General features: G+C 39.2%; 4 protein-coding genes and 1 long non-coding RNA gene across 22 annotated transcripts; 3 read left to right on the top strand and 2 right to left on the bottom strand.

Annotated features, from left to right (window-relative positions):
* The first annotated feature begins 14,499 nt into the window (after nucleotides 1-14,499).
* LOC120749027 (uncharacterized) lies at nucleotides 14,500-22,595 on the top strand. The gene is made up of 3 exons (XR_005699500.1): nucleotides 14,500-14,591; nucleotides 17,558-17,657; nucleotides 19,768-22,595. It is a non-coding gene; the product is annotated as an uncharacterized LOC120749027 (long non-coding RNA).
* Nucleotides 22,596-224,740: 202,145 nt separating this feature from the next.
* Nucleotides 224,741-355,824, bottom strand: LMO7 (LIM domain 7). Of its 10 annotated transcripts, XM_058419503.1 has the most exons (35): nucleotides 355,714-355,824; nucleotides 320,889-320,959; nucleotides 317,655-317,724; nucleotides 299,022-299,128; nucleotides 269,463-269,493; nucleotides 268,956-269,069; nucleotides 268,306-268,504; nucleotides 266,939-267,191; nucleotides 266,202-266,501; nucleotides 265,552-265,839; nucleotides 265,106-265,306; nucleotides 263,928-264,644; nucleotides 262,381-262,410; nucleotides 259,966-260,083; nucleotides 258,676-258,818; nucleotides 257,236-257,683; nucleotides 256,174-256,491; nucleotides 253,174-253,288; nucleotides 247,555-247,716; nucleotides 246,005-246,189; nucleotides 245,215-245,275; nucleotides 244,148-244,204; nucleotides 243,954-243,995; nucleotides 242,005-242,030; nucleotides 241,589-241,693; nucleotides 239,710-239,802; nucleotides 238,014-238,381; nucleotides 236,252-236,317; nucleotides 235,810-235,875; nucleotides 234,044-234,096; nucleotides 232,266-232,485; nucleotides 231,077-231,349; nucleotides 229,618-229,726; nucleotides 227,791-227,893; nucleotides 224,741-225,476 (listed from the first exon to the last, which is right to left on the bottom strand). In XM_058419503.1, the coding sequence occupies exons 1-35, from the start codon at nucleotides 355,780-355,782 to the stop codon at nucleotides 225,454-225,456; spliced, it is 5,604 nt and encodes a 1,867-aa protein (XP_058275486.1). In that variant the 5' UTR covers nucleotides 355,783-355,824; the 3' UTR covers nucleotides 224,741-225,453. The 10 variants fall into 10 exon arrangements, with proteins under 10 accessions (XP_058275486.1, XP_058275487.1, XP_058275488.1 ...); XM_058419504.1 differs by lacking the exon at nucleotides 266,202-266,501; XM_058419505.1 differs by lacking the exons at nucleotides 265,106-265,306; nucleotides 266,202-266,501.
* Nucleotides 355,825-361,684: 5,860 nt separating this feature from the next.
* On the bottom strand, nucleotides 361,685-402,970 carry UCHL3 (ubiquitin C-terminal hydrolase L3). 3 transcript variants are annotated; one of them, XM_040056888.2, is made up of 9 exons: nucleotides 402,825-402,970; nucleotides 402,580-402,591; nucleotides 392,892-393,020; nucleotides 389,665-389,821; nucleotides 389,226-389,311; nucleotides 388,086-388,133; nucleotides 365,772-365,847; nucleotides 363,147-363,205; nucleotides 361,685-361,914 (listed from the first exon to the last, which is right to left on the bottom strand). In XM_040056888.2, the coding sequence occupies exons 1-9, from the start codon at nucleotides 402,864-402,866 to the stop codon at nucleotides 361,831-361,833; spliced, it is 693 nt and encodes a 230-aa protein (XP_039912822.1). In that variant the 5' UTR covers nucleotides 402,867-402,970; the 3' UTR covers nucleotides 361,685-361,830. The 3 variants fall into 3 exon arrangements, with proteins under 3 accessions (XP_039912822.1, XP_058275483.1, XP_058275484.1); XM_058419500.1 differs by lacking the exons at nucleotides 402,580-402,591; nucleotides 402,825-402,970 and adding an exon at nucleotides 402,320-402,517; XM_058419501.1 differs by lacking the exons at nucleotides 402,580-402,591; nucleotides 402,825-402,970 and adding an exon at nucleotides 397,295-397,357.
* A 5,111-nt stretch (nucleotides 402,971-408,081) lies between these two features.
* On the top strand, nucleotides 408,082-415,590 carry COMMD6 (COMM domain containing 6). 2 transcript variants are annotated; one of them, XM_040056592.2, is made up of 7 exons: nucleotides 408,082-408,152; nucleotides 408,357-408,415; nucleotides 408,908-408,973; nucleotides 409,140-409,216; nucleotides 410,458-410,626; nucleotides 411,731-411,883; nucleotides 412,910-415,590. In XM_040056592.2, exons 1-7 carry the CDS (start codon nucleotides 408,104-408,106, stop codon nucleotides 412,958-412,960), a joined length of 624 nt encoding a protein of 207 aa, XP_039912526.1. In that variant the 5' UTR covers nucleotides 408,082-408,103; the 3' UTR covers nucleotides 412,961-415,590. The 2 variants fall into 2 exon arrangements, with proteins under 2 accessions (XP_039912526.1, XP_039912525.1); XM_040056591.2 differs by having other exon boundaries at nucleotides 408,130-408,253.
* Nucleotides 415,591-424,860: 9,270 nt separating this feature from the next.
* Nucleotides 424,861-522,372, top strand: TBC1D4 (TBC1 domain family member 4). Of its 6 annotated transcripts, none has more exons than XM_040054629.2 (20): nucleotides 424,861-425,421; nucleotides 480,344-480,946; nucleotides 482,245-482,334; nucleotides 485,511-485,615; nucleotides 488,160-488,292; nucleotides 490,097-490,188; nucleotides 490,964-491,074; nucleotides 491,743-491,862; nucleotides 495,398-495,472; nucleotides 496,449-496,675; nucleotides 498,555-498,704; nucleotides 504,397-504,557; nucleotides 505,480-505,689; nucleotides 509,244-509,402; nucleotides 510,768-510,926; nucleotides 511,365-511,609; nucleotides 514,382-514,541; nucleotides 516,806-516,975; nucleotides 518,677-518,853; nucleotides 520,453-522,372. In XM_040054629.2, the coding sequence occupies exons 1-20, from the start codon at nucleotides 424,942-424,944 to the stop codon at nucleotides 520,678-520,680; spliced, it is 3,855 nt and encodes a 1,284-aa protein (XP_039910563.1). In that variant the 5' UTR covers nucleotides 424,861-424,941; the 3' UTR covers nucleotides 520,681-522,372. The 6 variants fall into 6 exon arrangements, with proteins under 6 accessions (XP_039910563.1, XP_039910566.1, XP_058275182.1 ...); XM_058419199.1 differs by having other exon boundaries at nucleotides 424,907-425,039; XM_058419197.1 differs by lacking the exon at nucleotides 424,861-425,421 and adding an exon at nucleotides 450,293-450,476.
* Nucleotides 522,373-576,716: the final 54,344 nt, after the last annotated feature.

Here is a 576,716-nt window from a genome sequence, read left to right as displayed (position 1 = left end):
CTGACCAGAGAACAGGCAGAAAGCCAGGTGATGCTGTGCCCCTGCTCACAGGCACCAGTCTCACATGTGAGAGATCTCTGCTTGTCCCCCAGCACTTGTCACCAGGCAGTGATCTGACCTCCAGGGCCGTCTGTATCTGCCAGGATCTTTTCTCCAGTCGTGATCTTCACCACCTTCTTTTGCAGCCCCCAGATTTCCCCATCTAAATAGTCAATGTGCAGAAGGAAATGCACGATCAGCTCCTAATTGGTGGTTCTGTCTTACATCTTGTTATTAATTGGAGGAATCAGGCATGCCACAATTATTTAGTTCCAGTGTTATCAAAATTTAGTCAGCCCATACCATTTGCAGCTTGCAGGCTGCATACTCATGGCTCGTGCTTGCTTATGAGTTCAAAAGTTCACTTTCAGATGATCACCCACAGACATACTATTATCTTCTGCCTGTCAGTGTTCTGCCTAAATTATCTTCACCTACAATAGTTATTTAAAAAAAAAAAAAAAAAAAAAAAAAAAAAAAAAAAAAAAAAGGCAGCTAAATCTTGATGGAAAAATAATTGTGGGGTTTTTTTCTCAAAATAAAACATCTCAGTGACTCTGGTGCATCTGTGGCACTGACAGCTATTAAGACTGCTGCCTTAGTGGGATACCGGGTACAAAGGCATGCACTGAAGTTATCTTGTTCTGGCTGCAGCGCAATGACTCTAAACTAGAAAACAGGCTTTTTTTGTTCTCCTACCACACTATACACTGTCCTGAAACAAAATTTAAATTTAAAATTTTTGTGTTTAGATTTAGATAAAATCAATAGTAATTTCAGGTAACATTTAGGAGTCATTCTTTCTTCTGAAATTTGTCATATTAGAGCACAGGTCAGACTTTTCTAACAGATTTCCAGGGACCATGGCTACCTTATAGGACTTTTGGAAGAGGACCTGTGAGTACATTGGCTCTCTGAAAAGGCCAGAAGGACTGACCTCATACACAGGCGGAGAAGCTCATGCCCAAAGGGCTATCTGTGCTTTTTATACTAATTTTTTTTCTGATACCTTTCCTGGGGAGACCCAGAGGAAAAAGAAAGAAAGAAGGAGGCAATACTACTTCTGAAAACGCACAGATTATGCATAGTGGCAGGGTAAATATCAATAGGGAGACCACTGCCTAATGTACACATCAAATGCATGAAGAAAGTGTACATATATCTCATACACAGCCAGCAAAGAGTTCAAAAGTGGCCAGTATATCTATTCTATTGTATTTTAGCTTTGGATGTTAAAAATATTGTGAAAATAAAAATTGTTTTACAACAGATTTTTTTTTTAAAACCTTCTGCATATATTCACTATTTCAGTACTGGCTATATAAAATGATAAAATGAGATTAAAAGAACTAGATTATGCTCTTAGCTCTGCAAACATAAATCTGGAAAAGCTCAGAGGTTTGTAGAATTATTTCTGATTTACTGTAGTATAGCTGCGAGACAAATTGGCCTAAGGAGTATAGCTGTCTAATATTTTCTTCTGTATACTGCTTTATTGCTTTGCGCACAGAGACGTAGACAACCTTCTGTTATAGGGTGATTCAGTAGTTCCCCAAGACACTGTGATACCATTATAACCACACAGCCAGCCAGATGCATCAAGCTGACAGCTAAACAGACTCTTCTTTCAATTCTTTGGTGTCAGTTACCACCCAGCGATTTACATCTGGAAATGAATGTAAAGAAAAATACTTTTTGAGAGCCCACCATTTGGATGATGTCTTCATTGATCTAAAGCCACCATGAGTTGAAGCAGAAATTTAAAATTTGTCAAGAGAGTAGTCTCTCTGTCCAAAATGTCTGTTATTCCAACAGAACTGATTTTAATTGTTATTACCTTGAAAAAGGAGGAAAATAAAAACATGTGGAGATTAACAGCACATCACAGATATCAGGGAGCCATGCAGATAAACATTTCAAAAACAAAAGGTCCCACCACAGTGGAGGTCTACAAGAATGGGTGTTTCCTGCAGAGTCTTGAAGGAAAAACCTCAAGAATTGAAACAATGATTCTGAGAGGAGACAACATCCACTCTCTTAGTACTGCTGAGATTTGTGTTTTCTACAGACTGGCTCGAGGAGAGAAAGGATCAGGAAGGAAAGCAAGGCATTGAGATTCCTTTGCCCTATTGTTGTAAGGATTTACAGGGCCTGAATCCTCTAAGAAAATAATTTGGCTTAGAAAAGTTGGTAATGAAGAATTAGAGGTGGTAAGAGTTTCAGCTTCTTCAGAAGGGATGAAAAGTTGCCCCAGGAAGCTGGGATAGGAGAGAGTGGTATCATTGTTAAGGGAAGAGTCCAGGTGAAGCAAGGGTGTGTAGAAGGGTAAGAAAACAAAGCTGAGACAAGCTGGAGAGACCTTGTACTGATTTACAATGATAATAAGTCTCTTTCAGCAAAGTATTTGTTTTCAAGTTCTGGCCTCTGCTTGTGTAACTTAAATTTGATTCCCCTCTGACTTCTTTTGAGGTGTAACTGCAACTAAACTTGTTTCCATAGTATCCTACATCTGTATGCACTGTGTAGTTTATTACTGAGGTTTACAACATTTCATTTGTAAAATTACAGGTTGATTAGCACTGATATCTGCATTGCTAATACAGTAGAGAATAATCAAAACAGCCTCACTGGTATATGGGACTTGACTTGTTTGGCCTATTGGGTCTCACTCAGGCAAACTCAATGAAGCTAAAAAAAATTTCTAATCAATGAGCAAGCACTTTGGACAAGATCTGTGCATCCTCTTTCACAATATCTTGTTGGACACCCTGAATTTACCAGCACTTCAGAACACATAGTTGGGAAATGCTGCTTGCTCTGTCCTCCCAAAAGCCTGATGTAAAAGTCTTATCACTACACACAATTTAGCATATATGGCAATTTTCACTGAAATGGAATAAAAGGGTTGATCTTGGAAGGCATGCAGCCATATACAGAAGCAAGATTTACTGCCTATAAATCTTATATTTTAAAAAATGGAAGCACTCAAGCACTGTGTAATTGTTAAGTATGTCTTGGATTACATAACCTAAAAATGTGTATTCTACTTCATCTGTTGAAAGTTTTTTGGAAGATGTTTTATCCTTCTAACTCCAGAGGGGAGTGGGGTGAATGCCTTCTGATAATGGCCCAGCCATTAAATCCAGGTGGGGCAGTGTTTCTTATCTCTTTTACCACCCCTCCATCCTCTAGGGGGACATCTTCGGATAATGGGCCATTAGGGCCCACCAATGACATGACACATTCCATCATCCCATTGTGAGATGGTCCACCCACTGGGGGAGGAGCCAGCTGTTCCCAGCTAGATAAAACTGGGACTGAAGGACACAAGGTATCTGATTTTTCCACTGATTCCCAGAGGAAGGCCAGACCCATCTCGTCACCACTGGACTTTCTACAGGACCATCTCTACTCCACAGAACCTCATATGTTACTCCAGGAGGACTTATTTGGACCGTTTCCAACACCCTGACCACCAGGCTGCCAGGTCGTATCCCTGACTCTGTCAGGGTTTTTCCAGAATTTTTATTTGCTTCCTTGCTTCTTTTTTTGTACTACTACATTTGTGGTGGGATTTTTTTTTTTTTTTTTTTTTTTTTTTTTTTTTTTTTTGTTGTTGTTGTTGCTTTGGTTTGGTTTGGTTTGGTTTGGTTTGGTTTGGTTTTTTTTAAATATTCCTAGTAAAGAACTGTTACTCCTATTCCCATATCTTTGACTGAAAGCCACTAATTGCAAAATTATAATAATTTGGAGGGAAGGGGGTTTGCATTCTCCATTCCAAGGGATGCTCTAGCTTTCCCTGGCAGACAACTGTCTTTCAAAACCAAGACAAAGTTCATGTGAAAAAACCCAAATGTTCTGCGTCATTGAAAACTGATATAGTCACAGACAAACACCCTCTAACTAATTAAAGTTAGAAAGTGGTATGTTTATTCACCAGTGGGTGGCACGGGAGCCGTCTCTGAAAGGCGTGGCCACCCCGAACAAGGCTCTTTGCTCTCTATTTATTTTCCAAGATCTTACATACAATACATATGCATAACCCCAGCACCTCCCATCCCCGCTCTGTATTAAAATGAGGCTATCAGTCCTTCACGCGTGCGCAGTTCTTCTCTTGAATTGGGTCGGTGGTCTCGAATTGGGTCAATGGTCTCAAAGGATGAAGTCAGGAGAGTCTTCATCAGTCTCTGTGACCCTCTGGCATGATCCAAGGTCCCCTGCTTCCTGATTGATTGGTATGAAGTCCAGGTGCTGGCCATTGTTCTTACTGGTTTCAATCTGTTCTTATGACGGTTCACTTACTCCACTTTTTCTATAAACAAGCTCATAACATAAGTTAGCTCTAGCTTGGGCATCTAATAATCATTAACCTACCATTTACTAACCTAACTTACATTTTGATCAATATAAATTGCTTCTAACCCTTAGCTAAAATCTTAACTCTTTAAAATCATGTTTCAATTCAAAGGAGAAGGAAAAGTTGCTTGCCCCAAAACCATGGAATGTTGCTGCTTTGGCAACATCCCTGGATGAATAAGTCAGTTTGTAGGAAGAGAAAATGATTGTAAAAGTGGGAAACCAGACAGGCTTTCAGACAGGTAAGCCCTTGTTTATATATGATACAAAAATGGAAAACTTTAAACACAGGCTGAGAACAACTACTCTGAACAAAACCATAAACTTTTATAGAACAATGTGATAAAGTAGTTGCAGCCAATGTGAAGAAGAAAAGATGTTAATTTATCACTTGTCAAAAATGGCGGTATGTGAGAAATGGAATGTGAGAAAAATAGCTTGGGTTCCTACAAAAGCCATGATTTCTAATATTTAGTAATTTTAGTTCCCAAGACCATCTTTTGAAGGCACTTTGTAAACAGGAGAGATGTCTCCCTTGGTGTTGAGAGCAGGAGGATGGTACTCAAGGACCTATATGGTGAGAAACGTTTTCCTCCTGGTTAACTGGGTATTTTGATCCTTTGATCCGTTATCTGTGTGTTCTTTTTGGTGTGCAGTGGCACCTTAACTTCAGCTTCATGGTTCACATGTGGGAATCTGGTCCACTGGATCTTCCTGGAAATAGAGGAGCTAGAAATTTTTATGGTAGTATTACAGGAGCATTAAATCTAAGATTGGTATGTATAAGATGCGGCAGTATAGTGGCAGGTTCTATGTTGGGTTATTTATGGCGGTCATAAGGAGAAGTGTGTCCTAATGATGATTTTAGGTAGGTGGGAGAGACGTCTGAAGATTTTTTCCTATAAAAAATCGTAAACAACAGTATCCATTTCTAGCAGGCCTACCTTTCTCACACCCTTCGATTGCAAGAGCTGGACTGATATTTCCCACATCACTTTTCATTCTTTCTTTTCCTTTAAAGAGTCAGAGAGGAACAAAATTTATGTAGAGCTATGTCGTTCTCTTCTACATAAGTCACTCCAAAAGACACTCTGCCTTGAGGCTCTGCTTCCCTAAGTTGCTTGTACCACAATTGTTCTGCCCCATGCAGATGAGCTGTTGAGATAGATAGCAAAAGCCCTTCCTTTTTATAGGCAAAAAATTTTCAGACATCTCTGCCACCTACCTAAAATCATGCTCATGTTTTCAAAATGGCACAGAATTACAATTCTGCTGAAAAACCTAACACTGCATTATTCTAACAAATAAAATACATCCCCCCCCCCCCCCCCCCAGGAATAAGCTAAGCAGAAATAAGATGATACAGCACAAAAAACCATTCAAGAGGTACTGCTTAAGATTCAGGGTCATGCTCTGCCCTCAGGTATACCAGACCGCAAAGCCTGTGGACGACATCATACAAATATATATACTTATCTCAGACCATCAATTTGCCTTCAATTTGGACTTACTTATTTTTCCTGCAGCCTGACTGTCTTCCCTTTGAAGTCCTATGTAAATTCCAGATCTGCCCTGCTGCCGTTTGCCAGTACCGAAATGCATGAAATTGGGAAGACAATTTGTTTAGTTGAAGATTTTTCTTTTTGGGAAAATCATCCAGAGGTCTAAGGCAAGTCAACCACTAGGTCAGTTTTTGCATACGTGTTTGGAAGCATGAAACAGAAGGAAGAATGATTGGAGGGGTCCCTTGTCTAACAGTTAGGGGCTATAACTAACTTATAAGGATATTAGGTAAATTTTCAATGAATTTAGGCAAATTACAGGTCAACTCTCATTTTTATAAATGACTTCTGAGTCTGAATGTCAGTCGTATGAAATAATTTCAGTTTTTCTCCTTGTATCTGAGTGTATATTTGGAACCAACCTAAAGCTACAAAAGGTATTATCTGGATCAGCACCAGAGACCGCCTATGTTACTTTCTTCCAAACCCCCTACCCAATCTATGCTTGACAAAGAATGATGTTGTTGAATCAGCACAGTGAAAGAATTGCACAAAAGTAAGAAGAAAAATAGAGGATTCCTTTTCAGAAGTCATGGACATTCATAAACATCAGGAATAGACAGAGGATATGTGGGAATCAATTCAGCAGAAGTTTCATTTTCATCTGCTTGTAGGTGTTTTTGGACCGTAGGAGGAATATGTAATAATGGTTTTATAATCGGAAGAAATTTGGCTGTAGGATAACATACTGATAGAGCAATTTGTTTCTGGTTTTACCCAGATTATTCACTAGTGTAAGCAATATGTTTGCATGAACAGTGAAAATAGAAAGCTTATTTTTCCCATTTTTAGTCAAGGATAACTAAATGTATACAATGTATAATGTCAAAAATAGCTTCACAGTGTGCATCGTACTTAAAATAGTTACTGTTCCTGTCTCACTTGTCAGCCTGGACATTTGTGTGGAAACTCAGAAAGGGCAGGGCATGATGTGGATTCTTGGGGGTTGTGTGGAAGTGAGGAACAACTTGGTTAGCAGAGAGGTTGTATCCAGAGCATTGGTCTGCAGGAAAATGTAAGCAGATACAGTGTGTGTCAGTGTTTTCTAGAGAGACAGGTTTTGGAACCAAAAAGGGATGGTAAATCATATTAAATGCTCTCTACATGCCCTGAATCAATTACCTTTTCGGATATATTGTCATCTCTTTGAGCTCCAGCCCAGAAAGGGTTAGTCTGGAACATCATTCTTTCAGTGGGAATTTTATGCTCCTTCCAACATGAGTGAGTCACCATTGCCTGGCTAACAGGCAATGACATTTGTTGATAAGAATGTCATACAGTGCATGTAGAATGAGAGGCATTCTAAATGAAATTATGTCAAGCAGAGATCTCACCAGGACCACAGAGTCTTAGAAGGCAGGTGAGCCTACAAGGGTCCTCTGTAGCTAAAACAAAGGCACAAGCAAACATAGAAATTGTTTTACTCGGCCAACATACTATCTGGGTCACCCTCTGAAGATGCCTCTACTGACTCCATAAAGATGCCAGGGAGACTCCTAAATTAGGTCCCTGAACTCCCTAAATGTCTGTGTGATCAATCAAACCATCTCTATGACTTCAGGTTAACTTTGCATCTGTTTCTAGTACAGAGTTTTTGTTTAACCTCATACATATGATAATAAACTTCTAAGTAAAACTTCAGAAACATTTTTGAGGATTCATCTTCTCTTTGCATCCTCTGCTCAGTTCAGAAAATTTGGATATAGATCTCTTTAGGCTTTTTTATTTAACTTAGGAAAATTATATTGGCTTTTGATAAAATTGAAATATCTCTGTCAACCTCTATCAATCCCAGTAAGTTTATTAATTAAGAGGTTGGTTTTGTTTTATGGCAGCTGGGCACAGGCTGAGAATAATTAAGAGGCATTTCAGAGATTTCTGACTAACTGCTTGAAGTGACACTGTTTTTAAATGCCTTTTTATTTTCTCATGGTCTTCCCATCTTCTGGTGTTTGGAAATTATTTTCTATTTTTGTAACTCACTGGACATTAATCTCTGAATTCAGTCTAGGAATATTATGGTTCTGCAGAAAAATATAAATGACACAATCCACTCAAGCATTTCTTTATGGAAAGTGTGTCCTTCTTTACCTAGTGACTTGATGGCAAGTAAAAAATTGTAATATTTATTTATGACAAATTGAATAAGGCTCAACTACAAAAAGGTGAAAAGTCAATTCAAAGCACATTATGATGTATCATTTTTATAAGAAGTTCTTGAAAGTCTGATCACAGTTTACTCATCTTATTTTCTTGCTTTAATTCACAATGTTATCTTTATTTATATTTTTCCACAGTCGAAATGCTCAAATGTAGTGATTATTTTGGCTCTTTATATCTTGTACGTTCCTCAACATTATGAAAAGATTCAACCTCTACAACTTATGACAGCACACATTTTTTTCTAAAAAGTGTGGTATGATTATATAGTCATAGTATTTAATGTTCTTTTGTTCCTACCTCGGGTAGAGTAATTATTTTTAATATGAAGTGATCTGGTGACAATATTATTTAACATAGTAATTCAGCTTTCTTTAGAGCTGAAAGAATATGATTCTTTGTTTGTTATAAACAATTACATTTCAAATTCATAATATTCAGTTTCAAGTAAGAGTAATTTACAAAATGGTATAATGTAGAAGCATGAGCAATCACGCCTATCTTTCATGTGAACATTGAAGTGACACTGATTGCAGTGGCATTCTGTCTCCCATCTTCCCTAAATAAAATAAAACAAGCCACATTTCACTGTGATTCATAGGGGTTTGGGGACTTGGATGCCTATCTCAAACTCGCACACCTTGCCAAGGTTGTCATCATGGTGTTTAATAGGGGAATTCAATACTTTGGTGAACTAAATCTCTCTTACATGCTTGCCTCTTTCTATTGACTGTAAATAAAGCATTGAACAGCTACATTCCTACGTGAGAATCTCATCTGTCCGCCTGAGTTTGGATGAGATACATGCAGAGAATGTATCTTTTTCCTTTAAGGTATTTTGCAATTGTACAAAGTAAAACTTCTATGTTAAGTACTGCTCTGAGGATATAGAGTATTTCTAGCAAAAAAAGCTGAAGCCTTAACTGAGGAAATATTATCAGTATGGGAAGTATGCAAAATAGCTTAAAAATACCCTTAGACTAAAATGGAGACTACTCGCTGTCCACTTCTGAGTTTGTAGATCAAAGAATGAGCGGACACTTTTTAACTGCAAACTCTCTTTCGCAGCTTAATACAGGAATGATCTCTATTTAAAGCCATTAGAAGATTGGACTCTATTATAGAATAGTAGAATAGTAAAGGCCTTATAGGCCATTTTCTTCATGAAGCAGCAAGAAAGTTGGATCTTCATAAAGCCTAGATGGCAGTCTAGATTCATAAGATGTTTTTGACACAGGATTTTCAGTAGGATTGACAAAGATGGGAATTTCCCGGATTTTCTGTTTGATTAAGATTTTCCATATCACATTTACTGCTAGTGGTCCCAACTCTTTTCAACTGTCTTTCCTTGTTCTTTTCCATAAAATTATTTTCTAGATCCCTTTAGAAGAGGGGGGCATAATGCAGGCAGCACTGTACACAACACAATCTCACCAACAGCTTTCTTTAAATATACTTGTTTTGTGGTATCCTTTATGTGACAGAGCAGCTCCCAAGCAGGGATTTAGTGCTGAAGTTTCTCCTTGGCCCTTTAATTACATAGAGTGGATGCACTCCACGAGTTTTTCCCCAGAGTGTGAGCTCCTCTGTGGGTCTATCACTGTTTTCAGTGTAGTCAATAGGACACTTACATGCAGCAAGGTTTACAGCCATCATTCTTGTAAATCAGCATAAATCAGATTGAATTCTGGTTTCCTATTGCCTGGTGATCATCACCAGGGTAACAAGAAAAGGGAAAAAGAAAAAAAAAAATCCCTGAAAGAAGAATTATTAGAAATCTGCCCTCTGTAATGCTATTCAAAGGGTTCAGTTATTTGAGAAAAGTTGCCTGGATAAAAATAGATTCCTCATAGCTAGTCAGATCATTGAGACTCCATAAAAAGAGATGCTATTGAGACTGGCTTTGTTTGGCATCTGACTGAATTGTGGGAGCCCTGAAGCTACCAGCAGCTTCCTGCCTGCCACTCCTGGAAATCCTTTAGATAGTACAAGCAATAAACACTACCCAGTGGGAATCTGCAGAGTAATGTTTTACACTGATTACATGCTAACAGCGGGGAGAGGCTTGATGTGTACTTTCAGAAGCCAGATATATGAGCTGAATACCCTTTTCTTATAACAAATAGCTTATTGCATCTAGGACATTATGCTATCAGATAAAGAGGCTTGAAATTACATTCACACTCCCCTTAAGCCAGTGATAGTGACATGGCTTTGAAAAGCAAGAAATTATTCCTGATACTCCAGTAAGTCAAACTATATCCATTAAGGTTAACCGGGAAAAAAAAAAAAAAAAGGCAATGGGATTTGTATTTAAAATTTTATATGTTTGCCAGGCAGTACGGCTGACTGATTTTTTTTTCTTCTTCTTGAACAAAATAATTGTCATACCTATATTTTACATATATGTTTTATAAATTATAAAAAACCCCACAAACCCATGGAAACAAAATAAGCACAGGTAAGCCAAGGTGAATTTATAACACACTTGACAAAGGAAAAAGGTGAATTGAATTCTGATTGTGATTTGCTGACTGACTGAATCTCCCTATAGCTGTGGGTATTGTCAGAAGAGGAAGTGTTCTTGCTCCATAGAGAATAAAAAGTTTTAGAGTATTCATAATGTCATGTTATATTTATATGAATGAAAAGTTCAAGTTCTGGTAGCTATTAATGCTTAGTATTTTTAAGAATCAGCGTGCATAAACTTTATGTTGAGGCTAGTGACCTAATATTTACATGTGTGCTTCATTTTTGCTGATATTATTCATTACCTTATATTCATTTAGTAACAGTAATGGTATCTCAGCTGCACTTCTCTGTGGAAATCTCCTAGTGGACCTTTTTGTGAGCTTGGCAGGTTTGGGGATGTTTTTTTCCAAGTTTCTAGTGTGCTTTTCATTGATGCTCTTTTATAGTTTTCTCTCTGCTTTGGACACTGCGTGCCTTTCCATCTAATAGTTCTAGCTCCAATTCTTCTGCCAAGTCTCTTAGAAGGAAAGGGGCTGAGTTTAATTTTCACAGTGAAGGAATCACCTTGAACCCTGGCAAAACCGTCCAAAACTAAGCTGTGGGGGAGGCTGTAGTGTTCCCACTGCTACAGGAAGTACCTTTGATGGATGTTTCAGGACAGGCTGCCCTTAGAATCAATTCTTACACACAAGAATCAAGTGCAAGAGACGGAGAAAGTATTTGAAAAGAAAGAATAAGCTACTGAAAACCACTACAACAATGCTTCATAAGATCTGATGAGTACTCTCTTCAGTCCTCATTTAGTAGTGTGTTGCTAACAAAATTATGTGTGAAGTCGGCAGCTCTCCTCCTCCACTTCATATCACTGTGGGCTGCTGAAACACAGTAATTCAGGAGCTCCATCATCTGGTTGTATAAAACTTTGGTGAAGCTATTTAAAGCTCTTCTGATGCCAAGAGCAGAGGGTACGACCTTAACCAGCTTAGGCATTTTCAAACACTTCTGAGGATGGCTGTTCCACAGTGTTCACAGATTCCAGGTTTTAGAAGGACTTGGACAAACTTGAGGAGAGGGTCCATGGGGACCTCATGATGTTCAACAAGCCCAAGTGCAAGGTGCAGCACTTGAGCTGGGGCTTTCCCAGACAGCAGTACAGATGAGCAGAAGTCATTAAGACTAGCCCTGCTGAGAAGCAATCCCCATGGATGAAAAGCGGGAGAGAGGGGGCTCAGTGGGGCTGGGCAGGAGGGAGCTGGTGACAGAGGGAGTGGGAGCTGGAGTGTCAAGGACCTGGGAGCCAGTAGGAGAGGGGGTAAGGGAGCTGGGTGGCCCTGTGCCTTCCAGCCCTGTGTCTGGGCTGGAAACCCTTTGGCCAAGCAGCTGGCATTTCTGCCCCAGCCCTTGTCCAGCTGAGCCTCCACCACATACCCTGGCACTCACCTCTGCCCAGTCTGAACTACCACATCCCTGCCTGCTCTGCCATGCTTTGGTGATCGTCCATTGTGACCTGTCTCCTCTGATGTCACTGGGGATGGTATCCCTGCAAAGACCTCCTTACCCCTCTCCTTCCTTGTACATTTACTTCTTTTTACTATCGCCTTTTTTCCTCCACTTTTGTCTGCTCCACTCACCCATTTCCTTTCTTCCCCCTTTTTCAAGGCCTTGTTGCCAGAGTCTCTTGGGAGGCAGTCCTGAAGGGTAAAGTAGCCCAGGAAGGCTGGGCATTCTTCAGGAAGGAAATTGTTTTCTGGGAAAAAAATATCTGCATGGCCAGGCTCAGAGAGTGGTGTTGAATGGAGTTACATTCAGCTGGCACCATGTCACCAGTGGTGTTCCTCCCATGGTTCAATGTCAGGATCAGCCTTGTTTATTCCCCCTCCAGCAAGATCAGGGAGAGAACTGGAAAGGTAAAAGTGAGAAAACTCTTGGGCAGGGATAAAGATAGGGATAGGGAAAGCAAAAGCTGTGCATACAAGCAAAGCAAAACAAGGAATTCATTCACCCCTTCCCATGGGCAGGCAGGTAGGTGTTCAGCCATCTCCAGGAGAGCAGGTTCCCATCACATGTAATGATTACTTGGGAAGACAAACACCATCACTCCTAATTTTCTCCCCCTTCCTCCTTCCCTCCCACTTTATATTCTCACCATGGTGTCATATGGTCTGGAATATCCCTTGGATTTGATTGTGTCACCTGTCCTGGCTGTGCCTCCTCCCATGCACTCCCAACTCCCTCACCAGCGTGGCAGTACAAAAAGCAGGAAAGGTCTTGGCTCTGTGTAAGTCCTGCTTAGCAATAACAAAAGAATGTCTGTATCATCAACCCTGTGTTCTGCACAAATCCTAAACACAGACCCATATCAGCCACTGTGAAGACAATTGATTTCCTCTCAACCAAAACGAGCACAAGTAGCAAATAAAGTGTCTTAATTGGGATACCACAGATTTTTTTTTTTTTTTAGGTTAGAAATAGCAGTCCATGCAAATCCTGCAGTTTGTGACTCTCTGGCATGTTTTGTTCAGACTTTTTCTATGATACTCCACACTGCAGAAAATAATAATAAAAAAAATAAGATCAATGAGAAATTGAAAGAATGGCACAACAGTGAACCACTATCTCTAAATCAAGGTTTTCCCTATCTCCAACAAATATTTAAATAGGAATCAATCTATGAAAACTGTTACTAACCTTCCTCTCTATCAACACAAAGTGCTGAAGCAGACCTTGCATTGGGACCATTACTTGCTGTGAAGGTAAAGAAACTGGGGCATGAGTCTCATGTAAAGTGACTGGAAGTGAAGATGCTGCTTAGACGGTGAATGACCTCAGTAAGGAGTTCAAAATAAATGCAAAAAGAGGCTCAGTTCTAGTAGCAATGATAAAGGAGAAAAATGAAATGTCAAGAAATCTTTAGATAAACAAAAAAGAATAATTATTATTTTGGAATGAAAATGACTTTGCCACTTACCTTTCTGTACAACAAATGCCAAGGTTTCTCATTCTGTCTCTTTCGGAGTCAAGAGCAGCAAAATCAACACGTTTATTTCAGTACAATCCCCAGGGGATAAGTGAAATATAATTGCATTTTTTATGGTGTGTGGATTTAAACTTTATTTTTTTTTTAGATATTTTTACTTTCTATAAAAAAGGAAGAAGTAGTAAAGTAGCTAGTAAAATCAGTCAAGTTTATCCTTTTAAATTACTTTTACAGACTTCAGTGGAAAAAGTCTTTTCACTCTTTCTCCCTAATATACAGTTATTTAAAAAAAAAAAAAATCACTCTTCTTTTATTTTTTAATTCTCAGATTTTAGGAACTACTGAGACAGTGTCAGTTCTGATTGTGGATAATTATGGAGCTGGCACAGACATTCAAGGATAAATCAACAATGACCTGAGCAAAATATAAGCAGAGAAATTCCTTTTCTTTTGTGTTAGCTACATTTGCTCATCATTGGAGAAGATACAAAAATGGTAGAGGAAAAGTCATTCCAACTTTCCAAACTAGCTCCTGCACAAGGATGTTCCCTGTCTTAAATAGTTGGGTGCCTGTGTAGCTGTGGAGGCCTGTGGGCCTGCTAGGGGACCTCCTGGGGCTATGCCTGGGAAGAATGTCCCCTAGACCTTAACCTTTCCTACGGACTCGCATTTAACTTACAGGTTGTCAGTCAACCCCAGCACCACATCTGCCCTCGGGCTGTTATTTCCCCTTCATGCCCTTATATGGTCAGGTTGCTAGCAGTTTCTCTGTTCTTTGTAACCCCATTGGTTTGTACCGCTGTCCGTTTACCCTCGTGTGTCCCTACTGGTCATTGTACACTCTTCTCCCACCCACACCTCTCGGTGATTGGTTGTTACTGTTAGCTCCACCCCTTCCACCCATATATAAGCCTGGGCCCTCAACCTGTCGGTGCTTTTGGCCTCTGGTGTGTTCCTGGAGTGGCTGCAATAAAAACCCACTGGATTTCTAGAAGAAGGTGCTTGCCGTCCTCCATCATCAGCAGGTTAGCTGTGGTGTGTGTGGGTGTGTGATTGCTGTGCGTCTGCCTGAACACCATCCTCTGGGAGAAGCTTTCAGGAGGTTGCGCTGAGTCACCACTGACCCACACTGCAACCTGCAGTCAGGGAAGCACTTGAGCAAATCAATCAATAGACATGTGCACAAACACTTCAGACAGGATGGCTGACTTGTTCCCTGGAGATGCCAACTCTCCCTCAGTCCCTGGGCAGGGTGGGCCAAGGCACTCTGTCCAACCAAGGTGACAGAGATTATGTAGGGTGAAATGCCCCCTTAGTCGTTCAGTATGAGCAGGTTTTCACACTGCAGAAGGAGTCTCCTTATTTTATTTATTGCTTTGTATTGGATAAGTTAAATGAATGTCAAGGACTTGATTTTTAATTCAAATATTTCTTCATTTACTGACATCTGTTACTATGTCTAGTCAGTTATTAAAAAAAAATTAGCAAACAAGATCTTAAGCTTTCCTTATCTGACAGAGGGCATTTCTAATGAATCAATCTTCATCACCCACTTTATTCAGCAGCACACTGGCACAGGACATTGACATTCTCTGTTTCAAAGTCTGAAGTTCCTCATCATCTGTGTAAAAGGAAGAATAAGGTATCTTTCCTTTTCAGCTTTGACAGTTTAAATTAAACTGCGTCTCTGGCTTTCTCTCAGACAAGGTTTTTTAAGACAGCAGGTAAGGTCCAGTGTTTGAAGAACATTAATTATAGGTTCAGATGATAAAAACTGGCTGCAGTAGGCTAGTTTTTACAGAAGACCTTATCCTGTCATGTTCTTGAGAAAAGAATGAAAAGAAAAAAGAAAAAAACAAAAAGCCTCAGCACCTCAAACTGAAAGAATCACGTGAAATGCATACAGAAAACTGTCTTCTCACCTTTGCTCAAAGCTCATTTTATTGGCAAATTTGAAATGACAAAAATTACTTGACTCCTGCTTAGATGAACATCTAATTTTTTTTTTTTTTCTCTACATATAATAATCATCAAGTCCAACTTCTGACCACTTCAGGGCTGATCAAAAATCAAAGCTTGTTACTAAGGGCATTGTCCATATATCTCTTAAACACTGATAGGCATCGGACTTTCAGAGTAAGAGTTTGCTTCCTGTGCATATAATAGACTAGGATAAAAGTAAAAACTGCAAGAAAAGAAAACTTTTCTTGGGCTTTTATCTTTAATTTCCAATTTTTGGTCAAAGAGCTCATTCTGGATAATTTCTTTCCTGCTGCAATGCTGTATAACCTTGTCCATGGATTGGTGCCTACAGATGTTGCCTCTATATAATAGACTGTCAGATATGATAAATGTCAAGGTACTTCTTTCACTTGAGAAGAACATTGTAAGCCACTCAATTTCCCCTGTGTTTCTCTGATGAGCACCTCTTTAGTGTAATCCTGTTTAAAATATGCATGAAATATAGTACAGATAAACAGAGATTTGGGACTGAGCAACATCAATTATTAGAAGCACTGAAAATCTCTGCGCAAATCCAATCTAAAAAATATCATTTAAGTAAAGAAGAAATCCCTAACATTTCTCAGAAAAAGTAAGTTGTACAAGAAGTGTTGCAATTAGTCTCTCCTGATATATAAAGAACAGGTGAGTTCCAGAAAGGTTTGAAAAGGGGAAATTTGAAACTGCTTTTTTTTCCCAGAACATTCGATACAAGAAATTAATCTTCTGTGCCCCCCTTTTGATGTATATGGGTTAGTGCATTTTAGAAAAGGACAAAATATACACACAGATAATAAAAAATGAAATTTCAGAGTCAAAAGCCAGGATTGTGTGCCATTAGTGCACAGAGTCGGCACTGGATTATAAATTTAAAAATTAGCTGTGAGAAAGCTGCTGTATAACTGGCTGTTTAGGGTATTCAGGAGTAGAGTAGAAATTGTAATACTTTGCTGCCATTCTGGCCCAGGATAGCAATTTTAATGCAGAAGGTGAGAGTCAGAAGTATACACAAATTGAAGGCATCCCATTCAGAGAGGCAAGCCTTACTTTTGCAGAGAGTTTTCAAAGCCTAGATCTTCCACATCCTGATTTTTTCATAGAAACCCAGAGTCTCTTTTGAAAGGCTTGTCAGACTCAGCAGGGTTTCCTCTGATTCACACTGGTACAGGCAAAATACAAACAGACCAAGGACTGTCATCAGATATTTTTTACACAAGTGACTCTGGCAGATTTCAGGGGTAACTCAGGTTCCCACAGCTCCTCATTGCTCTTGTCTGCAGGAACCTACCTGACAGCTGAGCTTCCAAAGCAAAGTACCAGAGCACCCGGGCCTTGGGACCCAGTGAAATTTCCTGACTTATTTCACAAGGTCTAATAGTCTCACTCCAAATGTGACAAACTAAAAAAAGAGAAACAAACTGCAACCCCCCTCCCCCCACAAACAAAACTGAAACCCACCCCTAATTAATAATTATAATAAGACAGCCTATGCTGATATAGCTTATACCTAGAAAACACTAATTTACTGCATAAACCCAGTTTATTAAAATCCACACAGCAGTATTTGTGGGTATTCACATATTTATGGAATGGAAATGCTGACTTAGAGCGGCTCTGCAGTGTACGCTGGACAGGTATACTGTTTTGATTACACATCTTTTCTCTCTATTTTAAAGTTGATTTCAGGGATTTTAGGAGCAACCACACAATAAATTGTAGTAGTCATGTAAAGATTATTAGGATCCAGATATGTTTCGATTATAACTCGTGACCAATTAAAGTGGTTAGTAAATTCTCCTCAAAGAGAATTTGGAGAAACTTGAATGACTATGGTAGAAGCAGGTTTTGATGGTATTCTTGTTGTTGTCCTATGGGTTGTTTCCAGAGAAAGTACTTGGAGATAGAGGGGGGGATGTTGGATTTATACTGATGGGTGTTTTGGAAATTTATCAGATTTTTCTTTTCCTTTTTTTTTCCCCTTGACATTTAGAAGAAGCTAAGCCAGTACAAGCCTTGGTTTTGATGTGGTGAATTTCACAGCTTCTTAAGTGCCTTCCTCTTCTCCTTGAGACATCTGTGTGTTTTCCAAAGTAAGGGAAAGCTTGGCTTTTTTCTTCCTTCATTCATACACAGAGGTGTTTGTGAAAGGAGGCTTGGTTAACGAGAGCTGCAATGTGTAAAAGTTCTCTCCAATGTTGTACTTGGGCATATGTTTCTACTCAATGAGAAAAAAAAAAAAAAAGGACAAAAGGAAAAAAAAAAAGAGACTATAATAAAAAAAACAAGTATTAGCAAAACTGAGATGTTTCCAAAATTAAAAAATTGTTACTTGTTCAACGTGGACAATGATCACACTGAAAAAGACTAAGCTGTTCCTTGCTCAGATTAGTCTGAAATTACTATGAGCACATCTAAAGTAAGCTTTCATCCTCACCCAAGGATATTACGTGCAATTATGTTATTTGACTGAATTATGGACTTTAAATCTGTGGGGTTTATTCACAAAAAGTACTTTAATGGGTATGAAAAGAGATGGAACTTGCAGCGTTATTATGAAGGTATTTTAGAAAATATGAATTAGTGAATTTTGCTCATGCCAAGATTTTATTTTACTGACTCACTTCTATATTGCCACATAATATAGTGACATTTCAAAGAGCAGAACAAATTAAAAAGGTTTGGCTGAATTAGGCAGAAATCTTTGAAAATATGTAATTCATAGTTCAGAATAGTGAAATAAATAATGTTTCAAAAATTAACATGTATCCTCTCACATGCATATTTCATATAAAGGTTAAACTTCTTGTTAAAAAACTATATTCATCATCCCTTGAGCAGACTTTCATGCAAATAGAAAGTGTTGAAATTGGACTCATCTTTTGTTTTCACATTTTTAAATTTTTATTGGTATTAAATTTTGTCATTCCGAACATGTTCTTTTCAAACTGGAACATTTACGCTTAACTTTATTATAGTTCATGCCAAATCTTGGCTACAGATGCTGTAATTTTATATACTCTAAGCACAAACACTTGTGTTTCCATAGTGCTTTCAGCAATTCTCTATAATAAAAATATTCAGGCAAAAAAAGAGAACTACTGTCTAAAAATTGTTTTGAAAAATATATTGGTCATTGGACAGACATTCTATGCACATTTATTTAAAAATATTCTATGAGTCTGTAATCCGCATGAATCTTTAGAATAAATCACACTTTTTTCTGTCCCTTAAAATCCTTCTTGTAATGGTGACCAACTTTTATTGAATTTTGAATTTTGTTTCCAAAAATTCTGGCTAGTTTTTCTCCCATCTGGAAATGTGAACAGCACATCAGTATGAATTTAACATATATATGTAACTCATATGAATGCATTCTCCATGTTACAGGATTTTACAGTTGAGAAATACAGTTTTCAAAATGTTTGCCAAACTTTGACAGTTTGCATTACAACTTAGGTGCAGATGTGTCATTAGTGACACAAGTTGAATGGTGTGTCTGTGGTGGGCTGACCCCAGCTGTCAACTCAGACCCCATTCAGTCACTCTCTTGCTCCTTCCCAAGCAGGCTGAGGGAGAGATCTGTAAGGATAAAAGTGAGAAAAAAATCTTGTGTTGAGATAAACACTCCAGTAAGCAAAGGGGAGACGTGGGGAAGAAGAAAAGAAAATAAGTCATGCTAAAAACTATCCATAAAACATCAAAGCGATGGCCTGACAGTCTCCAGGCAGTGGTTAGTCCCTCTCCACGTTATTGTCGAGGGCATTACGGGGTATAGGGAGCATCACTTCGGTCATTTGGGGTCAACTCTCATGACTGACCAAATCTGACTCACTCTGACTGTCAATCTCTTGCTCACCTCAGCCTCCTCTCTGGGGCAGCACAGTGAGAAACAGGGATGGCCTTGACACTAAATAGCTAAAACATGGATGTGCTATCAGCACTTTCTTGGTCATCAGTCAAAAACCATATAGCTGTGAAGAAAATTGACTCCATCCCAGCCAGACTTGGTGCAGTGTGGATGTAGAGAACACATTTCAGGCATTTACATGATTGTGGACCCAATCCTTTACCAAAATTAATTAGCATTTATTTTATTAATAGTTTCTAATTCTCTTTGTTTGCAACAGTCTGAGCATGTACCTGACTTAGTTAATATGCTATCTTTTAAAATGTTTGCTGCTCTCTCGCTGATTCTAACAGGAGTCAGAACAGACCTGACCATCATCAGTGTCATTTACAAAAAAGAGGCCAAGAGAGCTGTCATTCAAAAAATGGGTGGAAGGAGAAGACAAGGACCGTCTCTTGAATAATTTGATCTCCTCCTCTACTTGAGGAGAGGAAGCAGCAATACCAAGTCCTGTCAAATAGTCTTAAGAGCTGAAGAAGATGGGTCAAATTCCTCTTTTCCCATTAAAACAATTATTTTGAAGCCTCAGATACAAAGCCCAGGAGCGAAAACAACAGGCACTATGTAAGCGTTGTGCTTAGGATGCTCACCTGAAGAAGAAAACTTGGCTCTACATAATTCTACATAATTCTGTGTTAACTGTCTGCTGATTGAAAAATCGAACTAGTATTATTTATTGACTTAATAATTCTGTGATATTTTCAATATTTTTTATTCAACTTGTATTTTCTACTGTATTTCTGACCCTTCAGTTTTCTTCTAGTCTTTAAAGGAATCTAAAATCACTCACTGTAACTCTGTTCTTTGGATTCAAGGACTTATATGAAATGTATAGCATAAAATTGAATTAGTAGATTAACTGATTGTAATAGAAGATTTGTAATTACACAGTCTGACCTTTGTAACACAGCCCATAAAATTTTGCATTAATTCCCACTGGAACTGGAGCACATCTTTTGGATAAACATTCAGGCAGTCTCAATTTTAAAAGCAGTCAGTGATGAAGATTTTACCATAACTTTTCTTCTCAGGTAAAAATTTACATTTTACTTCTAATAACTCTGTCAGTTTCAAGGTTAATAATGACATTGTGATACTCTATACCTGTCAATCTTTGCATTTTTTCTTATTATCGTCAGTAAATAATGTATTTGCAAGAAATCTATTTTGTGCAGATAGACAATATGCTCTACAGGAAGACACTGAATTCCAGCTTTTGCTCTGATTCTCTCCCTGTGTCTCTCAAAATGTCACTAGCTCGCAGCTTATCACATCAATTACTTCAGGACTGGAACTTTCCATGCTTAGGGCTCCATTACACACACAGTCCTTGCCAAGCCCGTCATGGAGAATCGCTGTAAGCAAACAGGAGGAGCTATTGCCTGCTGGCAGAATGACACCATCCTCCCCAAGGATGGAGGCTGAGCCATGGAGCTTTGACATAGAGTGCCACAGGACGGGCACCTGCAGGCATAAGTAAACTGGTTGCATCTCTTCCATGTCTGAGCTTATAAACTTACACCTGGAAAACTGTAATGTGAATTGGCTCTCAGTCTTTCACTGCAGAAGAGCAATGTTTGTTTCCAAAACAGATTCATATGTTATTTTGGTAGCATATGGCCTTATTTTATGATGTATGTTGGCATTTCTTGGGATGGAAAATGCAATTCAAACATGACTGATCAGGAAAATTGTTCGTCAAAGAGAGAAACTAGCAGAAGAAAAAAATTGGTGTATTTAACTCATTGTATGAACTTGCTCAGTACTTACTGAAGAGCACAGTCCTTTTCTTAGTTTAGGTGGCCAGTGTCAAGCTCTCAGGTTTTCAGTTTTTGATGTTCTTCCCTAAAACCTACCTTACAGGTTTTCTTCTTTACTTTTTTAGTGAGTTCTGGAAAGAAAAAATATATTACTTACTTATTTTCAGCTGTCTCTTTTTTTCTATTACATGTAGTGGAAGCAGAAGTGTCAAGTAATGATTACACCAAACTTTAGTAAGAATCTCTGTGAGGACTTTTGTTACCATTGGGAATCTTTTATGCTAAAAGAAAAAAAAAAAAATGTTCAGTAAGTTAAGAATCTACCTTTCTAATACTAGCCCAGACTTTTGGCTGGTTGGGTAATTGCTGGACTATGTCTGTCCCTGGTAGATAGACATCTATTTCATATGGAACAGTTAAAATTGTGCTCCCTGGGACACATCAATCACCAGTCATTTATATCTTATCGTACATCTTTCAGCAAGTCATATAACGGAAAATTCCATAGAACTGATGAAAGCTATGCCAAAAAATCTGCTTTAAGTAAGTGCTTCAGTTGCCAGGAGTTTATATTCCTAAACTATTCGTAAAAAGACAATTATATTCCTTAGCATTTAATCAAAGAAGTTATTAATATCTTTTAATTTTGAAACTCAGTTTTATCAAAAATATTTTTTTAGGTATATGCTATTCAATATCAAATGTGTCAAGCAAATTCTGGTCATGATCAATCGGTTCCAGATATTCTTGGATCTGACAACGGAATATTTTTTTGATGCAGAACTCTATGAATTGCTTATTCCTTTAACCTATAACAACATCACCAAAATGAAGAAAAATTGCTTAGCTCTTTTCCTTCTGTTTTTGTAGAGAAAGCAGTCAGATTAACATGTTAGGGTTGATGCCAGAAATGTGCAGTTCATAAAACCAAATTTTTCCTCTTACCACATACTCTTTGATTCTCAGTAGTGTTAAATTGTCTTTGTGTGCCTTTGGAAGTATTGGGTTTAATGTTTGCAAAGCCTCTGGAAACTCTGGACATTTGTGATCAAAATGTTACTTGTTGTATGTTTTCTAGAAATTCTCTGCAGGTATATTCAGACTGTTTAAGTTGGTCCTGAGGTATTATCTGCCATTCACTGTCTTGATCCTGTTCCCCTCTGAGAGCCATTATGTCAGACCTTCAAAAGCCTTCAAAGTCTGCCTTACTGACTTATCACCAGGAATTTAAGTAAAATTTAAGTACTGTGAATGCTCACCATGAAAAAAATTGGTATTCTAGTGTGGGCTTTGAATTTAAAGTACATCTGGTATATACACTTTTCTCTTTATGTGCCCTAAGCCCCTGTATTTTCTGTATATTGAGGACATTTGGCTACAAATTTGAAAAATGTGTTAGATACATATTACTTACAAATTAAATTACATTTTAGATTTTTAAAATGAATAGTTTTAAGTGTCTTTCAGTGACAAGTATTGTTGCAAAACTGTATTTTTGAAGGTGTTTTAATAGTCACACAACTATTCTGTGGAACAAAAAATTAATAATTATAACAAATTATAGAAAGTTTGCATTTTAAAGAAATGCAGTGCTCCTTACACAGCCGAGGAAGCATGTGTGCTACAGCATACATGTACTTTAGAGGCTGAATGCAGTTACGGCTTTTTGAATGATGTATTCTTTATGGTTTAGTAGCTGCTCTCCATTTCCATCTGAGCAAGTGGTGAACAATGCCGTGTGCTGCTTGTAGTTGGTCTGCTGCCTACGTTGTGCCATTCAGCCCTGTGCTGCCCCTCTGCACAGCACTGCTGGTGATATACAGAGGCACCAGCCCCAGTCACAGAAACAGAAGATGAAAACGAGCCCAGGGTTAACCATGGCCCCTAATTCAAATTCCAGAGTTACTCTTTCCAGAAATACTAGTTCAGGGTATTTCTGCATGGTGCAGTATTTTATAGGGTGGATATGTCTTGAACAAAAGTATTGGAAAGGTTAGCACATGCAGTAGAAGACAGCCCTAAGTCATCCATAGCATCAGCACAGCTCAGATGCTTGCATTTTTTTGCTTATGAGCTGTACTAGAGAATGTCATATTCAGTGTTTGCTTGAGACCACCGTCTATTTGTGCCTGAAGGGCAAAAATCTTCTTTTCTCACAGTGAGGATGATGGTGATAAGTAATGACCATAATTACTTTTTAAGTGTTAGAAAATACCCTAACTTGCTTGGAACGCATTAGGACCTATTTTTTGCATAGGTCTTGCACACAGCTACAAGACAGATGGCTTCTGTCCCCCAGAATTAAAAGGCAGGGGGGAGGGAATTAATTTTGATATTTTTTGTGCCTTACCCACAGAATGCTTTGTGAATGTATGGGAAAAGGCAAGGTCAAGGTGAGAATCAATAGTTAGAATAAATACTCTTGAGAGAAGCCAAAGGAGCATGTATATTCATATATGTATTCAAGCCACGAGGAAGACGTCATCTCTGGATACCTATCTCCTCCTCTTCATGCTGCTGTCCAAAGAGGCATAGGTCCTTGGGACCTATGCTTCTGTAGAGCAGTAGAACAGATTAAATTAATTCGCCACCTACTAAGACAAACAAGGGTTACTTGAATTATTTTGACCTAGTAAAATCTCATTCTTCAGGAGAATGAGGGTAGACCAGGGAACTCCCAGTGGAATGAAAAATTGCAAAGTAGCTTTGCTAGATTCAGAGGTCTTGACTGACATTATGCGTTAGGGGAGACAGGATGTGTTGTGAGGAAGGAGATAGCAGGAAGCAGGATGATTGCTGGCATTTAAAGAAAGCTACTTGACTTTTATCAGATAGGGGGAAAAGATTATTTGGCACTTATGTTAATTACTGAAGAGATGTAGGAGACTTTAATTTTGAAGCTAAGAATGATGGGACACCTCATCAAAGGTGTGGAATAAATTTTACTTGGTCTAAAAAATATGAGTAATAGCATTTTTTTTTCTTTTTGCACCTTAAATTGGAGCAGAACTTTGTTAGAAGCAATTTTGTGTAGCATGCTGCCTCTGGCTATTAAAGATCAGAGTTGCTTCCCAAACTGGCCAAATCTGGTAAATCATGGGACAAAGGGTGGACAATGTATCTGGGGATTTACTGCAATTTCCCAGTGAACATCCATGAATAGCACTGGAAGAAAAATGTTTTCTCATCACAGTAGATTCGAATTCTCAATGGAAAGTAAATATTCAAAATGCAGATGTTCATGAATCAGCAGTCTAAAAATGTTTATTAAATATAGATCAACACTTCTTTTTAAAAAAATATTTTCAGTGCTCTTTTGCATTTCTTTGCAAAATAATTAACTTGTGTTTTCTTTCAATATGATCCAGTATAGTTTTGAAAAAAGATGAATTTTTAAAATTAAAAAAATACTAATGAAAAAATAATAATTTGGGGGTGGGGGGAATTTAAATGTCAAAGCATTTTCCCAAAACATTTTATCAAAAAAACTGTCTTTACTGAAACAGATTCACTTTGAAAAACTGGCATTTTATAACAAAATACATCTACAGTGTAAAATTTGCTAGCAAGTTTAATCACAGTTCTATGAAATACCACTGTCTTGTATGATTAAAGTTATCCACTGAAGCATTGCAGGTAAATCTGTCTTTATGTCAGTAAAAGCTCCTGTAAATACATGCAGACCACTGAGTTATCACAATCAGTGGAAAGTGTGGAAAATTGATGGAAGAAGTAATGGTATTAAAATATAGGGAGACAATAGGCCTGCTTGAAATTTTGTCGTTGCCCCTCTACAAAGTTATCCATTAGTTCCATAACCCAAATCTTTGAACTGGAACAAGTCACTGTCTCCTCAATTATTTCTGAAGGCTCTGTGTAATGAGAAATCCTTTCTAAACCTACAGATTCTAATACTTTGTTATACAAAAATATGAACGTATTTTGTCTAGTGGTCAAGTGGCTTTTGCCTGACCACTTGCAGAGTCATACTGGAACTGGAGATACTGCATGTGGCAAAGTTCTGTCTTGTCAGACCTTGCCACCATGGGGCAGTTTAAGAGCCTTTTGCATTATATTGGGCTAAGGGGTGGTACTGGAACAATTTCAAACTTTAACTGAAAGCTGGTCTTGTTAAGAAAATGTATAAAAATAAACCAGGTGCTACCAAGTCTGAAGAAGAAGAGATCCCACTACCATGGGCATCATACCTTTCCCAATGAATGCTTCAGGGAAGTGTTGACATGAGGTAAAATGTACTCATCACTTCTGAAGGAAGAAGATTGGCACTCTCAACCCAACCCAAAGTGGCATTGGAAGGACAAACATAATTTAATGGGGAAAAACATAAATAATAGTATCTTTTATTGTTCAGCAGTTATAAGGTTATAATTTATGAGGGATTTTATATAATTTGTTATGAACGTGTAGCATCAAAATTTGACTAATGATTTGGATAAATACGTTGTTAAAATCCTAATGGGATAAACAAGGTGTTCTTAGTACCATATGGTCAGTATAGTCTTTTTTTCTCATAAAAAGATTTTGGGTGTGCGTCACTATTTTTTTATCCAGATGTTTTTGTTTCCTTTTGCTGAAATGAGAAACACTACTTCCTGGAGCCATTGTTTTCTCAATGTTTGAGTTTGGTCTAAAAAAATCAGGAACAGAAAATGAAACTTTCTTTTCTTGATTATTTTTTGTGTTCCAAACTTACGGGTATCTTTATACAATCTTGGCAATAGATCCCAAGCACAAATACAGGCTGGGCAGAGAATGGATTGAGACTAACTCTGGAGAAAAACACTTGGAGGTGTTTGTGGATGAAAAGCTCAGTATGGTTCAACGTGTGCTCATAACCCAGAAAGCCAAAAATATTCTGAGCTGCATGCAAAGCCCTGTGGACAGCAGGGCAGGGAGGGGATTCTGCCCCTCTGCTCTGCTCTCCTCTGGTGAGACCCCACCTGCAGTGCTGCATCCAGCTCTGGGGTAATCAACACAAGAAAGTTGGAGTAAGTCCAGAGGAGGCCGTGAAGATGATCAAAAGGGCTGGAATACCTCTCCTAGGAAGACAGGCTGGAAAACTTGGAGCTGTTCAGCCTGGAGAAGAGATGGCTCTGGTGAGGCCTTCGAGCAGCCTCCCAATACTCCCAGGCTTACAAGAGGGCTGGGGAGGGACTTTTCAGAAGGGTAGTTAGAAGGGAACAAGAGGGAATAGCCTTAAACTGAAACAGAATAGGTTTAGATTAGTTATTCAGAGGAAATTTTGTGAGGGTGGTGAGACACTGGAACATGTTTTCCAGAGGAGTGCATTACCTATCCCTGGAGATGTTTAAGACCAGGCTGGATGAGGTTCTGAGCAACCTGATCTAGGTGGACATTCCCTGCCCATAGCAGAGCAGTTGAAACTAGATGATCTTTAAGGTCCATTCCAACCCAAACCATTCTATGATTCTATGGCCAAGACCAATAAATTTAAAGAGGACAATATTTTACAGCTGCTCTGATTCTTAACTTTCTAATGACACAAAAGGGTAATAATTTCTCATGTATCTATGGAATATGTAGATCAACATTATACCCTGAATATACATTATACCCTGAATACAGTTAGATTCACAGATATACATGAAAAATTTTGAATGCCCTAGACTGCTTTCTTAAGATGTTGGATTTATATAAGAAAATATATCTCCCCGAACCTAATCAGCCTGTTAATTTCTCTGTAGTTACTTTAACTGAACAAGATTAAAAGCCAGCCAAAGGAAATAACAACAGGGACAGCCAAGTCAGCTTGTCAAGGCAGTCTTGTTTACAAACTATAGCCAATATCAATTTATTTCTGGCTTCAATTCCTGACCTCCACTTTGAAAGCAATTATTCACAAACGAAAAATCTTATGAAGTCTGAGGACTGGCATGTTATGGATCTTGTAAGTATAATAACCATATATTTACTCATTCTAAAATCTTCATTTGACACCTCCAAAATGCCAGGCAGATTTAGCAGCCAGATGCCTGTTTATTGAACTGATATATGCAAATAATATTTGTAAGCAGTAAATTGGCATTCTAAGATGTTGTCGGTAGAAAAAAAAGAGGCAAAAATATATTCTAGACTTGCATATACTTTTATTACTTCAGAAACACCATAATCAAGACTATTGTCTCTAGACAAAAGTATTTTTTTCCTTTTGCTTCCACAAACAGTACATTGAGGATCCATAAATGCCTTCTCTGCTGGAAGTCCAAAAGTCTCTTAGACTGCAATAGTAAAACAGGACTTGCTTGATTATCCTGTTATTCTTTTCAAATGCACGGATTTTTTTTTTTTTTCCAAAGCAATCAAATGTTTTCAACTTTCTGAACATTTGCAATTCTGATTATTTTATGTGGTTTATTCCACAGAAGTTTTAATTCTACCACTGTGGCAATAAAAATGTGGCAGCAATACGGGGAGAATTATATATATATTGATCTATGTAACAATAGCAGATGCTATCTCTTCACCAATGTAAATATGTGGTGTAGTTTTTCCAGTAAATGTGATACAATCATGATTATTTTTGAAGTAACCAAGATTAAACATTGCCATTCACTCCCTTTTACTGTAGAAAAACTCCTTTTCTGAGAGCTATTGTTTATCTCCTTATTAAAATTCTAGTTAGTGTTTGTCAGAGGCAAGCATCATAGAAACTTTTTTCTAATTCTGACAATGTTTGGTAGCCATCAGAAAAAGCCTCCATTTATTGTGCACATTTCAATTTACAGCTGAATTCTCACTTAGTTAACATCTTTATTTATCTTTTTGGTATCCCAAGGAAATCGATGAGAAGAGTTTGAATTGAAAATATAGTCAAACTAAAATATCCTCAGAACAAATAAATTGCCTATTACCATTGAAATACTTAATTTCATTCCTGGACATCTTTGAAATATTTAACATAGAATTAACAATAACTTTATATTACAAAAGACCTGTGTAACATTCATTAGTGTCATGCTAAGAGTCTTTTGAAAGAAATTAAATAACATAAGACACGGTTCACTATTTGCTTTAATGATCTATTGAAAAAGAGACAAAGTTATTTGACCTCTGTTTGTGACTGTATTTGTGGTTTCCTGTTCCTGTTGTGTTAGTTTAATCCAGTAAGCTTTTGGTTGACTTTTGCATGACATATTCCTTGGCTAGGGATATCCCCTTGGTGATGCTAAGTCATGACTGAGGTGCTGTGTGACTGTATTTTAATCCACTTCAACATGTCTGAAGTGATGTGATGTGATGATGATGTGATGTGATGACTGTGGTGCTGCTCATCACAGAAGTGTTGTCATGGAATGAAGCACAAGAGTGAATCTTTTGTGTTTGCAGGTGTGGCTAGAGAGTACATGGAGTCGTATGAGGCTTCAGAGCTGACTGTGGTAGTACAGACAGGCTGTGAAGGGTGGAGACAGAGAAATTTCATGAAGTCTTGTACATGTTCACTTTCTGTGGAATCCCTGGAGTGAACTATATTGAGAAAGCTGAGATGAGTAAACCAAAGTGAAAGCCGCCAAGCAGTTTACCCAACTGAGGGGGCCATCAGGAGCCCAGTGCTGAAGTGATTCCCCGGCCTTCTCTTGTGTATAGATACATCCTGAAGAACTTGAAAAATAAAAACAAGAGAAATATAGGGATACATTAAAACATTTAACTGTATTCAGTTGCCCAGCAGGTATCAGGAAGCACATGAAAGCCTCACCTAACTTAGAGGTTTTCACATAAAGTGTTCTCCCCACTAAAGTAACTTTTAAAATATATCTGTAGGTAAAACTGTGGATTTGGATCCCATAAAAGTCCACTTAAGTCATATGGGATGTGGTACTGAGAGTCACTGAGATCTGTGGATCCTGCCACATGAGAACAGGTTGAGTTTAGATTGATTAGGAAGATGGAACAGAGAGAAGATAGGACCCCATAAGCGTTGTTAGTTGGAACTGCCTCAGTTCCTGGCACTTTATTTTGTTCCTTTTTCCTCCTGCAATATAATAGCTTGATGAGTACATAGATTTAGCAAGTTGTATTTGTGTATATGTGTGAAAATGAATTGCTGAACTCTGCACAAATACCAAAAAGCACTGAAGGAAAATTAAGTTGAAGCAATTATTTGCATTCTGTTTGCAAGTTTCATGGTATTATGGTCCTCTTGTTTGCAGGAATTAGTCTACAGTGTAGATCAGGAATATAAACCTGGCCTTCCAGCAAGATATCTTTCACCTGGACATTCTCTTTTTCCCAGTCTTCAGTCTATTTCTTGTTCTTATTTTTCCCCAAATCCTTCAAGTGGGACTGGGAACCAAGAGGTTTGTTCATCCTCCATCTTACGACTGAAAGTGCATTCCCCAAAGGTATACTCCACCAAGGGAATAATGCATATCCATTTGAGTGAGGAGCATATATGTAGGCATTTGGTCATGTAGATGCCCTGATACATATACTTGTTCTTTCACAGCGCCAGACGTGTCTGTGAGAAGGTTCTTTGCATTTTGTCTGTGCAATGGATGCATGGGACACCACGTGACAAGGAAGAGGCTAAAGAGTCATTCTGTCTTAGGTGAACAGAAGTGGCTCCATCCCCAATTCATGTATTAGCTTCCAGGGAATCTTGCTGTGCTCTATTTCACTGAACAATGGCAGGACTCATCATGGAAGCTCTTCTGGTGGACAAGACATACTCCCACAGGTAGCAAACTTCAATCAGACTGAAACATAACTTTAAAGAGTTAAGATTTTAGCTAAGTGTTAGAAGCAATTTATATTGATCAAGATGTAAGTTAGATCAGTAAATGGTAGGTTAATGATTATTAGATGCCCAAGCTAGAGCTAACTGTTATATTATGAGCTTGTTTATAGAAAAAAGTGGAGTAAGTGAACCGTCATAAGAACAGATTGAAACCAGTAAGAACAATGGCCAGCACCTGGACTTGGTATCAATCAATCACGAAGCAGGGGACCTTGGATCATGCCAGAGGGTCATAGAGACCTGATGAAGACTCTCCTGACTTCATCCTTTGAGACCACTGACCCAGTTTGAGACCACTGATCCAATTCAAAAGAAGAATTGCGCACACGTGAAGGACTAATAGCCTCATTTTAATACAGAACGGGGATGGGAGGTGCTGGGGTTATGCATATGTATTGTATGTAAGAGCTTGGAAAATAAATAGAGAGCAAAGAGCCTTGTTCGGGGCGGCCACGCCTTTGGGAGATGACTCCCATGCCGCCCGCCAGTGAATAAACATACCACTTTCTAACTTTAGTTAGTTAGAGGGTCTTTGTCCATGACTATATTGGTTTTCAATGACTCAAGACATTAAGACATTCTGACATCAGGGAACATAGCTTCTTTGAACACGGCCCACACTGAACTCAGGTTGGGTATAAGCCTATGAATGGACATGAGCAATGGAGCAGCATGTTCAAGGAAATCTGTGTTGGTAAGCAGACAGGATGACGGATGTTAAACTGTCTGTAGCCTTCTCTGGGTATATTACCAGAAATATGTAATCACATTAGAATTGATTATGATCCCTTTTATCTCCAACAATGCAAAATAGATTTAGGAACCCATAAACAGCCAGAATCATTGTTCATGAGGACTCCACAGAAATGTGTTTGAACTGCAGTTGACTTGCTCAGAATATTCTTAGGAATGGGTTTTTCACTTTGCACATACATTTTACTATAAAAAGAAGACCTTTCAATAACCTTGGAGAATACATAGAATCCAGGAAAACTAGCTCCAAGCTTGAGAAGCTTGGACTTGGACACAGCACAGGACTTTTGATAGATTATGACACTGACCACATTTTGAAGAAAGGTTATCTGGAGGAAAGTAGAAATTGTGAGTATCACATTGGAAGAGAAGATAACATTGAGGTAAAGATAGTTGATTAAACCTCAGGAGAGATGGACTTTAGTCATATCTCTGATTTCTTGCCAACTTTATGACTGTTACTTCATACCTCTTTGTTTCATTCTGCACACTAGATAAGATATTGCATTCCTCCTAGCTCTTGTTCATGTTCTCTGTTTAAAGTATGGTTTCTGCCATTAATATCTCTGATGAAAGACTCAGGAACTGCGACATCTATACACAAACTTCTTTGGTGACTCCTGTTCATAGCTCTGCAATCCAAGAACAATCATGAAAACCAGAATCTGATACTCAGTGCAAAGCAAAAGAGAAGCAGTATGGAAATAGTGATAATCAGAATCCTTTCAAACAACATTTCATAGCAGATTAAAAAAAAAACCAAAAATGTCTCACTAGTTTTAATAGCAGCTGAACCATCTGTCAGTGGTAAATTCATCAACTAGTGCCATCAGATTTACTGGAACACCTAAGCCTGTGTATAAGCAGAGGTACTGATAAACACGATTGGAGTCAGTAGTCAGATCTTCCTAATTCCTATGCTTCATCATCCATCATAGTTAGATAGTTTCTAAGCATTCTGGACATGAACTGGTTCAGTTTTGATTAGCATTCAAATGTTATATTGCTCAAGTTATTATTCTCCCCCACAATTTCCATCTATTGATGGGCTCTGATCCTAGCTATGTATATTGCTGTAAGCCTGAAGTCTTTCAGCTGCTGTTGAGTTACTACTAGCAATAACACACAAATTTAAAGTTCATTTATTTTGTTCTTTCACAGTCACTCAAATCCAGCCTAGTTGCTACCTTTCTGATTATTATGTCCACTGCATATACTTGTAAAGCTATACAACCCATTTATTATTGATCATAGAAAGAATCTATACAGGAAATACTCCATTTTGCAGGGGGAAAAGAAAATAAGAAGAGGTTAGGGCCCAAGGGCTCAGACTGTGAAGATTTTATCACATAGCTTTTCTTTGTCTTCAGTGGTCAGTCCCCAAGAGACTTATACTTGTAAAATTAATACGCTTGTTGCTCAATTGTTCTGTCAAAGGGAAAAAAATAACTGATGAATTTAAGCTTATTTTTAGCTTGATGCAAAGCCATGTTAGGAATAATCCCATTTTTCAGAGTGAATGGAATCCCATGTTATCGGAAAAACTGGAGCTGTTGTGTCAGATTGATGGAACTTAACTTGTTTAGCCTGACAGATGCTGCTCAGGATCGAAAGACGTGGATGTAAACAATGGTGTGTCTTCAAGGTCAGGAAGACTCTAGGGAAGTTGTGTTGGTATGATGTAAGATAGAAGGAAGAGGCATGTTAAATGTGTAGATAAACATAGCTGTCTGAAACAGAATGATAGCTTTCATAAGGATGAGTCCCAGGACATAAGCCAAATCCAGTCAGGCAAGTGCAGCTGTACACTGCTCATTCATAAGATCACTGCATGATGACCTCTTATTTTTAGTAAATCCTTAGCTTGAATCTTATTCTTTTTTCTCACTGCTTCTCTAGAATGTCACAAGACAGATTCTTTCTATATTTTCAAGGTCTATGTGAGGGTTTTGGCTTATTTTCTGCCCCACCAAAGATGAATAATACTCAGGAAATGCCAAGATTGAGTTTGGACTTGGAATGTTTATTATCTCTTATCTATTTACAGTATTTACAGGCTCATGCACCGTGAACTCTTAGAAAATGAAGGTAAAATATAGTGCTTGTAACTCTTTCCAAGGTTATTTGAGTGATAATTACCCAATACCAAGGTGACACCTATATTATTTGGTTTTGACCCCATAATGACTACCCAAGGCCCACAATGCGGACCTTTTTCACCAAATTACAGAAAACCACCTAAACCCATGAAGAAGAAGGAAGAAGATGATGAAGAAGAAGGACAAAGACAACACCCCAAATCCTCCATCTTGACTCATACACATTACTATATACTAAAATCTTAAATCTAAGTTTCTAGCATTCCAACAGATCTCATTTTCCAATATAAAAATGGTTCAGTCTTTAAACAATTGTCTTCAGTATTTTGTTACAATCTGGAAGAAAAGGTAATAATTTCTGGACAGAGGCCTTAGAGTTAGGTAGCTAATGCAGAAATATAGAGTATCTTTCCATTCTGAGCACTGGTATTGTGGGATTTTGAGCCTGCAGTCTTTGAAAATTTTATTCCAAGGGAGCACAGAAACATTGGAGAAGACTTTAGAATAAGCCTATCTTTCTTTGCCCAGCTTTAAAATGTGTTTGACCCCAAAGCTAATAATTAGGTAAAAGTCTGAGTGATCTCAGGAAATGAGTGATGTTTACATTCAGATAACTATCTAGTCATTTTAGCTACACAGTCATGCGTTTTTGCTAGCATTTCTTTTGTAAATAGTATCTCTTGAAGACTTTTCCCTTGGTTATTTAACTAAATGTTAATTTCTTATTTCTCTCTTTCTATTTTTTTCCTAAGCAGAGTGTAACTATATGAAAGAGCAGAGTGTCAATTCTTCCATTTCTGTGTTTGATCTCCTCTTTTTGGAACAGTACCTAGCGGGTACAAAGGTACCAGTCAGTACTGGACTGGAGGATGGAAAGGCAAAGTCTATGGCAGATATGTGGCTTTCTAAGCAACTAATAAACTTTATTGAATACTATCATTGTAGAAGAAAGGAAGGAAAACTGCAGACCACCTTTATAATCTTCTACAGATCTTCACACTCAAACATTTTAATAAATAGGCATCCAACTCTCTGACCACTTAGAACAAACACAAAATTGTCATAAGCCCTCATATTTGACCAAATGAAAGTAGCATTATTATAACTATAAGCACTGAATGAAGTCAGTCCAACTGTGTTACATCTAACATCTTTCCTGGTTACGAAATATTTATATCCAAACAGAGATTTCTTTTCTGTTTTAAACAAGCTGATACCTCTGAAGTATTTTCAAAGATTATCATGCAAATGTCTAGTTGCTTCTAGTTGCTTTTTCTTCAAAAAAGAGAGAAGCAGGCCAACTTTTCCATCTCTAGAGTGTAGTTCAGTCTGCTACAAATGTTGAAGAAACAGGAAATTTTACATTTCCAGCTATTGGCTGCAATTTGTAATCTATTGCAGAATTGTGAAGTCACTGAGATGACATTTCTTTGAATGTCACAGTTGTGTTGGTGGAATTAATGACAGCATAAGAAAAAAAATAATGAATTAATAGTATGATTATTGACTGCTTATTGACCCAGACTCAGTGTTTTATGTATCATGGAGACTAAAGCGATATTGTACAACTTCAGAATCTAGAAAATCTCCTGGGACTGATGCTCAAAATTTGTCTTCTGCTGCTGAGCGTGTAGTGTTGTAAAGCTCAACACAGAAGCAGAAACTTGAAAAATTACCAAGACATCTAATCATTTTGCATACGTACATTTTCCTACCTACATCACCACCAACTACACATAAATCATGAACTACCTTCAGAATATTCCTGGATGTGGTAATACATTTCTTTTTATTTAGTTACAAAGAAAGCCTCTACTATTAGTGCTTTGTTATGGACTCCTCTGAAAGTCAGTTTTTTCTCCATCATTGTAAATACAAGTTAAGACACTGGCTTTTATGATAAATAACAAGAATCCTCTTCAGGTAAAAGAGAAGCTCAAATTTTATGTGACATTCATCAAACATCTCAATGATTAAACATGAACCAAACAATAATCACAGTCTGTAACATCCTCTCTGTATTACTCAATTAAGTATTCAATTAAATTTGCCATACTTGTCCTAACAATTTGTACTTTCATATGACTAAAGAATTTTTTTTTTCTCTGAATGTGTACGTGTGCTACAGAAGAGATCAAAGGAGGGCTGGACATTTTGTTCTTTATAGTTAGGTCTTCTGAAGAGGAAATAAAAGTTTCTTTGACATTAATATGGGAAAAATCTTTTGTTCTCTTTCCTCTAACACAATCTGCAAAGAAAAAAAATTCCCAGCTACTGGTTTGATCTTTCTGCTGGTTATATAAACACTTTAGTTGGTTGATAGTATTTGTATTTTCAAGCTTTTTTTCATGCTACTTTAAATATTGCTAACATTGTTAGCATGATTCCTAAAGAATCATGCTTATGTCACTATCTGGTTGTCCTTGACTTCTGAAAATGAACTCACTTCTCAGCTAGATTTGAGTCAAAAGCAGAGGACCCTAGCTGTCCTTAGGACTTAGGAGTGTGTTATGGGAAGAGAAAGGAAACCCTGTACCAGCCCTCACTAAGAGAAAGGCTGCTGAATGAGAATATGCATTACTAGACAGCTGTGAAGCCATGTGGGGAAACAATGTGAATGCTTTAAACAGGAACAAAAATATTTTATCAGAACTTCTATCAACCCTAAGATTCAAATGCACAGGAAAAAAAAATCTAGGTCAATTTTTGTGTTCTCCTTACTGGTTTTTTTTTTAAGATTTTCCTGTCCATTCTGTTAGAATGAAAGCTGAGACAGTGAGGCTTCATAACAAAACACACAGACATGGAATCCCAGATCCCACAAGACACTAGCAATTATCCCATATAATTACTCCTTAAGTATCAAATGTATTTAATCTCCTCTAGGGTCTCCCTTCATGCTCTACCTTCCATGGGTTATAGAAGAGGGAGGATAAGATTCCTAGGTGGTGCTAAGCTTTGATTGACCATGAAGTGATAAGTAAGTAGTAACACAAAGAAGAACAGAGTAGAACAGATCCTTTTCCCTTCTCTTGCGGCATGTAGAAAGGTTACATGAGGCTCCATGAAGCATATTTCAGATGTTGGAAAGCTCTACACATCAGGAAACTGAGGTTTTTTGCCTCTTCCTGTGAATTTTGAAAAGCATTCCATAGAAAATTTACATATAAGTTATTCTTCAAGGGGAGACTTCTTCAACATTTAAGTCTGTTTGACTTCTAATAGACAGCCAAAATAATGGAAAATTCCATTGCAATCACAAGATTTACTGGCAGAGGATTAAGACTGAAGTTAATGTAACTTGTTTCATGTTCTAACACTCATTGAGAAAATCTGAAAAATGAGTACATATAATTGCTTATCCTTACCTTGTAAACACCATTTAAAACCTTCAAAATGTTAATGTGAATGCAAATCATAATTCTTTCCCTCAGGAACAGAAAATGTGTCTGAAGTTCATGCCAGAAATCTTATGCTGCCAAGGTTTTATTACCTGAAATGCAGAACTCGGGACTATTAATTTCCTTAAAGATAGTGCAGTAAATGTCATTGGTAGATGGAACATAAAGTTTCAGGGATTAATACAACTGTCACCAGTCTGTCAAACAAGAACAGCAACAGTGCAAGGAATTAAGAAGTTATTGCAAATAAAACCAATAGGAAAAGTGCAGCTCTAATCATTCCTAATTACCAGGAAATAACAGTGTGCTGGTTCTTTCAAAGTAAAGAATCATCACTGTTATGGATTAACATGTTTCTATACCCATGTGACATAGCAAACTTTACGAATTCTCTGTGTTGGCTAAAGAGAAGCTGAAGATAGTGCTATAATACAAGTTAAGATAGTTACAAACTGATAATAAAGATATTTCAGCAGAAATTGAATGAAGAGGCCTCATAGAAGCACTGCATTGCCCCATGAATTCAACACTTCAGAGCATCAAAGCTCTGTAAACATTAGCTAAATGTTAGTCACAGTTCCTTCAATGGGTACTACACTTGCAAGTGCTGTAGAGCTGCAGTTTCCCTTGTCACATACAAAGCATTGAAGAGAGCAAATCATATTGTCATTCAGAATAAATCAGAAGACTCTGTATCCAGCTTACCAGGATGCATGAAATATCATTTGGGTAGGACAGAACATATCAGATTAAAATAAATTTTAAAATTTAAACAGCCTCCTTTGCACAAGCAGAGTGGTGTTGTGTGGGTTTTTTTTTTGTTTGTTTGTTTGGTTGGTTGGTTGGTTGGTTTTGGTTTTGGTTTTTTTGGTTTTTTTTTTTTGGTGGGTTTTTTTGGTGGTTTTTTGTTTTTTTCTTTCAATATTTATCTTTTACATATGTTGATTCTTTTTAAATCTTCCACCTGCTTCAGTTATGATGCTTTAAGATCTCTGGTGATATGAGAAGAGCCTGTACAAAGGAAGAGAGTTTGATGTTTAGCACTACTGAAAAAAGGTTTGAAAATACAGCTGCAATCCAGTCTGCCTATCCAGATAAGTGATATGAAGCAAACTGGAGCACTGTTTCACCTAAAAAGCCTCCTAAAGCAAGCACTTCGCCTTGTCAACAGAATGAGAAAGATATCTCTGATATGTGCAGGGGGAAAACACCACTCACCTATTTTAGGCATCTGTTTTTCTCATGCAGTCTATAAGGAACAGTGTTTGTTTAGTGATGATGAGTGTCTTGGGCATAAGACCCTAGCATCAGAGCCCTCCCTAATTCAGAAGGTGAAAAACACAGCTCTCCTTCCAGCTTCCAGACACTTCTTGTCTTCATCCACTGAGAGTGTAATGTCTCACATATGAAGCTTAGAGGGAGTTGCACCTTGAACTTAGTTTCCGTTGCCCAAGTCTGTGGCCTAAACTTTGCATGGAGTTTCCATTTCTGTCTCTCTCTGGCACCTTGGAGTTTTTCCTTCCTCACTGTGCAATATTACAGGCTCGCCAGGAGAGTGGGAATGTCCTTCCCAGGATATCCCATAACTTCATCACTCAGAGTCTCCTGGGATATTTTAGCTGTGGCAGTAGCTGCTCTCACACTGGGAAAAGAATGTGAATTTGGGTCTTATGAAAGTCATTGCATTTGGGCAGCATCTCCATAACACAGTGTGTAGAAGATGTATTATTTATATGTAGAAGAGCAGATTTCCCAGAGTGAGAAGTGGGGCCAGCATGTTATGGATAAATTGAATCTACTGCATTTCTGCTGTTCTTTGAGACTGTGGCCATTTGTTTTATGCACATCAGGCATGCTGTGTGGATCTGCAGATGCTTGTTCTCTGAGCTTATTGTTGCCTTGAAATCACAGGGAAATGTACCACACTTCGCAGTGTTGCAAAGAGAAGGTACTTAGGCAAGCTGTTAAATCTGGAACTGAGGATACTTTCGTAGTTCTTGTTCAAGTCTAGTTTTCACTTTTCTCCTCCAGATAATGAAGCCTGAACTACGCACCGAATATTTTTACTTTCACTAAGAGACCAATTGAGACTTATATTCATCCCTATTGGTTATCTGTAAAGCAATGGTATTGACCCCTAAGATCATCCTTGATTATTTTCCAGGCTGACCTGAAGTCACTGAGGCTAACATCCTGCTCACAGAGAGGTTCCAAATCTCTGCTGATCAGCTGAGGCAAAGTCAAGACCTTTTTCATGAGACTGGAAGTGAGGATTTCTACTATGCAAGCTGGAATCGTTGTCATATCTGAAGTGTTTCTTAATATGATAACAAACTTACCTTGTCAGTAGATACAAATATGCAAAACTTTTGTGGTCTTATTAAGAGTGTGGCTGGTTCAGCAGGAGTGTGCAGCATGCCCGTATTGCTGTCTGGTACATAGCCCAGAACAAGTTACATGACACAAGGTTTTCTTCAGGAAAGAAGAGGGCCAAGAACCCCTCATCTATCCTGGGAGAAGGGAGAAAGCAGCTGAGTGACATCAGAAGTTAAAAAGGCAGGTCAAAAATCAGAAGAAAAAGGAGCAAAGCCTTTAAAGTGCTAGCAATCTTCTGCTTGCACTACCGAGTTTACAGATACTGATCCAGCTCCAATTCATCTGTAGCTTATTCCTTTTATTTTAAGCAATGCAATAAAGCAGGTGAAGAGGGGTTTTTTTGAGTGGTAGTTGTAACAGCAGGATCTGGTTATGCAGTATAATATGAGACGCATTCAAACATGGTATAAAGAGGGATCTGAATATATGTCTGCTTTTGTCCATTGGTTTTGGGACAGTTACAGTTTTCTTATTGTAAAATTAGAAAAGGAAAGGAGACTGACCTTCAACAGCAAGTAGAAGTCTAACTAAATTCTTCTAATTCTAATTAAAAATGAAAATTTTTTGTGCTTTTCAATGACTGTGATAATACTGAGAGGTACGGATCACTGTGCCTTTCCATCTGGTTCCAGATCAGTGATTACATAAGCTAGACTCATTGCCAGCACATTTCAGTCCTTGTGAAAGGATCAAAAGCAGAATTCAACTGTTCTGGGAATCTTGGTAGGTGATTAAATGAACATTCATTTTGTTCCCACTTACTGGTGTGATATGTAGTGATTTGCTGTCAGTTGAGAGGAAGATCTGAGTAGACAGATTTCATACAAACCAAGGGATAGAAATGAAAGGCAGTAATTGAATGTTATGTATTAAAGGGAGAAGGAGTTTGCATGGTCACCCAAATTTCCAGGCATGAATTAAAAAAAAAAAAATAAAAAATTGCAGCTTCATCTACCCAGAGGATCCTGGCATCCTGGGATGGGGTGGATCAGGAAGAAACATAACATGATGGGAAGGTAGAAGAAGACAGGAAAGAGGAAAAATGGAGCTGAGCACTGACTAGAGGTAGGGACTGACAGTTACAGTTTCACAAAAAAACCAACATATCTGGAGATGATTGTAGTATTTGATGGAGAACTTCATAGAATTCTGTTATAAATGTAACATCTTGAAATTCTCTTATTGTTAATGATGCAGTTGAAGTAGAAAAGAAAACATCTCACCTGACATTTATATCGAGTGTGTTTTCTTTTTGTCTTCTAGAAAATGCAGGGAGCTTTGAGTTACAGCTGCATAATTGTGGGTGATAGTTAAAGAAACAAACAGGTCTGAAGTTTAAATGTACAGTGTTAGAAGATAATCTGCATTTAAAATATATTTGAGCATTTTTTGAAGCTTGTCTCAAATCAGATTTTCAGCTTCAATTAATTCCACGAGTCTGTAGGTTAAAGTTCTTGTTGTTAAAGTAGGATTATTTTCAGTTTGCTTTAAGTTTCTCCCTGCAAAGAGATGTGAAAGAGCAGGAGTACTGTTTCTACAGAGCATTGATCATTTACTTTATATTAACAGCAACATCTCTGAAAGAGCCATCCTTAGATCTGCTAAATTATACACTTGCTGGTCTGCAGTCTGCTGGGGTTTAGAGAAACTCAATCTCTTTCCATTTAAAGCTCCATTCTCTTTGATTTAAGTCTCACATCTGGCACTGGATTTGATCTTTTGACTTTCACAGTGGAGATGATGGGATATCACAAGGATTTTTAGAGGGTTCCCTGCTGTTCCTTTAGGTTGGCAGGGCAAAGCTGTCAGCAATCAACAACAAGGTGCCAGAAAAAAACCTCCCATCTTCACTTAACACTTGACCCTGAGGACCTGACTTCTCAAGTGTTCTGAATGCAGCTATGGACGCTGCACCTGCAGTTGCTGCCTTTTATCACAGTAGGTAGAGTAATTAAATGTAATGTAATGTAATGTAAAAAGGTAGTATTCTTTAAATATTTTAGGGGGATTTTCTGATCCACTGGTGGCTGGATGACATGTCTTGTCTCCCATTCCCCGTCATGCTTTTGGAAACCTCCTACCAGTAAGGTCATCTCATCACTATGATATCTCATTAAGAATGAGAAATGCATCAGTTCTCTGAAGCTATACATTTTTCCTTAGGTGTATTTTTCTTCAATATTTACTTACAAAGGTTTAAAGAGGAAAGAGTGGGATTTAATCCCTCTCACCATGACCTTTAACAGCTCTTTCACCTATTTATTTACTGTATAGTTTCTGGCTCAGGCTGTTCCCATTTATTATTTAACTCACTATATTGCCTGATTCGACAAGGTCAGTTAGGGTGCTGTTTGTTGAAAAGATGTATGTAATAAAATACTCAAACATCATGTCTTTGCTTTTAAATTAAATGCTTTAGAAATATACAGTTGAGTAGTTAGTGAGCTAGTTAAGTGGTCTAGCATGTTTACAAGGAAACACAGCATGCCTGCAAGGAACTTCTAATTTTAAAAATTAAAAACCTGGCTTTACTCAAGGGTATAGTATATTCGAGAGCACAAATCTACCATGAAATGCAATAACTCTCTTCTCTGAAACAATGCAGACAGCATTTTTAATTCAGGTTTTTAATTATTTATGTGAGAAACTTCAGCCCTGGGAATTGCAACATGATTTCTATAGTAGGCTAGAAACTGGGCCAGTCCTTATCTTACTGTTTAAATAGAGGCAGCTCATTATGAAGCCATCAGAGGTACTCAGGCAATGGTACAAATATTTTGTCTGAGCATCACAGAATCAAAACTTTCTTATCCCATACTTTGTTTCTCTGGTAGGTTGAGTATCCTGATGGGAAAAGTAGGAGTGCCTTAATCTCTTTCTAATTCTCAATGTTCTCCAAAGGCCTGCCCCTGCTGTCAAAATAAAAGGATGGTTGCTTTTGGACTTAGGTAGTTTTATGAGAGGTCCTATGGGCTCATAAGTAACACTGTCCCTTTACAGTACCTTACACTCTATTATACACATCTGTGTGCATATGCTTCCTGTCAGATTGATTTTGTAAGTTTGCTTTATGGTGCTTTTCTCATCAGCTAGGTCACTTTTATTTGTCCTTTGTCATTACTTTCAACCTTGATGGAGTTTATCTATGCATGCTAGTATTGACTTCATTGCTGTCACCTGAAAAAGGTGACATCTTTTCAAACCATTTGTTTGGTAAAACTGACCTTAACACCATCAGTTTTGATGACTTTTTGAAATCAGAAGTAAGCAACTATAAGAACTAAATTAATGAAGTTAATTACTCAGGGGAAAAAAAAAAAAGTTTGGATACAAAATTAAGAGCCTGGGAACTAGTACTGTAGGAGCAGTACAGAACTCAGCGTTCCCATTAGTGATCCAATACTGCCAGCAGCCAGGGATTTCAGCAATGAAATGTGGCAGTAGATGAAGGGAATAACGGGATATTGCCAGGGTAGTGAGCTGGCTACACAAGACATAAATGCAGCTACTGTGACTATTGAGAACTCAATGCAATATGGTTCTGTTCTCATCTCTTCCAAGAGTTAATTCAGCTCCTTCAGCACCAACTCTGTGTGTCTGCCTGGACAAAAGGAGATGCTGTCAGTAAAAGATGTACACAGTTGATTTAACCCACAATATTCCCTCCACTCAGTGCTGTAGTCACAGCACAGCCAAAACAGAGCCTGTCTTCTCTTTGAAAACCTGCTAAATAATTTCCTATTTAAAATGTCGTTTTTTAGCATGACATATTGAGCTACAAGGATTTCATTTGAGAGAGGGCTATAATGATCTGGATATGATTCAATAAAATAGTGAGATGAATCAATTTACTGAAATGATGGTTTCTGTATATACTATTGCCATCCACCTTAGAGATTGAATGAATTATTTCATGCCAGCTCTAGATATGTTCTTTCTTTACACTTGGTACAGGTTTTTTTCCCTGTTTTTGAAGTTCTCAATACAATGAAGTGACTTTTATCTTTAGCTCACAAAGGTGTTAGGATTGGGGGAAAGGTTAACTACTTCTCTAGATGATGCTACAGCTGATCCAAAGCTAAGTAAAAATGTTGAAACAAAAATGTTCTTCTACCCCCATTACTTTTTTGCTTCCCTTACTGTGAGGAGAAAGCTGAGATAGAAACCAGTTAATTTATCTGCAGGGACACCCTTCCTCACAGGAAATATTCAACTGGAAAGAATGTGTGGTACAAATAAAGTTCCAAGGGAAAATGTTGGAGTCCAGGGCATTCCTTTGGGCAGGGGGGTCTGGGACCCCAGCCCAGAGCCCAGAGCTCAGAGAGACACTGGATTTGATTTCAGTCCATGGGAGAGGCTTCTTGCACTGCAGGAAGCATTGCAGGCCACAAGAGTATGAAAAATAGTAGTTTAGTATATCACAGGGTGAAAAAACAGTGGGTTTGGGTTTCTAGCATTGAAGTGAATGGGGGCAAGATGGAGAATTTGGGGCATTGTCTCCTTCTTCTTCATTCTCCTTCCCTCACTCCATTTCAGCAGTGATGTTGGCACAAAGTAGTTAGTGAGGATTCGGTCAGAGTAAAATGACCTTTTTAGTAATAGTGATAGACATTGGTCAGAAATAGTAAATAAGAAATACGTAGCAATTAGTATAAAAGATAAGGACAGCCCCAGTTCGAGGGGAGTCGTCAGAAGTCCAAGCCGCGGCAAACATCTTGTTGGACTGAGAGAATTGTAAGATAAGAAACAATAAATGAAGTATGCAACCTTGAAAAATCTAAACCTGAAGACTCCGTCTCTTCCTTCAGTTTGGCTCAGAGCTATGCAGAGGGCCAGGACTCTAAAACCACCTGAATGCTGGGGAATTAAACCCGACAGGAAAAGGCAACATGAGCTAGACAGTCATGTTGTAGAATTAAGGAAAGACTCAGTAAAGCTACACATAAAGTGCTGGAAAAACCATAGATGTAGGGCAAAAATGGGCCCTTGGGTTGGTTTATATCACCTTCACTGTTCTGCATAATCTTGTCCAGCTGCATTGGCAGTAGGCTTACAAACCAGTAAAAGAGATACTTAGGGGATGCAAAAGTGCACATTGTAAAGATTAAGTCACGTACTGCACTGATAAACTCTATCAAGTGTGCAATGAATGGGAAAAAGAAAGTATTGGACTTATTTTTTCAGGGATGGGTGTTGATTGCCAGATTCTCAAATCCAGTGAAGAGTTCTGCTTTTCAGGATTAAAGGTTGTATTTTCTCCAGCTGGTTTCTCCATTCCACAGAAATATTTTAAAAATATGAATTGTTATCCTGTTCTAGATGACTGAAATGTAGAGCATTGATAGAGATGTATGATGTGGGGAAATAATCTTTGTTTTACCATTGAAGTGTTTTCATAGAACGTGTGAATAGGGAGGAGATTAAAAAAATTCATTGCTTTTATTGTTAAATGAAAGGAAGCAGAAAATAATCCATTGGTGGCCTGATCCTTAACACAAAAATCCCAGGAATTTTCTAGTCACTGTGCCTCAGTGGAGTCAATAATTCCTCTGAAAGCTGCCCTGCTCAAGGAAGCTACTCTAAATCTCAGCTTCTGAGGTTTGCAACTGCCAAGTAATTCCACTTCCAGATTTAGGTAGTTATTTTGGACCATGTTCAAGGTGAGAAGAACAGTGTGAAAGCCAGTGATTACAGAGAGAAAGTTGGGTATCACAGGGTGGTGTTATGAATTCCCACTTTGGTTTTCAGTGCCTGGTGAAGATGTTTTCTTTGAGTGCCTGCTCAAGGGACAGGGAAATGCACTTCAAAGGCCTCCTGTGGGGATTCAATCCACTTCAGCCATCAAGCTCATTAGCTGCAAAGTGGCATCCCAGCAGCGTGTCTGGGTGTGTGAGAAGAGTCATAGAAGAGAGTACAGGAAGAGATTTCAGTGTTTAGATGGGCAGGTGAGCTGCACGCAGTGCTCTCCCAGAACGGTGCCCAGGCAGCGCTGTGCCTGCTTCTCTCTCTCTCCCTCTCTCTCTCTCTCTCACCAGTGTACCTTATAATACACTTGTAGATAATCCCTGTGCTTAAAAATGCCATTCCTTCTGTATAAAGGAGCTACTCATGTCAACAGACGATTCACCACTGGCAAATATTTCAGCTGATTTTGGGTTCAAGAATCCCATTGTTCTTAGGGTTAGGAAACTACATACGTTTAATAAGTATCCATCATATCAGAGTGTAGCTAACATGTACTTATTACTGGCAATTGTATTTCCTTTTTTTGACAGAAAAACCTACTGACTTCATGGGTGAAATTACGATAATTTTTCTATTGTAATTTCATGACTAGGACCACACATTGTAATTTATGTCAGAAACAGAAGTTACTGGAAAAATGATATAAACCTATGTTTTACTGTTGTTATTTTTGCTGGACAGATCCCAAAGATGAAGTAATGATAAATACCATGAACCTGTGATCAGGAATGACATACATGGGATGTGTCCTCTTGACTCTATTGGATCATTCAATTTCAGTTCTTAAGGTTAGGATGCTTAAAGATGAGTTTCTCCCCATACAGGTAGAAGGGAGGGGAGAAGGGTTGCTTCTCATCTGTATGTTCTTTCACCAAGTTATTCTAAATGTCTACAAGATTAAGGATTTTGATTACTACTATGACATACAAGTCCAAGGAAGACCTACATAAACAAGGATGAAAACATGTGAAAAATATTGGTCTTACCTTGTATGACTAAGCAGAAGGTCACACTTGCTATTCCCAAGATACCAGAATATTCCAGATGAGAAAGATGAGAACAGAAAAGCTGTACTGAAATATAAATGCATTGTTGCTTAGTTTCTAGAGATAATTTACATATACACAGCCATTAGGACCAGTGCCTAAATGTGCTATTTGCTCTGAAAGCTCTCTCACCCTTTATCTTTTCATACATGTTTTTCAATACTGGAGGATAGTGATTCCAGAATTCTCAGTTGGGAGAGAGGAAATTAATGCTACACCTTGCCTCTCAGAGCAAGCTCATACTGCAAATTGAAGTTACTTGATCCCTTAACAAATTAAATTCATTACATTTGTTTCATGGCTATCATGACAGCCAAGTGCAGAAAAGATGTTTATGCAAGGCTTAGAACTTTCCTTTCCTTTCAGACAAACAGATATTAGAGTGAAATTTAGATTATCTCTCCTTCACAGGAAGGTCAAATGTAGGACGTCTTCATAAGACATGTAATTTTGTATGGAAAATGTTATGCTATTTGATATACTGACATCAGAGACATTATTTTAGTTAATTCCCATGAGCTGCAAATCCTGATTTCAGTACCTGTTACTGGCAGCAGAAACCAATTTAAAAAAAAAAAAATCTTATACAAGCATAACTGGTTTTCTACATTGGGAAATTTTACAGTAAATTAGTGGCTTTGCTTTCTCAGTGTGGAAATGTTAGAGAGAAGGGCCAGCACATGAATTTAACTCAGCCAGGACTAAAACTGTGCATTTACTTGGCATCACTATCAAAGGAGGATGGGAGCCACCATCATTAATTTAGGAACACAGGTGCATGTATTCCTTATTCAGCCACCTGCTACAGGTACTTCATCTAGGCAGCAAGAATTAGTTCAGACACTACAGTGAGTGCAGGAAAGGGATTATGTTCACACGAGGTGAATAGCTGTGGTGGGATCCCTTTGCTGTATTGCATTGTGGGAATTATGGCCTCTATGTGCTTCTCCAGAAAGCTGCAGGTCTCCTGTAAGCCTTGTGTCCCATCTGCCAGGGCTGCACAGGTGTTATGGATAAGCCTCACAAATGGTGTGAGGGGCCCACATTTAGGCAATGGCATTATTCCCCTGAGGTGGGATTGATTTCTGTGCTGCAGGCACTGAAGTGTCGTGTGATGTGGGTGAGTCCCAGCCTCTAGGTGTCCATACGTGAGGGAGATGTCCAAGCTCCTGCTGCTCTTGATGAAGGCACTTGATTAATTTTTCCAAGCGGAAGTTTTCATTTCCAAGTGCATATCATGGACACAGTTCTTACAGAATGCTTATGCCTGCTTGAAATGTCTGCCAGGGGCCAAGTGGGATGGTGCCTTGGCAGCTCTAATGGCCAAGGTACCTATTTATGTGCAGTCAAACTCTAAATTTTTACTGATTACAATGGGAATTCAGACATCTATTTCACAGGTAGATGCCCACATACAGTTACCTAAATTTGGTCACACTTTATGGGTGCATTTTTCTGTTCTGGCTTCTGTGGGGTAGTGGGTGGAGTGATGTTTCTCACTTACAAAATAGTGACTGATCTTCTACCTACCTGAAAATCAAGATGTCCTGCACCAGGTTTTATTTACTACTCAAAAGCTTCTCCATGGAGGAAAAGTTAAGGGAAATTATCTTTCAGTACTGACTTTGTTTTTGACTGAGGTGTTGTTTACTGATTTTACTCTCTTCTATCTATTTAGCTATTTCTATTTGATTTCTGTATGTTTTGATATACAAGCATTTACTTTTGACAGTGATTCAAAAAATGTGATGTTATCACCTGTCTGTAGAATTAGTCAGCTGAGTATCACTGATTTCCTTTTCTCTAGGCCAGTAAGTATTTCATTGTCTTTTACTCCAGCAACAATGGAAGGGCAAGTTTATTTTGGTGGCAAATAGAAGGTGTACAGACACATTCCTTTTGCATATCTAATGCAATTGTAGGTGCCTCAGTCCAGACTGTTTTTCCATGAGGATGCTGATGCAATGTCTTTAAGTTGAAGTACTGGTCTTAGAAAGGGACTTAGTCGCAGAGCTACCCTGTGAACCACATCCCTTCCTCCCAAAATGAAAACTCCAAAATCATGCTGCTTCCCTCAATGTTTTTGAACTGAGCTCATGCAGAAGTCTCAGCAAGCTTCATGGATTGGTAATTTCACTGCTACATGTACTACACGTAGTCTTCAAACAGAGGTGTGTCAGATGGGAACTCCCACAAAAAGTAGCCAAAAGGAGGACTTCTCAAGTTTCTGTCATTTTAGCTGGCAGAGAGTTTCTGTTCAGTATTTAAGGAGACTTTGAGTACATCCTGGTGGTCTTGTGAGTTAAAACAGGAAATTATCCTGTCCATACAATGTAGAGGGAATGTTAGTGATCCCTGCAGTCAAAAGGACTACTTAACTTCGTTTTCATTTCTAAAGTAAACCTCTGAGATTGTTAAACAGGATAAGACCAAATATATTTCCATATGCAAAATACCCCAGGCATTAGTCTGCATTTTTATAATGGAATAAAATTGTATGGACATACAATACATTCAAGATAGATTTCAAAGATGTTATATGAGAAAGTGGATTTTTGAAGGATCTATGAATTTAACAATAACAGCATTTTCTGTTTTCCATTAATAGCAGTATCACAGAATTTCAAATGTTTCTATCTTAATTAGTGATCTATCTCTAATTTTAAGACAACATCCCCTTGTAGCTGCCAACTGCAGCTATACAGGGAAGTATCTACTTATTGTAAGCACTTGATCTGCTTCTTTGGGTATCTAGCCATGCACTGACTGCATTTCTTTGTTGGAATTACCAGTATAAATTATTTTATACAGGGGATTTTAATGATTTTCAAAACAGGATTTTCAGTGAAAAGCCAGCCATTGCAGGTATCATGAGATATGCAGGTGCATTATTCAAAAGGTGTAAGAAGATCTTAGTGCCAGGAAGTATTGGCTTCCACAGAAGGCAAGTGAATTCCAATGGGTCACTCAGAGAGAGGACTGATTTTGGTAAAAGTTGCAGCCTGTGGATTCAAACTGCCTAACATGAAGATAGATAAAATTGTGTACATAACTCTGAACAAAAAAATGGAAAAAAAGTCTTGTGGTATCAAAGTTTGGAGTCAAATCCTGCCTGGATGTGTAGTATATGTATTTCCTGAAGAGGCATTAAGGCCACTTCTGATTTGGTGCAGTCTACAAGAGCACCAAACTAGATTGCAGTCCCAGCAACAAGCCAGCATTTGATCTGGGCTCTAGAAATTGTATAATATTGTAAGGAGGGTTTAATTTCTTCCTGTTATTGGCAAAACTGTTGGAGTCTTATACTCTTGAGGGCTCTGAAAGATCCACACCAAAATTAAAAGGATGTACTTGAAGCCTGTTCCTTCCTGCTGCCATGTTTGGATTTCTGTGCTTTCCACAATGTGACAATTTGAAATCAAATCTCAGCCTCACCCTTTGGGTTTTTATTTGTCCTTATCTTGTTTTTGTCCCGTCTTGCCATTTCTTATTTTTCAGCTTCGATCTTAGGTTGAAAACATCACCTACTTCCTCATGTACTTTCAAGAAAGATAGACTGGGTAAAAGCATTTGTGCTTATATGCCCAAATAAGAGAAGATACTCTTAGGTGCAATCATCTGGGATGTATTGACACTGCACAAGTGGTAACAGTTCCAGTTCTGTGGAGTTGGGTCAGCATATTTCATGTTGCACTTTTTAGCCATGGATTTCATATCTTCCTTGTGCTGCAAAAGTGCAGAGGAATGTGTCCCAAGAAAAACAGCAGAGACAAATTTGATTATCAGCTACTCACTATTAACAACTCTCATGTCTCCCTGCTTGAGATCTTCTCTAGTTTAATTAATTGCCTGATCTGAGACAAAGCTTTTGAATAAACACACACTTAAAAACATTGCAGATAATTCAGGCAGGGAATTCTAAATGGCATTCATAATTTCTTTCCTTTTGAAGTATCCTCCAGGCACTAATTTGCCTTTTCTTTTTTTTTTCTTTTTCTTTTTTTTAATAATCTTTTTCATTCTTTAATTGGAGAAAAATGGGCATGGTCAGAATAAACTTGTGGATTGCTGTTCAACTTTCTTTTTGTGTTGTCATAATGACTAGTTCATAGAAGACTTTGAATTACCCTAAAATATTTGGGAGCATTTATTCTATTTATGGGCATGCAGAGCAAGTGAACATTCCCTCCCCCATATGGAGGGAACAAAGGTAAAAAAGGAGCCAGATCTTTTACTCAGTCATGTAACTTTGATTTAGGAAACTTACGTTCGATTTCTTATTCAGGCACAGAAAGATCTGAAGATAAAGCTTTTGAGTGCACAAATACATTTTGGCACATAACATTTCTTGTTAGGTCCTAGGTGTGTTAAGAGAAAAGTTCATAATTATCAGTATGGATCAGTGCCTTCATTGTTTTGGGGGTTCATTTCCCCATTGTTCAATCAAAGTGAGCTTTCTTCAGGTACCAGAGGAGTTATGATTTCTTTGCACTTTTAAGAAGCATCCAGTTACAACAAGCTACTCTGATACTTATATAGGAGTGTAGAATGAAATATATACAGTACTTTGGTACTAAAAGAAGCACTTATGAATTTTTAATTTCTTTTTCGGTCTTATTTCAAATTGTTATGTAATAGAATAGTGTCCAATAATCTTGAATACCAACATCATTGCAATTGCAAATTTTTAGCATTTCATGAATCCTTGACTGCTGTTAATAATTCTTTTTAACCTTACACATTTGATGCTTTTTGTTGAGTCCTCCATTTCTGTGATTTCAAATATGCATTTTTATTCCCCATGTTCAGAATATTGAAGATGAATCTGCTGGTGGTGGAAAGATAAAGCAAACCACAGCTAAGAGTGTTGGAGTCAAGAACTGCCTGTAGACAGCGGATGTCACCAAAACTGAGATGAAGTTGGCTTTAGTGTTCTGCCTCAAAAAAAAAAAAAAAAAAAAAAAAAAGAGAGAGAGAGCGAGACAGAAGAAAGGAAAATGAAAAATGAAAGGGCAAACAATAAATAGAAAAAGGAGAGGAGTATGAGTTCTTCCTTATCCAATAATTTCTTTATAAAATTGTAATACTTAAGAATTTGTTGTTATCTTACAAACATACCTTAGTGTGAAGAAGCCATTCACCATTAAGTGTACTTTGAGCACTTAAACAGCTGCATCTCTAAATTATTTGCTTCATTATGGAACAAAATTTTCTTGTTTTCTATATTTTTTCTAGCAGTAGGAAGTACCATATAGCTGGGAAACCTCTTATGGCTGTCTGAATTTTTTGACATCTACTAACTACCTTGTTTCCAGTAACTTTCTTTTATGGGAGGTGATTTGCTGAAAAACAAGATATTGAAATGTTAAGGCCACTTTGGGAATGGAGGAACATGGTGGTGTTGTGAGAAACACCAGCATCTGTAAATACACAGTTGAATGTTTATATAATCACTTTTGCTGTCTATACTTGTCTCTCTCACTTCAATCAACAGGAATAATGAAAATGTGTACCTGCTCCTGTGGGTGTACTCTGCATTGCAGTAATAAATCTTGATACACTTGCTCAAAAAAAAAAAAAAAAAAAAAGTACAGTGGAGAGGTCTCTGATGTTTTCAGACAAAGCAGAACTCTCCAAATTACAATGTGGCTGCAAGAATAAATTTTATTTTGTACTTTGTAATCTAATAGCCACAGTCTAAAACAATGAAATGAGATGATGCTGTAATGAAATTCCACTAGTCTCCCTGACACCATGGAAGAATTGAGACTATTAAGTGAACTGCAAGGGAGAGAGAAAAATTATCTATGGACAGACATTTGTATATTAGGTGGTGATTTTTCTACAGATGCACTAATTACAATTTTAATTCATGCATGAAAAAGAGGAGGGAGCACACATTACTTCTGTCAAAATAGTTCTGAATGCTGTGAAGCTGGTAATGAGTAATGTTCCCTTGGATGAAATGTTAACATGTCTTTTTCTTCAGTGTTATTTTGCTCTACCCCCTTGTTACCTTGTAGAAGATGTTGATTGTTATTCAAGCCTTAAAATAAGAATACAATGAGTACATAGGACTTCAGAAAGAAAACACAAAATGCAAGACAAACAAAGCCCTTTATCCGAACATATTTTTTATTACTCTTCAGAAGTTCCTCAGCTATTTAGAAAAGTATCTATAAATCTCTTATCTTGATACATACTTAATCATAAGATAATGAACTGTGCTGAGTGGTGACATGCACCAGTAACCCCATTTTAACATTATAATGCAGTGCTATTAGCGCATTTTTTTCTGCAGTGCAGAACATTATTCCTAATGGAAATAATGCCCTGTAGGCAGATCTATAGTGCCATCTCTCCTGGGTTCTGCTGGAGTACTTTAGTACTTAATAGCCTGAGGGAATAGTTGGGTGTGTAACTAAATCAGGATTTCACAGTCAAACAAGGGTTTGTTTGAAAGTTTCCTAGAGACTTACGGGAAAGTTATTAGATATTAAATACCATCCAGTGTTCAAAGAGAAATAGTGAGGAATTACTGTCTTGTCTGATAAGATATTCATATGTTTTCCTCCCTTCTTGTACTAAATGTGTTCTACAGAATTATACATTGACAGCTTTTGAAAGAAAAAAAACTTGTCATAGTCAATATTATTCTGATGCTACAGAACAATCAAAATGAGAATATAGAATCATAAAATCATAGAACGGTCTGGGTAGGAAGGGAGATTAAAAATTATACAGTCCAAGTCCCCTACCATAGATAGGTCATTTCCATGTCACTGCTGCTTCCTGGTAATTGCAAACTGTGTGGGATACTCTGCAGTGGTTGTGACTAAACAGTACCATGCAGATATAGTGCATGACCTTCCCTGTTACTTTGATGTATCAGCTATTCATCATCCTGAGTTAGTAAAATATTATTTTCCATCTTACCTTATTGGACATGCAGCTTTAATGATATTCATGTTTATTTAATTTTTTGGGCCATTGGTAATGGAGCAGATGTAAGCTCTTCTATCATGTATTAATTTTTGCATTAAACTGCTAAAAGAGCAAAAGTTGATTATTCTACTCCTGTGTTTTCTCCATAACTCTCATAGTGAAGTTGGCTTGTTTATTTGTTTTAGTTGACCCATCATGACTACAAACGCAGTCAAGTACTTGGTCCTTGTTTCCAAGCAATATTCAGAGTTGGCACTGCATTATAAAGTGTAAATGAGAATAGTTTTAGATTTTCCATGAGCATGATATCAAGCTCTCAACTACTTCAGCCCATTTTTATTAGAATAAACCCAATATTTTTGTAGGCATCTTTAAGATTTTTGCCCCTCTGAAGGAAAATAACACATAAAATTAAAGTAAATATAACATTTTCCTATATTCCAGTTTCAAGTAGTAACAAAATTGCTGACGCTGTTTGAATCAGCAAACAACTCATGAAAATAAACTATCAGAAAATACAATCTTTAAAGAGCATCAGAATACAGATGGCTAAAAACTTGATGTAAATTGGAATTTCCTGGTCTGCGACTACTGAAATTATGTTAATTTTTAAAAGAAGAGCAGAATATGAATTGACCTAGAAAAGACTGAATATATTTTACATTTTGCTTTTGATCCTTTCTGCGAGGGTTCAGGGTTTTTTCCTTATTATTAAAATTTCCATGGTTTTGTCCACAGCTGTTACAGTAGCAAAACCCAGCTACTCAGATAAAGATGAAGAATCATTTAGAAATCCAAGCAAAATTTCTTGTTTCATTGTTGGTAAAGAAAGAAGGGGAAATGTACATTAAAGAATGCTGTAATTATACATTTTGCATGATTTTTTTGAAACAGTTTACACCATCTTTAAGGCAATGTTTATCAGAAAGCTGGTTCCTCAGTTCCTTCAGGTTCCAACTTTTTTCCGTAGTGCTTAAACTGCTTTTATTTGTTTTACATAAATGTATTGTTTATTAACGAACTTGTGACTCTGCAAGTTGAATTACTCTCCCTAACTATGAAGTTGGCTCAATGCACATGTCAGCACTGCTTAGCTGAAAGACTGCTCATCCAGCTTGAAGAAATCTCTGCTTGAATGTACTGGAGTTCTTGAAAACTCCCCTCAATCAAGCCTGAAATTTTTGTTGGTTAGATACCAAGATTCCATTTACTTGCTCAAACACTCACTTTTCTGCTTCTAAAATCCTTTATTTATTTAGTCACTCTTTAAATACTAACAATAATTATACAATCTGGAGAGGAGGAAACAACTCTTTGAGTTTCCAGAGAAAATGTATCTATACCCATAGCATACTGCCTGTACTCTTTTTCCCCTACTTTCTGCTGAGATATACTCTTCTGCTACCAGATTATAGCACATGGTATTTTAATATTATTAAGGTGTTAGAATGTTTTCCTATTACAAAAGTAAATACGCAGCACATGGCACAGTAAGAATAGCTTGCTTTTCCTCTCCAAAAAGGTGTCCAAAATATGATAGAATATCACTGTGAGGCAATCACATTGGGAACTAACAAAACTATAATTTTCAATATATCTGAATGTACCAAACTTTTGAAAAGATTCTTTCTGTGAAGCACAGTAAAATGAGCACTGTCACATCACTGTAAGCTGATAGAGACTCTGTCAGGCTTTTGAAAGCTAAATTAGAAGCAGATGTCTGCCCACACAAAGAAAATTATCTTATTAGTAAATGTTTTTTTCTAATAATGGTAAAAGTAAGACTTCAGCCAAAAGACAAGAGAAGTTGTGGATAGCAGAAGATGGACATGAGAATTAGCAGAAACTAAGGGAGCAGATCTAGTGACTTAATTAAGATCAGTTATGTTACGTATATTTTGAAAAATTTGATGGCAGTTTGAGAAGTTCACTCTGTTTAACACACAGCATAAATCTTCTGTGTTTCCTTCCTAATTTGGGAGTGGGTGGTCATGCACTGGGACAGGCTCCCAGAGAAGTGGTTACAGAACCAAGGCTGCCAAAGTTCAACAAATGTTTGGACAGTGCTGTCAGGCACATACTGTGACTCTTGGAGTGGTCCTGTGCTGTCAGGCACATACTGTGACTCTTGGAGTGGTCCTGTGCAGGGCCAGAAGTTGGACTTGGTGAACCCTGTGGGTCCCTTCCAAGTCAGGATATGCGATGGTATTTGGGTTCCTTTACAGAGCACTGCTGGGAACCTTTTTAAGATTACACAGTGGTTGGAAATACTTGAAGAAATGCAAATACTTTATTTTTTTACAAAAAGTGACAAGCAATATTCTTGAGCAAAAATAATGTGTGCTCCCACAGTTAACAGCCTCAGATGTCGATATCTTACTTAGATGTGGTTAGATTAACCACTTAGATGTGGTTAGAAATCCTTTGGAGAATAACAAAAAGCCACTTTGATTTAGCCATAATTTTGCTGCAAATACTGTGTCCCCCATCTAAATTGAATTCAATTTTAATAACGATAATTATCACAATGGAAAATTCTGGGGCACTTTTCACCAGTGGAACCCAAAGTCCTTGGTAAGGAAGAACAGATCACTTACTGGATTTTACACTCTTGCTGAGACTTATTATTATTACTTTGAATTGTGGTTTAACCCCAGCTGGCAACTAAGCTGGCAAAGCAGCTGCTCGCGCCCTTCCTTCCCAAGTGGAATGTGGAAGAGACTCAGAAAAACAGTAAAAGTTTTGGGTTGAGATGAGAACAGTTTAATACTTGGGGGGAAAAAAAAAGTAAATAAAATTATAATGATAATTATGACATAAAGGAAAGAGCAAGAGAGAAAACTGAAAATGCAAGAGAAACAATAGATGCACAGTACAATTGCTCACTACTTGCTAATCTGTGCCCACCCCATCCTGGAGCAGTCACTGGCACCTCCCAGACAACTCCCTGCATTTTATACACTGAGCATGACTTTCTGTGGTATGGAACATCCCTTTGGCCAGTTTGGTCAGATGTCGTGGTGGAGCTCCCTCACAGCTTCTTGTGCACCTGCCCAACGGGCAGAGCATGGGGGACTGAAAGGCTGTTGACTTAAGAGTAAACATCACTCAGCAACAAGTAAAACATCAGTATGTTTACATCATAATTCTCACAAAAAAATCCAAAACAGAGCACTCTACCAGCTCCCGAGAAGAAATTTGACGATCCATGCCAAACCTGGGACACTTTGAAAGAGAAAAGCCTGTTCTCAACTGAAGCATATCAAACATTTCTTTTTAAGTACAAGCACTAATCGTAAACAGTTTGAAATGTTTATTCCATAATGCAAAACCCTGAAAGCCTTTGCATATGTGTGAACCCTCAGATGAACTAAGATGAAAGCAGTCCTCGACTTGCCACTTAAAACACACGAGCCTTTCTTTTCGAAGTCTTACCAGAATGGTTTCGTTAAATCTAGATCTTCTCCATTACCTTGAAGAACTAGTTTTTGAAGTACCTGAGGCTCTAGCCCAAATGAGGTGTTTTTTTGGCCCTGCTGCTGACATCTCTGTTGAGGACTAAAAACAATCTGGTTCGGGGGAGCCATATCACCCCTTGCAAGGGTTGTAGCAGGGAATGCTGATGCTGCCTCTTGCTTCAGGCTCCTGGAAACTTGTTGCGTGGCCTTGAATTTCCACTGTGGCCTCCAAGTAACAATTAGTAAAACATTGGCTAAACTGTTTTAATATACAGCAGCAATATCTGAACAACAAAGTATCAACAGCAGAAAATGCTACGTATGAAAGACTCTTTATTATCTTGATTTCCAAGAGAAGGTTTGGATTTCAGTATACATGTAGGCAAACAAGAGTAGATTTAATATTTTAATATATTGAATTCCAACACAGTGAGGATAAGCATTTGAGCATCTTTAGGGAAGGAGTGGGCAGAAAAAATGAGGAAAAGAGAAACTAATAATAAAACCAAATTAAATCAGAAACATGTCTTTTTATTCTGGTAGTTTCCAATTTATGTAATTTCCCTCACTTTTGTAGTGTGTAGCTGATGTGCTTCTGAACAGAAGGGGAAAAGGACTGGAGATAGTCTTCACTTACAAATGCCATGTTTACTAGCACAGGTTAGCAATTTATTATATTTATTGCACTGAATTTAGTTATGAATACAAGAAACAACAGTGTTGGAAGAAAGGTTACAACCTTGTTCTAAAGCTTACACAAGGAACCACTAAACCACTAAGTACTTGTTATTCATCTGTCAAAAGGAAAAAGGAAGTTTTAACTGAAACATTGTTCAAAGTGTAGCTAAGTGTGCCTCAGGAGAACGTGCTTAGGAATGTAATCAGTCTCACTGGGTATTTTCACATCCAGTTTCTTCCTGGAATCGACCAACAGTATTGCACATTGTGTCAGGAAGAAAAGATTGTCAAACAGACAGTGAGGACTCAAAACTGCAAATGGAAACCCTGGAACATGGAGGTGAATTTTATTGATTGGCTTACTAGAGGATGGAAAAAGCTTTTTTAGTTCAGCAAATGTTTACCCACAACTCAACTACCCTTTTTGTCTGGTTTTTCAGCATCAGCAAAAATGTCAATATAGAACAGTATTGACAAAACAGCTTGGCATGGTTTTTTTTTTTGTTTGTTTTGTTTCGTTACATTATGAAATAAGTTGTTTAAGGTGAGCTAAAAATGATACTGACTCAAATTGCCTGGTTAGCTGCAAGTACTGCAAATGTTCAGGAGGATGAGCAGAAATAAGACTAACTTCTCTCGGTCAGGAGGAGATAAAAGGTGAGAACAAACCTCTTGCAACAACCTGCAAAGGAGACGCCGAGTGAGACTGGTGAGGGAACAGACTCTTGCAGGGATTGTCCAGTTAATTTATGCTGGGTGCAAGTCTCTGATCCTGCAATAGAGCATCACTCTCCTGGAAAACAGTTAATCCCATCTGAACTGCCTCAAGACACCATTCAGAGGAGGTCAAAGAAATTAAATTTAAATGGAAGGGTTGATACTTTATTAATTATGCAGGAATTTTCACCCAGATTATCTAGCAAGAGATTGCTTACTGAGTCATCTTTGTTGTGTCCTACCCTTGGCATGCTCTTCCCACATACCACAGTATCTACAGCAGTTTTAGAGGGGATCTGCAAGTTTTTTTGTTGGGCTTGAGAACCTGAAATGCCTTCAGAGTTCATTTCTAACCTCCCTGCTTTACTCATCTTGTACACCATTTGTCACATGAGAATCTGATGCAGAATGGCTTGTGGAGGAAGCGTCCAACACAGGTAAAATTGAGAAGAGGGCCCATGAGAACTTCATGATGTTCAACAAGCCCAAGTGAAAGATGTTGCACTTGAGTTGGTGCTTTCCCAGATATCAGTACAGATGGGGAGAAGTCATTGAGACTAGCTCTGCAGAGAAGGACTTGCAAAATCCTCATGGATGAAAAGCAGGACATGAGCCATGAGTGTGGGTCACAGACCAGAAAACCAACCACATGCTGGGCTGCACCAAAAGCAGAGTCTCCAGAAGGCCAAGGGAGGTGATTCTTCCCACACTGAGGCTCTCATGAAACCCCACTCGGGGTGCTGCATCCAGCTTTGGGGCCCTCAGCACAATAAAGATACAGTACTGTTGGAACAGGTCAAGGGAACGGCCACGATGCGATCACAGGGATGAAGCACCTGTCCTACAAAGACAGGCTGAGAGAGCGGGGATTGTTCAGCCTGAAGAAGATAAGGCCCTGGGGAGGCTTCATTGCAGCCTTCTAGTACCTAAAAAGGGCTTTTTAAAAGGAGGGAGAGGGACTTTTCATATGGGCAGAGGGTGACATGACAGGGGGCAATGGTTTTAAACTGAAAAAGAGTAGGGTTACGTTAGATTCTAAGAAAAATTCTTAAAACGTGGTGAGGCATCGGAACAGCGGTTACTCATGGAAGTTAGTTGTGGATGTCTCATCCCTGGAAGTGTTCAGAACAGGCTGGACAGGGCCCTGAGCAACCTGATCTAGTGGAAGGTGTCCATAGCCACAGCAGAGCATTTGAATGAGATGGTCTTTAAATTTCTTCCAACCCAAACCATTCTATGATTCTATGAAAATTATTTTAGATTGAGCAATAGCTTTAATTCATTCATTATGTCATATCTCTGCTAGCTCAAATGATCCTCTTGATACTACTTTCCACTCCTGGAGAAATTAATTTTTCCAGATTGAAAGACCATCCATTTTTACACATGAAATTTTTAAAGTGTGAACACAGAGCTGCAAGCAATCATTTAATTCATATATGTATTTGTGCAGCAGGAAGAGAAGGGGGATTTAGCTGTTACAAAGCCAACATCGTTTAAGCCAAAAGATGAAGTCAGCTAATACCACATTTATTATCACCAGTAAACTTCTTCTGATCCTCAGTTTAGAACAATAATAATATTTTTTTATTCCGGAATCCCTTTCTGCTTCCAGCAAATGTTGTACCAGAATGTCAGCATTGGGATATAATAACCAGAATGAAAAAACCCCCAGAACATACTTCTCTGCTGATAAGATTGACTACTTGTGGACATCACCATTTTTTTTCCATAGACAAATAACTTATCAGCATCCTTTTATCATGGGATGTACAGTATTTATCATCAGACTCTGTGCACAGCTCCTGTTGTCATGTCAAACTCTTCCTGTTTACGGGACAAGTCAGACATTAAGGCTCTGAATTTGTACCTGACCTTGATCTTCCAGTGTAAGAATCTAGATGTCAGCTGTGGGCTCAGGTTGGCTGCCTAAATACAAACACTTGAGGCTATCTCTACACATTGAGATGTCTTAGGGCATCGTAGACATGGGGTTGGTGTTGTGACATGGAGGCTGTAGGAGACTGTGTCCTCCTGGATCAATAGTTGGATGCTGGGCAGGATAATCAGAGGCATCTCAAAAAGCACTAATTTTGCATGTCTAGTCAAGGGCACTGGGCCCAATGGAGTCTTCAGAGCTGTTTAACTGACTGAATCAGTCTACCTCAAGATAATCTGAATGAATTTCTAGACTCCACTGACTGGATTAGCTAGATTTCCATAGACTATGGGGAGTGAAGACATTCTCCTCACTTGTGAAGACATACTTAACAGACAAATAAATCTATGTCACTGATCTTGGAGTTAAATCTAGACCTGAATTGCAACTTTTGCTGACCTGAATTGGTTCTTAAAATTATTCAGGCCACCTGGAAGAGATGGAGAAAGAAATGGAGCGAGAAAAAGAGAAAAAAGATAGGTGGATTAAGAGACAGGGCTTGTGAGGAAAGATTAGAAGAAATTGTTTGGTCTGGAAAAGATCAAAAGGCATAATAATGGTCTTTAAGTAGTTTTGGTAGAAAGAGTAGTTGTAAATTATTCCCTGTGTGCACTGAAAATAAAGGGAGTAATTGCAGTAAAGGGAAATGTAGTTCTGACCTTGAAAGAGGAGTTTCTTATCATAGGGATGATGAAGTGCTGATGTGCACAGCCTGGGGAGGTTGTAGAATTGCAGTCTCCAGTGTTTTTTACTAATAGGTTGAACAAACATTTCCAGGAATTACTTTGGTGTAATCAAATGTGCTGTGGGGGCCATGATCTGGGCCAGGGGAGCTTTCAGTCTCTTCAACCATTATTTCTCCAATCAAGTCTCTTTTAGTTTTCAATCTGGAACTACTCCACGCAGAACAAGACACATCAATAAAATACCGGTTATAATTTTAAATTATACTCCTTTTGTGGTGAGGAAACAGTACACGTTTAAGACTAGACAACAGTGATAGGGTACTGAAAGAAATAGCTTACATAATGCCTGTACCACAACCCTTACCTTAGTAGAAGAGGAAATAGAGCTGTAAAAAAATTAGCTGTAAGAAGCACATCTTAATTCTTTATCTATTTAAATCTATATTTTCTTTCTCTAGCAAGGAGAAACAGCTGTAGCAGTGTAGGAGGTAATACAAACAGAAAATGTTACTTTACATGCGCTGCTAATGCAGTCACTGCTCTCCTTCTGAAGGATCCACAAGACTTGCCTTTGCTACCCTGCTGCGGGGCGTTATTGCAGAGAGCCCTGACGGATAGCTGGGAGTTAATTAGCTGGAGTAGGGAACCAGCCTTCTCTCAAACGAACCCAGGGGCAAAACTGAAACAAGAGGTTAGTCTTTGGCAGGCCCCAAACCACATTAACGCTGCCTATAGTCATCTAAGGAGAAAGGGAGGGATGTGGTTGTCACAGATCCGTTTGTGGCACTTGGAAAACAAAGTCTGGTATAAAATTTTAAACACAAAGCTTCCTGCTGTGCCTTCTTTCACCCTATCTGTAAAGACATTTTGAATTTAGATTGGGTTCTGGGTTGTATTTTGCCCTTGGTGGAAATTAGTGCAAAGAACAAATAGTTGTAATACCAAGTGAAACAGTTTTGCTGGAAGATTGCGGTGGCCTCCCCATAACTCTCCTGAGCCTGGGGTTGGGAATATTGAACTGAAGAAACTTTCTATAACAGTTAATCTAATTCTTCTGGAAAAAGATGTCAATAAAAGGGTAGACAAGACAACACAGACTTTTGGGTGACCTCCCGCTTCAGGTCACCAAAGTCTCTTGAAACTTCCTATGGCTTTAGATAGTAAAAAACAAACAAACAAACCAACCAAACAAACAAACAAACAACCCCAAAAAACAAAAAACCAAAACCACCAACTTCTAACTGTGTGGTACTCTTTGGGAGAGGCAGTTTTGTGTTCTCATGGTGACAGAGTTCTTTGGTTCATTTAATCAAGGCTTCTTTTAAAGGCTGGGAAGAGAAAGCAGAAATTTGCTGCTTGGGATGTAAACTGTCACTGCTGTGGGAAGGAGGACCTGAAAGAAGAAACATTGATGTCAACTGAGGGGAAACAGGAGAGAACAGCAGAGGAGAAAGTTACTAAGATCCCAAATGGTGAGTGACTGGAAAGTAAGTGAGAGAAAAGTGCCAGGACCACATGGGCAGCTCCCAATCAATCTCCAAGCAAGGGCTTACACTTACAGTTCCTTAGGATGATCTTATGTGCAGCCAATAGGAGGTTATCAAACACCAGGAATCCAGGGAAGAGCTGTGTCACAAGGAGCCAGGGGCCTTTTTGGTTCATGGGTGGAAGGGAGGAATTGGGGCAGGTGGCTGCATCCTTGATACAGGCATGAATGTTCACACTGCCTTAGGCTGCTACAGCTGGAGAGTTAAAAACCAAAAGCAGTTTAACTATCAGTGCAGCGTAATTGTACAAGACTGTGAGAAAGTCACTGTTTAGTCACTGCCCTTTAGTACCTGCCCTTGGTTTTGTGCTCCTTGGGGATATCACTATGAGACTAAATCAAAACTCTTTCAGAAGTAAGCATTGTGGGGCTCCCTGGATGTTTCAGCTACCAGCCTCCTGCCTGGCAGCTGCACCACATGGAGAAGGCATCTGCAGTGAGGATACGACACTGAATCTGCAGATCACCTCAGCAGCCAGCCATCAGTTGCAAGGTAGAGAAAGGCTCCAGTTTCCAAGCCAAGCTATTTTGTTAGGCTGGCAGCTGGATCTTTCAATCAAAGTGAACTGCTACCACTGCTGACAGCAGAAAGAGCAGACTAACAACAGGACCGAACAGTTTTTGCTACTGAATGCAAAGTAAGAAGCCTACATTTTATTTCAAAGGTAGCACATATTTGCTTTGCTTATGTTGCATACTCTCATCTACTTGCTCATAAAATTTGATCATTAAAACATGTACATGATTCTAAATTCTTTAGTTGAAAATACAAAAAATATCATAGCTAAGCAAAAAAGGTAGAGTAATATAGAGGTAGAGAAACAACCATCTAGAAAAAAACCACACAATTTTTTCCAAGTCTTAAAGTCTTAGGGGATACCATTTCTTCACAAGAAACAGTTTCTTTTCCTCAAAGAAACATAAAATGATTGTTAACATCAGTGATATAACCTCAGTTGCCACTTCATATAAATACTCTGCAGGAAGGGGTGATATCTCCTGGGAATATGAGGTGGGAGGGAGGGAACCATCTGGTTCAGGATAGTTCCCAGGAGCCAGAAATCACAGCAATTTTACAGATGAGCAGGTTATGTGACACAGCTAGTGTCACTAACACCATTAGTACTTTCACAGAATAAAAAAATCAGTTAAGTTAGAAAAGACCTCAGAGATCAGTGAATCCAACTTCTGACCAAACACCCTCAGGTCAACTAGACCACGGCACCAAGTGCCATGTCCAATCTCTCCTTAAGCAGTTCCAGGGATTGTGCGAGATTAAGGACAGGTGATGGGAAGATTTCACGTTGTACGGGCAGACAGAACCCCTCCCTCAACACTTAGTTGTTTAGTGTCCCTGATAAGGTAAGCAACACGTAACTTGTAACGTAAGCAGATGGAAGCGATGTAGCAAACAGAGGTTTTATAACCCCATGTAATCAGTTAATAAAACGCCATTAGCCGTCCACCACACTGGTGTCTGTGAGCTGATGGACCGAGCAGCCTGGGTGTGGCTGCCGTGTCGTTCCTGGAACCAGGTCGCTACGCCTCAGCGGAGGCAGCAAGGGATGGGGACTCTACCACCTCCCTGGACAGTCTATTCCAATGTTTAATCTTTTTTTTTTCTGTGGAGAAATTCCTCCTAATATCCAACCCATTCTTAAATGACCCCTGGAGCAGCTGACTATTTCCTTTCATCCTGTCACTGGTTGCCTGGGAGTAGAGGCTGATCCCCAGCTGGCTACACTCTCCTTTCAGGTGGTTGAGAGAGCAATAAGGTTATCCCTGAGCTTCCTCTTCTCCAGGCTAAACAACTCCAATTCCCTCAGCTGCTCCTCATAGGACTTTCCCTCTAGGGCCTTTATCAGCTCCATCGTCCTTCTCTAGACTCAAAATTCACTTCTTCACTGAGGGCAGTCACTGGAACAGGCTCCTCTGGGAAGTGGTCAGGGCACCACACCTATCAGAGGTCAGGGAGGTTCTGCATGACACCCTTAGTCATATGATTTAGTTTTAGGTAGTCCTGCATCGGGCTTGATGATGCTTACAAATCCCTTCCAGCCAGAGATACTCTATGATTCTGTGGTTCAGTAGGGACATTACGAGAGGTCCACACATCCACATAACAGCTCAGACCACTTCAGAAGTTTGGGCTTTATTAAGCAACAAGTTCTTTATCGGCATTTAAATTTTCCAGTTCATTGATAGCCCTCCTCCAGGAAACATCTGCAGTTATGAATATTGAGCACTATGTGGGAATTTTTTGCTTTAGGAGACCTCCACAAGAATTGGCTGTGTTTTGCAGAGAAGCTCTTACAGCACAGTGCTTAGTAGTTAGTGCTGGCTATTATATAACAACATTACACTAAAGTCAGTGCTATGAAAGATGATTTGGTCAGAGCATGGATGCTGGCAGGGACAGCCTCTGGCTGGTTCCCTGCCTGTGCAAGCACTCCCCAAAAGGGAGCTCTGCAGTATAGAACCATAGAATCATACAAAGGCTTGGGCTGGAATGGACCTTAAAGATCTTCTATTTCCAACACATTTGAATCTGACTGCCCAGCACCATGCAGCACGAGTTCCTTGGTATGTGACTTGCTCTGACCAGCTCCTTCTGGAGTGCCTTCAACTCTTTCCATCCCAAATTGATCCATGTCCAGCTTTGGCAGTAGATGCAAGGGATCCTGTGCAGCACTGGTTTGGAGTGCAGGCCACTTCTGGTCAGCGTCTGCCTCCATGGCCACAGTACTACTACACTCTGGTCCTGTACTGCAGTGTTGGCCAATCTGGAGCCAGTCTCTGTGGAGTTTTAACCACGTCACTGACTGCCCTCAAGAATACATTAGCATCACCTCTAAAATATGCCTGTTTTACCCTCAGTCTCTCAATGGTTGTCTCCAGCCTACCCACAGTCTGCTCTCCATTCTTGGGCAGGATTTGAAAGTGATAATGGAGCTAGACTCTTCCCTCCCACCAAGCAAAGAACAAAGATGACCTTTTTTTTGGTTAGCAAAAGAAGAGGAAGTGTGAAATTTCCATCCAGTCACCTACCCAGCTGGGGCCTGGAGCTACCACACGAGATCTCCCCTCTAAGGAGAGCAGCTAACTCGGGACTGCCCACTTCATGCTGTGCCAAGACTATCAAAATGCAAGAGAAAGTTGAAATGCTTATTGCTGGTATAGACTCATCTGTCTCTGCAGCCACCCAGAATGATTGATCTCACCTGACTTCAGCCATCTACGATCTAGGCAGAGACTAGGTGTCTACGGTCCAGCTATAGTTAGTGGACAGTGATAATTCATCTCACCTGAAGTGTATGTTTAAAATACACAGAATCCGGCTCTGGAAATGCATGTTACTCCCCATTTACCACAGGAGGAGCCCAGGTAAGCAGCTGCAGAATGCCTGCTTAGTAGGAAAAAATAATCCACACCAGTAATAAAAGTTTTGTGATTTCAATTGTGCAAATATTATGTCAGGATTAGATACAACTGTAACCACCTTGTTTCATCCAAAACCTGCACTGGGCTGGTGTCCAAGGGAGGAAGGATGGAGATTGTTGCCCAGTTAGTCACCCTACCCTAGTATGAACATACATGACACACAGACCTATAAATTACATCTGTGTGTTTGATTCTTTTCATTAAACAAAAATGGTCTTGATAAATACAGATGTTTGTGTTTTGAAATTCCCAGTGCTACCTATACTTTGGAAGAAGCATTTCTACTTTCTCAGCATTGATAGAAGTGTAAGATGGTCACTTTAGGGTACCTAAATGAGAGAAAGACAAAACTCAAATTGAGATAATCCCAAAGACCAACAAAAAGGATCAGACCTAAGACATATCCAATGGGAAAACTGAAAGTCATGGAAGATATTGAGGCATGTCTCCATCTGCTTGTGTTACCAGGTAAGCATGCCAGACTAAAACCAAATTATTAAGACTTTTTAGAATTATTCCAGCCAAGTCAGCGTTTCAAAAACAGAAGGCTGAAAAATGTTCCTGTGAAATTTTATTCTACCCTTTTTTTTTTCCCCCTCAGATTTAGCAATTTAGAGAGATTAATAATTCCCTCTAGGTCTCATTGAGCTCTGCTGAGTGTGTATTCCCACATTTCTTTATGAGTCATAATAAACACGGCAATTAACCAAGTTCTTGTAGTTCCTGTGCAAGGATGTTATTTAAACACATTTATCATATACTAGGAAATTAGTACTTTTCCCCTGTTTTTATGATATTTCCCTCTCCTGTTCCTGATTCCAGCCTGAATCAAGAGTATTAGGCAAGCCCATTTTGAGACATGGTAATAGACAGGAAAGCTTAATCTAGCAAGTAATATGCATGTTGAAGTCTATGGTGTTCTGTGATTTATTTCATTGACTTGAATAATTTCAGAGTGAGAAAATGATTAGAGTAAAAGATCTGAGAATCACATAAGGAGAGGGTTATCAAGTGCCTTTTGATTTACTCACAGAATGAACCTGTGGATGAGTTTGCTGACCAGTACTTCATTTCCTCCAAGAATTTATTTCTGAAGAACTTAGAATTATTACATTTGCCTCACTGTAACTAATGCTACAGGTGTCATTTTCTGGGCTTTTTCTTGACAGCTTTTCACCAACTACAAGCAGAAACCAGCCTGTTTGAAGAAATTAGATCATGGGCTTTAAGAAATAACTTTGATCTTGGTTAGCAACAGTGACTAGCTCCATGAAACTGTGTGGCTGGCAGACATAATTTTCTCTGGTATTGTTGTCATGGGACTAAGGGAATCAGAAGACAAGGTTTCTAGGCAGAGATAATATCTGAGTTATTTTTTTCTGATTCTCTTTGAAATGTTTCCATTTATTGACACCAGTGTTACAAGCTCTTGCTATGATCACGGAATATATTCAGTGATCACAAGGAGTCAAATATTAAGTATTCAAAACTGGACTACCAAAACTTAGAGGATTTTCCAACATCGATCACTGAGCTAATGAAAAAAAGAAAGAGGAAGTGGAAGAGACAGACAAATTAACCGTTGTGTAAACTGGTGTTTACAGAAGTCAAAATGGATGTGTGAACCATCTTCCTAACATCCTGGATCTAATGAATACTTAATATTTCAGTTATTAATGCAAAAGGGAAGAGCTTCAGTAAAGGAAGACCCACTTTCCTGAAAATTATTTCCTGAATATTCCCTAGGGGAAAGGCCTCAGCTCCTACTTCATTTTTGCACCCTGACTATTCACACTACATAAACCTAATTTCACAAAACTCAAGTACAGTTACTGGGACACCTTGTTAGAGTCTGCTCCCAAAAAGCACAGACCAAATCATATCACTTTTGGCTCCCTCAATCCAACATAACCTTCCATCGCTATCCTGCTTGGCTATGCCACCTCCTGGTGGCATATTCCACCAACCTGGAATTTTCTCAGCAGCTGCTCTAAGACTCTCTGGTGGGTTTTGCCAGATCTCTGGCATGACTTCAGTTGCTTTGAACTGAAAAACCACACAAAAATAATCAAGATGACAGGGTTAGTGCTATGCAATGTATTTGTGCCCAGTTTGCCTTGGAATACTTTGGGAATGTAATTATTCATTACCACTGGGCCCTGGAACAGAAGCGTTCAGCAGTACAGATGTAGTTAGCATTATAGGGGAATGCCAAAAGGAATACACATAGTGATACTATAGCCTCTGGCTGATCTGGTCCCATTTTTGGCATATAAAAATGCCTCCAGGCCAAGCCTGATAGATCTAGTTTAAGAAACCTGCTCAGGCTTAGGAATGTTCAAACATTTGTCCAGAGACATCAAAAATCAGTCCAGATTAAGCCTCCAAAATGTAGTTTATTCATTGTCATTCTATGAAAAAAAACCCCAACCAAGCTCCAAAACAACAAACAAACAAACAAAAAAATCAAACAATATCAAATTGATTATTTGTTGATATAGTCACAGAATGTGTAATGTTAGTTCAGTCTCTGAGTCATCATTTCAGATCTTCACTTCCTTGCCTCCTCTCTCTCATCATCCAAACCAGTGGAGGGGAAGACTTGGAGATGAGCTGTGATTCAATTTCACATCCTCCTGGTCAGCAGCACCCCACCTGGCTCCAGTCTGGCAGAGCAGGTCTTCTCTGCAGTTTATGCAAGTGTGGCAGAAAAAGTGGTGCAGTATCCAATCTTGATTTAAAGGGATAAAGAATCCATTGTAGCCCTTGGCAAACAGTTTGATTAATCAGATTGCCACTCAATGAATCATGTTCACATGATTTTTAATGGTAATTTATCTGGCTTCAAATTCCAAATGTTGGATTTTATTGTATTTTAACCCTAATCCCTAGGAGTTGATTGACCAAAAATCTATCTTTGAAAATTTAATTCATGTTTGAATAATATTGATTCTTATATAGTTAAAGTTATAACTTGATCTTTAAAAAGTTTGAGTGCCCAAAATTTTTCACTAAAAAGAAAGTTGTTGATTTTTTTTTCTATCTCTTTTTTAAAGACAGACATGTTTAATTCCCCCCTTCCACTATGTTTTCCAGAACCAAATTCATTATACTCATCATGGCTTCACCAATAACAGACACAGGTAAGGTAACAAGTAATACAATGTGATCATCACTCAGACTTTTTTTCTTTTAAGCTTCCACAGATTTTGCTAGTCCTTTCTGTAAAAATCATGAGCTGATGGTTCCCAGCTCCCAGAAAAGCACTCTAACCATATTTTATGTGATACAAGCCCTTTCAAGAAGGGTAGTAGGAAAAGGAGGTAGCCTAGCTTGTAATTACCTTGCATTTGTATGACTTTCCTGCAGTTTAATGAGGAGCAGGGCTAGTCATAGAACTCCAGCCTTTTGATCTGAACCCGCAATGGATTTTGTGTTGTTAAGTGAAGTAGGGATGGGAGCCCAAATGTCTCCTCTTCCAGTTGTGGTGCCCTGAGTACTTCCCCTGTAGACTCATGATCACTTTTGTTTTGTCTCTCTGCTAATGGAGAAAGCCTTCTGTTACCAAGAGCTGAAGGCACTTTAATCTATGTTCCTAACATAAAAATAATTTTGGGGTTACTGTTCAAGAGAAAGATTGTTTATACTGGGTTTTTTTATGTGTATGAAAATGTAAAAGTTAAATGTAAGAAAAAAAAGGAAGATATGTGACTAGTATATTGCACTTAGGAGTGAAAACCAGAAGTAAGCCACTGTGATTAGTTTTGGTAGCTGCAGGCACTTGAAAATACCTATAACATGTAGAAACTGAATTTTGCTTATCATTTATTGAAGCACCGGGATACTGCTTCGAGGGTCAAGTAAAGAGAATTTGACTGAGTCTTCAGGAAATTGTAGAAGCTCTGAAACTTCAGCAGTTCTGTATGATTAGGTATTAGAGAAAAATTATCCCCTTTTCTTTGTGGAAGTTGTAATTGTGAGGTAATGTAAACCCTTTAAAGCTGTGCACAAATCCTCGTGCAGCTCTGGATCAACAAATACAGGAATTCTCCCAAACACAGGGAGAAGCAGCAGGCTCTCACAGGGTGCCAGTTTGCTGCCTGATTAGCCTGGTCCTTGCCTGCTGTTTTCAGCAAACACCTCAGGTGCAGTAGCAGGGATTTCAGCTGGATTTGACCTTTGCATCTTTCTTTGATGTGCGTGAGAGGCAAGTCTCCCAGCACAGCATGTACACAGTCCAAGGCAAAACACTGCAGAAATTACAGTGTTCATCATTTTCTCTATGCCAGACCACAGACATTATGCCTTTTTCCATTTCCCAGATTCTATGTGGTTTTAGATTTACCAAAAAATGGATTTTATTCTCAGTTTGAATAGTTCTTTTCTAAAGCAAAGATTTAGTTTCTTCTTGTCTCTGTCAGAGCTGTAGCCCCAGATTGACAAGCAAGAATTCAGAGTGACAAGCAAGAATTCAGAGTGATAAAACCGAAGCACAGACTTCTAAGGAATCTGTTTTAATAATAAGAGTGTCCTGAAAGCAGAAACTGTAAAGCCATAAAAAAGTCTACATAACAAACTTCCAAAACAGTGTATAAACACAGTGTATTTTATTACATCTTCACTTTGTGGTAAATATAGAAATGTTTTCAACTTTTTAAATTATGAAGCTCAATTACTATCTGACTTTATAATAGTGATAATGCAGACATTAAAAAAAAATCCCTAATAAAAAAGCTCTTGCACCATTCTATATCATTAAATTTATTCTGGAGTTATTAAGAACAAAATAAGGATTTTTTAAAAAAAACATTACAGGAGGTTTACAGCAATCTTTACACCGTGTCACAGTAACATGTATCACAGGTGTGTTCTGAGTCCAGAACAAAGTACAAATATCTCAACAAATGATATGAAAATGCTTTATAGGAAGTAATGTGCCACTTCAAAGGGCTTGCCTTGGGGCTAAAAGTGAGAGCTGTTTATCCCATCCTAAAAACCCAGATTCAAGGGTGAAAAGGTCTTTTTGTTAATATAAAAAGTCACAAAATATCAAACTGATATTGAATGCTGACTTACTCCATGAAAGATAATTTGATAAAAGCAAATAAAATTGTTAAGGAAGGGAGACTGACAGTTAATATTTGAAGGAAAAGAAACCCTATCATTACATACAAAGAGGAATATTTTAGGCTATCTCTTTGAATGGTCAAAACAGATATTGTTTGTGATGGATTACAGGATAGATATTAGTGCACAGATTGGTTTCTCATATGGCTGTGCAATTAATCACATAATTATCTCCTCTACATGACACACATGTACTCAGATACTGTTGTCCCTCTGCTAAGCATCATCTAATTTCTAGGGCATGTGAATCAGCTTCTCTTTAGAGGGGAAATAAGAAGCACTCTCCCTGCGTAACTCCTCACATCACACGTGTAAAAGTGTCATACATTTATCCAGATTATTTACCACCCTCGGAACAGAGGTGGGCGTGACCAAATCAGAGCCAAGCTGGTGTTCCATGACAGCAGCTCCTGGCTTCAGGCGGTGGCTGTGCCTCCATAAATAATCCTGCTGTATTAGCAAGTGTAAGAAAACCAGTTCCCTTGCCTTTTAAGCCTTTGCTCTGCCTCCCACCCACTACCACCACCAAACAGGCAGAGCGACTGCCTGTCACTCGCCCCCAACACGCTGTGAAAGCCCTTGAGATAGTGCCATCTAGTGCCACCTGCCTCAGAAATACAAATGCAAACACCCCTGGGCATCCCCAAAATCCCTGAACGTGCTCATTAGTGCATCAGGCAAACCATGATGACAATTTGTATCCATGGAGCACAGGGATAAATAAATGCATCAATGTGTTGTCCAAGTTTTCCCTCAGGTGACCTCTTCCCAGTCCTAGATGTCCTTCCCTTCTGTCTGGCAGCTCCTACCCTCATCTGGAGTAATTATTTCTGGGTCTAAGTACATTGGTATCATCCACTAAGGAAAAAAAGTGCCTTTTTTTATTCTACTTTTCCTACCTGTGAAGCTTGATATGTTCAAAATACGCATTTTCAGATGTATGTGCCCTACAGACTGTAATATATGCACACATTTATAGTGTATCTATTAGATTGGCTGTGAATATCAGATATTTGTACTGAATATTGAAATACTGCATTTTAAAATACAGAAAGTATTGAATATTGTGCCAAACACAGTGCCACTAAGGAAAAACATTGGTAGCTTCCAGCAGTGGATAATTATGGTCATTGGATGAGCACAGTCACTGGTCAAACTCTGCCAGCCACCTCAATAAGTGATCCAGCATAAGATGACAGGACAGATGCTCCTGGCACTAAAGATTAAGAAAGAATTTTAGATTTGAAATATTTTCAATTTCTTTAGGTCCATGAAAATACAAAGGTCCTATGAGGAGCAATTGCTCAAAATGATTAGCAGCTTGTTAAAAAAACCCAAATAAAAGAAGAAAGAACAAAAAGAGTAGATTTCAAGCATTAATGTTTAATGGTTTCTTACAGCCAGTTGCCCAGCTTTCATATTTTGGACCACGAGATGCTGATTTGCCTATGGAGAATGGCAGGACTACCAGGAAGTGAATCAGATGGATTAATTTTTTAGATTATTTAGATTATTTAGTCTTTGAGAGGCCAAACATGATTTTGGGATATTATCTTCTGTTCTGAGGGCTCTTTTCATACGGCACATCTAGAGAGTTTATGTTACCCTTCATATTAGATCTATCCTCAAAGTCAGATATGGAGCAGGCAGACAGTACCACTTTCTGAAAAAAAAATTTCTTAATTTGTAAGTCATGTATCATTTTCAACAATCTCAGTGAGCACAGAGTCCTTAAATAAGAGCATATATTAGGACTGCACATCTGAACCTTTCTATGTCACCAGAACTCTACTGTCTGCAGACACACTACAGGTACAAATGGGAATGGTTCAAGTTTTCCAACACTTTTTAACATCAAGAATTTCTTCTGGTTGCTGATACCTACCGCAATATTTTCACAAGGTTTTTGTCTAGTTGAATGTTTTACCCTCTAGTTTAAGAGACTTTTGCTCTCTCTTCCCACATTAGTTCCCTAACTGAAAATATGTAGTAATTCTATTTCTTTGTTGCTCAAACCCAGCATAAAAGCTGAGTAATTTATTTTGCTTATTGTGGACACAGTGAGTAAGAACCACAGATATGCCTATATACACAGTAGGCATGGCTATCCACTAAATATGACCCCTCAGTTAACATTGCTTTCAAATGTACAGCTTCCTAAGGAAAAAGGTCCTGATAATTGTGCATATAATAATTATATAATCAATATGAGAGATATTAAAGCTTTGTCCTACTATGAGTAAAAATTGGTTTTCTGTGGCCCAATATGGCTGTACTACACACAGGGGATGTATCTGCAGCATCTGACTGTTTCCCAGGTCACAGTTTCTGGGCTGAAAGCATTCCAGATTAGTTAAATATTTTCCTGGTGAGTGGTGGGACCCATTTAAATGAGCGAAAACGATTCATAAACATTCAAGGAGCAAACATTGTCTGGTGTGGTTTTTTGAAAATAATGGGGAAATCAAGAATAAAAGATTCCTTTATTGAAACAAAACTGGTTTGATGCCTTGGAATTGTGTGTTGGAAGTTTTTCAAAAGTATTAGAAGAAGGTTATTGGGTATCTGCACAACTACACATACTTCTAGCATCTTCCAGGAAAATTTGCAGAGCCACTAAGCAAAAGGAGATTGTCAGGATCTTCCACGACTTAAAAAGAACAAAATGCTCCTTAGTAAATTCTGAAACACTTAAATAAAACTGACTACACAAAAAGATAGCTTCAACAGTTACCCCTTGAATTCCTGAAATGTGGACTAGATCCATTTCTCAGGTCAACTTTTTATTATTCAATAACTTCCTTGCAGTAGGTCACAGTGAAACCATGGCAGTTAATAATTTAAATGTGGTTGCATTTGTTGGGTGCTCAGTTTGGATATGCGCTGTATTGGGTATTGGATCCTGCTTGAGAAGTATAGCCTTAATACAAGGACAAAGATTTTTGTGTCTTTCTCAGAATTCTCAAACAGAATTTAGTGAAGAAAGCTTTCAGAAATGGCAGCTCAAGAATGACAGAATTGTTGGGTTGCAAGTGACATCTGGAGCTCATCTGGTCTAATTCCCTTGCTTGGGTTGGGCCACATATCTCCAAAGGATGGAGACTCCAAAGTCTCTCTGGGCAGTCAGTGACTGATCACTTGCACAGTAAAAAAAGGGTTCTCTAGTGCACTCAGATGAAAATTCATGTGTATTAATTTGTGTTCACTGCCTCTTTTGCTGTCACAGGGCAGTACTGAGAAAATCTCTTTCATTATCTCCCTTCAGGTATCTATAAACAGTGAAAAGATCACCCCAAGCCTCCGGGCTAAACAGTCCCAGCTCTCTCAGCCTTTTCCCATGGAAGACATATTCCAGTCCTTCCATCTTTATGGACCCTCACTGAACTGTCTCCAGTACGTCTGTGCCTCTCTTGTCCTGGCGAGCTCAGAACTGGACACAGAACTGCCAATCAAGTCTCACCAGGGCTGAGTAGAAGGGAAGGTTTACCTCCCTGGACCTGCTGGCAACACTTTTCCCAGTGCACTCCAGGATACTGGAGGTCTTGTTTTGCTATAAGAGTGAATTGAAAGCTCCTGTTTAGCTCACTGTCCATCAGAACCCCAAGGTCCTCCTTGCCAAATCTGCTTTTAGTCCAGCCGACCCTCCAGCATATACTGATGAGGTTCCCATCAGCCAGTTTCTGAAGCCTGTCAGCATCCCTCTGAATGAGAGTAAAACCCTCTGGTGTATCAGCCCTTACCCCAAGTTGAGGTATTTGGATATTAGAAAATATTTAGTACTTTCCTGTGTATATAAACAGGAACCTGACTGTTTGAATGTGCCCAAATATTGACAGAAGATGACTCAAAACAGCAATTAATGGTTTTCCTGCCAAAGACACGATCTATTTTTCAGCTTCCTTATCTTTGCTTTGACCTATCTGTAGTACAAGACCTTTGTCTGGTCTCTGCTTCATTTTCACATCTTACCTCCTTCTGATTTTAGAAATCTAGAGAACAAGAGCTATAGTTCAGAAAAAAAGAAAAAAAAAAAATTATTCTTCACTGGAATAAAGCCAGGATATTTCCACATTCTTCATCAGGAAAATTAAGACAGAAAACAAAACCACCAAAAGATCACCCACCATGACATTGTGGATAAAATATTCACCTGATCCATAGGAGATCATGAGTCAGTTCCCACTTCTGACTGACTCAGGGCTGACACTTCTCTTCCCCATCGAGTGCCCTAGTGCACAGGTTGCAGCTTTAGTTTCTTTATTGGGAGCAATGAATAATGAAAAACAGCTTCAAAAGGAGAGACTGAGAAGGATTAACTACTCCTCATCGATCCAAAACAGTGGGGGATTTGCATATAATTCTTCAACACCTTCAGGACATTTCCTTAGAATTTTCCTGATGGTATGTTTGTGAAACTGTTTTTTATTTTTCCCCTCAAATTTTGCCCTTTAGCTACACAAAGCTTGCAATGAGGGTTTGCTTAAAATGACACATTTACATGAAAAGATTAGGGTTTGTCAAACTGCTGTATTCCATTAAAAACTGTTCTCACTGAAGAAAGCCCTTATCAGCACTCCTTTTGACCTTCCCTGTTACAATTTTGCTTCTGTTGTGATCTCTTTTTTTCTCTTTAGCAGAGACCAGGAAATGCACATATTCACCAAAAACTGTGGGCCTGACATTTCTAAATCTAAGAGACTTTAGCCTGCTAGCAGTGCTGTTTCCCAAGGGACAAGTCCTTGAGAAAGCCTCTTCTCAAAACAATCTTGGCAAACAACTACCCTTTCCCAAAACAATCTTTCTCCAGGTGTTGTTTTGCTGCTTCTCTAGTTTCACCAATGGGATTAGAGAGGTGTCGTTCCTATTCACCAGTCGTGTTAAGTCTGTATCAGAACGCCTTATAAAAGGTGGTAAGAATTAGACAATAAAGCCTTCTATACTCTTTGCCTTCTGAAATACTTGGGCGTCTTTCATCTTTCTTTCATGTCCTACAGCGACAAAACCCCCCCCCCCCCAAGACATTAACTTTATAGAATATGATATAAGTGAAAGCAAGTAAGGGGCTTTGTTTTCAGTTCTGAAGGAAAAGAGTACATAACCAATTACTTGGGGTTTGTTATTTTGTCTGATTAGCCTCAACAGCTCTTTGTCAGCACAGGTACAAGCACAAAAAAGCCTATGGAGTCCTGGGCAATGCCGCAACTGTTGTTATGTATCTTGTGGTGTTTGGGGTTTGTTTGTTTGTCTGTTTTTTGTTTGTTTGTGGTTTTTTGTGGGGTTGTTGTTGTTGTTTGCTTTTTTTTTAATCTGTAATTCTCTGCTAACTATATCTGCAAAGAAATAAGTTCCAAAGTACTATATAAAGTTATTTTAAGAAAGTCAGGATCACTGAAGCATATTTCCTACCATTAGTCTCTTCTGGCTTTTGTCTTGCTTCCATGGTTACCTGTTGCAAGTACTGTAAAGTGCTAACTATGGAGAATGGGAGAAAACTAAACACTGACTTTAGCAGATAATTTCCATTAATTATCTACAAAGCTATTTCTTCTTGCCAAACTTGTGAAGCATCTAAGCTTTTACACTACTTTGCCAGGGCACTGTACTGCATCTATCAGCTCCACCAGCTCTGGTTCCACTCTAGTTTTTTTTTCCATGAGTTTATTTACAGAAGCCAAAATTTAGAAATGACTGCCAAGTTTACTTTTATGGACTTTTAAAATTTACCTTTGGGATTGTACAGCAGTTTTAGGAAAAAGCAAAAGAGAGACAATGAAAGACATAAGACTATAGAGTATAAAACACATCTTTTCTTCAATATAAACCATTTTTTGGAACAAAAATTTCTTCTGAAGAGTTAGGTATTCACTAGAAGAGACAGGTACATTTGTATGTCTCATGGGTAAACTCCTAAATGGGACTCTTTTGCATTATAATTTCAGAATAAATTAAAATAAAAAGAAAGAGAGAAAAGGATAATGCAATTTTTCAGAGCAAACTTCCCAAGACAGAATGAAATTCATTAGAATATGAAAGATCTGTGGTATAATAACGGACATTCCATAACAGGCTGAAATATAGCTCACTATAATAAAACAATAATAAAGTAATAATAGAAAAGATTATTCCATTTAGATCAACAGCCTTTTGGGGAAGAAAGACAGGTATGACCCTTAACTGCTTTGTTTAATCTTTTTATAAATGAGGAGCATGTTTTCTTTATTTGCAATTTTCATTATGCTCCTGAGCGTTCCCCATAGCTGGTTTTATAAAATGTAAGTACAAGTTCTCACTGATAACACTGCATTACACACTTTCTAAAATTTGGTGGTGTGCAAAGATGTTGCTTATTAATAGACAGGACTCTTAAGCTGAAAAACTGTGCCCAGCATTGACTAGTCATAGGGAATTGAAATCTGCCAAATTTATGAGCAAAAATTACACACACTATGACCATGCAGACAGGCAAAGTAACGGTGAAATTGGAACAAGGTGACTCCTGGTGCCGAGACCCTCAGTAAGGATTTCTGGGGACACTTAAATGGAGCATGGAGTAAGAGGGTTAAATATATTTTTATTAATGTGCATGTCAATTTAGTTTTGTGATATTATCCTAAAGGCAGGGAAGTAAATCAGAGGAGACTGCTGGAGGAAACAAACAGAAGATAAATCAATGGGGACAATGCTACTTGGTTCTGACTAAAAGGATAAGATTTATGCTTCAGTGGTTTTTCAGCAGCATCTGAAATAAGCCTTCCAAAGAAAGGCACACACAAATTGCAGAAAGTCCCTATCTCTCTCAAGCTGGAGATTAGAAATTGAAAGTCCAGGAGTATTATAAATTACAAAGTAGATAAGACCTATGGCAATGGTAGCTTTATTTTCATATTAACCCTACCTGTTCTCTGGTTCTGGATAGCTAGTGTCTTGAAAATACTGGGCTTTTTTAATTCCCTTAACTGTTTTTGCAGTCTCAACAATCTCTCCAATTCCATTCCCTATACCTATTAACAGATCATAATGACAGATAGAGCAAGGGTTTATGAACTTTTACAAAAATCGATCCCCTTGAAGACAGAAGCCAATTTTTTCTGATGGTTTATTTCTGAGATGTATCAACATACCTAAATTATGAACTTCGCATGCAAAAAAGAACACATTAACCAGATGTAAACTCATGGTTGGGATTTTTTTATGTTTTGGTTAAAACCAAATAGAAATTTTGCCATGGCACTTGTGAACTCTTTTCTATAAGATACTTTTGTCTTACATGTGACTAGAGTCCTTAGGGATCACTGTCATATGATTTATACTATATGTATTTTACATTGTGTGTGGAATTATGGAACAGGGACAGGTTTAAGATTATTAAGTATGCCAGAATTCAGAGTTTATAATTTAGATGTCCTTGGATAAACTCAATTGTTATTTTATGCAATAAATTGAACCTGACTTTGAAGAAATGAAGTTGAGGAAAAGAATAATAGCCAGAAATATCTTCATCTATGAAATGGAAACACTCAGTTTAATCTTCATGATGAATGTAAGTGTACTTAGAACAAGTTTTAAAGTTTTCAACTGACTTTCAGTTACACACAAGTCAAATATCAATACTTGTGTTTCATCGATCATTGTATAACGTAAACCAAATGTTTTTCTTCTGCTTCATGAAAGCAAAATTGTTCTTTCTTGAAGGTGGCAAAGTTGAAAATGTTTTACTTAATTTTACAAAGCTTATTCACCAAAAATAAAAAATCAAAAGAATGGAAACGTGTTAGCATGGTAAAAAATATTTAATGAGAAAACATTCAATTACATGCTAGCAATTGCACAATTGGCAGCACTTTTGATATATCAGAATAAGCTGAGGAAAACTGTGCATGGTGCATTATTAGCCATTTGTGATTATCATATGTACAGATATTTTCTGTAGAGAGATGACATGGAAGTTCTAAAGCAACTTGTGATGAGCCAGTTTGAATCTAGGGTCAGCACCTGTAGCTTTGCTTCTAAGCTGAGAAAATTTATCTCTCAAATAGCCTGATGGCAGATATTGAATTTAGCCTGGCTTTTTAGAAATGGCTTCTGGTGGAAACAGCAACTCAGAGAATTTATCTAGAGGGGAAAATAGCTCTGAGATACTATGAAACCTGCAGCGGAACAGGTAGTTGGCATAATTTAAAGAAATGGAGGCGTTATTTTATTTCTTTTTTTTTTTTTTTTTTTAATTTTATGAGATAGAAATTAAGAAGATCTCATTTGACTATTTGACTCCTTTCTTCATAAAACAGTCCAGTTTTCATTAAAAGTTATAATTATCTCACAATTAGATTTGGCTTAAATTTGCTGGGACTTTTGCTTTTCCAAGCACTTAGAATCCAGAAGAGCACCATGAGAGGTGCAGTCATATCTCCCTCAAGTTCCCCTATTCCATCCATAACAATCCAACAGACCACAGCCTCTACTAGTCTCTTGCCTTAGGAATCTGCTTTGCACTTCCTGAAACATGGAGAAAGTGGTTATTATACAATGAATCTGCCACTGGGATCAATCTATAATTAGGTTATCTACTTACAGACATTTTCCAAATACCTCTAAACAGTTTGTAATTAAATCCAAATAAGCATCAGCAAACAAATCAAACTGCAATTTGTACAGTTTGCCTTGCTAATTATATTCCTCATAAAATAGCTGTCACAAGATGTCTGCTACCTGCTGACTGGGGAACACGGGGAATTTTTTATGCTAATTTTGAACATTATTAATAGATAGGATATTAAAATGGAAAATATAAATAGCTTCAGAGAGTGATCAAGAGTTGTTATTTTAACATATGGAACATTCTCAAACCTCTAGATTTGGAAAACCAGAATTGGTGGGTAAACCTTTGTAGTGTGTTAGCAGGAAATACAGATGCTTTTCTCCTTAGTTCAAAACCTCTGAAACCAGTTCCAAATAGCCTTTTCTTTTAAACTTCCAGCCTCCAAGACAAGCAAGTTTTGGTGTGACAGATTGAAGAAATATAAATAGACGCCATTGTTGGCAATTTCTTTATGCCTATTTAAAATAAGCAGATTCTTGCGGTTTCTATTGTTTTACTGTCTTCCCCTCCTTCGAATGTTTCACACTTTTTATTGATTCTGCAACCATACAAATAAATACTTTAAGAAGTTATTTCCAGTGAAGTTTTATTGCCATCATTTACAAAGGAACTCGTAAGAAAAAAACCCAATATTGACAGGCAATAATACCCGGATTCATGTCACACACATCAGAATAACCTTCATTTTGCAACTGACCCTTTCAATTGGGCTAATACTTGATTGAAGTAATGAGGTGTTCCTTCTCCCAGTTGCCAGCTGGTTCGGTCCCACACAAGATGACAGTAAAGGCTGGTGAGGGGGAGGCAGCAGAGAGGAAGCAGAGACTAAGGCTCCTGCTGCCTCTTCTTTGTCATTGCTTGCTTAGCCTTGCAGCTCAGCAGCAGCAGAAGTGCCTCACAGATGCCTCTTCAATCATCTATGGAAGTGTGGATGTGTCCTCTCCCCTCCTAGGGGTCAGGGAAATCAGCACACCTGTACCCCCTTGCTACCAAACCTACAGCTCAAATAAGACACTTTTTAGCAGCAGTAAGGAGTGTGAGGCCCATCATTATCTCTTTTGCCTTCTGTCCTTGGTTTCCTCTCAAAAGATTGGGGATTACAGCATGGACAGAGTAAGAGAAGAAGCAGAAGCAGCCACATGTCTATGGATGGCTGCAAAATTTTGCTGGTTCGGAGTAGAGAAAAGCAAAGCTGGCAGAATTCTGAGTGGAAGACAGTTCATTGTTAATTTTCAACACTGCAGTTATCCAGAAATGAATCTGGCCACTGCCTTTTTCCACTGTGAAGCTTTGATAATAGAGAGGGGGTAGAATAATAAAGAGGTTCAAAAAGAAGAGGCAATGCTCAAATGAAGCTATTTTGCCTACTAATGATGCATGAAGAAGCAAACAGAACTCAGGTTTCCATGGTCCATCTCAAGATGGCTCACAAACACTGACACCAGGGAGATGATTACTCTTGGTTACCTGTTTAGGATTATGAGCACATAGGAACACTTTGCACCCAGAGCTGTAATCACACATTGACATCCCTAGTAGAAGTGTGGAATTTTTCTTGGAGAGCTTGCTGTGCAATCAGACCATTTAGAACAAGAATCTAGCATCTGAGAAACCTTGTGTTAGATCTCCACAAGACCTGTCTAACAAACCAAGTCTCTCTCATTTTTACATTTCATATATCTCTTTTTTATCTCTTCAAATTGAAAACTGTCTTTAGCCTACTAACAGAATTTCAGAAACACCCACACTGCAATATCACACTTCAGAGAGTAAAATATCTCTAATCAAAGGTTCCCATTCTTGCTTATTTTCTGGTGCTGCTGTGTAAGCTGAGCTCTGCTCAGAGAAACCAATACAGAAAGCATCTTGAACAAAAAATAATGTTATCTCAAAAGCCTTTGTACTTTTTGGCATATCTTTTATGCTCATTTTTATAAACAGTTGTGCACCTTGATAAGGATATAAATATCTGTGCTATAGTGGCACTTCCCTCTGCTCTGCAATACTGCCTCTGATTTTCACATACTGCAGAGCTGTGCTTTGAAAGTAAGTTGCAAAGTGGGAGAAGAAAGAATCTGCTTGGAGGTTAGGCATGTCCTAAGAAAGAAAAAAATAGCAAGAGGAAATGAAACTCAAGCTCAGATAGAAGAGGCTGTGAAATACTCAGTTTTGGACAGGATCTTGGACGTCAGAATCAGGGGCAAAATTCTTGTCCTTTTGACAATTCTTGTCAAAATTCACTGCTTTTATATTCCTCACCAGAGGAAAAATGCTGTTCAGGAATAAAATCATGACTACATGAATATTCACCTTCATTCTGTCATGTAAACTGTGACCTCCTGGTGCTTAAAAGTTTTCACTGACCATTCTGAAGAAAATTAAGGAAGTTAAATGCTACAGACAAACTATTCTGCTACAGATGATTTGAAAGATGATGAAGGTGTGTAACCAAGGTGATATTTACAGAGTACCATCTGCCTTTTGTTACTGATGATAATGCGTGTGTGGCTGTCCATTATGATGTGATGCCTGATGTGTGTTGAGTATTGCATTACTGGGGCAACAGCATTCAAAATCACCACAAAAGAGTTTGCCATTTATATTTCTGGCTATCAAAAGTCAAGGAAGTTTCATATTCCTCTTCTGAAAATATCAGAAGAAAACAAAATAAAAAGGAAAAAAAAAGATAGAAATTATTGGTCTAAAAAAATTTCTTTTGAATGAAGCATGAGAGAGGCAATGACGGAGTTTCCAGGTGATAAACTGAGGACAGTAGAAAAGCTGTTGAAGAAAAGAGAAAAGCTGTTGAAGAAAAGGAAAAAAAAACCTGTTAAGAGGGAAAATTTTTGAGTGGTAAAGGCTGAGGTGAGGGGGTGTAAGGTGGGGGCAAAACTCATCATAGACAACAACAGAGAGGAAAAAGTATAGGAAACACCTGAAAAGAAATGCAAAGTATATTGAATGGAAAAGAGACTGTGGATGTCTCAGTGAAGAGAAGTGTACAAACTGAGAACAAAGAAATGAAACATTGGCATTTCTGGAAAGAGAAAATAAGAAGGTATTAAAAGCGGCAGATAGAATAAGAAATAAACAGGGGAAATCTAGTGTGAATGCAGGGCTGGAAGAATTCTTTCAGGATGAGTGGTTGGGGAGGAGGGGTATTTCTGAAGGGATTATTTTCAGGAAATAGCAATCCTGAAATAAGGAAGTAAAGTAGAAATATTGAAGAAATACATCATCGCCAACTGCTCCTTCCACTTCTAATCCTTTCTTCATGCCACTTAGCATCATTTTCAGTTAAAGATCCTTGAAAAAAACCCTCTTATATGCTTCCCCCTTCTTTGAAAACCATCAATAATCTCTCTTCCCATCAGCCCTCTGAGCCCTTGGCTCCTACCAGCTGAAGAGAATGGAATTTGTCCTGCCCTTTGAGAAAAAAAAAAATATTGCATCACTTCTTTGTGCTGCCTCATGGAAAGGGCAAATGTAACCTCATCAATTATAACGTAGAATCACAGAATGGTTTGGGTTGGAAAGGACGTAAAAATCATCTATTTCCAAGCCCCCTTCCCTGGGCCCCTGGATACTTATCATTAGACCAGGCTGCACAAAGCCCCATCCAGCCCAGCCTTGAACATTTCCAGGGACAGGACATTCACAACTTGTCTGGGCACCCCATTCCAGTGCCTCCCACCCCTCAGAGTAAAGAACTGTTTCCTAATGTCTAATCTAAGCGTAACCACCTAACCACTGTCAGTGTGAGGCCATTCCCCATTGTCCTGTCACTTCAGGCCATTGTGCAGAGTCCCTCTCCTGCTTTCTTGTCCCTTCAGGTACAAGACTGGTCTAAGTGCTTCCTGGTGCCTTCTCTTGTCCAGGCTGAACAACCCAAACTCTCAGCCTTTCCTCCAAGGAAAGGTGCTCCAGCCCTCTGACCATTTTCGTGGCCCTTCTCTGGACTCTCTCCAGCAGGTCCATGTCCTTCCTGTGCTGGGACCCCAGAGCTGGATGCAGCACTGCAGCTGGGCTCTCAGCAGGGCAGAGCAGAGGGGCAGAATCCCCTCCCTGGCCCTGCTGCCCACGCTGCTTTGGATGCAGCCCAGGACACGTTTGGCTCTCTGGGCTGGGAGTGCCCATGGCTGGGTCATGTCCAGCCTCTCACCCACCAGCACCCCCAAGCCCGTTTCCATTATCTCTTCACACTTCTCAAAGTAAATGGTGAAAAGAAGGAGCCAGAGCCCTCAGCATTGCCAGTTGCAGTACTACTGCCTTCAGGATCCTTGTCTGTCTCAGTCTTGAATCCAGGGAGACACAAGACAAAGAGGAAAGCAACAATCAGATCATAATAAGCATTATTCACAGTTGAAGTGCAGAAAACTCAAGTAAGAGTTTAGACAGTGGAAAAGCACTTTCTCTTGGAATATTGCTGAAGTCTTGATTGAGAAAAAACCCTGTAGCTTCCCCTCCTAGCTTCTATAGCACTTTGCCTCGGTCCTAGGGCCTTCACAACTTGTCAAATGTGAATTGAAATCAACAGATTTTCCTCATTTGCCATTTCATTTTATTGACATCTTTTGCTTACAGATGGTTACACCAAATCTTTTGCTTCACTTTTACATAACTACCATTAACATTTGGACCCAAAAGTAAAGATAGAAAGCATATGCTTGTAGTAAGGGAACAAAGATTTTTGCTGTATATACGCAAAGAGAGCATTTTACTCAGTGTTTATTAAATATAGTAGTTAAAAAGTCAGACTGGGAGACACAGTATCCTACATAACTGAACCAAATCGATTTTTACTTTTAACTATTTATTTTCAGTCAGTGAAAGTAAAATTTTAGTTGCTTCAGCTTAACATTGACATTTCATGCAATGTTTCTGAATGATGTGCAAAGAGAAGCCTGAAACTAGCTAGCCAAATGAACAGGGTTGAAACACTCTGCAGACAACTGAGAGTATTTTTAAATTCCTAACCACAGCCTGAATTCCATTAGCATGAGACTTGGAAGGACACATCTGTTATTCTTTAAGGAACTAAAGCAGTTGGCTTGCCTCCTAGCTCTTGAACAAAGTGTTCAAGGCTCACATGGAAACACTGTGCTGCATATAATGAATCTGTTTAATTTAAATTTTTTTTCTAACGGGAAAAAAAAGAAAAAAAAAGTAGTGATTGAGAAGCATCTGTGAAGGATCTGCTATACCTGTTCTTTTTTTCCAAAATCTGTCTTTATAACTAGATTCATCCATCCCACGGAGTTGTTGGAAGAAGCACAAACATGGAAGCACTGTAGATAAAAAGTAAAATGTCTGAAGATTAAGTCTAGCTTCCTGTTTTACAGTCCTGTATATGAATGGTGAGTGTACAGAACAGGTATGAAGAAAGCTCTGTTTGAGTTAATTTGATTCATAACAAATTGATTCATAATTCTGACCAGTCTTTTCTTCTTTTTTTTCCTTTTTTCTTTTTTTTCCTCCCCTTCCCTTCCCCTTCCCTTCCCCTTCCCCTTCCCTTTCCCCTTTCCCCCTTCCCCTTCCCCTTCCTCTTCCCCTTCCCCTTCTGAGTTTTTAATATGAAATGTAATTGTAATCCTTGAAACCACTTTCATGAACTGTGTACAAAGCATAGTATTCCCATGTCTTTGCATTGCTGGTTGATAGATGTGGTGGGAAAAGCCAATCTACAGAGTCAAAATTGTAAGTCTGAATTTCTAATTTGTGATCTTTTATCAACTGTTGTACAACTAAGCCTACTGTTGATGTGAGGATTCTGTTTCTAAAGACTCCTCCTCACATTTGTCTTTGATTTGTCTTTTTCTTTCTTATAGAGAAAAGAAAAGCAAAGGAAAAGAAATATTAGAAACTTGTAAGAATTTGAGAAGACAAGCTGTTTCCAGTACTAAAGAAAGGGAAGAACAGCAGCACTTTTATAAGACTTGGACATGCCTACAGTAATGTGACCATGGCACTCTTGATGGGAAATTGTCTTTATGTCTGGTCATCCCTTGCCTAGAGTGGATAGCTTTATTGATATTTTATGGGTTTTATTTCTCCATTCAAAGGACTTAAAAACCCAAAAGAGTGCTGTTCCCTGGCCAGCCAAGTTCCACATGCCTCATAATGCATGCTGGTCACTGAAGTATGTCAAACACTACTTCAAGCAAAACCCTCCAATTATAAAAAAGCACTATAATCGTATGTCTAGGAACATATGTTTAAACTGGCTTCGTCTATTTTAAGCAGAACAAAGGCCAACTGAAAAGTTTCAAGGGAGATGATACTGTTTTGTATGAAGACACTAACAAGGATTTTTGGGGTAAGAACCCTATGATTTAGAGGTGAAAATTAAAATAAATTCATTGTGGAAAAATGAAATTTCCGTGTGTAGGGACTTACAGATGAGTGTCAGGAGACCTCTCCCACTTATGCTGATGCCAGTTCTGTCAAGGATATGCAGTACCATCTGAAATTAAGACGGATAAAGCTTCTAGAAACAAATAATTTGCAGTAAGCTAAATGAAGTTGAAAATACAGAATACCTCTGCTCCACTTTTATCTGTCTGTAAGTTAATACACAAGCAGATCCAACATAATATACTGGCTGATCCATCTGAGTTCTGACTCTGGAAAAAACAAGCTTGTGTGCCCCTAGAAACCACTTTAGTACCCATTCATGAGGGGCACTGAACTACTGAACATCAGGCTTCGTGTTCATGTCTGATTCTGGCCCAAGGAATTCTGGTCCCGTACTCAGAGTACTGCCATGCATCAGAACATGCAAGCTATAATTTCAGAATGCAGCCTTAATGTGGCACAGATGCAAGCCTGCCTTCAATCCCACAGCTCTGCCCAGGCAGTTGCAGTCAGCACCATTCATTTTCCAGATGTTCCTCTGTACAACACACAAGATATCATCCAGTGTATGTCAGGGAAAAAGTCAGTAAATAGTATAGACTTAGTTTCACCACCCCCTTTAAGCAGTGAAAGAATAGGAAGCAGCATGTAGGGAAAGCTTGAGAGGCTTTGAATAATTGTTTAGAACGAGATGAGCAAGCACTTGCTCAAAATATGGAATGATTGACCTTCAAGGTCAGCAGAATCGGTGGCAGTACACAGCATGACTACTTGCCAAATGGTAGAAAGAGAATGAATCAAACGCTATCAATGCATTTTTCATCTTCAAAATCTTCCTGTGTCTCATGGAGGAATAGAAGTGATGCCACTGAGGACAAAATAGTACCAAACTAATAAAAATTCCTGTTTTACATTTGCTTACTCCATCTGCTCACATTTCCTGGGTGACAGGTTCATCTCAGCAAGCTGAAGATCCATTCAGAACAAACTCTTACAATTTACATTTTCAACAGTACACACAAAGTCTGAGTGGTTTGGAATGATTTCTGGTGTGAATGTTTACTTTAGTAGCAGCAAAAAATTCTGCTTTGTTAGCCATATCTGAAGTGTGCCTTGTCATATTTGGTCAACGGCAGAGAGGAGGCTGCATTGAAAGCACCACACACCTAGAAGAGAGCTTTTACCTCAAAGGTGTAGATCCTCACATAGTCTGAGCATGCTTTTTTGATGTCATTTTAGCATTCTTGCTTCATTGACTTCCCTTTTAGAGAAGGACTATTCTCCCATTCTTAAAAAAACCCAAAACTGTGACATCAACATTTTAAAGATTTGCCATTTTGCCTTTAAATCAAGATGTTTACAAATGGTATTTCATAAAGGCCATATTCTATCCTAACTTTTTTTTTTTTCTCATGGGTTTTGACAAGACAATTTTCCCTGAATCTGAGAAATATTTAGCAAAGGAGAAAAAAAAAAAATGCAGAGTCCAACACGCAGAGGTAATTGGGTAATCAGATAAGGATTTAGTGTTTTCTCATAAGCCTGTGGAGACTACTGAATCAAGATCTCATTCACTAATTATATTTACATGTTTAAATAAAATGTAAAACTAAACGAGAGATGGGGTTTGTAACTCAGCCCCTCACCTAACTTGTGGAAGAAAAGGGAAGAATTTGACAGTCTTTCACATGACAATTCTATCCTTCTATCACTGGATTACTGGGTCATTTAGACATAATCCCAGCTGCTTTAAAGCAAAGCACACTCTGAAACGTTTTTGTAATTTTTTCTCATACACATAGTTTTATTCATATTGGATTTGAGAAGTTTTCTCCACTGCAGAGAAGCTTCCAGATAACTAGAGCTACCATACTGTCTCTGTGACCTTTTATTTCTCCTTTGAATCCTTTGCTTCATTTGCTGCTTAGCAGATGCAATGTGACTCAGGAGTTGAGAAGTGCTTTGCTCTTCTACTCTTCTTTCTTTCCTCTCTGTCCTTACCTTTTCCAAGAGAAATACTGCAACTTCCCTCCTTTAAGAAGTCCCTCGAGATCTGCTGCTGACAATCATTCCATGAAGGTTGACTATTTTATTTAAACTTTATAACCTGCTTCTTCTCTCACCCTTGTTTTGATTCATACCACTGTTTGCACCAACACAAAATTTTCGTCTGCTGCCATTCATTCAAGGCCTCTTAATTCTTTCAAAGCCACTTAGCTCCTATGTTTTATTATTGAGGAGCTTTGTCTCACACTGTCAAAGAAATGTGATTAAACTCTTCAGATTACTTCCCAAAAATTAACCTCTGTGTTTAACAGCAAATCAAAACAGAATGTAATCAACTCAGTTTGCTTTTGACAGATGCTTAAAGAAATTTTATACTACACAGCTTTCTTCTATCTGGTTTCTGCAGTGCCAGGATACATCAGTTATAATTTAGGTTCACTGAATCTGGGGTGGATTGTTTGGCATTAGACAGTCGTTTGCTATACAATACTATTCCTTTACTTTTAGCATTTATGTTGCTAATTTAATGCTTGCAAAACATGGTGCTCTGGTAGAACTGAAAAGTTAAGTCCTCTGTTTATAAACCAGGAAAAGCACACTAATTTCCTCTCCTGCCTCACTGAAGTGCCTTAACAGTAACATGGCTACAGCTGCAAAACTAAAATATCCTTGAGGATATGCTTAGTTTTAAACAAGTGAGTAGCCCCATTAAATGTCTTGAAATCAATTATACTAATTCTGCTCTAAATTAAGTAGCTGAACTGCTCTATCAAACTGATACTCTACTGCCCACTCCTGGGCATAGGAAAGTAATTCATCCTCAAAATCAGCAGCTTGAATTTTCTCCTGAGCACATGAAGTTGACTCTGAAGCAAACACTTGTCTCACCAAGAGCCAGAGTCCACTGGATTAGCATGATCTGAATGCAGAAATATTCTGGATTGAATTTGAGCCAGTTACCTGAAAGACTCCAAATTTCCCCACTGACTTTTGAATTCCCCTTCCCTTCCTACTATTACCATAAAAAGAATTTCAATATTCCTGATCTTCATCAGACTACAAGTAACAGTAAAGGAAAGTATCCAACATGCATCCATCTAGCAAACACCCCAACAAAATTGTTTTTCTTCTCAAGCTTAAATGCTAAAGAATTAACTGTAAAATGAGACATCCCATAAAGAGGGAACCTCTAAAAAATGCATCTTTGGTTATTATATGAGAAACATTATTAAAATAAAACATAATATCTTGAAAAGGAATGTATGCATGATTAGGGTCCTTAACATGGTATTTAACTAATTCACTCCCCCAGGTGAGAAAAAAAGATGCTGTATTTAGAACAGATGCTGTAATGCATGAAATAAATCCTTTTATTCTCAGCACTGGCTTTGAAGACCTCCTGCCAGTTAAGAATGCCAGGGCTTTGGGCCTAAAGCAGTTCTTTGCATTATCCTTCTCTTCGCCCTTTGAAGCTCCAAATGGGTCCTGCCAATTATTGTTTTATCAGTAATCACCATGGGGTTATAAGCTAACTAAGTTACTAAAAATGAAGTATAGATAATAAAACCATGACTATATCAAAGTGAAAATTTGCAGGAAGACCCCAGTTCAGGTGTCACTGGTAGCAGCCTATCCCTGTAATGCAGGGGAAGGAGAAATATCATGAATTCAGGGAAGGTATAAACAGTCATCAACACCTTGGTACTACTATTCTGGCCCATACAGCTAGCTACACTTTGTAAATGCTGAGCTTTAGATCTTCCCTGAAGTCTCACTGACTTGGGGACAGGGTGTCTATCCCAAGGATACCCAAGGATACACCAGTTAATTTTTAGCTCAGTCTCTGTCTTTGTTTGGGACCTTAATACATTTTTCCAAGACAAATCCATGGTGGAGACAGCTCCCCCTGAGCAGTGTAGATGCAAACTAGTTGTTAATATGCTCTCATTTCTCATTGTACACATGTCCTTGGAGTTCCTTGGTGCCAACTGCTTTCTGTCTTTTCCCCACTTCAAAGGCATCCACAGAACTTTTTTCTTTAGTGCTCAAGGATTTAACAGAGATACTGGCAGTATCTGGGAATTTAATTGTTTCTGATCATATCAGCAGCTAGCATTCGCATTTGGGAGAAGCACTTATCTGATTTGTATGGCACCTGTTTCCCCAAAAAAGCTCTACAGTCCTGCACAGAACTGGCAAGCACCACAAGCATGAATATGCAACAGCAGTACTATTCAAGAATCACAGTTAATGGTAATAACCTTTTTCCCCCAAAATTAATCAGAAAATATGTAAGTCAGCATATTTAAATAATGCACTGAAATCAGAGCACAGCATGAATAATATTTAAATTAAATCTGACAACATGAGAAATGCAAAAAAAAGAGTATTCACAGTAATGGAAATAAGAAATTTTGAAAAATGCATTTTCTGAAGGAGCAAATAATTAAAAGACCTACTTCAGTACGATAATTTATGGAATGACCTTATCAGCAAATAAAAATTGTAGTTAGACTAAATGAGGCCTCCATAAAATGAAAAGGAGAATTAATGAAAGCAAGACTGATCTATACCCACTGCTTTGCAGGAAGGCACAGATACTAAAACAGGTAGGATTTTTTTTTTCAAGAAAGACATCTCATTTTTTGCAGCCAAAACCTCTGTGTCACTAAAAGTGCTTTAATGAAAGAAAGCCTTTTAAAAATGTGTTTATAAACTTAAGCACGTCTCAAACCAAGGACCTGGATAACAAGGATCTCTAGTTCACATTTCTGAATGCTAGAGCTCACAGTGGGAGAGTGCACAAAAGCAAATGCCTGAAAAACACTCTTTTTCCATGACAGTACCTTACTTTGGGCCAGAGCTAAGGTGTGTATTTTGGAGAAAGTATTTGTGGTTTTGTATTCCAGTGCTGATGTTGAAGTACACTCAGGATACCCAGATGTTGCACTCTGCAAGCCAAAGTCTAGACAGCAGGGGAAGTACAGTGAACAGTGAACTCGGTCAGTTCAGCTCTGATTTTAATATCGTTTAATACCTCTAAAAGTCCAGTTTCCACTGCCCTCCTGAGAGTTTCTCTCCTCATGAGACATAGCTCATTATACCTTGTACTTAACTGAACATCATGGCCTTTGGGCAACAGTGTTACACCTTACTGAACAAAAATAAATAAATGAGCATCTATTTCTAATTTAGTAGTTTGTAGGTGTTACTCTTCAACACTGTCAGAAATGCTTGTCAGCGATTTAGTGTGCTTCCTGGCTCCCATTCCTCTTCTGGATCTGCACACAGGGAGCTTTCAGAGAGCCCTTTCTTATGTTCTCACTGAAATTCCCCATGTTCAGCTGCAGTACAAATGCATCTTTTTGGCAGCCAGCAGTCATTGTGAATCCTGACTGATTCCTCCCATTCTGCTGTTCAGGCTTACATAGATACATGTGACAGCAGGGATGAGGAAGGTGTCACCACAGCTTCATTCTGGCACACGAGAGGGTGGTGGGGAAGTAACAGCATTTTCGTTCCAATATCGGCTGCTCAATTAAACCAATCGCTGATTGTAGACAAAGGCACTCTGAACTCACAGATGGGAACAACGCCATCCTCGCAGATGGGCCTGAGCATCCAGCACCAAGGAACATTGCACCACCATTGAATATCTGCCTTGATGCCTAGCCAGAAATGTCAAAAAAACAGGTGCTGATCCTCATCTTCTATGCCCACTATACAAGGGAATGCAGCACCTGTCATTAATCCAATGCCCCTCTGAGTTAATTTCCAGAAGTTCCTGGGAAAAATAAGGAGAATTTAATGAGTAGGTTTAAAACAAGCTGTGTGTTTTTGAAATACACTTCTATATTTAGAAATTTTAGAAGAAAAAATTGTTTGATATCTGATCTCAGTGACACCTTGATTTCATGAAAACATTAGAATAATCTTCCAGGAAAATAGGAATTCTCCTGAAGCCATTGATCTTATTGTCTACAGTACGATTAGGAATATTTTAAGGTGAACAGAGGCTATGTATCCCCAAATACAACCCCACTTTATTAGATTTACAGATTTAGTATTTCAATAGGGGTCCCTGAAGAAAGAAGGAACATGTTAGAATCATGAACAGAAAGGCAAGATTTAATGATGTTGCTCTTTAAGTGAATGGTCAAGATATGTACAAAATCATAGATTTGCTTGACAGCATTCATTGTAATCAAGGGGCAGCACAGCTCCCGAGTCTGAGGACCCCACATCTCTAGTAGAAATGTATTTCCAACTGCTTTAAAAGGCATAGGCAGCCCAGAGCTCAAGTCTCTCTTCATTTCTGCCTACTGCATGAACATCTGCCTAACGAAAGCAGAATGGGGTGTAGAGTAATACGAGCACTTTGGGAGAGGGATCATAGTTTTTGGCTTCCTTCAAGTGAGAAAAGAAGGAAGGTAGAAACTAAAAGGTATAACTGGTATGAGCAAGTAAACAAAAGTTGAAAAATGTAGAAGTGGTGCATAAGAAAACCTTGAGAGTCTTTGAATAATTTCATTACATTGTACTACACTGGGGATTTCATTGTTTAGAACGAGATGAGCAAGCACTTGCTCAAAATATGGAATGATTGACCTTCAAGGTCAGCAGAATTGGTGGCAGTGCACAGCATGACTACTTGCCAAATGGTAGAAAGAAAATGAATCAAACACTATCAATGCATTTTTCATCTTCAAACTCATCCTGTGTGCCTCATGGAGGAACAGAAATGATGTTACTGAGGACAAAATAGTATGAAACAAATAACGTTTCCTGTCTCGCATTTGCTTCCTCCGTCTGCTCACATTTCCTGGGTGACAGGTTCATCTCAGCATTGTTTAATTGAAAATCCATCCATACTGCGTTAATGTGTGAATGTTGACCTCAGCAGCAGCAAAAAAATCCTGCTTTTTTAGCCTTACTGAAACAATGCTTTTCCCTTTTTGCTACACAGCAGAGAGAGGAGACTGTTGAAAGCACCACATACTTAGGGGAGAGTTCTTTCCCTCATCCTCAAGGCTATAGACTCTTACAGAGAGTGAAAGTCTAGCCTGAGAGTGCTTTTCTATCATGTTAGTGTGCCATTGTGAAGCAGCATTTGTTTGGTTTCCCCTTTAGAGAGAGACTGTTCTCCCATTCTTCAAAAGATACTTTTCTTTGTGGAAGAAGGAAACAGTACTCAGGAAATATGAAAATCAGTGGTCGAAAAGGAACAAAGTAGAAATATAGTAAAGAGGGTTTTTTTTCGTGAAAAGTAAAAGAAGGGCAGTGGCTTTTACTCCACCTCATCTAGGCTTCTAAATTTCACATCATGTCAGTTGCTATCAGGTTTACCTTCCTCTGCCTAGACAAGAAAGTTAACAATACCAGATTCTGCAGAGTAGAATGAAAAAAATGACCAGCTGTGTTAGCTCGCTGTTTGTGGGCAATGAGTATATCTACCTTTTAATAATTCAGATGGATAAAATCTTAAATAGCTATATGAGCCTTCATGGGGATTGTATGAACACTGCCATAGTTAAACTTACCCTAAAAAGACATTTATATACTCTGCAGGTTTAAAGAAACACATTGCCTCTCTTACAGACATTTTTCTTTCTTCTACCTTGTTTATAATCATTGGCTCAACCCTTGTCTTTGCATTTTGGTGTTTTCTTTAGGAAAGTAGTTTTCCCTGTGGACAAATGAACATTATGAGATGCTATGAAAGCTCTACCCTATACAAAATTAGTTACTTGTGTTTGAGTGAACTCCTTACAAGTTTTTATGCTGGCCTGTATTAGGAATAAACATATGCTATATTAATTTTGAAAAGTCTTAGCCATTTAGAAGCTTAGTTGTCTACAGAACTCACAGACAGCAAGAGGAATTAGAATCCACACATTCTTCTAGGCATAAACAAGGTATGGGAAGGAGATGCAATTTTCTTGGAAGGAGATACAATTTTTCTGTACTTGTGGAGTTTTTCTTGGAAGGAGATAGAGTCTGAGGACAGTCTCTTTGAACAGAAATTCAACACTTCTTTTCTGTTTGCAAACACTTCCTGCTTGCCCTGTTCTCATATCAGTGAAAATTCCCCTAAGGCAAACAAATTTCTTGACAAATTACCTAAGGGTTTGCATCCAGTTGTTAATATAGCAAATTCATTTGATTTGGGCGCTGGATAAGATATTGACAGCTTTCACAGAAAGCTGAGATGCGGCAACATTTAATAATAATTTTCTGAAAAGGTTTTTTTGTTTGTTTGTTTGGGGTTTTTTGTTTGTTTGTTTTTGGGGGGGGGGTTTTTGTGGGTTTTTTTTTGTTTGTTTTAGACAAAATGGTCAATTTGTTTTTATCCAAATACTCTCAATTTTGAAAGCAAGCCTTTTTATTTTTTCTCCTGTGAATTATCCAAACCAAGAAGCACTCGATACAAGTAAATTTGTAAGAAATGTCATTTGGAACAAATCAGAACCAGTGAACAGGTGAATCACAAAAAGGCAAAAAGCTTGTGAAAGAAATTTAATCAACAGTGATACGCATGCTTTGGAAAATTGTCATTTGAAGGACAGCAGGATATACAGTTACCCAGTTTATGAGAGCTGCTCCCTTTGTGTCATAACCAGTCTTTTTGTTTGTGTTTTGAAACAAATAAATGTTCCTAAGTTAGCTAATCCATCTTTATCGCATGTTCAATTGTTTTCATTATTTTTTTAATTAAAGTTTACATCATTATTAAACAACAGGTGTTACTACTAGGAAACAGCAGTTTTCTGTGAAATATATAAGAATAGTTCTTTCATCTTATTTCAGAATTTTGACCCTCCCCATCCAACTTTCAACTCTGTCATCACAATTGCCAAGTGGTAAAAACTAGGAACCATATCATCTTCCTGCATTGAGGGAGTTGTTTACATCTCTGTGGGAGTTACTCTTGTTAACCTGCTCAAACGATGAGTTTAATTCTGGGATAAACCACCTGTCTTAACATTTCCAGTAGGCAGTAGAGAGCCATGAACATTCCTCAGGGAAACTCATCAAATCTGTCTTGCATGTTTATTTTGGGGCCTTTTTAAGAATTGAGGGTTTTTTCCTCCTATAATCTGTTAAACGAGGTTATACCAACTAACTTTGCATGGTATGTTTTCTAGATAATTGAAGGTAGCTGTAAGCCATTCAACTGTGTGTACATAACAGATCAGATATCAAAAGACTTTGAGTATGCACAGGGAAATGTTCCAAAAATAAGAAGTTCACACATAATAGGAATGATAGCTGCAACTTTAGCTAGTTTGGCTTCATATAGTGCCAATAAATAAATAAATAATGGTGATTTGAAGATCTGTTAGAAGAAGCTAACCACCCTGAACCAGAGAAGGAATGGAGAATTCTATTTCAATGGAATGGTTATTCAGTGATAATTCAGTCTGATAAAGCATACATTCAAATAAGAGTTTGATTTCTCTTATACCTTAGCTATGAATTTCTGTCATGGACTGTTCCATATGCAGGAATAGTAAGAAGAGCTAGGGAGGATATTTCAACTATGACTCTATTTTCTGATTTAGAACCTCCTGCAAATCATTTCCAAGACCCTGGAGTAGGGTATCATCCAGGTCATTTTGGTCAGGAAAGATCTGCCACATTTCTAATGTGCACACCCTCAGAGCGTATAATTCCCCCACTTAGAGCAATTTACATGGCGTGAAGAGGAAACCCCTCACTAAAACTGTAGGTGGTTGAAAGTCCAGTGAGCAATGTATGCTACAATGTTTCACAGGTAGATTTCTATACTTTACTTACTCAGATCTACTTAATTATGCACCATCCCAGGGAATCAATTTGGCCTAAGGTAGCGAATGACATTGACAGCTGAGTAATGAGGATACTTCTGACAAATATTTTTGTTTAGTAGATATTGTTCAGTAAGGTCTAGAAGCTTAGGTTGTGTTTAAGTTTATGACAAATGACCACGATATTCTACACATTCAATTCCCTAATACAGAGCTAGCCAAATAAAAAAGTAAAAGTAAGTAATTAAGGTGGGATAAAATAATTCGGTTTGTATGTGTTTGTACATTACCCTATCTTATTTTGAGTCATTCACAGCTTTAAATTGCATCCTGGCCTGTAAGAGACCATTGAAACATTATTTATTGCTGGATGCCAGCTATATCTGTCAGCACTCCAAAAATGTACAGTTGACAATGAGTCATAAACAAGAGATTAATTAGTGTGGTAGTTGGAAGTTATGTTGCTGATTCAGACATTTAGTATCCACTTCACTAAGATAATTTGCATATGTTCTGCTCTCTTATCATCTGTTAAAAGATTTGATAGGAAAAGGAGTCTAAGAACATTGGATGCTAAGAGAAGAGAGGGACACATGGGAAGGGCACATGATGGTGCTTTGCTAAAACAGAACAGAAGACAGCCCTTAGTGTTGGCATGGAAAAAGCTGAGAGAGTCAGAAAGGTTGACAGGATTCGTGCCTCTGGAAACAGAACAATAGGCATTAATTATATTTAGAAGTTCAAAGACCAAACATGAAAATACCTAATTGGTTTATGCTCTTGATTTAAACCCTGTTCCTTTATTCTTCATTTTATTGTTTTTTATTCAAGCCACTGGGAATTTTGCCAGGAATACATTTTCAGATATTAAAAGAACTTACAAAAGTATAAAATACTGCATTCATATTAGAGATTAATCAAGCATCACATATTAAATGTGACATATATGTGCCAAACTACAAAGCTGTAGGAAAAATTAATTCATGAAAAGCCTTATCTTCTTCACCTAGCTCTGTCCTCTTGCTCCCCCTTTGGCCTTAATAACCTAAACAAATATTCCATCCTTCTGTAAGATCCCATGTCTGGAGAACGTTGTGCAGTTTCTGAAGTTTAGCCACCTCTTTCTGGGTAATTTTGAAATTCCTGAAGACGCAGCCACCTATTTCTCAGTAAGTATGCATGGGAAATCAACAAAAGTCTGCCCTAGGCCGTTTTTTCTAAACGTGATTCTGTAGGTTCCTATTACTGACTTACAGGCAACTGCACTCTGAATTGTTTACCACTAGACTACATACAGTTAAATAAAAATAATAGGCACTTCTAGGCATCTTTCCTATTTCTTTTAGATCTGATTTCCTTTTAATTCTCAAACAACTGTAGACATCTCCTTTTGCATGACTGAAGGCCTGTTTCAAAACTGCCAGTTTCCCTTGCCCAGATGAGCTAGGGAGACAAGATCACATTTAACTATCTGTATTTGGTCAGATGAACCTCACCCTGTGACCCCAAATTTCTAGTGAAGCGACTGATATTAAGGCTGATGAAGGTGTAAATTGAATGAAATACTGGAGCAGTCCTTCCATTACATTCAGAACCACTGAAAGGTGGGTCTGCACGGTCAGGAATGTCATGGGCCAATTCTGGTGTATGGTCCTGGGAAGTCTCATGAGTAACTGGAAGTCTTGTAAATGGGGCCTTCAAGAAAATGTGAGAAAAGGAGTTTGGCTTAGTGTAGCAAAGAGAAGAACGAGAAAAAAGACGAAATCCTATTGTGTATATTTCTTGGATCTGCTAAGAGACAGACCGACTTGTGTTCATGTCCCCCAGGAATAGAGCAGGAAGTAAAACTTCAGTGAGGAAAATTTACATTAGATATTAGAGAAAATTTTAAGAGAAAGGATCCTTAAGTGAAGGAACAGTTTGCTGAAGGAGAACATGGAACCTTTTAAGTAAAGACATTTTAGCATTATCCGCTGGGCACATTTATAAATTAGGACATGAAGACCTTCAAGATTCCTTTTTCCCTTCACTCCTTAACTTTTCTGTGTGGGTTGTTTTTTTGTTTGTTTGGGTTTTTTGGGGGGTGGGTGGGTTTTTTTTTTTGTTTTGTTTTTCTTTTTTCTGGTTTTTGTTTTTTTTTTTTTTTTTAATTTTTCTTTCACTCATCTCTCTCTGTTCCTTTCTTACTAAATGGGTGTATTGGAGAGGACAGACTCAGAGACTCCAACAGTAGTCCCAGTTTTATTTTTATTCCTGGATTCCAAACAATTAAATTCTTTTTATATCACCCGAACTTTCTTAGGTCACTCTGAGCTTAGTGGCTTTGTAGCTGGCCTCAGAGAAACAAGTTACAAGTGAAGAAATAATTGCTATGTATTCTACCCTTTGAAAAGAAAATGAAACAGGCAGGAGCTACCTAGAGCAGAGAAACATCATCATTTACAGAATAATCCTTTCTGTCTGAAACTGTGCTGAACATAGGGGACTGCCTCAGAGGAGCATGTAGAAGAAAGGAATGCCTGCAGAAACCCCCACAGTACCTGTCCAGCTTCCTGCTGGCTTAGCCTTCAAAAATACCATGTCTGACAGCCTGCAAAAGAACAAGCTAGGGATTTATTTCTGCCTATAATTTTTTTTATCAGAAGAATAATTTCCACAGCTTGGGATTTCTTCATTACTTCTGCAGAGAATGGCTACTAGCCAATATTTAAATACTATATAGCTAAAATCAGCAATATTGAATTTTCAAAGAGATGATAAATAACATGGGGAAAAACCTTAGAATCCTTATTTTCCTATGCTACATGGAAATAAGAAAAGGATTAAAAATGTGACAGAACAAAAAGAAAAATAATTTAGCGCATAATCCCATCATCACTGAATTTATGTCATTTGAATAATTTTGTCTTCTGTGGTTACTAATAAAAAAAATCCCTTTAAAAAAACCCCTAAACTATTGTGTTTATAACTGAAATTGCATTAAGCTGATCTTTCTCCTACCCTGCACCTCCCTTCAGCAGTTTAAGACATATTTGGTTGCCCATTAAATAGATCATACATTTGGCTTCTTTACAAATAGTAGACAGAATTTTCCTATACATTAGACTTTGAATAGTGGGAAAAAAACCCCATTTTAATGTTCCCATGTTCTTTCTAAAGACCACTACCTCTTTTTTTTTTTTTTTTTTTTTTTCTTCTTCTTCTTCTTCTACTCTTTAAAAAAAGTCCAAGATTGATAGTCTGCAGTCCATTGTTTAAACCCCTATGTTTTCCAGAGAATTTTCAGAAAGGAAATCCCACTGTATTTTAAGGGCAGTAAAAATTGCTCTGTAATGGCCATACATGTACATTTTTGATTATAAAATCTTGTATCAAGAACGTGTCTTTGGCCTACTTATGAACCTAGTCTTTAATTCACTGTCCAGCTAAGACTTCCATAGCACACGGGGAATGCAATTTCAGTCTAAGAGGTGACATGCACACAGTGATATGAGTGTTTGCCCTTAAGTATCCCTTTGATCATACAGTGGTCTAAATTACACACAGCAAACTTCCACATTAAATATAATTTGAGCATCAACAATCCTACCAGTAAAACACAGGAACGGGTAAATTTTTGTGCTTAACCCCTTGAATGAAACTTCTTCTGAGAGTTGAAATCTGTTCCAGTTGCCTATCCCTCCCACAACAATGCCAGTGTTTAAATCTGCCTTTTCCAGAAATGTCTCCAGACTCTGTCCACCATGTTTCTTTTTGTATTAAAGCATCTCCTGCAAAATTTTTTGGTACTATGTGGGAAGACAGAGAGAGGTGGTGCTAAAGGTAATCTTGCCCTCCATACATTGCAGCTGTGTTAATTATCAGAGTGGGAGCAGCCTTGCCCTCACAGCTATGGCTGTGATAAAAGAGTGAATTAGCTGGAAGAGGAATCAGTTGGAGTCTGCTGGCAGTGCTGGGAGAAGGAAGGGACAGGAGATTGTGCAAGGGGCAGAAAGGATAAGGCATCATATGAGGGACAGCTAGGGTTAGGTGACCCTGCTAGGGACAGGAAGGAGCAAGCTGGAAATGCGGAAGGAGAAAGAGCCAGAGCTGTGTGGAGTGACTCATGGGATTGCAACATAGAATAGCTATGAAAGACTTTTAGATAACAAGGTACTGATACTTGGAGCTCCCTGGAGTGTTTAAAGAAGCACTCTTGAGTGCTGTGGCCATCTTGACGACAACAGTACTACTATCAACAACTAGAAACTTTGTCTGCATGTCAAATGAGATGAAATCACAAATGAAGAAGAGGTGCCAAGGCTCTACTCATTTTAATCAGAAGTGATGGTAATGGGCAATCATGACAGCTCAGGGGAGTTTTCAGCTATACTACTGCCATTTCCTTTAGCACCAGGACCACTGTTAGGATGGCTACATTTGTTTTTCTGGGTGGGACTTACTGATGCTATGGCCCACTGAAGTGTCCAGAATCTTGGAGGCAGCAGATGGTGGTAGTAACTCAATGAATGTTCTGTGGGTGGTGCCTAAAGGACTGAGAACAGAACAGAAATCAGAGTATAGGCCATTTCCATCCTGAGGTGAGCTCAGCCCCCCTGTCCTTATTGGGAAGAATTGTGATGCCTCTTCAGTTGCTTTCTTTTGGTCTTTGCATTGTGCATTTCTTTCCACAGTGCAATTCAGATGCAACAGGAAAAAATGAAGATCTATTTGTCTTGTTTCACACCTTGGTGTCACTCTCATGGGAGCTGGACAGTCTATACCCCACCAAAATGAGAAGAGCTGAGATGTGAAGCTACCCTCCATCTCCTACTTCACTCCTCTAATATCTATCTTCTGTGGACTTGTCCTCAGAAGCACATTTCCTTCACCTCAAAATGCAAGAGGCTCTGTGTACTCCCACAGATATGTTTGCAGATGCCTAGGCAAAGCAGAGAACCATATGGTTGTAGGCATACCCACAATTAGACAGGATTTTAAGAGGATTTAAGGACGATTTTGAGGACTAAATTTTTGAATGTACCTATGTGCAGATTTGCAGAAAGATAAAATCTATTGAGTTGAAATGTGGAAAACTTTTGGCAAAAAAATCTTTCTCAGGTCTGAGATAAAAGACTACAAAGCCAAACACAAAGGTTTGTGTTTGTAGGCTAACAGCCTACCAGAGTAGCATAAATGTTATTTAACAAGACAGCTGGTTTGGCTTATGACAACTGACTTATATTTTCATGGCTGTAGATGCAGCTGGATATCCAATTACCTTGAAGATTCTTGGCCTTTCTTCCCTCTGCAAAACTGCAGAAAAAGAAAAAAGAAAATCCCAGGAGCTTCAATTTATTTTAACAGCAAGTTAAATTAATTTTCTCTTTCTTCTATATATAGCTTGAAAATATAATTCTCTTTGTTGCCAGCTACTCCTGTAGCAGCATTGTTTGGCTCTTGTAAGAACATTTTAACTGTGTCTTCATAACACTTTGTGGAAAATGAAAAATATTTGGGCTATGGGGATACCGACATTCAAGATAAAAATATTGCTGCAGTAGCTTTTGAGAAATAAAACTAAACTTCTCCCAGTTGGTATAAATATAATAAATAAAGGTCCCTCAATACGTTAAATACTTTATTTTCCACAATGTTTTGGTTTGCTCTTTGACAAAACCACAGTGATATGAAATAACTGGCAAAACAGGGTTAACGCCACTGTGTTATTGTTGTAAAGAAATCAAAACCCAGATAAGAATGATAGGTGGGTTTCATGCCACATCCCACTTGAGTTCAATGGCTACTAGAGTTCATAGGAAAAATCACAACACATTTTGGAAAATAGAAATTGTGAGCGTGAGCATCATGCACAGAGACAAGAAACCCCTTTGACTATCACACTGACAACCTTTTACTGCAAGGCAGTGGGTTCCTTGTGCCCCAAACCTCAGGGCAATAAAACATGCCTTAATGAAATTAAAACAACCAAAAGAAATCCATGAAAAATGTGGGAGGAGTTTCAAAGATTTTCTAAGGGGTACAGTACTGCTCTGTGCCAAATATCACCTTCTTCAAGAATTTGGTATAGAAAATGAAGTTGACTGCCTCTGTCTACAGTTTTTTTAAGGATTACAATTAGCAGCAGTCAAAAGGCTATTGACTGACTTTTTCATCCTCTTTTATTTTTGGGATGGGAGCAATGGACACAGTCATCAAAAAATGGAGGTGTCATAGGTCTGCTGAGAGACAAGCTGAAGAAAGGAGGTATTAACCCAATATTATGCCCACAAAGGCTGTGATGTAAAACAAAATATATGGTTTTACCCAAATAGTTTTTTGTAAAGTATTCACTTTGTGATATGATCAATTATAAGAAATAAGGAAGGAGCTCCTGTTTGCTATGTATTCAGGGAAAAAAATCCCTAGCTCCATGCAAGGTTTCACTGTCTACCTGTTTCCTGTGAAGCACAGTCTACCATTTTTAAGAGCGGGTTCTTCTGTTCTTTTGAAAGATGAACAAAGTTCCATTTTAGCAAAAAGAAATAACTTTGGAATAAGTCCAAGTGCTCACAGTTTCAGGCTAAAAATAAATAATTTGAATAAATACTACATGGTTGTAGAAGCAAGTTACCAACTCAGCCATATTATGCATTAATGGAAATTATAACTAGTGAAAATTAGACTTGAGAAAAATTTTCAAGAAAAATCTATTTAAATCAGATGGAGCAAGGGAAGGAAAAAAATCAATAACTATTTTTAAAAAGGAAATGTAGTCTTGGGCTTGAATAGCCAGAGATGCCACCTTCAGTGGCCTCCAAATTATATTTTAAGAGGTGATGCCTGGTTGTATTTTCCCATCTCCAAAAAATAAATGAATTATCATTGTATTTCACAAATAAGGAAGTATCTGAAATGCTGCCAATAGTTCTTCAAGGAGCATCTCAGCAAAAACATAGGAAATATCACTGACATATAATCAAAGAAGAAAGTGAATGCTTAAGAATTACTTCTACAGACAAAAGTACAAGATAAATATCTTGACACATACTAGAGCCATATTTTAGAGATCATTGGACTGAAACATGACAAAGAGAAAAAAGGTCATCCTGGCAAGTGCAAAACAGCCAAGTAAAAACTAGCACACGGGGCAGAGCAGTTACCATTGCAAAACTCAAAAATTGGAATTGTGATCCTAGAATGGAGGCGCACTCCTGGAGTGTTGATATGTTTTGGTATCCCTGTTGGGTACTTCCTCCCGGGAAACAAGGGAAATTTCAACTGCTTTTTGTTTTTCATGCAAGCAATGCTTAACACTTTCTTTTTGTCTTTTTCCTTCTTTCCTTTTTCCGGTTTCATTTGTTTATTTGTTTGTTTTGTTTCAAATGGTTGTGACCTAATAACTGACAGGGAAGTGAAATGTCAATGTGCATGTTAAGATGAGAAAAGGTAAGGCTCGGAGAGATACATCCATTCATCTGTAGGCTACTAGAAGCTGACCATGATGACAATGATGATATCCCATGAAACGTGCTCTTTTGTTCAAAATGAGCACCATACTTTATTGATTCACAGTGAAATTGCTCTGAGATGAATCAAAATACCAGCTGCCCCATTTATTGAGCTGTGAAATATTTCTATTCGCTGTGCAGCTGTGTGAACCTGAACTAATCTAAAGGGCAGATCATCTAGAAGAGAGCTCAAAATAGTTTTATTGCAGGCAGTTTGCCTAAGTATTAAATATACCCTGCTCACACAGGATTCTGAGCAAGGACTTTTACCGAAGAAAAATCAATGCTATGTACCAGTTAATAGACAGATTGCTGCACGCTTATCATAGATGCATGGAGTTTACAGAGAACTATTAAACACATCCAGTTTTGACAAGGGCACAGAAATCCCATGGCTAAATACCCTGCCATGGCACTCTCCACCTTGCGTGTGGTTGTGCTGTGCAAAACCAGAAGACTGGGTGATGATTCAAGTGTTCCTGATAAAAGCATGTGTCTCCAGGGAGTGTTATCTCTGTGAGAGGTCGGAAGGGAACAGAGTAGCCTGCTGGGTTTTTCTTGACAGATGGCAAATGATAAAGCACCATTAAAATCAGCCAACCAACCTAAAGTTTTCAGTGCCAGTGCATATGTATGTTGCTTGGGGAATTATGCTCTAATTAACCTAAAGCATGTAGTGTTGCTCTTTCACACATAATGGGAGGATTAAGTGAGTGCAGCAGATTTTATGGTCATTATAAAAATACCCCTGGCAATACAAATGTAGAAAAATATAGAAATACTCTAAGGGAAAAACTGAAACCTTCTTCTCGGAAACAGTTTTTTCATGCCATATTTTGAAATTTTTGGCAAAAACAAGGACACCCAGGCTGTATGTGATTCAGCTAATTCTGAAACCCTTTTCTGTGATGAATAGCTGAACTCTGCTTAGTGCAAACTGAGTCATGGGATGGAAAAGAAAACCCAATGGGAAAGAAATTAATTTAGTTACATCTTTAAAGTGCATGGCTATAACACACAATTGTGAAAAAAGAGAATTTCAGAAATGCTGAAAATACTTTCAGGATAGCCCTACTTGTGCTATTTTGGGAGTTTCCAGTAATTTAAAGAAAAAAATCTCTTAGATTGTCTACTACTTTTCTTCCAAAGTAGTACTTTTGAAGATTGTATTCCATCACATCCAGTTTTTAGGGACTATTCCCTAAAAATTTATATTTTAAATATATTTTTTACATATTAATAATTTAAATTTTTTAGGGACTAATAATTTATGGGTAGAAAACTACAGAATTTGGCATGTACAAAGCCAAGTGGAAAAAGATGTGTGTGCATTCTTTGCCATCTCTTTAGCACAACCCCTGTTAAAGCACTTCTGAAATTGACTCTCCAACCATTAATGGTTTCACACTGGATAAGGCCATCAAAAATACAAAGTACTTCCTACCACTCGAGAGGACACAATAGATTCATAACACATTTTGCAAACAAATGATAATGTTATGGAATATGAAGAGGATATGAGCTGGTGAAAGTAAAACTGGAATTGCCTCTTGGATAGACAGAGGAGTGGATGAATGTGGGATAGGAGGAATGGGGAATGGGACAAAGCATTGGCACCTGTTCTGAGAAGAGAATAAGGAATGCTGTTACTGGGGACGAAAGATTTTGGACAAGATGGCCCAGCAAATAAAACATTTGGTATGAGTTCACAAACCAGCTGAGTTGACAAAATGGTCTGTTCTGGTGTCAATGGAACATGAAAAGTCACAGAGCCTATGACAGATGTCCCTACCACTCAGCAGGGGGGGTTGAGGGCCTGAGCAGGATTTCAGTCCAGAGAAAAAGAAAGATATAAGGGAAGACAGGATGAAATAGCACAAAGAGTTACTCATAAAAGAGTCCCTGACACAGAGAGAGAACAGTTTTTATGAAATAAGTGCTAGCCCTGCGAGGAGGAAAATGTAGAGGAAGATGGCAGATAGGACACAGTAACAAAATAAAAGGAGGCATGGTATTAGTTCACAATAAGCTTAACAGACAATAGCTGTTGAAACGTGCTTCCTTGCTGCTGCAGCTTCCCTGTGCTTTTTAAATACCTCTTTTCACTGCTGGCTAAATGGGGTAATGCTCTCAGTTGTGCAGACAACTGAAAGCATCTATATCAGATCTATTGTGAAAAACCTGACTATTTGCTGTCGGTGTAGATCTTGGTAAGGTTTTTCTGCAGCTTGGCTTTATGTAGTAATCTTTTTGTGGCTGATGTATAGTTAGAATCTGTTGATAATACTAAAAATCCTGCAAGGAATGGAAGGTTGTGGTGCACTTAGTTGAAGATATTATTTAAGCACTGCATCTCTGAAAGAAGGATCATTGTGATCCACAATTTTGCCAAGAATGGGCAAGCAGGAAAGATGTGAATACATATAAATATGCATACATACAGTGTTTCTTTGCTGACATATTTCTGTGGGAGGGAAAAAAGAAAACAACAAAAATTAAAAACACTTACACAAAAATGTCTGCAAATAGGACTCTGATTGAGAAATAGCAGTGTGAAACTTGAAGTATTCAGAGACTGATTATGTAATGTTAATTTATGGAAAAAAGATTTCTCATTATTGATAGAATTAAGTTCGCTAGAATTTATTTTCACCTCTGAAAATAATGATTAGATTCAAACACTTCTAAAGGCAAAGTTAAGTATGTTGTGAAAATAAGTGCAACAATATGGATAAATCCATATTAGTAAGATCAAATACATTTATATTCTGATCACTCACTTTTGGTATTATTTTAAAATAATGTAACAGTCCATATATTCCAAGCTAGCCCAGGAGCTGTTTGTGAGAATGTCGACTGTCCCAGGTCTAAACTACACTGATTTAGTACTGTATGTAAGGTAATCCAGTGACTGGGTAAACATCCAATTTACCTCTATGGATATAGCACCTCCATCTTTAGCAACAACCCAAAGAATCTTCTTTCACATGCTCAGAAAAAAAAGGCATAAATTAGACATATTCCATAGTGCAACTCTTCTCTGTGGCTTTTAACTGTGTAGTCCTCATTGCAGTCTTAATTTGGGAAACATTTGTGCTCATGTACAATATTTAGCTTTGAGAGAGTGTAACTGTATAACCATATGCTTTCCTGGGTCTAGGCATTCATCTGCTGATAACTTCATGGAATGGTATTAGTAAACAACATGCTACCACAGTAGCATTTGAACAGAGAAAAACCTCAAACTCTATTAAATATATTATTTTAAAATTTACCCATTAAAATATCATGGGGGAAAATTAGCATTTAAGATAGGGTATTTAAAATATTTTAAATTTTAATTTTTCTGTCTTTTAGGAATAATGAAAGAAAGGTAATCCAAATAATAAATTCCATTTGCAATACAGGCTCCCCTAAAAAATAACTTCTAAGGAAGGACGGGAAAAACAAATGTAACAGAAAACCATTATTTGCTTATCCCCAGAGTGCTAATTTCCTAGCCTGTTTTCTGAGTATACATAAAAGCAAGTATCAGGAATAAAGAGAAGCAGGGACAGAGCAGAAATAAATTAATTGCATGAGGGAATATGAGTAAAAAAAAGTACGGCTTTTTTCTGGAAGGTTTGGTAAATGGCATGAAACACTTGGGGTTTGGAGCTCTACAAAAGTCAAAAATGCTACCAAAAGCCACATGATGAGTGGCAAACCCTCAGCAAATGAATATGATTTAATAGCATTAGAATGTGCAAATTACGTCCAAGAACCGGGCCAATCCTGCCCATTGACCCATAGTCCGAATAACAGGATCCATATCTGTGGCACAGCGGTGGCTCATTGCAGGCAGAAATGTCTCTCTTGTGATAATTACCACGAAACTGCTCCTTCATCAGTACAGCATATTCCTGAGAATAAAATTATTTAAGGCAAAATCTCTTAGCCCCACCTGGGAGATATTTAACTGCGTATATAACTTAAATCCTGCAGGAATGCAGAAATCCAACCAGCATCTACATTTGAATTTCCAGGTTCAAGCCAACCATGGTAGGGCTGGTGGGATGTGAAATGGGAGTGTGGGAGAGAACATCTCCTTCTATGGGCTGTGCATGAAGTGTAGAGTTTGATACCTTGGTCTGTGCAGCTTGGGCAAATGGGAGAGGGATGCGGATTACCGATAACAGCGTTTGGAGGAGGTAAGCTGTGTGGTAACAGGAGGGACAAAAGGATGTTTTTGTTCTGATTCTGTGTTTGCAGCTGAGAGAAATGTAGCTGGGAAAAGCAGGATGATGTGTGGGTGTGAAAGGTGGTGGACCTTGACAGTAGAAAATTCTTAATGCTATTTTGTCCTGTCAGCAAGAGCATTTTCTGGTAAGGAGAAACAGCATTAGGGATGTGTTCATGCACATCAGAAAAGGCTTTTAAACACTTTGCTTCTCTTAAAAGCTTGTGAATTCTTCAGCCACTTTGCACCATAAGGGTTTTTTCAAGAGTTGGAATTGTTGTTTGAAATGTGCAGCAATTCCTTGTTCCTTACATACAGAGGCTTTCCATTTGCTACAGCGTGGGGCCTGGTATTTATTTAAGAATTATGCATGGCAAAAGCAAAGAAGGGAAAAGAAAGGTAACTTTGGCTTCAGATCTATCTGTTTTTTTGAAGCCTGAAGATTGCTTCAATATGAACAGCTATTTTATGTTTATAAATAGAAGCACAGAAAATATATTTTAAAAGGAAAATAATAATTGACCTACTATTTAGGGCTTTTGATATTTTAATTAATTGATCCCCTAATTATTGAAAACTGTAGCAGAACAAATGATAAACAAGTTGGTTTGAGTATTTTTTGATAAAGGTTTTGGTACACAGCACTATGTGTATGCAGGAAAGCATTCTACAGGATTATAGAATATATTGCTCTTTAAATACAAGACAGCTCTAAAGATTAATGTTTTCTGTATAACCAAGTATGTATTTTGGAGCTGTCATTCTGTTATGCTATTAATCTGTGGATTAAAGTCCTTACCAGTGTACACAATAAAGTACAATGACATCAAAAAGTATCTCATAAAAACTGGGTTACAGATGAAGGGAAAGCCTGAGTTATAAACTTGGGTTTATGATTCCAGCTCACATAACATATTAAACACAGTAGTTAAAAGCTATTATTTTCAAATACATTTAGAGACCCAGTATTGCATAGGCTTTATCTCTTCTTTCTTTAGGCAAAATATATCCTTCTATACATGAAATTAGTTTTACTTCAATAAGATAACATTAATCCTTCTTAACCTCCCATGAGATAGTACCTCAAAAGCTTTCTGTGGTAGGGAAAGAAATTCTTCTTTTCTCTTTAGCAAATACATAAATCAGGGCCATTTACAGGATGAGAGATCAACAGCACAAGGAGACATAATGGTGGCCATTGTAGGTGGTAGTAATTTCCAATGTTCACAGCTTTGCAACAGGGGAAAACACACTCAGGGAAGAACAAGGGAATTCTAAGGAAATCACCACAAGTTTTATCAATTCCTTAACAAACATTGTGAAGAACTCAGTTGCCAGAAGAGGCTTTTTCTTGCAAGAAATGGATTGTGTATCATGCTAAGTAAAAACCTACTCCAGAAGCCAAGTTATAAGGATTAATTTTTTTAAAACTGTCACTGTTTATTGAGTGGCATCTTACCCAAGGAGTTTTGCCTGTTGTGAAAAACCACTAAAGGCATCAAAACCTGGCACAAATTAAGATGAGCTCTTTTTTTTTTTTTTAATGGTTTACTTCCACAAACTCTTTTTTGTTGTTGTAAATAAGCTGGCATTTTCATGTTAACCAGAAAATCCATTTTATTTCTAGTCTAATCTTTGTTTCATAATGAACTAAATGCATACCTACATGAACACCTTTAAGTGAGGTACTACTATGACTCACTCTACCACTGTAGAAAGAAAATATTTCTCTGAACTGATTATGAAAAATGAAAATTACTAGAAAGATACTGTCTAAGAGAACTCATGGTTTCTGCAGTGAATGCTACAAGTTGAACTGCGTATTTGCAGCAGATCCAAAACTATTTCAATAAATGCCATTGGCAACTCTTCTGCTGTTGTTGGTCAAGACATCCTGAAGGCCAGTACCCTGTCAGCTAGAAGAAAACACAGTCTGAGACACTTTAAAACTCTTCTCCACCTACTCCATTACATCTGGAATTAATAAAGATGCTGAAAATTGCTTTTTCCCCCCACTTTCAATGAATTTACACAAGAAGGTACAAGCCTCAGGCCCTGCCAGCTGATTGCCTCAGCCCAGCTGTGCAGCCCTCACACCCTCTTGCTGGCTCTCCTGCTCACCTGTGCATGGAGGCATCACTGTGATGCACACAGGCATCACTGGCCTCCTGCCAGCCTCTGGCATGCTGACAGAACCCCCTTCACACACAGTAGATCTGGATTCAAAAACCCTTTCATGCTGAGTAGGGAGATCACAGTACATGTCTGCTTCATGAATAGATGCCTACTCACTAAATACCTGCAGAAAAATGGGGAAGTCTTCCTTCATTAAAAAAAAACCAAACCAAACCAAACCAAAAAAAACAAAACAACAAACAAACAAAAACAAAAAACCAAACAAAACCAGAAAGAAAGCTGCAGCTGTCACCGTATTTTTGCAGGAACCATTTCTGCCACCACACGTCACATGTTTCTGCTACTCCAGCCATGCCAGGCCCCAGCTGATGCTGGATTAGCTACAATGCTTGATGCTTATGCCACATGAGCTGACCCCATGGCCCTTGACCACTCACTGCCCAATGTTGCTCTCCTACCCTGCTGTGATCAACTCTCCCCAGAGGTCCCTTGCAGTATCCACACTGTAAGGAACTGCCTCATACTGTGCTGTTCTTTTCTGCTGGAAAGCATGTGAGGTACAACTTTGCATTAGGCCCAGAAAAACCTGCATGTCATTATGCCAATCTAGAGATGGCTTCTTGTGTTAGGAAAATATTGCTCTCCGATTTGGTCCTTTCGTTTTGAAAGCAGAACATTACACAGGAAGCTTTGGGAATTCATTGCTTTCCCATTGCACTTAGGAGTTACCGTTCCCTGTAACTCAGCAACCAGAGCAAATAAACGCCTTCAGTTTTTCATTTTCAGTCATTATTCTGACAAACCTGGAATAAGACTTCATCAAAAATGACCTTTCTATCACTTATCTTCAACTAGTAAATGATAAATATTTTTCAAGAAATTTTAGTTCATATTTCCCAATGGCCCTTCAGTTTCTGTGAATGGAAAACCAGTAAATCAATGACACATCTTCCCCAGATAGCAATAACTGTCACCATGATAAAGCATCACAAAATTACCCTGCTAGGGACAGGAAAAACATGGAAACGTCGTATTCAAATGGGAAATGGCAGTGGCCCATCACCAGCATTAAACAGACCTGTGCTATCTGTGTCTGGGAAATTCGTTTCAGTGATTCTTATTATGAGACTAATATTTTGCATACAAAATACTTGAAAGTCCTTTTTTTCCCCTATTAATATGCCAACAGGTTGCCTGTGGAGATCAAACTACCTAGTTGTTATGCAATCTCTGTTGCCTATCTTTAGAATTTATGCAAGATCAAAAAGCTTTCTGGTAAAGATTTATGCTGCAGTCTTTTCCACCGACCTCTTCCCATCTCATTTTTCATGAAGATAGCTTACAGTGGCCAAAGAGCCCTTTTGCCATCATAGCATAAAATGTTGCCCTGGAGAAGCACTGAAATGATGCACCATGAACAGTATTTTCTTTTGTCCATGTATAATGCAGCTGTATTCGAGCTTTCAGAATAAGAGTGTTGAAGAATTTCTCCTTTTTTTCCCCATGGATCCCAAGAGAAAAGTGCAGCCATATTTCTTTAAGATTACATATCTCATTTATTTCAAGATTATTGTTCTTTGGGCTTTCTTAAATTTTTTTGACCCAATGGCATTTCTAGTACCATGCTGATATTCTGGAAAGTGCTTTACCCTTATGTTTCTTTAATTTGAGTTATAGTTTCACGGTCATTGAAAGGCACCTACTGATTTCAGGGACACTTACAGTGTCCCTAGAAAACTGGAAGCATTTAGAGAGCAAAAGTTAAATGTGCTGAAAATTGCTCACAAAAGCAAGAAAGCAAAAAGGTCTGGTGTAGAACATAACAGTCAGTAATAATAGTTACAAATTAGGAGTTTGGTAGTGTGATGACAGCTTCAGAAGCCAGCAAATGAAGTTCAGAACAACCTACCTTAGAGCTGATACCAAGCCATAAGAACAGAATTTAGTTACTTTAATGACTTTAAACTAAACCCACAAAGAAGTTCTCATGTAAAGATTAATTTAAGTTCATGTATAAGTTGTCTTAACTTGCTATACATAAAAGGAGGAGAAGTGGGCTTATTTAGCATGCTACTCATGTGACCCTTTTTTGCTAGCTACTTTAGCACAAGATAAATTGGATCTTAATAAAGTCCTCCTCCTTCCTCAGCTGTTACTGTGGAGTTGCTTGAAACACCAGCTAAAGTGTCTCTTAAGACCTTCAGACTAGGTCTTTGAAATCAGGAATGAGAGCCAGTTTCTGATCTTACTAGTGTTTATGTGACTTCAATTTTTCTTTAAAATTTCGATGAATTTATTGAGAAGTATATAAACAAGGGTAGAATCTGGAATATCTGTCACTCCTTACCCCAAAATAGCTTAATGTATACCTCTCTTTCAGTAAATGAACAGGAAGAGTCCTTGAACACACTCATCTATATTGTTAAGTTTTCAGCAAATTCAGAATAGTTTGCCCTGTGTCAGCTGGAAAAAGTTCTGCAAATGATCTGATGTACGGAATAAGGCCAGAAATTATCCCAATAAAAGTGCAAAGAAAGCACCTTTCCCAGTGGAGAGAAAGTTTATATGGTGGTTGTGCTGAGAGTCAGAAATCTGCCCTCTTTCAGTAACAAATGGGTCAATATTGAAGGAAAGTCCAGGACTCAAATTCTTGACAGGCAAAATGTTGGTGCTGCTTTATAGAGCTCAAGGTAAATTGCAGCATCTGGCAACTAACAGTAGTGGTGGTGGTCTCATCTAAATTCCTTATTCAGTTCCCAGTTAATACTGCAAACATAGGTCACTGGAAGTACTTCTGTCTTCCCAGGTGTTTGTAGTAATTAATCCTAAACTCATTTAGCTCATTATGTTGTGGAATAATTTTAAGAGGTTTATTAAAATTACTGTTATTGAAATCTATTTCCTCAAGCATGTTTGAAGGGAAAAGATTTATCTACTGGCTGTATCTTTCCCTTTGGTTTTGTAGAGAATAGTTAGCTAGATATTTAGTCCATTCTCATGAGGAATTATTTAACCAATTTCTACACATTTGGTGCATTCTTAATCTGCTCCATAGTTTCTTTTCCTGCTTTGAGTGCAAGTTACAGAATGGTGTAGATACACATTAGGTTGCAATGAACTGCAGTTTTCACACTGACAGAATTTGATGCTCTGACAATCAAGTATTGAAATACTTTTTCCAAAGCCGTCTACAAATTTTTTAGAAATTCTTCCTGCAGAGATATTTAATACTTTTGGCAACATCATCCAAGGAAAAACTCTGGAGGATGCCTTTTAATTTAGACAGGTGGAAAACTAAATTGGTGTTAAGCATATGCTTCCAGATAAATCTGAAGATTTCCTTTAGAAAGATGTAATCAGTCACACACTTAATGTTACAACTGACTTTGACGGTACAAGTTTAACTGGGTTAGTGTTCCCTGTATGCTGCCCCCTCTTCTCTCAATGTCAACACAGTGTTCCTGCCCCATTGCTAAGAAGTAGCGTCTCAGGGACTTGTACAGGAATTTTCGAGTGGAGGAGAAAATAAGGCCTTAGTGAGAATAGACTTTGAACCTGGCTGGTTTTGTCAAAACACACACACACAGAGCTATAGAAATGTGAACCTAAACCAACAGGAAGTGAGTATCCCTCCCAGGAATAATATCATTACAAAACCTCTTGATATGCAAAGGATCTCTTTGAACATTTAATCAAATTTTAAAGAAGGGAGGGAGAAAACTGCCCTCCCTCTTGCAAAGCACCTTTCCAAAGGCTGCAGTCTCAGCCAGAGTGCAACTTAGCGTAAGACTCATGGGGCAACGTCTTCTCCCTGAAGCTCTGAGGTTTTATTTGTAGGCTATGTGTAATAATGCCACCTACTGCCACCTGATAAACAAAATTTGTTTAGCTGCAAAACAATGTGGTGATTATCTTTTTACAGAGTCCTCATGTTTGTAGATTCATGGCCTTAATTTTGAGAAGAAAGGGAATTTTCCAAGCCATATTGAAATAAACACTGTTTGTTAACTTGTGTTTCAAGACAAGTCCTGATTAAACTGTCACACACATACTCATAATGCATAAATTAATCCTTTTTTTTCTACTGAAGTTAAAACAGATTCCTCACCAAAAATAAATACAGTATCAAATCTTAACAATCTGACTAGAGTTTTGGAAATAGATTATGATTTAGATGTTAACTTTTCAGACTAAGAAAAGGGAAACATGATTTACCCACAGGTCAGTATGTCAGTATTTTCAGCAGTACTTAAATCACACATTGAATAAAGTGATCTAGCTAGAAAAAACATGTAAGAAGTTACCAACAAAGTAATAATATTGAGATTTATAAGATCATAAGCAGGTATATAAATCTTCCTTTATTATTTACTGATTAAAGGGAACTATAACTTCATCTTTAATAATTTGTAATATTTATTACTCTGTTTTACATTCTTTTCATTCTGAATCTATAAGTAAGAGGACTTCTTAAAATTAATTTTGGACATTTATGATCAAATTTTTAACCTTGATACATACAATTCTGTGTATGTCCATATTCAGAAAAGTAAAAGACTTAAATGTATGCTTGGATTGCTTGCAGTAACACTGTACATGTTTTCATAATTTACAATAATTTCAACAGTCATGGTTGGAGTACCACATTATGTTTCCACCATAATTCTAATTGTAGCTGCACATGTTCTGAAGCACAAATATTAAGTCTGCTAGATAATATGTGCCTGTCCTGAAAATATGTATTTTACAAATCAGACCTGACTGAAAGAAAATGCAAATTAATTTCTATTTAGAACTACGATTTTACTAAAACCAGATAATATACTAGTCTCCTTTTATTCAGGAGGTGAATATGAATAATGTGCATTCACAGGACTCAGAGGAATTGCGTTCACTTCCAAGTTTTACAACAGGGTAAGTTGTCAAAATATCTTTCTGAGACACACTGACCCACTATCCTGACTTGAGGTGGACTCTGTTTGATGCGGCTTATTTAGCATAAATTTTGGTTGAAACTCATAGCAGGACACAGATTTTCAGCATCCTAGCTGGCTGACAAAGTGCTGGTCACCAGGTTGTTTGTTTGTTTTAACCTATTCCATTGAGTTTAAAATAACCCAACAACTTTACAGGATGAGCAAAATACAATCCCCTCCCCAAAAGAACACCAACTCGAAAAGAAACGAAACAAAAAAGGAAGGGGCACGGTCAACGGAAAGGACACCGCAACATGACGGAAAAAGGACCTAAGGCCAGTCACTTCCCTGCACCCTTCCCTTCCCTTCCGTCCTTCCCTTCCCCTCACTTCCCTTCCCCTTCCCTTCCCTTCCCTTCCCTTCCCTTCCCTTCCCTCCTCCCTTCATTCCCTTCCCTTTAAAAATTCTCAAAAACAAACTTGTAAAATAAAACATCTGTGATGATCCTTGATGATCCTTGTAGGTTCATGTTTGCTTTTCTAAGCCACAAGGCTTTCAAGTCTCCCAGCACTCGTAAAAGCAACTTGCACTGATAGAGCAGCAAAAGCCAGGAACTACTTTGCCAAATCAGTTCTATTGTGAAGTTTGCTTTATAGTAATTTTATTTCATCGGTGTCCTGGTGGCAATTTCACACACATCAAGGAATTTTACTTTGGTTACAAAAGAGATTACAGACGGTTGTGTCTAAGAAAGCCATACCAAGTTATTTTTGTTCCGGGAGGGTAAGCGGGCATGGCTTTGACTAACATTACATGATCTGTCATATTTTTTTCTAAAATACATGTCATTTAGCTGCTGACGTGTTTTTTGTGCTTCCTTCTTCTGAATTGAAAAGTAACATATCCACTAAATAATTCATAGTAACAGACCCTTATCATGTAACTAGCTTATTCAGCACAAAGATCTTGGAGGGTATTTCACTAAAAGGCAACACACTCAAGAATGGAATTTCAACCTCTTTAATTAACTGTAGCACTGTTAGTTGCAAAAGAAATCACAGAAGGATCTGACTTGGCATACTCACAAGTTTTATCTTTATCAATCTTGAAGACACAGCAAGAGCTAGGGCCTCCAGGCTGCGCTCCACTGGAATTTCTGAACCCATCTCCCCGAGATGCTGATAAGAATGCTGCAGAAGTTTGCTTGCTAGTACTACATATGAGGCACCCTTTCAGTTATAGCCTTTTCTTATAAAGAAATTTTGGTATTTATTTTTGTCTTGATTTGGACTACCTGTGTATATATATATATATATATATATATATATATATATATATATATATATATATGACAAATAATTCTTCAACTGAATAGAATATTTTAAAAATAATGTCTACATACCAATAAAAACAGACACTTTTTCATCTGTTTTATAAAACATATAATCAACTTTGCTGATCATAATTTACTAAAGTTGATTAGTAGTTTTGGCAAAACCATATTTTATCATTATTATTTTTAAACTGATGGCCAAATATCAGAGACCACAAAGAATACACAGAGTGAAAAAAAAAGAAAAAAAAAAAAGAGCCTTATACCATTTCCTAAAAATATTCCGGATCTAAAAGAACTCTGGTTCTCCTTGGAGAATTGTAAATTTGCAGTTGAACTTGACAGCAATTTCTATTTTTTCCCAAACTGGCTTACCCATCTCTGGGATATAATATGAAATAATTGGAAAATGAGAAAGTAAAAAAAGTCAGTATGAAATAAATATTACTGAGTAATTAATCACTAAATTAACTACTGCCAAGTCACATGTTAGATTAATTCCTGCTTACTGGTTTTAAAACAAGATTAAAAATGTTTACGAGTGTTACAGACCAGTTCTTCCACACGTAATTGAACTCAGTAATTCAATTGGCAACAGAGAAAAACAGTTTCCTCTTCAGAGATTTTTAAATGACGCACTCTCTTTTCACTTCCCACTAAACAACTGGAGAGCATCACGCTCTTAACTCTTGCTTGTGAGCATTTATTTCTCTTTGGATTTCAGTGCTGTGTTTGCAAATTACTAAGGCAAAACTGCACAGCTATAAATGACCTGAGAGCTACTCAGACAGGTAACACGCTGTTTCTGGGAAAGGGAAGATGAGTGCTTCAAAGAGGCTGTCTAGAAAATGGATGTGTATATGCATACACATGAACTTTCCTGAGAACTACTCAGTCTCATAGCTCCGTCTCATTTTATTACAGTATTGTATAGGAACAACTACTGCTGATGATAAAGAGATATTTGCAGCCATGGACAGTGCTCAAATCCAGGTGACAAAAACCCCCCTACAGATTTCAAAACAACAAGAAGCTTTGACTTTTGACTGTCTTGTCCTTTCTGAAAAAGAAAAATATGTTTCAAAATATTTTACCACTTCTTTTTCCTCACTAAGTAACGTAAGGGCACGATGAACCATCTTGAGTTGAACTTGAAAATGAACATGAAAAGCATTGCATATATTTACATTTCTTCTTTTTATTCTTTAACCCTCTTTTGCGTCATTCTTGTTATTTGGACAATCCTTGGTGTAAATTTATCAGTGGAAGCATGTTTCTGCAAGAGATTGAAAAATCCTAATTCAGGGGAAAAAAGTAGTGAAAGCTCTGTTTAAGGATTTCTGTCTTCAAAGTTCAGGCTGGATAAATAGAAAACTGGAAATCTCCATATTTTAGGACAGACATAACGGAGTTTAAAGAGGGTAATGGTAAGGAGTTGACAGTTAAAACAAGTAGGATGACAGACTGAATGCCTTGTGAGGACAGGCTCAAAGGACTGAGACTTCAGAAGGGAGAAGCCTAAGGAAGTGTGACTGAAATGTTTGAAAAGACATGACAGGTTAATCTGAGCGCAGAACCTTATTTGCTAAATCTTGCAATACAGGAAGTAAGGGTCAATTACTGAAAGCAGATAAATTGGTTCAGCGTAGAGGTAAATGCAAAATGTTTACAGAGTAAAATGATGGTATGAAATTTGTTTTCATAGAAGATATCAAGGCAGATAATAACAGCAAATTCAAAAAGGGATAGGAAGATTCATGAGAATCACCCACATACCAGATACTGAAGGGATCGGCAGGGTTATACCCTTAATCCAACAGCTTGAGGTTCTGGCAGGGTATAAAGAGTGACACTACAGTCAACAGATGGGCCCTTGTCCTCCCATTGGACAGCATATGCCAGTGGCACTTTCAAAAGAGAGATGAGGGGGAGAGAACACACAACGAGTTTTCATGAGTCAATAATATATTTTCGAAGGGAAGAAGGCCACATGGGAAATTACTGGATGAAGTTGCTAAATTTTTCTGGTTTAATTTAGTGGGCCTTATTTTTTTTTTAAAAAACAAAAGAAGATGACAGTAGGCTGTGAGCTGAATTCAAAGTCTTCATGGTATAACTACAGAACTTCAGACAACTGAAAGTAATTTTAATGAAAACCTTAAATGTTCTGTTAAATAACCTGTCAGAATTCTTCCTCACAGTGTAACATTATTGAAAAACATTTTTAATAAGCTTGCTCAAGAAAGTCATAAATATGTAGCTCATTTTTCATATTTTTTCAAAGGCTTTAATGACTGCAGAAATTACAAGCTAGTGTTAATATTACTATTATCCAGTATCAAATAGGAACACCAGAAAACACTCCACACAGCTTAATCTCAGTCAGCAGTCTTCAGTCAAATTATCTTAAATGGAAGTTGTCTGTGCTCTCTTATTCCGAACACAAAGAAAAAACCACCAAAGAGTATTAGTTGATCAGTAGGTGGTATAAATTATTCCTGACTCCCCACTACAATCACAGGGCTTCATACAGAACACATTAAAACCAATAAGAGCTTTTATATCAGCCACAATGGAAGAAGGATTGGGGTGGTATTTTGTAATAGGGGGCCTTATGTGTAGAGTCACAGTAATTTATAAATCATTGCAGCTGAACAAAATGAACACAAAATGTCATCCCACAGCACTAAATGGTTTTCCAGCAGTTGGCCAATGATTTTCATCATGAAAAAAAGGGCTGAACAAAAAGGTTCCACACCTGCTGCAGCTTTAATATCAAGCCTTGTCCAATGATGCCATTTGAAGTATTTTAACAATTTTGGTTGCCACTCTCAGTTACCACCATACAATGAAGATGGGTGATTGCTAAGAACACACAAATGGCTGCATTCTGTCCTTCATATTATCTACCAGCAGTTAAAGGAGGCAAAATAATACAGGAGCATCCATCCATGGGGAGAAAGCTGCCATCCTTTGCCAATTAGACACATCCTTGTCTTGCCTGAGGAACTCTCTCACTTCCTTGCGTCACAATAGGTCAGATATTAATGAAGAGAACAAAGCTCAGTTTAGATACTGCATCACTAGTCCTGGCTGAATGGCTGCTCGACTTTAGCATGCCAACTTTCACATGAATACTTAGTTTTGTCTCAGAAATAAACAAGAACTTAGGAAAATTAATGACATCAGAGCCCTGGAGATATCTGATCCCTTTTACCTGCTGTAATGCCTGTTTTGTTCCTTATAATGCTCAGTTCTGTTCCTCTTCACTGTTTAGATAGCTGATGTCCCCCTGCACCGATACAATGGTGAGGGAAAATAGGAATAGAGCTAAAAGACTTATTCTTGTGTGCATACGCGATACTTGGGATACTGTGTGTCTCAGCAAGGAAAGATGACACTGTCCGATCAAGTTTAGGCTTGGCACTTAACAGCAATGGCAGCTCCCTTTTCCCTCAAACAGGGAAATTCTGTGCAAGAAGAACAGAAACAGAGAAAATAGAGGAGAGGAAACAGAGAAAATAGAGGAGAAGGCTTCTTAAATGTGTTCTCAAGCCCTCTGAACTAAGAGGCCACCTTTAACACTTCTCATTTATAAATCTTCTTAGGTTAATGTACCTCTGAGAACTCATTAGTGGAGGCAGCACAAACAGAAGGAACTGCAGAAATGTTTTTGTTCAGGAAATCAGACAGCAACACAAAATACCTGGAGATTTATAGGAAACAAAACTGTTGATAAAGTCATGTAATCAGGAAGGTATTGTGGGATGAAATTACATGTTCATCTCTGTCAAGCATTAGGGAAGAGAATGGGGAAAAATGCTCCTCTGTCTTTTTTTTCTTCGCTATCTCTTTCAAGTCTCAAAAACAGGGTTTACAAGATTGCAGAGGCTCAAAATTCACTCCTTACTGAGCTCTGCACTTCATAGAAATCAATGAAGAATGAAATGAGACCCCAGGGCTTCTCGCTTGCCTTGACTGCTCAGTATCTCTGGAGCATTCTGACTGAATTTTAAGACAGTCATGTGTTCATTTGCTGTAGCTAAATCACTTGATCTAAGAAAGACTATTAACTCTCCCTAATATTGTCTTTATTTGACTACCTGACTCATCAGTTAGGAGAGCAAAATAAGCGTAGACTTGAGTACTTTTTTTTCCTCCTTCAACAGAACATATATATTCCATCTGCTGGCATTAGGAGACTCTACTTTCTCACCTCCTCATAGTACTTCAATGCCTCAAACCTTGCTGTCCACCAGATCGCATTTACAGAGGCAAAGCTTTTTGTGGGCTTGTCTCATTTCAGCAGCCTGCAGTAAAAAAAGCGCAAAACAAAGGGAGGATGATAGTTTATACGCTTCCTTTCTTCCATCAGCAGTATGCTATTAACAGCAAGAAAACTGTACTTTATTAAGGCTGTATTTATATACAAACAAATCAATCAGGGGCTTCGTCTTGCACGTTTCCTCTTCAAGCAGTTGCAAACTGCATAGTGAGCTTCCTAAATTCATTTGAACCAGATAATTGCTTAAAATAGACAGGAAACACTCAAGAGATAATTAAATCCCCACCACCTGTGTGTCATTCTGACTCACAACCCCAGCAAAGCAAACACTGAAGTCAGTGAGAACCTTTCCACTGTCACATCTAAAATTTACCCTTTTGCTCCCATCTAAGCTAGAAGAAGAGCAGATCATCTTCGTGATCCTCCAGCCCCCATGTTTTCATGTTCACATGGGCAAAATCAGCAGGAAAATTTCACAGAGATCCAAAATGAAAGTTGCAGGGGGCATTGCATTTAAGGGAGAGATCAGCCTCCCAAGGGGTCCCTCTGTTCTCTCTCAGCACTACCATGCATTGCAGGCTAATCTGGTAGCATTCGTCTAATTAGATCCTGATGGTTCTTATGTTTGGTTTTGGTTTTGTTGTTTTTTGTTTTGTTTTGTTTTGTTTTTTCTCCCATAAAAGAGAACCAGTTTATTTCTCTTGTGTATTAACCAGAAAATATTATGGCTCCAATACAGTAGCTGGGCTTGACCTGCTGATAAGCGTAAGTTATTTGAAAGCTACAGGTAACCCACACCTGAGCTCAAAATCTGTTTTATCCTGTCATTTGTGCTCTCTTCAGTCTGCTGCTACCTTAGAGTGAAAATTTGGAGATGGTGAACTCGTAGTGCATTGCTCAGCTCCTGAATAAGTTGTCTCAGACCCACTGAATCCAGGGTAACAATGTTTATGTATTCTCTGAATAGCCACAAGCTATTTAATAGTTTCAGTATGGGACTGTAACAAGGACAAACAGTGGGACTGTGTCTGCATAGAGTGGACTAAAATCCTGGCATCATGCTGAATCAAACTGCTCAGGCTGAATTATTGCTGAGCCTATGAATATAATCAATCAAAAGAGAATACGGAATTGCTCTTTGCAATGTCATTTAGGGGACTGGCTCCTTGGCCCCAAAGTCCTTTTGAAAATATAGCTATATTCACACAAATAATGGTCTGCATATAATTAGCTAGGAAGCCTGTAAATGAAATGAAAAGTTTGACAGTTTATATCTTTTTGGAATTAATCTAGACATCATTTTATTGTTGAAGTGTAAGGAATATCATAGGATGTGTGCACAAAAATGAAGTGGTAAGATCACAGGTATTACGAGCATAGAAAACATCGCTGAGCTCAGTACCTTGTTCAGCCAAAATGAGGAGCCATACAAATTCTCACACTGGGATCTCTCAAACACTATCATGGTCTATTTGAAACAGTAATACACATGAAAGACATGCATGATGAATACCTAAGTTGGAAAGCTGAGAGAGGCAAAATTGTCTGGAAACTATAAAACTAGAATTTGCTTAGCCACATAACATTTGAGCTGCATCAAAGAGATTTGGTGCCTCAAATCTGCTAAAGCTTACAGATGTTACAGCTTACTTTCCCTCCCCTGGAGTAACAGTATCAAAGAATTTGAGCTGCTATATCCACTTTTCATAGTTGATGTGGTAGGTACTGTCATATTCAGCATGTTTTTTTATAAGTGACTGAGCCATCTGCAGAGAAACACCATGTAGGCATCTAGAAGGGCTGTGATCATGTATAAAGATACCACTGCCTTAACGTATTGACACTGAAATTATTTTAAATCTCTGAAACATAGCTCCTTACTGCTGTGGGAAATTCTACCAGAGAACCTAAAGTATCCAAGAGTGTGAGTGGAAGGTCTCCAAGGTACATTTCTCTCTAAATTTTCCACTTACAAAATTGGCATTCATTATGATCAACATGCAAAGGTTATTAATCATTCTTACAGGTAACCAGAATGGCCGTTCTGAAAAGAATGCATGAAGATTAGCCTTTGATAGGCTGGCTCTTATTTTGTAGATGATATTGATGTGTTTTATCTTTCTTAAAAGCTAGCAGAGAATACATGAAAGAGTTGTTTCTGCCATTGGAAGTAAAAGGACAGAATATGTTTTGAAGGGATATTGTGAATGACACAATCAGTTATTATCTACTCAGACAACAGATTGCAAACTAAATAGCTAATACAGCTATTATTAAGGCTATTATATAAGGAAGACCTTAAATTTGACTTGACTTTTACACTTCCCTCTTGGATACTACAGCAGCTTGAACTGAAGTTCAGGTGGTGCAGAATTTTGAGTGAGTGCTCAGATGCTTAGGGTAATTTTGTGTACAGTCTGCAACTGTGAAAGCCAAAAGCCAGTTAGAGGAGCAGGAGAGAACTCCTGCTCTCTCTACTTTTTTCTGTCCTGCCTGCTTCTTTCTTCACGTTCATGCAGGTGTACCTGCAAAACAGAGGACAGAGAGCCATGTAGCAGGCTTTGTGTCCCTTGAAGTCTCTGCTTAATAAGAAAATCCATATCCTGTTCTGATTAGGTTCAACCTACCTAAATCATTTCCTTTCCTCTTTCACTGTGCTTTTTCTCGTTTGCTTTTAAGGCACATCCTTTCTTCAAAGCACAGTCCCCTGCTGTGTTCACTGTTCTCCCTACTTTTCCCCCCTATTTTCCTCCCAATGTTTCTCCATTCATCTATTCACTTGCCTTTCATTTTCCCAGTACTGTACACTTATGGACCTCCTGCTGTCTCTGATATCCTATTATTTCTCCCCTGCATTGTCAATAGATATCAGGTTATATATAAGAGGTTTGGAAGAAAATATTAATGTAGGCAAGAGTACTAAAAGACATAACATTCCTGAAATTCTGAAAGCCCAATGTCCTACAGGAACACAAGACCTCCTTTCTAGTAGGGGCTTTGATGCTGTGGGCTAAAGTATTTTTTTTCCATTAAAATAATTTTTTCCACTGAAAAAAATTCAGAAATAGCACTTATATCCTTAAAACAATTTATGTTCCAAACCCACAATGTCATACAGAAATCTTTCAAATACCATTCATTATTTAGGAGACTTTGAAAGTTCAGAAAAGAATTAATTCACAAGTTTCTGTCACCTCCCTATTACCCATGTTCCAATTTACTTATGGCTCATCTCTTTGTACTCATTTGGTCTCTGCTGCAGGTCAGTGTTTTGCAACCTGACATGCTATCAGAGGGGTTTTACAGATTCTTCTCTATTTTTTCTCCATTTGATAATGTATTTGATTTATATTTAATAGTATTTATTAGATCTGAAGTGTTTTCTATGTTAACACTGGCAGGAATATTTCTCTCAGTCTATCATATCGCACTTATTTTTATTATTTTCCCTTTCATTCCAATCTTAGTGTTGGTTAAGTGTAAATAATTATCATTCAAAGTTATTCATTACAATGTTAATTTTTAACCATACCTAGCACCATCCTCTCAAAAACTACCAGAAAATAGTTATCAGTTTATTATATGACTTTGGAAGAGATCATGAAATCTTTCTTCACTGGGCTTGGCAGAAGCCTCATGGGGCTGCAGCTCATACGAAATGACAATGACTTGTCTTTTATTAAATCCCTTCATTTATGCTCTAAGTAATTGTTTTCTAGTGCTGTGATTGAAGGAGATGAGTGTGAAACTAGTCCTTTCCTGGGCTGATGGAAGACACAACTAAAATATAGTCAATCATTCTGATCCCCAGGCATATATAAAACATCAGAAATAACAGGTAAGCAAAGAAATAGTTTCAGTAAGGGACACACTGGGATCAGCCAGGTCTGAGAGTCTTCTCCATACTAGGAGACTGCCCCAGCAGTGTGTTACTCTGCCTTCCTGCTGCTTCACATCACTGTTGCAGTGGGAAATGTTCTGTGGTGTTTAAGTAAGAATCAAACCTATGGCATCTGATTTTTTGAATTCACTCTCACATATCTATGTTATCCGTTAAGGATGGACTGTTCTTAACCAGGTATTAATCAATATTCATTCCACAGGGTGCTTGGACAGACTGCCTACAGCTCAGTCCTCTGTGAGAGGCAACAGTCTGGAAGGGATGACAGCCTGCAGTTATAAGCTCATGCCAGGTGCCACATGGATATCTGTAACCCATCCTAATATACCCTCTTCCTCCTACGAAAAGGGCAGAATGTCACTGAAGTCAAAAAGCAAACATTAACTTTTCTGAATACTGTCTTAGAAAGTACCAAGTTACTACGTTTGTTGGCACTTCCATCGCAGAATATTATCAGCTGGAGATTGATGGCCTTCAGGCATCTGAAAATCTGTGAAGTAAACTGTATGCTGGCAGTTATTTACAAACATTATGTAAAGTGTTAATGATGAGAACAGCTTTAGCACTTGTCTCTGCTTTGACATTAGAGGAACTGCGGATCAGCAGAAGCAAGGAGTACAGACAGCAGGGAGAAAACACTGATGAGAAACAGACAAGCAAGTTGAGAGGAGAAAATAGCAAGGTAGAGGCTGGATGCAGCGAGAGAAAGGACAATGGGTTCTGAAAGGATGAGGGGAACTGGAGGATAAGGAAGGGAATCTCCTTGTTTAGCTCTGGGCTATGTAAAATGGGAGGCATAACACCATCAGGCAGACAGATCCTAGGCCTGTCATGTTTCCCAGTGTTAGAGTGCTTCCAGAGTAAGGTCTCTTCTTAGGCAACAGAAAGGTGTCTTTGAAAGCCTTCGTGGTGACCCTTTCTACCCAAGTTTAGACACACAGGGTCAATTTAAAAGTAGTAAACAGACTTAACCATGTGACTTCTCTCCATTGACAGACTGTACAGGGAAGATGGGAACTTACTTCTTTGAGCGCCTGAGGTTCCGCTGCAAGTTATGTGCCAAAGCTAAGCTGACAGTCACACAATGGCATTTTAAGTAGAATCTGGCTAGCAGGTTTGACTTCCCTTGTTCACAGTTGAGATCATCTCTCTCTCTCTCTCTCTCTCTCTCTAACACACACACTTTTTTTTTTTTTTTTTCCTTAAAGACACAGAGAGGAAGGCAAATATTCCTCAATTTCTCCAATAAAAGTGAGTTGTTAGGTCCCAGATGTCATCTTTCATCTCAGCTGCTGTCCGTTAGGAGCACACTTCACTCTGGGGTAAAATGTTAAAATTACAGTATCAAACCAGTAAAGGCTATGGGGAAAGGCATTATTTGGCTTTTCTCTCGTTAACTCAAAATTATTCTCAGCACCAAATAAGGATTCATGCGGCGATTAACAAGGGATGCACTTTCCTATCACAGAGGAACCTTGGCCCCAGATTGTCAAGTCCTAGACCTCGCTAACCTGGCTTCCTATTTTCCATGTGACTGCTTTTCAGTCAGATGTCAAATAACCATTCCTCCTGCCAAGGCTATGCAGGCTGAGGCTGTACATGTCATACAGGTTAGCCTGAGAGGAGAAGAGTAGAAAAGATGATGGTACCAAACACGAGGAACAGAAAGTGACAAAGCATAGGGATTTCTGTCATTCTTGTTCTCTTCACTGCTTCCTTACCACCAAAAGGGAAGATGTACCCATTTTGCTAGTCTCACTTTCCTAGTCTCACCAGTCTTCCTCTACTTGTTTTCCTTCATACATGTCCAAATGTTCAGGAATCCCATAATTCCTGTTAAAAATACAGTGAATAAAGGAAGTCAGAATCAGAGGCATTTCTCTTCTTCAGTCTTTTTTCCAGAGAAGTGATTCACTAGGAGGGGTGTTAGCTGTCCTATGCCTTCTTCTTTATCTGCTGCTAAGGCAATTTCTCTCCTGTCTTTTGGAAGTACTGGTTCACTTTTCACTAAGGAGGAATAAATTTCCTATGAGGGGTCTTCTTCTCTGTTCTCACATTTTTCCCTTCATGTTTCTGATGACTCATGTCAATACTAATTACTGGGATAAGTATCAAACAGCCACAGTAAGAACTTGCAAGAATTGAAGGGATGACAACAAAGTAAATCTGTTTAACTCTGAAGTTCACTGCAGGTTTGATTAGTTAATGGAGTCCAATCTTATTCGGAAAATTCAAGGTGTTTAGGGTATACTGTGCAAAGCTGCACCAAACTTTTGTTATACAATACTACACAGATAAATCAGAGCTAAATTAGGCAGGCCTTACAACTTCCTCCCTTCATTAAAATAGATGTTTTAATCATGACTTTTAAATTAGCTTTTTTTCTAGTGTATTTTAAAAATCGCTAACAACTCTTTTTTTTTTTTTTTTAAACTTTCTCTGTTTCCAGGTTCTTATCATCAACAAAGAAGTGCAGATAAAACAGGTAATAAAACAGAGGGAAAGTTTTTTTCAGTCCACTCTCATGAAAAATCATGAAAAAATGTGGCTTTTTGCTTATTGTTGGTAAGAAAGCTCTCATCATATTCCATCCACATCCTGGCTGTACCTTCTTTCTCTGTGAGAAATGATGTGTGAAAAACAAGTTTTTGAAATGAAATTGAAAGAATAGATGACATAGGCTGAGAGGGCACTAAGAAGTTTGGCTGATAGTAATGGGAATATCTTCATTTGTCCTTCTATATTCCCATGGAAACGACAATGCCTGCATGTACTCTGACAATGTACAATAGAGTCAGAAAGCATATAGTAATGGAAATTTCTGATAGCATCATTCAAATCTGGTCATGGCCCAAAGACAGATTTCTGTCTAGCACAGACTAACAAATTCTATATGTTTTCTAGATGCGCTTTTAGTAACTTATGTTTGATTGTATGTTTGATTATTTATCTCAGTAAACAAAAATGTCAGCAGTTATATCAACAATGAAAGCATCTGTTGTTCAGATGTATGTGCAGGGTGTACAGAAAAAGTTCACCTGTAATTGACAAAACAACAGGCAGGTAATCTCAGGGAGTAAATAATGAAATATGGAAGGGATCTATAAATATATTTAAAGTTATGTGAAAGAAAAATTGATTTTTTTTTAAAGAGAGGAATTTATATTTGAAAATTCTTGCAGATTTTAAAAAAATACATTAAATTAGTTTGAAATACAGTCTCTAGATCTTATCTTGATACACTTCAAAAATATGTTGGGAAAATGAAACTACATTTGCACAGAGTCAGTTTAGACTTCTGCTTGTGAATCATCTCAAACCAGCTCAAAGAGAAAAGAGGCAAGTAGTACGAAAAATAAAAGCAGCATCTAGAAAAAAATATTGTGCAACGATGCTAGGAGGTTTGGGCTGGGATTATTTTTGGGGGGAATACATGGTAAATAATTCCTTGAAGCTGTTAATATGGAGTCTATATAGGGAAGGTGACTTTGAGCAAAGTCAGACAGACCCTCTGGAATTTAAAGAGACATGATCATTAAGGATAAATTCATTTATTGACCCATAAGGGAAGGAGAGGCACATGCCATAGCATGCTGATACGTATCACTGTAGTTTGTGTCGGGAAAGAAAAAGTCAATTTCCTTCTTGTACCTGCCAATATTTTAAGTTGTTACCATGTTTCAGTGTTTTGCTCCTATGTGCCTGGCACCGGAGCAAGTGATGACAGACCTGTTTCATGTCTGACATCCAACATCTTTTAACAGTACTTTGAAGAATGATTCACATCAACTCTGTATGAGATTAGTCAGCTTGACAAATACAGCCCATCTACTCAATGAGTGTCAGAGGCTCAGCTCTCTAAAACTCTGGACTTAACAGCTGCAGTCAAGCTTACAGTGAAGGTCATAAATCTTCCAGGGCTGCAGTTTATTTGATAGCTGCAAGTCACCGAGGACTGCATTGAAACTCTCAGTGAAAGACTCATATTCTTCCAGGGTAGGGCTTGGACCAAATCCAAAATCGTACTGTGTAGTTTAATTGAATGAATGAAACACAATGTTGATTTGCCAGCTGTTACATTAGAACCCAGGCTCTTAATTCCTCGCTCATGAATTACTCTCTGCATGCAGGCAGGACTAAAGGACTGTTCCACTTAACACCCAGCAATTCAGAGCCTGTAGGGAGCTCCTTTGCACTCGATGCAAATACCCGGAATAAATAGCAAAACATTCCCTAGTATGTAAATTAAACACCTTCGGAGCTTTTAAGAAGTAACACAGTCTTAAAGACTACCAATCCCATTCTCCAATGAAATATGTACAAAAGCATATATATGCATACATACATACATATGTTACAGTGAGATACTTTAGTCTGGTCTTGGACTGCTAAGATCTGTCTTCTATTAGTCTATTCCAATTTTGAATCAGAAAAAGGATTATTTCAAAATTCTCTTGCCTTCATCCTGTCCAGTATCATGAAGTCCAACAGCCTGTGTCCAGGCTGGCATGTTTTAAAATGAACACCTTTAATTTCTGAAAATGTGACAGAATTTTGAACAAAGATTTGGGTAGGCAGAGGAACACAGCTTTGAAGTCAGACAGTGCTGTTGAAATGTAGCTTTCCATTTGCAAATGGAAAGATTTGAAAATAATTCTTCACTTACCTGTCAGGATAGTTTAGATGAAAGGAGAGAATAATTTTTGCTTCTTCCGTAAGTGAAGACCTGAGAAGGTCTGAGCTCTTGGCTTTTTAATCTACTCTAAGAATATAGTATTAGAAAGTAAAAATGAACTTTAGCAATTAGATATTTTAGCCACATGGTCATTTGCATAATGGATTGAATAATAGATTGCAAGGTCAGGTCCTGAAGACCACCATAGCTTTTGTATTCGATTCAGTCAGCAATGCCACATTTTATGGACCATATATTATAATCCAGTTCCATTTTACAACTGCATATAGCTAGATGCAGATGTGCAACATCCAAAGGAAGGCAGAGAAGGAAACTGTTTACCAAAGATACATACTTGATATCATAACAGTTCATAAGTTAATAAAATCAACACCTTTAAAACCAAGAAGGTATAATGGACTCAATAAAATATTATAATAGAGAGATATTTGAGTTAATTTGCATACATTAGGATAAATAAAACAAACTAATTTAATTTGCTCTTACATCTTACCTGGAAGCAATGTGTGCCTCTGGCCAACCACTCAAAGTTTTGGCCTGTTGTATTATTTACAAAGCATTAAGGGGCAGTTTTAAAGCCAACTTCTAAACATATAACCCACGAATTTAACTGAGGGAATAGTAATTTTGCAATAGAGACAAAATCCAGGATGCAGATTTTATATTCTTTAGTGAAACATCACTTCTGTTCTACCACTGCAACATATGCATTATGATTCAGTACTAAATTTCTATTTTACAGAAACACTCATCCCCACATTATGGATGATGTGGCCATTACATCCATTCAGTTATTTCTATTTTTGTTGATAACTTATGTCTCTGTCACTTCTTATGCATCACATACTGCTGAAAAGACAATTATTTTTATCCCTGGTATTCCATTTATTGGTCTTCTTCAAAGATATCAATAGATTGGTTTTCAGCTGTTATTTTCTGTTTTACAGAGAAATTCAGCAGACAAATAGGAATGTATGGATGCCCTTAGGACTATTCCACATGGTACTGGATACTTTTCTATGCAACTGAATACTGTTCTAAATCTCTAATATGACTACAGTGGGAATTTAGATATTTAACACAATTACGGACACATATTTCCATAAACTCTCATATAAATAATCTGAAACCTGTTGAAGATATGTACTTGTAGAAGACACAGACTAGGTCATAGGAAACTCAGAGAGATACTTTGCTTTCAGATTTGCTTAAAGCAAACTTGGGCAAGTCACATAGGGGGAAAAAAGCCCACCATATGCTTTTTAACAATCTTTTGCAAAGTAATTCTTCTTACAGTAACATGATCACCTTCCAGCATGGCACTGAACAAGGCAGGACCTAATAACATTTTTCTCCTTGTATGTAGGGGTTAGTACACCTCTGTTATGGTTCAGCATTCTTTACGTCACCTGCATGCTCTTCTTTCTCCTGGCAGCGCTAGCAACCTGTTAATATATAGATAGGCACAACAACTTTGAAAGCATCAAGAGCCATGTTGGATGCCAAGTATTATTAATTAGGAGATATCACAGATTATGCTGGCTGTATGGAAACTTGGAAATTAAAGCCAAAGTGAAACTACAACAGCAGTGGGCAATAACATTCTTGTGCCGATGGACTCAAACATCCCTGCATACCAATAGGAATAACAATGAGCAACACCATCTGCTGAAATAATCTCTTTATACATGCTTGGCAGACCTGCAAAAAGGGAGGGGGAAGGAAGGGGTGTGGAGAGTTTCTAGCCAAAATTTGCAGCTAGGTAAAGGTAGGCACAGCAGGTGTTGTCAGCACTTCACTCATGGGGTTTTGTTTGCCCAGCCACCATTTTGTAGTAGGAACTAGAAAACATCATTCAAAGGTCCCACTGAAAGAAGCCTGGTACTTTTCAGCAGTCAGGTGTTAAAACACATACATGCTGTTGTGAAATAAATTTAGATCCTAACAGAACCCAACTGTAATAATTGAGATGGAGCTAATGTCTTTTGTGATTTCTGCAGGATAGGCTAAACTAAATGCTTTGTGAAAAGAAGGGATATTTTCTCCTATAGAATCATGCAAGTTCAGACCTCCATCATTTTAAACTTTAGTCCTTGGAATACTGATAGTTGAGTGCACAAGTATATAGCAGAGATCTGTCAGATGAAAGCCAAAATAAAACTCCTATTGAACATCTTTTCAAGTGCCAGAGATATAAAGCAGATTTACAGAGCATCATACAGTTTTACTAAGGATTTAAAAGGAACACACAAAACTGAAAGTGTACCCCCATAAACATGACTTTTTTCCATTATCGGTAAAAATCTGCAACCTTTGGGCTGACCTGATGGCTCAAGGTCTTAATAATTTTTGGTTTTGCCTTTGCCAGAGCTGACCTTAGGTTGCTTTAATGACGGCGTTGTGGTCAATGGACTGGCTAATGCCTCTCCACTTATAAGTTCATTTGCAGGCAAAGGCCTGACAAACCTTGGTAGTCATTTTGGGGCAAGCAATAGCCCTGCGTGTCAGGTGGGGCAGATGGAGGCTTCTGTTCGGCTTTCACACTTGTTGCTGGAAAATATGTGAAATAACACCAAGGAGACACAAACAATTTGTTACTGATGAGAGGTCTCTGTATTAATTCAAACAATGAGCATATATTTTTGTAACAGAGTTAATTGTTAAGACGGTTAAGATATTAATTTGACAAAATGCCTCATTTCAGGTTTATGTATGTTCCCCTCTGCTCATAACAACACTTACAGTGTATCAAGACCATTTGCTACCAATTTTATGCCCTCCTGGAATGGCACTTTAAAGACAATTATGAACACGTGACTACATTTGTGCTGAATTAGCCAGAGCATGCAACATGAGTTTTATGTTAGATTTATGCTGGTATGCTGACTTTATGTCAATTGTGGAAAGACAGATGACACGTGATAAAGCCTGTTAATAGCACAAAGTTAACATACTAGAAGATTTACATTAATTTGAGCAAACACTGGAAGATTATATGGAATCAGCACTTTGCATCTTTGCACATCCTTGCAGCTGCAACAGTTTGATCTGGTACTGGGAACCTGAAGACAGGCTTTCCTGCATCCTAAATCTGCGGCCTTAGAAACTCTGATGTTGCACTTTTGACTGATATTCTCTCTTACTCCTTTTCAATTCATATAAGCTCTAGGATGTTCATAGGACAGAAAATCCTCTTTTAGATTCAATAAGTAGGGGATATTTTGATTAATATTCTGATTATTTATCTCCTCAGGCCTTTTGTTGGTCATGTTATCTTCCCTTCTTTCTCTTCTCTCCCTTCCATCTCTGTTTATCATTCTCCTTGATTTTCTCCTTTCTGGCTTTGTTTTTCACTACTTATCTCTCGGTTATGTCTCTCCCTTTCTCTTGCCTTCCCTGTTTTTTGATGAGTCTCTCTGCTCTGGCTTTCCTACAGCCCACTCCACCCCTCCTTCTTACTGCTCTCTCTCCGTTTGCGAGCTCTGCTCATCTGCACTCCTTTTCTGAGGAACACAGTGATGGACTGGCATGCTGCTTCCTGGTTTGAATGAGACATTGATGTTTATGGAAATAATTGTTGTGTGGATGGCTTTGCTTTGACTACAAAGCTGTAAGTGGTGCTAGTAGTTTAGCATTTGCAATTTCCACTAAGTGAGCAAATGGGAGGTAAATAATGGCGTTTACATAATGAATATAAATCCATTGGAATTTCATTATATTCAACAAGTACCCAAGGAAAAAATGTGTGATTATTTGAGAGAGGTCAGGATGTCAATATAAAAATGTATTCATTTGAAATTAAAACCCAAGGAGACTACAATAAAAAATTAAGAAAAAAAGAAGAAATTGTGGAGTAGGGAAGAAAATCTCAGTAAGTAAAAATCTGACAAATCTTCCTTACCTGTCTAGGGAAGGAAATTACATTGAAAAAAAGATGGTTAAAAAATTAAAAATCAAATCCACAGGAAATAAATTAAAACTGTATTAGATTAGAGTGGGACACTGACCTTGTAAAAGCTGTAGTTACCCTATTCACAGTACTACTGGATATACTGCTGTATCACAGGATGACTTTTGGTTATCCTCAGGAAGGAAGCTGATGACTTTGATCCAGCCAGTAAAACAAAGTCAAAACATACAAGAAAATAACATGAACTACAAGAAAAAATAGACATTGTGGTTGTTCCAGCCAAAGCTAAAAGGAATTCTTTCTACTTTGCAATTGTATGACAAGAGAAAAATGGCATTTTAGGATTTATCCAGAGGGCTAATATTGGGTGAGATTGACGCATTAGCAGCAGAGAACAATAAAATAATGCAATGCCCTCTGAAAATGTAAAATAGAAAATATCTTTATAGAGGGCAAACCTTCATTAATATGAAGAAAGATTAAAGGTCTCAAGGGGATAATTTCATACTTTTTCTGTGGCTGTCAAAGGACAGAAAAAACTCAGGAACTTTAATTTCATCCATCTCTTACCTCAGCAGCCAGTGAGCTTTCAAATCACCCTTCTGTTTCTTGGGCTGTTTAATTCAGGACATAATTAGAGAATTTTATTGCTGTCCTGATCTCTCAGGCTTCAGTATGAGATATCCATGGACTTGTTTCTGTTCTACCAGATTCCAGAGACCCAACGAAGGCAGCTAAATGAGGAGCCAGTGCTATAGCCTGGTAGAAATACCAACAGTAGTAAAGGTGACTCAGCTCTTAAACTGGCTAAATCTATTTTAGGATTTCTCTGTGAGAAAGTACAGGGGACATGTATTCCTAATTATTGTTCCAAATTGGTTGAAATTAGTACAAATTGATTGAAATTAAGAGGTCCTGAAATAAACGTAGTCCTGTGCAGCTCTGTTAAATCAGCAATGCCTCTCAGGGATTTTTCATCCCAGCCTGCTGGGACATGTAGGCTCACGCAACACATAAACCAGAGGGATGTGTTGTCTTAGGATCCGATTCAAAGCACGCTGGAGTAAAGGAGCTTTGACTGATTTCAGTGGCCTTTAGCTTCTGCTTCCCTGTGGGCTGAGTGCAGAGGTGGGTATCCTCTTTCACTTGTAGGCAGTGAGGTATGATGGCCACTGGCAGGCATCGTCTGCTGCAGCTGACATCCCTTGTCACGGGTAAAATGTGTTTCTTTATGAATTTTGTGCTTGCATGTTCTGTTTGCTTTCGTGTTGTACTTACACTCCTGCCCTAATCCTCAGCAACATCTACGTGCTGTGTGAGCTGTTTGCATATTCTACTGACCTTTCTCCAAGGCAGGAAGCGGCTTCACTGCTGCATCCACGCTGACACCTTCAGTCTGGCTTTTACATCTGCTGTCATCTTTCAAACTACTTTTCATTACTCTGCAAAAACAAAACAAAACAAAAAACCCTAATGACATGCCTTATTCAAAACCAAATTATGCTGGTTTGGTTCACAACTGGTTTACTGAGCTTGTATAAAACTTTATGCTTGCGGAATGCATAGTAGAAGAAAAGGGAGATAGAAAAGTAAATGCTTCATTAGTTTATTTCTCCCCAGTCTTTTAATTTAAGAATGAGAGCACTATTTAAATGCCAGATCTGATCAACCACTGAACCACAGAGGTGAAAAGAGATCATAATTAATGTGAAAAACATTTTTTCTAAGCAAAACTTGGTAACCTACATTATTGTTGCTTGTTCTGTGCTCAGGTTTCTAGTTAGGCTGAAGCTCTATCTTTCCATGAGTAGAATTTATATTGGCACACTACATCAAAAAATCTCTCAGCCACTTCAGCAAAGACAGGTAAGGTAAGATTGTTTGTGCTCTTCATCATGAGCAGGTTTTGCTCTGGTACTTAACAAAATTTTCCTGCACAATGATTTTTCAAGCTTGAAAAATGTCCTTTTTACGTATTTTTGTGCAGAGTGAGTTTTTCTGTACAAGTCTCTAGGTTTTTAAGACAGTAAACGGTAACCATCAGAGTTTTACCAGCTCTATAATTTGAAGTAACAAGCATTTAACAATAGCAGTGATTAATGTGGGTTTGACACAGAAAAAAAAAAATAACTGGAACTCAAGAAACATGGATACTATCAAGCACTGTGCAATGTTAGATAGAAATATTTGAGCTAGCAAAGGCATCAGGAAACTGAATCATAATTCTGTTAGAGTGGTACACATTTCCTAACCTAATACCTCCTGGTGACAAGCACAAATGAAACAGAGAGATCAGTGGCCTTACAAATTTATATTAGTTCACGTATGGAATATATACACGGTCATGGTTCGTGCTGTTTTGATTGAACTTTTTGTCAAATTCAGGCTATGGTAGGAGTTTCCTGCTTGCATAGAGACTGTTCTGTTGACTCCCTTCTAACTTAATTTTACCTTGCCATGTCCCCACCTGCAGTCTTTCCCTTCTCTGTCACTCAGTCTCATCATAGCCCCAGGCTCTCTGTCCCATTTCTCCAATTTTTAACAAAAGTGAAAACCTCCTTGTCGGAACAATTCTTTTCTCCCCATTCAAACAACCAGGACCACCTCCTGAGCCCACAGCCATGCAATAACATTTTGAGCACCTCCCTTTTAGCAACACCGAATCTCGAGTGCCCAGACTTTTTGCCAGATTTTGTTTTAATCTAGATGCTCATCCATGGTTCTACTAGACCCAGATCCCTTTTCCCTGCCCCTCAACCTTGCCTCAGTGTCAGGGCATGTCTACCTGCTTTGTTACATTTTTTCCTTTGGGACACTGATTCCTTACTTGACTCTTCTTGTCCAGATGCCTAATGAGCTTGCTAGGGTTTTTTTTCTGCCACCATCTTCAACCTTGCCTCTCATCCCATGCCCCATACCCTCTTTCCATGTGCCATTCCATGGTTGCCCCTACCTTCCAATGCTACTTTTAACCTCTTGATGTATGAATAAATCAGAGTCTTTTTCCAGATTTCTTGGACCCAGCAAGAAAGTTGCTACCAAACACACAGAAAAGGCCTCTAAGGTCTAAAATCTGGACTTGGCACAACAAGAATAGGTCACAACAATGATTTTAAGCAAAGTTTTGTTAATGCTAGACAGACCTACTACAGCTGGGATTTGGGGAGGCTTTATTCTGAAAAGCTGTATGAGGAGGATATCTCTGGAACATAAGCTAGATGTGGCATTTCAAAGGCCAAAGCTGAGCAGCTTTTTCCATAGAGAGAAAACGCACTTGCCTGCCAAAACACACAAATGCACACATGCATGATGGATCTTCTAAAAGAAAAAAAACACTGAGGCTGAATTTTTTAACATGAGCAAAAGAAATGGATTTTTTCATTCTCTTAATGTTACCAAATCATTTGCAAGTTGATTTATAAATAAATAAATCTATTGGACAGAAACAGGCTTTCAGCTTCGAAAATTTGAGTTAAAACATCTCTATCAAGGAAGACTTGTAAACATTTTAAAAAATCTTCTCAGAGGAAGCATAAGACATACTGATTGCTAACTGACAGTAACAACCCCAAATCTACTATTTTTCTGATTTTTTAAAATTATCATCTCTCTCTAAATGTATACAACAATCTGATAATGAGAAGGTGTGAGAGGCACACTTAAGTTCTAGGCCTTCAGAAATGACTGAGGGGCACACGTTGAAGCAGAATGAAAGATTTTCCTTGTAAGAGTATTGGTGAAATAGATAAACCACATACAGAGTCTAATCTGGAAATCTAGAGTTGTTCAAATTACTTTGAAAACAAAAATGAAAATAGAAGAGAAAATATGGTTCTAAAGCCTGCTCATTGATTTAAGTATTTTAGGTGCCAGTAGGAATAATAGCAATGAAAGCCATCTGCTGATCTCTGCAACTAATTCTTTATCTATGCTTGAAAAACTTGTGCAGAGATGGGAAGCTATGTATGAGTCTGTAGACAAAACAAGTTGTGTATGGCAGTTGCTTGGAGGGTTCCAATCACAGGAGTTGTTTCCATGTGGTTAAGACCTTTCCCAGGACTGGAGATCAGCTTCTTGTGGAACTACTGCCACCAAGCTAATAACATATTTCTTGTGGTTTCATTCACAAACCAGTAGTTAAAAATAAGTTTCTGAAAAGTATGTGTTAAAAAAGGGCATTGACATTATGATTTAATATATACTGACCAAAATATAAATTGATGAATAAACAGAGAATTGATAGATGATATACTGGATTATTTTTTCCTCCTATGGAAAATTCCATAAATCCCTGACATCAACTGGCAGGATTTTTATTGTATGCACTGCCTCAATCCAAGTCACGCTGCTGTGAGCTCACAGCAGTTGTGATTTCTAAATATTTTTCACAAAGTTGTAGCATATGGAATATTTAGGAATAGTCTATTTGCATTTACATGAAAAGAGGCTTGACCATAGAATGAGGAGAAGGGTGCTGTGCAAACCAAAGGGAAATAAAAACTGAAGATGATTTTATTAGGGTGGCAGAAGTAAGATCTACACCATTCCCACAGTTATTCACATGTTGAATAGTCACTGCTGAATAGGTTAACTGCTTCTGTTCACCACCACTAATCACACAGTGGTATTGTGCATTAATAAATGTAATTTAGTCACACAAGACCACAGGCTTGACACAGAACTGACAGTGGAGGCACTCAGGACTTCTCTGAGCTTGAGCCAGTTTTAGCAACAGTCAAGGGACTAGGTAGCCACTGTGTGATGCACAACAGCCCTTCATTTTCACAAGAGCTGCCGAAGGATTTGGGGTGATGCTCAGTGAGTAAAAGTAGGTCTTGTTAACAAAACATGTAAAAATAGCCACAGATGGACCCCAAGATCAAGGAGTAATGTACCCCTACCACCACTGTAGTTCTCCTCCTGAAGAGTGCAGGATGTCCAGGACTCACAGAATCATGGAATGGCTTTGGTTGGAAGGGATCCTAAACATCATCTAGTTCCACCCTTGCACTAAGGGCAGGGCTACCACCTACTACGTCATGGGCCTCACCTCCTTGCACACCCCTCTGCTTGAGGACAGCTGGATCTATTTGCTGTAAGGTCCATAGGAACACTGCAAGAGTGAGCATAGCCCTGGGAAAAAGGGTAGATATTACTAAGCTGTCTTTTAAAATAATTTTAAGAGTATTATTGAGGAGGTTTTCCATATTACCTCAGACTATAATGGTTAATATTACTGGAATTGACTGAGTGACTATTAGCTGTATTTTGGTTTGATTGCCTTGTCTCAAAAGAGACTGGAGCCACTTTTCAGTAACGGAGGAGTTAGAATACTTACTTCAAGTGCTCTGATGTCACTCTAGGCATTGACCAGCAGAATACATGAGAATAAAAGCTGTCAATGAAAAATTCACACAAGTAGAAACCCTGTGAACATGCCTCCTTGCTCATTTATCTTTCCTACTTTCCCAGGTGTTGTAACAAGAGGCATCCTGCAATGATGGCTGTAGACCTTTTGTTTGGACCTTGCAAGTCAGGTTTGGCTTGGAACCAAGCACTACAAATTGAAACAACTGGTCCAATACTTGTGCTGTTCACTGATGCATTTTCCTCTCTACATTGCAGCTCTCTGCTTGTTGACTCAGAGCAAGTCCTCTAGCTTGCTATGTTGGTTGTGTTGGTGGCCTTTCAGCTGTATTTTTCTCGTCAGTAAGTAATCTTGAAGATTATCTGGAGAGGAAGCCAACAGAGACACTTTTCTGCTTTTACTGCAAAACAGGGCCTGAGAAATGTCTCCTTTGCAGAACCAATGATACTCCTCAGAGATTAAAGAGCCAATCTGTCACATATCATTGCTGTCCTAGATGAGTCCTTTCACAGGTCTCTGATGGTAGAAGAGCTTTCCATAGTAGAAAGCAGCAGAAGTGGCAAGAGGAGCACTCATCGACAAGCAGAACTTTGGAATTCTTTTGGGCAGAGATGGGGGCAGGTCATGATGCCTACTAAATGAACACAAGCCTGTCACTTGTCCCAGCCCTGCCTGAGCAGATCTGTGTGTATTTCAGCATTCTTCCTCCACAGATTCCTTTCAAGTGTGCTCAATATTCAGTAAAGAGATTATGCACATCTGCTGTTCCAAGAAGCAAGTTTAATTGCTGATGGGATTTTTTCCCACTAGCATTTCAACCCATCTGCATGTTGCGATTACTGAAGCCTAATTTTGTTTTTGTCTACTTCAACCTTTTCAAGCAATATTCATTAATCCCATCTATGGCATCTCTAACATGTGGGAAATCTGCCTAGAGTAATTACAAAGTATTTCCTCTGCACTTAGTTCTCATATAAGAGCATGTGAAGATAATGAAGGTTGATTGTAGTGTCATCATTCCATTGAGGAAATGAATGATGCTGTTCAAACAACAGCTGGCTTGTTACATAAAAGAAATGACAGATCAGAATAATAAAGACAAACTCCCCTTTAACAGATCTTTCTGATTTGAAAGTCTCAAATAATTGTCTGGAATCCTAGAAGTACAGAGCACCGTGCAAAAAAAAGGCCCTTAAATTTGCTTTCTATGTGGTTGTGTATATACACACACACATACATGCACACACATACATATATATATATATACAGACATGTCTAAAAACATACAGGGTTTTTTGTTGGTGGTGGGCTTTTTTTGGTGGGTTTTATTTTTGCATTTTATATATGCATATGGTAGTGAGACAGCAAGGAAAACCAGCAAGAATAATATTTTTTAATCTGGAATATCCATGATGGAAAATAAAATAGAATTTAGGAAAATTACCTTTTTTATAGTTACTGACCTGAAGTGGGCATCTAGAAATATAGGAATATGAATGTTATGTATTATAATTGAGTTTAAGGTGCAATGAAATTCTCACAAAAAAATAATAATTCACACAACGGTGCCATTATAAAAATCTTGTGAGCCCCTAATCTCCAGCAGGCGGGTGTATGTGTGTGTATGCGTGTATATGTATATATGAAAACAACACAGGTTTTTCTGTTTTATATATATTTAAATATAATTTTTATATAAATTTCACATATATGGGCATCATATACACAGATATATATATATGTATATACAAATAGAATACCTCATTTGATAAATGGTCTATTTCGAAGTGCCCACTGCTCCATAGATCAAATTTGCAGTGCTCAGCTCCTACTCTGTGAAGTCAAAGGGCTCATTTCACTGTGCCTTCTGCCTGAGGGTGTTCCTGGATAGTCTTTCAGTCTAAACCAGAGAGTTTGACTCCTTTGAGAAGGAAGAGATAGCATCATACAACAATATCAGACTACACCACTTGATTTCTAGTTGGAGTTTGAAGTAAAGGCTAATAACAACCAACATGTAATATGTTTCAGGTCTAAGAATTTCCTTGAATGATCCAAGGAAAATGATGTCAAGGTGGGACCTCAAATGATACAGAAGACAAAACTAGTAACTACATTAGGGTAAAATGAGGCACTGTGATTAAACCCTTGTGAACAGACTTTCTCAGCAATACCAGCTACATTCCTAAATTAGATACAGGAGACTTTGGAAAAAATTCTTCACATAGTCCCATCTTATATTTTCAAGCTGACATAAACTGGGCTCTTGGGAACTGCAAATAAGATGGACCCAAAGAAAAGAATTACAGAATAATCTCAGTCCAGCCTCCTGCTTCAAGTAGCATTTGCTGGGCTGAACTTCAAGGGTGAAGTTTATCCCAACCTGTCTGGGCAACATGTTCCACTGCTTGACTGTCCTAATAAAACACCCAGAATTTAGTATTTATACATTAATATTTGCCAGCGGGGAAATAAGGTAAAATCGGTGCTTAGAGCTTTAAAAAAGAAACCCAAGTAGAACATAAAATCCTGTTAAAGAAGGCAATAAAGTTGTTTTAATTGAGTGTAAACAATGTCTTCATGAAAGTCTAGCTTCAGGAAATGTTGGAACAAAAACGTAACTAGATTTAATTATAATTTTATTATTATTCATAAATGAAGAAATAGGAATCTATATTGCCATAACAACAAAATGCCAAAGCGGTTTTTCTATATAAATTTGAAAATGTAGTGCTTTCACATGAAATTAAAACCAGAGCCCAGAAGCACAAAAATTATTAAAGTAGTGCATTTATAATAGGAAACTGTAATTTTTTTGACCAATTGGTTTTTCCTCCAAATTAAAAGATTGTTGAAAGGGATATTTAACACTGAAGTAAATTTTTGAAAAGTAGCTTTTCACTCCTGTTGGATGAGGTATTTCTTTATGAGACTAGACGGCTGCCAATGGCAAAAGGAAAGAGCCTGCCCTCTTTCACCAGGGGAATATTGGCTTTATTCCGGAGTGCTGCCCTGCCTGGCTGGAGCCCTTTCCCAGTGGCTCACCTGTGCCAGAGAGCCCTGGGCCCCCCACCCCGTGCCGGGGCTTTTCCCCAGGGGGCAAGGCCCAGAGGCAGGGACAAGCCACTGCCCAATCAGGGATAAAGTGGAACAGAGTTGGGTTACACTCCAATGTGGGGAATGGGCACTGCTGAGCGAGGACAGACCACGTGATACAGAGAAAAAACATTACAAATCCAATGAAACACAATATAAACCAAATTAATGCATTACAACACACTCCATAACTAAAAATTATCTCAGAGTCCAGTTTTTCTTTAAGACTCACACATGTAGCTTTGTAGAAATAATAGTTGCTTGTTAGCTCAGGGCATAGCTCCTTTTTAAAGAAATTATTGTGTAGACAGAGATGCAATCTAAGCTGCACATGAAAGCTGATTCTACCTCTTGAAAATGTAGCTTCTAAAGATGTTTTTAATCACAGAATTAGTGAATAAATTTAGGGAAAGTCTTTTATTAAAAGTCATTTTATCCAGCAAAGAGGTATCTGCATGCATTCAGCACTGGACTCAGCAATCCTGAGTTGTGGACCCCTGCGCATACTGCAAGCCCTCTGACCTGAATGGCTCTTATTACCAAACTAAGCACAATTGTAAATTTAAGGTAATAGAGTTTGAAGCCAAAATCAGAGTGAAAGTAGTTCACAGTCTTTTAGCTGGTGGACAGCACTTGCATTTAGCATTTCAGTATCCCCTTTGAATTCACACATCACATTAAACTGAGTTCTTGATGGTTACTCAAAATGTCTTTTCAGCAGCAGCAGACTTGCAGCTCTCATGAAAGTATCTAACATGGAGACTCTAATAAGAAGCTCTTCTACTGCTTATTCTTTTCAAGTCTGAATCTTAAACATTGCTGCTTTTATTAAAAATCACATCAGACTTCAAGAACTCAGGGGCTTTCAGGAACAGATAAAAGTAGGTAATTTTAATTCAAAATTTTTCACCTGACCTGCTCCTCTTGGTCACTGGAAGTTTATCAGACTGGTGTGGCCTAACTTGTGCAAAAAGCCCTGCATGGACTCTGTTTATTAGTGAATTTTCCCAGATGACCAGGGGTCTCATCTGATGCACATTTTTCGTTTTCAGTAACCAGGATAAACTACTTGTTCTTTTCTCCACCAATTTGACAAGGGTAGCAATTTTAGATTCTATCTTGAATGTCATATTAAAAATTCATAGTTGAGTTGTGAGAGTGAATAATTATATCAAGACCAGAAGAGTTAAGGAGATAGATGTGAGACATTTCATTTATCGATAATTTATTTCTTTTAAAAGTCTTTTTAAAGTCTTCCACAATAATAATAAAAAAAATTACTGCCATTTCAGCTCTAGCATTTAAAAGTTCTTTGAAATTTTATGCATTTGTCCTCATGACATTTTTCCCCTTCTCCGCATTTTATTTATATACTAATTGATTCCAAGTGGCCTTCTTGTCAATGTCACTGACAATTTTGACTGATGAAATCACCCACTGCTGTTGTCTCAGCAGCCCATTCCTGTCAGCCACGGAGCAGCCACTGATTGCAGGGTATTTCCAATTGGCCAAGGAGATAAGTGTACCAAAACATTCCCAGTTTCATCTAGAAATCCATCTGGGCATACCTAACTTCCAGGGGAAAAGAAATTAATGCTATGTGCATTGCTAAATTGGTAATTGCTACCATTTCTGCACTGGACTCCACAAGCATGGAAAAGATGGCATAGGGACAGAAGAAAAACTCTTCTTTAAATTGCTTTCATTTTCACAGATGTGTCTGAGGATTACTTCTTGATATAAATCTATAATTAGACATAGACTTCTGAAACTTCCAATAATATTTTCAAAAAATCTTAAAGGATTTGAAAATTCACAGCTAAATTGAATCAGAAATAAGATGTTTTATTCTTTTCACAGAGAAATGTATCAACTAAATCCCAAAATATATAAGTATGTCTGGTTTAGGTACCAAAACAAGGAAACCTTAGATCTGAAATCAAATGTTCAGTTTTCACCTTATACAAAAGATAAAGTGATTTTTTACTTTGAATATCCTTAGACACTTCTAGTCCTGCCCTTTATTATTTCCTTCTCTGTTCTTAAGAGTCTGAGCACATTTTGCCTAACTCACATCTACATTCTTAGTACATAGCATAGTCACAATCTTGCCACAGCAAGTAGAAGCCAGGATTGTCCCTGTCCACACTAAATACTGGAAGCAATATGGCCAAGATCCAGCTTGAGCAATCTGGCCTTTGGTGTCCTAGGTATTTTCAACAACACAACTTTTACAAGGGGATGGGCAAACTCAGGGTGCCCTGCAGCCTGTCACAGCACTCTGCCTGCAGTAACAGCAACAAGTCACTTTAAATTAGTGCAGATGGGAATTTCAGCTCCTAGGTCTGTGCATACCAAGCGTCAGTTCACTCTTGTACTTTTCTTCATGGAAGGAAGCCATATGTGCACTGTGAAGTGCACATCTCTATGACTCCTTCTGGGCACCTAACCTGAGTACTCCAGACACACAGAGGGCAAGGTTATACCCTTAAGATGGCAGCAAGATGCCCCTGTACTTACTTTTTCTATATTAGCTGGTTCAAGTGGCACCTCCTCAGAGCCTACTCACCCCACATTCACCCCATGTAGGAAGCCTAGGCACAAATCTATGAGAAGAATCCAGCCCCTGAACTACTGCAGCAGTATTGGCTTCTTCAGCTAAAGATTAACCAAGCAGTCATCAGAAGACAACTCAGGCCCCAACCTTCTTGAAACCTTTGATTATTTTACCAGCAGGCATTTTATCAAAAAGTTAAAGCATTTGATACACACACACACACACACACACACACACACACACACACACACACACAAAAAAAAAAAAAAAAAAAAAAAAAAAAAAAAAAAAAAGCAGAGCCTATCCAGGGAATTTTGACCTCCTGATTTGAATGTGGTAAGGCCAAAAAGGAAAATAAGTATGAACTTCAGGAATTAATACAGCAGAGCAAACCATCCCTGAAATCCAGATACATGTAAACTGAAATCCAGTCAGCCTGACTTACAAACACAGCAAGCCAATGAACAATTTCTAGCAAAACTGCCTTCCAAAATAAGAGTTGAAATTTCCTAGAGTGTTAGTGAAGGCAGGGAGATAACTTCAAATTACTCTAGAGGGTTACTCTCCTGTAACCCTAAATTTTATCCTCTAAGCTAAACAGTCAGGGCAGCAGTGGGGCTGCTCTTCCTATGCATTTATTTCTTTTCACATGATAAATGAACATATGCAAGCTGTGCAGCAACTCATTTCCCTCTTGAGCCTGGGCTTCGAAGTGCAGCTACTAGACGAACACTGGAAAACGTGAAGTTGTCTCTAAATTTAGCACATTCATATGGTGGCATAGTGGAGGATGGGAATAGGAATAATTCAGTCTGCTGATGCAGCTCTGAAAAACAGAGTGGAATAGAATAGAATAGAATAGAATAGAATAGAATAGAATAGAATAGAATAGAATAGAATAGAATACTCTTAATTGGAAGGGATCTACAACAATCATCTAACCCAACTGCCTGTTGTAGTTTTGCTGACCAAAAATTAAAGCAGGTTTTGAAGGGCATTGTCTAAATGCTTCTTGAACAATGAAAGGCTGCAGGTATGAAGCATTTCTCTAGACAGTCTGTTCTAGTGTTTGACCACTGTGTCTATAAGAAATAATTCCTTACCTCCTCCAGCACAGCTGTGAACGACTCCCATGGTGAATGTCATAGCTTATTTCCTTTGCAGTATCCAAAGACGAATATGTTCTGCTAAACTTCATCTAAGGTTTTTTCTGCATGAAATTTTTCAGCTTCCTACATGTCTGCATACCTACATTTATACACATGCATACAGAAACACCTACAGGGTACCAAGTATATACTTGGTATATACTTAGATCTTTGAGTGGATTATGCAATTCTAACATACGTAGGCTATATGAAAACAAAGGGTACTAGCTTAAAAAGAAAAGAATTAGGCAAAGGAAGTTCTAGAGAGTTAGCAGACTATTAGTATCAGGTCTTCTCTTTTTACTAATTTTGAAATCTAAAAAAAAAAAAGTTCGACTGAAATTTTGAAATAAGATGTCCTTCCAAACAAATAATAACAAGCGTTTTGGATGGAGCTTGACAATGATTCTCTTTTTTCTCCATTTGCTTTTTTTAGCATTTTAAATTTGCCAGTGAAAGTAGCACTTTAAGGAATTTCTCACAAAAAGCAACAGAAATTAAAAAATAAGAATGTAATTAAGGGGTGCATAAATATCAAGTAGAAAGAGGGAAAGAGCCACAATTATTATATTTTCGTTCACCCATTGATTATGTCATCAAAGATAATTTCTGTTTACTTTCTTTCCTTCTGTGAAACATCAGAGAATGGAGCTTCTTGCTTGTGTCTAATATATTTCACATATGAGCCATTAGTCTGGTGCTTCTGTTGTACTTCAGAATGATTTGGAACAAGCTGATTCCTTTTCCTGAGACATAAGAATTTCCCCAGAGAGGTGTGATTGGATTGCTGAGGGTCAGTCATTGCTTACTTTATCCATGTATTTGGAAGTTTGAATGACTAAAAGGACTGACAGACTTCAACTATGTTTGGGTTATAGCCAGTTAAGAAGGGAAGTTAAGAAGCCAGTTAATGCCCAACCCCCCAGATTTTTAACAGCTTTTCATCTCTGTATTTAACAGAGTCAATTGTGCTTTGTTTAAAAACAGAGTAACCAGATCTCTGCTGGAGAATAAATCAGTATATGACAAGTCTCGTTATCTTATACCCTAAGTTCAATTTTTTTTTTTCTTCAAATTGCCTGAAAATACAGTCTAAACATTTTCCTTAAAAAGTTACATGAGACACCCACTCAGAGTTTTAGCAATGAAAGTTCAAGAGAATGAGTGGTTTCTAAATAGTAGGAGATTCATTAATAATGAGACAGCAAAGTATCTTAGATATCTTAGTGCAAGTCAGATCTAAGATAAATTGTGGCAACCAAAAAACTTCATGCAAGCAGTGCTGGAGAAGTATTGGACATGGGTTAGTGGTTTTCATTGGGTGCACTTTTTTCTTTTTTCTAGCTAGTCTTTCACTTAAAAAAAATCTGTTTTGAAGTAATGTAGCACATTTTCTTGAAACTCTATATAAAATTGTTAAAGACTCTATAGCTCAGTATCTCTGTATCTACATAAGTATCTCAATCAACCAATTGTCATACTGAAACCCCATCAAAATCAGCAGCAAGTTTCAGCAGAAACTGGAAAAAATTACACTTTCACTGATTTTTATGATTTAATCCATGCTTATGGCAAACCTACACTTTATTCCTTACTAGTAGAAAAACCAAAGATGATTTCTTGATTAGATGATTTTCTTGATGCAAAGATGCAGATGGAACGTCAACATGCTGAAACAGTCAAAAATTAGTCAAAACAAGCCAGCTGAAAAAAAAGGTTTAACAGTATCTGGAAACATAATCAAACTGACACCAATCTGTAAATTCTGCACATTTCTAGGCATTAACACTAGGTTAATTTTCACTCCAATATAGTTAATAATATGAAGTTATGTTTCCTATTTTTTCTTATTCCTCAGTTTAAAGCCAAATAGCTCCTCTTCTTGGAAAGCTCCAAAACTGAAAAATAAATTATTCACATTATCTCAAAAAATTTCATACGGCTTCATATTAAAGTTACTGCCTTAAAGCAATCACACTGCTTATCCATCCCCCCAAAAATCTCATGTCCTCAGCTAAAAATCTTATTAAACATAACAAAGCAGAAATCAATGCATTAATGAAGTACAGAGAAATTTTTTAGGAAAAAAAAACACCAAACATCACAATGCTGTGCCAAATAATATTTTCAACTGTTACTTTACAAATTCCTTTTTTTTTTACAATCACAGAAGACTTCATGTCACAAGAATACCCTGAAGACCGTCTAGTCCAAAAGCAAATTGAACTCCAGATGTAATCTGACAAATTTCAAGCAAAGGGGTACAGTCACACTCTTAGATTTCCCGCTTATGCTCTTGCCAGGGTGGCCCAGATGGCCAGTCTTCATTGCCAACAGACATGGTGCTGACTCATGATCATTTTGCAGTCTATGAGGACCTCAGGCCCTTCTTAGCAAAGCTGTGACCTCACCAGACAGTTCCAGACAGCACTGCTCAACATGGTTGTGCTCTAGCTCCAGAACTTTGCATCCATCTTTAATGAACTTCTAGAGGTCCTTGTCAGCCCATTCCTCCAGCTGGTCAAGGACCCTAAAAATGGCAGGTGATCTCACCAGCCCTCTGTTCTGAGTGTGTGTCTACTGTTAATTTGTTGAGGGTACCTTCTTAACAGTCTGGATTGGTCATGAAGAGCATTGGGCCCCATAACAATCCCAGCAAATACCTTATTCCACTGGCTACCTGTTAAACTTTGAACCATTAACTTCTTGAGCCCAGCAGTTTTTTTCATCCAGCACCTATGTCACAAATTTGTAGACCCCTTGACAGGTTTCTAGCACTCATTCCTTCTCCCAAGAACAGAACTTAGAAGGGATACAATTGCAAAACTTCATTCACCTCTGTTCTTTCTATTTCAAACTTATCTGGATATGTTCAAACATATCTATCTTTAGCCATTCTTATGCAACAGGACCTAACTTGGAGCATCAGATTTCCTCAGTGAATTCTTTGGCTTGTATGTTTATGCACGTCAATTTTTTGAGGTATGGTTCCTCTCAATCAAAAATTACATTTGATGCAGTAATTCCTGGAAATGAAAGTCTGCTCTTACACAGTGTTAATGAGAAATCAAATGAGGTGAGAAGGCTCATACCTTGCGGCATCAGAAGTCAATTATAGGGAGGACACAGAGAAATTATTTAGTTAAACTAAGAATCCTTTTGGGCTCCTGTCATTATTCAAGCCCAAACTCAAGTGAAATTAAAAAAAATCTTCCTTTTCTTTAATATCAGCACTGCCTTATTCTTGATGATATCTAAAGAAAACTTATCATTTGGCTACAAAATAAATTGAGTTTGTCTCATATTTCTGGTGAAAACAGAGGCAATCAGAAATCTCAGAAAAACTTTTAAGTGTTCTCATGCAATCCTCTGCCTTATTGAGTGCTTGCCTATCTTGGTTTTGAAAAGACAGGTGTCTGCTATGGAGAGGCAGGCCTCTCTAGGAAATGAGGAATTTGAATCCTTCCCTCCGTGTTATTATAATTTGGAAGATTAAAAATAAAACTTTTCAGTCAGAGCTATGGGGAAAAGGAATAACAGTCCTTTACTAGTAAATATAACAGGACAGACAAAAAACAACAGCAATTATAACAATAGTAGAACAGAACCAAGAACCCCGAGGGCACACGGTGGAAGCTCCGGCGCTGATGGCTGGAAGCCGGGCGCGGTGGACTGTCCTCCGCAGGCAGGGGGTGTCCTCGGCAGGCAGAGTTGGCAGTGCCAGAGAAGCCGCGGCGGCGGGACCCGGTCTCACCCAAAATCCAGCAGGACAGCGAAGAAACTCCGAATTCCTGGATACTCCAACAGATGGTAGAATTCCCAGGACCAAACTCCTTCGTTAACCGTGGACTCCAGCAGCCAGCCGTGGCCCGATCCGTGCTCCCCCCCAGAAGAAGAAAGGAAAAAAAAAAAACCCCGCGAGATCCCCCCACCCTCCGCTCTCTCCGGGAGCTTTTTTCCCTCCCCCAAAACTAAGTTATCAGTTCTTTTGTCCACGTTAAGCACTCAGCACTTAGTCTCCTAGCAACTTGGGAGGGGGGAAAAAATTCTACAGGAGACTTAAACCCCAACATTGCCTTAACCCAGCTATAGTCCCTAGAAGTTGTGGATGCTCCATTTCTGGAAATGTTTGAGGCCAGGTTGGGTGGGACTTTGAGCAACTTGGTGTAGTGGAAGGTGTCCCTGCCCATGGCAGGGTGTCTGGAACTGGGTGATGTTCAAGGTCCCTTCCAACCCAAACCATTCTAGGATTCTATGATAAAGAGAGCAAAATCTAAAGGAATGTAGTTCTCCTACTAGCATTGCCCAAAAGGACACATTCCCAGTTAAGCTACGTTCCAAAAACACAGTGGTCATATAGAATCACAGAACCATTAAGGCTGTAAAAGACCTTTAAGATCATCTAGCCCAGCCATGAACCCATCACCACATCCATTTTCACCATTAAACCATGTTCTCAAGTGCCCTATCCACATAAGTTTTTTGAATACTTCCAGGAATGGTGCTACCACCACTTCCCTGTTCAGTCTGTTTCAATGTTTTACAATCTCTTCCTTGAAAAAAAAAAATCCTAAAATCTAGTATAAATGCCCCCTGGCACAGCTTGAGGCCTTTCCTCTCATCCTGACACTTGTTATCTGGGACAGGAGACCAGCACCCATCTCACTGCAAGCTTCTTTCAGGTAGTTGTAGAGAGCAACACAACAGGAAATCAGGTCACCTGTATTTACATCTACACATTATTGTTGCAACATTTGGCATTTGACTCATGCTATTAACTTCTCACACACAAATTATCAAATGCACCTTTGATCAAAATGTAAAGGCCATCCCATTTCCACTTCTTGGTTGTGTGCTTTCATGATAGTTCCTCTTGTCTCCTTTCAGAAAAATATAGTGCGCAGTAGATTATTTGCTAAATTTATGGACTTTGGTCTTAGCCTTTGTGAAACTGAAATTTCATCTCAGCTGCAGCATCCCTTGTCTAATCACAGATGTGCTGGTTTAATGTTCTGTTGATACTGGAAAAATGAGAACAATGACCTTTGTGTCAATTGGTTAGCTCACAGAAGCTACTAAGATGGAAAGTGTGGAACTGTACAGGGCAATGCAATAGTTTACATATTCTACCCATATCTTATGTTGATTATGGGCTAAAAAAAAAAAAGTTGCCTTATAATTAATTTAGCCTTATAGTTCTATTATTTAGGAAGTAAATAGCTTTAGAATTCCTTTATTTTAGTTAGGATAAGCATATATTACCTTTCAATTTTTTTTTTTAAATTCAGGTGAACTAGAGCAGTTGAAACTGATCAGTGGATTTTGGAAATGGTGCTGAGTGATTCACTCTGCTATTTTCTTCTTTTTCAAGGTACTCTCATGACACATTCCCTTTGTATTTTTTGATAACATAAAGAGTTAAGCCATTATCCATGTCATTTCAATAAAAAACCTCCTCATAAACTTGCAAATTGGATCTTTTCAACATGCAAATTGTGCCTTTTCAAACATCTCAGCAGAGTATCTACCTGAACGATAACAATAAAATTGCAATACACTTCTAAAATAAATACAATTGTCATATTCTCCACTCTCAGCCCTTACTCTTACAATGAAAATGCCCAGCTCTAAATGCTGTTCTTGGACAAGTCACCAGTTCCTTAAACCTTTATAAATGACCACTTTTCTGTGAGAATATATTATATTCAAGTTATTACTTGAAAGGTTATTTGGCAGTGAAGCTAACAGAGAGGTTGTCAGGTGAGACTGATGCTGTCAGCCTGAAAGCACAGTCATACAGCCAGTAAATACAGCCCAGATACAGAGCTGAAACTGCACGAGCTTCCACTGAAATGGGACGTGTCAATCTGTCATGTCATCTTCTCTGATTAAAAGATTCTGTGAGCAGGCAAAGGTTTTCTGGAAGGTAATGATGCAAAAATAAAAACGTGACTGATGTGTCTATCACAGAATGGTCAAGGGCAGCAAACAGTTTCAGAGCTTGTTTATCTGCATGTTTCCTTCTATCAGATGGCTTTTTGGTGGAGGTTGCCTAAGAGGCCTCCTTTGACTCACCAGTTCCTCAGAAAATGCTTACTATATATGCCGTCAATACATACTCTTCAAGTCCTCCATCTGTCACATTTGTTGAAGAAAAAAAAAATAGGCTGGAAAAAACAGATAACTCCTTCACTTTAATAAAATATGGGAAAGAAAATATATTTTTTGTTCTCTTTCTTGCTTTTCAGAAATTTGTCTGCATCAGGATTACATTTAGTCTCCTCTCCAAAAGTGGTCTTCTACTCATAACCTTGGGGAGTACCCCTCAGGGAAATTAAACCCTAGAAACTTTGGCTCTAAATCACAGAGCCCTGTGGGTGACTTGGAATAAACAGAGGGAAGATAAAAGGAGGATTAGAGGCTGGCTGTGAATAACATGAGCAGGAATGACAAAAGGAAAGGCTCTAGTGTTAGCTTAGTTATGTTCCCACCATGAAAATAATGAAGGCAAAAAACCCCCATCAGCCTATTCATATTTGTTGGATTCATTGGCTAACAGAAGAATTCTCTGTATACCTGAGTTACTAGTGTCCTGTTATCCTATATACCAGATAGGAAGAGACTCCTGCTGATCATTTTATGCTCATAAATGAATACATCATATGTCCTAAACTCAAAGAATAGGCAAGAGGAATTTCAAATGTTCTGTTAAATACTGTAACATCTTAAGATTTAGAAAAATACATTAAACAAAGAGAAAAAACAGACCTTGTCTCTCCTTGACTTTTCCTCTTTCTTCTTTGCACAGCTGTGTTTGTTCAAGCTTCCTGTAAGAAAGCACACAGAAAAGAAGAAGCCCAGCCAACACCTGGCCAAGCATTCCTCTAGGGAATTATATTGTGCTTCCTACATCAATTTTCATTTAAGGAACCAAAATTTGTTGCTGAGGCAAACTTTCTATCTCTTCTTCTTAACAAGATGGGAAGCTGGAATGTAATGAAGTTAAGAAATTCCTAATCATTGAAGCACTTATCTATGTTTGCAAGGTCAAAGATAGTAGAGTAGTGGGATTGCTGTGCCTGGAAAGTAATGATTAAATGATGACTTCATAGAAATCATTTTCTCTTTATCTTCTGCAACCAAGCAAACAGTCAGGAATTCAGCTAAAATCTTTATCTGACCAACTGCTGCTTTGCATCATGACTGAACTCCATTCCTCTGATGGGGGCTAGGAAATGTCCTCCAAAATGTCTTCTTTCATGATAAAGTCAAAGAACAGTGGAAATTTTTAGGAGTCCAGAAACAAACCAAAAAAAGTGCTCAGATCTCTGAAATATACTGATTTGTGTCAAGAAATTCAGCTGAAGCTCATCCAAGCCTTAAGCCATTTCACTCTACATAGGCCTTGCAACTCATCAATTACAATTGCCGGGAAGTAAATGCTGCCTGATGTCAGTAAGAACTCTTTGTTGGATAATATCTGTCAAATTCAGTTAAGCTTGATCCTGTAATGATAAAAACACAAAATCAGCTGAATTGAGCAATACCAAAGATCAATTCTGCTCAAGTCTGCTTCTGTCTTGAAAAGTGGCTTGTGACTGATGCTTGGGAAAATGGGTATTGTCCTAGGGTAATTTTATGATGCTTGTATCCCCAATCGTCTGCTCTGTTTGTGCTGTATATTGAGTTCTGTGCCTTTAAGACTGGTTCTAAGAGCAAGGAGAAGTGCGGAGTTTGTTTTGAGAAAACTGCCTGACTCCTCCACATTCTTCTGCGGACAGCGTGTTCGGCGGAGGCTTGGAGAGACTGCAGGACAGAGATCTTGTTTTGCTTTTAGTTAGTTTCAGCTAGCTAGGGCAGAGAATTTCCCTGGACTGTTTTTTTTTCCTTTTTCTTGGATTAAACCTGCTCTGGACTGAAAACCCAGGGGAGCACTGGGGGCTGCACCTGCGGCCCACCGGGGCCTGGACCTCGGCATTTTCCAGCAGCGCCGGAGGGACTGGGACTGAGGAGAGACTGAGAGAGAGACGAGCTACACCCACGGCAAGGACTTTCTCAATGTGCCATCTCACTTCAGAAGGAGAGGTTTTATTGTTTCATATTATTCATTCTTTATACTTGTATGCACTTCATTTGTTTAGTAAAATAGTTTTTTCCACTTTTCTCCAAAGAGTTTTTTTTACCGGACCGGTTGGAGGGAGGGGCCACTTGGGTTTGCTTCCTTAGAGGGATCCTATACAGGGGTTTTCTCCCAAATTTGTCCCCAAACGAGGACAGGTATGCATAGGAATCTGAAATATTTGAATGGACTACAAAGTTTAAGTCACAGAGTACGATGTTGTGTAACTTTGAGGGATCTGAATGGAACTTGACATACCACCCATTCAGCTCTAAGGGTGTACTTCCTACACCCGAGACTGCATCTAGATAACCATTTTAACAGATGCTGAGGGATGTGAACCCATTTTGGCCTCCACAATATCATGTGACAATTAATCATGCAGTTTAATTATTTATAATGTGAAAGTAATCTCTCTAGAGAGAAAGCAATAGTTTCAGTGAGTTGCAAGGCAGCTTGCTTAGTCACTCTGAATCATGTTGAGATGTCTGGGATGTGGCAAGTACCCCAGACAGTGGTACCATGAGAAAAGGATACATACTAGAAACTATCTAGTTCTACTTTCTTGCTATTAGTATCTCACTGAAGCGTGATCTGCGAAGTTTTTTATACCAACAAACCTTACCAAATAGCTTGAATTCTTATACCCTTACAAAGTAGCAGAGAGATCAGGACAATCCATTCTAAGTTCCTGGTGTGATCCTTTAACGTGTCTTGCAGCAGGCAGTGAGGAGGCATTTGCAAGGACTAAAACAAGCTTTCCCAACATGCTTGGAGGACAAATGAGTCCCTGTGAGTTGCTGGGAGAAGCAGCAGATCCCTGCACAGCTATATCCAGGACATGGTCTGCTGCAAGGAGCTATGCTGGGTGAGCGGTTAAAAATCCCACTTCTCCATCTGAAGAAGCCTATCCTGTGTTTAGATGGCCTTTACTTACCTCGGTCTAATGAAACTTTGGGACAAATGGCATTGGTTTATACCAGTTAAGAACTCAGCTTCTGTGATTGTTGCATTTAGGAAATAGGACATGGTAAATCTTGCAAGATTTCAAGCTGGGCTTGCAGTTATCACTCAAATTGAACACCAGAATTTAGAGTGGGTTTCTCATTCAGCATTGCAAAGCTTTCCCTCTGCCCAAAATCCTGCTTTTCTACTATTCTTTTATATAGCCAGGCTATTTTCTTTCATTTGTTCTGAAAGACAGGTATGCACCTCTGGATTATGGACACTTGACAATTCTCTGCACCATCATTTATGAGATGAAGGGTGTCCTTGCTGGTTATCTGACTGCAATAGTAATGCCAAAAAAGAAAGAACGTGATGGCAGACATCCTTCTTCCAACAGGCAGGAGGTTTGTGCTGCAAGGTAAAAGTCACCAGTCATTGAAAAATCCCATGATCACAGAATATGCTGAGATGGAAAGGACACTCAAGGATCATCGAGTCCAGCTCCTGGTCTGCACAGGATGTCCCTAAGAGTCACACAGTCTCAGTGCCTGAGAGCATTGGACAGATGTTTCTTGAATTCTGTCAGGCTGGTGCTGTGACCACTTCCCTGGGGAGCCTCTTCCAGTGCCCAGCCACCCTCCAGGAGAAGAAACTTTTCCTGATATCCAAACTAAACTGCCCCTGACACAACTTCAGGCTATTCCCCAGCCAACAGCAAAACATGAGTAGTTCCATCCTAGATAAAAAAGGGTTTTTATCAGAATCTACTGGGGAAAAAATGGGGAACTACAAAAGATTTTGATTAAAGGAACGAAAAACAGCAGGGGGCAACAGAAAAGCAGAACCTATCAGAGAAGTAGCTCTGCTATTAGCACCAGATCTGAGCTTATTAGACAAATGATGCTGGCCTCATTTCAAGGCATCAGGCTCTTGAGAGAACACAGTGTCCAGGAACATTGTTTTCAATATTTTACTAATGGGATACTGTTCTAAAAAACTAAAAACTGCTTTGGAGTAGGCCAAATTTGTTTGGACTAGCTGGTTCTAAAAATTACTTTACAAGTACTTTCACTTCCTACTTCATAAAAATGCCTGGATCTATTTGAAGGTTTTAGCAGCTAGGATTTTTTTTATCCAAACTTCAGCCCTAAAGAGTTATTTATATCATAAAGTTATTTAAATCATAAAGAAAAAAAGAGATAAAAAGTAAATCAGAGGTATTATAGCATAAAGGGAGCATCACTGTCCTTGTAGAACCTGAAGCCTAGGGGAAGTTGTTTCAGGGAGGTCAGAGCACTTGTATTTAAAAGAAGTATTCAGAGGGGAAATCAGATGAGTGAACATCTGCCTATGGAAAAGGATGCACCAGCATAGATAGGGCCATCACCATTTTACAAGAGGAAGAAGAAATGTATCAGTGAGGTGGCAAATAACAGTTCTTACAACAGCCTGGCAAACTACCTATTGGAAGTACCCATTTAAACAGCTGGGGGTTTTGGCACTGGCTGCAATGGTGTCCCTAAGGTAGGTTGCCAAAACTGGCAGCTCCTGACTTTTAGTGCATTTTAGTCTTATCTCAAGGTAAATATACCTTCTCACACAAACTGAGCTTCTATTTCCATCCTTTGATAGCTGTAATCCAGGGTAGGATATACATATACATAAGCATATGATATACATAAGTATAGTATTTGATTGCAATTGTCTCTAAGGCTTTCCAGAAGGGACCATAAAATGTGTATTTAAGGACAGCAGGCTAGCTGAGTTCAAACATTAGTCTGGGATAAAAGAGACATGGCTTAATTTATACCTTCTCTTTCCTGGGCGTCATGGAGCAAGTCTTTCAAAAATACATACACTGAAATGGTAATTAAAGGCATTCTGTCTTCCAGACAAACATGATGATATTTCTCTGGAAAATGGAAGTAAAGATTGTAATATCTTAGATACTATCACAAATACTTCGCATAAATTTCATGCTACACAGCCTGGGCATTTGGAACTGTTTCCTGTTTACTGAGCCAAGCAAGCATTTGACTTCATAGCATATCAACAGATATGCTATGGTGTTGGCAAAGGCAGAAGAGAGCTCAGGCTTCTTCAGGCAGCAGTAAGCCAGCACCCCATCCTAATCTTTTCACTTTAAAAAATTAAAAAACTAAGAAAAAAGATTATTTTCCAAATAGCTTATCTATAACTAGTTGAAGAACTAAAGAATTTGAAGATGTGCTGGTTCAGCTGCCTTATATAACACTCTATAAGATTGAAACTACCTTACATTAATACAAGGTATTTTTAGGCAGCATAATTCACTACATAACTATGACAACACACTTCAAACTGAAAATAAACCAATATTCCTATAAACTATTTAGAAAAAAGAGCATAATTCAGGCTTTCTATTGCAGACATTGCAACTCAGCAGGGCACAGGCCAGCTCACAGACAATCCTCCTTGCCTAAAGACACTCCATGTGTGTCTGTATTTATTCTCTGTTCCTGCCTGCAGGTCTCAAAACCAGTGCCAAAGTTCTTCAGCTTATTTGTGACCTGTACCTAAAAACCACACAGAAATAAAATTTGCAGCATTCATGGTTCATCTAAAGTATAATTGCACCTGCTTATTAGGAGGAAACATGCTTTTGTCTATTTGCCTGAAAACAAAATAAGATAACATCAGTTAGGGATGCTAACTCCAGCTGACAGTGCAAAGGAATAAACCAAGATCCTTGTCTCTATGAATATGTAAAACCACAGAGGCCAAAGATAAAGACAGTCTGATTTTTATCAGTGCAAGAGAGCACTTAGTCTGCCCGAATTTCACATCTCCCCCCTGTGTCTCAGGAAATGACTCCTTTTGTTTGTTACACTGTATGCCTGGCACAGCAGCACGTGCTCCCCAGGCTCTTGAAAACAGTTTGCATGATCATCAGAAGAGTGAGAGAAACACAAGAACAGGCACAGAGACAGGAAAAGGCATTTAGTCCTGCAAAGCCACTGTGCATCCCAGCAGAACTACGAAGCCAAATAAGCAGCTCTGGGCTGGGCTGCCTCACAAAGCCATAACCCTAGGGAGAAGCATAGCCAATTCCAACCCTTTGAAAAGAGGATGCCTTACTTCTTTCTGTTTCCTTCTGATACTGCTCAAGAAAAAATCCTTGAGATTAGGTTATTTGGCAGTGTGCTGCCATACCATAAAACTCCCATATTTTGGATCTGTATTATCACACTTTGTTACTTTTCCTTGGATAAATGACAAAAAATTAATTTCTATTGTGCTATATAAATAAAAATAGATTATTTGGTGTAAGTTTTTATAGAAACAAAATAATCACTAGTTACAGTCAACTAAGAATTAGTTTGTTAGTTTAATATTCTAGTTAATTTAAAATTACACACCTCAACCTAAGCCTGTACTTTTATATTCTCTTTGAAGTAATGGGGGATAGCTACACTTAAAAAGCAATTCAGACTATCATAAAATAAGAGTTTAATCTGAATATTCCTCTGAAGGTGTGTATATCTCTCAAAAGGCAGTATAGTTTAGGATGACTAACTTGGAATTGTATGCCTAATTTTTAGAGTGTTACATTTTGGTAGATGGAACCCACCATGAGTATGCTAATCTAATGTATCTATGAAAGGCACTATTAAGACAACGACCTGGATAAAAAAGGATTTTAAGAAGATAATGATACTGCAGTTCCCATTAGAGCAATGTTTATTCTCCTGCAATTATTATACCCGTAATAAATTTTTCTTAGTCATACCTCCTGAAATGAAGTGCACATGCACCTGGGACCACCAGCTGAGCTGTACAGCCCATATGCTTTTATGTGAAATGGCAGAAGCATCAGATACAACATCTTTGCAGTACCCTTTTAGCATGCTATTATGGCCTCAAGAGCCTATGATACAATGTGAAAAAGAATGTGGCAACATTGATGACAATGGCTTTTATCTTCCCTGCACTCAAGCATCTTGGTTTTAGACATTCAAAAATAAATCTCAAAGAATAAAATATATAAATAAAAAGAAAAGCATGTAATATATTAAATTGCCTGTAAAACATTACAGAACATTATCTCGAAACCTAGAAAAAGGAGCTGTAATCCAAATCCTATAGCTCTCAAATTATGTGTTTCTACTGCATCTAAATCTGAATGCAAAATTATTCCTAATTCTAATTCTAATTCTAATTCTAATTCTAATTCTAATTCTAAATCTAAATTAAAAAAAAAAATCATAGTCCAAGTAAAAAATAAAAGCTTATCATATACCTAGTATTAATCTTAAGAATCTCATTGCCATTGTTTTGAAAGGAATTGTGAGAGCAGAGTAAAATGTAACTTTTTACTATTTAATAAGACCCAAAGACCAAAGATTATGGCAGCATTTGGTAGAGAGACATGGAGTTGATTTCTATTGTATAGGCTAACATTGGTGGCCTCAGATACACACACAAGGAACCACCATTGTTCAATTCAAAAGAAAGATGATCATACTGTTATTCCTGAAGATTAGAGTCATGCACCTGGAAGGTTAAAATACCCAAAGCACATTATTTATATAGCATACCATGTGCAAGGGAAGTCCCAGCACTGGTCCTGACATCAGACACTGCTGACACCACTGCCAATGAAGATCTGGAGGCAGCAGCATTCAACAGATACATGAGGTCCTTGTCTTGGGAGAAAACGGAAAGAAGTTCTTAAATCTTCCAATCTTCATGGAATAGCTCCTAGCTCCTTGGCAAGTCTGAAAAATTTAAATTTTTGTTGGGGGTGAAGTTTTCCTGTGGAATTTTTCCCCCCATAAGTTGCTAGGAGACTAAATACTGATTCTTAAATGGTGCTTGCCCCGCACAAAAGAAGTGCATCACTTAGTTTAGGGGGGAGGGAAAGGCTCCTGGAAGCTGAGGGTGGTGGTTTCGTTGTTCTCAGTTTTTCTGGGGAGGACGGTCGGGCGACTGCTGGCTGCGTGGAGTCCACGGTTAAGGAAGGAGTCCGGTCCTGGGAATTCTGTCGTCTGCTGGAGTGCCCGGGAGTTCAGAGCTCCTCGCCTGCCCTGCTGGATCTGGTTCTGTTCGGGTCCTGCCACTGCATCTTCTTCAGCACTGCTCACTTTGCCTGCCAGGACACCCCCCTGCCTGCTGGGACAACCCACTGTTTCCAGCCATCAGCCCTGGAGTTTCCACCGTTTCGGCTTGGTGCTCTCGGGGTCCCAAGAGATCAGACTGCCCGGGACTTGTGAGACAAAGCCCCTCGGGGTTCTTGGTTCTATTTACTATTATTATAATTGCTGTTGTTGTTTGTCTGTCCTGTTATATTTACTAGTAAAGGACTGTTAATCCTTTCCTCATAGCTCTGACTGAAAAGTTTTTTTTTTTTTGTAATCTTCCAAATCATAATAACACGGAAGGAAAGGATTGGAATTCCCCATTCCTAGAGAGGCCCCGCCTCTCCTTAGCAGATACCTGTCTTTTCAAACCAAGACAACTTTGTAACTATTAAAAGCTAACTATTAAAGCTAAATGTTCTCAAACTGGGAAAAACCACGGGCATCTTGCACCTAAGGGTATCAAAGCCATTAGAGTCTCTCTCCCTGCACAGTCTCCCATCATGTGGCCCTAACAGCAATTAGAGAAAAAAGTAGGGCAAGCTGACATAAGATTGAAGAATTGGTAAATGTCTGTTTTCAGGCAACTAAACTGTGCCTTTGGGCCCAAGTCAATTTCAGACTAGGAAACTTAAAATCTCTCCACGTAGGTGTCTATGGATGTCTAAAATCCTATCACAGGCAATGGACCCAAGAAAGCACTTCAGCTCATGGTAAAACAGACACCTAGAGGATGAGTCAGCTGCCCACACATGGGTTTGCAGAGGCATTTGATAAGTCTCTAGACATGCTTGGTGTCACATGGACCTCTGGGATGCTACTGCCTTTCTAGAGCAGCACCAGATGAGATGGCTGAGGACACGGGAAGTGGCAGTAATGTCCTGTCTTGTGAATGAATCTTATCCCTCACAATGGTCAGATGAATTGAACCTCACACCTCCACCAATTCTGAATTCTTCTCCACAGACACCACAGGGCACTAAATTTACCAGCCTAGATTGATCTGTCTGAATCTCAAAATGAATCCCATCTGTCAGAACCATTCAAGGAGAAACTGATGCCACAGTTACATGAAGCCAGTTTTTTTCTTCAATGTAAAGACACATAAAAAACCATTATGCATCATGATAATGAATGAGTGCAATGTGATAGCTTGTAGGGTAAATGGTATCAAACTGGAGGAGGAAGGTGCTGCTGCCTCTCCGCATACCATCTGCAAAAGCTTTTGGAGCTCTGCTGTCAACATTTTTAAAGAATGTAGTGACAAGTGGGGAAGGATATTGTAGAGAGATATAAGATCTGATCACAGTCTAAAAATAATAAAAGACATGGGAGGTATTCTCATACATTGTTGTCAATGTTCATGCATTGCTGTCAATTTCCACACCTGTTCACATGGAAAGAAATTTCTACCAGCAAAATTCAGTAAACTATCAGGAAAATATTCAGAGATGCAATGTTTAAGGACCAATAATTTCTGGTTTTTCTTAATAAAGAGAAGCTAGCACATAGAGGCAGGGAATTTCAAGCCTAGGTTTGCCTGGCTCCTTCACAGAGATGCCCTAGGTTGATTCATTCTCCTGCTGAACAAGCAGTTTTCTGCAGGAGGTAAGAGCAGAAGAATAAATCACCCCCCTGTAGCAGTGATACTTATGACACTATTTAGTGATGCTAACACATCAAAGTGTAACCCCCAGAAATGTCCCCAAGCTCTGCACAAAACCTCAGAGACCTTGGGGAATGCACTGAGAGAGAAGAGGCAAAGTCTGCCTTTTAGCAGAGACTACACTGTGTCAATTAGCACAGAGATTAGCTGAGGTGCATCTTGGTGGCAGTGCTTTCCTTTCATCTTTTACTAAATAGCCAGTCTCCCCCAAAGCCATATAAGAAGTACAACTAGTAGCACATCCCATCATTTATCACCAGAAGTTGTAAGTAAGACTGAAATTTTCCTACAGGGGACCTGAGGAAACATTCCATTACTAAAAATTTAAAACAGACCTGTATCATTTAACTAAATTCTGTCAGTGTCAAAGCAAGATACTCTAGACTGAAACCCAGTAATAAACTCTCTGAGTAAATTGTACAATTTAGAGAAGGACGGTTTCTTCACAAGCTAAGGAGATATTTCCTTTTTGTGCAGTGAAAAAAAAGGTAACAAGGAGCTGATGTAATCTCGTCCATTTCCCACAACAGTGATTGCAAATTTGCTGCAAAATTTATGGGCATCTCTGAGGGAATCGGAGGGGATTTGGGAGGAAAAACATTGTACATAAAAAGTAATGTAATAATTATTAGTTTCAAATCAATATAATTACAAATGAGCCTCCACCAGCTACTAATTATCTTCTTGGTTACAGAGGCCATATTTTATTTAAATGAAGTGGAATTAAATGTTGGTGAAAGCTGCGTAAGTAGTACTAACGAGAGAACACATTGGAGGAGATATATTTCCCTTTTAGGCCCTTGGACTAAGCATTTTTAAAAGTATTGAAAGAAAAAGTACAAAGAAATAGAGCATCCTCCTGAGCATATGAGAGACCGAAGGTCTAGCTCAGACAGAAATTTACTTCCCTTGAATGTGTAACAAACAGTACATGTGAAGTTCATTTGTGATAGAGCTAGTTGCTCTTGAATTCTTTCTGAAAAATACCCAGAAAACCAGCCAAAATAAACTTTTCAGATGGGGACATTAGGTCATACCTCTCTCACCTGTCTTCAGACATTCATGGTAACTTTTAGCATTTTTTTCACTCATGAAGGTAAGCACATCTTCGTTGGGTCTTTAGATGCCTAAGTTACCTGGGAGGAAGAATTCACCCAACTTCACTTTAAGGAACGTACAAAGCAGTCCATGAACTGAAGTCAGACCTTTTCCCCCCGCAGGAATGTATAAACCCATCTCTGTCAAAACAATGTTACACTATATTTAACTCTGAAAATTAATTATCATTCATAATCCTGATTATTGGAATAAAGTCTAAGGATGAAACAGAGCAAGACAAGGTAGCCTGCAGTCCTTGCCAAAAACCAGCACCCTAAATAGACAAGGCAGAAGTTTGTGACAACACCTACCATTTGAGATGATCCACAACTTTCACTGCTGAGTTGGAAGAAAAAGCTCATGGAAATAGAGGGGAAGGAAAGGGACGTGGTGGAAAGTCAGGGTAGGAAGAAGGAAGTGACTAAATTGTATGCAAGGAAAGAAGTTGCAAGGATCACCCTTTTTCCAACACATTGCAAAGTGTATTTGGTTAATGTTGGACTTAGTGAATGAGATATAAATCCACAATGAAATTAAAGCATTGAAAGGCACAGACAGAAATACCAGAATGATCAAAGACAATTAAAGTCTTGTAAGAATAGCCTGTCTTTTGACATTTAAATGTCAAAATTATTTTATGACAGCAACAGTAGCTGTCAAGTGTAAATGCACTGAGCCTTTCAAGTAGCAATTTAATCGGTGGTTTTAATATTATTCCCTTCATAGAGAAGGGGCCTATATTTTGTTTATAGGGTTTTGTAATTCATATTCCAAGTGTCATTTGTACCATGAAACATTCATTAAATAAATTCTGTTAATTATTATTCTGAGCAAGATGAATTTTCATAGAATCAGGGCTATAGTGTCTAAACACTCATGGTCTTGTTGTGAGATATTCACTACTCCAAGCAGATTTTCAGCTGCAGTCACAAAGCCCTGCCATGAAGTCCACTAGCAGGCTGCACTCTGGAGTCCAGTGCAGCAATAGCAGTCTGACAGGCATGAAAACCTCGCTGTGTGTCTCACAGTGCACAGTTAAAAAAACCCAGGCACAAACACAGCATACAATCCTTTATATATGCACAGTCTTCTTATTACAGCATAATGAATGTACTTTATCTGTATTTGCAGCTGGTTCAGCTTACTCATAATTATCTGGCTCATTTCTTGTACATCACACTGAATATATAAATGTAATATCCAGAGAAGTAGCAGCGTGATAAAAACACCAACATAATTCCTATGGAAAAAAAAATAAAAAAATGGATGGTAATATTACTGTGCTGATGAAGATTCCAAGTTGAAGAGCACATTTTTTTTGGAACCTTTCTTTCTTTCTTTTTTCTGAAAGGGGAATAGACATTTGGCTTTAACTCTCCAATGTTACAACCTGTTTTATTACACACATTAAAAAAAATTTCAGTATTTAGATATCTGAACATTAGGCACCAGATGCCCAACTCTACATATTTTATAGGAAATATGTATTCTTTTAGTATCTCTGGTGAAATTCAGTAAAAATAAAAGCAGGATTGTTTTTGTGGTTTCTCTAGGTAGTAACCTATGCCTCTTGTGTATGGACTACATTTCCGTATGTGATTACAATGATAGGTGTCTTGTGGTTTATAAAATCCAATTCTATTTACTTAGCTGCATTTTAATTAAATGTGCTTTGCAACCAAACTCTCTGTGGCACTTGTATGAAGAACGTTATAAAACTAAAATGAATGACTGAATGTAATATTGGGTAGGGATTGTAGAAATGCATTTTAATGTTTTTAAAGCATGCTCATAAAACTTCTATTGGACAGGCTAAAAATTCAAATTTCCTGAGGAGAAGAAAGTTTTTCATTATTTAGCCAGACTGACATACGATTAGCCATTACAGTCTACCCAGAAAATTAAAAAACTCATTTATGCCACTATTTCCTCTCTGAGTTTCAGGAATTTCAACTTTACAGCTGTTTTCATCAACCATAGCAGAGCAGGTTATAAATGAGTCTTCTCTCCCTACTCACAGATTTGCAATTGTGGTGGCCCTGTCACAGGAACGAAGGACTTGGAGCGCCGGGTGTTTGAATTCTGCCTATTTTCAAACCATGTGTACATCTTACATCTGGAAACACAAACACCCTTAAATTACTAGATGACATCGGATAGGAGATGTATAATTATCTGGAAGTATATTCAGTACTTTGTTCTTTTATTGTTCTTATGCCCAAGACTGGAACATGCAGAGCCTCAATTTCGATCCCATTCAGATGATGCCTCTACCAACACAAAAACAAAAGATGGTCTCTGCCCATAGCAGTGTATGATCTCAACAAGAGATTATAGAGAGATACAGGGTGATGCTTAGGTTATGCCAGAAGGAATGATGGGCAGTAAAAAAAACCTCTAAAAATATACATCCACTTGAGAATGAAGTGGGCAATGCTCTTCAAAATGACCTTTCCTCTCTAGCAACTATAAAAGGAATCTGGGAATTTGACAACCAGATAACCACCTTACAGATGTCTGAAATAAAAGGAGAGGGATCCCAAGGACTCAGAATAACTATTTTCTCTGAGAAGGACAAAGACAAGGCTTAAGGAAGCTGTTTGCCAGAAAAGTTAGCAAAGGGGTGGTTTTGGGCATATTTGCATGGAGCTGATTCAGTAAGACTCACACCCCACTATGACACCTGGTCAGGCACTTCCCAGTAATACAATACTGCAATCAATGACTTTGTAATGCATTTTTTTTTTTTTTTTAAATACATAGTTCAATTCTGTCATCATCTTCTGCAGGAATAAAACAATGCTTTGCATATGGTAGAAACTTTAGCAAGTCGCAGGAGCAAAATGTACTGCTACTGCTGCAAGTACTTCACTTTGTGAGTCAACTTTCATGACTCACTGTAAACCCTGTATTACACTGCAGCTGGGAGCAGTGAACATAAGGTTCGTGCTCTTTCTGGTGGCCTCTTTCCTTTCTAAATCACAGTTTTATGTGTGATCCTGTGTATGTTTGGAGTATGTCAACTGCACAGTGGACAGTGGACTAAGCCTGCTGTTGACCAAGGTCATTTGTCCCCCTGAATATTTGTTGCAAGTGCAGTCAAAGACTGTATTATAGTCTGATAATAGTTTGTGCTCATACAATATAAAATGATTAGGCATGGTGGGACTGATCAAGATAACAGCAAAATCCACCATCATCTTAAGTTTGTCTCTTTCTAAGCTGTTTGGGTGCTTTGAGACTCAGCTGCAGCTGTGACAGTAGCTCACAGGACAAACAGAAATTGTGTGGATCAGCTCATTTATGTCTATTTTCACCTCTGCAATACAGTTAAGTACACAGTCTTTTGCTGCTTGTCTGGATATCTGCTTTTCTCACAGATCTTCACTTGTAGAATGGGGATCATACCAGCTTCTTTGTCACCTTGCTTTTCTATTCCTGATTACAGAAAGAGAAACAAATTCGCACACAAATACTTCAGTAAGTGTGGAGAAACACCTTCAGTGATTTCTTATGTGTTTTTTAGAAGTTTCAGCTTCTCCTGTTAGTTTTAGTATTAAAGCAGCAAAGTACTGAAGTTGAGGAGGGAAACTGTGTTCTGTATTCTGTGTTCTGTGCAAGCTCTTCACTCTTACACTTGTGATAAGCACAGTAATCTAACAATTGAAACTGTTTCCATTTGCTGTTCTTTAAATTTCTACAATACATCCAAATAGTGCATGAGAAAGGGTGAAGTCACGAGGGAAATGGTATGGGTGTTGCAAAGCTGCACTTTTAAAAATAGTAGACTATGTGCTAATCACAGGAGAGGTGGATATTTCTTAACCCACATTTTTAACATGTTCAGGTCATTGTGTAGGCACTGCTCGAGCTGCCTACATGTTCTTTGTCTGTGTACAAATCTTCAGGTTTTAAAACAGAAAGTATTTTTACTTGTTCCATCATGCTGTCTTGTAAAGAAAGCAGTGAACTTTGACAATATTAAATTTTGTGGCTTAAGGGCATAAACAGAAGATGAATGTCCAGCCTAAAGAGAGGTACAGTGTTTCCCATTGATGAACAAGGGTATGCTGGCCAAAAGAAGGCAGCTTTTGAAGGATAAGCTTCTGCTCTACTAACAGCATTCTTCTCTCAAGAAGTAGGCCAGTATTTAATTTTCAAGGATAGTGAAGAATACAAATTTAATCTTTCATTATCTTGTTCTGCACATCCTAGTTAATTTCGCACTTGGATGGCTTTCAAAGGATTGTGAATGGGTGAATCTTCTGCAGTTGTCTTTTGTAATGTTGTATTACCAGAGTTCTTTCCAGGAAAAACACGGCCTCCCACCGAATCACAAGAAATGCTCAAAGCAAGAATAACAATGTTCTGTTTTAGAAAAGTACTCTCATAACAGATTGAAAATGGTACAATATTGATGAGCTCTGTGACGGTCCTTGCTTATATGCCCAGCTGATAGAAACTGTGGCTGCTGTACTGAATAGAGCTGGACAGAACAAGGTTTACAGGACATCAGAGTCTATTCTGTGATGACTTTCTTTAATTACTAATCATGAATTTAAGTTAATTTGCATACATCCAATAATAAACAGCTAAGTGTTCCTGATTCCCAATACTTGCAGATACTACAGCAATAAAATTCTGCAATATGCTACAATGTCAAGATAACACAATTGTTTCCATCCCCTTGATTTCTTTCACCATCAAATTTTGAAGAGCTAGCTACAACATGTGACATACAACATCTCTATTGCTTAACGTTGGTATGTCATTACAGATTATTATATACGAAAAAGTTTGGTACCAGTCTCTGGCACATGTAAAAACAATAGTGGGATATAAAGCTCAATATTACAGTGTGAGGGTTTTTTTCCTGCTTGTTTTTGTTTGTTTGTTTGTGTTTTTCTTTGTTTGTTTGGGTTGTTGTATTGGTTGGGGGGTTTTATTGTTGTTGTTTTGTTTTGGTTTTTTTTAGCATTTCTCTGTAACTTAATACAATTGTAGGGTATTTAATGAATGAGGGGTATCTATTTGAGGCAAATATTTTTTTATCAGTTCTGTTCTTTATGGTGTGTTATTTAGGGACAGGAATCGGAATTGGCCTGCCTGGTGTCTGGACACTCTTGCTGCGATTTGATGCCTCCACAGCTGAGTTCTAACCAGTGCTGATGGTTGTCACCATTGATGGAGAGGAGCAGTTCTGCAGCCTCAAAGAGAAACAACTGAACAATGGTGCAGGTCATTGTGTCTTTTTAGCCAACCCAATCATCCCTAGGGGCAGGAAAGGGGCAGGAAGGTGACAGAAAGGGCAGTTTGGATAGAATAATGCAAAGGTCAGGAGCAATAGACTGTGTGTTTTTAGGCAGGAGATCTAGAACAGAAAACATACAAACTACTTACTGACTTCCTGCTGCAAGGAGTATGTGCAGAAAGCTTCCCCCTTTACATTTTTTTTCACTTCAGAAAAAATCTCAGCCACCATTGCCTCCATTTGTCTGTGCTCAACTACCAGGCCAGAGACTCCAGCTGGGCATTGTATATCCTACAGCATTAGTGAGACTGAGCAACTGCAGATGTGCTGAAGTTCCTTCTCAGTACAGCAGGATACTGTCTATCCATCAGCCACACTCCCCAAGTGTGACTTAGTCTGCCTTCATTGCACACTCACTTACAATCAATCTGCTGGGTATTGTATGCCCTTGTTGTAGTTACAGCACTGAGTATGTTTCATATATCCGCACAGTTCATTTCATCTTCTGTTCCTATTAAATCTCTCTCTCTCTCTCTCTCTCTCTCTCTCTCTCTACCTACCTATATCCTTAATTCAATGTAGGCAAAATCACTCAATTTCTCTTAGCTCTTCATCTTCAATTTTGTTGCTGGTATTTATCTTGTCATGTTCCAGTAGCAAGACACATTTACTAGCTGCAGTTGCAAGAATTATAAATGGGTTTCTTGCTTTGCTTAAATTTGTCAGATCAGGAGGCTTGGTGGTACCTTTGTAACAGGAATTTGCAGGGACACAACAGTGAAAAAACTCCTGAGTCAGTTTGTTCATAACAGAAGTTTTCAGTGTGAGAGAATCTCAGGGGAAATTAGGAGGAATGCAGAGTAGATAGACAGTGAAAAAATAGGCATATAACTTACTGATTCCAAGGCACTCTGCTGAAATACTAGCTACTTCTTTTTGCACCAGAGGGAATTGTGCTGAGAAACACCTTTAAAAGCCCATTGCTTCACTCACTGATTCAACAAAACAGAACGAAAAATTACATTTGGTACCTCATTCTTTGTTGCATTCCGTTATTTGTTTTCATATTGTATTTTATATTACTTATTTTTATATTGGATTTTGTGTTATAATGCTTTGTTCTGTACTCCCCCGTTCACTCGGAAAGTATTTTATTCCAAGATTTGTCCCTGCCCCTCTTCCCTGTCACTCCTCCCAGTCCCCTCCTGCCGGCCCTGTCTGTCATTCAGCTGTTCCCCCCAGTTTCTGGAGAGTTCAGGTAAGGACATCGAATGATAGGAAAAGAGCTGAGGAGGTTCCTCCCTTTATGTTCCCCATTGGTTTCTTTGAATGTCCCTCCAACCCTCTTCCACTCCCACCTTATCCCTCACTGGGTGTTGGTTTGTCCCCTCCTTTAGCCCCTCCCCTGTAGATAAGCCCGGACCACGAGGCCAGGCAGGACTTGGCAAGAGCTGTGGAGCAAGGCCGGCGTCTTACCAGGGCAGAGTAAAGACCGCAATAAAGGCCTTGGACTTTGCCCTCTGACCAAGTCTGACTCCTTTCCTCCGCCACCGACGGGCTCTCTCTCGTGATAAGGGGAAAAAGCCCCTTCCCTGGTCCCCAGGTGTTTAGGAGCCAGGGGAGTTTTCCTGTCTGGTCACAGTCTCGAGCTAGCCTGGCAAAACGGAGCCAGCGGCTCCAAAAGAGACAAGCGACAATTCTTCAAACTATAATGCAGATGCTTAATTACAGGTGATTGCAAGAACCCCGGTGACTCAAGCTTACGTCTGTTAAGTCCTTCAGTGTTAGGACCACAGATACAGAATGGTACATTCTTTAATTATACCAATAGAAGTGGATGTCAGTCTATCGATTAGATTATCACAATCAAGCTGTTCTAATCAGTATTACATTATTTAATCAATAAAAATAAAAAGTACTTTTTTAAACATGGGAGCCCATATGCTAGGAAAAGCTTGCATTGTTTCTTCTTACAGAGGAAACTTAAGATATATAAAACTCCATACAGGATAGAACAAGGACACAAGAATCAAAGCAGGACTTTGCTGATTTTTCAAAGTAAAAATCAATTCTTGCATACAGCTGTGAGGACCACAAGTTCACAAAATATATTTGAGTCAGATGCCAGACAGCTATAAAAGCTTTTTTGAATTCAAAGGCATCCCAGGGCTTCTTACAACAGTCTCTTTAGAGTTGATTTTTTCCTTTTCTCAGCTCCAAAATAACCTAATAAAACCAAAAGAGCTGTAATGTCATCCCTGCTAGTACTGCAGCATAATGATCTAAAATAGAATAGATTATCTTAAATTGAAACATTTTTGGCATCATAACAGAGCCATTATGGGATATTTGGTTACCATAGAAACATAGGTAATGAAAGAGGCGCTGTCACTAAATCATGAAACATGAAATAAATTAATACAGACATCAGAAACAAAGCCTCATGTATTACATTAAAGGGCTGATCTCACTAACACACCACTGTGTCTGGCATGTAAGCTCTCACTTTACTGTTTGTACAAATCTTAAAAAACAGGCTCTGCCTAGATGTCATTTGAATGAAAAATAATAATCTTTGTTCAATGTTCGGAAACAAAAATAAGTTTTAAGAAATTGATGCTATATATTTGTTACACACCCATGTTAAACAAATATTCTTAAACAAGAAAATAGTACTTCCTAAAAGGTAACATTTGCAAAGAGGGCAGCACCACAACATCTAGAGCAACACTTCAGCAGACTCTGTAATTGCTAGGAAGAGCTGTTTTTCTAGCACATCTATTCTCTGAATTTTAAGGTTAAATACCATTATGTTGTTACTGTTTTTTCCCCAAGGTAAAAATGAAATTCTTTGCCTTTATCAAACAACTTTGTCAACAACTATAAAAACAAGTTTCTACTCTGCTCGACCACATTGAAAAAGCTCAGCCTCTACAGCCAGTATCCAAAAGGTGAAGCCCTACGTGAAGTCCTGTGCAGTGAGACAGAGGTGTGTACTTGTGTTTTCTTTTTTCCTTACACAAAATTTAGCATCAGCACCCACATGAGAAAATTTGAAACTCTGAATCCTCAACAAAATTGCAAATGAGCAAAACTGTCCCTTTCAACTTTAGTAATCTGCCATTCTCAGCCTACCCTTCTCATTCCTCATTCTTCCTTCTCTTCCCTGGTTTTCCTCCTGGTATCCCTTGCACACTGACTTGCCTGCTTTGACAAAGAGGTTAGCCAGTACAAACTAAAAGCCTTCTTGTAAATATCTCTGCTTTAATTATGTCAACCATATTTTCTTGGAATTAAGTTCTTCATTACTGCGTATGTTGCCAATTAGGGAACAGTGTCCTGCTAGCTAAAGTTTATTACAGCAACATGAAATACAACAGTCATAACTTGAGAAAGAGTGAAGAATGAGGAAGGATGCAATCTAATAACTTTGGTGTTTACCCAAGCCTTAGCAATCTGACACCTAACACACGACACTTACATGAAGACTGGGGTCATACACGTTGAAGGACAGGGGAGATCCAAAGATAGGGTTGTGAGGCACAGGGCATTTATTGCACACATGACTGGACTCTAAAGGGGATTGACAGCTTTACCATGCCACTTGAGAAGAGGGTCTGGATTTGAGCTGTTGCATTTGCAGGACTAGAGAATTTAGAAAATATTTGTGTCTGTATTGTTGTTATACTGCAGCCACCTTCCACTAGCAGAACTTAACAGCAATATGTTAATATTCCTTGTTTCTGATTCTATTATTTCATAGTTAGAAGAACAATTAAGGGAAAAAATAATCTCCAGTAAAGCTCTTAATTATGCTCTCAACTTCCACCCTACTCCTGAAACATGACAATTAGTGTCATGTCTCCACGTTGCAGGCCAAAAGGAACTAAAAAACTCCAACCAATCACCACACAAAAAACCCCAAACACACCCCATCCCAGCCCAAAATCCCCAAACCCCTCTCAAATGCAGCCTAATTCCCTTTTTCCCAAAAAGAATCTTACAGAACAGGAGATATCATCAAACAATTGAAATAAGAAAGTTTACACTATATGCATCTGATTAGCCTACTTGTTTAGAGAGATCAGAAAGCCTGAATTTATTGGTCTTCTCTTGTCAATGTACTGCTGATCCACTGTCAAAAGAACTGGAGAAGACAAGATGTATTGAGTCCAGCTGGGCTGGTGTTAATTTTCTTTATAGCACCCCATTTTGGATTTGGATTGTGACTGAAACAGAGCCAATAAGACACCAATGTTTTGGTTATAGCTGAGCAGTGCTGGTACAGCATCAGGGATTTATTTTTCCTACTCTGCCCCAGCAAGGAGGTTGGGGATAGCACAGAACGTTGGGAATTGACACAGCTGGGACAGCTGACCACAGGGATATTTTGCTTTTTAATGCTATGCTCACACATAAAAGCTCAGGAGAAAGAGGATGATGCAGGGATGATTATGATTATGGTAGTTGTCTTTCCCAGTAGTCATTACGTGTGATGAGGCAGGACTTTCAGGGAAGTGGCTCAACATCTCTCTGCCAGTGGGAACTAGTAAAGGAAAGCCCTATTCTGCTGTGCTTGTATGGCTTTGCTTCACTTATCAAATGCCTTTATCTTGAGCACAGTCTTCTTGCTTTTGCTCTTGTGATTCTCTCTCACATCCTGCTGGGCCATGACTGAGTGACTGGATGGGGGCCAGAACTAACCCGCCACAAGAATACAGCAGAGAGGTACAAAACTGAGGCTCCAACAAGATGGTGGCGGGGGTTTTTTTGTGTTTTGGTGTTGGGGTTTTTTTTGTTATTTTGTTTTGGGTTTTTTTGTTTTGCTTTGTTTTGTTTTGTTTTTAATTTCCTGATAAAAGGAGGCAAATCCCAAGGCTGGAAAGGGCATGTGAGAGCTCACATTAAAAGCAGACTCTGTTCTGTGGGTAGTATCATAGTATCAAAGGTGACTTCCATCACATTTTTCTGTATGGATAGCAACTGAGATGAGACTAGACTTCTCCTATGAAACAGGATTTAGAAACTTTGTGATTTTCCATTTTAGAAGTCTTAGAATTATTTCTGTATTTTGTAAAGGATATCCTGAATTATTGATGAAGTATCCTTTTGGCAATGTTCTTGATGGCTTTTTTAATACTGTTAAAAACCTCTCTGTGGTTGGATTTTTCTTCAGCAAATTAAAGGAAAAAGTAGGCTCATAGTTCACCTAATAAATATACATAAAACTTCTCTTCATGTCTATAAAATCGATCTGTGGTGAAAGACCATATTTTAAAACATTCAGTTTTTCTCTTTATTGATCCAAAGAAAATTATTTACAAATAAACTATCATTCTACTCTGATATCCTTAGGTGGTGACTTATAATTAATTCTGGTCAGTTGAGTATTAGAAGAACAACTGTTGTATCTGCTGCTTTTGTAAAAAATTTTGCACAAAAGATATCTGTAATCTGCAGAACCCAATAACTACACCAGAGCAAGAATTGCAAGGGAAGGAATCACTGCAAAGTGCTACAGGGCACAAAGATGTGTGTGTCTCTGTGGGCAGAGGCAGCTGCATATGGGCATTTCACAGAATCATAGACCCAAAGAATGATTTGCATCAGAAGGGACCTTAAAGATCATCTAGTTCCAAATTCACCACTGTGGGCAGGTATGCCACCCACCAGATCATGTTGCTCAGGGTCTCATCCAACCAGGCTTTGAATAGCTTCAGGTATATGGAACCCTCAACTTCTTTGGACAGCCTATTCCAGTGGCTCAACACCTTCACTCTGAAGAACATCTTCCTAATACCTCATCCAAACCTGACATCTAATTTCTCTGAGGCTCCATGCTCCCTTGCTGGTGCTTGGGTCCTGGGGATGACAAAGGAGACCAGAACACGGGAGAAGAAAGTAGCAGGCACTTGAAATAGAAGCAATTTGAAACCTTGAAAAAGCAGATCCAGGATCTGGCATCATATTTTCTTGACTGAGCAACTGTGTTTACCTTACAGGCCACTTCCTCATGCGCATGGATAAACATGAGCCAGGGATACATGCAGCTTTCCACTCTCCTTGCACACAGTTCAAAGTCCTTTCAAAGCAGCTCTCAAAGTACTCTGTGACCAGTAAATAAATTTGTCAGATCCTCTGCCATTTGAAATGTAAGTCGAGCTTACACTAATGTAGGGTACCCTAATGTCCCTACCTAATATGCCCTTAGTTAGCCTAATGTAGCTGTGTTTAGGCTAAAAGGGCAGAATGGAGATCCTGCAGTACAGGAGTACACGCCCATTTTTAGCCTTTCAGAGCGCAGTGTTCTAGCACAGCAGCAGGGGAGGGGAGATGTTACTTCTGTAATTTCACATTTATTTCTTTTAAAGCAGACTGATAATAACTCAGTGGAAAAACTCAATGGAATCAGATGCTTCTGCTCAGTTTCTTTGAGGAGCTGACTACATTGCAGCAGTAAATTTCACCAGCTGGATGGGGGGAAAATGGAGAATTCCTTCCACGCAAAAATTACAATTGATTACAGTTGTGCCACACAGGCAAGGCAGGACGGAACAGTACAAATACCCATTTTCATATTTCCATGCACCTAAATATATCATAGCTTCCCTACAAAAACCTCTCATGAGGAGTTTCTGTTTATTACAGCAGCAAACAGCACAGTAAAAAATGCTGGCTGTAGGCTGCCATCTGCCGGGTTTTGTGATGAAAGGTCACTTGCCAGCAGATTTTGCCTTAACACTGCAAACTGCGTGACAAATCCTCACCCGTGGATGGCTGGGGGCATCCCATTCCCACCAGCAGCAGATGATTAAGTTTCTGTAAGCCAGTGAGTTTCCTGAATCTCACTTACTGCTCCCCAGAGCACTTTAAAAGAACACTGCTTTGCACAGATATTGTTTCTGTATTGACACTAATTTTTAAATTAATATCCTTCAGTGCTCTCAATCAGATTACGAATCTTTCAGTCACACAAATACACACACACTCATGCACACACATGTGAAATCCCCTTTGAAGCTGTGGTAATATTGCAAATTCTAGTTTTTGTGTAACTTCATCTCATGTGTATAACCTGTGCATTGCTTTCTTGCAGTAGGATTATAGTTCTATTTTCACCAGTTAACATGCCCTAAAGGTTCTATATCTGTTTTCCTGGGCTCTTAGCATCATTTAATGACATGTTACAGCTCACAACACAAACATTTTATTGGGTTCAGTGGCAGCGTGTAAGTTAAATGAACCTGCGCTGATGAAGAGATATCGGTTCTTTTATTTAGCTGACATTTATGCAAACATGTGCTAGACAACTACTCATAAAATGTTCTAGAAATAAAAGCCAGGCTTTGTGTGAATGAGTGGTATTTTTGCCTGACTTCAATGAGTTCAAGATGTCAAGCAATATATCTTGGTGTTGGTGCACAAATTCCTCAGCCTGCAATGTGCTCCACAGTGAGTTCAGACTGAAGATAATGCCATTAGTTTTGCAATGGAAAGTAAGGAACATGGAACTCTCTCCATATTGATCATAGTCTTGGAAAAATTCCCTAGTATCCTTCCAGCTGTAGTGTGTACCTGCATCTTGTGGCTGTTACTTTTCAGAGACAGTCATTAATACTTCAAGTTTTCAGCCGAATTCTTCACCAGCTTTTTAAAAAGTCTCATGAGCCCCAATTGAAAGCCATGTTAAACTTTATTCCAAAAGATACACAGCAGAGTATCTATCAAATGAGCCAATAACACGGTTGAATTTTGCAATAATTGAGCCTCACAATCATGATGCTATAATCAAGGGGATATTGTCAAGATTAACAGGTCTTATACTAACTTACTTTTGTGTTCTCTACAGCCCTTTGCAGAATGGATATAATTCTTTATAATGTGAAAGGGTCTTTGATTGCTTGCTGGCTTGAGTGTTCTAATAGATACCAGTGGAAAGTAGAGACCTCAGTGGTATTATTATGTACATGCATTTGTAAGTAGATGTTTGTGTTTGCATGAACATATTTTGCAATTTCTCAGAAAAAGAGGATAGTTTCAAGTGAAGTTTTTGGAAACTAAGAGCATTGTGAAATTTCCTGTTGGCTTTCAGCATACTCTGAATAAGAGTCTTCAAATACTCATGCAATCTCTGCTGGAGCCAATTTCTTAATTCTAGTGTCTCTTAAATACACCAAATCGATTAAAATTAACATGATGCTTCTCAATTGCTTGAGCCGACAGGAGCCTCCTGAAGTTCAGCCAAAAGGTAAATGCAGAGTCCTGCTTGTGAGATGAGATAACCTCATGTAGCAGGGCAGATAGAGATCAGCTTTGAAGGAAATGATCCTGTGATTCACCTGGAAGGTTAGAACGTGACCCACCAATGCACCTTTGCACCACACCAAGGTGTCCTGACTATATTAGAAGTTAATTCAGCAGGTTAAAGGAAGAGATTATGGTCAGCACTTGTGAGACAATATCTGAAATACTGTGTCCAGTTTTGGGCTCTACAGCAGAAGACAGTGACACGGAGGTAAAAGTGTGACAGAAGCCAGCAGGCAGCTTTGTGGCTGGATAACATGAAGTAAAAGGAGATGTCAAGTCTGAGCATGTCCAGCCTGCAGAAGGGAAGACTGTTGGTGGGGGTATCCTGCTGCTGTGAACAATACCAGATAAACAGGTGTAGATAAAGTGGAATCAAGTTTAGTAGTGCATGGTTATCTATGAAGAGGCAACAAGCAGAAATTGGAACACAGAAAAATGTGAATAGCTATAAAAAGGATTTTCACTAAGAGAGTGCTCAAACACGGAAGAAGTTGTCTCAGAAGGGTGGGGGATCTACATCCATAGAAATACTTAAAAGATAGCTGGATGTGGCTCTGAGCAATTCCTGATGCTGGCTTTGAGCAGGGGAGTTGGATGAAACACATCCAGAAGGTGCCTTATGGCCTGTGTAATAAATACGATAGACCAAATTCTATAAATGAAAATTTAGAATTTTATTGTGAGACAAAATAACAGTCTCTGATAGCCACAATTAAAAGGACAGCGTCGAACCCTGGGTTTCGGCACTGGGTGAACGCGGTAACACACTCTGTCAGTATGTCAGCCCCAAGTTCACATTTTTGGTCTGAGGCGGTCCATTTTTTACACTGGTTCGCTAAGGAAAAATCGGGACTCCAAGACTCCCCCTTCCAAGGCAGCCTCATTAGATATTCATGGTCAGGTTCTGGTGGGGTTGAAAGGATCTTCTCAGGAGAACAATGTCTTGATTGCTATGTCCGGATACAGTGTAGGGATGTTAATGTCGGGCGGGGACGGATAAGATATCGATCTGATGTAATCATTTGGTTCTCCGGGTTCTCCATCTCCCTCTTCCGTCGTCTTTGTTCTCCCGTAACGATTCCCGGCAGAAGTTTTCTCGTGTCCCTTTTCATGTAATTCTTGGCATACCTCTCTCATGTCCCTCCCTTGCTATCCGTAGCAAAGGAATTCCTCGTGTCCCCCTTCGTGCTGTCTCAGTCCCAGTTAACCCATGGTATACACGATTAGAAATGAACTTACATTTTACAGAGAATGAATTACATATCATAACATTTAACACGAATTAACTTTAGGACATATATCACAGCCTGTCAGATTCTCTTCTTTACCTTCTGAAGAATTTTCTCATTCACAAGGCAGTAAAAACATGATACAGGAACTCTCTGCTGGCTCTCAGGCACTTCAGCAGCTGAGGAAGAAACAGCCATGAAGCTGTAACAGAATATTCACTCGAAGCTGTCCAAGGCATCAGCTCCATGTGCATGCAATGAGACGATTGCTAGCTACCAAAGCTCCATTACAAAAGGTTTGTTTCACCTATGTGTGTTGGGGACAGCTTCCTTTCCATTATTTAAACGATTTTGACATCATCTGTAAATGAGTTTGCCAGCCTAACAGCACAACAACAATGAGCTGTCACATTAGCAGACAGAATGAACAGCTAGTTATTTTCCAGGTAGTGGAAAGCAATTAAGAAACTCTCATGTCACTCCCTGTTGGTATGGTCTATTGCTAATCAGATGCAAATCTTACCTTAAATAAATAAGCAGATGGGTTATTTCTAGGTAGAACATCCCCATTAACAACCCTAGAGGAGTGTTTTATAAAAAACAGTACACGTCACTGAGTCTGGTCCACGCTGCAATTAGGCTGGCCTAAAGTGCCATCTCCTTTTCCTGGCCTATAAACACGTAGGGAAGGGAATTTTTGGCAGCCTACTGAATTAATTCCTTCCGATCTGAAGGACAGGAGAATTTAGGGGGCATTGTGAGGACTTTTATCCCTAAAAAACAAGGTTGCAACTTACAGTTTCCAGTATTGCTAGAATGTTTGTAAGGTTAAACAAAAAGACATCCTCAGATACACAGCAGTATTGCATGCAAAAAATGTTCTGATGTGAGACTAATTTTTATTATAAAGTAATTCCTATATTCAAATATCTAGGTTTTTATTACTTTTTTTTCTACTCCAGTGAATGGAAATACTAAGTAAAACACCTCATATCTGTTGTCATGATAAATCAAATCTTAGTGCTATTCTGAGCATCCTAGGCATCTTCAGACTGTTAAACTGAGCATGTAACCTGACAGTCAATGGATTTATCTATTAAGTCATGTGGTATTCACCATTAATTGTATTTGTTGTGGAAACTCCATTGGTGCCAGTGGATAGAATAGATTTTTAGGATGACCTCTGTTGGCAAAAAGTCAGAGATTACAGATATTGGATGAGATTTGGTTTTTCATGTCACCTCCTAGAGAGCAAAATTAAGGATTATAATTTAAAATTAGTTGCCAGTTGAGAAGAACATATGAAATTGAGTATCAGTAATGATGACACCATAAATAATGTATAAGCGATGATGATTGCTAATCATATTTGGAGTTTCTTAAATGTAGGTCTGACTCCACTGGGTCTGAAATTGCAGGAAGGCAGTAAATTTTATGGAGTATGAAGTATGACAGTTTCTTGTTACATATACAGGCTTCAAAGGGTATTACAAATGCTTTCTGACAGCCTTTATCTATAAGAAATACTGACTCCTCTATGGAGAAATACAGAACCTAGGACTTACATTTGGAGTATTTCTTACTGAAGTAGTAGTATAGTGAAGACATACTTGTTTCAAGCAGATGTTCTGTCTATTTCATAGCATTCAAGTCTTGCCTTGACTGTTGGCTATGTTCTCAAGTAACTATTTCTAACAAATATTTGGGTTCTATATATACACAGAGAGGGAATATGTGACACCAGAGCCATTATTTTTAATTGATTGTAAGCCTTTCAAATTTTAGTAGTGTTCAGTCCTGTAATAATTTCTCTGATGTTCAACACACTACTGATCTCTCAGCTTTTTGAGTCATCAATTTTTTGTTCTGGAAGAAAAAAACCAACCAAACAAACAAACAAAAAAACCCAACCAAACAAAAACAAGATAAAAGATGAAAGAAAGCTTCTAGGCAGGACACAAGAAACTTTCCAAGTTCTCCCCTTGCGTCCTATGTGAGCAAGGTACCTGGTAGCACACACTACTCTGATCTCCTGAAGGAGAGGGTCTTTTCCATGAATCATGAATGGCAGGAGTGAAAGAAAAGCAGCACATTCCTTTAATGCTTGCCATACACTGATGCTGGTCTTGGTGTTTATAAAAGTAACCCTCTTTGAACATGTTGGGTTGCAGGTCCCCAGGTTTTGGCTTTGTAGCCCTGTTGAGTGTTGCTGTGTTCAGACACTGCTCTCATATCCATGTCATATGGTAACTTGCCTGCTTTAAAGGATGGGATGATGTTTTTTGGAATGTTTTGAATGGCTGCCTGCTTATCCACTGTCTTACTTTTCCGATGTCCTTTGTCACAGGTGTAGATCTTTTTTTCATCCTAAGTTTATTTTTCTAGTGCTGCTTCTCCACACCCTGCAGTTCCCTTAACTGGGAGAGAGCAAGCTGTTAGCACTGCTGCGGGAAGCCTGTCACCAGGGCATGGGCATGTCTGCTTCTCTTCATCATTAGGAGCCAAGACATTTCATGTTTGTTCACTGTGTTAAGAGCAAGGTGACAGTCACTTCAAACAGCAAAAGGCAAAAGAACAGTTCAGGAGATGCATGACGGGGCTTGGTGCATAAAGGCAAGACGTTGGATGCATCTGGTGAAAAAGAGGAGTGACCTGATTCTAGAACACAAAGAAAGACCTTGCTATTTAGCTGGGGGGGAAAAAAAGGAAAAAAAAAAAAAGAACTGGAGTTCAGCATTGCCATCATGATATTTTGTCATAAACAAAGTGGCAAATAAGGGAACTGGCAGATTCTCAAGGGTATCTAATACCAAGATTTCTCTGTGCTAAGCCTTTCTATGAGAAGCACAAATGCTCTAGGCACTTCAAAGGTAACATAACACAGAAGAACAAGACATGAATATTAATGTAAGGCAAACAGAAACACGATTTCAAAAAGGAAAGTCAGATCATTTAAAGGCAGTGAGATAAAGAAGGAAAAAAACCCCTAAAACAACCAACCCACCAAGCAGAGGTAATTTAGCTTACATATCTGACTTTCTCCCTCTGTAAATACTTGGTCAAATAATTTTTGCCACTTAGCGGACTGCACCTTGCTATTCCTTGGCCTCTTTCAGCATTCACAGTTCTCACAGGTCCATGCAAAACATATCAACTGTCCAACTATCTATACATCCACACAGATAGAGAATCAACATCCTTGCTCTTTAGTCTGATCTTTTTCTTACCTCTGAACTCTTGCTCCGATCTGACACAGTTCAAGTCACTCACCTCTCTTTTCATTCTCATGCATAATGCTAACTTCCTTCTCCTGTTCCTCTATACCTTCTCCATCAGGGAGGACCCGTCTCTCAGCTGGGTCCATCTCTGCAACTAGGATACTCTACATACTGATCTATGCTCTTGAGAGCAGCACCAAGTAAAGATACTATGGAAGACATTGGATATTTTGGGTTTAATTTTTTAATTGTAATTTTTTTTTTCCCAAGATAGAAAGTTTTTTTTTCCAGAGGGGCAGCAAAAATTCTTTGTTCATATGGCAACTGTCACTTTGATACTAACATTGCATGCAGATTGTAATGCATGGTTTGCCCCAGAAAACTGACGGAGTGAATAAAGGAAATTGAAGATGTGGATTTCCCCACAGCATTTAAAGCAATAAAAGTGATGGACTTAATTCTCACCAAGAGAGAAGAAGATCAGGCTGCTCTACAGAAACCTATTACAGCCATCAGGAGAGGCTCTGAGATCAATAGATATTTAGAGTGTAGCCACAGTATGAGATAAACGTTTTTTGGAAGAGAAAACAGCTTTAAGAAAGAATGTTGGGTCTAGCAACAATGGTTGTTTAAACAATAACGACAAGGAAAAACCCCAACCCCACCAAAAAAAAAAAAAAAAAAAAAAAAAAAAAAAAAAAAAAAAAAAAAAAAAAAAGAAGCTTGCAACCACTTGAAAATATTTGCCCAAAACAGTGGGAGTTTTGGCTGTGTGCACACATTTTTCTGCTTCTCTATTAAGTATACAGCTGAAAACGATTTCCTTGACCTATTTACAGAACTCCAATTGGGAAAGTAAGATTCTCTTTTCTAATACACTCTGTAAGAGTATCGTTAGTCAAATAATGACATAAAGACCACACAAAAATGCAAGTTGGACAGCCTATTTAACATCTTTATTGCTTACAAAACATCCTTATTTTGTATCCATGTGTACTAGTTCACTAAAACTGTCTCTTTCTTGTAAGAAATATCATTAATTGTACCAGTATGGAAACACTAGGTTCACCTTTCAGCCCTGGAGTAAACATGACCTTACTTGTTTCATTAAGGTAGAAAAACTCTCTCAGGGACTGTATCTGAAAATGCATCAGTGGGAGATTTTTTGTCTTTTATATCTGTCAGGAAACATACTGGGATACTTTATTTGCTGGATGAAAAATTGCTGGATGCTTCCATGAGAAAAGAAACGATGAAAGCTATCCCAGTAAAACAAGAAAGTGAGGCAGCATCTGGGATAAGCACAAAGCAAGAGTACCAGCCTGAGTGTGAACTGGAACCTACATAAAACTGATGAAGAAAAGAAATTCTAAACCTTTGAGACATCTCCAATAACAGTTCTTGAAATAAACTGGACTGCTATTCTAGTAATAATACTCCTACATAAATTGTTATGGTTCAAACAAGCAGAGCAATCAGACTTTCTTTTCTCAGCTGAAAACATATATCCTGATTCCCTTTTATCTGCCTATCACAATGCTCTCCTCTGAGCCACAGTAATTCATCCTTCAGGACTGAATTCTCCCAATAAAATTTCAATTCATAAACAGATCCTTTGGTGGCACAACACACTGCTTGAGAGTTGACCAAGGTCTGGAAGACCTTTTCTCCTAAGTAACAAAAGTCCTAGAAAATAGCATTTTAACTTGTTCATCTGTTCTTCCCTATAGGGAAAACTTTATAGTTAAATATAGAAAAGAAATTTGGGTTACAACTCTGTTACAATAATAAGCACTGTTTTTACAAATGAACTGCAAGGATCAATGAAAGATACATGCTGTCTCATGACGTGCTGCTAATATTTTAACAAAGAGCTCTAACAATAAAAAAGGTCCTTCCTTTCCTCATGCTAATCTTGACATAGGAAGCAAGTAGTAAAACTATTTCATTTTGACCCCAAAAATTCTTTATTAGACTTACAGAAAATATGGAAAGACAAAAAGGGGAGCAGTCATTTAAAATTAGATTTTGCTGGGGATTTCTGTTTTGTGTTCTGAAGAACAGATCAATAGAAAGGCAAAGAAATGCACCTGTGGACAAGAACAGGAATGATAGCGCAAGGCACAGACTGGATAAACTATGGGTAGGTACTTGTCTCAATCTTCTGATGCCGGGTACACAGAGGTTTAGCTGAAATTCAGACCAGGAAGTTTTAAGCCATCATTCTTCACATCTTAAAGATTTCTGTCTCATGAGAACTGTCCAGGAGAGTGGACTCTCACAGTAGGGACTTCCTGAGAGAGTCAATAGCCATCATTTGACAGGAACTAAATTTGAAAATAAAATAAGCTAGAACTTAGGCAGAATTTAGGCTCCCTAAAGCTCAAAATTGCAGTTTTCGAGTCTCTGTGTATCTGCTGCCTAGTCTTGGAGACATCACTGTTTTCAAAGTGAGCGTTCCTCAGCAACTGACTAATGTTCAGCATCACTCAGGGTCTAGAAATTAGTTGTTCCCCTGCCAGCATCTAATAATAATTTCCAGTCAGTAACTGTACACTGAAAACTGCCATAAAACCACAGGCATGTTACACAGGGACAATAATTTTCTTCTAAAACACTGCTGTTGCTGCATTCTCTTCTCAGACTCTACTCCAAATTTCTACAGAGAACTCACTAGTTAAGTCACATATCAAAGGAAAGGGAGACTGAGGTTTATTTCCCATGTATTCTTGAGGTTGTCTTGACTACAATCAGAGTCTCTGAGCTGACAGGGAATACACAAAGACCTTGCAAGAACGTGCAGTATTTGTTCCTATTCTTTAATGTTACTATTTGCTCTCATTTATTAATCAGCTCGATTAAAACAAATACTTTGAGTTTTGTGCACAAGTTAAAATTCATTGCTTCAGAAACAGCATAAAGACCATGAGAACTATCCTGTAATTCTTGATCATGGATTGTTTAATGAATAACTTTCATGTTGCTTTAAAAACCAAGGTTTGTATGCTTGAAGACACTTCAGGCGAAAATGCATTGGCTCCAGATTTATTTATTGCTTTAGTTTTACTCATTTGTTGCTTTCAGAGACACCTAAAGGATGGTCTCCACTTTGAAACCCTGAGAGCACAGGGTTTTGTTGAGAATGTTGAGAATTTGTCTGAAAACTCAGGCTTACTACAGTTCAGTCTGATTTATTTCATTGGCAAAACATTCACTCCTCAGTAATACTGTGTCTTGATAACGTGGTTAAGTAGTACCCTAGAGATGAGCTGTAGGACTTTTCCAGATTAGAAGCAAGGCCATTACTCTTTTGTCTTGCAGCTAGTAGAAGTCAGCAGATCACTAGCACTGAACATCACTAAATTGCCGTCATATGAAGGATTATACCCACTAAAACCAAAATCAAAATGCTTCAAGACCACAATACATGTAATTTCTCCATGCTTGCCAAACATATCAAAACTCATCAAGTATAAGCCTTTTAGACTCCTTTGCCATCACTGAAAAGCAATTCTGAATCTTTTGCTCCCAGATGAGATACTGTCTGGTATATCAAGAGTCTCCTGAGGAGTTTTGTTTAAATAATTGACAAAAACCGCATATTTGAGAAATACTGGTTTAAAACTGTGAACCACGCAATTCAAACTTAGCTACTCTTTCAAGATTCATGCAGGGACCCATCTTTCTAAAGAAATTCTGTATGATTTAAGGTTTGATTTCACTATAATACTTTTTGCTACACTTCTTCCAAGCTTGAGACGTTGGCTGTCAGGATCTCCACTATTGTAAATACCTAGTGAGTCATACACAGCTTTGGACAGGAATTTTCAGCATAGGAGAAAAAACAATGAAACATGGGGAAAAATTCATACTTATTAAAAAAGGAAAGGAAAGCAAAGCTTATGGCATGTTGGATGCTGTCCAGGAACAAAAGAACCTAGGACACATTAGGAGTAATGATCAGTGTGGCCTTCAAAATAGTTCAGTGTGATCATGTAAGGTCTTCAGGATGTAGAAAACAGCTAAAGTATTGGAGTGTTCTTTCAGAATATCTTCAGCTGGAAGACCAGCATATAGTACTTCCTACTATGCTTTTGTTCAAAGCAAAACTTTCATCCTTAAAATTTTTAATGTTCTCTTGACTCAGCTCTATTTACCCTTTTAGACATAAGCTCAGCAAGCTGGAAGACCTAGTTAGCCAGGAAGATCCATTAGCTTCAAAAAATTCCAACAATTCGTTAATATTTACATTGTGAGTTTGGGGTAGATTTCTTTGTGTGGTTTCCTAAGAATGGAGTGAAAAAAATCCAGGGAATTTCTAATGGGTTATCTGTGGAAACCAAGGACACTCTTTAAATTGCTTTGCAGCAGCAGTCCCCATTTCATTTCAGCCTTTGCTGAGTTTTTTTACAGTGCAGCAAAAGGTTTATAGCTTACTGACAAAGACAGAAAGAGAAAGAAAGGAAAACAGAAAGGTGCCACTTGTATCCTTGGGGCTCTGATAATCATAAAAGGACTTCCCATTTAACTGGTTCTACTTTGGACTATTGGATCAAATCCACCTTTTATATGTGGAATTATTACAGTAGGGTCTTAAGCTTTCATGTGGGAAACTCGTTACTGCTCCACACGTGTGATTTCAGTGCTGTTTCAGGGGAATAAAATGGGTTAAAGCTCAGCAGGCTTTGGGCACAGCTCACTGTCATGAGAGCAGGATGCTGCCATTGTGAGAGGCAAAGAGACACCTAAATCCATGAAACTCAAGCAATTACCCAGGACCCACAAGAAGTTCGCCACAGGAGGGTATTCATGATCCAGCTGACATGGGGTACTAGGAGCTGTAGGCATTGAGAACCAGCAGAGCTCTGTGACCCCTCTCACTGCCCAGGGGTCGTGGATGCACAACTCAGGGGTCACATGGCCTTCCTGAGGCAGCAGGTCACAGCATCTCACAGCTCCATCTGATCTCACAGCTCCGGCATATTGCAGGAGCAGCATTTTCCACATGGCGTCTGCATGGACTCAAAGTAAAATCCTCTTTCCCTAGAAGCAGTGAGCTCATCTTGGGAAAACAGAGCAAAACCTGAGGACACAGCACATCCCTGTTCACCCACTTCAAGGATTAATCTTACATCTATCTACAAACAGGCTAACTGTAAATGCAGGTAGGAGAGTAATTTGACTGTCTTAGCTCAGTCATTAGATTGCAAACAGAAGCCAGCTGCCCTGACCTCCTGTCTCTGCTTTAAAGCCACCACCATAACCATAAACTGCTCAGACAGACTTGAAAATACAAGTCACATGTGTGACATCTCACTGTGGAAACCAAAAGTATTGAAGAGCAAAGACAACTTACTCCACTGTAGTACTAAAAAGGGAATAGGTAATCAATCATAAATGGGATTTCCAGTCTGCAAAATAAAGGACCTGATTCAAGAAAAGCCAAATGGCAGGATTTGCAGTAGTCAGGACAGGCAGAGTAAATGTTCCTAACAATGGCAAGATGCACATTTATCTGTGCAAAGATCAGCTGCTGCACAGGTACAAAGGGCTGCATTCCCTGGCAAGAAGTTTTACAGGTCTACTACTTATGGCCCAAAGAATCTGCTCCTTACAATTGCTTTAAGTCTTGCTACCACTGGGTGCATTTCACGGCTCTTTGGTCTCACAATAGAAGAGGAAACAAACAGTCTTCTACTTTCTCTGCCACTCGTGGATTGCAGATCTCAGCCAAGCTGTACTGGCACTCTCCATCCTTTAATTATTCTCACTTCTCATACCCTTTTCCAGTTGTAACATATCCCTCAGAAGAGCTGGTGATCAGAACTCCACTTAGAGTATCAGCTGTGAAAAAACCACAGGTTTGTATGGCAGGAAGATGATGAGATTTTTAAAATTGATTTATTTTTCCTTCTTAATGACTCCTAGTGTTTTATCTGGGGTTTATTTGACTGCTACAAAGATCATGTTTTCGTTCATCTATCAGAACCGCAGTGGTTTTCTCTGCAGCCGTAATGACCACCTCAGAGCCTGCATTTTACACAAGTATAAGATCAGGCTTTCTCCATGTATATTTCTTTACACTTGCCTATGCAAAATTTCATTTGCCATTTTTTGTCCAACCATCCAGACATGTCCAACTTTTTGCTGTCAAAAATAGAAGTACTGCACTCCTTCCAACTACTTGGTTTGCTTTTCATTCTCTATCGATTGCTTCCTCAAGTAAACTTTTGTAGAATTCATACACCTCCAGCAGCTCTTTCTGTTTTGCTGAAGCAACAGCTTTCCATCAAAAATATTGCATCCAGCTTTCCTTGACAATATATGAGTCTTCATTTGCTTTGTAGTTCAGTGATTTCAACCTTTTCAATGTTTTGCATGTAAATTAAACTAAAAAGGACATAGACACAGCTGGTTTAACTCAATGTGGTTTCAAGTAAAGTTTCTGACTTTCTTCCTCTATTTTCAGTTACTTTGAATAATTATTTGTGCAGTTTAGTGGGTTGTATATAGAACTACTGAGTGGATGTGTGCAATAGCAATGCTAGAGATCATCAAAGTATTAAAATTTTTAATTATTTTAGCTTTTCCTTCATAATTTCTGCTTCCATTTTAACCACAGTGTCTTTGGCCATTTTAACCAGTGTCTTTGGCACACCTGCATTGACATGACAAATCCTCAACTGACAGACCATTAGCTGGAATATGTCACTAAATCCATGAATGCAGAGCAGGATCCTTTCTGAAATATTAAATTGGAACTTCTTTGAAGAACTGGAATTGCAAATATAAACCCTGAACACTGCACAATGCATTTTTTACCTTATGGTCCATATTGGAGTAACTACTGGATAAGACATAGGATAATTACACCATGTGTGTTAGAATACTTTTCAACAAAATAAACTGTTCCTGTTCCTATCTAATGATCCAGAACAAGAGAGCCCTAGTAAGCAATATTACATGAGCACTGAATCAACAGCTTCTTTTGAACACACTTCATCCACCAAACTGTCATATAGTGGAAAAATGTTGTTTTACTAAACATTTTAAGAGAAATTTCAGTAATTGGTGATCCAGTTGTTAATGCAACCTATTTGACAGTGGTTTTGTGAACGTGCAGAAAATGTAACTACTTGGGAAGCTCTTGCTGTCAATTTATTATACACCTCTAAAAAACAAGATCGTAAATGCCTTGAAATGCTGACTTCCACGCTAAATTCAGCTTTTTGCACTTTACCCGGGTAAAAAATTCCAAGCCATTAGGTGAGCTTGTTAGAAGGAAGTGAGGAAAAGTGTTGATTACTGGAATGAAGAGGCTGCTTGGAACCATGTATTTAGGTGAGCACTTCTAAAGACCAGGTTTATAGCGAGGGTCAAGGAGTTTTGGAGGAAATGAAAACAGGGAAAGTGGATATTGCAAAAAAGACAACGATGACCAAAATTAGAGAGAAATGATCCAAAGCATTCACTCACAGAAATTTAAAGAGAAATATTGATTGGTCTGAAGGAAGAAGTGATGGAAATATTTGAGAGTACCAAAGAACTCAATATAGAACAAAGGTCTAAATAAAAGCGTGTGTTAATAACCAAGGACATGTCTGACAGCAATGGACTGGTTAAAGCTCAGGAATAACTCTCATTAGTCTCATTACTGTCATCAAGATCTGCAGGTTCTACAATCTGATAAAACCACTGCGCATCTTTCAGGAGAAGATCTGCATGCTAACAACAGACAGGTGAGAATAAGGTGATACCACAGTGTGTGTGCTAGTCTACTCCTCTTATCCCAGCAGGAACACTGAATAATGCTGTGAGGAGACCCAAAATGAAGAAGTACTGACAAAACTTTGGAGTGTTTTAGGCAGGCTTAAGAAAAATTTTTCTGAGGCAAAATAATCATGCTAAGCCTTGTAAAAAGAGGTAAAAATACTTCATCAGTGCCAGAAGAGAACAATGTGAAATGATGAGGACTCAACTGCTGGTGTACTTTTTCCCTGTCATACACAAGTGACCCTGGGCAGACCACTTAGACACGTCCTTGTGCTTCGTGGTGGTGATTCACAGAATCACTGAATTGTTTGAGTAGGAAGGGACCTTCAAAGCGATCTGAGGGTGAGTGAAATCTATGTGGGAATGACCATGAATGTCTGTCTGTGTTTGGGAAAAAATACCTCTTTGCTCTTTTACAAGGTCTCACAATGAGTTAATTTCCTGTTTATCTCAGATAACTAGACCTCTATATTTTGATCACAATTACAGGCTTAAGAATTCCCTTTAAAAAAAAAATCTCTTTAATGATAGCATAAGCACTGTAAAGTTTTTTAAACATTTTCATATTACTTTTTTGTTGTTGTTTTAAATTTCCCACGGAAATAATAGGTACTGAATTGTAAATTTATACATGTAAATTTGTATAAAAATTGCCAAAGATTGTGCATCAATAGTGCACATTTACTGACGAATATTTCATAACTATTTTAACACAATATTTTAATGATCAGTTTGAGTTCTATCCACTGCTTCTCAAAAGGGGACAATTTCTTACAGAATGCTTTCATTTCTTCACATCAGAATTATACAATAGCAAAGGCTCTTTAAGGAACATGATTGTAATCTTCCTACCAAAACCAAGAATATGTTATTGGGAGGTGGGCTTTACAAATGGTGGTGAGAAGAAGCTTAACACTAAATAAGAAGGACAATAATAAGGCTTAACACTGATATTTATGTTTCAGAGTTTGGGGCCAGGGTAGGGTTATAACAGATTGTTATTAAAATTAAACTCAAAAGAACTTCCCTCAAAAAAAATGTAGCTATATTTTCTCTGTATGAATGAGCATACAGTCCACTACTAGTTTGGATGGCAATATTAAAAAAACAAAACAAACAAAAAAAATGTATTGAAAATACTGAGGTAAAAATGCTGCTTATGCTACACACATGTACAAATGGTCATTATTCGCAATAGTGCCTGGATTTTACAGACTGTGTGAAACTGTTCATTCATTTTGTTACCAGGAACTGTGGACCACTCCAAAGCCACATGAACTCCCAGACAGTTCTGGATTCCACAGAATTACTACCGAATTCAATATCTAAGACTGAGACAAACCAACACAGCCAGGAAAAGGACACTGGCCACTAATAAAACTGGTGTCTGCAGACTTTGAAGAAGCATGTGGATGACTGCTGCATCTGGGCTAACAGCATGTGATCCAAAGTGACAAAGTGACAAAGCAAAGAAAATATTTATAGATAGATCTAGACATAGATACAGGTATACAGATATGTAGACATAGGGAAAACAGTTTGTCCACACACTTGGACAACTAATTGGAAGAGAATTGCCCAGGTAAAAGGCAAACCTGAAAGAAAGACAAATTAGAGCACTTTTTCTCTTCTGAGGGCTGAGACCTGCTTCTCCCTGCTGACCTTGAAATTGCAAACCTAGTAACTCTCAGAACTGTTATGAAACCTGGAGCAGTTGACAGGTGAAGCCCCTGTGCCACATCCTGCAGACCTTGCCTGAGATCTGTGACTGCGCTGAATACACAGAACAATCAGTTCTGTAATACTGAAACTCTCTGAAGTCACCTGACTTCATGTGGGACCCTGAAGGATCCAGACCCTTCTGACAGAAATCTGCTGAAATTTCATCAGATTTGTTTCCTTTGATAAAATAGATTCCTTCAAGATTATCTCAGTGGTCTCTACCCATTTCAACTCTCCCTCAAGTCCTCATGTCATGTTCAATTTATTTATTTTTGTGCTAGAAAAAATGCCACTATATATGTAAAATATGCCACAACCATCAGAAATTTTAGATACTTTGAACTGGGAAAAAAAAAAAAACAAAACACCATGTAAAACAGTAAATATGACACAGAGCTGGGAAAAAGGCACATAAAAATAGAAAATACATTGTAGAGCCACTGGGCATCTTATGGGATATAGAAGACAAGGCCAACTAATACAGAGTTGGACCATACCCACATGGTAACTAGGCAGGTAAAACCACTATTCCAGAAGTTTTTTATTGTACTTTCATCCCTATCCCTCTCTCATCTCTCTGCTGCACAGCCTAGTGTGCTGCTCTGGAGAAGGCTGAAATAGGAGCAGTACTTCCCTTCTGACATGAGCTGGGCAGAGGCAGAAATGGCTCCTGTGTACTATCTATTCCATGAGATCTCCCAATATTCTCCCTGTTCTGCCTTTGACAGGAATATGTGCATTTCCAAAAGTTTTTGAACTTGGATCCTGACATTTCCCAGATCTTTAAGAATGGAGGTCACATGCTCTTGCTGATTCCCCATTTCACAAACAGGTGGCAAATGAGGTGTCTCCCATGCTGAGCACTGTTCTGCCACGTGCTGGGGGAAGAAGCTGATTATTCAGGGATTAATATGGTACACTTGGAAGCAGAGGAGTTTGTCTCTTTGTTAACTGGCATTCTGGAGAAGACTCTTGGCCTCCAACATGTCCTGAACAGTGACTCTGTCATAGCACAGGTGGTGGGAGCCAAATACACTATGCAGAGCTAGAGTAGGAGAAGACCAGGAGATTGTGTTGCCCCTGTTAAGTAACAGCTTCACTATCCCAGGACAGCTTAAATCCCTCCTGAACTCGTATTTCTGAGAGTAACTGGCCTGCTGAGTGCTCAGCTTGGAGTGAGACACTTCTACTTGAGGACATGCGCCATTGTGCCCTCTGCAGCATGCCAGAACAGCAGAACTGTCATTATCAGAAAAAATAGAGCATATGTTTTCAAACAACCACCCATCTGTTTATCTTTTTTATGCATTTACCCACTCTGACTCCACCTGGGGTTGGTCTCTGCTCAGAAATAACAGACCTCAGTAGGGAACACCTGAAGGCAACTACAGACACCACAGACACAAAATAACCATGACAAATACCATAGGATGATATTTTGTCTCCACCCACCAAAGGACTAGTGGGCAACTTTTTGAACTTCTATGCATGTACAATTGCAATACTTCTGCCATTTCCAAAGTCATCTCTGATGATTTTGTATTTTCTTTTATAGTTTTCTTTACGTATTTTCTTTAATAGTATTCTTTACATATTTTCTTCATGCATACAGATACAGAATTATATAAGACAAGCTCTGTTTCTCAGTGTAACTTCATCTGTGTCTTTTCTTATTCTGATACTTTGAAGATTCACAAGAGCTTTCACTAATGTTAGCTTGATATTTCTCAAAAAGTGTTCACTTTTTTTCCTGAACACGGCCTTTTGCCAGCCTGCATGCCAACAGAGAATATCTTACAGCAAAAATTAAACTGCTCTTTCTTCCATCCTAGAGTATCATACATTGCACCTTTAGAGCTTCTGTACATTTCACTGACCCCAAAGAACACAATAAACTTCTGTGGCATTGGCAAAAAAAATGAGGTTGTAAAGATGTGTCAGATAATACTGTGACAGTTCATAATAAAGCAGTTTTCTCTCTGCAGTACAGATGTACAGCAAACTTCCGTAAAACATCCATGACCTTATGTGCAGAAAAATCCCAACTTAAAATTTCTAGGATCCCCAACCCTAATTTGAAAATCATCTTCAAGAAATGCGTGCCACATTGTCTGTATCTTGGTCAGGCATCTGGAACTGCAGTGGAAAACTTCCTGGTTTCTCTCACCTGCGCATTTTGGTTTCATAAAGAGATGATCTCACAGAAAAAAAGCAGAGTTCAGAATAGTGAAAGATGGGAAATGTCTTCACGTTGCTCATATCTCATCAAAAAAGCAAATTGCATTGCTCACACTTCTTCTCTTTATTCAGTTCTTCACCCATGAATAAGTTCCATACTGCTGCATCTAACTGAAAGGAATATTTTAATATTATTTTGGGAAAAAAAATCTTCTTTTGTAATTTTCCAATTATTTTTTGTGCACACACTGCGAGGAACACTAGAGCGGGCAAAACTCATTTGGTAATCTCACTCTTATTTTAGAATTTATTTCAGTCTCATTTAAATTCCTCAGCATGGGCTTTTTTTTTTTTTTTTTTTTTTTTTTGGCATAGTATTCAAGCCTGGGAATCTAAATTTGATTGATGCATATTTGTATTCTTCCATAGATCCTACAGCTGTCAACAATCTTTTCCAGCTAATGAAGCACATTCTTATCATCACCCACCAATGAAAGAAAATGCACTGCAGCTAGTTGGCTAATGAGAACACATTAACAATATTTGAATGTGCAACACAATTTCAGTTATTACTTAAAGACAGAGCTATGTTATAATAGTTAATGCCTACAATTAACTATTGAAATTCCTGTTTGTGTATTTCTATTGTCATTCCCATGGCAAACTGATTCTGTCTGAAAAAAAAAAAAATCCAAAAAACCGCCTATTCTGCAAAAGTATTTTTATGAATCACAGATCATATCTGGCCTGGAATAAATGCTGAGTTCTACCAGATGTATGGAAATTGGTTTCTTCAATCTATTAAAAGAATTTTAATAAAGAAGTCCCAGGAGATTGTGTAAGTTCCAGCACAACAGTAGAGATACATATTGCAGCATTTGCACCCTCTCTGAATTTACTCTGTACTCATATCGGGGGGGGGGAAAATGGGTAGAAGAATGACCATCATCCAGTTGCTCTTGTTTCCTTACTGGTAAAAATGTTACCAGTGAAGGTAAAAAAATGATGTCTTGCTTAAGATGAAAGGTACTCCTGTATTTGGGTACAGGTTTGTTTTTGTGAGATTCATGGATGAAGATTCCTGCATGAAATAGCTACCATTCTGACCCTGAATACTTATTTTACACTGTACCTTACACTATGAGTTAAATTAAGCAGAACTTGCAAGTGTCCATGTCTGCTGACACAGATGTTTTCACTTTCAAATGTCTGAAGGAATAGCAAATAATAGTTTATAAATCAACTATCTGTGTAGTTTATGGAGAAAAGGAAGGCTTCTTCCAAATGCCCTCTGATGTCTTTATTAGGATGATATAGAATGTCTTCTGGGAATATATAATGCAGATCTTTCAAATGGCCCTCTTACAAAAACTGTTTCCCTCCATAGAAATTAAAAGGAGCTGGCAGGATGTAAAACTCAGAGTTGGGTGTTCAGTTTTGAGATTTCTGCACCCAGGGGCATGAAGCCCTGCCTGAAAAGGAAATGTTTATCAAAGATTCAATCCCAGCACGACCTGACTAGTGCCTACAGAATAAGAGCAGTCCTTTAAGTTCTGTGAAGTTATGTGGATTTTTAACACAAAAACCTGCATTAATTGGAAATTTATGGAGAAGACAAATTTTTGTCCCAAAACCATGGGATTGACAATACAGCCCAGAGATGGCTTATGAGTTAAATGCAGAAGGAAAAGAATACCATCACCTTAATTATATGTGATGACTACATGAAATATATGCCATAATCCTCTGTATCTTCAAGAATATCTATTTCACATGACTCTCTAAATAAATAAAGCAGGATTTAATCCCTATGTGCTCTGGATTATAAATATGATGGTAATCCTTCAAATGAATACAAACAGGATCAAGAGCGGGTGAAATCTTTGGATCTGTGTTGGAGTCTTAACTGTATGATTTCTGGCATCCTAGCAAAAACTATTTTTTTACATACTTGCACAGGATAATGTTGGAGGAAAGCTTAGGGGAAGAATACACTTGTCTTGTTCATAACACAAAGTTCCTAAGCTTGGGGATTTTTTTACACTGACAAAGTGCAGAATTATAAGAGTTGAAGGAAGTTATTTTAAAGACACAGATACACACATGTGTTTATTTCTTAGCTACCCTCAAGCTGCTGAGGGCCACTTAAACCCAAAATGCTAAATGCTGCTAAATGGCTTGGGTCAGGATCTGTCAAAAAGTCAATTCGTCTCAGGGACCTGTGTCTGGTTCTGTTGTCTCACATTGTGAGATGACTGCATTAACAGGGATCCTTTTGGTCTTCACTGGCTACTAATCCTGCCCATTGGGAACTCAAGAGCAGGCAAGAAGGGCAGCAGGAGACTGTTGGACCTGTCCAGAGACCTGTTCCCTGGATGCTTTCTCACCTCTGACTGAACTGAAGTGAGCTGGGGGTACATCTGTTTGTTAATTTAGCCGTGCTTTATCATTGCCCCTGGCTGGTAAATCACGTAGTTCTCAGTGTCACAAAACCAAAGCTTCAACACCTTCCCACTCCAGGTTTTTTAGCAGCTTGCCTCTAAATGTGTGTATGAACTATGTTTTCACACTTATTTGGATAGCACCTGGCACAGTCAGTCATATTCCAATCTTAATATTTACTTGGAATGGAAAAATATTGAGTATCATCTGAGAGGCAGAAAGATCCTCTCAGAGAACTGAATCCCTGTTGTTCTCCCCCTTTAATTCTGCATAATTCTTTTCTAGGCATTGTATATTGTTTTTCTGAAAGCCAGATAAAAACTTTTTTGCAGTGAGTGATGTAATTTTGACAGATATCTTGTTGTGAAGAAATAATGCTATGATTTCAGGTCCTATTAAATTGAGAATATATGTCTGGTATATGTAAGAATTACCTTTTTGGAACTATAACCACAGAAATCTTTCATTTGCCTCAATCAAGATACAGTCAGTCACGGGACAACCACAACACTGGTGTAAACACGGTCTTGGTGCTAAAGCTATAAACATGACCTTGGTTGTTAAGCTTGAGAAACCTAGATAAATTCTTCTGGAAAGAGGTACTTCTGCATGAATCTCCTCTCCATATGTTTTCCCCAGCTGGCATATCAACAAGGTTGCACTGGGTCTGGCTGAGATGGAGCTCATTTCCCCAGAGCAGCCCTCACATTGCTGAGCTTTGCATTGGCAGCTGGAGAGGTGTTGATAACACCCCAGTGCTTTGGCCACTGCTGAGCAGCGCTGGCACTGCATCGGTGACCTCTCCCCAGGGTCTCACCCTCACCAGTAGGAGAGGGGTGGGCAAATTCCTGTGAGGGGACACAGGCAGGACAGGTGGCCCAAACTGACCAAAGGGGTATTCCATACCACATGATGTCAGCTTGCATATAAAAGCAAAGAGAAAGGAAAAGGAAAGGCTAACATTTGATACCGATTACATTGGTCTTTAGGAGCAACTGCAATGCAATGCTGAAGTTGAAGGGAAGTAGGGAATAAAACCTTTGGGCTTTTTCCTTTGTTTCTGAGAGCATGTCCTTCAATTTTGTGTTAGTAAACTGCCTTTATCTCGACTCAGGAGGTTTTTTTCATCTTATAATCTCCCCACCCTGTTCTGCTGAGGGAGTGATAGAGTGGCTTAGTGGGCACCTGGAGTCTAGCCAAGGTCAACCACCACCAAGGACCATCAGCTAAATTTCATTCTGACCAAAACATAGCAATGGGACGAGTTTGCGGAGCCTGAATATACAAATAGATTGAAGCATATTTTTAATAGCAGTCAGAATACCACACACAGTGAATAACATAAAATAAAAAATAGGTTTTGATTACTGTCTATGGTGGTAATTTCTGAATTATGTGCTCCTGTCTTATGGTATTGAAATGTGATTTTAAGACTCTCCCTGAACTAATAATTTTTGAGTGCACTGTATGTAGATTGTATATTTATAAGAAAAGTCCACTATAAAGAGACCCTGATTGAGTTCAGTCACTAAGGACTTGCATTTATTGAAACAATCTCCTATTGTTGGTTAAAGAAATTCACGGAGTCCTTTCATCTCTTCAGCAAAACAACAAAAAAAATTCTGAGCATTATCTAGAGTTATCTTTAGTGGATTTGGTTTTGCTTTAGCATGGTAAATTAGACCTGGGGCTTGGATTGATTAGTAAAACCAGGGACTCGAGGTCTGAGTCAGTTGTTCACACAGGTGGTCCATCCATTTCAGAGACAAACACCTGCTTTAACTTACTGATGGGGAAACTTGAGTTACCGCAGTGTAACTGAGAGGATAATCCAATCAATTAACCAAAAGGAAATTCTTACTTCCTGGGCTAAACTTTCACTCTAATTTACATAGATTTGCATTAATTATACTTTTCAAAAGGTGTTTACATAATTTAAAAGTTCAGTTTTGGGTCAGTGATCCCACTGGGTTACTCCAGAAATAAGTCACACTGTAATATTTACAACCCCTATGACTATTAGGCTGCAACCACAAATTAAGAAACTCTCATTCCAATGAGTTGAAAACATTTCCTCTTTGTTTAGGTTTAGTCTCTTAACATACAAAGAGTGGCTAAGTCAAACCCAACCTCCACCCACTTTTTAGTAGGATCCAGTTACCTAACCCTAAAACAAATAGTTTGGGAGTAACATCCATACAGCTAGAGTCAGCCTTAACACATGGAAACATTAAAATGCTCTTGGGGAAATATAAAACCCTCGAAAGCTAAAAGCGCATACATTGTGCTCTGTTCAATCGACGAGCTCCATTTCTATCACTTGGACCATGTAGTCTCCTGAAGGCATTTCTGCGATTCTTATTAAGCTGAGGACACAGCTAAGATCTGGATATCTCTTACCATTGCCATGCAATGTTCCACCTCTGATTAGAACCCTGCCATAATCCTTTTCTATCCCCTCAGTATCAAAAAAAGTATCAGGGCCTCCCTTATCAAAGTTAACTTGGCTGAGCACACCAAAGAAGATGAGAAAGGCAATGGTCAGAAATTTCAGAAGCTAAATGATGGCTGAAGTTAAGTTTTAGGTGAACTTGGATTTCACAATACCTTCCCCTGTGTATGCAGAGGAGGTTTATTTGGTGGTACAACTTCCAGAGGTGAACTAAGAAATGCAGCTTTCCCCATTCAAAATGCAATTGCTGCTCTTGTAAATTCATCCCTGAGCCTGCACAGCTCTTAAAAGTAGCACGAGGTCAGTGACTGCAGAGAAGGGGGGGGCAATTTTTAGTTAATACTGCTCCTCTTTTCTGCAGCAGTCTTCTAAAATGGCCTACTGACAACTAGCATGCACTTGGCTTTTGACTGGCCTGTTTTCTACTCCCCTTTATATTATAGGTCTCCTTTCAAGTTAACAGAGGTCTCTATTGGAAAAAAAAAAATCCATTAACTTGTCCAACATGTACAGAAACCCATCAACTAAATCTCGAAATAACAAAATTACAATGCCAGCTAACAAAAGGTTTCTATTTATGGTGTCATAAATCTCCAGGGGAAAAGGATGCATGGAGGAGCTGAAGGAAGGCAGGTGGGAGGCAGAGATATTCTTGCTGAACAATAAAAAATTATTGCTCCTCACTTTTGTGTTTGCAGTTCATTTTGAAAAGTAGTATCCTGTTATGTTGATTCTGAGCTCAAACAGAAAAGAGCAAATTTCAGAATGGTATTAGGTTTTAGTCAGAATAATGGTTCAGGGAGTTTAATAACCACAGGGGAGAGGCCACAGGGAAGAGCTGAGGTTGTCTGCTGTGCAAACAAAAATAGGTCTAGCCTTCCACTACATCTCTACTTCTTCGAGATAAAAAAAACCACCAAAACACCCCAAACGTGCATCTCCTGAGTACTTTTACATGTAGCTTGTTCCAAACAACTAAATATTGCTGTTTTCACGGTGTGTGAGACTTAAAAATCACAGGTTGAGAACTCCGTCAGCAGAATCCCTCTTGAAATCCAGCAACCTCTGCCAAGTCTCATCAGGTAAGGATCTGACCCCGTGTCTTCTCTTGGCTCACAACATTTGCAGGCAATGTAGCTGCAGTGGGTTGATCTTGGCCAGCTACCAGGCACTCATACAACTGCTCTCCCATTCCTCCTCCCCAACAGGATGGAGAAGAAAATGAGATAGAAAAGTCCATGTATTGAGATAAAGACAGGAAGATCACTTATCGAATACCATCATGACTCGAGGAAGATTAATTTAATTTATTGACAATTAATATAAAGTTGGAGGGTGAGAAACAGGGACAAAATTAAAACAGCACCTTTCCCTTGCTCCCCTCTTCTCCCAGGCTAAACTTTATTTATTCATTCCAATAACTCTACCTCTTTCAGCTCTCCAAACAGTGCAGGAGGAAGATGGATGAGGTTTGTGATCAGTCCATAACATCTCCTCTCTGCTGCCCCTTCCTCCTCCCACTTTTCCCCTACTCCAGCATGGAGTCCCTTCCATATGATCCAGTCCTTTAAAAACTGCACAGACATGGGTCCTCTCCATGAGCAGCAGTCCTTCAGTATCAGCCTTCTCCAGTGTGGGCTCTGCACAGGCTGTGCCCAGATGTGTGTTGAGAAAATTGCCTAAGCGAGTGTGTCAATAAGTAGCCCACCATCTCCACCTTCTGTCAACAACTTCCAAAAAGTGTTAATTCAGTTTCTAGCTGGTGTGTGCTGTCAGGCCTAGGCAGAAAGGAAGGAAGGAGCAGTGCTGAATGATAGGGCTCTCCCTCAAATCTGTCACCTGTCCTTGGTTTGCATCCTTTTTTAGCAATTCTTACACTTGTGTCAGTGGAACTTGTTGCCTTCCCAAGTGTATTACCAAAAGTATATATATAATCTTACATCTGGATTTATGAAACACTCAGACTGCTCAGTGAAAACAGGAAGGTGGCTTTATGAATTCTACTCACTACAACACTGAAGATAATAAGAAATCTGCTCCGAGTGCCCTCAATGTCTCTGCCGCTGAACTACACCTAATCCTGGCTCCTCAAATGACACCGACTATAATTCCATTTTAATGAATAAACATTTAACCCTTTGAACCCTAATTTTTATTGCAAATACTTTACTTTCCTTCTTTCTTACTTTTCTTATTTGTTTGTCAGACAGAAGCCTATTTTCTCTCTTTTCTTGTCTCTTTCTCCAACAAATATTAAAATGTTAATTTTTTTCCAGCTGGAAAAAATACTATAGCAGATCCCCTTTTGTAGAAATTGCTTTTCTGCTGTGGACTCCAGGACGGTGTGGATGGATGTAGACGAGAGATCTCTGAAGTTGTGTTTTAGAAGATGAGGTTTATTGTAAGGGATGTGAGGCCTTGCTCTGAGCTGCCAGGCTGCAGCTCGTGGCAAGGCCTAGGAAAGTGGGGGAAGGGAGAGGTAGGGAGAGGAAATTCCAAGAGAGGAAAGTCCTCGGGAAAGGGTGCAGGCAAAGAGAGTGTCCAGCCCTCTTGGGACCCCTTATCAGGGGTCTTCAAGGTGGGCTGGAACAGGGCTTGTGCCAATGGGGTTACAGATACCTGATACTTCAGGGGAGGGGTACAGGTGTGGGATGAACCATACATTGGGGGTGAGACAGAACATTCCATTTGACCTTTGGCTGGTCACATAACTGTTTTCCCAGACATACAGTAGCTAGGACATCTCAAACATCAAAACTTGCTTTCGATTCTATCTCACTTACAGGTTTCACATTCTCAGAATCTAAACAATCATATTTATAGGGCTTTCTGGCTTCATCCTCCCCAACATCCTTTCACTCTCACCTTGTCTGAATTGATTTCTACTCCAAAATTCCTTTATTCTGCACCATCTCGTGCCCTAGATTCTATGGGTTCTTGGCAGTTGCCTTCAGTCATATCTTTTAATCTTCCCTTGTCACTCATTTAAACTGCTATTTCTGACTTATCTCACTCACCTGTCATTCACTTCAATCCCCTGACTTCAATTCACTTTCTTTTTTGTTCCTTAGTGAGGCAACTTAGACAGTCATCATGTCAGCTCTCGATTTAACAGAAAACCCAAAAAGAAATAGATGCACAAAGGACTAAGCTCTGTTCTTCTATGTCTATACATATTAAATTACTTAAATGGAGAAAAGTTGTTTTAAATGCGAGAAGAACTGAGATCCCAGTCTCAAGTGTGCCTCTTGGAGCACTTTGAAAATGGTAAAGGCAGACGAGATCAAAAGGCTGAGTGGAGAAGAATACGTAACTGGGTACTTGTACACTTTTTTTTTCCTCTCAAGAGACAGTGATGTTTTGCAATGCAAACACTGAAAGGAAATGAAATAAAGCTCTTTTTCAGCAACAGTTTTGAAATTGCATAAAACTTCATAATCTTTCCCTACCCAAAGATTGGGTTTAGACGAAGACAGATTTCAAATGGATTAACTTAAACATAAAATCGAATACAGAAAACTTTTGAAGCTTCCCAAATCTCTCCTCAACACTTCCCTGCTCACAATTTAATGTAGACTAGTACATCATACATTATAGAAAATGCAGTTTTCCTGCATTTACTCCTCAATGAACTCACAGGCCTTAGCACCTAATTCATTAAATCTACTGGTTTAAATGCCATACTAACAAACCATAAGCAAATTTAAAAATGCAAGGGCTATATACTAAACAAAATAACTCAAAAGCAGTACATACTTTATCAATCTAGGTTTTGCAGTACAAAGTCAGGAAATTTTTCTGCTGATAGCTTTATTTTTATTTGGAGGAGTGCTGCTCTGGGTGTTGTGGTGTGGTTCATCCTCAAAAAAAAAAAAAAAAAAAACCCAAACAAACAAACAAACAAAAAAACCCATGACATGGGCCCAGTTTAGTGAGTATAAATCATTTCATAAAATACCATTCAATCTTTGCTCCCTTTTCCCCTCATAGTACTGATAATTGCAGTAGTTACGATGGCAGCTGAGACATACAGATATTTAACAAATGGTCCTTCTCTGCTCTGACAGCAGCTTTTCTAAAAGCCTTGGAGCTCTGCAAAACAAAAAGGTGCACAATGACAATTTTGCTTTTCCAGTCTCTCTTGCCTTTCAATCCCATGCAGAGCAAAAGGAAAACACCTCCAGTATGCTTATATTAAGCAAAATAATAGACAAGCCAACACAGCAGGATACCGCATTTCTGACACTAGGCTGTTGTCTGGCAGCCTGTGAAGACACTTGCCCAGACACCTTCAGCTCCCAGCTCTGATCCTCCACATTATTTTGTGTTTTCATTTAATGCAGAATGGTCAATGGCATGAATTACAACCCAGATATTACAATGCATCCATTACAAAAGCAGTTTAAATCATCCTGTGTTCAGTTCTCAGTAAGAGACTGAGAAAGATTTCTGACACATCAGAAATCCAAACCATCCAAATCATTTACAAAACAAAACCATACAAAACCTAACACCAGCATGAGTTCTTTTACATACTGAAGAGGCTTTTAAATGGTTCTTAGGGTTAATGCAACTATGGTCAATTTATTATGTAGAAAGCAATCCAATGGAGATGCAGAATGCTGAATATGGATGACATTAGTTTTGCAGCTGATACTCAAAGAAGTGCCAGTATACGCTTCATATCCTAAATTCTACTGTAATAAGAAGCCAATATATGCTCTGCAGGATCTGGTGGATCAGGATAGCTGTGTTCATGTTTATGTGCCATTTCCCCCACATCTGTATCCAGCAGAAATGAATCCCTGGCAGTTACTGGGTACCAGTGCTTGGCAGATACAAACTGTTGCAGGCCCATCTAGGACAATAGGATCGGAGTCCAGCTCTGTGCAGAAAAATTCAGAGCATAGGTAGTTGATTGTTAGGCTTTTTATGTCATCCCTACCCATGCAAAAAGCATGGATGTAACATGAGTATTACATTGAGCAGTGGTTTGAAATTTACTTCATATGTTATTTGTGAAAATATTCCAAAGAAGTAACAGACAATCACAGTCTAGATTTAAACCCACTGCTTTTCTTAGTTTCTCTTTGCAGACCTTGCATGGAGGTCCTTCTAAACACAGTTTAAACACCACCACTTCAAATAAAGCAAAAAGATTGAGGAAAATAAACACATTGTTACTAAGGCTGGACAAAAAACATGCAGAGACAGACTGATTTAAAGTCAGCCTGAAAAAGCAGGAAGACAAAAAAGACTCTGTTTCTGCTGCAAAGCTGTTTTCAAGAAGACTCACAGTAAAGCAGAGAGATTTATCATTAATCCACATCAGTGATCAGAAAATTGACCCATAGACAGCCAGCTCCTAAACAAGTAGTCATTAAAAATCAAATTTGTTGAAAATGGGATAAGGTGGGTTATGGCAAGAATTTAAACATTTTAACTCAGATTTACTCTCTCAGAATTCTGTCTCTCAGAATTTAGACTTTGCAAAAAAAGGGAAGTGTATGGTCAGCTTTGCTTTAAGACATCTACAGAAATAGCTGGGTTTTAAGCCAATAACCTATTTGTTTAAATGTGTTATTTAATAACATATTTAAATTATTAAATAGTAACTTAGCACTGTGGCAGCCTAAGCTTCCTGAGACACAGGGCCTGAAAATAAAACATATTAAACAAAGAGACAAGTAACCTTAATATCTGAAATGAGCAAAATAGAGGCAAGAAAAGCAAGTTGTCCATAACCTGGAGAGTAAAGAGCTGTTTAATATCTTCAGTCTTGCAGAGGTAAGGTGTTGATTTCAGCCTTACTCAAATCAATTAAAAGTTTTGCATTCATTTGAGGGAGCTGTGCATTCTGTTTCCCTCAGCATATAATCTCATGTGTGTTTAGCAATGATTAGTGCCTTTTTCATTAATTATAAAATTTTCTAGGATAAATCCATGTAAAGAGAAACATACAAAAAGTTAATTTCTAACATCCTTCTAAAAACTTCATGGTAATTCCTGGGTTTGCCAGAGAAGGTTTCTTTTGCTGATAAACCAATACAGAATTTAAATATAAACTATACATACCATATTGAATTGCTTGCTCCAAACATGAAGATTTAAAAGGGTAGGTTATTCCCAAATTACATTAAAAGATTATTAGTGAGTCTGGATAGTTTGATTAATAATGACAAAATGATAGTAAATAACAATTAAAAAACAAAAATTTCTTCAGTCCTACCCCAAAGAGATTAGCTATTACCTGAAAAAAAAAAACCAAAACCAACCCACAAAACTAAACCTAACGTCCAAACCTGTTTCAAAATGTGCAAAGTGATGTGCACGGATTCCTCTGGTCTGCAATCTCAGTACATTTGCTGTATCTCAAACCTTAGCACCTAAAGTCACAACAGGATCTCAAGACAGATGGGGAAGGAGACGAGAGAGATATCCAGGATCTTACAGCCATAGCAGCAACTGAAATCATTGTGTTTAACACCAGTGGTGAGTACTTTGAAGTGGAAAATTAAAGCAGAAACAAGTGCTCTAACCCACCGCTGTAAGCAGTGCCCTCTGCATGTTCACAAACAGAGCAAGTCCTTTTGTGCTTTTCATCCATTTTCAAGTGCCCTAACACTAAAGCAGTAACTTGCAGTGATGCCACTCATTCAGCTGCTGGGCTTTGCTATAGCTGAGATTACTTGAGACCTTCTTCAGTGCTCTGTACCAAACTGGGAAATGAACCAGCAACAGAAAAGTTGCTTCTTATCTCCTTCACGTATGTATTGAGAGAAATCTCTCCACAAAGAAAAGGTATTTTTCCCATATTCATTGGAAGTTTTAGCCTGGATAGTTTATGAGAAGTATTACATGTTGTGGATTACCTCAAAAGTGCTAGTACTCTTTTTTCCTCCAGTCTAATATTTTTGCAGAAGTAGTTCCATGTGTGCATAATTATATACCAATATATTCTTTTAAAAGCTTTTAAAATACAAATTATAGTATTTGTACTTTTGTTTTCAGGGGGAGAAGGAGCAGTAGCAGCCTGCCCTTGTGAATCATGAGTACAGTGATACCAAAAGTGTCCACTGTCCCTCAGAAATGTCTCCTGACATGATATCATCTAACTTTAAAGGCTGAGCTGGAGAGTCCTGACTCCTCAATCAGTGAAGGAAGAAAAGCATCTGGAAACCATCTAAAGAGGCAAATGTATATGTCATCTCAGTGGTTCAAATTACTCTCTGGAGTTAATTCTTCCCATGGCTCTACAGGGAATTTCTGCTTTTAACCTAAATTGAGCAACTAAAATGTTCTTACTGTAAATGTTGGGAATACCTTCACAAGGTCCCAAACATCAGTTCTCACCTTCCCTTTGCACTTAAGATCAGAAAAGCCAGTTAAATTGCTCCCTTTTTTCCCCCTTTTATATATATATATATATATATATATATATATATTCCTGAATAGCCACCACTGAGTTAAAATGTATAATTATTCAGTTCGTCATAATCAGAAACTGATAAGACATGTAATCCTTTTTTCTAAAAGTAACTTAATAGACAAATATTTGGGGTCAATTGTGTGTACTGGTTTGGGGTATTCTTTTTTTTTTTTTTTTAACTAATTCCTATAGTCAAGGTCCAAAAACATGATTGTGTTTATTTAGTTTACTTTCATGAGCAATAGGAGAATATAGGACAGAGCAGAATCTAGCAGAACAGCTACTACTCAGCAAATTATATGGAAAAATTCCTGCTATCTGACAAGATCAGATGACTGGAAGCAAACCTGTAGACAAAACCCATTTCTATTTTGGTTTGTATGGAAGGTTGTAAGTGTAGTACTTAAATAGCAAATTAGGCAAACAAGTTTTTTGGGATTTTTTTAAACCTGATTCATTTATATGTTTGAACTTTTAGTATGTACTCTAGGGATACATTCATGAAGTTCATAAAATGTTTATTAACAAAACTAAGGACACGCAGAGCTTTTGCTCCACGCTGTAAAATTAAAATTCCATATTAAATATCATTTTAGTATCAAATGGACCATAAAACACCCATGAATTATTTTTACACGGACAATATAAAAAAGCACAGACTTCCGCCCAGACAATCTCTACAAAAAAGAGAGGCGTGCTTATGTCCAACAACTGACTTAAAATTGCCGGGCTGGGCCAGCTCGGAATTATTTTTTAGCAGATCGGGGTGGAAAGCGTGAGACCTCGAATCACGGGTGGAAGCGTGAGACCTCGAATCAGAGCTGAACAGCTAGACGCGATGCCCGATGTCAGTAAAACACCGATCACCCTGACTTAACAGCCGAGGTTGTCAACCCCTAAAATGCCTTAAGAAAACCTTTCTCAGTCCAGATAAAATACCACTCGGCAGACTTCAGGGGCCTTTGTGCTTGGGCTAAGCAGAAAGGAGCCGAGCGGCCCCAATTAACCCCTATGAGGGTGCTGTTTAAATACAGCCGTCCCTGCTTGCCGCCCCTCCAGCCAGAGTGGCCGTTCAGAGGCTCCAGGCCTCACCTGCAGTACATCCTGAGGCTGCACGGACAGCCCGCACGTAAAACACCTCTCGGTCGTGTCACCGTCGCTCGCCGCACCGCTACGTCCCGCCACGATCGCTCGCGGTTCGGGCTCGCTGCCCCGCTGCTCGCCCAGCCCCGAGGACTGGATGCCTCCAGCCTTTTTCCTGCAGAGGGAGACGTTGTCCTGGGATTACCCTGGGCTCCCCGGCGTCTCTGTCTCTCCGACGGCCGTGGAGAGAGGAGAGGCTTCGTGCAGCAGTTGTTAAAGGGAAAAAATTGCACCGCGTCCCTTCTGGCGTTTGCTTCCTAACTGGTCACCCCGGGTGCAGTGGGGATGGGAGTCCCAGGCTCCTCACATGTCAGGACCAATGGTCTCCGTGCCTACAAGTTGTTTTCAGCCATTTTTTCTAAAGGGTAGAGGTCTGCGTTTTCAAAAGCAACACTGGATATTAGGCGCCTTTACCTTTGTCTAACTTACTTTAAAGGGTTTTTCTCTGAAAGTAACGTATTCCAACGCCTGGACTGTAAAGCCAATTGTTTAAGTATCTCACCCACCAAACAGCAATGTAAAACAAACAAAAAAAGAAAGGAGGTATCCAGACTTTATTCCTTTTCCAACAAGTCTGACCTTTTTAGTTCAATCTACTTCCCCCTACTACCCATACAGAGAAATGCTAGTTACTCTTTCCCTCTACCCCATGCAAGAGAGAAAAGTGCCAGAGATAAAAGGAAAAGGGCAAAAATACTGAAAAAAATCAATTTTTACATGTGTCCCTGAAATGTCTCACCTGCTAAACCTTCTGAAGATTGCCACTGGCTTTTGCTGATCATATTTGGTTCCAGCTGCTGGGACACCCCCTGTACTTTGATGTCTTTGTAATGCAGCTCTTTGCCTTGCTGGTGGCCCTCTTACAAGCAGTTCATGCCAGAAGTACCTTATGAAGAATCAGAAAACACAAAGCCCCCTAGGAAGTACATGATACATAAAAGTAGGCAGTAGGGTGCTGCCATGTTTTCTTTAAAGATAAGTGGTAAGATGCCCATTGACTTTTGTGACAGGATTTCCCAGCATGTACACAAAGACCAGGTTTAAGTGCTGCCCAGGTCTCAATTTCATTCTTCATGGGTAAGAAAGACGGTAGAAATTTTTTAAATCCCAAAGCCAGCATTGATAATTTAGTACTATCTCACGTCCCCACAAGTAAGCCTTGTATATTCTTGTGGGAGTTCTTAATGCTTGTCATTAAAAGCTCACTCTCTTCAGTCTCACTCTGACAGTTAGCTATAGCAAACTTTTTAATCTTAGCTGAAATGGCTTAAGGCAGATATGTTGTGTAGAGCATCTCCAGGGTAACAAAGCAGGAAGGAAATTCTGTGGTTGTGAGAAAAAATGAGAGAGAAATGAGTGAGCTAATAGCGGAGAATGAGTATACACAGCAACAGCAGAAGCATATGGCAGAGAAATGGTAATTAACCAGATTCAAATCCAGAGAAACCATAAAAATAGTGCTTAAGTGCAAACTATTTTATGTGCAGAACTTCTCCATCTAACATCTCTTACATTTGGCTCCTACCAGCAGAGCCTCTGAGTGCTCACATTTGAAGCTCGCTGGCTTTCAGCGGATCTTCGTATTACTTCATTTCTACAACATCTGAGTGCTACACAGGTATTGTTTGAAGTGTTGGCTTTGCAGTATGAAGCTCCAGACAATTTGAGACCTGCTAATTTGAGAACTTCTTCTGTAGTCATAAAAAGCTTACATGACTATGGAGTAAATTCATTAAGCCCTTGGCTTAGAATGCTGGGATTTGAATGCAGGAATCAGCTCCAGATTCAGACATTCCAATGTAGATACCTGCAAAAGTGGCCACCCTTGGTATTAGTGGAAATCTAATCAGTATAGCCAAGCAGAGCAGAAGAGCAGTTCAGCAAGCAGATGTAGGGATGCAATCCAGTTGTCTCAAGTGAGTCATCTCACTTCTATAGGGTCCATGTAGGTGCCTCAGATTCCCAGGACTGGTTCAAGCAGTGTAAGATACACATGTTGCAACAACAGAATTGGGGCCCAACTATTTGGTATAGAAAGAAATGCATAACCATCCCTCTTGATCGGTCCCAATGGCTGTATTGATTAGCTCTCCTTGGACCATAGTGGGAGCACAGACAAGTAGCACACAGGTGGGCATGTGTCACACACGTGTTAATGCATTGGTGTCAATCTGGAGCTCAGTAGGGCATTCGCATGCACCAAACATCTGTTTGAAGAAGAGATGGTCCCAAATTCCAAATTGCTTTTATTCAGTCCAAAGTGAACTAAACCTCTGTGTGTCCAAGATCCTTTCCAAAATGTGTTTGCATTGATTGCTAGTATTTATGACAGTCACCTACGTGTTACTTTTGCAAGGAAGATAGAATGAAGTATTTACAGTCATGTAAATACTTCTTTTAAATACTTATTTAAAATGCCCCATATATTTTTTCCTTTTTTTTTTTTTTTTTCCCCTGCTTTTGGACCCTGTCGATATAGTGTAGGTTGTGTGTCCACTTTGTTAGCACATATTTTATATATACATTCATACATATATATAGGTACTTTTAACACAGGTTAGTGTCACCTCAAAATTTAGAACACCTGTCTAAATAAGTATTCACATCCATGATTAATACAGTTGCTATACTCTCTGCTTGACATCAGCTGTGCTGTGATACTAGCCAGCTATAGTCACTGATCCTTTCCAGACACACCTTCACAGATTATTTGAAAGGATTTTGCTTTCCACATTATCTCATCTGGCTCCAAGACTGTTTAAGGTGAAGAAGGGAGAAACAATGTTTGCAGGTTTAAAAAAGAACTGAGGTGAAAGGCAGGGGAAACCAATGGAAAAAAACCTGAAGAAATGGGCAGCAAAGCATTAACAATGTGACAAGACTTTACAATACACTGCAAAGCTATTTCCATGTCGGTTCAAAAATTACTGTTTCCATAAGCAACAGAAGGGTCCCTGGCTGTCCTTCTGCCCCCAAAACCTCTCCAGTGTCACACCTCTACAGAGCCACAAGCCCTGCAATATCTCCGTAAAAAGACTGAGGTGCTCGAGAGCCACGTTGTTAATGCATGTCAATCAAGGAATGTGGCAGCTGAGCCTGCATCCATCTCAATTTATCAAAAGCTTTCCATTCTGGCACTGATTTAGGCACTTTCCATCCACTCAGTATTTTCATAGAATCCCCAGGAATGTGTCTGTTTTGAGATTTCCACATCTCTGCTACCTTAAGCAGATGTCGGCCAACAAAAGCCTGACAGACAGAAACAATGCAATCACAGAAACCTGTTACTTACAGGAAAGCATTAAAAAACAGATTTCAGAGGTATTTCCCAAGCCAATGAGGAACAACTCCTATTTCACTGATCCTAGAGGATGTGTGAATTGAAAGTAGAACACTTCCCCCAGTAAAAATATTTATTTTGTACACATTCTGAAGCAAAAATTATGTTTGCTGGTGCACTGATGTCACAGAGAAAGAGTAAGAGCCATGTCAACATAAATGCTGTTTGCTGGGTTTTGTCTGCTAAGCACTGCCCAGAAAAGGTAAATACTCATAGTTCATCCAGGATTTTCTGGATTTTTCCATAGGATCATACATCTACCATACCCATCCATGGGTTCACGAAGAGAAATACATGCAAATCAGAAAGCAAAGAGTAAAAGACACAAAGAAGGAGAAACAGAGAAAAATAATCCTCTTATAGGCTGGCAGGTAAAATTTAAAGTGGAGTCAAAGCAACTAAGGAGAAATTAGTGTCAACATCCAGTGTCACTATACTGCCTTGCTATGTATTAGCAAAGAAGAGAAAAGGTACTTTCCCTGGATACAACAGGAGTCAGACAGCAATAAGCAGCAGCCTGGCTCATCAGACAACAATTCTCAATTATGGGAAAGTTTGTTTTCTCAGCAGTTCTTCCTTTATAAGGGAGAATAGTGCCATGACCCCTAAAAAAATTGCAAGACCCGACTACTACCATGAATATTCAGCGGCTCTGTGATCGCAGTGCTTGTGTTGGATAAAGAAAATTCAGGGGTTGGTAGCACTCTATGGGTTCCCTCCTACCACACCTCTGAGGTACCCTTCCAGCATTTGTCTCTCCACATTTTTTGACCGCTAATGTAGACTCAAAATGCTCCTGTCTGAAGTTTCACTGAAAGCCCTTTGGAAATTTGCCTAAAAAAAAAAAAAAATTAGTACTTTTCTGTTGGTTTTGTTTGGTTTTTTTTTTCCCAGACTTAAAACAACAACAACAACAACAACAACAAAACCCACCACCAAAAACATATGGCATTTCTCTACTTACAGATCCAGCCCTCTTTTCTCACCCAGAGGAATTCTGTGTAGGTTTTTCTCAAGACTACATCACAGGGCCTGGGTCTGACTTTAAGCAGTCTCTCCTGTTTTCACACACACAAGCACACCTTTCCTCAGTAATGCCAAAAAGGACCTTTGCATGTCACAGTCCTTAGCACCTAGACAGAAGTGGTGGCAGCAAGGAGACAGTGACCAAATGGCATAGAAATGGGGGAAGATGCAGTATAAGGTAAAAGTTTTTCACCGTGTCTGTTAGAGATCTCTAAACAAATGCCATGAGCAGCCCAATTTTTTTTAGACAAATTGCTCTCATTTTCAGCACAAGCAGCAATTATGACCTTTATAAAAACTCTTTTGATTTGGTTTTTCTTTCCCTTTCTCTTTGCCTTAGGCAGGAAAAGAGGGAAATTATTTTCAGAGATTTTGAACACCATAAACGAAAGTTTCACCATCTCTTTAATTGCACTCCTTTTACGAACATGTCATGAAGTTATTTGCTTGTGTCAAGTTTGAGGTAAAGCTAAAACAAGATTTTTCCGAAACAAAGTAAGCAACAAAGAATTTTTGCAATTAGAAACATGTTTTCCCTCCACTTTCCCTCAATGTTTTCATTGTGGCTGACCTGTAATGTGCTTTCACACTCTAATTTTTTTGTTGTTGTTGTTGTGATGATCATTGCTTTGTTATTTGCAAGATCTACAAAGAAATATATGGCAATGAGCTTTAAATAAAACCTTTAAATAGAAAAGAAGAAACAAATTAATTATCAAACTCTGGGATCACTCTGCACAACAAACCACAAAACCGTATCAAGAGAGTGATCAGACAAGAATTGGTTTACTTATTAATAATATAGTGGCTTTGTGAGCAGAGAATTCGCTTCAAGTGTTTAGTGGATAGATCAATCAAAAAAAGGCATATGGCAGCAAACAAAGTAGTATTTTTTTTTTCTTCTTCTTTTTTTTTAGTAATGGAGAAATTAGTTTTCTCCATTCTGGTCCCTCTGAGAGGTCTCCTCCTACACCAATGAAAACTCTATGACTCCCATTTTCTAAGTCTCCATTCAGTATAACACACCTGAATCTGTGCACAACAGCGGCAAACCCACTGAAATCTAATTGCTGGAGTGTGTTCAGCAATAGGTTTTCCAAACAGCTGTCAGATTTCTGCCAGCAGAGAGGTTGACCTGGAAATTTAGGCTAGAGACACTTTATAGCATTCTTTACTCACTAAATATTTCACTGGAGTCATGCATTTCTCCTCCAGAAAGACTGTCATGTGGGTTTAACCTCCAACTATTATTATTACAGAGAATAATATTGAGCCATTTAAGCACTGAGTATTTTGAGGAGGGCACTTCAGATATCTCACAGAATGGTTAAGATTGGAAAGGACCAGTGAAGATCCAACCAGCCTAGCCCAACCTCCCTGCTCAAAGAGAGACCAACACAACTACCTAACACAGGATTGTGTCCAGATTGCCTCTGAATATTTCCACAGAAGGAGAGTCCACAACCTCTCTGGGCCATCTGTCCCATTTCTCTGTCATCCTCACAGCAAAGAAGTTTTTGACATGGGCGAACTACTCCCATTTACAGGAGGAGACCATACCTAAGCATTACTGTTATCATTTCCTAAGTACAGCTGCAGGATAAAAGAAAGCCTGGTAACATCTGAGGGCACAAATCCATATGTTATCTGCACGGTGGTTACACATCGTAAAGAAATCATCTGCTCTTTCCTTGGGTGCAACTCCTCCACAAGACTTAGTGAGATGCTCTGTGATAAACGTGGGTGGCACAGATGTTTACTTTGCCTGAAAGTCAACCAGCAACATTTTAAAAAATCATCCTATTGCTCAGTAGAGTTGTTTTTGCAACAGCTGTCAGGATGAAGAGGGTCAGGATGAAGAGGATGTAGGTCAGCTGCTTCAAAAGAAATACAAGGAATCTCAGTGAACATCAGATGCATCATCAAATAATAGGCAAGTGGAAAACTGAAATGCAGGTATTCATACATAAAATTGACAAAAAAAAGCTCATGGATGGCTTAATATGCTACTCATAAAGTAGCAAAAAATATCAGCATTTGGGCTGATTTCATGTTTCACATCAAACAGTTAAAAAAGATGGTTTTGGAAAATCATCAAGAGTGTCCTTCCAAAATCTCTCTCTGTTGAAATTAATGAAAGACCAGATCCTTTCTGACAAATCTGCATCCATCAGTTTTTGCGCATGAAGAAAACAATAAGTAGGTTCATTTTAAGCTGAAGCTGCTGCCCTTTGATGTGGGACAACAGGGAACAGGAAACTTTCTTTGTTTGTAATACTGAACTCCCACATCTCATCTTTGTGATGTGCATGCAACATCACAATTTGGCAAGTGTAAAATTTTTAGGAAACAGCATTTAAATTGTTTCCATGACAAAATACTTGAAGACTTGATCTCACAGACTGATTTTAAAAAGTCTTCATTATTTTAACTGCCAATTTCATGAGCAAATTATAAAATGTAGAGAACAGATATTTTATTTTTAATATGTGTTCATTGTCAATTATCTCTAATAGAGCAAATAATTAAACTTGAATTATTAGGATAGTTCCCTAAAGTTGAGAAACAGTCCCTCCACATCACTTTTAAATATGTCAGGAAGGGATTTGACCCAGGCATTTCATTAATATGGCACAGGAAAAATATAAAAGAGTATATTTATGCATGTACATAGATTCCACTGGCTTAGAGCTCAATGTAATTTGCCACTTGAGTACATTTTGAAAAGAAAACAATAAATTTGATGTTCACAGAGATAGAAGTGACCATTAGAAAGCAAGTTGAGGGAATACAGGCTTCATACAATACCGTGCTTTAGTAAAACTCAAAGTACTGCATCTTACCATCATATCTGAAAAAATAATTCATATTGGCTTTCTGTTCTATGAACTGAAAGACTTGAAGAACTGTAATAATAGGCTATTCATGGATGTAACAGAATTTCCTTTTCAGGCTATGTGGGTGCAAGGTATTTAATGACCTGGAAAACAAAGTAGGTTATATCTGAGCACAATTTTACATATTTTGGAGGGGTATTTGGGTAGCCTCAGGTAATTGGGGCAATTATGACTGACTGGTCATAGAAAACTCAAGTTCAACTGCATTACAGAGAGGGCAGCAAACTGCCACAGGGAGGGACAGCTGTGACAGAACTGGCTACGTGAAGTAGGTCTCAACTAGACAGAAAAAGTAAAACAAAGTGAAAAAGAGCTACTGTGTAGGTATCTAACACCCAAATTCAGCCAGAAGCCGAATGTATGTAACATGCCATAGAAATATTTCAGAGAAGATGAAGAGAATTGCCGCAGTCCTTAACCCAGGTAGTGACAGGGGATTTGCCTTGTAAAGTTCCTTTTCCTTCTATTGGATCCCACACGTGGGCAAAACCCCAGGCATCCTGCCTGGGAAGGGCACTGTCCCAGTGGCAATCCAGTCAATCCTGTGAGTGATCAAAGCAGATAAACCTTTGCAGAATGACCTTGAAAGGACCAGCAGACCCTACCGATGCCAGTAGCTGTAGCCAAACTAATGTGCCCCAGAAACCATCAAGAAATGGAAGAAGTTCATTCTGGTCCTGCTAAAGAGCAACTCCCCACTTCCTCACCCCTCAGAAAAAGCAGTCACATTAAGACATGCACAGAGCATTTTGAATTATTAACAAAGAACTATATGACACTTGGACAGCCACACGTGACATCTATGTGTATTATAACAACCACATAAGAGCTACAACTTGCATTTTGAATATAATTTAGAGGACTTTTTGCTTCCCTTCTCTTTATTAGTATTCTAAATTTTTTGCACAGAAAATACAATTGATGATTATGTGAATTCCATCTAAAAGGAAAAAAACCCCTCCAATTAGACTGATAGCAAATAAAAGAGAAAGTGGTATGTCTGCTTAACTGAATATTACACTGAGTTGATCATTAGCTCCACTACCATTTCTCAGCATAAAATTATGATTAAGCATTGCAGTTTTAAAGAACAACCTTTAAGCTCATTCACTAAACATATTTAAATGGGATTTATGGAAAAGAACACAAAGGGTTTTAATGAATTTAAATCTTTCATTGAATTGTTTTAATGAATTTAACCTGAACAGGGGAGACTCATGCTGGCTGACAAGATTTTTGAGGGTGAAGAAGAGGCAGAGGTGATGCTACGTAGAAAAAAAAATTGTATCAGTTTTTGTAAATCGATGCAAATTGTTAAATTATTTTAATATTAACAATTTCCATAAGTGGCCAGTACACTCTGTGAGCCACTTGGAGCTGGGACATCCTAGCCACGAGTTCTGAGTTTTGGATCAGACCAGAACACAGAGGGGCAAGACTCCTCTAAGTTTGAAGCACTCATGCAAGAAAAAAGCTGAGTATCAAAGCCCCATCTTAACAGAACTAGAAAGGCTGAATCAATTGGAATTCTAAAACATAACAACAGCTGAAGCTAAGAGGAGAAGGAGGATTTCACCTTTTTAGTACTCCTCTCTGTGTTTATTCTCCTCTTCCTCCTTTAAATTAAAAAATATTAAAAATTAATTAAAAGGCATTTCTAACTCTTTAATCATTCTATTTGTCTGCAAAGCCTGAGGCATTGCCTCAAATCCCTCAAGGAATGCAAAGCCAAACAGAGAGCTTAAATATGAAACTTTGGAGAAAATCTACACTTATTGAATCCAGGCCAGCCATGGTGATGGGGATCTGAGCAGCAGCCACAAGCTTCCTTTAGGGTTCAGAGACCTGCAAAGCCTATAGCTCCTGGGACACTGGCACTCTAAAAGGCAGCAAGGGCATCAGGGCAGGGTGCCAGCTTTTCCAGCGCCACACTTTTTAAGCTGTGTCACCTATGGCAAGGAGGATCTCTGCCACAGTGCCAAGCTGCCATTAGAGTCAGGGCAGAGCTAGGGTTAGGGTCGAGTGGATGAAAGAGCCTACAGCTCCAGGAACACTGGGGCTGGAACAAGCAGGCTAAGGCCATTCTGGCAGGGGCACAACATGGCTGCTCCTACAACTTTCAAATTTGGACCACCCATGGGCAACACGCTCATCAGCCCCAGCGACAAGATGCCATTAATCTTCCAGTTAGTCTGGAGACAGCAAGGGAGCCTAGAGCTTCAGGCCCACTGCAGTTGTAATACGCATGCCAAAAGGACTCTAGCAAGGCCACAGCATCTTTCACATTAGGGGCATGCATGGGGAAGGGAACCTCAGCCACTGTGCCAAGCTTGGTCAAAGCTTAGCGAGAAAATCCATGTAATTGAGAAATGAAGTGAACCCAACGAAATGGAATGGAAGGGAAAGGAGGTGCATTGAAATGAGCCAAATACCTTCATTGGTTTCACTTAATTTTAGAATTTTTTTGTTTTTCAAATTTCATTCAATGTCTTTATGTTTCATTTCCTGTCTTTCCATTTCCAGTATTTTTTTTTCTCAAGTTATATGAAAAAAAAAAAAAAAAAAACACCCAACTATTTACACAGAAAGTCCCTAACAATAAACTACACTGAGTGGCTCTCTCTGTCATTTTTTTCCCTGTTTGAAGGAATGCCCCCTTCTCCCTTGAAGAGTGTGCCCTTCCCCTGCCGGAAGCAAGTAGGCAGGGTTGTATCAAATAACATCCAGGTTAGAGCCATGCCCTCTCATACCTATTGCAAAAGTTAACTCTGTCCTGGCAAGAACCAAGACAATTTATCTGTCAGAAAGCAGGAAAAAAAATTACTTTGCATTGTATCATTACCTCTTAAGCTATTTTCCTTATTGACCAAGGTCATTAAGCACAGCTTAAGGTATGATAAGGAAACCAGTGACATTGCCTTTCACTGCTAGGGGCCCAGCTCTTTCTGCTGTGATCTGTGCTATGCAGATTCCTGCAGTCAGCATACACGATCACACGACACTCTCACATAAACCAACACACTAACTGCAGTACCACCTAAAACCAGGAACTAACCCTTCATACAGTTGATCAGACTGCTTAGGGACTCATCCAATCTGGCCTTGGACACTTCCAAGGATGAGGCATTCACAGCTTCTCCAGGCAACCTGTGCCAGTGCATCACTGCCCTCACAATAAAGAATGTCTCCTATCTAAATCTATCCACTTCCAGCTTAAACAGCTGTATGTATGTACTTCCTTTACTTTAAATGACTCTAAATGCTCCCTGGAAGTCTCTAACAGCAGAAGTGGATTTTGTTGAAAATAAACAACTTCCTTTTCATGGTGGAAGACCACACAGCCAGTGGAAATCAGGAAAATCCAAAAACTCTTTGCATTTAAAGCCAGTGATTTACAAAACCTACAACTTGACTTAATTTTAAGGTCAATGGGGAAGAGTTCCCCTCAGCACAGTGAACACAGAAAAGGGACCTGACCCCAGTCTGAATCTGTAAAGTGTTGCTGACGCAGTGCAGAAGGAAAGAAGCAATAAGTATCAAGTCACTTGTGGGCTAGCTGGCAAAGAGATATTGCTTCTGCTGCCAGCAACATGACTGGCAGTAAATAATCACTGAGCCAGCCTGACAGTGAGTAGGAAATTGAGGAGATTGCCATGTTTCACTTTCCAGCATGGCTGCAAGAAGCCCGAGGCTTGCTGCTTGGCCAGTGAAACACTGCCATTAATTACTGATATTAGAGGGAAAGGTTGCTAGAGGCTGAACATCAGTTTTCTTCCCATTTCACTTGTCAGGAATACAAAAATCTGACTTCAGTTCTGGAATGTGAGCATGGAGAAGATAAAACCAACAGCCACGGTATAGGGTGTGTCCAACCTCTTGGCCAGAGGTGAAGAAAATGCACAGGAGAGTGCTGTTTTGGTCAGGAGATCACTAGGTAAACACATCAAATTCTGTCCAATGCAACCCACAGGGCAAATCCCATACTGGCACAATGAGGAAAGTTCATACTCCAGAGCCAGAAGACAGCAGAACTTGTCCAGCATTTATTTGCGCTGGCTGTTATTTGCCCCATCTTATTTTGAAAAGCTGGCAGATGAAGACCACTTTCTACTCATTCTAAGTGTTGAAACATGTCTCAGAGGTTCAGGACATGGTACATGGGCAGAGAAAAAACACTAGTCCTTTTAATCTGACTTAATTCAGTAGAGAGGGATTTGTCTGGAAAGAAGTTTGGCTCCCTAAACCTTTTAGGGCTGATGGAGATGATGTACTGCAGTGCAACCTCCCCATCCTTATCTGTGTGGAAGTGAGTATCTTCCACACAGACAAACTGAGTGCTGAAGACTGAAAAAAGTTCAGGTTTTGGTCAAATTTAGATCTAAAATGAAACCAAAACATGTATCATCCTTTTAAGAATTCTGCTCACAGGCTGGAAGGCTGAACACTGAAGCGCATGGGTGCTAGAAATACATGTGGAAATTTCAAACTTAAGTCCTCATGTGGAAAATAATTAATCAGTAGAGCTGCACAGATCCATTTTACAAACATCCAACTAGAAAAATTAGAAAATACTACTCGCATCCTCTTTTAAAAGTAGTGTGGGATCACAAAACCATCACTCAAATGTCCAGGACCAATAGATTGCTTGAAATTATTTTATAATTTAAGAAAGAATTCAACCTCAGCATATCTTTTGGTGAAGTAATCATCTGTCACAGAATATATTCTGTGGTGGAAGGGATCCACAAGGGTCTTCAAGTCCAGCTCTTAAGTGAATGGCCCATACAGGGATTGAACTCAAACCTTGACATTATTAGCATTGGGCTCTAACCAACTGAGCTAATCTAAGGGTCAATCAAACACACTTCACACTCTATAAGCCTAAGAGAGAGAAGTCAATTTTTTAAAAACTATTTCTTTTGGTCTCATTTTTTCTTATTTTTAAGAAGAAAAAAAGTTACCAGGTTTGTAAAAAATACCATTTACTTAGTTTGAAATCAGAGGCTTCAGGAACATCACAAAGAAAATTTCTAGTCCAACAAAATACAAGAGCACTGAACATCTTCCCAGCATCACAGCACATTGTTTTCATCACACTCCTGAATCTCCAACTCCTCTCTCAAACCTTCCTGAAAAACCCCTGGTGATACCTGTACAAGACCTCTTCAGCATCCATACAAAAACTTATAGACCAGAATGCCAAGGTAGTTGTAATTTAACCTGCACCATGCACACCATTCCCAGCTGAGGCAAACCAGTGTAGTTCTGCTAATCTTTCTAATGCTCTGTAGCTGCAGAGTCTTTATTGTATCCAGCTCAGCCAAGGTTGTCTCTTTGCAGCCTCACTAATGGGCCTTGCTGATCTCAGCCTTATTCCTGCTCTGTCTGGGCAGCAGTGAAGTAAATCTCCAGCAGTGCAGGCTCTCCTTTCACACAAGCCACTGGAGTTTATTGAACAGCAGAACACACCCGTGGGCTACACAGGGAAACCTTTTTCCCACGCTAGAGAACAGCAGTGGTGTTGCAAAGAGCCTGTTCCATCATGGGAGGTGAGAGGCAGGCAGCCGACTCCCAGGATCACGTTCACTGAGGGCTCTGCATGAAACCTACGAGGCTCTGTGGGAGAGTTGCAATCGATCTACATACAAGAGAACAGGATTGCAAACACACCTGTTTTGCTGCCTCAGCATCGAGCCTGATCAGAAGATAAATGCACTTGCTGAATAGTGTAACCATTGTTGTTATCATGGAAAAACAAAAAACAAAACAGTGAAGCAGGACTGATGAGAGAAAAAAAATTAATAGTTTGATTGTGAAAACCAGTGAGTGTAAATATCTGTTTCTTGAAAAAATGATCAAGGAACACTTTTGCCCTTGTCTATTGTGATGTCCCAGCCTTATGGGGAAAGGAGCATTCAAGATTCCTAGATGCCCATGGTTGAAAAGAATGGCTAAAGTCCGAGAGTCTGCAAAGACTCAGAGTCTTGTAAGTAAATTACACACTGAGCATGGAAATTAGTATCTTAGTCCCTGACCTACTGTATAAGCACAGGGCAGTTTTAATTAAAGGGCTAAGATGAGGAAGAGAGAGGAGAGAAAGAAGGAGAGGAGAAAGAGAGGAGAAGGAGAGAACCAGTCTTGGTTTCAGTGTCAGTCCTGCTGATGGGATGTCCAGGGTCCTGGGCATGCTGCCTGGGTTTGGTGGGGGTATCTTTTTATAGCCAGATTTCCCAGACCTGAAGATAGCTTTCTCCCTTTCTATGCAAATTACTTATTATGCATAGCCCTTTCCTCTGGAAATGGGCTGAAAGGCTTCAGGGTTCTTTGGTGATCTTGATCCCTCCCTACAGTCCATGCCCACTTCTCGTTCCTGCACTTGCACTGTAGTGTATTGTGCTTACCATCAGGAACTAGGACAAGGATTTTATCCTGGAAAGTGCTGCACTACCTCTGCGTGGCCCCCTTCTCCAGCCACATTTTGTTCTTTCTCACAGCAGGTCATTACTTACAATCCTTGTTTGAGTCCACAGCCATCAGCTACTGCTCTTTGAGACATACACATTAGCCTTGTATCATCTGGGATTCTACATCTCTTGATACTTTTATGGACATATTTCAGAGATCACAGCCTTGATAAACTGAAGTGATTAATTCAAATGGTCTCTAATGCTAGGTGAAGGGATACTTTGGTTTTACAAGTTTAACAAAGTCAGCACCTTCAGTTGGCATTTTCTAGGCAATCCCGATTTAGGAACAACTCATGATCTGGCAAAAACATGAGGATTAAAAGATTATATAAACAGTTTTTCTAACAGGCAGCTTTCTTGGCTTCAAGTCAAAGATGTTACAGATAAATAGGATTTAAGATGACATTCAGTGTATATGATAACAGAAATATGCTATGTGGTAACACTTGGTAGCTACAAAGTGCTATAGTGAGTAACCAAAAAAGGTATTACTGTAAAATTGCAAAATGGATAGTGCAGCCCATATATACCTCCCTGTTTACCATCTACCCATATTTTCAGTACCAAACTGGCATTTATCAGCCCACTTTTTGTTTTCTATTTAGCACATTATCACTAGAAAAAGCAGGTGAACTGGAAATGGTTAGGTAATGGTGAAACCAAGGTGATTGGTGTAATACAAAAGGTCTGAACAACCTAAATATGTTTGTAAATTGACAGGGGGAACCTTCAGTTCAGAATTACCTCTCCTTTATGGCTGCGTTGACACAGTACTGGGGGAGAGGGAACACAAAACACTGTGTTTAGCAGGTGCTAGACATGCCATGAACTATCACAGGCAACAGAACACTCCAAAGAACAACCAGTCCACCAGTAAAAAGCCAAAACCCTCCAATTATTTCAATAGCAAAGAGCAAAGAAGTGATTTGTCACTTTTTTGTTTACTTGTTGAGATACAAAAGTACTTGTATGCATTGAAATTGTTGATAGAAATACAGGCACCTTTGCAATATGCATTTTGCACAGAGTATTGGGAATAGCGCAACTCACGGCTGCCATTCTTCTGCACACTGTGCTTGATGGCTGTAATCTATTCACAGACAGGAGCTGTACCTGGCTGAAGGCTGCTTGTTTACCAACTTCCTCCATTGCATTGGAGCTCCTCCTAAACTATCTTGGGATTTTCTTTTGATGTATGCAGACAGGAGAATGCTGGTATAACCCCTGGCTCTAGTAGCAAGGTGCAACACATGTATATCTCATAGACGGCTACCTCAGCAGGAATTAATTTTATTTAAAGCATCACATGGAAGTAAAATTACAGTTTCTCTGCAGCAATCTTGTTTACATGAACATCAAAACAGAGCAGTTGTAATCTTTGCAGAGTCAGAGTTTGACAAAAGGCCACGAGCCGGACCCCTTGCATCAATATCTGCCAAACAGCAGGAACTAATTGTATTTTTTGTAGCTGACACTTCATGCTGAGGAATAAAAATGGAATGTCATCTTGTCCCATCGTCTGTTGACACACATCAGCATGGAAATCTCTTACAGGTGCTTCCCCATGACAGGAAAATTTAGCAGAACCACACAGGACTTCGGGCATGGTCATTCCAACAAAGACAACCCAAAACATTAGTAATTATGCCAGCAAAGTTATGCAGCAAAGTTCCCCTATGGACATTAGCTCTTATCTGAATATTTGCCTTATGCAAATAAATCCTTATGCAGCCTCAGATTTTTTTATTGCTCTTCAGGATTATTTCTCATGTGCTCTAAATCTTCTCCTGAGGAAGTTTTGTGTTGCAGTTCACTTAGAGAAGGTTTTTCAATCCACAGTGTCCACCCATGGAGGTAATCTTGCATTTTGTGTTTAATGTGAGCAATAAGGCTTTATGTACAGGTATGAGAAATAAATCAAAAAACACAACAAAACAAAACAAACCCCCGACATATGTACAACCTAAGAAAGAACAAAGGGAATTAATATAGCTCTAGAACTCTAAATCAACTTAAATGAACAAAAATAAAATCATAAGCTAGAAAGCTCATTAAAATAAGTAAAAAAATAATTAAAATTTTTAAGAGTGCTAATTAACCACCGGAACAATTTATGTTGATATGTGGTAGATTTTTCATCATTTGCATATTTCAGGTCTACACAGAGCTACTTTCCAGCAAAGAAAACCACTCTTCACACAGTTGTGTGTTCAATATGGGAATTGTTGGATGAGAGACTCATCTTTCTAGCGATATAGACAGACTAAATATTGCTGTAGCCTTGTCTGACCCTGAAATCTATGAATTTCCGGCACAGAAGGGCCATGTGCAATTGAAGCAGTAATAAATGGCACATCTGGTTGAGTGCCTGAGGACAAGAGCAAATTCCAGTTCAGGGAATGGGAAACATTTGCTCTGGCCCAGGTACTTGCAGAAGGCCATTTATGAGAGCGCACTGTGCCAAACACAGGCCAGCTCTCTCAGGGTTGTGTTCATGAACTGCCCATTTGATGGCCTGAGCTTTTTCTTTCTTCTTATTGTTGCAAACAATAAACAGAAACTGTAAGCACGTACACCCTCGTACATGTTATTTTAAAATGTATTTTGGTTCTTTATACAATGTCAACTGTTAAGGAGAATCCAGTTAATTCCCATTGCACAATGAGGCAGGTCTTTGGAGCATTTGTTGCCTACAGCAGGTACTTAACTGGCAAGTATGTTTCAAGTGGGTTGAACCAATTAAAAAATTCTCCAGTTTTAATAAACTGATACCCTACTGCTCACCCTAGAACATCCCTTTTGAGAGAAGCACTTTACATCATCCTCATATGTTGTTTTATGTTGGTCCCCCTAGCTACCAAGGAGCATGGAGCTAAAATGAAAATGCTAAAATGCTTCTAGCATGAAGCTGCTCTTTTGTGTAATTACGCCTGCTGCTAATAAGCCTTCCATTACAGCCATGGCACAGGTTTTGCTAATCCATTAAAAATGATTGGTTGGAATTTAAAACACTGCTGCAAACATACCACTTTTCACACTGAGCTTACGTTGCCAGATTTCAAACACTTTCCCCCTCCATAAGTGACAAGGTTAGGCCATGCAACAACAGCTATTACCTAAGGGAAGTGTTGAAATTCTCACTTGAACTCTCCTTTGGGATTCACCGGAAAAGTATTTCACTAAAATAACGAGACTGGTTCTGACCATTTCTGGTGTCAGTGTGAACTCCAAACTCAGACATCAGGCTTTGAAAATGGGCTTTGCTGCATAAATCCTGCCACTAATCAACATTGCCTATGGTGTGACAGCTTGCCTGAACAGGTGAACTCATAGGTAATTCATCTTGAAATTTCTGACAAATGTCCTGTTATAAAAACTCCAGACGAGACTCTCATAAAAACTAAGAATATATGCAGTACCTTGAATTGTACTCCAAGACACTTGATTTGTTCATACGTATTAGGCAAAACCCACAGTGAAAACGTTTTCTATTTTTGAAGTGCCACTCTATTTAAACCTCAACCTGTGACAGAGCCATTAGATCCACAGACCACTCAGTTCCAAGGCTATTTTCAAATGTACACTGCAGTTCATTAGCTGACAGCCTGCAAGCCTAAAGAGAGGAGAGATACAGCTAAATAAAGAATTTCTCAGATAAATCTGGATTTTTATTTTTTTTAAGCCAAATAAGCATTAAGTAAACAGGTGTGCAATAATGCAGGTATCTACATATGAGACATGCTCTGCATGTCTGTTGATGTCAGTGAAACTTAGCCAAGCACCTCACCTAAACAGGGGACATGTTCTCAACAGCCCATGGAATCACACCTTTGCACCACTGGCTGTAAGGAGCTGATGTTCATTCAGTTGTTTACTCATAAATCTCTGCTGCCCTCTCAACAGTACTACAGCATCCTGCAAAACCTGCCCTGGCAGCTGCATGAGTATCCCCCAGGCTTGCACCATATCCAGACCAGCCCTGGGGTAGATGTCCCAGACAAGAGCACCCCAAGCAGCACCCTGCACCTGGGAGTACTGAACAGAGTACACAGCCCTAATGTACTCAGAGTTTAGCAGCAGTGCAGAGTCCCATCTCTCCTGTATACCCATGAATTTGAAGGCTGTAACCTTTCATTCTGCAGCTGAACTGAGGGAGAGCAACTGGTTATTCTTCCTTGAACAGTACCTTAAAAAAGAATCCAAAAAAATACAGCAAAAACCACCACTAGAAATCATCTAGTTCATTTTTCTCCACAGGTGTTCTCTTTACCACTATCCCTACTTTGTATTGCTTTAAGCATCAGCTAATTAATGAAACACAAACAAACAAACAAACAAACAAACCGCACTAACAAACAAAAAGAATGCAAGAAGATGTCTCAGATTCAGTTGTACATCATACTTCCATGATGCCAGGTGCAGAGAAGGGCCAAGATTAAGACAAAGTTCTCTTACATCACAACTTTAGCATAATTTAGCAAACACAACCCCTTTTATAGGAGATTACAATCATGGAAAGGGATTTTTAATGTGCAAGGTGCACTTCCACACTGCCATCTTGTGTCAATTACTAGGTTTGCTGAACTTGAGAGCCCAACATGCTCCAAATACTTCAGAAAGGATCAAAACAGACAAATACAACATTCATTAGGTGGGTTCCTCTGTCTGTTCCCCTCCAAGGGAAGGAGGGTGTCCTAGGTTGCAGTGTAAGATGTGCCCAAAGTACGTATTCTATCACCATCTACATGAGCTGTTGAAACTAGGTTGGGCAGTGTTTCTCTTGCCCCCTCCCTCCAGACTATCTTCTGTTAATGGCCCATCAATGCCCTGCTGCAGGACTCATAGATAACTCCCTCCAGGAGCTATCTCTGTTTAATGGGCAATCAAGGACCCATTGCAAGACTGATAAAATGCTATCAGCCCATTGTGAAATGCTCTGATCAGGGGGAGGAGCCAAGCATTCCCACCTGGATATAATCTGGGATTTGGGACAGCACAGGCAGCCTTACCCACTGGATTCCCAGAGGACAAGACTGGACCTTTTTATGGGATCACTGCTTCAACAAGACCACTTCATCTGGACTGCTACCACCACGGTGCCAGGTTGTATTCTGTCTGTCAGTGATCTTTTACTATTACATGTGTTTTATTTTATTTTACCTTTTTTTCTCTCCTATTAAATTATTTTTTCTGACTTGGAGTCTCTCTCTGGTTTTTCCTTCAAGCCAGCACAGAGGGGACAAAGGAATTTTTATTAGTCACATTTGTGAATATGAATCAGCAAATGCAGATTTGAAGGAGCCTTGTTCAAACCAAGACTTTAACACAGGTGGAAACTCAGCTCCAGTTCTTCAGGAGTTTCAATTTCAGCTCTTTGAGGCTCACAAAATTAAAATCCCACCCATCTCTGCACAAGCAAGCTAATGAAATAACCCAGTCTTTTTGCAGACATGTGGGAAAATGAAATCAGAATCTGCATGGAAGTACTTGACACCGTCTAGGAGAAGCCAGCCTGGCTCAGAGCATACCGCTCCAGCCTCATGTGGGACATGAGTCAGGCAGCATTGCAGACCACAGGTTGCTGAATTTTCTTTCCTTCCATTTTCACCACCATCCGATTTCCATGCCCAAAAGATTCCCATGAACAGGGAAACATGACTGGGTTCAAGATGCAAAAAACAGCAATGCCATCCCTAAATTTTCTCAGTTTTCTGCACGACACAGTGCTAGGAGAAGGGAGTCATGGGCAGGCTAAGATAAATTCATTGCCTAGAAGTTGAGAAACTCTGACTTGTGACAAAAAAAGAAAAAAGCATGGCTCAGTGTATTTCAGGGCTGGTAGGGGAGGCTGTAGGTATCTGGAATTTGGGGGGCAGGGGGACAGTGGTTCATTATTGTAGATGATGTCTACATTAAATGAAGCCTGAAAACTACCATGTAGAGGGCCATCCACATCATATCCATCCAAGGTATGTGCTTTAACAGAAAGCCAGATCTGCACAGTATTCTGAATATCTAATCAGGGAAGCAAGCTTCTTCCACAAGCAGCAGAGAGGACTCCAGAGAGCTGTGTGAGCAGGCAGTGTGACTATCCCTCCACAGTTTGTACTTGACGACTAGGGTCTTCATATCCCAGTGCTCTCATATGTGGTCTACTGTGTCGTTACTTACCACAACAGTAAAAACCAAATTAAATATCTTTACCAGTCTTTAACTGATAACCAAAAACCAAGGCCAAGTTTGGTTGATGAGATATTTCAGATTGTTATGATAGTTTTTAAAGCAAAAAGTAAAAATAATGTTGTACTTTGTAATTCAGCAAGCAGCATTCAGTTACAAGCAGGAGAAATTACAGGAGCACAGATGAAGTTCTCCCACTACGCCAAAATAGTACGATCTTCCCTTGTTGCCCCCAGCTATCACAGCCACAATCTCTCTTCCCAATCTGTGAGCTCTCCTACACACCCCACCTACTCCAAAATCCCCTGAGAGCAAAGAGCACCCTAAGCTGCTTTGCAGCCTCACTGCAGCTCTTCACGGTGCCATTTACAAGCTCACACTAAAGAGCCCTCCTGCACCTCCCAGATTCCTCTTCCTAGGTTTTACTCACAAAATGCTCCCCCAAATTCCTCTGATCCACAGCCTATGTTTTTCACTTCTTCCAAGGATATGGACACAGAAGGGCTCATAACAAAGCATGAAAGGAATTGGGGAAGCCACTGACCAAAACAATCTGGAAGCCACCACTGAGACTATGGTGTACATTCCATGTACATGTTTTTTAAGAGGAGCAGACCCTAACCCAGAAATATTTTCAGCACTTCATTTCTAGCAACAGCAGAGAAATTTTGAGGAACATCCACCTCTTTCAATTGTTTTTCAGGGATGGGCATATAGTCTCACCACTGGTACTGAATGCTCAAGGGAAAGAGCGTGAGGAGCTTGATGAAAAAGTTGTACACAGACTTTGACACTGACTACAAAGGAAAAGAGAAAAGGAGGAACTATTGTTCTTCCATATATTTAGGCGAACAACTTAATCCTGTCAGAACAAATATTTTTCCCAAGATGAAAATCAAACTATTTTACATTTCCACACATTACCTTAGACATGTTTAGCTGAACAGAAAGGACAAAAACTTCTAATAAATGCAACATCAGATTTTTTATTTACAAATATATGGTAATTCAACAACCACTCTCCACTCAGTTTGCAGAGGAAAGAGTGAGTTACATTTCCAAATGGGAAAACTCTCTCACTTAAATGGATTCCACAGAATATTATGCCAACACCACTTAGCAAACAGATTATTCTTTGTATTTAGGTTTCAAAAAAGCACGTGATTTTAGAAACCAGCATATGGAAAGCAAAAACATTTGTGTGCATTCAAATGCAGCTTCATATTAACGTAGAGAATTCACTTTCAGTATATGTCAAAAATAAAGACAGCAATTGCAAATATATATTTATATTAGCTATTTCTCTAACGCTCATTTTAAGAGCTTGGAAACAAAATACCCTCTTCATATACCATTGGAAAGTCAACTAGTTGATTATAAGCCTCAAAAATATTTTGAAGTTATTACTGAAAATATACTTATTCTCTCTTGTGCTTTCAGTACTTGAAGCTGAAAATGTGAAAGCATTTTTCCCCAGCTATTTCCTCACTGCAATTACTTTCTTATAAATAAAAATACTTATATGAAGAATACAAGGTATTGCTATGAAGACTAGACAAGCAAGAGTTACTCTTAGGAAAAAAACCACACATACACACAATATATATATTTATAGATCTACATCAGCAGCAATCACCTCTTCTTGTATCTGCAACAGTGGTTTCATATCTTCATTTGCTTCACATGGAGGTTGGTTGTCCAGCTATTAGGGAGAGACAAAAGAAACTGTAATTAAAGTCTAGTTACTGAAGAATTTTTGTGGCAACAATTAACATTTTAAAGTTTAAAATAGTCATTTAATAGTCAAAAAACATTTTAAAATTTCAAATGCATATTAAAAATGGTAACATACTAAGTTATACATTCTGAATCAAGCAATCCAAATTTAATGAACAATATGAATTTGAGTTAAATCAAATTAGAGCACTGCAAGTATTTCAGGCCAAGTAATTTTCCACAGAACATGCACCTTACCAAATTCTTAAGAGTTATTTTTAGTATTAACACAGAGGCACAGTGATAGTCTTCTAAATTTGCCCTTCAATAATGAAAGTAAAATTTGTTAAATAACTGTAACAATATAAAGACTATTTTTTCTCCTCTCTGAATATCTTGGTGGGTATCTGCCAATACAGTGGTGTTTCACTAGAACGTTCCAAGTTTAAACCACAGAATTAACACAACAATGTGCAAAAAGTATCAAATAAAATAACATAAAATTGCAAAGAGAAAATAAATAACCCTATGGTTTGTCAAACCTTTTAGCCAATATGTTCACATTTCAAACTAACAAATAATTAGCCAGGTTGATGTAAAATGCCAACTGCAAAAAATAATAATCAGCATCACAGTCCAGTGCTGTGTTGCCAATACGTTTTCACTGCAGTAATTGCATAGCTGGTTTTATTATTTTTCAAATAGCTGATTTCAATTACTAATCACTAGCTTGAATACTTTGTTCTATACCTACAAGTTCTTACAACTTTTGATTTTACTTGTATCTCATACAATTATGTTTTGAGATGCCCATTGGCCCAAGTAGATGCAGTCTGAAGGGAAGGGAATAGAAACGTTTCCTCACAGATCAGCTCTGCCTCTGAAAGGCCCTGCTGAGACTTTATGGGCTGTAATGTCAAAGAAAGACTACATACCAATTCATCCATAATAAAATTACTTATCCAACTCATCCAGCAATATTTCTCCCCAAAAGAAAAGACAGAGAGAAAAATAACATAAGCAAGCTCCAGAGTGAATCTCTCACACATTTGGGTGCTTCAAATAGGAATAGAGTCACTTCAGTGTAGTCTTCTCATCAACAAGGAGATATATTCTCCAAACATTAGACATGATATGACCCAGTGCCCTGGATCACCTCCAGATGGGAGTGATTCTCTTCCTCCTTCCACTGATCACAGCAGCCTCCTTGTAGGTAACATTAGCCTCTGTGAATGCGCTATAACCCTCATGAGGTGTTGCGCTTTCTGGTTTTAGCTTGGGTACCATGTAATCATTTCTGTGACTTCTCTTCATGGAAGTCAAAACGAGCCTGCAAACAGCAACAGCATCAGATGCAGAGCTGCTCTTTTCCTGAGCTAGGTTTCAGAGCCAGCAGCTGCCCAGTTCCTGTTCAAGCACTGCAGCATGAATATCCTGTTCCCTTCACTGCCTTCTGATCCCCTGTGAGAAAAATGTGCTGGGCTTATAAAAAATACAGATATTTTTCCCAGGAAGTAATTCAGAAGTTATTTCCTTTCCCTAGTTTTTATCATCCTATAGAATTCCACATTTGCTGCACAAAAAAAGAGCGGAATAAAACTCCTGACACCAAAATTAGGAGGTTGTATACCATCATCTATGACAGCAGAAAAAAAGACCTAAATACCACTATACAAAGCCTTAACAACATGCTCCAGTAAATCAGAATTCTGCAAACCATAAGAAGGAAAAAAATTATACTGCACCTTTTAATTAAGATCTGTAAGTAAATCAATTCCTCCTGAACTTGTACCTAAATGAATAACCAATTACAGACCTATAATTCCAATAATAATAGCATCACAAAAAAGAAACCAGCATTTGTGCCATCTGCACAAGATAAAATAAATGCTTCCCAGGTATGTATTAGGACTTGAATTAAATACATATTTCAGCTTACTTTTTAAGAAAATGTAGACACATTTTCAAAAAGGCTTCTCTGTTACCAAGACAAGCCTGTTTAGCACCTGACAGCTCCTTGACACAACTTTCTTAGATCTATGAAGGAAGAAAGATGACTATACCGTGTTGTCTGCTTGAAACTGTGTAATAACAAGTTGGTAAAATCAGCTACTAGCGAGTTAGAAGTTAGGAATTACTACCCCACAAAAGACAGAAACTGGCAATGAAACCTTGCTCAACCTATTCACTAACTTAAAGCTTAACATGAAAGCTATCAAGCGGCTCAGTGTGCCAACAGTAGAGGTTGTACAGCACAGAGAAGATCTACAGTCATGCACACAGCAGTTGGATTGCCTTACTTTTAAATCTGATATAGCAGTCGTTGCAGAAGAGTTTGTTGTTTCGGATCCTGACTTCAGCTCCAGAGCGGGATCCACCAAGGTCGCATCCACAGGCAACACACTGTATCACACATGAATAATTAACAACTCCTTCCAAAATACTAAGAAACAAAAACTCTGTTCAAAAGCAGCTCAGATTAAGCTCAGCAAAGCCTAAACCATAACCTCACAATCACTAGAAGCAAATGTACAACGATTAGTAGATCAAAATGCAACCAACCCTGAGGAAGTATTTAAAGGCAATGACTAGACAATGAATAGCAGAGGTACACCAGGTAAGCAAACATAAAGCAGACGATTTTTAGAGATTAGTTCATTAAATTTGAACTTTGGATTCTCTGAAAACTAAAACTGGTTTGGCACCAAAAAAATTTGTTCTCTAGATGACAACAGGAATTTTGGCACAGAACACCTGGGTGTGCTACTTGCAGATTTCCATGTGGCACTACATGCTGCTGGTGTCCTCAGTCCCTTGGCACTCAAAAGAGCAAATACTCAGGCACTCCCAATATCCTGGGTTTGCATCATTGAAACAAGTTCTGATTTGGAGAGACGGGGCTGATTTAATTTTTATTGCATTAACACATAAGAGACTTGACAGCTACCATGCTAACACTAAACTATTTAGCTATGGTAGCTAAACAGGTACTTGCTGTGAATAAGGACCACATCTGGAAGGAATGTAATCCAAAACATAATACTCCCCTTCCTGAATTTACAGGACAGATCGTTTCCCTGCTTAACCAAGTAATGAATCTTTTGGATGGCAGTCTGTTCAACAGCTCATTAATTTCCAGAAATCTGAAAAACAGAAACTTGGCATTTTCTTGTGTAGGTTATGAGCTACAGGTGGATTGTCTCACGCAAGGATACATGTTGTGCAGAAAAGGGAATGGCAACTGATCACTATGGATTAGTCCTGTCCCGCCTGCTCAGGTAGGCAGGACCACGAAGAGCCTGGAGTCAATCCCTTGTAATACTGTAGGTGATGCACTTGAGCTGGGCACAGAAAGCAAGTGCTCTGAACTAGACACAGAAATCTCTTTCTTGAAGTCAGGGAAGAAGTAGGGTCCAACAGCACCTCCAAGTCATAGTCTAATTCCACATGTAGTCTAAGGGCAGGGGAACAGGACTGCTTTGCTGTCTTTTGCAGGCAAATATTTATTCTTTCAGCTCTGCAAATGCCCCAAGCTGATTGGAAATCACGTAAGTACGTCTAGGTCACAGTGCTGGGCATGAGCTAGTACACTTAGTTTGTGACTAGGGCTGAGTAGCAATAAGGAGACCTTTTGGTTTTATTCTGGGTTTTATTCTGCCATGTTGAACTCTGCCAACATGCCTTCACTTGGAAAACACATGAACACTCTCTGCTAAGGTTAGCTTAGAAAGAATGGGTTATCTTAAATGATTCAGTGGCCAGGATCCACGCTGAGATTTTTTTTTTTTTTTTTTTAAGAGGAGCTGCTATCTCTGGGAGAAGTGGTTCAATATTTTCTGATAATTTGTCACCTATTTGAAGAAGGAAATCTTTGATCTCACAGTCAATGTGCTCATCTTACTTATCAAAGTCCTACTTGTTAGCTCCAGCATTTAAGAAACACTTCTAGCATTGAGTGCTAGATGCCTGCAAATGGGACTGCCTCATGGAAATATGCATGCACCACGCTGTCAAGAGGAGAACACAAAGCAGGTGATTAGTAAGAACCCCTGTGAGCATAACACTGAGTAGCCATGCGTGCTCCTGATTAGTTCCTGCTCCTTCACGATGTGACTCCCAGCTCTCACCTTAAAGCAATGTAAATGATAACAAAGACCAAGAGACTCAATGATCATGGCTGCTCCTTTGCCCAGAGTGTTATTACAGTATGAACAGATTTTCTTCCCACTGACTGACCTAAATATAGAATGAAAAACCTTAAAACCAGCTTGAAAATGTTTAAAAGACAAAAAAGAGTTATCAATACTTTGTGTGATTAAAAAAAAAAGAACACATGGGTAAAAACTGGACTATTAGGCTGCTTGGGGAAAGTAAACAAAATTAGTATTATTTAGAGTAGATCTGAAAGCCATGGAAAGCTGAAGTGTTACAATATAGATCAAATTTACATAGGAACAAGTTAAGAAATTCTGTCACATTCTTGGCACATATTTCATTATATAAAATACCTTCTACAAATAAAAAGTGTACTCCTAAGTTTGGAGTGTAAGTACACAGGTTTTGTGCTCCTGCCTTCTTAATTGTGGGGAACTACCCAGAAGGCTAAGTTTTAGCAAGCACCCTTTCCAACCATCTGCACCTTGTTAGATAAAAGAAGGCTGGTCCTGAACATAAAATATTATGTTAACTCTTTGAACATGAGCCATACAGAGGTCAGATTCCATAGATCTACCAAGGTGTTAGCAAATGGAAGTGAGAACAAGATAAGCAAAGATAGTTAAGAAGGGAATTTCCTTACATCATCAAGAATGTAAAAGATTAGCTTTAAAAAAAAAAAAAAGAAAAGAAGAAGAAGAAGTCAATTTATCACTAAGTGCCCGAAAGTGTAAGAACTAGTGAAGTAGTGTTCACTGTTATATATAACACATGTAATTCTGTGTGGGATGATTCTCTGGAGTACTATTCCAAGGTATTTTTAAAATGTTTCAAGTACATAAAACAGCAGAGTTATCTACCCTACCACAGCTGAATTCCATTTTTGTTTCAAAATATGTTGCAATTCTTGCTCTCTCTTCTGAGATTAAAATCAACATCCTACTCTGTAATTCTCCAGGGTCATGGGTTATGAGCATTCCTGAGTACTCCTCAAGATGATATTGACCACATGCCAGGAAGTGAGGAGGAAAGACCAAGATCAGGGTCATAAAGTGTGGGTTTCAGGAATCTTTCGTTAAAACAAACCAAGAAAAATAAATGTCAGAAATGCCATCTGGAACTGATGCATTTTGCTAATCATTTTGGTAACCAACACACAGCTCAGGGACAGCAGATTGATTATTCAAGTTCCTTTGTTTTTTTTAACCAGTGTCAAGCAGTGATGAAAAACCTAGAGAACTTTCTGAGTGACTGGGGTAGAGAGATAATGGCAGCCCATACTTCCACTGTCCCCTCCAGCTAGAAAACTCCAGGTACTTGTTAATCAATGCTATGGGCAAGAATACTGCTGTAAACCCAGCATATACACAAAGTCTGTTCTTTAGTGCTGCCCAACATTTTTCCCTTCCCAGAAAAAGGGCACCCGCTCACCTGCCGCGTGTCTGGGACGCTGACTGGGAAGCAGAGAGGGGAGACTGAGCCTGGGGAGCTGTCTGGGATGTGGAGGGGGCTCTTGCAGAGGTGGCCACAGGAGGTGCTTTGCTGGAGGAAGGAGTGCACATGTAGGCTCGGTTGGAAGTGGACACCGGCCGACTAAAATCTTGACTAGAAGATAGAGATGAAGAGGATGCAGACTGGTTCAGCCATGAGTGGTGCCTCCACGACCTCAATCCTGAAGAATCAAGGTTGTCCAAAGACTCCCCTCTGTAACGGAGATACAAGCATCTCAAATGTAAATGGCAGTACGGATGGAACAACAGAGCTATTTGCTGATTTTTTAAGAGCAAGTCATTATCCTTGCATTTTTAATACTTTCTAGAATGAATACATTTGTTTGATCACTCTGAGCAGTATTCGTGATGTACTGACTTAAAATGTATGAGTATCAAATTACTCTTTATGTCTAGCCGTAGTTCTCAAGGGAAAAAACAGGTGAGGCAAAAGAGGTGGCACTTAACAGCTACTTAATAAAAGCAAAACACTTCACTGCAGCCTTATCAGGGTGAACTGTATCAAAACCCACAGTACAGCAACAGACCGCAGATACCAGCTTTGTTTATGTTTTCTCCAAGGGATACAAGATGGAAAATAACAATCCACCCAGACTGGAGAGCATCACCCAGGTACAAGGTGTTGGCCCAATACCCAAACACTCTCCTGACTGATAACTCAGCTGTTTCCCAAGTGACAAATCCGACATTCATACATTAAATAAAGCAAAAATAAAGTATCCAAACTTTATGACGTATTTCTGTGCTGAAAAAGGTATACTTCTTTTCCTTAGCCACAATAATTCATTTCCAAAACAGGCTGCCATGCTGAAATTCTTAAGCACGTATGTCAATGACAAGCCACACTATTGATTTCCATTGCTGCTATACCAACCAAGAAATAAGCAGCTGAGTTATTTACAGGTCACATCCACATTCTTTACTTGCAAAACACCCCATTCAATCCCAGCTGAATTACAGCTTATTTCTTCTATCTGTGCTGCTATGCAGTCTACCTTACTGCATTTCACAGACTCTGTTTCTATGCTCTGCAATACGAGCTGAAGTTCAGAATAGCCAAAGAAAAATGTCTGATGAGAGACAGAGTTAATTTTTAATGTGATTCCTACCTCCTCATACTACTGCTGTACAGACTAACAGGCTCCTTATGTATGCTGGCACTGCGCTGCCTAATCCAGCTGCTGTCCGTGTGTAGAGATGTTCTCTTTCTCATTTCCTGAAGGATTTGCTGTCTCTCCAACTCTGCTGCAGACAGGTTTTGCTCCTTCTGAGACTTCTTCTGCGACTCACCCAAGTTCCACGACCTCTCTGAATATTTGCTCTGGGTACCTGTGCAGACAATATGTGCCAACATCAGCTAGATACCTCAAGGCAAAAAAGCAGTTATCATCCTGTCAGCACTCTGGCTATAATTCCAAGAACTATTGTTCATCACTCCATTCACAAGTTACCCCTGTTCCCTTTTACAGCCAGGTAAAACTTGTCAATACATTATTAATTTGTTTGTTTGTATTTCCATTTATGTAGCCTTTTATATAATGCTTAACTTAAATACATTTTCCTCCACTTTCTAAGTGTATATACACAGACATTTCTATGTACACACCACTCTTTCTAAAAGGGTATCACTTCTTTTAGTGTCATAATTTGGACTCTTCCTCCAATACAAACGGAACCATGTGTAAAATACATAGTTAAATAATGGAATAAATTCTTTCTCTTTAAGAGTTCATACTCTTTTCTTCTGCAAATTGTCTCTGTTTACAAGAATTTCTTTCTTTCTTCAAGACACTAAACATACTGCTTCACACTGCTTTATACAGATATAAAGGGGAGAGGGAAATCTTTCAGATATTTGGATTATGTGTTAACTAATGAGTTGAAATTAAATTTATGGTATAGGTGGTCTTTGAAAATTTGGAAGGGGAAACAAATAAGCAATCTTTCTCCAATAGGTGTTGACATATCAGAAGGCAGCAATTTTTTATTTCCTAGATCCAGTACCTATCCTTTGTAGTAAGAATAATTAAGAAAATTACTCAGCAATAAGCCATTCAATTGGAATTTCATTCTTTTTAAATGCTGCTCTGACTATAGATTTGCTCTTGGATTTATTGGTATAGATTACCATTATAAAATACTGTGGAAGTTTCACTTTCATTTCAATGATAGTCCTTTAATGTATGAAAACAATGTTTTAAATCTGCAATATACCCCCAAATACATCTACTTTTCTTTGATTACTTGTTATTACACTTTTTAACCATATTTTAGACACAGAAGTATCTTGCAGGCATTTTTGACTGTAACATATTTATAAAATTGGTTTGTTTGCTTAGCACATTATTCCTCTAATAAAACCAAAGTCATATAACTGAACTGGAGTCCAGGAACCAAACTATTGGACATATTGAGAGCTGACTTCTTCCTGTTATTACTACACTAACTGAAATTAAGGAGACAAAAAGTTGTATTAAATACATTCATCATCTTGGTATGTGCAGCTTTTTTTGTTGTTGTTGATAGAGTCCATGTATCAAAACTACACATATCTTCAATGATATAACTGCATGATTGATTTTATCTCCTGTAAAAATCAGTCATTAAAATTTAGGCATCTAAGAGCCATTCGTAATCACTGTCTTCAAAAGAGTTGTTAATCATATTTGTCCTTGGCTTTTACATTGACTGTATGATTTTTTTTCTTGCCGTTGAAAGTTCATTAAATTGGGACATAGTATTAATTTACAATGCAGCTATCATAAAGCACTCTAAAAATTAATTTTCTTAGGATGACTGTATGTACACTTTTTTTTTTTCTTCCTACTCTCCTCCCTCCCTACCTTCCAAAAAAAATTAAATATAATGGAAATTTTACATTACTTACCATTTCTGACTCTGTTGAATTCATTCAGTTCTGTAGTTGACTTTGACTTATTCCTAAGGATATAAAAACATTCATTTCTCTGTCTTAATAACAAGACCTCATTACAGTCAAAGCTCTTATCATTGCAGATGATAGAATCAGTCCTCTTTTTTTTGTTTTTTTCACCATTCCTCCCATCAACAACTTATGCTCTATTTAAAACAAGAGGCAAAAAATAACTAAAGACCAAGAGGGTACTAGGAAAAAAATATGTCAATATTTCAATATCAATAGATAATCACCAATTAAAAGTTAAAATTTTGTACTGAAAGTCAGTGCTTCAGGTATTAGGAACTGATCATTGTACTTGTTTCAACAAAAGCATGTAAAAACCCAAGTCCTTTCCTGTAGAAGCTTTATGAAGACTACAGTTTGACAAAGAAGCAAGAACTTTCAGAGCAGATTTACAATTGATTTGACTATATGAGAAACTTAAATCACACTTCAGCACTGTGTGATTTTACACAGTTCACACTACTACTGTTAGTAGACTGTAAACAAAATACCTCCTCAAAACCTGCATGTATTTTTTTTTTTAATAAAAAAAATATTGTTCACTGATTACCGAGCAGAATAAATTTTAATGAATTTCAGCCAAGAAATGGCATTCAACAAATGTCATGAACAAGAAGACAAATGGCAAAAGTTGGTTTTCTGACAGTACAGAGCAGGAGCTTCTGCAATACCTCTGTGCTGTATCATTAGTCTCAAATAGTACAGCCAATTTTTAGTTTGAAATAACTCACAAAGAAAGGATTTAAAAAGAAATCCTTTGCTTTGTCCTAGCTTGAAACTGCTACAGTAATTTGTATACATGTCCAGCATTGGCTGCAGAGATGTGTTTTGAAGGAGTCTTGTCCTTTATCTGGAGAAAAATGAAGCATAAACTCCATCACATCTTGCCTCCTTAAGTTCTTACAGTCTGTCCTCTAGTGTGGACCTATTTTATTATCTATTTAAGAAGATGCAACAGTTTCACAGCTGCCTGTAGTGAAGAAAAAAAGCAGCGTCCTCCTCACACATATATCCAAGATGTAACTATATAGCACATGCTCCTTCTGAAGTTTGATCTAGATCTTCCATTAGTAACAGATCCATTAATTTTATCTTGTAATTTTTGCAGTTCTTCTTTATACAAGAGAGGTAAGCTCACTTAAACTATGGAAAGTGATCAAATACATAGCAGAACTCATCTTGCAGAGCTACTGCAAGATGCGATGCAAAACAAAGGCTTGATTTGTAAAGCAAGAGATTGTAACTTAAAAATAACTTGTGTAAATTACAAGAGCAACATTCACTATCTCCCTGATAAATATGCTGCTCTGCTTCTTACTTCCCTTCTTGTTTACTCTCTCAAGTTGCACAACCCCGATCGGGATGACTGCACCTTAGTTTGTAGAGCACACTATGACACAACCACAAGATATCTGAAATTGTTTTCCAGCCACGTAAGTTTAGTACCACCCACATATTTACCTCCTCACAGTTTTGTTTCTCCCCACAGAATCCCATTGAGTAACTGTTGCTTACAACACAGTGTGTAATTGGACAAAAGTTTGACCGCTTGTTTTTTCAATATGAAAACATGCCACAAAAACGGCAAAACACGGCAGCAATCCAACATACGCATTCAGCTGCTATGACTGAAGTCTATCAGAATTTTAAAAGTTTTCTTACAAAAAAATGGTGATGTTACAGTCAGTATTGAGATTCAATATCAGACATACCTGTCAGCAAATGACTGGCCAGGTTGCTCCTCAATTGTTTTAGAAACTTCATAACGCTCATAATGTCTATTGGGGAAAAAAAAAAAAAAAAAAGTATTATTTTCATACACAGAGAAAGATATACATAAAGTTCCTTTGTTCCTAAGGGAACTAAGACATACATAGACATAAAATTCCTTAGTTCCTAAGGGAATTATTCAAAATAGATCCTTAAGGGGAAAAAAATAGTTTAAATTAAACCCCCCAAACAGTTAAAGTTCTAAAGAGTCTTAATTTGACAGTCAGAAATACAACTGACAAAGGAAGGCAGAAAAAGACAAGTTGTCAGAAAAATGGCCTGAAATTACATTTTTGTGAAGTCACATGGAATCCAAACATGAGCATGCCAGAATGGCTATTGCTAAAGATGTTTCAACTACATATTGACTCAATTTCTTATTACCTGTCAATGAGAGGATGGCCAGCTCGATCCTCTATTGTTTTAGATACTTCATAGCGCTCGTAATGTCTAGAAGCAAAATAAAGATAAAATACATATTAAACAAAAATTCTAGAAATTGAGCAAACAGTAAGTATCCCCAGTGAAAACTGAGAAATTTCAGATGTGTTAAAATAATCCCAAAGACTAAGGTGCTGCAAAAATTACCACTATACAACAGTGATTATCTCATTCATTTCAAAGCCAGGAGGAAAATTTTGTCCCAGCACAGCAGTTCTCTAAAACTTATATTTTTATTCTAGAAGAGTGTACAGGTACAGTTTATAAACTCACAAAGTTCCACAGAAAACACTCCTAAGCTGCCTGTCCTCTCTCTCAGTACACTTTACAGCAAGTATCATACCTTTGCAGGTGTTTATATAACATTTCAGATTTCATATCCTGTCTTTGGATATCATCTTATAGCAAATATTTAACACCAGATATTTTAAAGCCCGGTTTCACTGAACTTGCTCCTTTACTCTTAAGCAAAACCACCCATGTTCAGCAAAACATATCCTTTGGCAGCAACCTCAGAAGCAGTGAAATCCCCATGGACTAAAGAATGTGCCAGGGATTTAGATATGCAGATATTACAGCAGCTTAATAAGTTACTGCACAAAGTCCTATTATCTTGCAACTGGGACAAGCTAAAATTGTAACATTACCCTGGCTCTGCTGCCAGGAAGAACCTGTTCAGCCATTGTAGCATTGTGTCTCTGCTTTGCTCAGCAGGCATACCAAGCAGCAGTCATTTGGATTAAACTAAAGTAAATCTGGTTCTTACAACTTCTTCTGCAAATATATGCAGGTTTTTTAACCATATTACTTTCTCCTAAGACTTAGCTTGATGTCATGTGTTCTCTTCAATCATCCCTTACTACTTACATAAGAAAAGAAGAAAAACCTCAAGAGAAACCACAAGTCACACACGAGGCAGAAAGGTAAATGCAGACAAAACCAGGAGAAGTTACTGGTTTAATCAGTTTCAAACAGATTAATCTCCTGTAACAGTAGTCTGAAAATTTCTGGGCGAGAACACAAACTTGGGAACTGATAGGTGGGGATTTGCATGTTTTTTAAATCAAGGTGCTGAAGAATGTAATGGGAGGAAAAAATATATATCTACAGTGTGGATATTTCTAACAGTTATATGTAAGCCATAAAGTTCACTCATATACCATGATATCCCTCATTGACAAATTAACCTAGTAGTTAAATTGCAATTAAGCTTTATTGTTACACTGTTGAATTAAAATGAGAGAGAAATCTGGAAAAATCAGTCACACATTTGTTGGAAAATGTTAACTTGGTATTTCTTCTGGAAGCCTTGTATGTTGAGTCACTGGCTCTCAATTTACAGGCTTATGCACAATTCTTAAAAAAAATTCTCATTAAGTCCTTCAGATCATCTTTCATTTGGCTGTAATTACTGTATTTACACATCCCATTAAAAAACCCAGCTGAAGTAATATAGCACTAATATAGCACTTTATTCTTGGGGAAGGACTTCGTGTTACACCTGATCCTTCTGTCTTTGGAGAGAAAGACTATTGTGTGGTATTCTGCACCTACTGATTGCAGCATGAATCTTACATGAACATCCTTATATGTTCAGGACAGACACAGCCCCATTAGAAACTGATCAGAATTTGCAGAAAGAAGAGAAAATACATCCTAGAAGGATGAGAAGGAAGAGAAAGTGCATCCTAGCATAAGCACACACCTTTGGTACTGAGGCACCTCTGCTGACACCTCCCTTTGCCTTTCTGCCTGCCGCCTCTGCTCCTCCATCTCTGCCTGCCTCCTCTGCTCCTCGGCGTATTGCTGCTCCCTCTCTTTACGCTGTCTCTCGAGCTCCAGCTCTTGGAGTTCCCGTTCTTGCTCAAAATGCCTGGCTGCTTCTTCCTGGATCCTCCGTTCCTCCTGAAGCCTCCTCCTTCCTTCTTCCTCGTGCAGCAAGTTTGCTGCCAGCTCGTTTTCTCCATCTCGTTCTGGCTCCACAGGAGCATTTGGTTCAGGGCTTGCTCTCCAGCTGGACACAGGTGGAGCCTGAGAAGTGACAGATGTATTTAGGGTCAGAACAGTCTGCTCCTGTAGCAAAGAGAAGAAAAAAAAAATCCTGTTTTTAGGAAAGGAACCTGGTTTTTAAATAGATTGCTCACTCAGAAAAGGTAATTTATTCTGTAAGGTAAGAATGTATAAAAATCATCCCCAGGATTTCTAGTGCAAGATGCAGGACACAGTTTGGTTTCACGTTCTCCTAACTCAAGAGCTTTAATCCACACACCAGCCTTAGCAAGCACCACAGGCAGCGTGGCCACAGAATGTGAAACATTCTGCTCTCGAAAGTATCACTTATATGTCCAGCCATCCCTTCCCCACTTAAATGCCCGTGGAAAACAAACCCTTCCATGATACTCAGCATTTCTCCCTACTGTTTTGACTTAGAAACCCAAGACCTACTTAAGAGTGTATACAGAAAGATATACTGCAATCTATATCAGAACCATGAATTTCACATGAATCCTCATTTGGAGGCATCTCCCACTCTCTTCCATTCTCCTACCATTTCAAAGTCAAGCCTCAGACCTATCACTCTATGACTCTTCTCTCAAAAATGAGAAAAGGCCTTTCAGTGGTCAAAAGATATTCCAGTTACAGGAAAAAAAATCATGTTTATGGGCCCATCAAAACCTCTAATGACAGAAAAAATACGAAATGGTTTACATTCTTGTACAACAAAGTCCTCTAACATCTCAAAAAGCTTTCTTATTAAAGTTCTAAGCCTTAAATTATGGTCTACTTATTCATGACTGTAAACACAACTGATCTAGCTTGGATGCCTGAAGCAGCACTCACTTAGCAGTAAAGAAGAGATACCTCAGACAGTTCTCATACTCAGGAATAAACTTGCTCATCTTCCTGTAAACAACAGCCACAGAAGTCAGCATCTACAGAAACTACATAAACTCAGTGTTTTAAAATATATAACTGGAAATCTACAGTTGATTTGGTATGCAAATTTATCAGATGAACCATCTACCAGTAACAAGCCAGAAACTCACGAACATGCTTCCTGATAAAGTATTGAAGTAGCAGCATGGTAAATAAACAACAAAAGTGACCATTTATGATCACAATAATTAAGATATGATGTGACTTTTTGCCAACATTTTTCATGTTACCTAACCAGCATATTAGGAAGAGACACAAATTCAACATGTCTCAATTCATCCCACCTGCTCTTTCTATCCCATTTTTGCCATCTCTTTCTTCTACCAAGTCATGAACAGTCTGTTTTCCAAAATAAGAAGACAAATGACATAAAAAACCTAATTATTTGCCTGCTTGTATGCATCTAATATAAGGGAAAAAAAGCCCTCATGAAACTAGTCAGCAAAGCTTTTTTCACAGCCTACCTCATTAAAATACTTGGAGCTCTCTTTTTCTGCTTCTTGCTTAGCTCGTAGCCATTCTTCTCTCAGTTTCTCTTGTTCTCGTTGGTATTTCTCCTGTTAGGTTAGATTGAAGTTAAACACGCAAGTAAGAAACATGGTATATTTTAATTTTCACTAAAATGTACAGTGGAATTTAATGTGTTTTTTAACAGGCCAAACAGACCAGACAAAAAAAATCCCTGAGCTCCACGAGAACATTAAGTCTGCCACAAATTAAGTCCTGGCTAAAATACAATCCAAATGAGTTCTGTAATTGATTTTTGCATCTCCAGGCTTATTACCCACTAAGTCTCACAAAAGCCAACCTCATAGTTCCTGTACTCCAGTTTAGTTACCATTTGAACAAAGAAACCCCAGCTATCTATGGTATTTATAGAAAAATAGAGTGGTTGTATTTAACTTGGAGTTTGGCACATTAATATGGTAAATATAAAGAGATCGCTAAGTGAAATAGTGAGCAAGACCTCTCATTCTTTTGAAACATTATCTTAAACAAAACCCAGTTTCTGGACTTTGAAATTTGTCTTTTGACTAGATTTGGTATGAAATCAATATACTGTCTTTAAGCATTTCTCAAAGCACATGGTAAGGGTTTTGGTGGTTTTGTCAGTCACCACTTTTATCTTGGGAAAAGCAATATATTTAAGCATGTTAAAAGTATTCCTTCTAAGATGCTGGAAAAAAGCAAAGAAAGACTTTGCTTCTTTTTTTTGTTATTTGAAAATTCATTACTAGGATCATGAGGAAGAGACAGATCATTATTACTTTGGTTAAATTTACCACTTCAGGACTAAAGAAGGAGAAACAAAGAGAAGTGATGGCAGATGGCTAAGTCAGCTTCCAAGAAAGGGAAGCCAAGGTTTACACTCTTTAAAGCCATCTCTTCAGGCACCAAATGGAACATCCCAACCATAACAGAGACCACAGGTAAGTGTAGGAAGGTACAGCTGCTGCCCTGCAGAGTTTGCAAGCTACAAGGAACAACAACAGATGAAACATTCAAAAAGCAAGAGAGGTTCCTTGCTTGTGCTTTGACATCACAGTTTTCTGCTGAATACAGCCGAAGAGGGCTTATGCAGAATAAATGATATTTACTGATGTCTCTCCTAGTCATCAGACTTCAGACAACAAACTTCAATTTAATTTGCAGAGATGTATCTTGCTGAACACAGTTGAATGTGCTTACACTTTAACCATAAGAGCTGAGTTTTTTTCAGAAATGTATGCTCGGGTTTTTTGTGCTTTCCTAAGACAACAAAAATGCCACTTCCCTCTGCAACACCCCCCTCCAGCTCTGGCTACTGGTTATCAAGGTGGTCGTGCATTAGCAGGTCCAGCTTTCTGACTCAGAGGTTCTGGGAACCAGCTTGATTCCGACTGATTCGCTGATTGTTAAATGACAGGATTCTGGCAAGCACCTAAGGTAGTGTCTGCCTCCTCTTCATATATGAATACAAGGCAGTATTTTGCTAATTGAAGGTAAAACTCAGGCTAGAGGCAATTTCCTTAAGGGGAAAAAAATGCATTTCATATTCAAAAGTGAAGACCCCTTAGTTCCTCACTTAGCCTCTAAATTCTGTTGTCATTAAGAATGTACCAGCCCTGGAAGATCAGGCACTTCTGGCTGTAGTGAATACACATTGTGTGTTTGATTTTATGAAGCTCACTAAAGCACTGTCCTCTCTTTTCTGAATGTCTGCAACTGTGCAGGCCAGAAAAGGCACCTGAGAGTCTCCCCAGGCCATCAGTAAGACGAATTGCAGAAGCCACGTGCTACTTTTCTTTTCTTGTTGCTACACATAGAGGATTGACAGCCCATGGTTATGAAAGTTAATTATACCTGCAACAAGCGGTCCTGCTCTTTTTGCCATTTTTCCTGTCGCTTTCGCTCTTCCTCTTGATCCCAAACCCGACGACTAGGAGCACTGATGGATGGGACTGGGAGCTAACACAGCACAGGAATTGAATCATATTATCCTCTTTCCATGTAAACAACACTCTACATTTTAGAACATATTTTTTTAGAGTGAGAAATAGAAGCCATTACCAACACTAGAGCTTTATAGTGACAAGGACATAAATTAGCCTTTTCTTCAAACAGACAGAAAGCAACCAAGCCTTGACAAAGGAAATCTTAGCCAGTACTCTCAGATTTGATCAAAATTGTAAAGCAGTATGAAAAACAACAGAAAGCAGAGAGCTTCTTGAAAAGACTGGGATTATACAACCAACTAGTAGTTCGCAAATAGTACTTACATCAGGCATTGCAGGCTCTGGGCCTCCTGGGAGATTTGGAAGGCAAAAAAGAGAAATCATTAAACCCATACATAACTGCTGCAAGACTTGTGTAACTGTGGCAAGTCTGAGCTTCAGACTAAGTTTTTCTTCCTTAGTAAAACATGCTTGCATTTGCCCTGCTGAACTTTCTCGAGGGCAGAATTTATCAGGTGCTTTTAACTAATGTGCACAATTGTTTCAAAGCTTTGCATGCTTACAAGTGCCATCAGCTATTGCTTGAATTAGCAGTACATCTCCCACTGTAACAACACAGAAGTTCTTTACTATACCTCTCCTATTATTATTGTGAAACCCAGCTGTTTAGCATGACCAATACCCGGAATACTGCACAAGGGTAGAGAAGCTATTCATCTACTGCCCTTGGCATGGATTAAGAGCAACTGGCATCCACTGGCTACTTCTCTACCACAAAACCATGTATTTCTGCTCTCCAACTTTCCTTCTTTCCTACTTCCAAAAGCATACTTGAATTCAGTGAACTTCTCACCATTCATCACACACCTTTTGCTATTTGAGGCTATCACACTTGGCCTTAACCATCCAGTGTCAAGATGATTATTAGAGAGATGTGTACTATGCTAATTTATTAAAAGTTGAGAAAATGGGGAGAAACACAAATTTAAGTGTAATCATTTCTTAAGCACCCTCACTATTTTTGTTTGTTGACAGCGTACTTGTTACCTAGCTGTCCAAACTGCAGTTAAAAAAAAAAAAAAAAAAGCTTAAAAGAAAAAAATTCAACAGTATTCTGAGGTATAATCATATGAAGCAGAATAAAGATGAAATTTAGGATACAAAAGTCTCTAATGAGTCACAGGTTAGCATCCGTTCCATATATATACAATTTTGTCTTCACTGTCAGATCACAACAGCCACAGTGAAAACTAGGCAATCAGCTTAATCTATTGCAATTGTACCAGGAGATGTTAAAGGGAAGCATAGACAGCACCTAGTTTTACTTCCCTCTTCTCTCACCCCTGTAAGCTTATGCTGAACTCCACAGGAATCTTCATGTAATTGCAAAGCTAAAGTGTCAAAAGTTTAAAATTAACAAGCTGTACTGAACACGCACTCAAGAAATACAACCTTGTCCTCCACCTCAAGCACAAGTGAAATACCTCAAATATTTTTATAAAAATAATTAAAAGAAAAAACAAATTTCTGCCAGCCATAAAATAAAAATCAAACAAAAAAAAACCCCAACACCAACAAACAACCAACCACAAAATACCACTATATTGCAGATATAGCAGAAGCATTTAAAAGCAAACAGAACCACAAACACAGATATATGCTGTGGCACTTCTCATATTGCTTCTGGCAAAACCCAGAAATCATGTCCACTAAGAGCAAAATCCTGGCCCCACTTAAATCATTGGCATAACAAGCGAGTTTCCAGCAGGCCAGAATTTCACTCTTTCAGGCTACAGCAAAACAGCAAGGCATATATAGCCTGAAGACAGCATAAGACATACAACATTAGTGGAAGTATGTGAGCTGTGACATGCAAAATGCTGAAAAGCAACCTACAAAACCAAAATGGAGTGCCTTGTTTGTTGCCTTTTTAAAAAATGCTCGCATATTAGATTCAAAATTTATATTGGTCTCGGGATCTTGTGACATCACCACATAGTGGAAAGCCAGCAGATGCCTTTTTACACCAATTTACACAAAAGCACAGAGCTGCAACTCAAATCCAGAGTTAAATACTTCATCAACAGCTCTGAGATCTTCTCTAAACCCCTGCTGGAATATTCACCATTATTCTTGTTTTGTAGGTAGTAGCAAACCTGAACAGACAGTGCCACCCTTCTTACTTCTACCAAGTGGGAAAAAAAACAGGTATGAACGACACAGAAGAGATTTAAACAGCTATAGATATAAGAGAACACGCAAAGACCCATTACCACAAAGGTAGACCCATGAATTGTAAGAATAACCTGATGACCCTGGGGAAAGAAGGGAAATTAATGATGTTGCTTCATTGTAACTACAGAAACAACACTGAAGAGGTAGAGCACCCAGCACCAGACTTGTTAGGGAGAGTGCGCAGCAGGAACAATTTCATGGAAATACATGAATTGTTAGCTCTTTGATTTACCTTGTTCAAAAAATTGTGACCGTCTTTTTAAGTTTTTCAAAGAAATAGGTTCAGATGCTATTTGAAAAATACAAAGAATACAAACAAATCAATGAGGTGCCTTTTTTTTTTTTTTTTTTAAATAACTGTAACCACTGGATAAGAAATTTCTGTTAAACTTCCCACATACTGCAACATCACTTCCAAAAAACAAAAAATCCCTAAAACACAAAGGAAAACCTTAGGAGGTTACATCATATACTAATTAGGATTTCATTTTATCAGTAACAATGTCCAACTATAAAAACAGCACAAGTGCCAAACTTGGACTCAGATTCTCCCTGTCCAATTTAAGTATCCTTGACTGGGATGCCAAATTGGAATGAGGAGCCTAATGACCATTCAAGACCACTGGAAAACATCTCTAGAGGGCAAGTGATATCTTTCTATTACTTTCTATGTGTATTCAAGCTAAAATGAAATACAAAATTCCTGCTTAAGGATTACTGTTCCATTAGGAAGCATACGTACCTGGTTTCCCTCACTGCTGTCAAGTAAGGCTAAAATTGCTCACAGCGTCATATGAAAATATTATTCGTATCAGAATCATCAGTATTGTTCTCCAGGAATAAAAGCAAAGTAATAATAGTGAAAACAGCCACTAACCCCAGAACCTCCCAACTGAAAGAGGCAGGCAAAAATAACAAAAGGCCAAGTATTCCACACTCTTCCTGGGCAGTGAAATAAGGCAATACTCATACTAACTCAATCTCCTTACAATACAGTAGCAATTACAATAAATCATGCCCCTTCTTCTGTTTACCCCTACCACACTTGAAAATTACAAGCAGTAATGCAGAGACTGGGCTTTGTTAGAGCTGTGTTGTCAGTTCTCAAAATGCCTAGCAAACTGTGGAAGCAAACCACACCCATTTTGGACCCAACAAGATCTCTGTGATATCTGTCTGGCATTTGGTTCGTTAAGGCCTCACTTCACCCACTGTGTAATGCTGCCAGTCATTACAGGTTTAGTGTCCGTGCTTGTCGCAAACCACACAATTAGCAGATAAAAAGCAACAGTAGTTTACCTCTTTGCTCATTAGAGCCAAGATCTCCTTGCATTCCATTTATCAATTTTGTTTCTGTATCCTGAAATAAATAAATAAATAAATAAATAAATAAATAAATAAATAAATAAATAAATGTTGTAGGCTCGTTTGATTTGTGGAAGTTTATCCAACTATGCTTTTTTCCTGACAGGAACTATACATCACAAAACACTTGATAACATTTTATAGAAAGATACAAAACAATCTAAAACTTTATCAGTGTAATTTATATAAATAAATGAAGGTACTGCATGTATTTGAGGGAATCAATAACCAGCTGTGAACTGCAGAAATAAAAAACATTAGCTTGCAAGAAAATGCCAGAAGCCAAGATCTTCCTATTTCAGCTCCTTGGCAGGCTGGTTTTTATTTACAAGTAATTTGAAAGCACATGTACACCTGTTCTTTGGGGCTGCAACTCCCATTTAGGCTAATGATTCAGGTCAAAGTCTTCACTGAAGAATAAACACTATGCATAGTTTTTGTCAAAAGATAGTTTAATATGTTTCAATATTTAATATGCACGTTTCAATATTTATCATTCACCAGTGTGCTCTCTATAGACAGTAGCAAGTCTTGAAAACATCTTATTTACCTTAATACATACATAACTATAGCAACATATCTCAGATGCAGGATCCTTTACTCGTATTTGTATTGCTTAAGGAATATAAGATTTACAAGTTCTTGTCTCCATCCTTCTCCAATCAAGACATTTCATTTTTCCTTCCTTCCCATAACTCCTATGAGTCTTCAAAAACATACTCACAGAACTCTGAAGGCTGGTGGAGAAATCTCTTTTTGGGGATACGGTGGAAGCATTTGAAACTTTTTCTCCTGAAGTTGCATCAATCCATTTATTTTCAGATGTACCTATAATGTTGGTAGCCATACTGGTGAGATTGAGGATTTTATGCCTTCCATGTGGCAGGGAAGGCAGGTCTTTGCCCCAGTCTTTTTGGTATGTGCAGGATCAAGAAATTAATATAGATAGTAACGTCAAAGAACAGAACAAGAGCTAGTGAAAACATTAAAATAACACAAAAACACACAGAAGAGGGAGACACACAAATCAGGTGGAATTTGTGAAGACAGGATAAAGGGCATTTATAGTAGACCGCCTTCCCCAAAAATGCAAGTGTTAGTCACAAGCCAGGTAAAAGTTCGCTAGATGTTTTGCTGGTATTTGCTACAACAGCTGAACATTAGAGAGGAGTTAGCATTCATTGGAAGCTATTTCATTAGTGTTAGTAAGGATTGAGAAAATTCTTTCAACTTTACTCACTCAAGGTACAATGAAACTCATACACTATCCAGGGAAGGGTCATTTTCATGTCCATGCTCATCAGGAAGCACAGAGAGGGGGCAGAAAAGGCATTCTAAACTAAACTAGCAAATTGATGAGGCAAAGACAAGTGATGCTCTTCTCACATACTCCATCGTTTCTCCCCTCCCTACCCGTCCTACTGAAAATTTTATTCAATTAGTTTTTTTGCCACTAATCTCTTCAGTTGTATTAGGTCCTCTAAAGTAATTTGTTTCTTGTCTCTTCCTAATCTCACTGTTTTTACCCAGTTTGATGGTAACTTATTTACCTAGCTTCCCACTAAAAGAATGCTTTGCATTTATACTGTGAAAGAAGTTACTGGTCACACTTCCAACTCTGCAAAAATTCTACTAGAACTTTGAAAGGGTTTCCGGATTAAAACCAAGGCAAGTCAAGACATGCTAAAAGGCTGTCAAGCCAGGATGGAAACCCTCCCTACCCAGAATGGGTAGTACCATTCTGGAGAGTTTACAGCACCACAATATTTGGGTCAATGGCAGAATCATAACACTCAGGTGCTACATGACCCACAAGCTTATACCTCACTTCAAATGATCCCTGAAAAAAGGAACCCAAAATCCTCCTTCCCTGAAGAAAGGGAGCTGGCAACTGAGAGAGAAGGCCTTTAAAAATTATTATCCTGTAGAGATCAGACCCTCTTCATTCTTGTGGTACGGCATGAAAGAAAAAGTTAGATTCCTTTTTGTGCTGGTTGCACACTTTTTTACCTGTCCACCCTCTAAGAAACAGGTCAGAACACAAGAATGAGATCAGTAGTTCAATGTTTTGCAGATTTACTTGTCAAGACATTTCTAATGCACAAGCAGTTAAAAAAGCCAAGTTGTGTTAAAACGCAACAGACATGCTGGCAAACTACTTAGATACGTATTACTACTGTAAGGATAATAAGGACTCTCAGCTGTCAGGTACAGCAGAGAAAAAGCTTATTTGCCTTACAGAGCATACAGTATCTGCCCAATGAAACAACTCACCATTCTTTCCATATCGTCTGACATCCATGACCAGGTTTCCAGTTTCTAGTGCTCTGCTGATGGCCTCTTCCCACTGACTGTAGTCCATATGTGAAACCTTTGTGCCGTTGACAGAAATTATCTCATCATCTACATGCAGCTGACAAAGTGCTGCAGGGCTGCCTACAGAAAACAGAAAAAAAAATGTTATTATGTCTCTATATTAATATTTTTTCTTTTTATCACAGTTGTGATTGGAAGAGAGTGGATTGGGGAATTATTCAAAGAAATGCTTAATGGCGGATATTTAGAAAGTCTTAGAAAAATTCACTACACTGCAGAATAAACTTGGCAAACTCAGTATCAAAGTAGCTTTTCAATTTAGAACTTATGGGAACAATAAAGAAATCAGTCTTCCAGACTTGTAAATCTTCCGATTCTGGCTAGCCCATTTAATAAACCACCTCTGTTTTCAGTCTTCCTTTCACTAACTCACCTTTATAATCTGAGACAGTGAAAGAGGCAGCACCACAATGTCTATACCAAACAATTAGCTGAAATTCAGCCAGTGTTTGGGTAATCCTCTTATTTGTTGAAGAAAACCGGCTTGCACTTTGTTAATTCCAGTTGAATCTGGCTTTCTCATATTCTCACTTGCATTTTCCGAGCTCTGCTGACAAGAGCGTGCTGCTTTATTGCTTTGCTAGAATAGTTTGTTATCTTTGAATTGATTAGTAATTGGACTCAAGATATTGCCGGGTACTGTCCCACTAGACTTCTCTGGATTCTACTTATTTTATCTATTAAGAGCAAACTTCACGGCAAGCTGGACTTTGAATCTACTGAGATTTTGCAAGACAGGCTGTACTTTATACTTTTTTTCATCTGCCACACATTGGCAGGCAATCTCACTAGACTAAGGACAGAGAACATAGAGGACCAGTTCATAAACTTTTTCTCTATTTAATTCAGAAAATGGATGAGCTGAGAAACTCAGACTCTCCAAGCAAGATTTTACAGATGACATATGAATGGTTCTTCCATTAAGAATTATTCCCTTAGCAGAATAGAAAATAGAAAAGCCAAGTAAAAATACAGTTAAGGATTGCACAATAAACCCTCATGTTAATAAAACAAGTTCGAATTACACAGTGGAAGTACTTTCCAAAGTAAGTAGTGAAATCCGCACATCTGACTTAAAATATACCAAGAACAATGCCCTACTACATTATTAGAAACAAATGTGGACAAGTATGACCAAAAAATTTATACATCATATACGTCATCCTGAGTGAATTTTGACTCATTAGTAAAATGCTGCTCTAAGTCTAGCTCATCCACGATAGATTCAGATGGCTTCAGACATGAGAAAGCTAAGAAATTAAGAAATGCTATGCTTCCTAGTACTGCACCAAATAATAATTCATCATAATTCACTTAAAAGCTACACTAGTTATTCTGCTAGAAGAACATGGCTCCATATTATATCTTTCTGCATCATTCTTAAAATATGCACTAAAAACTTCATTTGCAATTATAGTACCAATTGCTTTTAAGCAGTGTTGTAGAAGAAAAGTTTTTCATCTGTAGGAAGAAACATGGACAATAGTTTAACTGGAAAAAAGCATGCATCTCTAGGAGTCAGGAAGGTGTTAAAGAACCATGGATTTTCAAGTCTGTTAATGGAAGGTACTATTAAGAATACTATCAAAGATACTAATGCTGAAGTTACTAATTTCAACAACCTCATGTAACATTTGCAATCGTGTCTGATATTTAGTATCATACAGCTTAACCACATCTGGACTAAGCATTATGATCATGGTACAGGAAAAGCTTCAGGTTCCAGCAGAGTCATCACCAGAACTCACAATTTCTATCTTGTGACAGAATAAGCCCCCAGTAACCAAAAAAACGTTGTGTCCATTTTATTCAAATAATTTTTCAGTGATGAGACTGGGCCCAGAGGTGTGAACAGTATACCTCAGCTTAGTTTTAGGAAAGGAAAGGAGTTGAAAGTTGCACAGATCTTCCTACACTATCACTAGAAAGGCATATCCAGACCATACTCCAATCATACAGATCAAATGAGTAGCAGCAGTCTCTAGATCTGGACCTAAAATAGTCAGAACCACTTACACTGCTCAATTTTTGGCCTGTAACTTTGCCAGCAGATCTTCCTCCACAGTCTCTGGACAAAAGGGCTTCTCAAGTGTGCAAACCAGGCTGCCTACAGTGGGCTTCTGCTCCAATTTACCTCCAGAGAAGCCCATAGAGAATGGCCAGAAATTCAGGTGTCAAAAGTTGTATGCTACCAGTTGTCTTTCTCTGTCCAGCTCCTCCAAGACTATAGGAATTAACAATAATTTCTTTATACTCCTATAGAGGATTTAGTTTTCATTATATAAAATATGTACTGCATTTAAGTTTTCCATAGGTTTCCCTAAAGGTAAAAGGCTTTTCTTTTTTACTAGTCCCCAGTAAAAACAAAAACAACGATATACTCATTTTCCATATGTTCTAAGTAATCTCTAACCTATCCCATCTGTTGTTATTACAATAGATAAACACTATCTCAATGATAGGAAAAAACCTCCAAAACTTGAAGGATGTGGGTCAAATTTACTTTGTCCTACATGACTGCAAGTGTTTGATCAGACATGCAATCCTTTATCAATACAATCTCAAAAAATTATTGTAAAGGGAAAGTGAAAGAGGAAGGACTGGAACAATAAAGATTATATGGCACTAGGGAAGTTGGCATAACAATGTCTAGATTAATGACTTTAAGGCTTTCTATTTACCTATTTTTTACTGTAAATGTTAAAAACCCCTGTAAAAATGAGAACTATTCTTTTTTATATGTAGTAGATGGGTCTCATTGAAATAAGTATTACAAGCTTAACTTTTACTTAGCTTTTTGAGACCACATAAGAAGCTAATTTTTCCTACCAAATAGTTTTCTTAGCCTTTTTTTTTACGAATAATATACATAGAATACAGAGTCATCTATAAGTAGTAAAAAATATACGTGCTGAGTATCATCTCAGGAAAATCACACAGCCAGTTAGGAAGACAACACAATCAGAGAAAGTATTCCTGGAAGTTTTTTCTGGGCTCAAGAAAGAGAAAAACATAACTAGAATGGCTGGTTTGGATTTGCCAAGCCTAAATCACACTTGACCAACCTAGTTATCTTCAATAATGAATTGACTAGATGTCTGTGGATGGGGGAAGAGAGGTGGTTACAATCCACCTTGTCCCTAACAAGATCATTGACATGATATTCCGCAGAATTCTGGTACCAAAATTGGCATGGTATTATCAACAGGGCAGAATGACTAGATGGGTAAAAAACTGGTCACGTTGTCAGGCTCTATGGGAAGTGGTTAATGGCTCTTACTCAGCCTGCAGGCTGCTTACACGTGGATCTCATCAGGATGTATCCAGGGACCTACCCTCTTTAACACGCTCACCAACAAGCAGGAGAGGGAGGTAAAACACACCCTCATCAACTTTTCAAACCCTGTCAAAAGCGAGAGGGTGGCCAATACACTGGACGGCAGGGCTACTCTTGAGAGCAGGAAGTTGACATTCAGGAAGGCCAAATGCAGGGTCCTGAAAAGGTGTAATCCCAGAGATGGCAGAGGCTGGGCATTGATGGGCTGGAGAGCAAGGCTGGGGGGCCCTGGCAGTGGTAGGGCTGTATGAACCCCACAGACGACCAACAGATCAAGACAAAGTACCATTCCATTCACTCAGCACTTCTTACGCCACATTGACAATACTGCGTCCAGTTTTGGTGTTCCTCTGTAAGAGAGACATCAATAAACTGGGGCAAGTTATATGGGAAGATATTGGGATGGTCAGGGCTGCAGCAATTTGACCCGTGAGGAAAGGCTGAGGAGTATGGCCTTGTTCAGCCTGGAGAAGAAAGGCTGCGGAAGAACTTAACAGGAGGCCCCACCCAGTATGCATCAGGACGTCCCTGAGAAGGGAAAGCCTGCTCTTTACTGAAATTTATGGTAGGAAAACACAGAATAGTGGTTATAAACTGGGACAAAGATCATTCTGACTGGACATGTAGGGAAAATTTTCTCCGTGAGGATAATGCCCAGAGAGGCTCTGCAGTTTCCATCCTCAGAGGGTCTCAAACCCCCATGGGTACAAGCCCTAGGCCACTCAGCATGAATCTTGACTTTTTTTTGAGTAGTGGGTGATCGTCCAAGATTTCTTCCAACCTGAATTATCCTATGACTTATCCTTAAACATAGGAAATGCAACATTCTCAAGTGACTAGCTGAAAGTATTTATTGCTCTTTCAATGGTTCACCCACTTCTTTCATCCTTCATTTCTTTAAAGGGAGCTACAGCTTTTGAATAATAATACAAGATGAGACAGTGGTTGGAAGAAAATAAAAGCTTAACCAAGATAACAACCACAAGGCCTTCTCCTTGGGACAGAGACCATGTGGACCTTTGTGATGATCAGCAGGAACATTCACTACCCTCAGATTTCTCCTTTTCAGATGGCAGTGCAAATGGACAGATCCCTGCCTCCAAGGAAGGAAATTAAACCCAAAGCCCAACAGCAGGGAAAGCAAAGGCAAAGTCATTCTTTAGGCAAAGTGAATATTACTATTTCCAGAATCATGGAATGAAACAGGTTGGAAGGAACCACAATGGTTCGTCAGCTCCAGCCTCCCTGCTCAAGGAGGGTTATCGTAGAGCAAATTTACTAATGAAAAATACCAGATATAGTGAAAAGCCTCTTCACTTCTTGAATTTAAAAAGAAAAAAACAAATCCAAGAGTGCTCATTTACTGCTGTCAAATGGTATTGTTTCCTCTCTGGAAAGCATAATAAAGGGCTAAATAAATTAAAACTTTCCAGTTATTTCTCCTTTCTCAGGATGATCTTGTGTTAGGTGGAAAGAAAGGTGCAATTCAATATTCCTCGAGTATTACTGGCAATAGGAAAGACCATTGTTAGGAAAACAAGCATTATATGCAATTTGCTTGGGGTTTGGCTGTTTTATTGCCTTTTGGGATTTTTTTTAAGAAAATTGAGCTTGTTCTCTGCAGAAGATTATTAAAGGCTAGAAATAAACTTTATATGTGTGTCATCTCAAGACAAAAATGTTTCTTTCCCTCAGTATTAAAACAACTGAAAAAATGCAGTGGAAATCAATTTAGAAGTTGCAATTACTTAAAAATATGAGCTGTCTCCAAAATTCAGCATGACTAAGAAAAGAGAAATCGAACAAAGAGTATTAACTCCTAAGTTTCCTCTGCATGTGTTTACAAACCATATGAAGTTAAATCTTCTAAACTTAGCTGAAAGAAACAGTCTGTATATTAGAAGTCTGTATTTGCCCATCGATACAGTAAGAGGCTCAGTGAACAAATAATCATGTTTATATCCTCCTTGATTAGGAAAATGCATTTTGGTATTTCTGAATTCAACCTGTTTCAAGAGATGATGATTCGCAGAAATGCATTAGCAAACTAAATACTGATTGTTCAGTTCTACACCTGATGTTTTAAAATGTTTGTAGCATTCTTAGCAGCAAATGCCTTAATTTAGAAGCCTCTGTAAACTAAACATAAGAACAAATTTTGTGTATATATACACATTTACCTTCTTCAACTGTCTGTACAATGGCTCCTGAAGAACTCCAGTTTGTTGTAAACCCAAAGTTGCGACTGTGGCCAGGTCTCTGGTTTATACTGATTCTCAATTCACTGTACTGTTCCTGAAAAATAAAACATGACACTACAGTATCTGGTATCACAGGAATCTAAATGAGGGAAAGCTTATCCTCTAAATAAGTGAGACTGCTCACAATGTGCACTTTAATCATCTATTATTAGCATCACAGACAAAAGAAACAGTATTGAAGTCAGTTAACTAACTCATCTGCTTTTTATTCCAACAGGTGTGTTTTCAGTTTACATTTATATTATCTCTACACATGTATTACACTCTGCATTTCGATTATTTTAAATGTTTTGCAACACAATGCTAAAAAATTTAAGGACTTGGAGGAAATTAAACGCCAAATGATTCTTCATGGACTGTCTTGTGAATTCGTGACATATACGGCCTCCTCAGAGAGCATCAGCGATGTGAAAAAGCTAGATAAGCATAATCAATCTTATTTTTTTCTTGCACATCCTACCGTGAGACTCATCAGTTTCCTTTAGGCTCAGTGCTGCAACTAGGTTTACTTGAGTGCACAATAACCTTCTTGATTTTGTGTGAAATACTACCAGATTGCTATGAATTTTGCAAGAGAGACCTTAGATAATAAAAATAATCACAAAATCAGCTAAATTAAGATCTCTGACTTTAACTGACTTTCAAGTTGCTTTCAGAATCTGAATCAAAATCTAACATCACCATTTTAAACAACAAGAATATCTGAATAGGAAAACATTTTGTAACACTTGCTTTTAATCCCATGCTACATTAAGAGCATGTGTTGCATACATTAACATTCTAATGTGAGCTTAATAAAAACTATTAAAATACCCAAATGGATGCTATGCACTTCATCAGTATGACACTGACATTGATTTAAAAGGAAAAAAAATTAGATTTTTCTGTCAAACAATGTAAAATAGATATATTCCAGCAAAACGTGCGTGGAAGGGACCCTGCACATTTTTACACATGCATTAAATGTATGCCTATATTTTAGTTCCCTAGTGAACCAGCCTTCCTGAAGAGTCAGGTTCGTTTTCCCTAACTTAAAATATTTAAAAGTCTAGAAACCTATGCCAATTCCTCCAAGCTCCAATGTTGGTAAGGTGTAACAGGCAGCTACAGTGAGCACTGCACAAGCAGATGAAACCAGCCAGAGTCTCAGGGAGGTGCAGCCAGAGGTGCTTTCAGCAGCACCTGAGTATTGAATAGAGAAGAAAACAACACTGCACATCATCATCCCAAGTATAGCCTCACGTTACAGGAATGTTCCTGGGAAAACACTCCCGGTTACAGCCCAGGGTAGAAATTAAATCTTTTCTTCACAACGCAGCTACTGGCTTGCAAATGCTCCCATCCAACCCAAGTCCTTAGGGGTGTATATCAGAAGTGACTCTACTAAACAGGTTAGCACTCTGGGTTAGAGAACATACAAACCTTTAGAGTTTGAGTGTGTTCCTGGAAATTACTACTGGTCTTAATTATTTTTTTCTACCATCACAATATGACTCTTCAGATATATCTCTTGTCAAAGAAGTAATGTGACTTTGTACACTGAACTTTATCATTTTTATAGGCCCACAGACCTGGTGTTATGGCCCTGATGATTAGTGAACTATATCAATCTCTCTGGCAATGATTTACAAACACATCAAATGGAATTTGCATTCCTTAACTTAGGGCTTATTAAGTTACATAACACAACTGAGACTTATTTTTAACTTTTGAAAAAAAAATTAAAATGCCCCCCCATATTACACATTTGTAGGAGAAAAAAAAATTATAATCTCATAACTAATGACGGGAGAAAAACACATGGACCTAGTACATGCTATTCTCATTTGCCTTGCTTAAAAAGGTACTAAGAACTCATATTGAATCTGCCAGTTTTCACTTATTAAAGGAGAAATTCATCTGCCGGTTTTTGTTACAACACAGGAAAAAAAAAAGGCCACAATCTCTTTCCTTATATCGCAATCACAGTTTCAAAAAATTATAACAAATTCATGCCAATGGCCTAGAAGCATCAGGGGTATTAAACTGCAATGTATTTCTTTTCCACAGGTGATTAGGAAGAAGATTGTCAGCGAATGAATTTCTAAAAAGGTGGTATGGGAAGTGATTTCATAAATCAGCATCCAAGGTCTTATGACCTTCACCCAAGCAACTGGCACAATTAAGTTTTACAGCGGGATCAGGAATGCAAATCTGTCAAGGGTTATGGACTGAATCATCAGATTGTACAGAAAGGTATCAAAAATTAAGGCTATTGTTGGTGAAACATGCAATCAGTTGGAGGAAACAGCACTTAAGATGCATATTTCAAAGAGAACACTAAGAGACCTAACCCCATCCAATAAGCACATGCACAAAGAGATGGTGATTTATTTCAAAACAAACATGAACATTAATTAGATTCAAGTAAATAGCTAAAAAAATAAAATTTAAAAAAAAAGGCCCAAGCCACAAAAGATGGAAAAAAGGATAGTATGATAGTGATGTTTATAGCCAGCCTTTGAAAAGTTGATCTCTATTTTCCATCATTTTCCATCACCAGTTTAAAAGTGCAAATGAATGCTACAGCGTCTAAGATAATTCATCTGTCACACCTGATTACATGCACAATGTGCTAGCTTGGAGAATAGCGAAAAACTTTACAAGCATTAAAAGATATGTAGAATAACTATTCTCAATTAGAATGATAAATAAAACTAAGCACATGACAAAAATGACAGGGAAAAATTCAGCAAAAAAATACTTTTTTCTTCCCCAAATACTCTTTTCCCTAAATTAAATCAAAGGAAATAGCAGGTCTCTGAGATGTCCTCTTATTACCAGAAAAATACTTGCATTAGATGCACTTTTAGATATTTTCTCTTTTATTCTGCTGTGGCATTCAGTTACACCAAGTAATCACATTATTTCCACACTTACCATGGATTTTGAATCCTCAGGCTCTGTCGGACTCTCAATTTCTGCAGAAGATGCAAGTGAAAGAGAATCAGGAGGAATGCCATATTCTGGCTTAGAAATACTGCTTCCAGCATCTTGGGACTTTAAAGGTAATGCCAAACTAGGAGGAGGTGTTGACTGAACACCTTTTTCCTCCTCTTCCTCCTCACCTCTACTTTTGAATGCACCAGTGGAGAGAGGGTGTGCAGAGTCTGGTTGTGAAAAGGAAATGCTAGTGAACAAAGTTTGAGTTCTTTTAGCTTTTTCTAGTTCTCCATTGTATTTCTGAGCATCATCCATCTAGGAAAGAAATGACAGCTGGGTAAATAAGTGCTTTTTAAAAAGAAATCCTTAAATCTTTCAGTGATCTTTATATTTAAGAAAACCATCTCTCCTTTTGAAGCAAATTCTGGTTCCTGTACCCATTGCTAACTACCTACTTAGATTTTTTTTTTTTCCCTCTTGAAATGCTTGCAGAACAAATATTCCAGACTATCTTAAGATAAACTTGTTGAAGTCACCTGCTTAGAATTATTTTTACCACTTTTTAAATTGCAACAAATAAGGATTTAGGAGAAAACTGAAAATCATCATAGTAATGGGACAGGGGGGAATCAATTTCATTGTTTCATTGCTTTATAGAGTAGACAAAATTTAGCATAGCATAAAATTTCAATTTCAACCAAGTCAGCAGAGCAGAGGAAACTTATCACCTGAAAAAATTTATCTTTAACACTTAATCATGTTAACCTGGCTCCAGATAATTACCTCCAACAACAGTTTTTTTGATAAAGCACACAAAGCACTACAAGTCATGAAAAGAATATTTTACCAAATGTAGTTACCAGCTTTAATTCTAGGATTACTTTTAAGCACAGAAACACAAGTAAACATCTAAAGCCATGACAGAACTGCCTGCTCTATTAACATCACCTTCATCACACAGAAGGCACTTTTTAAATAAAACCAAAATATAAATCTACTGTTCCCCCAGCTACTGAAGACCCCACATTTACAAACTTCAGGAATGAAGTGGAATTTTACCGTGAATGACCGTGGAAGTGATGAGATTCCTCTTGAGTGGACACCAAAAGGTCTTGGTGTAACCACAGACGTTAACCTGGAGGTATCAGTTTTCTGGTAAGTTCTCGGGAGAGAAGCTGAAACCTGAGCTGACCCAGTTTGAGCATTCACTGAGTAGCGAGTGGACAAAAGAGCTGGGCTCCGCTCCCGCTCCTGCGCCAGGCTCTCCTGTGGCGCAGGAGCTTCTCGAGCAGCCGAGCTCTCCTTGGGTGGTTGTGTGGCATACAAACTTCTGCTGTCCTTCGTGCTGTAGGAAGTAACTTCTTCCAAACGGTAATCTTTGGCTGCTGACCAATCTTTTGCTGCTGTGGAAGGTGCTTTTTCTTCACCGAACACATCATCATTCAGTGAATACGCCCAGTTGGGTTCCTGTTTCCGCTGCTCATAGGAGTCCTGATCTCTCTCCTCCCTACGGGAATAGAGCCTGTTAAAATACCAAAGCAACCAACAAACAGGCAGGCCTACAGTCTTTCAACTAGTAAATGTTTAAAGCAGAGCATAAGCCAAATAACACATCTCAGTAAATGAAAGTGAATAGAATAATTTAAATATATTAGCATTTTCCTATATTTTTAAATCTATCTCCTTCCCCCTCCCCGCCAGTTCAGCACTCTCATAATACCCAGACATACTATCACATTATCAGCCTGCCACCATGATAGAAATCTTTGCCAAGAAAATTATATAGCTACACTTAGCTATAAATTATATAGATACACATTCAAGTTATACATCCTCAGAAATTCAGACTTTTTGAGGAAAGAACAGGATAGTCCTATAACACTGCCTTAACTGTATAACTGTGCTCAGTGTTTCTGCTCTTTGAAAATGCCATGTCATAAGTGCATTTGAAATAAATAAATAAATAGATAAATAAATAAGAACTGTCACCACTAGAAATGGTACCGTGCAGTTTACACTTTTTACTCTTCAGAACGCAAACACCAAAAGGAAAAATTAGGGATGAAGGGGAAATCAAGAGTTTACAGCTCTGGCTGCAGTTCTCCACAGTGGCGAAAAAAATAGCAAATTCAGTGGCAGAAGACAGAGAAATAGTTAACTTTATCCATGAGTAGAAAAGCCAACTATCCAGCACAGTGCTATTGTTTTAACTAATGTAAACAGAATGCAAATGTTCACTTCTCAATACTTTTATTAATGGGTAACAGTAAATCATCATATATAGAGAAAAATGTTTAACATTCTGTGCAAACAGAGCATTAGAAAACCATATTGAGCCCATCAATTGCCTAGATTTCTACATTTTATTTTGCAACTAAAATTGTCAAGAACTCTGCAGAATCAATTGCAACTTGCTGGTAAAAGTGTCTCAAAAATTCAAAGGAATAAAAATGCTCAGATTTATGTTCTTAAACATAATGCTCCAATTAGGACCATTACCTCTCCTGCTGCATTTCTTTCAGTGACTTGGTACTCCTTCCAGACACCTCAGATGCTCTCCTTTCAATTTCTTCTCTCTCTTCCTTTTTCTTTTGCAATTCTGAAGTGTAACTTTTTCTACGATTCTTCCATTTTGCTAGATCCTATTTAGAATAACATGAATGTACAACATCAGATTTTCTCAAGGCCTCATAGAATTACAGAGGCATGCCATTCATTACACGCTATTTATTGCCCTCATTTTACTTACATGTCTGCATCACAGCCACATTTTCATATACCTTTCCCCTAAATGATAGAGCGATTGTCATGTTCTAGTTAGGGTTGCAGGCTCACTGCCTCCTTAAGTTAACAATTGTAATTATTGGACTGCATGTCATTTGGCCAATTTTCCCCCCGTCCCTTAACATTTTCAGTTTTATTCTAAAATACTTCACCCAATCACACATAATTGAAAACTAATGCAAATGCCATCTGTATTTCTTTGTTGAGGGCTTTAGAGTTTGGGATATCATTATTTTTCCAAATCACTGCTATGGTAGACTGATACACTAGCTTGAGAATAAATATGCCCTAAATTCTAAATTGAAAACAGATATTTCTGTTAAACCGCAATGTGCGCTGGCAATATTGTCCATGAAATACCAGAGCTGAGTTAAGGGAAGTACTGAATATTAGAACTGAGATGCATTAAACAAACAACTATGAACTCCTTGTTTGGTGCTTTGTTCTTAATTTGAGCTTCTTGTTGATACTCATTGTCAAACAGAGATTTTAATAAATTGAAAAGTCTTCAGATATGCCTATGATGCTGTGCAAAGCTACCATACAGTTTACAAGCTGGTTTTAAGACAGAATTATTAGGGGATAGAAGCCTCAATGATTTGCACAAGGAAGTATTATTTTTCCCCTTTCTCCCAGAGGATAAAATACTCAGACATTCCAATCATTTCTCCAAAAAAGTATTCAAAAATTGCAGATAACACAAGAAACTATGCTCTAACTTTTCTTTATGTCCACAGAAATCAAGCCTAAAGGCTTTATTACAATACATACAAGTCTTATCTTGAAGCATTAATCAGAAACCAGACAATATTTAAAATAATTTCAGTTCTGCATTAAACAGTCATCCCCACAAACTCTAGTAGCTTCATGAGATGAATTGTTTTAGAAGACAGTCCCATGAATTGCTGCACACATGCCAAAATTTGTTTACTAGGGGCATTGAAAGCAGGTGACACGCAGCACTACAAGCAGGACGCGCAAGGAAAGGTGAAAAGGAGTCCTTACTTCTTGCCACTTTAGATCTTGTTCTTGTAACTGCTCTTTTATCTTCTGAAGCTCTTCATAACGGATTTTGCGCAGTGTCTGCAGCTCCTCTGCACTGACATCATTCAAAGATTTACTCCTAGAAAGGGAAAAGGGAACTCAGCTTTGTAACATCCTAGCCCTCATTTACACAAGTGAAACCTTCAGAGAAACAGAGAGATTTGTATTAGTACAACTGAATGCTCATGAGTGTTATTTTGAATGGAGCAGGAAACACACAGGCAGCTGAATGAGAAAAACTGGGATGTGCTGTAGTGCCAACACACAAGTCATTAGTTAGGCATTTGAGCAAATAAAATCAGGTTAAGGGAATATAGCATCTCTGTACATCTCCACACTGATCATTCACATTGAGCTCCTCATAGAACACTGCTGCTTCTGTTTTGTTATTCTCTTTATTAATCTTGTTTCTTTCTTTCCCCCTACCCCAAAGTCCAAATTCCCATCCTTTGACTTCTCTTCTGTAACAGCCACAGTATCACCTCCTGTTCTTCCCTTCCTTAGGTTAATCATAAAATCAAAGCAGTTATTGATGCACACTTCCAAAAGATTAAGAGCCACTCACTGCTAAATGCTCAGCTCATGGATATTGCAGGCCCCAATAGCCTATACTGATCCTCCCCAAGCCTCTGAGATGCTTCCCATTCAAGTTGGGATTACACAGCCATCTTCCTCCTAACTTCTTCAACATGTCTACAGTTTCCCCCAGGAACTCCTACTTTCTAGTTCCCTTTAACCTAAATTCCTCAAAAGTCACCTTTCATGCTCTCCTCCACCACATGCTATTTTTTCCTTTATTTTTTCACATTACAGTGATAAACATAACAGGACATTTAGTTCAGATATAGGACAAACCTCCTGATATGATCTGACCACAAGCATCTGAGACAGTAAGCAAAATAGCAAAATGCAGGTGTTTCATCATAAGGTTCAATGGTGTAGTACAAATGGAAAGCTAGGTTTCAAGGGCTTAGGGGTTTTTTTTGTTTCTTAGTATTCAAAAATGCCTTTGTTTTCATTTATCTGAAGTGTGAGTTATAGAGGGATGTAACTAAGTTCTAACAGGACTTGAACATGTGGCACTTCTCTGATATGATGGAAAATCAGATAAAAATCAAAACAGATTCAGCAGAGAGCCTTGCTCTAATCTGTTGCATTCCAGGAGCTCTCTGAACTAACAAACCAGACTCTCACTTCCTCCCAAGAGGCTGAACTCACTTTCATTGGTAACATAAGACTGGCCTCTAGAAATAAAGACTTGGGCATTGCTTTGTCGTATCTGCTCACTTACCTATTCTCTGAATGAGAAGAGTGCCCAATTCAGCAAAAATCACCTGATCGCTATTGCAGAAACTCTTGTACAGTTCTTTTCCACATTTTTAATGCTTAAGCTTACTGTATACTACAGTAGAACTGTTTTGGGGTAACCAAATACTGCATAAGGGTGTATCAAATTTGTTCCACATGAGTTCAAGAAAACATACATGACTATAGTTTCCACTTCTTTCTCTTGAGTTACTATATCTGCCTGCAACAAAACAAGAAAATCTTGACCTGAAGAAAATATAAAACCTAAGTAAAGTTATATTCATACCATGGAACTGGATCTTAGTTTTAATTTCAGTCTAAACTAAAAAAACCTAACTGATTACTTGAGTCTTCTGCATGTCCTTCTCCTAAAACCTAACTTTTTTTGAAATATTTCACATTTCTGGAAGTGTTTAGTCATTTGCCAGGTTTGCCTCAGAGTAAAAATAGAAAAGCAAATAAATAATTAAATTTAATTTAAAAAAAAAAATCATTAGAACACCATGCATTCCCAAATACTTAACATGCCATCACACTATAAGTGGAAAAATTATTTCTCTTTGAGTCGTAGTTCATTACGAACATCTAAGTTCCCATGACACAAATCTATAAGTTTACCACTGAGCATTCAATAACCTGGAAGATATAAAATAACCCCAGATCCTTCACCAATCCCATAGTAAATGCCACTGCTGTTAATTATTTGCAGATTCTAGCTGTACAGCCTTCAAAATAAAATATTTGTTAATATTGTTTTGCACATTTTGAATTTTTAAAGCCTAATTTAAATACAAAATAAGAAATATTTCACTTCAGCAGGAATAAAACATTAAAGCTGATTTTCAAAGTGCCTGGTAACCATAACTTGAATACACAAGACAGCAGAGAGAACTTTTGCCATATACATAGCTTTTATCTCTTACATTCATTACGTAAACTGCAAAGAACAGAACAACAAAGCATCATGCACAAGTTTTCAGCATGAGTCTTTAGCTACTGTGCATGCATAAAGATGAAAAGAGGCCAAAAAAATAGCATTATAATCTTTCAAGCTTTTATAAAACTTACCCTTGCTCATCAGAAAGCTTTTGAAACAGTCTGAGAAATCAGAAACCAAAAAAGAAAAGATTCAGTGTCTTGATATTGATAACAACATCAACACCATTAGTAGACCAGCACTCTCACTCAGTGATGGGGAAACTGAAAACTTGGGAAGCAGCCAGCATGGAATAGCACAACAGGAATTGGACACCAGTCAAAAAACACACACGGACTTGCATGATGGGCAAAGTTGGGCAGAACTCTCAGAACAAGGCTGCCTGCAAGTTTCCAACACTTTTCATTTAGCAATTCTGTATAAATAGAGCCTTGTGTTATTTCTGCACCACTTCAGTGCTGCTGAAAAGCATGATGCTCAAAAGAGACTCATTTCAATAAATTAAAATTAATGCCAGCTTGAGTCCCAACAAAAAGTGAGGCTTACAGAAGTTGTTTTCCTGTTATTTCAACCATTTCTGACACTAACTGAAAGTAATACTTGATGTGTACCAGAATAAAAGACCCTATATGGAAGTTTAGCATATTAATCCTTGAACACAACTAATCCAGGGCAATTCAAGGATTTTTGGTATTCTTGAATATGAGTATTTTATAATATAGCTATTTAACTGAATGAATTTTTAAAACATGCAATATTTCCAAGCACTTCAGAAATATTTCTCAGTGAAGCTCAAACTTTGTTAACAGTATTAAGCTTAAAAATTAAATGCAGCAACATCAAAATATGAACTGGAACACAGAAGTGTCTTAGTCACAAAGTAATGATGCACAGCTGGGAGATCTGCAACTTGCAATGCCGTATTTTCACACCTAAGTAAGTATTTGGAACCCCACTCTCCCCCAGTAAATACAAAATTCAAATGAGAGATAGGAAGTACTTAAGAAACAGTATTCAGTCAGACAAGAGAAATTTTGAGGATACCTGGAAAGAATTAGGGGAAAGAATGAATTGAGACTGTATGAAAGTTGGGGGATAGTATTGGCAGAATAAAATGTCACCATGGACTTTAATATTGCATAGACACACAACTTGCATGCACCATGACTTTGGGCAGGCAAAACACTTTTTTTTTTTTTTTTTCCACTTCATCTAAGAACTGTAGCAGGATCGTTTACAAGGATATTTAAACACAGGTGCCAGCAAGAATATCAGAATGCCCATTTCCAGATTTTGTCTTTAAACTTTCATGTGTTTCAGAAATGTTTTCACCTATTATCTTGTAGAATAAAAGAAAATATTTCTAGCCTCCACAGTCTTTTGAATAACCACTATTCCAGTTCAACCATGGAAAGAAACTTACACAGAACTTTGACCCTGAGGGAATGATAACATAATTTCCCCAAAGTGGCAGCCTAAAACTAGAAAAAATTATAATTTTTTGTTGAAAATATGGTATTGCAGTCATGAGCTTCTATTCAAAGCAAATAAAAAGCTTGTTCAAGGACAACACGAACAAACAGCAGATTGGCACTCTATGAATGGTTCAGCACAAGATGATGCTTTTCTCAATGGGAAGGGTTCAAGGGCACTCAATCTGTGCAGGACACAGCCTGACCTCTCCACCATCTGCCGTTTCTTGTGTCTAACTTTGCTGGCCTCCCTGATCGCTTCCCACTTCTTCCAGTCTTCTTCACTGCATGGACCTGGGATAAAATTTACTGGCTGGACGTTGCTTCCCACTTTCCAAGATTCAATCTTGCGGGTCAGCATATCATCCTTCTTATGGTGTAAAGATGGTGACAGCACCCTGCCATTGCTCTTCCTTTCCTCTGGTATCGCATTTTTTTCAAGTAAACATAGAAATTTGGACCGGATCTCTTCTGGAAGACTCCATGGATCAGGAAACAGTGCTGGGTGATACTTGTCGGGAGCACCTGATAAAGGCACCTCTTTTTTCTGAGAGAGGACTTTACGAAAAATCATGTCATCCTTTTCCAAATCTGGAATCACAGTTTGGCCCTCTCTGGGTTGCAGAATTATCTCACCCTCTAGAGGAGGCTCCTGCTCAGAGAATTTCTTTAAATACCGGGGGTCTTGAAGAACAACTTGATTCACATGGAAAGCCCCAGTTTTCCGAACAAACAAATCATCGTTTTCCAAATCTGGATATAGACATCCATTTTCCTCATCTCCTTGCTTGCCTCCTGGTATAAAGGAAACATTCTTTCTACATTTTATGAGCCTAGGGCCAGATGTAGGATCAATTCTGGTCTCCATTTCAGAAGACATGTAGTCAGTGTATTTTTGCAGGGCCTGAAGTAACGAAAACTGACTGAAGCATATAAAACAAAAGGAGGGAAGTAAAAATATCATTAACTAGCAAGAGACAAGCAGATCACAATGTATTGCAGTATATATTTGGTTTTGACTCGCAGTATCCCAAGCAGAATGACGACACCACTTGGCATTCACCACCACTGACCACAGCACAGCACACACCAACAAGTGCAAAGGTATCCTGGCATCCTAACCTGGCTCAGAAACATCACACTTACATGCTCACACACAAAGCCAGTAACCCTATGCAGCTTGTTACACTTTCACATTTACACATTTCAGAAGGCCAGCAACTTATGGCTACATTAAAAGAGAAAAAAACCCCAAACCCAGGAAAATACCTAAAAACCAAAAAAGCACAACATCACGGGACATGTTTTAATTTCATTTAGCTGTTGCATATCCAGCCATTTCTTTTTGATGCATCAAGAGAACAGCTCATGCAGCAGTATCAACCTGGGCTGATCAGAAGACTCCAAGATTTTTCCTTCTGTAATCTGTGACAATGAGCTTCCCACATATTCAGCAGCTGGCTTATAATTCTGATCCCTTCTGCAGCTACTGTTCCAGTCAAAACTTGATCTTGATTGATTAGCAACAACGGTACAGCCTTGTTTGTAAGCAAATTCCCCTTCCTCTGAATCTGATCTCTTTCTACTGTGCAGCAGCACGAAGAATGAGCAAAGGAAAAAAAAACCAAAAACATGAAGTGTACTCACTGAGTAAAATGCACAGTGGCAACAGTATAACAAAAATAATATTTCAATTATTTAAAAGGAAAATATAATAAAACATATCCTGCTGCTACACTGGCAATGAAAATTTAAAAATTCAAAGTCATAGAACTACACTTTATTTAGGCTTTGCACACAGGAGAGAAACAGGCATGCATGAAAACGCACCTGAACCCTTGAATCTCTTTATACCAGGGTTTGAAAGAGGATTTCTTGATTTTTTTCCATAGCAATTCTTCCTCTGGAGTCCAAAACTTAGGAAGAAATTTGTCAAAAGCAACAACTGTATTTGGCGCTGAAGAACTTAGCTTGCGAAAATAGAGATCATCTTTTTCAATATTTGGGATGCCTACTGCTTCCTCGTCATCATCAAAGTACCCAGATAATTGTGAAGGATTGTTAATTCTTGGTTTGTTTTCCTCTTTAGTATCCAATTGCCTCTGCCTCCTCTGGTTACTGTTCAAAATATCCAATCAGTTAAGATATTCTAGGAGCAACTTGACATAAAGAATGCAAAAAGACATGCTTTTTGGCTCAGGAGCTCAGCGTTGTGAATGAAGCATATTAGTTCTCAATTTCATCACCGCAGCACCAGAAATAATAAGATATATTAAATAAAAGAAAAAAATTAAAAAGAAGTTAAATGGTTATATGAGCATCCTATCTCCTCCGGCAAAAATACAAAATTTGACAGAAAAAGCATATCAAATTATCAGCTGTGTTAAAATGCTGATTAGAAGACTAACTTTATGGAGTTATTCAAGGGCTGTGATTTAGGGACCGCAATAGTTACTGGATCTTGGATTAGTATCTCTGACCTCAGTGGTTCAAGCATTGCAGCTAGTGGACCAGCTGGATAACTTTCTCGCGAGCAAGATTTAGGAGAGTCATTGTGCAACATGAAATGATGTCCAGGTGCAGCAGAGCTTACAGGGCTCTTTTTGACTAGAAATCTACGATTTGCTAAGTCATCCAAAACAATGTCGGGGAGCCTTCTTTCATCTTCTGAATCAGAGCCACTGTCATACTCATAGATGATCTGGAGGGAAGCTGGATTTGTGAGCCCACACTCTGCTCTGCTATTTTGACAGGAAGCTACAGGATTCGTTTCACGTCCACTGAGGTTGACCGAAACAGGAATAGAATGAAGACAGTGAAGTCATGAAGGTAATGGTGAAACTCAAGAACTGCCCACTAATCTCATCTGTATGCATCAAGAAGCCGGACAACTGAAATCCATCACTATATTGTTGAAGCTTTAACAATCAACTAAAACCATAGATCTATCTCTCGTTAGCTTGCATTTAAGACCATTTAAATATATCTGGAGTCTGGCCAGCTCCTAAACATTACACAAACATGAAAAAACAATCTAAAAAACCAAAACCGAAAACCAAACCACACAACCACACCAAAACACCCCCCTTCAATAAAACATGGAAAATTAAATACTTGACTTTTTATTGCAGCAAGAGCAGCTTTTCTTTAACAAAGAAGCAACTTATTTTAAAAATTCTAAATCAAAGCCCATTTTACTAAGACCACACACCAGTACCTTGAAAATGTTCCATCTGACTCTGTGAAAACAGGACTTGCCCAGCTCCTCCTGTTGTCCTCATTTTTCTCTGTCCTCTTCTTCCTTAAAGGTGCTGGCACATATGCTGTCTGCTTGTTTTTGTTGGGTAAGAAACGATTGAAGTCAGTGGTGGGTTTTGGTTCAATCACAGAAATCCTACGGTAAGACCTGTCATCTTTATGGGAGTCATGCATTTTGGAAGGCAGTTCCGAGTCTGTGTCACTGTCACAACCTTAGAAGAAAGTGGAAAAAAAGGAAGATACAAATATCATTCTCTAGACATGTGCTTGTAGCTAAAACTTGAATCAAAGTCTTCTAAAATCAATGTATCTCTGTATTTGAGATGTTTCAGCTGCAAATTTGCTGAGCTACTGACAGGACACTAGGAGAGATATTTTTAGAAGTCTGTGGCAAAGCTGTGATAACATCCATTAAACTCAGTTTGGTTTGCATGCTCCTACTTGCATTTGTTCCATTCTTTCATTATCACTGCTCCCTGCAGGAAATGAAGTGCTGGCCTCAAGACTGAAGCCAAAAAAACAGCACAGAAATTTTTTTATCTGCAAGATAAATTTACTAATAATGATGAGTTAACAGCAAAAATATATCAATGTGCTCATCTCACCAGATTAGCATCCAGTAGAAGCCCAGGGTACATCACATTTGTAACATGGGTAAATGTTGCCTTGCACAGATCAGCAATGCTCCATGGAGCCTCTGCTCAAGGATTTTCACAAAATCCAAAAACCTCACATTTTTTGTGACTTAGGACTACAAGTTGGCATTGACCTTTAAAACCAGCAGAGGAACACAGGCTAGAGTGCTGCTTTAGAGATCCAGCGTCACTCTCTTCTTGTTACTTTTATTTTCATGACAAACTACTAAAAGTAACAAATACTGATCAGTATTTAACAGAGGTGGGAAAAACCTGAATATTCACAAATGAAATTAAGATATAGTGGTTTGACAGAGTCACCCTAAGAACAAGGCAAGAGACTTTTGCAACTGGTGAATTTTAGGTGACCCCATCCAGATCTAATTTCAAGTTATTTCCCTTACAGAAGTCTGGGAATATACCCTGGACATACACACACCCTAATGTGTCAGTGAGAGCAAGAATTTAAGCAACCCTTCCTAGGAAGATCAGTGTGAGCAGCGCTTTTTTTTCTACCAACTGTTAGAGGTCAATATTTGCTTAAGCAAAATGCAACTGCAGCAGTTGCAAAACTAGAGTTGACTTTCAAGCTGGTTTAAGTACTGGATATCCAAGTACCAGGTCCATACATTGTCTTCTTCCACACCCATAAGACACATGTCAACAAAAGATTTCAGAGAGGAAAACATACCTTCACTGCCACCTTTCAAGGTTATATCTGATGAAAAGCTTGTGCAGGATCTTGAACCAAGAGAGTCCAAGCTATCAAAGGAATCGTCTCTTTTGTGAGTAGCTGAAGATGAAAAGGGCTCTCCCCGGTCAACGTACCAAATATCGCCGTACCCACTATCTCTGCCACTTCTGCTTGGCTGGCTGGACTCCTCAAGTGCCTACAAAAGTAAATTTTGAAAGGTCTCTTAATAATTTAGTTTGCAAATGCTACTCATGAGCATTTGGAATTCACAAACAAACTTCAGCGAAGACTACTGCAAAACTCTAAAACACATACACAACAACACATACAACTTGAACCAGGAGACTTGATAAAACATCTTAAATTTTGTACATCTCAGCCAAAGAGGATTGAGATAGGGCTCTTCACAACCTCCCACATCAATTAGAGCAGATGGATTCTGAAATTCATATGGGCAGCAGAAGAACCAATGTGAGCTAAAAATCATTCCTTTCATGCAGAACTCGATAGCAAGCAAACCAAATAAAACTACTATGTTCTCCAAACTAAAAAGAAAATTAAACCCCCGAGACTGTTTAGAATTGCTGCAGTATAACAAACTATAAACTTAAGGCTATTAGTTTAGTTTCCCTTTTTGGATTCCTTACCTTAGTGAATGCTTGCCCTAATAACCTCTCAAATGCTTTAAGATTGAGGCATGGACCATTATAATCAGGGTCACCTTGAGCTTTTCTCCCAAGCCAATATAATGTAATCAAAACCTAAAAACAAACAGAAAAAAAAAAAAAAAACCTGAATACAAACTTAATTATTTTCCTCTCATGCCATGCACCAGTGTAAAAGAATCTCAGCATGCTATTAGATATGTTTCCACAATGAACTGAAAAATCTTGCATACAGTATTAGCTATGATTGCCACCAAAATCAATTAAAGAATGACATGATGAATCTCACGTATCTCAAGTAAGTAGATATAAGTACTGGTTTTGATTATTACAAGGATTTGGGAAAGTAAGCTGCACATAGAGATCATTGTAAAATGGCATTAATTTGCATCAGATAAATCAACAGTTGAAGAATAAGTTAAATATGATAGTACCATAAACAGAAGGATTTAAAAATGATTAATCACAACTAATGCGTAACTGTCTTACATTTTTCACTCTTCTGCTGGTTTCCTCTGGTCTGAAGCAGGGCAGAGAATGAGATAAAGAAAAGAAAACAGAAAGTTTTAAAATTGCTGACTTAAAAGTCAATTATTATTCAAGATGTAAAAAGTTTCTAAACCAATTATCAATCAACATAAAATATACAACTATGACTGCTCTAAAAGAAATAAGAAGCATTTCATTTTAAATACAGTCATAACTCTGTACTATTTCAATTGTTACATTTAAAGTGAGAAGCTAGCCAATCTATTACAGTTTCTGTTTTGAGATGAACACAGAAAGGGTCTAGGCATTTTTAATTAGCTCTTATTATTTACCAACAAAATAGAAGTAGAAAACAAGCTGTTGACTTTGGGAAATATAGCCTCCATTAGCCAGGGAGATCACAGAATCATAGAATGGTTTGGGTTGGAAGGGGCCTTAAAGACCATCTACTTCCAACCCCTCTGCCATGGGCAGGGACACCTTCCACTAGACCACGTTGCTGAAAGCCCCACCCAGCCTGGCTTTGGAACCCTTACAGGTATGAGGCATCCACCACTTGCTGGACAATCTATGCCAGTGCCTTCCTACCCTCAGAGTAGAGAATTTCTTCCCAATAGCCAATCTAAACTGACCCTCTCAGTTCAGTCATTCCCCCTTGGTCTTATCACCCCATGTCCCTGTAATAAATCCCTCTCAAGATTTCTTGTAGGCTCACTTTAGCTGCTGGAAGGTTGCTACAAGGTCTCCCTTGAGCCTTCTCTTTTCCAGCCTGAATAACCTCAGATTTTGAACTCCATATGAAAGGAAATTAAATTGTAACTTTTCCTATTGTATTCTTTTCTAAATTATTTGCCTTAGACAACAGAGAACACTTTAGCCAAGAGTTAACCTTTCAGACTGAAAAACGGGAAACTGAAACTGGGACATCTGGAGAGAGATGATGTAGGGCTGAAAGGCTGGGTTTGAGTTCTTTTATACAAACACATTTTTCAAAAAATATTAAATATATATGCAATCACTAACCTTAGGGAACTTTTATATATATACACCCGGTCTGCAGCACACCTTAGACGTGTACCAACAGATACTCATATTGGTCCTGTTCTCCTGCTCACTTTAAGAGCAAGAAGAAGAAACTTCTTGAATGGGAGGCTCTGAAAGCCTCCTGGTCCCCAGGTGTAAATATTCAGGGCTGGACTGCAGTGGTTGAACAACATTGCTGCCTGCAGCACCAGCAGTTACGGAAGAGCAAAAGGCTTAAATGCACCAAAACAGCTCTTCACCTGCCCCAGACATTGGTTTGGAGCTGGTTTGGCTGCAAACTTCACACACAGCACAGTGAAGGGGTTCAAACAGAAAAGCAGACACTTTACACACAGCAGTAGAAAAACCTATTCAAACCAACAATGTGTCAAGGTACTTATCCTGTTTCTGTCTGTCTAGGAATACACTAGCCAAAGGTTACAGGAAAAAAGGGAGAATAAACCATTCAGGAAGAAGTAACAAGTGAGTGTAATGAGGACAGGGCCTGGTCAGCCTAAGCATAAATCTTCAGGGAAATGGAATAGTCAATGAGACGTGACAACCATCAGGGACACAGACCATCCCGTCCCTTCCCTCCTCATCTTTCTTCCTATTTTGAGAGCACCCGCTCCCACTCAGTGGCTCTAATTGCCTTGCCCATCCCCATATCATAAAGAAATCAGGCTATCAGGAACACAAAGTCCTGAGATAGGTCTGACCTGCGCAGTCCTTGCCTGCAGCTTCCTTAGTATCTCATGCCAGAGATGCCTCTGGCATTGCAGCTAGTGACCTCTTTCCCACAGATAAGGAAAAATCCTCCTCCTTTAATGTGAAATACTTACACTTCTTTGTTTGTTTTTTAATCCCTTCCAAAAGTCATTGCTATTCGTTATTCACTTGAGACTATTTCTGAAGGAAAAAAAAAATCCCCATTTTTTCCAGTTGGCTAATTTTTTTGCCAGTGTCCATGTTTGCAGGGCCCACCATAGCTGTGACCTAAGGTGCTACTAGAGACAGGTTGATTTCCAAAGCAGAGAATCGAAAACTATTCTTATATCAACATTACACTTCTCATACCCAGTGGAGAACATTTTAAAGGTTACCATTCTTTACCATAAATTCTTTTTCTTAGCAGAATTTCCACTTTCTTGCAATTATAAAAGCAGAGGCCCTTGCTAAGGATGCCTTAATGTTTGCTCCCAAACTTCAGCAACCCAGTAAGGAATGGAAAACTCTACTCTTAGCTAGCAGGAGCATGTTCCCAAAAGGCTGCCGGCCTTCATGACCAAAGCTACAAGACTGAACACAAGGATGTTCACTTCTGCTTTCCTTGAGTTCTCTGGGATAATTTCAGTGAACTGTTTCTCAACAGGAGCAGTATTTAGTTGTCTTTATATTTCAATAAAATTTCCTTACTGGAATAACCACAAATACACTAGGCCTGTGTACTTGGACTAAAATCAACACAAAACTAAGGACATTCAGGTAAACAAGTCAGCTTGAGACCAAAAATGCAAGCAGGGAGATATTTCACAAACCGGAATGACAGACCCTGCTTCTTTCCTCTTTACTCTGCTAAAAAACAGACAAGCTGTTTACTCTTCATTCATGAAGTTTCTTCACTTGCATTACTATTCTCCTTCTCTGAACTGCATCTATTGATTTCTAAACCTTTTCAAGAACTTGTCACAGTACACACAGTCTGAACAGAAGAAAAAAAAACAACAAAAACAAACAAACAAACAAAAAACAACAAAAAAACCAAAACCACCAAAAAACCCCCCAAAAACCCACCAACAAGAGAAAACCCTGCTGATCTAGAACACTGTTCCTCACTTTTATATTCATGCATTGATTATTTGATGGTGCTTAACCAAGGAAAAGGATAATCCTGAATAATGTCCTAGAATCTGCGTAAAATTATAGGTATATAATGTTTTTGGTCAAAAAAATCCTGATTAAAAAATAAATGTTTTTACCTTACCAGAAGGTCTTAAAACTAATTTTTGACCTACAAATTTCACAGCTACATCTCCTCTGAGGCATGCAACTTGCAAAATATGTAGTTTGGATCCACTTGTTAACATTCTCTGTGTGAAATAAGAGCCTTTAAAGCCTTTTGTATGTACAACCTGTCTAAGATCATCTGTGTTTAGTTGCACATGCCATTGCCCAATTCCCTTCCAGGACACACCATTTAAAATACCAATTGTGTATTTTAAATCTATTAGTTTAAAGAGCTTTCAGGAGGAATGAATTTTTTCCTCCTGAATTTTTATTTGGATGAGTATCAAAATAGAAAAAAAAAAAACAAGGCTTTTAACTCAATTGCAGTAAATGAAAACAATAGAATAATTGTACTACGCAGAAGTTCTTCATGAAGTGTTATAAAAACGCAACTACTGTGCAATCTATGCAAATAATTCATCTAGGGTCTTGTGTATAACTCTGAACAACTATGGTTCATAGGAGGGGACAAGACAAGACACACCAACCTCAAGCAAAGCAAATTCCTTGCTGATGGAAGAGGAGGCATAACCCTACAACTTTTCTGACAAACTATTACCTAACAGCAAGCTCCTGCTCTCACCTCCAACTCCCCTCTGCTGAAACTGAAACACTCAGTTTCTCACATCGTATTTGAATAAACTATTTAGAAGATGGAGTACAAGAACTTCAGCAATATAGCTTTTAAGCTTTTTAAACACTCTTGCTTACACACTTACAACCTTACTTTAAACATAAGTCTGTAGCACTGAAGTGCGCACACAACTGCTTGTAGAGTCGTTTCTTATATAACAGCTAATTCAGGAACTGATAGGGTAGCTCACTTGCTAAAGTATCTTCATCAATGCAAAAAAAAGCCAATACTACATATGGTTACTGTGAAAGAAGCCTGCTTTTTCCTGTTTTCATCCAAAGTTGCCATAGCTGATGCTAATCATACTCTTTATGAATATTAGTGTAACCCAATTTCTGGTTTGAATAGGTGAATACCTTTATACTGAAAGATTTAGGTGGGCTGCTGCTTTGCTCAGAAGGGCACAGCCAAGGCTGCATCTTAAAACTAATCTGCTGAAATAACCCAGTTCCTCCTCACAATGCAATGCAACACTACTTAGTAAATCACTTTGTGTATTTTTTAACATTAACTTCTCTATCTTCCCACAGGTTTTCTGTATTTCCTTTTGTTAACAATATGCCTTTGCTAAAGATGTCTGAGCTATGCAAAGAAAGCTGCTAAGTAGAGCAGTTAAAATCTTGTTGGAAAAATTTTATTATAAATACTTCATCTGCTCCTGCCACAGTCTCTGCATTTAAGCATTCATTCTGAAGCTTAAAAGAAAACCAACACCAATCTACCTATCCTAACCTCAATACCAAATTCCAGCTAACAAAGAGGTCTCAAAACTATTAAAGTAGAATCCTAATTCACAAAGCATGAACTATAAATGTTGGCAGTGGTATTAACAAAAGTTTACAAACAACTTCAAGATTAGCTACCCTGGAAAAGATCTCCTAATCACCACATGAAAGTCTAAAGGCCACGAGATAACACGTGGGGGATATTATAATAGTAATTGTGAAGCACAACCGCATAAATCCGAGTTGAATGCTGATGAAAAAAGATGTGAAATAACCACCTGTGGAGAAATAATACCTTCTGTGTAAATCATCTCATCTACGTCAATCCTTGAGCAAACAGAAGAAAGACAAATGGGACAGGAATAGCTCTCACTTGTTGGTGCGTAGTAATGCGTAGAGACTAAATACCTCTGTTACATTTGAACACAACACATATTGACAAACATCACTTCCAGCTAGCACGGACCAACAGATACCTCTCTAACAGAGACCACTCTACAAGAATAAAGCAAAGTGACGTGGCAGGTCAGCATGCTGAGCCGTGGAATTTATTCTCGGCTCCACTGTTTGCTCAAGGTTAAACAGCAGAATTAGTCACCAAGGCCCTAGCCTGACAATACAAAGGCTTTGGCAGTAGCTCTGGCTGAAGGATTTCCTGATCCCGCTCTCTCCTCCAGCCACTCCTGTTTGCTGCCCCTGTGATTATGCCAACACAACCCTGAATCACACTGTGGTTCCACACTGCCAGAGGGCTACACCTGCTTTGGTGGGTTCTTCCTAATATATATTTTCAACCCCCAAATGGCTTCCTGCTCTGTTTTAGATCATGCTCATACAAACAATCGGACCAGCACTGTGGCAGAGACATGTTGCTGCAGAGGAGTGGGCAGGGGTCTTGGTGAGGGAGGACTTTGCTCCATATACCAGTACCGGAGAATCCCCATGTGATCACCTTGAGACAGAGGTGCTTCCCATTTTTAAGGAGTGATGAAAGCTTGCTGGGCATTTAAAATGAAAATAAAATAAATAAATAAACTGTAGACAGTCATGCACCTTAGAGGAGCTAGCAGGCCACAGTACTTTTAAGAAATTGTGACCTAGACTTTAACTGATTATAAAATACATCCACTGACACCTACAGACACCTCTCCAGTGCCTTCATACAAAAGAGCAGTGCATTTTAAGAAGCTATATATATTTGTTTTTACTTATTTGAAAACTTTTAAACAATAAACTCAATAGTTTGGATTTTATTTTTCTGACACATGATAAGGTTTTCTTTCCCCACATCCTAATATGTATTAAATTCCAGCAACTGGCAACTCATGATGTCAAATCTACTTTAACACTTCACTTCATTATTTTCCAGAAAGAACAATGTGAGCTCAAGACCATATCCAAAATACCAGAAGTCTGAGCAAAATTCTGGAAGATGATTTTAAAGCATCCCATTCAGAGAAGGGTCTGTTTCTCATGTAGAAACATCTTTAAATATAGTTATGAATTGACAATTTAAAATTTTAAAAAACCAACCAAACAAACAAACAAAAAACCAAAACCACAACCAAAGAAGCAAGTTTGAGCAGAGATTCTTCCTCCCTGAAATGAGGGTTAGCTGCCAAGAATACATGCGGTCCTGTCCAAAGTGATAAGACAAATCTGAACCCATTTACGGGGAGAAAGAGGGAACAGAGACACTCCCACTGATAGAAAGGAATGTGCCAGTGACAAATGCACCCTGCCCAGTGCCAAACCCATCCCTTGGTGACGAATACTTCAGAAACCCCAACAGCTGCCAACCCTGTTTTCTGTCCCTTCCTCCGAACTACAGATCTAACAAACACAAGACTTGAACAGATTGCTGTTTAAAAAGAAGTACTGGTACTCTCCCTTTGTGCTTCCGTCCATCAAGGCAGCAGTCACACCCCCAAGATGCCCTTTGAAGGGCCTGGAAGAGCCATACTCTGGCCTGGGAGCTGGAGCAGATCAACTGACTGCAGCAAAGCCCACTCCCCAGCTCCTTGCTGAGCTCCAGGCACTGTAGTCCTACACCGACCAGCTTCACTTACGATTCTGAGGAAGATGTCAGAGGACTTGAAGGACTCCTGCACTCCCGCCGGGTATTGCTGTGCAGGAGATGAACACTGCCCGTCCAACTAGCAGCAGGCTCATGCTAAATTTCAACCTCTTTGGCCACCTACTCAGCTGCTATTAATATTGCTGTTATCGGGTTTCACTGAATTCCCACGTGCTGCTGAGAATAGAAAGGCTCCAATGGAAGATGTGGTTGCTGCATGGGTACAGAAACATGAGGACATTCCTCCAGCACTTGGATTCTTAGCAAATTGATATTCAACCCCAAGAGTCATAGTTCACTGCTGAGAATGCTGGAAATAAACCAGCCAGGCTATGGCTGCAGAGTTAGAGAACAGCTTTTGGAAACAAACCTTTCTATTTGACTATAAAAAGCACATACATTTTCCATAGCAACACATCCACCAGAGCCAGTGCCACTCACATCATAACAGCACAGAGAGTCAGGTATAAAATGACAGCAGAAAGCATTTCTCCATGCCCCAATGGAACCCCTGGCTGACAGCAAGGAGCTCCATGGGCCCTGATGAATGAGCAGCCTGTCTCCACCCCATGCCCCCACCTACTAATGCTGAGGGGTGGAGGAGAAATGCTCAAGAAGAGAAAGGCAGAGAGGGAACAGAGCCAGCCAACACCCTCCGTGGGAACGCATCACCAACCATGGCTTCAGAGCCTGTCTTCTCACACTGCCTCTTGAGCATGGTGCTTCCTTGCTGATCTCACCCATTATGCTTCCACACCATTCTGAAATCCCTTATCAAAACAAAAACAGGCATTTCTAGAAAAGTGCATCACCCCAGCAAGTCACCAGACGATAACATTATCCATTTCCTCATGCTCTTTTCCGACCCCTCCCTGGGTGGTCCATCTCTGCCAGCTTCCTCATATTCCAGTCTAATCTAGAGGCTCTCCCACAGAGAAAACGAGCATCCTGAAGGGAAGAAGGCACGCCTGTCAAATAAAAAATAAAAATAAATCCCCCAGAAGAACAAGCAGAAGGGCTTCAATAACCTGAGCGCTCTTTGGCTCTTGTCTGAGGGGTGAGCAGGGCAAGAGGTATGAAGCCCTCGCTGCAAGTTGCTGCTGCAGCAAAAAATAGGCTGATAGGATCATGCAACTTCCTGATCAAATATTAAGCTCTATTAAAGAAAATTAAAGCTGGACTGGATGATCTCTGAGGTCTTTCCCAAAACATATTGTTCTAAAAATTATAATAATTAATGTAGAATTGTTGATTCGTCTCTTTCTCTGACTTTTTCCTACTCTATTCCTCAGCCTCTCTAAAAACTCCTCAGCTTCACTAATAACAGACAATTAAACTGTATATTTCTTGTACTGTTTAGTTTTCTTGGTTTTTCCAGGACAAAACTAGAATGCTTTGCCAATATGTATTGGGTACTTTCAATTCCAGATCTAGACTGGCACCTACAAAATAAAAAACCAGCAGGTATTTTATTTCTGAAATCTAGTGGTCATGTGTCATACATTTTGGCCAGGAAACATAAGAACATCCACTGACTTTTGTGAGAAAAGACGGACTCTCTGCACAAGGTATTAGTTGTGCAGTTGACTCTCAGCTCACACAGAGTGTTAGGAGTTCTCAGATCACTTTGTTCCCACTCAAGAGGGCTTTTTAATTTCAGAGGTGAAATTAATTCCTTCTCAAGAAAAGGCACTTTAATGCACACAGTATTTTAGATAAATCAATAGGTAGCTATGATATCAGCACTTACATAAGCTATAGGTTTTTATATCTTCCCAAGTTTTGATATTTAGAATTTGGAGCATATGATTTTGCTGCATCTCTCCATTTATCTCCCTGCTGACTTTTTTTTTTTTAAACCTGTACATATTTCAGTTGACCTTTGCATAAGGATTACATTAAATGTCCCTCTCTTCTACCTTCTTCCTTCCTTGTACCTCAAGAATCAACAGACTTGAGAGCTCATCCTGTTGATCATCAGGATCATTTGCCTACATTAACTTCTCCTGCATTTAGTTTTAAAGATCCTACAACCTTCATATCCTTGCACAAATCTAGATCATATTGTATAAATTTTGTAGATTGATTTGAAGAGAAGTCAAGATGGGGAACATACAATTTTGCTAACAATCTTTCCAAAACAAATAGTTGGTGTATCTGGGAAGTCACTGAAAAATAAGTATCAAAATAGACAATTAAGAGCAATCGTATAAGTTTTTAGAAATCTATCCAAAACCACAAAAATGTGCAGCTGCTAACTTTCTCAAAAATAGTCCAAGGGCCTTATTAAAAAAAAAAAAAAAAAAAAAAAGTATAAAGTCTATTATTTGCTTCAGCTAAGCTGCAACAACCATTCCAACTCACAGCATTTTTTTTGAAGACATGACCAAAACTCATTTTCTCTACTGCCTGATGCCTCTTTGCCATTATTAGGTATTTCCAAAACTATTGTCCTTTTTACTCCCAACTCTCACACCTAACTGGAATATTTCAACATCCCACTTTCCACACACAGATACTAGAGGTCATTTTTTAGAATAGCCCTGAATACTGACCACATTAATTCCCACCAAGCCTTGATGAGACACGTCTGTACCAAATCCAGGTATGGATAAACAAGTCACTGCAAGGTAAATTAGGGTAAAAAAATTTCCATCTACCAGCTACTCCTAGCAACGGCCTATGTGCACTCTCTTACACTCAACCCCCAGGATTAACACAATTGTTCAATTTAGATAAAGCATTCAGAGGTGGTCCCTTGGGAAGAGCTAGGATTTGGCAGGTTATACAACATTGCTCAGAGAGAGATATTTTTATAACCTCTGTATACAGGGAAGAGGAAAAAAACACCCCAACAATCTTCTTCATTCAGTGTCCTCCCCCTTGGTCCATGCCCAGGGAAAGATTCAGTGAATATAATCCTTTGTTATCCTTGTGTCAAGCAAGCAGGCAATAATTCAGAAGTGCCTTGTGTATAAGCAAAACAGTTTACCACAATTTATAACACTCAAAAGCAAGGTTTACTCAGTTCCTCAGGGTATGCAAAAAAAACAAAACAAAAAAAAGCCGCAGGACTCAAGTCTATGCTGCATAATTTATATCAGATATTTGGCAATGAACATATTGTCTGATAAAGAAAAAGATGACTGACAGTAACTTGTATGGGGTATTTCTGTGTTCACACTTGTGCTTACATCCAGTTTCACCAGTCCAAATAGGTATCTTCTTGGCTGTTGTTTTTATAACACATACTCAGAACACAATTCAGAAAGAGGTGACTCAGAGTTACCAGCAGGAGCTACAGATGCCCTATTCTTGGCCCATAAAACTAATCCAGGATTCAACCCATTCCAGTCATGATCTCTTCAGGAAAGCCAAGACCCATAAATGCCGTGTATATGTATGAGGGATATCTTCTGGAGAAGAGGCAGACCCCCTGCATTTTGGGGATACTTGGAATTTATAGCACCTGAGAGTCACTTCACAGATTACCAATGGCTCATTTTTTTCCTTTAGAGCAATTCCAATATAGTGCTGGCCAAACTGCTGCACAGGAGGACAGAGAATAGGGGCAGTGTTTATGCCAGACCCTCTTTTCATTCTAAACTTTTGTTGTCTCATTGAAAAATAAATGCTTTTTTCTTCTGCAGTTCAAAGGGGGACTACTAAAAGCACAGTTTTTGGGAAAGAGTCATATAGCTAGTACTTTGAAAAAAAATTATATTTATTTATAGAGATATAGAGCAAAGATGAAGAAATGGAGGTGCAAGGTAAGAGCAGCTTAGTCCATGATAAAGATTTTGGAAACAAGATAAAGTGATGCTGCATTTGTCCTCAAGTAGAAGTAGAAGTAAATCACCTACTGCATGATTGAAACATATAGTTTCGTCTCTACATTTAAACTAAAAGCTTAAAAAAACTACTGGGTTTTCTCAGTAATATTCTGGCAAAATATTTCACAAGCAAATAAGAAGCACTGAAAAAAAAATTTATAATGCTTCCTTTTTGGAATTTTGCCGTATTTTCTCTATGTTTCTTTGTGTTACCCCAGCAACACAGAGCACAACATTGTCACTCATCACACAGAGCACAAGAGTATGGAATAGAGACTGAACCTCACTTCTCTCTATTAAAGTCCATTCCCTATTAACTTAAGGTGATCAAATACATCCAAAAGGAATGAGATATGCAGATAACGACTGAGCTTTATTATTTCCCATGTTTTCTTGACCTGCTTGCATTTCTAAAAATATATTTAGAGCCAGGAAAGAGCTCCTCAATTAATGCAAAGTCAAATATTAAGCTATGCAAGGTTAACAGAAAAAAAATACTGAAAGAGGATGTATTGAACCAGCTCTACCAGAAGACACGGTGAAGTATCAGCAAAATTTAAACCAAAAACAAGAAACAAAAATCAAATGGAAGTCATCAAGTGTAGTACACTTAAGGAAAAACGTGCCCTTTTCTTTTAGGGAACAGACAAGATCTAAGACAAGTATATGTCACTTTCCATATTTCCTGCAATTCTCAGCTCTTGAAACATCTACAATTAATGGAGCTCCTTAAGTATTCAGCTATTCTGGTTCAAGTTTCTTATGGCTTCAGATTTATTTCTCTAACATTTGAAATATCTAAATTCAATTTGTTGTTATCAATAATACTGGATAAATATTACCTTTTTTTATTAGCTTTTTTGGGTGAAAAACAATTTTTCCACCCCAAAAGAAAACAGTGCTTTAAGGCTACTTGGAACAGCCAAGTCAGAGGGTATTTTTAAACGTTTGCTCAAAACATTAAAGTTTTTGGGCCAGGTTTTCTGGCCAAGTTTTTAATGTTGGAAAAATGAATGCTTCTTCACTGTAAAGTGAGAGAATGGGTAAAAGTCCAAATACTTGATTTGCCAGAATATAAGAAGACTTGTGTGGGAGGCAAAAAAAAAAAAAGGGTGGGAGGAGGAGAAAAGTTAAGCTAGTCTGACCATATACCTCTGAAGTTGGACAGTTTACATTTGTTCTGACCATCCCAACCAACAGAAACCAAATGTGCTATTAGTCACTTAGGAGTTTCTGTTGTAAAGTTAGAGGAGTCTGAGAATAAAAACGTTAGAGGAGTCTGAGAATAAAAACTTGAAGAAAATTAATGATATGGGAAAACAATCCTAGCCAGGGAACTATAGATGATCTCACACTGCTCTTTCACCAGTACTCATGAAGTATGTAATTTGTATCACAAAACTGATGACTGAGGGGAAAAAAAGGCTTAATACACCAATTAAGACATCACCAAAATGCTTCAACAAGCTATTACAACTAAGTCTGCTGGTAGGGAAGGAGTGGAACAAAATTCTGCTCCAAGTGAGGCCATGGCAATATTCCCAATGTCTTTAATGAGTGCATGAGTAAATGCTAAATTAGGAATCTTCCTTCTCACGAGAAAGAAGATACTACATGCATCAAGTCTTGGAAATTACCGTTAGCCATCTGCAGAATTTCACCAACTGCCCAGCCAGATGAAACACTGGAGAAGTGGGCTCCTTAAAACACACATGGTGGTTGTAAGCTATCCTTCCCAGAAGTCAATCAAACCACAGAGACAAAATAACACAAAAGCAACCCTCAGGCTCTTGATGGGGTTATTCTACAAATTCCTTCTCCATCAATCCTCATAATCTCTACATGGAAAACAGACACTGTTTTTCACCAAGGGAAGATTAACAAAAACCTTGAGACTCTCATCTAGGAATCCACAGCTCTTGAAAACTAAGGGTGTCTCAAAACCTCTGTGAAGCATAATCATTACTGCATTTAATCATTGGAAAGATTATCAAACTCATGGTTAAACTGAAATGTATGGCAATAGCTCCAGTTTACTCCAAACTGCAGCTTCCCATGGGGCAGTATGCATGCTACATTATCAACTGCTACATCCAGGCCTATTACCTTGGAACTGTCTATGGAAGTACCCCTTTTGATCTCAAGTGTTTGGCCCTGTTTTATTCAGAAATCCCAACAGCAACAGTGTTGTCACTAAATTCATAGTTTTACAATCCAGTGAAAAGCCAAGGACTTACCATTATTCTGCAATTAGGGCTAGACAGGATGAAAAATTAAAAGGCAGTTCAATAAGATTAATGGGATGTTTCTCCTCTTGATTATACTTAATTCTACCTGAAACAAATAACAACTGCCGAAGAATAACACAAAAAAAAAATCACCTAAGCAGTCTCATCGTCAACATGCACCTTACAAGAGTGAGACTCAGAATAATTACCAAGATCTCCCCTCCTTCTTTTTACTTCCAGCTAATAGAGCTACAAGAAGAAATTAACTCAGTGTGGTGGAGGAATACCCATAGTATCCTCCAATGAGGAGAGGATACATCAATATCTGCTGATAGCTTAGGAAGAGGTTGCCAAATCACAGCAAGAACCCAGCTATTCCTTGACAGGAAGGCAACCACTAGAAAGTACAGGAGAAAACAGCAGGATGAACATACCTTCACCCTTTGACCCACAGCTAGTACACATGGATGATAAGCTTGAGCATTATCATCAGATTTGGTTGCCAGACTGCAAACTGTTGACCACATTACCCACACAATGCTGAAAGCATTACGCAATAGGCTACCACTTTCTTACTGCATAAAGTCAGACAGGCGGAAAAGGCCATGAAAAAATACCTGGAATGCTCTTAATGTATTATCTTCTCTCCATTTCAATGTAGATGCAGTTAGTGGTCCACTTAACCTGCTACAGTAACATATTTTTAAAATAAATTTAATAGAAGTCCCTTTTGTAGATTTTTTTTTTTAGCAAGTGAAGGTACAAAGACATACAAGAGTCTTCATGATCAAGGAAATGCATTTATGGCAGAGCAGGACCGTACACAAGTTTCCTAGGATACTAAAGAATAGCTCATACTGCCGCATAAGTTATGCAAGCATCCTCTTTAGTAACGGCAATCAGTGCTATCAAAAGCAGTTCACGATATAACAAATCATCCATCTGTTGGACGCTGATTTATTGAGAGACGCCGATTCAGAACCGCTCCAACAGTCAGTAAATATCTACTGCTCAAGGAGAAAGAAGATAAATATGAAGCCTTCTGCCATACTGCATTTAAAGCTCTTCCCTCAGAAAACAGCACACTGAACACATGCAAAAATATGTGCCCCAAGTTTTTTTCAGGTAGGAAGGAATCTGTGGAAGCTTCTGCTAGGGAAAGAAATACAGAACTGTTGCATGAACTCCAGACAGAATGTCAAACATGTAATTGCTTCAAATATTATTAAAAGTAACATAGTTATTACTTAAGGCCCTGAGGGGAAAACCCTGACACAGGATAGGTACACAGGTGAGTATACTTGAACTTTTTTTTGCAATAGAGTTTGCAATAGAGTTACCAACAAAAACTGTGCAGTCCTTCAATAAGGAATGCCACGAGGAAAATAATAATAAATTAAAAGCACAGAGATATAGTTCTTTGCAAAGTGAAAAAATGAACTCTCATCTCAAATGCACTCCCAAATTTCTTCTCCTTTTAAGCAGCGACACTAAACTGATGAATGCTGATAGCACAGAAATCAAGAGATTGGTTGTGAAGTAAACAGGCCACTTGAAATACATAAATGCACATTTAAATTAAGTCTGTGCTGATTTTCAATTTGTAAAATCTCATATACACTCATTTTGAGTGTTATACCAATTCTGCTCAAAAATAAGTTCACTAACACATTCATGATTACAGAGCAGCTTGCAAAAAAAAAAAAAAAATTGTTTTTAAATTCTACTTCCTTCACAAAGGGTGTTATTTTTGCTAATTTTAGCTTGCTTAGAGGATCCTGTGTTTCATGGGTACAACCAAGGCTTGCCAAAGTTCTTTCACAAGTTGAAGACTGGCCAGTGAGCACCACCAGTGGCAGTAGAGCTTTAGTTAAAGCAAAAAGCTATTCCCTTTGAAAAATTAGGCATGTCATTATCCAATGAAGACAATATCACAGTATTTACTCTCTTAGATAATTATTAATTTTATTGCAGGCACAAAGATTAGAATGGATTGAAACTTGCTATATTTAACAAGACAACTTTTTCTGCACTTTCTCTTCTAAAAGTCTTAAGTTAACCATCTATACCCAGTTTGTCTTGTACTCTTCTCTTTGTTCCTGTATCTTGCTGTGTTGACCATCACTTTAAAAAGTCACACACTTTCAAATTCAGGCCATAAGCAAATCTCTGTTGTATCCTCTACCACTAGGAAAGTACAAGGTAATGTTTTCTAAGAACTACCCACTATTTTTTTTTTTTTGTACATAAGGATTGGGGCATTATACACTTTAATAAGCAAATGCATGGAAACCTGTACAGTTACCTATTTGTAATACCATTAAAGACTAACCTTTCATAACTGTCATCTGCCCTGTACTTCAAAGTGTGCACTCTTTGAAGCTGACCTGGTGTTGCTGTTTGTTTTGTGAGTTGCCTGGCAGAGACATCTGAGCAATAGCAAATGAAAACAGCAGGAAAGGATCTTTACCAGGTATCCAAAATTAGGTGAAGAGTTACAGAAGGCTATTCCAAATAACAGCAGCAGTGGCACACAGACTACCTACAAATTAGAAGGAACCAGAAACCAAGAAGATGCTACCTCCTCTTCATTTACAGTAAAAGCAGATTATGGGTTTTTTGCAGGTAAAAAAAGAAAAAAAAAATTAAAAATCTCAATGCACTTTTTTTTAAATTGAAGGGAGCTTTCATAATTTAAAATTGCATTAACAAAGAAGTCACATTACCAAGAGCTGAAGTAACCTGAACTATAATTAGCTGGAGTACCCTCTCATGTGTGAAGTTAGGAAAAAGCCTCCAAAGTTTAGAATTTTTCTTCCACTGTGTTCACAACAGCTTACTTTAGCTTTTAAGGAGGACAGTCTCTCCTGTGACTGCAGATGCACAAATAACAGTAACATGTTCCATTAAATGTTGAATGCCAAAACCTACATGCAATTAAGCTTGACCAAACAGTTTCTAGGAGCTTGAACATATTTGCTTTCCTGACAAAAATTCTACAAACAAAAGCTCCTTCTATAAGTAGTGTATGCATGCCTTTGGTACACGTCCATCAAAAAGATTCCTGCCCTGGGAGATGAAAGCAGGCTTCTTCTCTCTCCCCGCTGTCTGACTGATCAGACATTAGCAAGTCATTTTTAAATGATGGGAACCACACAAACATTCTTGGGCAACAGGTGACAAGAAGAAATTTTAAGTGTTCATTGCTTCTCCATCTCTCTTGAACCCTAATTAAGATCAAATCATGGAATTGTTTAGGTTAGAAAAGACCTTTAAGATCATTGAGTCTAACCATTAACCCAGTGCTTGTAAGTTCACCACTAAACCATGTCCCCAGGTGCCACATCTACAAGTCCTGTCAGTATGCTAAGGATGGTGACTCTACCACTGCCTTGGATAGCCTGTTCCAATGATTCACATGTGTTTAATTGAAGAAAATTTTCCTAAAACCCAATTCTAAACCACACAATTGGATGGCCATTTGGCATAATTTGAGGTCATTTCTTCTTGGCCTGTCACTTGTTACTTTGGAGAAGAAGCTAACCCCCACCTGGCTGCACCCCCCTTTCAGGCAGTTGTGGAGAACAATAAGGTCTCTCCTGAGCCTCCTTTTCTCCAGGCTAAACATCCCCAGCTCTCTCAACTGCTCCTCATCAGACTTGTGCTCTGGACCCTTCCCCAGCTCCACTGCCCTTCTCTAGGCACATTCCAGCACCTCAGTGTCTCTCTTGCAGTGAGTGGCCCAGAACTGGACACACAATTTGAGGTGCAGCCTCACCAGTGCTGAGTACAGAGGGACAGTCATTGCCTGGTCCTGCTGGCCACACTCTTGCTGATACAGGCCAGGATGCCACTGGCCTTCTTGGCCACCTGAGCACAGCTGGCTCATGTTCAGCTGGCTGTCAACCAGTACCCCCAGGTCCTTTTCCGCTGGGCAGCTTTCCAGCCACTCTTCCCCAAGTATGGAGTATTGAGACCCAAGAGCAGGACCTGGCACTTCACCTTGTTGAACCTTTTCCAGCTGGCCTCAGCCCATCCATCCAGCCTGTCCAGATCCTTCTGTAGAGCCTTCCTACCCTCCACAGATCAAAGTTCCTGCCCAGATTGGTGCCATCTGCAAACTGACAGAGGGTGCGCCTTCCCTTCCTCCCCCTTGTCTGCCCCTTCACTGCAGTGCCCCATTGTGTAAACACGCTTTCTGAGAAAATCAAGTACCAGTCCTTCATTCCATCTTTTCTCCTGACAAAACTCACACTGTCCATTAAAAGAAGGAATTTTAACAAGCAACTTCTGCCTACACCTGACACAGCACAAGCACAGAGCACCTGACTTAGTCCTCTTGTACTGGTAGCCTCATGCATGCTGAGAGCAGTTGCTGGGCCACCCATTGCTCACATGGCATCCAAGAAAGCAAAACTCGAGCACCCAGACTCATGCTGTTCGGTGCCACCATTCCCTGGATTCATGGATTTAAATCTTATCCAAGCAATGAAAAAAACAATACTGAACAAAAAATATAGGTAATTTACAAATGCAGTCACATCATTTAGGTCACGCTCATGATCCCAGACTGAGCACGTAACTTGAATAAATCTGGATTTCTGTACAGGTTATTTATCAAACTAGCTTGTTGAATACATTCACAAATTATTCAAGTGGTATTAGAGAAAACGGAATTAAACTAAGGACTTTGCTTACAGCTCTAAGAGGAACATGCTTCAGAAAGACAAAGTGTTGTTTATAAAGAGAAAAATCATCCTTCTTCAAGAGATTCTGTTCCTCTTGAGGGAATAAAAATATCACAATGAAATGTGACAAATATTACTAAACTACCAGCACTAAGTGACTTCTGTATGATTTCTCAACAGCAGCCAACATTCAATACCAGAGGCGAGCTCAGATTTCAAAGAATAAAATGTTCTGCACACAGAGAGAGAGGGTTTTGCAGGACAAGTGGAGTATCATTACCAATGCATCGTATTCTGCGCTTATTCAATCTGTGTGGGTGTGCCTTCTACATAACCATCTGATGTGTGATTTTACAGTTACACTTCCCATGCCAAAATCGGTAACAAAACCTCTTAAATTAACTGATCTTTTGAGAGCAAAAGTAGCTTTTAAGTAACGATGCTGAATATAGCATATGCAAATACACGTACCGGCTTATTTCAACAGACTTTCAGCCATTCTTATTCATTATTCTTCTGAAGCTCTCCATGAAACTTCCAATGGCTGAATGAAAAACTATCATATATTAAATTGCTAATAATTAATGATAACATTTTTTCCCTGTGATTACACAACCTGCTAACATAGAGAAATAGTCAGATAATGGTCTGGAATAAGAGACCTACCATGATTTTATTCATTTTTTTCAGATAGCTGTACATACAATGTTCCACATTTGCTAAAGCTTAACAATGGCATATTGCTTGATTGATTTATCAAATCACATTAATTGCTTCCATGTGATTCATGTCTGATTTTTTCCTTAGTTTTGCGTCTTGGAGTTTTCCATAGAGCTACAGAAGTTAAAAGCAGCTTTTACTGTATGCAACCTTTCCAAAACCACACACAGGAACATCCACATGGGGCCAGATCAAAAAAATATATCTAGCCCAGGATCTCATCCTCCCATGTAATCCCAAGTTGTTGCCTAAGGAGGAGCAAAAATAGAGGAGGAAAGATGCTTTTCCCTCATGGACTTTCTGAGCTAGATGTAGTTGCCACATACTAGGTTACTCTTAAAAGATTTTCCTTCTTTAAACTTCTCCACTATCTCTTGAGTGCAAGTTTCATCATCCACATCATCTATTAGCAAGGAAGCCTACTGCCCCTTCATTGATTATTCATATAACGTGGCATTCAGTGACCAGTTGAATCACTTGTCTACACCATCTGCTAGAGTGGGTTTTTTTTGTTTATTTGTTTGTTTTAAACTTGCAACTTTGTCCAGCTCTCCCCTTCATCCATCATCTCTCATTCAGGACTCTCAGTGTGCTTAACTAAGCCCGCAGGGGAAGCTATACCTACTCTTTTAGTCAGAGAGATGCCATGAGGGTGAAGATATTCCAGTTCCATAGATCTACTTTTGGGGGAATTTGAGCAAGTGAGAAAATCAGAAAAGGGAAAATAATCCAAGTCCAAAGCTTCACATGGTATTACAATACCAGCAAATGCCAGATTCACCACAGCAGCACAGTACAGTGCAATTGTTTTTCCTATTCCTAATACTTGTTTCTGGAGTAAGGTTGGGTGTGGTGTTTTTTTTTTTTTGTTTTTTTTTTTTTTGTTTTGTTTTGTTTTGTTTTGTTTTGTTTTTTGCTTGGTTTGGTTGTACTTCTGTTTGTTTGGGGGTTTTTTTGACTGGCACTGAACACTGCCTTCACATAACTTCTGACCCCTTTATCTCAGGCCTGAGCAGTATTAGCTATTCCAGAACTAATTATTTCATACACAAAAGTGAAATTGTTCTGATTTTCTTGTTCTCAATAAAGTAACCCAAATTTCCTTCTGTTTTATACATCAAAAGAGCACAGCTTCTGAAAATAATAACATGAAAACTACTTCTAAAAGCTGTTTACAAGGGTAGTTAGCACTGGTAAATTTGGACAAATTAGGATTAGTTTGTAGAATTGTACAGTAATTCTCTAACTGCAAAGATCCGTGTTGAAAATACATCACTGTTTCAAGTCAACCCACATATAAATAAACTGTGCCTTCTGTTAGCTCAGGAGTTTTTAGCTAGTGCTTTACCAAGTACATCCCTCACCCCTGAAAATTGTCACAGTTGAGGGCATCTTACAACAGCAGATCACAGAGTTAAAAAGAATATATTACTGCATCATAAATCTGACAAGCGTATTTAAGCTGTTATTCACAGGGAACAAGTGGCTGTCTGTAATTTAATAGCCTTTGCAAGAGCAGAGGTATTTTGAACTTGGACTCCCTTTCCCCGCCCCAGTTAAATATTTTATCATATAACGCATTGGAATCCACGTCAGTTGATGCATATCTGTACATACTGGGTTCAAAGGTATGCGCGTGTTTACATTTGCAGGACTTTTTTTCTGGAGGGGAAAGGAAAGAGGAAATATCAGCATTAGTCAACCTTCTTACTCTAGTCCCAGAAACCAACTGCAGCAGCTTTCAAAATTTTGCTTTCTGAGTCAGGTTCTGATACCACACTCCCTCCCTGGGCAGATGGAATCGTAGGGAGGGCATACATACATACACTGGAGGGCAGGGCTGTCGGGAGGACTGGCTCTGCAGGAACCTCGTGTGACGTTCAATAAGCACGAAGTCCAAGTCCTGCCCCCTGGATGGACCTAATTCCTGTAACTGCAGACTGGGGTGGGGAGCTGGGCCTGGCGGTCCTGCCGGGCCGAACCCCAGCCAGCAGACAATTCTGGCAACACTGGCCAACAGCACCCAGGGCTGAATGAAATGGCACCTGGGCGTGCAAAATGGAGCATGGCCAGAAGGCTGACAGACCTCATCATGCCCCCTCTCCTCAGCACTTATTATGGAACCTCTATAATGCTGCTGTTGCCCCCAGTGCTGTGTCTCACAGTACAGGAAAGACAATGATAAACTGGAGCAAACTGAGTGGAGATCGCCAGGACGTTCACGGCTGGAGATCCTGAGCTTGATCATCCAGCTTGTTCAGTCTGGAGAACAGTTCTCCAGTTGGGTTTTCTTTTGTTTTTGTTGTTGGGTTTTTTTCCTTTTGTTTCTTAAAGACAAGAGATCTCTATCATTTAAAAGAAACATGCCTTTGTGTGGTTAAGCTTGGTTGCTATCTAGGGCTCTTTTTTTTCCAACCCTCCGCCCCTTCTTATCATCTAACTATGTGGTGAGACGTTATTTTGTTTAACTGGTTTCAGTGACGACATGAAAACAACCCTGCAACCCTCTGGAAATGCAGTTTATAAGAATATTTGGAATAGTCATTTCACTGCCAATTGCATTCTGTAACACTCACAGAAAAAAAAAAAAAAAACAAAAAAAAAACCCACATTAAAATCTGTTTAAAGGCTATGATATGTGCTCCAATTAAGCAGTAATAATAATTACTATTCAGTCCAATAACTGAAATCTCATTAATAAAAGTGGTCTAAGTAGGGTTTCGCATGAAGCATGATCAGAAACTGACAATATACTGCCCAGTTTTACTTTCTCTATTTACAGAGTATGGTTAACTGGCAAACTTCTGTATCTACGGAAAATTTCAAGAAGTCAGCTTCCCCCACTATTTAAATATAGAAGCTCTTCCTGTTGAGTTGTCCGCAGAAAAACTAAATGAACTTCAGCAATTTAGCAGTAAAATACAATTTAGAATAATACAATAGTGATCTTGCACACATGTTTCTGTGTAATTAACATTAACTAACACAGGCTTATTCTTTTTCTAAGTCATTCAATTTCCAACATCAGACACAAACGCTTTTTGTATGGAGGAAGAAAGAACCACCACCAAAAATGCAGACTTTCCCTTTACCTTCTTTTGTAAGATACTCACTGCTACTCCTCACAAATGCTGTCTTCCCTCTCATGCATGGTTTTATAAACTACATTTAATCCTGGGAAGTTAGGGGATTAAAATGAATACAGGTATTTAAGATTTAGATGGATTCCCATGGGGATCCTAAAATGCTAGGATTCAGTAATAATGGTTTTGTAGCCCCTCCCCCACACCCCCCTAAAAGGTTATCCCAGAGATACTTTTGAAATGTAATAGGATCAAAAATGAGGACTTTGAACAAACCAACGCAATTCAGCAGAAAGCTATTGCAATCTCCTTCAGCGAATCATGTACTTCTGTAGCAGTACTACCTGAATTCCAATATAAGCCTGTGGACCTGTGCCACTAGAGATACCTGAACTGCTTTCCATACAACTAACATGCTAAATGTATTTTTATTCCAAATTGTTCAAACTCTTCCTGTACACGTCTAGGCACGGGTACAGAACTCCAGAGTTCTTCATTCTTACAGCAGAATCATCTTCACAAAATAGGCAAATGATAAAAGCAAATGCGATCAAAAGTATAATCTCGTAAAGGATGTGTAAATTATTAACTGTTAAATTACTCAACAGCAAAAATGATCTATCTCAAATATTATTCATACTGACCAGAAAATAAAGCAGACAGATTAAACAGCACTACACCCAACACTATATATAGACTTTACACTGAAGAATTGGAGGCAAATTTCTAGCAAGTATGGTCCAAAGTCTGGAGCATATTTTATTGCCTACAACGTTTTTACTGGAATGATTTACAGTTTGTGCAGATTAGTGACATGTGCACAAATATTTTACACTTAAGCACAACAGTTTCACAAGACTGAAGAAAAACTATTTTTTCTTTATTTCTGCATAATTGTCCTATGTACTAAAAAAGCAAAACATGTGAAACGACTGATCTTGAAATTAGTTATACCATTAAAAAAAAAAATCATCAATTTCAATATTTAGAATATATCTCTACCCAGGAAGCAAATACCTTTCTTTGACAATGCTCATAGCAAAAGAGAATTTACACACTTACAAAGCTGTAGAAACATTTCTAGAGCCAATCTGAAGTGAAGGTGCTGCCCTTTTCCGTTTCAAGGGAACTGTCACTAGGAAACTTAGTTACCACAATAAATGCCTATTACAACCATATGTGTAAAAAATGTTATTTCTCTGAATATAAATGGGAGAAAAGCTGCATCCATTGTCCTAATTAAATTTTGGTTAAATGGTTTGCATTTCAGTTTCCAAGACCCACAGAAAGCTGTATCTTATTTGTTTTAACTCAGCTTGAATTCAAAGATAGTTTCTAAAATGCTGAAGCTTTTGGGATGATGGATGATTTTGATGACGATTTTGGGATGATTCTTCAGTCACATAGGTATAAGCAAGAGAATTTAAGTAGGTACAAGTTTTGGTCCAATCATTTCTGTACTTTATGCACTGAAGCACTTGGCTGTCATCCATCTCACAACTTTCTATTCTACACAGAATAAAAAGGCAGGAAAGGGTGGTTCCATGTTTTGTGAGTGTTTTGAGTTAGTTGGGTTTTTTTTATTTTGAGGTCAAATTAGAAAATAAGTTGTTCAATTCATTAAAATGCATGTTTCTTAGAAAAACCGGCACAGCAAGTTCAGGTTCAGCTCTATCCTAGTCTCTTATAATAAGCATTAAATTCTTGAGGAAAAAAAAAAAAAAATCAAGGTGATATAGTATCTAAGCAAATATATCAGATACGGAAGAAGAACACAAATTCAGTTTTATCGACAGAAAACACCGGCACTGAACTAACTCTGTCCACAAATTGATCTGCATTCTCTCTCCTTTCATTGTCGTTTATTGGGTTTGTTTGGGGTCTTGCTTGTTTGGTTTGGTTTTTCAAGTATCCATTTTCAGGGTATTTGACTCCGTCTCCTTTGAGCAAAATACGACAGCTCTTCCTGAAGGACGAAATAGGATACAAGTCCCAAAAGAGTGTCTCATCACGACGCCTCAAGCTTTCAGGTAGCCAATTTGCCTAACAGTTTAAAGAGTTGAGTGATACTGGTAAAGCAAACCTAAAAAATAGCTCCAAAGACTGAGGTGTGGTATTGCTTTTCCAATTAAAGCTCTCCAAAAAACAAATTTCCAAGAGCCTTTACAGCAGTTTTCCACCAAAAAGGATCATCTTTTCAGGAATTTCTATGTAGATTGCTTTCTTCAGTGGTCTGAAGAAAGGGTTAACATTCATGCAACAGAACAGAAATTTCACTCTGCCTTTGTTTACCCTGCAAAAAAATACCCTGAGCAGGAAACACAAGTGGAATCAGGAAATGCAGCATATGCCCCAGGACTAGACAGGAAGAACATTCAAGAAACATCAACTACTATTAGAAAATAATATTTTTTAATTCACTATCTACTATACAAGGAAATATTGTGCAGCTACTTCCTACCACAAAAACAGTAATTTGGGAAGGGACTAAACTTAGCATTGAAAGAAGTTACACCTGCTTTCAGCTATCTGCTACTGTTTCACTCTTATTTTTAGGAATCCTATTAGACCTGCTCAGTGGCTGCATCCAAAAGGTCAAGTGAGGCAATTTCATCACTGTAAGGAAGCACTGGCAGTATTGTAATTTGAATTACAAGATAAAGAAGATAGGTACTAGAGGGCTTTGGGTTTAGCTTAACTCACTGCTGGAAGGATTCCCTTCTGATAACCCCTAAGAGGAGAGGGTTTCTTACTAAGAGACAAGAGTCGTAACGTGCAAGGTAGTGATTCTGTACATGTGTATAAAATGCTTAAGTTTGGTATAATAGTTCACTCTTATATCATCAGAAGAACACCCCATGAAATATATCCTGCTCCAAATGGAACAACGGGTACAGAATATGTGCTCACAGCCATACCACACAGCAACTACTTAATTTTCTCAGGTTTTATTTTGAAAGCATCTATTCTCTGAATGACTTTTTTTTTGTGGTATTTTAAATTCAGAAAGTAGTATCTCTGAACTGAAATAGAGAGCCTGTCTCAAAAGCTCAGCTGAAATGCAGGAACACAAGGATGAACATGGCATGTAACAGTTGTTAGTTCTCTCCAGCTGGCTTTAGGTATATAGAACTTTATGTTACAGAAAGCATGGTATTTTAATTTTTCCAAGATTGCTTTTTGTTTAGGAGTTAATGAAAAAAGATTATGCTAAAGAAATATTAAGTGGATTAAGTTAAAATCTGCCCAAAACTTTGAAATGCCAAGTCCAAAGTCAGACTTTGGCTATTTCATCTCATGTATGCACTTAGTCCCACTTCAGCAAAATCTCTCCAACAAGATTTTCTGTTTGCTTTATAGAATTAACATGTTACAATATTGATAGTGAATATGTGGAAAAATTGTAGGCCAGCAAAAAGATGAAGGCTAATCCAAATACCAGGTTCTGCAGTGTGAGGAGGTACTTCCAGCTATCTTGGGAAAAAAAAAAAAAAAAAAATCACAGAATGGTTTGGGTTGCAAGAGACATTAAAGATCATCTAGTTCCAACTCTTCTGCTATGGGCAGGGAACACCTCCCACACCAGATCAGATTCCTCAAAGCCCCATCCAACGTGGCCTCAAACACTTCCAGAGATGGATCATTCACAACTCCATCTATTTCAGTGCCACACCACCCTCACAGTAAAGAATTCCTTCCCAATATCTAAAACTAAACCCATCCTCTTCCAGTTTAAAACTATTACCCCTTGTCTTATGTGTCTTTGTGACAAGTTCCTTCTCCATTTTTATTTTAGGCCCCTTTTAGGTGCTGGAAAGTCTCCTTGGAGCCTTCTCTTCTCCAGGCTGAACAAACCCAGCTCTCTCAGCTTGTCTTCAAATGAGAGGTGCTCCCTATTCCTCTCCACAGCCCTCCTCTAGAGTCCCTCCAGCAGGTCCACATACTTCTGTGCTGGGTGCCTGAGAGCTGGACACAGTGCTGCAGTGGGGCCTCAGTTCATGATTTTCATTCAAGACAAACTCTAAATATAACAATGTAATAGTAATATTAATGGGAGCCAGGTATTTTAACCCTATTATTGAAAAATGAAATTAGTATGGTAGAACTCAGGGCTGTAGTAGCTTTAAAACAAGTTTGCTATTTAGGATTTTGCAGTGAATTTTCTTTCTTTTTCCTTAGCTTAATATTTTAATCTATTAATCCACCATTTTTGGATTTAATATTAGAATTTAATGATATTCTTCAACTGGAGAGCTCATTTTACAGAATTAGAATTTTTTCATGTAGAAGAATTAATTTGTTTCAAAGACAAATTTGAATTTACACTCTCAGTCTGAGTGTTAAGGCTGTCTCCTTTAAAACTGATAATTGAGATAACAAACTCCATCAGAATTGAGGTCTGGTGTCTGCCTGTGTGAAGTCTCCCTTTTAACTCCATGGTATGATTTTATTAAGAACCCTTCCCCAGATGGGAACAACTGGGTGTGTCATCCTTAAAGAGCTGGGTGAGGAAGTACTTAACATTTTTAAATAGTAACCATGCTGACAACTGAGAGCCACTAAGCTTGTATTACATTCTTACTTCAACAGAACCAAAACAGAATCAAATGAAGTATAAAGACAATCTTGCATTAGTGTAAATAAATTTTAAAAGCCTTCACTAGCTGCTGGGTTTTAAAACAACAGCTCCAATAAGAAATAATAAAACCCTGCATCAAAAAACGAGAATCAAATATGCCAAAAGAACTGAAGAGGGACACATATGCATTTACAAAAATAACTAGCCATTGAACAAGATGATATGCATATGACTGCCAGACAGGGTATGTGAAGAATAAGTCCATCTGGATGATCCTTCTTGGAACACATGACATACTGGTGTACTATACCACTGAGCAATAACTTCTGCAGATTTCCAGAAAGACTGAACTATAAATCTCAGACGTTAATCCACACTCCCATTTTCACTGGCAGAAAAGAAACCATCCATGCCAGGACCGTTTTTCCACACCACCCAACTGCTAATCTTGCTGATCTGGCAAAGCATAAAGTTTGCAAGGCTTGGAGCAGCAACCAGTAATTTTAGCCAGCCTTTTTCACACAAACTTCTAAACAATAAAATTTTAAGGAGCTTTTTCTTTGCAAAAAGGATAATCACATAATCACTTGGAACTGAAAGTCTGGGTATGTAAGAGGATTCTTGCCTCTCTTGTCCCAGATTACTTCTAGTAATTATAGAGGAGGGTTTCACATCATGCCTGTGCATCATCTCAGTTGCAAGAAAAAACAAAATACAAGTGAAAGTTGTAGCCTCCTCACCAGATAGAAAAATTATTTTCCCAGAACCGATTCTGGTCATGAGGAACTGAGGGTCTTGACCTTAACTCAGTTGACACAAGAACGCTGCACCACATAACAGAGTTGGTAATCCTGAATGACTTTGTGGTGGTGTTGATTAGACAGAGTGCTGTCAGCAAAGGTACAGTGAAACACAGCAAGCAGACTCAGAAGTAAAGTACAGATAGAAAATAACTTTTCCTGTTGGGAAGGGAGACTGCCCGGGTGGGACAGGGTGGCAGTCTGAGATGCCAACAGCCTGAGGGCATACGACTTCCCACAAGGCACAAAGGAGAAACCACACTCTGCTGCCAGGCAGCAGAGACAGGAGAAGCACATGGAACACCATTTCACAGAGCTCATCCACTTCAAAAGGTAGGCGTTCCTCCTGAGGACCTGCCCAGCACCAGAGGTGCCAGATCAATTGAACAAGCACGATGGGGACAGAGATGCAACCTCCCAGACAGTGTGAAAGACTGGTTTTGCTCTTACATAAGATGACAACTCTTGTGTCCTCCTTAGCAGCAGAAGCAGACCCACCCTTTTAATGGTCCCTTCCTCTGACCAATTTTCGACATCCAAGGCAGATCAAGCACCGTGTCATACCTGACAGTACATGCATGTGTCCTACCAGCACCCTGCTCTCTGCCACCCCAGCCTGCTAAGCTGACTTTTCTAAACAACAGTTTATTTAATCTATTTTGGGTAGATAAAAAAACCCCTGTGCTAACAGTGGTGCAACAGCAGAACACGGCAGTCCTCTTGCGGTGTCAAAATACACACTGCTTCAGGCACATAATAATGTTATCCCATACAACGTATCACAGCTGCTTTAAGATGTGGGCAATCAGCCTCAGGTGATAGCAGCAAAATGAATTTGCTTAGGAACATTAGAAATCCAAAAGTTAAATGCAATCTTTTAAATCAGTCAGCAGATGAAAAGTTTTCCTTCTTTGTGACAAGAAATTATTTACTTCTAGTTATGAAACTACAGTTAAGAGAGGTTAACAAAAAAGCAAGACATGAAATAGTACTCCTTTTCTGAGGCCTGGCGTCCTACAAGTTTTGAAGACATTTCTAATTCATCTTGAATGTATGAAATTACTTATTTGTATTAAATAATAAAAAGACATATCAGATAAAATTCCTGATCAGACAGCATTTCTCTCCTGACGCTAATATAAATCTCTCTGAAAATCCTCTGAAGAATAGCTTGCCCTCTGGGTAATAAAATTATTTCCATAATTAACTTTTCAATGGAGAGAGTTATCTTCATGTAACTTATTTCCTTCATTTCTTGAAATAAATCTTCCCTCCCATCCCTCTCCAACGTCCTAAATACATCAAAAGTACTAGTATAGTTAGGACACCCCTTTACAGCATGCTCAGATACAGAAGTTTTGAATTACTGTGTAAGCATTTAATACACACTGTGGGACTGTCATATGATATATAACGTGTGGAGAAGCAAATTCATCCTGAAATAAATTACAAGAACATGGTTGTACGGCTGGCAGCTCTTCTGACTCTAACCCAGACCCCCCGCATTGCTGTCCATAAGAAGTACTCAATAGTTAAATCTGCTTTTTAAAAAAACACTAATTAAACCATTGCTGAGAAGGTACGGTGTAAAACCCCCGTTGCCTCGTGACAACTTCAAATTCCAGCCTTACTCTCTGCTCACAGAGCCGGGAAGGGAACTGGCGGTGTTGAAAAGACCAAAAAAGCCTCGGTTGCAGACCCACTGGATGAATTTCACGGCTGACCTCACCTGGTGCCGTGGTTTAACGTCGGGATGAGTTGGACAACACACCTTGCACAACACGTGCTATCTCGACCTCCCCGGGGTTCCAGCTTGTCACTACTGACGCTGCTGAACACCAGCTCCTGACCGCCTCCAACCCTTCCCAGCCATAGTCTTGGAGCAAACCTCCACCAAAAGAACTTTTGGTAGGGCTTTGTGGGTAATTTGAGCACGACAGATGTTACCAACCCTCTGGCTTTTGGCATGATGTAGGAACCAGCAGAGAGAATACCAATGTCCTGGAAGGGTGCCAAGTCCCTAAGCACCAGATTAGTGAGAAATTACATTTCGAGTATGAGTCAAAGACTGGAAAACACATTTGCCATCTCACATATCAGACCTCAAAACAGTATGAACTTTCATTCTGAAACCAGGTAGAGAGCACGTCAACAGGCTACCATCTGATCAACCTACAAGAGATTTCTTTCTAATTAGAAAAGCAGCTACATGTAATTTCAGAGTATTTTTATTCCTTGTATATACAGAAGGATTACTGCCTGTTCCTCTTTGATAAAACTGGTAATTTAAGACAGGAATCAATCCTTCACATTTAACTTGACAGGTTTCTACCAAAACCCACTAAAGATTCTATTTTTTGGAGACAGTAAATTCACCCTTTTGTCCCAATATAATAAAAACATTTCATACTGTAACCAATCAAAATACACAAGGATGATTTTTGCCTCTACTCATTTATCTTAAAGCACCTGTCTATACAGTAAAGTTTCACCTTAATCTCTCAGAAACTGGTAATAAAATTCTTATTAGGGGGCACAGCAGCCTTGAAATATGAAAATCCACTAAATATTTATCAGAACCAAGCTACTGCTATTTCACAGGAAAACTCCCACCTCCACAAACATGCCAATTACCCTTCATGCAATTCAGTACTTAATTTCTACTCACACACACACACACACGTAGCCCTTGACAGGGGATGTGACACTCAGAGACAAACATCTCATTAATACTTGGAGTGGCAAGACCAGCGGTGCTTTAGGAACACCATACCTAAGCCTCAAACCCATTTGGATAAGTATCAGAAGTACCACCTCAGGCTTTCAGATTTACATTGGTAATCACAAATCATAAAGAAAAGTGATGCTTTTGATATATTTAACAATTTTGCTCCAAGTCTAAAATAAGCTGAACAGTTTCCATCTCACTTTAAATGCTGTAAATATTCATTAACAATTAGTTTGCTTGTAAGGTAAGTTTTTAAATTACATTTCTGTGAGTCTTATCCACTAGCTTTAACAAGGCTCAAACCCTCACCACAGTGTTCAGAATTGCTCATAGATTAAAAGAAGAATTTTCCATAGGAAAACATTAAAAAAAAATAGACTGTGAAAGGGCTTAGAAGGAGAAGGGAAAAGAGAAAACAAAACCACAAAACTCACTTGACTGTAACTCGATTGGACAAATCCTGAAGATCTCCCGGGTGAAAAAGCTGAGCTTCTTTCAGTCCAATGTTTTCGCACGCTTTCAGAAAAACATTTATATTATCCTGCAAAGAGAAGTAAAAAGCAGTTGCTCAGTTAAGAGCACTAAGCAGGTTTTGCAAGATGATTAGTGCGAGCCTTTAAATGTCAAAGTCCAGCTCACGTAAATAATACTGGAAAAGCAATCTTCTGGATCATAAACACTGCTCGTTTCTCATGCACGCAGGCAGGCTGGGCTGCGATCTCAGGGACTGAGGGGTATGTTAAAGATTACCTGGCATAAGGCAGCCAGTAGGCAGCAATCTCCACTTTGATGTCAGCTCTGCTCAGCAAACAAACGCCCTCTTCCTAGCTTTGCACGACAAGCCTCACCTCTTGCCTTTAAAAATAACTCCAGCTACTGACATTCACCACCCAGAAACTCTTGGCAGGGGAGGAAGAAGAGGAGGGACGCTTCGTTTCTATGCTCACAGACTGATGAGGGAATACTGCACCTGGAGTCTGGATTTGGTTGCTGAGCAAAGCTCCAGAGAGACAGAAACCAAACTGTATTCAGAGCTGCTGCTGCCTCACTTGGGGGGCATTTCTCTCCTTTGAGTTCCTCCCCTTCCCACCCCCTACCCCCCGCAACTTCACACCGATCTGTAACAAAATATAGGTGCAGCACCCACTCTCTGCACCTGCTGCAGGATGGACCGACCCATGAGAGAAATGTTAAAAAAAGAATAAATCTAATGATATATATAGAGATTATACAACTTGTGTTCTCTTTCCACTTCATAAACAGTGGGCAATAGGCAAGAAATTCCTTCTCGTTAAGGCGGAATGCTATCAACAACAAAAGAATGTGCCCTCTTGCGCACTTGCTTCCTTCAGCTGCAAGCCAAAGGAAAAGGTACACAAAGTTACTTAATTCATAAAGTGCACACAGCCCTGTCCTTAAGGGTTTCTAAGTCAAGGTGCTGGTACCAGAATTTCATAGTATAGAGAAACTCTGCTCTAGCAATTTAATATGCTTTAAACTTTTTTTTTTTTTACACAAAATCACTGAATGTAACATATCCTTTCATTTAAAATTAATTTCTAAAACACAATCTACAAAGAAAATAACAGCTGCTTCTAATACAGAAAGTAAAACAAACCCAAGATTCCCCATAACCTTCTGTTTTGAAGGGATACTGGGATTCCAGTATTTCTTATCAGTCTGTAAACATGACTTAATTCAAGGAAAATATTTGAGCAAGGTATTCCCCATGCAGGCTGTGGGCTCTGTGTTACCACATCTGAAAGATCCCAGGTGTCGCATACCGTGAAGGTTGCGCCTTGTGCCCCAAGGCCTGATGTGATGTGCCACGGTGGGAGCACAACATGATGGCAAACATGGGGGACACGATGTGGTGGTAGATGAGAGGAGAAAGCTGGGAAGGATGGAGGACAGGCAGCCTCACCTATGCCCAGTCACCAGCCCCTGCAGTGCTCAGCATATTTGCCTGCATATTTGCCCAGGGAAGAGCTTCATGCTGGGAGATGCAACCTCGGAAGGAGCATTTATTTTTCCTTTCCATGCAACATGCCTTTTTTCTTTCCATGCAATATGGGGAAAGCTGGCTAGATGTCTCAACTTCATTCAATTAATATTTGAGTGTCACGTTAGTACCAAAACATCAAGGACTTGAACAGCATTGTTTCCTCTGCATGGAAGAAGCCACAGGCTACATACCCATTTCAAGAAGAGGAACTACTTGCTAAACAACCATCAGCTCAGCGTTCAGGAGGCTAGAGAGTCTAAGAAACTGGCAAGTAAAGCACAAGAAGAAAGCAGCAGAGCAGAAAGAATGAGTAACTCCAAGGTAATGAACTGACACCACCACCAGTGAAGACAACACGGTCTGATTGGTCTGACCAGTCACCACAACTCAGAGCAAACTCCCAGACCAATGGGTTATGTCAACCACAAGGCTGCAAATGAGCACACTGTGCAGGTAAACAAGGAAGAAGAGTCAGATTTAGAAAAATAGATGTCATCTACACCCTAAGAACAACAGAAACAAAGCAGAGGAGTTACTCAACAGTGGATGCTTGGCTGCACAACCACCAAACTGCTGGCACATGAGAGAATTAATTTTGAAGGTGTTTCAGCAATTAAACCTATCAAGCATCAAGCCCCTGATAAATAGCACTTATAGCCCCTGAGAACATCCCTGTTGACAGGAATCAAGACCATCAGGAATGGGGTCAGAAGCAGGGAGAGAGAAAATGGAAAGCAGAACACCGTTAGTTACAGGGCACACACGCAGAATAAAATGATGGTTCAAAACCTTCCTTCCCTCAGCTCCCAAGCCGGAAGTTTGATCACACCTGCCATCTCAGGTTACTGCCCCAATACCACTTGTTTTGCAGTCAGGGCCTGGAAATAATCCTCTCAGCATCAAGAGGTGACATACCCAACAGGCTGTTTATCAGGTTTGGATATTGACAAAAAAAGGTATCATTTAAACAAATCAGCACTTCTAAATACTGTCCTTGCCAACTTATTTTTGACCATCCCTAATCACCAAAATTAATCAGCAAAGCCACAGGTCTCAAAATAGCTAGCACCCATTTTAAACTCAACCAGAAAAATGAATAGGAAGAAAAATTTTAAATAGCACCACAGAAATAAGTAGGGAAAAAAAGACAAGTTATCAACCTTGCAATTAAATTTATCATTAGAAATCTGAAAGGGGACATTTTTCAGTGATTAATGTACTCAAATATAGAAACCATTACACTATTCCTTCTACCAGTGTAACTGTACTTTAACAAGACTAATGGTCATTGCCCTTGCAGCTTCAAAAGACATGATGCAATTTGAGTCTCATCACACTTCACAGAAATAGTTCTATTTAAACAACCAGACCTCAAAATCCTAGACAAGCACAACACACCAGACCTATCTCCAGGTGACAAGAGTTACTGACAAGATGTGCTTAAGAAAAAATGTTCATACTTGCATCCACCACCCCCCTTTACCACCAGTATTCTCAATCTCTGTAAACATGAGCAGGCCATGTAAATTTAAGAAAGAAACAAATTAGTGGAGAAAAAGGATTATGAGGGTAAGGGAAGATGAGAGACTAAAGACAAACTGGAGAATTTGATTCTATTATACCAATATAGTGGATCATGAGAGGCAATACTGGTGCCATCTATCAACACAAGAGAAGCAAAACCAGAAAGGGGAGAGAAGAGATGCCCATTTCAAAAGCAAGGATTCATCATTCAGAAGATCAAATACATTTTTGCAGAAAACGTAAGATTCTGACCGTCATTAGAGAAAGCTCTTGAACTAACAGGGATAAAATCATCAAGGTAATTTTTGTTCATGTTATTAAGACAACTCAATCACTGCATGTCCCTGAGCATCTGAAGTTGGAATAAGCATCATAGAACTACAGGTTTTAAATCACAACAAAAATAAAGCCTGAAGTCTAAACCACAAAATTTGAGTGTAATTCATTTCTGGTACGCTATTTCTACTTTTAAGTGTCTTAGTGAGAGGGAGGCGGGGAGGTTTGAATAAGACTGTGGGGAAGGGCTGGTTTTATCCCCCAAATGGTGTGTATGATGGGACAACAGAGCATTTCAAATGTTCCTAGCATGGGTTGAGCTTTCTACATGCTGTACGGACATATTAAATGCACAATGTGGAACACTGACTAGATAGAGCTATTACCCTTCAGTATTCCATTTTTGCCTCAAACTTCAAAGTGAACCACACCTGAAAGCTCTGCAAAGTCATAATATGAGAGAGACGGACCTGCCAGCTGGAAGCAGGTTATCCACAGGCTTTTAAATACTGCTGTTTGGGGAAAAGGCAAACAATTATTATACACTTCCAGCTCTGTGCCTGAATTTCTGGCCCCCATAGGGCACCACTAGACACAAACCCTTCCCTCTGCCTGTTGTTAAAACATTCCTGCTAATGAATGCTTTAAAGGAGCCAAGATGTCATCTCTACACTGAAAAGGAGACTATGGTCCACCTGCCATCATCCAAGCAGAGCAGGACTGCTTCTCACTCCTGCAACTTCATGGACTTGAGGAGAGGAAAGCTGAGCTGAGTCTTTCCTATCCTTCACTTGCTGGTCCTCAGTGCTGCTCCTAAGCTCCTAGGCCAGGGACAGGGAGGCTGCACCAGACCAGGTGAATGTGAGGAGAAGAGCAGGGCCACTGCTGCAGGGCTCCTCATCCCTATCCCTATTCTCCAGACAACAAAGAAGAAAGAAGCTGGTGACTCTACAGAGAAACACAAGAATATGGACACCTTCCTTTAAAAATAACAATTTTCAAAGAGCAACTTAAAAAAAAAAAAAAATTGAGGCAGTGGTTCCGTGTTGCATCTGTGATCAGCTCCTAATGTATGTCACCTTGGCAAGAAGTTGAAAAGAAAGACAGGGAGTGCTGGTGAGGTGAGGGGAAGTACAGAGGTTCCTCAACACCTAAAACAACCAAGGAAAAGAGCACTTCTAAACCAGAAAAAATAAATCAGCATGAGCAACAGGAAAGTAAGAGAAAAGATAAAAGATGCAAAAAGGATCAAGAAGAAGTTGACCTTAATTAGGAAGAAAACCCCAAAGCCACCCTCTCTAAAAAGGGACAGAGTGTGGAGTCTGTAAAACAGAAAAAAAAAATTAAAAATTACTAAAGTAAAAGTTTATTAATAGAGGTCTCCCCATAAGAGTGTGTAAACACTATCTTATTTTGACTACTTACATGCAACATGACATCACACTAAATTCAGCTTGTGTAATAGAGCTGCGATTTTATTTAAAAAATCCCTCATTATCATGATTATCTGGGTGGACCAGGAATATTAATTTGAACAATATGTAAATACATTTGCTTTCTTTAGGGTACAGTCATGCTGTGTGGTAAGCCTGGTCTTCTCCCTAGTTAACTGTTTCTCTGAATCCCTGCATATGCACCAAAACACATTGAAAACTTGCAGGCATACAAGTTACGGCACATCTTTGAAATTACTTGGCAACAGGGAGAAAAACAGTTTAATTAACAAGGTGTTTTTCTGCTTTTCCTGGGTGTATCAGCCAATAAAATACAGTACTCAAGCTTGTCTCCTATTCTGATACAAATACCCACTGTTTCAATCAAACCCCTTATTTCTACAGCTATTCAAGCTCTAGTTTGGAGGGCAGAGTTGGAGAAGAGAGTGCTTGGGTGGGATTTTTGTGGGTTTAGGGGAGGATTTTAACCAGTTGTTTTCAGTGTATGAAGGGGATGGTACCCTATGCTTGCAAGGCCATGAAGCACAGTTGCACTAAGTGTTACATCATCACCCGTACCATGATTTGGAGCCAGAAATTGTTTTCAGCTTCCAGGCTTTCAAAAAAACCCCCAAAGCCACCAAGTACCTATAGTCCCTAGCAACAAAAGCTCTTGACATTTTAAGAGATACTGATGCATTTTTTTGGCTACATAATTCTGAAAATCATTTGAGTAGATCACACTTAACAGGCATTTTTCCTTAGGACTGCATCTATCAAGACATTTAGTCATCTTGAAAGCTGTATCTCCTTCAACTCAACATTCATGACAAACCCCCTCTTTATTGGCAGCTTCATTCCCTTAAGTAAGGGCAATTTCCATTAAAAAAAAACTGGTATTTTTTCAAAGTAGAAAATATTTTGCATAGACACAGCATTATACCATCCACTGAAGTTGGCTCAAATCAGTTTAATGCAGAATTTAGAGCTGCATCTGGCAGCAGCATCACCACACAGCTACAGATTGTTTATATTCAGAGGTGGGGTAAAAGGAAAGAACCTAGAGCAGGAGCTTGTTGAACAAGTTGGGTGACTTGCTCTTCCTCGGAGGTACGTTTCGGTTATTAGCTCTGGCTGTAGGTGCAGCTGGGGGCAGAAGGGGTGAGAGGATAGGAGGGAACAGGGCTGAACACAAACCCTGTGGTCTGACCACAGGCCTGGGAGCCAGGAACTCCCCATTACCACCTTGGCCCTGAATGTCAGGATGTTTAGTGCCCATTACCCACCCATCCTATCTGCCGTGTGCGATCCTAACTCCTACAACTCCCTGTATTTCTCTGAAGACCAACAGTTTCAACCTTGACTCAAATGCAAGAGGAGTAGATAGGATACCTAAACTGCCCTTTTCCTCCTTTTTTGGGCCCAAAACTAAAAATAGTAATTAAAACAATCATCCTGCAGACATAATTTGACTTAGAGTGAGCTCAGGGCTTCTGTTCAGTAAATTATCCCACCTATAACAGAGTGCACAGAACATTGTGTTGGCCAAAGATCAGAAACTGCGTTAATTGCTTTGCCACTCCCCTCCGTGCGCCCTTCATTGCTTTTCCACACTGGGTAAAACAATAAATTACTGTGATCCTTGACACAGGGATTCCCTGCCCCAGCTCTATGCATGATTACAGATACTAAACCTTTAATGATTCACTGCCAGATTTCCTCTCAGAAAGCAGGTGCTCCCACTGTGAGAATGCAGGAATGAAACTTTGTGCACAAACTTTGTGGTTACCTTGGTGCTGCCAGTATCAGTAACTGTGGAACAGCCAGGAACAGGAGGAGCATTTCCCTTCACCATTGCAGCCATTATGGAAACCACAGCCTTAGGGAAAGAATCATTCCAGTTTCGGACAAAAGGTCCATCTGTCTCCCAAACCCCAATTCCATCTGCAGCTGGTTACAGACCTCTGTAAGACCAAGGTGTGTATTGAAGGATCGTCCCCAAAACTTATTATTCAGGTGCCCACCACCATGTGTAATGGCCAGCAGAATACACCTCTGCTCAGCCCACCTCATTGCCTGCAGCACTGAGCTCCGCAGTTTCTTCACAATGGGAGTAACTGGATTAAGGAAAACACACAAGAGAAATTCATGTGGGTTGTTGGGGTTTTTTAAACAGGACTTCTGAGTTAACAGCGTTTAAAGTATTTAACATAAGAAAGGAACCAGCTGTCTTCAATGACTCGAAATGCCTCCCAAGCTCCTATCTCTAACTGTGCTGCAGCATAACCTTCACTATGACATTACAGACATATATCACAACAACGACGTGTACCAAATGAGCCTTTTATTGATAAGAGAGTGAATTATCAGATTGTAAACTGCAGGTGTGTTTCTGGGATGTCACTGCTACCAAATAAGGCCATCTGGAATGGACAAGGGCAAAAGTACAGCACGTTGGGAGAGAAGCCTTGTTAATAGAGCACATCCACTCACAGGCATTCATACTGTAAGGAAAGTATAGGTTTGGAAAACCAGTATGGAAGAACTAGCCTGGGCTATCTCCTTGTTTAGACAAGCCTTAACATTCCCACCAGTTAGTTGCATTCCAATCAAAGTCAAGGGGAAAAAAAAAAATTAAAATTCAAGTGATATGCTTTACACCCTGAACAGTTTATACAAAACAGACTCTGCAAGCAAAGTGTGCTAAATGCTCCGATGCCAAGTCACCCCACTACACAGAACTGGAATGACAGTAATCCACTTAAAGGTGAAACTCCCCTGAAGCCTAATGAGTAATAAAAGAAGTAAAGACCTCTTGTTCTTGAAACACAATGTTTTGGCAGAGCTTTCTTTCCTCCTCCACACCACCCCCCTCCCCCCCTTTTTTTTTTTTTATTTGTATACATAAGGTTTTTTTTGTGTTTTGCTCACACAGGTTAACAACTTGATATAGGTGAAATTCAGCTTTGTCACACACAGGACTTGAAAAAGGGCCTCAGATCCTCAATTCATGTAGCCCCCGATTTTTGTACTTCATTCTTCCTCAGAGAGCACTTGGAAGTTTCCTCTAACTTTTCTTCCTTCAAGAGCCAGGCATCTTCTGTTTCTTAACAGGAGCAGCATCCTAGTACTGCATCTGATCCTTTCTTGCCCTACGTGGGCTTATCCCATGCTGTCGAGAAGCTTTCCCAGCACCCTGGATCGATGAGTTGGTTTGGAGATGACTTGCCTTGGAGCCCACCTGAACCCCTGCATCAGTGCCAGGCTTCCTCATGCCCCTCCTCATCCCCGTCATGCAGACAGCAAGCTTGGTGAGCCCAGCTGAAGCAGCTCAGCACCCTGCCTTTGGCAGCACTTGTTGCTGGTGGTGTTGTTAATAGCTCTTTCACATACCTCACTGGAGGAGGGTGATTCAGCACAGACACATGGGCGCGGAGGTGTTCAGACAGGCGTTAGGAGATGTGGTATGAGGGTTGTGCAGCAAACAGGCGGGTAAATAGCATAGCGGCAGAGCTCCACCACCGATACCGCAGAGAAAGTTATCACCGCTGTGATTAGCATCTACTTTCTTTGAAAACTGCCATGGATTTTAAACACCTCACATTGATAAATATCTGACAAGCCAGAGGTGGGGGAATACTCCAGGGTCCAGCTTATGTAGATTTAACATGAATAAACACTGAGTGCTGCAAGGAATCTCAAATCTGCACTTCCTTGGCAAAGGAAGGAAGAATCAGATTATGAATGTCACAAGTATGAGTTAAGGTGTGTACTTCTTCTACATGGTTGACTTTTTTTTTCCAGTTAGGAAGGAATGTTTCTTGACAAACACAGACACAGTCATCAGTTACTTCAGAAATAAAAATAGTGTACAGATGACAGAGTACACCACAGACTACAGCTGATTGAATTGATAAATGGAAATTTCTTGCAGTTCATTTGGCAACCATATTTAAGTATTTTGTTAAGTGACAGCAAGCTGAGGCAAAAAAGGATTATACTTTTTCAGAGCTTTAGTTCAGAGCAGGAAGAAGGATGAAAGTTCTCCATATTAGAAAGTTCTTGCTGCTGATCATATTACTTTACAGTCAATTGACAAGATTTTTAAAAACTAATTAATTTGTAACATTCTGACATCTCATTTTAGTAGCACACTAAAAGCACTGGTTTGGAAGACCTGATCTCATTTAAAGCATCCCAAAATACTGCTTCTGATTCAGCAATCAAGCAGCAGGCACAGCACTTACTGTCCCCCTGACAAGAGACCAGGGCAAGTAGCTGAACCACTATTTCTTGGGGTCTGCATCCATACACTTCCTCCCCACTTACATCTCCTAGACACATTTCACTTCACCATCACTCACCTACAAACCTGTCAAGTTCAACCCTGTGTCTGCATTTCACTCTGCCTGATTGATGTCTTGAGCAGCTACTAGAAAATTCACAGAATTTGCAACAATCTCCTCTTTCTCCACACCCTACATTTCAAAGTCTTTAGGCAGCAACAGAAAACAATTAAAGGAAGTTCAGAACTAAGACTGAAATGTACCATGTGTTTTCAAGCAGAGGGGCACAAAACATCAGTAAACCACTGCTGAGATTACATACTCCCACTATCAGGCATTGAAAGACTACAGAACAATGTCATCTCTAACTATTAATAACCATACTTCCTTTCTAGCACACAATCCTTTTTTCTTAATTGTCTGCTAGAGGTATTTCCATACAGGCCACATTCCTCTTTCCCATAACACAGCAGAAAAACTACCAAAAGTGATTTATAGTTCCATGTACATTCCTATCAGGTCTTGCATTACTCCTGACATCTACTAATTTACCCTTTTTTTGGTTCACAGTGTGGTCAATGAGACAACTGGACTGAAAGTCAAGATTTCATCCCCACCTTACTATGACTCGCTTATTAACCTCAGCACTAAAGCCACTAAAACTCTCACTAATCACACTCTACTATCTTTAGGTGTGGAACAGAAGCAATGGTAAAGAACTCTTTGCGAGGTACTCCAAAATCTGACAGATTAAAAACTCCTTATACAAGAAGCAAGACTTTTCTTAAAATTAACTGTTTAAAAATCAGATTTCTACAGTGCTTCATAAATTTACAAAAACATTTTAAAAAACCCAACTTTTTTTTTGTTTTCTATTTAAACAGAATTTTCATCCCAGTTATTGTGGCTATAATGTTCCCAAACTTGAAGAAACATGTGCTTAGGAGTTTGAAGTGATGTAAAATTCAGAAGTTTCAGCTTCCAATGAAACACAGTTACTAATTTCCAATTAGAATTTTCTGAGCACTGGCAAAATCCCACTAAAATACATTAAGTAAGAAATTTAGCATGTTATTCGATGACCACATTTGAAATACAGTGCTGTATTCCCAGGTGAAAAGATTTTTTTCTTATATTAATAACATGGGATTATGGAATGGTTTGGGTTGAAAGGGACCTTAAAGACAATCTTAGTCCAACCTCTCTGCAGTGAACAGAGACATTGTCAACTAGATCAGGTTGCTCAAAACCCCATCCAAGCTGACCTTGAATGTTCCCAGGGATGAAGCATCTCTGGAAAAGCTGTTCCAATGCTTCACCACCCTCACATTAAAGAATTTCTTCCTTACATTCAATCTAAATCTATCCTCTTTTTATTTGAAACCATTACCTCTTGTCCTATCACAACAGTTCCTTCTAAAAAGTTTGGCCTTATCTTTCTTATAACCTTCCTTTAAATATTGAAACATAGAGCCTTCTCGTCTCAGGCTGGACAACCCCAGCTCTCCAAGCCTGCCTTCACAGGAGAGGTGTTCCAGTCACTCACCATTTTTGTTGCCCTTCTCTGAACCTGCTCTGACAGGTCCATGTCCTTATAGCCAGACACAGCACTGCAGCTGGGCTCTCAGCAGGGCAGAGCAGAGCGGAATCCCCTCCCTGGCCCTGCTGCCCACGCTGCTTTGGATGCAGCCCAGGAGACGTTTGGCTCTCTGGGCCATGAGTGCCCATGGCTGGGTCATGTCCAGCCTCTCACCCACCAGCACACCCAAGTCCTTCTCAGCACAACTGCTCTCATTTCTCATCTTATATTAATACTGGGGGGTTGTCCCAGCCCAGGCTCAGCACCTTTCACTTGGCCTTGTTAGATCTCCTGAGATTCCTATGGGCCCACCTGTTGAGCTTGTCCAGGTCCCACTGGATGGCATCCCATGCTTGAGGCGTGTCAACTGCACCATTCAGCTTGGTCTCATCTGCACATTTGCTGAGGGTGACCTCAATCATTTAGTGTCAGTGATGAAGACATTAAACAGAACAAGTCCAAGCAAGAATCTCCAGGGGATGTCACTTGTCCCTAATGTACCTCTGAACAGTAACTATGACCGCTACACTCTCCATGTCCAACCAGTTCCCTATCCACCAAACAACCCACCCATCAAACCTCTCTCTCTTTCCAGTTTAGACAGAAAGATGTTGTGGGGGACTGCATCAAAGGCTTTACAGAAGGCCAGATACGTGATATCTGCATTCCTTCCCCTGTCCACTGATGCGATCACTCCATAACAGAAGGCCATTAGGTTGGTCAGGTAGGACTGACTCTTGGCTGTCCCAAATCATGTCCCTGGTTCACTATGTTCCTTAGCAGAACTTTTATGAGGAGCTGTTCCATGATCTAAACAGGCACAGGGGCGAGGCTGATGGGTCAATGGTTCCCAGGGTTCACCTTCCTAACTTTTTCAAAGATAGGTACAGTGCTTCCCTTTCCCCACAAATCTCTTGCTTCCCACAAGAAAAAGGAAAATAACAGTTTTGGGAATTTTTCTTACCTGCAGCATAAGAAAAATATTGAACAAGGAAACTACTACTATAAAGAGGAACATGGCCTCATTCCTACTATCTGAAGCGCTCCTGAGCCTGTATTGAACATATTAGCTACCTTACGAAAGGGAGCATGTTGGGTGCAGGGCACGAGTTCATAACAAATACCAATTGCTGTTGCAAAATAGAAGTTTTCCCTCATGTAAGGATTGTGCCAAGTAATAAATCTCTTAAAATACTTATCTTTCTGAATTTCCCAATGACTTGCTGAGCACAGTCATCCAGAAAACAGGTAATGATGCATCTTTGGTGTTTAACACATTTAAATTAACAACTTTCCAGAAAAATACAGGTACCACCTTGAGCCTTGCCTTATGAAAAACAATACCAGAATAATCAGTTTCCTGATGAATTATATCAAATAGGACTTACTCAGCTTCACTCTTAGCAGGGCTGCATATGCACTCACCCTGTACTTCTGAATCATGCCACTGACAAATCAAAATCCCGCGACTCAGATCAGCCCCAAGAAAGGGCCGTGGAAGCAGAACTGAAAGCAGAGTCCTCAGTCACCACGTTAGCTGTGATATGCTCTGTTACTCTTCAAAATGGTGATCCACAACACTTAGTATTACTCCCTCTCACTCAGTATTACTCTCTCATCACTGGAAAAAAAACCCCAAACATAACATTCAGAAAAACAAACAGAGCACATCAAATGCTTATCAGCTCATTAGTCAGATCTTGACCAAAATTTATGAGGCTATTTCTTACAAGTATTTTTAGACTTAATTGCTGCACAACCAGGAAATTTAAGTCTTTATTTTCTGGTGTTTGGTTGCGAAGCAAAGCAAACAGCAGCAGCTTTTATATAACTTATTCCATGTATTTGTCTACTTGCCCTTCCTCATTGTAAGGAATGAGGAATGGAAAAGAGAAGTTTATTTATAATCAATTTCCCATAGCAGACAAGATACCATTATCATTATTATTATTGTCGCCCATACTAGTGAAATTCACAGAGCAGGAATTTAAGATGAAAAAATAACTATTAAAATATATATATATATAATGTAAGAAGACAGGAAGTATGCACCAATATAAAGTATAAAGGCTATAATAAAGACTAGAAGGTGAACAGCAAGAGAAAATAATCAGCATTAAGGAATGAACTTTGGAAGCAGAGGTGCTTTGAAAAAACAAAGAATTAATTTAAATCAAATAAACCCTCTCATAGATCATCAGATTTCTTAAATTTAAGTGGAAATACAACTAATTTGATTCTAAGTAATCTAGAGAAGGTAGTTTGTAGCTAAGTCCTAAATAAAGCATACAACTGAATTAATATGTAGAAGTGTGAACTTTGCCTGAAAAATTGTTTTGAAAGCACCCTATAACAAAGTAGAAATGTCATCTGCATACCATTCCCTGCAACACAAGGAAAAATAAAACCACATCACCAAAAAAACCATCAGCCAGTCGAGAAAATTTTCCCACAGAAAAGGAAATTTTGGCCAGCTCTCTTTGATGACAAAAGATAAGGAAATACCAGGGCGGTTCCATGGTTTGCAAAGTGTTAGGCACAAAGGCACAGAAAGATATTTTTATTTTTTATGTTCTCCACCCGGTTCTTTATCTCCCCTTTCATTTTAGTTTAGCTTTCTATCATATTTCTCTCTTTTTGCCTTTATTATTCCCTACTTGCCTGCTATTACCTAAGTAACGCTCTTTCAGGTTGTTGCTGTGGTGTGAGTGGTATTTATACCTCTTGATACATTCAACCAGCACATTTTAGAATGGTGTCACATTACATTGCGTTAAAGAGGAGCAATGATGTTGGAGTAGCAGCTGTCAGAAGGATATGTTTCCTGTTGAATCAGGAAAACAAATGTTTGAAAAAATCTGCATCGAACATCAAGATGCTCTCCACTGTAAAGGGGCCCTAATTTCTCATTAGAAAAGAAAAAAATCCTACTCTACAGTATTTCAGATAAGCATTTTCAAACCCGTGACTGCCTAGAGATGCACAGCTTTTCGTGTATGTGAACAGGAAACAAAAAATTCATAAAAAATCCCTTTCCCAAAGCTGAAGAACTTTATGAAGATGATATTTTGTGCTCATCCAGCACTCACAGTGAAGACTGTCTGACTTAGCAACATCTCACCTTTTTTGAAATCACAGACTAACTTGAAACAAAAGTGCTATTGCCATTTAATTTACAGCTCTGAAAAACCCAACAGCTTTCTATTCTGCCCTGTTGTACAATCACAGCCCTCGTGTCTCTGATGTGGGAAAAAGCTTCCCAACCACAGCTCAAAGCACTGTACTTCCACCTTATTCACAGGAGCTGAAAGCAAAAAAATGATGGTCTTAGGAGACCAAGCTGGGATATTGCAAGGCAAAAATTGGTATAAGCAAGATTTCCATGAGCTACCCCTCTGCAAAGGAGACACTGGCTCTTACCTCAGAATTTGCTTCACCACCTGGTCTCAGCTGGAAACATACCTTAACTAAAATTCTGCCTTGCTGAAGGGTGTACCCTTACCCTCCCTGAGCAACAAGCAACGTATGAACTGACATGTTCGGCTTGCATAAACTCTACATAACTCATCCATCTTCCCACTGTCTCATGGCATTTTGTGACTTTCATTCCAATTTATGATTCTCTGCGTTCAGCCAACTGAGTTGAAAACAGGAGATTTTTGGGGAACAATGGTACTGCAGCCAGAGATGCGCCTCTGAAACTGCTCAGCAAAGCCTTGTTGGAAAATATGTTGTCAAACCGCAAAATCCTCCCCCTCATGTGGTTATAGTCAAACCATCTTCACATACTGGGATTCAAGCTGAAAGCTCTGCATTTTTTGAGAAAAAAAGTTTTCCTCTGGGTTTGCTTTTGTCAAACATTCGTTTTATTTTTACCACCCCTGCTACCCAAGAACTCTAATCAAAATAATTTTGCAGGATTTGAACCCAGCAAGATTTATCAATTTGAGTAATTTTCTTTAGATACCATCTCTGTTTCACACAAATAAGGACCAGAAAAAGTGGATCTTTAAAGAAAGAAATGCTGTCTGCCCTTTTTCTACTCTTCATAATGAAATCTCAGCTTCCACAATTCTCTGACCTTTCTGTCACCCTTCCCATACCCCCCAGAAATGCCTGAGGGCTTGAGAACCTGCTGCTCTCTACCAGTTTGCTTGCCCCTCTGTTATACTGGAAAAATATGTGCACTGCTCTTTATACAAACTCTGTATTTTAGACAGTCTGAAATATAATCAGAAATTAAATTTTAATTTTCCAGAAACTATTTTAGTGCAAAGGTCCTAAATGGCATTTAAAAATAATAGTCAAAATTAAAGCAAAAAACACCCTCACCAGCCATCTCTCAGCTAATTCCCTCCAGGACATCTATGGGAACATCAATGGCTCCAAAATCTGCCATGTGCTGTTAAAAAACAACCTGCTGCAACTGGCAACTTTCTGCAACTACAGCTGAAGTTAGAACTAAGCACCCTGCAGCTGGCACACCTCACTGTCCAGGAAACCACCATAAGAGCTGCATGGACATTTCTTCAGTCACCTGTGCTGACCACAGCTTCCCTACAACGTCTCTGGTACTTGCCTTACTCCCAGCAGCTCCATTTTCCAAACTGGAACAGAAGTGAACAGGCAAATGTAGCTAAGACAATGGCTACGTCTCACCCACATGCCTCAGGTGAGAACTGGAGCAGTGAGGCTGGAGCAAAAAGTTGTTTTATGGATACCAAGCTACAGCCAGATCCAACTCTTCTTCCCAGAAATTTGTACAACCCACCCCACATAAGCTGCAGCCCAAATTTCCCATGCCATGCCAAACTGGGGAGTTTAATCAATTTTTTGAACTTTCCTGGTACTAGTTAAGTATTTTTCATTAACTGAATGCAAAGTTTCATTTCCGTATTTAATCCTCAAAACCACATGTATTTATTTTTGCATTCCATCATGATTAGACCTGAACCATTGCAATCCACACCTAAAAATCACTAGGCAGCAGTATAATCAAACTAAAGGCAAAAGCTAAGGCTTAATCTGAGTTGTGTAAAATATTCTTACTAATACAAAGTCCGTATTAGATCTTATGATAAGTAAGGTGTCATAAAAGAAAACATGACATAATAAATCAGTAATGCATTGACTTCATTAAAAGCAGCATCTCACACTAACTCAATTAAAAAAAAAAAAAAAAAAACAAAAACAAAAAAAACAAACCACTCCAGCACACAATATTCCATATAGAATGGAATGTTTCATTATTGCTATGGGCCTTCACTTACTATTTTACCAAAAATGTTTGTTTTCAAAATAACCACGAACTCAAAGCAGCAAGATAACAAAACCCTCCTGGAAATTCAACCGAAGACATCCATTCAACACTGTATTTCTGTGCTGCTGAAAAAGTCTGTCAAATAGTTGACGTGAACACAATGCTTAAACAACATACTTGTGTGGAAATAAAATATATTAATTCCCTAGGGAACAAAACCAAAATTCAAGGAATTCCTGGAGGGGAAGAAAAACAAAGGGGAGGGAAGGGTGGCGGGGAGAGAAACAAGATGTCTTTCAAAGTGTTTGTTTCCTTCTGATAATCAGACTGCCACAAAATTCTCAAAACCATGGGGGGGTTTGCTTCCTTTCAATCAGAAAAGTCAGGAGAGAAATGGATGCTAATTAGGCAATAAAGGCATAAAATGTTTTGGAAATGGATTTCAGGATGTGAGTCTAGAGGAGCATGAAGAAGCTGTAGAAAGAACATGATCAGATCTCTGTTTTAGAAAAAAACCTTGCCATCTCTTGATATTAAAATTTCCATCTAGATTAAAAAAAAAAAAAAAAAAGAAAAGAAAAGAAAATAAAAGAAAAAAGATAAAAGAAAAAAGAGAAAAATGAGAAACAAATTCACCCCTTCTAACAGTAATTTCTAGATCTCAAAAAACTTGCTGGGGAGCAATTTGTGTGAGACTCAAAGGCACTGAAGACACCACAAGTGAAATGCACAAAAGTGTATGTAACATTTATGAAGCCACAGAAAATACTACAAGAAAATTTGTGGGAGAAGCAACCGACAAGCAATGAAGATATTTCCAGTACGTGTCAAGCAAGCCTACCACTGAATTTCCTAGTAAGCTTCTTCAATCTCTAAATCCTATCTTTCATCCACAGTATCCTGAGCCTGTCAGGTATCAATGTCTGCTTTATTATAAATGCAAATCCCCATAATTTTCAGTTTGAGTTTTACATGCTGGGATGAAACCTGGGTTCTTCAAAGCTGGTATAACTGAGAAAGTTCCTCTCAAGCCCATGAAACAAGTCTTCCACTATTGTCATAATAAGCACCACCTTCTGAAACCATCCCAATACGGTCTTCATAATTGTTGTCTTCTGAAACTGAAGTGTTTATGTAAAACCTTTTCCACAGATCAACGCAAAACACCAGCTCTCTCAATAACTATCTTTAAGTTGTATTTTAACAATAACACTGGGTGAGCCCGATTTACAAGAATCATTCACCTTTCCACTTCTTCCCTTTGTTTTTGAAGACTGTAGGAACTAGATACAACTTCAAGAAACAATAACACACTACAAGATACAAATTACATAGCACATGAATACTCTGCATTTTTACATCTGGAAATAAAAAATGCTTATAAAAACAAGAGTGCTTGCAGTTAGGATTCAAGACAACACTTAAATCACCACAAAAATGAAATCTAGCTTATGGTTTTCTGGTTTGGATCTAACAGATGCTTCAGAGGCCACATAGGCAATCAAACTGCTGATCAAATAACTGAGCTGTCCTCCCCAGAATTATTTTGGTTTCATTTGAATTCTTTTTTGTATGCCTCACAGGAAAAGAATGTGCAGCAGTCTTATTCACAAGCCTAAATACCTGAGTTTGTCTGGGACAAAGGCTAGTAATACTTTCTACATTCATTTGATGTGGAAGTGCACATTCTCAGCTTGTGCAATAATTTATGTCAATTTAACCTAATCCTATGACCTCCAGTCAAGTTAACTACACTTATTCTCTAATGAGCTACATGGTTGACCAGCAAAAGCCAATGTTTTGGTGGCTCATCCCATTAAAACATAAATAAAAGTATCTAGAGAATTTTGCATTCTACTCCTACTAAGAAACCAGGTAATTTTCCCTAACGTTGGGCTTTATCATAAGGTGGAATCTTCCATTTGTCACAGGAATCATGCATATGTCCAGTTGGCTTTGGATCTTTTAATATGAGACCAATAGTTTTTGTGACAGGACTGAGTAGCCTTGACACCCTAAGTGACATGGATAGCCAACAAGGTTGTCATAAGGAAAAAAGTGATGAAGAAGGAATTCTTTGAATTCATTTGCCCACAGAAGGCTTTCTGATGCTAAATGGCTACAAAACTTATCCTAGTCTCTGGGCAGTAAATTTTCCAAACAGCATACAGAAAATCTTTTACATTTCCTGTGAAAATTATGACATACATCTCCCACCTCTACCCCCAGAAATGTGATTTACAGCCAAAACATTGGCAAATCCCTCAGTTGAAGCCTGAAATCTTTGCATCAGAGTTATTTGAGTGCAACTGAAGCTTTGCTGTGGGTAGAGTGAAACAGGTTCTAAAAATACTTTAACTACACAGAATATTTCCTACTCAGCCCATTCCCTAAGAAGGGGATATGGGAAGTGGCTTCTGAATGTAAGATAGGATGGCCTTTAAACAGAGACAAGTAATGCCACTGAGGTTTGTGCACAGGAGCCAGTGCTTGATACATATGGGGACGATGAAGCTTCATGCAGTGACAGGTTGACTGAAGTTACAGATCCAAATGACAGATTAGGTATCCTTTGTGATCTAAGATAACCTAGAAATGGTACAAATTTGAACAAATGAAAATGGAGCTAAAATTTGGAAAACTCCCTAAAAACGAAGATCACTTGGTTCATATGCCAGATATTAGATTCAACACCATTACTTACCAAACCAGCTATTGGAGTTGGCAGACAATTGATCTTCTTAATGATACCAGGTTTGATCTTGTTAATCAAACTAAAAAAAAAAAAAAAGTCATATGATTTTCTATTAAATAATTTACTGTACTGAAGCATGAGCATCAATGCTTAGTAAGAAATACTTTGCATGTAGTCCTGACTTAACACAATTTGAATGAGTTTGAGCTGAACCTATTAACACTCCCAAGAAGTGACAAGCAAGAACAGATTGTAGAAGCAAAAATGAAACAAGTCACACACAAAGAGGTTTCTGGGAACAGCAAAGTGAGAAAGAAAAGAAAACGCCTGAGGAGATGTGGGCAGAAAAGGATCTGTATTTCTGCTACATGGGTGTTGATGTTAATTGGACTCAAATTTCCTATTTATAGATTTTCTTCTCATAAAGGTTCTAAGCAGATGTCAAAAATGTACCAGAAGCTTGATTTTCAGAATTCAGTGAGATAGCACTAATATTCCTGTAAGGGTGAGAAATAAACCCAGTTTTCATAATGCTATCAAGTCCAGTATGCTCTGTGCAGCAATCATTTTTGGCATACATAATTTACATGCACAAGTCATTTTCCATCGCAGTCAGAAGAGACTGTGCCTGATATCACTCTTCTCATAAAATTCATAATTAAGCTGAGAAGATAGGGCAGACTGACACATCACTACTGAATACATAAGCCCAAATGCATACCTTATCCTGCAGCGAGGATGAGGCATAGGATTCCTCGCAAGTTTATACCCAGGTTTTCAGTCAAGGAGGTGGGAAAATATTATGGTTCACCAAATCACACACTGGACCACAGGGTCAGTAGGGAGCAGGAACCTCAGGACACCCTGCAGACTTCATCTGCCTCTATACTTTTGAGGAGTTTTTTACTTGCTCTCACTTCTTGTTGCTGCTTGTCTGGCCAGTCCCTTTACCCCACACAAAGCATCAGCAAGGCCTTGTGATCTACCCACACCAGTGCAAAGTCAAGACCTGGAGTTTAAAACTTTGTGTGGGGAAAAAGCGTCTTTTGCTCAAGCAGAAAATGTGTTTGGGAAATAAACACAAAGAACAGTTTACCCGTTTACACTGGAATAAAGGATACATTTCTAGATACCTGCAGAACAAAAAAAAAACAAACCAACAAACAAACAACAAAAAAAAAAAACCCACAACCAAACAAAAAAAAGCTGGAGGTTCTGAGATCTTTCAATAACACCGAGATATTTAACAAGCAAGAAAAAAAGTGATCCATTGAAGTGGAATAAAAAAAAGTTAGTTTGCATTCCTCCTCTTTTTCTTATTTTTAAATATTTCAAATGCATAATTTTTGATTTATTTTACTGAAGAGCATGAAATAGCATGTGACCAGAAAAACCTTAGTGAATGTCTTTTTCTAGTGCATGCAATCTAGAACTGGCAAAATGTAAAAGGTTTTATTTTGTCAACTACTGATGGCTCAGCCAGTGAGTGCACTTGGTCATTGAGCAGGACAAACAAACTGACTGGATGCTATAGGAATATGTGGTGCAAGTAGAGGTCTTATCTGCTATGGTTTAAGTCAGATATACAATAGACAGAGATATTATAGCCACCTAAATTAGCCACGCCACAGGTGAACCAAGGAATGTAATTTCTAGCTTGTCTGAATTGTTTGAGATCTTGTACTATATTGTCATCGGTGAAAATTGGACATGGGAATATTTTTGCCATCTGCTCCTCCCTGTTTCCACTGAATTTATATGAAAATCACTCCTCCTTGGACTTCAAGTATGTCAGATTTAAAATTATGACACAGGAACAGCTATTTTAGTATAATAAGGCATCCTTTGCTTTAAAGAAAGTTGCATGTCTCCTAAGGGAAGAAATTACAGGATGTTTTTCTTGCATTATTATTAACTACAGATAAACCTAACTGATTTGCCTTTGGAAGATGAAGCCTCATTGTTTTGCCAAGTATCAACAATGAAGATATCAGATTAGTATGCATAAGTTAATGACCAATTCTTAAACATCTGAACACAATATACACATCCCACTAAACACATACCTGAAGAAATACCTTCTTATTAAACATATAAGCTATTTTTATTACCACATTCACACTCATTAACATTTAATTACATAAGTAATAAAAATAAAGCAACCAGCTCTACAATATTACTGAAATTAATAAGGCCCTATTGCACAGATATCTTATTAGTTGCTTCAGAAGTTAAGACTGGAAGGGCAAAGGGTCCAAAGCCGAATAAAGGCAAGGAGAGAAAACAACATAATATTCATAGAAAGAAAAAATATGTACAGGAAAAGAAGCTCAGAAAATTGAACTTCTATAAATATTTTCTGAAAGTTAGCTTTCCTGAACTGATTTTAGAGTGTTTCTGAGATTTGGGGGGGGGGGTGTTGTTTGTTTCTTTTAGTTTTGTTTCTTCTTTTTTTTTTTTTTCTTTTTTAGCATCTCAGGCAGTTCTCTAACAAGATTTCCCTTGCATTGAGTTCTAATGACATTTACAACCACTGTTCCTTAAAATACTAAGGGATTAGCACCACTTCCAGTCCTGGAAACCTGTTCCAGTAAGTACCAAAAGCCAATTACAGATATATACTCTCAGGATGAGACCTGATGAGTGGACATTTTACACCTCTGACTCAGCCTAGCAACGAAACCAGGCATGTCCTATCACTGCCAAGCCTACACTATATAAGCACAAGGAAGCTTCTTACAGAAAGCTCTCCAAAACAAGCTGAGTGTAAAGTTCTGTGATAGGAATAGGTAGTTTCAGGATTTATAGACTCAACACTAAAGGGCGGGGAACAGAGGACAGAAATCCAAACCCAAACAACAACAGGGGGTATGGGGGTAACAGAGTGCTTTGATCCCAGCCACAGCCACACCACCCTGCAGAAGCTGAAGAGAAAGCACAGAGATATCCTGGGCATTACAACCAAAACCAATATAACGAATCAACAACAGCATGATCCTCTCAGTATCACACAAAGAAGTGTGTGGGACAACACGCAGGACACGTGGATCTGGAAAGAGTATGTCTAAAAGCTGCTTTTACTTTCCATGACAAACAATAGCTATTAAAAAAAAAAAAAATAGAATTTATTTACTGCAAAAAACTTCTGGTACTAAAAAAGAAAAATAAAAAATCAGAGGCCAGGAAGGAAAGAGGCCAGCTGCTGTTAACCTGAAGGGTTTATGTAGGGAAGTCAATACTCACTCGCACAACAGCACTCCATTTTCTAGAGCTGCTCGAAAGTCTTCAGTTCCAAAGCTTTGCCTGGTAACTGCCTATAAGAATAAGAGCTGAGAGTCAATTGGACACACAGACAAAATCAGGACTAGCAAGAGAATCTAAGTACTAGTTAAAAAAGAAAAAAGAAAAAAGAAAAAACCAACAAAAACAAGTCTACAAACCCTGATTTAACACTTCATACTATTATTTTCTTACATTCATTTCAAAGAAGCAAGTATTTAAAAGCCAGTTCTTTATGCCCCAAAAGAAGTCAGATCCAACATCTTAAAATAATTTCCTCTAGTGTAAGTCAGTCTTCAGCTAAGTTCTGCGGGAATACTTTTTATTTTCTAAAGCAATACCAGTCACATTGAAAAGCATAAAAGAAATTTCAAACAGAAATGCAAAAGAGAGAGAAAGTCTTTTACCTCCTACTTCACGTTACAGCGTGTATGCCCATGATATCTAGCACAAAGTATTTTAATACTGGGTTGTTTTGTGCCACTTGCACCTAAGGCAGTGTGACTAAAGAAGCACTTCAAGTCTGCATTACCACGTGCACATCAATTCCCATTCCTTGGCAAGCGGCAGGACTATACTAATGGGACTCCTTTCTGTATTCAGAGTGAAAAACAGTGAACAAGAACAATGTCTTGTAAGGGACTTAAGATACCCAAAACCAAAAGAACTGACTACAAGTTTTCAGCAAATTAGTTTTCAAAAAAGACCCCAAAACCAAAGCATTTGCTCAAGCCTGTACTCACTTGGAGTCGCTACTAGATCCCCGCCTGTGCCTGCATTCCCTGCAGGGACCAAACTTGGCAGATTTGCTCTAAACACCCAGATTAATAACCCACACTAAAGTCAAAAAAGCACTTATTATTCTGCCATCAGTCCAAAAGAGAGGTTTTATGCCAGCTGGGAACAGAAACCAAATACTAGGAATTGTATTTGTTTGAGCTTAGAGGTCACCATGTTCAGCCACCAGCTAATTATGAACTGCCCTTTGGGGATCCTGACCGTCCTCGATCCTGTGCAGAACTTCAGGCACACAATTAAAAGTGCTGTGGGACCTGCCTGCATCCAGAGCAAACCTACTGGTCACCACAGTAATTAAGGAAATTAGTACTGAAAAAAATGAGTTGTGCTCAGTAAAAAGAGCAAAGGAGAGGATGAAGCTCTTTTAGGATCTGTTAAATTATTACATTTATTAATGCAATATTTATTATTTATTACATTACACCATATCATTTCTTTTAACTTCAAAGAGGGGTGTACATTAACACCAGAAATCCAAAAAATTAAGTAATTAGTTTTAACATAGGTTTTCTTTTCATTCAAATGTTATCATTTCAATCTTCCTATTGAGAAGAAAATTAGATATTTAAAAAAATCTTCTTTTGTGCTTAAGGTTTTTTCTAAAATGTAACAAATTGCAACAGAAAATGAATGATGGACCACCAACTCAAGATAAGAAAAAATTCAAAATTCAGGGAAAGAAAGGATGATAGTGATTCACCTAGGAGAACTACACTTTATACCATACTCATATAAAAGTCAGCATCTACAGAAAACTAGAAGTTGTATCATAGAAATATATTTGTCAATAATCACTTAAAAACACGATCTGAAAACTACCCTTATCGCATATACGGTACAGTATTTTGTTTCCAAATATTAATATTTAGTGATAATGATTTTGAGGAAGCTAGCCAATGCAACATAACAGCACTGAAACTTTTAAAATAAATACTTATGTTCCCTAGATGATAGGGAATATGAGTAATAGGAATACCTAATTTAAAATTATGCCCTTCATTCTGCAAGTTAGAAATTTGACATTTGCATGTCGTAGATTAGAACTGTACTCTAAGAAGGGCTGTACAACTGGAGTCTAGCTTTACAGCTATGTTTCAAACTCCTATCAATTCTTAAGAATCTTTAAATTGTTCTTATTTTGGAGTTGTCACTAACATCTACAGAATTACACAGTCAAAATGTTTGGGTTTATACAGAGTTTACTGGCAAGTCATGCATGATGATGAGGTGTCTCCTTCAACAAGAACTGGGCCCATCCCAAACCTGCAATGTCTTCTATATCCACAATTAACCTTCAGAGTGAAAGTCTTCCTTTTTTTTTTTTTTTTAAGGAACATGTTCTACTGAAGAACTGGAGACAAATTAAACTTCAGAGTAGCCCCTCCAGAACACAAGAATGCCATACCACAGTGCATAATCCTGTTTCCCTAAACAGAAGGAGTCCAGTTTGAGTACAAGGCTATAAATGCCTCTATTAGTCTTGCAGATCTCTCAAAATTACATTAGAAGACATTACACTGGAAGCATTTTGACTAAGTTATTTGTGCAGCCGCTGCAGCAATAACACTGATTTTCCATACAGGATGGAGGTGTCAGACTGATCTCGTGACCCACTGATTTTGACAACTATGTGGTTTGCTGGTATTAAAATAAAAGCATTGGTTCTGCCAAGTTAGGTTTCATTAATATTGACTTTCAAAGGATAACTAATAATTAAGTAATTAGAAGGTGTTCTCAAAGAACAGTTTAACACTGGTGCTTGAAACCAAAACATTTTCCAAGTTGTTGTGCAACTTGAATTTGTTGATGCCAGAAAAGTAAGTGCTCCATTTTAATACCTGCTTTGTACAGAGGCTGAGGACTTTTCTCATTATGGACTTTCATCTGGCTTATACCCAGTGCAGAGCTTCAAGCTCAGCTGTAACTATGATAGTCTACCCAGGAACCAGGTATCATTAAAAAAACTGCAGAGACACAGACCAGCCCAGAGTTCCCTGGCTTGTAAGAACCTAAGTAAGACAAAGTGAATCCCACCCTAAGATAATATGTCTTTAAACTACGTCTACAATTTCTGAGTCATTGTTCATTCATGAAAACTGCTTATACTGGGTGTGATACTCTTATGTAATAGGCATAATTGATTTTGGACAATTTTTCAACCACTTAGCCATGTGAGCCACCAAATAATATAGAAAATACCTTACAAGAGTGATTTCTATCCATCTTTGAAAAAATCCCTTTCCAAGTTATGTCTCTTTTCTCTCCTCCATACAGCTGAATATATTCTGCTTCTATCACTGCTTTTTTGATAGAACGAGTGCAATGACATAATTAAAGACTACATAATAAAATCAAATTTAATTGCTGCTATAAAACAGTTTAATTTTGTTCTTGAAAGACAGCATCCCCCAATACTTTAGTTATTTGCAATTGCCAGGTCCAACCAATTTTCTTCCAACAGTATGGAAATCAAGTCTTTATTCAAATTTAGACATTTTAAAAATGCTTACAGACAGAGGGCTAGTTTATTTTCAAGTTTGCTGTGATTCCTGTAGGAGAAGACAAATCACAAATAACCAAACACCAACCATTCTGAGCATGACATGACATCAAAATCATCATGAACTGAACAAAAAGTGCATAGCACAGAATATGCTGACTATATGCCTAAGTACCAAAATAATCATTGAGTACATTTCCTTGGCTTGCTATACTGGAGGCCAAATGCAGCTGATCATAAGGCAGGGCTTCTTTGCCTTACAATCTATCCAAATCTGAAAGATTTTTTTCAGTGTTAATTAAAAAAAAAAAAAAAAGCCACAACCAACCAACCAAGGGAGTCCATATCAAGTTGTTTACAGGGTTTACAAGGGTTTGAATTGTTTTAGCAAGAAGGCAGTTCTACCACCGGCCCACTGATGTTTACCACCACACAAAACTCAAAGCCAAGGGACTAGCAGGTTTCTCAATTTAACTTTGCTGTGATGGAAACAGCCAAGTTAGACTCTCCCCATCCAATACAAGTATTATACCACAAACCCAGGCATGCTGGCTGACCAGTTCTCCATCACAACAGTGTTAGCTGCCCAGAGACAAGGAGGCAGTGCTGTACCACACCCAGCCTGTAATCTCAGCAATGCCTTGGCACAGGCACTTGCCATCCAGCCTGCTCCCTCCACCCCATTCAGAGCTCCTCTGCCACTCTGACTTTAGACTACACCACCTCAAACCATACGAGGTCCCTGTGCATCAACTTGAGAGACATGCTGCTTGCATCAGCGTGAAGCATACCTCCCTGATAGAAGGATGTACGTTAGGGATGGGAGGAAGATTCAAGATACTGAACCACACATGGTAGCGACTGCCTGAAGGCAGACTTATGCCAGGATCTTGTGGGGCAAACAATTACTCAGAGGGCAATTAATTAGATCAACACTGATTTATCAATTTCAGGTACCCAGCACGGCCTGCAGCAAGAAAAGACAAATTTTGCATGCTGAAGAGATGTCTTCTGCAGGGAACTGGGACAGTGATGCAACAGTGATGCAATGGTGCCATCTCCAGAACAGAATTTTGGCTACACCTGCCAGTTCCTGTCACAATGCCTGCCTGAGCAGATCACCCCATATACATATAAATTCCTACCTTTCCAATGGCCTTTCTTCTCCCTCCCTATTAACAAAAATCTGAATCAGACTACATGGCAAATGGCTCAGTCTTTAAATAATCAGTGTTGTATTCCTCCATTTACAGTACTCCTTTGATTATAACTATCTGCATGAAAAGAAGAATGGTACTGCTCCTGCAAGATGCATAAGGAGATACATAGACTACACCCCAGCCAACAAGCAAGGAAGCAAGCAACTCCCAGTGTGCTGGCATCTGTACAGCGTGGCCAGGTCTGGAAGTAGATTCACAACACATTTTCAAGTAATATTTCGAGTCCACCGCATTTTATATCCAACCATCAAAACATGTTATACCTCAGCTTGACAGATTTTTCATGTCTATCACAAAACAAGAGCAACATCAAAAAAAGAAGTAAAAAAAGGCAGTAAGGATTTTTTTCCCTCTCCTGCATTCAGATGTACTACCCAAAGTCCTACCTCCCCTTTTCACGGCTATTTGCCATTAAAATGCCATGCAGTACATGAGCTTGTCTTTGAATGGTGTGTGTGGTAGCTACCAGAAAATGCTTCGAAGTAAATAAGTTGTGCTGTCCGGCATTTTCAGTCTTCCCCTCCCTCTCTAAATAAAAAAAAAAAAAAAACAACCACCACACTAAAACCACCATAACATTGCCTCAATTTTCTCCTGTAGTAATTTGCTTTTTCCAAATCCCTCCCAAAGAGCCTAGGGTGGTGTAGGAGTCACATTTAGAGGGTTGCTGTACACAGTCTTGAACATGTTCAAAATCAGCTATTTTGGTAGAAAACTTCTGACATGGCAGCAAACCGCCCAACCATGGCAATGACTAGATTTTTCAAGGTCAACAGTAGAAAAGAGCAGCTCATTTTTGAGGCCAGCAGGATCTGTCTCCCTGAATTTTGAGCCCCAGGAAAATGTAGAGAAAGAGTGGTCATTCATAGCTCCCATCCATGGGAAAATACTACTGGCATTTTCATTTCTGGTGGCAGCAGGGAAGCCTCCAAAGAGGTCAAGGTCATTTTGGGAAAAATGCTGCTATCTTCCCTTCTGACCAAAAGCTTAATTCACAGTCCAAAAAACTCTTGAGGGATCAACAAGTCAACAAGTGCTCAAGAAGCTGATACCCACAGAGGCTCTCCCAGTCAGCTCTCCAGCAATGAAGTGATGACACACTGCCCAACCCAACTGCACAAGAGTCAAGAGCAAGACCTAGGTTTCCACAAAAAAAACTCTTAATTTCAAATTCCCACACCTCACAGCTAAAATCCATGGCAGGCTTGATTCCACCGAGGAAAAGAACTGGGATGGCTGGATTAAGAAAAATATCTACAAATAATTGTGTTGCGTAATATAACTGAACAGCAAAGGTAAGAAGGTGGAAGGAGATCAATATTTTTGCCATTGATCACTTATGCTGGACCATGTGAATGTTCCTCTTTATCTCCACAACAGTAATGTTTTTCAGTTGGAATAATTCACTCTCTATGGCTCGACGCAAGGCTGTACTCCCCTGTTTAACCCCAAATCCCTAGGCATCATTACATTTCAGAGAATGTAGAGATTTTTCAGTCTACAGCCCAAACTGCCTTTGATAGCAAACCAGAACAGATATTTATAAAAGGAAATGGTTTGTTATTCAAAAAAAAAAAAAAAGTCTTAACTGTTATTTTCTATCATCAACATAATGATGGGGTCTTATTGCGGTATGCCTTCTGGACAAACATACCAAGACTCCTGAAATAACATACAGCTACATTATTACAAAAGATGAAGAAAAACAATAAGGGGTGAGCAAGAAGGGAAAAGATTCCGGGTGTAGTAGGTGTGAAAAGCACAGATCTCTGCTCATCCGATGCTTATAACTCTGCTCTTTTCAGCTTTTCTGTCAAACCACATGTAGAAACACAATCTGAAGGATGAAAACAAAGTTTTCCGTCCAATGGTTCATGGAACACCTGGCTTCGTGAAACAATGCTGCAGAGAGCAGGGATAAACATTTGGGATCAGTCAACTCAGTCAAGCCTTCCCCCCACAAACAAGATCATCCCACAAAGGAAAACAAGATGAATAAGCCTACTGTTGTTTATCCTGATGACTCTACTGACAGGTGTCAGACTAGGAAAACCACCATACATTGATTTTGTGACAAAACAGTGTTACTGTGCATGCAGATATGGACAGCATCAAACTAGATGCAGGTAGTTGTTCCAGTAAAGCAATGCTTGCCAGCACCAAGTGAAAACTGAATGATCAGACATCTGAAAAGAACAAATCATTGATATTTTATTTTTAATTACATAGCTACAGCTGACTTCTTGGGAAATTATTAATTCTGTAAACACCATTTAAATGCATACAAGTTCTAAAGCTGCCACCTTAAATGATGCATGCCGATTTCAACTTCAACCACACATTCACTTTCTCATATGTATTCACAAATAATTTCAGTTAAATAAAAGTGAGCATTTATTCAACTTCCCAAGACAACAGAATATTAATATTAGTATTTTAAAATTTTCCAGTTGAGCTCCATATTAGCTTAAGTAGTTTGTGGTAAAAGAATGGTGGCATTGGGCCTCTTAACCATAAATGTTCTTTATTAAACAGAGGAAGGGATAAAATAGTCATGAAGAAACAAACATTCAAACATTCTGTTCACCCCTGAAATATGGAAAAAACAAGTGCTGAATTCCAGAAATATGTAAAAATCTGTTTTATTGAAAGTTGTCTTTTTCAACTAGTTTACAGTAAAACAGCAGTATATTAGACATCAATGCTTCTTTCTGACAGAGAAAATAGTTAAGCATACCCAGGGAAGAAGAATTATGAAAGAATGGTTTCCAGCAAAGCCTTCAACTGAGATAACAAGAAATTACAAGGAGAAATTCCAGTTTCATTACTTGGATATCTCTAAATGACCATGTTTTATAACATATGCACTCTCATGCTAGCCAGATTTTCAACTTGCCTATTGTAAAAGCCAGTCACTCCATACACCATTTCTTCTTGTTCTTCCTGAAACATCTATGTGTTCGGCACTGCACTGGTTCTTATCTGACTTCAAGTTGTTAACACCTTTCCAGGTTGGGGGCTAAGCAAACAAGAGACAAATCCACTCATAGCTGTTGCAGCTAGATAAATGAATACATGCATAGCTACATCTTGGGTAGTATCCACCATAAAAAAAGCTTGTCCTGGACAGAATACCATTAGCTTCTCAATATCCCCCTCCAGATGTTGAAACAAAAATACTAGAAGAGCACCAGCAACAACACAGCTGGAAGACTAGAGAGAAGACTTAAGATGCCCAAGGCTTTGTATGGCTGGCTGAGCAGTCCAGTCACATGAGAAAGCCACAATCTTCCTGCTGTCCTGAAACTGCACCAGAGCCTCTATTCCCACTGTCTTCCTCATGCCCATGTGAAGGGTCTGCATCTATGGAGTGTCCTACAATCATCCAGGCTCTTTGTACTTCAATATAGTACTAAACATGTATTCAAAAAGCCAACCCCATCTCCATGTAACTCCCTCACACATCCCACCACCTCTCCCCCTCCCCAGAATAAGTCTATCAACTGAAACAGTGGGTCCAAGCATCAGAGAAGGGCTGGAGACGCAGCATGCTGGAGATAAGAAAAGGACAGCATTCAGATTTTGTGCAGATTCTTGAAAGGCTTAGCACACCAACAGATCCAGTGATGCAGTGCCCTGGCAGGCAGTGGGATAGGGAGTCACTTGCCCTCACAAAGAACTTCAAGTTCAGATGGCAATAATAAAAAATTCTTCCCCAAAAGCCTCTGTGCACAACCTGTCTATATCATTTCTTTTGCTAAAGGAGGGGAAAAAAAAGCCTATGACAACTGCAGCAGTTTTTTTTCAGGGGAACAAGAAAAAGTAAAATTTTTTTTTAAAGCTTCAATGCAAATAAAGGCATTACTTGCAATATTAACAGATAAAATGTTATGATAATAAAAACCATATTTGTCTAGGGAAAAGAAAAAAAGGACTAAAGCAAACACCAGCTTCCACTTTTTTGCTGTAGATGTAATAAAATAACATTTGCCTAACATTTTAATCTATTATTATATATTTAGTGTTTTAAATAATGTCTCCATTTCACTGTAATTGAATTTCTAAATATCTGTTATTGCTCATTTAGAGCAAAAGATAAATGCAAACTATGAAAAGCCTTCGGCTGTTTGTATATCCTAAATTCAGTTTTACTACTATTATAATTCCAGGTTAGAGTCTACACTGCAAATTTCAATCCAGGCTCTCAATCCACCGGCATCTATTTTTACAGGAAGGACCTTAAAGAAAACAATGTATTTGCTTATGCTGATTAAGAAAAGCATGCTGAAACTCTTTGCAAGTTGGTCCCTGTTGGGATTATTTATGTAAGTGGCAGAGACATACAGAGATACCAGATGAAATGGCCAAGAACAGAGCATGCTGCTGCCCTAGATTACAGTTCTCTCTTACAAATTGACTGCCTTGATCCTGGGTGTATTCAATACTTTGATTTTTCATATATTTTAAATACTTCTCCATGCTTCTCCAGAGACCAGCACTGGTGCCATAAGCAAACCAGGGAGCTAACCACAAGGTCTTGAAGTGACATTCAGCAGGAGGAGGGGAAAAAGGCAGTAGATAAAAGAAAATGCACACAAAGGGGAAATGCTTTAGATACAATTGTTTTCCCATGTTTAGCAAGGTTATCCGTGCATGAAAGTAGTTTCTTGTTATTGCTAGAGATTTGACAATCTTTTCAAATCTTTCAGCCTTTACTGGAAGCAGTACTTTGAGCAGCATACATACAGAGATGGGCACTGAGCCCACTTCAACCCAAAGCATTCAGCAGCACTCCCCCTTTCTCTCTCACACTGCATCCGTTTGCTTGCACGTGGGGTTTGGGGAACCAGCAGCATTCTCTGCGCATCTCCCCTCCTGTCCCCACATCCCCTGACTTTTATATCTCTCTCTCCTACGCACACAGGTTTCCAAGCCATTTCACCAGGTTCTCTTAGCTCATTAGCAAGGAAACAGATGGACAGGGAAGAAAGAAATTGTGCAGAACCGAACATTTAACAGGGTCAAAGACACCATAAAGGCAATTAGTGTCATGCACAGACCCTGGAAATAAAGTCACAACTTCACTTCCCAGTAAATTATGGCACTTGGCATTAACTGCAGATTTTGAACAATGCAGTTCAGAAAACTCAATGTTATCTAGCAGCAGTTACGTAGAAATAAACAATCAGGTGGAAGTCACTGAAATGAATGCTGACTTCAGGTGGAAGAATACTATGCTCTTCTCTGGAATTTGAATAACTCGGGGGGGGAGGGTTAACTTAAAAGAACTCCACTGATCTGACCTGTCTAAATAAAAAAAAATGCAAGATTGGAAAACTCCTGTTTGATAGCTGGGGGCTTCCTAAACTACATTTACGTTTCATAATATGAGAGTAGGTAAGCAGTAAGATAAGTTACATAGAGCGGTGATGCCAAGAAGAAAATTTCAGGGTTTTCCTGGCGGTTTTTCAGGAACTTTTAAAATATGGAGTTGAAAGTAATATAAACACATACAACGAGTTATATTGGGCTATTTGAAAAGCACTGTGCATGGAGCAAGACTTTCAAACGCTCCCCTTGGCCAGGCTGGTGGGGATGATGCGCTCCAGGCGTGCGCTCCCAAGCGCCAGCGGAGGCCACTGCCGCCGCCGCACAGCACCATCTAATGGGAACCACGTACCACCACCGGACCCACGCTCATGGGCTGCCCTCCGCCTTGGCAGGAGATGAAAGAAACCGCCTCTGGCAAAGAAATTAAGTAATTGCAGTCCGAGGAGGAAGAATGGCTGTGGAGGAAATTGAAGTCCAAGGGGGCCGGCCACAAAAGGATGGCGCGCATTTGAGAAGATGACAGGAGAACAAATAGAAGAGGCAGAGTATCGGTCTGGGCAAAGGAATAAAGTTTAGGCTCAGCAAGTTTTGCTGACCAACGTTTGTCACTGTTTAGTGTTTGAAGAGTTCCAAAATACAAATGTTGCCCTTTCAGAGCATTTAAATATAAGGGAATATTTGGTGAACAAGTAGCAAGATAGTCAAGTGTCTTTATACTTTGAGAACTCTGAAGTGAACATGTTCTTGGGCTTAAACACACAGCTTTCAGCTTTTCAGAGGATCCTGTTGTAGCTACACCTTCTTCAAGACCCTTCCATCATCTCACAGCAGGTATAGTGCCGCCCTGAACAGTAACCTAACATTATTCATCATTAAAGATATATTCCTCCCAAAAAACCAAATCAAATTCCTTCACTGTTTGAGATGCATTTGCCTTTACAAAAAAATCAAATGTCATTGCTATTATAAATCAGGGGTCAGGCTACTAATGACCTCAAAATTAAGACTTCACCCTATTTAACAATTTAACGTGACTTGAAAAGCTCCCTCTTTAAGCACCACATTGCCCCGTCACATGTCCTTCCTATCTGAACATTTTGGTGAAGCTGATGGAGTATTTATTAAGCCAAGCATCACCAGCCAACCCTTACTCTCCAGGGACCTCTGATGCATGGTTTGCAAAACCACAGATAGCAGACACGCTATCAGCTGCCGCTCCCAGGCAGCCCCACGCAGCGATAATTGCTGCACTGCAATTAAAGAATTAAGGTGAAGAGCACGGAGGTCCAGAAGGGAAGCTGTGAGTGACAACTGCTGCTCTCCTAAACTCTTTTAACACTTCCCCCTTCCTTCTTCAACATCACTCATCACTCCACTTCTGATCCAGGGTGAGCATTGCACATGACCCAAGTGTTACTCAACCACCTCCAGCGTGACACTTCCTCCAGCCATTTTACTGCTCCTCTGCAAATGCAGTTTTATTTATTTCATTATATGAGGAGCCAAACTGGTTTGACAGAGTGCTTGCCTCCTTGCTTGGGTGTGCAGAGGAGACTGCACAAGGTAAGACTGACTATCACAGCAGCTACACAGGGCTATGAACACTGCCCAGAGATAGGATTTAATCATTAGTCAAAAGCAGTCTATCTCCCCCTGATTACATAAGACAATTGTAATTTGCTTGTATTTATTACGACACCCTTGCAGAAATGTTCATGACTCTTTGTAAACAATTCCTTATTCTGCAAGGGAGAGGCAAAAATTTACATCACAGTCTCCATATGCAACCCACTAAGCATGTAAAACGTGAATCCTTTATATCCACCTTTTTTATATTGAAAATTCCCTGTTGATGAATTTTTTTTTGTTGTTATTCAGAGTAAAACAAGTCAGCAGTGTACTCAAGAATTTATCTGCACATGGCAAATACTTACTTTCTCAAAGACACACTGGCCTTAAGTCTTGTGTAAAAAAAACAGAGTGTGCAATCAGCAGTGGGCTGGTTCACATACAGTCACATAATCTCCCTTAATGATACATCTGCAGTGATCAAAAAAGCTCCACAAAACACATACAAAAAAAGCTCTGACACACAAGCAGGCAAATTGCAATAGAAAACATATTCAGAGCTATAAAAACAGTCTTGAAAGACTACTCTCTCTTTTACTCATTTAGTATGTTTGTACCTTGTAACTAATTTTTAGATTATGAGCAGATGCATATTCTTTGGACATTTTTTGTCTTTAAAAATAACAAGGCATCAAATGGAGAAATACCATCAGTAACCCATACAGTTTTTCACAGACAGAATTATCTATGCCCTGGAAGGCAGAGATTTTCTTCTACCATAGGCAAGATGCCTCAAGCATTTTGGGCTTGAGCCACAATGGTTTCTGTGACCAGCTGTCTTCCAGGGCATGCAGACTCCAAGACTGTCTGAAATTTTGCCTAGCAACAGCCAAAGCACAGACTGCCCCCAGTTTAAACATTTTACTCCATACGTGTTGCACAAAGTTACGCCAATTTCTGCTGCTTGATCTAGTAAGTGGTTGGAATTATTACACTTTTTTTTTACCATTTTATTTAAAGCTCAGTAAAAAAGAAGTTTCTCCTACCGCATAACAACAACAAAAAACAAACAAACAAACACCTTGGGAAATGCTTTTAACATTAGGTCCACTGTTTTATCAAAGCAGAATGATGTCTCAGGATTTTTAAATTCAAAATTTCAGAGAGAAAGGAATAATACTTCATAGCACTGATGCTATTTCCAATGCCAGATTTAATTCCGGGTTTGGGTACATCACAAAATAATGTATTTTATTGGTCATACATACTCAGATCATTTGTTAGAACAAGAAGCTGGATATAATTTCAACTTGAAGCATTCAAACATGACTTGCACAACAGCTATAGCCTAACAAAGGAATTATTCCACTGAGTTAAACTAGTTGTCCATCCCACCCAGCATCCCCAGCCTGACAGTGACACGTACCAGGTATGTCAGCACGTTTGCAGGGTGGGGAGGGAGGACACCAGTACTTTCGTATTTAGAGCAGGGGTGTTCTAGCCTTCTCTATAATTAAATGGTAAAAAAACACAGATAGGGAAAGCAACACATCTTTTCATAAAGAGTTCTCTTGCGTCAGAAATCATTACAGAAAGCAGAAATGCCACCCACCACTTCCTCCTGTGCCTATATACCAAGCTTTTTAAAATACTTGGTTGCCTAAAGATTTCTTTGTTTGCACTATACAATGTATGGAGATGCTCATCCAGAAGAACTTGTACATGAGTCTAACTTGTGATAGGTCCAAAGTGATAAAAGTATGCAACACCTTTTTAACTAAGGCATGTACCCATGAATATGCTACTAAAAAGTAGTGCATCTTATGCAGGACAGTATTCTCCAAGCCTGGTGCCTCAGATTAAGAGCTTGTGTTGATAGGAAGTGGGAATTCGTACAACATCTGGGAGTCACTGCAAAACTGATCTCATATCTCTTGACATATTCTGACCTCTGCTGTTATAAAGTGGAATTTATTTTGACAATTTTTTTCTTTAAAACACTGCCCTCAGCTGAATAAGAATTTTCAGTATCCGCAATTATCCAGGGAAAAGCAATGATGGGTAGACCACTTCTATTTTACATCATGAAGCATAAAAGTTTCCATGCTTTTTCCCTCCCCCTCATGTTTCTACCATCCTGTCATTTATTATAACCTGCATCATTTGACTATTACATAAATACACATACTTTGGGGGTTTTTGGGGATCTAGAAACTCTGTATGCTCCCAATCATCTCTCTGAGAATGAATTGTTTTAGGCTTTTGTGACAGATATCAGCAAAAATACCCAGCACATCCTAAAACAGACTACTACTGATCTGAAATTATTCACACTCATTTTAGACAGCATTTTTGTTTTCCAGTGTAAGTAGCACTTTCATCACCAAAATATTTTACAGTAGCCTAGCAAGCTGTACATTATGTACAAGTCTAGGACTCTACACTGAATTTTGACAGTATTGGTTAGGAATGAAATCATATTCTAAATATGCCATAGATTAACATCAGTGAAAGTGTGAATCTGAATTAATGATGGAATATTGGTTGGCAAACTTTTGAAAGCAGCAGAACACCACTTCTTAAGTTATAGGTACACTTTGAAGGGAAAAGAAGAAAGAGAGGGTTTCCTTCACGATTCTGTTTCCAAACTTCTCTTTCCCTGTTGGATAAGAAGTCTCCTCTTAGATCTTATCTTGAAGATTCACATTTGAACCTGTACTGTACTTATCACAAATGCTAAAGCAATATTTTCTCTCCCTTTCCCATCGTAACACCTGTCACATTTCAAAGTAAAATTGCATGTACAGCTTATATGATTTCCACCAGACCTGCTGATTCCCCACAGCTTGAGAGATGATATAGAACTTGATCAAATATTTATAAGCAGTATGGATTCAGACTATCTCCCAGTCAGAAAACATTTTTGATTAAGGAATATAAAGACAGCAGCAGAGTGCTCAACGAATGTTTCAGCACTAAATGCTACTTTTATCTTTATGTTTAACTAGGGAAGAGACCCTAATCTAAAATCAGCTAGTTCACCTCTATGCAAAAAATCTACCTCTTGTAGTTCTAAACTTAAGAAATAGCCTTGTTAATTATTTTCAGTATGTTCTCTCTGAGCAATACTATAACTGTGTTCTCTCTGAGCAATACTAAAATTAATGGAGTTTTTTATTGTTCTGCATGCAACAACTTTATTTTCATCTTCATGCATAGGTTTTTTTTTGTTTGTTTGTTTTAAATCTTTCAATACTTTGCTTCTGCTGAGAGAAACATATAGAAATTTCCCTTCACACCTTTACTGGAGTAAATGCAGAAAATGCAACTGCATAATATAGATAAACCACAAAATCTTAAAGGATCCTCAACTACAGCTACAAAACTAACAGGCATTAAAGCCCAGCATGACACCTTATTCCGCCATACAGATGTCCTGAGACATCCTGAGCCTCATAGTTTACAGACACTCCCTATTTCAATAAACATCTTCACACATTCTATTCTGGCCCAGTTAAAACCATCATCTGCTGGAAACCAAACCAGAGTGGACCCCCCAAAATGTTACTGCACCTCCAGTAACTGTTACCATAGATGGTAAACAATGAGTCATATAGAACACCACTAGTGACCTGTAGGATTTAATATTACAATTGACTTTTTAAAAATATGAAGCTACTTCAAATAAGACATGTTAAAACACCTCATCTTCCCACTCAAAACTTTTATTAATAAATATAAGAGCTTTGCACAATATAAGGAGGAAGCCGTAGTTGTGCTCTCTTTGTATAGAGACCACCCAGCAGCATTCTGCAAGTGGTCTCAAGGCTTTATTGGTTTGATTGAACATCTGTCAGGTTATGTAATACCCTTGAAAAGAATAAATAAAGTACTATTCAGTTAGGTTAGTTTAATTTTGTATTCTGTCAAAAAAGATGAGACATTGAATTAAACCAAAGTATAGCATGATTCAACAGGAAGTTTGAGAAACCCGTTCACAAAAATAGAAGTGAATAAAAATCACGCAGCTAACGCAAAAAAAAAAAAAAGTCAGGTAAGTTTAGGTTAAAAAGTAACTAAAGACAAAAAACCAGAACATTCTGTAGTCCTACTAGAAGAAAAAAAGGACAGAGCACACGTGATGAAAGTAAATAAACAGATAATGAAAAGATGGTTATGATGTTCAGTTAAAGAGCTGGCAGATGCTTCAGAGAAGCACAGGACTGGGAAAACAACCACTGAGAGTATAAGTGTTGAGATGGCAAAGCCTGGAAGAATTTGCATAATTAAAGTTCTTGTCTTTTCTAGAGCATGCTCTAAGCCATTAACAATTGTCTTCAACTCAAAGGGCTGGAAAGGTCTCACTGGCTGAAAAAAAATTAAAAATAAAGATCCCCTTTTGACGTGTGCTGACATGAGAAAGAAACCAGAAAAAGGGTTAGAGAAACATTTAGACTATTCTCCCCAACTTTAGCTTCTAGAAGGGTATTAAATATTGCTGACTCACCACCAACACAAGGAAATAGCTTTTTGAAAGGGAGGAACACTCTTGGTCTGAAAAGTGTTTTTTCCCTGCCTTGGCAAATGAACTGGTTTGACACCAGAAAAGCAGTAAGTGTGCTATAGATGAACTGAAGTTATACAACTGGAAAAAAAGCCTAGTTATTTTATCTAAGGACAGACTGTGGAAATGCAATCCAGGTAAGGAGATTAAAAGGCCATGACATGAAAGTAGGAAGACCACTCATGCCAAGAGCAGGTTTCTCATGTGTCAGCTGGGAGAGAGTACTAAACTGGACCCAAGAGATTTTAAATAACTCTAGTGTGTTCTTAGCAGAATTAGGTGATGGACAACCACCATATTATTTACAAACTCAACCTAAGACATTGCATGAGACAAAAATTCCCTGTTCAAGTCCTAAGTTGGAGCAATGGTGCAAAGTTCAACAAGAAAAAAATCAGGGTTGACTACAAAATCTTGTTCTTATAACAGGGCAACCAAACATATGAACAGGGTATTCCTGTACATCTCACAACAATGTTAACTTTTTCTTTCAACAGCCAATGTCCGTTTGTAGTCAGTCACCCTCATACCCTTTAATGCTATGACACTGCTTCAAGTGCTTATTCACCAGTCTGTATTGGTGCAGTAGCTGTCCTACTCTTGGTTTGGCTCATGATATTTCATGTATTGTGCTTCAAGAAAAGACACCCAGGAGTACGAGGACTAGTCACGGCAAAGAGATGAGAGGAAGCACTTCTTTTCCAAATTTAGCAAAGCAAAATTTGCACTAATGAATTTACTTCACAGCAAAGAAGATTGTCATGCATTAGGGAGAAGAAGTTAACCAGGAAAGTTAAGTACCAGTTTTTAAGAGGTTAAAATATACAGAGATAGATACACCAGGAATGGTCTAGGTATAAGAATATCCAATTCTACAAAAGAGTACTCATGAACTACACGACCCCTCAGCTTCTCTGGGCCATATATGCAATTTCTACATAAAAGAACTTATTCACTCAGTCTCATCATCGAAGTACCAAACCAATTAAAAAATCTTATTTAAACATGTATGTATCTCCGTGATTTAAGGCACAAGACAGAACAAAGTGAGTTTCAGGAAGAGTTTTGGTGGTGTTCTGCAAATGAGGTATTCTGCAGAAGCTGCTCAAAACACACAATAGCCTAGATACAAAAAACTCCACAAATATATAATTTTATTGTAGGACATACACTCCAAGTGCCAAAGCAGAGATTTAACCCTGTAATGCCTACTATGACATGGCATTGTTAAAGCAGCAGAAAAGAAAAACTATATATGCATGTTGGAGAAGACTGGCACAAGTACTACTCCCACAAGTACCTATAATTATTCAGATCAGGATAATTGCCAACTCTGAGGGCACAGCATTTAAGTGGCGCTTACACTACCACCTATAACCCAAACACCAGGCTCTGTAACTCTAATGTTGTGGTAGAAGATGCATAGAGGGCTAGGATTTACTACCATTTGAAGGCTACATCCAATTTATGCTCTTTAATAAATTCTTTTGTCAATACTTTTGTATGGTCTTAATTCTCATCACTTCCTGGGAGTAGGGCGGAAGAAACTGATTGGTCTTTATGTGCAAGGTTATCAGTGTTACACTTCTTAGAGGTGGCCCACTTGTGCTTCTCTAGTGACCCTGGAAGCACTGGAGATGCCTGCAGAGCTGGGAGAGTCCAGGCTGGTGGGGCTGAGGATGCCTATGCACCACTGCTACTTTCAACACTTCCACAGAGACTACATGATAGTCACATAACAAATAAAAAAAAATCTGGTTTCCGTTTCCTTGATAGAAGATGTCTTGAGCTAGTAAAAGTGACTGACCTAAAAGCTCTGAAGGACAAAGGGCTTCTCCTGGGCACCTGCAATGACTGAGTGATGTGAGAATAAGGCAGGTACCAGTGGAGAGAATAGTTACAACCACAGCAGAGTTGTCTTTGAAGAGCCTCCAGAAACCACATAAGAAAAACAACTTTTTTTTTTTTAAGGGAATATTCAAAGTAAAAGCAAGTCTGGACTTCATTACATGGCTTTTGGTCACAGGCACATGAATCCACCTGCTCAAGGTATTACTTTAGATATTAAAAAAAAAAAAAAAAAAAAAAAAATAAAGTTTTTGCCACCTCAAGGAAGAACATGCAAACCTCAACACAGCCTTGCTGCCGGAGGTGCAAACAGAAAAAACACAGGACAAAAGCAGAGAGCCCTAGAAGTGCTGTTCATGCTTGCTTATGAGAAACAGAGGGGTGGGAAGATGAGAAAAGCCGCTTTTGCTTCTGCCCCATCCTCTTGAGCCCAGTGTCCAGCCCAGCCCACACACAACCCTGCCTCAGGTCTGCAACAGGGACATGACATTTGCTGCACCTTGGTCTCCTGCCTTCATCTATACCCATGTATGCTGGAAAAGTTGTGAGCCTGGATAATTCCAGTCCCACTGCTGCTTCCAGCAACCCTGTGCAACATTACTGCTGAATTCAGGGAGATTGCATAGAAACCTGGCAAACTGAAACAGCCCCAAGGCCTGATGACTAAATATTCCATGGTAATGACACCTGGCATCAGAACCTCAAAAAAGTCAAACATGAATGCCAAAAGCTAGTAAATCAGAGATAGCCCTTCAATGTTTTGTTTGGACAGAGGTTTGTTGAAGTCAAGGCCACACTTTAAAATGGACAAAATTCCTACCAATATGTATCTCTGTCAAAAGATATGTCTATGGAAAGTCACTGTCAATCTTTGTATTTGATTTATCAGTAGATATCAAAGGACAGATATGGGGTCAATAAAGTAAATTACACATCTTCCATTTAATTATTTTGAAGAAACAAAATAAAATTAAATAACATCCAACAAAAAAAATCAAAAGGCTTCTTAATATTCTTACCTACATGCAGGAAGAAGGCTACATCATAACTACCCAAAACACATTTTACCAAAAGCAAAGGGGTACAATAAAACAATTCTGAAACATATATTCAACATTATTTGAAAATATCCTATTAGGAAACAAAAGGTTTCCTTCATAAACAGTGTAATGCTAAGTTGAGAATCCCTGCAAAATATCTTCTGAATCCTTGGAGAGTTGCAACACTCTGCAACAGAAGACATTGTTACTTTAACAAATATGAAAACTTAGCACAAAGTGAAACTGGGTTAAGAGGTAAACATTTTCATGCCTAGTGATTTTTTTTTTTTTTTGCAAGTAAACTTGTGATACCCATATCTCCATTAAAAATATTAAGAAACCCTACATAGGGAAAGTGCTATGGCAGAAAATTCTTTGCAGCTTTTTTACTAGAAATTAATTTTGCAAACATTATAAATATCTCCATGCTACTCAAAAATACACAGCAGTGTTCAGAGTAACTGAAAGTAACTGATGCAAACAGCAACTCAGCTTCTGTCTTGATTCTATTTGTTTTACATTAATGAAACATCTCTGATATTCATAGCATCTGAACACAGAATACTCATCTTTTTTAGTATGGCATAGTAAGGGATATTTTAAGATGCTGGAATGTCATTAATGTGTGCCCCTTAGCTCAGCAATTTGTAAATGATTAGCTTTACAGCACCTGTAAAGAAGCAGAGCCTGTCTAAGCCCATTCTATACAATTATGAGTGTTTAATTTAAACATCATTTAAGACCTAATGCCAAACCCCAGCATGTATTATTTATCATGAAATTGAGAGGGACATCTGATGGCTTCCTGTAGGTACATATCATACAAGAACAACTTTTTTTTTTAATTTTTCTGTAAGCCTAAATCTTGGCCCTTTCAGTTGCCCCAAATTTCAAACAAGTACCTACATTTCTGCTGGTAATCAAGTTTCTGAGGAGCAAGTTTATCTTGAGACGTTACTGTCAAGCCATTTCCTATAGTGTCAATAGGAGGGGAGGGAAAGAAGAATACAAGCAGGCATAATGCTAGTTAACTATCTATTTTTCTGCTTACAAGAGAAATGGGATCCTCACACCTTAAAAAGGAAAGAGACTTGTACTACCCCATCCCTGCTCGTACTGAATTTTACTGAGGAAATAGGAAGCCCCTGGGTCTGACACAAGGCTGCACAAAGGGTTACAGAGCCACGGCAGGTCTGTAGCTCTGGAGAGATTGTGAGACTCCCCAAGCAGGGCTAAAAATGAAATTACATTGAGACAAGTGAAGACCTCCAGAATGTTTATGAATGTCTGGCTCCAGGAAAGAAGCTCTCCTGACTGCAGACTCTACTTTGTGTTTGTTTGTTTTTTAAATTTCATTAAACAGGACACACCCACCTCTTCTTTTTTCATCCTGAGCAATTCATTCAAAGTCAAAGCTTTGGTCTGAAGCTTAAAGTCTTCTATTTTATTTTATTTACTTCTGGGCTAGCCTTAAAGGAGCTGTGAGAGAGGTTTAAAATTGGCTACATCGTTCACCAGAAACACAAGTTTTCTGCTCCTAGGCACCTATGGAATTCACTCATTTCAAGCTCTTCAAGTTTGAGAAAAAACCTGAGCTTCAAAAATTCCTTACTTTAATTAATGACTTGCTTTGACTTCAAATTAGTTTAATCTCTAAGAAGGAACAACGAAAACAAAAAGTTCAGCATCCCATGGTATTTTAAAATAACATCTTTAAATTGGTACTACACAGACTACACAGTCCCACTCCTGGCCAGCTCTCTCTGGTGGGGGTCTCTGTCCTAACAGCAGGAAGAGAAGGGACAGAGGCCTCTCTGGCATTCTGTGCTTCCAACACAAATATTTTGACCAGATAATTTTAATTCACATGTAAAAGTGAATTGGGTGGGGGAGTGGTTTAATAATTCTACAAGTCTTCCTTACCTAAAAGGTCACAGAAGCCAAAGGAATGTTTAGAGAAAGAGAAATTTTGAAAAAGTATGATCCCAAATCCTCCACACTTCAACAAAGTAGTAAGATTTAAGCATCCCACTTCCAACTTAAAAAAACTAAGAACTCATTTTCATTTTGAAAACTTCTAAAGTGATTATTTACTAAAAAAATATATATATAAGGAAAGGTTACTCTGAAGCACAAACACAAAAATACTTCCCATAACTTCAGAAAGATACTTAAAATTTACTTTCCCTGGCAACTGGTTTTATTGCCAGGTGGAAGTATTTCCTCTCTATTTTGTGCTTAAAAGAAAAAATTCAAATTCACAGACCTGCTACAGCAGCCTGCCTGAGTTGCAATGTTCTTGTTCACCTCAGCTGGGCAATTTCCTCACTCTGATGGGCGCCACTAAAGCAATCAGATTGTTTAACATCCTATGCAAATTCCTGGAGATGAATGCTTAAATCTGCCAGCACACAGACAAACAGAAATCAGCAAAATCAGCAATATGCTAATTCAGCATGATGCTGAACTCAATGCAAACATCCCTAAAGGTAATCAAGAGGAAAGGGGAAGCAAGACAAATTTGGCGACTGTAGCTCAAGTTACAGCAGAAGGTCCCCATGATGACATTCAAAACAAAATACCCCAGTCCACAGACTGTTTATGGTCTGAAATGAAGAATCTTTACCTCCTCCTAAAAAGACCCAATAAAACAAAAACCCACAGAAAACCTCCTCCAGCCACGAGTACATCTTAAAGCTGTGGCAGACATTCAGTACTAACCACCTTGAACCTTCTCCCCCACAAATTTAATCTCTGCAGAGTCAAACAAATATTAATAATTGAAAAGTACACAAAGTGATTTTACTAAGGGGGTAATTAGCAACTTCATTTCAGTTTAGCAGATGATTTTGAGTTGGCATTAAGCCAACAGGAGCTTAAAAGAACCTATTACATGGATAAGTTTCTGAATAACCTTGTGAGTTACTTACTGCAATTTGATGTGGCCCTCAGACTTCAAAGGCCCCTTTCATAAGAAAGCAGGACAAAGGCAGAGAGGTCTTTATCATCATTTATGGTAAATAAGAGACAAATCCTCTACACACTAGAAAGCTGACGCAAGGAAAAGACCGAACTTTGCATGAGCTTCATCAACATTTTAGGAGCCCTAAATTATCCAGAAGTTTTTTTGATTAGATGATGCCAGCAATTTGGAAAGGCAACACCAAGTAGTCCAGGAGCACAGAAACACACAGATAAAAAGCTTCTGCTGCTTTGCTATCAGCAGATGTTTGTGAGGACCCATCGCCAGACTGCAGTGGAGCACGTGCCCAAGCATTTCCTGACGCCTTAGGTGAACAAGCCAGAGCCTCCCATCCTGGGCACACACAGCTCAAACTCTCAGAGTTTTCTGCTGCTCAGCCTTAGTGATTCCCATTACCCTAGCTATGGACATACAGGCAGAACTGGGAATCCCTGGCAGCTGTGTTCAGAGAAATTGCATATTAAAGTCTTAGCACCAAATACACATGCTGCTGATAATTAGGCCATGCAGAAACAGAAGGATCACCCTCTTACCAGAACTCACTGATGGAAACCCAGCAAGGACATACGCTTAAAATTAACATAGTGTGAAATGAGAAGTACAAACCCTTCAGTGGAAAACTGCCAAATGTAATTTTCACAATTACCATTTAATTTAAGAAGCAGATCAAAAGGAGCACATCATTTACATTTCCAAACATTAAGTTTTAAAGATCAAAGACCTCTAGTATTTCCAGACTGCATATATGTAACTTGGTTTGAGACATGAATCTATGCAGAGGGAGAACATGAGCTAGCTGCTCGTTTGCTCTATGCAGCAGTTTCCCCATCGTCTGTAACTGCAGCATGAGATATCTGCAACAAGCCTCATCAGCAAGCTCCCACTGACACTAAATATGAATAGAAGCAAGGGGGTTTAAGGCCTAAAATAGCATTATACCAATTTTCTGACTGCTGGGGAACCCTCTCCCTGAAACTAGCCATTGCTTCAGAGATCTTTTTCACAACTACAGCCTGACAGCTCTGACTTAACAGTACTTATGCAATTTCCAGAGGTCATTAAAGATGCCACATTACCAAAACTGGGCTTTTGTGAAAGTGCTGTAGCCTAATTATACTAAAAAGTTAAATAGAGAGAAATGCACTATGTCAATATTCCAAAACACATCACTTTAATTCCATGTAGCAACAAAATAACAGCAGAGGCAATGTTTTAGTGACCACTGGGAGCTACTGGAACAGATCCTGGCCAAATTCAGTGTAAAGGAGAAAGTGTCCTGGAACTTATATCCAGGAAACAATTGATCTTTTAGTTCACACTGAAACCTCATGCCTACTTCTAAGCACCTGCCAAAAAAACACAGCTCAGAATTCAATATGAAAACCAGATTTTCCTTAGCAGAAAACCAGAGCATCATTACCATAAAAACTATGCTAAAAAAAAGACATGGTCATTTAAACTGAGCCAGTGAACAGGAGCTGGTGTGGAAGTTGAGAAGATGACCAAAACTTCTCTTACTAAGTTGAGGAACACAACACCACCACATGTGTAATGGGCAGCTGTGTTCAGTACTTGATTGCTGGTGTTGCGATAACATTCAATCCCCAAAGTCTTCCTTACTGTACATAAAAATCCTCAATACATCACACTGTCTATCAGAGTGGTCCCAGGCACAGGATGGATTTTTAGCTGCATTTCCCTTATGTTTGTATTTCCCTTCCAAATACTAGGATTAAAGCTACCTTAAAAGTAGACTGGACGGGATATACAATACAAACATTTACACAGGGACTTTAATTCTTATAATATGGCATTAACATCTAATAAAGGAAAGAAAAGGGCATAGGAAATCCACAAATCTCTAAACATGAGAGGGTTTAGAGCAGCTTCCTCAAGAACAGCTTTTCCAACAGACACTTCTCATGATAAGGATGATGATTCGCTAACAGACTATAAAGCTCTTGAAAGGATGAACAACGATTGTATTTTTACAATAGTTGAGGCACCTATGTACTAGTACTTTGATAAACAGGGCTTCCTGACAGATAAAAGCTGTTACACTGAAGCAAGTTTCATACTTCAAATCTTCTCACACAAAACATAAAAAAAAAAAAAAAAAAAAAAGCAAGATCTAGGCCCTTTAGATGAAGAGAACAATTAGCTATGTCTGGCTGCAATTAATGTGTAGCAACTTAATCTCAAAGGCTATTTATATTGCATAATGCTGTGGGTATTCAGTGTGACAGCACCCACACTGCTTCCAATTCCCAGCCAACACCAGGTAGGCAGACCTGGCCAAAACATTTAGAAGTCTTAATCAGCATCTCTGTCAAAAATTAAAACCACTACATACAACCAAAACAACATTACCTGCATTGATGGATTAAAAAATTGGTAAAATTGGTGCACTTCACATGCGCCTCCACTAGAAGCCTGCAGAAAAGTGCCTCTGCCCAAATGGGAATACATATTTCCTGCCTCCAGAAAAAAAAAAAAAAAAAGACACACACTTCTTTACTTGAGTGTAGAAACACTGAGGTGGAGATGAGAAGAACCTGGAGATCCAGATTTAATCTCCACATCCTGCCCCCAGGAGCAGCGTGTTCAGCTGAGTGTGCACAAGGTTCACCTGTTCCCATACTCCAGAACAGTGGAAAAATAAGGGTAAGATATGGCCAAGCCGCAGCACAGCTGAGTAAGAGATAGCACTCCAAGGAAACAACAAAAAATTAAAGGAGGGTGAGGAAGGCTGGCATACCTTTAAAAACAGCTGAGGCACACCAATATCATTTCCACATGTCATTCCCTCATATCGGAAATGTAGCATGACAGAGATGGCTTCTGCTTCCAGACAGACATCCTTCTCTGTCCTACCGCCTCGGCTAATCACAGAGGGAGGAGGAAATAAGCAGATGAGTCACCCCTGGAAATCTGCACGGCAGGGTCGCATCGAACCCATCAATGCACCAGACACAGGAAACCCAATTACCGCCAGCTTCCCGGCCACATCTGCCGGGATGCTGGAGCTGCTGCTCCAGCCGTCCGCTTCACCGCCACAGCCGGGCAAGAGACCTGCCTGCACACACAACACCAAATCCTGCCGCTGGAATGGGCATGGCGAACGCCGTGTGCTCTGGCAAAATTCATTGCTACACTCAGAATCACACGAGATTTAATGGTATTGCCCTTCTTAATTACAGTATACCTAAATATGCCTAGGGAAAGAACATTCACGTTTTTACTATCATTTCCAAAGGCAGAGAGTTTTCACATGGAAAGATCAAAGATTCCACTGGAAAATGGAATGACAAGGTTTTTGTTCCCACAGTAAAGAAAAGAAAAAAACTAATTTAGAAATTCTTAGCTGCAGAGGTAAGAAAGGGAAGGAAAAAAAAAAAAAGGGAACTGTAAGCATGAACATACAAGCATTTTTCAATAACAATAGGCTTCCATGTTCCATGGTAAGTAAAGCAGATGAGATACTAATTTTAAAATATGTGAAAAAATGAAAATAAGTGCAGTAACACATTCAGAAATTTAGAATAGTCTGAGACTGCATTTCCCCAATGTTTCAAATGGCTAAATGCAAAACAAATGCAAAACCCCAGAAAAGAACAGATTTTAAAAATTTGGCACATTCTATGAAATTTTATAATTTAAATACTTACAAGGTAAGAAATTCATGAACGAAAAAGTAGTTATTTACAAATAACTTTAGGTGCACATTTCTTGTCCCTTTCCAAGCCGTTCTTCTCTGTCACTTCTTCAGAGCATACAGCTCCCAGCCCTACCCACTGACACCTGACATGCAGACCTGAGAGAGTCTGAGATCACTCTGCCAGACCTACCCCAAAGTCACAGAGGACTTTGGGATTTTATCAGACACATGAAAGCCAGGTCATTAGTGAGCAACCCAGTCTGTGCATTTTAATGGGGATTTGCCTTTGAAAAACCTCATCCACACGTAAGACTTGTAGCTGTGAAGCAATACCCTCTTGAATAATCATCAAGTTGATGTTTATTATATCAGGGATTTTTTTTTTTTGCCTCCACAGCATCAGGCAAATGTCTGAGAAAGATATCCATCTGTACCTGGAGCTCACGCCTTCATCCTCACCCTATTTCCATTCAGTCTGAATAAGATCAACTACAAGCAGCATTTTTATTGAATGTTGAGAACTTACAATGACGATGCCCACCTGACATTAAAAAAAACCCAACAAACCAAAACCACCCCCCCATACATACATGTATACAAAGGTAGTTAGTTAAGACAGTCAATATCACTTTTTTACAACCCCTTATATTTGCAAAAGAACCTGCGACTAAATGTCTGGCCCTGTTTCATTTAGGATTACATTTTCAGGTCCATCAAGTGTCAGTGGTACTGTTTAGCAAACAGAGCATGGTGACACAAGGAAAAAAAGGCTTTTCCTAGAGCAAAAGTGCAGTAATGCCTTTGTCCCCTGCTTCACCTAATCTTAAATAGTTTTCAAAGAAGCATTTCAAGGCAGTGCAACAGGAAATGCTACAAAACTCCTCCAATGCTGTAGTGTCAAACCTGGGTCTTTATTTTTTCTGCCTCCACAACCAGTTTCACATCTGGCTTCATTAAAGTCGGAAAAGACTTTTGAAGATAATCAAGTCTAACATTCTGCTTCCTTTAATGTCAAATAGATACTACTAGAAATAGGATACATATGTGACTTTTTTGGAAATATCAACAAATGATACAATATGACTGTGTATCACATAACTGACCCAAGCTATATGGTTACCACTGGCACCCATCTGCCACTTCCAGCATCCCCAAATTCTGACACGAGCGGCACAAAAGGCACGGTGGACCCCCATGGCTGTTTTTTCATCCACTTCCTTAAAGTAAGCAGAAAAAATATCCACACTTGTTTCTGTTCTTTATCACATCTTGATTTATTAGCTGACATGGTCATTTGACCATACAGAAAATCTCAGCTCAAACTCCAGAAGCTAGACTTCTCAATTCCTTCCTGAAAGAAAAAGTAATAAATAACAAATAGCAAGGTCAATAAAGCAATTCCAGGAAAGAATTTACAAATAACACTGGAAATGGGGTTTGAGATTAGATTGCTCCTGTGAAGAGCAGGTGATGATGACTGCAGAACTGCTGGGCAAGATATCCCGATATCTCTGAACCACCATCTCCCAACCAACACAGCCTCAGTGAGACACAAGGACTGCTTCCTCCACGGCAGAAGTCAGCATATAAGCATATCAAATACTTTGGCTCAGAAACTCCTGGCAGATTTTCCATTTAAAATAGCTCCAACTGTATTTATAAACCTTATGAAATTCATCCTGAAGAAGTTATTTATGGCTAGAAGCCAGCCTCCCTAATCCAGGTGTCTAGCTTATACCTTGACCCTGGGCACCTAGCGAACAGATCCTGAGTCATGTAAGGAAGAGAGCCAGGCAATGAGCAGAAGCAGGTGACTTGAGAAACCTCCAGGGAAAGAGTTTGCTTGTCTGAGTTCAGGTGTCTACCTCTCTTCATACAACTAGTCAGCTGGAACCCAAGACCGAGCTGCTACCAAAAGGCCACCTCCATCAGCATTATCTCTTCCCTGGCTAGAGCACTGGTGCCCTACTTGCCTTTCAGGAGCCAAGCAAATACCAAATACCACAAAACACTCTGATTTTCCCCTGAGCCAACTCACAAGAGCATCAGACAAACACCACTTCCACAGCAAAAGGAGGAAGCACAGGCCAAGCACGGGAGTTTCAATGACACCTTGCTGGAATAACATCTCAGCACTAACACAAAACCACATTGTCGTGGGATCTTCTGTAGGAGGACAGCTTGGCCCAAACAACAGATTTCACTGTTTGTGCTAGCTGAACTGATCTCAGCCACGCTAACTCCTTTAAAGCTGTGATACGTTACAAGGATTTTGACTTTTTTGGCCAACACAGTAATAACTATTTTCCAAAGTTAGTATATTGTGTTCTTTTCTAATAGTAACAACTGAAAGCTGAATCACATCCAGAAACAAAACTGAGAACTTTCACATGAGCTGGTACCGAAAAAATGTGCCAACATTTGCACAACATGTGCCAACACTGGCAAAAAACCATACAGCAAGTCTTAGAATCTTCATGCCCTTCTAAGATAATCCCAGATGTTTTGTACCGTGAATGGAAAACACTGTGGAAATTAGGTTTCTCTATTCAATATAACAAATGAAAGTTTCACAGCTAAGTATCCAGTTGGAAGCTAGCACTCTGTGAGTCAGAGCCATATATCTTTCTTTTCAATGGAAAAATAAAAAAATTAACACTAATAATAAACACTAAATTCACAACACCCTTCAGAAGTTCACAGCATGAAAACCAACAGAACCTATTTTAAAGTAACCTATTCACTACATTCCTTTTAAGTTAGATTTTCACTTGGATTGACAGCATTCAGAAATGTGAAAAACAGCAAAACCAAAACACTCCTCCCAAGATAATTTGGATAATAAGTGAGGTGTGTCAAGCACACCTTAGACCAGCAGAAGTGTTTCTAGTACACTGGGTCTGAGAGCACATGCTGTTTTTCATTAAACTGCTATAGCTGGAAAGCCTGTTGAGAAAATGATAGTTGAGAATTTTATTAGTCTAGTTAAGCAGAAAAGGTCGGGGTTTGTTTTGTTTTTAAAAAATGTCCTGCAGGAGTGGATAAAGGAACTTTAAAGTGGAGGAGTGGTAGGTACAAGAAACAGCTGGAATATGTCTGGTTCTTAAAACATAATAAAACCCAATTGTTTTCCAAGGCTCAGCAAGGTCGCCATCTAACATAATATGCACAAGTGCTCATTAGAAACTTTAAAAATTGGACCAAAAAAAAGTGCCTGACAAAGAAAAGGTGCTAAAAGTGAGTCCATAGTAGTTGGGGAAGAGGGGGAAAGCATGATAAACATGGAAGTCATTATCATCTCACCTTGTCCCTAAACTACGGGCAGAAAAAATGCTTAACCTCATAAAACCGCAGAAAGGATCAGGACACAGTTCAAAAAACAAACAAACAGACAGGAGAAAAACAACAAAAGTAATGCCACAACTAACTCTAGTTGCTAGCCACAACATACAGACCGGAAAAAAACAAAAGCCTGGTCAAAATTGCCTGTAGTTCCACTTAAGCTGCAAGGCATTTCCCCAGTATAGAAGACATACCCTCTTCTATAGTCAACAAGTTAATTCTTTCTCAAAGTGCCTGCAGATGTGGCTTTCATGCAAAATTTTAGAACACTCAAAACTACAAAGAGAAACTTCATAAAGGAAGTGAACATCGTGAACTCAGTTCAAAGCTATGCATGCCTATCACATAGGGCTATGTGAAGACAGACTTCTGATTATCCCTGAGATTTTTCAAATATAGACTTGAAAACATATAAACCAACCTTGCAGAAACCAGGAAATAGTTTTACTCTCAAGCAAAAATTAGTCCCATTTTTCTCTCAAACGTATTACAGATACCTTTCCTGAGATCTGGAAGCAAGGGGACAAAGAAATGGAGAGAAAAATGCTCAGCCAGGTCAAAGGGTATTACTGTCACCCTCTCCCTCTAACACATTGTTGCTAGCCCTATTATATGGCATTTTACCACAGCACTTTAATAGTCTGCAGGCAATGAAGAGAACATTATTTCCAGGATTAAAATTCCCACAGTATTTACTTCCAAACATGTACATTCATACATCAATTAATATTTATACATCAACTGGATACACTCAGATTTATTCCATGAAATACTCATTTCCAAGAATATACACACAGTAATAAAATATTGATGCATCCTCCTAAAGCAGGGTTAAACACACCCCTTATGTAAATATGAGCCAGGACTTTGGCAGCTGTGCTGTAAGAAGTTCTCCAGAAACCAGCCCACCCAGGTTTTATGATTTGACAGAACTACCCAGTATTAAACGTGGTTTAGGGAACAGAATATATAGATTTTGCCTTTTCATTCACACATCTTTCATTCTAGCACTATTCAGGATATTGACTAGCTCTCTACAGGCTATCCAAGAATACATTACTCAGAACTAAGAAAAAATACTTTTTTTCATAATGATTAGTTCAACTTAAATAAAGGTACCTACAAGAAGAGGATTTGAGCAGTGAAACTAGTCTTCTGTCTCCACAGTTATTCTTCCCATACCAGACTGTATGCATTAGATTCATGCTTGGGAGAGAAACAAAACCAAATAATAACTGAGGTAAGCTCTCAATGCAAATACAGGGAAAACATCACTGCTATACCTCTAGCTGCATTTGCAGAAGACAAAAATATACAGTAGAAATACAAGCTTCTAACAGCATCAAGAAAAAGAAGCATTTGGTGACCACATGTCAGAGACTGTTGCCTGAATTTGATTGCTGTACTGTTGGTCCAAACCAAAAGATTTCAATAAGTTGTCCTGGTTCTCAAGTTTTATCCTCAAGCACACTCTTTCTACCAAGTTACTTCACAAATCTGCCTCTTCAATCTTCTGAGCAGGTTTGAGAGGGTGGGGGCAAGGGGTGCACACATATATACACAAATTTATTTCCTCCTGCAAAAAGAAGAAAGAAAAGGCCCCAAATAATTTTTTAACATCCCCTGTAATGCAATAATGCATGCAGCTGTCAAAACACAACAGCATTTAAAATAAGTAATTAGGCAATTTCACTACCTATTTAATGGTCATGACAGACAGGAACAGCAGAGGTGTCTTCAGTTGCTGTCCAGATAAGCTGGGCTTTCTTCTGCTAACACTGTCTATTAAAATTGATAAAACCCTTATTTTGGTATAGAAATCCTCATGTGAAGCACCTACTTCATCATCGCTGGATAGCGTTAGCACCAGGAAGGACTTCTGCTGCAGTGTCCCTGAATGAGGAACAACTCCAGCATTCCAGGGTCCTGATTCCTACACTCTCAACACACTCTGATGAAATTAGCAGCTTTCAGAACATCTGACTTACAACTCTATAGGAGTTATTAGAGAAGGAAATTCAGCTCACAAGAAGAGCAGTAATGTTTTGTGATATTAATAGTTACTTGGCTGAACACCCGTTTTTCAATTCAGTGGATTTGTTGAAGTTGCTCCACATGCTTTCCTACAGCTTTGCTGCTTCACTTCAACAATTCATTCAGGCACACGCTTGTTGGCCACCCTCCCGCAGACTGGATCTGCACATTTGACTACTTCAGGGGGAAAAAAAAATTCAAGCATTACTTGCCTCAAGGCACTTTAACTAAAGATTTACAGACTTTGTGGGTCAGGTTTCAAGTTGCTTTAGCAGACAACTTCAAACCATAGACGTTTACCAGAAGATTAGAATTTGTTTAAAACACAGAAGTAGAATAAAAAGCTGAGACATTTTACAAGAAAACAACACATACGTCTTTCCTCTTGAACCTTTCAAGAAGCATCACTCTTAAAACAGCAAAGCATGTGCTGGGGAGAGGGACTGTGTCTCCCCTTCTTTCACAAGGGTGAACTTGGTGGTGGATGGCAGAAAGAGAGAGCCAGACTGACCTCCCACATCTTGAGGCAGGAAGGCAGTCTGGGATATTTAATAACTGGGGGAAGAATGCTTTGGTTTGGAGGAACAGCTTTTGGCTTTCTTAAGTTATAATATAGAACAGAACACAGTAAAACAATTTTAACCCAGCTATTTCTAGCTTTGGCAAACAAGCTCTACCTTTCATAGACTGAGAGAAAATCCTGAGCTGGAAGAGACACACAAAGACTGAGTCCAACTCCTGACCTTGGACAGGACAGCCTCAACAGTCACACTATGTGCCTGAGAGTATTGTCCCAGCAGTCCTTGAACCTGCTTGGTGCTGTGACCACTTCTGTGAGGAGCCTGCTCCAGTGTCAGATCACCTCTGGGTGAAAAACCCTTTCCTGATACCCAGCCTAAACCTTCCTGACACAACTTCATGCTATTCTCTGGGGTCCCACCCTGGTCACTAGAAAGAAATCAGTGCCTGCCCTCCATTTCCCCTCATGAGGAAATTGTAGACTGTGATGAGGTCCCTCTTTGGTCTTTTCTACTTTGAGAAACTGTTTCCAAGTTGTGGTATTCTAATGTTTTATTCTCAGCATGGCCCACCTCAGCTGAGGTGCCAAGTGAAGGCTGGGTGAGTTTGATCAGCATCACTTGCTCCAGGCAGAGCTCAGAAAGTGCCAAAAGTCTCAGATGCAAGAGGCCAACACCACTAACCAGTGCTGACTTCTGTAGAAAGGGCACCTGAGAAGAGCTTGAGTTTTGCACAGAAAATGACCATTCTTTCCCCCAAAGTAGACATCCTCAACAGGCAGCTCCCCCAGGGACTCCAACTCATGAAACTTGAGACGAGCAGGATCCCCTCCCAATTCCCAATGCATGAAACACAAGAGGTTGGGGACCACACTTTAAGAGGTCTTTGCACTGTGAAGACTACAGACCTTCCTTGTCTGCATCATCATAAAATATGCCTCAACATGAACCTGAATTAAACAACAAAGTCTTTCTCTAGGTAACACCAGATATCAGATGCAATTTTTGTTGTTATTATTCTTAATCAAGTTCTTGCAATTTTTGGGGGTTTGGGTTGCATGCAGGCTTGGGGTTCATTTGTTTTGGTTTTGATTTATTTTTAATTTTTTTTTTGGTTGTATAAAAGCTAGGAACAAATATTTGGGCTCCCATGAGCCAGTGGCTGCCCGACAGCATGGAGAATTCAGCTGGGAACAGGCAGAAAAGGAACCTGACCAGGACACAGTTTTCTCTCACCAAAAACATCAAAAACATACAGGGTAACATTTTTGGATGGTTTGGGGGTATTTTCTACTCCTCTTGGCATCTGACAAATACAGCTGCTCATTCCTGCTACTAAAAAGCCCTCAGCTTCAAGGTTGGAGGTTGTTTTTTTTTAAAAAAAATCTCAGAGTCCAAAGATTTCTGGATTGAAATACAGAAATATGTTAACAAAGCTTTCATTAGCAAAGGGAAAGAGTAACAGTTTACAAATATATTTTGGCTTGTTCCTTTAAATACATAGTAGCTAGTGTCTGTATGCTTTCATCTCCTCTAATGTTAGGGAAAAGCTGGTACACAAAATCTGATCAAAACATCAGAAGTTCATGTTCGTAAATATTTGAAAATCTGCCTCATCTTCAAAACTAATTGTTTAGTCATTAGGACTCACCAAGTTTCACTCTCAATCATGTATTCACCACTTTGTTTCACCAAGACTCATGAAACCTTGGGACATGCCCCATTACCCTAAAAATATCATTACTCTTCCATACAACAACGGAAATTGTTAGTCTTGGCTTTTAATCCATCTGGATGTAAAGAGCAGAGAAACACAACAGTTCTTCTGAAACACAAACCTCATTTCATAGGGAAATAAATATTTACATTTTCCTTTAACATTATGGAATCCCTAACATCCTGTTTATCAATACCTTAAGGTTTGCAAGTTACTCGCTTTACAATAAAATGTTTCTCCAAGGGATAAGTTTTAAAGTTACTTTAAAATGAGAACAGCTTTCACATATCAAAGGATAGCCACACAGATTGGGCAGGGGGGAAGCTGAGCATATGTGTTTTTATCCCTTATGCAAACAGTGTACACTTCATACATCACTTTGCTAGAGCTCTCACATGCTACTGGCAGGCAAAGACACAAAACCTTTTGCAGAAACGGTACAACCACCCAGTACCATATGAAACCTAACAATAATTAAAACAAATCCTCAAACCCTTAAAATAGGATTTTCAAAGACAACATGACATCACCTTAATGAAGCTTTGCCAATTTAAAGAAAGCAATGCAAGAAAGGTGTACGTGAGAGAGGAATGCTTTAATTACTCAAACTCACAGCTAGCTCTAACAAAATTGACACATGGGGAAGCCAGGACTGCTATAATTACCGGCATTCATAGAGGACACAAAACTGACACTTGTGGAGGTCATTTACGATACCCTTGTCTTTGGTGCTCTCAGTTCAACATTCTCAACAGATTTTAAGCACTAGATGTCATTGTTTTACAGAGGAAACAAAGAAACCTGAACTCAGGTCTTGACAAGCTTAAAAAGATGAGGAGTAAAAAGTAACAAACATCCTTTTTTGAATATTTCCTCCTTCCAAAGATACTGTGATTGTGGTTCTGACAACATTAAATTTCATCTTAAGTGACTAAGCACGAAGAAATAAGCTTAATATGTTAAAATACATCTAAACCAGCATTCTAAAGCTCCTCTTTAAAAGCACACGACGACTCCAAGGGAGACTTTTCAGTATTCCTAACATTTCTCAGCTTCCACGCCATCAGCCTCTCTTGCTCAGCCGATGCTGCCCTGGTCATACCCAGGTACACCCAGGAGCAGCCTCCCTACCCACGCTTCAGCACGTACCGCACCGGCGTAACTCGGGGGAACGATACAGAAACACGGATATTTACGTCAAGCGCTGTGCGCAGTCAGACAATCATGTTTCAAAACAGGAGAGAAGAAAATGAGCGTTAATTTCAGGTTGCTCTCTGTCCTGAACTCTTTCGAGACAGGAAGGAGCGTCTTTAATTCAGACTGTCTCGGAGCAACGGCTACAGAAGTAATTTACAAGATGGCAAGAAATTATAAGCCTTAATGACAGGAGGGCAACCAAGCCAGCCTTTAATTTGGATTTGCGAGGAGGGGGCGGTGGCGATAGTGCACAGACAGATTTCTGCAAGTTGCCACGATACTTTCTAAAAATACCAGTCCGCAGCTGCCGACAAAGAACCGAGGTCTGGAGCTGCTGCCGGACGGTGGGGCAGCCCCGCGGGAGCGCGCTGCGCGCTCCGCCGTGCGGGGGCTGCGGCGGGACGCCGGCCTCGGGCAGGGACCGGGGGTATGGAGGGGCTGGCACACGGCAGAACCGAGAGACGCCTCACCTCCAGCCATCGCCGGGCTTCGGTGAACGCCGCCTGGAAGTCGCGCTCCGCGTCCTCTCTCCCGTCCATGGCCAGCAGCGAGCGAGCGGGGGGCGGCCGGCGCTCGGCGGGGCGGGGGCGCGGGAGCGGCCGCCGTCATTCAGCTGCCTCCTTTTAACGCTGCCCGCGCCGTCTCCTCCCCCTCCGCCTCCTCCCCGCGGAACTCCCCCTCCCGGGAGTTCGCTGGCGCTCCGCGGCCGCAGGAATCCGGAGAGCCGCGGGCGGCGCGGCAGCGCCGGGACCCCCGGGGCGGCCGGACGCCGGGAGGGGCCGCAGCCCCGCGGCGCTGGCGGCTCCCTCCCTTCCCTCCCTTCCCTCCCGCCGGGACGCGGCGCCCCTCGCGCTCCCGGCCGGTGGAGGCCGCCCCCGGCGACTCCCGCCCCGGCGCATACCAGGAATAGCTGGGGACAATCGCACCTTTCAGGGCCGGCCCCGCCGCCCCGGCCCCCGCCACCTGCCGCCCCGCCCGGCCGGGGCTGCCCAGCGCGCCGCCGCCTCCCTCCCTCCCTCCGGAGGGGCCCCGGGAGCCCGGGCCGCCTCCCTCGCCTCCGCGCCGCTGGGGCTTCCCCGGCCAGCCACAGGCTGCACCGCGATCCCGAGGAAGAGGCTCCACGCTCTGCAGCTTTGTCCCGTTCGGGGACGAAGTTAGGGAGCCTTTTCCACGGCTACGGGAGACGTGAGAGATCCACACTTTGTTTTGAGGGCTTTTCGTACGAAGTGACCGAGGCGGAGGTGCCCAGGCTGAGCTGGAGCCACGCAGTTCGGCTTCCATGCTTCCCTCCCCAGCCCCGTTGCCCTCAACTCTGGTTTAGCCCACACTACTCACACTGGTGCCATTACTCGGGTTCATTCGTGTCCCTGTCCCCGGCTCACGGCTGCGCTGAGCTCTGCCCACTGGGGTGACCACAAACGTGGGCCAGGTTGGGATCACGCCGTGCTGCAGCGAAGGGTCATCCACCCTGACCGAAGCACGGGAACCAGCAGGGAGGGAGATGGTTTGCTGGAATATAGGGGTGGACAACTGCTAAGCAGAAAAGTTAAGGGGAAAGAGCCATTTTCTCTAATCCACAGCATCAGGTTGTTGTGTTTTGGCTTTGTTTTGTTTGGGATTTTTTGGAGTACTAGATTTCATTTTGACATTGTATTTAAGCTCTCTGCTCCTCGCTCAAAGGAGGCTGTGGTGAGGTGCTCAATCTCTTCTCCCAGGTAACAAGCAACAGAAGAGGAAATGGTCTCAAGCTGCATCAGGAGAGGTTTAGATTGGATATAAGGATAAATTTGTTCAATGCAAGCACCGTCAGGCATTGGTACAAGCTGGGGATGTAGGGGAATCACCATCCCTGAAAGTGTTCAAAATGTTTGGATGTGGTACTTGGGGACATGCTTTAGTGGTGAATATAGCAATGTTACTTTAAAATTGTGCTCAATGATCTTAAAGGTCTTTTCCAACTTTCACGATCCTATGATCTTTTCCTACTTGAACTTTTTGTACTATTATTTCTTTCCATGTCTTCTCTGTAAGTGAAACTGAGTTGCTGCACACATCTTTTGCTTTTTTAGCCCGTGGCAGTACATAACATTTAAAGGACTACTGAGAAAAGTTTACTTAAAACTTGTACTACACAGAAGTTCACTTCTCCTGAGATACTTACTTGGGAAAGAATCTTCTGTTTTACAAAAAAAAAAGCCCTTAGAATGGGGGAGAAGCACTTTAGGAGATCAACAAGCCAAGAAGCTAGGAGCCATCGCTTTCTGCAGTATAAGGAAATCAGTGTTGCTGGCGTTACATACAGGGGGGGAAATGCAGTGACTCCGGCTGAAATAAGTTCCACGGGAGATGTTTGACATTTATTAAAGTTACAAATGCATAGAAGTTATGTAGTTAGCTCCTCACCCTGGTATGATTTGAGACATCTATGCTGTAGAGCCAGCAAGGAATAATGATAACCAAAGCTGTAATTTTGAGAGGTTTTTTTCTTACCCTTTTTTCCTGTTCCAAGCCAGATCAGCCACAAGACCAAATACAAATGAAGAATCTGCATTTTTCTTGACTGGGAAGCCTGAACATCAGAAAACAACCCTCTCATCTCAATATTTAACATACATGATTACAAAGGTTAAAAATGTCTAAATAAAACATGTATCAGCTGCTGCTGCTGGCTGACATCAGTTTGCATTACCTGATGTTACCAAACACTTTTTTTGAGAACTACAGCAGCCATTCTCCAGTTTTTAAGGTCTTTCACTTCATCCAAGAATACAGTGCTTGTCCCTAAGTAGGAGAAAGTAACTAAGAATTCTATAAAACAGGCTTCAAAAGAGGTCATGCTAAAAAAAAAATCACATTTCTCACTTATTTCTGGTTGCTTTATTTCACTTCATAACAAATCAAATCACTTTTCTTACAAATGAAGTGTTTAATGTTTTAGATCAAGTAATTCAAGTAATTTGAGTAATCATGTAATTTGATTAAGTGTTTAAGTAGACTGCATGGATCACAGCAACTTTCAAGTTGAAGTTCCTTGCTAAGTAAAAAAAGTTCCAACATGTAAATCTCATTCTCAAAGTAAATTTTAAATTAACTGTCACAGATAAATTATCTACATAAGCCTGAGCAACCAAAATAGTTTTATTATTCCTTTGCGCTCACAATGTAAGTCACCAGAGTCCTAGATTAGAGAAAGATTACATACACCAGATATGACTGCTAATTGTTACTGTCAAAAGTAGCAAAAGTAATATTGTTCTACTTGACAAAAATAAACCCTTTCAATGTGTGTGCTCCTAGGGATAAGTCAAGCAATAGTTTACGTCATATTCTTTTCAAGGAGAGTTCTACAAATATTTGACACAATAATATTTTCTACCAAGACAGGCTTCTTTCTTTAAGGAGAGACCGTATTTATTTTGTAAATGTGGGCTGTTAAGTGTCTTTATTTTCCAAAACATACATTTCAATGTCAGAAAACAACTTCCTGCTTCTTCCTTTAATTGAATCATGCAGCCACGATTGTAAGGAAAGGGCATTGTACTGGTTATTGAATTATGATTTCTTAACAAAATGTTGGTAAATAACATAGGAAAACTTGCACCAATACACTTAAAAGAGCTTGAACAATCCTGTGTGCTTAATAGCACACCAGCTCCACTCAGCTAAAATTAATGTTAGCGTGGAGCATGCATCATCTCCTCACTCCTACACACACCATTTCCATAAGATGGTGTGTACATCTGGCCCAGACTGAAGAGGCTGAAGAGGGATTTCCTGGCACAGCATGCCCATGGCCAAGCCATGCTCCTCCACAAAAGGGTGTCGAGGGCTCTGGCAGAGCTGCACAAGTTAGAAAATGCAGTGTTATTTTCTTCCCATGGAGCTTGAGCTAATAAGAAGAGACTGTACAGCTCAGGCGATGATGCAGACATTGGGGTGTCGCAGAGCCAAAAGCACCATGGGGTCTGGAGGGTTTATCAACCTCTAATCAGAACCTTGCTTGACCTTCACAAGTCAGCCAAGCGTTCATACCTCACTTTTTTTATCCATGTTGTACGGGTTCTATCAGTGACAGATACTCCAGCAGCTTGTGGATCCCTTCTTGCGCTCCTCGAGACAGTGCCAAAGCCTGTGCCAAAGCCTGGTCTCACAAGCTCCGGAAGTCTGTTACACTGTATGTCGGGTGAGATGTATTTCTACAGGGCAGTCTTTCACCATTTCTACCAAAGGACCACGCAGTGAGCAGATCCAGTTCATCATAAAGGTAAGTACATTGCTCCTCCTTTGGCATCTCAAAGCAGCGTTCACTAAAACATACCATCTTACATATTAATAAACCAGAAATTAATGCTGAAAATAAAAGAGGGAACCCTTACCCTGCAGAACAACTGATTTGAAGACTATGTAGATAGATGCTACGCAACACTACAATATTGCCAAAATACTAAGAATTCTTATTTCTAAGTTTTTACTTAAGATTCATTATGTATTTTTCAGTGTACCACAGAGAATCTCACCCCAAATTTACTATTCTAACCTTTTTATCCTTTGTCCCAAATTTGTCTCATCAGTTCTTGTGCCTAACAAGGAGCTCCACTTCTGAAGGGATTTTGCAATAAACAGCTGCACAAAAACCATTTATTACTTAATACCGCTGAAATCTTCTGAACGCTGAAGATCATATATAATGAGACCATTTCCCTAGCACAGACAACTGATGTAGCTAGTTTAACAGCTTTGAACTGCACTTCCTCTCTTTCCTGACCCTCCTCCCTATCCTAAAAGGGCCTTATCTATATTAACTATGGCTTACTTGAAAGGCAAGCCTCTAAGTCACCATTAGCTTAAAATATGCAATATCCCAATTCAGTGGTGACAACCTTTATTTGATTTTGTTGATATTAGCAAGAAGACAACACAGCTGGTTTGGTTACTAAAGCCTCTGATTTTTATTTAAAAGCAAGTTTCCGGGCTTCACTAATGAGCATGGCAACATAAAGCAAGTCTTCATGACACTGCATTTCATTGGGGTGAAAAAGCAAAAGCTTCAAAAATAGAAGCTCATTAGTGTCATTCTTCTCCTTTGCTTTTCCAACTAGCTCACTTATAGAAAATAGACTATTGTTGTTACTGGACTCTCCAGGTGATATGTTTTAGACAGACACTCCAGCTTTTTCTTTAGAGTGCAAGAGATGTTCTTAAGTGATAAAACAGACTCCCAGGCCTCTCTCTTTTCTGTAAAGAAGGAAAACTCTGCCAGAGTGCTTCTGGCATAACCCCATTCATTTTTCCTGCAATGACAATTGATAAAGAACGAAAGCACCCTCCGGGACATGGAGGGTTCGGTTTCCTTGGGCAGCAGGTGTGATTGGAAGCAAACCTAAATTATTCCACTTCAAAGGAGTGAATAAGGAATATTTTTCCAGAATGTCAAAAACATGCACATTAACCCAAACCAATCTTCAGAAGAATCCCAAAGTATTAAGATTGCTTAGCTAGAAAACGGAACCCCAAACCAAAACCAAACAAGAAAATCAAACTCAAAACAACCACAATGTTACTAATTCAGGTATAGAAATTGGTCAACAGTACCTCAAGATCAGTGGGTGGGGTGGGAGGGATGGCACAGGGGAAGGCTATCACATAGCATTCAGTAATGCCACCTGACAAACTTACAACAGCTATTCCTACAGGGGAGAAAAGTATATGACTATCATGGCTGCCTTAAAGTCTCCACTCTGTTTCTGTTGTTGCTAAACAAAACTTCATTACAACAATCATGCTTTTCTATCACTTATTTCAGTTAGGTGAGGTACTTCACATTGCTGTATTCACCTGTGTGTGCCCTCCACAATCCTACCATTTGAATTACTTAATGTGTCTTTTCGGGGGAAAAAATCCATGTCATTTTTCCACATATACAAATAGCAAAACATTGGTTTAACTAAAGTTTTTTGACAATTTATTAACATTATTAGACTTGAGAAACAAAGTGAAGTTTTATTCAAAATGTAAACATTAAGATAATTTTAAAATGTTAGTGTTCACCAACAGTAAGAATAGTCCTTTTTCTGCCTATTTTTTTTCCATGTATTTATTTATAAATAATGCACTGAAAAAAATGTCTTTGTCACTTGAGTCACCTGAAGAAGTTCTTTTAATATTCTTGCACCATCATAAATAAAAGATGGAGTTAGCCTCATACTCCAAGTTGTCAGCCATTACGATACCACATACTCCACTCAGAATGTTACCTGTGCATGACACAAATGATAATCCTGCACTGAAGCAGAGCATCATTATTACGAGGAAATATCACACACAGTAATTCCCAAAACTTAAGGGGGTGGAAGGAAAAAAACCTACCTCATAGAAATCTTGCACAAAATGCATGCCTGTATAGAAATACCCAGAATTGCTGTAGGAACAAGCAGCAAAGTATAGCAAGGACAAATGCAAAGTTTATTCCACGTATGCTACAATTAGTCAAGATGTTAGGGAAGTATCAAAATTTGTACTATTAACATTTGGCAACAGTTTTATTCTTACAATACATTGCAATAAAGTTGCCTCACTGGAAAAGGCTTTTAAGCTGCAGACAGTGCAATTGCATTAAATCTTAATTCTTCTGGGTCACGTTCCATGAATTTCTTACAAACTTCTATTGCATCCTAGGGGAAAAAAAAGTACAAAGAAACCCAAAATTAAAACCAGTACAAATCACATTTGTTGTAAAAAAACCAAACAAAATTCAACTGAAATATGAAGATATGCTTTATCCAAACTATGCTCAAAATGGATTTTTCCATAAAGGTTTATTAAATAGTGTGACAAACCTACATAAACTGTATTTCTGAGTTACTGCTTCTCAAGATTACTTACAGTGCTCATATGGGCAGCCTAAAAGAGCAAAAGTTTATGAAGGACCTTATGATGATTTCTGTGACTGAATATTACTTTGTGCAGCAGATGTGTTGCTTGTCTGACTTTCTAAATGCATCTCTGAAGCTTGCCTTAACTAGTACTGCTGCCTTCAGAAATTGCTCCTTTGTTTCAAGATGAATCTAAGCGGGGTGGGGTAATTGAAAGATTTTAAGTAATTCCTTCATCTAACAATCTGGAGAACACATGTTATCAGCAAAAGCAGGAAAAAGCCACATACGGACTAAGGAAAGCTTTATCCAATTTCTTCCCCTTCCAAGCAAGCACAAATTGTTTGCAAACTTCACAGACATTAGTCTAAGCTTCTAGACTACAAAATAATTTGGGATTTTGTTTGGTTTAGTTTCTCTGGTTTCTTCCTTTTGTAATATTAATCCAGTCTGGATATCAGAAGACTCAGATCTATGCATTGCATTCTCTAAACTTGAACTTTGCATCATTCTATGGGGATGACAGTTTATCCTCCCAACTCAGTGTATCCCTTTCCAATTCGTTTCTCATCTCATGACACAAAGAAGCACCCAAAAGAAGCTGTGAAAGTGGAGAATGATTATTAGCAAGGGTTAGAAATCAGCTTCTGTCTAGTGTGATACCTGTGAAACTACAAACCAAAGGAAAGAGAATGAAAATTTGTAAGTTTTCAATCTGCTAACTTCTTGTTAGATGTGCTAATTGAATAGTACATGAAAATCTAAGCACAGAAGATGTCAGTCCGATCTTGTGTTATAGTCAACCCTTCTGACGTTTATGTTCTGATATTCTGTAATCCAGAGCCACAAGTGTTCCAAAGTACCTCTTTTCAAACCTAGTTTTGCCTCACCATCCCATTTGCTGTATTCCTCATCCAACTATAAATACAGCTAGACTTGTATAGGTGTTTTCATTTATCTATTTTATAAATTTTGTGGAAATACAGCAAGAATTTTGTATAACACCATTCAAGAAGGTTCTCCATCCCTACCTCTAAAAAAGAATCGTCGCTGGTTTCACCATGGTTTATTGGAAATGGCTTGCGCCCATCTGTTGAAAGAAAAAGTGGGATTGAATAACACATTTATAAAATTATAAAAGCTTCATTATCCAGTTAAAACTATTTAAAGAGATTTTTTGTACTTCACTTTCAAAAATGCTCATTTTTCATAAAGTTCACACATGCACCTAGATGTTCCTTGATCTCTCCACTGCTGACTGCTTCTACAAGTATCATTATACACAGTCTTTTTAGAAAATAATCCAATCAAAGTAATGAAATACTTTTCAATATTTAATTTGGAGGCTTCAAAGCTGTAAGTTGCTGTAGTTTTAGTGCTGGTATAATACTTAGGTTTTTCAAGTAGAGTAGAAAAATTTCAGCTCTGCTTGATGGATTTACACAGACAGACAGCTGTATCTCTGTGGTGTTTGACAGCTGTGATCAGGGACTCCACAACAGACCAGAGTAGGAAACCCACCATTCTGAAGAGTCTGGCATCACTGAAAATGTTTCTGTTACTTAAAATAAATTAGCAAACAAACCCAACAGCTCTAGATATTAAGTACTTTCACAGCATGTCAACAGGGTTACTATAATTTTTTTTTTTTTTTTTCCCAATAGACTAATGCTTGGCATTCTCAGCATTTAAAAAATAATTCATTCATATAAATATGCTACAGGTTACTTGCAAAGAGTTAACAGTGTGAAAATTTATGTCAGGGTATCCTAAGTATTTGCTAAACCAAAATCACTTTTGGCTCTTCCCTGTAAAAGGCTTTTCCCACCCCAAAGATGCCACCAAAGTTGACAACATTTTCAAACTATGTTTTCCATAACTAAAAATAGATTTGATGTTAGAAAACCTTTGGATTTATATGAACAATATGTTTTTCATTATTGTAACTACCATGACTGAAGATACAAGTTAAAACCCTCAGAAAATCCAGGGAAACATAACGGAATACTCTGCACTGCTGCTAGCTAAGTTTACCTTAATTTTGGGGCTTTTTTATGTCCATATTGGCAGAACAACATTTTAATTTCATGTGCCTATAAATAACGTGTTTTCTACGACAAAAACATCATATACATTTAATATCCATGCGCTTCCTTAGCATTTTCTGCATGCCAAAGCCCACATGCTGCCCACACTGTCTGAAGCCAGTGAATTAATTGAATAACCTTCCAACGAGTTGAAAAACCTTCCATTTTCCTACTTTTAAGTTGGGGGGGGGGTTTTGCTTTATTCCACTGGTACAGAGAGGTTATTTTAAGAACAAAAGAAATAGTACTATTGACATTCCACTGTCGAGCTGAGCTAAATGCCTCTTCTCCTTCTAATTTTCTATTTTAAGGAAAAATTCAAATGGGGTTTCTCTCGCATCATACCTACAGAAAATAGGTAAACGTGCTCATCATAGTATTTATGCTGCTTTCTAAGCAGCATAAATTAATGGACAATGAAAATATATCACAGAAATAGTAGCACACAACCAAAAAAAGTGCAAATCCTCCCTTATGCTTTGAAATATTTATTGCACCCTACAGAACTTATCTTTTTGATCTAGTCCACTGACAGATATACAGCATCATAAAACACAAAAATGTATGCCTATTGGTTATGACTTATCCCTGGTAATATCCCTTAGATCAACTTAATATTACCATAAGCACTTCTTATATATTGCTTATGCCCCATGTTGTGACTACTTATCACCTGTAAAGGGCATTGCTTAATTACATGCTGATTTTCAAAATATGAAAAATCTTACCACCACAAAATACTGCAAAAAATATGTTAGGAATTGCAGGTGATTTGCAGGTTTTAAATGCTGATCTGCTTGCTGGTTTTCTGAAGAGCCTGCTGGAAACCTAGTTGCCCAGCAACATATTTAAGATTGGAGTCATTAGAGAACATCTGAGCAAAACTAAGTGCTACACAATCTGAAGAGGGAAAAAACAGCTGTATTTCAAAAAATAAGGACTACTGTGGCACAGTCCATTGACCCCAAAAAGTTGAGGAAAAAATGACCAGACTATTACAAACAAGTTGCAGAATATTAATATCTCTTAGTACCCTGGTTACATACTTTGAGTTTAAACAGTATCGTGCTACTTCATAATATGGCTAACATTTCTGAAGTGGCACACAGTTAATTTAATACTTCCACCAGTAGTTCGGGAACATAAATATAACAAATGTCCTGTGAAATTTTGAGTGTTTATTCATTTTTCTTGCTTCTTGTCCTCAGAAATACCCATAGAAGTTTGGAAGCAGTCTAGTATTCTGTACCATTTTATCTTAATAGGATGGAGTTGAGGGAAGGAGAAACAAAAACCAAACAAACAAAGAAAAAAACCCCAACAAAAATCCCAAACAAACAAATGAACACCAACCAACCAACCAACCAAAAACTCCACAAAAAAATAAAACACCAATGGGAAGAAGGCTGTGGATGTTTGAAAGAAATCCCCAGACCCCTAAGATTCAGCTGGAAAGAACCTAAGCCCTATATAACATCAAGAAATCTCTCTGAAACTCTGACAGTTAACGGCATCACTACTCGCATCTGTTTCTAACAAATGAAGAGAGTGGATAAAAAGTGTTCTTACCCAATTCATAGAGATGACCACCTACATTAACTAATGCAATAAAGTGAAGATCTACTTTTTCATCTATACTTGGTGCCTGCAAGACAAAACCAGACAGAAAGAAATTTTGTTTACTAAAACTCTTATTGTTATGTGATTAATGAGCATGTATCATCATAATATGCAAAACACCTGGACAAAAGAAATCACAATTGGAAAGCACATTCTGGATCTATACAGAATGGCAGAAGTCAAGTGAGGAACATTTTGCAATACAAAGAGACTGTCTGCAATACATATATCAGTAGGAGTCCATGCAGAAAAGTATCTGGAAGAATTTCTGATTATAGCTCTACATAAAAGCTCTATTTTTCATTACTGAATTAGAATTAAAATCAGCTCAAATACATAAATATCAAAAACAGACTTTCATATAAACAATCCTTCACTAACCTATCTCCCATAACAAAGTGATGCAGGACTCAACTCTGAACCTGTAATATTTTAGAACTGAAAATATTTGCTTGGTCACACTATTTTTTTTCCTCATAAGCCCACCCCAGTTAATCAGTTTCCTCTTGTCAGGCAGTCAAAACAAGCACACCTTTGGGGAGGAAAGATAATAACCAGAGATGCCCAGACTGAATTTTCAAAGTGGCATCATACTCATCATACCCAGTAAGGACTGAAGTACAGTGACAGGACCAAGTGATATGACATACAAAATGTCAGTTAGTAAAGATATACCTAGCCCAGTACTGTCTGGCAACTGCATAAAGCAGCAAAAGCTTTTGCAGAAGTTCGTGGGCATGCATGGCATGGTGCTTCACCAACACACGTTCCCAGCACCTGCTAAGCAGTGGTGTTTGAACCTGTGAGCCAGAAGATCTATCATCACTTCTGAGCCTAAAGCTCGATCGCCACTGTTGTGTTCAATAGCAATTGATGGCATTAATTCCTTATCAGTCTGTCCAGTCTGCATCTGAACTTTGATGAACAACTTAAGATCATACTGTTTTGAGCAAATGGGAAAAAGGATTTCAGGTTTTCTTCACTATCAAGAATCTGACTTGTGAGAAAATGTATTTTGTGTAATTTTCTTTCATTTTCTAATTACTGCTAGGCTTACATGAATTTTCTAAAAGTTTCCAAAAGTGTAAAAACTTGCTAGAAACAGATTAGAGTGTAAAATAAGTTGTAGAACCTCATCTTTTAAAGAATGGGTTCAAAATTTCCTTTTTAATGATGGCCATGAGAAAAGACTTTAAAAGATGATACAAATTGAAGAAATTTGGCAAACAACCAGAATAGCAGAGTGAAGGACAAGAAGCCACCGTAAGTCCTTCAGATACATCAGGAAGGCCAAAGAATGCAGCACTGTGGAGGAACTGCCAACAGCTTACAGAAATTCTGTGCAGCAAGTTCAAAAATTAGAAAAAAAAAACCAACAAAAAACCACACAACTTTCCCTCACTCTCATTTAAGATTTATTTCCATGACCAGTTAAAACTGTGAAAGGCACAAATATCCTGTTTCATTGCTGTTTCAGAGAGCCTAGAATGGAGAAAAGGCATTGTGGCCTCTGTAGATGAGGCATCTATCAAAGGGGCAAGAGGACCTCTCCACCAGAAATTCAAGCAGTCTAAGTGAAATGGCCTTTGATAATTTTGTTTCACAGAAGGTCAAACAGAGCCGGGACTCAGCAAAACCAAATAGCCCCATAAACTTGACTACCCCAGTTGTCCACTTCAAAGGACCACAGGTTTCCATAAAACCACACAAGACAGTAGGTAATATCCAATGGCACCTTGTTGTTATTGCTATTGATCACCCATTTTTTTACCGACATCTAAACTATAGTGCTACAAAAGTGTGCAGGTAGGCAAGGCTGAGCATGCTTGTCAAATCTCACATTGTCACCTAATTCCCTTCACAGACATATCACTTCACAGCTGTTCACTTATCAATGAACTTATCAACTCAGAAATCTGTGTTTAAGAAATTTCAGGGTTAGGGGAAAGATCACTGCTAGTTAGTGTCACATTAGGAAGGAAGTGGCTTAATTTAAAGCCTACATCTGAACATACCCTACCTGGGCTCAAGGCGAAATGAAGTAGGAGAGTACATCACTATTTCAGAGGACTTTGAGATGCTCAACAGTTGATTTTGACTACATTTAGAAAGAAGGTATAGTGCCCTTTTGACCATTTTGGGTGTTATGTTCTTTGTCAAACTCTAATAAACACCCTTTCTCTAGAGAGACACCACTGGCATGCTTGGAATGCTGAGTCTATATATAGAAAGAGGATAAATACAGAAGCCATCAAAAAAAGCATGATTGACTTTTCATAAAGTTTGCTTAGAGACAGACTCCTATAGAATCCTGCTGAGTTTTTGTATATGACTAATCTAAATAACATGCTTTCATTGTCCTATTGCCATAAACTGTGAGAAATGCTGTGTTTTTACATTTTTAATTCCTCAACCTCAGAGAGAATGAAAGTGCCATGCCATTATTAATGGCATGTCTACATTCCTACATGTTCTAATGTAGGCAGTCTTCTTCCACTGAGATTTATTTTCATCTAATCTAGATACCACTAAAGTTGATCTGTTACATTTCTTGAAAAAACTAGGATTTCAGTAATTTTTGACAGAAAAATATTTGCATAATCATAAGCACAGAGAAACAACAGGGTCTGAATAGTCACGATGACTTAAAACTTTGGATAATAAAAATCTGTTACTTATAACTTAAGCAAACAAGTAACTGGATAAATCTTTCCCAATGTGATGAATCTGATTCAAAATCCCTCCACCCCTTCCCTCCTTAGGGAAAAAAGCCCTAACACATCCATATATGTGCAAGCACACTCACGCATACAGAGACACCACATGAAAAGCCGAGTAAGGCAAATTTCCACTTCACTGGGAAGCCCTAGAAGTTCTAACTCTTGAACCAGAAGACTTTAAATTTCAAAGGAATGAAAAAAAGAGGGAGTGTCAGCTCCAGGGAGATGTCTTTTGCGGCCTCCTCGAAAAGCTACACCTTTGGCCAAGTTTTCAAGTTTCTAACAAAAGTGCCTGTGTCAATGCTTAAAAGAACAAGGAACATAGCTTTAAGAAGTCTGCCTGCATGATCTTCATGAGGTAGCATTGCTTAGAACAGTAACAGAGGATTTTCTCTTGATTACTCTTCTTGTCAAAGACCACAGTAACAGAGACATCAATCAAGTATTGAGATGAACTTTTCCCCTAGAATTTTTCACTTAAAAGCCCAATCAGTGTGCAAGAAGAAAAAGCACATTTGAAGGACCACATGTATGTATGAACCACCAGGAGAAAGACACGGGACCCTAAATAACGTGATTGTCTAATCAGGATTTGGAACTAACCTATGAGATTCAAGGCTCATTTTTCAAGTCTTCTGAAGAGCTGTCATGCTGAGTGCAGGAAATTTATACTTCTATCCAGGAAAGACAGAAAGAGGATGAATACCAGGATCTTGAGTAGCTTACAAAGCTTATGTTATGGTTGCAGTCATAGTATAAGAAGTAAGTTTTGGTAATTTGGGTCAGTAGACATAATTTTTCCAATTTATTTCTCTAAACTAAAAACATGCTAAAAAATATAAACCAGAAGACTCGAAACTGATTTAAAGAAGAAAAATACAAGAAGTGCTCAAAGTGATGGTTCTGAGAATATCATCTCAAATGTAACTTTTTCCCTAGGAGCTAACGTAACATTCAATGATAATAATACAGAATATTTTCATGAATACTCACTCGCACACACAAATGAGACAGGCAAGGTTGTCTGCCCTCTAATTCTGGATACCACATTAAAAGCACTTAAATATCAGAGTCCCAGTTTTTCAGAGGATTTGATTGCCTTCTCTCCTAACCTGGACATTCAAATTGACTAATAAACAAGAGCTGACCTTTGTGAGAAATCAATTTGAATTGACTTGTCTCAGGTCAATACCCATTAGTTCATGCTATTGAAACAGAACCTCTATATTTCTTCCTCTCTTCACTAGCAGATTCCAATTCTGTAATTGAACTGGCAGTTCCCAAAGTTTTTACAATACAAATGAAAACTCTTTCTATGCCTTCTTGTACTAAGAAATTCCTTTAGCTTTACCTTTCACCACTGCATGCTGCCCTCTCTTCATGAACTCAACCTCTTTCAAAGTCTTTCTAGTTGTTGCACTAACCTTCAGAAACTCAATGGTACACCCCATATCGCTGTTTGCCCAATCATATCAACCTAATAAATAAAGTATATTTCATCACCTGAACAGTTTAACTTGCAATGCACTTGGATTACTATCCCAATCTAAAAGCTGGTATTCAATTTTCATGCATTTGAAATCCTTTGATCTTCAAAGGTTACTAAGTCAAGACAAAACTGTTTGTCAAATTTATGTGTGACTGGTTTCTTTTCTCAAAAGCTTCATTTCTGGGACAAACTTACAACTGGGAAAAAAAAATGGTCTTGCTCTCATGGATCCACACCCTGCTTAAAAATTATTTATGAAAGACTACATTATAAAAGGAGATTTAGTGTTAGATGACAGTTTTCAGGCAATTTCTTCCAACTATATCCTGTATTTTTATTATTTCCTTACACTTGCTTTTGAAAGGAAGAAGCAAAGTAAGAAGCCTCACAAACCAGTTTAGTAGAATGCTTTGCAATACAGGTGACTGAGAAAGGAAAAAAAAACCACCACTTGGTGCTGTCAAGAAACTGACATCAGGAGCCTGTCAAGTTATGGAAGAGTACTGAAGACTGATAGGGAAGAGACAGCTTTTCAGAACCTTCAGGATTTAAAAAAATCAGATATATTCAACTGAAAGATCATGACAAAAGCAGCTACAATTTTAAGAGAAGAAAAAAATGTAGAGGTGAATCTATACAAATTCACTCACAAGGAATTACAAGAAGCCAAAGAAAAACATATCCAAAAAAGAAGAATACAGGTATGGTTTAGATTCAATAAATTCTGAAGTAAAAGGGAAAAAGCGATGCAATTGCTGTTGAGTAGATCAGACATCTGTAACTTCCGTTTTGCAGCATGGGATGTGCTTGGGCAAATATACTGTGTAGGACTGTGAAAGGCATTTGGGTCGCGGTTAAAGTACTAAAACTAAAACAAAGACCATTGGAATGACGGTCAGAAGTTTTTAGCAAGACTATTTCCGGCTGTTTCTCACTAAACAGTGACATATCTATGCAAACACAATATACTGCAGTGAGTGTGACACATAAAAGGCAGCAAAACCTAAGGCAAGCAGAGACACTAAAAGAACAGATGAGCTGGAAGAGAAAATGACAAGGATTGAGGGAAACCCAATATTAGTAAACAAGCGTGCTGTTAGCTTATCTTAAAAATTTGCCACATGTACTGCACTTTATCATATTTGTACAGAATGTTTCAGGACAGTATTTTCATTTTTTTTCTCCCCTCTTATTATATGTTTTTAACTCATCTGAAGACCTGCTCTAAAGAGATGTATTAGTTCTGGCTGAGATGGAGCTCATTTCCCTGGAGCACCCTTCACATTGCTGAGCTTTGCACTGGCAGCTGGAAAGGTGTTGATAACACCCCAGTGTTTTGGCCACTGCTGAGCAGCGCTGGCACTGCATCAGCGCCCTCTCTCCAACCCCTCCAGCAGCAGGATGGAGGTGGGGAAGATCCTGAGAGGAGACACAGCCAGGACAGCCAACTCAAATGGACCAAAGGGATATTCTGTACCCTATGAAGTCTGCTCGGCAATGAAAGCTAAGAGAAAGGAGGAGGAAAAGGGGGAAGGCGTTAGTTATTGCAACATTTGTCTTCCTGGCCAACCACTACACATACTGAAGACTGGCTTCCCAAGAAGTGTCTGGACATCCCCTGCTGATGGGAAGTACACAATAAATCTTTGTTTTCCCCTGCTTCCATGTGAAACTTTTGCTTTACTGAACCGCCTTTATCTTGACATATGATTTTTTTTCTCCTATTTTCTCCCTGCCTGGCCTGCAAAGGAGGGGAGTAAAGAGCAGTCTGGTGGGCATCTGGTGTCCAGCCAAGGTCAACCACCATTGAAGTCAAGGAAAGTTTTCAACTAGGAAAAGTACTTTTATTTAAGGAGCCTAGAAAACGTCTCCCAGCATCAAAACTTTTGCTCTAAATTTTGGAACAACCTTTTATCTGTCTGTCAATGTTTTAGTAGTAGAAATACACTCAGAACTACAAGTTCAACTCTATTTTAAACACAATATAGAGGATTTCTTTCCCCCCCCCCCCGCCCCCCTTAATTCAAGAGCATAGATTTCTTAATAAAAGCAGTACTAAAATGCTCACACATTTCTCATACATTGGCCTCATGCAACACTGAGCAGTTCAGCCACTTTGTACACCTAGCAGAATATCAGAGCTGTACTAATACTACTTGTTGACAGGACATTAAATACTACCTTGTCATTCAAATTTTACAAAGCCAACTGCGACAGCTTTAATGCCAAAAAAGCTGTCTGGTTTCTTGCATATTAAACTAATTTACAAATAGGTTGTGTGTTCTTATTTTCTTGTAAGGCATGTTAGACAAAAGTGTAAAGATGAAAACAACATTTAGTTACCAATACATATCAGACTATATAGTGTTCACTGATAAATCTTTGTGTATAGGCCTTGCAATTTTAATCTGTTGGATGAAGACAGGACATCAGGGGAATTAAAGTACAATATTTCAAAACCTCTTAGCATCAAGCTTCTGTTTTGCCAAACAGAATTGTATTGAAAGCTGAACTATTTTTCTGAACATTTTTAAAGCAAATGCTCACTATTAGTGGATGAGGACTTGTTCCAAAGTTAATAAAACTCTCAGCTTGGTTTTCTGCTATAATGACAACAGGTTATGCTGTAATGTCCACCTTTAGATAAGTCATTGTTTATTTACTGCTGAAGTAAACCCATGTTCAATTAATGCTTTTGTTTTAGGCAGGCACACGCAAGCTCAAATCTTCTCAAATAAGTCTTTTCTTAACAACAAGCATAGATAAGACAAATTCAAACAAGATCCCAATTTCAAGTTACAGAAATATGACATAGAATTTTCCAAGGTTTGCTAAACAATAAAATCCCCAGGTAAAATGCTTGTCAATGTCAGCAAAGCAAAAGAGGGGGAAGAAGCATGAGTTGGGAAGAATTTAAGTTGTGTTTAACTTCATGCCTTCTCAGATCCCAAAATATTTAATTAGCTCCATATTCAAGAATGTTCCATAGTTCTGAACATTACATGGGAGCTAGATACCTAATAAAAGCAATTACTATTCACTTGAAGAGAAAAGAGTCTGGGAAAAGGCCTCATCTTGAGCTATTTATCGGGATAAAAAAACAAAAGCTATAAAGAAGTGGAAGCATTTGACACTAATTTTTAATAGCAGTAAAACATTAAGGATTTCCACATGTGCAAAGACATCTGAATGAAAAAGAAAATTATCTGGACCACATTCAGAGTAGTTATTTCAACTCTGTAAAAATCCACATATCTCAAAGAAGAATTTCCAGGAACACAGGTGAAATGTGATCAGTATCAAAGAATTATAAAAACAAAATCAATATGCCAATTTTGCATTTAAGACCATTAACTTCTACATACCAAGATTTATTTTTCTATTCATGTGTGCACTAGAAGTATGATAACTCCTTAAAAGCAGGATGAAATAGCACTAAAAGACTCTTTCAGTTCGGTGCTTCTGCTGGTGGCCATCAGGCCATTTAGGAATATTGGCTAATTTGTACATATAATTTCTTTTCCAGATTTTTAAGATGCCTTTGTGGTCTGTGAGTGAAGAAGGAAAAAAGTTTAAGTATTCGATGACAAGCTTTTCTTGTTGGAACATCTTCCCTTTCAACTATAATGTTTGCCTATAAATCAGGTGAAGAAACAAGATGCCAAGTGAGAAAGTACCCAGACCCTTGGGATTAAAGGAAACACTTTATCATTACTGAAATACCCAGGGATCGTTACCCAAGAGTTAATGAAAGAAAAGGAGACTAGGTTTAGGATATGAGAACTTAAAACTAGGTCTCAAACACAGAAGAAATAATCCCACGTGGCAAAAAATTAGAAGCCCCTTGGTTTAGCAGATCCAAATGAAAGATCATGAAGATGAGTGAAAAGAAGAGGCTGGATGTAGAGCCTATGGCAAAAAAAAGTGCCAGTTCATGAAAGGCAAGCTTCTATGCTTTGATAATGATTCGGCAAATGTATGGAATCAAAAATACCTGGACAGCAAAGCATGGAATGATGTACTTTTGCTGTCTGACATGGTGGAAAGGGTAAAAATAAACCAGGAAGAAAGAAATCCTAAGAATGGCTGAGAAAAGACCCCAACAAAAGATAATGCCTTGAAGACTGAAGCTACACGGCAGAAGGCCAGTGGTGTCAGAGTAAGAAAAGACTGAAGATGGACTACACTTACAACAGAATGAAGCCCGACAGAAGGAAGGCGTATCAAGGGCCGCCACCGACGCAGACGGACTGACGGACTGGGAGCCTTTGCAGGACCTACATGATTACGTTTGGCCCAGGAGAGGGATGCAGGGTGACACAATGGTGAGGCCTTCGTTCTGCTGTGGCTAACCTGAGGCTGCGATGAGCATGGTGGTGAAGACAGCGAGGACGATGACGACTACATAAACATTAAAAAAGAACATACTTAGCCCACTTAAACTTGAAACAGCACCCCTGCAACTGCAGCAAATAGCAAATGCAAAAGTGTCCACTGTTCAGAATACTGTCCTTAAACTGCTCAAATCACGCAGATAATAATCAAAAATCTGTTGAATTCGTACAAGAAGACAGAAGAACACTGCAAGTGAGAAAAGACGTTCAAATCCGAGGTTTATAGTCAGATAAGCTAGAGGTTATTCACACCCAGGGAACTTCACAATATGAACACCAATTAACTGACTCATTCAAGAGACAGTGTTGGAAAGTGAGGAGGGAGGGGATTTAAGCATCATTTAATGGAAGAAACTGGTAAGAACAGAGAGAGAGTCAGTTTTGTCTACAGCTAGAAAAGCTGTGAGCAACAGTTCCTTGGCAATTTGGGAAAGCTAGATTGTGCTACTCTGGGATTTAAGATGAATCAAGTAACTATGGTAACAGAACCCAGAGTTTCTTTACTGTTCCATGTCTAACATAAAAGGAAAGCAAAGGAAAAAGGGAAGCTTACCGTGGTGAGGTATGCAACTTCCTAAGTTTTTCACCTATTCTTCTAAAATAGCAGGCCAGTGGCAGTACTGCCATTAACACTCAGGATCCCTTTAGTATCCGTGGAAGCAGTAGGACTATGTTAAACCATTCAAATTGTTACTATTAGAAGAAAGACCACAGAAGTATTAAAAATGACTCTCAGCTCCAACTGACAGTTATAGTAAATATATTAAGACAAAAGGACCATTGTGATGATTTAGTTTTGATCTTCTGTCCCACACAGGCCACAGGACCAAACAAGTTTAAGTTTTGCTTGGATCAGAGCAGACTCATAAAACAAAAACAAACATTCAAGCTTAACGATTTTTTTAGTTCTGAAAAAAATCAGAACAAATAAAAAATTCAATCAATCTTGTCTATAGCTACAGAGACAATAAGTAGCATATTCATACAGTTTACTAAAATTCATAATAAATGAAAATACAACTTTTTAGTCCTATTCAACGATGACATAACATGAACAATCAATTACATTATTCATCTGGCCACGATGCCAAACTGGGAGCCTATCTTCAGCGTTTCATCCACTATTATCTTGGAATATATAAAAATTCCCAGTGTTATCTAGAGCATTTCAGAGAACCCTTTACCTTTTGTCAAGAAATGAAGTTAATCTTTTGCGCTAATTACAGCCTCAGAAAAACACTCCTTTGTTTGAAGCTAATCTAAAGGGCGATCCAGATTGTCCTGTGTTGATGTCTTGTGCTTTACTATCTCTTGATCTTTTTCCACCACCTATAGGTTTTGGGGTGTATTTTAATCACAGAATCCTGGAATGGTTTGGATTGGAAGGGCCCACCTTAGAGATCATCTAGTTAAAATTCCCACCATGGTCAGGGACACCTTCCATTACACCAGGTTGCTCAGAGTCCCATCCAAATTTGCCTTGAACACTTCCACGCATGAGTCATCCACAACTTCTCTGGGCAGCCTCTTCCATTGCCTCACCACCCTCACAGTAAGGAATTTCTTCCTAGTATCTAATCTAAGCACACTGTCTTTCAGTTTGAAGCCACTCCCCGTTGTCATCTCACTACATGCCCTTGCATAGTCTCCCTCCAGCTCTCTTCCAGGCTCCCTTCAGGTACCTGGAAGGTTGCAATCCAGTCTATTGTCTTCCATGCTATTGGGTTCCATGTCACTGACAGGCTGTTTAATAGTACAGGTCTTAGAACCAATCCCTGCAGAGACCCACCAGCTAACACAGTAACTCATCACTGACAGCCCACTTATCTGCCCTGAGACCTGCCAGGTTAGGGCAGGCAGAAAAGAAACTGCAGTTCCTTAAGGTATGTCCCAAATTATGCATTTAATGGAATGACTCCAGCAGGGGCTGTGAAAACCAAGCATTAGATAGCCTCTCTGAAAAATAATCATTTTCACTCTTATTAGCCCTGTAATGCCAGTCAAAACTACTTAGTTTCTTTGTATTATTTATTATTTTTGAAGCAACTAATCTTAGTTCTCTTTTTTTTTTTTTTCTTTTTCATATCAAGCGTGGGACAATGAATTGATTCTTTCTTCTCCCATACTGCGGATGTTAAAGAAGGAAGATAGGGTTAGGAATTCTTCATGAAGAGCAAGCATCAAGTACAGAAGAAACTGTAGAGCTCAAAGACAATAACGAATGTTACCAAGTCTCATAACCTGTCCAGAGAACACAGTTTTCCGCAGGTTTGTCACAGTTTTTTTTTTCCTTTAATTTCAAGCATCCTGATCCACCCCTGACATCTCAGCAGCTCCTCATAAAAGAGGACAAAACTAGAAAACCTTCAATCCAAAAATGGAACTACATTAATAAAAAGGAATTAAGCAATTATAATACTTCTACAAGAAAGAAAGGCATACAAGAGCTTAATGGCTATTACAGTCTATCTGTACTACTGACTGGGGTTCTTCATATTCTCCACTTGAAGAACTGATCTAAAATGAGGTGGTTTACATTTTAGATAACGTATCAGATAGCTTTAAAAACTATTCGTTCTCAGCTTACTTAAGAAAATTTCAAAAGATGACTGATAAAATACTGCTTCTAGAATTCCTCATAGTCCACAGACCTCCCAATGGAGGGAGGAACATATAAAATTAGAACCTACTGTCAGGCAGAAATTTAAGAGCTTTGGTGACTAGACAGTTCATAATAAAAGGCAAGAGACACTTGTATGTTTTACAATTTTGTAAGCTGCTGCCATCATAACAGATAGGATTGATAAGTCTTCCAAGAACCTGAACTAGAGTATCTTTTTAGTGAGAAACAGCTAAAAAAAAAATGAAACCAAAAACTTTGCTGAGAGTATGATATTCTGACGCATTCCATTGACTGGAAGCTGTTAAACTATATACTTTTTCTCTGAAAAAAAATCCTATTTTTTAGGACTCCTGTATAATTACTGTGAAACTGTTCATAACATTTTGAACAATACCAAATTTAAGAATTGTTTAACAGTACAGGAATGACCGCTTATTGAAAGTTTTTTTTTTTAGAGAGCCTTTTTAAAATTTTGTTATCATTTTTACCACAAATCTATACTTCTACCATTCTTCTTTATTACACTTATTTGTCTCCTGGCCAATATTGCTAAAATAATGAGAAAATATTAAAAATAAGCCCTTGCCTGAATGTAACGAGACAAAGAAATACTTTAGATTTTTCAAAACTGATTTTATACCATGGAATGCCATTTAGGGCAACTAATATTTTAGTATTTCTAGTTAGTATTTGTCCTGATTTTTACTTCCATTTCTTGAATCTTTTTATCCCTTATTTCTTGTACTAGTGGATCCTCTAGTGAGATCAACTAAGAGAACGTGATACTTCCTCTCCATTGAAAATATACTTTTTGCATCGCTAAGAGTGAAATTTCAGCAGACAGTATATAGGAATTCTGGAAAAGCAAACTTAATACTGGATTATGGGTAATTAACAAGGCTGTAATAACCAGAAAATTCTATGCCTTGTTTTAATAATAAGCACAAATTAAGGTATGTGAACTGAAGTTGTTTTCAAATTAATATTTAAAAAATATTAAATTAGAATTACATGTCAATATTACTATGAAATTAATGTTAAATATACATCTCCAAATAAAGAAAAGAGTCATATATTTCACATTTAATTTAAAATATGGAAGACAAATCCTAGCTTGAGACACTCTATTCAAACAAAATTTATTAACAGCTAGAAACTGCAGAAAAGGGAGAATTAGTCTAACTTCACAAGAAGAAAAGATCACAGGAGCATATTCCTGTGCTGAAAATTGTAACAGGTCAAATATCTGAAGTGGTAAAACAAAAGCCCTGAAATAGAATTGAAAGTTATTGTCATTTAAACCAGTATGCACATCAAGTTTATTGTCTGAAATGCAAAAAAATACATTATAAAGAAGTTAAAAGCTTCATGGAGTAGGTCCAGAAAATATTCAGGCAACTACCATCTGCCCCAATCCAAAACTCACTCCTATATACAGCTGTTACTGAAATCTAAGATCTAAAAGGAATCACGTGCAAAGTTTGTCAGGCACCAAGAGCTGTGCTTTTGCATATACCTAAAAGTGCCTAAGTTTGATAGTGCTGAGGAGCTCATGGCTTGGTTCACACCCAAACCTGTCAGGTTCTAGAAACAGGGATATTTGTGGAACCCAATCCAGGAAATTATTTCAGTCCACGTGTAATGCACTGAAGACCTAATGGGACAAAGCAGCATCTGGTATTGCATGACCATTTCTGAAAAAAAAAGGTACATATTATTGATTAACTTGCTATTGGCTACAAAAATTCATCTATCTGGAAATTCAAGTTCAGAGCATCCTTGCAGTGAAAAGTTCAAGCCCATGCTACCTTTCTCTTTGGATGCTTCCCTGCCAATCAGTTCACAACCTGTGCTGGGAGAGGGACTTTTCTTCTTTCCTCCATTTTCAGGTTGTGTCACTGTGTAGAAAGAAATGCCAGCTGCACTGGGACAGAGATAAAATGAGCTTTAACTGCGTAACAACATGTCTGGAAACTTGGGAAACAGAAGGAGATAGCATATTTTCAGTCCTGTTCATTGTTTCATAGGCACAAGCCTGGGATCAGAGGCCCTGGCACGCATTCTGCATCTGCTCTGTTGCATTGTTCCATAAGTGTGCAAGGACTCCTCCCCACATGCTGTTCATTATGTAGTTCCCATACAGCAATCCCTGGAGCAGAGATGGGAGAAGGCTGAAGCAACAAGAAAATGTACAACTTTTCCAGCCAAGTGGGCAATATAAGGGTTATTACAGCTTTAAGATTATTCCCAGAGAGGGTGCACTTAGCATCTATCAATCACTTTTCCCCACCACCTTTTGAAGCTTTGTTCATTATTGAATTAAACACAGTATTTTAAAGGGTCTGTATTGCAGTGAAAATTGAGTGTTCTTCTTCCTTAGTCTTTGCCATTACTGGGGTTTTTACATGCAAATTAAATCTATGTATCACACTGTCTGAAAAATCCTTTTCCTCCTCTTTCCTTCACAAAGGTTTTACATTTCTCAATAGCATTTCAAGCCTATGTTGGTGGGGGTGAAATCTTGAGAGACTTTAGGTTCCTTCAAGTTTTTATAAAAAGATAAGCAGCCAGACAGAAGAGGAGTCTGACAAAGGAAGAATTCCACAGAGGCAGAAGATTGCTTCATGAGCTCATCTCCAATACACCACAGAATTCACATGAACTACAGACATTGTGTGTATTTTGACTGCAAGAAAAGTTTGTTGTAGATATTCTTTACATGCAACAAAAGCCTGAACAACATGCAAATTCTTAGGAAGTTAGGATTCATAAACTCCAGTCCTCACAAACCTACTTGCTTTGCCAATAATACAATTATCAACATCAATATATATTGAGAGTGAGATTACAGACCAAACTGGGCTACATCTGTTAGCAGATCAACATCTGCACCAGTCAGTTTAGTTAGTCCTTCTGCAGCTGGTAAAAAAATATTTACAGTATTTGCCATGTAAGTTTAACCCATGATTAAGAACGGACAATATCCCAAGAGTATTACTCTGCTGGACATACGGGTAAAGACAAGAAAAATGGTGAGATCAGAGCACCCCCAAAAAAATCTTTCCAAAATTAGTGGTAATTTATCTCTCCCTGAAGATTTGAAATTAAGTTCTATGGTCTATGTTAGGCAAAAGTCAAGCTAGATTATCACAATGGTGACTTCTGTGATCAAAAAAAAGTGGAATCACAAAAAAAGAGAAAATTTATAGGTTAGGGAGCTCCGCAAAAGCTAAATTAACTAGATTTTTTTATCAAATAGATTTTCCTTCACAAGATTTTTTTTTTTTTCCTGAAGTAAATTGAACAGCATTGCTTCACACTAAACACTGTATTTTTGGAGTGCCTCTTTGAGCAAAGTCAGCTGATGCAACATCAGTTCTCTGTGTAGTTTTAGCCCACTGTCTAGCTTCAGCCATATCGGTATAATGTTGCAAGTCTTAAGAATTGTAAATTCTTTTAATTTCCTCCTTCTAAATTAGTGGTTTGATAAAGAAAAAAAAAAAAAAAAAAAGAAAAAAGAGCCAAATCATTTTCTCTTCTGCCTAAGGGCAAGAGGCTGACTGTGGACTCAGCCATCACCCTTCACACATGCATACCCTGCTGCTTGCTGTCTCTTACAGATAGTGCAAGAACAGCATAGGAAGCATTATGGATTGGAGAGATGCAAAAAGACAAACAACAAAAAAAAGAAAACCAAACAAACTTATGGCAGTTGATTGGTAGAGATGTTGGGTGCATAACTGTAGAAACAGTTTTTCACTTGTGTTATTTATTTCTTATAAACTTGTTATTTAAATCCATGGGTGGCTTTATGGGTGCGAATATCCTCTATAGTTATGTTTCATCCTAGGAATCAGAATTCCTTCATGCAGATTTTATGGTTAAGCAAAAGATCCAGAATAACAATTCTGCTGTATTAATATCTTATTAGCGATTTGCTCAGTATAGAAATCAGATTAATGCATGTCTCAAACACTAACACATTAGGTAACATGGCAATGCAATGAATCACAGACTAACCAAGCACAATTTCCAAAACATTTCACAAGATTCTAGTAAGCTCTTTACACTTTTATTTTGTAGACTGTAAAAGAAAAAAAGCCATAACTAAAATTTTAGGCAACTTCACCACCTTTACAGGAGAGATTTTATGCTTGTTCTCTAATGCTAAGTTAAAAATCATATATGAAACAGTTACATAATTGATTTTATATTCTCTCAAGATGCAAATGTTTCTTTAGAAGACTATGGATTGTTCAGAAGAAACATCAAGGAATATGGGTGATTTAAGAAAAAAATCCCACCATATGCTCTTGGCAGGCACAAAAGGGAAGCTCTTTATGTTTCTTCTCTAACAATAAATTGTAATGCCCCAGGGAACCAGAGATCTTTGAAAGTTCAAGTTTTATAGCAGTTGGGAACACAGTGCATTGATTCTACTTAGCTCTTGCCAATGTTAACGACTGTTACTGTGATCAAAGTCTAACTTTGTGCATTCCAAGCAAGATTATAGTTCTCCAGGCACATGAAACAAGTTTACAGGATACAGTTTGCCGTTATGTTTTGAGTTAAAGAAGAAATCAAGCTGTGGTAGTGTTTTTAGAGGCTGCCAACTTCAATCCATGTTAAAAATATTCCTGATCATACCCGTGAACAAAAGTATATCTAAGTAAACATACTGATGTGTGCCAGTATCTCAGCTTTTTGTGAACATCTGAGACATGCTCTTATTTGTGATTTTTGACTCTCTCAATATAAACACCAGATCTGATTTCTTCAAAGGCTGATTTTTTTATCAATATTTTTTGTAAAGGTCTAATGAGGTGCAAGAACGTTGTTCCCACTTGAAGCAGCAGCTCAGATGCTGCACCTCAGTCCATTCAATTCTGAGCCTCATTTCATACTCAACTGGTACTCAACATAGAGTACCAGTAGTCAAAGCTGTCAGTTGGGAAATAGATGTACAAAGTGTACTAAAATAACTCAAACAGAAGAGATTGCAGAACAAAGGCAGTGTCTTCTGTGCCCTCCCTTAATATTTGATATACTTTATTCTGCAGCTCTGTTTTCTCCTATCTTCCTCTTCTTAACTCTTAAAAACTGTAGGTTAAACTTTGTTTAGATGGACATTCTCACCAGCCTCTAAGGAAGAGGAAAGAAAATACATGAATTCAAGAGCTCTTCATTTTCTCCTAAGAATTTAGGTCATGAACAAAATCAAAAGCTCTTATTACTCTCTAGCCAATATCCAACACAGGTCTTAACAACTCTCTAACCGATATCCATCATAGGTGTTTCAAGTGGCCACATCACTTGTGTTTATTTGCTTGATTGAAACATTTTACCAACTACAGCCATGCTGGTTGTGTAGCAACACAAAGAAGTAAACTTCCCAAAGACCACAAATCACATTCTGCTAAGCAGTAATGCATAAAGGTTGCTAAAACTCCCCTGTCCAAATAACTTTTACCTCCATCACAAAAGTGACACCATATGGCACAAGTACCACACAACATAATAAAAAGTTCACTCTATCACTTGTACTTAATGTCAAAATGTGATATGGAAAGCCATCGGCAGGAGTTAGTGATACCTCGATGTGCACAAACAGCCTGCCAATCACCTAGCAGCACAATTATTAGAGTATTTGCTGTTCACAAAAGCTGATTCTAAGTCTAGTCTGTTAAACTTTCTGCTCTCTCCCCAGGAGTGTGCCTGTAACCCCTCTGTGCCGGCATTAGCTCCTACAAGGCTACAGGATCAGCTGTTTGGGAAGCCCATGAAGATGCTGTAGGAAACCTGCCAATCCAGAATGATTTTAACAGCCACAGATACACAGCTAGCTAAAAATTCAGATATTATTACCAATATAGCACTTCAGGAGTTAAGCATGTCAAAGTCTTGAGAAATGTAGAAATTGAATACGAATTATTCTCCAGATCTAATTCCTTGCCAAAGGCAAATTAATCTTTTAAAAAGATTTCTGTGGCATAGCTTACCATTTTCCTTACTGTAGAATTGAACTGTAATGAAGCACAGTTGCAAAAGTACTGCGTATAGATGCCAGGAATATGATGGCAGAACAAAAGTATCTTCTACTCGCATTATTATATTCACATATTAAAAAGGTAATTTGCTTCAAGAATCAGTACAGATAATATTTTATATCTGGAATAATTTCCCTGAAGCATGAAATTGTTTAATTGAGCTAAAAAATTTCTACTGGCTTATTTCTATACAAAGTGTGCCTTTGCATTTTCCTCCTCTCCTATTCTCCCAGGAAACTATATAGTAACTTTATATTACGAACACAAATGACGGGGTAGGATACAAAGTAAGTTTCCTCCCCAACTCCAATTCCAAAATTTATTTACTGTGCAAAAGATTCTAGAATGGAAGTCTCTCTCATTTAATAACATGTTTTCCTGTTTTCAAAAAATGTTCCCCTCAGATTTTCTGATCTGTTACTTGCAAACAGTTGCAATTGTTTTGAAAGTAAGGAATACAAGATAGCAATACAAAAAAAAAGTTAGATATGAACCTCATCCTGATCACTGCTATAAATTGGTACTTTTCCTCTCTCAAATATAGCCATAACTTAGTTATTATTGATCACTCTTGATTAGACAGCTAATGCAGATCCACAAACTGCCATTTTAATATTTTTGAAAGGCTGTGGTTTTTCAAAGGGAGAGGGTGTTTTTGGTTTCTTGTAAGAGGGTATTGGAAATGTTAAGGTGTGTGGCAGTACAGGGTTTCAAAGCCTATGAAATGCTCAAGGAGGCATCAGAAGAACAAGGGGAAAAAACCCAAATACAAAACAAAAGAGAAAACTCAAAGGCAGCTCAGCACAAAGCAATAAAGTAAGGATCAGATTAAAAGCACGCACAGTTCTGCAAAGAGACAGGTTCTATTTTCCACATTTTAAGACATCCTAGATATTATAAATAGAAGTATATGCTCAGCAGAAGACTCATGGAAGAATAAAGAGGATCTTGAGTATCTGGCACCAATTCTACCCTCAACAATATCTGGAGTTCAGGCGCTGCCACACAGGAAAGAGTACACTGGATCTATGAAGCTTTAAAGTAAAGACTTAGATCCTTTATTTTTTGGCAGCTTTGGATATGAAATACCTCTCATTTGAGAAGGTGTAAGCTTCATTACCATAAACTTCAGCAGAAATACTGTTACAGGAATCTAACATTAATTGCCCTCATTATGGTACTTGAACATGTGACCAGAATCAAACTACCCTTGAAGCCAACAAAACACTTCTTTTGGGGAGCCATTCCCAGATCTTACTGCTTGCTACCAAAGTAATTTTAAACAGACCTACATTTTTTACACAGAAGTATCCGCAAAAAAAGTACTCATAAGACTGCTTTAGCTATTCATTTGCTCTGCTGTAGCAATAAAGTGAGACATGGAGCCACACAATCCAGAAATATTAACAGAACCTGGTCCAAAATGTCTCCTGAAGGATTAAGCGCAAATTTACAACCCTTTTAATTAGCACACTTGAAATGAATTATCAAAATGAAAACTGCTTAACAGTTCTTAAAAGTTTAATCTCCTTGAAAGAAAAAAAAAAATCCCTTATTTTTAAGAAAAGTAGTTTGTTTTTTTAATTAAACAAGTTAATCACAGCTATCAAACTTGGGAAGACTGTTAAAGCACCCATCAAGGCAGAACATACTATGATTTTCAGCTTCAACCCACTTGCTTAGAAATTCATCCTCATATTCAGCCAAATAGATCCCACAGAAATGATACATGCCAGAACCAAATTAATCACTGTAAATTCCAGCAGTCACCATCTGGAATCTAGAAGCCCACTACAAGTAATATCTTGCCAAGTGGGGGCTTTTCCCCCCTGAGAAGAACTCTTTAAAACATACAAAATTTTGGAGAAAGAAAAAAAAATCTGATTAGAGATTATACTAAAGCAGAAACAAATCCTATCCACCAGACGAGATGACAGAATACACATATACTAGGAAGATAGCACTGGTTTATGCTATTACTTCTGATTTTTATTTCTAGCTAGACTTCCTTTATTTTGAGGTTTGAAATATTTATATACATGAAACAGAAAAAAGCAGAAAATGCATGAGTATATTGTAAAAACTAAGTAGTCAGTCACTGAGATTATAAGAAAAGTATGTGAAGCCATAGCAAGACTGTCAAGGGCAATCAACAAATAAAGACTTTACTCAGAAGAACTAAAGACTGAATCCTCAAATATGTGAAACATCAGAACCCAGAAAAAAACCCTAAACCCATTAACAGTATTATCAGAAGAGGACTCCGTGCTATTCTTACACCTTCTGCAGCTCATGATTCCAGAAAATTTAACTTAATCTCAATTGTATGATGGTGTGTTTTACACAGTGGAAGGAAATGTCCTTCCTTCCTAAACAAATCGGTGGAATTGACTGATCCCACTTTCGGAAGTTATTCTGTCTAACACTGATAAAGTTTAAGCAAGACTTTCCAAAAATGTCATTGGACAGCAGTACGCAATATCTAAGGGACAGAACTACCCACAGAGCAGGCTCTTCTTGTGAAGAACACAAGCCAAGTTAATCATCCTAAGAAAAAGTAGGCCTGCATGTTTTCTTAATTTTTAAATCTGTAAGAGACCTAGAAAGTATTTTTTGTTCACAAAGCACTAATTATACAGCACTTACTATCATCAAGCAACTAAATAAGCCACTTTACTCAAAGGAAAAATTTCTATGCAACATACCTTGGCTATTTGGACAGTTGGAGGGGCGCATGGAGGTCAAAAACCCCAGTCATAGGAAGGCAACCATGTTCCTTTCCAGTGCTCTTAAAGGAACTTTAAATTCTCAAAAAAGTAATTGTAACAAGTAACAGATATGCAGGAAGAATAGGATTCTATTCTTTCTTTCTTTCCCAAAAGAAAGGTGCTAGAAATCCTCAACTTACCCCACGGGACAAGTCAACAACCTCCTATGACCTGCATATGGTGACTTCAGCACCTGCAAGTTCATTCTATTTCTCAGTCCCTTCAACCACTACATGAAAAGTACACAGTGACATTTAAAATGTACCCATGGAAGGAGGAAGAGATTAACTCACTTCAACTCTCAGTTACACTTCTCAGCATATTCATATTTCATATTTTTTTTCACTTAAAAAGAATTTTACTTTAAAATGAAGCAAGTCCTCAGGTACCAATGAGTGGGGAGGCCTTGCTGCCTTGTTTAACTACCATCTGGTGGGACAGGATTTCCAGACAATTTAATGTTCCAGTAACAAAACTTATTTATTTCTTCCCTCCTTGGTTGATGGATGAGAACTATTCTGAAAAAAAGATCCTGGGAAATGTATTCAGTCTTTGTACTATTCCAACTTTGAAAACAGAAAGACAGGAAAAAGTTATTTCACCAGTCCAAGGAACATCCATACTGAATTACTACAGATAGACTTATACAAAAGGGAATAATTAATAATGGGCAAGGAAACTAGCTATTCAACATCTGTGTTTAGGCATGGTTGCAAGGACAATTTTGTAATTTTTTATTATGAAAAAAGGTCTTCATCTTTCCACACAATTATCAGTCCTTTGTATTGTGGTTATTTTGATCAGGAAACAAATTAATTAGTGGAAGTTCAAGAAGTCAACTGTCTTTATTAGGAGATTCCATCATTACTTAGGTGCTTCCTGAATCTTCATGAAGACCCTTAAAACACACAGCCCTTGCATTTTCTTTCCCAATCATTCCATAATATCTGCCAGAAGAATGCAGAGACAGATCGGTCCTTACATGAACCTCACAGTACATCAAAATAACTAATGAAGGATACTAGGAAAAGATTCAGTCTTCAGCAGTTTGTTGGAATAACCGCTCTTTCTGAGCTGGCCAAGAATACCTAGAAATGGACTCATTTGAAAAAAAAGCAAACAAAAAAGAAACAAACAAAAAACCCCCAAAACAACAGACCAGATTTTTTGAGTCTCTTAACTTAGAAAAGGAAAAAACACAAATTTGTTCTGACGCTTCTTCCTGAAATATAGAACCGCGACTAATTTAGGGAATGAGGAAAGAAGAGAGAGTGGTGTGGTTTTTTAAAGCAAATACTACCAAGGAAGTTGAGTATCTATAACAGAAATAGTTAAACCAATTCTCATCATTTCTATTTCCAGACAGAGCAAGGGGGAGCAGAAAGGACTACTCTGCTTTCTCCTACACTGTATAGAAGACACTGCACCAAAAAAAAAGAAAATGTCACCTACTGCACTTAAAAAGAGAGAATGGATGAGTCAGTGGAGCCACACCTAAACACAGAAGTGTTTCTCTTTTTGCCAAACAAAGCAGTGCTAGCAATAATTCAATCAGGCTTTTTTTGTGGAATAGATACTGAAATCTGAACTGGAAAGACAGAAAACTGACTTAGTCAGAAAAACGTTGACTGTTAAAAGCTTATGATTATTTCAGAGGTTTTTTTGTCAGCTTTTAGGTTGTTTCTTCCATATCACAATCTGTTGGGGCATAAATGCTTATAAAGGTATACATGAGTGAGAATTTATCTGAATTCATATTGTATACCAACAGCACACACACAATCACAAACCAACTATTGGACTATTTCTTTTCCTGAATTATAACTTTTCAAACTCTCATAAAATGTTTATTACACTTGTATGGTTTCAATGAATCTTACAGTCTTACCTACAAATGTTCAACATCAAAACCTCAAGTTTCTGTTACTGTCTGTTTTACTCTGAAATGAAGTTTAGAAAGATCTTTCATGTTCAATAAGAGCTGAAAAAACGTAATGCAAGCAACCCACACTACCAAAACCCACAAACAACCAAAAAGCCCTCAAGTTTCAATTTTGGTTTCCCCCACAGCAATGCCACTCAATTTTGGACTAAAGACACAATACTGAAAATCAAGCAATAATGTCAATTTCACTGTAAACTTTTAATATATGATTGCTTTCATGTCAGTTATATGCAACTCAAAGTAGATATAAACAAAGACTGTTTTAAAAGATGGATACCTCAGTCTGACCTTCATGGGCACTGGACTCATGAGTGACACGAATAGCCTGAAATTAAAATATATTTCAATCAGACTTTTATTGACAGAAACTTTCAGTGTTGTAAGAACCATTTATTTGTGCACTTCATTTCATTATTTGCATAGATGTAACTATTTTTGTTCAGTGCTTATAATAAATGAAAAAATAATAAATAATCTCTACCTCCAAGGATTTCAGAAGACCACTACTTCAGTTTCATAACAGTTCAATTCAGTTTAAATATCTGAGAGTTTCTAATGGCACTTTTGCACATAGAAAACACTACAAACATTTTTTATCTATCATTTTGAGCAGAAAAATAATTTAATTAGAAGCTCTTATCAGTCATTTTGAGTCCAACATTTCCATAGAAAATGTCAAAAATCTCTGCTGTTTCTGTTTGTTACTACTTCCTTTAGCTAGATGCTAACATTCATATTCCTGAGGGCTTCACAATATGCTAAAAGTGAACTCTGACTTAAAAGCCATCAAGGTTTTCATTTTGCGAGAGGACCATCATTACCATCAGGAGCAACAGCACTGTTCTCCATCCACCACTGGCCAGATGTTTCTGCCACATCCTTTCAAACAGCACTAATGATGTGGCTAACCACATTATCAGCTAGCTCATCTCATGGTTTAGGATGGTAGGGGAAGGAGATCACATTTCAGCCACATCAGCTCTTTGTGTGCCTCAACTGCTAAAGGCATGGAGATATGACTAGAAAGCACAAATTCAAAGAGGCAGCAAAAGGACTATCCTTTCAGCAATAGCCCCAGAGCAGCTTAAATTGACCATTAAACTACATCCTGAGCCCACAAAAAAAAAAGATTATACACACATTTCTCATGCATTTCAAAGTAATTTTAAACTAAGCCAGGGAATTAATATGGATGAGAACATTGACAAAATCCATCCTGCTGACTGAGCTATGGGCAGGCAGGAATACTTTAAAATACCAAAGCAGAGTTTCCTTTGTAGCAACTATCTGATTGCAAGCCCAATGTAAAATCAAATTTATTTGGGTGCTTCCCCAAGTCAACCCCCAAGGACAGTACCTGCTCATGCAAGTAATTCTTACACCATTTTAAATAAAAGTAAAAACACATGATACTAACTTCATACGTTTCTAGGTATTTGGCCCTCTCTTCAGGAGTCATAGATAATGAATCTTCTAGGAACTTTTTCAGTGAAGAATTAGTTTCTTAAAAAAAAAAATTAAAAATACGTAATTAGTGTCATGTTTTACTTTCAACTTCATTCACAGCTTACAGAATCCAACAAAAGAAGATAGAATTGCACTGTATTTTTAAGATGCAGAAGGCAGACTGCAAGGTTAACTGCTGCCTGAAGCACTTTGCAATGTTTCAAGTGCTTTAGCTCATAGATTAGCATAAAATATTAATTTTGTAATTACAGGTAAAAATGCATTCTTTTAGCATTTATGAATGGTTATATTAGAGAAAATAGAACAAAACATACCCTTCCCTCCATGGCTTCCCATAGCTGAGGAAAAAAAGGGAAAAGCCAACAAAAACCAAACCAAAAAATTCTTACCAAAGTTCATTTTATCTCTGTTGTTTGCAATAGCATGAATTAGCCCAATTGTCCCACAAGCATTGTTAATGGTCTGCTTCATGAAATACACTGATGATTTGACATCTTGTCCCTTAGCTTTTATCCTCTCTTCTTCTTCTGTTCTGAAGGTTTCATACTAGAAGGAAAGTTAAAGACATTTCACAAATAGTACAATTAGTTACATTATTCAAGACAAAACAATTTATAAAGCACAACAGCCAATTAATATTGCCATTTGAAACATTTAACACATGAAGGTGAACTTACCTGAACTGCTCTATACTGTTTCTTAACCCAGTGTCTTCACATTTGAAACATCATTTTGAATATATTTTACCTAGCATAACCTCAAAACTTTTTAAAGTAATTCCCCGATCTGAGCTCATATCACCATCTCTCTTCAACGCAACTAAAGATCTTTAAAGACACAGGTGTCAAAGTGCTATCAAGAAAAACGTAATACTTCAATTGATTAATCATCATGAAGCAGTCTTTAAAAATTCCACTGTGACATTTCATTTTTCCCAGCAGTATAAAAGAAGATCTATATAACACCCAAGGCCCCAAAACAGGCCCTTTATAAAGCCATATTCATAAAGTAAATTTTTATTTTCTATAGCAAAAAGAATTTTTGCTTTGACTGAACAATCTAAAATACTTGTTTTATAAAGATCATATTTGACTAACATCTGTTATATTGCGCAATAGTGTGTTGGTTTTGTGGGGATTTTTTTGTTGCTGGCTCTGATTTGTTGGCTCTTTTGGGGGATGTTGTTGTGGTATTTTTGACTGGATTTGTTTGAGGGTTTTGTTTATTTTCTTTCTTTAAATTTTAATTTCAACGAGAAAAATAAAGAAAGAAATCCACAAATGCTCCAGACAGTGCTTCTTCCTTTGTGTCTTTTACTAGGTACTTTTCAAAAAAAAAAAAAAAAAAATGAAGTAGATGGTTTTTTTAATAGAAGTATGGTGAAAGTAAAGCATGAATGCAGAATGTTATCAAGGAACTCTTCCTGCAAACTCCTGAGAAATTTCCCTTGGGCTCTCGGTACTATCAGTGACAAACAAAACCAAAAAATTTTTTTAGCATCATATTCCACATTTGCAGGTTGTCTCAATGTTCTGAATATGCTAAGTAATAGCAAGAGCGTTAAAATTTGTTTTAATTTGGTTTATCTACAAGCTAATAAAAGTAGCCTTAATTGGGATAAAAATTTCATAGAGTTTAATTGGACAAAATGTTCAGACTACAGGGGTGAACAACACAGCTGCCATTCACTCCCTCCCAACCAAAATAAAATCCCCAGCAAAAATAAATATATAAATGCTGAGAATACCAAAAATACAGTTTTGAGCAAGGGTTAGACCAGATCCCCTCAAGAGGTTCCTCCTAACCTAAGCTATATCCCATAATTTATATTCATTTGGATCTATTTATTTGTTAGGCCCAAAATGGCCAACACGTGCAATATTCACTTTGTCTACAAACTATTATGCAGACTAAGAAAGCCATTGACCTTTAAAGTGGACAACAATCGTAAAATTGTCTGTATGCTAACAAGAGTAGCTTGCTCTAAAAGCAAGTTCAAGGAAACTGATATACAGGAACCGTAAAACAACTGAACTTCCAGACAGAAGCACAGACAGATGTGTGAGAAAAGTGTTTACAAAGGCAGCAAAACTAACAGGCACTTCCATAAATGTACACACAACCAAGAAACAAATAAATCATAAATTAAATAAAAGTGTAATTTTACAGGGCATTTTGAAAGGAAGGTTGAGGAAGGAAAAACTACTCTAGAAATACAAAATAACACTCAAGGATCTTGTGGAGTTAACACTGACCAACAAAAGCTTCAGAACATTTGGACCTCCCATGAAACATTCATCCTTCACACAGCCAAGCTAAACAGTTGATAGAAACACTTCTGTCCTTATGCTTCAGAAGGATTAACACACGGAACACTTGGCTGATTGATGCAACAGAGCATATGTTGTTTCTCTGGTTTTGTTTGTCATGTTTCTTTAGGATGAAATCAGATACACCTTCTGTAACAACACCACAGTTGTTCTTTCCCATGGGATAATGCTCCCATAGAATGATCCAAAAAAGGTTTGCACAAGCAGGGAGTCAAAAGAAAAGTGACAGGCACGGAAGGAGCTCAGACCTGTAGCTCAAACAGCCAGACAGCAATGACAGCACACAGAAAACAACACCTCAAAGGTGTCAGAAAGGATATTTCTTGAAGACAGGTGAGTTGAAAGTTTGGTAAAGCTCAAAACTATCAAGGCGGCTGAAATCAACCTTGAAAAGTACTGCCTGTATAGCTGCCTTGGAAAAACTGAGAATGCAGAGCTTTATGGGACATAATGTGTAGGAAGACTGACCTGTCACTCCTCTCTGTTTAAACACCTTTTGTTGTAGAAGTTAAGCTGTAATAGCTAAGTGATTTGTCCTTATGAGCGACATATTCTTTTTGAGAGACATATTAAAAGAATGAATTGTGGACAGATTCACTTCAACCTTTTTGGCTGACCTTATCACAATCATGTAATATTGTTATAATTTGAAAGATCAGTATGAATCACACTATGTAAAAGCATGTGATGACACAAAATAAGCACATTGAAGGTATAACCGAAGCAGGCTCTTCAAAGTCCAACATAGTGAATGATGGGGGAGAAATTGTCTTTCATCTTAATAATATGTCCCATCTGTCCAAGAAGTAAAAGCCTCATCAATAGTGATGACTGAACTGAAAGTCGATTGAAGTAAATTGAAGTTTGAAGGACTGTCAGTGTAACAGCACAAAAAATCAAAAAGGAGTTGCATATTGTCCTACACCCTATTTCTTATTTTCCTTATGCTATTGGAGCTTTCTGCTAAAATTAGACAATTGAGCCATTTCACAGTGCTTATTATAAAAAATACCTTAAATTCCCTGTAATAGATACATGTGAGGCATATTCTCTTTGCTTCTACACTAGCTTTTCCTGTTCTGATTTGAAAAGAAATCAGAACTATAGATGCAAGGTTATCAAAAGAAGGTTCTGAAAGAAGCATTTTTTTGTGTTATTTTAATGAAGAAGTCTCTTGAATAAAGTTTGAATCTTGATTCTAATGACACCAAAGTACAAGATTCGAACTTTCATTCCTGTTTCACTTATGACAAAAGCAATTAACTGATTACTAAATAAACATTTACCTTTTCTGTTATCGGAAAGAGAAGTAGTACTGCACATACAGGTCTTGGCACCATGCTAAGCAGTTCTGGTTCCATACCATAAACATCTACAAATTGCCAGTCAGGATGTATACCCAATTGTTTCAGGAACTGGAAAAGAAAAAAAAAAAAGGCATAATATTAAACAAGTACACTCAAACACCTATCTTTTCAGAAGCCTAACAGAGTATCCCCAACATGAAATACATTAAAACAACCCAAGCTTTCTAAAATTTAAGGAGAACAAAAGAGATACAAGTTTTAATAAATAAGGCTGAATAAATCACACACAAACATACATAAAATTCCACCCCCACAAATTATGTATTTAAATAGTCTTTATGGAAGGGAAGTGGAAACGCTCCCAGCACTATTTACTGAAGCAGTACAGCATTTCAACCATTTAAAAAGTGTTCTGTCACAAAACAGAATAGTACTGAATATTCATGTTGACTAGAAATCATCAGAGCCATCAGTCACAGCACATATGAACAAACTTATGGTATTATTTGACTCCATGGCACCAGTGCTCATAGTGGAGCTCCTACAAGCAAAAAGATGGTAGGAACAATACCACACACGAGACACATTTTAGTAGGTGTATCTCTTACAAGAAAAATCCCTTAAAACTATGATGGAGTAATATATTTTGAAGATTGGATGCTCACTTTTTAATTGGATACTCTTCTTGTACTCAAGTAAACTGTGGAGTTTGTGTTTTGAGAAATTCAGAACTTGACAGGTTGCTGAGCAACTTGTTTTGAACAGAGTATGGTTGGTCTGCAGAACTCAAAAGCCCCTCCCAGCTATCTCATTCTATTCTACATGATCACAACAGTTGCAGAACTAGCAACTAGAGAGATGATCAAAGATAATTTGAAATCTTTTCATTGACAGTCTGGAAGAATCTACTTGAATTCAGGAACTGTTGTTAGTATACACACACAGTGACCATTCATAATTATATGAAAAAACTAATAGTACACTGTGGCATATACAGATCTTTGAATGAAAGGGCAAAGGGAAAGTGTTAAGTATTTAGTAACTGATGAAACAGAAGACAGTGTATTTTGAACTTCTATTATAACCTTCTACATTGTGAAGATAATTACTGCTTTGTGAATAGCAGGAAAAAAAAAAAACAAATTCAAAGGGAAGAGACTACATGTATGTGTGCATTAAAAAATTAATTATACTTATGGGACTTCTCTTATTAAGCCAGACAATCTATCATTTTTACTGCAGGAAAAGTAACACAATTGAAGAAATTCCATTTTCCATTCCAATATCATTTGGTATTTTGCAATATTACATGAAATAAGGATACAAATGTACAAAAAAAAACCCCAAAAAAACAACCCACACAAAAAACACACACACACACAAAAAAAACCCACTCACCTAGGAAAAGACCCCACAGACCAGAAAAGGAAATGATAAAGGATGCCATTAAATTACTGGACAAATAAATGATTTAGATTCTCTTGTCCTTTTTTACACCACTGGGAAAAAAAAAAAAAAAAACCACCCAAAAAACCACCAAGCAACCAACTAACAAAAAAAACCCCTAGCCCCTTTAAACCCCAAGTCAACAAAATGCTAACTAAACCCAAGAATGGTTTACTCAAACTCCTGAATTAAGAATTTAAGGGAAGTAAAACTCCATTGACACAGGGCACCTATCATTATTCATATAACCATACCACCTAGAAACTTTACAATCTGAGAAATTTTAGCTTCCAGTAAACAATGAGAGTTACAATGAAAAATAATTGTCAGCACTACAGAGAACAGCAAGAGCATAGGCTTAATATGACAAGCAGTGATCTTAAGACACAACCAGACTAATAGCTCTACTATAGAATCATAAACCAAAATAGGCAAAGAAGATATCTCTCTGTGTGTCAAGAGGGTTTCATTCAGGCCTGGAAAAAGAGATAGAAATATCCTTCTGAAAATTAAGTAGATTTTAAAAACTGTGCAGCATACATCCCTGTATAAGAGAGAATGACAGATGGGTAACAGATGAACAATAGATGGCAGGATCTGAAGACAAAGTCATTCCTGTTTTAGGACAGCAGGAAGTTCAGTACGCTTTTTAGACAGCATCACTGTCTAAAAGTGTGAGCGATCTTTGTGTTTTCCTTTCCAATTATTTAGGGACTATCCAAGCAATTTTATTCTACAAATACCTAGTATAAAGAACAGTTAGGGTTCTTTGAGGGCTCAACCATTTTCAGCTGTCCACTTTCTCTTAACTTACTGATATTATGTGAGCAAGATAACATAAAATAGCAGTTTCATATTTCTCTAGATCTACACAAGAGAGTATCAGAATCTTTTTCTCAGACACTGCTTATCACACTGCTGACAATTTGTAATTTATAGATCTTTGAGCTTTTACCTTAGAAAAGAAAAAAGGAAAAATACTTCTCTATATAGAGGAGCTCTGGAAGAACAACAGTAGCACAAACGGCCACACACGTCTTATCTAGTATTCACTTTTTCACAACTTTATTTTTACAGATTGTTGACATAGTTTTGATTGTCTCTTTGCTTCTTGTCTTAAAAGACCTTGTGGAAAAACATTTCCTGGTTTTCCACTGGTCCAGCTAACCAGGAGACAAAAAGCCACTTTAGAAACTACTTTACACCCCTCACCCTTATCTGCCCTTCCTGTGAATTTGTCCTTTTTGCCCCAGTATTCCAGAAGGCCCTTGTTTCTCACCTGATTATTACTGTTTATAACTTGCAAAGGGAGAGTGCAGAGAAGATAGAGACACTCATCTCAGCAGTACACAGTAAAACAATGAGAAACAAGAGGTTGAAACACAGGGAATTTTGAACTTGATATGGAAGGCATTTGAAAATAAATTTAAAAAGTAACAGAGTAAAACACTAGCACACACTGTCCAGGAGACTGTGGAGTTTGTGTCTTGAGAAATTCAGAATTTTACAGGTTACTGAGCAACTTGTTTTGAACAGAGCAGGGTTGGTCTGAAGAACTCAAAAGCCCCTTCCAACCTACCTTATTCTATTCTAAAAGATCACAAATTGTAAATCTGTATGTCTAAATGTTGGTTAATAGCAAAAACATTACAATAGGCACTTCTAAGCACTTTAGCTAGGCAGCATGTGGCATAAGCTATTCTGTTTTCATTGCTGGTACTTCAGCCTACTAAGTGTAAGGCATTGAAAAAAGCACATAGCAGTTATCTTTAACATGAGTTTAAAATCCTGCTTCTGCCAACACAGTTACAGACCCAGTAGGAAAACATGATCTATCAGGTTTATGGAGATGCAGAAAGGGTAAGTGGGATAAGAAAAAGAAAGGGTGAAATTTATTACAAACTTATGTAGGAAAAGCACAGTTGAAACATCATCTAAGCAGCAATGTGCTTTTTTCTACTCTGTCACTTGCATGTAAAAACGAAATTAGGACAAAAAACTGAAACAAAATAGGAGTTTGAAATTTAAGTGCAATTAAAGTTGGACAGCATCTGCAAATAGTTCAGGAATGTCTCATTTTAAATACTAAGGCATTATACTCTAGACCTGGATTTTTCCACATTTTACTGTGGTATTTATAAAAGTTGAAACCATGAAAACATAACACTGGCAAAATGCACAAACATATCCAAACTCTAAGATGCACAAAGAGAGCTTCTGTGGGAAGAACTGACTGTTGCCATCCTCTTCTAAGCACAAATGTAAACCTAACACCCACAGCATCTACATTTTACTGTACTTCTGTTGAATGGAATAAAGTATCACAATACATATATCACAACAAATCCACAGTTAAGATTTTCCTCCACAAAAATGAAGTGTTCCCACGGCTTTAAGAAACTGGAAGGACAGCATGTAAATAAACCAATCAAGACAATCAGTATTTTCTAGTTTCTTCATTAAAGCACAAGTATTTTTTAACCTTTGTTGAATTGAAGGTAATTTTTCCCCTAAATAGTAGTAAGACACTGAGTAAAATGTAACTGATTGAATCATCATCAAGAAAGGAAAAATTATTCATTTCTTAAAGTATCCAAATCTAATTAATCTATATTAAAGACACAAATGCACAATATTTTGCTTTTAATTCTTTACACATCATTTCTAGAAGCATATAACAAAACCAAGTCTATTTCAGAAGTGAAATTCCTTCCTAGAAATAAGGGAACCACCCAAACATTATTTTATTGGAGCATTAAAAGGATATATTTCTTCATTCTTTTATCATGAAATTTATGGAATTAAAATGAATGAATAATTTTTCAGTACATCTTAGAAGCAGTGTCATTTCAGCCATATGTAGCAGCTGTAAAACCTTTAGTTCTGTGCAGCAGGTCAAAAGGCACACCAGGAGTAAAGAGATAGCTAGAACTTACATAAGCTGCATTATTCTTCTTTACCAACTAGTCCTCACTTAGAATGGCCACAGTATGATCTTGTTCAAACAAGAGATGATCCATTGTAACAGACTTCCTTAGGAAAATCAAAATTTATTAAAAATTCTTTAATACCCTCAGGTTCTGTACTTCAGGATGCCGTAATAAAATTCAAATACAGCCCATGACAATTTTTTTTCAAAAACATGAGAAAACTTACATCCACACAATTCTTATCTTTCCAGTTGTGTTCATTACTATATGGTGTCTAAAAGAGCAACACTGACTCACAGTTAGTGTTCCTGTTCTTCAAAATGAAGGTATATATTTTTCACATATCAGTTTTGAAACTTAACACTCAGTATGCCCAGGCACTGCTGTACATATTCAACCAGGGCATCCCACAGGCAGCAAGGCAAAAAAAAAAGCCTGCAGAAATCTGGACAAACCAGCTGACCTAGGCTTCCTCCAAAACCAGTGAGCAAGAGCTTCAAAATGCTTCCAGCAGAGTCCTGAGGTGTTGATACTGAGCCACTAATTCAAAACAGAATACTGTGTTACTCTGTGAAAAACACTTAACAGGCCCATGATCTAAAAACTGTTTCAATGATCTAAAAAGTTACTCATAACAGGGATGAGCTGGATCAATCCACTCTTCTATATAAACTGTTATACACATTTATTTTTTTTTACAGTTTACCAAAATAAGCATTGGATTCTACTGACTCTGCTGGTCCTTTCGGCAAGGAAAATGTCGAAATGGGAAACAGCATTTTCACTGCAGCAAGATAATGCATAAGGCATGAACAACTGTCACTTGTTTTCAACTTTGTAGCACCTCATTCTGTCTTCAAGACAGTAAAGGCTTCCTTGTAACAAGAACTAAGAAAATGAGCAATAAAACACATGGTTTTCTTAACTTTCAGTTACTGAAGAACACACATAGACTGATCTAGGGCAATCTTTCAACTATTCATATAAACAGCACTCTAAACCCCAAACAAGTTAAAGTTTTCCCTGTGCACCATATTTACCTATTTAAACTCAGGAAGAGGGCTGCATAGTTGGATATATTTTAAACTAGAAGAAGCCATTCACAAAGTGCTCTCACAGCAGTCACCTACAATTCCCTCCTACTCATCCTTGTGCTTATTCTTTGCTATGCAACATCACAGGCTCAACATTCCTCCTTTGCTGGTTCTGTGAAAGGCTTTCTGGAGCAAACTGAATCCTGGTTTTCCACTTTCTGAGGCTACATGAGTAATAACAGGCTGTTTTCCAAACATGTACACTATCTCCACTATTTTTTACTCTGCTTACCACAAAAGAGTTAAACTCCACTCCCTCATCTGAAAAAATGAGTAAGCTTAGTTAGGCATTTTTGGAAGGATATCTGTGTTTCTCCACATCCAACATCCTTTCTCACCAAGGCAGTACCTCAGTACCCCACCCATGAGTGCTACCTCCCAACACATTTCAGGAATGGTGCGCACCGCGTGTTCCATTATTTTGATCACTACGGTTGCTCTTTGGGAAAGCCTGTGGGATAGTGTTTCAGTGTCCAGGAAATTAAAAGACCTTTTAGGAAGACTAAGGCCTGCTTCCAAGATACTTAATTCTCCTCTGTATTTGCCTGACACCCTGAAGAGAGGTGTTTCATAAATGAATAAAGACTGACTGTAACCAGCTTCTGCCATTTGTTCTATGCCTTGTGAGCTTTATTGTCTCTGTAACTTTCAAGTCACAGCTGTCAATGGTGTTAATGAGCTAAAATAATTTTCTTTATGCAGTTGACTCTCAATACCTTAATGGCTTAAAAAACTCAAAACCCCAAACCTCTCAAAAAGTACGACCAAAGGCCTAAAAATAATGCTGGAAGGTAACCAAGAACCAGCAACTAAGCTCTATGGGGCAAGAGAAATTCAAGCCACAGCCAACACTCAGTAGTTGAATTCTGAAGCCAGTGCTTGAGTTTCAGAATCAGATGCAGTCAATTACTTTATCCTTATCTGGATATAATGAAGGCATGAGCTGAAATGTTATCTCATCCAGGAAGCAGAGACATTTTTTAGAATGTGTAAGATGAAGAAAGGGAAGAAAGAATGGAAAAAGGTGGGACATCAAGAAAAAAAAATCCACCAATACTTTTTGTTTATCTACATTTCCTTGGCAATCAATTGTGGGTTGCAAGCCAGACTGAAGCAACACTATGACAAAGAACAATCAGGTTGTGTTCTGATCTTTTCACTTCAAAAAATTTGCATGCTTTTTATGTTTTTTTTCAGAAGAAATTTGGAACAAGATATACAAACACCATATATATGGTAACTGATAAACATGATTTTCTTGCTGTCTCTCAGGAAAATCCCATAAGATATCCAGGGAAGAGGGTAGCACCGGTCACGTCAGGCCCCCAGTGGAAGGTCAAAGAGAAGAAACCATTCCCTGTCATCACTGAACACAAAATGGAGCTTTGTAAATGCTGAATCATCAACTCTTTCTGTATCAGAGGTAGATAACAATTCATTCTGTCAGACTGTAGGAGTGAAGGATAAAAAAAAAGTACTGTGACAATCATTTAGCACTGTATGGTATATTTAACTCCTGACTTTACTCATGACAACCAGCACTGCGTGCTGCATTGAACAACCATCTTCTCTCTTGAAAACATCACTACAGACACATGGCAGGTTTCCACTGCCACTGGAAATCTTTAAAGCTAAGAAAGAATATTTCTGTTTACCCTCAGCAGCCAGTTTCTGAACCCTCAAATTTTAACTCATATGCACAGATGTTCTATATAGATAAGGATTTACAAATTCCTGGACTTGTATTATAATTATAAACACTTGCAGATAGAGGAAAATTTCTGAGATATTTTTGAAAGATTTCACATACCTCTAATGGACAAATACCTTTTTTTTCATTATCATCTAGTCCTGAGGTGACTATGCTCCAGTATCCCCATCATCTGTTTCTCCTGAACCAGCTGGGGGAGGGGCCGCTGAAATCTGCTTTCTAGAGGAGACCCTTCAGAAGTCTCCTCCCTAAATTTGCCCTAAACCAGGACACAACTGAATTTCTACTACAAAGACTGAAAATCACATATTTACAGCCTGTATTTCAAAACCAGAGAAGACACAGCATTGTAAGAACATACTAAAAGCAAATGAATCTGCATTTAGTACACTTCCTTACTAGTTACTGTTAATAAGGGGAATGTTATTGGTACAATAATCAAAACAGTGTAAGCACCTGTTGAATTGGAATGATAGTTCTAATTACAATCTAACACTAAGAATCTATGCATCTAAGAGGGCACTGGAATTTTTTTTTTCGTTTAAGACTTCATTACCACACCTAGCTATAATTTTAACACTAATGAAAGCAGTATGTACTAGGGATAGTCTAACACTAAACTAAAAAAAGCCAAACAACAACAAACAAACAAACCCCAAGAAGAAACACTTGTCTGTCCAAATACATGTATTAAATGATTACCAGACACAAATATTGCAGTTTGTGGAGACACGCCATTGGGTTTTTTAATGCTAAAGACTGCCAGAATATTTTACAGAGCACAGTAATACAAGAAATGCCCATCCTTGCAATTAACTCAACAGGATTTTTTAAGAATTAGTTTGCAACTTCATTAGAATTTCAAATTACTATTATTGTTGTTTTAAACACAGGCTGGATATGAATAACTTATGACTAACAGCCTTGTTGCTACACAGTTCACCACTGCGCTGATGAGATTAAAAGAACAATGATTAATAATGCAAGGTGCGTTCATATTCAACACCCACTTTTTTTTTTTTTTTTTTTTTTTTAAATATACATCTCTCAGTCTAGACAATAACAATCCCTACTCTGTCAAGACTGGAAAACATAGTGAAGGACGAAGTCTAATTGGTTTCAAGCGGCCTTTACACAGAAACAGTAACAAGAAAATCCTTGTGGAGTAGAAATTCCTATTATCCATGATCATCTACAACTAATATATCCATCACCAATGCAAAACCAATGGGCAAAAGAAATTAATTTTAAACACACTTAAAATTGTTCATTTGACATTCCTCTAGGATTTTCTCCATACAACATAAACTCATAGGGATACAAGATATTTCAAGTTAAAAAAAATCACTATTTTTTCCTCCTCGATTCCTACTTGAAAGGTGGTCTTAATTTGTACCATGAGAGCTCATCTCAACATCTGGAAAGTCAGAAGCTAGATAACTGGAAATTCTTGCTAGTTATTTATTCACTTATTTTCTTCGAAACTGAAATTTACTCTCTGAATCTTTAAAAAAAAAAAAAAAAAATAGAGGAAAACTTTAGCTCATGTCCCAGCTGGGCTCCCACAAAAGGTTGTCAGTTTTAACTCAGGAGACTGGGATTACAGGCTTCACAGCACAAAATGACCCAGCATCAAGTAACCCTTCACGCTCCTGCAGATGTATTTTGTATATTACAGCAACCACAACAACAAAAAACCCAAACAAAACATTCTTCACACAGAGAAATTCCCAGTTTCCAAAATATTTCAACAACATATTTTTAAGAATAAAATTTTGCTGCTGGAAGTTTCAGAGCCCTTTGGCTTAAACACCATCTTTAACATTATCAACAGGCCTGCTGAAATCAACAACTGACCATTAATGCTATGCTCAAAACTGTCACTAAGAACATGATGCAGGGTTCGAGTATGCGTGATTTCCTTTCACCCAGAGCTTATTTAGTCGGAGCATTGTTTTGTGTACTAGAACAAGCTTCCTTTCTCTAGTGTGGGTTCTACCATGTTAACAAAAACAGCAACAACAACTCATGCACATACAGTCATGAATACGCAGCAAAATGCAAATATGGTAAAATTACATTATTTTTTATGGTCGGCCAAAGAAAAATGAGACTACAACACAGTGATGCAAGCAGATCCATACGTGTGCCCAATGCCATCATGTACCTGGCACACGTTATATATAAATTAATCTTTTAATCGCTAATTAATGAATTAAAACCCACCTTGAAAAACATCCGAGATTTCATTACAGTAATAGCCAGGCCACAACTATTCTCTTTTTACTGTTCGTTTTTCTTTCACATAGTATCTTTACGGGAGAGGTTCCAGTACGGTCCGACATGAGAAGACTGAGCGCAGACACGCGTGGGGAAGGAAGGGGGCACTCTCCTTGGAGAAGAAGGAGCCTTTACCACATGAAAACGAGAGGAGACGGGCCCAAAGCTGCAGAGACTAAAGGCTACCTCAAATAAAAGCTTCTTACCTGATTCGTGACCTGAAAAGAAAGCAGAAAACAGAAGGGAGTTAAGACCCAGTCGGATCCACGGGATATCCACCTTCCACCACCCCTGCCACTACCAGCCACCACTTAAGAGGCGATGTGGTCCAGCGCGGCCCGGAGTCCTCCGCCCTCCGCCGTCCTCCCGCCCACCCCACAGGCGGCAGGCTGCCGGCCGGGCGGTCCCCCGCGCACACGGCAGCGTCCCACCGCCCAGGCCAGGCACTCACGTCGGGGTTGGCCTCCAGGGGCAGCCAGCGATGGGGCTCCATGGCAGCGGCAGCGGACCCCGGCGCGGAGCTGGGCGGACCCTCTCAGCCGCAGCTCTGACAGCGCCTCACGCTGCCGCCGCTCCTCAGCCTCGACCCGGGGCCGCGTCACCGCGCCGCGCCTCACAGGGGGGGCGGGCGAAGGAGGAAACACCCGCCCGGCGCCCGCCCGCACCGCCGCGCTGCTCCGCACAGACGGCCGAGGCGGCGCGCCTGGCGGCGTCCGCCCTCCGTCCCCCGGAGTGCTCCGGGTGGCGATGGCCGAGAGATTCTCCCCTCTCCGCCCTCTTGGCTCCCCCGGCAATGGACTCTCCCAGCGGGGCGACGGGCGCTTCCTCTCCCGCGCCGCCGCCGGGGCCTGCGGGGCGCGCCGCCGCCGCCAGGGGGCGCGGCCGCTCGGTGTCGGGGCACGGCAGGGGCGGGAGCCGATCCCGGCGGGAGCGCCCGCCAAGCGCCCCGGCAGCCCGGCCCCTCCGAGGCGGCCTCCAGCAGCTAAGCTGAACCGCGGCGAGAAGGCAGGGGCAACGTTCAGGGAAATAGGCCCGCGGGGGACGGGGCAGGCCACGGGAGGAGGCGGGACGAAGGGAGTCAGAGGAACTGCTGAGCAGCAGTGGCAGTAAATTACCCCCATACCATAGAGTCACAGAATACTCTGAATTGGAAGGCACGCACAGGGATCATGGAGTCCAGCTCCTGGCTCTGCACACGACGTCCCTAAGAGTCACACCGTGTGCCTGAGAGTATTGTCCAAATGATTCGTGAACTCTGTCAGGCTGGTGCTGTGACCACGTCCCCGGGGAGCCTCTTCGAGCCTCTTCAGTGCCCGACCACTCTGTGGGTGAAGAAACCTCCCATGACACAACTTCAGGCCATCCCCTCCGGTCCTGGCACTGATTGCCAGAGAGAAAAGGGCAGTGCCTGCTCCCCGACTTCATCTTGCCTCAGAAGATTTCAGTGTAGCAGCAAGGATTTGGGAAGTGAGGTCGCCATATGTTCCGCTGAAAATTACTGCAAGATGTGTTAAACACAATAAATCCCATCATACTTCCCATCTCAGGACCATAAAACATGGCATTTCCTGGCCTTTTGGCTAAGATGAAGCACAGTCTAATACATACATAGCATATACAGTGTGATTACATTTTATGTATGTACACATACCGGATTCAGTGTTATGCCTTCTTTCAAGTTATTTCAGAAAGGCTAAAAATAAAGGAACACATCGTGGCATTGGTGAGGCCACACCTCCAGTACTGTGTCCATTCTGAATCTGCAGTTCAAGAGGGACATTGAGGTGCTGGAGTGAGTCCAGAAGACAACAAAGCTGGAGAAGGGTCTGGAGAGCACATCCTATGAGGCACAGCTGAGGGAGCTGGGGTTGTTTAACTTGGAAAAAAGGAGGCTCGGGGGAGACCTTATCCCTCTCTACAACTATTTGGAAAGAGATTGTAGCCAGGTTGGGGTCAGCCTCTTCTCCCAAGTAACCAGTGACAGGACAAGATGGCATAGTTATAAGCTGTGTCAGGGGAGGTTTAGGTTGGACATTAGGAGGAATTTCTTCACAGAAAGAGTGATTAGACATTGGAGTGGACTGTCCAGGGAGGTGGTGGAGTCACCATCTCTGGAAGCATTTAAGGAGAGACTGGACATGGCACTGAATGCCATGGTGTAGTTGACATTGGGATATTCTGTCATAGGTTGGAGCTGACGACTTCAGGTCTTTTCCAGCCTAATTGATTCAATGATTTCTCAGCCCCAGCCATCCAAAACTGCTGCTGCTCACCACTCTACAGATGCAGCTGACCTGCACAGCTCCTTGCAGCATGCGCACAGGGACTTGAGCTTTCGGAAGCTGACATTTGGACAAGGTTTTTCTAGAAGTCTGTGAGCTGGGCCTCCCAGGCTGCCCAGCATGTGAGCAGAAAGACCTGGGGCAATGGGAAACAGGTGCTTGAGCATGAATTTACATCTGGGCTGAGCAGAGAGCGTGCAAGAAAGCTGGGAACTTTGCCAGCTCACAAGTAAATCAGAGAGGAGGAAGGAGTGCAGAATGAGGAGCAGATGGTGTCTCCAGGTACTGTGGTACCTGGGAGTATCCAAGTGCCAGGAGCCTAAAAAGGGCAGAGTGTCAGGGATACCTCACAGCTCAGGGCCCAAGCATTGGAGGAGCCCAGTTAACAGATATGCTTTCTCCTGTGTGCCTGAAGAGCTTTTTGAAGAACTTGGCGTGTTCTTTAGAGGGTTTGATGCTGTCCTATTCTGTAAATGTTAAGTGTACTAAATGAAGTAAATTGCCTAATGATGCCCTAATTTCACCCCTGTAATCATTTAGCAGGATTATGGTATTGCTGCATGCCTATGCCTGAAGCTTCTGCTTTGGCCTATCAGCTATACTGTAGCATCTCTCTATCCAATCTACTTGTAGCTCATGACATTTCTAATTTCTATACAGTGTCTCCTCATATGAAGTTCTTGGTCCTTCTCTAGCTAAAAGATGGGTCTGTAATGTCAGATCACCATCTTAGCCTGCATCTGCATTCTCTGCCATGAAAAATTTCATTGAAAACACTTCCAGAAGGTAGGCTTTTCTAAAGATGCACAGTTTAACTCTGTGGATAGGCAGACAAGCCAAAATCCATTCATATTTCACTACCTTCTGTTAAAAAAAAAAAAAAAAAAAAAAAAAAAGGAAAAAAAAAAAAAAAAAGGCATGTTTATATGCTGATGAAATATTTTAAAATTTCAGCAAATGATTTTGTAATTCCCTAACCACCAAGATATTAAACTTCACCTCCCATCTCCACATGTAGGAAATAGAAAGTAAGAAAGAAAAGTGCCATAATGAATATTAGTCATAGTGCTAAGGGCCTTACTGAGAGACTTAATGAAATTGTAATATAAAATAATATGCGAAGTTCTATAGATAACAAGGTATGTGTTAAGAGTTGGGTAAGTTAACAACAAAGAGATTGTTAAGTCCTCAGCAACAGAGACAGATCTCAGTAATGCATACATTGCCAGTATTTTGACAACCATGAGGAAGTAAAAACAGACTACTCAAAATCATTTGCACACTTAAGAAGGGAGAGACCAAGATCAGGCAGGTCATATAAATGTATAAAGCTCATAAAAACACACCATGTTCCATAATGATTAGTCTTTTCCTGAAATATATTATAGATTCTGATGCCCCAAAGATAGGCAGGAAATAAATCCCCATAGACCTATGTCTGTAGAGCAAGTGTTTGTTTATTGCAGTGCTGGTGGTGAGGGGGATTTCTCCAGCCACCCATTTCTCCATAACTCACCCACCTTTGTCAAGTGCTGTGGTATATTTATACTGTAAGTATTGCTTCGTATCATTATGTCACTGCAACATCACCAGATACACACCGGAACTAATTTACATGGGATGATCTCATGGTTATTTGATAGTTCCTTTGCACTGTGCTTGTGCCTCCCCAGTTCAGGCGTCATTGGGGGTCTTTGATGAAGGCTTCCAAGGTCATCTTTGCATCGGAATTTTTCAACTTTGTCTTCAGAGCATATGCAGTTACTGTATTCCTTGGTCTGTCCCATCTCAACTGGCCTAAATTCTTTGTTTTGTGGCTAATTGGCTTTGCACTTGCCAATTTTTCATCAGTACTATCCTAAACTATCTCTAAAGCTATACACCTGGAGTGTTTGTTTTCTTCTTTTTTCATCTGTTCAGCATTAAGCAACTAGTTAACCATATACTAGCTATTATATTGTATAAAAAGTTATGATTCAGGTTACATAGGTATCAGGTTATATAGATATATAAAAAGTCATGATTTAGGTTATATTGATATCAGGTTATATAGATATATCAGGTTATATTGATAAATCAGGTTATACTGATACATAAAAAGTCGTGATTTAAGCTATATTGATATAAGTCAAGCTATATAAGCACCTTGTAACTTCGATCTAAGTTATATAGACATCAATTCTTTCATTAACACATACTGAAAATACATAGATTTAGTCAGTATTACTGTGCAATGAGTTATGTTTTACTACAGTCAGAGCCTCAGAATAGATCTACTGAGATTCCAACACAATTCTCTCTTTCTGTATTAAAAATGTTAAAAGCAAATGTAAAACGGATACCAGAGAAATGTAAAAGTATTATTTTTACAAGTGAAACTGCTGGAGGGTCAGTGTTGCCTTACTATTTCAGTCACAGTCCAAACTTAATATCAGTATGAAGTGCTTACTGAACACAGTTCTGTCTATAGCTTTACAAAATGTGGCTATTTCCCCGTAAAGCTGAAGACATAGCTTACCTACACAGGTCACCCCCAAACTGCAGAGTTTATTTGAAGGCGTATGGGCTGATTCCACAATCCACCTGTACGAAGTATGGTCATTCAGCACCAAGTCACCGTGTGTGGAGCATGCACACTGAATGGGCATCAGCTTCCCTGCGAAGACAGGCTGAGGAAGCTGGAGCTGTTCAGCCCGGAGAACAAAAGGTCGTGTGGAAACCTCCTGGCAACCCTCCAGTGTCTGAATGGGGACCTACATGGAAGCTGTAGAGAGACTCCTCGTCAGGAAATGTAGTGACAGGGCGAGGGGGAATGGGTGGGTACAAACTGAAAGTGGGGACGTTTAGGTTAGATATTAGGAAGAAATTCTCTACTGCGAAGGTGCTGAGGCACTGGAAGGTGTTGCACAGAGAGGCTGTGCATGTCCCACCCGCGAAGTGCTCCAGATCAGATCGGACGGGACAACCCGGTCTAGTGGGAGGTGTCCTTGCCCATGGCAGGGGATTGGGGCTGGATGATCTCTAGGGCCGTTTCCAAACCCTTAACATTCTGTGGTTCTATGATTTGCGTACCTGCGCCTTTGACAACGAGCACCAAGAAAACCCTGTCAGCAAACCAATCTCAGCAAAACACTTGTTGCGCCAAGCGAGCGGCTCTCCCTCCGGGAGAATTTCCCACCCTCCCCGCGGACTGTGCCGCATCCTGCTCCATGAGGGCGGGAGCAGCAGCAGCGAGGCGGGAACAGCCCGTGCTCTCCGCGCCTCAGCCAATCAGCGCGGCGCCGCTGTCGCTCTGGGGCGCTCGGAGCCAATCAGCGCGGCGCCGCTGTCGCTCTGGGGCGCTCGGAGCCAATCAGCACGGCGTCGCTGTCGCCCTCGGGCGCTCGGAGCCAATCAGCGCGGCGAGCGCTCTGGGGCGGAAGGCGGGGCTCTGCGGGCGCGCGGCGCTATGGCCGCCGGATCCGCGGGCGCGCTGGCGCTGGCGCTGGGGGCGCTGGGTGAGGGCTGGGGGGACCCGGTATGAGGGCTGGGGGGCGGCTCGGGCAGTCGGGGCTCGCTCTAGGTATGTGTGGGTTAAAATTAGTTGCGTTAAGTGAAGGTAAATGCGTGCATGATGGCCTAGGCCCTTTTCAGAGAAAGATTAAATTAATTACTGTGACACTTTATCTAGGTATTTGCTTCTAATCGCTACTGTTTTTCAGATGGTGGTGGTGCAGCAGATAAGATTCGTTTAATACCTCAAGACTTTTTTGCAGAGCTGGTAAGTAGGGCGATCAGTGGGATGGGGGAAGAGCTTCTGGCACTCCAGGAAGCCTTTTTATTTAAGCTCTTTTGGGTTTTGTGTGATGCAAAGGGAACCTTATGTGTGTGGTAGCTTGACCTGACTCATAAAACAGATCAGTCCTGCTAAGAGCAATGGGTTTGATTTAAATTTATGTTTTTATCACAGAAGGCTTCTAAAAATCTATTTTTGTCTGTCATTTAAATGATGTATCAATGTAACTTGTCTAAAAAACATTTGGCTTGTTTACTGTAGTGTGCGCTTTAACAGTTAATATGAAACTGGTGTGTTAATTAGCAATAATGAGGCAGAAACTAAAGTCCTGATGTGGTTCATTTTCTTTCCTTGGACTTGATGGAATTTTAAAATCAGTAATTTCAATTATTTGATTCTTTACAATGCGCTCTTCACTCTTTTAGTCTGATTTTTGTATCAGCAATGTCTTTAAACATGTTTTTTTTTTTTTCACAGTGTGAACAAATAATTCAACATCTGAACCATAAGATCCTAGGTATAAATACGGCTGAATTGTGTCAGGTAAGTTGGCCCACCAGCCCCTGTAAGCAAGAATAGTAGCTGTATCTGCTGTTAATGATGGAATTCCCAACTTGATGTGGGTTTTTTTTTTGTATGTGTATATGCAAAGATGCTTTTACAGACGTGTAATTTATTACTTGTAATTGTTTGAACATTCTGTTTCTAGAGAATTCAGACATCGGGGGTTGACATTAATATTTGTGACCTGGCAAAAATAGCTAACACTCTTTCATTTCTATTTAGGTAAGCACAAAATAATTCACTTTGCGCCATTTTTTTTTCCCTTCCATCACACATTAATGGTGGTATTGAAAAGTTATATCAAATGTGGGTATAAAATGAACTGAATTGGGAAAAGGGCAAAAGTTTGTTAGTCTCAATACACAGAAAAGAGCACCTGGGCTTAGGTTCTGCCATTAATAAGTGTAGTTACTTAATATATAGTATCACTTTTCGTAATTAAAAAATAAAAAGAGGAAATTGTTCCAAGATGCTGTCTGCAAGCTCTAGAACTAGTGGCAGGATAGAGGAAGTTAAGCTCACTTTTAAAGCTAAGTCAGCTGGGCCTTTGCTTGGAAAAAGTGTTTTTTAAAAACTTCTTGTTTCTTGGAGATCAGAAATCAACATGGGTGCCTTTTTGAAGGATACTGAGCTTATACTATTGCATTCTGCCATGAGCTGAGATTTTAGTTGATACATTTTTCTATTTTTAGAAAGATAAAATTTTCAAGTTCCAGCTTGTTCTCTTAATATCTACTATCTAAACATTTTATGTAACATTAATACAATTCAGGAAAACGTAAGAGTAGAAATTTAAATTACTGCTTTTCCATATGTAAAATAGCATGTCTGAAGTTATATTCAACCATGCTGCTTGGTGGACCAACTCATTATCTGTTGTATTAATGCCTCTTTAGGAGGAGTGAACCTGCATGAACAGACATAGAGCAGGATTTTTTGTTTGCTTGTTCCTCTAGAGGAAATCAAGTGGAAATTTTCCTTTAGACTTGCTTCTTTTTCAGTTGAAGGGTTTATGACGTAATTTGATTCCTGCTGGTACCCATTATACCATGACCTAGAAATCCTTACTTACTCTTGGTGGTACTTCAATTCCATCTCCTGAGTATTTAATTAAATTTTGTTGTTTCTGAGGTAATGATACTGTTTAACTGCTCTACGCACACACCCCTCCCTGACTTGTGCCTTCTTCCAGTTGCTACAGCACTTGAAGGCTGTGATTATTTTTTTGGTTTGATGTTGGGTATCTGGGCATCTGCATATTAAGACATATTGAGGTCATGTTATTTTTTGCACATGGATACAAAAGATCAGTAAGAGTCTGGGAAAAGTAATCATGGTGCTGAATTGTTTTAAAGTACAGGTAAAGAGAAATAAAAGCTGTCTCTTTGGGGTGAAATGAGGAATTGTATTAAATTGGTGGAAAATGAAATTGATGCAGTGATCTCTGGGTGTAACTATTATAGCACGGCAGCCAGAAACAACCTCTCTACAGAAGAACTCATCACCACCTTGGGCAGTGGCATCAGCACACTGCCAAAACATGCACTTCAAGTTATTCGTCACGTGTGGAACGAGCAGGGCAAAGCCATTGCTGTGTCAGAAGATGCAGGAAATGTGGCCACAGTGGGGCAGGTAACTGAAGGACTAAGTGCAGTTGTTAATGATGAGCATTTCAGAAATGTTAGTGTCTCACTGTGTGTGTTGTGTTGTCGGGCAGGCAGTGGTAGATAGGCTGCTGAAAGCTTTCCTACCTGTGTGCACATTTACATGTTGCCAAATACTTACCCAGATAAAGCAGCATATGCAGTAAAGGTTGTTTACAGCTGAACAGTTTTCTAATATTATTGTTCAGATGATAAAGTCACATATTGTACCTTTTAAAAAATTTGTGTATTGTAGTACTCTAAGGGAAGATGAATGGCAGTCAGTCTGGCAAGCTGTTGTGTTGGCTCATTATGTAAATCTGTTTAAAATGTAAATTGTTCTTTAAAGTAGTTAACACTAGCACTTGACTGCTTATTGTTTGTCTCCCTTAAATTTAACCATTATTTTAAAATATACTTTCTGTCAATTTCCAGCATTTCTTTTTTACTTGAAAAAATAGCAATCTGGTTACATTTTAAGGTTTTTTTGGTGTTTTTTTTTTCTGACAGCAGTATAAAAAGAGTATGAAATTAGGAAAGGAGAATCTTTTTCTGGGGCTTGATATAAACTTCTAAAGGCCTTCTTCATGAAAGGCTAAAAATTATAACTTAATTTTCTGAAATGTATCTGTTACGTACTTTGATTTATCTAAAATGCAGTTATGATATGCCATGATTTTTCTCTGTTATTACTATTATAAATTATTTGGTTTAGACTTAGAAACTTTGGTTTTGATTTAGAAACTTTCCAAAAGATAGAAAACATGACAAAAAACCCTGTCCAAGATATACAAGCTGGGTGAACTCTGTTGCTTAGGCTCCTCTTACTAGAATTTTAAGAAGAGTGTACTTGACACCTGATTGTACTTGAATAAGGAAAACAGATAAAGTAAATTACTTCTTTACTCACCATTAAAGGGAAGGGCAGATAATTTGTATTCACGGTAATACCTGAATGTTTGTTTGTTTTCCATTTGGATAAGATGTCTAGATGTCCTGTATTGTCTGTGAATTATCCCTCCAAGTGCATAGCAGTGGGAGGGTGGGATAGATCTCTCTTTGACAGTATTTCCAATGAGTTTCATCTTTGCAGTTTGTAGATATGAAGTGGAAACTGGGAGTTGCGATGAGCTCTGACACCTGCAGGTCTCTGAAGTACCCCTATGTCACAGTGACATTAACGGTGGCGGACCCTTCAGGACAAATAACAGACAAATCTTTTGAAATGACGATCCCACAGTTCAAGGTCTGTAGTGAGTGTTACTTGAATGTTCAGTCTCCTAAAAACAGCACTGCCACTGTTGTGAGGGTCAGCTCTACACCCTGATGGATATGTTTGTGCTACTTGTTTACATGTACAGTCATGCAAACATGAAGCATTAAATAACTGTTTAAAACACAGAAGCTAAATACTTACTTCATAGTATTGAGTTCTATATCACTTAGCTGAAAACGTTAATTTAATGGTAGTTGATCATTTCTCTTACAAATAAACTAACAACCAAAGACATAAAATCTTTCAGAGGTTGCCAGCTATCATTCTGCCATATTAAAAAGTCATAGAATGTTTTTGACCTACAGAACAGTTCCCCAGCCTCAAAATCTAAAACTTGGCTAAAGCCTAACAATTGCTAATGATTAGGAATAGAGCTCAGTCTGCTTTATCGTCACTAACTCTTCATTGCTATGTCTCCATCTACAAATTTATGTAATTTTAATTTTGCATAAACGTGGTCCTTGTATTTTCGTTCCTGTTTAAGGGGTCAGTATATCACCTATAATATGCAAACTTAAATAGATCCTTGGAATTTGATTGGCAGAAATTTGAGAAGGATATTCTGAATCCTTGGGTGTTGTAAAAAGTTGTATTTATTGTGATTGAAGCCTATTTCATAATTTGTTGTTCAGCTACTTTAGGAAATGCATGCTACATTTATGGATTACTTCAACTGGTAGTAGAAACATTCATGTAAGAAGTGGTTTTTCTTATTTTATTTTTTATGGCACGAGAGCTACTTTTTATTTTTATTTTGTAGCATCTTTTCCTATTAATAGGCAAGCCCATGCTATTAAGGCATCATCTTTGCAGATTTCATAGTTAATGTGTTCAAATGCCAACCAGCCCACAGAAGGAAAAGCAGAAACTTTCAGTTCAAGCTGTGTGCTGGAAGTGAGAAATATGGACAGTGTTTTTTGTCTGACATGCTAGTTTGAACTGCAGTTGGAGCTTTTCTTCAAGAAACTGAAATTTGTCTCAATTTTTGCTTTTTAGAACTTCTTCAGACAGTTCAAGGAAATGGCAGCTGTTCTTGAAACAGTTTGAAGGGAACTTTTATTTCCAGTGACGTGTTGGAGGAACATCAAGTGAACTTTATGTTCTTCACAGGGAATAAAGGGCCATTGTTCAGCAGGGTATGTATCCTTGTCTCCTTGACAGGAATTGGTCAGCATCACCATTGCATTGCTGTGAAGATTTCCTCGCTTTTGATTACTTGAAGTCAGCTCTGCAGTGTTTGTGAAAATGTGTCCAGCTGTGCTTTTCCTGGTAGACAGAAGATCAGGATGCATATGGAGAAGCATCTCTGTAGGCTTCCTAATACCCATGAGTAAGAAACTACCCACTAAACTCAGAAAGACACCTGAAAATGTTGACTGGGAAGATACTGAGAGAAGTGTATATCCCATGTTAATATTTTTGTCTGTAAAATTAGGATGGGCTTGGACTCAACAGTAGTATTACATATAAGGAGAATATGAAGTTACACGTAACAAGCATACAGCTACTCCTGAAGAATAGCATTGTCAGGTAATTGATTGCAGCTATTTGCAGATCTGGCTTCCAGTCTTTTAATAACCGGAGAATGTACTTGTCCTAACAGCTTGCTTATTTCAAATATTTATTTCTCCCACCTACTCTTATAAAGACTGAATTAATGCTTTAAGTTTTTTCCAGGGACCCAAAATTCTCTCAAATGAAGCCCAGAGGCTAATTTTACATAAAGGTAGAAAGGCAAATTAATTCAGAAGTATTTTAATGGGTTTCTTCTTTTTCATCATCCATTGTTAATCTGTAGCATTCTGCTTGATGTTTGGTCAGTAGTCTTCTTTTAATTAAATTAAAATATTGATGTAGTTACCTCACTTCAACCTCTGAACTAGAAAAGTCAAGAGGAAACTTGAAAATTCAGGTTGGAGAGGTAGCAGAGCACATCAGAGAAGGGACCACACTAGAAGGTTTCTTTGCATGTTGCATTGTAACAGGCAGCCACTGCACTGTGTTCTGCACCCTGGCCCTAAGAAGGTGTCTTAACCAACAAAATTTTGACTTTTATGTTGAAGAATAGGGGCATTTCTAAAGGAGAGTGATAAATCCAATGTGCCTGCATGCTCTCCTCTTAATTTTTTTTCCTTGAATTTTCCGTAAAACAGAACACACTGCAAATATTGTGAGATGTAATAAAAGCAATACTGTTGCATCTCCAGATGTGCTGGTGGTGTAGTAGATCTGAAGAGAGATAATTCACACTGATAAGCAGATTGAAGTTTCTACTTCAATTTCAAGCTGCTGGAGACTTAGTACCAGCTTTGCTGGCACAAATCCTTGAATGATTTCAGGCCCACTTAAAATGCAAACATCTACTCTACCTTTCTAACTCAAGTCTGGTTTTTAAATTAACATTTTTAAGAGCTGGCTGAAAGTCACTGATGCACGTTATGTCTGCCTTTTTGTGCTATGAAAATAAACTGCAGCACATTGTGCACATGCTACAATCCTTTCAGGAATGCCCCTATTTTAGGCATTATGCATGATGTGTAAAAACAGTACTTGGAATTGATTAGAAGTCCAAACAAGTGGAAGAGCTTTGGCTTTGACAAAAGTTTTTGGCCATGACCATGGATCCGGATGACACTTTCTTTATGCTGGTTGAAGTCTGAGGTGTCTGCCTTGTGGACTGGGGAGAGCAGATTAGACTTTTCCGGGACTCTCATGGTGTACTGTCACCAAATGCTCATGAGAGCACACTTCCCGTTTGCCTCTTCCCTTGTTTGTCTGCAAGGGCTCAGGGCTGAACATAGAGCAAACAAATGTATATGGAAAAGTGATGTGAGCAGCTGATTTTTTTGGTTTTTTTTTTTCAGTTCACGGAAGTTGGAGTGTAAGGTTGTTATAACTGGAAAACATTGTCATGCTTTGGCCTAGTGAATTAATTGTTTTACATCAATGCAAGAGTTCCAGAAAAAAATAAGGTTGTCTTTTTTTTTTTAGTAAAGCTGGAGCCTTACAAATAATTTCCTATGTGTTCTGATGCACATAAATTCTTCATACAGCTGGAAATACTTGTGCCTTATTGGAACTGAAAAGACGATTTAATTAATAATGTCTTAACAATTCAGTAGATCTTAGGAGTTTCCTTGTTACTTTCTATTAGCATTTTTGCTCCATCAGCAAGAGGAGAAAGTTGTCAGCCTTTCTGAAGGCTTTTATTTTGTCAAGTCAGATAGTCTAGAAGTATTGATGAATATATTTTTTAAATGTCCCTGAACCTCCAGCATGTTGTAATTCTGGCTGGAAGATACTTGGACATGAATACTATACCAATTTACAGTCTTGAGAATTTTCAGAGGAGTTGTGATTTAAAGTTGGCTATGTACCCAAACTTTCGAAATGTGTCCTCATCACTATCAGGAGGAATTCCTCTCCTGAGTACTGGAGGAATGAAGTATTTTATTAAAAGGAAACCAAACAAAAAACATAACAGTTTTAAGGGTAGCAATACTCATATGTCTAAACAAGCTAGTGATTTGTTTGTCTATATGTGCAAAAACCAGATCTTTGCAAAGAGAATCAGGAGTCCTTGTGTGTTCCTAATTCTAATTGTTGATTAATAGAAATTGTATAACATGAGTATTTTTGTAAGTCCACAGACAGTCATTAAACATGTAGGTAATAAAGACAAAGCTGGTCTGTATTTTGTTTTAAGCGTACTGCATGGAAGTCTGCATGTAAATTTTATCTTGTAAATACTGCAATGAGTAAAGTTCAGGACTAGACAATGACTAAATTTCTTTCCTTATTAGGAAAATTCAGATGAAGTTCAGACATATGCAGTCTTTCTCTGTGATGGGATACCAAGGAGTTGATGGATAGCTGCAGGCTCAAGGACTCCTTGTATCAATTACTTAAAGCTAGTCAAAATGTTGTATTGTACCAGGAAAAGACAGAGGACATATGAAATTAATGAAATTTTGCAGGAAATTGCATTCAAGTGATTTTCTTTCCTAAACTGTATTTAGGAGACAAGTAAACATTTTTTTCAACATTTGCCTAGAACAGAGCAGGAGGAAGGAAGGGGGGTGGGGTCTTGCACAATCAACAGATTCAGGGGAGGGAATAATGAAGGAATGTCCTAGCCATGACTGTTGTCCTCATCACATGACTCTTTTTTTTTTTTTTTTTTTCCTCCCATAAATTTCAAACACACCAGCCCACTTACAGAAAGCTATTTTGTAGAAATCTCCACAGAAGGAGTGCTCAAATGGCTGGAGTGTATCTGTGCATTAGTGTTTTATATATTTGGCTTCTGCACACTTTGGCCAAGTAAAAGTGTGCCCACCACCTCTATTTTTTACCTTCCCCTTTTTAGGCCTTTGAACTCTGAACAGTTGAAGACACATTGCCTTGGATGAATTAAAAAGAAAGGTAGAGAGGTGATAAAGAGGGGGAATCATGTTTCTTTTTCCTGTTTGCCCTGTTTGAACGTTCCTGTGAACATTCACAATCTCCAAACAGTAATTTTATTACCCTCTTGGCTGTAGGTATAATGAGAGGCTAATTACCACTCCTTTGCAGAGGCATGCAGGGTGGTTCAGTTAAGACCTTGCGAGTGCTAGAATAACACAAAAACGTCTTGAGTCATTTGATCTAACCTGCAGCGAGAAGAAATGCCATATCTCTGAAGAACCTCTGCTAATGGCTGGACACTGTGGGGGGAAACACTTAAAACTGTGCACCCTCTGTTCTGTCTGATATTTTCTGGTTGATCATGGTAGAGCTCCTTTCCCAAACAGATTTTTAGTACAGTTACATACCCCTTGGTTGGGCTGATAACTTGCTGGGCATTTCCTTCATTAGGAAGCTGGATTGTTTCAGGTTGGTACCTGACCTGAGTGCCTTGACCTCAGCTTGCATGGTATGCTGTTGCAGTGCTTCCTTCCTGAGGCTCAGCCAGCTCATGGCTGGATTTGCTTGTCACTGTGAAATTTTGGCCAAATACTTCCTTTGCTTTTGCTTTCATTGTACAGCGGCGTCCACGTTCACTCATACACTAAAGAGCCAAGAGCAGATCTGTATGAGGTGCTGTGGGACAGTTGCTCAGTCCCCCTCCTGTGGGACAACAGGGGCAATCGGAAGGGTAAAAGTGAGAAAACTCATGGCTTGAGATAGAGACAGTTCAATAGGTAAAGCAGAAGCTGCATGGGCAAGCAAAGCAAGCCAAGGAATTCTTTCCCCACTTGCCAAGGACAGGCAGGTGTTCAACCTTCCCCAGGGCAGCTGGTAATGGTTACTTGGGAAGACAAACGCCATTACTCAAACTGTTCCCTGCTTTCTCCCTGCACTGAGCATGATGCCATATGGTGCTGGATGTCCCTTGGGTCAGCTGTCCCAACTGTCCCCTCGTAACTACTCATGCACCCCCAGCCCCTCACCGGTGGGGTGGTGTGAGAAGCAGAAAAGGCCTTGGCTCTGTGTAAGTGCTGCTCAGCAACAATAAAAATCTCTATTATTATTATTATCAATGTTTCCAGCACAAATCCAAACCAGCCCCCTACTAGCTCCTGTAAAGAAAAGGAATTTTTCCCCAGCCAAAATCAGCACACGAGTCAAAATGATGATGCTCAGCACTCCTCATACCCAGTCCTGGGTGCTTGGAAAGACTTCCTGATTTCTTGTTTCTGAGGCTTTTCTGAGAGAAGGTGGAGAAATTACCTGGCATTTAGCTGCGTTACTGGAATATGTCTCTTAATTATGTATGGCTTTGTCATTGGGGAAGTAAGGAAGCTGAGATCGCTGATCTTCTCCATGAAGGAAGTTTAATTTTAGTATTTCTGGAATTTCTCTTCCCTAAACTGCATTTACCTGCTATTGCAAATTATAAAGCTGCCCTACTTTGAGAACTCGGTTTGATATGTGTACTATAGTTTCTAGATACTCTGTCAGTGTTTACATAACAAATATTGTTACATTTATATAAATTGGAAGTGTCAATGTCGGTTTTGCACATAATGAGCTTTGGAAAATTAAGGAAAATTTATTACTTCATACCATAAATCTCTGTGCTAGATTGTAATTCCCAGTGGCCTTTGTCCCAGCCTCGGTCACCAGGTGGCACTACCACATACAGTCTTGCCTCACAGCAATCCTTTGGCAGCATGTCTGGATGTGGGGTAAGGACCTCCGGTTTCTTCCCCTCTGTAGCTTGGATCTGGAACTATGAATTCATGTCACCGTTACTTCCATCCCACTTCTTACATTGTAGGGAAACAAACTAACTTCTCTTATAATTATTACCAAGATGAGCACAAAGATTTCCAATTCATAAACAGCATCTAGGATTTTAATGATAAGAATACATACCATACTCTGCATATTTGCAGCAGTTTAAATCAGTAACTTAATTATACTAACATTTCTGCATTATGACTCCGTCTTCAAATAGTATCATATTACATTTCGGACCTATTCTCATTTTACTCTTTTCCCTGTTTATACATCTGTCAAGGAGATTTTTCTAGATCTGTATCTTGATCATAGAAAAAGCATTTGCATTTCTCTGTCCAAGGTTTTCATGCCGTTTGACCACTCTAAAATTCTTTTTCCATATTCTGTTAAGCAGTCCAGTTATCAGTGTCTTTATGCCACATTTAAGAATATGCTTCTCTGCCACTGAAAGTGGCTGGGGTGCTTAATTCCCCTGGGAATTACCTCTGAATCTGAGAAGTCATATTCAGATATTCTTGGTATTACTGAAGCTGAAAAGAATTTTTTTCTGTTCCCTGTGAATGTCATTGCTGCTGAGTCTTTGGCAATTTACAGGTGTTAGCAAAAAAATACTTATCTGAGAGCTTGCCCAAATTAAAGCAAGACAGGTTTCCTTCCCAGTGATGCTTCTGTGCAGCCAGACATGAAGCTTGAGAATGGTACTGAAGTTTAAATTTAAAATGAAGAATGTAAGTGCCTGTCTGGCATGAATCACTGGTGTGCTGTGCCACGCTGCTTCTCCCAGTTGGGAATGTGGGGAGATGAGAGATACTCAGCAGTCAAGACAACAGATGCCGATTTACCTAGGAGAGAGAGTCAAAGAAGATGAGAAAGAGGATTAAGGAGTTCCCATCTGTTCTTTTTTTATGTTAGCAGCTACACTTGCATCATTCTTGGTATTGTGTTGGGCCTACTAGTACCCTGCTGTTCATGCTAAGCTGAACCTTCTTTTACCACACATACTTGTATGAAGTGGAGAAGCTGCCATAACACTTCATAGTGGTACACTTGAAGTCATAATGGTATTTGCATTTTCCTCTCGAAGAGACATAATTAATGCCCTTTGAAGTACTCTTGCCTTCCAAAGCATCTCTCTTTTGTCTACTCCAGATTTGCTAACCTTTCTAGCCTGTGGTTCATCCTTTGTAATAATATATTTGTGAAATAATATCAATATGTTCCTTTTAGCTTTGGCAATGACAAGAAATTCTGTCTTAGTTTCATTTGCTAGAGAATTGGAGCGGACCAGGATCCCTTCCACATCACAAATGAGGTAGATGTAGCAAGCACTGTTAGGGAGAGAAGCAGACTCCAGCAGTCACAGTATTTCATCTCTTTTTCCTCATTTTCGTTCTCTTATTTGTATGTTACTGTTACTGCAGCGGCTGGGGAATAGTAGAGAAGTAAATGGCTCCTTTTTGTAAAAGAAATTGGGAATATGGAAGTTCTTGCTGCAGAAGTTGCTCCGTCTCCTGCAGTAACTAGCTTTGCAGCTGATCTGAGCTGCTGACAGCCACCAAACTCTGTATTACCTCAACAACAGGGGTTCTAGTAAACTGATGTGATGCAGTTGGGGGGTGGGGGGGGTGGCTACTGAAAAACAAAACCAAACCAAAAACCCCAACAAATTTCAAATGCTTCCACATGGAAAGGTGCTGTGATCACACAGGACTCCAGATTAAAACTTAGTTTTAAATAAAATGTGTTGTGGTTCTTCACTGGATTCAAAGTCTGCTGTGCTGGAAAGTTTCTTGGGATGACTGTGGTATACAAAAATGACTTAAGTAAAAATCTTTCCCCAACCAAATTTCTCTTTGAAGAGAAATTTAATAATTTAATGAATTGTCTCTTAATCAGTGCTACATTAAATTGCATAACAACACACTGAACAGAGACATAAAATGTGCCAATTCCTTTAAGTTCTAGAGATATTTATAAAATTTCAAGCTAGGGATTATTCTCTTACAAATTTTGCTCATTCCTATTCCCCTAAATCTGTTTTGGAGTGGGTCTTATTGGCAGAACAAATTCAGTCTGTCATTTTGATCAAAAAAGATTAGTGCCATTTAAGAAGAAAACAGTAAAACCAACCCACCTCTTACCAGATTATTTTTTCATCATTTTTATTGTTTACAAATTGCAGCTATTGTCCTCTGCTATTGACATATCTCTGGAAGACCAATTTGTCTTACTTAAAACTTTGGCATTGCATTTTAAACTATTCTAATCTTTACACATCCTGCAAAATATACAATTTTCATTATTTTAGTGAGGTTTTTAATATACTTTAAAAGAAGAGGCCCAGAGTTTCTCTAGCAGCTAAAGCTTAAAGTCCTGGTAATACATCTAGTCTACTGAACTTTCTAATATTTCAATTGTATTTCCAGAAGTTATTTCATTACAGTTTTCAAATAAGACTAGGTATTTTAAAATAATTAAATGGTTTTTAAAGTAAAAATGTGATATCTCAGATCTGAAAAAAAGTGATCTGAAAGTAAAATAGAATATAACTAGTTTAAACTAATGCAAATACGGAAATGGACCTTGAATTCCCAGACAGCTAAGTGAGATCATTCTTAGAAAAGCAATTGAATCAGAAGCAATTCCAGCTTCAGGGCATATTACTGAAATAATAGTCCAAGGTGACTGAAGTTATGCATAAATTATGGGATTGTAAAGTCAAGCCTACAGCTCCTCTAATAACGTAATATATTTTCTGCAATTAAAATTGTGGCTAGAAAGCTTAAAGGGATGGATAATTACTAGCAATTAACAGTCTGATCATATGAGATGCTGAGGTGTCTTTGCTGCTTAAGAAGTTACTGAGAACTGAGGTTGCTTACCATTTTGCAGGTCTTAATCCTTTTAACACCAAGTATGAACTGAAGACCCATAGAGGATATATGAAATGGCTGCTGTGGTGCCATGTGCAGAAACAGCGTGTATTATCAAGCTATGGTCTTAGAGAACTAAACACACTTCCTCTAATAAACAGAAAGAAAGGACATTCTCCATTTTATTTGGAAAAATAACCTTTACATCTAGTACTCCATTGACAAGCATAACAAATCCAAAGTGTTCAGAGGCACTTACATTTAGTTAACTTTATCTATGTTTGGTCACTTCAATAATATCCCTTACTTTAAAAGGTTTTGCAGCTAATGTTGACGTTTGGAACAAAAACAATGGCAGGTTATCAACAATTCAAAAAAGTCTGATTGGGTCTGTGGTTGGTTTCACTTGCAGCACATGCTATGGCAATTATTGCCCATAGTATTTTATGTACTTCAGAACTTCCAATAGGGTGCTCCCTTCAGATTTTACAATTTGTTTCAAGAAGCTTGGACAATGCTAATGATCATAATAAAAAAAGAATTGTTAAAAAACTAGCTTTCTCACCAGAGACTTTGTCTGTCATGTTTCTGGCATGGGTGCTGCATTTACACTTCTGTTTGGGATGATATGGAGAGAAACTCTTCTTTCATCAAGAACAGACATGTATTTTTCTAAGCTCTATGGATAAGGACTGTGGAAAGTTGCTTTCTTCTCTGTCCCAAAGTTTTTGATTCCCATTAACTGAGCTATAGGGATTATATATTTTATGCTAATTCCTAACTACATTGTGCAAAGAATTAAGGATACTTTCCTTATCATTATAGTTTAAACACTATGAATTACATGGGAGGCATGTCAGATGTCATGGGCAAAGGAGTGCTGTGCTCAATATGACAGAAATTGGAATTTTTCACTTAAAGGTGCATGAAATCTTACAGCTGAAAAGAAATAGAGAAAAGGGGACTGACTTCAGGAAAAAAAGTTATATAACAAAAGGACTGACTTCCTACTGAAACACTGTTAATGAGATGGGGGATAAAAAGTGTTAGGCAGATTAAAGGATAAGAAATGATGAAGTAAATGGATAAAAGTAAGGGACAGCTAAAAGGGATTATTATGAAGAATCAATTCAAAGAGACGTAATAAACTGAAGCAAGAAGAAAGCATGAAAACTTTGGACTAACATCTGAGAATTTGATTTTGAGGGTAGTTAAAATACTAGTGGGAGCATTTATATAAATTAATTTCATCTTCTAAGGGATTTGTATAAAGAATTCAGTAATAAAAATAAATTAAGTCAAAATAACCAGATCTCGTACTGTATTCTGCAAATCACCCAACAGAAGGAAAAACCAAATAGCTTTACAAAACAGGCACAATGGTGACAGTTGAAGAATTTCACATTCATTTTTCACATTTTAGAATTTAATTTCTACCTGATAATTTGCAGTAACTGAACTGCATCCTTACCAGCTCTGTAACATCTTCAAGTGAAGATTTCTTGTTCCATTTGTATGATGCGAGAACATCAAGGCATCTGTACTTAATAATTAAATATCTGTAAAAGATTATTTTTTCTATTTTAATGTGTTTGCACTATTGTCTTCAAGTTTCCTGATTATTATTAAATATCTGTATCACCATAGCACCTAAAAGCCTAGGTGGCTGTCCACAAACTGGTTTTGGTAGTTCATATACAAACATAAACCAAAAGGGATCTAGTATTCCCATGGTAAGCAGCTGCAGCTATTCAGTGTATTGCAGCCTCCCCATTAGGCTGCTTCATTGGAGTCATTTAATGATTATCCCATCTGAAACAACTGCAGAAGAACGCATGAAGGGGTTTTGCCACTGTTCTAGGGCAAGCCCAGTGTTTAGTTCACTTTTCAGGTAGGTTAAATTGGTCTTTGCGCTCAAATGACTGAATTGCAGCTTCACGCTCTAGATGAATCGTCTAACCAAGCGTACCCAAAAGGGACGAGTAGTCTTGCTGCTCTCTTCACCCCCGGGCAGTCATTCCCGCTCCCTTTGTGCCAACAGCGCTCTCTCTGTAAGCGCTGTCACTTAAATTAGAGGCGGCTCACAGAAGTGAACTGGCAGAAAAGGAGCAGCTCGCTGCAGCATTAAACCATTGCCAGCGCTGCTGCCAGAAACCAAATAGCTTTTCTTCCAGGTGCACTGGGAAGACGCTCACAAATTGTCGTTCCGCAATGCTATTGCACAAAATCCTAAACACCGTTCTCAGCCAAGGGGTCAATACTACTAACTGTGCAGAGTGAGGGAGAAGAAAATTTTTTAGGTTTGTGATCCACCAAATTTGGCCATTATTCTTCTAATCACCCGGGTTGTAAAATCGACTTTACAGCAATGTAGTTCAGATGATCAAGTGTGAAAAGAGTCAGTTTGGGAAAGCAAGTCCAGTCTGGCTTTAACTTGTACTGCTATAGCACATATTAAAGCCGGTTCATATACATATGAACATATTCAGCCTGTATAAGACTTTCTGCATTAGCTCCCCTGTCCTAAGGGACATTGTAAGGATGTCCCTTAAGGCTTGTAGGATGCCATGAGGGAATATATATTTGAGGTCTTACCAAACAACAATATTAAATTGAAAATTACAGCTGATAAACCAGAATGCATAAACTAGATGGTTAAACTGGGGAAAAAAAAATTGTTTGCTCAGGAAATGAGCAGAGTGGTTTGTAACAGTATGAAAATACCGCAAATGCGACAGCTTTTGTCAGTTCAGACTACTGTGGGCTGTGACCTGAGTGCTACATGACCCTTCTCTGCGCAAATCATCATACTGCCTCAAATTACACAGAGCAGCTCTTCAGCTCAAGCGACACATTTTTTATTTGTAGGCAGGGTTAAAACGGTGGCCATAACAACGTGTTACTGGGAGTCATCGCCGCTGCTGCTACAGATTTAAACGGGGACAGTCACTACAATTGGCAATTACCGAAAGGATACGGATGCTGTGTGGCTGGCAAAGCTTTGTCCAGCTACTTTCTGAGGTGCAGGAGACTAATTACTTGTGGCGGATTTGTTGTTGACAGGAGATGTTGTCGCGATAGCGATGAGGAAACACCCCCCCCCCCCCCCCTCCCCCGGTAAAAAGCTCAAGCAGGAAACACAAGCTTAGGGGAAAAAAGGAGAATTAGAATCAGTCGTAATGAAACTCTTGTCTCGGCAGTGCGCAGGAGGAGGCTGCCGTAGCACGGCCACCCTACGACTGGCTCTCCTGGCGGGGGGAACCAGCCGGGAGAGAGGCGGCCGTGGGAGCGAGGCCGCCGCGGGCGGGAGGTGCCCCGGGCCCCGCTCCTTGCCGGGAGCCTTCTCCGCAGCGAGTCTCCGTCTCGTCAGAATCAAAACCAACTCAGACAGCGCTTGGGAGCTCCTGCAAACGGGGCGCGGGGGCGGGCTCGGCAGCCTCCCCACCTCCTTCTCAGCGCCGTTCGGCGACCTTCCCCCCTCTGCGGATCTCCTCCTCCTGCCTCTCCCTTCGCGGCCGGCCACGCGGCGAGCCGCAGGCGGAGCCCAGCGCCCGCGGCCGCACGGAGGCCGGCAGCACTCGGCAGAACCGGGAGAGGAGCGCACGTTGTGTTTTCCTTTGGGGCCTGGGTCGGTGGGGCTGTCCCGCCCCTGAGCCAAGGGTGGTCAGGACTCGGAGCCCTCTCGGGGCGTAGCTCCGCCGCTCCGCCCCGGGGCGTTGAGGAGGAGGAGGAGTGGGGTGTCTCGGCCGTCCTTCCCCGCCCCGCGGGCTGACCCCGCGCGGGCAGGCAGGAGGCGGCGCGGCGGCGGGGACGTGCCCGCCGGGATGCGCGTTTAGCGGCGGCCCCGGCCGAGCGCAGGCCCCGCCGGCTGCACCTGGCGCCGGGGGAAGCGGCCGCGGAGCCCCGCGTCCTGCGCCCCGACACCCCACCATGGAGAAGCGAGGAGAGGGCGAGGCGCTCTCCCACCCCCTGGAGCCCGAGCCCGAGCCGCAGCCGGCGCCGCCGGGGGAGAAGCGCTTCAGGCTGTGGTACGTGGGTTCGTCGTGCCTGGACAGGCGGACCACGCTGCCCATGCTGCCCTGGCTGGTGGCCGAGATCCGGCGCCGCGGCCAGCGGCAGGAGCCCGGCGGCGCCCCGGGCAGCGGGGTGCCGGCCCGCGAGGTGCTGCTGCTGCTGGGCTCGCCCACGCTGCGCTGCGTGCCCGCCAGCCCCGGCCCCGCCGCCGGCCCCGGCCGCCCCGCCAGCCCCGCGCCCGCCGTCTTCATCTTCGAGCACAAGGCGCAGCACATCGCCCGCTTCATCCACAACAGCCACGACCTCTCCTACTTCGCCTACCTGATTAAGGCTCAGCCCGACAACCCCGACTCCCCCATGGCCTGCCACGTCTTCCGGGCCACCGACCCCAACCAGGCGAGTGGGGCAGGGGGCGGGGGCGCTGCCCGGGATCTCCCCGCTTGGCTCCTCTCCTCGCCGGGCGGGACCCCGGGCGCTGCGCTCCGCAGCCGCGGAGGGGCCGATGTGCCCGGGCGGGGCAGGTGGTGCCTGCGGGGCGCTGCGGGACCGCAGCCCCGCACGCCCGCCGGCGGCGTGGGGGAGCCCGCCCGGGGCCGGCCGTGCCCGCCGGGCTCGTTCCGGTCTGTTCCTCCAGCTCCGGCGGCTGCAGCGCCCTTGGGCTCCGCGGAAAGGGAGAGCTGTGGGGACGCAGAGCACCGCGTGGCCATGGGGTGCCCTGCCGGGCCGGGGGTACCGACCTCTGCGGAACGCAGTGCCCGCTGACACGGAGCGCTTTCTTCCCGGTCCACCCTCCGTGGGGAGGCCTGGCATCCTGCAGCAGCTCAATGGCAAGGGCACGGTTTGCTCTACGAGCAGGCGGCAGGCTTTGTGTTAAAGCGTCCCAGCGGTGGACAGGAATGGAGTAGTGGAGGATGGTGCTTTTCCTCAGACCCCCGTGGTGCAGAAAGGACGGTTCGATGACCAGCAGGTCCTGTTGTGCTCACGGGTCACGCTAGGGACACCTGGCCGTGCTCGGGCATATGCAGTAGTGCTACGAACAAGGCTAGGTTTGGGTGGGGACATTTTTGATAAAGTGCCAAGTGGAAAAAAAAAGACCTAACAGTAAGATTATATTTTCCTGACTATCTAGCTGGCTTCGGCTAACCCAACAAATATGCAGCAGGCTTCTTTCTCTCCCATTTAGAGTATGTGAGCAATAGTGGGTGGGCCAGTAGGTTGGATAATCAATTTAGCAAGATGACAGCAGGAAACAGGCTTTTCAATAACAGTCCTTTCGTTGAGTAAGTCAGAATACCTTCTCCTCAGTTGTCTCGAACGGGAGAAAAACTCTTGCAGTTAGAAGATAGCTGACTTACTGCATGTACTGAACAGCTGCTGGGGTTTCTTTGTTTGTTTGGGTTTTCTTAAGAGAATAGGAAGTGTTAAGAAAACTACTGAAAAGTTCTTGAAAAGTTCTCTTTATTTGAGACAGCATACTTCCCAAGAACACGGAGGCATTTAGGTGTAGCTGTGGCTTAAGGACAGGCAGTATCCCAAGTGGAGGTAACTGTGCTTGGCTTGTTGGCAGCTGCTGTGGGTTGTGCTCTGCCAGGAGAGCAGGCAGCGAGAGCATGGAGGGGATCATTAACTGGCAGGGAAGGAGCTCAAATGTCCCTTTTGGAGTTCGGCACTGTGGACTGAGGCAAACTAAGGTTTCTGCTGTTGGCAGAAGATGCCGAATCAAATTTATTTGTGGGGTAGGTCTGTAGTACCATGAGCGTGTAAAACAATCCTGCTTAAAGATAGTGAATCTTTAGTACTCCAGTGAATGTGCAAAGTGCTACATACATTTTCGTTTGGAAGGCTGTTTCTGACTAAAGCTCTATGCATGTGTCTTTTCCTTCTTTCCTCATGGGGAAAGTGCTCTTATGTGCATTGAATTAAACTGATACTGTAGGTAAAGTTTTCCTATGGAAAGAAGTTGATAGAGTGAACGTACATTGTTCAGTCTTTAATTATACCTGTTAAGATTTTTTAAATTTTGTTATCATTTGTAGAAATGTAGGATGGGGGGGGTTCAAAGGATTCCAAAATCATTGATAAAGAATATATCCGTCCCAGGAGCTTTACTCAGCTCATGATTTTGATCTACAGTGAGGGTAGTAAATGCAGAGCTAGTGATGTGATTCACAAGTGTTTGACTAACAGGCAGGTTTTTTTTAAGGTATCAAAAGGAAAAGAAGGTCCCCCACCCCGAATTTTGTTATCAATTTGTTGAGGCTTGGTTGGTTAGGCCTGTGCAGGTAGCTAGGTATTGGTCTGTGCTAAAGCTTAATCTTGAGTGAGTGAAGTCAAGCTGCAGGTTACCAGCTCTAAAAGTCTTCTTTCAAAGCTCTTAATTGTTTATATAGAATTGATGCTGCCCTTGCATGCTTTCAAGATCTTCACACACTTTGGTTTTGTAGTGGTTGTATGAGCCTCGTGTTGTGTATTAGCTTAGAAAGTATTTTTCACAGCTGTCATTTTAAGACAACCTCATTTTCCTTCTTAGGCTGTAGTGACTTTCAGCCAACCTAAGTTGACGCTGCTGCTGAGAGAAGTGATCCTGTCTTTTTCAAGCCTCAATGCCTTGTTTCTTCCTCTCAGCTTTGTCCTCATGGCAGCACAACTGTTTGTGCAGCCATCCAGCAAACAGGATCCAGGAACTGACTGATGTTAAGTTTGCTTTTCCCTTACCTTCTCTGGAGTATTTCCAAACTGCTTCCTTCATCTGCTTTACTATGCAACCCTAATAACTATTTACATCAAGGCAGGTGGGTTGGAGGCACATGGGATCAGTGAGTGGCCAAGAAGGGGAAGGGTCAGATACCTTTCCAGAAGTTCTAAAGAAGATCATCTCCAAAGAAGTTGTGGATACTCCATCCCTGGAACTGTTTGAGGTTGGATGGGGCTTTGAGCAACCTGGTCTAGTAGATCTTCCCTGGCAGTGGGGGTGGAATTAGCTGGTCTCTAAGAGCCCTTCTAAGCCAAACCATTCTGTGATTCTATGGAAGTTGTGCTGACTTCACATTCATCAGAGATGACTTCAAAGCCATGGTATTGTCCATTTTGGCTGTATTAAGTTTAGCTAACTAACTCTGGAATGGAGAAAAGGTACAGGAGATGTCTTGCGGTCTCTGAGTTAGAAGACAGCTCGCCATAATTTTGAATGGTGGAAGTTAGTTATAAAAGTGAGAGGTTAGTGATTGATATTTGAGGGACTAGTGCTGCCATGATAATTCAAAAAGCAGTGTAGGTGAGAATGAAGGTTTTGGCTTCAAGCCTGTAGCTTTGTCCACCGGCTGTACTTTGCACAATGTTTAGGATACACGTGCATTCACTATGATCACAAAAACGACTGGTATTCGTAGAAAAAAATCGATGCCTCTTGCCATTCTCTTCAAATTTCTTTACCAGATGACTGGTGAAAAGCCAATGTAATATGTGCTCTGATGACAACAGGTGGGAAGATGACATCTTTTAACATTATTTGCTGTGACTGGAGGAAAATGAGAGAGTGAGCTAGTACTATGAAACAACTTCATATTTTATTTGAAAGCCTGCAAATTTTAGGCAGAGCTGAAAAGTAGGAGTCAGTGGGGTGACTGCTGTTCTGGAGTAGTAATTCAACAGGGTGTCAAACCCAGAGCTTGTCAGCATGACAGTGGATGGTAAGCTGCTTTTATTGGAGGGGCAGTGTGCGTGTGTGTCTCTTTCTTTTGCTGTTTAATTACAAGGAGAGACATTTGAAGCCATCTGACTGGTGGAGATGGGGTACAGAAATGTTTGCCTTTTTTTTCTCCCTCAGAACTTACTACAGTGTTTGCTGATTCTTGTAACAGTTCAAAACAGTAGCTAGCTGGAGTGGACAAGGGTAGTTGTCTATTTAGTCTTGCCTAGTAGCTTCTGAGTAGCAGCCAGAGATTTGTTATTTTGTGTTGCTGTCATTTAAGAATTATCGAGTATGCACATGCTTCATGTAGACATCGGATGACAGCATTGTCTCATTGTATATTTGACAGCTTTTCTTTACAATCCTGGGAACAGATTTTTTTATTTTTCTTTTAACCCAAAAGGTAGAGTTAATAAATATGGCAGGCATACCCTTCTTGCAGCAACCAAGAAAAGGTTATTTAATTAGTATTTTCAATCTCAACTTTAACACATTTTTACCATTAAATACTGATTTTATTCTGTAAACCAGATTTTAATTCTGCAGAACAATCAAAGCAGTTTGACAATTGCTTTGAGTTCCTTGTTCTCTGGGGGAGAAGCTTATGGTATGATCTCTTTCTGCCTTTTTTTTTATCATCATGCTGATCTAGATTGTGTTTCCTGCTTGAAACATGAATAAGCATGTTCTGAGAGATTTTTTTTTTTTTTTTTTTTTTTTTTTAAACTGGAACTGGCATCCTGAATCAAATTATACTATACTTGATTCTTATTAGTGAAAATGGTTGTTTCCTCCAGTTAAGTAAGAACTCATTTCATGCATTTTGGTTTTCTTTTCTCAGACTTACAAGCGCGATGAAAATGTATTCTTTTAAGGTTTCAAAAGTAATCTGAGCTGGCTGTGGAAAAAAAAAAAAAAATGCTCAGGTGGACAGACCTCAGTTAAATTTAGCTCTTGTGGGTATAATCTATAGCTGTGTCTTTGTGCTACACCCACCTGTGGAGGGTCTAGGCTTTCTCAAGGGGAAGCAGAAGTAATGGGGCCTTCTGGTGATGGTGTAAAGCTGTGATAAGAACTGGAGAGGTGGAAGCACAGAGAGAAGAGCTGGAGACAGCCCACTTGTCAGAAACACTTGTCTATTCCAGGAATGTGTTTCTTTTCTGTTGGATAATGTGTTTCGCTAAAGCAAGGACGTAAGACAATTATTCTGGAAAAGCAAGGCATCAGTGCTAAGTCTAGTCAAAAGAGGCTTTTATGCTGTATGAACATCATGTTACATAAAGTTTCTGACTAAAGCATGTAAGTTAGAAGTGTTTGAAGAACAAAGCTTGTCAAGTTTATGTGCATATTTCTGTTGTCCTTTCATTTTTATGTGATTTAGGAGCATGAGCTGAATGACAGTAAAGTCAAGGTGTAGGAAGTACATATATACAGCATTGATGGAATTCATGTTAAAGTATTGCAGTGGTTGAGTTGTCTGACAAGATGTGTTTTGAATGGGAGTAACAGACATGACAACATAGATACGCTCTAGGTTTTGAAGAATTGTGTAGCAAATGGGAGAGATGACATTTGGTTGATAGCACAATTTGGTTGCAAAGGAAAGATTTTCCATGAGAAAGATAGGTTGTCCCAGTTTTTACCAAGAAAACAAGTCTTGGAGCGACCAAAAAAATAAATGGTTTCTAAGTTTGTGTGGGACAGATTTTCATTCATGGGTTAAGAAACTGAAAAGCAGTGACTCAGAACAAAGCATGGATGTTAAGGGCTTGCAGTGAATGCAGAATTGTTTGGTGAGCAGTCTTATTATCTCTAGCTATACCACCTCAGATGAAAAGTCTTCCACTCCTTTATTTTGAAACCGAAAGTAGAGAGCTTAAAGTTTAAAGGTTTAATTTTCCATTTCCTTAATAGATCTGGCACTTTTTTTTTTTTTTTTTCTTTTTCCTGAGAGTACTTTTCATTTTAGGATTGTAAAGCTATCTTTAAATTTTGGTTTTGAACATCCTCTCCATAATATTTTTTCCCATGTCACAAACAGAATAAATAATTAAAAAAAAAAATTTAATTGTTTCTAAATGTGTTATGTAGCCTTTTTATTCCTGGCTAATGTGTAGGAGAGGAAAGGGAATGGTTTTAAATATCCTTGTCTGTCATGTTTGTAGAAAAAATTAATTCATTTTTCCTTTTGCAGTTCATGAAAACCACCCATTATTTGAGGAGTAGAAGCTATGTCGTGGAGGGCTGTGTTTTCAAAAAGGCAAAACAAAATAGATGAAATTACGTGTTTTACTAAGATTGGCTGTAGGTAAGCAGTGAGCAGATAATAAGGCTGTCTTAAAGAAGGGACCTTGTGTGTATCTGAGAATACCAGAACAAGGGTTCTCCTCTGATTATTTGTTTCTACGTTCTGTTTGTCAGTGTAGAGGCAGTTTCTTTTAAAAACAATTAAATAGAAATTTGACTTAAAAAAGATTTAGATAGCATATGTGTGTCTTAGCAACAAGGAGAGTCTGATTTTTAGGGGTAATGAAATCTCTGACCAAAATGCTTACAAGTGGTTATTTATAAAAGTGAATTCTAGAAAATATTTGATTTCTAAATAGCCATTATGAAATAGTGGTGTTCCTCATGCCTATCAGTCTCTTCTCTTTGCTAAAGTTTGGTACAGCATTTGATGTGAACAGCTCACTGTTCCTTGGGTCTCTTCCATCAGTCTTCCCCATTTGGAGCTCCCTGAACATCTTGAGTTTCTCTGAGGTAAAGTGGCAAATGAATTCCGCAGTGAGCTGGGACCAATTCAGAGTGCTGTCTGCTCTGTAGGTCATGCAGATTTTCAGCAGCGTTGGCATGGTCCCCTCATGGTACCAGCTGTCCTCTGCCACCTGGTTTTGTTCCCTTTGCGGTTTCAGATATTGTTTCAAGTGCAGGGACAAAAAAAAAGGAAGAGTTTATTTCCAGTGTGGCTTTTGTCACTTGTGTGAACTGTGGCATCTTCTACCTTGTGTTACACGCTGTTCTGTTAGCTTTAGAGACCGCAAGAAGGAAAAAGACTTACAAGATCTTCAAAGGTAAAAATATACTTGTAGAGGTCATTAAATAATGTGGTGTTTCCAGGGCTGCTGAAAACCAAATTTAAGGCAGCAAAGTGATTTAATTTAGAAATAGGCTCTGTGCTTTTGTGTTCTGTATCACCTGTAATAAATACAGTATCTGTCACTGTAGCAACTTTCTGATACAAATACATACATCAAGACCATATGCAGTTACATGGGTTCCAAAATAGAGCATCACCAATGTAAGACAGCATATGATCATTTGACAAACAACTATATTGTCCCTGGAGAGGTCAAAGTATAAAAAGACAGTACTGAATGTCACAGGGCAGGATAAAAATATGAAAGTGGTTACAGCAGGGATCCATGAACTATGCGACTTCCTATTTTGTGATTTGTTTTGGGTACCTGAGAACATGCGAAAGTTTCAGATATGCTTGTTTTCATCTGTGAACATGTTGGGGTTTTTAACTCCTTTTCAGGTGTATTAATCAGGTGACATCTGGTGCATCAGTGAGGCTGGCAAATAAATATTCTTGATGGTCCTGTAGATGTGAAATTACTCTGGTATTTCAGTTTTCCTCTTGGCGTCGGTCAAAGGTAAACCTGTTTGTGCTGGATGGGTTTGGTTCTGATAGCGTTTTTAAGACCGCAGAGAAAACATAAAATCCCTCACAAGCAAACAAAACCACATGCATATGACTGAAAGGGCTCGTGGCAGCCTGTATTAGAGTCTTAAGTTCTATATTTCATAAAAGTTTACTGTGTATCTTGAAAAATCCAGTAAGTTTTTATTCTGAACGCAGTCACGGTCTACCAGCACAAAGCCTATGGTTATCTCAAGTCACTCTCCCTTGCCTCTGCCTCTCTGTAGCAGCCACCGTGCTTGAAAGGAGCAGTGACTGTGCCTGGTTTGAGACAAAGCCTGCTTAAAGTCATCCCTCTTAAGTGAAATGGGCTGCTTAGCCCCCTGCCCCCTCTCCCTGCTGCAGGGCATTAGCACTTAGAGAGAGAAGTTAATTACTTGGCCCTCTTTTGGAGAGGTTGGTGCTGCCAGGGTTTCCACTGCTCCCTTAGCAGGCTCTTTCTGGAGGAAAAAAAGGAAAAGCGTGATACTAGCAAGACTATTAGGTACCGTTTTATCTTCCCAAGATCAAACTTTGTGTGTTGGCTTCAGCTGTAGTGCCTAAACACGGCTTTTGTCCTTTTGTGTGGTTTTAGTTGAGTCAACTGAACAAAAACTTTCAACACGAACTTCAAAGGCTGTCACAGTATGAAGTTCAGATAATGTTGATGGCATATAGTAAATACATATATGATATGTCTTGAATTTTCTGTTCAGAGACTCAAAAAGATGTCATGAGCTAGTAATTATGTAGTTGTGTTACAACTCCTTTCAGTTTGGATCATTTGTCAGAATGGCAAAATTCTTCAGCTGAACCACTGCAAAATAGAAACAACTACTATTATTATTATTATTTTTTGATTTTTAAATTTTTATTGCACTCCTAATGCTATTCAGAAATTCTTCTTGATGCTTTGGAGGAATTGTATCTACTCAGCCACATTTCCTGACTTTATAAGCTACTTGTAGTAGTGAGTTGTCTTAATCTCTGTTCAAATCCGGTTGCTTTCTCATGAAATCTATATTTTTCCTTTTTAAAATAATTTTATATATTCAGAATTAGGCTTTTAAAAATAGTGTTTTCTAGAAATTTGGAAGGGTAGTATGGTGAGGATTTTCTTCTGCATCTCTTAAACTACCGAAGTTAGGTAGGATTCTACAGTATTGGGCATGTGGCACTTTTCTGAAGGATTAAATAAATTTAAAATGCAAACATGAAAGAGAGCGTTGTTCAAAGCCGGTGTGAAAGACTTGCAGAAGCTGTTGGGTAAGATAAAACCAATACCATAGAAGTGTGGCTTTTTTCCAGATCTACCATCCCTAGCTCTGTGGTTTTCCCTCTCCCATTACAGCTGACTTTAAAGGTATATTTTAGTCATGGAGTTCATTTTTATATGTTGATAAACCTTAATAAAGAGCTTGCTCTGTTAAAGTAACCGGGGTTGTGTTTTAACTTCATTACTCTTCTTGGCAGGAACACGTAGATCTGCACAGCGCTGTTCAGAGATCCTAGATGTATTGAAAAACATGTTGAGGGAAGTCAGAATATTATCCTCCAGGGCATAGCAGTGACTGCCTTCCAGACTGTTCATGATTTTGTTTTTCCTAGCAAGATAAATAAATATTTATTTTTTAGAATGCTGATGTTAAATATATTTCATGTATTATGTGACACAGATATGGGTTTCCTGTTATGTTAATTCAGAAAAACGACAAAAATCAGCAATGTCCCAGGAAGTTTGGGAATAGTCAGTGGTCTGTGGGTTCCTAAGTACTTCTGAAATAGCGTAAATATTCAGTAACAGAGCAGTGAAAGACCAGGACGTGCAGTGCTGACTTGTTGAAGCATATTTTTAATGTGTTTGTTTCTTGCTTTGGCTTGATTATTCCTAACAGCTCCATCTCAAGTTACGGTAAGATTTCTAAATAAAAATAGAGCAGGCTAATGTATATTTAACAGTGCTGTATTTGCCAGGGTGGAACCAGTTGTTTGCTTGCTGCTTGGCTGAAGGGCAGAAATGAAGCATCCCACCAACTCCAGCTAAAGCTTGTGCTGAAAGCTGTTGCTTGACCTTCAGGTGCCATACAGATTCTAAGGTCTGCAATTTCTGCCTGCCTCAGCTCTGTCACAGCATGCAAAATTACAGCTTTGGTAGTCTTAAGGTGAAAAAATTCATTCCTGCTTGTGTGCAGATTAGAAGGTGAAGGGATTGTGTGTATGACCTGCTGTCATACTTGGCAATGAAAATAAATACTAGACTCCCCTCCACGTCATGGTAATTCTGTGGTAATCAAGCAGTTAGGTCACAAATTGCCAAACAAACTACTGTAACTATACCCTACAAAAAAGAAGAACCAGGAACATAATTTAAGATCCTGAAATGTTGCTCTGATATGCAAATTCCATAACAACTGATAAGAGAGCTTTGTATGGAAAATATTGCTCTTTCTGTAAAATTTGGTTTAGGCTTTCGTACAAGACTTTTTTTTTTTTTTTTCAATGGAGAACAATTTAAAACAAGTATCCCTATTGTAGACAATACTGCTGGCCTGACTTTATGGTCATACTCACTGAGGGCCTCAATTTTCTGTGCAGCATGACTGCAAACTTTAGCAGTACAAAAAATAACTTGTCAAGAGGATTCACTTTTTTTGTAAACCAACTACGTTATAAATAGATGCAAGATGTTGGCTTTTCTTCAGCAGCAGTCTTTTGGGTGAATCTTGCCAAAAGAAAATCAAGTGAGCTTTTCAGTAGGAGCAACACACCATACTTTTATTCAATTTAAATTATTCATGAAGAAGCACACCCAGATTATCCACAGTATGTGTGCATATATTCAGATTTAGCCTAGAGAAAATTTGCTGACCTAAACATGGAAGCTGAGTAGGAGCACAGCAACATGATTAAAGCCAGCTCAGAAGGAGTGGGTTTACATCCTGGCGCTGTGCCTTGGATTCCCTGTCTGCTTAGGGCTAGGGAGAACTAAAAATAATATCTGCAGTTTAGTGGGATAAAGTGTAAAGTTTACAAGATGAATAAGTTTCTTCCATAGTGACCTTCTGTCTGCAGAAATCACCGCAGAAGAAAGTGATACTTAAAAAAACTCACATGTATATACATATATATAGCTATCAATTAATCTGTACAAATGCTGTGGATTTTTTTTTTTTTTTAGAGAATTTTGTTTTCTTTTGTTGAATATGTGTGTTGTCCTTAAAATATACAGCATTACAGTTGGGAGTGTGAGAAACATAGAGGCCAGCCCAGATTGCTAGGTTTGCTTGAGTTTTGTGTTTATGTAACTAAGTATTTTGTTTCTGTATGATTGCTCACTGTTCTGCATTTCATCTGTTTTACCTAAAATTGCTGGTTGTAGTTGTATGGAAGTTTGAAAGGGAGCTTCATGTTAAGTGAAAATTAGGGGTTAAGCCCCATTTTTAACAGTACCATTAGTAGTAAGCTGAGGAGCTTGGTTTTGGTGCCATTTTATTTCTTATCTGAGTTTAAATTTTTGAGATTTGACAACCTATTTGATTATGCTTCTACACATGACCACCATAAAAAGGGTTTGATTTTGAGAAGGTAATTAATTCTTGTATTTCTGCAGCACAACAGACTGGATGCTTTAGGATGTTAGTCCTAGAAGTGTCAACCTCAGCAAGGCAGGGATGTATATGCTGCTGTTCATTACCAAGTAACAAATCTGCAAGACTCACATTATTATCTGGATTATCATAAGCTTTCCTATTATGCTAAGCTTGATGTATCAAAATGACATGTTGCAGTGCTGTTTCACTGTTTCAACCCAGCCTCTAATACTGGAGACTCCTGTAGCTATTTAGTCCTGCTCTTATGTTTTGCAATTCTACTGTTAGACTTTATACGCGTCGTTTACCATCACCTGAAAGACAAGAGTTCCACTAGCTGTGACACTCATTTTGCAGATTTTAAAATTCCTACTGTAGCTCTGTGGAGAGCTCAGAATATTCTGTGGAGCCCCACAGGCTGTTGCTGTCCTTGTGGAAACATAGCACGCAGCCCTGTCCTGGACTAGTTTATTGGAAATAAAGAGCAGGCTTAATAGTGTCTTGTCACCCAGGTGAGTTAATTCACTTGAGCATACTGCTGCCACGTGGGCTCCCCAGCCATGTCACAGGGAGCAGTGTACCTGGATTGTAATGGATCACTGCTCCTGGAAGGGCTCTTGTTATGCACCCACAAGAGCCCTGCATGAAACTATGCAGGGTCTGCTTCGTGCTTTCATCTCCTGTTTAATTGCTTCGGGTTGGTTTCAGGGGATTATTCAGTGAACAACTTAAGCCCTGCTCTGAAAGAGGATCCAAGTCATGCAAATCATTGTCTGAGTTGCAGTGTTTTCCTGTAGGATCACCAGCTGCTAGAAGATCATACTGCTTCACCACTCTGTTACTGCTTTAAGTGTCATCCTACTAACAAATACAGCAGTCTCTTAATATGTCATAAAAGTAATGCTCTGGAAGTTTTTTGTTTCTGCTTGCATTGTTCCTGTTAAAATGTCAAAATATCTTTCAGTTCAATTGAAAAAACAGGTGAGTAAGGATGTGATAGGATTCTAATTAGTTTCAGCATGGGTTGCTGTTGTCATTTGCAGCATTGCAGAGACCTGAGAAAGCACCAAATCTTCATGCCGATAAAAGTTTGCATGACTTTGTGGTATGCACCCAGAGTGTTCTTCCAGGGGAGCACACTTCCTGAAGGGATGCTTTCTGTGGTTGACACCTGTGAGGGGTCACAGTGTAGGTAGGATTGGGAGCTGCACCATGAAGGTAATGGGGAATCTGGTACAAGAATCAGAGCTGCCCACAGAACTGCAAAGAGCATAGATCCCTGTGAAATCCCTTACTGATTGTCAACAGATGCATTACTTTTTGAATTTTGGGGATTTTCCTGTCTTTCTACTCTATGTGTACAGAAGGCTACTGCTTATTATTTTCTTATGTCATATCTCTTGCTCTTCTGTTTCTCTCAGCTCCTTGAAATTGTCCCAGTGCAGGATTATAACCTTTGGGTTTTGAAGGAGTTGTTGATACTGCATGCAATACTATCAATCGTGAAGAGTCATGATTCTGACCATAGGGGAAAAAAGATAATAATACCTTTAACCCTACTGCTTCCCACAAGCCATTGGTCCCAAATTAAAATGTGAAAGGAAAACATTCATTCTTTTGATTGCTTGCTGCCAGGAGCTGAGCTTCTCAGCTACAGCTGTCAGGATTATAAAAAAATTTTAGCTTTATTCCTGTTCATACTACTTGTTTCAAGTTTCACATTTTAGAAGTATCACCAAGACTAGCTTTTTTTTTTTTTTTTTAATGTATGTTCTGGTAGCAGCTGTTTATTGAATAGGAGCTTGAACAGAAAATTTTATGTGAAAATTATAATGCATGGTGTTAATTTCAGTTTTAATAGAGCTGTTCTAATGTTTTTACTTGCTCAAAGTTCCTTTGCATTTGAAGTTTGGTTTCACCTTCACACCCTTTTTTAAAAACACATGACCTGGCACAAATTTATTTTTAAGTTGTACTGCCAGTGGCTGATGAGAAGGGAAAGCTGGTCTCCTCAGTGACCAACCCAAATGTATTCTGTTTCAGGAGGAAGGTATGAGTAACAAAAATACCCCTCAAACAGATAAGAAAACCCCAGCCTATCCTATAGAGGGGAGAAATGGTGTGCTGTATGCTAAAAATCTGTAATATTAGCAAAATAACTCCTGGAGCCTAATATGAACAGCTGAGTCATCTATAGCTGGTAGTGTGACAAATTGCTGCTGAAGGATGTTTGTTATTGCATGGCTGCTGCTACAGCTCGTGGATTGCCTGGTTAAGAGCAAAGTAAATTGAACCTGATAAAAACTGCTGTGAAAGGTACTCTCCAGATAAGCATACTTTAGTCTCGGGAACATTTAATTGGTTCAACAGTGTTTTCTAGTGCCTCAGGTTTTCAAATGTGCAAATATATTTATGACATTGACATAATTATCAATTCCTAAGTTATTCTTCTCTGTCAATCCATTAGTAATAGTAGCGGAGAACACATTCTTTTTGCCTGTTAATACAGGTAGGGTTCATATATCAAATTATGAAGTTAATATCTGTCCTTGAAAGTCTCCTGACTATTACTTCTCTGCTTCTTAATGCAGTACCACGCTGCTGTTGTAGGTCCCTGTGCTGATGGTCATGTCTATCTAATGAGGTTTGAATGTGTTTAATGTGAGCCTCAGAGTACGCAACTATGTAAAATTAATCCTCTCAAAAGTTTATATTCAGTTGGTTATCTCCGAACATCATGTCCATTGGAAGATTGTTTTGACAGATTAGTTAATAAATTGCAAAATGAAGAGGGCTTCTACCTTCTTTAATATTGCCTTTGCCTCCCAGCTGCTTTTTTACAAGCAAGCAGTCTCAAAGTTGAGCATCAAGAATAATTGCAAACCCCTGCCCTGGTGCACTGTGGCAAAGGGTAAGTAGGTATAGTTTTTAACAATCCTCACTGCTCTTAAAGAGGCTGACAAATTGATGGGACTTGAAACAATACATTACAAATTTCAGAATGCTGTTTAGGAGAGGGCAGCAGCATTAAGTTAAAGCTAAGGGCAAAAGTAGGGCAATTCCCCTGCTCCCTGATGGAATAGTAACGTTTCCATGAGAGTCTTCTGGAGGAATGATTAGTGGCCAGTCATAGGAGAGAGAAGCTTTTAGTGTCCTGTATGATAAGCAGGCTCCTGAATAATTAACCAGTGACTCTGACAAATACACTCCTATTTTTTGAATCCTGTTATTTCTAATGCCAAACACAGTTAGTTGCCCGTTTGCTTACAGACGTGTAGCCCATGAGCTACAAGTTTACGATATAAGTAACTACCTGGGCATCATACCCCCTGTTATCCATGTGACCTCTTGTCTGCATAGTTTGAATAACGTTAAGGAACGACCCCCCCCCAAACACAGCAGTAATTTTTTGAAGCATATCTAGCCACACAGATTCAAGTCCCACAGAGAACCATGCCCCCTGTCTTTTGACCAGAGTGCTCTGATAGTTCTTTGTTACCCAGTAGCTTCTCTCTGCCAACCTGGATGGTCTCAGCCTGTAGCAGCAGCGCTGATGGCAGAGCACATCAGTGCACACCTCTTGCTTGAGCCTCGAGAGTATAAACTAGCAGATGGTGTTGGCTAAGAAAAGAGGGGACATTAACTACATCAGAATCACTCATTAAAAGATGCTGTTGCATGAAAATGGTTTTGAATAGCTCAAACATGGAAATTCCATTCATAAAAGCATTATTTCTTTGTGTTCCAGAAACAGGTTGGAAATAAATTGATATGATTAGACCAGATGTAGTTTGTTTGGTTTTTTTTAAGAGATGAGTAAATTAAAATAAAAAAAGGTGCTGATGGAGGTGGGTTGACTTTTATGTGCAGAATGCTTATTAGGACTATAAACAAGGTCAGTTATTTTCAAGAATAGATTGAGTCACTGGCACTTTTTAATAGTCCAGATTAACAAAAATACCTATTTCATGTCTTTGGGGACATTGTGTATTTCTCCAGATTTTCAGTGAAGGATGATTGTGTCTCAGTAAAATTTTCCTGCAGCTTCTACCATAATTATATCTTCTCAAGCCTAAGTGACTTTCACTTTGCTGTTTCAGAGTCTAAGTATCTAATATTTATGTGTTGCATCTTTCACTGTGCATTCCAAGAATTCCCACACACGGTGGTATAAAGCAAAAATATCCATGCCTTGCAAAAAGTGATCCATGGGAACATTTAGGCCTTGTGAAATAATTTGGATGTGATCAAGCAGAAGTGAATTTTTTTGCAGCTGGTTCTGCAGTTTCATGTAAAGGAATCTGCAACCGTGGTGTTAATGCCTTCTTTGAACAACACGAATCCTGTTTCAGCAAACATCACCCTTCTGTCTGTGGGACCGATCATCTTTAAATGTCCATCTCTCTATTGCATAGATAAGTTCCTTTCCTTTAAGCCCTTCCTTCTAGATCCCCTGCCGAGAACATGGGATCATATCTATAATTTCTAATAAAGTACCTTACTTCAGGTTGTTTCCCAGCTTGTAAACAACCTTTGTCTGTGACCTTGCAGTCATGCTGCTGCCTTGTGAGCTGCAGTTCCTGGTTGAACACAATCAGCCAGTGTTACAGCTGGGCTGGCACAAAAATGCCAGTTATCACACAGAACTACATTATTCTGCTGATTTCACATGCTTAAATACTTACAAGTGGTGATTCTTTCCAAGGTGATTTCTAAAGGCACAGGGCTTTCAGGTGTTCTTGGCCAGCTCTGGTTGACTTCAGGGACTTGGCTTGTGTATGAATATTCCTGAAATTGGCTGCAAGCCCAATATTTGACTGGGAAGGTTCATCTGAAGAGCACTATGGTCAGGTCTTGCTTCCAGATTAAAGCTTTTTGGATTTTTAACAGGCACGTGTTCTTTCGTTTATTCATTAGCTGGTTTGAAATGTGCTTTAATAGAAAAGTGTGTAAGATGTCACCTATCCTCTTCCAGCAGGCATGCTTCACTATGAAGCAGCAACTTCAAATAATTGTAGGACATTCTATGAATAAGCTGTTACTTGTTTCCTCACAAACTTAGGAACTAAAGAACCTGCTATTGGGTCTTTTCTTCCATATACTTCTTATGGTAGATTACAGTTTTATTTGACCTTCTGATAACTTTGAGGTGTTTTTGAAAAAGCAGTTTTATTAGAAAAGTGGCAGAGATATTAAGAGTGAGTCCGAACTGAAGAATTTGCACAAGGCATTTCCATATGCCTTGAAAAGAGTTGCTTGTGGTGATTTTATTTTTTAACAGAATCCAAAACCCAAGCAAAAGTGTATTTCTTCCTTAGCAGTGGCTGAACTATGTTGTGTTTTCTGTTGTATTTTAAGCACTGTAGTTTCCCTCCAGATGGACTGACAGACCAACAAGAGGAACTAGAGAGCAACTCTAGCCTTTGGGGGTAGGGGTGGCTTTAAAAATAGAGATTTCTTTTTAAGGTCATCTTCAAGAAGGATGGAAGATGTTGATGCAGTTAGCTGATCCTTTGCTCATGGTCTCATATTGTTACTTCTGAACAAACACCAGGAGACAGAGCATCTTCATGGCTTGGCATTTTTAGGGTTATGAAGAGGTGAGCCTCAGCAGGGCTGTTGGTCCTCCCTTGCACCTTCCATGGACTAAGTGTTGCGTGCAGTCTGGAGAGCTGGTGAAACCCATAGGTGTGCAGCCCAGTGCTAAGCCTGCTTCTGCAAGAAGAGAGCCCTAAGGAGATGTTTTTCAGGTCAGAGTGAAAAAACTAGGAGGGAATTGCACATCTTAGCCATAAGCATCTAGAGCCAGGTGTGTGGTCGATGTTCCCCTGATATTATGGAAATGGTAGATGAAAATCTAGCTGTTTCTGTAAATTCAGAGATGTTCAGAAATACTAGAGTTTATTAATTCCCTGCATGGTTCAGTCACAGTAATTTCATTTTCAAGAGAAAGGCCTTCCAATAGCATTAGAAGTAATTTCACAGCTTAAATGAATTCAGTCACGCCTCTGTAGTAAAGAGTGCATTACCCTTTTTATTACCATCTGTGAAAAATGCTTTCAGCTGCATTTGAATTTGAGACACGATGGTTAGACTGGGCTGTGCATAGTTGAAAGTGACTGATCTCAATTTTGAGAAGGTATTTCATGATAAATGCATCTGTTTATCAGATAGAGTTTCAGAAGGGAAATGATTACTCATTTACTGAATTTAAAGGATAGGCTTTATAGCCTAAATTTTAGTAACTGCTCTGAATATACAGCAACTACTTTTTAGAGTGTTAGCATATATTAAGGGCAGATATGACTCTCTTTGAGAGGAAAAGTCTGTCACCTCTTAAAAATTCACCATTTATCTTAAATGTAAATGTGAAATTCACTGATACTCTTTGAAGCACATATTGAGTATTTAGAAAAGAATTTTGGGCATTTCTTCAGATTTCCTTGAGTTTTCATTGATTAACACCTAGATTACCTGTAAAGAGAGGTCAGTCTGTCCACACACACTTCCATTTCCCTTTGAAATTTGTAGCTCTGTCTGTTGGTAATGGCTGCTTGGTCTGTTAATTTTTTTTTTTTATGGAGTAGAGAAACTGCTGCAGTTTTTAATCACTTTTAGGTATTTCTGAATTTGAAACAATCAGCTTGGACAGACTGCATTTGAGACAAGCAGATTTGGTGCCCTGCATCCATTCAGTATTACAAACTTGTTTAATAGGTTTAAAATAAACAGAATGGGTTTTTTTAGTGTGAGCTGACGTGAAGATCAAAATTCTTTGCCAGCTGTGGGCAGAGACAAATGGGCGTAACAGGGACAGAGGTCTCTTAAAATACATAACACTTTAAAGAGTCAACATATGCTGGATGGACCATATGCTTTATTTAACAATTATACTTCACCAAAAGAGCCAATTCTACTTGATCTTGGTTGTCAGCTGTTTTTATCAAATGGAGTTTATTATGTGAATGTACAGGTCCAGCTAAATTGCATTTCAAAAGAATTCTGAGAATCAACCCAACTAGATGTGAACATAAAAAAATTCAGAAAGAAGCTGAAATACAACTCTCTTGCAGAGGGAGGATCATGGTGTCTGGCTTCTTTTTGACATAGTCCTGCAAAGAGTGACTGCTATATAAAAAACCCACTGCTATAAAAAACCACCACAACAGAACACAAACTTGATGGAGGATAGTCATTCAGCTTTCTGAACTTTTCAGGGAGGTTGGAACTGGTGCTGTGGAGCACTGTATCCTCACCTTTTGAGTAAGACAGTGACTGGGAATAAAAGTACATGTATGTACACACATCCCAACTGTGGTATTTAAGGGGAGAAGAAATTCTATTCATTAAGACTCTTTCCCAGATTTCTTTTCAAGACTGTCAATGAGGCAGTGAGGTTCAGAAAGCTTTGAAATAAACGGAGTGATGGGAGCACTTGGGTGTTCAGCGATTATTTACTAGCATATTGTTTCAATTAGGATTGCAACAGGAAGGAAATTTCCATGGGAGGTTGCCTCACAGACCCATCAGAATACCAGTCTATTTTAGTTGTTCTGTGCAAGCTTTATATAGCTCTTAACACCAGTTCAGCAAAATTGCTCTGTTTTGCACGAGTAAGCTGCACAAATTGCACTGTTCTAGTTTTCAGATCAAAGGTTGGTAACAGATTTGTCTTCACAAGGTGAAATCCATTGGGATTGTTTCTTGGTGTCAGAAAATAAACTAGATTCTTAGTTGGTACTTGTAGTATGAGGGAGACCAGGAGTGGTTTTCAGCTCAAGATTCTGCTTTACTCTGTCCATGACATAAGGTCCAGGTTCACAGTGCCTCCTACATACTGTTTTCCATTGGACAGAGAGCCCGGAGAACAGGAGCAGAGTCATGCTGCGCCCCAGAAGACACTTCAGTCTGAAGAGCAAGCCTACCTTACTGTTCAGAGGGCACAATGGAATGGCCTCACCACTGTCATACAGAGTTGATGGCATGTGTTACAGAAGAGGGTCGGAATCTGCCTCTGGAAACCAGGCATACCAAACACATCCCTTTTCCGCAGAAACTGGATCTGCTTTCTTACAGGAAATGTTTATTTTTATGCTGCTTTCTGCCTTTTTGAAAGCAGATGTTTGACTGCTTGCTGATCCCTGATATGGAAAGATCCAAGCTACATCCTAGATCTGTTGATCAGCTGGAGCTGAGGCTAGTCCCCAAAGCACTGTCCTGAGCAGTGAATCAGAACAAGTCAGTTCCTGACATCCAGGCCATCCCTCAGATGATACAATATATTAAAAACTTAAAAGTTACTTATATTCTCACTTTACAGTGGCTCAAGGTCAACCATGTAGAACCTTCTAGTATAGGATTAGTATTGGTTCCTAATCTACATCCAGTCCTTTAAGCCTTTATTGGAAACACCAGAAGAGTTCTGAGAAACATAACCTTCAGTCACCATGGACAAGTATTGTGTTTTGCAAGAGCTATTTTTAATGTATTAAAGATTGACATTGATGTATAAAGTTAATCAGGAATAAACATCCTGTGTTGATAAGGTGAAAATCATTCTCCATTTGTTTATACCCCTATTTTTAAGAAAACCCAAATTAGATCTAAATCTTGTTTTTTTTTTATAGCCAGACATTGGCGCATGGAGTAGTCAGTCTTTTAACTTTATAACTTTTCCTTACTAAATATTTTATTTACAGTGACTGACCTTTTTTCCTCTGAATTTTCATCTTCATTATTAAATAGAAAAGGTAAATCTGTTCCTTCACTTTTCTACTGTTGCACATTTAAATAGAGGTAGAAAAGAACCTAAAATCTAAGGAAGCACTGACTGTAGTAATTTTTTTTTTTTTTTTTTTTTTTACATCTAGCATGTGTATAGGCTGAGAAACAAAGTCATTATTCATTTTGGAATATTAATTTGTATTTTGTGGTTCCCAATATAAATTTGACTCAAAAAATACCATAAAAGCGCATAAACCAATAAGGAAATGATGAGCAGTGGGAGTTCCAGTGATGGATTCTGAAGGGTTTTCTTTAAGCACAACTTGAAAGCAAAGTCATAACATTTCCAAATACTTTTCAGCAATTTTTCAAGTGTTAAAGCACAGGTATTTCACATGGTTTGTGAACAAAACAAAAAGCTCCCATGTAATTGGGGAAAACACGGTGCGAGACTGCATGATGCTGCTGAACCTTTTTTTGGCTGCATTTCTCATCCGTCAGAAGCCGTGGTTATTTCTGGAGCTTGCTTAAGCTCTCAGCAATTATGCTTTATGATGAGCTACTACAAGTTCTCATGTAGTCCAAATAAGCTTTTAACTCTCATGGGTGGGATAGGAGATCGTAAGTTGCACTCAAGAGGTTTCTTGGAAGAGGAAATCTCCTTGGCAGCCATTAGAGAGGCTTTAGCATTGGCCCAGAATGGTCACATCCAGCCTCCCTTGAATGCCATAAAGTTTTTATTGCTTCTGGACACACAGTCTGGCTACTTCCAGGGCCACCTTTTCCCTACCCCTTTAGGGATAAAATAACAGAACAAGAGCTAGTTTGCAGAAGCAAATGAGAATAGTAGGTAACTTGGAAGCTATGGCCTTGGGGATATTTTCCTTGTCTTGTCCTGGCAGGAGAAGAGCAAACCACAGCAAGCATGTGTTACCTTGCATCCTACTCCTACTTAGTTTCAAACCTTTTCCTGTCCAAAGCCATATGCTGCCTCTCCCTTGGAGGAGTGTGAAGTATTGGTAAGGATGTTAGGAGAGAACTGCCTTTAGAAAGGCACTGCATTATCTGGAGGAGGTTGTAAATGTGCCATCATTGGACTTCCCTTCAGGCTCTCTTCCAGTGCAAGGGCAGTCTGTAAATCTGTCCTGGTTCAGTTTCTGATATTTCTAACAGTCAGCAGACTGCTAGCCAGGGTGTTTCAGTTTGTGTGTAGTTTAAACAGTCACATTTTAATTGAAGGAGAAGGATGTCAGTTATTTAAAGCTTCCTCCAAAGATTTTCACAAATTAAATCTGCTACAGTGATGATGTTAATTGCACCAATAAAACATTTGCATCTCAGCAAAAGCTTGTGCTGGCTGTCTTGGATATATTTTTTGAATTGTTTGTCTCAGCTGCTTAACTTTAATTTCACTTGTTCAAGGGCTGTCAAAAGCCCAAACTGGCTGAAGATGCTGTATCGGCCAGATACATTGGGAAGCAGCTTAAATTTTTAAACCCCAAATCCTGTAAAATACAGATAAACAGGGAAGATGTTTCTGCTACAGTCATTCAGATGAAGTTATTTATACTTCATCTGCTTCTATATTTGTGTTGCAATTTAAGTTCCAGTAGCTTAGAAATATGAGTAAAAATATGATGCTTTTAAGCAATAACATTGTGCTGTTCTTTCCTGAAAAAAAAAATAGTATATTAGATAAAATACGTCATAAGTGACAGGAAGGATTAATTTTGACCGTAATCTTTGAAGTGATGTGGTTGGAAAAAAAACTTAGCAGATGTAGATATTTGCTGAAGAATCTGGATTTGCAGATTATTAAATGTGGTATGAATGAAAAATTAAGGCTACTTGAAAGCTTCCTACCTTCTATGCCTGCTACTGTGTGCTTAGACTCCATATTCTGAGAAGTTTTTCTCCTCCTAAATTAGAAAGTGCTAAAGAGTAACTCTCAGTTTTGTTAGCTAATTGTTCCTTAATGTTCAGCAGGATAGCTTAGTAGCAGCAATCTACAAAAGCATGCATTTTGCTAGTTCCCATTATAAAAAAACAGCCAAGAAAACATTTATTTGAGAAAGGAAGAAAACTATGTTTTTATTATTTCTGTTACGATGACTTTGTGGTGGTGATTTTTTTTTTCTTTTTTTCTTTTTTTTTTTTTTTTTTTTTTTTTCTTTTTCCTCCAGTATGTCTGTTGTAATGCTTTTGTTTTAAAATATACCTGGCTGTTTCTTTGGGGGGTGGAAGCACGTCTTGCAGAAAAGCTGGGCAAACAGCACCAGGAATGACAGCTAAAAGGAAAAGAGTTCAAAGGCTGTTCATATCTTAAGTTTGGATATCCATTGGTCAAGTTGCTATGGCTTTCCACAAGAAAGCTGCAGACTGAGAGAAATCCAGACTTCTGTTTACAAGAGATGCTGTCATTCCCTGAAGTTAACCAGGGTACTTATAGTTGGTTGTATTTCAATGTGTTGTTTCACAAGCATAATGTTCTGGATGGGATATCATCTTAAAACAGGTCCATAGTCTTTTTTTTTTTTTCTTGTTGTTGTTGTAGTTGTTGTAGCTACAGCAGTGCTTTATTTCACTGCAGGTTGAAAATCTTGTATCAGGTCTTGACAGGCAGATACAAAAAAAAAAATTAAAAATCAATGTAATTTAAATTAACTATGGGCTTCAACTCACGTTGCTGAGTATTTGAAAAGGCTGATTAGCATTTACTTTAGATAATGGAAACTTTGGCTAGGTTTTTCCTTGGAGCCAGTGACTGACAAAATCAACACCTTAATCAGCTGCCGTGTTCCTCATGCACAGTCAAAGCCCTTGCATGTTTTGTCATTAACCAGGAATGTTTACTTGTTCCTAACTGAAATGTTGGTTCAGGGCAGGTGTCCCGTGGACCTGTTCTGCCTCTCAGCAAGGTTAGCTGCATTCAGCTTGTAGGCTCTGCCCTCAGTTATCCTGATGAAACTCCAGACAAAATTTGCAGCTGCAGGAGAAAGGAGTGCAATTGAAGGCAAAAGTTTACTGTTGCACTCTCTTTGTCAGCAAAAAAAAATACAGCTTTCCCCCCCAAAACAACAGAACAGTAGTGCTTCATTTTTTACTATTAAGCTGAGTTACCAGAACGAACAGTGGAGCTAAGAAATGGTTGAATTATAAAAGGGAAGTTGTCATTGGAGTACCAGAAAGTAAACTGCCTGCTATTTTTTTGAAGCTACAAAAAAGCACCTGTCCTAAAACGCATGGAGATGACTTGTATCTGCTGCATTGGAGCGCCTGTTTTCCCATGCAAAATCTGTATTCTAGTCAGTTTTACTATTCCTTGTTTTCATCTACTTGCCTTTCTTTTTCTGTGTATGCTGTTACAAGAGTTGCGTGGTGTTGCCTTGAGAGTAAAACTATTTAAGGTGATGATGTCAGGATTGGCATGTGGATTGTAGTTAATATGTCATTTGGAATAGTTCCTTTGGAGTGAAATTTTAAAATGGTGTAGCTTTCAATAGGAAACTCTGATTAGAATAGCTACATTGTTGGGACATCTATTAGTTTGGGGTGGACTTTGTACTGGATAAAAGCTTGAATGGAGATGAGGAAGGAAGAGTGCAAAAATCATAGCCTATTTATCTTTCTACATTTACAAGTTGCTTAAATACTGAGATCTCTAGTGTATATAGTGTTTCTGTGTCTGGTAGAGCTGAGGTAACAGTGCTATGGAACTAGTACTTTGGAGATCTATGAAAATGAGGGAGATAAAGAAAAGGAAGCTTGCTTTCAGCATTGGGTCCTCTTCCCCAAACATTTAGGGGGCTCAGGTGGAGTCTAATTATGCTCTTCTTTTAGTTGTGGGAGAAGAAACCTGAAGCTGGAGAAAAAAAATTCACTGTATTACACAGACAGAGGCTTTACTGCATGACATTATGCATCAGGCTGTTACCTTCTTCTATACAAAAAGCCTTCACCTGCTACCTTCACATTATAGCTGGGATTTCATACTGAGAAGTAGTGGGAGATAATAGTGAAAATCCTATGACTGTGCACATATTTCACAAAACACTGCCATTTTGAAATTACATCTCCATCAGTCATACAAGGTGCATCTGTATACCAAAACACCATTTCAGTATTCAGATAGGAGCCGGTATTAGATGTCTTATGAGCCCACTCCCATTAGATTCAATGTGTTACAATGAGGTTCTCTCTTGGAGAAGAGACTGCTGAAACAGCAAATGTTAAATATACTGATACCAAGAAGAATAAGAAGGCATCACCAATTGTAATATTCTTGGAGGACAATGATGTCAGTGAACAGCTTGTGCCTTGCTGGATGTTTAAAGTGTTTCAAGTACAGTTTTGAGTGGCAGATTTAATCTAATTAGCATGGAGCTGATAGCATTAACACTTGCAGTTTCTCTTGCACAGCTGAACAGTTACGAGTCAGCACTGCATTGCAGAGGGAGTTGTGCAAATATAGATAAAGACATGAACTTGTCCTTGAAGGGCTTCCTATTTCAATTGACATATATCCTGATAAAGGTATCTGCTCTGGGAAGTGGTTCTTGTCTCCAGCACCAAACAGATGGGAGTCTTGTGTTTGAACTTGCCTAGGTAGGTCCCTCCAGAGGGTACTGGCTCTGTCCACGCTGGCCAGCATCTGCTTGGTCTCTTGTGGTCACAGGGCCTGCAAGGAAAGGTAGGCATTTTGCATGATTTGGGGAGCTGAAAACATGAGGTTGGAGTTGGCAGTTCCAGGAGTGACACAGTGGCATGGTGTTGAAGTGATTGTATCATGTCCTGGGAATCGGCTGAATCATGGAATCACTGAATATCCTGAGTTGGAAGGGATCCACAAGGACCATCAGTTCCACTTCCAGCCCTGAACACAATCACACCATGTGCCTGAGAGCATTTTTCCAACTCTTCTTGCACTCTGTCAGGCTTGGTCCTGTGACCATGTCCCTGTTCCAGTGCCCAACCACCTGCTGGGTGAAGAAACTTTTCCTTACACAAAGAGTAGTTGGAGGTACTGAGGCTTGAATGCAACACTTGGGTGTAAATGGTGGTATAAGGGGAGAAATGGTCAGATCTGATGCAGTCTGGCTGTTTTTCCTGCAAACAAGGGCTGCTAGGCTTCATCCTTAATGTTTGAGCAAGCCAAAGGGGCGAGATGGTGAAAGCCAACAGGGTACGTGGGAGTGAGTTTGTATGCACAGTGTGGGAGAGCAGGGATGAGACTTTGGGCTGAAATTGAAAGCAAGTGGCAGGCTGAAAGGCATCAAACATCATTTTCAAGGGATTTTTTGAGGGTCTTAAGAGCACTGGTTAAAATACTTGCTGGCAGCTTATCCACAGTAAACAAGAGAAAGCTGCTGAATGACTTGATAAACTGCTGAGGATCTGATTTTTTTAAAGGAAAGCAGGTGTGAGGAGACTTTTTTTGACTGACTGCTGCATTTCTCAAGAGGAGTTTACAGGCAGCTGTAGCCACTCAGACTGGTAGTATGAGAAGCAAATGACTGAACTGATCCTGGAAAAGCTTGTGGGTGCAGAGGGAGAGTTAGTTGTTGGGAAGCTGGTCACATCTAGCAGGAACTGTGTCTTCTTACCTTTGTAAATGAAGTAGTCTTAACTGATGAAGAGGCAGTTTCTCTAGGAAGAGGGAGCTCCTGCCGAGAACAACTGGGTTGAACCATCTTCTTCATTCTGATGAATGCAGCAGTTTTGGCATCCATTTTTATGGCTCATTTCCTTTCCATTTATGCATGAAGTAGGTCATTAAAATAATTGTTCTTTTTATTGGCGCAACATAGAATGTTTGTGAATCACTGTTTACCTTTAGCAGAATGCATCTTTAAGTAAATGAATTAGCTATTCCAAAAGAAAATTTATCTGTGTATTTATAAGAGTGTAAGTTATTTGTAATATTATGCAGGAGTATTTTAAAAATGCTGTAAATTCCTTGGATTATTATTTGTGCCACAAAAAGGGTTTGCCAATGCTTCTCTTAATGAATGATTGCTTATATGATAGTTGGATTTCACTGCCTTTGTATTTAATTAATAAGAAAAACCTAGAACTCCAAATTGCAGAACCAGAAGTATTTCCCTAATGTTTCCACAACAGGGTTGTCAAATTGCCTGCAGGTTAAGTGTCTTGATGAAAAACCCCCAAAGTAGTCTTTTCTTTCAGGATCTGTGAAATTTCTCATTGCAGTTTAATATCCCTAATGAAATCACTTCCATGCCAGACTGAAAAGAAGTGTCAGACTATAGAGACCCAGCCTGTGCTTGGGTATGATTATGGGATTTGGTTGCTGACAGTGCTGATGTTCTCTTGCTCTGTTATGGTTGCTGTGTGAGTAGGGAGTAAAGATTTTTTTTTTCTTTAATGCTAGTATCTGACTTTAAAAAATATCATTGTCCAACAGTAGCGAACGTAGCCGTGTGCTGTGGTTCTGCCAGGCACTTATATTCTGGGTTTTCTGATGTATTTTTCTCATAGCTTGCAAGAAGGAATGTGTGCATCACATTTAGAATGAAATTGTTCTCTAGTAGTTGTAGAACCTAAGTGGTACTTAAAATGTTTGTTAGGTATTTTCTGCTGTGCTGTCTTGATACTATGATTTCTCTGGCTCATTAAAGCAGGTAGGTAAGCAAGGCTCAAATGTTCTACAGGAATAGCAAGGTCAGGTACTGAAACCAAGATGTAGCTAAAGAATCTAGTATGCAAACAATGATGAAAATTGCAGTTAGTTATGAGCTACAGACATAGATTAAGAAAATGGATTAGTAATGGGAAGGGAGGAAGAATCAGATATAACATACATTGTTTCTTACAACATATAGAGACCTTTTGTCTCCTTTGTTTTGTTACAGTTAGAAATTACATGTCTTGTCCCTGCTGTTTATTCCTCCACTTGATTTCACTCAACCGCAAAGGTGGTTCATGCTGCTTTGGTGGTGTGCATATAACATTTGCACAAACATAAATTTCCTGTACACATGCTTCTGCTACCGTAATCGAGTACACCACAACTGCAGCCACCAGCTTCCTAAGGAGTGTGTACTTTAACCTAAGGTCATTGTTTCGTTTCTTCAGTCTTCCAGCAGTTTCTGTTTAAATTAATGTAAATAGAAGTATTCCATTCATAAGCTTAGTGTTTAAGACATCCAGGGGTGAAAATCATGAGAAGAAGCTTCTGCTGCACACATTAGAACAATGCTAGAGGAGATGAGAGGGATAGAAGAATAGTTGTTGCAGAAGAGTTGAAATAGTCTGGGGAGAAAAAATAATCTACCTCAGTATGTCTTGGCATTCTTCTATGTCATTTCTATAATCTTGGAACTCTTATTAAAAAAACCCCAAGTCTTATTCCCTCCTTTTAACCCTGTATTAATCCATTGTGTTTTACCTTTGACTTGTGAGGATCATATTTCTGTTAAGGTGGTAGATTACTTTTTTTAAAAAAGTTTTATTTCCATTCCTTTGTAATTTTTGGAGTTCCTTAAACAGTGTGCTTATGGAATGGGTGCCAAGGTTCCACATATTCTCAAATTTTAAACTTGAGCACTAAAACCCAGCGAAATTGCATGCAGTCATATACAAACAAATTATTTAGCTCTAACTTAGCTAATGTAAAGCTTACATTTTACAAAATGGTGAAAATGGAAGGGGTTTGGCCCCCAATTAAGTTATTTCATTCATCAAAAATCGTAAGACCCTAGTTGAAAGGCATCCTACACTTGTGCACCTCAGTCTGTATCCACTTTTTAGAAGCTACGTGTGTTTGGTATTTCACTACTCAAGCGCTCACATTCATCATCGATTCAATACAAACGCTTGCATAGCAGTATATTGCTTCTGTAGAAAAATTTTAGTTCTTTCCTGCTTCCCCTGCTCTTTCCCACCTTTCTATCCATGTCCAGAGCTGAACGTGCAGAGACACAAGAGATTTCTCATGCTGGATGAAAGAGGCTCCCTAAGCCGCTGCTCACAGGGGTGAGCTGTGGCTGCGTGTGTGCTTCTGTAGCTGCTTTCAAAAAGGGAAGCTTTGAAGTGCTTCAAAGAACCCAGTGGTATCTGTACCTTTTGATTAAAAGGATGTTCAGTACAAATAGAATATACTGAAATATTAAGATAAGAAAATTTTGTGGTCATGAACAATAATTCCTAGGGGAGAGCTGATGGTGACCAAAGTGTACCTAAGCAAAACTGTACTTTCACCCAGCTCTTAAGGGTTGAATAAACAAACAAATAACCTTGATTAAAAAGAAAATGGACTGAAACACAGTGACTGTTGTTACTGTCCTGGACTAGAAAAGACAAGTTATGGGTAAAGCTAAAATCTTAATGCTTCTGAATTTTTCTAAATGTCAGATCAAATGTGTCAGGGTTTAGTTTTATATATTTTACTGCCAATACTAAATAAATAATGGGACTAGCTATATCCTTTTAAGTGGGTAACTTTCCTAAAAATGTTTTTACTTATGTGGAGGGTTTTTTTCCCCCTCTGGAAAAATGAGGTTAGGGTTTTGGCAGAGGCAAGTTGTCTCTAACAGAACTTAGTTCATCTCATGCCAAACACCAACAGTTGATATCAATAATCGCCGACTCAAGTATTGCTCTTGGGTACATTAATCATTGCCATTGTTCCATAACACAGCGGGAAAAACAGCCTTTAACAATTGCTACTGGGGAAAATTGCACAGTGGGAGCTGAAGCAGTTCTTGCAGTTGTGTAACGAAACTCCAGAATGTTGGCAACACTCTGGACCTGGAAGGGGATTCTTGCTGAATGCTAGCAGTGGATTCAGACTGAAATGCAGCATCATTTTCTCTCTTTGTAGTATTGAGTTACACTGCACATGCAAAAATGCGATTCTTAAAGAATGTGCTTTCTCTGCTCGCTGTCCCAAAGAGGGTAACTTGTAGGGACTGTACAGATTGTGACAGCATGAATTTGAATTTCCCTGCTGAATGATCGTCTGTACCTTTGATGGGTGATACATTTGTACTGTGTAGTCAGATCAGGCTCTTACAGCATTCAGTGGTGCTAGCCTGTGCTTTAGAACATGCACATATCAAGAGAAAGAAGATACAGGTTATTTCCCTTCAGTTTCTTCCCAGTAAGAGTAACTAAAAGTCCAGAATATTCTCTTCCCTCCTGTACCTCTCTTCAAGTTGTTTTTTACCGCATACTGTGCTTAGAGAGAGCAACATCACTTTGTAAGACAAATGGTTTTAATTAAACTTCAGGTGAAGATCCTTACTTCAGAGGATGGAGATCATTTGAGAAACAAAGATATTTCTGAGGAAGGCAAAAGATGATGTCTCCCCTGGTCCCAGTTAAAGGAATCTATTTCTTTACGTTTGGGAAGATAATGTGAAACTCTTTGATGTTTAGGAGCATTGTTACCTTGAAGCTTTATTAAGTGGAGGAGGATGAGACTTTCATATCTGTAAATTGGTTCAGTGTGCCTTCGAGTATATTTCCACTAAACCCAAGCTCTCCTTCATTAGGCTGTGGCACTGGTGTGGAAAGTCTTCACACCAGCTCTGGGACTGTTAGAGGTGCACGTGAGAGCACGAGACGCGTTCCAGCTCTTGTTAAGACCTGTGTGCTTCACAGCAAAAGTCCAGGGAAAGGAGCTCGCGCTGACAGCTCCACAGTAGCTCTGCCATAGCTGTCTTTTACTTGGAGTGGTAACACAGCTGGCATACAGCAGTTCCCTGCCACCTCAGCCAGGTGTCAGCATAGCCAGTGTGGGAGAGGCTGTGCAGAGAGCTGGTGAGCATGTAGTGGAGCTCTGCTTGGGTGGGGTGATGAGGTCGCTCGTTAGCTGCAAAGGTGGCATTTACCTGATAACTCTGCTGTGTTTGGTGTATATGTTGACTTCTGACTGGCCATTGAGACACTTAGCATTTCTGTGTCTCCTGTCCATTAAGATTTTGAGCCTCTGAGGTAATACAGTTGGATTCCATGGGACTAAAGTTGGGTTTAGAGACGGATTTCTTTATTAGGAATTAATCCATAGTAGAACTTATCACCCAATACATGCTTAAGTTTTCTAATGTGATCTCTTGAGTGTTTTAACCATTTATTGCAAGTTAGTAATTCATTCCTCTGGAATGTTTGCATGCTTAGTTTCAGTTAGTGGTTTCAAAGGATTTTAAAAATATCCACTGGCTGGTGAGATATTGCCCTGCCTTTATGGTTCCAGATACCAGGATCTGGGCGAGTTGCTAGCCTGAGTCTTATGCCTGAGAATTAATATTATACCCATAAAAATAAACTTGCTCTGTCTTAGGCCATCTGAAAACAAGTTTTGTTCTGGGTGCATTCATCTAGCTTGCATTTCGTAAGGGGAACCGCTGTGTTCAGTTCCTTTAGCTGCATGTCTGCTTGGTGCACAGGGCCTCTTCTGTTTATGTTGATGGTTTTGGAGAGACTGCCAGACTGAATCACTGAGGTAGCATTAGTATTTTAAAATGCTGCAAGATAGTTCCCTTGACTCCACGCCATTTTCAGGAAAAATGTCTAGATAGGAAGTTTTGTGCTGTCATGAAGCAATAATGCTGTTCTTCCATTAGAGCTTTAGTTTGGGGGAAAAATCATGACATCTTTTGGAATATTTCATGGTGTGATAGTTGAAAATTGTGACCTAAATAAAGAGATTTTCCAGTGTAGGTTGTATGGTTAAGGTATATTCCTAGTTTGTTTTATTGGTCCTTTTAAGTAGGAGCTGTAAAGAGCAACTTCTGCCCACTTAGCGCTGTATTGCGCTCTCACTGAAGAAGAGATCTCACTACTGCCTGAGCTGCTCTCCCCAAAGCCCTGGGAAAAAGCTGGCTGCTGCTCTTCTACCCTCTGTCACTCTAAACAAAATCCCTTACTAATTTTTTCAGGCTTCCTAGGAATGTCTTTTGACTCCTGCCACAATTAATGAAAAGGTGTCATGTGAAAGATCTACATCTGTATAAGATTTAACTCCAACAGCGTTCTTCATATTTAAAGCTAAAGTTCTTCACTCTTAATGCAACTGTTTCTCTTTTGTAACTGTCTCTATAGCTGTAGTAATTTCCTGGATAATATTGTTTAGATCATAGCTGGGTGCAGGAGAAAAAAAGCAGCAGGGAGAATCTGAGTTAGTACAAGTGGTGTTAACACTTGATGAAATACTTTGCTAATGGCCCCTATGAGCCAGGAATTAACTGATAGGATGACTTGGTTTTCAGCAATACCTTGTTTCCCAGATGATGGCATTGGGAGGTGATCAGGTTGCCTTCACAGTGCCGTGCAACTTCCAGCAAAACAGGTGGTTTCCTACAGTTTGCTTTGTTGTCATCATTTGTAGATGATGCTCTCTGACCTTGTTCGCATAATTTCACCCACAGACAATTTTCTGGTTGTCACAAGTCAAATTGCCAAAAATGATCTCTCCTGTAAGGCCTTTGTATGATTTGAACCTTGATAGAGATTTCTTAGTTTTTGGTGGTAGTTTTTTGGGGTTTTGGGGTTTTTTCTCTCCTCATTTTTTTTCCTGCAAATTTAGGTGAAAAATCAGCTTTTCTTGCTCTAATAGTTCAAACAAAATCAGTTGGAAGAAAAGTTACATGCAATTGGCAAGGATTTCTCTTTCACAGGACCCTGTGTCTCAGTATTTGAGCTTCTCTTTTCAGATCTAGTATACTTTGTTTTGTCTAAAATAATAAAAACCCACAAGAACCCAAAAATTTAAGTTTCTTTGTCTGTCTTCCTCAAGCAGAGAAGTTGGCTTTGGGGTGCAAAAATGTTTTCTTTGTATGCACAACTTCATCACCGCTATGAACCAAATTCTATAAAATCATAGGATGGTAGAATGATAAAGGAGGATTTCTTTGTGCAACTTGCTAGACAGGTTTGTTTTTTCTCTTGTTAATTACTTCTATAGTAGACTACTGTTTCCTAAAAGGTCATACACTTTCGTAGAAACCTGTCAGTGCAAGACAGTTTTGGTAAAGCCGGTCCATGAATTAGGGTCTGTCATAAAGAACCTTGGGCAGACTCCTTAGGTTTCTTTCTTCTTAATATTGTTGTCCAAAGTTAACTTTTTGGACATAGCAGGACCACTTTCTGTACAGAAGGGAGTATCTCAGACTGATTTTAAAATGTGTAGTTGCTTTCTGTGAGCAAAGGCCATCAAGAATACATTGATTAATGTCTAAAACTTGAGCAAGGATTTTCTGGAAGCTAGAGAGTCCCTGCTATAAGAAAAAGGCTGGAAGGGCTTTCTTGCAGCTGCCAGAACTGTCAAAGTGTGTGTGATAAATTGTTCAGTAATTGCACATGAGCTGATCCTGTAGCAACTCACTGGAGCTTTGTGATGGAACTCCCTGAGGATCCCAGGCTTGCTAGACACAAATCAGCATAAGCCTCCTTAGGATTTATCCTGCTAACCATAAACTCGGTCCAGAAAGGATCCAGAGCTGGAAGCAGAGAGCCTGCACCCTCTGAAACCAGTGACTCTTTTCAGGCTTATGGTTTAAGAAAGGAACAAGCTCTCGATGGCCACATGAGGGTGTGGTAGAGGTGGTAGGGTAGAAAGTTGTTATTCTGGAGTCTGGATGTGTGACCTTCTTTCCCTTAGAGGGTACTTATTACCTGTGGCTAAAAGCGGAAGCCTTTGAAATGCATCTCCCAGATAATGCTGAATGTCATAGGAAATGTGCTGCCTTCCTGGCTGTTGATGCTTTGGATGATAACAAGTAGTACCCCTGGTCATTAAGCTCAAACGGCAGTTGCTCATTTAGCCAGACTTGAGGGTTAAAGCACCCTTTGGAAAGGGTTCTGTAGGAAGATAGGAAGAAGATATGATGGATTTTCTTATCTTTGTTTGTTTGTTTTTCCTTTAATGCAGTTATTTTCTTCCTGGAAAAGAAAGTTAAATTCTGGATAAAGGCAAAATTGAAGTACGTAAGTTGTCATAATTAGGTAGTTGGATATAAGAAAAATCCCTGTTGCCTCAATCCATTTTTTGAATTATATCACTGAGGAATTTGTGAAGGATTTGCTTTAGGAAGAATAAACTTCCTAAGAGTAAGCATTAATTTTTGACTTTTACAAGGCAGTGAGAGAAAGGTAATAGGAAATAACTAGGAAGAGGAAGTAAATGAAAGGTTTTAATCTGCTCAGTATAATTTGAAATTCCAGATCAGCGTCAGTAAACTTGGTTCTCATTAAAAACAACTCTTTCCATTTACTTTGGTCGAAGCCAGACAGGATTATTTTTTCTTTATTGTTAGGTATTTGAATAAACTGGTGCCATGGTTTAGGGAATGGTATTCTCCAATTTAGTGCTCCCACACTGCACCGCCTCTCCCCTTCCTCATGCAGGTGGCTGGAGAGGAGAATTGGAGGTACAGAAGGCAAAGATTATGGGTTGATGTAAGAACAGTTTATTGGAAACAGCAGTGAGATAAGAAAACAAACCATAACAGCAACAATACTAATGACAGAAGGTGGAAGAAACGATTCATATAGGAAAAAACCCCACCCGATAACAGATAATAGTGGATGGCTCTGTCCACCTTGTTTTCTCAAGCAGATGGAACTCCTTCTCCCTGGAGGAGACTCTTCTCACCTTGTCCCAGCAATGGCACCAAGTGATATAGAGTAACCTCTGTGTCCTGGCCATGGCCCTTCCCAGCTGCTGCAAAACTTAACGCTGCCCTGAATGGAACCAGGACAACTAGAAAGTGGAAGGCTGTGTTTATTATTCAGGAGTAACTCTTGCCAGTTTCGGATGCTTAGACAGTAACCTTGGGGCTTGTATATAAAGAGATGATAAAAATCGGAGCTGCTGGTAAGTAGATTCTCGCTCTATTCCTATTTCACGCTTTTGAGGTTTTTTTCTTAGGCACCTACACCTGGCACATTATAGTTGGTGGTGGTCTACCAGACTTGGTCTGTGGAGTCTGGGGTGCCTGACCAGATGTCAGTGAGATGCAGGGCACTCTGCTGACTGTGTTTCTGGTGTGATAATTCAGATTCTTCAGTTCAACTCATTTCAGGGGGGAAAACAGTTTGGGGGTGGGACAGGGCAGGATGGTATGCAGCTACAGGTTTAACCTCCAGCTCCTACATGAAATGGCTATTATACCTCATTCACATGGAATAGTAAAACTCCTTTCCATCTTTTATTAACCACCCACTAAGTTATTAATCTAGTCTGTTCACTCACAATAAATACTCTTGCCTAAAGCATGAGAAAGTTGTGTTTTGATTGACAGGAATACTGTATGCATTAATTGCTTTAGCTCAGTTTAGAAAAGGCAATCAGCCTAAGACTCAGACTAAATAATTAAATATTACGTAGCTATCTAGAATTTGAAGATTCCTGACTAGTCAAACGCAATACTTGTACAGTAGTGTTTTATATGCTGTTTAGAATTCATTTTTCTGTTAAAAACAAATATGCCAAAAAGTTGACTTCAGTAATTTTTTTATATTGAATTTGATTGTAGCTTAGGTAGATGTGACATTATCTTACAGGATGACAAAGTCCTTGCTGTCTCTTCCAAGGCTGAAGATTTGTTTCTGTGCATCAGGGTTGTGTAACTCTGCTTGAGTTCAAACACTTAATCATTTCAGTCCTTGAAGGCACATAACAGATATTCCAGCTTGGAAATCTTGAAATGCCCTTGAAAAATACTTTGTGGAAAGAGGTGAAGGGAGAGCCCTTACACATTTGAAAAACCTGAAGTCTTAATGTCTAGAAGCTCTGGATGTGCCCTGTGAGACGAGCTGATTGGATGTGTGTTAGGCTCCTTGCTGTCCTGCTGGGGATGCAGCTCCATCTTGTTGCTCTTGTAAAGTTCAGCTGTTCAATCAGCAGTTTGGCTTCAGAGGCAGTATCTAAGCTAGGGAAATGTTGTTCAATGTTTTCAGTGTTCTTAAATAGTGGGTGGTGTTCAGTGACATGCTGCGAAGTGTAAATAGGAACAGGTTGAGCTTAAACACACAGAATTGGTGTAGCATTGGAGATAATGAATAATGTGGTCTTAACGTGCAACATTTAGCTTAATGCTCTAGAGAGCTGTGACCATAACTGATGAAATGCTGCAACATGTGTATGGCAAAGAGGAGTAGGAAGGAGGGATTCAATTTGTGATCTTCACCATGCCTGAAATAACACTGTGCTAGTGCTCATGTAAAACTGTAATACAGCTTCTCATTCACAAATCGGGAAAATCCGGATTGTTGCAGAACAAACACTCCTGCCACTTCATGAGTTTCAGATTTTCTTGTTTTGATCCATTTCCTTCTGTTTGAAAGAGATAAGAAAAATGTATTGTAATATGCTGGGTACCTCAGAAGATTCTGCTGGGCCTTTAGCCTTCATTTTCCTGGAAAATGAACATGAAATTGCCCAGTGAGGTGGAGCCAGAAGTAAGAGGGGAATGTAAAAACACACAAATAAAATGTGCAATAAGAATATCTTTAATATAAAGCAGTTTCTTTGTTTTACACAGTCTTTCATTTCCCAGCTATTTCTGTGTCCTCGGGTAGTTCTGGGCAAGAAGCAGTGTGTTATGCCAGCTGTAGCTGATGTTTGCTGTGCACACACTGGTGTGTGCATTGGCCAGCCGAGCAGAACAGATGCCTACAGTCCAAGCTTGTCAGCTCTGCTCTGCGTGGGCGTCTGTGCTTTCCACAGCCACTTGGTCACTTCCCCTCCTCTGCACTCCACTTGGCCTTCCCCAGCAAAGGTTACTCTAAAGGTGGACACAGCAATCCAACTCTGTGGAAGACGTGAGCCTTAGGTGCTTGTGAGAACGGAGAAGACAAGAAGGAACAGATGATGTAATTTCAGAAGCCTTTTTTTCAGCCAGGAAAGGAGGTGTACGAGGTTCCTGTAGATGGTCCTTGATGTACCACAAGGGTGATTGTTTCCTCCAGTCTCATGGCTAAACATGCAACTCTTTCAATGTGAGAAGCCTGCTAGGACACTGTGAACCCTTACAAAGGCAGATTGGGCACCTCCATGTTAGCTGTGGAGATCCCAATAAGGTCTTTCACTCTGATTTTCTAAATAGCAGGTGTTTCATTCGAAACATTATTTCCTTTTGCTGTCTAGTACTGGGAAGACCTGCTTTTCCCAGAGGAGTTCAAATACCTGAAGCAAGGAATGAAGTTTTGGTGCTGTACATTGGGTGCAGCAAAAGAAAGCCGTTAAATGTGTGTTTGCTCTGTCTGTGATTGAGGATGCAATTTCTCAGCATTACCCTGCCATGCCTCATGATGCTGGGGGTGAAATACAACTGCCAGTGCATTAGCAGTGTTCTTATATCCATGACTACCACCTGGAAAATGACTGTGCTTACCTCTGTGATAGACTCTGCTCATCTAAGAACAGAACTGAGACAGGCAATGTGGAATTCCAATCTGGGTCCTGTTTCCAAAAACTAGTTTCATGGAAAAAGGAAAGAAAAAGCAAGTTGTTATGGTCTGTTACACTGTACCTTTAATTTGATAGTTTTCATTCTGTGAAATGATAATTGATGATGTTTTATGACCAGAAATCAGCCCTGTTTCCTGTGCTGGAATTTAATATCAACCCTGTTTTTATGAAAAAATAAGTCTCTCAAGTCCTGGTTGTTGCTACAGGCACTTGTTTGCTTGTAGGAATGGTTAAGCTGGCTATGCTTTCAGCAAAAGTTAAGATGTGCTGATGCAGCCTACCGTGTTGCCCGGTTTCTGAATCCTGAAAACAAGCTTTTGAGAACAGCTGAATTTCTTCCCAGCCCTATTGAGTTGAACTGAAGAACCATAGGTAGGCAAATAACTTCCTTCCTTAAGAGATGAAGTTTTAAGTAGCATGTGTGAATGTCCTGTCTGTCGTTCATGAGCCACAAATCAGATTATGCTCTTCATGCTACTTATGTGCTATGTAATGTAAATCAGCTTTACTAGGGAATGAAGTATCTGAAATCTCATTTTTTGAAGTATGAAAAAAATAGAACTTGATGCCTAAAAATAAACTTGGATATAAATTGAATACGACTTCAGAAAATCAGAACTTTTTATTTTTTGAATACAGTTCTCCCCAAATTTGTGATAGTACTTGGCAGTGCATTGAAGCGTTTCCAGTCAGAATTCACCGTAAAGTGCATGTATGTCTTATCATCTTATCTGTCCAAGTTCACCTTCAACTTGCATTGTTGCTATGTTTTTGATTGCTTGGTGCAGAAAGACTCAGTGCTGTTAAAAAAAAAGAAAAGAAAAAAAAAGAAAAAATTATGGCGGCTGTCTCCTGTTGCTGAAATTTGAGGGGCTGGCATCTTCCAATCTTCCATCAGATTTCTTGAATGTGTAGAAAAATGATGCTGGCAGGAGTGACTTCAGAAACACTTAACAGAGATACTAAGTGGACGCTGCTGGTTCACCTTGTGTGATCTATTGTTTGCTAGAACCTGGCTGCTTTGAGAAGTGCTACTGTGCAGTTGAATGTACAAATGACACAGGTGACATGGAGCGAAAGCTTTGTCTGCTGTCATTTTCTTCTTGGGAAAGTTGAACTTCATTATTTGGCTCAAGTTTTGGGAAGAGAGACTCTCTTCTCCTTCTCCCTGTGCAGGTTCAGCTTATTCATCATTGGCTACAAGACAAAATAAAGCCTTTTTTTTTTTTTTTTTTTTTTTTTTCTTCTGCATAGGCTTTTCAATTACTTAATAGAAAGCTTAGCACAGAGCTCACATCATGAACCTTTGTAGGCATTTAAAACTGATGTTGCAGGTTTGTTTGGGAGAAAGGGTTGATCAGTTGTCTGGACTCTTCTGGGTATGGCTGTGGAAGAAAAGAGATTAAAGCCTGCACTTCTTCAGTGATGGAGAAACAGTGCTGATGCAAGGAAGAGTTTACTGCCAGGGGTCTCAGTTTCTCATCTAATTCATGAGTGCCTCAGAAAAGCAAGTTCTTTTTTTTTCCCCAAGCAGTTATACTGTATAAAATTAAATGTTGTAACCATATCCTTTTAGTGATAAACTTGAGAGATCTACCAAAGAAATGAAATTGCATTTGTAAATATATTGAATACTGTAGTAAACAAATAATTTTCTTCTTTTTTTTTTTTTCCCTCCAAAGTAAAATAAAGAATAACTTAGTAGCTTCTGCTTTTAAAATTAAAAGCCCTTACAGAGGGTCCTCACAGAGCCTAAGAATATGGCAAAACAATGTGAATGAGGGTGGGCATTGCAGCCTTTTGGCCACACTTGTGTTCCAAGAGCCAAGCACGCTGTGCATCGTTGCAAGGCTAATTTACTGCACCTTTGGATGTGGGTGTTGCTTGGCCCCTTCATTGATGATCTCAGGACCTTATTGAAAGAAAAGAAAAGTCTCACAGTCTTTTCTGGCTGTCTGAATGGGAAGCTCTTGGCTACGATGCTCAGCCTAATGTGGCTGATGATGTTAGAAGGTAAAGGTTAAGATGACAAGATCTCAAGTTAGAATGAAAATAAAGCAATGGCAGCCAGTGTTCTTTCAAGCTTGCAGGTGTGCAGAAGCTTCCCCGTGCAGCTGCTGATTAAATGCAAGCTGAGTACATAAAAGCTGAACTCATGTGTTTCTGTGCTGCTTGCAATAGGCTCGGGACACATGTTCCCATCCCAGTAGGTACAGCTACCTTAGAGCAGGGAGTTTTGTCAGGAAAGTGCAGTGTGTGTTTTGTTAGATAGCGCAGGGTGGTGTTCAGATAAGCTATGAAATGATATAAATGCAGCTTTGTTCTTAACGTGATGAAGGGACTTCTTGTGTTGTAAAAAGCAGCTCCCCCTTCCCCTACTCAGTCTATTAAATATTTTTTAATTATCTGGGAACTTAAAAGCTCTGAAGCTTCAGTTTAGTCAGTTTATGAGCAACACCTGCTGGGTAGAGTCTCAGCCTCAGTTCTTTCTTTCTATTCAAGAAAAGTCCTCTCATAAAGCCCGTGGAAGTGCTGGGGTGGCAAAATGGGTTGTCTTTTTGTAAATGAATGTTTGAAAGTACACTCTTACCTTCTGTGGGTGTGAGCATCCAACCAAGCTTAATAGAAATGCAATGTCTGAAACACTATTTCTGTGTAGCTATCAGGATAAATCATAGGTTTGTCAAAGTTGGAAAATGCCTGTAAGATCATCAAGGCCGACTATTAACCTGATACTGCAAGGTTCACCACAATTTTTGGGTTGAGATCGTGAGAGAATACTGGGGAGATGGTAGCAGAGAACCTCTTCAACATCTCAATTCTGAGATTAATTTCTCTTTTCCAGCTGCATGTATGAACCTCGTAAGGACCAGCTGCTGGGGAGTGGGGGGTTTCCCCTTCCAGCAGGAGTTTCTTTTGTCATCTTGTCACCACTTGGGTAGTTCTTCTTGCAAATGTGAGGCTTTCCAATTATGCTGCAAATAATTATATGTTAAAAAACATTTAGGCTGTGCACTGTAGTTTTGATAAATGCTTGAGAGTTTCAGTGTTGGGTTGACATTGTGTGTTTTTGGCAAAATTACTCTTTTTAAAATCCTCTTTTTAAATCCTTCTAATTGCATAATTATTTTTCCAAATGTCTGTTTTTGTTTTTTGGGTTTTTTTTGCAGAATGAAGTTGTAGGATATGCCATACTAATAATAAACTGGGCAAAATTATGCATTCTTTTTCTTAGAAGAATAAATGACAATTATTTTACTATAAATTTATAGACTATGAAATAAGACAGCTTAAAGTTTGAGGGGAGTCCTGATTTCTGAGTAGCAGATGTGTGACCCCAAGTTTTATTGAGGTGGAGCTATTTGTGAAGTCTGTGCATCATGAACAGTTCTTATCTGCTTGGGAATTCACAACAAGCAGTCAGTGTAGCTTATAAACAGTACAGGATTGTTGACAAAAGCTGCTTGCAAAGATGACTCTGCTTTTATTTCTGGTAAAATACTTGTTACAGTCAACATTTATTATAGCACATGACCTCAATTTGATCTTAGTTTCCTGCCTCTGTTTACAGATACAGAAAAAAACCCCAATAAAATACTAGGATTGCCAGTTGTTCTTCGCCAGTGTCCTAATCTTACACTGTTTGTGTGTTTGCCATTGGAGCGAAACTCTTGGTGTCTTAAACTCTATATTTCGCCTTCATGCCACTTAGAAACATGGTATTGTACCATCATGTTACTATAAGACATGCATCTGTTGTTACCTAATCCTTTTCTTTGAAGTGCTGCCTTAAAGTCATCCTCCTACTTGCCAATTTATCCACTTAAACCAGTGACTGATTTTCAGAAGTGACAACTTCTGACACTTTAGATAGTTTTATTTTTTTTTTAACTCAAAGGACTGTAATTCCTTGGTTGTACATAAAAAATTCAGACCTGTCAATCCAGTAACTTGTAACAGGTTTTGTTCTGTGTCCCTGTAATTAACTGAGTTCGTGTGTAAGAGTCTTTTATTTCTTTTCTTTCCTTTTCCTTTGATTAGCTCTTATTTTATGGATTGCTTTCCTCTTGTGTTCTTAATATGTAAAGAGGGCTCAAGTTTTAAATTCGCTGTTCAGTGCTGTTTTTTACCATATGCTATTGGGGCTTAAAAACTCCTTGCAGCAACTCTACTTTATTGCATCCTTCTAGAATCCCTGTCTGCTATGGTCAGGCTTAGAGCTGGTATCATCTAAGTAAATCAGGCTAACAATGATCATGAATCTGCTACTAACTGAAAGTAACATGGTTTTTTCAGTGTTATGTGCTGGTAGTAATTTCAAATTGCTTAATTTCAAGACTCGAGTTTATATATGATGCATCTTTGAAGGAGTCCAACAGATTGAACAAGGATTGTGATAAGCATAAATGGCATAAAATGGTTCCTTTCATACTTCCTCTTCTTGGGTAGAGGAGTTGCAGCACTTCTAGTGTGATATTAAATTGAACATCCAAGTCTGAGATAGCTATTCCCAGTGTTCCCATGAGGCAAAATAGGATGTTAAAATCTCTTTATGGGATGTAGGTTCGAGCACGTGGGGAGCAACCTCAGCTGCGCAGTTTGTAACCCTACAGAAAGCTGCTCTCAGTTGGCACTTTGAAACTCAGTACTGGATTTGGGAGCAAACATGCCTGTTCTTACATTTTCCTATTACTTTCACTTATGATTTTGTCATTGTTTGTTCCAATGGTTCATAACCCTCGCATAAAGGTCTCCCCCACTTAAAAAAACAAACAGAACCCAAACAAAAAGTTTACATGCTGGTGGACTTGACTTCTGTTTATGAAAAAATACGGATGGAGATGTTAATGTATGCAGTTTTATTTCTGTTTGTGTAAATCGCTTTGAACTACATCTTGGTCTGTGAGTTCCATGGTGGCTTCTCAAATGGATTATGCGTTTTTCAGATTTTGCTTCTAGCTGAAGTCCATATTAACTTCTGAACTCTTACAATTTCTGGTAAAATTCTCATGATAAGGTATGAATCTGTTAAGCCTGCTTCATTGTGTCATAACTCTCTTTTGAAGTTACCTAATTTATGCAAGATGTTAAGTTTTTACAAGAGCAAAAACACAGAAATTATCGAATTTGTGTCCTATGCTAGCTTCAGCTCCCTGAGAGCTCTTGAACAAACAGAAGATACAGCATTTAGGACTATGCCGGATGGTTTAAAAATTCCCTAGAGAATAAACAAGTCTAACTAGTGTTGTATATTTCTGTCACACTTGAGATTACCCTTGAAGTTGAGATTTTTGTTGTTTCTCCTTGGAGTTTACCACTGTCTACCATACAGAAATGTATGGAATTGTTTCAGAAGCCCTTGTGGGTGCCACAGGTGAAACTGGAATTCATACTTGTGAATCCCACCAGAGAAGGATGTACCTTGTCTGCCAGGCTTGGATGCTGGGGATCGCAGAAGAGGCAGTTAAGAAACACGCTTAACTTTTATGATACAATGTTTCCTCGCTGGCTTTGCAAAACAAGTTTCAGCCTTGACTTCACTGAGAACAGGACATTCAGACATGACCAAGAATAGATTCATAACATAGATAATTCCCAGATCAGCTAAGCTCCCTCAGGGGAGAGAGAGTTGATGAGCAGGAGGAATGAAGTTCACTGCTTAGGGGACCTTTTTCCTGGTTTCTGTTAATAGTTTTTATGTTCACTGCTAACTCTCATCAGCGAACTGACTTCTAGTTGCAGAGAGAAATCTTTCATAATCTGAGCTATTGGAATTAAAAAGCAGGCTTTAGAAGGACAAAGTTGTGGGTAAACTGAGTTTTTATTTCCTCAGTCCAGAGAGGACTGTTGACGTCTATGAGAGAACAATTCACATACTTATTTCTGAAACTTTAAGTTATTTGAAGGTGTATGTTGCTTTGATGGCAGCTGAGCATGACAAGTAATGCCTTAGGTGAAATTATGAAGAAACTCTTGTAGTAAGCTGAAGTGAATGGGATTTGCTTTATTCTTTCCAAATAACTTATTTAAATGTCATGAGACCACTGCTGTGTCAGTGACAAAATCACTCTTCCCTTCTCATCCCTTGCCCATCAGACCAGAAATAAGAGTTTCTATTTCCAGGCCAGACAGGAGGCACGTGATGGGATTTGCCATGTTATGTCTAAGTATACTTTTACCAAGCCCTGGACATTAGGTCTGTGCTGCCTTTCTTCTTTGCAAGCAGGGAACATCTCTTATACAGATATCCAGCTAAGATGTGCTAATAGTACTGGCATGGGGGGCTGCCTGGCTGGACACCAGAAACCCGCCAAAGCCTCCCTCTCACTCATTCTCAGCTGGACAGGCGTGAGAAAATAGAACAAAAGGGTTGTGGGTCAAGGTAAGGATGGGGAGAGATCACTCACCAATTACTGTCATGGGCAAAGCAGACTCAGCTTGAGTTGAATTTATTACCAGTCAAATCAGAATAGGTAATGAGAAAGAAAACCAAATGTTGAAAACACCTTCCCCCCCACCCCTCCTTTCTTCTTGAAGTTAACTTTACTCCTAATTTTTTCTACCTTCTTCCCCCTCAGGAGCGATGGGAGACAGAGAATAGGGCTTCATCACACATTCTCTTCCACTCCTTCTTCCTCAGGAGCAGGACTCCTCACACTCTTCTCCTCCAGTGTGGGGCCCCTCCCACAGGAGACAGTTCTTCCCCAACTTCTCCAATCTGGGTCTTTCCCACGGGTGCAGTTCTTCAGGAACACCCTGCTCCAACGTGGGCCCCTCCCACAGGGTGTAGTCCTTCAGGAACAGGCTGTTCCAGCATGGGTCTCCTGCTGGAGTCCTGCCAGCAAACTGTCTCCACTGTTGGCTCCTCTCTCTGCGGGTCCACAGCTCCCTGCCAGGAGCCTGCTCCAGCATGGGCTTCCCGTGGAGTCAGAGTCTCCTTTGATCTTCCCCTGCTCTGCTGTAGGTTCCTCCAAGGGCTGCAGGTGGATCTCTGCTCCAGAAAGGATCTCCATGGGCTGCAGTGGCACAGCTGCCTTAACATGGTCTGTGCTACCAGCTGCAGAGGAATCTGAGTGCTGCCACCTGGATCAGCTTCTGCCCCTCTTTTCTTCACCAGCCTTGGGGTCTGCAGGGCTGTTCCCCTCACGTGTTCTCATTTTCCTGTCCTAGCTGCCTCTGCACGGGTTTTTTCCTCTTCTCAAATGCATTATCCTGGAGGGGCTACCGCAGTCACAACAATGGTGGGTGGTGGGTCTGTCCTGGAGCTGGCTGGCATTGACTTTGTTGGCCATTGGGGAAGCTCTGGGAAGTGCTCATGGCAGTCACCCTTGCAATCCCCTTTGCTACCACAACCGTGGCTGGTTCCGTCCCGCACTGGGCGGGAGGTGACCTCCGGCTAGCTCGAGTCAACACAGCCACAGAATGGTCCCGGTTCGTTTCGGCTTCTCGGCTTAGCAGCTGGACCCCAAAAGTGTTGTGACAGCAACAGCAGCAGAAGAGAAAAGGCTGGCTCTCAGCTTAGCAGGTTAAAAGATGTTTATTAGCTCCAGAGTTGAGGAGCACAGAGGCTCCGAGCTGAGAGCTCCGAGGCTGAGACGCTGAGAGAGTTTTTTCCTCCCTCCTGCCCCCTATATGCGGGGGAGGGGTTCCAGGGAGGACACAACAAATCAGGGGATTCAGGGGGTAACAAGGTGTGCCCACCCCCAAGCCCTGGACCACTAAAATCCAAAGCTAAAGGAATTCCCCCCAGGGGGCCTATCACCTGAAGCCCTCTCCCTGAAATTTCTCAACCTGGGTGGGTTCCTCAAAGTGATAGACAGGCTGCCCCAGAGAGGGGGGTGGGAGGACTGACACAAAACACCTTGTTATACAGAAAACACAAAAAGGGCTACAACATTGGGGATACAGTGAAATGAACCATAACATAAACTTCTTATAAAAACCTAATAAAACAGTTCTGCACCACCACACACAACCTTGCCATGCAAACCCAGTAGAACTACTAAAATGAAGATGCTGCTAGGGAAGGTGAAGCACTGTGGGCTTTGCTCTACATTCATAATGAACTGAAATTCCAGAAATCCTGGGTTAATTTGTCACTGTGTTGCAAGGACTTCATTAAGCCAATGCTACTCTTCCTGTGAATATTGTTATCAAAAACTTAGCTGCAGTTACTTAATGCAGCCTAGCTGTTCTTACCTGTGTGATCTTAAGCCAATTCCAAAAAATCCTACTGTTTATGCTGTCAGGCAGTGCTGTGTAGCTGCTGATGCAGAAATACGCAGCACATACCAGGCACAATAAATTCAGAAAATAAAGTTTCACAGTACTGAAATAAGTAGCATCTACAAGTAGCAGTTGGTGAAGCAGTGCAAAAGATGCTTTACCTGATGTATAAGAAAATGTTGCCTAAAATGGGCAGAACCTCCCCGATGAGCTCAGAAACAACTCCTTCCCACCCATCTTGACTCTATATACCTATTGTGCTTTCTTATTTACACAGTAATTAAGTGCTTCTATGCTTTCTTTTCCCCTTCAGTTTTGTAGAACCCATATTCATAACCAAAACAAAATGCTCTCACACACTTTTTTTTTTTAAATATATGTAAATGGTCTCATGGGTTTCAATCACATCCTTAGTTTACTCTTCATGTATGTCACCATAGGTGCAAGAATCTTGCCTTATAAAGCTGTTTCTCTGAAAGGTCCTTACTGTGTGTTTACTTTATTGACTCCTTTATATCAGAGCTTTCTTGGGGGGGAAGCATTTTCTTTTTTGTTGCCCCTGAGTCTTGTGACTTGTTTTTATTTTAGTTTGGTTTTTTGTTTGTTTTAGTAGTAGTAGTAGTAGTAAGTCTGTCGCTCTTTTAGAATTTCTCTATGTCAAAATGCTAAAGGACCATGCATTAAATTATTTTCAGCTATTAAATTTGAAATACTTGCCCACCCAGCTGTGTCTGTATGGATTTACACTTGAACACTATAACCGTCTAATGATTTCATTCTCTTTGCAACTACCCTAACCAGCTGATGAAATCTTAGTATTTTAAACCATTAGTGATTGACAAGATGAGCCCAATGTGCCTCCCAGGGAGAGCAGTGTTTGGCGTTTCGTGCTGCTCTAACTTTGCCTTCAGGTGTGGTATTCATTATTCCCCTGACTCCTAGGTGAAGTGGTGGTTCTAGACTTCAGTGCTGAAGGAGGTCTAGTGAATTGGAAGCTCCCAGCACCTCATTTCAAAGCAGTCCATAATTCAGCATCTGGATGAGTGTGGCTTTGAAATCCTTCCTCGCTGTGTTTGTGCTTGGTTTCTTTGCTGGTTGTTATCTGGGAAGAGTTAATTGTACTACTGGTGGCTCGGGCATCTGATACTGTCATGAGACAATGCAGTTGCTCTTGTGAACTGTGAGATTAACAGACAAGATGGAACGTGCACAGGTGTGTATTTCCAAAGTACTACAAAACTATTGAACCTTACTTGGCAGGTGTGGCAAAGCTGTTGAAATGCTACTAGGCTGCAATCTGTTTTCTTTATACTCTGTCCACATTGTCTGATGAATCATGTGCATTTGTCTTTCACAGTTTCTTAGTGAATGTTCTTGTGACAAAAAGAGCCTTGAACCCAGTAGTAACGCATTTTGTCTCTGCCACAGTATCACCTCCTGCTTGTCACTGTTTTTGGTGTCCAACTTTCTGTGAGCAGAGCCTTTTTTAAGGAAAGTTTGTAGTCTGAAACCTCCCACTGCAGCTGAGAGTTTGTGGGAGAACATCAAATAAGAAAAGAACTAACTCCTTGGTTTCAAGTCACTGAGGAATTCTAGCCTCATTAAGGGAGCCAGAAGTTATTGTAGTGCCTGACTTTTTTGGACCAAGTATACCCACATCTGCTAGACTGAATAGAATAATTTTTCCCATCTCCAAGAGTCAGCGCTGAATTAAACCACTTACCATCTTCTTCAGTGACAGTAGAAGAAGGTGGTTATTGTAGCACATGAGTTATAAAAGTGGAGTCATCCATGGGTATCATGGTAGATTTTAACTAAATCTGGGATGAGACTCACTTTAAGAGTCTTCATGATCTGCCATGTAGGAGTCTTGAAATCTTGAGCTCTTGACTAGAGAAAAACAGAACAAAATGTGTTCATTTCATAGTGAATCACCATGTTAGTATTTTAAATTTAAAATCTTGAGAACTTCTATCTGAAACTACAGAATTAAAAAATTGCCACTTTCTTAAACATGGTACATGGAGCATCTATTTCAATATTGGCACTATAAATCTGCTAAAATGAAGTTCATGATCTGTGTTGGAGAAGTAGATAGTGACCATAAATGGGCAAAATGCTTCAATGAGCTCTACAACTTCCCCCCCACCCCCCCAAAAGGAAATGAATGCCGAGAATGCATTAATTGTTTGGGACTGTCCACGTGACAGTCTTATCTTCTCAGGCAAGCCCTTTTAAAAATAGGGTATGTGTTAAACATGATGGAGTTTCAGAAACAACATATTTAATAAACCACTTACTAGAACTGCAAAGTTAAGCTAAAACACAGTTTTAAGAAGAAAATTCCTAGCTAATATTTGAATTTGTGCTTCTATAGTTAGTAATAACTTGGGTTAAAGAAGTTTAAGAAGTACTGTGGTTCCAAGCAAGCTGTACTTTGCTGTCTTTTCACTGGGAACTGTGTCCTAAACTTGGAAACAAACTCGCATATGCTCAAAGTATAAAACTGATAAATGAATTGTTTTACTAATCTACGTATTCAAGAGCGTAAGGATCATCATGATCCTCTGTACTGACACTTCTATGGGCTGCAGAGTACTCAAGCTGAGTGAATGTGAGCTCTATCTGAAAGGTGGAAAAGCATTGAGCCTGACTGGCCTAAACATAGGAGCAAAGTACTGGGTGCAAGAACCTTCCTTGCTTAAGCACTGTTCCTCTTGTGCTGTGCTGTCACTGCCATCACTGAAGTTCTCTGATACACCACTCTAGTGCTTGCAAGGAAGTATAAAGAAAGTCATCTATTGTCTGCTCAGGCATCTAAACCCTCTTGTAACTCTTAGACAGTCTTTCTTGTTAAGTAACTTGGTCCACCTTCTATCTACTGCTTACTTAAATTTGGATATTTGGCATAGAAGCATCTTGTGCGTGTGTGTAGCACTCAGAATGTGTTAGGTGGTCCACAAGTTTTCAGCTGCAAATTAGATACTGTGATGGTTTGCTGAACGTATGCTGTGCAGCTCTGGTACTTTTTTCTGCTTGTTGACTGTATCAAAGCTCAACAATGTTAGTAATTCCTGGATTGGTCTTGGATAAGAATTATTTTGAAAAATGAATTTTATTTTACCTTACCTATCTAAAAGAAAAAGATCGCTCTTTAGGGTGGTGTAGTCATAGTCTTCAGCTTTGCCTTCAGCAGGAGTATGTTATCTCCCCAGTATGTGCCATGAGGCTGTCTGAATGTCACAGTAAAATACATGCACTGCTCTGTAGCAGTTATTTAGAAGCAAACCTAGCTGGGTCTTGACCAGTCACCTGGGAAAAATATAGGCCAGGCAAATAGGAGGAAGACTATCTCCTGAATGCAAAACTATTCTATGCAATCCTTTAATGTGTTTTCTGATGCTTTAAGCTTTGGCTAAATTCATGAGCCTGTAGAAAAGAAATGTGAAAGCACTAGCTGCCAGGGATGGCAGTTAGCTTGAAGCTCCAAAAACTGCTTTCACTGAAACTTTCTTTGCCAGCCCCTGTGTTCCAGTTTTCTGCTATTGGGCTTGCGTTGTGTTAGCCCAGACATGCCGCAGAATGAACTCGAGCTGGTGGCAGATGCTTATTACTGACTGCTGAGAACCTGACTTGGAGTTTTCTAAACTGTTATTTTTAGACTGTACAGTAAGTGCAGATGAGATATAGAAATGCTTATTAATATGGCTGTTACTTCTTTCTCTTTGTGATAGCATTTCTCTTGGCTGCAAGTCCTCCTTATTTCTGTAAAAAAGAAGATAGTATTCCTTCAGCAGTAAGTCAGCTGATGGAGGCAGATTCTTCTGTTCTGGTTTCTAAATACCTCTGGCATAAACAAAGTCAGCAAATTGTTTGTGTGACTGCATAAGTTGAATCAGGCCGACGTGGTCTTTTATCTCTTTATCGGAAAGATGAATTTTAAAATAGTGAAAACTATTAAGGGGAGCACTAGCCCCAGAGTTGAAAGCAGCAGAATGCAGCAGTTTTAGAAGTACAACAGGTCTGAATGGTCAGTGCTGGACTAACTGGATGGCAGTAAAAACATTTATAGCAGTTAAAGGAAAACAATTTTTTTCCCTCTCCCACCCTTCTTTCTAGTTGAGAATAGTTAAGGATATCTGCTTTGGCTGGCATTTGGTTATGGTTTTTTTTTAAGATAAGAGCTTTGCCTCCTTGTCAAATGCTTACTACATAGCAGGATACGATATGCAGCTTATTTTGTCTCTGTTCGTGTTTCACTGCTGTGACTGGGTTCCTCTATCTTGTGGGTATGCAAGTTACCACAAACTGAAAGGAGAGTCATTCCAATTGCTCCTAATCCTTTCTCACGTTACGTACTTTCTTATTGAAAGTCAAACTCTCAGTAAATAGCGAAGCGCAGGGTGTTGATTTCCGAACAGTATCCCTTTTCTCTTTTGTTTGCTTTTAAGTGTACATAGCTTGATCATGAGTGGGATGCATTATTCAAATCCAAGGCAGTGCGGATGCTTCTAGCCCCGAGTCAGGAAATACTTGACTTTTGAAGAATAACGGCTGCCGCACGGATCTCTGGCTCTGCCGTGATATCATGAAACGAGCCTGAGGAAATGCCGTGACAGCCCTGCCGGCCCTTTGTGTGAGGGGAATCCTTTCTGTACTCCCTTATCCCAGGAATCTTTTCCATAGTGTTTGTGACACTAAGGTTTGGTGACAGTTCTGCTTGGACATGCCTCTGCTTCTGAGCTGGATCTCGCACCAGAAGGTACTGACTGCTCCTGTTATGTGTGTGTGTGAAGCTTATTCATCTCCTGTCTCTTTGCGCGGTGCGAGGGATCTGCCACTGCGCTTTGTGTGGTGCTGGAGTGAGAGGGGTTGAGCTCTTTCCTTGTTTTGAAAGTAATTGCCTTGCTAGAAATGCTGTCATTAAGTAGCCACATTTGTTAGGCATGTTTGTTAGATTAGCACTTCACAGTTACACTTAATGTTTATAAGCCTTATGGTATGAAGAGGGGCTTTGTTTTGTTAATAAATTCCAGACTGAAATTTTCCATGTGGAAGCTAGACACAAATTAGGAAGAGCTGCAGCTTCTCGGCATGGTGAAATTCTGTTCATCTGTGGAAATAATGGAATCCAGCCAGCGAATTTTGTTCTTCTTTGCAATATTCATAGCATTCAAGTTCCAAGTTTGGATTAAAATTGAAAGCACTGCTCAGTAATTACCAAGGGATGTATTTGAAAGTTATCACTCTAGCAAAAAGGGGACATCCACCTTTGTTCACTGGAGGATCTTGTAAATTCAAAGGGATTAATTTATTTTTTTTTAATGCTTCCACTTCTGTCACTGCTCTTCAGGAAAGCAAGTAGTGTTACAATGGAGATGCTCTGCCCTTTCTAGACTTGCGACAAAATGTTATACTCTTATGCAGCATCAGGCATGATTTAGTAGGCTCAACAGCCTCTGTTTTGCAACTTAAAGATATTGATGATAAATATTCATAACTGAAGTTCTGTTTTTGAGGTTTCAAGGGTTGCGGCAGTGGAATTAATTTTAACAAAACCTCAGTTACATGACATGGGACGGATTTGGTGGTAATTATTTTTCTGCAGTCCTCCCTTTGGTTTTAATCTACACTTTGGTCAGATGAAAGACCTTGCATTCCTTATATCAGTTACAGTGCTGTTTCTTTCCAACATGAAGATACTGTTCTGTGTAGAACACAGTGAAGTGTCTTGATGTATAGTAGAATATTATTGGCTATTCACATGTACTATTCACATGCCCTCTGTGCAGCGTGCTACTAATGCATGAGGAAGGTGTTTGCTCTCCTTTGTGGATTCACACTGTTGCAGAGCTAGATCTAGTCCTTGAATTGCAGACTGGGAATTAGCTGAGTGCTGCCACCTTATTCTGGCCAAATGGATGATTTGCTGCAGTAGCTCAAAAGGTCTCTAACCAAGATCATAGGTGTGTGGAACAAACAGAGGAGATTGGGGATTATCTGGCTAGAACTGGTGCTGAAATGCGTTAAGTTTCAGCTATCAAAACTCTACTGCCTGTGATAAACAAATTTTGTGTCAGTGTCATGCTTTACTTATTATGTTGTTTTTTTTCAGAGCAGAATTTAATTGTAGGTGATGCAGAGCTTGGCCGGTGCCATCTGTTCTGGTCTGAGTACAGCTAACTTTTCTTTATTGAATCGCCACATATCGAATCAGATCTGTTTGAGTGAAGACTGGTTCATACAATCTTAGGCTTCTCAGATGTGAATAACAAATTTGATTTGGGTTCCCAAGTGTGGGGTTGTGTTTTTTTCAATTTTTCTTTAATTACTCTTGTTAGATCAAATATATTTCCCTGGAGGAAATATCGCCTCTTCAGTGACACTATAGAGCATTTATTATTCGCCTCTGACAGTCTTGTTTGATTGGTTTTGGTATTGGGATTTGGTTTTTCAATTTCTTTTTTCCCAGCCAAGTTTGTAGTGTTGCTCACATGGTGAAGAGCCAAAGTAGTATGACAGGTTTAGTTTTGTACCTACAGCAGCCATCCTTGTGTTATTGGCCTCCAGCATTTGGGGGCCTTGTTTGGAAAAGGCCCTGAGGGAAGCATCTCTGCTCTTGAGTTCTCTTGGCTCTGTTTAGGGATGAAGGAGTTACTATGAGCACTGTTTTGAGACATGCTGCTGTTTTTTCCTGACAGGTGTGGATGCTCTTGACATCCTGGAAGGGAAGAAAGCTCACCTGAAGCTCTCAGATCCATTTTGTTTGATTTCAGGTTATTAATACCTGAGAAGGTTCAGTGTGCCTGTCACTGTTTAAGCTTGAGGTCTCTGCTGCATTAGAGAAAGTTTTGTTCTGATCCATTAAATAGTCTGCTGCTACTCAGTCATATAGGGAAACTTCAATAATAAAACCTATTAATATGCCCTATAATATGTTTCTACATTTGAGAACTGCTATTCCAGCACTGCACCATCATCTCCTGTCTTTCAGGACTGAGAAGACCTGTGCAACTCCCTTTGGAACATAGTAATTTCCTTCTCTGTCCAACAGTATTTGGAAAAAGATGATAGGCCCCTAGACCATGGGATTTGGGAGAGGCAGAGTCTGGGAGAATTAAATCTTCTTGAATTGTCCCACCACAGGGTTTGCTTGGGCTGGAAGTGTGCCTCTCTTACCCTGAGAAAACATTTTGTAGCCATGTTTAATCCAGTCTTTCTTCTTGTGTAACTGTCTTCAAGGCTTGACAAAAAAAAAAAAAAAAAAAAAATCTGAGTGTGTTAAATAGATCAATTGTTTAAACATTTTAAGGATTTAATTTCTTTATATTCAGGTAAATACTGAAAACCTATACAATAGCTCATTTAACTTTTTAATTTTGCTCTACTGTAACAGCTGGTAGTAGATGTCCAGGAAGATTGTCAATGGCCCTGTGGGTTTCAGGAGTAAGAATCCCATTTCTCCCCTCTGGCTGCTTAATTTAATGAGACTTCTGCAGGAAAATACTAGAACTTGGAAACACTTCAGTAAGTTTTGACTGTTTCGGGAGTCTGTCATTTTAATACTCCTAAACTGATTTCTAAAAGTAGTTAAGATTTTTCATCCAGGTAATTCAGCATTTTAAAAGCTCCATTCTGCTTATTATCTTGTCTAACTTTGCCCTGCAATTTTGACATTAAGAGATAATAGGCTAATATTCAAATCCAATAAAGTTACACAACTTTGATGGTGAAACTTCTACGACTGGAGTTTCTTGATACACTGAGGAGCAAAATGTCAAAAGCCAATGATATATGTCAAAGAAATGTGTAAAAAGCCGTACTGGGATGTATCCTTGATAATTATGTAACTTTTCCTGTATCTTGCATTTCAGGAAAACACAAATGCAAACTTGATTCCACTTGATCCCACTTAGGGGTTTTGCTCAAAGTTGAGTCTTTACATGAAAATACTCTACTCTGATAAGATACATCTCAGAAGTAGCTCTTGGTTCTTGATAAGAGAGTGTCACTTTGGGAGTGGAGAGGGTCGGGTCTAACAGCACAGGCTGGCACATTGTCAGTCGTTGAGTACAGCAGCAGCAGCACACAGTTATTCCTATACCTTAGAGACCAGTGAAATTCTTGTGCTCAACTAATAACCTGGCAATGTTAGTATCTGTCTTGAATGTTTTACTTGAAGTGTTTTTTTACACCATGCTACTGAGAGTGCCCATGAAACAACTAACAAGCATCTGGAACTGTTTCTGGGCTGTCTGACAGATATTAGTTATCAATTGTGACATCCTTGTATTGCATTACATTGTTTTTCTCTTCATCTGTATATAAGAAAACTGTTCATAACTATAGAGATTAAACTGGTCTCAAAATGCTCACTTTGATATCTTATTTTAGTTCTGTCTATAGGTTGGAAAAAACCCAACAAGAATGGTGATGAGGGAGCACCCCAAAAAAAATAACATCGCCTGTAAAGAAGTTTACCTAAACAAAGCAGGGAATAAGGATTGTTTGGGGTGTATGAGCTGAAACCCCTGCTCTAGTGCTAGGATCGCCCTATGCACAAGTGAAAATACTGTAGCAATTTATGTATTGCAAAAGCTTTCTAAGGAGAAAAGATACTGAAATAATAATTGTGGCTTAAATATTAACGTCTGAAGGGCATACGCAATCTCGAAAAGACGGAAATAAAAGTGATAAACAGCAGGATACTTAGGGTGGTGGGTTTTTCTTAGTAGAATTACAATTACTTGAAACTCTGTGCATTTGTGAGGAAGATCTCTGACAGAAGAGGGAAAGGATGGGTGTTACTGTTAGGGTAGAATTGGTAGTGTCTTATCCCCAGCCTATTTGGACATTTGGTGGTGGGGGATAAAGGGCGAAGGATGTGCTGAGGAGGCTATTGAGTGTTTTTAGAAAGACTTAGGAATATCCAAGTTTTTTGTCTTAGAGGTGATACGCAGGAGGCAAAACCCAGTTATTGGAGTGGAAGTGATGGTACACTTTAAAAAAAATGAAATTGCCGATTAAACAGCTGACAGTGTTGTACTCTAGTTGATTGTGTGTAAAGTATATGTGTTTTGAATAGAATTACCATTTGTCACCGTACTTTGAATAGAAGTATATGTGACCTGTAACAGCTTCTGGATTCTAAAAAGGGAAATTTTAATTAAAATACAGCTGGTTTGTGAATTTTGTTAAAAAAAAGAACTAAAGAATTTAAACTCTAGAGATTGTTTAAGCACAGGCCGTAGAGAGAATGAGACCAATCAGCGCAAAAAGAGCTGCCTCTTAGAATACAAACAGGCAAGTGCAAAGTGAGGATTGTGCACGTCCAGCTGACCTGCCATGGCTGGGAGGGAGTGTGCCTTGGGTGATGGTAAAGCAGCCCAATAGTGAGAATGAGGGAAGAATAGCTGCACTCTCGTATCTGTGTCAGATCTAGACTTAGCTTTTAGCCTCACTGAAAACTGAGATGATGGTGACATCTAAAGGGATAGAAGCCAAACGGTCAGCAGACCTTAGGGTAATTGAATTTCATTTTGCAATAAATGAACTGGAAGCAGATTTGAGTTGAATGCCCAAGGGATGAGGAGTGTGTAATGGGAGATGGGGATTAGGTTGAGGTAATTTTCCACTGTGACTTGCAAAAGCGTTGGTATATGAGATTGCTGCCTCAGTAGCAAGCTTCAGCTGGTATCATGTGACTGAAAGAAAGAGATACCGTAGGAGTATGGATTATTTACTAAGGTGTGACTTTAAAGTTACCTTCTTGTAACAGAAAAATTCTTTGAAAAATGTCAAATATTATAGTGGGAAGCTGTATAGAATACAAAAGCTGTTGATGGATTGGATTGGATTTGTTGAAAGTTGACAGGTGATTTCTGTTGCAAAGAAAATTAGATTGATATTCTCTCTTTACCTCGTTGTCACTACTAACTTCCCCAATGAATGTAGTTTGATGCCATTCATGGTACTTCTAGGGAAAATGGGACATGTGGGAGAGAGGTATGGTTTAGAAGAGTAAGTACTGTCAAAAGAGCAACTATTACCACTCTGATCTGCAGTTAGTAGAGTTGGGTAAGTCCTTGTTTTCTTTTGTGAAGCCAAAATGAAAAACAAGCTCGCATATTAAATACGTTGATACTGAAAGCAGACTTCTCCCAGGGTGATTGGGATAAAATGGAGGAAGAACCAGGTGTCTTTGAAAGACTGTGTGTGGTACAGGGCTGAAATTGTGACTTTCTTCTGGAGATGTGCAGTTTGGCCCTACAAGGTATAGTAGGGGTCTGTGCAGAGGAGAAGAGAGATTTGTGTGTGCCACTTAATTGCACAATCACTGAGGTAGCAGAGAAGTGTGACCTTATGGTGAACTGTGTCACAGGAAGGATGGGGCTAGGTTTTTATAGTTGATAATAAGTCGAGACCTAATGCAGTTGTCCATGATACTTCAGTAAAATGTCAATATTCTTGGTACCTCTATTCCAGAACTGTCAGTTGAAATGGATGGAGTTTGCTGGTCTCTTTTCCACTAAATTGTTTCCGGAACAGTCTTAAGAATAGAATAAGTGGCTCTGCAAAATAAAAACAAAGGAGCAGTGATGGCTGTTTACAGAATACAGCAGTAAAACATGCCAGTGTGGGCAGAGGACAATCGAAAAGAGAAGGTAGTCTCAGTAAAAACGAACAAAAAAAAGGATGTGAACATTTGCCAAATGACCTTCTGGTAATTTAAAACCTTATGTACTGGAAGACATTCCAGGAAAAAAATTAGAAATTACTTGCTCTGCTTCCACTGCATAAATTGTCCATACAGAATTTAGGCTTTACTGGTTTTATAATCTTTGCCAAGAAGCTTGTGGCACTCTGCTGGAGAAATAGCTTGTGTAAATACTTAACAAATGCTTGATGTATCACTGTCTCTGCTGTCTCATTTGTGGTTACTAAAAAGGCCTTTCACACTGTCCCCTTAGGTTCCTGACGTCATCAGCAGCATAAGACAAGTCTCTAAAGCAGCATTAAAAGAGGATGCCAAACCAAGTAAGGATAGTGAAGATGCCTTCTATGACTCTCAAAAATTTGAGGTCTTGTACTGTGGAAAGGTGACAGTGGCTCACAAGAAAGCTCCCTCCACACTAATTGATGACTGCATAGAGAAATTCAGCCTTCATGAGCGCCAGCGCCTGAAACTGTTAAACGAGCAGCGGAATAACGAGTCGAGTTTGGACTTGCCCCTGTGTGAAGAAAACGTGCCAACTTCTCCTCTGGACAGCCCGTTTGAGGAGCTGGACAGCCCAAACAGCACTTCAGGGCGTGCTGCAATGTTTACAATCGGCAGCCAGACCAACTTGACCAACCTGGCCAGCACTCGTGGCTTCTTTCCAGAGAGGATTTTAGAGGACTCTGGCTTTGATGAGCAGCAGGAGTTCCGCTCCCGGTGCAGCAGTGTCACTGCAGTGATGCAGAGAAGGGTTCATGACACAAACCTGAAGATACAGTCCCGCAGAAGACACGCAAGTGCACCCAGTCATGTTCAGCCCTCTGATTCGGAGAAGAACAGGACAATGTTGTTTCAGGTGTGTTCTAGAACGAGCGATTTCCTGTTGGTTTCGCACCATATCTTCTTCCCCTGTGCAGTTTGAGACAGGCTTTGCAAGATAAGTAATATGGATCCAGGATGGCTTCATGATTTGTCATAAATATTTTTGTATCTGTTCATAAATGGTTGGAACACAAGTAGTTGAACTTTTCACCTTGACTCATAAGCTCAGGCAAATTTTAAGAAAAAGTAATTATTTACGGAGTAATCAAAGGAGTAGAATTTTTAGTGAAATAACTATTTTATAAGCAGTTCTGGATTATCTGTGTTAGTGATATTTAGAACCTAGCAGAAAAACATGAATATTCTTTAAAAAAGAGAATTATTGCAGATTACCATGCAAACAAAACCTCTTCTTTTGTGCACTTAAAAAGAAAAAACTTTACATAAGGCTTCCGCAGCCTTGTGTTTGAGCCAGCCTCTTTTTGATAATTTGTATTAATGTCTCCTCTTTACCAGATGAGTATTCAAACATCTCTGTACTGAAGGCTTCTTCCTTCAGACTCCATTCGTTATTTCTTCTCTTTCCTGAAGTGCAAGGACACATAAAGGAGGTGACCCATAAAAGGAAAAATCTTTGGACCTTAAAATAACAGTGGGCTAAATGGCTGAACTTTGTCTTTCCATTTGTTTTAAGGATCATTTTTGGTTTTTATTCTCTTGGGGAAATGATAACTGAAGTGACAATGCATTGCTCTTTGGAAAGCCACAGCTTATCACTAGTAATGAAAGGATTTAGCTGACAAAATCTCTGAGGTCTATAGGATAAATTCCATGGGCTTGAGAAGCAGTTTGGGAGAGCTGAAAGGTAGTTTGCTAAAGAACCTACTCTTTCTCATTTGAAATTAGTACAAACCAAAAAGTGTCATCTTAGTTTCTCAGCAAATCTTTGGTATAATTTAAAAACCAAGAATTCCCAATATCTTTTTTTCAACTTTTAATTTAGCCACATTGTTTCCTAAAGGTTTTAGTATTGTCTGTCAAACGTGATCTTTGGACTAAAATAACAGAGAAAAAAGGTCGGGGTGGGGAAGGAAAGCTATGTTTTTTCCAAGTAGTTTTTGTTATTCAACTGAGTGTATTGTTCTTGCTGAAATATTCTTACTCAACATAGGCAGAATTACAGCACCCTGGCACCCTTGTTCCTGCTGAGTAAGCTATTGTGCCAAAAGGTACTCCATGTGAACAAGAAAAGGCAAGATTCTGACATTTTTGTTGCTGTAAATGCTATGCCCCAAGACAGTCATAAATTAAATTTATTTTTCTCCCCCTTAGGTTGGAAGGTTTGAAGTTAACCTCATCAGTCCAGATACCAAATCTGTTGTGTTTGAAAAGAATTTTAAAGATATCTCCTCATGTTCTCAGGTAAGCATTAATAAGCAATATGTAGATCATCAGGAGAAAAAGATTTTATTTGTTCTTCCGCGGTGTTGCCTTGCTGATCTATAGGCAGGAGAAAAAAAAAGAAATTTAGAATTCTTTTTACAGAAAAGTCCAGAAAATATGAGTGCAAAATAACCAGTCTGAGCTGTGTAATAGCACCAACTTCAATCACTCATCAGCAAAGTATAAACTGTTCTGCTTTGGGAGAGTATTGGATATGTTTTTGGAAGCAGTTTGTCTCGATTGAGGATGCTCTGAGTGTACTGTTTCTGAGCAGGTTAAGTTCCTGAAAGCCTTCAGAATGAAAGGAGGAGGGCATCAAATCAAACCCACAGTAAAAACAGCAGTTCACCTGCATCATTTCTTCTGGAGAATATGGCGATAGTTGTACCTAGCTGTGTTCAGTAATTAATAATTATTTCTTGTAAAGTTAAATGTCAGGGCTAAGATGTTCACTTTTCCATCTTGTTCTTGTTCAGCCCGTTACTGCAGACACTTTTGGTTTGAGGTCTTACTTTATTATCTCTTTTAATTTGCCATGCCACATTATCACTTCAGGCCTCCTTAAACATGATTATTCCAGTTTAAAGTACACTTTTGGCATTCTCTAAACCTGTATTTCACCCCAAGTGCATTCAATTTAATACTAATAACAAGTCTGCTCTTGCATGACTGGGCTACCAACGCATAGACAAATTAAGAATTAGGCAATACTTGCAACTCAAGTGATGTGTTGAGCTACCAACTAAAGGTACATGTTCTTAAATTGACTCTACATTTTAACTACAATTGGTACTGCTTTTGGTAGAGGAAAAAAGCTAATGCAAAACAGAATGGCACAGTATAGTCAGTGTAGTAATAGCTTTATAATAAATACAGATCAAAATGATTCTTAAAGCAGAGGTATGGAAATCAGAATTTGCAGATGACTTGGGTCTTCTGCTTTATGGGTGTACTGAAGTTACACTTCTACTTTAGGTACTGGGCTCCTAGGTTCTATATACATACTTTAAAGACAAACAAACACAACAGTCGTAGGAGGGGACAACCTTTTTTTCTGCTGACTTTAAGGTATGGTGGCCAATAAGACCATGGAAAACCTTCAAGGCCCAGCTTTCCTTCAGGAAAATAACTTTGTACAGTAAATAGTGTCAGGTAATTCTGTGTGTTGGGCTTTGGAGGCGTTTTTCACTCCACCTCTTTGCTTTCATTTCGAGCAAAGCTTCTGTTACTTCGCATTCTTGAATAACTCAAAGAGGCAGTCACAATACTTTGAGGGTTTTGTTTTTGTTTCTTTGTTTTGTTTTTTTTGTGCAAAACAGTTACTTTGGAGAAGTCGAGGGGTTTCTGCGTTCAAATGAAATAAAATATTAATTTGTTCAAGACTAAGCATTGGTTGCATAAACCTCATCAGTACTTCCTTTAAGAACTTGGTGCTAGCCCCAGGGCTCCGCTGTTACGGATTTATAGGGCAGTGATTTACTATGTATTGTGGGTCTGTGGCTTAGGAATATTTGTCCTTCCAAGCTTTACAAACAATGAAAAGGAGATGTTATTGCCAGTTTGCATTCTGGCTTCTCTTTGTCTGGTTTAATAAAGGTGTTTTTTATCCCTTAGCTTAAGCATGGTTGAGCTGCTGCATTAAAGTAATTATCCACACCTCTTACAATTGTCAAGCAGCAGACATAATTGATGATAAACCTCTGTGTGTGCAGTCTAAACTCAGATATCAAATGGCTGTAGAAGTTTTCTTGTTGCAGCCTTTCCCTTGAGGGAACCCAGAACAACAGAAAACTTGACTCTCTTGTCATGACCTCATAAGGCCACCATCTTAAAGAAATGTGACGGAAGTACTGTTGATTTAGGAACATGCTGTCCTATTTGTGCTTCAGTAGGGCAAGTGTCACATCTGTCTCCCCCCTCAAATGTTCTCCTGTGGAGACTGAGAAGTCAAGACGGCAGTAGACTTGTTCAGGCAGTGTTAGTAAGGAGGGAAGTGGCATCTCACCAAACCACCTTTAATAAATACGTTTTCTTGCAAAACAGAGGGCAACACTTCACCGTTCTATAGATCAACATGTGTATACGTCTGACCTTTTTTATTTTACGCTTTTGAAGACTTCGTGTGTCACGAGAAAATGAAGCGAAGATTAGTTGGACTATGGTTCAACTAATGCCATTTGTGTCATCTGAGCAGCCCTCTGCACCTCTTAAGTGGCACAAATGTGACTTTTGGAATTTTGTTTTTAAAAACAACAGTATGTAGTGACAATATGTTCTGTCTGACACATAGTGCATTTCTCTAGAGTGTTTTCTGTAGTGACAGGCAAATTGCTTTGCTTCCTCCTCTCTTTTATGATATCAGTGTTTTCTTTGGAGGTGGATCCAAGCAGCTGTGTTCTGACTTTTGTTGTATTTGAACTTGAGGGATTAGGCTTTCATTTGGAGAAAATCTACCATTTCCATACTCAAGATGATAAAAACATTGGCAAAAGCTTTAACAATAGTGAGTCATGTTACATGAATTGAGACTGGGAATATAGTGCTTCTTAGGAAGCAGCTGTCTTTGATCTTCTCAGTGCTGTTTTTAGCAAGGCAGCATTCCCTGTCAAGTTGTTATATTAAGATCTTAAAAAAAAACCCCTCAGTAGTAATGTGTAGTAACTCTTGAAACTTCTGGTATGTAACTCAGTCTCAAAGAATTTATTTCAGAGTTTAGTTTGAATTCTGTATGTTGCCCCTCTTTTTTTTTAATTTTTTATTGTGTAGTCCTAACATGTATTACAGGAAAGCAAGAGTCTGCTGCTACCCTGATACTTCTCCAGTCCTGTGTTTTAGCATGGGCTTATAACAGCAAATTTTCACTGTGGATGCAATTTCAAATACAACCCAGCAGTCTTTAGTTTGCTTCCCTGAAAATCCAGTTTTGCTAGTGGAGTAAATTCTGGTCCAGATTTATTGCTGTATAACTTTGGGTTTGATTGTATAAAAATCTTTATATAACTTAAATACAAAAAGAAATTTTAAAAATAATTATGCTATTTGTAAAATAGATCATTAGGGGTATGCGCTTATAGTTCAGATTTTAAAATTCAAATTTCTGGAAACTAAATCTGTTTATAAAATAGTGCACTAATGCAGTTTTTAAACTCTTGTAGGGTATAAAACACGTTGATCACTTTGGTTTTATTTGCCGGGAATCTGTGGAAGCTGGGTTAAGCCAGTATGTTTGCTATGTGTTCCAGTGTGCAAGTGAGTCTCTGGTGAGTATTTATTAGTGATCCTAACCATTTCATCAAAGCATTTCCAAGGCATTTCCTGAACTGTAGGAGTCTCTGTTACTCTGCTGTGTCAGCTGAGCCTCAGTGTTCACATCTGCTCAGGTGCAAGGTGTCAGCTGTGCATGTGAAAATTTGCAATAGGAGATGTGTGCATTCTGTTCATACACAGCCACATCCTGCTACTCTGCTGATGCATATATCAATAACAAATAGATGAATCCATATGGGTGTATTCATGCACGTGGACTGTGAGCATAATGGTGGTCTGTATTTATTGTAACTCTTCCAGTTCTAACTGTTGAGAGACTTGGTTCTGGATTAAACATGTCAAGACATACGTTGAATCAGTAACAAACCTGATGATAAAACCCAAACATACCCTTCAGGGGGTAGGGTTTACACTACTGGCTGATCCTGCATGTATCCAATGCCTACATCTGGCTTTAGCTTTTCCCCTGTAGTCTGTTTTGTTCCTCAGGAGAAGAAAATAGCACATCTGATCACAGAAGAAGAAAAGCATTTGTGAATGTATATAACTGTAAAAAAGGGCATTGTATATAGTATGTATCAATTAAGTAAAGTTCCAGATGCCACTGATTTTACTGATAACAGGTAGCTTAATAGTGTGAAATGCATACAGGAAATAATTTTGACTACTCCATTTTTATTTTAAAACTGCGACACTTTAAAAGAAGTTGTTTCCTGTTCTGAAACATGTCTGTTTCTGTTTGTTTGTTAGCACTGGTAACGACTGCTAACTCTTTCTCAGATTAACTTAAAAATCACTCTTTTAGCTATCTAAAAATATAATTAGTTAATCCATTGACTGTCTTGAGAGTGAATAGATTTACATCAATAAAACTTCAAAAGCTACCAGCTCTAGATGTACAATGGCAGCTGAAGCTGAATTTTTGTCAAAATAGGAGCTTGCTATGAAATCAGCTTTATCATTGTACTAACAGAAAACGTTACATCTGACCTACGGGTAAATCTGACCATGCATAATTCAGAGGCTTAAGTGGTGTATAAAACCCCCATGGTTTTATGAACCTCTTTGCTTATTCTGGTACTGATACCTGTGAGTATGCCCACACTGCAGTATGAAATAAACATTCCTGAGCTACTTTCAGATGCAATCACTTGGATCCTGGTGGCATTTTGACTGTGGCAGGGCAGAGCTTTCCAGATTCTCCACTACCAGGCAGGTTGTGTTGGGAGGCTTGTGTACATTTGCTCTAAGCCTAGTGATGGTTTATGCTATAGTTCTTAGGATTTTAGGGTGGTCCTAATCCATATGCTTAGCACTGTTCTGTGGTTCTTGCATTGGAGAGGGACTGTAGCTTAAAAAACTTACCAGTCCATGTTACAAGATGGACATTCACTGTTCAATGTCCTGCTTTATTGCCAAGAAGAGAAAGCACACAGAATATACTGGTAATGCTTAAAACTGTGAGGTTTAAAGCAAACAACACAAACCTAGACATACTGGTTCACAAATTAGTTCAAGTTTCTACATTCAGGTTTCTTTCCTACTTTTTTTCTTTGCCCCCCCCAAGTGACAGACCCACAGAAAGGTCTGTATGTTTTTAATGTTAAACTGCATGATTTAGGTCACAATATTTCAGTTTTCTTCTTCCTGCTTATAAAACAAAGTAACAAGCAGAGTGGGGACCTGATTCTGAAGCAGAATACTGATTTTGTTCCTAAAATTGTTCTCAAGCTGCTGTCTCCCTCTTTCCTTGCTAATGCTGAGACTGAGCAAACAGCTTTTAATAAGCATTGTATTCCTCTGAAATAACAGAGAGGGCAGCTCCAAGTGCTTTGTATGCCAGGTCTGGGAGCATATTTGAATGAATGTGGTTAAATACTGTGATCTCAACCTTTCTTAGATACAAGCTGAGCTTTTCTAGTGCTGCTGTGTGGGAGCCCAGCACTGCTGTTTGTGGTAGCGGCAGAGGAGGGATCAGGGCAGGCTGCAGGGCAGGCCAGTGGTACTTGGGGATGTGCAGTGACTGTCGTGAAGCTGGTAGGCAGTCTGGTATCCAGGAGAAAAGGGAACTGCCGTGGGAAGCTCCCATCTGGCAGCAGGGATGGGCATGTGGGGGTCGGTGCTAAAATGCTTTAGTGGTGGGATGACAGAGGTCAAGAGGGAACATGTGCAGTTTACAGGAGAGGCATGAAGCTAAAGTTGTTAATGCTTTTTATTTAGCCAGCATATATTCAAGCCAAAAAACCTCACTTGCAGCTTCTTAAAGTAGTGGGTGCTTTCCTGGTAAGCTGGAGTGGCTGTGGTTAGACATCAAAATTACACTGTCTGGCAGAACTTAAAGATGGTGGTCATCTACAGAAAAGGCAGAAAGCTGGGAATTCAACCTTGGTCTCTTTAGAAAACAGCAAATGGGTTTGTGTGGTTTTGTCTTTTTCTTTAGTTGTAAAGCACCTGTCTGAGATGTGATTTATAAATCTAATTTTGTGTATGTGGCATGTATTTTTGTTTACATACTCTTTTCCCTAATTACCATACAGGTTGATGAGGTAATGCTGACCCTGAAGCAAGCCTTCAGCACTGCTGCAGCCCTGCAAAATGCCAAGACGCAGATTAAACTTTGTGAGGCCTGCCCTATGCATTCATTGCACAAACTTTGTGAAAGAATTGAAGGTAGCAGCTGAGTTTATCTTCTAATTGTGGTTTGCTGATTTTTCTAGAGGAGTAACTTAGAAAATGTAAAAGCAGAGGGAAAAGTATCCCAGTATGCAATTCTTACTGTCACTTTGCATTCTCTGTATTTAGGTGGTGTGTTAGCAGTAACAATACTGCAACAGAATATAGTGTAGCTTCTGTTATAAGTACATACTCTTTCATCATCACACCTTTCTTAAGCAGAGCAGCAAAATTCACCAGCTGACCTTCCATTTGTTGTTTTTTTTTTCTTTTCCTCAAGTTGCGTGCTTTCAAAGTTACTCATAAAAAGACAGTTGCGATGAAAAAGGATCTTTCTTTCCTGTGTGGGGTTATTTTTTCCTTCTTTGTGTTTATTCCCTCACACACTTTAAAATCTAGTTATATTATGGGAAAATAAATTACTAAGTTAGGTGATTAATATCCAATAAATAAAGTTAAGTCAGCTACCTGACTTCAGATATGAATTGACAAACTTTTGTAGTGTCACTGGAAATGAAGTGTGCCAGAACACATGCAAAAAGTCATACAAGACAGAAGTTTTTTTAAAAAGTTAGGCTCCTATTTTATAGTCACGCTTCTATGTGTCCTTGCGAAGTATTATATTTAAAAAAAAAAAAAAAAAAAGGCAAGCATGTTACAAAAAGCAAATAGTATTTTCTGGTGTGGTTATGGTGGTGCTTGATACTTACAGTTCTCCCATTCATTGAACATCACTGTTGCCACTTGGATCCCTCTGGTGGATGAAAAGCCAAGTGTAAAATCCTAGCAGGGTGAAATTTTCTAAGCTGTGATTTATAGTTCCCTGGTTTAACAAGTATTCAGAATTGAAAAGCTATGCTGGGAAAATTTTCTGTAAATTATAAACTCCACAGGCTGCTGTATAGGGCAGTGCAGTGTAAGTAACTTGAATAGTACCTGGTATCAAAATAAAATCTCTCTTGGGGCAACAACTAGAGTACTGTAGTAGTAGTTTTATAAACTTTTCTTCCTAGTGACTGAAAAACTTTTTTTAGTGTCCTTTTTTTATCCCTCTGCTTTGAGTCTAGAAGTTTAGCAAAATCAAACCTAAAGCTGCATGATTTTGAAAAAAAATCTTTTATTTGTTCTGACTGCAATTTTCTATGAATGATACCTACCTTAGATGGAAAAAAGGTCTTCATCTGGTTTGAGGGCTTTGTTTTCACTCACATTTTTATAGCTTCCTAGAATTACCTCTGTGACAAAACATGGCACTTCACTGAATATTAGAAATTCTTTCCTTTATTCTTACAGCATTTATGCTGTTCTTGCTTTCAAAATTGTCTTCAGTCGTCTGCTATGACCTCTGCCCTGTCCTTTCCTTGGGCAGAAAGGCATCTAAATTTTTCAGTTAAAAGCATCTGAAAACTTCCAAGTCTCCTATGTATTGATTATCTGTCCCGTTATAACCCTGATCTGTTCCTTTCCTCCTCCTCTCACGTGCAGTTGTCAGGCTTCCAGCTGTCAGTGATCTCTTGGCACTAGGACAGAAACAAATGGTGGGGTAGGGAGTACAAGCTTTTACCCAGGAGCCAGCCACTTAGCTGCTGCTGGTTATATTTTTGCTGCTAAAGAAAGGAGACAAAGCCATGTGGTTTAGCAAAACCTCAATTATTTTATATCATGTATACATTGGATATACAACTGTCGTTCATTTAACTTATATAAACTCAAATGCAGGTTTATATCTTCTGTTGTCATTTTACTCAAAAGTGTTTTGAGAGATGATTTGAGAATTTTTAATAGTCCATTCTTTTCCTAGGACTCTATCCACCAAGAGCCAAACTTGTAATTCAGAGACATCTGTCATCGCTAACTGACAATGAGCAAGCAGACATTTTTGAACGTGTTCAGGTAATACCTTAGAAGGTGTTCTTCCTAATTTGAAAAAGACCATGATAAAATGGACTAGATATTTTTGGTTTTGATTGGTTTGTTGTGTAGTTGATCTAGAATTTACTATTTTTCCAGCAAAAATCATACTGAAATAGCATGTTCCAGCTTAACCTCATGTGTCATACACTGCTGTTGGAAAAGTTTTGTTTCCTGAATTTGCTGAGATACTCTCTATTCTTATGTAGAGTATATTTTTGTTCAGAGCTTAGTTTTTCATCTGTCAACATGTTTCCCTGCTTGAAAGTGATGTGGGAGTAGGCTAAAAGCAGGAGGGATATTCAGGTATCAGGAACATGTCCAGCATTTTCATAATTTGGCTTTTTTTACTTACTTTGGCACAACATACTGGTGTAAGCTGATGTACTCCAGTGGTTGAAGTATACAGTGATTTAGGCTTCCAAAGGCTGTGCTCCTCTCTGGATTGCTGAAGAATAGAGTGGCTTGGTTTCCTTATGCCGCCCTAGAGGGCTGTATAGTAACAGACAATCTTAGAAAACAAAATGTAAGGACGTAAGGCTCCCTTCTCTCTACAGCTTGCAACATTTTTAAGCTTTTTCTCTCTTGCTCTGGAGTGTGAAGGCACGCAGACAGAATTGCAATTCGACATAACAGTGCACTCTGGCATTTGGAGTATCACTATATTAATTTCAAGGAATATCTACAAAAGAAGGAAAAATATGCAATGACTTTCATGACTTGAAAGACAAACTCCTTTCTTTGCTGTTACTGACAGAAAATGAAGCCTGAGAATGACCAGGAAGAAAATGAACTTGTGATCTTACATCTCCGTCAGCTCTGTGAGACCAAGCAGAAAACGCACATCCACATTGGTGAAGCACCATCGGTAAAGATTGGTTTTGTATTATTCCTTTCCTCCTTCCCAGCCTTCTTTTATACTGACTTTAATTACTTGTAGTACCACTGCTAGATTTCTTCAGGAGTACCTGAAGCTGGGTATTATAATTAAGAAGGAACTGTACAAGGAAGGAAATCTGATGTAATTTGTAGTGGCTTGCCTGGGTTTTATAACTTGAGGGGACACGACAGGAAGAAAGACAACCAATTAATTTTATGTCTGTATTTCCTTATTGTGTGAGGATAACTCCTCTTTTTCTTTTTCCTTTGATATCCAATGCCCAAACAATAATATCTAGGAAGAATAGGAATGAAGAGGGCATCAGTTTTAATTTAAACTGTGAACTTACCTTGCAAAGGAATGGGGTAACAGTATTGTTTAATTAGTATACTTTTACAATATATTCTTTGGGATGGAATATGCCTTTTACTGTGGACTTGTTTGTTTGTTTGGGAGACTGTTTTGGTTTTTCACTTTTTTTTTTTTTTTTTTTTTTGGAAGGAAGGTAGTGGGGTTTGTTTGTTTGTTTGTTTTTAATAAGGCCAAGGGTATTTTGTTTCTTATGTAACCTGGTTCAGCTCTTGTTTTTGGAAATAGTCTTCATAATTAAAAAATGAATTGCTGAAGCTGAATAGTGTCCTTGCTCATTTCAACAGGTCATTTCTAACAGTGCGATTCCAGAAAACACCACCAGTGGTGGCCGGTTTAAACTTGACATTCTGAAAAACAAGGCAAAGAAGTCCTTGACTAGCTCTCTGGAAAATATCTTCTCAAGGGTAAGTTTAACAACTCATTATCATCAACTGTCTCAGATATCCTTGACAGTAAAGACCTATCAGATTTTTCTTTGCTTTGTCCTCAGTCTGATAAATCCTTAAGGAAGCAATATCCCTGTTGTAAAATCTGGGAGTTACAGCTAGGTTGATTGTGACTTAACTGTACTGGAAAGTTTACTGTAAGGCCATACATACTGAGGGGGGGAAAAAGACAAATTTCTGAATAATGAACATTCATTGTAGGTGGCAAGTGAGCTAGCTGCGTATTGTTGGATGTGTTGTTTCAAAATAAAATTCAATCAGGATGGTTGCATGATCCCATAAAGAGACATGTTATTGGTTTTGCAAAGTGTGAATAAATGTGCCTGCATATTTACGAAATCTCTCTATTCTGAGATGTAGTATCTTCCAGCTCAATAGCTACAATTGCCCATATTGGGCATTAAGAATCTTTAGAAACTAGTAACAAAGTTCCTTTTGCAGGGGAATAAAAAGTAATAGTCTTAAAAGTGAATTGATCTTCATTTTAATTTTCCTAGCCAGGTATGATGCAAAAGTGGGGATAATCACTGAAACTCTCTTACATTAAGTAGTCTGTTGGTAAAGAAGTCTGAATGGCAAGTTTTGCTTAATGTCCTTTGCTCAGAAGGGTGAGTCAGAGAAGAGGCATATAGAGAAGTATCTGAAGAAGGCTTTGTGCCTGGGATCCAGTGCGTCATTACAGAGGCAATGTGATGAGCTGAGTACGGGATAATTTGGACCAGTGACATTAAGCTCCTTCTGCTTAATGTGACTTCAAAAGCACTAAGTTGCACTTGTCCTGCAGCTTACATGGACATGTCATAAAGTAACCTACAAATGTAGGATGCCATGGATGTTCCCTATAAAGGAAACCAAATACTCTTAGCCGGAGAGAATCCTTAGAATTTACAGGTAGGTGTCAATTTGATCTAGGACTGAAACTAGCATTAAAGCTCTCCTCATGAAATTTGACCTCTCTTGTGTAGCAGATTTTACAAACTCAGGACTTGGTCGGAATATGGAGAGAGAGAAAGAGGGAGTGACTGTATGTAAAAGAGAGCAAAAGAGTGATAGCTGTCAGAAGGTCCGGGTAATTTCAGCAGTTTGGAACTGATGATAATCAAATGGTGACAGCTACAGTCATCCCTTTCATCTGTCTGGTTTCTTTTCCACATCTAAGGGACATGTGACCAGCAAGTGATCTCGCTCTAGTGGTGGATCACTACCACTGTGCGGTGGCTGTGAAATAAGTCATCACTGAAATAAAGCTTTTACAGCCATGCTGGTACTCCAGTCACGTCAAGGAAAAGTCATTTGGATGAAATACACTGTTTATATGGAAAAATATCTGAAGGGAAGTCTCTTATAAATAGGGTTTTTTTTGGTATAGCATGTTTCTTCTCACCAGGGCCACTGAGACATGCTGCATATTATAATATGAGACTCTACCACAGCTTATGATTGAGTTGAAGAGAAGGGGACACCTGAATCTGAATTAGGGCCATTTTAAGTTTCCTGTTTACGAAGCAGGTTTGCAGTTGTGAGAAAGGTCATCTCATCTTTACCTTGACAGTACAATAGATCAGGAACAGCAGTGTGTTGCAGTCAGTCATGATACACATAGGGGGTCATCCTTGCAGATCCACCTAAAGGTTACGCAGTGCAAGACCAAGAAAAACTACCTGGAGTGCAGCTCAACCACTAAGTATTTGTTTAAAGCAGCTACATACAAGTGTCTCTGTGGAGGTGTGCTGTGTGTTATGTGCATGCACGTGATACACAATGACTGTTTTTGTAGCACTTATTCTTCATCAGGCTGTTACAACAAGCCTAAGAGATCATGGTTAACTCTTAAAGGTATTTAAGCACTAAATACCTATTGGTGTAGTGGGTTTTCCCCTCCTTAAGCCAGGAGCAGATGGTATTCATGCAACAGAGCTAATTATGCAGAAGTTGCCGTATTTATTTAAGAGAACATTTAGTAACAGAGAGACCAAGAAAGCAATTTGTTTTGTTTTGTTTTTTAAAGAGGCATTCAGCATCTTTTTCTAGGTATTTTTTTTAAATAAAAGTTCGAGGTCAGTATAGATTGGGGAGAGTCTTAGACAGCCTCAGTCTTAGGAAAGTTAGAAGGAAAGAAGTATGTAGTAACCAGTATCTAGGAATACTTTAAGTGGATAGCTTCTTAGCTAGGTAAATAGCATCATGTGACATTTTAGTCCATTCACTACTTGCCTTAGGAAACAAATCTTGGTTTCTCTGCCCTGGCTTCACATAGTCGCAGTGGAATGTCACTACTTCACTTGTTTGTTTTTCTGGCTGATCTTATTTTTGTGAGGTTTGAACCAAAAACAGGCTTCCTAATGAGGTACCTCTGAGAAATAAATATAACCTTTCTTTGACCTCTTGAACAGATTTCATCCACTCCATGCTGCACTAACCTCTTCTGTTGTTGCTCTCTCTTAATCAAAAAGTCCTTCTTACAGTGCCAAAAGTGTGCATTTTCAAAGACAGAGATAAGCTCCCCACTTACAAACTCTTCTCTTGGTTTTTTGGGAGATTGAGTGAAGAGCTGCTTCAGGCAGAGTATTTATTGGTAATGTGCTTAAGTGGGATAATGTACTTAAAGGGCATTCTCAAGTCTTGAAAATAACTCTTACGAGGAAAAAGTAGGCTAAATAAATTCTGATGATGTTGACAGAACTTCCCCTGGAGTTGCAAGCATACCAAGAGGAGCTCTGTCTATAGTTTTCCTAAAACATAGACTATTTTTCTCCTGATAAAGTACTGAAAGCAACTTGCTTGAGCATTCAGAAGTGTCCAGCAGCAAACACCACCAGGGACTTAACAACAGGAGTGAAAGGTAGTCAACAGTGTTGTGGATCTGTTGCCGTTTCTTGTGAAACTAACAGACTGTTGCAAATTCAGTGAAGATCCTTTAGCATAATTTTCTAGCAAATTTGTATCAGGTTTATCTGTATTATAAATGAAAACTCTTGTCTTGTCTGGTGCTATTCGGCTGGATTTGATGCCAAGAGAGCATTTCTCCCCAGTTTTAGTACTTTTTTTTATTCCTTTTGCCCAGGTGGACTTAATTTGTCTGAAATGTTTAGGTATTGATAAACTGTATCTCATGGGACTGTAGCGTGTCAGAGGCATCCATCAGGAGCAGTGCACGCACACTACTGAAGTCTAGAGTTTTTTGAGCTGAGCTGTTTAAGTTGACTTAGCTACTTTGCCTCAGAAGTGTCAGGAAATAGTCACTTGCCTCAAACAATAGACCTGCAGGTTTAAAACTCCTGGGAGCGATGTGGGAGAAGATGCAGTTTGGCCCGCTAAAGATGTCACTTTTTGTAAAGTCCAGTGCTTGACCCATGACCTGTGGTCTTACGTCAGACATGTCACATGCCTGAACTGTCCTCTGTTCACCTGCGCAAGTGTTGTCATCTTTGCCTAACCTTCAGAAAAAGGAAAAAAAGATGAGATTGAATTTCTTGCCTTTTTTTTTCCGCAGGGAGCCAACAGAATGCGAGGCCGCCTGGGAAGCGTGGACAGCTTCGAGCGCTGCAGCAGCCTGGCTTCTGACAGAGTACGTAAGGAGCTTAGCTTAAACTGGTGTTTTCATACTGGCTGTCAATGGAGCGTAAATACGGCGCTCTGCTTTAATTTGAAGGAAGTAGAACAAAGCACATCAACTTACAAAACTCAAAGATGTTTCCACTGGGAGGCGGAGGGTATAAGAAAGCTGGGGTTTACGTTGACCTGAAGCTTCTGCTTTAATCTGATTGCCAGTCCTTTTATCCTACACTTCCCTCGCTTTTACAAAAAGCAAGGAATTTCTGGTTTCTGCCTTGTTTTACTGAAGTAATTAAGTAAAGTCCTGTCTCAATAAAAGGAAGTGCTGTGACGGTGAAGAATCCTCTCTGTAAGTAATAGTTGTTTAGGGAAGTTAGAATTTTTGACCTAAGCCCAGCTGTTAGGGATGCTGTATGGTAGCAAGGGGGCGGAACTCTGTTCACTTTCTTTTTATTTCCTGTTTTTAAAGTTTTGCCTCACATGAGGGTTGGTTACTGGTTTTCCCAGGAGGTGAAGATTCTGTTATGGTTTTCCTGCTACAGTTACTCATAAACTGGCTGTGTAATAACAGTCTCTCTTCCAGGATGTCGCTGTGACGGTACAGGAAGTATGCTCGCGATATGTCGAGGAAACTAGCTAAAAGCAGTTTCCCTAGCCTTTTCCATTCCTGTGTTTTCCTGAAAGAGACAGCAGTCTGGTAGCTGGAATGCCAATCCCTGTGAGAGGATGCCTGGAGTAATTAGTATGTCGTTTGTGTTGCGTATACAGTTTTATTCCTCCCTCCGCTTTCCCTTTTTGGAAGAAGGACGCTGCTGGTTTGGAGTGAGCTATCAAAGGATGTCTGGTTTGGGTGATAATTAGCATACAATAGGCCATGACCCAGCAAGGGGAGAGGCTTTGGTGCCCCGGTGCTGGCTGCCCGTGGGTTAAGTGAGAGCTCTCACAGGGCACGGAGCCTCAGGCCTTACTCCGCCAGCACTTCCTTTCAGGACACTTCTCCGGGCGATTCCCCGCCAGCTACTCCTCCGGCGTCCCCCGTGTCCTCGGCCTGGCAGGCGTTTCCCGAGGAAGGCTCGGACTCCCCTCAGTTCAGGAGGCGCGCGCACACCTTCAGCCACCCGCCCTCCAGTGCCAGACGGAGGATAACCTTCCAGAACGGGAGGTCCCAGAGCGCCCGCTCCCCGCTGCTGCGGCAGAACTGCGTGGAGGCGGCAAGGTGAGTCGGGGCATGCCGTGCCACCGCCCGCGGTCCCCTGCCCTCCCGGCGCTCACACACCGCCACCCGCCTTCCTCCTTCTGGAGGCTGCAACAGCCCTGCTTCTGACTAAGTACGTAAGGAGCTTCCTTCAGTGGGTTTCTGGGGTTCTTCTCTTCTCTGTTTGTTCGTTTGTTTGTTTGTTTTCAGCCTGTCTTCCCTGCCTTTGAGTAGTTTGGTGATTTGCAGTAACTCAGTAGTCCCTGCATTAGGGGTTCAGGGGAGGCATCAATCCATCAAATTGGTTATTCGGCCAGATGCCAGTGCCAATCTGTTTATTTATTTATTTGTCACCTCTGAGCTGAGCCTTTTTTGGCAGTCTTGTTAGTCAGACTCTTTGGAAAAGAGGCCCTCAGTGCTTTAAGTGGCAGAGATGGCAGCCTGAAACGTTTATGCCAGGATGAAAAAGGCGCTCACGGCTTCAAGTGTCTGTAGCCGTGTTAGTCAAATCTCACAGAGAGTACGTCCAGAACTAAAACTGGTGAGGAGCCTTGCAAAAGGACATAAGGATTAAACACATCCACTGAACTCTGAGGCATGTGATTTCCCTATTTGCCTTTCTTCAGAACTTCCCTCTGTAGCTTCTCTCTGTAACTTCTTTCTGCTTCCTTTCTGGAGACTCTTCAGCTCTTAACATATGGAACACTGTTCCTTCAGGAGTTCCTTCACTCAGCAGAAGAGGTCCCCATAGTTCACTGTGGGCCTCTTTGGTTGTGCCTTCTCTTTCTCCTCTATGCTGGCTGCCTGCAGTAAGTGACTATACAAACTCTTCACAAAACTCAGGTCCAGATCAGCTGAATTGTTTTCTGTTGGAGGATCACATTCTCCAGCTTATTGTCTGTTTCAGTGCTTGGCTATAATTCTGCTTTTTGTGGGCTCTTTCTAAAACTGGCTTTAAATAGTAATTTGTCACCTGTTTGATGTCTACATTAAAATATCAGTGTGAATGCTGCACCATCTAGTAGAGAAAGGCAAAAAAATTGTTCTGTTTTTACAGAGTGGAAGAGAGTAAAGAGTAAGGAACTAGCCTTTGTTACATTGTGTTTCTAGAGAGATAAATAGTATGTTTTTTTACTGAGGTAAACTCTTTTCCCGCTGACCCTGTTGTATGCAAACAGGAAACCCTGACCGTTCAAAGTGAAGGACTTGCTGACTACAATACCTTGTAATAACTTGTAAGAAGTCACTGATTAAGTGGCATCAGCAGATTTTTAGTCAAAACGGTTTGTAGCAGTGTGATTCTAGGCTGGGATTTTCCATTCTTTCCTTTTGAGGATTAGTCATAAATGTTAAGCAAAAGAAACGGAATTAATTTTTATGTCCGCTCCAATACGTGTCACTACTACTAAGTAATTTTTAACTGTGGAGCAGGACTACCTTTCTTAATTTAATTACCTGACAAAAATTTGTCTGGAAAGACTGTATTTAAATAATCTCTACTGTCTAATGTGTTGTTTACAAAAACAGAAGAAAACTGAAGGGGGGAAAAAACAATGTGGTCCATATTACTGGAAGAAGGTTTCTAAGGAAATTTTCTGAATGTTTAAGAGATTATTTTTTCTGAATGTGCTTTGGGAACAAATAAAGCTAAAGAAATATGGTGGTCTCCCTGTTCTGCAATGTCATTGAAAAGTTTTTTAATAGAAATCAGCTGTAACAGCAAAGTCAGTATCCCTAGGGAAGCTGCCCAGGAGTGCACGTGGTAGATTTTATCTTCTGGGAAACAAAGTTAATGTAAGCCAAGATGAGGTATTTGGCCAGTGTCTCTAATCTGGTGGTTTTGTTGTTGTATCCGAATCCGTGCTGACCCATCTGCTGTGTTCTCTTGTTGCCTGCACAGTCCTGTGGTCGGGGTTCGGCGCGCTCTCAGTGAGAGTGAATCTGCGTCACCTGGTCTCCCCTCCTCTCTCTCTGCCCCTTCTTTCCTGAAAACCTTTTACCAGGGCTCAGGAAGGTTGCACCAGCACTCAGAAAGTGACCTCTCCAAGAGGTGAGAGCGTTGTCTCCTGCCTAGTTCTCCAGTGCCACTAGCTTAACAGCAGGATTCCCAGTGGAATGCAGCACATGGCATCTCTCCCACTCTGCCTTGTGCCCCTGCATTTCTAACAGACTTCCGTGATGCCAATGGGCAAACAGGCTTTTGGATAAAAAAGCCTGTTAAAACTAGAGGCTTCTCTGCTGACATCAAGTAGCTGTCACCTATTTCTGTTGCAGTGTTGCAAACCTGCTTCCTTGGTTTGACACACGTAATGCAATGGATTTTAGGAGTGTTATGCCAATTTAATGCTTTTTCTGCTGAATGCAAACTAGCATGAATTGCCATGATCACCGGCATGTGAAAATACACAAAGAGCAGTGTGAAGAGTGTACAGTACTAATGTGGGATGCCTGTGCATGAGGAAGGGGAAACACCAGGTTAACTGGGGTGATACTAACTGTGAGATGTTTAGAGAGAATTAACAAATAACTTCCAGTCGAAGAGGATTTGGGAAGAAGCAAAGGTATGGAAAGTGGCAAAAAACCCCCAAACCTGTCTCTTATAGGCTACGTTGGGTTCCAGTCCAGCTTTGTTTCTGTGTTCCCTTTAAATAGCAAAGTTGGTCCAAGCTGAACCAATGCCCAGCTTAGTTTGTACAGGCAATGGACACCATTAAACCCAGCTTTCTGGCTTTGGGGAGTGAAGGATTGAGTATTTTACGAGAATTGTATTTTAATGCCAGATAATTCCAAACTGAAATTTCTGAGATACTGGTTATGCAGGCAGATCAAGGTGGTGTGTTTCATTATAGAGGAGTTTTGAACTCTTGGAGTGGGGAGATTTTCAAGGAGTAATTCCCAGATGACCACCATTTCTACACAGTATATACATTTCCGATATCATTTGATCTTTAATTAGTATGGAGACTCTTGCGAAAATGGGATCTCATTAGCTATAGACCTTGATGGGAGCAACTGGGCCTGAACTTTCATGGTGAGAAAATCGCAATAGCAAGAGTGCACTGTTAGAATCTAGTTGGGTTTGTGAAGGGAATGCAACAGATAGTCAGAAAGAAGTGCTGAGTGATAAGGGTCACTTAGGTAATCCATCACTTCAACTGGCTAATGGAAAATTAAATATATTGTCCAACTGACAGTGGCCAAAACTTGCAAATGTATGTTATGCCATCAGGTTTAGGAATGAGAGGAAGTTCTCATTTTTTACAGTGTGTTTTTTTTCTTGTGGGTTTCTTCTTTGGTTGGTTGGGGTTTTTTTCCTTTGGTTCTTTTTCTCAGAGAGGACCACCATCTATCCCAGTAGGATCAGTGTGAGGTGTTCTTAGCACTCTCGTGTGAGTGAGTGTATGATAGGTTGCAGTTAAGCACAGTGTGTCAGTGCTTTGCAACCTGCAGACTACAAACTGTTTGACTGTTAGGAACCCTCATTAAAACTTCAGTGCATTTTCCAGAATAATCCTGGTTACTATGCATTCATGAAGTGTGGAATTCCTATTGCACTGAAGAAAAAGTCTGTAAAGTCTCACTTCTTTATCATATGGCTTTGAGATTACACATGATGCAGCAGGCAGCTTTTCTTGGTGTTCTGGCAAACTTCAGTATGCAAGAGCAGAGACAGTTTCAGTTGGAATTCATTTTAGAAAGATTTTTGAATTGTGGTACTCAGATGAGCTTATGCAAAGAGAATGTTATAGAATGGCATGAGGTTTTTTTTTGGTTTGGTTTGGTGTGGGGTTTTTTGTTTGTTTGTTTGTTTTTATTTGATTTTTAGGGTTTTTTTAATTGAATGACAGAATGGTTTGGGTTGGAAGGGACCATAAACATCAGTTAGTTACAGCCCCGCATACAGTTCCTTTCTTTAAAGAATTAATAGTGTAGTAAATTTTGGCATCAACATAATATTTATAAGTGCCTTCAGAATGTTTTTATGGCATTGTTAATATATTTCTCTGGAGAGAAAGCTAGGATGGAAACGGTCTCCACATAATCTTGACTTTTGAGAAGTGTGTTGTGCAGCATTGACCAGAATTGCAGATAAGAATTTAAAAAAATGTCTGGTCAACATAAATATCTACAAGGCTTTTTAATACAAACACAAAACCAGCACTTTTAAAAACAGCACAACCTTCAGTGTAGGCTTGACTAGCCCACAATTTCTCTCTTCATTGTGTTGCTGTGCAAGGATAATTTCAGATGAATTTGAATTTGAACAGATTCCTGTTTTTTAAACAACTTCACGTCTCATGAAGGAAGTAAAATGCTTGAGAATATTCTTTAAACAAAATAGCAGAAAGTAATTATTCTGAATAAAATTATATGTCAGGAGTGACAACCAATAGAGGGGTGTAAACTGATAGAAACTGGTTTTTCTTCTTCCCAGACGGGAGGAATGCTTCATGTATTAGTCTCACGTATAGGTTTCTGCCAGCTTAAGTGCTGGGAAGTTGAATTCTGTACTTGTTTTGGGGGATTTTGTACCATCTCAGCCTCCAAACAGCAAAATAGGTTGCATTGATTCAATTGCTACTTAGAGCAATCAAGAAGAGAAGTTGAAATGAAAGCAAAGTGGGGGAAAATAGAGGTCTTGGCATGATCAGCAACAGTATTTGTTCACAAGTCATTTGGCTTTCGTGGACTCAAGTGCAAAATAATTCAGGTAAGTATTATGTAAAGAGTTCACAAGAAGTGGGATAGTATTGTGGGTTTTTTAAAATATCAGACTTCAGGAGCATTTTAAAGAACAGTTCTGGGAAGACATTTAGATAATTAAAACTGAGCAGTAAGCATATTTGTAATCTGACCAATTTTTTGAGATTTCTTCTTTCTTTCCTTTTTATTTTCTTCCCTTGAAGTAGCTGTCTCATCTTCACGCTCCACATTATCTGGTAGAATAGTGAATGGGTGAAACTGAGTTGCAGTTACCTGAGATAAAACCTTACATGATCAGTACTCTGTTCTCTTGATTACTTGGGTTACTGCTTAGAACAGCTTAAGGATGAAAGTAGAGACTGTAATGTTTGAGGCATTATATTGAATTTACAGCTGTTCATTTTTTATTGTATACAAGCTGATAAATGCATTTTGGTTCTGTATCAGGTCAGAAGCATGGGGTAAGTAGCCCTACAGAGAACCATTAGTCTCCAGATTAGTCTGAGTTGTGATGCATATGTCTTAAATACAGAGTATTATATTGTTGTCTTTTTCCAGGGATTCTTCCACTAGGTGACCTTGCAGCATGTTTCCCATGTGGATGGGAAGACGTCCTCCTAAGATGTCTGCCTAGGTGATAGTGAAAACTCTAGGTGATAGTGAAAAATCTGCTCTGCTTTTCAGTAGCAATGACTGAGCTCTATTTAAGAAGTTGTTTTTCTTGTTTTGGAGATGTTTTGGCTTAGTCTCTCCACTCATATTAATAAAACTCTTCATTTTATGGGAGCTGATAGGTTTTTTTTCTTTTCCCCCACCCTGTTTAGAGAAACTTTTTTGCACCAGCCTCCTGAATCTTTTTGTTAGGGTAGGAGACACTGCCATTGCACTCTGATTTCTTCCTGCTTTTGCTCTGTAGGGTATTGTTCCACACCTTCAGACCTGATACTAAGCTAGGAGTTGTCTGTCTTGAAATGAGGAAACTCTCTTTGCTCCCTTTCTACCCTCCCCTTCCTAAATCTTGGTGTTTTCCTGGGTTAATATGACAAGGTGTGTTTCTGAGCCTTGCAAAAGTTTTCTTCTAATCGCTTATTGGACAGCTCTTTGAAAGATAAGGTGATTAATATCAGTTTCTGAAAATGACAGGGGATTTTCGTGAAGGGAGGATTTAACAACAGAAATACAGGTCTTCAGAAGTGTATGATTTGCATACTTCATGAGGTAGCGTAAGTGATTAGTTCATCGCAGTGTAAACTCTGTGACTCAAATGGTGTAAACAGGTTCGTTTCATACCCTAAAATAACCACCTTGTTATTCTGACTTTTCTGTGAATTTTGCTTCTGTAAATTGAACACTGCTCCTAGGATTGTCCAGAGGCACAGTAGCTGAACATAGATTTTTGTACATAGCAGTAGAAAAAACCTTTTAATTCCCTTGTTATGGAGTGTCTGTTTAGTTAGCCCTGGAATGACTCAGTTTTTGTGTTAAAACATGTGATGATAGGTAAGACTTGAAATAGTAAGAAGTAGTTCTGTTACAGTTTTTTATAGAAACATAAGTTTTTAGAGTTACATCTATCCAAAGTCAGTATCCCGTTTCCAAGAGCTGTTGGACTGAAACACCTTTGAAAAAGAGCAGGATGAAGTTTTAAGTGTAGCTATTGTTTTGATATAGCAGTTTTCCCTGTGCTGCAAAAACAGCTCCCTGTTTGATGCTTTCTTCCTAAAAGATTGTAATTGTGCCCTGTGCTGTCGACATTACATGGAAGGATTGGTGACAGATAATCAGTGTGCCCGTTGCTATACAATATCTGTGCACCTAATTTACTACCACAAATGCAAAATTCTGAAATAATTCTTAAAGTAGATCAAGTACTTACGGAAGCTGAATGTCTTTTCCTCTGGCAGTGGTCAGTAGAAAGGTGTGCTTGGTGTGTCCTCCCAGTAAAACTTTCCTGTATCCTCTCCTTGTTTCTTCCAGCAGCATAAGATACTATTAAAGTTAATGTGTACTTTTATTTCGACATGGCAGCTGGGGAGAAGATCTGCCCTCTGTTTGCAGGGTCTCTGTTCCTACAGCTGATGAAGCATGAGGACATGTGTCCCTATTTATGCAAGTGAAGCATCCACTTGAAGCTTAGGAAAGAGACTGTATGAGAAGGCAGAACATTGTCTCCAATAAAATATTCACCTGTGAGCTCAGCATGACGTTGAAAATGGCACTAAATGGAGCATTGTGCTCCACTGGAGCACCGTCTCTGCTTTTAGGGGTGTTACATCTGATTGCTCCCAGCAGACTGATGTATGGCAAAACAAAACCCATTGCTGTCTGTCGCTGAGACACACAAAGCAGCCACACGCAGACAAGCGGTTTTGCAGAGCAGAGGTTTCTCCATCTAGCCCAAAAGCTGAAATCCAGGCGGAGAGAGCCTCTTTGTTTATTTCTTACTTTTTATACATTTGTGGGTCTAGCAGAAGATTGGCTTCTGGGGTTTTTCACCCCTCAGCCAAGTGGCTAAACCAACTGTCAGTTACAGTTGTTTTCAGGTTGGAAATACGCAAACAAAGGACAGAGAATGAAAAACAAAGGATTTGTTTATGTTACATCTGTGGGAAAAGGTAGAAAACTGTTCTTAATATTGTACAATAACTAAAAAGATCTGACTCCATTTAAGAAAATCAAAAGGCTCAGAAAAACCAGGGTAACAGCTGTCAAAGTTAGAGGCTAAGTATTACCATGTTTCTCTGTTAGCTTCTCAAAAAGTTAAGCTTTTATTCTGAGCTTACAGCTGAGCCCTGTATGAATGCTGTGAATGCTTCCTGGTGGTGTATAGTGCAAACTTCACAGCACTGTGCTACAAGAAAACAGTTGGGCACTTCAGTATTCAAGGTGCAGCTCACACACAGCACTCTTTGCCTTCTTAAGCTTCCTCACAAATGCTCCTGCAGGCTTGGTTATACATTAGATGGAATAAAGATTTTTTTTCCCCCCTAAAAGGAATACTGACTTTAAATACCCCATCTGCTTTTTCTTTCCTTCAGTGATGGGGAGGGAAAGAAACGAACATCAACCTTCTGCAGCAGTGAATCTCTAAATGCTGCGGGGGCCACGCTCACGCCTCGCCGCATCTCCTGGCGGCGGAGAATATTCCTGCAGGTAGCTTCACCTATGAATAAATCTCCTTCCAAGATGCAGCATCCAGGTCTGTGTGTGCTTTTAAAGAAAATAAACAAGCAGTTGTTACTTAATACTGTAGTGAACTGCAATGTGTGATAATATGAAAGGGAGAAGGGAGTCAGGGTGGTACAATATTCATGCCAGAACCTTGCCAGAGATCAGTTGTGCTCATTTGGCTTTAGACTGTTTAGGTTTTTGTTGCTTTGAAGGGAGGATTTTGGCATCAAAATCAAATGAATTGCAATCTGCCATAGCTGCTGTAGCAAGGAAATTAAGACAGGTGTCTTGCTGACAAATACAGTCTTTTTAGCAGTTAGGAATTTTTTTTACCCTGACCTGTGTACGTAATAGGAGTGTTGGCAGAAAATGGAAAATCTGGTATCTTGTCCTTGTAGTGCACACAGCACCTGTTGAGTGTGTCAATAATTCTTAGAGCTTTAAGCCATTTAAGGTAGAAACCTCTGAAATAGCTGAAATCGTGCTATTCATGAGGTCCCGTTTGGCAGAATTCAAAACCATAGACAAATGGCAAACTCTATATTTAGTGACCACAGAGTGCTATAGCACTCTCTGTAGTGCAGGTTAGCAGATGGAAAAAGTAGCTTTAACGTAGAACCTGTGGTAAATTGTAGCAGTAAACAAGCTCAACTGTAAAGGAGGCTTTAAGGGTAAATGTCTTGTGGTAACTGTGGAAGGAGCTGGCAGGGGAAAGGTTTGAAATGCTGGGTGACTCTTTATCTAACTCTACTTAATTTAAATATAACTTTATTAAAGTAAACAAAACACTTAAAAAAAAATTTCTGTGCTGTTGCATTGCATTTTATCTGTCTTCGGAGTCAGCAAGTCACTGCTGAATGTGAAAGGTATTTTTGTTCTGCTATGACATAGTTGTTCATCATATGTCAAACAATCTGAGTTTCCTGTAATAGCTTTCTGATTCTTTGCAGATGTTCATGATGGAAGTGAATTGTTACCCTTATCCCCTCTTGCTCCACCCCTGGAGGAGGACCCTCTTGTTCTAGTGTCGCAAAATGAGGATGGTCCAGATAAAACTGGAGAGAGGAAAAACTCGGAAGAACTACAAAGTCTGTGGAGAAAAGCCATCCATCAGCAAATTCTGTTACTTCGAATGGAAAAAGAAAACCAGAAGCTGGAAGGTTAGCTATTTAGAAAATACCCCTAAAAGCTATTGCAGATTCTGCTGCCTGAAGATGAAAATTGTTCTGGTGTTGGGCATCTCAAACAGAGGTGCGGTTCTGCAACTTTTTAGTTAACAGTACTGGAAAGAACCTGTGTTTTCCTGGTCCTGGCTCGCAGTCTACCAGGTCCTCTGTCTACCTCACTTTAAATGAGTAATCTTAGTGACAGAAGAAAGTGATAAATTTTCCTTTTTGAGTGCATGTTAGACAAAGGATGCTACAGTCTGTGTTGTATCTGTCTGAGTCCAGGAGTTGTGAGGTGGAGTGAGGAGAACAGGTGCTGTGTGTACACTTAGGTATGGTAAACATTACCCTTTCTATCTCGTTTCAGTCCTTTGCAGCTCATGGCCTTTCTCTCCAGGCTTTTTGTTCTTCATTAACCACATCACAGTGGTAGTTTATTAATGCTTGAATCCAAATATGGTTTTTGAGCAACTGGCTCTTGAGGTATGTCAGAAAGTTCTGTTTTTTTGGAACATGAGCACTGTACACTGAAAACTGAGTGCTGCTAGTCAGGGATCTAAAGTTGACCATTGTGATTGTCAGCTGCCTGGGCTTCTGGCTGGGATATTTTATTTAGACAGGTCAAGACTCACACAAATAAAAGACAGAATGCAATGTCTATCCTAGCATGTGGAAGTTCTTCAGTATAATAGACTAACAAGCTTTTGGTGCAAGTTGAAAATTCCAAATGTCTTCTCTGCAATTGCTGCCTTCATCTTCTCCTTTATGCTGTATAACCTATATGGTAGTCTGATTCTTCATACTGCCATACTACTTCAAACATAATGAGCTTGTTAAGGTTGGTTAACTCTTTTTCCTTCTTTAGACTAGCTTACTGGGAAGGCAGGGAGCGGAAAGAAAAACATTAGGACTGAAGTCTTTCCATGTTCCTACAGGTGTACATCCTTGAATATATTTCCTACACACATAGTGTATTTCTTGGTGTTGTTTCTCTGTACAGTTTGTCTCCCTGCTGATGCACAGTTTGGTGGAAACTCCTAGATTCATAGGGAACATCTAGAGAGAACTTCAGCCAAAATCTTCATTTCATAAACCATTTAAGCAAAAAGTCTATTTTTGTGGGGTGAGGAAGCTGGAGATCCGCTGTGGTGACTAATTTCATGTTATTCGCTCTGATACTTGGAGCTGCTGAGGGATAAACTCTGCTGTACTGTGGGGCTGAGGGTACTGAAAACTGTTAAATCAGTCCACTTCCTTAAGACTCAGTTACAAGTTGCTTCCATTCTGTAACAGATATGTAGAAATCAGATACTTCCTACCTGATCATTTGTGTGAAAACAGGAGTGTTGGCACTGGAGATGACAAACTGGCACACATTTGCCAGCCCATATTCTTGGTTTGTGCTCTGAGGAGCATGTCTCCATTCTTGTATTCAGGTTCATGAGTACCCCTGGTGAAACTGGTGCTCTTGCTAGCTAGAATTGATCATCTTATTTTCAAAGGGTGAAAAGTAAACTGTTCTAACACCTCTCTCTAGGTTTCCTTCCTGTGGGCCGTTTATAACATGGGCCATTTTATGGACAGGACATGTGCAGAGCTGATACATTCCAAACAAGCATAGGTTCAGGTGCTTCTTTGCATCCCAGCCTACAATTAAATGTACATCTCAGGAAAGGGAAATGTAGTAACAGAAATGCAGAAATTTACTTACTTGAAGTCAGGTTCCTAGCTGTGAATTTATTAGCTGTATAAATTAGACCGGTTCAAGACTGGAATTGCTGTGAAACTGTTTCTAGTGGATTTCTGTTAATCATTTGTTGACTTTTATGTACAAAATATAAATAGAACCTCTTTTCCTATTCCTTTTGCTGTCGAGGAGACTTGAATGCTATTAGTTCTTTATGTTACAGAAGGTAAGTTCTGTCAATTGTACAAACTTTTCTTTTCGGTTCTTTTTTCTGAGAAGCTAGAAGCTCCTTTTTCCAGTAGGTCACCTAGAAATACAAGAGCTGCAAAAAGTAGCAGGCCACCTAGCAATGATTAGGAAAAATGTTAAGAGGGATGGTTGAAAACAAGCAAGGATGGGGTAGTAGGTAGGGTGCATATGATCAACAGGCAAACTTGCTGGCTTTCTCTAGGGTTAACTGCATGGTTAACGTGGGAGTTTGTTGGAATGTGTTACTGCTGTCTTGAATCTGTTGCATGCTGCTTACAAGAGGGAGAATTCTTGGGTGAAATTGTACAGCAGTAGGGTAGCATTTGAAATCGCCCCAGCTGAACTGCAAATTCCTGTGGTAAGATCACACTCCCATTTTTATGGCAGGGCACTGCACCTTGCATAATACCTGCTTCTGTACGGGCCCTTGTAGTCTTGAATGGGTAAGATCTCAGAGGTGTAACGTTGAGCTTTGGGAAATAATTTGTCATTTTTGAAGTGGGCTAGCCAATGATCCTGTGGATTGATCCAATATTGTACTCTCTGTGTGAGGTGAGTAGACCTCGTTTTGCAGAATGTATAAAAATGTGAGCGAAAGCTTGCTTTCACCTAGAGGTGATGATGGGAAAAGGGATACATTTGTAAGAGAAGGGGACTTCTGCAAGAAGTAGTGTGCACAGATCAAGGCAAATTTGGGATAAACTCAGTTGCAGCTCCGAGGTGCTGTTGTGAAATGGACAGTTCACTCCATTAGTTAATACATAGTTAACATATTTAAACATATCTCTCTAAATTAAGACACATTTAAGTCTTGGTTTGAGTTTTTTGTACCAGTAAGAGGAACTGGACTTCATGCACCATGGATAACAAAATACCCAGAGTTAATTTCTTAGTAATGGAAATGAAAGCTGCTTCTCCATGAAATGCCAGGGTGACAACGCAGCTTTATTTCAGAAGCAGTGTAATAAATACTTTGTACTAGGGAGTCCTATGCAGCAAAGCTTTGAGTTTATAACAGCAGCAGTTCTGTGCTTCAGTACAAACGTGTCTTTCTGGATATGGTTCGTGTTGGTTCATTCTGTTTGCATTACTCAGTCTGGAGATGCCAGGTAGCAGTGCCAAGAGCACTTCTTGCTCTCTTAAGGGACATGTAAGAACTGGAACCAGTGTGGCTGACTTCAGTTCAGAATACTTGCCTAGCTTGCTTGCCTAAATCTCTAATACAAACATTCTTATGTTTGGGAATTTCCGTACTCAAACAGTTGTAATGCTCAATATAAACAAGAATGAAATGATCAAGAGTGTTTTTACAGTGCAGGTGCTGTGAGATTTTGTTGAGTGAGGTTTTTTTTTTTTCCCCATGCTTTAAAAAATACCTTTATGTGCTTCATGAATTGCTAGTATATATGACCCAGTAAGAGAAGTTAAATTGTTATATCCAACAGCTTATGACAACTGGCCCCATCTAAGCTATAAACTAATGAATTGTTGTAGATATATTTATCCCCAGTCAGATTATTGACTTGAATGGGGTTTGTGTATTTGTTGTTATCTTTTAATTTTCAGATATTCTGGTTTTCCATGCGCTCTTCCTTTTTGTTCTGTGTTCTAGCAAGCAGAGATGAGCTCCAGTCGAGAAAAGTGAAACTGGACTATGATGAAGTTGGCACATGTCAGAAAGATGCCATAAATATTTGGGATAAGAAGTTACTAAACTGCAGAGCCAAAATCCGATGTGACATGGAAGATATTCATTCCACTTTAAAAGAAGGTATTTATGTAGCAGGGCTTTTAGCTCTGAAGTCTCAAGATCATATTTTTTGTTCCCTTCTGATACCAACAGAAATCAGCAATACACTTTTTCCATTAGCAAAAAATTTCCTTCTCTTCACAAAGGTGCTGCCTTCTCCTGCAGAACAGAAAATAGGGTCTGCTGTGTCTGCAGCTTGCAATGTCAGCAATGCAGAAACATGTATAGTCATACTCCTGAAAGCAGCATCTTGTTTCCATGTATCATTGCATTCAGGATTGAACTTGAAGCCTCTGCAGCTGACATTGTGACCTTTTAGTTTCTGATCAGTGAATCCAGTTGACTCTGAGTTTCAGATGTTCTGATTTTTTTTGCTTACTGAGAAGGCAGGACCATAATGTCTACTGTGGACTGTGCCCAAAACTTAGAGGAATCAGAGCCAAGTTCTGGGAGAGTCTGGTATACATCACTTTGTATTTCATTTCCTGGAGTGAAAGGCTGGGAATTTTGTCTTGAAGTAGGTATTCCTGTGGACTAGCCATAGGCCAAGAGGATATCCAGAGGGCCTTGTTAGTATAATGTAGATGTAGGGCCTGATTGCACTGCCCTCTTCCTGATTGCTCTGCCCTCTTCCGCAGAAACTCATGTCTGTGTTACAGATGCTGAAAAATAATTCAGTGTAATCTGGCTGTGGTACAGAAGGGAACTTTAAATTGCTACCAAAGTAAACTGTAGCAAAGATATAAAGCAGTTTCTGTTAGTGACCTGCAGAAGTCTGCTAACAAATTATTTACCTTGATACGCTATCTTCTGCTGTTGGATTGCAGTTCAGAGTTGGGAGCAAGGATATGATTATTTAACTTGTCTTCTTGTTAAATAATTTTTTACCTACAAGGTATTAGCAGAGTTGACATTTTGACTTTCAAAATTTGCTTTACAGAGTCAGATATCAAAGGGGGATGTATCTCTCCACATCTCTGGACTGACATGAGCAGCCCTTTGTAAAGGAAAAGAGGAGTTGGACTTCCCTGTATTTTACACTTGTGAATTTAGTTCAGCTTTTCTAAACAGGTCATTCTACATTCTGAGTGTAGTTGTGCATCTTTTCCTGCTGGAGGCTAACAACTCAGAAAGTGGCAAAGCAAGGGATATCTGTACCTCAATTGCCCAGGGTACTGCTTAGTGTAATTGCCCTTAAGTTTGTAGTTCATGTTTAGTTTGTGGGACTGAGCCAAGGCAACTGAGAGAGTGCACTGCAGAGTGGAGTTCACTTTGTAAGGAATGCTCTGGAGTGGTTTAGCCAAAATTATGACAAAGCAAATTCTTTTGTTGTAGCACTAAAAGTATCCCCCTGCTTAGGCCTCTTGTTTTTTGACTGACCTGCAGGTGTACCAAAAAGTCGTCGGGGAGAAATCTGGCAGTTTTTGGCTGTGCAACACCGAGTCAGGCACAGGCTGCCAAACAAGCAGCAGCCTCCTGACATCTCTTACAAAGAGCTTCTGAAACAACTGACTGCTCAACAGCATGCCATCCTTGTAGATCTAGGTAAGTCTGTTCTTTCTGACTGGTTTTGTGTGTCTCTGAGTGAAAAATACACCAGTCATAATAGAGGCTGTTGCTGGAGACAGATGCTGCTCTATGAGCTCCACTTTCTGTGTCATCAGGATCCATTCTGTGTATGCCACTTAAGAGTCCTGTAAGCAGATGATTTCTTAGGCTGTGCCATTCATATTTATGCCCTCCTGCATCTGTCTGAAAAGAGAAGTCAGGCAGTTGCTTCTGAAAGTTCTGTGCAGATGAGAATATTAAATGAGTTCAAAAGGTACAGTCCAAAATCAGTGGTAAGATTGATCTGATTAAAGGCAAGCTGCATATGAAAGCAAAGAGCAATGGTCTGAGGGAGGAGAAATGCTGTTTTTCAGATGGATCGGGGATGTTCTTCAGAAGAATTGGGCATCAACTATTCTCCTCTTTTTCCATCAGGACGGACATTCCCTACACATCCTTACTTTTCCACGCACCTGGGAGCAGGACAGCTATCACTGTTTAATCTCTTGAAAGCGTACTCTTTGCTGGACAAAGAAGTGGGTTATTGTCAAGGTATAAGTTTTGTAGCTGGAGTGCTGCTTCTGCATATGAGTGAAGAACAGGCCTTTGAAATGCTGAAATTCCTCATGTATGACCTTGGCTTCCGTAAACAGTACAGGCCAGACATGATGTCGCTACAGGTAAGTCAGTCCTTCTGCAGCAAACCAGTTTTAAAATACTTTTGAGCTCTTAGGAGTTGCTTAGGTTCTCCAGGGCCTTATGAGGCTTCTTATACTGTTTTGGAGGTTTTGAGGTACACGTACATTTTACCATCAAGCCCCTCTCTGCCTCTCAGTTTGCAAACAGAGAAGTTGAAAACTTGCAGAGCTTTTTCTGTCACACAGCCCTGTAATCTCCTCAGAAAGTCTGCTTTCTGCTATTTTGCCCTTCTTTTTCTCTTCCTCACTGCTCTCTCTTCCTTATGCCAGAAAAAAAGCTGATATGCTTTGTCATGTATGCACGGAGTTTTAAAATTAATTAGATTTTGTTTTTCTTCAGTCCACGAGCACTTGAATGCAGATTTCTCTCTTGGAAAGCCAAGTCAAGTCAGTAGTGACACACAGTGGCCAGTCACTGTATTCTGCAAGTATTTGTACTTGGGGCTGCTCTGCCCTGTCTCATCAGTTCACCTCTTTTTCTCTCATTATCTTCTACTCCACCACACTCAACAGAGAGAGAAAACAGATGAAATTTTAATTGTTTAATTATTTAATGCAATGATTCATGCTCTGCAATATTATTTAACAGCTAGCAATAGATGCTCGAGACTGTTTAGGAGGGAAACAGAAAAGTTTTCAGATCTGTATAAATGTCAGGGTTTAAAGTTTGATAAATTTTTCACCTTGACATGCAACTCTCCACTTTTGAATATTTTTTTTAATTTGAATTTGAATAATTATAATATGCTATAAACCCCTTACATTATAAAGGAATGATGAGTTAAAGCTTTTATAATCTACAGTGGAGGAAGAGAAAACAAAGCAGCAGATACAAAAAGTCTCCTTTTTTTCCCCATACTCTCTGCATGGCAAACACTTACTTTTACTGAGTAAAACTAAAGGGAGAGTTTCAGCCCACTTTTCATGACCAGTCACTTTAGGTGCTTATTTGGCAAATGTCCAGAGCAATGGAATAGATTGTAGTTAAAGAAACTGTAGGTGCTTATTCTAAAAACAGTAGGGGACTGTGGATGTAAGCATGGTATAACAAGTGTGTTGTTGATGAAATAAGAGTGAACAACCATAAAAAGCATTGGTTTTCCTCCTATTCCATTTCCCCCCATAAATATGTTTTAAACAAGTGAGGCTCAAAATGTGATAAGTGCATTTTTTTCCCTAGTAGATGCTTTCTAAGTGTGTCTGTGTTATACTGTAGTTGTAGACTTCCAATGTCTGATGATTTGAGAGCATTCACATGTCCAGGATTTAATATTTTAGTTTAAATGGATATGACTCTGTCATTGTCAGAACCTCTTAGTAAGAACACTTAAATTTGAGAAAGTTTACCACTTGTAGTACTGTTTGCCTTTTAAATTAAATTATCTATCTTGCCCCACAGTTTGCTTCTAGGCAGCTCTTCTGTTAAAGTTTTGTCTGCTCAAGACAATCTAGGCAAGAAGACTTAGAGATTCTTACTATATTTGGGTTGTTTTCTAACAGGAGTATAGTACTGCAAATTCTTCAGCATTTACAGTAGTGAAACCCAGAAAGCTTATAGCCAGAATTGGCTTCAGTCCTGTAGAAAAAAAAAGTTGGATGATTCTTCAGGATAATGAAAACTTATTTGACTTAGATTTTTCAGTTGTTGTCTGGAAAGAGTAGTAATCTAGATCCTTAGTTCATAAAGAACTATCCCGATTGGTGATGCAATTGCTCTGTGATGCAATTCGGACTTCACACGTGTGTTTTGTATTGAGACTGTCCAAACTGGGCTTAATTGGTGTCTTACACAATTAAGCAAGAACTCAAATTCATGCACAAATTTAGCTGAATTGCCTAAATGAAAGTGATACCTCTGACTTAACAGGTAGCTTCAAGTGCACTCAGCTTTTGGTAGGGAACCAGCATGATCTCTAGAAGCTGGAAAATAGATGGATCTAAAGAGTCATTTTCTTACTGAGGAACAAATTCACCTTAAGCATAAAGCACTGTTGACAATAAAATTGGACCCGACAACTAATGAGTACATGGCTGCTTCTCATCTTCTGCTTTCTGAGCAAAGCATCATAAGGAAATAATTTATCACAGAGTGATATTTTTAACCATGAATAGCTATACAGAACCTTTTAACCATTCTCCCATGCAACCATTACAGGTTGTACAGCAACACTTTTTTGCATCAGTATCTTAAATTCCACAGGACCACTGGGAGATGTGCTGGGAAGTGTGTGTGTGGTACACCTCTGTGTAAAATGTATTCTGTGGGTACAGAAACCGTCTAAAGTGATGATTGTAGCATTGGAGTTTTAAATGCAGCAAAAATAAGGCCAAAATTGAAAGAATGAAAGCTGAAATGTGTAAATTTAGTCACAACTCATGGTTTTGACGTCTTGGAAGAGGTACAACTACTTTCATTGCTGCAAGACAGAAAGTTCTGGTTTGTTGACAAAGCTGGAGCAATATCTTGCCTTCTTACCTTAAGCCTGTGATCTGAAATGCTACTTCATTAGTAATCAGGTTCAAACTGTTCTTTGCTATTGACTGCCCTGTTGGTTTTAATTCATTAGTGGCAGACTGTTTATACATGAGTAGATACCACTCGAGGACCCAGGAGGCAATTAAGCTTAATTCTACTGTGCCATCTGTACTGCAGTTAATTTCCTTTGAATGAAATATGAATGATTTGGAAAACTGAGCAAAGCTGAACTTTTCTTTCTTTACTTTCTTCCCCTCCAATCCCCTCATGCACTGTAGATTCAGATGTATCAGCTCTCAAGGCTTCTACATGATTATCACAGAGACCTGTATAATCATCTTGAAGAGAATGAAATCAGTCCCAGTCTTTATGCTGCACCGTGGTTTCTTACACTCTTCGCATCTCAATTTTCATTGGGATTTGTAGCCAGAGTGTTTGGTAAGGAAGTTTATTCTATTGTAATAATAAACAGAACAATATCCATTGTGTTTTGAAACACTCCAGGAGTAGTTTTGTACATGCTGGGGACATTTGGGGTAACTGTTGTGGGTGGCAAGTAGCAACACTTTTCTTGGTGGGATGTCAGCTCCTTCTTAAGAGGAAAATCCAAAAGGTATTTATTGAAACATCAGACTTGAGCAAATAATTTTATCTTCTCTTACTACCTAAGATGCTTCTGAGGTGTAAACAGCAGAAAGTTTATTGTTACAAATATATTTTATGCAAATTTATTCAGTTTATATCAGTAGAAAAGTTTATCTTGTCAAATTTGCAAACTGAAAAAAGAAAATACATTTCTGAATTCTGATTCCAAAGAGCTTTCTAAAAAAGAATTCAGGCAAATTTGAACTTAAAGGCTGGTTTAGGTATTCATGTATATATATTGAACAATTTCCAAGTCTTAATATGCCTCTGATTTCATTTAGATAGTTTTTTCATTTAAAAACTCCTCTACGAGTAATGTCTAGTACAGAAGCCTAAATACTGATTATGCCTGGTAGTGTTTACAGTATCAGGATGTCAAGTAATTATTTTCGGGTTCTTTTCTTATCCATAAGAACTTAACCAAATCTCTAGTAATGCACCTTTTTTTAAAATTTAAATTTATTGATTAATGCAGAATTCACTGTACTTGTATATGCACCAAGGATCTAAATGCATGTGTAAGATACTTCCTCATAAATCAGATATGTTTCTCCCTTTGATCTTTCTGTTTTCATAAGGCACTTTGTCATTTCTTAAGAAATTCAGCCTGACTTTGTCTCATGTTTTAATACCGGAGTGTATTAGGTTCTCAATTTGTGTGGTGTGTTGGGGGCGGGAAGAGGGTTTTGGTTGGGTTTGATTTTGAGGCATGGGTTGTGGTTTGTTTTGTTTTGTTTTGGTGGTGTTGGTTTTGTTTGTTTTTTTTTTTTTTTTTACCCAGTGCTTTCTCAATTGCAGAGGGTTTTTTCCATTTACAGCAAATGCTTTTTGTCTGCTGTCTGGGTGAACAAATGATTGGTGTATCTCTTTCTCAGTGGTGTACCAGTCATGTGAATATCTGTTTCCCAGTAGGATTTCTGAATTCTGGGACACCTGAGCATTTTGTGCTTCTTTCTTTTTTTGTTTGGTTTTTTCTTTCTTGAATGAATTTTTTACAGATGGGGAAGATGGGAAGGAGGTTCGATGGTCATTTCTGTATAGTAAGCTGAGCAAGGCAGGTTCCCATTTTTAAATTGAAAAGTTACTGTGTTTTTTTACTTCTTAATGCTTTGAATTCCTGAATTTTCAATGTCCTGTGGGCCATTGTCATATGTCAGGAACAAATGGCTATTGTCTAACCTTCACAAATTATATATTTATGCTGTTTTAATGTCCATCATAGACTTGAGAAGGGAGAATTTCAGGAACTGCATTTGAGGGAGATGGCTGCCTCATCAGTATCCTTGTGCTGCTGTGTGATACTGGATTAGGCCAGGGATGACCTCTCGAGTATCAGGATCAGGAATTCAATTTCTTCAGCTGTGTAGCCCCAAACAAACATCCTGTGGTGTGACAGAGCTGACAGCTTAAGAGGTTTATTTGAAATGCCCATGTGCTGCCTTCATCTCAGTAACTTCAAGACCACCACTGATTCCGAGGCAGAATTTCTATTTACTGTCCTCAAGATTCCCATTTCTGTACAGTCTGTGTCTACTGACCTGCAGAGCCCAGACTTTCTTCTCTTACCCACATAATTATACCTCAAAGTAAGGGTTTGGGGCTTAGATTATAGCCAGTAAGATCACTACTATGAATTTTGAAAATAATATAACTGCTTATGTAATCTACATGATTTTTTTTTTTTTTTTAAGGACTAGCTTCTGCCTGTAGAAAACAGTTGTGTTGTGATCTGCTCCCCAATTGCTTTTCAGTCACAAGAGCACCTAAAACCAGTTAGCAGTTGGTTAACAGTCTCTGGCAGACAGTGATAAAATGCTTATTGCAGATAACTGCTACAGACAGATTAAGCATGCAGTGTTTTCTTTAATGTTCTCTCACATCTGTAAGGTGAAAGAAAATTCATGCTTTATCCTCATGTTGAAATAAGACAGATTGCACTTCTGAACTGAATACATCTGCACTGGGATTGATTACAAAGAACATCCCAGTAAATATATGTATTAATCCAACATCTCCAGCTCCCATTTTCAAGATACTTCAATTATTTTCTCTTTTAGACATTATTTTTCTTCAAGGAACAGAAGTCATATTTAAAGTAGCACTGAGCCTACTTAGCAGTCAAGAGACATCTATAATGGGATGTGAGAGTTTTGAGAACATTGTTGATTTTCTTAAAACCACTATTCCAGATATGACTAAACCTCAAATGGAAAAAATTATTACTCAGGTAAGGATGTTTTTCTCTTTACTGTTTTCCCCTCATTTAGTTTACATTAAAAGAGTCGTGCCTACGCTACATGCAAAAGTATGTTCTTCTCAGGAGAAGGTATGTAAAGCTTCTTGATAAATACAGTCAGTATCTGGAATCTTCGTATCTATAACTGACCCTGAAGCTGCAAATTGAGAGTGAGCCTCAGTCTAGTACCTTAATTGTGAAACTGCAAGCAGTGTTCTCTCTTCAGGTGGTGGTTCAGAGATAACAGAAGAGCTCTAGAAAACCATGTCCGTGGGCAGGAGTGCAGTAAACACTTGGCCATTCTTGTGGCTTGTCAAGGTTTGACTCTTTCAGGTGCTGTTAGATAAGAATTCATTTTTAGACAATGTAAATCTTCGTTTCCTCATTGCATTGTCTGTCATTGCCATCCTAAACCTGTCAGGCACTTCTGTGTCTTTCACAACGCATTGATTCTGGGAATGATAGAGATGGTAGCTTAACACTTTCAGTACTCTTACACAGTGAATCTGTTCTGTGCTCTGCATGGGTTGCAGAGCAGCTGTGCTGTGTGGGCAGGGTAGAAACGGCTTTGTGCAAAGCCAGGTCTGATAGAGTAAAGAATGGGTCGTGTTGCCTGCAGAGCTGAACGTGGGGGGGCATGAAGGGCAGCTCAGCTCTGGTCTGGTTGCCTGTGGTGTGGTCTCATGCTGAGCAGCCTTCCAGATCTGCATTCATGTGTAGACTGCCTGTATCCTGTTGCTGCTACCCAGCCTGGCTGCTGGGGCACTTGTTTGGCTATCTCAGTCTTGTAGTTCCCAGGCCCATCCCCTTGTAATTGGTAATGAAAGAAAAATGGAGACATTATGCAGGTCTGTAATACACAGCTGATTGATCAGGTAGCTCTGTAGAGGGAAATGGTACTTACCCAGCTTGAACACTACATAATTTAAAGTTCTATCTCATTTGATTAGAATAGAAGAGTGAAAGCAATACAGAACTTGGTTTTGAGGGAATCTCTGTGTGTCTTATGTTGGTGGAATGTTTGTGATCTCTAGGATAAGGAACAGAAAATGGATGTCACTGTAGACATCCTTCCCATCCTAGTTGAAAATCTTTGTTAATTTTCCGAAGCTGAGAGGCTGTGACTAGATGTGTAAACAGATAAGGGTCTTATCTGTTTCATCACTGTTAGAGGCTCAGTTCTGTAGTCCTCACAAGGCTTTGTCCCTGAAGTATCTCAATTAGAAAGTAGTGTGTCATCATGCAGGGATAGAGCACATGGAAACTGTAACTACAAAAATGTCTTTACAGAAGTCTGTAAACAAGCTCTAGGAGTCGTGGTCCAGTTTTGAAGGCAGAGATCTGAGGAATTTTAAATCAGATTTAAAAATTTTGCCTTGAACTTCTTAATATTCCTGAGCAAGAGTCAATAAAACTTTGTCAAATTATGAGATTCTTGTATTGAATAAGACTTTTCTGCTGATATATCTCATAGTAAGAGATGGTATTTGGTAATTGTAAAAGGCGTGATCCAATTTATTCTGAAGTCTATGATTTATTATGGCTACAACTCTGTTACAATGCTCTTACTGTAGACATCCCCTTAAAATACTTTTTTGAAAGGAACAGGAAAAGCATATCACGAGGAGTTGACTCTTAGTCAAACATTCACGTGGAGTAAGTAGTTAAAAATGGTCTTTTCTCTCATGGTAGGTGTTTGAGATGGATATTTCAAAACAGCTCCATGCCTATGAAGTAGAGTATCACGTTCTTCAGGATGAACTACAGGAAAACGTGAGTCCCTGTGATGAAGGTGAACCTCTGGAGAAGCTGGAGAGGGCAAACAATCATCTGAAGAGGCAAAACATGGATTTGTTGGAGAAGCTACAGGTAGGTGACTTAGGCAACAAACCCATGGTGAAGTCATTTCTATGATTCAGCCAACAGAGGAAAATGTATTGTTTTAAGTGTATTTGAGAAGTCTTCTTACTGCAAGACCTTGTGCGGTTGAGCAGTTCTCTTAATTACAGTGATGCACTTCTGCTAGGCATACTTCTAACTCCTTTGTCATTCCTGGACTTTCTCTTTCTTGACTTAGATATCTTTTTTCCCAAAATCTCTCTACCCTTATCTGCCATAAAATCTGTTGGCAAAAATTGTGTATCTTACTCAAAAGTGAGTTCCCTGTCCCTTCACTCTCTGCTTCCCTATTGGAAAGCTTTAAGAAATAATCCATAGTGCAGCAGACTTGTTTTGTCCACACCTTTGTAGGCAGTGTTGTTTTGTTTCCTCCTGCTGAAGCTCCTAGTCCTACTTTGGGAAGGTGGTCTTTCCTAGCAGACCTGATTACATCTTAAAGCCCATCAGACTTTGCCTGGTAAAGTTGTGCTTTAAAAAAGCCCTTCCTCCTTCACTGTTTACCCTTTGTCTCATAGCTTGGCCAAGACTTGTTTAAGCTGCAATATATTTTATTGTCTTGCATTTTCTTGAAAGATAAGCTCTTGGTTTTTTCATCATCAGGCTATTTCTTGTTATATTTGTTAATTTGAATGAGCATTGCACAGTACTCAGAAAGCACTTTTCAGCTTCTGAAACGTGAAAACAGAGGGGAAAAAAGGAAAGATCGAATCCTCATTATTTTTGTTTTTATGGGCTAAGGGTGCTGTGTTCTTTTGATACTGAAAACAGGAATCACTTGAACTTTTTACTATTATTAATTTTTCTTTTTTCTCTATTTATTTACTGCAGCTGTGGCTTTTACCTCTGTTCTGAAAATGCACAAAAGGCATAGAATAATTGAGTAGCTGATTTGAAAGGCTCTAGCAAACTCTAGATGGAAAGCACTATTCTAGAGTGTCTTACAATAATGCATCTTTCTCAGTGCTTAACTTCTTCACCTCTGTTTGCATAACTTCTTAATTCCTTTTCTTGTACCCTTTCCTAGGAACAATTAGAATTCTTCCAGTTCCCACAGAAGGAACTGCTGCTGCTGTGGTCCAGGGTTTCTTTGATGAGTCAGAGGAAGCTGGAGGTTTTTAACTGGAGAATAAGGAACACAGTCTGCTTCTAGAATTAAGTGTTGAGGTTCTCTTTCCCTCCAACCTCTCCATCCTTCTAATTTACTTTATCACAGAGGGTTCCCCTTGTTCCATCACTGTCAGACAGGTTGTGTTTTCCAGTGCTATTCCAGTTGCTGATTTCCTTTTTCTCCCTCTGGCTCCAGTTCCTTGTTACTCTCAGCTGTCCCTTGCTTGCTGGAACTTGTATGTCTCCTTCCCTCTGTTAAGCTTTGAGAAATTCTTCAGACTGATCTGGCCACTGTGAAGAGATTTTGTGTATGATACACAGTATGCGTTCCATGTACTGTCTGCCTACACAGATGTCCTTTAGAAGTTGCTGTGTAATTCTTTCCTTAACAGATACTATATCATAATATTAAAAGAAAACTATTCAGAATTTATCAATTTATTATAATGTTATTGCTTACAGGTTGCTCACGCTAAAATTCAGAGTCTGGAAGCCAGCCTGGAGACTGTTTTGACACGAGAAAACAAAATGAAGACTCTAATTCAATCCCTGGAACAGGAGAAGACAACATATCAAAAGACTCTTGAGCAGATAGTGAAATATTTGCCAGCAGAAGTGTTGTCTGACTGTGAACAGCTCCTGAAGGAAGTAAACTACAACCCAAATAATAAAATATGGAGTAAGCCATAAACCAGGGTTTTCTAGGCAGCACTTCTTCAAAAGCAAAAAGGGAATGGAAAAATGAGTATGCTGCTTTCCATAGCTACTTAGCAATAGGCAATGGTATTATCCAAAAATAGTGCTGGGACACTCATAGCTACAGATGGGCCTTCAAGTGTCAGTATGCAAATTCAAGCTATTAATTTTTTTATGATTATGTAAATAAATCACAAGGGGGAAATAAAGAATTCTCACATGTAATTATGATGAGGAGATGTATATTTATAGAGTTGACCTAAAGGAAAGGAGAAATTGGAGTAGACAAAGATAATGGTGATCTGCAAATTCACTCTGGATGTGCTTGTCTTGTAGTGAAGTGAGGATAGTGTGTCTTTATATATATGTATATTGAATATGTTGAATAATACTTGAAGAAAAAAAAAGGAGAATGTAATTTTCCCTCCAAAGAGCAGCATGTTTCACATCTTCTGTGGAAAATCTGTGTGAACTCATGCGTGCCTCTCTTTTAATTCTACTGACATTGTGAGCACAGACCAGTAAGCAGAAGAAGTATCACGACATGGTTTGCACAGAAAGAGCTGTAGTGCCATCCTCTGCCTGGGCTGTACCAGTCAGCAGTGTAATTCCACGTGCATGTTGGAACTGGAAACAAAAAAAGCATTGCGTCATAGCTCCGCCTGCATTACCCAGAGCTAAGGAATAGGTGTCTGCGCGCACTCACGGAGCTTGCAAGGGCAAGAGCTAGCAGTGACTGCCACTTCCTTCCTGGCCTGTTTGCTTCCACCTGTCCTGGGGCTGATCGTGATGAGGAGAGGAAGGAAGAACAACAGTGGGATGGGATTTTTCCTGATGGTAATTTTCCACTGGAGACTTGCCTGTTGGAAGGGTTGGGTGTGTCAGGGGTTGTCATTTAACCAAAGAAATGCTGCAAGAAGCCTTGTCTAATTGTATTGGGATGCAGAAAGCTGTTTAAAATTTTATTTGAGAAGAAAATTGAGGTGGGTTGCAGGAAGTTGTGTGAGTGCACAAGAGAGGACCAAGCAAGTCTCAGATACTATGACCTTTCAGTTTTCACATATAAAGTGGCTATACATTTCAAAGGGGATCCTGAAGTACAGGCACAGTTTTAATAACACTTTCCAGGCTATTCCTGTTTTAATACTGCTTTGTGGTCTTCTTTTTAAAACAAAAGTAATGCATTTGTGTGTTCTGGACAGAAGGTGGGATAAACTCATCATTTCAAGGGAGAAGTTAGGTTTATAGAGGTATAAAACGTTGCATATAGATTTGAAAATGTTTTTGAGTGGAATTTTTGAGAAGGCTTAGACAAATGTGTAATAGACGAGTATTTTGGAGTGCATGTCTGAACCCTTAATTGCGTGTTACAGTGGCTCATGTTATCTCTTTCCGTTTATACTGTATTTCAGGAAACACTTACTCTTTGTAGTAAGAAAACTAATTAAGCAAAGTGCCAAATACAGCAGTGTATTTTCACATAAGATTGCCCAGTTTAGAAAGCAAGGACTGAATATCACTTCTTTCTAACTATTATGATTTATGTTATCACAAAAATGAGGAACAACAATGCTTATTTGCTGCACACTGCTGTGGAACGCAGGGGCTTCGGCTCTCCTGTTTTTTTTGCTGTTGTTTTTTTACTTCCATGGTGTTTTATTTGATTAAAGATACTGATTTACTGAACAGTCTCTCTTTTTACATTTGGGGTGAAAGGTCTTAACTGTGTATAATATTATGTGGAATCTGTCTAGATATTTCAAGAATGTTGTGTTGTACTAGATGGGAAAATGCCAAGTGAAAAAGGAGTTCTTTGCAGTTTTTTTGAGTGAGTTTTAGCTGTTGTGTACATAAAAAACTAATCCCAGGAATTACAGCAGCATCTGTTACAAAGATTATTCAGATACATCTTTTTTTTAAAGATGCACTGAATGAGCTTTGTCTTCTGTTTCACTTTAAAATTTTTTCATGTAATGCCTGGAGAAATTCCAATAAATGTCATTGCTGCGTTTCCCATAGCCTCTGGCTAGTTTTATTTTTTTACACCTCAAGTACCAATCTCATTCTCAATAGCACTGTTCACATGAAATATGGCAAGGATCTGGCTTTAGTTTCTAGTTGTGGAGAAGAAAACCTACAGGATTTGTAAAAGTACACAGGGTGCAAGGATAGATATTCTTCTCAGGGAGAATAATCTTACATTGTTCTTAACTTAAGATGAAATTTTTTAAAGGTATTTTTGTTCTATAGCAGTTCAGTTATAGTAGATATGCATGTTGAGAATAGTAAGTCGATGAACTTTGCGTATCTAGTTTTGAAGAGCAGGAGAGTGCAACAACTCATGGGAATAAGCTACAGAAGTAAAACCACAGTGGGGTAAGTGCCTCATGGTGTCAGGACACTTCTGATAATGTTTGTGTGCTGAACCCAAGAGTGCCTCGTAACTGGGTATCTCTAGGCTGTGTAGCTTGAAGTCTGCACTCAAACTGGTATCCTCCAGACCATCTTCAGATGAATAACTAGCAAGAATATCTAGAAGACTGAACTGAATATGTGTTTGTGCCCATCTGTAACATAAACAGCTTTACATTTGTTCTGTGCCATTGCACTTGTGCAGCTGTGAGAATGGAGGTCTTAAGGTGCAGTGGGCCAGAGGTAGAGCTGCAAGGATAATTTCTTGGGAGAAGGGGCATTTCCTGGGATCAGGAAAAATTGCTTCTCTATTTCTATATCTTGTTTTTCTGATGGGAAAAAAAGTTTTCAGAACAAAGCTACTGTTCTCTCTGAGCTAAGCACAACAGAGCTCTCAGTTTTTGCTCTTAACTTCTAGAGAACTAACTCGAGGGAAAAGTATCTGTTGTTTTCAGAAACAGGTGACTTAGACTGTTTTCTGCTGGTAGAGGGCTTTTTTCACCGTCTGGAAAGACGTGTCCTAGCTTGCAAACTGGCTGGTAATTGAAGCGTACCACTTGGCAAGAATAGACCTGAAATAAGTCAGTCTGATAAAAAGGGTTAATGTAGGAGACTGTGGTATTCACTTCTTTTATGGATGAAAAACCTGGCTAGAAAGTTGTTTGTTGGGTTGTTTTTCTTCTCCTACAAAGTAGAGTATTTATTTTTCTCCTCAAAGAGGAATGTTTATTTAACGTGCCTGAAAGTTGCATTTGTTCACTTTTGTCTAAAAAGAGCATTAGATTTTACAGAAAATCAGCCTTACTTGAAATCACAAATCTAGTCAATCTTAAGTGATTTGATTGAGCCCTCTTCAGCATGACACTTCTTAGCTCAGTATAACTACAAGAAAGCGGAACAATTTGTAACATACAAAAGAATTTAGGCAGTTTATCCAAGAATTTGATATTACTTTTGTGATCCAGAGGGTCTGCAGCTTGACACTTAATCTAAACCTGAAACCACATAGGTATTGCTGTGAATAGCCTTTTCTGTGCTGAGGTGAATAACCCCAGGCAGTGTTAATAGTGATTATCCAGTCAGTCTTTGTAGCCACAGATGGGTGTTGACAGGCATGTGCAGGCTGTAGCATGTCAAGATTTATGCCAGGCTACACCATCTTTTTGAAGAATTGTAATTGATTCTGTATTTCTATGCTTCATCTTTTACTGTCAGTGTTAGCTCTTGCATGCATTTAATGTATGCTTTCCTTCCTCAGTCTTTCTAGTGACTAGAAAAAACAAAATTTCATGCTCTTTTCAAAAAAGACATATCCAATGTTTAACTGTATCCTTGCTCTAGAGTGCAAGAGAGTTCATATGCCTAAGGTTTAACATGTAGGCTCACTGTCTGAAAGTGTGTTGAGCTCAGCAGTGACAGTAAAAAGCTGGGCAGTGAAGCGAGGATTGCCATGTGCCTCGAGCAGCTGACTGCTTGTGTGCTGACTGGCTTGCAGTCTGGTAGAATCTGGACAGATTGGCACTTGACCTGTTTGGTTTTACTTTAACTGTGGACCAAAGGAAGGAGCTGGCAGTGCTCCTTTACCAGAATGTTCTGTTGGCGTTTTCTTTGAGTTCAGAAGTCTTCCAGTCCTTAACTGTTCCCTTCAGAACTCTTGCTCAGCAGCCACTTTTAACAAGAGATTTGGGAATTGTTGTTTGTAGTCTTACCATTAAAAAAACCTCTCCTGAAGCTTACCCAGACTTTCTGTGCTCAAATTGCAGGTTACTCAAGTTTTCACTCTAATAAAGGAAAGTAAGAAGGTTTTATTATATAGGTTTTATTTTTGATGAGAGCGTGTTCTGAGAGATGACACCAGTACCGTACATAATTTCTTGCTGGAACTTACGTGGGAGAAAGTATTCTGTGCCTGATGGCACCCTAGGGTGTGGTTGGGCCTTTTGCTGTCATGGCTACTGCTGGCTCAAATTTAACTTGCCATCAACCCAAACCCCTAGGTCACTTTCTGTACGAATGCTCTGCAGCCTCTCATCCCCCAGTTTGTACATACGACCGGAATTGCCCCATCCTAGGTAGAGAATACAGCGCTTGCTCTGGTTAAATTTCATCCAGCTGTGTAGTCTGTCCAGATGTCCCTTTACCCCGTGGGTAGGAAGCCCACAGCTCCTCCTAGTTTGATATCAGCAGCAGACTTAGGGGCTAGAGATACCTTGGGGGACAGTGTGAGGTGCAGATCCAGGCTGGCTGGAGCCCAGAAGCAGACACAGTGACACCATGCAAAGCCTGGCTTGCTTTTAAACACCCAGAACCAGTCTGTGGGAGGCTCTGAGCAGGCTGGCCATCACCTCCGTGCTCCATGGTCAGACTCCTTAGGCTGGCCATCACCTCCGTGCTGCATGGTCAGACTCCTTAGGCTGGCCATCACCTCCGTGCTGCATGGTCAGACTCCTTAGGCTGGCCATCACCTCCGTGCTCCATGGTCAGACTCCTTAGGCTGGCCATCACCTCCGTGCTGCATGGTCAGACTCCTTAGGCTGGCCATCACCTCCGTGCTCCATGGTCAGACTCCTTAGGCTGGCCATCACCTCCGTGCTCCATGGTCAGACTCCTTAGGCTGGCCATCTCCTCCGTGCTCCATGGTCAGACTCCTTGCTGCAGGTGAGGCCAAGCCTGGCCTGTGCACTATGTGCCCATGTGTCCCATACAGTTTGTGCTCCAGAATGTTGTCTTCCAGTTTAGTGTTATGTGCTGGGACAGCGCTGGAATGCAAACCAAACTGGAGAAAGTAAGGCTGAGGGGGAGATGTCCTTTGAAGTGCACTCCCGATTCTAATTCGAACAGCTGCTGTGGGCAGGTCCCTGGTGCCAGTCAGGACTCCCTCCATTGGTTCTGCTCCTGTTCCTGCAGGATACAAGACTAGTTCTGTGTGGAGCTGCTGGGCTGTCTGCATTGCCCTCTGCAGCACTCTGTAAAAGGTGAATTATTTTTTTTTTCTTCCCAGTGCAACAAGAGAACATATGCCTTCATTTTTTTTTAAATGATCAATCTCCTAAAGTTGACGTTCTGGAAGAAATCGTAGTTATTAGATGCGTGCTTGGATATTGCCCACGAGGTGTCACTGTTGGTTTTGTACACACAGCTCGTGTGTGTGTGTCTCTGTGTGTGTGCGTGTGATGGTTTGGTGGTTGCTGTGGCTCTTTAGAGAGGAGTATGAACTTTGTTTCCTGTCTGATGAAGCAGGATGTTCTATTTGCATGCTGTTTGTAATAAAATGTGATGTTTGTGGTCAAAGATTTTATTAGAGTGAGAAGACTTACTAAATGACATATAGGGCCTTCTCAGGAATGGATGACTTAAAGTATTCCATCTTTGCTGTTGTGCAGGAGAATTATGGAAGCACTTCACCCTAAAACAGGCATATATTATTCCCAGCAATCTGATCCCAGGTGTCTCCTTTTCCACTGTTCTCATTGAGCAGAATTTGTGTTTCTTGAAAGCAGCATTGAGTTGATCTGGTCTGACTGCTGTCTGATTCCACATTTACCCTGTTTTTGTCTTTTTGGCTTCCTTGCAATAAGCCTTCCCCACGTCCACTAAATCTTGAATAATCAGTTCTTTTTTCCTGGCTTTCTTTTAATTAATGTTACTGGGTTTTAGTGCTCAAAAGGAAGGTGGAGGATTTGCCCCTAAGTTTCCTAAACCTACAGAGAAAACATGATTTGCTGCTTCCACTTTCCAGTTAACACATTTTCCCTCCAACGGCATTGCTTTCATAGTGAGCACTGTGCTCACTCTGAAATGTGAGGACATGTTCAGATGATGTGATGTTCCAAGCACCCAGACACAGCTATTCCCAAATGCGTGTGGACAACAAGCACCAGCCATGTTTACCTCTGGACCAGAGCCCCATGTTCAAAACGTACTCAGGTAATTATGGCATCAGCAATTCCCTGGGGACCTCTGGGCATAAGCAAAAAAGACCACAGCTCTTCTACGATGCATTTGCTTTTCTAAAAGCATCAAATTATAGATGGGCCTAATGGGTTGAAGGTGCTTAAAGCAGGGCCAGTGCACTTCATGTGCAATATACCATCATTTGAAAAGCTATCACGTTGTGGAAACATCATTCAAGTGCTAATTTAAATAATACTAACATCTGAAACGAAGGCCTGTTCCGACATTTATAGGTTTAATGTCTATTTCTGCACGCTACCAAAATAGATGGGCTGTGGGTGGTTCTATGATTATTGCTGTGCATTAGCAAGACAAAAATCGTGTAGGCAGCTGCTATTATGCCTGAGTAAATATAGATGAGGGAGAATCTATAGAGTAATTTTTTGATGTCACAAGTTTATTTAAGATATAATTAGGAACAACATTACCTTCAGCAGTGCTTAAGGCTTTGGAGAGGGAGAGAATATCTTAAAAATTCAGTGACCGATATGCCTCTGTACTGCATAGCCTGGGGTCCTGCTAGCAGGGATGGGGTTCCACAGTTCTGGGAGCAGTGATTCACTGCAGCCCTTTGCCTGCTGAGCAGTCACAGCTGTTGAGGCTAGATGCATTGTAAAGCCATCACCCCGACCAAAATTTGTGACCTTTGTGTCCTCTTCCATTGCAGTGATCCTGAAAACTTCAGAGGGCTTTGATAGGCTGAAATGATATTTTTGCACTGACTTTTGGTATTGCATGTTGCGGAAGGAGGAAAGGTAGCAGTTCTTATGGAAGAACATCATTTTATCATGTTTTGCCCTAGACAAGTAAAAGCTATATCCTTCCTGCTCTAGATGGGAAGGGAAACGAGGAATGCCCAGCCACTAAACTGCTCACAGTGGCATAACTGCTTTTAGTACTTTATATCCTTGGCAGGGGAACAGGAGCTTTTTCTCCCCTTTACGCCAGCTGGCCCCCACATGTGTAGCCGCTCTAGTCCTGTTTGCATTCTTCACAAAAGGTGACACTTCTGACCATTTCCTTGGCTTGTGGGTGATGTTCTTGCCAACCTCAGGCTGCTGGAGAAACTTAGCATCTAAGCTCTTGTGTTTTCCTAAAAAATGTATTTCAGCTCAATGGAGAGTAATATTACTTTCTATCATTTGTGAAAAGGCAGAGAGCCTTGTCTGGCTGTTCCTTGGGGTTTGCATGCTTCTGCAGAATTTGTGCACAAGAAATGCCAGAGGATGTTTCATATGCCTGGTCATAGCTGGCCAGTCATTAAAAGGCCCAGGGTTTGGATCTTGGTAACACCCCTCATACATGAAGGTGTTGGGTTTTTTATTTTTAACTGTCTCTCAGTGGAAGACAGCCTGACGCAGTTAAACAGCCCTGGAGGAAACTTCAGCTGAGGGGGCTGGAGATGTGTGAAGTGGCTGTGTGTGGGAGGGCAGGAAGAAATGGAATTAAGGTAGGAAATCATAAAGTAGATGTGACAAACGCTTCTCCTTTTATAGCAGCTTATTTATACCAAAGCTCATGATACCGGGTCAGTTTTTGAGGAATTCTGGCCTCTTGACATTTGTCCTACTTACCCCTTAGAAAAAAAATACATATTTTTTCAGCACCACCTGAAATGATTATAGCATCCTAGAGAGCCAAAGCACTCAAATGGTGCAAAGCTGCTAAGAGAAGAACCCTTCATGTAGGAAACTGTATTTATTTGTCATGTAACAGAGCCTAGAGAGATGCTACAACATAAATCTCGTAAGATGGCAAAAGATGTGTGCTGTCCCAAAAATTTACCATTAAATCAAAGAGGTGGGAAGAACAGCATCAGCCCAAGGCAATTATGTTCAGTTTAGGCAGATGTGCAACTGTATTGTGGGATGATTTCATTTAACCTTCATCATGCTTTTTTGGGTCAACACTGACTTTGTAGAGACACCTCCAAAGAGTAAATTTTATTCATCTAATTTTGATATGCACCTTATTCTGGCTATGATGAGTCCTAAAATATTTACTTCTTCCTTCTCTCCCATCCACTGCAAAGACCAGCAAGAAAAGTACAGATGCAGCACCTCTTTTCATGCCCTCTATATAATAGCCTAATGGTTGGCACAATTGTTAAAGAAACAAAAAGCATGATTTCCGGTACCAAAAATGCATCTTGGAAAAAAAATCCAGCCGTGGAAACGTAACATGGACAGCTTCCACAGCCTCTTTGTTTATCCTTATACTTAACAGATTCAAATAATGAGCAGAACTGAACCCTCAAAGGATCTGAATTACTGACCCTCCCCCCTCCAACCTCCCACCCCCCCATGCCATGTTTGAGGGAAATTATAATGAACATGCTGTTAAACAAAACATCAGCCCTCAGGCTATCTGTGCTGTGGCAGTTCCTCTGCTCCTTCGGGTGTGCTCCCTCCCCTGTGTGAGCTTTAATCCTGATAGGACTCTCCAGCCCATCCTTGCTCCCAGACTCTAAAGTTGGGATCTCTAGTCACCATGCTGGGGAGGGCAGAAAAGGAGAAGAGGGACGTGTGGTGCTCTCACTGTCTCCACACATGCCAAAACTGCTGTTCTTCAACTGCAGTGTCATCTAAGCTAGTAGTTTCAGGGGTGTTTATTATTATTTTTATTTTCTTCCTTTTCTTGCCCCTCATCTCAGGGGAGTCTGAGTCTGAAGAGCATCTCAGTGTAAACCTCTGAACACAGAAATAAACTGTAGTCCATCCTGTGTGCAACAGGAAAATGAATAGCAATAAAACTTTGCCTGGAGCTGGAGTGAAAGGTGAAGGAGGATTTGCTGCTGCCTGGGGCTGCAGGGAAAGGTGAAGGAGAAGGATTTGCTCCTGCTGCTGCTTCAAGTAGATAGAGCATGCTGGAGTTTAGGGCTTGGTTCCATATATCTGTCATTAAATAAATGTGTGCCCTCTCACCATCTGTAGTGTGTGCACAGCAGCAAACCACTTCAAACACAATTAAAAGTGTAATGGCACAGAGGCAGGGAAGGAAAAGGAGAATAGAAGGAGGGAACGTATACTGCAGGCGAGGACAAGGGCTGGGATTGCATAAGACATGTGAGGAGGAACCCACACCACTTTTCTTTGCCTGCTAGAGGTGCCTGTCCCCATAAAGTCTGGAGGCTCAAATTTGCTTGGGATATCACTCTAGAGCTCTGCCAACAACCGTCTCCAAGCTGTAAACATTTCAAGACATAATATTTACTGCCCCTTCACCATAACAATGTAGGGAGGAGAAAGCACCTACCAACAAAATCCTTTCCAGCCCTAAAGCACACTGATGCATCCGCAATCACTGCTCCCCACAAACAGGGTTCCTTTTCCCACAGGAACCAAGTCACACGTTAAGTTTTGCCACAAACACGAAGTCACTTTAACAGTGGAGTGCGTAAAACATTTTCCTCTTCCCAAAGAGCAAGTTCAGCGGGTTCACTTAAAACTTCTGAAGTCATGAAAAGGAAGAGGTGAGCTGTTGAACAAAGATCCAGTGCTCAAAATCCCTGCATCTCTTTGGCTTGGCCTCTGACCTGCAGCTGAAAGGAGCTCCTGTTTTCAGAAAAATCCAAATGCCAAACCAGGCAGTTGGAGCACACAGTATCCTTGGCATCAGCTTTTTTATAATCCTCCAAATGTAACAGTGTCCCTATAGTCTGATGGTTGAACTTCTATTTTTCTCTCGTGCCAGAATATACATTGGTCTGTGCACGTAAATGGTAATTATAATTTCATTACAAAGGAATCAAGGATCTGTAGCATATTCCTTTGATTTTGTGGGGCCAATAAAACGTGTGTACTGAGAGTGGTTTCCTTTAGTCATCCTTTTACAGAAGCTTTTATTACTTCCTTTGCCTTCACATGAAAAGCCATATATAGTCATGGCTATTATACTAGGTAGGATTAACTGAGCTTGCAAAGGTTTGGGATGTTGAGCTTTCTGCAAAGTCTGCTACCTAAGTATGTAAGCACTCTTCTCATTTACATAATCTAATTGTTACATTCATTGAAACCTATTCCCTCTTCCAAATCCTACATCTGATCTCCACAAGGTAAATGTCAGAGCAATTAGATAGAAATGCATTAGATATAGATGGGAGAAAAAAGGAGATCACCAGTCTCTCAGCAGGGTTCACAGCCCTTTAACCACAGTGCAGAGCTGATGTGATCACCAATCCTATCCCCTAATTCAATTTTGCCCCTAATAGCCATGGGAATAAAGAAGTGTCAGTAAAAGTAACCATTTCACTCAATTCTTTCCTGACTACATCTTGTACTCAAAGCTTTATTTTCTCTGTGCTCTGCATGCTGGAGGGGAGACAGAAGGAAGCCAGGTAGCTTACAGAGGGCAAGGTTCACCACGGCTGTGGCAGGGAGGGATAGAGGAGCAGAGCACCAGGCTGAGACAGAGATGACCCAGGCAATTGAGATGTGGTGTAAACTTCAGAGACAACAAGACCATGTCGATGTGCCCTCCCTGTCTGCCTCCTACCCTGTGCTCCTTATGCTGCGCCCCTGAAACCTGAAGCAAAGGGGCTGGTGTGGGTGGTGGTGGAGGAGCAGCAAAGAGAGCTCCACAGAGGATTGTGGGCAGCAAAGGCAAAGTGGGCTCTTTAGGGGCTGAGGAACACTTCTCAACTTTCCTCCAGCTCTTTGCAGCTCTCTGATGATGGCTGAGATAGGGCTGTGAAGCAGGAATGCTCTAAGGAAAAGGAGCATAGGTGCTGAGGGCTTAGGGAGAAGTCTTGGGGAAGGCATGGGATATAGGCAGGAGGCAGCTGGGTACATTAAGCTTTGAGAGAGGAAAACAACCTTTCTTTATGAAAATGGATGGGGGAAGCAAAAAAACAGACTTGAGGGAACTTACATGTGGGTCGTGGAAGAGGTGTCAAACTGGACATCAGTGTTTCCCAGATGACAGCTGTGCAATGCCCGCACTGGAGTGTGAAGTTCAACTGGCTGTACTACTAATAAAAATAAATGAATAGGAGGGGGGAAAAAAGGAAGAAAAATATGGTCATATCTGATAGCCATCTGTAGTCCTCTGCTATGGAGTACTTGGTGATAAAAACATCTCCTGTTCTTTTTGTAAAACTCTTCACTGTGAGAGAACGTGGTAAGAAACAGCTAAACCTGTTGTTCTTAAAATTCTTAATTCAAATAGAAAAATAATCCCCAAACCAACCAACAAACAAATAATAATAATAAAATAATAATAAAAAAAATCCACAGAATTTTATTCATTCCTCTAACAAAGAGAGTTACATGTACTTTCTGCTAGGCTTTTGGAGAATGAAAAGACTAATGAATCCAAAGCCCAGGCTTTGTGTAAATTTGTACAATACGCACAATAATAAATTTTTGTAGAATTTTTTGGTTACTCTATGAAGGTTAAATTAACCACAGGGCTGTTGGCTGTAGTGTCTAATTTTTATCACCTTGATTTCCAGACAAATACTTTTCAGGGACTCCCACTGACTGGAGTTACCCACACAACCCGAGGTTTGCCCTGCGTAGTCCTGAGCTGTCACTTCAATGCTGCCACTGAGGTTTTCCTTAGAAACTGATGACTGGGAGCTAATGTTAATGGGAATCATTTCAGAGTATTAAGCCATGACTCAACGTTCTTAAAGCCAAAGGATTTACATGTATGGTGTACGTGAAGAATGATTGCTGCTAGGAGCAGGATTGAAAGGCAAGTACTGTATTAAATATATATACTTACATGCTTCATAAAATGCTTAATAGAATATACACGTATTAAAGTAGATAGTGGAAGAGAATAGTCTCACCTGAAATAGTTAGGTAGGACTAGAAATCTTGGCTGTTGTCTTGGATGTCCTTCAAACTGCTGCAAAGAGAAAGGAGGTAGGTTAGAGGACAGTGATTGTCCAAATTTACCCCACACTCTTTAGGCACTTATTTGAGTATTTCTCTGCAGGAGGGAAAGAGTGGGAGAACTCCAGAGGATAATCCTGGCTTTATTTTATCTTTCAAGTAGTTTAGTCTAAGACTAGAATTACTCCCTGGAGGGACCTCTCTTGTTTCACTGACTTTTGAAGAAGTGTTAAATTAATTGGGTGTGCCTAACTTAGTTGGGTAAATCTAAGCCTAAACTATGGGATTTCTCTGTTGTTGAACTGGTGCAATTGTGCCATGCTGTGCTGTGCTGTGGCTGCTGAGCTGTTCCTGGTTTTACAAGTCCCTCTCAGAACCTTGTGCCTCTGTGTCAGAAGCCTTCTGGAACTCTTGGCTCTCCTCAGCTCTCCTTGTCAATGGCGGTTTTTAGATCTGAGTGGTTTTACGTCCCAGGGAAAAATAACAGATTTCACCAAAACTCAGATTTCCAAATGAAAAAGATACAAGAAGTATTAGTAAAATCCTGCTCACCAGGGTTAAATCTCTGCTGCTGTCATAGAATTTCCCTGAATAGCAGAACTTACCCGTGCTGTTCAACACAGCTGGAAACAACAGGGTAAATATTGCATAAGCATGATTGCCAATATGCTATGCAGGTCTTTTTAAAGGTATCTGTTGTGTTAGTACAGGTTATTTAAACAAGACCCTTTTTTTTTTTTTTTTTTTTAATGTGTGTGTATAACTTCAATCATGTTTCTGCATTTCAAGGCTGGAATATAATCATAAAAGTTAACACTGCTCTTCAGATTGTTCTTCTTTCTGTAAGCATGGCTTCATAATGGAGATTTAGTGGGCTGTAAACAGGATGTCATATGGTGCTCTCTGTCAAAAATTAATGATGGCAATGAAGATTAAATTATTCTTCCGTGAAAATACAGCACATACGCAGGGAGATGTTTGCAAGCAGGCTTAAAATAGTCCATTCCCTGAGGACAGCCTGGGAGTTTACTGGCTGCTCCCTGTTCCTTGTGAGAGTCTGGGTCTACCACAAAGAGGAGCTGTGTTTAATTCCTGCAAAACCCTGGGACACAAAGGGAGGCTTTTGTTTCTCTGCCTTCTAGGTGGAAGCTGTAGTCTGTGGTGCCTGGATAATCTGATACTCAGCTACCTGCGGTGTGCTCCCAGCGCTCCAATTTGCACTGCTGGCCTCCATTCGCTGCCCTTCCTTGTCAGAGCATTTCAGTCTGTGAGGATTCATTGTGAATCTGACTGTGCATGTGGAGCTGGGTGGAGAGAGGGGGAGAAGGGATTTTCCACAAATGGAATCCAAAAACCTGCAGCGTATCTGTATGAAAAAAGCTTCCATTCCATCATCTGCTCCTGATTTTTTCTCCCTAGATGCAGCACGAACATGTCAGTGGGAGAAGAAAATATTACATTTCCTGAGACAGGTTTGTCCTGATGCTGGCTAGCATGGATAGCCTGATGTGCCAAGCAAAGCTGTTTCCTGTGAGGCATGGTTTTCTGTAAATGCAGTTCTCAGGAAGCCTGTGGGGCTGCTTTCTATTTCATTTGCTGGCGGTAGATGGCTGTCTGCCTCTGCAGAGCCTCAGACCAAGCCAGAGTATTCCCTAAGCTGCCTGCTTCTACACTCCCTGAACCTGTTTTCCATATTACCACTCAGTAGAGATGTAAATATTAAGCAGAAGATTTCATGCCTTCCACAAGGGCACAGCTTTCTCAGTGAATTCATTCCTGGTACTGGGGAGAAAATTAGGAAACTACATCTTGGAGAGAAGACGTCATTGTGACCTTTCATTCCCTTGTGAAAGAACTACTACCAATATTTCAGCTCAATGATCTTTGTCTTCTCACAGCTTCAGCAGTTACTAGTTAGGATCCTGAAATGCATCATGTTTGGGCATTTTTACATTTTTGAATGTTTTCTTTTTTTCTTAGTCTTGTGAGCTGCCTTGATTTTTTTTTTTTTTTTTTTTTTTTTTTTAATCTCCACCATCATATCCTGTGTGTCTTCTCATGTGAATCCCCTTGTGAGTAGATCGTTATAGCTGTATAACCCTTTGAGCCACCTAGCCCTGGGAAAACACATTATTCCCCCTTGTTTTTGAAGCCTGTTGTCTAAGAAGACAATGTGTTCATGTATGCTTCGAATTTATGAGCTGATAAAAGTGAAAGAGGGGGAAATAAAGTGATTACGGTACTGACTCCATACGCTGGAACAGGGAGCACAGTCCTTTGTGGCAGGAAGCAGCTCACTTCAAACAGGTACTGTGCTGGACCTTTGACACATATAGATGCATAAACTGAATCACACCTGACATTTAATTCTCCTCTGAAGTTCCATCACTATAGCAAAGCAAAAATATATCTGATATGTAAAAATCAACTCTCCCCATCTCTGCTTCTCCAACTGCTTACATATTTCATGGGGAAAATTATTCCCTTGACAGACTTAGTCTCTCAGTAAGCAATGAATATTGTTGCTGTTGCTCAGGAATTAGCTGAACAACATAAATCGTTCTGGTAAACCAACCAGTGTGCAAGCATGTCTTTCTGGTTTGACCTATTAGTTAGAAATTATCAGCATTGGCTCCTGTTTTGGGGCAGAAGTGACTTTTTCTTCTGTAGGCAAGGGAACCTGGCCGGGCTTCTTAGTTTTGCCTTTCAAATGGGTAGATGTGTGGCACTTTTGGTGTTGCTGTTCTTTTATATGGGGAATGGTATCTTTAATGAGATTTTTTTTTTCGTCTCAGAAAAGTAGTAGATTTTACTTTATATGCTAAGAGCCCTGGTTCTTCCGGTTGTTTTGAGGAAACCTGGTAATTGGGATATAGCCACCTAGCAGGGATTGTCTAGAAGATAGGGTGAGAGCAGAATAACCCCGTGCCTCTGTGACCATTGCCCAGTACACTGTGTACTCCTGTGCTGTGTGATGGGCAGCTGCCTGCACCCATTTTCATCCTCCATCATACATACATTTTTCCCATTCTTGTCACTGTTGAGATCTCTGCCATGGTTCCAAAGTCTGCATTTTGCATCTCTGGAATTAGCACAGCAGGTTTGATTGTATCCTGCAAGCTGTATAACCATTTTTTGGTCTATGAATGCAGGCAAGGTCTAAAACACCTTCACAACAGAATCCCTTCAGCCCTGGCATGAATAACGAATTTGCCACCTGCTCTGTATATCCGAGCAGTTTGCAGCTGCTTTCATTGCCCAGAGATGAGTATCTGTGGGCCTGGGACAGAGACCAGACGCGTGGGCAGCCTCTGGAGAGAGAATGGCAACGTGCTCCAGATGGCAGAGTGAGGTGGAGAAGTCTGCCATGAGTTACTGCAAGGCTGCCTTCAAATGGTGTTTGGTCTGGTGTGGGAAAGGAAAAGAGATGGCCAGAGCTGTCATTTGTGGACCACACCTGCTATCCAGGCCCGCTGTTTGCAGCTGTGGAACATCTCACTTACAAACAAAGCTTCTGTAGTGTGATTCCTGTGTGACTGGGGGAGGTACTTTTGCTTTGAATTCTGTCCAATGCAGCGTGCTAGTCCAAGTATCCCTTTACCACAGCTGCCTATTTCTCAGCAGGATGGACTGTTTGAATAATGTATTGGCACTTCTTGCAGTGTCTGTCACACGTATTAAATGCAGATAGTGACAACAATAGATACTGAACTGCATTTTCAGATAACTTATCTGTATTTCTTCATCCACCCTCTAAATTAACTTGGGTTGGGGACTCCTGGCAAAGAAGCCCCAAGAATTGTCTTTAAGCCTCAAAGTAGAAAACCATCTGAAGTTTTACAAATGCTACCTTGCTTTACTCTAGCTGCAAAACTGTTCAAGGAGCACAGTTTAAGGGGTGCTGTAGCTACTGCTCACACTGGCCTCAGGATGCAGGTGTTTACACTGCCTCCTGGATCTTCCAGACCATCAAAGTCAGTTCTGAAACGTGAGTAAATAAAACCCCATTTTATTTAATAAGTAATATTCCTTCTGGCTTAAGTCAATTAAGTGGTCATGTCTAGATTTTTAAAGAAATCCCTCCGGAGTTTGGCCAAGGAAAGCCAAATTCTAGTATTAGCCATACTAGACGGTAAAGACTTTGCACTTCAGCAATGTGCAGTTCAGATGAATCTAAAAATGCAGAGTTTTGTACTCCTTGACTGAACAAGTATATGCAGTGTTTTCAAATAAATTGTATTCTTCTTGGACATAGCTATCAGTGAAATAGAATCCTAACTACTGCTTCGAACGTGACCTACCCTGAAGGCAGAGTAGCAGAAAATGTTAAATTTGTTGCTCGCAACATAACAACTCTGATTGCAACAGAAGCAGCTCTGGAAAGACTGCTGTCCTTCATGTACTGTGTGGAAAAAGAGGTGAAAAAAGTCAAGAGTGAATGCCCATCATTAAATTTCTGTGGAAACAAATAAATAAATAAATAGAGTCCTCTGTAAGGGTAGCAGTGAACATAAATAAGGAATAAAGTTGTCTTACTGTAGACAGCATTTCCACATATGACAAGAATGACTCTTGAAATTATTGAGGGATTTTGTGTATATTTTGGGAAATTTTCAGGTATTATCTGTGTATTTCAAAGAAGCCAAAAAAAAAGGATGGTTATCTGAATAAAGCATCCAACTTTTGTCTTCCATTTGATCTTTCTAGCCATATGAGTAAGCCAATCAACATCAGAGGCTATCTCAACCTAGGAGAAAGTAGCTGAGAGGAGATATTATCTTTCTTCACTGACTTATCTCAGAGAAAAAGCCCATGAATAATTTCACAACTTTCTGACACACTGGACTGCAAATACATATACAGTGGAAAACATCTTGTTGCTGCTGTATATATATATATATATATATATATATAATTTTTATTTTTCAAGTTCTTAATTGAAGAAAAATCAAAATATATTTTTCCTCAACCCTGTCTCTTCCCCCAGTTCACTGAAGGAATCTTTTTCTGGATACTTGTGTTCAGTGATGTAAGCCTAGTCAGTAAATTCAACTCTGTGTATTCAGTTGCAGTATAGAAAAGCTAATACAGCTGGGACATCAGACTTAACCTTTACTCTTTGTATTTGTGGTGGTCTCAGAAAAGTACAAAGGGAGATAAATATATCTCTTCTCATCAGTAAGGGCTAAATTTGGAAGATCTCATGTGATGTAGATTTCCATTGTTTAATCATTCCAGAAAAAAATAAACCAAAAACCAAACCAAACCAAACCAAAACAAAAAAACCCAATAACAAAACAACAACAAAAACCCCAACAACAACAACAACAACAAAACCCTTACAAGTTCTTAGCCCCTGAAACAATGATGGAGAATCATGGTGTCCCTCAGTGTCTGTGGGTCAATGTGTCCTTTGGGAAATTAGAGGTGCCTTTGTGCAGCATTTACAAGATTACTGTGGAACTAAATGAGGGCTCTCCTTCACGTTTGAGTTGCTCTTGAACCCCAACAAAGCTGATGTAATCAGCAGGTCTATGTATAGGGCAGCAGAGGCTGTCAAATGAACTAGTGAGTACGTGCTGTCGAAACAGAAAATGGGCAGCAGAAAATGTCAAAGGGAAACGGACCATAAGAATGGTGTCTGCAACACAACTGGCTGGTCTTGCTCCATTTCTCTGATTGTGCAGAAGAAATGAAAGGCGTGAGCTTTTTTTTTTATATAAATCTTACTCACAGAAAGAGACGTCCTTATAGTGGAGACTCTAAAATCTCCTTGCCTTTATTCTGGAGTGCACAGGGAGCATGGCAGGTGTATTGTGTCCTTTTTCTTTCCAATACTGCAGTTTCATTCACCCACTCTACCCCTGCAAAGGCCTAGATAAAGTGTGATTGATTGCCTACTTGGATCTACAGCAATTTATCTTATTCAAAATGCTAATTTGGACCTATTCATGCCCAGGTGAGAGAGTATCCTTTTAGAGGCTTATTTAAAAACCTCTATCAGTTCCTAAATTCTTTATTAGCATTGAGAGACTATACTAAATAAACTCGAGGCTTTCCCCCAAGCATTAGAGCGTCACGCTGTGTCAGGCCCATAAGATACCTCATGGGTGCGGTGACAAAGATGGTCATCTGGAACACAGGTTCATACTTGTATGAGGCCCAGTGAGGACACAATGCTGTAGTTCACCACAGACCTTATCCAAAGTCCTTGTCTTAGGATATCCAAAGAACTCTATGTCACCATTAGTCCTGAATTTGAATTTTTCTTGAAGTTCAGCTCAAAGAAGAGCAAAGTGACAAAAAAACCCCATTTCACTGGAGAAACAGCCATCACCTTCACATATATATGGATGGCTTTGATTTATTTAGGAAACACAAGTAAGACCTCTCTTTATTACTAAATCATTGGTAATGAAAATAATCCTGGAAAAGCTGGATCCATTACACATTTCTTCGTGTTTCTCTACATCAGTTAAGATTTTGATTCCTGAGTATCCAACAGTTCCTTCAAAAGGTGAGTCTAAATGTAGTTCATATTCTGGACTGCATTTATGTTTGTTGATTGGATCAAGTCTCATAAATACCGTGTACAAACACCATAGACAACGTTAATTTCTAAAGTGACTGTAGAATTGTCTTGGGGTTGTTAGGAAAGAGTTAAAATATTTTAAACATCTGAATTTGAAAAAAATTAATCCCACTCTCATTATGTGGTTGCCAACCATCATAATAACATCCAGATTTTTGTGGACTAGAAAGCTCTTTATAGAGGAGGTCGGTATTGTTGGCCCTGATTAAGCCAAGGGACCTGGGGTAGAGCAGAGGAACGGGCCCAGCATCACTCAGCCAATGATGGAAGTGACAAGAACAAAGTCCAGATCCCCTTCATCCTAACCCAATGAACTTTACAGAGGCCATTAAACATCACTATCCTAATTTTGTGAAGGGCAGAAACTGACCCTAAAGCAGAATGGAAAGGCATGGGATCTCTGTCCTAGCTGGCATCCCAAAGCAGGATGTCTCACCTGGGGCATCATCTTCCCAGCTCACACTCTGGGCATTCTTCCATTCCTTGTACTGTTGTTCCTTGTGATTTTCACTTAGTCTCTTCTGGCATTTATAGGGGAAAGGAAAAAAAAAGAAAAAAGAAAAAAGAAAAAAGAAAAAAGAAAAAAGAAAAAAGAAAAAAGAAAAAAGAAAAAAAAAAAAAAAAAAGCCCCACAATCCTGGGTTTTCTTTTCTGAATTCCAACCAGATCATTATGCTGAGCTGAACATTTCTGAATTGAAGCAAGTCCAACTGCAGTGGCCTTGCCATAGGCACACCCTAATTAACAGCAAAATTTTCCATATGTTCCACCCTTCACACAGGCGTGACTGTTCTGTGACCCAAATGCTCTCAATTGTCTTATGTAGGAGAGTTTTCACACTGGGGGCCACTTTGACTTGTGTCATTGCCTACATCTGCTTACCTTTCAGGTGACTTCCTCTTGCTTCATCTCACTGTTAAGCTATGATGTATTTGTGACATGGCAATTACTTAGGTGGTGACAGATTGGCATCATAAAGAAGAATTATGGTGACTTGGCTGAATAATCAAGCAAAGTAGCCCAGTTCTGGGTAAAGAAAGTTCTTTTTTAAGAAAACAGGAATATCTTCAAAAAAATGAGAGTAAAATAGTTAAAGTCAACTTGCTAGCTGAATGAACAAACCTTGTTATCTCTCTCCTAATGAGCAAAGCCTTCTACTGATGCACAGTAGATTTTTGAGAAACGTTCAAATGCTTATTTGTAGTTTACATTTATATATTTGGATTTTTTTTTTTTTTTTTTTTTAACTGGGTAGGGGTGGGTCTTGAAGTCTTTTGCATGAGCCTTCCGTTGCTGCTATTATAATTATTAGTGCTCTATCCTATGTATGGGCCGAGAGGTGTTCATGGGACTTTCTGGAGTAATGAAATAATAAGGGTTTGCCTCCAGCTGCCCTGAACCATCTAAACAAAGAAAGTGAAACTTGGGTGAGGCTGGAAATAAACTCTCCTGTGATAGTTCTGTACTTTGAACTTCAAATGCAGGCAGTTAATGATATCTACTATTTGCTCAGGTTTTTTAGCCAGTTTCTCCTTCTTTTGACCACAGCACCGCATGCCTCAGTCTAGTGTGGAAATAGGCTGGAACAGGTGTGGTCCTTCTCCCCTTCTCTTTCATGAAGGCATTGTGCCATTGGGGCAGCTTCTGAGTTAGCCATGACAAGATATGGCCTGTACAATATCATAAATAAATAACCAACAGGCAAGGATAAAACCTGATAGTATTGTTTTTGTAAACATATGTCGTGAACAAATCACTCCAAAGCAGAGGATTCTTGTAACTGGACTTCTACTGCAGAAATTCATCACTTCTATAGCCCTTGTATTCCTGGCCAACAGTTGCTGTTCCTGCCCTGGAGAAAATGGCTATGATATATTTATCTCCCCTTCCAGGTTCTAGTGATAGCTGTGTCTTATGGTTTTTGTGGGATGGTATTTTCTGACGCTGCATCGCATCTTTTTGGAGTCAGTTGGAAACACCGTGGACATCCAAGCCAGACTGCCATTCTTTAAGGGGTGTATTTTGTCTACACAAAGGATTTCTCTCCACCTTAGCTGTGGAGCCATCAGGGGTTAATGAGGTATTTGATGGGTTTCAAGCCAGCCCTCTGCAACAGGAATGAATCTGCTCTGACCCTGTTTGTGTTAAACCCTATGCAAATACAACATCCAACATTTCTCTCCACCTGGCTCTGTAGAACCTATCTTTACTTTTTGCTAATTCCCCAAAGCCCTAATTTGCAGTGCTGGTATGAAAAATCTGACAGGAACATATGACAGCTCTGGCCAATCTCTCCCCTTAGATGTAAGAAAGACAGTTAATAACCTTTTTAGAAGGATGAGACAAAGAGCCTGTATATATCTTCTCTATGTATTAATATGCTACATATGTGGCCTATCCACTGCATCTGTCTGGGGAGAACACAGGTTTCTGATGTTGCTGTAGGCTGCTATTTTCACAGTGCAGCTGAAGGATGTGTTGGTGCCGTCTTAGCCAGTTAGGTCAATCAGTCACCTGAAACATGTCTGTGCCCCAAACCATTCAGGCATCCCAGCTAACAGGCACACACCCTCTACCATCATTTGATTGTGGATTTTAAAAAGAGGATATAAAGAGATTCTTCATGTTTCAGATTCTCCTAATTTTCTGTGTGTTTGGGGGAAAACTCTAATTTTTACTATTTAAAACAGCTATGAATTGCAGCTTTTTTCTTAAAACTTAAATTCATCACAGATGTTTCATAGGTATATTCTAAGGCATTTTAATGGGCTGTGTATTCAGTGACTAATCCTGAAAGACCTTTGTAAGACTGCAGAGCTGTACAGGGGTTAGCCAGCACCAGCCAAAGGGAAGGCAGATTCATGTGAATGTAGTTCCAGAGACATTTGGCACTGGTCTCTCCGTGATAAAAATGAGGCAAGATGCCTGTCTTTCAGCCTTCTTTTTGGGTAACAACACTCAAATAATAACGCGGACACAGCACAGAGGTTCAGCATCAGCCTCTGAACTGCTGTAGCAGAGGGGGGACAGGATTGTGCTGGTGCTGTGCCCATCACATTCCTTTGTCTTTCTTCTTTCCAAGGATCTGGCACAAGTGCAACAGAGTGAAAAAAAAGTTTCATTCAAGGATCACAAAGCCAAACTGCAAGTCAGATTTAGCTGGATATCCAAAAATATTAGCTTACAAACAAGAACTGAAACACTCCCCAAACGGAGTTCAAAATTTTTGGCAGCCTGGCTCGGCCCGGGGCTGTCGATACCTCGGATCCACAGAAATCAGCGGGAAGGGTGGTGTTTGCGTGTGCTTGCTGAGCAGTCCACAGCCCACAGGTGTGCTGCAAATCCTCGGAAGGCTCAGCATGCCCCAGAGGGGCCACGGCATGCAAATCAGTGCCCGGGATCCACTGGCAAGGAGATGCAAAGCCATGTGCGGTCTGTTATCTTGCCTAAATATCTGTGGCGTCAACAAACGCTTTATAACGATAACAGTGATTTGGTTCCCCCAATTTAACTGTGTTACAAGAACATACTTATTTTGCGGCCGCCTGCTTTCTGAGGGCAGTGCAACAAAAAGCTGGGCATGGCCAGAGGCTCTGCATTTGTCAGCAATTTGCGGGGCTCACCCACTGAGTGCTAATTTTGGGAGGGTGTGAGAGAAGTGGCAGCCGACAGCGCCCTGGTTAAGCGAGCACCGGTGCCGCGCCGTGCGGTGCCATGGCCGGGGAGAGGGAAACAAAGGGAGGCAGGAACGCAATTCCTGCTCCGGGGGAGCGGGGAAACCGCTCGCCTGCCCATTCGTCGCACGCGATGGAGGCAGGAGCAGCAGGGAGGTTTTCAATCCAACTCAGCTGTCTCCTCCTGGTGCCGGAGAGCGGTTGCCATGGATATCTGCTGATGGGAGGGCACCGGCAGCGCCGCGGCTGCGGGAACTGTCTGGGGTGAGGGATGGAGTGCGGGATGCTCCTGGCTGTGGGGGCAGCAGCAGGGATGCTTCCAGCGGCAGGGAAGCTGAAGCGATTTTGGAACGGGACGAGGCCTTCCCAAGAGTGTGGCTCCCTCCTTCCCCCCCGCCCCAGCCACGGCAGGACTCTCAGGCTACTGAGCCTTAGGATGAATTAGCTGTGCCCCGAGAGCTCGGAGGGTTATTTCTGAGCCACTCCTTTGTTATTTCTCTGTGTGTGGGGGAGCGCATGCGAAATTTGTCTTTGAAGCCCCTGGTTCTGCTCTCCAGGTGCAAGGCAGGTGCAGAGCTGTCAGTGTCCATACAACTGGCACTGCAGGACTGTCTGCACGCGTGTGTATGTGCAGTGCCATACCGGAGGTTATGGTGTGTGGCTTTTTTCCCTCTTAAGCAAAGAACCCAGTTGCACAACTTTATTTTTGCGACCCTGGCTGCTGATTCCAACGATGGTTTTGGGTAGACAGAAATACTTCTTGTGTGAATGAGAATGCTGTGATTGTCTGAACCTGCGTATTTCTTGCTCTGCCGCTCGCATGCTGCAGTCCCAATGCTCTCTTTTACTGTTGCTCAGGAAAGGTGAAGAATGCCCATGTGAAGAATAACAAACTACAGTTATTCTTCTGTTTTGCTGAATTAGCAAGAAGGAACTCACGGTATGCTCTTCTGAAACACTATTTAATAATGACATGTGACCAATATTTTTTTACATCTTTAGTCCTTTCAAGCCCTGTACTCATTGGGTTGGCTGCTGCCACAGTAGTTTAATTCAAACCCCCCTGTTTGAGCTCCATCCCAGCATGAAACTATAAAAATAGGATGGAATTTGCCTGAAATATATGAAACCCACGGATCTGAACTTGTAATCATGTTCTCCTCTAAGTCAGCCCTCATAAAGCGCTGTTAAAGGCTATGCTTCCTGTGGGTAGAAACCAGTATGGAACACAGAGGTGAGGCCTGAGGAGGCAGTACTGGTCTTAGCTGACTTGTGACTCATTTAGCTGTGATGTACTGGTGATAAACTAGTCTCACTGAGGGCACAGGATGGATTTATTTTCATTAAATGAAAAGAAATACACACATCATTGGTTCTTTATACACTGTGCATCGAAGCACATCAATAAAAATTTATTCCTAGGGGTATGCTCAACTCTAGGCAATGTTCCTGACTCAAGATGCTAAGGAGTGATCCGGTGGACATGAATATGCCCAGCCTTAGAAACATGAGTAATAGCCACATTCAAGTGTCATCAAAGTCAAGCATTTTCAGGATCAAAGCTTTAAGGGTGCAGTCTTGTAGAAACACTCCACACATTCTGATTTGAGGCACAGAAGTATTTGAAAATGGCAATATTTTATGGCTAAGGACATTTTATGATATAAAATACCAGGGCAGCTATTATGTAAAATACTGAAGGCAGCACCTTCCCAGAGAACATTTTTTATGATGGCTTTTTACACAGGTGATTATGGATACTGGCAGATTTTCACTTTGAGAAAGACTTTGAGCTAATAACAGAATGATTATGGAGCTAACATGTACCTGCATGCACCTTTGGTAAGTGCAACATGTGCCCTAAATGTCACAAGTCAAATTAATCCCTGGTGTAATATTGTTAATTGGTAGGGTTGAATTGGTTGTGAATGATTAGTCTATTATGAATCACTATAAATCCATTCTAGCAATTGGGCAGATTTTCTTGTTTAGAGGAATAAAAGGAGACAGCAATCATGTTTCTAATCAGCTGTCATAGTCTAAATAATAAGGATAGTACTGAATCCTGTTCTTCTGTATTTAATAGGAATGGATTCTACGCAAAGGCCAAGAAAAAGGGAGATAATCCATCTGATATGTTAATTTCCTAAAACTATGTACACCAAAGCTATCAAAAATTCAAACCTAGAAAAAAAAAAAAAACAAAAAGAAAGAAAAAAAAAAAAAGAAAAAAAAAAAGAAAAAAAAGGCATTTGGGGTAACACATAAAATTACATGGATTTAAAGGTAAAATATGAGTCCTTGGCAGGCAAATTCCCTTCAACGCATCTTGTCAGCATGGGAGGGGGCCTGGCTTTAAGAAGAAATGGAGGTCCACAGTTAAGACATACTGAACATTGTGATACATGACTTTTAAGAGTTAAGATTTTAGCTAAGGGTTAGAAGCAATTTGTATTGATCAAGATGTAAGTTAGATTAGTAAATGGTAGGTTAATGATTATTAGATGCCCAAGCTAGAGCTAACTGTTGTATTATGAGTTTGTTTATAGAAAAAGTGGAGTAAGTGAACCGTCATAAGAACAGACTGAAACCACTAAGAACAATGGCCAGCACCTGGACTTGGTATCAATCAATCACGAAGCAGGGGACCTTGGACACTGCCAGAGGGTCACAGAGACCTGATGAAGACTCTCCTGACTTCATCCTTTGAGACCACTGACCCAATTCGAGACCACCAACCCAATTCAAGAAAAGAACTGCGCACGCGTGAAGGACTGATAGCCTCATTTTAATACAGAGTGGGGATGGGAGGTGCTGGGGTTATGCATATGTATTGTATGTAAGAGCTTGGAAAATAAATAGAAAGCAAAGAGCCTTGTTCGGTGCGGCCACGCCTTTCGGAGATGACTCCCGTGCCGCCCGCCGGTGAATAAACATACCACTTTCTAACTTTAATTAGTTAGAGGTTTTTTTGTCCGTGACTATATCGGTTTTCAATGACTCAATTTGGCGAGCCAGGCAGGAGAAGGTTCTGCTCGGCTGTGAGACCAGCTCGGGTAGAGGACCCCCTCAGGGCGCCCCCGGGATATTCCTGGAAGAGTGGGCTCCGCTGCCCGACCTGTTCATCCAGTAGCAGACAAGAACTCCTGACTACTAAAACTCCGGACAAAAGGTATGTTTATACTTGAAAAATAGGTACCTTTCTGGTATAGGCGGTTGGTAAGACACTGAGAGACGTCTCGTGCACAACGCATGCCTCGGTTGCTCTGCAGAGCCTGGTTTGGCTTGGTTTTGTTTGGTAACCCGTGTCCCGTGGTGGGGAGCGGCAACCGGTTTTTTTGTGCCTTGATAATCTGTGTCCCATGGTGGGGGCAACAGCGGCAATAGGATAACCGGTTTTGTTGTCAGTTTGTGGTTTAAGGGTACCTTGGTCATCTATAATTCGAGAGGCTAGCCTGAGTTTTAAGACGCAAAGAGTCCTGTCGTGGGCCGCAGAAAATCCTCATTGCGGCTCTGCGCACGCCGTGTGTGTGTGTGTGTGTGTGTGTGTGTAGTGTGCACAGATTTGTGTTTTGTGGGTTTGCGTGTCTAGGCTGTGGAAGAATTATTGGTGCACCGTATATGTTGTGTTTTGTAAGAGTTTGTGTTGTAAGTGATTTGACCTGTAAGGCGTACGCATGGTCAGGAAAGGCTGTTGGTAAGTCGTGGGAGACGTCCCACGCACAACTTGTGCTTCTGTAGTGTGCTTGCAAGCTTAATTGGTATCTGGTCAGTTGTACTTGGTTGCCAGCAGAGAAAGCTGTTAAGCTGCTGTACCGGGCCATGGAGGGCTCGGATTGTTGTTGCTGGCAGAAGGGGATTTTGCCATTTGCTGTGCCATAGAGGGCTCAGTTTGCTAGAATCTGAGACTAGCAATTGTAAGGGCAAATCCTGATTTGTGGTTGTTATTCTGTGTGAATGTGTCCTGACTGTGAGAACGATTGAGAGAGAGTTTGTTGAGACGTGCTACCAGCACGAAGCGATTGAGGAGTTTGGACCTGTGGTTCCGTTTTCGGGCGACTGAAACGGCCGGGGAAAAACAAAGCGAGTGGGGTGTATGAAAACCCTTAAAGCCCCCTCCCTGCTGTGACTGTGGTGTGTGTGTTTTGGTTTCCGGGAGGGTGTTCACTCTAACTATTTTTGAGGCAACATCCATCTTGTGTTAAAAGTTTTAAGTGCAGCATATGCTGAGTGAAAGAGTTGATTAGCCTCTGAGATCTGAAGCGTGAATGGTTTTGAAGTAGATTGAGGACAGACAAAGGACAGAACCAGTTTGGCAAGAAGGAATAGAAACCCTTGACAAGAGCTTAGTTGCAATTTTAGGTATGAAAACTGTGTTTGTAGATTGTTAGAATTAAAATAAGGGTAACTTTGGTCTGAGAACTCGATCTGACCAGATAAATAAAAGGAATTCCTTTACCTAAGTGGTTTAGGCTTGACTTGTAGGAGTTTGTGAATTCAGCAAACTGGCAAATAGACAGAAGAAATAAGAGAATGTATTTAGAAGGTTTATATCAGATGTCTGTTGGGAGACTAGTGGCTCTGGATTAGGAGCAATGGGCTGTGGAGAATTTAGAAAATCAAAAAGAAGTGAATGGAATAGCTTGTATTTTTGGGAATTTTCCTGCAGCTTTTGGTGCATCTAGAGGTTGTCACTGTTCCTGGGTGCTTTTGCAGTGTAAAATTTGTGCAGGACGTTACTATTGTTCTTCTGCTAACTGGTACAGAGAAAGTGCCCAGTGTAAACAACAGCTCCTTGATCAAGCTGATTTAGAGCAAAGATTTTAACACATTTAGTCTGTTTCAACTCCAGCTCCAGCTTTAACTAAAGCAATTTCTATTTCAACTCCGTCTCTAGCTCTAAGCACAGCTGAATCAACTCTGATTTCTATTTCAAGTTCAGCTTCATCTTCTATTTTATCCCCTACTCCGAGTACTCCACTTACTCCTAAATCTCTCCCACTGCCCAGCAGTGACAGTGAGGAAGAGGAGTCCTCTCCAAAGGGTCCTACAGCATCCCGGACTCAGAAACAAACCAAAGAAGAGAACATCACAACGGGGAAGCAGTGGTTGCTCATGTTAAGAAAAACTGAGATAGACCGGAAGATCTTATCCTAGGAGACCCTCTAGTTATAATGAAACTAGGGAAGAAAGAAAGAAAGGAAAAAAAAAAAAAAAAAAAAAAAAAAAAAAAAAAAAGTTTTGATAAACACAGGGGCAACATATTCAGTGTTAAATAAAGCTTTAATACCAGTAACAGATGATTATGTTATAGTAAAAGGGGTAACTGGCCAATCTGAAAAACCTATTTTTGTAGACCATTGAAATATAAACTTGGGAAACAATTGGGAATTCATAGGTTTTTATATATGCCCAATGCTTCATCAGCACTTTTGGGCAGTGATCTACTGGAACTATTAGAGGTAAAACAACAACAACAACAAAAATTAAAAATTGAAAGATTACTTTGGAGGTTGAGGACCAACAATATGTAGAATTGTTAAGCTTGATGTAGATAACTAATGAGGCTAAAGTTAAAAGTGAAGGTGAGATTTACAGAAAAATAATAGATCAGGTATTTTCTGGGGTTTGAGCTTTTAACATACCAGGAGAGCAAAGAATGCAACCCCAGTGCAAGTTAAGTTTCAAGTTAAAAAACAAAAACAACAACAACAACAACAACAACAAACTAGTTAGAGTTAAGCAATACCCCCTGAAGAAAAGTTAAGGGATTAGCCCAGTGATTGAATTTCTTTTTCCTGTTAAAAAAGCCTGATAGATCATAGCTGTTAATAAGATAACTGAGGATTTATACCCCATGGTTCCCAACCCTTACACTTTGTTAACTAACATGGTTTATTGTTTTAGATTTAAAGGATGCTTTCTTTTGCCTTCCTCTCCATGAAGCCAGCCAGAAAATTTTTGCATTTGAATAAAAAACTCAGCTCGCATGGACACTGCTTCTGCAAGAGTTTAAAAAAAAAAAAAAAAAATTGCCTACCTTGTTTGGAGAACAACTAGCAAAAGATCTGGAATCCTGGGAAGCTCCATCAGGAAGACAACTGTTACAGTATGTGGATGACCTCCTGATAGCTACCAAAACTCAAGAGGCACGTCTGAAGTGGATGGTAAGCCTCCTAAACTTTTTGGGCCTACAGTGGTATCGTATATCCCAGAAGAAAGCCCAGATGGTGAAGCAAACAGTTATTTACTTGGGCTACGAGGTTAGTACTAGACCAAGAACCTTAGGACAGGATCACAAGGAAGCAATATGCCAGACCCCAAAACCCCGGACAGTAAAAGAACTGAGAACTTTTCTAGGCATGATGGGGTGATGCAGACTGTGGATTTCTAACTATGGCTTGTTTGTTAAACCTCTGTATGCCCTGATCACAGAAGGGAGCAGGGATCTCCAAAAGAAGCAACCAAAGCCTTCAACCAGCTAAAGAAGGCCCTCATGTCGGCTCCAGCCCTGGGACTTCCAGACGTGAGTAAACCGTTCTTTTTGTTTTCACTTGAGAAGCAGGGGATTGCTTTGGGAATACCAGCACAAAACCTGGGCCCGTGTCACAGGGCAGTCGCCTGAGCAGCTGCATGCAGCAGCTAAGGGATGGCCAGGGTGCCTCAGAGCCATTGCAGCAGTGGCAGTGAACATCACGCAAGTTCACCCTAAGCCAGAAGATGACCGTGCTAGTATTCCACACAGTGTCTGCAGTCCTAAAAGTGAAAGGGGGACATTAGCTCTCCCCACAGAGATTCCTGAAGTACCAAGATGTTGAGATTGTGGTAACTAAATCTGTGAATCCAGTTTCCTTCCTCAGCGGGAGTATGGGAGAACCAGTGATCCATGACTGCCTGGAGGCCATCAAAGCCACCTGCTCCAGTTGCCCGGATCTGAAGGACACCCTGCCTGAGAATACTGAGACCTGGTCCACCGATGGAAGCAGCTGTGTCATCAGTGGAAGGCATGCTGGGTATGTGGTTACCACTAGCAGAGAGGTCATAGAGTCTGGACCATTACCAACCAACACCTCAGCACAGAACGCCGAAATAACTGCCTTAACTCAGGCTTTAGAGCTGGCAAAAGGAAAGAAAGTTAATATCTACACAGACTTAAAGTATGCATTTAGGGCAGTTCATGCACATGGAGCTCTGGAAAGAAAGAGGACTGTTGACAAGAAAAGAAGTATTAAACATGAACAAGAGATAATAAAACTCTTGGAGGCAGTCCAGCTACCTGAAAAGGTAGCCATCATGCATATCAAGGCACATGAAAAAGTGAGCTCTGAATTGGATGAAGAAAACAAGCTGGCGGGCAGAAAGGCAAAAGAAGCAGCTAAAGGTGAGATAGGCAGTCTTAATTCCAGATGGGCAAATTTCCATTGAAGGTAAGCCAAAGCACAGTAAAAAGGACAAGAGGGGTGGGCTATTACAGATAAAAGAAAAGGAAGACTTATGTTCCCCCTCTTACATGCTATAGTCATTAGTAAAAGAGGAACATGAAAAAAAAAAAAAAAAAAAAAAAACCACATTGGGGAATAAATTAATTATTTAAAATATAGAATCAGAGCTAGAAATTTGTAAAATATAGTCATTTAGGTGACTTGCCAATGTAGCCTTTGCCTCCAAACTAATCCCAAAAATATTTTTAAACCAGAGCTTGGGCAAATTGGGAAAAGATATGTACCTAGGCAGCAATAGCAAATTGATTTGTTAGAACTACTCAGGAAAGGAGGGCATGGATACCTATTGGTATTAACAGATACCTTTTCAGGGTGGCCAGAAGCTTTCCCTACCAGAACTGCCAAAGTGCAAGAAGTAACCAAAGCAGTGTTATAAGAAATAATACCATGCTTTGGAGTCCCAGCCACAATGTTTTTAGATAGGGGGCCATATTTTATTTTAAAATTGTGCAGCAAATTAAGCAGCAAATTATAAAACTGGGGCTCAAACCAGAGAACTAGATAGACCAGTACATGATGTATAGCCTAGGGATTATGTATACATTAAGTCTTTTGCAGAAAAACTTTGGAACCATGGTGGGAGAGACCATTCCGAGTGCTCCTCATCATCTTTAATACAATCAAGATCAAGGAACAAAGCACCTGGATCCATCACTCACAAGTGAAGAAAGCTTCTGAAAAACTCTGGAAAGTTATATTGGGTGAAAATGAACTAAAATTAAAACTTTCTTGGGAAAATAAATGATAACTCTAATATAACAACTTTTTGAAAAATAAGAAAGCTTGTAATTGTAATGGGTAATCAAATAGGTATAGCCTAGAAAGTTGTGGCATTTATGACCATTGCTATAGCCACAGCCAATGCAGCACCACTGCATTATAATGTGACTGGTAAATATAAGTGCCAAGGGAAAGCTTATGATTTTATCTTCTGTAAGTCTCTGATTCAGATGCTAAAAATTGCAAATGCAACTGTGTAAGTAAACTTAATTTAACTTGTCCATTTGTAACTTTGTCAAAACTGAAGAATGTGATTTTTCCTATTAGGCACATGTTGTATCCCACCAACATATAAAGGCAAACTTGACTACTGTTCAAGAAATATTGCCTGTGCCTATAGAAATGAACTTAACTTCAGTTGCACAATTATTGAAACACCATGGATTAAAGAAAAGAAGAAAAAATTAGAAAAAAAGAGAACTATGATTGCAATGCATCCTGACACAGAGACTACACGGAGAGTATTTAAAAGTTAGTAGAAGGCCCATCCCATCATTGGTGGGATGTGCTTTTGGAGTAGTCACCAGCTGCAACTGGTTTGCTCAATACCTTGGTTTATTTGATTATTGTTTTGTTTAATTTAGTTGGTATAAGTTTGATTTTGTTTGTTATAATACTTCTTTGGAATTGGAGAATGCTGAAGCAACTAGCAGCTTTAATTTTAATATTAAGAGCATATAGTACAGTTTTAAAGGACCCCTACCACAGAGTTTTGCTAGATAAAGAAGAATTTACACATTAGTAAAAGAATTTACTAACTTTGAAAAAGGAGTGGGGAAATGATACATGACTTTTAAGAGTTAAGATTTTAGCTAAGGGTTAGAAGCAATTTGTATTGATCAAGATGTAAGTTAGATTAGTAAATGGTAGGTTAATGATTATTAGATGCCCAAGCTAGAGCTAACTGTTGTATTATGAGTTTGTTTATAGAAAAAGTGGAGTAAGTGAACCGTCATAAGAACAGACTGAAACCACTAAGAACAATGGCCAGCACCTGGACTTGGTATCAATCAATCACGAAGCAGGGGACCTTGGACACTGCCAGAGGGTCACAGAGACCTGATGAAGACTCTCCTGACTTCATCCTTTGAGACCACTGACCCAATTCGAGACCACCAACCCAATTCAAGAAAAGAACTGCGCACGCGTGAAGGACTGATAGCCTCATTTTAATACAGAGCAGGGATGGGAGGTGCTGGGGTTATGCATATGTATTGTATGTAAGAGCTTGGAAAATAAATAGAAAGCAAAGAGCCTTGTTCGGTGCGGCCACGCCTTTCGGAGATGACTCCCGTGCCGCCCGCCGGTGAATAAACACACCACTTTCTAACTTTAATTAGTTAGAGGTTTTTTTGTCCGTGACTATATCGGTTTTCAATGACTCAATTGGGACTCACTTCATATGAGGAATTTCTTTCACGTGATGTCATTGTGCATGGAAAAGCAGATAAAAGATATGGGAAAACTGATTTATGTCATAATTTACTAAAATAAGCTTATAATTGTTTTGGAAAATGTCCTTAATCTGGTTCTCAGACACTTGTCTGCAGGAAAATGATATATTCATCATGTCTTTTTACTTCCCTGTAACTTACCAAACTGATCTACAGGCTCTTGTCCTGCCACTTTGCTCCTCACTGTGTCATTGTTCTGCCTGTCTTTGCCATGTTCTAGCTCTTTGTTCTGTCCATCTGCCTTTTGCAGTATTATTTCTCACTATGCACAAGACAACAATAAAAAAAAATGTTCTGCGGTGACTTAAGCATTTTACATAATTCTTAATCTGCAAGGAAATTTAATAGTGAAGTGTGGACAGAATGGAGATAAAGCCATGTTAATCTCTTTGCCATTCTTCATCAGCTGAAGTGGGGATGCAACTCATAAGCAGCAGTGTCCTTTCTCAAGCGCAAGGACAAGCTAATGAGCCAAAGAAGCAAATCATTTAGGTCTTCTTTGCAGAAGCATAGTTTAAGCATAACATTCCTTGCCTAAGAGAATAGACCTATCTAATACAGAAATCAAAAGAGACAGAGGTAGCTGACAAGTAATCCTTCAGTCTACAAAAGTTATAGGATAATCACATAGGTTTTTCTTTATTCTTTGATCAGATAATATTGAAAGCTGTAGAGAGCAATTGGACAGAAGACTCACTCTCTCCTCACAGTGCCTGGAGTACAGACTCTGGCAGTGCAGTGTCCTGTCATGTCCATAGAGCCAGCTTCTGGAGTAAAGGGAATACTTAAGCATTAGCTGCACGCTGAAACCACCAGAAGTGTCATCTGGGGTGATTTTTGGTGTGAAGGTCAGTCGACTTCAATCTGGATTTGGAGTTCTGGGTCATTGCACTAGAGAAGTAATTCCTCTTGACCTTGGTAAAGAGGAAGCTTTTCCCTCTACTCGAGTGTCATTGATAGGTGTGACATTAAAGGCAACAAAGCGGCAGACAGTAATAGTTGGAAGTTCTTCCAAGGGTTTTCCTATGTTCTGGTCTCCATGGTGAGGCTGGTTTTGAGAAGGTAAGTCTTGTGCTTTGTTGGGGAAATGTGGCTGCTACAAATTTTACAGTAGACAATGTCAGCAAGACATAATAGCAGTATTTTTCTATTTTCTCATTTTGTGTCATGGCAGGCTGCAGCATGCTCTGATGTAAATGTTATAACACTGTGGTGTGTCTGACTGCAAAGCCATGCAGGGATGTGTCTCACAAAAAAACTACACAGGAGTCATTTCCTTATTAGAGAATTGGTCATGAAAGCTGTAGTTTTGATACAATGAACACTCACATGAATAATTAAGCAGCTACATGATGTTGTGTGTCACGCCAATTTGATGATCAAGATGAAGTGCAATGATTTTCAAAAGTAAGAAGGGAACTATAAACAGTAATAATATAACTATATATAGCAGGAACAGGACAGAACTGACATTGCTCTTTATTAGAACAAGGGAATGTCATTGTAGATCCACAAACAATATGACTTCAATAATTTCTGAACTTGGAAACAGACGTACAGTATATTCTCTCCAGCAGTAAGATTTTGATTTTCTGCTCATTTGCCAGAGAAATTAAAAACAATGAGAAAGCAGATGTAAGGGGAAAGAACCTAGGAAAATCCCTTATGTCTGAGTGTCTTGTCATGGCAGTGCATTTTCAAAAGCCACAGTAAGAGCCAATCAGTACTCTGAGACATTCTCCACTGAAATGCACCAAACCAAAAATAATTCCTTGTCCAGCTTTAGGACAAGCTTTGTCGTAAGCAGTAAACCAAGACTTTACTTGCCAAGCCAAACTTGCAATTTGTTATGGGGTAGGTTTTCAGGACTTGCTGTCACTACTGAGCACTGTTAAATATCTGACCCATGGTAGGCTTTAAACTGGTGAAGAATGATGCGTCAAGTGCATGGATGGTATAGAGGTTTGTATTAATTGTGTCACTGAAGTGACAGAAGAGATGGAGAAAGAGAGAAATACATGCCAGTGTGTGGTGGTGCAATGTTATTAGGTTTTAAGTGTTTCATGTAATTAATTTACAGTTTTTATAAGAAGTTTTGTAAAATGGTTCGTTCCTTGTAACCCTGTCCTTCCCAATGGTTTTCCTCCTTATGTTTGTTATATAACCTTCAGTTAACTGTCAATCATCCTGCCCCCCACCTGTTGCCGTCAATCCTCTCTCTCTCTCCTCGGGCGTCCTGTCTGTCACTCTGGGGCCCTTCCCTGGATTCTGGAAAGTTCCTGGGAGGGCATCGAGTGATAGGCTGGTGCCCGGGAAATCCCCTTTTCCCCATCACGGAGTGGTTCTCCTGTTGAATGGTCACACCCCCGGTTCCACCCTTAGTTAACCTGGTTGGTTAATATGTTGTCACCGCTCCTTGTTCCTCCCCCGTTTAAAAGTTACTGCACCACCATTGTACGGGGACTCTCTTGAGCAGCAGTGGTCAGGTGTGGAGCTCCCGTTTGGTCTCCCCCTAAATAAAACCCTGTTAACCCTGCTCAGAGAATCACCTTTCTATCTGTCACTGTGGTTGTATCTACCTCCAAGTCCAGCGCTGGGTGTGGGGAACCAAGATCCCACAGGGAGGAGGGAGCTGGTTGAGATAGCGACCCCGACCAATCTTAAGTGCGTGAGCCACGGTGAGGGACTGAGCTAGCCCGTGGGCCTGTGCTTCCAGGCACACAGCGGACACCACGACATGACACCAGTGGATTGAGCCAAGGCATCTCTCTGGTGGTACAACCACACCCACTCCCTCCCTCCCTTCTGCTGAGGCCACACTATAATCTCAGAAAACCTGAAGGATGGAAAGCTGAGGGAAATTTGCCTGGAAATGTCTTGCGTATGTACAGATACAGATGGTGCAGTTTGAACTGACCAGCAGTGCTCAGGAGAAACAATTAATGTAATAAGGAACTTCTATCCATATGAATCCTAATTTTTACTTGCTCAGAAACTTGCGTGAAGAGGTAGGCAAAGATGTGCTTTAGCTTTCAAGGAGAATGTTAACCAACAGCATAGGCATTCACCCTTCTGAGTCTGAAAAGTCATTTCTCGTGGATTAGCATCAACTTCCTTGTGGATCAAGATGTTGCTGGATTCCAGATTCCCTTCTCTTTGCCTGCCAATGCAGCACATGAAGTTCTGACAGTGAGCTGTATCAATACTGATATTCAGAGGATGAGCCCTGAAAGCTGGCCAGAATGTTTTGGCCAGATGTGCCTCCCTTTCCACAGTTTTCCTTCTCAATATTATGCTAAAGCAGTTCTGAGGCTGATCAGGAGAGATGTCCACCCTCATGTTTTCGTGACTTAGACTATTCGTATTTATTAGCATTCTCTAACACAAGTCTAGCCTATCAAACATCATAATTCAGCACTTGATGGGCTCGTCTAAGGCTACTCTTCATTTCTAGCAACACATTTTTCTGAGTCTCATTTCTGGTGGTTTTTTGTTTTTGTTTTTGTTTTGTTTTGTTTTAATATCAGTCAGGGAATTCTGAGGCAAGTGAAAAGCACTTGGAGCTTTACAATTTTGTCCAGCATTTTTCTTTGAATAACAAAGTCCGGTGTCCAAGGAATAGATAGATGTGTAGAGCCATAAAAATGAAAACCTGATTACCTAGTATTTATAGCCTTTCACTCCTTTATACAGTGGTGTGTTTAGCTTCCCTCCACTGCATGTATCTGTGCCCCTGACAGGCACTTGGGCAAAACTTCCATTTGTCCCAACTTGCCATTCTTCAGCTGTTACAAAGAGGACCATTCTCTTTCCCTCCATTGCCTTGAGGATGACATCCATGTAAGGAAATGTAAAATAATTCACATCAGAGATAAAAGAATGCATCTTACCTCATCTGCTCTGTCATGCTAGCTTCATATTTTCCCAATAAATTTTCAGTCTAATTGTAAGCAGTAGGGACTTCAAATATGGTTAAAATACTCCACTGATTTTGGAACAACTAGCCCCAACTATATGAAAATAATTCTCTCCCCAGATTTGATGATGGCCAGCCTTAATATAAACAGTCTCAGTGGCAGCAGCACAGCCAATAGCAAGTATTACTGTCTTGTCAGGAGAACTGCACCTGTAAAGGTAGTTCTCATCTGTCTCTAAGACATATGGAGCATGTTAATAATAACTAAGCAAAGGTTTTCTTCCATGAACTCCAAGCCAGCATCAGGGATCATACTTCAGAATCACATTATTACAGCAGTAGATGATCTATTGCCAACTACCTAAGTACAAAGAAAACTTGCCACAGCTTGGAAGTGCCCACTAGAGACCAATGCTTCCCTGCAGCACTTCATCTTTTTTAAACAAGGGATGAATGCATTTCTTTAAATCCTTGCTCCAGGATTTTTCTTTTCAGATTTCTTCCAGTGAGGAGTGGCTCCAGCTAAAATGTTGTCTGGGGATTAGGGTCCCAGAACAATTGTATTCTCTGAGATGTGGGGGAGGTTTTAGCCTTGCAGAGGCTTTGGCACATCCAAACTGTAGCTCATGCTCCTTCTGTCCCTTCACGGGCAGTTGCTTCCAGCAACTGGTTCAAGGGGCAGGAGAACAAGGAGACACTACCTACTGTTAATGCTGCTTCAGAGACGGAGATGCACAGGAAAGCATGCCTGAAAGAGAATCTGTGAGGCTTTTCTGGGCCTTGATCAGGATTAACAGGTGAAAATTTGTGGGAAGCGTGAACAGCTTGAAAGAAAAAAAAAATAAAAAATGGGTTGGATGATTTGGAAATTTTTGTTACAGATATTTAGGCTTCGTGAGTATAAATGAACTAATTCATAGAACAGTCCTTTTCAACAGCAAAAAGCAGCAATATATCTTAAAGACCTGTACATATTAATAATTTCAAGTCTTAGAAGACAATCTAGTACTTAGTAATACAACAAAGGAAAATAAAAGGAAAATCCTAGAAAAGTCCTCAATTACAAATACTCAGCAGTGCTGCACAAAGATTTCTGACCCCATCATTTCAAAACCACATCTGCTGGTACAATGAAGAGAGCCCCTAGAAGATGAAGTTCCTCCCTTCCTTCCTTTCTCCCAGCCCCACCTGCTCCCCTCTGGGCTGCTCACATCCTTCCCTCTGGGGCTGTGTGCTGTAGCTGAGGAGGAGGCTGCCCCAGAGCAGGGTTAAGGAGCACGTGTGGTGGCTGGACACAGGGTGCAGTTACTGGTGTGCTGATGAACTGTACTGGCAGCTGCTGCCATGGGGAGAGAGCTTATTTTTTTTTTTTTTTCCCCACCCTTCCATCCCATTGTGTCCTTGGACTAGCACAGAAAACTGCTGATCTCATGTCATGCCAGTTCAGGGAATTCATCTGGCAGCAGAGTAACTACTAAAATAACAAGAAGAATATTTTCCTGCTGGTTTGGGTCCACTTGCCTAGAAGCGTGCCAACACAGGGAAGTGGGATGGACTGTGTGCCTTGGATGGGGAGAGTCAGAACTGGCTGTGCAGCACCACTTGGGCTAGCTCTGCTGTATTCCAGGATCACACTGTGAGTTTAGTCTGGATCAGGGTGCAGAAGCTTTTTTTAAAGTCTTTGAGGACTAAGGTCCAGCTAGAAATGTGTTTTTACTCACCTTTGCAGAAGTGAGAAATCAGAGCTGATGCTGAATATAGGCAAAATAAAGGACACAGTGGAGAATAACAGTACATTTTAACCTTCCTCAACTAAGATATGTGAGAGCATATTGTACTGCTCTGTGCATTCATGTAATATTTGGGGGTCCCCTGCCTTTTATAACATGAGTTAAGTATAATTCACCATGTCCTAAGGCCCAAAATATGCTTCTACTCTGAGAAGCAATAGTATAAGTAGCACTGGAGAGATCCAGGTTGTTTTTTTGTTGGTTTTTTTTTTTTCATTAGTTTTCAAGTTTCATTTCAAAACAATTGTTTGTTTGGTTTTCCCAGCTGTCAGAATCTCAGCTGAGATTCAAAAGATAACTGTACTTATTTGCATATCAGGACTGATATTTTTCCTTCAAACATATGACAGACTAATTTTTACACCAGTGACATTTGTCCAACCTGGTTCTCTTAGGTAAAAACAAAATGCAGGTGTTACATCAATACTTTTCCACTTTGTAAATTTGGCTACAGAAGAAACTAGGGGATGAAGAAATTATATATTTTGTTTGATAGGAACACAGCAGACAAGCAGAAGAGGTCTTGTGTCCTGACTTGGTACTGTCTCAACTAAAAATATTATCAAATGTTATTTTTTGGAAAAAATGATGGGGTTTTTTTGATAACAAATCAAATACAGGTTTATATTTTTCTACTGCTGATAAATTCTACAGAGAAGAAAAAAAAAAAAATAAAAAGCTTTCACCAGAAGGAAGAAACTGTTACTACAGAGCTGACAGATGTACCAACAACATTTTATTTACTATAACACCTTTTCAAAATGTGGCCCAGCTTCGTCAGAGCAAAAATAAAATAAAAAATTAAACACTAGAAGATGCATTTAGTAGTTCTTGCTTTCTTCATGTTCTAGTTGATATCTGTCTGCCGTGTTTCATCTAATAAAAAAGAAAATCTAACAGTGTTCATATAAGAGTTTTCCACAGTTTATATTGATTTTGAACTAGTTTAATTTAAGTGAGGCAATCCTGGGCTGCTGAACAATCTGAGAATAATCACTTTCACTGTTTCTTGAAGGTAAAAAATGACCCATCTTCTTTCATTTTTTCATGTCCTATTTGTTCCCTTCCCTTCTGTTAAATGTGTATCCCCAAGCATATAAAAAAGCATCTTTTTGGCAAGAATATTAAAATCTGTTGCTAGCCGTTCTGGCATTAACTTCTAATTTCGAAGGCTTCTCTGCCTCCCAGTCAGTGACTGAGCAAGGAGTCAGGGCAGCTGCCACTCCTGGACTGTGTCTATGTCAGAGCAGACAGGTGGTGGCTTGCTCTGTCCAGGCTCAAGCAGAGCCCCAGCTCCAGCCCTGGAGCTGTGAGTGCCCTGGTGCAAAGCACCCTGCTGAATGCTGCCAGCCACCTGCAGTGCTTTGGGATCCCAGCCAGCGCTTCCTGTGTGGCCGTGCTGCATTGCAACAGTACAGCTGTACAATTCAATTTATTAATACACTGAGGAAAAGGAGATACTGAGACTGGCTGCACCTATGCTGCTCTTCTCAAGGCCAGGGCCTTACGGAGAGCTAGGGCCTGGTTTGGATTTTTTTTTTTATTTTTTATTCCCTGTCTCACTTTGCCACTCAGCAGGTCCTGTTGGTCCTGTTCAAGGCAATGCAAAGGTAAATTCCAATTCTTCATTTTCCCATGTGAATACAGGATATTATGGAAAAATCTACATGGGCCTTGGACCTCTGCTTTAAATACACTTCAGAAGTAGCTACTGAGACAAAAAAAAAGTCAGTCACTGTGACCTAAACTTAAGTGTCCTCGAGGAAAATTGGCAAAAATGGTCACTAGAAATTTGTGCTAAAGACTGCAAGCTTATAACATATGCTAAATGTTGGGTATCTCCTAGTGTAGTGTAGCTCCATTGTAGTGTTAAAGGAGATGATAGCGGTGTATCAAAAGGCATAATCTACTAGGAGAATTTAATGAAAAAAATTTGAATTTTCTGCCTTTATATAGATACAAGCTTAGAATAGGAGGACTGTCCCTCTGCTATATATTTCATGGACACATATTCTAGGTTAGACATATTTGTCACAACCATTCTGCTCTATAAGATCCTGTGATCAACTGTTTGTGGCTTTAACATTATTCATGGCAAACAGAGGAAAATAACAGTGTAGGCTTTTGTTTTGAGGCTCTTGGAAACAAAGCCTTAGGAAAATACAATCATTATAATGGTGATACTAAAGATTAGTTTACTTCAACTGAAAATCTATTACACAAATAATATTCAAAGGCCTTTTGAAAAATGGCTTTCTTTTCCTTCCCTATTCCTACAGTGTTTCCAACATTAGGCTTTCTGTTATCTTATTACATCATGCTTAAAACTTCATCAACCTACTGTGTAAGCTACAAAGACAACCTGATATGCCTGCATAAAGAAAATGAATGGAATTACATGAAACAATTTTTTTTCCGTACAAAACATTTAAAATGCTGACCTTTTTATTATTTCAAGCTCACTTGGATTGAAAGAAGTCCTAAACCCATATTTTAATGTATGCAGTGTGCATGTAGGTATGATATATATGAATTTATTAAATGATATGTAAATTGCCTCTTCCCTTTTTTCTCTGTCATCTCCAAACATTTGTGTAATAATATTAAGCCTAGGCCCCCAAAACTGAAATAAGAGAGGTGTATATTTAAGCACACATATTGCCATACAAATTGAGAACTTAAAGATACCTATGCTATAGTACTCTTCACTGCTTCACCTCACTTTAGACATATGGTTTTAGTATTTGTAGACTGACTGGTGCTGTGTGTCATTCAGGGAAAGCTAGAATACACTTCCAGGTTTGCCAGTCTCAGCTTCACACCACTCATGAACTCCTCACCACTGGCTCTTCCTCAAAACTTCCGAGTAGCTTCAGTCAGTTGCCACACAACTAAAACAAAACAAGTGGATTCTCTGCAAGTATATTTCATTCACCCATCTAAATATAGGCATACATTGTCTCAGACTGCGCAAAATTCAGCTTGTGATCAGCAGTTGATTTCTATTTACACCCTCAATAAAGCTAAAATAGGAGGTTTATCCCAATGGAAAATGTAATTACTCATACCTCCTGTGGACTGTAGGGAGCTACAGCAGTGCTGCCTAAAAGAAAGCTCTGCAAATACAGAACCGTTTTACAGAAAACCAAACAGTAAAATGTCATTAAAATGATTTAAATTACTGAAATCAAGAACCTGAAAGTTAGTTATCTTGTTCATATTTGACTCCTCTCCATCACAATGCTGTCTGCAGTACAAGTAGGGGCTATCCATAAAATTTGGGCTATGTACTTAGGTGTACTTCAGTATTTATGTTTTCTCTCAGCTGACTCCAGACTTGGGGCAGGGGGTTATTTATAGACAGGAATTATTTAGTGTGATTTGGGGTTGTATGAGCTCAAGCCAATGTTATAGGTGAGGAATGGTATAGCAAGTTGTTTGTCTGAGATGGTCAAAGTCAAAGCTGGTACTGTGGCTCTTGGTCGTTCTGGTTCAGCTTTATACTGATATAAATTAGAAGAAACTTTGCTAGTGCCACAAAACCTGTGCTAGCATAAAGTGCACTGAGATCAGACCTTGTGGGACTGGAGCGGCGGCAAGTGCTTTTGACAGATTATTTAATATGTTGCCCAAATCATCTGAGATATATATTGACAATTGAACTAGTTGAATCTGGATGTGGGAAGGAAACGTCACAGATTTCAGCTTTGTTTGCGTGGGTTGAATATGATTCTCCAGGGTGCATCCACTTCTTCTAACTGCTCAGCTGTAAGTCTGAATGGAGGCTGGAGAAATAAAAAGCTGCCTATGTAGACTAAACCATTTGGCTCTGTGCCCTCCTCAGTGTTTACCCAGGCTACAGTCTGTTTTAGCAAAAGAAATCAAAGAATAAATATGCTTTAAGGTCTAAAGATTCTCTCAACTATGTAAAATCCAACATGGGGGCTGGGAAGGGCAGCTGCTCATTTGCATTCCTGGCATTCTCTGCTAACAACTGGAAGAAACTTTTAAGAAATGTTGGCTTTGAGATGCATTAATGTTTAAAGGAAAACCACAGCTAACAGAACATTTTTTTCTTCATTTTTGCACTTTCTGTGCTTTTTAGACACATATTTGAGATGCCCTTATACCCAACATTCCATATACAGCATGTGTGTTTGTTTTTGTTACTATGCTGATCTCTCCAGACACTGTTTTCAAGGTTAAGCTCCGCAAGACTATATCTTCCTTTGGCCCAGGATTTTCCTCTCTCAGACACACTCGACTTGCCCTAGTGACTTAACTTGGGTGTTGCTCTCTCAATTTATTTCCCAGTTTAGGATGACTATTCCTTTCCCTTTCCTTTCTCCAAACTGGAAAAAAAAAAAAAAAAAAAAAAAAGTGTAAATGACAAAGGCTTCCTTGCAATAAAATATATCTGTGGCACTTTATACCACAGAAATTTTTCTTTCCAGATTTGCCATGCTTCTGAACATATCTGAGCTGTAAACACCAAAACTCAGAGACCATTTATGTTGACTAGAGAAAGTCTGGACAGGGGAACTGAGCACAGAACTAGAAGTATGAGTTGCTAAACTTCTGCCCATAATGATTTCTAGGCATATTTTGTCCTAACAGAACTTCCTAATGTTTATAGTATCTTGCTAATGATTATCATATCTTCCAGTATTCAGATGGGTAGAAGGCAATGGTGCACAGCTCATTTCTTAGACTGGTCCCCAGTTAGAGCAACTGAAAGAAATGGAAAGATGAACACCCTTTTGTCTGTGTTGGCCGAAGAGGCCCCATGCCACACTTACTCCAGTGGTTTTTCTCCAACAGTTGGTCCACATCACAAAGCACAAATATCCCTGTATGGCTCAGCAGGCCAACAGGAATTCCCATTCTCTTCTACATTAGCAGAAAGCGAGATCCTCTGGCCTTGTATTAAGAAAATACTAGCCTCATTTTCCATACTGAGGTGCTGATGAGATCTGATGAAAATTCCAGAGCAAAACTGAGCTTTTGCTTTCCCTGACATTTGTGCACTTGTCAGAACCAAAACCTATGTAGACTGGTAGTTTATCACCTGAAGCATCTCTGCTTGCGTATCGCTTTCCTTTATTGTTTTTTTGGTGGCATTTCTTTGGCCCTAATTCCTCCAGCAAGCCTCTTTCTCCAGTAGGAAAGAAGATGAAATCCTGGCTCACTTGAAGTTAATGGCAAAACAGTCATGGACTTTAGCAGAGCCATAATTTCAGCACCTAGCACCATAAAGCAGACTTTGGTACACCTGATTTCCTGAATTGCATTTGCTGAATATATGGTTTATTCTAAGGTTTCTCAGTGGTTTTTGTTCAGAAAGTACCCACAGTGGCCTCTGGATTCTTTTTTCTTCCCTCTGTAACAATGCATTTTATTGTGGCCATTTAACAAATTAATTTAAGGGTTTACCTTATTAAAGGATATGGTAATATTTTTTCTAAACTCACAATGGCTCAAAATCTCCATTATTAAGGTTTCATAGGATCGTCCATACATTAGCAGATGTAATTTCATAATCATAAATTCCCTCATGTCCCAAAAGCAGAACACAGAACTGTCTTTTTCAGTAGAAATATGTTTTAGACTCAAGTAGTTGAGTCAAAACAAAGCTAAAAATCTTTACCACCTGCTCCATAAATCAGGACCAATCCTGAAACTGAGCCTTTATTTTGAAGCTTCATTGAACTGGAATTGAATCAGGGTAAGTTCAACTGCCCCTAAGTCAGAACTCAGATTCTTTTGCTGGTATGTTTTACTCCATGAAAATGAGATAGCACCTCAAAGATGGAGATGCTGTGATTAGTGGGAAGGTAGGAAGCTGATTTATGGTTAGAGGGAAAACAGAGAAAATTAAATCTTTATAATTAAATCTTTATAATAAGAGTAGATTAGTAGGGTCCATTTTTGCATGAAGCGAGTGGGAAGGATGACACAAGCTGACAAGTAACACGAGGCAAAACTGACCTGGCAGTGGTGTGAGGTGCATGTATGAGGTGACTGAGACTAAGTTGTGCCTAAATGAGTTTCCAAACTACAGCTGTGACCCTCCAGATCCTGCCCCTTAGCTGAGAACTGAGAACTTGTTATCCAGTAAGTCTTTTTTTTTAGCAGTCTAATAATGCAATATATTTAGCATTTTACTGAATAATTACATATCACAACATGCAACATTCCACATTTCCATATGTGATACTGCATATTACATAGGATGCAGTTATCCTGTGTAGTGTATAATTCATCTAAGTATCAAGGATATGTGATTAAGCACATATAGTTTCCATGTGAAATATAAACTCGTCTAATACAAATCAGCAGTAAAATCAGCATGGCACAATCAGCAGAAAATAGGTTTGAAAAACAAGGCCAATAAAATTTTTATTTGTAAATCACCCAGAGTAAAACAAATAATGTTGTTTAACTCTGCACAGTCAAAGAATGAGAAAATGAAAGGAGTAAACTGAAAATCAATTAGCATCTTGTCTGAAGGTACTAATAGAAAACACACATTTTTTTTTTCTGAATCATAAAAGCACATGAAGGAGAAACATCTCACCTGATGTCCACAAAGCTGTCTAGACATGAAATGCAACATTGCTGCTAGTAAATATATATATATACCACTTAATCAAACTACTGCAGGTAGAAACCCACAATTTTATAAGAAAACATCAAATAAAATTACAGTGCAGTTTATCAACAGACATTCTCTGTGTATCTCTGATTATATTTATTGTGGGTTTACTCTGCTGAGCTGAATCCCACTAATAATATTCAGGGAAATACCTATTTGCTTGATTTGTGAGAGGAGTTATTTTTGTCCACATTTCAGCTTCCCAATTGCAGATGAAGCTTTATTCAACGAAACCTATTAAGAGCACAGAAAAAGACCTTCCCTGCCTGATGGCGCATTGTGGCTCTGTCCCACCCACAGGGTGATGTACAGCACCGGCGCAAACAGACAGGGTGGCATGTGCCAATGGATTTGGTGGCTTATGTGTATTGGAGACAAGGTTTTATAAACTTGTGCTTTCAACTGCAGACCAGCTTTCTAGAAAGCAGGCTGGGCACAAACTGTGCTCTGAGCCAAGCTGCACAGCATTTCATGTGGACAGGTTAGAAGGTTGTGCCAGGTCTAAAGTTGCAGGTTCGTTTATTTATCTTGTTGGTAGGCTCTTAGGCCTATGTTTATTAGACACATGTTTATTAGACCCCTGGCTGAGCTACACACAGAAGCCTCTGGATAAATAAGATGCCATTATCCATAGAAGGACCAAATAAAATGAAACTAACTGAACTGCAGTTTATTTGGTTTCTCCAGGTCTCACTTCACAGTGTGCAAAACAAGGTAAAAAAAGGAGGCAGTTGCAGAGAGACTATGGCACACCCTCAGCTCTGGCAACCACCCAGACATGTTCATGGGACTAATGGGAAGAAATGGTGTTTCCTGATGCCTTAATGAAGAACTCCTGTGGCTAAGGTGGCATTTGAATGGAGGGTTGGTGGCACCCTTAAAACCACCCTTACACTTGTACTTCTTCAAGCCTTGCCTTGGCCGCAGCCCACCCTTGACTTGAGAGCATGTAGCTGCCCTGAGCAGAGGTGGCACACACAGCTCTTGAAACAGCCCTGGTTCAGGCTGCTAAAGAGTGAGATGTTTGTAGTCTGAGGGAGATTTATGATGATGTGTTCATAATTTATGAGGTTTTTTCCCTTCTTTTCCTCTCCTTCTCTCCTCCTCTCCCACCCTCCCACCTTCCGTCACTGGCTACATTTTAAATCATTGATGTGATTCTCAGTCATTCTTGTGCCAGGATATAAATCACTCACCTACCAACAACTCTTCACGTGTCCTCAGCAAAGTGCTTTCTGTGTGGTAATTTGAAAGGCAATGAGGGAAAACTGGTACAGATCAATAATGTTGGAATTTTGGGGTGTTTAGCACAGAAAATGGAATGTAGGATATTCTTTGAGGATAAAACATCTGCTACAGACCATTACAAATCAAAGAACCAGGATTTAATGGTGAGTCTGGCACGTGGCTCTGTTATTGTCCTGACTAAATAAAGAATATGTGTTTACAAGGAATACATTCATGCTTGATGAGGCGTGGATGGCACCGTAACATATGAGTTGCTTCATGTATTTAAAAGGGGAACAGTGGCTTTTCTACATTTTGTAGGAAAGTCTGTCTTGCACTAAAAACCTCATGATGAGGACTTTTACAGCCACAAACACCAAGGACATTGAAGAAGACACTGATAGAGGCTGTAGAGCCTATAAGGAAATACATTGTCTGAAAAAAATATTCTTATTGCTGTGCTGTGCTTTGGACTACCTATTTTCCCCCTGTGGGGCTGAGGTGAGCAGACATTAACTTGGCCTGCCCAGGAGAATCAAGCAGAGAAGCAGCTCCATACCCCAGGCTGCAGGAGTGACCCTTTCTCTCTCTGAACCCTGCATTTCGTCCCCTGGCAACCCAAGAGTGATGCTCCTACTGCCCCCCACCACTGCCCTGGTTAAAACCAACGCAAATCTTCCTGGTTTCCTTCCACGTGAGGTGGGCCCTGAGATGCCTTCTTGGAGCGCTACAGGAAAAGGTAGTGTGGTTTATGGGATGCTTTTAGAAGAAATTACCTACATTCAGATCACCTATGTTAAGGTTATTTCTGCTTTTACAATGTAATGTTTTTTAACCTTTAAAAAGAGCTAAGGGGAAAGCTTTCCTACTTGAGACAACATTTCTCTAAACCGTCTATAAGGGAACATCAGATTACATCTCTACCTGACCTGCATGGAAAAGTCCTTTATGAAACTGCTCTTATTTTTTCTGGGTTTTGGAGGTGCAGAACTGTGGAGGTGATAACAGTTTCAGATAGATTTTGAAAAGAATAATTTTGGCAGCTTTATGCCGTGCAACCTCACAGCTTTTTGCTTCCACATTCTACCAGTGGAGTGTCAGGCATTTGCTTTTTTTTAGGATGGAAGTAAAGTTTATTATTGTAACCCTTTTCTTACTCTAAGAAATGGGTCCCCTAAGCTGGCTTGGCATGTAGTTTCTAGAATACTGTTGAATAAGGGAGACAAAATATTTCACTTGACACTTCATACTGCCCTTGATTGCCAGCTTGAAAATTGCAACAGCAGTGACAAAAGCTAAAAGACCCATTCTGCTGGCTAGATTCATAGGAAAACAATACATTTTTGTTCAAGCTGTCACAGCAAAATCCCCTTGAAATGATACTCAACATGACTGGATTGCAGAACTCTTTGAATAAAAGTCTTTAACTTTCAGAAGAACTCAAGGAGTATGGTTTCATCATTTTAGCAAAAAAGAAGATGCCAATGCAGAAAAGATTAATTTTCCCATCTCTCGTTGAATCCTTGAAGACTTTCATATGATTCAGTATGTTTTATGAGCTGTGTTTCCAGGGATGCTGGCAGAAAACAGGGTAATCACTCTTTCACCATCATGTCAGCCTTATTTTAACTGGCCTCCACTGACTTTTGGGAAAACAAGGAGCAATTGGATCCATCAACCAACTCAGTTTGTGTATACCTCTGGCTGGCATCTGACCTCACCAGTCCACCTGCTTTATCGACTTTACAGCACACATGGGCCCCATTATTCTGGGAGGTAGGAGCAGGGAAAAGCATGGAATAACTTTGTCATTTGAGTGGAGGAGGCAGAAGTCCTTCTGGCAGCTCAGCCAGCAGAACTAGCCATTTTCAAATCTGCAACTTGCTGTGTTCTCTGTTGGTGGTTGTCTGGATTTTAAGCTGGCAGTAAAACCCTGCTCTTCCCCTCCCACCTCTCCTCTACCTGCTTCATTTTATATGTTTTTATAGGATGGTGAGATAAAATATATGATAATTTTTTAGGTTGTCTAAGCCAGTATCTGCTGTTCAGCTCATCCCAAAAGAATGCTTCATATCTATACTCTGTGTGTATATGTATCCTGTGTTCTCTGAAAGTGATGCAGGTGCACAAGTATAAATCTCCAGTACCCTCCTAAATGCCTTATAGAGTCAAGCTGTCCCCAGGTGAATTGACAGAAAGCAGCTTTAAAGCTCATTTTCTCTTTTCCATTCCCTTTCAGAGTAGTTCCTGGGTTATCCTTCCCTCTGTATTCAGACACTTGACATCAAAATAATTTTATCATCGATCAACCAAATATACATTCTGAGTCTTAAATGCTGCTGTTTGGGTCAGCCTAGAAATATTTCCTCTTGCCTCTAACCATGACCTGTGACACATGCTGGGGGAAAGGGTGACAGGATAAGGATGTGAACAGAGTGACCTTGAATTTGCTATACTCCTCAGCTCACAGAAATCAGCTGCTTTGAGGCTTTGGAGATGAGAATTGCATGCAGATGATTATACAGACGTGCCACCTGTCTGATGTACGCTCAGTCAATCACTTACTAAACCCTTTTCCTGTGGTGTCTCTTTCCACAGGCTGTCAGTGAATGCCAGGATGCTACTCTGTGCTGTATAAGAAAGCATTTCCTCCTGCTTGCTTTTAAAATTGCTCTATATTAATTCACTGGGAACTCTTTAGTTCTTATTTCATGAGAAATAATAAGTCTCATGGCTTATTTAATCTGTTCCATAGTACTTAGGATTTTGCAAACCTTTGTCATATGCTTCACATAGTCTACTGGGATGAGCCTTTATATGGGAGCTGTTTCTTTCTCTGATGATCTGTATTGCCCCTCTCTCCACCTTTCATAGCTCTGTTAGACTGCTTTGGAAATGGGGTGACAAGAGTGATTGCACTATAAAATTACACAGTGACATAATGATGGTTTTTTGTTCTCTTCTCTTTTTGGGGATTGGGGATACACAGTCACCCCATGACAGATACTGTGCAAAGTATATATCTGAGAAGACTTGTCTAGTACCAGATATCCAGCCGAACAGGCTTCAGTGAATTAAGTTTACTAGTAACTATTTAAATTATGCTAGCTTTTCCATACAGAATAGAAATGGATTTTTTTTCTTTTGGTTCTTTAACTTAAAAATATAGCACTGAGAAAAGAAAGAAATAAAAATGCTTAGGTGTGTTCTAATTGCAGTTCTTAGTTTTCTGATATGATCGACTTCTAATTTGCAGCCTGAATGAGTTGTACTGTGTTGAATTTAATATCTTCCACTGTTCCAGAACTAAATATGACTCATTCCAGACCCCAGGAAAGAGTAATTATATGGAATAAAGCCTGCATTTGAAGAGGGAAATGGAAAACTTGTTCTTAAACCGTTTGTTGAAAGCTGAGCAGAGTTTGAAACATTAAGAGGTGCTCCCAAGGAAGATGGATTAGTGACCAGAATTCACGAAAAGCAGTCAGATGTGAATAATAAATTGCATTTTTTCAAGGTTCTGTGTTTTTTCACATGGGCACTTACACAGTACAATATATAAATATATATATGAGGTACAACTTCCAGACTTTTTCCTTTACTTTTTGTATCTGTCTTATAGGCAGAATGAATGTGACGTGTTTTGTCCAGCTGAGCACACCCATATAGAGCAGCACAGCTCCAAGTGTCATGGACAATTTGTAGTGTAGTATTTATAGCCAATATGTAAAATATTAATGCAACGGCCATCGACCCTGACTGGGCCCGTGAGGATGAGAGCTGAGCCAGCAGCCACTGCCAGTGACATCATGCTCTGCTCTCCCTGTCAGTCTGGAAGAACAAGGTTTCACTTTTCATTGTTCCTTGTCAGGAGCAAAATCACCGGACACCGCTGCTCGCAGGCTGGCATGGGGACCAGGAGGCAGGAACCATAATCTTTGTGCCTGTGAATAATAAGGTGTGTGTCTGTATGCTGGCAAAGGTCACATTCACAAAATATGTATTTACTTCCTTTTCCATGCCCTCAAGGATTAAGGAGACGTCTTGCCGCCTGTATGTAATCCAGCTGTTTCAGATAGTTGGATTCTGGGCTCTTGCTGCCTAGAAAGAGTGTTAGGCCGCAGGTCTGCACCTGCGATGTCTGCTTTTGAGATCCAGAGGTAAGACACCCATCCCAAATCTAGAGAGTTTGAAAATATACAGGATTTTAAAATTGGATGCAATGTAACAGTAATTCAGACAAATTTTAAAAAATCTTGCCATTTTTTTTCCTGTGGAAATTATTGGCACTTCCCATAAAAAATTGTGATTGTTTATTTTAATATTTTTGAATTATTTTAATGGAAGAGTATGCTTTCGCATGGAAAACATGGTAATTTCTTTTAAAGAATTATCTGTGCTTGAAATTTCTGAAGGTTTTGCTTAAGAGAAAGGTATCTTTCTCTTTCAAAGGGTCTTTCAAAGAAAGTTGAAAACAATCCAACAGCTGGTCCAGTTTTCTGACCAATACTACTCCATGAATTTGGAGGGTACTGGAGGGTCCTTTGAGAACACTCCTCATACTTCTCCTGATCACTTCTGTGTAGGATTAGGACTATTTTGTTTGACATTATGTGAATTCTTTCCTTGTAGTAGCTGCCATTTCATGTATCCTTGACGCAAATTAAAGCAAACAGAAAATATTTTAAAAGAAAACGTGCTTGCAAATATAGAATGGCTAAAAAAATTAACAATTTAAGAGATTTTTGTGCACATTGGTTCAACATACTAAAAATATACCATGTTCTTTGTAAGACTTTGATATTTCACATGAAGTATATTTTGCCTGTTCTTTTTCTCTCTGTTTCCCTTACCTCTAGTCAGGACTAAAGTATGTCAGATAAAAAGTTGTAAAGATGACAATAATGGATGAAGTATTGATACAGAAAGAAAATTAGTTTCATTTTTTTCAGTTTCTTTACTGAATGTTTCTGTCTCACTCCCCAAGTACCATGAAATGTTAATAATGCCAAAAGTCTTGCTGTGATAACTTGATTTGACATCTCTCTATTTTGGCTCTGGCTGTGATCTGAAGCTCTGAACTCATAGATTAGTAAAATCCAGAGGTGGAGTGCATGTGGAGATAACATCTGTTTGCCACCAATATGTCTTTTAAAGGGTAATCCCTTATGCATGGAGCTGAGTGGGGCTGTATTTCATGACATCTCTTGCTGTGATTGCTGGTCATGTAGACATACCTCAAGCTAACTTTAAATATCTCATTTGGGTAGGGCTACCAGCAAAGCACAAGAAATTTGGTGTTCAGCACAGGTTGAACCACTAGAATGTTTTTCTTAGTGGCTGAGTACAATTTGCTACAAGACAGAGCCAGTTTAAAAGAATTTAGCATGTTTAAAATAATGTCTGCATGTATTTCAGTTATGTTTTTGATCACTGCAATTGAGGATCCTGATTGGAACAGAAGTCAACTAAAAACTCTGTAAATAGAAAAACTGTCTTTATACATGCTCTTATAGAGATACAATGTAACCATGTTGATGTCCAAAATGCCAGTTTTACTGCCTGCCTCCCATCAATATGTTAAAGACCTGGTTTTTCATTCTTTTGTACCACTTGGTACAACTGTGGAGTTGCTCATTACATATTTCTGTTTACAGCAGATAAGAAACTGGCATCAGCACTTTTGGAATGTGGCTACATAGAGTGTCCCAGGATGTCATCCTGTTCTAAATGGTCTTTTCCAACTGATGTCACAAGAAAGCAAAATACCCGTGAAGGAACTGAACAACTTTTGTTGACAAATTTGCCCCACATATTTTCACCAGCTGGAAAATAGCATTTTGTTTCTCTTCTTCCTCTCCCTCCCTCCATGCCTGTTTTTTTTTTTTTTTTTAATCTCTAGAATGATCTTTGACCAAAAATTCTCACTGAGAAGTTGGGGAAGCTTCATGCCTTTCTACTGACCATGAGACTGCATTTCTTTAGCTGCTTACAGTGCTTCCTCTAGAACTGGTTGTTTCAGAATGGCCTCCTAACTTTTCCACATTATTTTTGAGGGAAAACAAAGGGGCAACTTCCATCTCTCTGCCCTCTCAATGCTCTTCACAGAAAGTGAGTTTAGGAACTTGTTAATCAGCTCTTGTTTATCAACTCATCTTCCTGCCCACAGGTCTGGCATTGCAGAGGAGAGGAAATAAGCTGAAGGAAAGATTACTTCTTTCATCATGTGGATAGAGGTGTGTAGTGGTTTCACATTTGCCAAATTCTGGTTGTTAAATTTAGTGTGGTGGCCTTAGGGTTTATTCTCTTTTTGTGGAAAAAAGATTAGGAGAAAAGCAAAGCAGGCTCAAGCTTAAAAAAAAAAAAAAAAAAAAAAAAAAAAAAAAAAAAAAAAAAGTTTTATTAGCACACACTAAAAGAATGGAAAAAGAAAGTTGGGGAAAAGACTAAACCAAAATAGAATGAAACTCAAAAACACTCTTCCCTCCCCCTACAAACTGTTAACTTTCCTACAAAAAAACGTAAAGAGACAAAACCTGTGATTTTTAGTCAGTTTCATCATTTGAAAATAACCTTTCACCAATCTTTAGGAGAGGAGTCTCTCTTAGAGTTATGGATCCCACTGACAACTTAAAATAGTTCTCTTGTCACAAAACAAGCCGCCCAGGGAAACCTGCTTTCGTGACCCCTCCCATTAGCAGGTTCTGAAGCTACTTATGGGTCATGGGTCTTACACTCTTGCATACTGGGGTGTCAGCCTTTAAAGATTAATTACTCCAAAGGCAAAGGATTCTTCATCTCAAGGAACAGAGATATTTCCTCACTTCTTCACTGGCACAGAGGGCTTCTCATCTCTATCTCTGTTTAAGCATCTTATAGGATTAATATTACTTAGTCCATCACAAACACCTTTGCGAAAATCCACACACAAATCTAAACAATAATCTCCCCAAATGCATATCTTTCCCATGATTTAAAGGGATAATCTAAATATAAAGTTCATTTCTGTGGCTCAATAAGGATGGAATGACAAACTCCTCAAGCCCCTGTCCCAATAGTCTTTTCACTCTCACTCCACTGACTTCATGCTGTGCCTTCTCTATGCTCACTCTGTCCTTTTCTCTCTCAGAGAAGGGTTAAACCTTGGAAGCTTCATGTTGCCAGGAAAGGGTTAAATTCGCCCAGAGCCCTTTTCTCTCTCACTGCATCTCATGGTCTTAAGATGTTGAAGGCCGAGCTGGTGGGGGAGGGGGCGGGGGTTGGGGGGAGAACTCACGCTGAGAGATCAGTGGACCCAGGCAGTCTGGAATCAAATAAACCAGGCAGGATCATAAATGCTTTTTTTGCCCACGCCTCAGTTTAAATCGGGGCAGGCCCCGGCCCAGCCAGGCCCGTAGCTGGTATCAGGGCCCGGCTGGCAGGGCCTGCCCAGCCGCCCGTGCTGGCAGCCGATGGGGCTGCAGGCACAGCCCGGCCAGGGCCGCTCCTCTGGGCCCGGGTCAGCCCAGCCCCGGCCGGGCCTGGCGGACCCCTGGCTGCCCTACGATGTTACCTTTCTCCCTCTCTGGCCAAAGGGACGAAGGGGCTGAGCTGCAAGAAATCAGGCGTTTTTATGTGGGTACTGCCCAAAAGTTGCATTTGACATTCTCAATGTCAAAACAGATGCCAATATCCAAACTAGCCTTCTGATAGGTCCCTGTCCTTTCTAAAGCAATTCCTAGGTCCTGACCAGGAAATAAATTCCACATTTCTCCATAACTAAAAAACCTGTGCCAACCCATGACAAGGTGTCTCTGCACACACAGGTTTTCTCTCTGTCTTTGCCTTCATACAGTAGGGTCACATGAAAAAAGAATAATTCAGGTTGAAGAGACATCTGCCTCTAGTTCAACCTCCTGCTCAAAGCAGGACCACTTCCAAGGACCAGCTTAAAGAGTTCTGTGCTCTCCCATGATGTAGTTGTAGACAGCAATAACCTCTTTTTCCCAAAAGCAAGTGGTCCCAAGTCTCAGAGTTTCGGCCTGTATGCCATGTGCTCCAGCCCTCAACCAGGCTGGTCACCTGTGCTGTGCTCTCTTCAGTGTGCCCATGTCTCTCTTGCACTGAGGGGCCCAGAAGTGGACCCAGCACTCCAGATGTGTCTTGCCTGGGCTGACCAGAGGAGAAGAACCTCCTCCTGAGACATACTGGCCAACATCCCAGTAATGTAGCCCAAGATGTTGGCTTTCCTTTACACAAGGAGATATTAGTGATCAACATGGTGTCCAAAAGAGATCTCCTTGTCCTTCTTTGCAAACTGTTTTCCAGCTGGGGGATCCCCAGTGTGTTTTGTAACATGGGCGTATTCCTCCCCAATACAGCTTTTCATTTGACTTTCATAAGGTTCCTGCCTGACTGCTTTCCCAGCTGGCTAAGATTCCTGAGAGGAAGTCCTGCCTCCCAGTATACTGACCACTTCCCCAAGTACCCAACTATGATATTATCTGTGAGCTCCTAATTTCTCCTATGAGTTAACTTAATTTTTTAAAATTTTAAAAACTTTTTTTGGAGATAGAGGAGGATTCAAGTACTTTGGCTACATCTGCACAATTAAATTACATATGGCCTTTGCTGTTCTAAGGTGGGGTGGCCATCTGACATAGAAAAGGATCCTAAAAAGGGTAATAAAGAAATAAATTCTCTCCTACGGCAGGTGAGGATATCCTCATTTATGTCAAGATGGTGCCTGGCTTTACAGCCTTATTCTCTTCTTTGCCACTCTTGCTTTAGTTTATGATCTGTCTCATATTTTCCAGTACAGGTGCATGTGACATCTTTATAGTGACAGCCAAAGCAAGCTAATTTCTTTCCAGAAGAACTGGCACAGTACTTTTCTTGGAACCTGGTGTCAATTTGATGGAAACATTTAAGGAAATAATAATTAAAGTAGATCTGCATTCAGATAGGAGGAAACAGTCAGTAACCCTTGACTGGTCGAGACAGGAAGAGGAAATAGCCTGGTTGTGGAGCTGGGGCTAGTACTTCTTGCACAGGGAAAACTGTAGAAGTAGTCCTTGTCTACAACCTCATTAGTCCTGTATTTGCTTTACAGCCCAGAGTCAAACAAGAAGCATCCCTCTGGTTCTTTCACTCCCCCAGTGCCTACTGTCCAGCTTCTGTTTAGCAAAAGTGACCTTCTCTGTCCTCATATGTTGCGATTCCAGCACTTTTGTCTCTTTGTTCACAGCAAGTGCTAAATGAAATTAAAAGTGAAACAGAAGCATAAGCTAAACTACACCCTATAGTATTACAACCATGTGTCCTAAAACCACAATAAAATACTACTGTGATAAATCTTTAAGTAGGGGTCAATAAAGCAATAATACTGTACAGTGGAAACTGATCATTTAATGTAATGACTGATTTATTACACCATTAACTTGTCCTTAGCTTTGTCTTAGGACAGTTTACTGAGTGCTTGTTAACTACTGAAATAAACTGTTTCTTGGTGGAAATACTTAAATAAGAGCCTGTATGTTATTGACCAGTGTAAGATTGGTCCTTCAGTCTACCAGAAAATTAAAGTCTGTAGTGCAAAACAAAACGCATGTAATTTGTCTATTTTCAGTCCTTATGGTATCAAAGACAACATGCAAACGTGTGAAAGTTAATACAATGAGTAAATAACAGCCTATAGCAACTGATGTATAAAAATTTTTCCTTTGGGAGATAATTTTTGTTTATCTGCAGTAATTAGGAAGTCAGTATGACTGGCAAAAACCTGGCAGACAATGTCTTTGGCCAGTAGAGACCTGTCATGGTCCTGCTTCTGATTGTATGACTAGAGGGATGCTGCAGGAGGATAGAGGATGGCTATGTCAAAAGTGAGAAGAACTTGAAATCTCTGTGAAAGGAGGTAATGATTGTGGTGGCAGGAGGCAGAGACCTCGTAGCTGCCATCCAAGGGTTCCGTAATTTCCTCTGCATGGTCAGGAGGAGCCAGTCCCTGACTTTTGCCCTTCCCAGCTGGAGAACATCCCTTTACTCATCTCTAGCCTGTCTTTGTCACTGATTATGGAGTGCTTCAAAATGTTCTTTGGCTGAAGAGGTGAGGACTAGCCGTAGCCCAGGCTGGATCTAGATCTTAGGGTAGATTATTCTGTGTTGAGATGTGCTTACCAAGACAACTATTTGTTTGCTCCAGAGTGGAATGGTTTACTAAGGTCTGTCCAATAGGGATAGGACCTTAGTGTGA

Source organism: Hirundo rustica, chromosome 2 (assembly GCF_015227805.2).
Source record: "Hirundo rustica isolate bHirRus1 chromosome 2, bHirRus1.pri.v3, whole genome shotgun sequence".
Lineage (NCBI taxonomy): Eukaryota > Metazoa > Chordata > Aves > Passeriformes > Hirundinidae > Hirundo > Hirundo rustica.
Note: the sequence above shows the minus strand (reverse complement) of the source record. Positions and strands in the feature narration are given on the sequence as shown.

Coding starts and splice junctions, on each gene's coding strand:
- LMO7 (XM_058419503.1), bottom strand. CDS start 355,782: ATGGACGGGAGAGAGGACGCGGAGCGCGACTTCCAGGCGGCGTTCACC. Junction 317,725..320,888: donor AATGGAGTGCTGTTGTGCGA/GTGAGTATTGAC, acceptor TTTTTTTTTTAG/TTTGATTAACAAGATCAAAC. Junction 269,070..269,462: donor CCAGCAGAAGAGTGAAAAAT/GTAAGACAGTTA, acceptor GTTTGTTTTTAG/GTTTTGATTACATTATATTG.
- UCHL3 (XM_040056888.2), bottom strand. CDS start 402,866: ATGGAGCCCCATCGCTGGCTGCCCCTGGAGGCCAACCCCGAC. Junction 388,134..389,225: donor AATACCTAGAAACGTATGAA/GTTAGTATCATG, acceptor TTTTAATTTCAG/GCTATTCGTGTCACTCATGA. Junction 365,848..388,085: donor CCCATGAAGGTCAGACTGAG/GTATCCATCTTT, acceptor TTTGTCTTGCAG/GCACCAAGTATAGATGAAAA.
- COMMD6 (XM_040056591.2), top strand. CDS start 408,175: ATGAGGGCTGGGGGGCGGCTCGGGCAGTCGGGGCTCGCTCTAGGTATG. Junction 408,416..408,907: donor AAGACTTTTTTGCAGAGCTG/GTAAGTAGGGCG, acceptor TTTTTTTCACAG/TGTGAACAAATAATTCAACA. Junction 411,884..412,909: donor TGACGATCCCACAGTTCAAG/GTCTGTAGTGAG, acceptor TTTGCTTTTTAG/AACTTCTTCAGACAGTTCAA.
- TBC1D4 (XM_040054629.2), top strand. CDS start 424,942: ATGGAGAAGCGAGGAGAGGGCGAGGCGCTCTCCCACCCCCTGGAGCCC. Junction 488,293..490,096: donor ACTTTGTGAAAGAATTGAAG/GTAGCAGCTGAG, acceptor TTCTTTTCCTAG/GACTCTATCCACCAAGAGCC. Junction 505,690..509,243: donor AGAAAACCAGAAGCTGGAAG/GTTAGCTATTTA, acceptor TCTGTGTTCTAG/CAAGCAGAGATGAGCTCCAG.